General features: G+C 42.9%; 2 protein-coding genes across 9 annotated transcripts; one reads left to right on the top strand and one right to left on the bottom strand.

Moving 5' to 3' along the window:
- Window positions 1–26,538: 26,538 nt before the first annotated feature.
- On the bottom strand, window positions 26,539–71,922 carry CHAC2 (ChaC cation transport regulator homolog 2). 2 transcript variants are annotated; one of them, XM_029593423.1, is made up of 3 exons: window positions 71,653–71,904; window positions 37,436–37,471; window positions 26,539–27,225 (listed from the first exon to the last, which is right to left on the bottom strand). In XM_029593423.1, exons 1-3 carry the CDS (start codon window positions 71,785–71,787, stop codon window positions 26,842–26,844), a joined length of 555 nt encoding a protein of 184 aa, XP_029449283.1. In that variant the 5' UTR covers window positions 71,788–71,904; the 3' UTR covers window positions 26,539–26,841. The 2 variants fall into 2 exon arrangements, with proteins under 2 accessions (XP_029449283.1, XP_029449284.1); XM_029593424.1 differs by lacking the exon at window positions 37,436–37,471 and having other exon boundaries at window positions 71,653–71,922.
- A 161-nt stretch (window positions 71,923–72,083) lies between these two features.
- ASB3 (ankyrin repeat and SOCS box containing 3) lies at window positions 72,084–320,652 on the top strand. Of its 7 annotated transcripts, none has more exons than XM_029593417.1 (10): window positions 72,084–72,349; window positions 92,219–92,425; window positions 118,360–118,518; window positions 160,486–160,598; window positions 161,687–161,822; window positions 163,872–164,049; window positions 185,628–185,825; window positions 263,949–264,200; window positions 307,226–307,359; window positions 320,102–320,652. In XM_029593417.1, the coding sequence occupies exons 2-10, from the start codon at window positions 92,230–92,232 to the stop codon at window positions 320,329–320,331; spliced, it is 1,596 nt and encodes a 531-aa protein (XP_029449277.1). In that variant the 5' UTR covers window positions 72,084–72,349; window positions 92,219–92,229; the 3' UTR covers window positions 320,332–320,652. The 7 variants fall into 7 exon arrangements, with proteins under 7 accessions (XP_029449277.1, XP_029449281.1, XP_029449280.1 ...); XM_029593415.1 differs by lacking the exon at window positions 72,084–72,349 and adding an exon at window positions 72,379–72,653; XM_029593418.1 differs by lacking the exon at window positions 72,084–72,349 and adding an exon at window positions 72,704–72,853.
- Window positions 320,653–425,023: the final 104,371 nt, after the last annotated feature.

Below are 425,023 nucleotides of genomic sequence, written 5' to 3'. Positions count from 1 at the left end.
AGGGAAGTGGGGAAGGTTACAGACTACGCTGCATTGTCAAGTCACTCATTACTTGGCTTTCAAGCACCCCCTTAATATACTTTGTTTTATAAAATGTTATTTCAACTGTCCTCATAAGCACATCAACTGCAGCCTCTCTCATGCAGTTTTGCCCTCCACCAAAAGCCTCTCTCATACAGACCCACAGCCATACTTCCCTATAAACACACAGCCTCCTCTCTCATCTACATACACACACTCCCAAACGCACATCCTCCTATCTCATACTCACATGCGCACTCCCAAAGTCACAGCATCCTCTCAAAACAGGTGGTTCGCTCTTCCTTTCCTTAAAACCTTCCCAGCCTTTCATATGTGTCTCGCTTGTGGCACCTGTCTTGCACTATGCCCTCCCCTTCCTCTGTGCACTCTCATGTGCCGCCCTCCTTTCTCTAGTCCCCTTCCTCCCATGCTCCTCTCGCTCCTGTCTCCCTCTCCTCCCCAACACCTTCTTGTCTCGTTTGCTCCTGTCCCCCTCTCTCCTTTGGGTCTCTTCCTTCCCTTCGCCCATGTTCCTGGTGTGCTTCTCCCCTTCCCTATGACCTTCCTTCCATACCCCTCCGTGTCTCTCTCCTCCCCTTCCCCTTTTCTTTATGGCGCCTGTCTCTCTCCTTTCCCCACCTTCCCCTCCTCTGTGACAGTATCTCGGCTGTCTTGCTGCAGCCCCTCTCTCAGCTCTTGGCCTAGCACTCCACCTCATCCAATCACAATACAGGAAAGAAGGCAAGTGGGTGGGGACACAGCACCGCTCTGGCCTCTGTCTTTCCCTGTAACTGGGAAAGAGAAGCCTCTTGTAAAAACCGGATTTTCAGTATTCGGTCAGTGCTTCTGCCTGGACCCTGTACCGCATAGCTGAAAACGTGGCTATCCAGTCCAAAGCCGGGCAGTTGGTAACCCTAACCTAGAGCAGTAAGCCTTCATTTGAAAGGACGCATGGGTTTTCTCCCCATCTTTTTACAGTGTTACAGGTGTTCCTCTTGTCCTCCTGCAGCTGTGTGTAACAAAAGCATTCTGGCAGGAAAGGTACAGCAACTATAGTGGAGGTGTGCAGATTACACTGCCAACAATAACAACAGTCAATATGCACTGTACATGTTTGGTTCTTGGCACCCCCACTGGAACAAGAACAAACTTGATTTCACTGCACTGCATCTACAAGGTTCCAAAATATTGATCCGATCTAGGTAAGGGAAGCTGCTACACAGGGACATAGCATTAGCCTGAAACAGGGTGTTTCCTCCCACCTTGCAGTTTCTAGCCATCCTTTTACTGGCTGTATGCATATACTTATATACTGCCCTAAAGCAGCCCAGCGCCAACCTCACCTAGACTCCGCCTGTAACCGTCTGTTTTTCTGTCAGTAAGGAGGTCCAGACAACTGATCCGCAAAGATAGACTTTTATTGCCAGCAAGATGCAGCTAAGACAACGGCTTAGTACAACTGCATGCCACGCCCCCTTCGGAGCAAACCTTTATACACTTTACAGTTCTTATCTTTCACACATGCGTTCTGGTTTTGCTGAACAAACATTTTACAAACTGCTGAGCAAGCAATAGCTAGCGTGGTCTCTAGTAGGTGTAGCTTATGATCAGACTATTGTTTCGTCATTTAATTGACGGGTTAGACATTCGCGATAGCGTTCGTATTAATACAATACAAAATATAAATCCAAAATGGAGTTACGTTCACTAAACGTTAGTGCGTAAGTACGTCATTACGTATTAGGTTCCGTTTGCGTTGCAAATGTTAGTAAATCAAAATGGCTGTGCGTTTCACTGCAGCATGATGAGACGAGAGGCGTCACAGCTGTGCATTGTTCAGGGGTTCATGGAATCGAACTCCTTCACGCCCACCTATGAACGCACAGCAGCAGCCTGGGACAAGAGACTTTAAAGCTGCACCGGTGAGCCTCTGGCGCCGCACGACAAAGGGGCCTGCCCCTTTGTGCAATCCCTTCAGCGACCGCTCTTCCCCCTTATCACCCTTTACCTTCCTTACCCCTATCCCACCCCGCTACCAGCACCACCCCATCCTTTTCTAAGACCCCTAGTCCAGCCACATATGCCCGCCTCCTCCTATCCTCCACTCTTGCACCACCCTTCTTCCTCCTACACCACCTCTGCTCCTTCTACATATTAAGAGACCTGCACCTTGCTACTCCTGCAATCTCCTCGCTTCACTTTCCTTCAACGCCAGTTCTTACAAAACTCATAGTCCCTCTGCCAATCCCCTTACCTCTTTATCCAACAATCCCTACTCCCCCAATACACCTCATTCCCCTCCTCACAGTATTCAATATGCTGACTCACCCTATGCCCATCCTCAAACACCTCTCTCATAGCTTCAGAAAGCCCAATTCTAACATTCCTATACCACACCACAAAGCCCTGATACCCATCATACTCTCACCTTTTACACAGCTCCTTGGCCTCACTACCTTCACTCTACTACTCTTCAACACACAATCCATCTCCAAAAAAATGCCCATATTCAATGATATCCTGCTAGATGCTGACCTGGCTATATGTGCTGTAACAGAAACTTGGTTAAAGGACACTGACTCTGTCTTGCTGAATCAATTACCCCTGCACAGGTATGATATATTTTCTCTACCTCGACCAAAAAGAAGAGGTGGTGGTCTTCTTGCTGCCACAAAAGAGCTCAGATTCTCTGCTCTTCTTACGAAAACAATACCCAAACTCGAAATTGGCCTATTCAAATCAACCCTCCTTCAAATCTGCTTAATCTATGCACCCCCCCCGGACTTCTTGAAAACAACCCATCCCCACTCATTGAATTCCTTTCTGATAACTTAGACCTGGATAGCCCCGCCATTCTTGGGGATTTTAACCTCCACGTTGACTCCATCCCTCTCACTTCCACATGCGACACCTTCCTCACTTCTCTTAAAGCCATGGGCTTCAACCAAATTATCTCCAACCCCCCACACAAAGCTGGACACATACTTGACTTAATTTTCATAAACTCACATTCTCGCCACCAAAGCCCCATCCTGCACCCCCATCCCATGGTCCGTCCACGCACTTATAGCTTCCTCCCACTCGATAATCAACAAACACCCTCCCAACCATGCCAACAAAAAAAACTATTCAATTCAGAAAACCCTGTAATAGAGATGAACTTATCACCATACTCTCCAACGCCCTGGAACCCCTTGACACCACTGATACTGAAGCAGCAATCTCATCCTGGAATGAAATCACCACCACCATTGCCAACTCCTTATGCCCACAAACCACTAAAACATTAGACCTTTCCAGCAGCTCAAAAAAACCCTGCTATATAAACGAACTCAAAAAACTTAAACATGCTCTGAGAGCCCATGAAAAGAAATGGCGCCAAAATCCCTCCCTTTCTCTTCTGGCACTTTACAAATCTGCCCTACACACATACCGCACTACCATACTTAGAACTAAAAAGGACTTCTACGCCATTAGAATACATGATCTACACTACAATTCCAAGGCCCTCTTCACATTTGTTGCTGAGCTCACCAACTCGTCCACCCCCCTCCTGCACGACAATGACACCCAATCCAAATGTGATAACCTTGCACTACACTTCCGCGACAAAATTTCCAGACTCATACAACGCTTTCCAGCCACTTCGCAGCACACCACTCCCCTCACAACCACCCCTCTCACCTCCTTTGAACCTATCTCATACTCCGAAACTGAAGCTGCACTTAAGAAAATGAAACCGGCATGACACCCTACTGACACCATCCCTACTAAAGCTCTCCTATCCATCCCCAGCATAATAGCAAAACCCATCACAGAGATCATCAATTGCTCCCTTGCCCAGGGAAATGTACCGGATATTCTAAAGCAAGCCACTGTCAAACCTCTCCTCAAAAAACTCAATCTTGACCCCAAAGACCTCTCTAATTTCCGACCCATAACAAACCTACCTCTCCTAGCTAAAGTGCTTGAAAAAATCGTCAATACACAGCTATCTGACCACCTCGAAACACATAAGATACTATTCCCATCCCAATTCGACTTCCGTAGATTCTTCAACACTGAGACGCTCCTGATCTCCCTCACTGACACCATTTTAAAAGGCTTTGATAAAGGCCACACTTACTCGCCCTTCTTGACATATCAGCTGTCTTTGATACCGTAAACCACAATATACTCATAACTAGTCTCAATGAAATTGGAATAGCTGGTATCACCCTCAACTGGTTTAAGTCCTATCTTACCAACAGACTTTACAAGGTTAGAATAGACAACTTTGAATCTAACCCTATACACCTCTCCAGGGGTGTCCCTCGAGGCTCATCTCTCTCTTCTACCCTCTTCAACATCTACCTTTTGCCACTCTGTCAACTCCTCACCTTGATCACTATATTTATGCAGATGACGTTCAAATACTCTTCCCCATCACAGACTCCTTGGCCACCACCCTCAAAACCTGGGAAAGCTCCCTAGCTTCGATTAACTCCCTCCTCAACAGCTTAAACCTTGCCCTCAACACATCAAAAACGGAACTGATCATCCTCACCCCACCTCATAACCCAGTTATGAGGTGGGGTGAGGATAATTCCAGTTCTTCCCTCCCCTTTCTTTCCCTTTATTTTTTGTTTAATTGCAGTCCCCCTCCCCTTCCCTGTTCTATGTATTTTCTACCTTCAGTTCGATGTAAACCGATATGAAGTAACCACTAATATCAGAATAAAAAGTTCCTCAATAAATAAAATAACCCAATAAATTCTCTCCCTCAATCTATCACTTTCTCGCAACAAGTGCGAGACCTTGGTGTCATCATAGATAATCACCTCAACCTTAAAAGATTTATTGCCTCAACAATGAAAGAATGCTACTTCAAGCTCAACAACTTAAAAAAACTCAGACCACTCCTCCACACAAATTATTTCCGTACTGTATTACAGGCCACCATACTATCCAAAATAGATTACTGTAATTCCCTTTTCCTCGGTCTACCCAAAGCCACCATTAAACCCCTTCAGATGCTTCAAAACTCCGCTGCTAGAATTCTCACCAGCTCCAGAAAAATTGATCTTATCACCCCCATCCTCAGAGATCTTCATTGGCTCCCCATCTCCTACCTCATAACATACAAAGCACTCACGATAATACATAAAACCCTCCACAACCAGAACATGCGATGGCTGAATGACTCTATCCAATATCACACCGCTAACAAACCAACCAGATCATCATATAAGGGCATCATAGACACCCCTTCACCTAAGCAGTCCCACTTCAGCACCACAAAAGAACAAGCACTTTCCATAGCTGGCCCCTACACATGGAACACCATGCCCCCTGAACTCAGACAAGAACCATGCACTCAAAAAATAAAAAAAAGCCAAAAACAAACTCAAAACATGGCTATTTAAACAAGCTTATCTTTAACCACCCCGATTCATGTAATTTCTCATGTTCCTAAAACTTTACCTTATGGCCTAACCCACGTGTTCTAAATTTCAATGGACACCAATTACCCTGCAAACCCAGCCTCATATAATTTTCTACTACTGTTGCCTTGCTGAATTCATTATTTCAAATATCCCTCTATATACCTTGAAAGCCATGCTTCATGTAATGTTCTTTTACTATTGCCCATTGCTGAAGTCACTATTACAAACTGCTGCGCCTACTATATATTGTAAGCACTTTACCCCATTAATACGCCAAGCCCTCTGCCCTACCCCATGTAATTATAGTTTACTTCTAAATTCACAGTTTGGTTATACTGTTATTGTTCATGATGTTTCTTTCTTACACCTTGTAAAGCCTTTACTTCTGTAGTTCCCCTGAGGTCCCTGCCCTGTTCCATGTAATTTTCTCTTTTATTGTTAACATTGTTCGATGTAAGCCGGCATGATGAACCAACAAATGTCGGCATATAAAACTCTTAACTAAATAATTTAATATACTACACAAACAGGGAGACTGAGCGTAGGCTGGTTGCTTTGTATTCTACCTACAGGAGAGTATTATTGGCTGCTAGGTAATGAGTTACACATGACCTCACTGTCATACCTGGGAACTCTCCGGATTTGGCTCGGAGACTCCGGAATTCTAAAAGAATTACCGGTCAATAGCGGAAATCTCCGGGTGCTGCAGCAAAACCAATCTGCTTGGACCCGGAAAGAAGAAAGGAACGTCATTGGTCTTGTGCGGCTGAAAAAAAGAGGAACTCGACAGTGATTTCTACCATCTCTGGACCTTTTAAACTCTTTGCTTCCTTGTGACACCACCTGCTCCTGCACAATCTGTTTCCTGTATCCAGCAACTTGCCTGCCCCATCCTGTTTGCCTTGGCCAATCGACATTGCAATTTCCTGCCCGTGCATCAAACGAGGAGTAAGAAACAGGCAGCGTCCACTTCCGCAGCACAGGAGGAGAAGGAAGATGCTGCTGCTGCTCCAGGAGACCAAGTTAGACTCTGCTGTTGCTAGTGTGTTTTGAAAGGGGGGGGGGAGAGAATGAATGAGCATGTCTGTGAGAGTGTATTTGTGTAGGAAGATGAGATCTGAGAGTGTATGTAGGTGAGTAGGAGAGAGCTGAGTGCAAGTGAGCATGGGAATGAAAGTGAGTGGGCATGTGTGTATGGAAGAGGGAGAGACATGAGTGAGTGTGTGTTGGTGGGAGAATGGCAGAAGTAAAGGTGTAAATGAACATGTGAGAGAATGAGCAGTGAAAGTAAGGTGTGAACATGTAAGAGTGTTTATGAGAGCAAATTTGTGAGCATCCGGTCCCACTGTGCAGTTGCCCCCCCCCCCCCCCCCCGCTAATCCATGGTAATTTCAGGGTGACTGGAAGTCAAAAGTTACCAGGTGTGCCCACTATGTCACTTCTGCCCATTTTAAAATATTCTCTCCCAATTTATTTTAATCCAATCATTGCAGCAGTCCTCAATAAGGGTTCATGTACCAGGCTTCTTCTGGAACCTTCTAGTCATGGGTCCTAAATAGGGTCTACTAGTAGGTGTTGCCATAGTGCAATCACTATGACTCCCTCCTAAATACTGGCTGTGAAAGCTTCCCTTGTGGGTTACCCAAGCCAGGCTGATTCAGGAAAGAGAAAACCTGACCTGAGAAACCTTTGTCCTTCTGTATAGAGGTACACGGCCATGCTGCTGAGCTGGCCTCTTTGGCATAAGCACACATAGGAACTTTTTATTTATTTGTTTCTCACATTTTTTAAATCGTCTCTCCAAGGACAGACTGGGCAATAACATCACATACAACTTACTTATCAATAGCAAAAAAAAACCCCCACAATAGACAAAACAAAATTAAAAAACAAATTCAATAAAAATAAACGTAGCTACACATGAACCTAAAGCTTACAAGTATCTTCTGAAAAACTCCAGATTACTTCTGCATTTGGTTAAACAACCAGATTTTACAAAATTTACAAAAGGGTAAGTATTTATAGACTGCAATTCCCTAGGTAAAGAATTCCAGAGCTAGGGAGCTACATATCCAAAAGTCTTATGTCTGATTTCTGTCAGGCAGACATCTTTATGTTTAATCTATTTATTTATTTTTCAATAAACCAAAGACAACAAGAACCAGCAGAATGCATTGTTTCTTATGCACTCCACCAGCACATAATGGACAGGTATAACAATAAAATAAGTAGAAATAATCACGCCCCCAGACCCCCCCCCCCCTTCAGTCCCACATATGAAAGGATCCTTGATGTGAGCATGTACACAGATAGCTGGTACTATTCACCACTAAACTCCTTTCTCCAAGAGGCAAAGATTGTTTTTGCAACTTGGGAAACCTATCTTCATTCATCTTCGCTTGAATGACTATGTTGAAGCTTTGTTATCCATTTGTAGAAGGTCATACAAGGAATTATGCTACTGCCAGAACGATAGGCCCTAGTTATCTCTCCAGGTCATTAATATGGCTTTCTTTCCCAACAAGCATGCTTTCCTAAACAATGTGTCTCCTTTATTTTTAAAAGAAAATGGCAAGCAGTGTTCAAAAAGTATAGCTTCTGGGCTTGGAAAGACTTTGTATCCCTAATTTTGGAGAGATAACCAACTACTGTGGTCCAGAATTGGCTAATTTTGAAGCAGGTCTAGAGGCATGAGTCAAGGAGCCTACCTCCAAGTGAAATTGGCCACAGATTCCAATCTCAGTAATGCCAGCTCTATATTAAAATTTCCAGATCTACCTTTTGGCAACCTTGTCAGAGCTGCATGCAATACCTATTTCAGATCTAAGGGTGTAATTAGCGATTTGCCCCCTTCTAAGTTTATGCAGTCCAATATGCCATAAACCCAGTAACATAGAATGTGTAATAGACTAGCACATTCAGATCACAAAGTTCACTTGGATTAGTAGACAACAGCAATTCTAAATATCTAAAAAACCTGTTTGCCCATTTTAAAGGAAAATGATCCCCCCCCAGTGCTCTTTCAATGAGATTGGGAAGGCAAGAGCCTCTGACTTGTCGGTGATCAATTTAAAACCGAAGAACACCCCAAATTGTTAAAAAAAGCTTCAATAATCCTTCTAGAGAAGATATTGGTTGTGTGAGAAACACCAAAATATCATCAGCAAAAGCTGCATATTTGAAAATGTAATTTCCCATCTTTAATCCTCGTATGTCCCTTGTCTCCTGGAGAGTGCTCAATAAGGGCTCCAAGAACAGGAATAGGAGTGGGGACAAAGGGCAATCCAGACTTGTTCCTCTCCCAATATTAAAGATATCAGCACCTGTGGGATTAACTGAAACAAAGGCCTTCAGATTAGAATAAATGACCCATAATTTCCAGGACTTCAAACTGATAAGCCCAAACTACTCTGTCAAACACCTTTTCGGCATCGAAACTGACCACTAAGAAGGGCTCGCCTTGTTGCCTACATCGAGCCATTGCAGACAGTATCAAGTGGACGATTGTCAAGGCAGATCTGCCCCACACAAAACCCACTTGTCCGCAATTAATCAATTTGGGCATAACTACTGCCAGTCTGTCTACCCAAATTTTTGGCAATAGTTTTTGATCAAAGTTTAAAAGGGATATGGGCTGAGAAGATGATGGTGAAGACTCCTTCTTATCCTTTTTGTGAATGACAATTATCTGAGCCAAGTTTTCTCCTTCAGGGTAAACACCCCTATCTGTTAGGACCTGAAACATTAAGCAGCAAAATTTTATAGAATTCACCACTGAATCCATCTGGGCCTGGGGCTTTTAATGGTTTAGTTTGACTAACTTGCACCCTGATTTCTTCATCATTGACTGGACGATTCAACCAAGCTAATTAATCATGGATCTTTTGCAAAACTTTCCTCCCCTTATCTGTGTCACTACCCTCAGAACTATACAGTTGTTTATAGTATTCCTTCCTTGTATTAGCTATCTTTAACAATTTTTCCTTCCTTGTTCCTGAGGGAAGCTATAAACCTTGAGTCCCCACTGGCCATAAGTTTGCCATACTTATTGCTATATTGATATAGTTGTTATTTATAATAAACACTACTTTTCTTAGCTCTCTGGTGTACTTCCATGGTTAGTTGGGATCTTATTGCCAAGTAATTGTCCCTATTTTCTTCTTTATTAATACTTGCCGCTTTTTTGCTCCATGCAATTGCCTCTCCAGTCTCCTCTTTGCAACATAAGAGATTATCTCTCTCTTCAACACCGCCTTTGCTGCTTGCCAAAACAAAATCAGGTTATCTAAATGCACTTCATTACATCTCACACAATCATTCCATCTGGCCTTCAAAAAATCATGAAAATTGGAATCTAGCCAGAAAATATGGGAATCTCCTTCGATTACACCTTCCCTCTCCATCCCCTCCAGACAACTCTATCCAGATAGGAGTGAGATCAGATAAAGTAATGTCTTCTAATGGCTGCTGCTGTTAACCCCAGAAAAAAATGAAAGTAGAAACCAAGTAATCAATTCTGGAATATGTAGAATGAGCCCTAGAAGGATGTGTAAAATCCTTTTCCAGGGGATGGAGAAGCCACCAAGAATCAACCACCTGCAATCCATTCTTGTGGTGAGACTCATCACTCGAGAAGATTTATTCATCATGGAATGGCAAATCCAATTGAAATCCCCTCCTATCACTAAACCTTCAAGATGTGGGTATAGATGTTTATAAAAAAAAAATCACATACCCAGTAAACAGCAAACATATAGCAGTAGACCAACAAATAAAATCACAACAATCCTAGCAGTCCAACCGTTACTCTCCGAGGCGCGGAGGCCTTCGGATCCTGTTACGAGCACGTCCTCCGGCAGCTGTTACGACCTGAGGGCATGAAGGCCTTCGGCTATTGTTATGGGCACAGAGGTGCGGTCGTCTCTAAAGCAGGTGATGTGAGCCCTTGGGCCACGGCATGACTCAGAGAGGAACCCCCAAAGACACACCGCGGGAGGTGAGATGGTGCGAGCACAGGTAGCAAGAGTGGGACAAGGCTGAAGCAGGGACAAGGATACTAGGTCTGACCCTCTACTGGACCTGCACGCCCCAGGGTGACCAACAATGCAATGTTGATCGATGAACAGTCTTCCGACCATTCCAAGCACTTTCGGACCTGCCGCTGGGTATGGCAAGAGGTGGCAGGCTGGACAGAGGACGAGGGCAGACGGAGTCCTTAGAACATAGAAGACTTAGACGAGGACTGAAGTGAGGATCAAATGCTGGGTCGAGACTGCGACACAGTGCACCCTACACAGTCCACCCGCGGGACTGGTGGCGGACCATGCTGGGCTCGAAGCAGACTCCAGGAGGGATAGTGGAAGCTGATACCGGAACATGACGAAGATGCTGAAGAGGCCTGCATTGGGATGCGCCCTACACAGCCCCCCTGTTGTGTTTGTCGCTGTTCGACATCTCTGCTCCGCCCACCTTACCTCGTTGGCGACTCCCTCCGGGGTTGATGGAAGGCTAGCTGCTACAGCGTCTCCAGGCTGTCCTCCTCCGGTGTTCCCGGACCGGCTCGACGCTGCAAGCCGCCATGTTGACCAAATGCCTAAGGGCGTGCGCAGCCCGACTGATGTACCGGCATTGGCACGTACCTCAGGGGCATCCCCCTGAGATGATGTCATCAGATCTAGATATTTAAGGTCTCAGTTTTTGCTTACAGGACAAGTTAGCACGGGATAGGATACCTAGCTTCTTCCAGGTCGCTGTGGATGGGATTCGCTCTCCGCAACCCTAGCTACTCTGCCTCCTCGGACTTCACAAGAGGTACCCGCTCCTTGGGGGCCTCACTCTCTCTTTTTCTTTTCAGGTCACAGTCCGGAACCAGTACTCGCTCCTCAAGGGCCCACATCCCGGCCCAGCTCCTGAATACTTCTGCTAAGAAGTCATCGCTGCTTACATAATTAGTGAGTTTCCATCTCTCAGAGCTTTCCCTGGGACCAGGTACTCGCTCCTCGAGGGCCTACTGCATTCCAACTCCTGGGCTGCCTCAAGAGACTATGGCGTGAGTGTTATCATCAAGGACTTGTTCCAGAACTCTGCATATCCTATCTACTCATTTTTTTAGTTTCTCTACAGCTCAGCCACCATGGGATCGCTGTTCCAGTACCTGAGGGACTACAGCCCAGCCGGGCGCTTCCAGCTCACTTCAGCCACCTCTGGTGGTTTAACATATTGTCTAATAAAAGAACTAGTGTGTATCTGCCTCCTACACTAAGCCTGACCAGTGGTCCCTCTCGGGATTTTCTCCGAGGGCGTGGTCACCTGCCACTGGTCCAAGGATCCACCCATAACTATTCTAAATAATAACAGATTGCTATCTCCAGCAACTCCATTAATAACAGATTGCTATTTCTCAGCTTTAACAACAGAGCTCTAATAACAGATTGCTAACTCCACGGATCCGGCTTGTTTCCAGGGTTCCGGCTAACTCCATGGATCCGGCGTGACTCCAGGGTTCCGGCTTAACTCCATGGATCTGGCTTACTACATGGATCCAGCCTCAATGCTTTGCAGGCTATACCTGGCCTGGCCCAGCGCATTGCGGAACAACAGAACGCCTTGGGAAAACTTACTTCAGCTTTTCATCAACTACACACACAGATGGTTCAAAGCACTGCTTCTAACCATGAAAGTCAGGTACAGGAGGTAACTTTCAAAGCACTGCTTCTAACCATGAAAGTCAGGTACAGGAGGTAACTTTAAAAAGACTGCTGTACCACTGGCATCTCTGATCCGCTTTTCCAGAGAAATACAGAAGACTCAGGGGTTTTAAAACCAGTGCTGCATGCACTTTACCTTACAACCATCTTTATTTCCTACTGCTTTTTCCAAGACTACCTACATCCTTTCCTACTTGGATGGTAGGGCCTTGTCTTGGGCATCTATCTTGTGGGAACACAAGGACCCCATTTTGCAGGACATAGAAGGATTTATGGACTTATTTAAATCCGTTTTCGATGACCCTTCTCTAACTTCTGTAGCCAGTTTTGCTTTGGTGGAATTGAAGCAAGGCAACAGATCATTGGCTGAATTTGCCATAGAATTTAAAACTCTTGCGGCAGAACTCTGCTGGGACCCTAAATGTCTCAAGACTCTCTTTTGCAGAAGCCTGGATACCCGTTTAAAAGACGAGCTGGCTGCTCACGAAACACCTGACTCGCTGGACGAATTAGTAGCCTTGGCCACTCGGATTGATCACATGCTCCGGGACAAGGTGAAGGAACTCCGGCCTAAGATGTTATCTGGGTTGAATCAGGCTAGCTCTATACCTGCACCTCAAAAGGTAAGGCTGTTCAGTTTGGAGAAGAGACGATTGAGGGGGGATATGATAGAAGTCTACAAAATCATGAAAGGACTTGAACAAGTTAATGTAAATTGGTTATTTACTCTCTCAAATAATAGAAGGATCAGGGGGCACTCCATGAAGTTAGCAAGTAGCTCTTTTTCACTCAGCACATAGTTAAACTCTGGAATTCATTGCCAGAGGATGTGGTTATGGAAGTTAGTAATTAACAGCAGTTTATGGATTTGTGCTTCCCTCCTCTCCTGCCTAGTACAAAGATACTGAAGATAGTCAAGCATGGCCTCCAGGAAAGAGATTTAACACATTTTGAGACAGAGGACTTATTGATACTAGTTGTGTCTCCTAGCATCTTTCATTGCTGGGGATGTGGTTTCAGCAGTTAATGTTACTGGGTTTAAAAAAGGTTTGGATAAGTTCCTAGAGGTTAAATCCATAAATTGCTATTATGGTAATTAATAAGCAATAGTAGCTCGTGATTTATCTAATATTTGGGTACTTGCCAGGTACATGTGACTTGGATTGGCCACTGTTGGAAACAGGATACTGGGCTTGATGGCCCCTTGGTCTGACCCAGTATGGCATATTTTATGTTCTTATCTAACTCACTGAATGCAGTATTGTTCTTTGACCAGGAGACACACAGATCACTGCTAGCTCTGGAACCTGGTTTGTATGCACCCTAAGTCTGGCAAAAAGTGAGCAGAACAGTAAAAAATTGCTCTTAAGCTCAAGTATAGAAATTATGCATAGAAAATAAGAATTACCTCAACAATAGCGAGTCAGAATCTGAATGCACTGGAGCAACAGTGTTTTGAAGCAGGTTTCCTTACAGAGAAGAAGAACTTTCTGATCAAAGCTCATCCTCGTACACTGGTTTTATATATAGTACCCAAAATTCACAAGCGGTTGAAGACCCCTCTTGGGAGACCTATTGTCTCAGCTCATGACTGTTTTAGAACCAGTTTCAATTTTTTTGGAATAGTATTTTTAAACCATTTGTACTGGCAGTCAATTCATATATATATGTAACCCCTGGGTGGGACGGTTCCCTCAGACTGCACCCAGGGGCACATATGAAGACAGATGGACGCTATCGCCTCTCAGTTTCTCTCATTTTCTTCATGGATAGCATTTCCCATCTGAGTTCCAGGGCTCCCAGAGCGGGGAGGCTTAGCATTTTGCCGTCTCTGTTAAGAGCACTAATAATAGTTGCAGTCTTTTGCATCCAAAAATCACACTAAGAAGTAATGTGATTTTCAACTTCTTTACTGATAGTTGATTAGATGACTGAAGAATATTTACTGCACTCAAATCACAGTTTTAAAGTCAATGAACAAATAGGCAGAAGAAAGATTAATAAATCTGTAACCTCACTCTTTCAGTAAAGTCTTTGATTCTCTTTTGGAAGCAAATTCCTTAACACTTGATCTTTGTCTCTTGCCAGTTACTCAGATAGTTCAATCCCCCTTCCATTCCTAAATTTATCATGTCTTCTTTCCACTGTAAAATGGTTAGAATAAAATACCAATAATTTATTAGAATGTAAGATCCAACTCTCATTCCTTTCCTGAAGTCATCTTAAATATTTTCATTTTCCTTATGCCAGTACCAGTGGGCACTATCCTCTCAAGCTCAGCTTACATGAGTCAGCAATGAATACAGTTTCAAAAACCTTTGGCTCCTTCCGTGCAGGAAGGGACAGGGCTTCACTTCTCAAATGTCACCTTCACTCCTCAGGCTCTTCCTAGGTGAAAGATGCCATTGTGACAGCTAGTCTAATACAACGGTATCTAAAAGCCTAACAAACAAAAAAAAAACAAACAAACAATCTGGTTCCCTGGTACCAAGGCCATTCACCTCCAGCTGGAACAAAAATAGTCTTTTACAAAAAGGGGAAAAAACAAACCAGTGACAGGAAGGCCGGAAAAACGTCCTTGCTTCAAAAATGAGGCAATAGTACAAAAAAAGATCCTTTAAAGTTGAAACTCCTCTGTATTGGGTGACTAACAGGTCTATCCCCTGGAGGGGTGATAGAACTCTACCAGAAACTTCCCTATCCCTGATTTAACCACACAAGGATGTCCCAATCCTCTGTGAACAGTTCACACAAGGGTCTCCCAAGGGAAACCTCCAAAAAATGGATTAAAAGAGCAAAAAACACAATTAGAAGTAGGTCAGATTTGCAGGCTGACCCCAAAGGAAAAAACACACAACCCTCTGAAATAAGTTAGTAAAACAAAGGACAGGAGGCACAGAGCTCCTGCCTTCAGGAAATCTAACCAAATATACCACAACCTAAAATGGAGCCTAGTAGTGAAAAAGGATAAGGTAAAACCATCTGCCTTCTCCCACATGGGGGAGCAAAACGCAAACCTCTATTTAATACATCTCTCTGAACCTCTCCAGCAAGTTAGTACATTCTTTCTGTTAACAAAACCAAGGGTTCCTTGCACATAAAGACGGCCCTCGTGCTCACTTTTCCGGAGTCAATCCAAATCCATTTTGATTACATTAAACATTGAATCATTGTTCACAGTGATTCCCCAGGATCAAGCAGTTTTTGCAATTATGTATTATTTGAGCAGTAACAACCACAAAAGTTTGCCTACTGAACTTATTTTAAAAATGGCATGAATTCTGATTTTCAAGGATATTACTATAATCATTAAAATCATCCATTGTACCTGAAGACTGGAGGGTGGCCAATGGAACCCCAATATTTAAAAAAGGCTCCAGGGGCGATCCGGGTAACTATAGACCAGTGAGCCTGACTTCAGTGCCGGGAAAAATAGTGGAAACTATTCTCAAGCTCAAAATCGTAGAGCATATAGAAAGACATGGTTTAATGGGACACAGTCAACATGGATTTACCCAAGGCAAGTCTTGCCTAACAAATCTGCTTCATTTTTTTGAAGGGGTTAATAAACATGTGGATAAAGGTGAACCGGTAGATATAGTGTATTTGGATTTTCAGAAGGCGTTTGACAAAGTCCCTCATGAGAGGCTTCTAAAAAAACTAATAAGTCATGGGATAGGAGGCGATGTCCTTTCGTAGATTACAAACTGGTTAAAAGACAGGAAACAGAGAGTAGGATTAAATGGTCAATTTTCTCAGTGGAAAAGTGTAAACAGTGGAGTGCCTCAGGGATCTGTACTTGGACCGGTGCTTTTCAATATATATATATATATAAATGATCTGGAAAGGAATACGATGAGTGAGGTTATCAAATTTGCAGATGATACAAAATTATTCAGAGTAGTTAAATCACAAGCAGATTGTGATACATTACAGGAAGACCTTGCAAGACTGGAAGATTGGGCATCCAAATGGCAGATGAAATTTAATATGGACAAGTGCAAGGTGTTGCATATAGGGAAAAATAACCCTTGCTGTAGTTACACGATGATAGGATCCATATTAGGAGCTACCACCCAGGAAAAAGATCTAGGCATCAGTGGATAATACTTTAAAATCGTCAGCTCAGTGTGCTGCAGCAGTCAAAAAAGCAAACAGAATGTTAGGAATTATTAGGAAGGGAATGGTTAATAGAACGGAAAATGTCATAATGCCTCTGTATCGCTCCATGGTGAGACTGCACCTGGAATACTGTGTACAATTCTGGTCGCCGCATCTAAAAAAAGATATAATTGCAATGGAGAAGGTACAGAGAAGGGCAACCAAAATGATAAAGGGGATGGAACAGCTCCCCTATGAGGAAAGGCTGAAGAGGTTAGGGCTGTTCAGCTTGGAGAAGAGATGGCCGAGGGGGGATATGATGGAGGTCTTTAAGATCATGAGAGGTCTTGAACGAGTAGATGTGAATCGGTTATTTACACTTTCGAATAATAGAAGGACTAGGGGGCATTCCATGAAGTTAGCAAATAGCACATTTAAGACTAATCGGAGAAAATTCTTTTTCACTCAACGCACAGTTATGCTCTGGAATTTGTTGCCAGAGGATGTGGTTAGTGCAGTTAGTGAAGCTGGGTTCAAAAAAGGTTTGGATACATTCTTGGAGAAGTCCATTAACTGCTATTAATCAAGTTTACTTAGGGCATAGCCACTGCTATTAATTGCATCAGTAGCATGGGGTCTTCTTGGTGTTTGGGTAATTGCCAGGTTCTTGTGGCCTGTTTGGCCTCTTTTGGAAACAGGATGCTGGGCTTGGTCTGACACAGCATGGCAATTTCTTATGTTCTAAACAGCAAAGTTGATTTAAGTACTTATGTACGAGCCATGGCCCCAGAGAAGCCTTCAGCTAGCTGAGGGGGTCGATGTAAGGAGCATTAGATACCAATGCATTATGACAAAACACCATGTGTGGTATGGTTATCCTGCTTGTCCTTGGAGAATTTTCTTTCCCCCAAAAGGATCCTTAGTCCTCTCACCATGTAAAGTAGTGTGGGCAGAAGTCAGGTAGACTCTGACAAGCAGTCCTTCATTACCTTTGTTCAGAGCCTGTAGAGAGAGAGAGAGAGAGAGAGCATTAGTGTGCCACAAAGCATAGCCAGGATTTGGTTCTCACCCTCATCCTCTAATGGAGGGGTACTTACAACATCTTTTGGTATCCCCAGAGTCTTGGTGGTTGCTTTGACAGTCCTTCCCTAGCCAACCTGATGCACTCATTTGTCCTCCAGCTCTCTCACCCACTCTCCAGATTCTCCTCCTCCATTCACTCACTTTTTGTAAAGTCACAGTAGGAGGTTCTTACCTTTTAACAACAGAAGCCTCCATGGGCTTCAGAGATTATCTGGTCAGTCCTCCTTGCTACTTGGCCTGCACTTTCTGCTGGTGGTTGTTTCTGTCTGGATGCATAAAATTCCAGGCTCCCAGTCAGCAGGTTGGTTGGTTCTCATGCTCCGGCCTTCCTGCTGGAGTCATGCTTCCAGCATTCCTTTTACTGCATTGACTCTAGCATATTCTTTTCTTCTTCAGATGTCCTGATTTGTTTAATCTTGTCTGTTTCCAGTTTTTTCTTCTGCTTTCAACCATGTTCCTGCTTAGTCCTGGTTCCAGGCCTCTTACCTAAACCCTACTGGCCACCAGCACCTGAAGGGTCAATCTGAGGGAAGGTGGCCATTGTAGGCAGAAGAGACCATGCTGCTGTTCTGGTTGGAACCCATCAAACTCACTTTGCTAGCATACCAGCCCACCCTTGGCCTCCAGCTCAAACTTTTATCTGGCGTATGGTGTCAAATTCTGGAGACTTTCGACATTGCTACAACATATGCCAGGAATAGCCTTCCTGAGTTTGTGCATCAAGTCCCCTCTCTGACAATATTGAAATCCGAAATTTTTTTTTTGCTTCTAAAACCTTAAAACACTGGCTTCTCCCTGATCATTCCCTGTTTATTTTAATCATGTTTACTCTATATAAAAAAAAAAAAGTCTTTACTAGACTGTGATTACCTTTCTTTCATGTGCAGTGGTATGATGTAGCACTATAGCAATAATTAGAAGTAGCAGGAAGTGGAGATAAAGCCTGAGGAGTGGTGGGCTCTGCAGTATTTCAGAGATGGACAAACAAGATGGGTCAAATGGTCTATCTTTCATCATATTTTATGTTCCTATGACAGGGTATTCAAGTTGTTAATCACAGGATAGGCTTAGCTGCCACTCTATACAGCATGTGCAACTCAGAAAGTTTCTATTTTTTTAGAAAGTGATTTCACTGGATAAATGCTTTTAAACTGCAGTACTGTCAGCGTATAGAATTTCAGTGTGGTGCCGCCCTACAAACAGAAAAGTATTACATGGTAGAAACAATTTGTTTTGGCTGTGGCTCCTTGCATATCTCATGGTGTAAGTGAACTGCTCTAATATGCCCTGTACACAAGAGCAGTATAGAGAAAAATTTCTTAAGAAATAGTCACCTTCCCCTGTCCCTCCCACCCTAGTGCTCTCCTTTATGAACTATTTGCAGCCTCTGTTAGCACAGATCTCTTAGCTGGAGGCTAGAACCCTTTAAATAAAAAGTCTTCCTGATGTAACCTGATTCGTTTGTTGCATTAGCCAACCTCAAGCAAGCTCTAGCTGATGCACCTGATCAACACAAACTTGCTGCTGTAAGGTTGTGCATTAGACCCTTATGCTTCTGCTCAATTTTATTCACAGACACACATTGCTATATAATCTCTGTAAAAGAGCTGTGGTGCATTGTTGTTTTCAGTTACATGGATTCTGAGTGAGTCACAGATAAAACAGAGCTGACTTTAATGTTTCAGAATCAGAAGAAAGCTTATTACTATTTCTCTTTCATACAGCACCTCATTAAATAAAGCATGCATTTGAGTGTCCTACAATTAGATCCACAATATAGAATCTATCATGACAGCTATTATTGCAACTAGGATGAATAGTGGAAAGCTATTGCACCAAAAGTTGTTTTTTTTTTAACTAAGTCAAATGTTATTAGACTTAACAAGAGGCAAAACAACAATCCAATCCTCATAATTATCTCTTATTTATGCATGTGTATTGTATTATGTTTTTAACTTTATAGAGCAGTGACATTTTATTGCTATTTACCAGTATACGAGAATAAATGTTTAACCAATGAACGATGAAAAGGAGGTCAGAAAAATGTACCTTTGTGTCCGACTTACTTAGATTTTGCTATGAACATGGAAAAGTCGGGAACACCTATGGTGCGGATAACTAAACTTTCTGAGAAAACAGTACCGCTAATCAAACATACTGTACGGTTTGGTTGTAGATATCAACCATAAGAACAACAAAGTATCCATTTAGTTTTACACAAGAGTATACTATCCATCACTGTGCACACTAAAGATGAAAAGGTAATTTTATGGAGATAACTTTCTAAACTCCATTTTAACAACTTTTAGGAAATAAAACACCAATATTGAAAGTGTTTTTTTTTTATATACTACAGAGCTGTAATCAATGGACACAGTATGGTTTTATGTTCTTTTTTGTGAATTATTTTCACAGCTTTTTTTTTTTTTAGTCCCTTCAAAGGATGAAGGACCAATCTCCCTTCATCCTTTGCTATTTTAGATGTCAAGCACTATAGTAATACATAGCCTGTCTTGATAAAAAAAAAAAAAAAGTTACTAAGGAGACCTTATTGCTAAAACATGTTTGAGCCGCAGTCCTGCATTGTGTCATTTTAATGAGCAAATCACAAATTACACCATATATTCTACATCAGATTGGTCCGTAGTGGCTATAACACATGAAATTATACACAGTGTGACCCCATCAGAAAGCACTGTGTGATATAATTTGTTATACCTCTGCTACCATAGCTGCTCCCACAGCAGCAGGTTAGCAGCTTAAAGAATGATAACTTAAGATTGGTCCTCTCTTTAAATTGGGCCAAAGAATGGAAAATACAGAAAATGCTTTTATAGTTAACCACCCCATGCACATAGATAAAGTATGTTTATAATCCATTGGGCTGTAGCTAAGACATGGTACAAAATTGGGCCATGGCTTTATAGGGTGCTTTTCTGCAAAAGTCCTTCAATAAGCTCTCATAATAATGCTGGGCTGACACTGTATATCAGTTCTAGCCACAGGCTAAACTAAAACTTTAGTGTGTGTGTGTGTGTGTGTGTGTGTGTGTGTTGGGGGTAGAAAATTGAAAATAAGAGTATTTTAATGGTGAAATGTTCCTTTGAGAAACCCCTGCTCTCTTTTTTTTTTGTTTTTTTTTATTTTTTTTAAGGATTGAGGGAGAAAGGGTTTGGGGTAATTTCAGGAGTAAGGTGTAACATTTTAATGAATACAGTGTGCATAATATTATTCTACACAGAAGATATTTTCTTTGAATATCTGTTAAAAGAATATTATTACCTATTGGATGTGTGACAATTGTTAAAAACTGCACAAGAGATTAATTCATGCTTTCTACATAGAGGTGTGTTTATGCACTAGGTGCTTTTACACTGGAAGAGACTGAATGAATTAATTCAGCCTTTTCCAATAAGGGAATATCATTAATAGAAAAAAGATGGCATTCAGCCTATCTGGTAGCTGTAAAATCTGTACACACAACTAGCTGTAAACTGAAGCCACAAATTTATGCTTCTCAATAGAAGTGGGAAGATTTGAATACACACCACCCAGTCGTAGGCAAGATTGTCTTCAGGCTAATGGGGTAATTTAATGCAGGCTTTCCCCAGACACTGTACGGTCCTAGGATTCAGGCTCACAAATGGCTCCAGCAGCTGCTCCTATTTTGTGAAAAAGCTGACGTAGGGAACAGGTAGGGCCTGCACATGGCATCCAGCTCCTTTGTCCTGCAACCAGCTTATGGATAGTGCCAGCTTTAGGCCCGCATTGGATGAGCATTGTATGTCTCACCCCCTGCAGGGAATGGTGCAGATGCACTGTTTGCACCTACCAAAAGATAGTTCCCATTATAGGAAATTGTATAAGATAAAAGTAACTGATCTAGACATATGCTGGCTTTGCATTCAGATGCAAGAACACTTCCCACACTAACTTCACACAGCAATTTTTGTGGATGTTGCACTGCTGCATACTATTATATAAGATTTTGAAAAGATATAGTCACCTTTTTGGTTGGGGTTGTATCACTAAGTGATCATTGTGGTTGGTTTAGCAGATGGCAGTAGATAAGTAGCCCACAGAGTTGCTAATCTACTGTGTTTTTCTTTCTGAAAAATGGAGAAATTATGTACCTGATAATTTTGTTTTTTTTAGTGTAGACAGATGGACTCAGGACCAATGGGTTATATGCTCCCCTGCTAGCAGATGGAGACGGAGTCAGGTTTCAAAGCTGACGGCACCTTAGATACACCCCTGCAGTAACCTCAGCGCTTCAGTATTCTCTTCAAAAGCCATTGTAGACATACTCTTGAACAAACTTGATTAATAATGGATAACCGTAATTGTATTCAACCAGACAAACACTGAATCCCAGCAAAATGATAGATGACAGCTTACCCATAACCTCTTGGAAGCAAAATTAGTTTCATGGATGATTCCTTGGCCTCATTCTTGGGCAGCAGTAGGCAGGATGCCGAGTCCATCCTTCTACACTAAGGAAAACAAAATTATCAGGTAAGTAATTTCTCTATTTCCTAGCAGTAGCCAGGACCAATGGGATGTATAAAAGATACTCCTGATTGGGGCGGGAGGCTGCTCATAGTCTGGTTAACACTGCCCTTGCAAAGGCAACGTTCTCTCGGGCCTAAACATCCAGGCGATAGAACCTGGAGGATGTGGAAGGAGGACCAAGGCGCCACGCGGGCGATGTCAATAGGATACAGCAGTCTAGCTTCCACCCAGGATACTGCCTGAGCCCTAGTGGAATGAGTTTTAACCTGAAGGGTAATGGCTTGTCTGCTTCTATGTAGCATCCCGTGACCACCTCCTTGATCCAGCGAAATATCGTAGCCCGTGCAGCTGGTTCGCCCTGTCTCCTTCCACTATGAAGAACAAACAAGTGGTCCATCTTGCGTACCAGTTCTGAAATTTCCAGCTACCGCACCAAAAGCCTACAGCCATTTAAATGGCAGAGGAGGCCGTATTCTTCCATGTCCTTGAACCTATCTAGGGATGGCAATGAATTGGACTGATTCATGTGAAACTCCGAGACTACCCTGGGCAAGAAGGATGGCACAGTACGATGTTGTAATGCTCCTGGAGAGATCCAGAGGAACAGTTCCCGACACGATAATGCCTGTAGTTCAGAGATGCGACGAGCCGAGCATTTAGACACCAGGAACACCGTTTTCAGGGTTAATAAGTGCAAGGAAAGACTGAGCAGTGGCTGAAAGGAGGGCCCTGTCAAAAACTTCAAAACTTAAGATTGCATAAGGGAACAAGCCACCAACAGGCCCTTTCAGAAAATGGGTCATATCCTGATGAGCCAACAGCTGGGTTCCGTTCATCTCGCCCCTGAACCAGGAGAGAGCCGCTACCTGGACCTTCAAGGAGTTAAAGGCCAACCCTTTATTCAAGCCATCCTGTATAAATTCCAAAGCAGTGGGATTTTGATCATCCAAGGGGCAACACCGCTTTCCTCGCATCAGGCCTCAAGTACTCTCTAGGCCTGCACATACGCTAAGGACATAGAGAACTTCTGCGCATGGAGCAAGGTGGTCATTACTGCTGCTGAATATCCACGCCTCACCAGGCGAGCCCTCTCAAGGGCCAAACCATAAGACAGAATAGAGATGAAACCTCAAGAAGCACTGGTCCTTGCTGAAGCAGGTCCCTGTGTAGTGGTAGGCACAGGGGGTGTCCAGCCGGTGTCTCTGCATATCCACATACCATGGATGCCTGGGCCAATCTGGAGCTACTAGTAGGACTAATCGTCTATGGAACTCGATTCTGCGAATGACCTTGCCCAGCAGGGGCCACGGGGGAAGGCATATAGTAAAGTCCTCTTCTGGCCATGTCTGAATGAGAGCATCGATCCACAGGGACCAGTGATCTCTTCTGCAGCTGAAGAAGCGACTAAACTTTGCTTTGTGAGATGTGGCCCACAGGTCGATAGACGGGAGGCCTCAGCGATCTACCATTAACTGAAATGCTTTGGCCAATAATGCCCTGTCGCTTGGATCTAGACTCTCCTTACTTAGAAAGTCTGCTCTGATGTTGTCTTTCCCTGTGATGTGAAAGGCCGAGATCATTGTAGGTGTAAGTCTGCCCATTCCATAAGGAGATCTATCTCCTTTGACACTTGCTGGCCTTGGTTCCACCCTGGGGGCTAATGTAGGGCAGCGTTGCTGCCTTGCTTGACATCACATGGACTGCCTGGGCCTGGAGTATGAGGCTAAACTGTAGACACGCCAAGCTGACTGCGTGGGCTTCCAGACGGTTTATGCTCCAGAGCGCCTCTTCCTTGGTCCAACGCCCTTGGGCCGTCAGTTCCAGACAGTGAGCTCTCCAGCTTCAGAGGCTCGCATCTGTCGTGAGGACCAGCCAATTTGGCAGGAACAGGATTACACCCTTGCCTAGATGAGCTTCCTGCAGTCACCACTGGAGTTGAGAACATACTTCCACCGGTAAGTAGAGGCAAATCGAAAGTCTTGAGATGGGGTTCCAACGAGACGGCAGGGAGCATTGAAGTGGTCGAATGTGTGTCCTCGCTCACAGTACTACCTCCAGGGTTGACGCCATCAAACTGAGGACCTGCAGATAGCTCCACCTTGCTGGGCGAATTGAGTTCGGCAACTGAAGCACTTGAGGTCTGTTGATAGGGGTGGGAGAGGGAGGGCTTACTGGTTGAAGTTCCATCCAGATAGGGGCCAGTGAGGTAGAAGACTGCACACCTGTATGAAGGCTTGAAGGCCCTGGAAAACTAATTTCATCCAAGAGAAGGTGGCAGGGCACATGCCTAGCCCAAGAAGTACTGGGGTAGGTGCCACTGAATTACCCTCTGAATGGGAGGAGCTGGGCTTAGCAAAGTCTGAGGAAGGCAACTCTCCTTGGGCTTCCTCACAGTGCTGACACATGTTGAAATTCAGATCAGGCTGAGAAGCCTTAATACGACAAGCAGCGCAGAGAGCAAAGCGCTTAGGTATCTTGTTGCCGGTGCCATTGATGGCAGTAACTGTGCGTTCCAATCAGCTCACACTTAAAAAATATGTGCACAAATTTAGAGCACTTAGATGGGGCACAGCAAGGCACACTCTTCATCTGTGCACTCAGCTTTTCCTGTTTTCGCTTAAGACGTTGTGCACTTAAGTACACGTTGACGTAACGCACACAGTGCTTTGAGTTGTGTGCATAATCATGCCATCACATGCTCAGCGCAAGCGTTTTCAGAACTGTGCACGTAAAAACGTGCTGATGTTGCATGCAAAGCCGTCACACTGCACGTACCGACGTCCTACATAGGGCCATATAACACACAGCCACCGGCACAAGATGGCGCTGATGAGGCCCACCAAGGGCTGCTCAACCCGTTCGGGGGCCCGATTCCTCTTACCCTCCATGGGAGCGGGAACAACGTTGGTACAGCACGCCGAGCACGGAGACTGAAGGAAACCTACCGGAAATCCCTCCAATAGTTTCTGGATCAGTCTTTTTTTTTTTTTTTTTAATTTACTTACCTGAGCTTAGTGCTTACCAGCTGAGTACAGAGACTGTCTCCGGCTGCGGGGAGGTGGGGGGCGGTGAGGGCTTTGGACATCACCATTGCGCTCGGCTTCCTGCACCTGCTGCCTTTCAGTTGCTTCAGCAGCAAAGTCCATGCTGGGAATCGGCTACTGGACCAAGGCACACCGCTGAGGGATCTCAGAAATCACCTCAGGAATTCTCAACTAGGGTAGGGACCTTTAGGTATCACCGCAGGAGAGCGGGGTTTAATCTTTCTCCAATTTAAAAGTAGACATTTCTTCTTCCAAAGGGTACAGCGATCCCGATAGGGAGAGCACGTCCATATCTTATTTATTTATTTAGATTTATATTCCACTTTTTGTACTTTTTTCAGCGCTTCAAAGTGGATTACATTCAGGTACTGTAAGTATTTCCCTATCCCCAGAGGGCTTACAATCTAACGGGCCAATACAGTAAACCATACGGGAGAGCGGGCGAGCGTCCGCACACGCACAGGCCACTCTCCTGTGCACGCGATTCAGTAACAATTTATTTAAATTAGGGCCCGTGGTAAAAAAAAAGGCGCTAGGGACACTAGCTCGTCCCTAGCGCCTCTTTTTTGACGGAAGTGGCGGCCGTCAGCGAGTTTGACAGCCGACGCTCAATTTTGCCGGCGTCTGTTCTCAAACCTGCTGACAGTCACGGGTTTGGAAACCGGACGCCGGCAAAATTGAGCTTTCGGTTTTCAACCCGCGAGCCCATTTAAAATTTTTTTTTTTTTAAACTTTTGGGGCCTCCGACTTAATAGCGCCATGCTTTTCTGTGCACTTCCCCGGCACTGGCAGAAATTAACGCCTACCTTTGGGTAGGCGCTAATTTCTTAAAGTAAAATGTGCGGCTTGGCTGCACATTTTAATTACTGTATCGTGCCGGAATGACTAATAGCGCCCGCAACATGCATTTGCATGTTGCGGGCACTATTAGTCTGGGGGGGGGGGGGGGGGAGGGAGGGAGGTTTTGGACTCACGTTTTCGATGTGCTATTACCCCTTACTGTAAGTTTGTACCTGAGGCAATGGAGGGTAAAGTGACTTGCCCTAGCTCACAAAGAGCGACAGGACTCAAACTAAGAGATAGAGAGATACTGAAGGGCTGAGGTCACTGCAGGGGTGTCAGCTTTGAAACCTGACTCTGTCTCCATCTGCTAGGAGAGCATATAACCCATTGGTCCTGAGTCCATCTGGCTACACACTAGGAAAACTTAACTGAAACATGAATCTTAATTACATTAACTTGAGAATATGTTCCATATTACTCAGTGGAGCAGAAACAGGTAAAGTTTGGAATAAACTTACATTGCATCTCTACTTAAATTCATTTTGGCAGTCAACTCTGGTGTAGTAAATAATCATGGTACAAAAACCAATTTGACCCCCTCCCCCCCTTTTTTTTTTTTTTTAAAAGACGTCATTTTCAAACATTGTCAGAAAGTACTGTTTAGGTCTGGTAAACAAATGTACGATTGTTACATGTGTGCAAAAAAAAAACCAAAAAAAAAGGAGAGAGCAAGAAATAGATTGCATTCTGTAACCAAACAGGACTCTTGACTAATGGACCTGATGCAGAAACAGGTTTTCCTATGTTGTGTCTATAGGGGAAAAACCTTAGCACATAGTACAAAATCCAAAAACAAGTTGATCAGTGTTAAATAGGCATGTGCATTGATGGAGCTTGGCAAAACTGATTATTCATAAGAAAAAAATGGTACTCACACATACATCATGTCATATTTTATAGAAATTTTCTAGATGAATGATCTCTGCTTCACTGAAATAAATTCTTTCATGTATATCTGCATATAAAATTAAGTCCTAAAATTCTTAAAATAAATAGCACAAGGCAAGATAAAATGCCTTTTAATGTTAAACCTGTAGTGAAGCAAAATCACTTCTGAAGGTAAAAGAAGTTGCCTGGAAAATATGTAAAGCTAGGATGTGATTTTTATCTGCAATTCAAGTTCTGAGGTTTTTCTAAAAGGGCCTTTACTAGTTTTTCTAAAGAAAAAAGATGCTCATCAGAATCTTCCGGTATCAGATTCCTCATGGAATTTGCAAGTTCAAACAGGTATTCTGTGTTTCTTCCACTGGGACCAGCTGCATTAGAAATCTGTAAAGCAATATCTTCTAGCGGTGCTGGACCCAGGTAGTTAGGATTATCACATGTTCCAATGTATATTAAGGCACTAAATGGCTGTAAGGAGGGATCTTTTGGGTAGAAATCAGCAGTTGTAGTCCTGTAGCCCCCTTTCTCTCTAAAGTCAAGGCATGCTTTTATTTCTTCTTCTTTTCCTTCTGGCAGCCTGTAAGCAACACCCCACACACAGCCCTGTTGGGGAACACAAAGCATTAAAAAGGTACACAGTATTCAAAACAAGTTAAACATTCGCCCTTAAGAGTTAGGGCTTTGACACATAAAGAGCTAAGGCCATGTGAAAATTTTTAACTTTCAAATTGAAAAGCTGCTGTGCTTTCTATTCACAATATATACATTTAAAATTTAATTTTGACAGGAACAGGAGGCTGGGGGGGGGGGGGGGGGTGAGAATTTAGGTATACTCAGATTTTTTTTTACATATTGGTAAGATTAACAAAAATGTGTGAACATATCAGGTGGCCTACTTTAAAATGCTCTGTGACATCACAGTGCACCGACATCTCCCTAACCCCTAGATGCTCTAAGCTGTGATGTTTTCTCATTGCAGTGGGGGAGGGGATGTCACCACAATAGTGGGGCCCCTTCCCCGAAAAAGCTTTGTGGCTTTATGGCCCATGATTTGTATTGTGGTCAAAACCATAACACAAAAGAATGCAGCAAGCGGCCCCCAACTTCACAGGGCCACCACTGCCTTAAAGAGCTGCTGAGGGTCCCCCCCCCCCCCCCAAAAAAAATAAAACCTCACTGCCAAACAGGGAGGTTGAAATGGGGTCAATGATGACCCCCCCCCCCCATTTTAATCTGGGGCGGCTCAGTCGAGGCGGCCCTGACATCCCCATTATGTGTAAGTTTAAAATTAAAAAAAAGAACCGTGCGGCGATGGCTCCATTGCCCTTCCCCAAAGCATACATGTGGCCTTGGCCACAGATATCAAAACCCCCCACCTCCCCCACCCCAAAGGCAATACATACATCCACCACCCAAAAAAACCAAGTGCAGGACTCCCCAACCACCCTCTTCCCCCTCCAGAATCCCCCTCATAATTTAAATAGGACCCCGTGTTGTAGCCGGGTGCACCCTCGCACCAGGCCCGGTTGGCACCATTTTCCAAAATGGTGCCAATCTGACTTTGGCCTAGCCAAATGACTGGGTTAAGGTCCGGGGATCAGACCCAGGCCAAGTGGCTGGGATGTATGTATTGCCTTCAGGTGGAAAGGAGGGGGGGGGGTTGGTATTAGGGGCCAGGGTGATCGCCATGTATTTTCTTTTTTTTTTTCAAATGTTTCATATTTTGAGGGTGTCTGGCTCAGTTGAGATGGGGGATCAGCACTGACCCCTGCTCAAACTCCATTTGGCCATGATTTTTTTTTTTTTTAATTTTTTTAAATTTTCTGCCACTTTAAATGTGCAGCGGGAGCCTTGGGATCTGCGTTAGGGGCCTGGGCCTCCTGCCATACATCTAACGCTTTTCAAATAGGTGTAGATATATTATCGCAACTGACCACCTTTTTGGTCAGCCGTGATAAAATATTTACATAAAACTGACCAGTAATGATTTTCTTTGCATGCATTTTCATTATTCATGCATGCAAATCGCATGCAAAGGTCACTAAAATGGGGAGGGTATCTAGATGGGGAGATACAAAATATCGTGTATATTGCTTGATATAATGTGCATTAGAACCCTAAAGTGGGTTGATGAATCATCCAGTAAGATTAACTGTGGTGAATTGAAATGGCTCGTTTCCTTACACGGTGAAAAGAAACAGGGGTTCCAATTGTTTTGGGGCATCAAGTCACATGAAATGTTTGAAGTGGGAGAAGTCACTGGCTGCTTTAATTGCTGGCACAAATTTGAGTGATCTCATAAGCCAGTTTCCTTGCAGGAACTAGAGTAAAAATGGAGCTCTTAAGATCTGGTTTTGATTTCACAAGGACTCCTGATCGGAGACAGGGAACCGCAAAGTAAACATTAATTGCCCCAGGGGAGGGAATCTCAGCCACAATTATGGGCATAATCAGGGTGCAGGTGTACCAGGATTTGAAGAGAGCCACAGTCTAACTCCCACATTGGTCTGTTACTGTAATTGCTCTGTTAAGGGGGGAGGAGGGACAGAACATGGGAAGCTGTAAAATGAAAGCTCATAGTGCTGCAGCCGTAAGTTGGGCCCCAAAAGAGCGCCAGTTAATAAACATAACTGGGCTCCAAACAAAACAGGCACCAGTAAGACCTGCTTCAGCTGCTTCTAATTGGTGACTCTGCTACTGGCACAAGGTGCTAACAGGGCGCAGAATATCCTGCAGATGGTTGTCTGCCATTTTTTGGAGCCTGCTTACTTACTTTAACAAGAGCTTCATGATTTTAAATGGCTGGGGTAAGTTTTGGTTTTCCAGGCCCTCTGCTCACAGCAAATCTAAATAACTAATTCTGCTGATTCAAAGCGGCACTTCACATTTTGAACTTACCTGATTTTTATTAAAATCATAAGCAGCTTTTTTTTTTTTTTTTGGTAAATTTTAACCAGCCTTCTTTCAAAACATGAGCGAACAGAAGGCCGACCAGCATTCATGGTGCATGATGAGCCACAGCTTACAAAGATGGTACAGATGATAAAGCAAGGCAAAGTTGCTTACCTGTAACAGATGTCTCTGAAAATAGACTACCAATCATACATGGATCATATGCCTGCATGCAGACCGTGCTGAATGGGTGGATTCTTCCAGAACTTTCTGCAAAGGCCTTTCACTGCTCATGTGAGGTAGTTTGTGCACTTCTGTGACCTTACAGCCTCTTTCAGTTCTAGATAATAACTTTGCCTGGGGGGCAAACCGTTTTAAAGAGGAAATGGGGGAGTGGACTGTATGACTGAACTACTGTCTTCAGAGAAGATCTATAACAAGTAAGCAACTTTGCTTTATCTGAAGACACTCAGATCACCAAATCATACACACTGGACTCCCTAACTAAGGGATGTCATCAACAAATAGAAAGACAAAAATGGCCAGTGGATGGGAAATCTGTTTTGTCTTAAAATGAAACCTCCAAAACTCAAAAAGAATAAGGACAATCTGTAATTATAAAATGGGCCATAGGAGGGATGGAGTTGTGCTCTATCCCTCAAAGAAGCCATGGAGGTTGGACAGTTCAAACCTACTATCCTACTGGAGGGGGAGGAGTCAGGGTCCACACAATAATCTATTTAAACAATTTATTATTACCTGCCTTTCTAAAGATGTGACTATGTGGACAACTCCAAAATGTTCCAAATCTCCTAAACTGAGGAAGAGCTTAGGTATGTGACAGACACCATGGTAGCCCTGAAATTATGGGCCTTGACATGCTCCCCAAAGATTAGATCTGCCTAGGCAAAACTCATCAAATGCAACTGCTTTGTCAGGTTTGGAAACGCCTATACCTGCTTGCTCTTAGAATCATGTTTTGAAGTTTCTGCTTTGATGCCAACTCTCTCTGGCTCCTTGCTAGATTGCAGAGAGCCATTTTTCTTGACTTGAACTGGCAGAGAGATTTCTATTGACTCCTGGGCCTGTCCTCTGACTAAGGAGCCAAAGAAGTTGTGGGCCTCTTCAGTGTGGTCTAGTCACCAGTGGTTGGAACATCTTCCTAGTCCACACTTCAGCTTTCAGTGCCAGCTTTGATACTCTGCCACCTACTCTCCAGTCTCAAATTAAAGTTCTACATTTTTGCGGACGACATTCAGATACTTCTGCCGATTACGGATTCACTGCAAAAAACCTGGACACACTGGAACAATTGCTTACAGTCTATCAACATCCTGCTATCCAGCCTAAACCTGATACTTAACTCAAATAAAACAGAAATCCTCATCATCTCGCCTGATGAAAACCACACGCTCATCAACTCCCAAAGTGCATCACAATTCGCAAAATCATCCAACCACTCCCCCTCCGTCAGAGACTTAGGAGTACGACTTGATAATCAATTCAACTTAAAATCCTTCGTCCTCAATACTACTAAAGAATGTTTTTACAAACTCCAAGTTCTCAAAAATCTGAAACCCCTCCTGCATTTCAGCGACTTCCGTTTAGTAGTTCAGGCTCTCATTCTGACAAAATTAGACTACTGCAACTCTCTTCTCCTAGGCCTTCCTGCCATAACCACCAAACCCCACAGATGGTCCAGAATGCAGCTGCAAGGATTCTCACTAATTCAAATAAAAGAGCCCACATCACACCAATTCTACACCGGCTGCACTGGCTCCCTATAAAATCCAGGATCACCTTCAAAACGTTAATGATGATCCACAAGGACATTATCGGCAGCGCCCACCTCAATCTCAGCACACAACTCCGCCCCACTCATCACAAAGACCAATCAGATATGCTTACAAAGGATCTCTATATGCCCCTCCGGTCAAAACCTCACTAAGAAAACGAGCAATCTCCACAGCCGGGCCCACCCTCTGGAACTCAATGCCTCCGGAACTTCGACAAGAAACATGTCATCAAACTTTCAAGAAACACCTAAAAACATGGCTTTTCCGACAAGCCTTCCCGGAATCTCAAGAACACTCTGACACCGGTCAAAGGGCATAACAGCTAACAACAAGGCACGATCACTCGCACTTCCCTTAGGGACCAATTTCGACTGATTTGGACAATTCTTATGTCATCAAAGAACCCCGGGTAGATGCATCAAGTCACGACACGCCCATTATCATTGTTCGTTGTTACATGTAACATTCAGATTCAGATTTGTTCCTTTTAATTCTTCGGTTATGTCTAGCTATCCTGTTTATGTTTATTAACGTTGTTCGATTCATTCAGTTACAACTTCTTAACAGTTACGTTCTATTGTTCGGACACCTTGTTATAATGTAACGCCTTAGCCGCGCCTGTTCTGTTATAATGGAAACTGATCTGATTTGATATTTGTATCAAGAATGTCGGTATACAAAAATTCGAAATAAATAAATAAATACTGCTGAACAAAAGTCCAGATTAAGCAAGGCAAGAAGCTTAACCTTCTGGGACCAAACAACTCTGGGTTGATATCCTTGTGCAGACGCCACAGCCCAAGTCATTGTAGCCTTTGCCCAAGTATTCACAGCAAACTTCACAATGGACAGTGCTGGAAATTTTGTACTTGGGACAACATTTGAAGCCACTAGCCTGCTTTTCAGATATGGTGAGGAAAATCAAGAAGGCAAAAATCAAACAAAACTTTTCCTCCACACAAAGTTGATCAAAAAAGAGGTGATAAAATTTTGCTGGTTAAGCTAGTTCAGCATATTGATAAATAAAAAAAACCCTTCAAAAGTAAATACAATTAAAGTAATCTAGAGTAATAAAAGCCTGGAAAAAAAAAAAAAAAAAAAAAGGTCAACTTTGGAAACTCTGCAAGGCTGTTAAAAAAAAGCATGACTACAATAGTCTTGGTGTACAAAAGCAAATTGAGGAGAGCTGCATGGGCAGCAAAAGGCCTCTAGAACCCCTGGAAGAATCAGTCCGTTTGGCTACAAACCAAGCATGGTCATATTGCCCATGTGTGACTTGGTCAACTGCTTGTCTTCAGACATGTATCAATTCATTTTATATTTTCTTAATTTAAAATTAAAATGTATATAGTTTTAAATCTGTAGAACTACACAGCATCACACAATTTAAGGACAATAGTACATGTCGGCTAAGAAGTATTTTTGGATAATGCAGGAGCACCTGCTAGAGATTCTTGAGAACAACAACGTGCCCGTTTCTTGGCTCCTTTGTTTTTCTGGGTCTACCTCCTTGTGCTCACATTTGCCACAGTGTATTTTATTTCTTATGTTTCTGTTTCTACACAATTTTGGACCAAAAGGTTTGCACATTACATTTTGAATGTAATCTCTGAATTTGTTTTGTAACTTTTTAACTTCCATATCATGGAGTGCCCCCTAGTCTTTCTATTATGTGAAAGACTAAAGAACCGATTCACATCTACCCGTTCTAGACCTCTCATGATTTTAAACACCTCTATCATATCCCCCCTCAGCCGTCTCTTATCCAGGCTGAAACGTCCTAACCTCTTTAGTCTTTCCTCATAGGGGAGCTGTTCCATTCCCCTTATCATTTTGGTTGCCCTTCTCTGTACCTTCTCCATTGCAATTATATCTTTTTTGAGATGCGGCGACCAGAATTGTACACAGTATTCAAGGTGGGGTCTCACCATGGAGTGATACAGAGGCATTATGACATTTTCCGTTTTATTCACCATTCCCTTCCTAATAATTCAACATTCTGTTTGCTTTTTTGACTGCCGCAGCACACTGAACCGATGATTTCAATGTGTTATCCACTATGACGCCTAGATCTTTCTTGGGTGGTAGCACCTAATATGGAACCTAACATTGTGTAACTATAGCATGGGTTATTTTCCCTATATGCATCACCTTGCACTTATCCACATTAAATTTCATCTGCCATTTGGATGCCCAATTTTCCAGTCTCACAAGATCTTCCTGCAATTTATCATAATCTGCTTGTGATTTAACTACTCTGAACAATTTTGTATCATCTGCAAATTTGATTACCTCACTCGTCGTATTTCTTTCCAGATCATTTATAAATATGTTGAAAAGTAAGGGTCCCAATACAGATCCCTGAGGCACTCCACTGTCCACTCCCTTCCGCTGGGAAAATTGTCTATTTAATCTTACTCTGTTTCCTGTCCCATAATTTTTACTTTTCCTAGAAGTCTCTCATGAGGAACTTTATGAAACGCCTTCTGAAAATCCAAGTACACTACATCTACCAGTTCACCTTTATCCACATGTTTATTAACTCCTTCAAAAAAGTGAAGCAGATTTGTGAGGCAAATCTTGCCTTGGGTAAAGCCATGCTGACTTTGTTCCATTAAACCATGTCTTTCTATATGTTCTGTGATTTTGATGCTTAGAACACTTTCCAGTATTTTTCCTGGCACTGAAGTCAGGCTAACCAGCCTGTAGTTTCCCGGATCTCCCCTGGAGCTCTTTTTAAATATTGGGGTTACATTAGCTATCCTCCAGTCTTCAGGTACAATGGATGATTTTAATGATAGGTAACAAATTTTTACTAATAGGTATAATAGAAAGACTAGGGGGCACTCCATGAAGTTAGCATGTGGCACATTTAAAACTAATCAGATAAAGTTCTTTTTTACTCAACGCACAATTAAACTCTGGAATTTGTTGCCAGAGGATGTGGTTAGTGCAGTTAATATAGCTGTGTTTAAAAAGGATTGGATAAGTTCTTGGAGGTGAAGTCCATTACCTGCTATTAAGTTGACTTAGAAAATAGCCACTGCTATTACTAGCAACTGTAACATGGAATAGACTTAGTTTTTGGGTACTTGCCAGGTTCTTATGGCCTGGATTGGCCACTGTTGGAAACAGGATGCTGGGCTTGATGGACCCTTGGTCTGACCCAGTATGGCATGTTCTTATGTTCTTAGGTCTGAAATTTCATTTTTGAGTTCCTTTAGAACCTTGGGGTGTATACCATCCGGTCCAGGTGATTTACTACTCTTCAGTTTATCAATCTTCTAGGTTCATCGTGATTTGGTTCAGTCCATCTGAATCATTACCCATGAAAACCTTCTCTGGAACGGGTATCTCCCCAACATACTCTTTAGTAAACACCGAAGCAAGGAAATCATTTAATCTTTCCGCGATAACCTTATCTTCTCTAAGTGCCCCTTTAACCCCTCCTCGATCATTTAACGGTCCAACTGACTCCCTCACAGGCTTTCTGCTTTGGATATATTTAAAAAGGGTTTTATTGTGAGTTTTTGCCTCTACGGCCAACTTCTTTTCAAATCCTGTCTTATCAATGTCTTACATTTAACTTGCCAACGCTTATGCATTATCCTATTTTCTTCTGTTGGATCCTTCTTCCAATTTTTGAATGAAGATCTTTTGGCTAAAATAGTTTCTTTCACCTCCCCTTTTAACCATGCCGGAAATAGTTTTGCCTTCTTTCCACCATTTTTAATGTGTGGAATACATCTGGACTGTGCTTCTAGGATGGTATTTTTTTTTTTTTTTTTTTTTTTTAACAATGACCACGCCTCTTGCACATTTTTTACCTTTGTAGCTGCTCCTTTCAGTTTTTTTCTAACAATTTTTCTCATTTTATCAAAGTTTCCCTTTTGAAAGTTTAGCACGAGAGCCGAGGATTTGCTTACTGTCCCCCCTTCCAGTCATTAATTCAAATTTGATCATATTATGATCACTATTGCCAAGCGGCCCCACCACCATTACCTCTCTCACCAAATCCTGTCCTCCACTGAGAATTAGATCTAAAATTGCTTCCTCTCTTGTTGGTTCCTGGACCAATTGCTCAACCCATTCCTTATGCCCCCGAACATTTTTTGCTGAATATGCCACCAAATGTACCTACTATAAAGTGGTTACTGGCTCACCAAATTATCCTAGCGGCAAGATGTGAGCTTGCTCTATACTGGAAACAGACCGCCCTCCCTACAATGGCGGAAGTGGGTACCCCCCTAGAGCATAATTGTTTAAGGTATAAATTGACTGCATTAAAAAAATCACAGCCTACCCAGATTCTATAGGATTTGGAATCCCTGCATAACATGGCAGAAAGAGCAAGCAACTGATTAATAAAGATGCACCAGGGCCAACTGTTGATGGTACATGACCTATGTCTGTTTATTTGAAACTGTGTAAAATAATAAGTACGCAATCTTTAGTTACATGACTATAATGTTCTCAGTTGGGGGGGAGGGGGTAAGTTCTGTATATTGAGAAAAATTTTATCGTCATGTTTTCATCATTGTAATGTGTTTTCTTATGATGAAGGAAGCTTTCGCACTCTGCCCCCCATCTGCTGGTGGGAGGGAGAATCTCACAAGTTACTGCTCTGGCAGGACGAAGAAGAATATGTCCCAGAACAATTCCCCTGAAAGATCAAAGAGGTCGCTGAAATATGTATGATGGTCCGCTACTAGATCCTGGACTGAGATCCCCTCCCCCTCCGCCCAATGGGACAGCCTCCTCGATCTGGTCATACAGCCGCTCCCCTGAAAAGACGCCATTTGACTTACCTCCTACTGCAGCCAGAATATTCAAACATGGCTGAGAAACACGTTTATTCTCCCTGCCTCTAGCTACATATTTTTTTTTGCTAAATTTTAATGCAACAAGGCAGCCCAAAAAGGTACAGGGGAAGAGAGTGAGCGAGAAAGCTTTGGCGGAAGGAAACCCCCAAGGAAACACATTCCCAGAGAACCCCTTCTTGGGCTAGCCACCTACTCCTCTGGCTCAACTAGTATCCACAGGTATCCTGGGAGCTGGGTAACAGGGTTTGTTCAACCAGGAGAAAAATCTCAGAAGCCTGGCCCAAGCTTGCTCCATTAGGGAAATAGGTGAACAAGTTGTTGCCCTCCTAGGAGACATAACCTGCTCAGGCAGGGGGAACATCCTGAATAGTTGCCCTGGGAGTAGAAACACGCTCTACCACGGGCGGCTGTAGGCAGAGACCTGAGGAGCTGGGAAATTTGCTGCAATCCAATCCAGAACTGCCATCAACTGCTGGAGACAGAGAACACTGGGCTTTACCCATACTGCACCATCCTATACTAAGTGACGATGTCACCCATTTCCATCTGCTGTTAGGCGGTGATAACCCATATAACCGGTCTGGTATAGCAGGATAATAAGGAAACTGTCTTTGGCCATTGATGAAATGGAGCAATAAAGAGAAGAAAATGACCCATCCAGCTAGATTAGAAAGGGATCACTTACTAGCTCAGTTGCCGGTATTTTCTTTAACTGAATGGTAGATGTGGGGCAGAAAGGTATATTTTAGAATTTGATGTTTAAAAGAAAAAAAAAAAAAAGCTGGTACTGTATTACTAAGGACTATAAAGTTAAGTGGCAGTGAATGACCTCACAGGTCTGTTGTAACCTCTGCCATCTAGTCTTGTACTGCAGCTTTTTTAAGGTCTTTCATGCTTTTCCTTATTATTTCTATTTGTGCAGTTTTAAATTAATAATGAAAATGACTACTAACATTCAACCTGTTTTTCTAAAGGTAGGACCTTAGCCAGCAGATGGTATTCATGGTTTGTTTAAATGCATGAAAATAAAACATATAAAAAATGTCAACAGCAATACGGCAGTTAGTTCCATTTTGAGAGTTTGAGCATCCGTTTTAAACTGATCTGTTATTCCCTTTATCAGGACATAGCACGCAGTTTAATTATTAAAAGTACCTGCAATATGACTAATTTTGTGAAATCCATCTAAAAATATTTCATATGACAATCCTGTCAACAAATAACTAAAGAAAAAAAGTGTATCATCATTACTAGTCTAGAGTATGTGACTATGCATAACTGTACACACAAATTAATAATTACCTCAGGATCTTCTACCAGAGTCACAACTCTTCCAGGCTAAAAGATAAAAAAAATATATTTTGCTAGTTCCAACATGTTTTTAATTAACGGCAGTGTAAAACTGAAGAAAAATGGAAGACAAAATGTTAAACTGATAAACACGGATAATGTTATTCAATGGCCAAGAGAGCCATTGCATTCTCCACTGTGCCTGGTGCCTCTATGCTACTCCCCTCCAATATAAAAAATGTCGTATTTCTATACATCAAACGATAAAATGATAAAGTGTGATGACCGGATAAGTGATTGACAACAGACAGCAGATATAATTATAGCATCCTGATGGGACATTTCAACCACTGTATGAAAACTGCAAGATATATAGAGCAAAATGAAGATGAACTAACCCATAAAAAAAATATTTATATATGGCAAAGAAAGTCCTGCTGTTAACATGAGACAGTGAGAAAGCTAGGTAAAATTCTACCAGGAAGGCACTTTAAAGCTGGAACTAATATTGGAAATTTAATTGCAGGGAACTCTTAAATATTTAATAGCGTGTCTCTTGTAAATCAGAGAGTACAGCCAAGCTAGTTAAAAGTTCTGAAACTTAAAGGTGCTGATCCACTAAAGTGCTACCATTAATGTGGGTTACCATGTATGTTAAATTACTACATATGCCCCATTATTTCTGAAGGGGTTGTCGAGAAATGTTTGTCTTCTTGCTGATGATACCAAAATCTGTAACAGGGTGGACAGCCAGGAAGGAGTGGAAAACATGGAGGAGGGATCTAGCGAAGCTCGAAGAATGGTCTAACATCTGGCAGCTAAAATTTAATGCTAAAACATTTAGGATGCAAAATCCCAATGGAAAGGTAGAGTATTGGAGCTAAAATTCTTCTAAGCACAAAGGAAGAGCGGGATCTGGAGGTAATTGTATCTGATGATTATAAAGTGGCCAAACAGGTAGATAAAGCAACGACAAAAGCCAGAAAGCCACTTGGCTGCATAGAAAGAGGAATGGTCAGCAGAAAAAGGTGATTTTGTCCCTGTATAGGTCCTTGGTGAGATCTCATTTGGAAAAGGATATAAAAAGGATGGAGTCAGTCCAGAGAGTAGCTACTAAAATGGTCAGTGGTCTTCGTTCTAAAACATTTGCAGATAGACTTAAAGATCTAAACATGTATAGCCTAGGGGAAAGGCGAGAGAGACATTCAGCTGTCATATCTCCCCTATCTCAAAGGTTTCCATGTACAAGAGGTGGGCCTTTTTCAATGGAAAGGAGGCTCTAGAATGAGGGATCATGAGATGAGGTTGAAAGGGGGTGGATTCCAGAGTAATTTTAAGAAATAATTCTTTACAGTGGTGGATGTGTGGAACAGCTTCCCAGTGGAAATAGTGGATACAAAAACAGTATCTGAATTTGAAAAAAGCATAGAATAAATACAAGGGGATCTCTAAGGAAATTATAAGAATTATAATGCTAAATTAATTGGACGGACGGGCAGACTGGATGGGCCATACAGTCTTTTTCTGCCATCATGTTTCTATGTTTCTAAATGTGGCAAACCACATTAACAGTAACCCAGGTTAGCAAGCTCTAGTGAATCAGCCTCAAAATGTTGAAGAAATTCGATGGGCGTAAGTGACGTCATGCCCCTAGATGGCCACCTGAAGAGTGGGCTCCTGATAACTCCATCAATAATCTCCATCCACCCAAGTATGTGTGTCAGCTGGTAAAGTGAGACTTTGTGACATACGTGGTTGAGATTCAGATGTCAGCAAGAAGACAACCACCAATTGACTTGAAACATTTTTCCTTGCCACAGTGGCGGGGGCTCGAAGAGGAGGGCCTGATGGGGGAGATGGCAGCTGAAGATGGAACCAAGGAGATAGGCTAGAACAGCACTGCAGTAAAAACGGCTGATGCACAACTCTGCTGCCATGAAATATTAACATGGACAGACTTCCAAAGTTGATTTTTTGAGTTGAGAAATGATATGGGCACAATAAAAACAGAAATTCTGGCCACAGGCACTTAACCTAAAAAAAGATCTTGCCGATTTAGGTGCATGAGTGGAAGAGAAGGAGGGGTGTCTTGACGCGAGTGATGCAGTATTTCAACAGCAGAAATCAGAGCTCACAGAACTGAAAGCAGATGATATTGACCTGAGAGATCACAACGAAGATCTAGAAAATAGATCAAGGAAAGGGAACATATAAAATAGGTGATGTCCCAGAAGATAATGCATTTCAATATTGCATACAAGTGGCTTTGAATATATGCAAGCAGATCTTGGCTCAAAATGAAAAATTGGATGCTCTGCTAAAATAAAATAGGGCACAGAGAGTGTTGACAAAACCAGGAGGCAACTTACCGAGTGACAGTCATTTGTTTCCATAAATTCATAATAAAGTTGGAGATCTTTCAAGATTTATCACAAGAACAATAAAAAGAAGAGAGTTTAAGGAGCTCTTACATGTTTTACGCAGAAAGCAAAACAAATTTAGGTGGTTATTTCTATTTGGCGTGAGATTTACAATTAATGGGAAGACATCTTGAGTAACAGTGGAGAATTTTGCAAAATGCTGAAAAACTGCTTCAGTCACTTCCTAAGTGTGGTTCTGCCTCACCAACTCCAGAGAAAGAAGGTCCAGCTAAGTGGCAAAGGGTCCAGTATGGCAGAAAAAGATTAAGGTGGCACTCAGGTGTGTTCATCATCTTCTAGAGGTGCAGTGGCCAAGGACATGGCATGGTTTAAAAGAAATATTTCTTTAATGAACTTTGGTGTATGTTTGAATAGTATATTTCTCAGCATTTGTTGAGAAATGATGAGAGATGAAGAACTAATTGTTTTTTTCCATATATGATATTACAGATGGTGTTGGGGGTGGTGGTTAGGGTCACTTGGAGGTGATGACATCATTCCTTAAGTTACAGCCATGGGTTGAAAAAAGAGGGGAGGGCGGGGAGAGTGCTTTTGGTCAGTATTGCTTGAAATTGTGCTATGACTTAAAAGGTAAGTTACTAGTTCTTAGTGATTGCAACTGAGATTACTGCGGATTTTTTTTTGTAATTTTAGTGAGTAGTGTGGGAGTAGGAAATTTGGTGGGAGCTATTTTGGCTTCGATAGTGCTATGTATAAAGGTTGGATATGTCTAAACTTAAAATAGCATCCTTGAATGCAAAAAGATTAAATACTCCACTTAAGAGAAAATTGTTGTTTAAGAAAGCTCTCTTTAGGATTGCTATTTTCTTTTGTCAAGAAACTCATTTGAAAAAAAAATGAACGGTTATTGATGTCTAAGCATTTACCTCAGCAATTCTTTGTGGTGGCAACTGCTCAGCATAAGTACACTGGAGTGGGATTATTGATAGCAAACAGTCAGACATATTGAGGGCAGAAAATCAAAATTAAGTTAATGTTGAATAAATGCTTATATACCTTGAGCCCAACTCAGCTCAAGGAGAGGTTTTTTTTGGTTTTTTTTACTTACTCAATAAGCTCTGGAAAGTTGGGCTGAGGGGCACATAATTGTTGGAGAAGATTTTAAGTTAAAAAGAGATAACTCTTTTCTGGATAATACAGGTGGTAGGAATACACCCACGACAACACAGTGTTCGTTCACAATCCCTGATGACAGATTGGGGTTTAATGGATGTATTAAGACTGCCATCCCACTGAGCGCAACTATGTTTTATTCTAGAGTGCACAAGGTCTATTCCAGGATAGATTATTTTTTGATAGCTAAGGCATTAAAATTCTAATGTATGTATTTTAATTGTATCTTAATTCTTTTCTTTTTGTCATAAATTGTGTTTGTATTTTTGTAAACCGCCTAGACGGGCATACATATGCCTTATTGTGAGGTATATAAAAACTTTTAAATAAATAAATAAATAAAAATGCCTCAAGTATGGGTGGCTGAAATTGAACCAATCACTTGGTCTAATCACTACCATTTAAGTAACTTTGTCAATTTGAAAGGGGTATAACGGGAGGCATTTTTGGAAACTTAATGAAAGTCTACTGGGGGATCAAGGGTTTAGTGAAGAACTGCGGTAAGATTTACAGCAGTATCTATGAGAATAATAGTAAGGTGTCTCCAGTTACTGTGTGGGAATGTCTGAAGGAGGATCTTATGTTAAAAACAGAGATAATACATTAGGTTGGTTCTTATGCAGAAACTGGCTAAAGTGAAAGTCCTTTCAAGTCCCGTTTAGAAATGATATGCATCATATGCCCCGAAATGTCAAACAATGACACCCGACAACGGCCGGTGTTTCGCGATGAAAATCGCTTCCTCAGGAGTAATTTATGTAAACATTGTCACGGCAGATGCTTTCCGATGGACACGAATGTCTTTGAAGTGTATTCAGCAACTCGGGACAGTACACCTAGCTGATACAAAAACAGTTGATTTACCACCTTGCCGCAAATGACGAGTAGTCCGGACGGCAAGTGTATTCACTGCCATTGTCTGGCTTGCTGATGCGGTTACAAATTCAAAGTAAAATACAATACATTTTTTGAAATTTTGTTTGATGACAGCACATTGAAAATACGGTTCACATTACAGGATACTTGTTTTTTTTGGTTGTATACGATTTGATTGACAAAACAAGTGCTTTGGTTCTTTATTTTTTGGCTTAAAGTGAAAGTCCAACATAAGAGGGTGCTGACTGATCAGTTATTTAAACAGATGCCATGAGGAAAAAATTACGGAATTTAGATATTGAGAAGATTTCTCACCAAATGGATGTTAAACAAGAAGGCCAAATGATTACCGGCATGGTTAAAAGGCAAGATGATAGAGACTATTTTAGCCAAAAGATCTTCCTTCAAAAACTGGAAGAAGGATTCAGCTGAACAAAATAGTAAAAAGCATAAGCATTGTCAAGTTAAATGTAAAACATTGATAAGACAGGCTATGAGAGAATTTTAAATGAGGTTTACTGTATGGACAAAAACTCATAATAAAAACTTTAAAAAATATAACTGAAGCAGAAAATCTGTGAGGGAGTCGGTTAGACTATTAGATGATAGAGGGGTTAATGGGCTCATGGAGAAGATAAAGCCTTCGTGGAAAGATCACATGAATTCTTTGCTTCCGTGTTTACTAATTAGGATATTGGGGAGATAACAGTTCCGGAGACTGATTAAGAGTGATAATTTGGATGAACTGAACCAAATCACAGTGAACCTGGAAGATGCAGTTGGCCAGATTGACAAACTGAAGAGCAGAAAGTCACTTGGACCGAATGGTATACACCCCAGGGTTCTGAAAACTAAAAAATGAAATTTCAAATCTATTAAAAAATTTGTAAATGTATCATTAAAATCATCCATTATACCTGAAGACTAGAGGATGACCAATGTAACCCCGATATTTAAAAAGGGCTCCAGGGATGATCCGAGAAACTACAGACCGGTGAGCCTGACTTCAGTGCTGGGGAAAAATGTGGAAATTATTATAAAGAATAAAATCATAGAACATATAGATAGACATGATTTACTGGGACACAGCCAGCATGGATTTACCCAAGGAAAGTCTTGTCTCTTAAATCTGCTACATTTTTTGAAGAAGTAAACACATGGATAAAAGTGAACCAGTAGATGTCGTGTATTTGGATTTTCAGAAGCCGTCTGATAAAGTCCTTCATGAGAGGCTTCTAAGAAAACTAAAAAGTCATGGGATAGGAGGTGAAGTCCTTTCATGGATTGCAAACTGGGTAAAAGACAGGAAATAGAGAGTAGGATTAAATGGTCTGTTTCACAGTGGAAAAAGGTAAACAGTGGAGTGCCTCAGGGTTTTGTACTTGGACAAGTGTTTTTTTTTAATGTATTTATAAATATTCTGGAATGGGATACAATGAATGACGTGATCAAATTTACAGATGATAAAATGCAGGAGGACCTTGTGAAACTGGAAAATTGGGCGTCCATATGATAGATGAAATATAATGTGGACACATGCAAGTTGATGCATGTAGGGAAAAATAACCCATATTGTAGTTACACAATGTTAGGCTGCATATTAGGAGTTACCACCCAGGAAAAAGATCTGGGCATCATAGATATATTGAAATTGGCGGCTTAATGTGCTATGGTGGTCAAAAAAGCAAACAATGTTAGGAGTTATTAGGAAGGGAATGGCGAATAAAATGGAAGATGTCATAATGCCTCAATATTGCTCCATGGTGAAACTGTACCTTGAATATTGTGTGCAATTCTGGTTGCTGCATCTCAAAAAAGATATAGTTGCACTAGAGAAAGTACAGAGAAGGGCAACCAAAAGGATAAAGGGCATGGAACGGCTCCCTTATGAGGAAAGGCTAAAGAGGTTAGGGTTGTTCAATTTGGACTAGAACAGGTAAAAATAAATTGGTTATTTACTCTTTTGGATAATACAAGGACCAGGGGACACTCCATGAAGTTAGAAAGTAGCAATTTAAAACAAATTATAGAAAATTATTTTTCACTTAACTCACAATTAAGCTCTGGAATTCATTGCGAGAGGATGCGGTTAAGGCAGTTATTGTAGCCAGATTTTAAAAAAGTTTTGGATAAGTTCCTGGAGAAGTCCATAAACTGCTTTAATCAATAGGAAGTAGCCACTGCATTAGTAGCATGGGATCTACTTAATGTTTGGATACTTGCCAGGTACTTGTGACTTGGATTTGCAACTGTTGGAAACAGGATACTGGGCTTCATGGACCCTTGGTCTGACCCAGTATGACATTTTATGTTCTTATGTTACTGGCCAGAAAATTGAAAGAGAGAATGATGCAGAAACATTCTGAAGATTAAGGATATGGGGGAAAATTATTTTAGATTCTGAGGGTATTAGCAAGCAATTTTCTCAATTCTACAAGGAATTGTACATCACAAATGCAAAGATCAAGAAGGAAGAGAGATTTATACTACAGGGAATTGAATTACTAACATTAGAGAATGGTAGATGAGAGTCATTGAATAAGGAAATAATTTGTGAAGTAGACTGGCATTTAAAACCAGGCAAGGCACTGGGAATTGATGGCTTTTCCTCTAAATTTTTCAAACCAATGAGCCCTGTCTTTCTTCAACCCTGCTTGTGATATTTAATTCCTTACTGGTAGATGGAGTTATCAAAGGGGACTCTAATTTGGTGGGCACTATAGAGTTAGTGAAACCAGATAGAGATGCGACTATGTGGATCTTACTGTCCTGTATCTTTGATCAATGTGGACTTAAAGATATTAGCCATCTTTAATACATAGTGATCATGCTGGCTTTGTTCTGGGGAGATTAGCTTTGGAGAATATACGTAGGGTTCTGAATCTCATGTGATGGGCCCAGCAGAAGGATATCCCTTCAGTACTTCTCACTATAGATGCTGAAAAAGCATTTGATATGATTCACTTGGATTTCTTCTTTGCTGTAGTAGATAAAATGGGGTTAGGAAGGAATTTTATAACATGTCTTGGGAAACTGTACTCAGGGCCCAAAGCTGGTATTAAAATTAAATGGTGGTTATTCCCCCACCTTTGTTGCAGGCAGGGGTTGAGACAGGGGTTCTCTTTGTCCCCCCCTACTATTTGCTTTGTATCTAGAACCTTTGGCTGAAAGAATTAAATGTCTGCCAGAGATAAAGGATATTCAAATAGGAGAGGAGGAATATCAGCTTTCATTATTTGCAGATGATGTGCTCTGTTCGATAGCCTATCTGGAAACCTCTCTTCTACCTTTAGTTCTGTAAAATGAGAAGTTTGGAAGGGTATTTCGTTATAAAATTAATGAAGTCTGAAATAGTTAATATTTCAGGGCAGAATTCCCACAAGTTAGAGATCTTGCACAGATTCCCATGTATTTATTCATGCATTCTTATAGACCTCACACAGAGAAACCCTGATCGGTGCAGTTACAACATATCAAAAGTCTGATAGTAAAATAAAACTTAAAAAAACAAAACCATAATAACCCCCCCAAAAAACAAATTACATAATTTTCAAATGCAAACAAACCAATACAATTGTTAAAATAATAAAACCTATTACATTAAAATCTAAAATGGGAAAAAGTTAAGATTTCACCCTTTTCCGGAAGAGCAGGTAATTTAACCCCATTTGCAACTCTTTTGGTGCAGAGTTGAACAATTCTGGTCCCATAACTGAGAAAAGCCGCTTCCTGATTGCCCTTCTTGATACTTCCTTCACTGATGGTACTCTAAACAAAATCTGATGCCGGAAAGGAGGGGGTGATATATTTGGGAATATGAATTGGAGCTAATTTGCTACATTTTTTGAGGGCGTAAGTAAACATGTGAATAACAGGCGAGCCAGATGATATAATTTATCTAGATTTCCAGAAAGCATTTGACAAAAAGACCCTCATGAGAGACTTCTTAGGAAATTAAAAAGCCATAGGATAGTGGGCATTTAAAACTAATAAGAAAAAATATTTTTTTTATTCAATGCATAATTAAGTTCTGGAATTTGCTGCCAGAGGATGCGGTGAAAGCTATTAGTGTATCTGCATTTAAAAACGGTTTGGACAAGTTTCTGGAGGAAAAGTCCATTAACCATTATTATTTATTTATTTATTTAAGTCTTTTCTATACCGTCGTTTAGTAGTTTCCGTCACAACGGTTTACAAATAGGCACAAACAAATAATGATGCTGAAACGTTACTTTACACAAGTGCCATATCGGTCCGGTACATAGTTTTTTAACATAAGATAAATGTTGTGTGATAAGATACTGTACAGTTTTTGTTTTTTCGGAATTAAAAGCAATGCTAATTTTATCAGTGTCACTTTGCCTTATAGTGATGGATGATCAGACAAAGTAATATAAAAAATAAATAAAATACAGCTACACGCATCTCGCTTTTGTTCCTCTCTCGCACTTCACCGGCTTCACTATTCACCTACTCTCTTTGATAGGCCTTCTTAAATAACCAGGTTTTTAGGTTTTTTCGAAAGGATTTGTTGTCGCTTTGTAACCTTAATTCTAAAGGCATGGTGTTCCATAGTATGGGTCCTGCCAGCGATAGAGCTCTTTCTCTTACTTGTGTGAGTCTTGCTGTTTTTATTGATGGAATTGTAAGAAGTGCTTTGTTAGCTGATCTTAGATTTCTGTTTGGTACGTGAACACGGAGGGCTGTGTTGAGCCACTCTGCTTTTTCATTGTGTATTAATTTATGTATGGTGCAAAGTGTTTTGTATTGAACTCTTTGTTCAACTGGGAGCCAGTGTAACTCGGCTAGGGTTTCTGTGATGTGGTCTTTTTTACTTTTTCCTGTCAAAATTCTTGCCGCAGTGTTTTGTAGAATTTGCAATGGTCTAAGTGATGTGTATGGTAGACCTAGTAGTAAGGTATTGCAGTAGTCGGTGCTTGCAAAAATCAATGCTTGTAGCACTGAACGAAAGTTTATAGTTGTTAGCAGCGGTTTGAGTCTTCTGAGAACCATATTAAGTTAGAGTTGCAGAAATCCACTGCTTATTCTTGGGATAAGCAGCTTAGAATTTATCGACCCCCTTTGGGATCCTGCCATGTATTTGTGACCTGGCTTGGCCACTGCTGGAAACAGGATACTGGGCTTGATGGACCTTTAGTCTGACCCAGTATGGCAAGTCTTATTTTCTTATATGACATTCAGTCTGAATTTCATGAGGTTAGTGAAGAATATTGATCAAGACCCACACAGATGGGACAGGAGTGAATTCTCATGGTTGAGAAGAATTGCAATTATAAAAATGACATGCTACCAAGATTCAACTCTCTTTTTCAGATGCTTCTCACAGGTTTCCCATAGGCTTCTTTTTGGATTTGGCAAAGAAAACTGTTTAGATTCATTTGGAAGAGGAGACCACCTAGGAGTGGCAGCAGGACTGATGTACCAGGTGAAAAGTAGAGAATGCCTAGGTGTGATTTGTGTTCTTTGATATTATGTAGCTGCAGAATTGCGTGCGGTTGTAGACTGATACACAACTCAGGTAACCAAAAGATGGGTGAAAATACAAAAAGACAGGCTGAAAAGAACACCAGCAGAAGGACTGCCATGGTCATCTAGATCAGCCAGATACTTACCATTAAAGATGCTTCCCAATTCTGGATTTACATTAGATATTTGGCACAAATGGAGCTATGTTTTAGTTGAGGATAAGAAATTTTTTATGAGTGTGCCTATTCACAACAATCGTGATTTTGAGCCAGGACCCAATTCAGCTGCTTTTGCTAGATGGAAGGAGAGCGAGTGTACTAGGTTGGAACATTTGTGAAAGGATAAGGGTTTGATATCATACGAATTAGTTCAGCATTTGTTCTCCTGGCAGGTATTCTTATATACAAATTGTCCACTTCATGAGAAAGGAGGAGGTGGAGAAGGATTGTTAAAAGGGAAAATACTATTTGAAGGCTATTGGAAGTATATGAATAAAATGACAAGCGTAACATTTATTTAACACTTTTATATACAGATATTCATGTAGAAAAATTACATATCACTTCGGTTTACAGTATAACAATAACAAGCATGTAAGAATGCTTTACATTAAACAAGGGATAAAATAACTTGGATCAATGGAACTGGGATTAAAGAAACGAATAAATAGGCTCTTTCGTGGAGCCAGAAATTAACTGGCTAAAGATCTAAGTGCCTAATGAGTTAACTTAGGGTAAGGGTACAAGGTGCATAGTTTAGATTGATCTAGGATTTAATCCATTTTAAATATACAATTTAAAGAGAGATCACATTTCCAGGTGGCACGGGAGCAGGATTTAGGACAGAAATTGGAGGACAAGGAATTGGAAATTTGTTTCTTAAATATGGGAGAGAGTTCTATTTCTGCTCTTTTAATGGAGAATGGCTATTTGACACCAGATAGATTACATAGGTTGTAACCGGCAGTGGAAGATAGATTTTGGAGATTATATGGGGATAAGGTCACATTTTTTCGTATTTGGTGGAAATGTCTAGAGGTGGTATTTTTTGTGAGTCCATATTAGATTTGATATATGAGATTACTGGGATAAGAGCAACAAGATATTCTATGTTCAAGTTATTAAATATTTCCTCTTTGCCACAAGGATCAGCCCAGCTTGTTCTCCTCCAACAGATTATACTGGCTACCTGATATGAAATTGCTGATAACTGGAGGAAGAGGGGATAACTGGAGGTATCAATGCATATCCTGCTTCAACGGCAGGGGAGAAGAAAAACTGATACTTCACGCATATCCAGCATAGCTCTCTGCTTCAACGGCAGGGGAGAAGAAAAACTGATACTACACGCATATCCAGCATAGCTCCCTGCTTCAACGGCAGGGGAGAAGAAAAACAACCAATAAGGGCTGAATAACACAGTCTGGGTAAAACAAATAAGCATGGGTGTAGCTTGCTTATTGCGGCGGTTACTTCCCCTACTACCCATAACTAATCAAGCTTGATATTTCACTTGGTTGCAGCTCCATCACTGCTCTCTACATTAATGGTGGGGGTGGAAGGGAAATAGAACCAAAGAGCTAAGAGAAACAGATAAGTATGAGAAAAAAATGTGAAGCTTGCTGGGCAGACTGGATGGGCCATTTGGTCTTCTTCTGCCGTCATTTCTATGTTTCTATATAGAAGGGAATCCTGCTGAAAGGAAGTGGTGATGTCACTTCCGGTTTGTGAAGTTTCGTGACCATTTGAGGAATCGCTATAAGAATTGTTGAAGATGAAGTTAATTTAAATTCTTTAAGAAATTTGTGGTTTGGAAACAACAATTGTGATGTTCTGTTGATGAACTCACATGGGATATTAGAAGTTTTTCCCCTGAGGAAGCCTGCTTGACTGGTGAAACGAAGATCTTCGTCGGGGATTAGTACTGAGCAGTACTTATTGAATCACATTGTGGCAGTAATTAATGGAGGAAAGCCGTGGAGTTGAAAACTACTGGAATCTGCATTGAAAAGCACTTTAATGAACTACATGTGATGACTGAGATGAGATCTTATTGAGTACATGATGTTTATATAGGAGTCAATGTAAAACATTATGATATGGTGCTAGAAATGATGTGTTAAATAAATTGATGATTATATTTGTTCACTGCCTATATGCTATTCAGTATGTGATGTTTTAATGTGTGGCTGATTATATTGTATGTATTTAGGGGGTTGTATTAGGATGTATTATTCTTAATAAATGTGTTTTAAAATTATATATGAGATTAATAGTTAAGGTTCTCCTTTTGTGTTGGGTGATAGTGTATATTGGGGAACCGATTTGTGATTTATTTCCCTCAGTATTGTATTGCCTTGATAACTGGAGGAAGGCATCGGCACCCCTAAAGGAACATGTATGTGGGTGATTATTCAAATAGTATATTCTTTCCAAACTCAGAGTGTTAAAAAGAGATACGTGCAAGAAATCTGATGTGATTTGGCAATCATGTGAGCATTGGAGACTGAATAGGAGGATACCAGGAACAGATGAACATTATCCATTACATGAATCTCCTACTCTTCCTTTTATTTTTATTACAAACTTGATTTTATTTTTTGGATTATTTCCAGAGGCACGGATGAGACATTCGTTAATATAAAATAATAGGGAGGATGTTTATCTGGGAGAGGGAAACATAAAAACTGTGAACAGATCGAGACATGTGGTTGCACCAGATGGCATATAAATGGTATTAATTATTAATATGGATATTGGACATGTCAGTATGATGTATTGTTTTGTTACTGTTGGTTCAATAAAACTTATCAACTACAAAAGAAAAAACTTAAGAAATTGATAAATGTATTAATTTTAGGTGATCTGAAAATACATGTGGATGATGAAGCCTGTGGGACAGCTGTATTGTTACTGGATAGTTTACATGCTTGGGATCGGTCACAATTGGTTTCCCTTCAATACCCAGAGGGTGGGACATAGATTGGAGATTATTTTTGGGACTAGGAACATTTTAATGGAGGGACATTTGCAGATATTGGGTGGGGAGGAGGTCACTTGGACAGACCATAAAGTTATTTATTTTAAATTCTATATAGTCACAGAGGGGGATGGAAGAGTTGATGAGAGGTGGGATCTCTAGGGGAAGAATAGATCAGGAGAGGTTTTATTTGGAGTTGGGTGCTGTTGAGTGGGAGAAGGGCGAGGGTAATATGGAAGATTTGGAGAGTAATTGGAATTTGCAGATGCAAGAGGTGTTGAATTGGGTGGCTTCAGTAAAGAATAGAAGTAGTAGAGTAAGGGATAGTGAATCATGGTTCACTTCAGAACTAAAAGATTTACAGAGGGAGATGAGGAGGAAAGAAAGGAAATGGGTTAGAACTTGGGTTTGGCATGATAAATTGGACTGGAGAAGTTACTTGAATAAACACTCAGAAACTATCCAGTTGGCTAAAAAGAAATACTATGAAGATAGAATAACTTCTTTGGAGAAATAGCCCAAAGGAGATTTTTTGGGTTACTCAGGAGATGTTGGGAAGAGATTGCCTCCCTGCTACAATCATTCCAGAGAGTTTAAGCTGTCAAAGTTTTGCTTATCATCAGAGACAGAAGGTGGCTAGATTAGTTATTAAAGGGGGGTTGGTTGAGCCTGTTACTCTGGAGGAAGAGCAGGTCTTTAGAGGGAAGAGATTGGATTATTTAAGGAAGTGGGAAGACTGGAACGGAGTAAAATTTTAAGGGACTGTAATGTTATATGGACCCTTGTCCTTTTTTGGTTCGGAATATACCAGTTATTAACTAGACTGGTTTTAACTGTTATTGAATCCCTGAACAGGGGTATTTACCCAGAGTTTAAAGAGATTATAATTTGTCCCTTCTGAAAAGGAGGTGATGAGAAGATACTGCCTGGTAGCAAATGGCCCATTTTTTTTAGTTCAGAAGGAACAGTGTGTGCTGGATGAGTATCAGTCAGGTTTTCTAGGACTTACCAGTGCCTCTGACCTGGTAGATCACCAGATAACGAGTGCTCGTAAGGATCTAGGCTTTTCAAAGAGGGTCCTAGATTGGCTCTCTTTGAGGGAGAGATTGTTGGAGGTGCATGTATGGAATGAGAAGGCAGAGGCCTATAGTTTAAAGTGTGGAGTTCTTCAAGGTTCCCCGCTATCCGTTACTTTTTAACATCTTTTTGCAGCCATGGGGGCATTAATTTGTAGCCTGGGATTTCAGGGATATAGTTATGCAGAGATGTCTACAGACTGTTTGCCCTCCAGGAAAGGACCCTGAAATGAACTTGGGTAGAATCCAGAATGGTTTACAGCGGTTAGGGAGTTGGCTTCAGGAGAATAACTTGATATTGAATGAGGAGAAAACAGCATGGATGGCTTTCTCATATGAGGCACCTGACCATAGTCTTCGGTTAAGGGTGGGGAAGAAAGTCTGTGATAATATTCATGAAATTCGAAACCTGGGGTGGATTTATGATGATAAATTGTCCTTTGTACCGCATGTATCTCTGATAGTGAGGAGGATATTTTTAAAAGCTGCGGCAATTGCAAAAAATAAGGAATAAAGTGAATGAGGGAATGTTTTGGCACAAGTCATGCCACTTTTTGATTATTGCAATGGGGTATTAAGGAGAGTTACGGGGAAGAACTTGCAAAGGACTTCAGATGATGCAAAATTTGGCAACCAGATTGATTTTTGGCTGCCCTAGATGGTTTAGTGTTAGGCTGTTGTTGAGTGTTTTCCATTGGTTACCAGTGAGGGAGAGAATTATACTTAAGACTGTAACCCTAATGTATAAAGTCCATCATGGTAAGGAAGCCAGTTATTTGGCAAGCAGAGTACAGAAATATGTTTCCAGGCAGAGGTTGTGTTCCTCAGGAGAGTCACTTTTTATAGTTCTAGGGATCAAGCAGGTAAAAAACAGAAGGATCCAGGAAGATGTTCTCAGTAGTAGGGCCCGAATGCTGGAACTCTGTTCCAATAGCTATTAGACTGGAGGCCAATTATTTGGGTTTTAGGAAAAAGGTTAAATCGTGGCTGTTCCAATGTTTTAATTAGGGAAATCTTGTTTTGATTGTATTATATTTTTATATGTTATTGTTGTAAACCCCCTTAGTCAGTTTGCTGTTAGCATGGTATAAAAGTGAAATAAATAAATAAGAACAGTGGAAAATTCAGTATGAAGCAGAACAAGGATCCAATGACTCACTCCATAAATTAAACTAGAGTCCTAACAAAAAGATTTTTTTTTTAAAACTTCTTATTTATAAAGGGCAGTCAAAATCCCTTATACAAATGAAAAATGTTTTATCACTGACAAATTGGGCCATAGATCATCTCAATAAAAAACTGCAGACGTTACTGATTTAGCAATGCACTTTACAATTAATAACCTAATGAAAGCTAAACAATAATTAATTTTAAAAAAAAAGACATTTTTTGCTATTTCTTTTATTTCTTCCTTAATGACAAGAGCCACTCTGACTTTTGTAATGAATACACTTCATTATCCATTATGAAATTGTTTTAATTGGCAACGTAGAACAAGAGGACGTCATAGGAGGATTGATTCAGGTGCAATATAGGAGGCTGGATGCATGCTACAGCCTCCCGGTGAAGATAGTAGAGGCAAAACCAGGATTCAAAAAAAGGCATGTGATATGCACAGAGGATCCTTAGTTGCGAAGAAGTGAAGAAAAAGTCATCATCAAAAGCAAAAAGCAAGAGATCTGGCACTCGGTATACACACTGACATCAAACCTTTCCTGTCTCCCATTGTACAAGCAAGGCCTACATGCAAACTGGTATAACTGATTTTCTTCAGTATGCAACAGCAGCAGCAGTCAGAGTAGGAGCAAATGAACTACCCAAACACTGTTTCTCATAAAGATCAAATAAGCTCGGTGGTGCTACAAGGAGGAAGGAAATGGGGCAGACTAGCCAGGCCTTGTGGTCTTTTTCTATTGTCACTTTCTGTTTCCATGAAATAAGTGGTATGTCCTAAATTTAAAAAAATGTGTGTTTCAGGGCCTGATTCTCTAAGGCTTTTTTTTCTCTTTTAACACAAAATCTGCTCTTGAGATTCCATCAGTAAAGAACACTGCTTCATAAAGAGAATGTATACAGTATGACTGAGGTTAAATCAATTTGCATTTATTAAAAACTCCATGTAAAGGCAGCTCTGGAACTCAATTTTTGCATCGTAAGTGGTGGTGTTGAGCGCAGAACCTTCCAGACCACACTGTCTTTAGAACTGGGTAACTTCTTAGGTTTGGGTTGCTTCAAATATAATAATGTAGAGAAGAGACAACAAAATGCAATTACCCACACATGAGAATAATATTCACTATTAAGAAATGTATGCCTTGCTAAAAAGATTATAATGCATGTTTCTCAATGCCTGAAAGCCAACAAGACCCTCTCATCTACAAACAACCTTAGTTTAACTCCATTCATTTTTTTGTGTTGTCAAACATTTCCATTTGGTATAGCAGCTTTTCACTATCGTCTCCCATTGGAGGGTGACACATAGCATTCCTCTCGGTAAGCTCTCTGGGGTGGGGACCTTGACTTCTCTCCCCTTCTCAGAGATGAGGCATATATATAGAAATAGGTTTTATCTTTTTTTCCACTCAACAGTTCATTATTTATAAGTCATAGGTCTACTGACCAAGTCATCAAGGCATTCCAGACATGCATATGAAAAAAAACCATGATGGCAAAATAACACCATACAGCCTATCTACCCATCCACACCATTTTTTTTTTTATCAGATTTTTTTAGACCACATCTTCCTTATTATGTCCAGATCAGATTTCAATAAACACTCAATTATACAGAAATATACAAAATGTAAAATTCCTACTACTCTCTCAGAGATCCTCTGTGTTTTTTTTTGTTTTTTTTTAATTCGGATATTGCCTACTCCACCACCCTCAGGAATTAAATACAATATAGCATAACTCCATGCAGTGAGAAAACTGCCTCTGTTCCTATACAGCAATGAGCTGCCGAATCCCTTAGTAGATGGCTGCCTTGCACTTCTTAATTTATTGTATGTATAAAGAAACTGGAAATTCCCTATGAGCATATTGCTCTCAGGCTATCCTGGTCAGGATCCCAGCCCCTGTTTCTCTCGGACTGCATCTTTGCCAGTGGTTTGATTTTCTTTTTCTCTCAGTTTCCTCTCACCTGGCTTCCCAGGTTATATTTCCTTCCTACAATTCTAAGCAAGCTTTGCTTAAAAGTGCCATCTCCTCTGTTGCTTCCAATAACTGCTTCAGAGATCCCTTTAGCGGCAAGATGCTCAAATTTCAGGAAAGGTATATATGCATGAGGCATGCAATGCCCTGTCACTATCCTTTAACTTGATGCTGCTACAAGAGCTTCTATGATCCATGAGACTGCATTGTGTGGAGAGGGGGAGAGAGAGAGAGGGGGGGGGGGGGGGGAGAGAGAGATATATATATAGTTGGAATGGACCGTGAAGAAGAGACAGAGATTGGTGGGGAAGGGGTAAGGAAGGACAGGGCCACATCACTAAAAGGGAGATGGGAAGAGAGGTTTGGTGCACATATCACTCCCAACCCTCCCCCTCAGCATGGTATTATTATTTTAAAGAAAATTATCTGTGACAGGGAATCCACCCTGTTAGTTCGATCTTGGCCAGGGTCCAATGGCTCTCTCCACACCTGCCTGTTACCAAATTAGGATAACCCCCACTCCTAAAGAGGCACCGCTAAAAATATTCTGCATCGTAGTCACAAAGTGCTGGGCATGTATGTCAGTGGCATCTCCAAACAGAAGAAGTTTCTAAGTAACAAAGAAACCTCCGAGCAGTTTCAACCATCTAAGAAAACTACCACCAAAATTATTCAAGTGCATTAATCAATACAAATTCTTCTGTATAGGAGTCGGACAGAATCCCCATATAAAAGCTGCACTTCAAGTTCTACAATACCCTGCATTCATAGAAACTCCCCCAACCAAGGGCACAGAGTAGAACAGTGTGAGAGCACGTCACCTCATTAACAGCAATACAAACGTCCTCCACTACCAGGAACATTGTAGAATATCAAATCCTGCAAAAAATATATTTGGGATCTATAGGAAGTCTGTCATACCATAACACCCTAACTGTCAGACCTCAAAACAGTAACAATCCTACCTATGAAAAGGCAACACTGCAAATATTACAACAGGCCCTAAACACCAAAATACCTCTTGTAGGAAAACTGAACAAGTCCAACTGCTGTAGGTCCCCTATAAGCAAGTTTGTTTTCCGTAGATAGCAGGGTGAATTAGCCATGCTGTCTGGGACGTCCTCCAGGCGGCCCTGGGCGGAGCTTCTCTCAAAGATAAGAAAGCTTTTGTCTCTGTGCACCTGCATGGCTCTTCCTGCACAATAACAACTCTCCTCAGTCTGTAACATAGCTTTTCCAGTATCCTGATCTCAGAGAGGAAGTCCAGGGAGGTGGGCGGGTTAGCATGGCTAATTCACCCTGCTATCCATGGAAAACATGTTTATGGTAAGAAAACTTACTCCTCCCCGCTCCCGTCAATAAGCAGGATGAATTAGCCATGCTGTCTGGTAGTCCCCAGCTTAGGGCTGTATTTCGCACACTGATATATTCTGAGTAGGGGGGTGGGTGTACTACAAATCCCCTGTAGGTGTGACTGATCTGGTGTGCTCAATGGTCATGGACAGCTTAAATTCCTTGCTGAGTGGTTTAACACCGTTGCACCCAGCACTGCATCCAAAGATGCTTGCTGGTTAAAACAGTAGTGTAATGTGAAAGTATGCAGAGCTGACCATGTGGTACCAGTGCTGACAAATGTCCAGCACTGGTACCACATGTAGACGTGCAATTGAAACCGCTACAACTCTGACCTGATGTGCTTTGACTGTGTTGGAAAGCTCTGCCGAGCACTTTGAGTAATAAAAATGGATGCATTGGGATATCCAGTTTGACAAAGTACTTTTTGTTACCTGTAGACCTGGCGCAACTGGATTGAAGGATACAAACAGTTGAGAGGTCCTATTCTCTGCATGCATTCTTCGCTTGCAGTAAGCCAAAGCCCTTTTGAAATCTAAAGGTATGAAGGAGTCTTTTCCTGTTGTTGGCATGTGGCTTCAGGGAAAAAGGTTGGTAATGCAATGCTGAGACTATCTTAGACAAGAACAAATGAGTTCTCAAGTTAACCTTGTCGTGGTGAAACTGTAAATAGAGAGGGTAGTGAACCAGGGACTGCAGCTCACTAAACTCGTCTTGCTGTTACTGCAACCAGGAACAACACTTCACATTAGATATTTAATATGGCAACTGTCCATGAGTTCAAAAGGTGGAAGCATGAGCTGCTCCAGCACCAAATTTATGTTCCAAGGGACCGGAGGCTTTGCCACAGCTGGTCTCAATTTCAGAATCCCTTTCATGAATCTAGACACCAAAAGATGGTTCGAAATGGGTAGGCCATTGAATGGGTGATTATAGGCTACTACAGCCTTCACGTGGACCCTGATGGATACTGTAGCCCGCCCTACCTGGTAAAGTGTATACAAGTAGCCTAGTAGAATTTCCAGTGAGCAGGAGAAAGGGTTGACCCCCCCCTCTCACCACACCAGGTCATATAACGCTGCCATTTGCCCTGATAGTTTTTTTTCTAGTGGAAGACTTCCTAGCTGACACCAAGATGACCTGGATATATCTGCCGATAATTGGAGGTTGTTTAAGTCTGTCCTTTCAATCTCTAAGCTGTGAGACGAAGTGAGGAGTGCATGGGGTGTAGCAGTGAGCTCCCCTCCTGAGTTAGCAGATGCTCACTGCTTCTTAACGAGATAGGAGGATCGATGAATAGTTGAACCAGATAGGCATACCAAGGTTGAGTTAGCCACACTGGGGCAATGAGTATCAGGTCTGCTACATCTACAATGCATTTTTGGATCGTCTGGGATATGAGCAGTATGGGGGGGTAAGCGTAGTAAAGTCCTTCCGTCCACGGAATGACGAACGCATCCTGGGCGCATCGCTCCCAACTCGGCTATACTGAGCAAAAGGCACAAACCTTCCGGTGTATATTATTGCAAAGAAGTCCATGCATGGGAGGCCCCACATTATAAAGAAGCCATTTGCTACCTCTTGGTTGAGAGTCCATTCATGGGGGTGGAATATCCTGCTGAGTCTGTCTACCTCTGTTTACAATCCCTGGGAGATAGGTCGCTTGCAATGAAATGGAATGTGCCTCCACCCATTCCAGGATCTGGATCGCTTTCCTGCACCCTCCTTCCTTGTTTATGTAAAACATGGCCACCTGGTTGTCTGTGTGGATCATTACGCTCCTTCCCTGCAGATGGTCCGGAATGTGCAGAGGGCATTTATCGCTCGCAACTCTAGGAAATTTATTTTCTGGCTCTCTCTGACGGATTCCATAGACCTTGAGTCTTTCTTTGCCCTAACTGAGCTCCCCAAGCCTCTTGTTGAAGCGTCTGTGGTCAGGATTAACTCGTGTGCCAGGCTGCAGAACGGGGCTCCCATAGAAAGGATTGGTGGGGACAACCACCATGTGATGTCCCGCATCATTGCTCAAGTCAGTGTCACTTTTCTGGACAATGATTGGGTAAACATCACCCCCATTCTCAAGCTCCTCCACTGGCTGCCTATAAAGCAAAGGATCCTATATAAAGTACTCACCGTAATTCATAAATCCATTCACAATATCTCTCCTCTTCAATTATGTAACCAACTACGCCCTCACTCCTCCTCTAGACCCATCAGAGGAGCATATAAAGGCACACTCTATGTACCTTCAACAAAATCCTCGCATCATAAACGTGCCATATCTACAGCAGGCCCCATTCAATGGAATGCGCTCCCACCAGACATTCGGCTTGAGTTCTGCCACTCTTCATTCAAAAAAAAACTTAAAACCTGGCTCTTTAGCCAAGCTTTTCCAGGACCATGATCATCATTTTTTCCCCTCCAACCAGCAAGAACATATCTTCTTCACAAACCCCCATTTTCCATACCACTACCTACTTCGGTATCTAATCTCTTGCTGCAGGACACTTGAGACGTTCTCACTTACACGTTATTTTTATGCTCAATAAGACCTGTCAACTTAATTGTTTAAGTCTTTTTTTTTTTTTTTTTCTCCTTTATCTTTTGGTCATCAATGTTACAACGTTATCATTAAATTTTGAACTTATGTACACTGTTCCAAGTTTCATAACCTTGTTCTATGTAATGCCTTTTGGTAATTTTCATGTTCTGTTTCAATGTAAACCGATGTGATCTTTATTTCATATAGGAACACCGGTATATAAAAATCTAAAAATAAATAAATAAATAAACTGGGTCCATTGGGTTTTTAGACCCCATTGTAGGCAAACGAGTGTGCGGCGCTAGGTATATAGCTGCCACGATGTGGCCCAGAAGGGATAAGATCTGGTGGACTGAGGGGATAGGTGCAGTTCTTCAACTGTATTACTATAGTGCACAAGGTTTGAACTCTCTCTTTCGGAAGGCAGGCCTTCCCCACGATGGTGTTTATGGTGGCCCCTATGAACTGAAGAGTTTATGCCGGATGAAGACAGGATTTCTCATAGTTTATTATGAACAACCTATTGTAACTAACAAATGTCTGGAGTGTAGTCACTTCCGATGCAACCAGATTGTCCAGGTAGGGAAATAATTGGATTCCCTTCCTTCTCAAGTGGGCCACTGCTACCACTAGACATTTTGTGAAGATTCTGGGGGTGGACGAAAGTCCAAAGGGAAGAACTTTGAAATGGTAGTGCTGCATATTCACTTGGAAGTATGTTATTGTGATGAAGCATGGTGCACAGGTATGCAGGAGTAAGCATCCTTAAGATCCAGCCAGCACATCCAATCGGTAGATTGTAGGAAGGGAAGAATTGACTTGAAAGATGTCATCTTGAAACTTTCCCTCCGAATAAACTTGTTGAGGGCCCTCAAATCTAAAATTGAGCAAAGGTCTCAGTTTTCTTGGGAATAAAGAAGTATTGTGAGTAGAACCCCTTGTTGCATTTGCTTGGAGACACCGCCTGAATCGGCTGTTGTTGAAGTAGAGAGTCCACTTCCTTTTGCAACAGCTGAGCCTGCATATGGTCTCACACTCAGAGCGCCAGGTGCTGAAAAGAGGGATTTCATTTGAAGTTCAGCCGGCATCCCTCACGGATGATGTTTAATACTCAACGGTCTGATGAGATCGCCTGCCAAGAACTGTAGAATTTGGATAGCCTGCCCCGCACCCCAGGTAACGGTAACTGCAGGCGGGCCCTCCTCAAAAACCCAGGTGTAGATTTGGGTTGCTGCCCTGCTATTGCCTCTGTTGGCATTGGACCCTTGCCCTATTTCTAGGTTGCTGCCTGGGCTACTGGTATGCTGGTGGATGGTAGGGTGTGTATGTTTGGAAAGGGCATCTTTGATAAGTAGGACTTTTTGAAGGTTGGGTAATATCTACTGGTTGAAGATGGCTGTGCACCACGAGGTCTGAAAGCTCGACTTTGGCGAAGAACCGCCTCATGGTTCGGTAAGGTTCCGTTCCTGGAGGGATTTCTCCTTCCTCCAGGAGTCTTGATCCTCATCCGAGGTGTCCATGTCCCCAATGCTGGGGCTTTTGGGTGGGCGAGGCACTTCTCTGGGTTTAGAGGGTCCCAGGATGTTAGGGTCCTCTGGTGGAGGCTGTGGCATCGGGGGCGCCGGTTGCATGTGGACAAAGGTGTGTAGGTCTTTGAAGCATTCTACCCAGGAGAAAGATGCTGGGTCTAAATTGAGAGGCGCTGCGTCCCGGGGAGCCCCGTTTGAAGGAGGCTCCTGCAGTGGGTAGCAAGGTCTGGTGTACTGTCTATGGATCCGGATCCCAGTACTGGCTGGGGAGGACCTTGGGCTGGATCACCCAGGGCCTCCTCGCACTGTATACAAAAGGCCGTGGCCTCTTCGTGCTGGGCAGCTCTGAAGTGGAATGCTGGGTAGAGGCCCTGAGGTTTGAGCTTCTTGTCCGGTGGAGCCATGGCTTGTGCGCGTAGGATTACAGAAACCTCCGGTTTGTGCGTTCAAGACTACGCCGGGAAGCTTAGTTGTGCGCTCCGGTTGATCCTAATTTGTGCGTGTAGGTCAAACGCACACTCAAGAAGATGCGTGCTGGTGTGCGCCCGGATCAAATTGGCGATCAGGTGAAAATGAGGGTGGCGACCACGCGAACAATATGGGAAGCACCTCGGAGGGTCTCCATGTGGGAGGACCCTTGTATCGGACGGGGGTCTAGCCCGGAAAAGGCTGATCAACCCGGTGGCACTGACACCGGCTGGCGTTCTGTGTGGCTCTGCGAGCCTCAGAGACCAGAGACTTTTAGGAAGTTTTCTACCTTACCTTGTCTCGGTGTTTCCCGATCTCGTTCCGGGCGGTCTCCGGCTGTGGGGGGAGAGGGAAGTACCTTCACCGCCGTGCTCTAAGTTGCACCCGCTGCCTCTCAGCCTCGTCCGATGTCAGGGGCTAAGTCCACGCTGGGAACCGGCTGCCGGACCGAGGCTTACCTCTGAGGGATTGCGGAAATCACCTCAGGGATTCTCAACTGGGGGAGGAACCCGTAGGTATCACCACAGGAGAGTGGGGCTCATCTGTAGAGGTAAGATTTCTTGTTATGGATTTCTTTGGTTAGAATACTCTAATGCTGAGCAATCGTGTGTAGAGTCCCGAACTGCTATGGAGACGGAAAATACTGAGGAGCATGGCGTCCTGCAGGGGTATATGTACTAGGGATGATGTCAGATTGAAATCTGATCCGTCTCCAACTGCTATCAGGAGCACACTATACCCACTGGTCCTGAGTCCATCTGCTACACGCTAGGAAAGTAGGACTTTTTAAAGGTTGGTAATATCTACTGGTTGAAGATGGCTGTTCTGCTTGTGAAGCTAGGGACAGAAACGCTACATTCTGCTCTTTAAGCTGGGATACGATTTCCCTCGGCTTGTCCCAAAACAGGTTGTTCCCTTTTTAGGGGAGATCTGCCAATTTCTCATGTGCATCCTCATGTATGGCACTGGCAAGTAGCCAGGCCATTCTCTGGGCTGATGTCTCGAACACTTCGTATAAAGTTTGAAGGTGTTGCAAACCCTGTTCCAGATCCTTAAAGGACTGTGGTAGCATGTTGACCAACAGTCCCATAGTAACATGCGTCTTTAGGGATTGTAAACACTCTGAGTGATATAGAATTGGTGTTGCTGGATTTTAGCACTGAACATCCCTTCCTGGAAAGTTCTCTTTCTAAAGTCATTCAGGTATTAGTTGTCTTCAACCAGCAGGGTATTTGAGTAATTTTTAGATTTTTTTCATGGCTGATTCTATGGCTACCGAGGCGTGAGGCAGTTGTATTGTTCCGTGTTACAGGGATTTCCTCATCCTGAACTTCAAATCAGTTTTCCTGGACATTGCTGGTCCAGAAAAGGGAGATTCCCATGCCTTGTCCATTACCGCATCAAGTACTGCGTCAGAAGGTAAGGCTGTTTGTTCAGCTGGGACTTCAAAGATTTTCAGGATCCAGATCTGGGATCTGGTACTTTCCTAGTTTCAATTTTTAGAACCATCCCCACTTTTTCTATAAACCTGGAGTAGGACAGGTCTTCCAGGGGTGAAGGTGGTTCGGGTGGTTCCTCCGGTGGGTTTGACAATTCCCGAAGAGGAGCCTGGTGAAGTTGGCAGGGAGTCTCCAGGCTCAGAAATTGAATAGGAGGAAAACTGTGGTTGGGGATCCGCCGCTTCATCCTGTAGACTGTGATCCTCGTGTGCAGGGAATAGTGAGCCCTTCTCTTGGAAAGGATCATCAGATGAGGGTCCAGGTGGTAGGCGATGGTGTTTGTCACTCTCCAGGGATGCGAAGAAATTGCCTGCGAAGCTAGTCTCCCTTCCATAGGAATCTGACGTCCCACTCCCTGGACTGTGAGTGTGACCCCCTTCATACCTCTTGTTCTCCTTGGGCTTGACCCCCTAGATGGTTGAGGTACTGCTGCTAGGAGGACTGAGGAATCTGGCTCTCTATCACACACTGTTGGAATGTGGTCCCTGTGCGATAGCCTGTCTCTGTTAGTGGCTCTTGTAACTGAGGCAATTGCGCCTTCCTCTTGGAGACAGACATGTCTAAATAAACCCTTTGGGACGATCCTGAAGAATCTGATGATCAGTGGTCATCCGAGAATGGTTCCATGTTGGAGGGGTCGGTGGGAAGGCATATAGTAGGTCTCTTGTTCAAGGAATCAGGAAGGCATCTTGTGCTATCCGATGCGGGCTGTTCATCAGTGAACAGAACTTGGCCACCTTCCTTTTGTGTTCTATGGCTGGTGTCCCCCAGTATGCAAGAGTTCTGTCCGCTACTGGTTGGTGCAAGGACCATTCGTGTGGATGAAATATTCTGCTTAACCTGTCTGCACGGGTGTTGACTATTCCTGGCAAGTACGTCACCTGGAGATGAATGGAATGTTGCGCCCCACATTCCAGAATTATGATTGCTTCTCTGTAAAGGCTCCAGGAACCTGACCCTCCTTGCTTGTTTATATAAAACATGGCTACCTGATTGTGTATACCATGACTCGATTGCTTTGCAGGTGTGTGAGGAATGTTTGTAAGGCATTCCTTATTGCTCTGAGTGCCAGTAGGTTTATCTGGAAAGTGCTCTCTTTCCGAGACTACCGACCTTGTGTTTCGAGATGATCGAGATGAGCCTTTGTGGGAAGCATCTGTTGTCAGTGCCGCATTGTGCGGAAGTGTCCTGAAAAGAACCCCCTTGGTTAGTGCTCTTTTCTTCAGTGTTGCGCTCTCCTCCTCCAGAGGGGAGGAGTTAGCAATCTGCTGTCGCTCACCCCGCCAGGAGGGCAGAGTTAGCAAACTGTTCTGCTTTTCTCCTGAAAGGGGGAGGAGTAGCAATCTGTCATGATCTGCTCCTCCAGAGGGGAGGAGTTAGCTATCTGTAGTGCTGACCCCACCAGGAGGGCAGAGTTAGTAATCTGTAGCGAACTGCTGTAAGATGCTCCTGTAAGTGAAGGAGGTAGCAATCTGTTATGGATCAACTCCCCAGGAGAGAGGAGTTGGCAATCTGTTCTATGACACTCTTCAGAGGAGAGGAGCTACCAATAGGTATATTGTAATTTGCTACAAAGATAGCAATCTATCATGCCTCCGCTACGGAGTAGCAATCTGTTATATATAGGCTGCTAGCAAGTCCCATAGAAAGATAAGGTAGCTATCTATATAATACTTCCATGAGCAGTGTTAGTGGTCTGTAGTGGTTGGCTCCCACAGAGTGATAGTAGTGTAAGGAATGACCACTGGGAGGAAATGGTGAATCCCTGGGCCGATGGCAGATGACAGCACCCTTAGGAGGAGATCCTGAGAGGAACCACCGGCTAGGCTAGAATATGAAGTAAACACAATAGTTCTTTATTAAGCTGGACCACCAGAGGTGGCAGTAGTGAGTCGAGGTGTTCGGTAGGGCTGAAGTCCTTCTGATACTGGAATACAATCTCTGGGTCGCTGAGCTGTAGAGAGAGACTAGAAGGAGTGAGGAGACAGGGTATACTGGATACAAGATGGTACACTAACAATAGTAGATGTCTGCAATGGTCTCTATGCCACAGAGAGTCTTCAGTATATTCAGGAACAGGAGCCGTAGGCGAGCACTGGTTCCTCTAACAGTCTGTAATAAGAACTCACAATAGCTGTATATGAAATGGCTTCTAGAGTAGAAGAGAGTCTGTAAAGGATTCTAGGAACATGGGGCTTCGTGGAGCGAGTACCGGTTCCTATCTGCAATCTTGCCAGTCTAACTCTCGATCTCCATACCTGCGATAACGTCTTGGACGGAAGGGAGTCTTCAGAGCTATAGGTAGGTAGGCCCTCGTGGAGTGAGTACCGATTCCCATCTACAATAGAACTCACTGTGTTCACGTCCGCGATCGCTTCCAGGCAATGAGGAGTCTTCTGAGTATTCCGGCAATCTGAAATCAAGAACAGAGAGTGGAGCCCCCGTGGAGCGGGTACTCCTGGTAAGTTTGAAAAGGCTGAGCAGTGGGGAAGGATTCCCCTGGCTGACTCAGATCGTTGTTGCAAGCATCGTGGACTGCCGAAGCAAGTCCTGTTGGAGTTCCTTGCTAACTCAGAGGTTAGCAAACAAAGACCTTTTAAAGTGGAAATGGATAACGTCACTACGGGGGGATGCCCCCGAGGTTCGCGCTCTTGCTGGTACAAAGTCTGGAGCGTGCACACGCCCTTACGTCATCAGGAACATGGCGGATCCGCAGCGTCAAGCCAGCCCGGGGACACTGGGACCAAGAGGCAGGGAGAAGCCGCGGCTGCATCTGTCCATCAGAGCCGAAGGGAGTCGCTCCCAAGGTAGAGAGGGTGGAGCGAGGGGCGAGAAGAGGCACGAATGCAACATTCAGCTACCAATCTACATCTGTCATCATTTCTGGGGTTAAAGAAATGTGGTTTGATAAGGGTTGACGGTGCTGAGACCATTACCTATTTAAACCCTACTGTAGCCTTCAAATATGAAGTCAAGTACTCTGAACTGTGTATATGGCTGCTGACATGTGTCCCAGGAGAGTTAGCACTTGACGTGCTGTCGGTCTTTTTATACCTTTGATTTTTTGTAACAACTTCCTGAGGGTGAGTGCCAGTTGAACTGCAATGAATTGAAGGGACTGTGTCAGAGTGAGGTTGGATTTCTTGAAATTGACCACCAGACCTAAGTTCTGAAGACAATGTATTGTTTGATGTACCTGAGATCGTAGTATCTGTGGATCAGATGCCACTAGGAGCCAATCGTCCAGATATGGAAATATTTGGATACGTTGTTTCCTGAGGTGGGCCACCTCGACTTCCATGCATTTTATGAAAACTCTGGGTGCAGCCGCTAGGCCGAAAGGTAAAACCTCGTATTGGTAGTGTTGATCTTTGCATTGAAAACATAGGTACTTCCATGACGCTGGGTGCATCGGAATGTGGGTATATGCATCCTTCAGATCTAGGGAGCACATTCAATCGTTGGGTTGGAGGCGAGGAAGAATGGACTTTAAAGATACCATCTTGAATTTTTCTTTTATGAAGTATTTGAGTTCTCGTAAGTCCAAGATGAGATTTAGACCTTCCGTCTTCTTGGGAATGAGGAAATATGGGGAATAAAAACCTTTGTTCCTTGAGGACAACTGCTCGTTGTTTGAGCAGTTGAGTGATCTCCTGTGATAGTTGAAGGTGATCTTTTTTGGCATCCCTGACAGAAGATATGGAGGGAAGGGGTGGATTGGAAGAAAAATGAAGGTGGTATCCCTGATTTATTATATCGAGGACCCAGCGGTCGGATGTAATTTGTGACCACGCTTGGATGAAGGATTGTATCCTGTCTGCTATGGCTGTAGAAGGAGGTGGTGGCCCTGCAGAATTCAAAAAGATGACCGAGTCTTCGACATAGTTGCAGCTGTTTGTCCCTGGGAACGTTGGGCTCTAGGTCTGCCCTGTCTAGGCTGTTGTTGTGAGCCTCGTGGCCGCTGTGTCTGTTTGTATGCCGATGGACGGTATTGTGGATATGGGCGAAATTGTCTTCTTTGGAAAGGCTGTCTTCACATCGGAGCATAATACCACCTGGTGAAGGTGGAATAAGGCGGAGGGTTAACCAAAGATTTAACTGCCACCGACAGTTTCTTGTAGACGATTACCAAATAAATTGTCACCACGACATGGTAAATTTACACTTGCCAATTTGTCGTGGACGTCCTCCCGTATGGCATTTGCTCGGAGCCACGCAATTCTACGAGCCGCTATTGCAGAGGCAGAGATTCGGGAAGACGTCTCGAATGACTCATATATAAGTCCTCAATAAATGATGTAATCCCTCTTCCATATCTTGAATTGGTTGAGGGAATCCAGAGAGTTCTGTTGAGGTTGGCAGGAGGGTCTTCATGTGCTGCACACAGTCATATAGGTTTTGGATAATATAGACTTGATGTTGTCCAATACGCGCCCCAAGCATTGAGGACTGAAAGGACTTCTTTGCAAAATTGTCCAGGTATTTATGGTCTTTCCCTGGTGGGGCATTCGAGTGTAACCTTGTCTTCTTAGCCCTTTGCAAAGCAGATTCCACCACTATGGATTGGTGTGTAGTTGCGGGGATGCAAAGAAAGGAGACTTGTTTCATTATATATTTAAGGTCTATTTTCCGAGATACTGGGACAATGTTATAAGGAGTTTCCCAGGATTTCTCTAGGACTGCATCGAGAATCTTGTGCGATGGGAGGCTAGTCGGTTCATTGGGAAGGTCAAATATTTTAAGGAGACCTAACGTTTCAGAGCTAGGATCCGGTATTTTTGGAATTTCTATTTGGAGAGCTGTACCCACTTTATCGAAAAACTTGGGGTAGGCCAGGTCTTCTAGTGGTGAGTATGGCTCTTAATGTTCCTCCGCTGGATCTGATGGGTATCCCGTTGAAGATGTCGTGGAAGATGGAACTGAGATTGGTTGCTGAGTCAATCCGATAGGGCTTGGTTGTACTGTTTGCTCTGGCATTGGTGGTGTTGGTCCAGGCGAGAGCGGTAAAGGAGTTGTTGGCCGTTGAGGAGACGACTCCACTGAGTGTAAGGAAGATCCATGTGGACTATGACATGGAGGTTGAGGAACTTGAAAGGAGGCTTGTAGAGAAGTAATAAGCCCAGTTAACAGTGTTGAAATCTGTGTAATGGCCTGCTGGGCAATGTCTGGCACCTGCGGCGTTTGTCCCATGTCCGGAACAGTGTGAGGAATAGGCAGTGGCTGAATGCCTGGATCCCGCATATCTGGTGAAATCCTGCCTTGTAATTTCCTTCTTTTAGTACGTTCATGTGTACTGTATGATACATCTGAAAACATCTCCAGGGAGGAAGACGAAGAAACATGTAACACCTCTTCCCTGGAAGATTGTGTGATTGTGGTCTTCTATTGTTACCCGACGGTATTCTCCGAAGTGAGAAATCTCGAGAGTCTGGATGTGATATGTGATCACTTGGTGATTTTCCCTCCAGGTTATGTTCTAAGTGCTTTCTCTTTTGAGAATGCTTCGATCCCAGTACGTCTTCAGTTGAGTGGGCTCCCAGTAATTGAGGGTTAGGTAACGTCCCCTGTCTGGATTTTGATGGTTATTGAACTTTCCCTGGGTGCTTGAGGCTTGGGTGAGATGCCTCGATTTTGGGGTTTGAGATGTATATGGGTGCTTTGGTGGACCCTTCCGCATAGAGTCTTGAGGCGTCTTTTGTGGTTGTGTCGGTTGCGCCAGCATCAGTATGTGCGTCGGCTTCGAAAGTTGCGCCGGTTGGTGCGTCAGCGTCTTTGAATGTGCTTACGTCGAAACCAGAGTCGGAGGCGCATGGTGCGTCGGCGTCGATGCGGGCGCCGTGTCCGACGCTTGCCACAATGTTTTTGAGGTTTTTCTGGAGTTGGAAGGACCTTTCCTATGGAAGTGCTCTTTGTACCTCATAACCTCACTCGAGCCCGAGGAGGTAGGCCCCATCGATACAGCTCTCTGGGTTCTTTCCGCCTGATGCATCGCCGGTCCCGGTGACGAATGTGACTCTGAAGGAGGGGCATAGGAGCCCCCAGCCAACCTCAACCTCTCTATCTTGTTTGCCCTTTGGTGCCGGGCCCGGGGCGACATCTTTCCACAATGCCTGCAGGACTCCTGTATGTGGTCTGGGCCCAGACACAAATAACAGGCTACATGCCCATCTGCGAGCGACAATTTTGCTGCAGGTACACGGTTTGAATCCCGATGGCCTGGACTTCTTATGTCCTTCGCTTCTTTCCATTTTTTCTATTTTTTAAACTCTTTACTTAATTTTCTTTCGATCACTGAGGAGAGATCCAAAGCTCCGCGCGTGGAAAAAACAGATTAAGGAGAATCTGCTTTTCCAGCGCGGGAACTCACGTGCAGCCGCACAGAGCTAAGCTCTGTGTAAGAGCTTTCAGAAGCTCTGCCTCCCGGGCCTGAACAGACAGCATGGCTGATTCAGCCCTGCTATCGATGGGAAAACTCACATTCATAACATTACAGTAGTCTATGTTTGATATCACCAACGTATAGATTAGAGTAGCGAGGTCCTAATATTGTATTGATGTATCAATATATATTCTTCCCTGTTAATAAAAAGTTTAATAAAAAGAGTAGCAAGGTCCTATTGGCTTAGAAAAAGAGGACATAACAGCCTCATCAGTCTAAGCTGAAAAAAAGGCTCTTTTTTAAAACTCCTTCAATTTGTGCATCCATTTTTTTTTTTAATTTGACTCTAGCATAACACCTAAACTACATATTTTTTGACTCGTTGAAAGGTCAATGTTACCAAGAGAAATATATTTGGGTAAATCACAATAACACTGTTTTGGATCTTTCTTGTAGGACAGGTTGTAAAGCATAACTTTAAAAAAAACAAACCATATAATCCCCACCCCTTCAACCTGTATTTTTTTTTACCCTTTAACCAAAAATAATGAAAGTAGGGAAAGGATAGTTTCATAAACCAACTGCAACTTGCTAATCCATAGCCTTGTCTGCAATGTGCTTGAGTAATTGTAATCATGAACCAACCTTCCTCCTTCCTATTTATTGATTTTGATTAAGACATTTTTTTTTTTAATTTATATTTTAATCCTTCAACTCAGGTGATTCAAGACCATCGATAACTCATAGGTAACACTCCTTATGTTTTACTCGTGGTATATTTTATTTTTTTAGGACACACGTCTTTTTATATCGACCATATCTTGTTCTTCTATCATTATTATTGATACTCCATTTGCACTGGACAGATTTTAATTAAAAATGTCTCTGCCCCTTGATATTTGTCTCATATCTTTTGCAGTTATGGTTTAAATTCAAGACAAAGCACCGCTAAAAATGATCCCTCGATTCAACTGTGGTTACAACTTAGATTTTAGCAAAGCAGGACGTATCAATCTTTAAACGCTCAGTTATACACACATGGTTAAAGGGTAAAAAAAATACAGGTTGAAGGGGTGGGGATTATATGTTGTTTTGTAATTGTTACATTTGTCCCTACCATTAGCGGGTAGTGAGTGAGGATGTAAAGCATTCATTAGAGGCGATTTGCTCATCTCCTTGGTTTCTTAAGTGCCACAAGAGTCCATTTTATCCCCTATGCTTTTCAATATGTATTTAAAACCTTTAACAGACCTTATTAAGAGCTGTGGGATTTGGAATTACTATGATGCTGGCAACATCCAGCTTTATGTACATTTAGAGAAGGATATAAATGATGGACAATAAGATGAATCAGTGTTTTGTTAGCTTTAACTGAGAGATTATATAGTAATAGACTAAAGCTGAACCTTTCCAAGACTGAAGAATTATGATTAGAAAATCCATCATATCTACACCTAATTCCATTAGTCAGTCTATCATAACTACCATGCTCAACTGTATTAAAAGTGGAGGACAAGTTGAGCAGAACCAGTATGGAATTATGGTCTCTATATAGATCCTGCTTTAAATCATTTTAAGATTGCTGCCAGGACAGTTTCCATACCATGACAAGGTCTAAAATCAGACTGGCAAGGATCTAAAAAATTATCTAAAAACTATTGGAGGAGAGTTGTAGTCCCACAGCTCTTTCTATAACTTTACTCAAAAAATGAATATTCAAGACTGGTCTACGATTTAGCTTATTTGACTCCACTGTTGATTAACTACACATCACATAATTGCCTTTTTTAGATAAGCATGTATTATGCTTTCAGCTAAGGAAGCATTGATCAGTCTACTAAACCATATTTAGTGGCATTTATTAGCCAAAAACGGCATTTGTCAAATAAACATAGTAGCTCTCATAATATCCAATAGCATATCTGCTCCTTATCCAGTGTCTGAAATGTAACCATGTTACATTCATAACTAGAGGCAGATCACTATCTGCTCTTAACTCAAAACAAACTTGAGAGATCTCATCCCTAAATAATCCCACAAACTTATTGTAATATTGAACGGCATATTTCTGGCTTTTGAGAAGTGTGGGAGAACAAATGTTTGACTATTGAGAATAGATCTCTTTCTGTCCCGAGACAATGCTATAATCTTGGAAAATGACCACTCTCTGCAACTGTCACCATTGCATCATAGGTAAAGGCACAAGTTTTATATAACCCTCCTTGACTTTCTCCATTCTCTTTCAAGCCTCAGACCTTCACGTTTCATCCTTTGCAAGTCAATAGTAATCCAAAGGGGAGGATTGTCAATTATTCTGATTTCTGTATTCCACCAAGTCACCATTTCCTCAACATCTCACTTCCCTTTTCCTATGGGGCAAGTATCTAGGGTTTCTAAAAATACTAAGGGGTTGATCTATATCTCTACTGACCTACCAGAGGAGGCTAAACCAGAGGGAACATATTTAATCACGTGATGGTTGGACTAAGATAAAGGGGTGATTAGTACATCTGCAACTCTTACATCAGCGTGCTCTCCCAGATAAGATACAAGGTATGACATGTAGTGTGGGTTGACGGAAATTTCTTGAGACCTTCAATGCTATCATGATGGACATAAAAATCAGAGTTTGCACCAGATAAAATATTTTCTGCATAAATATTAAAATCCCCCATTACTAAAAGCCTGGGAAAATCCAACACCAGGTCTGAAATAAATTCTATTAATCCATTTAGGGAGTTACCAGCATTGTTTGGGCATGAAACATCATAACTAATCCCAACAGCTCCAACTTAATTAAAAGACATTGAGAGATAATTAACTATTTCTCCATTTGTGAGTGTCAGAATCCAGTCTATAATGGGAGAAAAGAGAAAAGTTTGCTCCTCTCCCATTAATTGGCCTTACATAATAAGGTCTTCAGTCTTTTTTACAGCCTGTAACACAGACCTTCCTATCTGCTGATGCACTAATAAATGGAATTGTGAAGTTAGAAGTTATAAAAGAGAAACTAACATTTATAAGAAAGATAAAATGGAAGTCTATAAAACAAGAGTGCATGTGATAAGGCTTCCCTCCTAAGGAATCTCACCCTCAACATGTACCCAGGTTAAGGTTTACACAAAATAATCCATATGCTAAAATTTGGAAAATATTCTCAAACCCTGAGAAATCCAAAGCAAAAATTACTACCAAATATGAAAGAAAAGAATATTTTTTGAACATCGGTCAGTCACCGTGATCCTCTCATTTTGCGGATGTTATTTTGAAAAAGAAGGCGGCTTCGGTCCCGTAGGCTGCCGACAGCCCCCAGCTGCTGCTCCTGGGACCTCACCTTGCCTGGCACTCCGCGGTGGTCGGTGCTACCCTGCCAAAACCTCCGGCAGTAGCACCTGACGTAGCCGACCATCTTCTCCTCGAAAGGAAAATCCACTTTCCAGATCAAAGACCCGTAACCAAACACCCACATTGCTTAACTCGTCACCGCTTAGCCCTCACTGACCGATTGTGCAAGGAAAGCCGGTATCCATACAGCTGGTATATTAGTGACGTCCTCGACCGCGAGCAAGACGCTTGGGTATCATGGGAAATATAGTCCTGACCATGCTAGCGAGTTTCCGATATGGCGAGACTAGGGGACCTATACCCTACCGTAGTCAAACAAAATAAAACAAATAAAAACCTCATACCGCTTTCTTGCCACCCGAGTGCTAGCAAGTCAGATTCTGCTGTGCTTCGGCCACTAGAAAGAGATCACAAGTGAAGACTGTACCGAAGATTATAGAAAGAAAAAAACTACAACTTCCGAAGCGAAGCGTTTTCATCGCCTTGCCCCCCTGATATGACATCAGAATGAGGAGCCAATAGCGGAAGAAGGAGGTAGAGAGGGCTACCCAACGCCGGGTTCTGGAAGTGTTTTGCGCGGGTAAAAGAGTTTGTAGTTTGGCAGAGGCTGGGGAAATCCTGGCTTGTGGAAAATTCGCTTCTTTGCTTTTTGCAAAATTTGGATGACGTTTGCAGACAAAAATTTGGTATGTAATAACTAATTCAAGCCACGATGTGTTTGTGTACTGGCGCCATGATCGCCTTATCCTATTTATCTACAGAGAGAGAATTTGAAATGTGCGAAAGCATGCGCATGCCCAGCCATCTAATTATTCCTCGTTCATTGCGTCTGCAGTCGCCGCTAGTATAAAATAGAATACCCAACTTCACAGCCTGACCGCAGGCTTTTTACGCATGCGCTGATGCAGCCAATAGGAAAAGAAAGAAGGCCGCACGAGGAAAGGACGTCAGAGAGAAACAGGAGAAATCTAGAGGACTGCCATGAAAACAGTGAGTGCGTTTTATTAAGTAACCGGATGCTTAGTTTACCCTGTAGTTCGCTGGAAGTAGGAGAGTTTGTGGTTCTGTAGGAAGGTGACAAAGACTTCGCTGTGGAAAAGTTCCTGGCAGCTAGGATGTGAACCCCATACTGGGTGGGGATGGCAGAACACCCCTGTGAAGAGGCTGGGTGCCGATTGACAGGATCGGAGGTATATGCCACTGCTCACGTCTTGACTCTGCTGTCAGTGGATTAAAGCTCTGCCTAGCACTCACTATCAGCTGGACCAAACCAGTGTCCACAGCAGAGCCATAGCCAGACAATATGGTGCCTATGGCTAAGTGAAATAGTGCACCCTCAGACCGATGCAGTACCGTGCACTGTGGCTAGCTCATGGCTTAACATGCGATTGGCACGCATTTGGGGGGGGGGGCATAACTCCTGATGCAGTACGGGGATTGGCGCATAGCTACTAATGCTCATCTCATGTAAATTCCATGTAGATGAGGCTTTTAGTGAAAACCTGCGGTACAAAAAATTTCCCGCGCGGCCAGTGCACGCATTGCAGTTTTGCAAATTTTAGGCCAGCCCCTGGCTGGCGTAAAGGTATACCACACTCAAGGGCATACCTATAAGTATTGTCATGATACTAAGTAGGAGGAACCACAGGAAGCAGATTCAGGTAAAAGAAAAAAATAATTCTGGGGGCCCAATATACATACAAAAATAACCGGTCCAGGCCCTGTATCTTGTGTGTGTATATTGTGCTGTAACGGGAGAAAATGGATGCTGGTATTGAGCATCTATTTTCCCAACCCACACTGACACACCTCTCCAGTACACCGGATGCTGAGGAGGTGCTAGGGAAACACAATTTTCCCTAGCGCCTCCTTTTTAATGTGACCCCTCATTTAAATATTGCATCGCATGCCCAGGAGAGGTGGCTGGACGCGTGTTACGAAAACGGGTGCTCAACACTGAGCGCCTGTTTTCTATATACCAATATTGCCTGCCTGCCTGCCTGTACACAACACGACACTATCAGCTGGAAGACTCTTAATTTTTTAAAATTTAAACCATAACATTGTTACTATTATAATCCTATAAGTAAACTCAAAATTAACTTCAAAATATGAATTATGCATGAGATATATTTACATACAACGGTGGCAGGACTAGTTTGAGAAACAGGCTAGAGCAATGTGCCATGAACATTGGTATGCTTTCAGACCTCATTAGGTGTGCCATGAAAAATTTATGACTGCCTGATGCAGATTTAGACTAGTATCTGGACTCTGTTCTCAGCACCTAACAGGAACAAGTCACCAGCAATGGCTCTTAACACATAGCAGCTCATGTCTGAGAACATCTGTAATAATGCATGCCTCATCTTCCTAGCTGAAGCATGAGCTATGAGGTGCAGTAATTAATGAGCAATTAAAAAATTGTGCATTTGTTATAGATTTTACATGAAAAAAGGACAGCGAGGTAAAAATATTACTTAAAACATGCATATTATATTTACAAAAGCTATTGTGATGATAACCAGACACTGCAAAAAAAAAAAAAAAAAAGACATATGCTTGGAACCCATATGGTATTAGGCCTACTGCAATGTGTTGACTGAGGGCTTGGCCCTCAGAAAGCCATGCGTAAACTGAATTACAATTACAATATAGTCAACCTCAGCTCCCATACCAAAAGTGCACTAACTGCCAGCACTTAAACAGTAACAACCCTACCTATGAAAAGGCAACACTGCAAATATTACATCAGGCTCTAAAACACCAATACACCTCCTGTTAGGAAAATAGACAATAATCAGAGGAATATGCGACTATTATATAATGTCCTTATTCTTTTATTATTAACAAAACATGTTTATTAGCAATGACATTTTTAACAAGTGGTTAAATTGCAGACAATATCAATGTTTAACACAACGTTTGTACAGACATGTTCATTATTATCCAATTAACATTCATTTACCCTATAAAAATAAACCCTTAAACCCTAACATCCATATATGCATTACCCTCCATTCATACTCTCTTACATACACACTCATTCATGCAAAACACCCAATCAAATCACACAAAATCTACTCAGCAAGGGGAAATTCCCCAGACCCAAGCTAAAATCTATCACACTATTATTTTGATAGCATTGATGTTATTTTAACTTTTCCTCAATACACTTCCTAATCCTCCATTGTCTTTCAAACTGCCGATTTCTCAAACTCCTGACGAGAGCCTCAAAGTTATGAAAAATGGAATGTGCCATATATGATTGTATGAGAACGGAATCAGTCTAATAAATTCCCCTGATGAAGCCCTTTACAGGGTGAAACAAGGCTCTCATCTGGAGTTTGAGAAATTGGGAGCTTGAGAAATCGTCAGTTTGAAAGACATGAGAGGATTAGGAAGTGTACTGAGGAAAAGTTAAAATATCATCAACGCTATCAAAATAATAGTGTGGTAGATTTTAGCTTGGGTCTGGGGAATTTCCCCTTGCTGAGTAGATTTTGTGTGATTGGGTGTTTTGTATGAATGTGTATGAATGGAGGGTAATGCATATATGGATGTTGGGGTTTAAGGGTTTATTTTTATAGAGTAAATGAATGTTAATTGGATAATAATGAACATGTCTGTACAAACATTGTGTTAAACATTGATATTGTCTGCAATTTAACCACTTGTTAACATGTTTATTAGCAATAATATTTTTTTGTTAATAATAAAAGAATAAGGATGTTATATAATAGTCTCATATTCCTCTGATTATGTTAATGTGCATATGAGATTTTCAGAGGAACTGCATGTTTTTTTCTACCTGATTTGGTTACCAGGAAAATAGACAAGACAGCTTGCTATAGATCCGTACACAAAAGCTACATGCTAGTGGAATACCTCAACTCAGTCATAGTTGCATAAGGCAGGTAGACCTTCACTCACCAAATAGAGATTAAAGAGATATAATGTATAAATAGAAACGTGCAGGCAAAATCTGAACTGGAAACTGCAAGAAGCCAGTCTCTATGTGCAATGCAATAATGGAAATACAGAATTAATCACCATTCATCAGAAAACATAACATAAAACACCAAAATCAAAAAATAAGAATGACTGATAGTAAAAAGCATTCTAATAAAAAGTACACATTTCAAAACAGCGGACCCACAGAATAATATCCAGTAATTAAAAACTCATTTACATATATTTTTTTTAAATTTCTCAAACATCAATAAAATATTTCAATACGGCGGACAGATCAAATACCTAATAAGTAAAACTAATAAGGATTTTTAACAATGTCTCGTTCTCCATATCTGGTAATTTGTGTTTTCCGTCACCCTGACCCTGAGATTGTTGTGGTTTAGTGGGGGGTGTGTGTGTGGTGAGGCATGCACAGACCTTTTCCTCCCTCTCACACACTTACACAAATATGCTTGCTCTCTTTCACATTTACACACATGCGCTTGCTCTCTCTCTCCCCCTCCTGACAGACACATACATGCTCTCTCTATCTCTCCCCCTCCCCATACACACATATGCTATCTTTCCCCCACATATGCTCTCACATCTTTCCAACCCACCAATGTCCCCCTCGTTATTCCTGCCTCCCCAATCAGTACCAGTGTCTTTCTCTGTCCCCCCATTCCCTTCTAAGCCAGCACCAGCAGTATCTCCCCACTCTTTCCCCCGTCCCTCTGTCTATTCCTGCCTCCACTCTTCCTCACACTGCCAGGAACATTTGCCTCTCTCCTCAGGAACTTAGGACACCACTAACATCCCTTCCCTACCTGTCTCCCAGACACCTGTGGACCCACTGCCCTCTTCTCCTCCTGACACCATATCCTGGGCTCAAGCTAGCTTCCCTCCTGAAGCCTTTACCTACCAGGTGGCCTGCTGCACTGTAGTGCACTCTGAGCGGGTCTCCAAAGCCACAGTTGCGGTAGAGCCTTGCTTTCCACGTGCTCATGGCTGGATCGGCTGGGTTCCAGGGTCCTTCTTCGTGATAGCCAGCTGCAGCCATTCCCTGCTTTGCTGCCTGCCACCGCTCTGCCTGCCTAGCCTTCGTACGGCACATGCTTAGCATTGCGCCTATATGGCTGCAAGTGTCTAATCACGCCGCCATGGGAAAGACTGTTAGTGTTGGGAGGAAGCAGGAAGTTGTGGCAGTTACGGCGTGGAACTAAGTCCCCAGTGTGGCCGGCGGTGGTGGTGCTGACACAGCGGTTCCCTTTAGGTCTGGTGCCTATGGCCACTGCCACACTGGCCGTAGGCTAGCTATGGCACTGGTCCCCAGGGCTGAGGGGATGGCTTTGGCACAGAGAAACCCAAGCACCTAATGCAGGGATGGCCAACCTTTCCTGCACTAAGCTCCAATGGTCCAGAATGCTCAGTGTTACTCTCTCTCTCTCAGTTCTCCTTATCCCCACAAGCCTTTCTCTGACTCCCACCCTGCTCCCACTGGTGTCTCATTTCCAACCTCTCCCCCTGCTGTGCCCGAGTGTCTATCTCTCAGTCCACCCCCATCTTGTCCCTGCTAGTCTTTCAGTTCTCCCACCAGTATGTCTGTCTCATTTGTTCCATCCTGGTCCCACCAGTCTCTCCCTCTTTCAGGCACCCTACGTTTATCACCGGTTTCTATTAGAAAGCAGAGCTAGGTCTAAAATTTTAAGGGAAAGGCCACATAGGAAATTTCAAATTGTCAAAAGGGCCCAGTCGGGATGGGGTGGGGATGACACATCTCTTGGAGTTTCTGGTGTAGGGCAGGGGCAGGCCAGACTGGACTTTGCTCATGAGGGGGGGGGGGGGGGGAGCTCTTTGGATGATTTGAAATATTTTGAAAGGGAGAAAACAGGGTTCCCAGAGGTGTGACAAATAATTTTTCGGAAGTTGCAACCCTGGCTTCCTCTTCCTCTGCCCCCCTCCCCCCCAAAGGGGGTGTGTGTGTATGTGTGGTTCACCCCCTATCCTCACTTCACTTTTGTTCTTGCCTCCTTCCCCTTGTATTTATTCCCTTCCTTCCCCTCTCTTCTCTCACTCCTCATCTCCCTCCCTCACTTTCCTCTCATCCTACTCCCCTTTCTCACCCCCTTTCTTCACTCAACCTACCCTCTCTCATCCTACTCCTCTCTGTCTCAACTTATTCTCTCCTTTCACCTCTGTTCCCCTCTTCCATTCCCTCCCTCTCCCATGCCCCTTCCATTCTCTTCCTTTCTCACCCCTTCCTTTACAGACCCTTCAACTCTCATCCTTCTCCCCTTCCCTCTCTCTCCTCTCATCCTTTTCCCCCTCTCTTCCCTCCTCCACTCCCTTTCTTTTCTCTTCCCTTTTTCACTCCCATCTTTCACTCACCCGACCCACTTTCAGCCTATTCCTTTCCCTCACTTGCCTTATCCTATTTACTTCCTTCCCCCATGCCCCCTTTCTCATCCCCTTCCTTCACTCACTAATCACTCTCCCCTCCCGCCTCCTTTCCCTCCCCTTTCTCTATCCCCTTGTTCTCTCCCTTATTTTTCCTCCTTTCCTTTGTACTGGTGGTGCCCTTCCTTCCTGTGGCTTACTTCACTGCTGCGAGTCCAGGAATCTTCTGCTGCTGGCGGGCCCTGGCCTCCCTGCCAACAGCATCAATCAGTGGCATGATCCTGGTGCCTCTTCTCCCCGCCAGCCACGGGTTAATTACAAAAAACCTTCCACAGGCTGAATAGCTTGGTGGGTGGGCCAGCCAAACGAGCTCGGCAGGCCATAATTTGGGGATCCCTGGAGTAAAGTTTTCCTAGAGAAGAGAAGCACGGAGTGAAATTCCCCAGGGCTTTGTATTGGAACCATTATTTCAAAGATTTATTAATGATCTAGAAAAATGAGCAGCGAGCGAAATGATAAAATTCACCGGTAACACACAGTTATTCAAAGTAATTTAAAACTTGAGCTGATTGTGAGGAAATGCAGAAAGACATTGTGAGACTGGGGGACTGGGCCTCTAAATGGCAAATGAAATTTAATGCAGACAAGTGCAAAGTGACGCACATAAATCTAATCTAACTAGGAAAAAATTAATCCTAACGAGGTATATGCAGGGCTAGTATCCATATTAGAACCCACCACAATATGTTGAAGTCTTCAGCTCATTGTGCGGTGGCGGCAGCCAGAAAATAAATAGAATGTTAGCAATTGTTCCAGAAGGAATAGAAAGCAAAACAGTGAATTTGAGACTGCTTCTGTACTGATCTATAGTGCCGCATCTTGAGTACTGTGTGCAATTCTGGTTGCTGTACCTCAAAAAGAAATAGAAGAGCTGGAAACAGTTCGGAGAAGGGCTCCTACAGAAATGATTGTGGATGGATTGGCTCACTTATGAAGAGAGGCTAAATAGGATAGTGCTTTTCGGTTTGGAGAAGAGACAATGTAGATATAGGATGTGACAGAAGTTTATAAAATCATCTGGTATGGAACAAGTTGAGGGAAATGATCATTTACACTATTAAATAGTTCTAAGGCTAGGGAACACTCCCTGAAACTAGCAGGTAACAAATTTAACACTCAGAGTATTTTTTCAGTCAGCACATAATTAAGCTCTGGAATTTGTTGCCAGAAAATATGGGTAAGGCTAGCAGTTATATCTTGAGTTTAAAAAAGGGTTTGGACATGTTTCTGGAGGACAAATCCATAAATAATTACTAGCTGGATATACTTTAGTTTCTCCACCTCTTAATTCTTATGGAGAGCAGCATAAAACAGACTTTATTGTTGGGATTTTCCAGGTGCTTCCAGGACAACCTGGACTGGATACTATCTGACCCAGTATGGCACTTCATATGTTCATACTTGATTCTCCACATCTTCCTAACTCTTGTTCATCCCATTTAGATTACAAGCTGTAAGGGTGGAGGGTGACTTTGTGTCCCTTTGCTGAAAAAGCTCTGTTTATCTGCTCTTTCAGCACTACTTGAAAACAAAATAATATTCACAACACCCTCTGCCTGGAGCATTACCGTGAAGTGTAAAATAGCTCTCGCAGCTGCTGATTTAGAGATGCGATTCTGCTATCTGCATCTGGTTGGTACATTACTTTCCAATTTAGATAGTGCAGGTTGTAAATGTTTTAAGTTCCAAAGTAATTGGTGTATAGAACACTTTTTGTTTCATTGACGAATAAAGCCCTCAGGATTGTGTGTGTAGGAATAGAAGACCAAGAGACCATTAAATAGCTTCACCTAGGATATTGCAGACCTTTTTTGGGCTAGTTTTTGTTCTTTCACTTTCCAGTTTACTAAATGTTCTAATTAATGTACTGTTTGGAAGGGTAAGATGCAAGAGAGGCCTTTCAGGCCTCAGGGGAAAGGAGTTATGATAATTGATCCCATGGTTTTATGGTTGCAATACCAATCTCAGAGATTCTATAGTATGAAACAGTCCTGTAAATTAAATCATTGTGTCTTATTTCTGACATGAATTCCCAGGTATGTGGGTGAAGCAACCGCGGCTAGGACTGCCAACTTTCAACTGTGAAATTCCAACTACTTAGACGCGCGTAGTAAAATTTTCACTTTGTCCTTCCACATGACTGTTTATTTAAAAAAAAAACCTTTTACTTGCCTTATTTATAGAAATCTGTGCACGAAGTGAAGTACAACCAAATGATTCCAAATATAACAATAACTGCCACCCCCATCATTAGGAAGAATCAAATACTTGTCATTTATCAGGTCACACAAACCGCCTCCTAACTAGAGATGTGAATCGGAACCAGAATCGGATCCGATTTCAGTTCCGATTCACATCTCTATAGATGTGAATTGGAACCAGAATCGGATCCGATTTCAGTTCCGATTCACATCTCTACTCCTAACTAACCTCCACCTCGCCCTAAACACTACAAAAACAGAGCTACTTCTCATCTCCCCTAACAACCACAACCCCTTCTCCACCATTCAACCCTTCCCGTTTCCCCAGCACATCAGGGATTTAGGGGTCACCCTCGACGGGTATCTAAACATGAAAAAATTTATCAACAACACCACTAAAGAGTGCTTCTACAAACTGCAGGTCCTTAAGAAACTGAGACCTCTCCTCCATCACAATGACTTCCATACTGTCCTACAAGCCACCTTGTTTAGCAAAATTGACTACTGCAACTCCCTTCTCCTAGGCCTCCCCGCAATTTCCATCAAACCACTCCAAATGCTGCAAAACGCAGCTGCAAGAATCCTCTCCAACTCCCAGAGATCTGACCACATTACTCCTTTCCTCAGAGATCTACATTGGCTCCCGATCCCATCCAGAATACTTCACAAGACCCTCACAATCATCCACAAAACTCTACACAATCAGAATATACACTGGCTTAACGACTCCCTCCACATCTCCACCAAGGAACGCGCCTTTTCCATTGCGGGACCAACCCTATGGAACTCTATGCCACCCGAACTATGCCAAGAACACTGTCCAAAAATCTTCCAAAAACCCCTGAAAACCTGGCTATTCAGCTTGGCCTATACTTAAATATCACGTCCTTACTTCTCACGCCCAATGGGTCCCCCCTTCCTCCTAAAGAAACTGGATAACTAAGCTATCTAAATTTTCCTCCTTTCAGGGTATCCCATCACTGGCAATACAGAACTGTGTATATAGTTCCGCTTACATCAGTCTCTTATTTAAGTGCACTACCTAAGTCCTCCTGGACCTACCTGTCTTTCCTCTCCCCCCATCTTGTTCCTTCATCTCCCTGTTATATGTAACTTGAATTTCTCCCTTTCCAAACCATGTTCTAATTCCCTCTGTTAATTGTAAACCAATGTGATATGAAAATGAATGTTGGTATAAAAAAAAAGTTTTTAAATAAATAATTCTTTAAATCTATTTTGCCCCATTACTGTTGCTTATCCCTTGAGCCAGTGATCAATTCATAGTAGGATACAGATGATGGCAGATAAAGCCCAAACTGCTGCATCCTCTCTGCCCACTTGAGATTCCTCTGCTTTGGGTAGCAGAGCTCACACATTCTCACACGCAACCCAATACCAACTTCCCCCCACTATCTTGTCTTTTTCACCTATCACAGCCCTATTGTAACTTGTGTTGAGTGTGGGCTTGGTGCCAGAAAGTCATGAGTAAACTGAACTACAATTACAATATGGTAAACCTCCCAAACCAAAACAATACTAACTGCCAGCACACAAACAGTAAAAACCCTACAAATATTACCCCAAGCCTTAAAATACCAATATACCGTATTTTTTGCACTTTTTTTTCCCCCAAAAGTGGGGGGAAAATGTCTGTGCGTCTTATGGAGCGAATATTAAAAAAAAACAACCTAAAAATCTAACAAAACTCCCCCACCCTCCTGACCCCCCCCCCCCCCCACCCCAGACCTGCCAAAAGTCCCTGGTGGTCCAGCGGGGGTCCGGGAGCGATCTCCTGGACTTGGGCCGTTGGCTGCCAGTAATCAAAATGGCGTCGACGGCCCTTTGCCCTTACTATGCCCCAGGGGCCTGTGACATAGTAAGGGCAAAGGGCCATCGGCGCCATTTTGAATACTGGCAGCCGACGGCCCAAGTCCAGGAGATTGCTGCTGGACCCCCACTGGACCACCAGGGACTTTTGGCAGGTCTTGGGGGGGGGGGGGGGTCAGGAGGGTGGGGGTTGTAGTTAATTTAAAGGGTTGGGATGGGGGTTTTTTTTTTTTGGGGGGGGGGGGTTCCCACAGAAAGAGAAAGATAAAAGTTTTCTGATCTGGGGAGTTGACCGAAATGGCCCTCCCCAGACCCGAAAAAAATGTTATGCACTCCCATAATTTGCTCCATAAGACGCACAGACACCCATGGACAGAGCCAGTTTAGCACAATTTTTTTTTTTTTTTAATTTTCCCCCTCTGAATCCTAGGTGCGTCTTATGAAGTGAAAAATATGGTACTTATTAGGAAAACAGAACAAGCAAGGCTGTTAGAGATCCCAATACAGAAGCTACATGCTTGCAGAATACCCTCACTTTGGTCACACATGTAAAATGCAGACAGACTCTCACCAAATACAGAAAAAAAGTGAACATAAAGTATAAATAGAAACATGCAGCTGGAAACTGCTACAAGCCAAATTCTGTATATAATGCAAGAATGGAAAAACAGAAACATCGCCATTCCTCCAAAACAAAAAATAAAACATCTTACTAGTAAAACCATATTTTAATGATTCATAAATATTTCAAAAGAGTTGATGAATAGGATAACATCCAATAATTAATAACACAAATTACAAATTTAAAAAATGTACCAAACAGTAATTCAAAACAAAAGAGATTTCAAATAAAGTCCAAATATTCAAACCGAGATAAAAAAAAAAAATCCCCCGCTCTCCATACCTGGGAACCTTTGATTTTCCAATCGCCCTTAGATTGTCCTGGATTAGTGGAGTGGAGGCAGGATGCACACTTTATCCTCCCTTTCTCTCTTATACACACCCTCCTTAACACATATGTTTATTCTCTCTCACACAAACACATTCATTCACAAAGATACAAGCTCTCATACACTCACAAGCCTTCTCTTATAGGCTCACTCTCCCACACATTCATTGGCTTTCTCACACACTTTCTGGCACTCTCTCCCTCACATACACAAGTTCTCTCTCCACCCCCCCCCCCCCCCCCCATAAGCTCTCATCACACACAAACAGGCTTTCTCTCCCTCATACATACTCACTGGTGCTCTCTTGCTCACACACATAGGTTTTCTAACCCATTCTGGCTCTCTCATACTCATAGGTTCCACCCCCCCTTCCGTTCTCTCATACTCACTGGCACTCTCTGCTCCCAATACATACAAGAGTTCTCTCACACTCGGAGGCTCTCTCCTTCTCCCATACATACAGGCTCTCACATTCGCAAGTTTTCCCCCCACACACAGGCTGTCAGACTCTCACACTCATTGGCATTCTCTCTCCCACACATACACAGGCTTTTTCACTCCCACACACTTACACAGGCTCTCTGATAGTTTGGCCGCCTTCTTCAGCATACCCACGGCCCGCCTGAGTCTCTTGTTTTGCCACAGCAGAAGGGAAGGTGCCGGTCACCTTAACTTGTTGCACTACAGGAGAATGGAGAAGCATTTGCGGCCCCATTTCTTTGTTGTGCTATGGTCGAGAGTTGAGGAATTAGCAGCTTCATAGGGCCTTTTCTTTTTTCGCCAAGGGAGGGAAGGTGTCGGTGACTCCACGGGGCCTTTTGTTATTGATACGCGGGTAGGAGGTGAGGTGCCGGCAGTCCCTCTAAGCTTTTTTTAAATTTTATTTTTTTTAACTTGTACCACAGGTGGGAAGGTAGGTGCAGGCAAGAGGTGACAGTCACCAAGCTTTTTCTTTTTTTCATCGCGGGCGGGAGATGAGGCACCGTCTAACCCACAGGGCTTTCTCTTGTTTCGCCGCAGGAGGGAGGGAAGGTGTCAGCCGCTCCACGAATCCTTTTGTTGATTGGTGGGTGTGAGATGAAGTGCCGACAGCCCTGCTGAGCCTTTTTTAAATTATTATTTAATTTGGGCCGAGGGTGGGAAGGTAGATGCTGGCGGCTGAGATTGCAGCAGAGAAAGGGGGAGTTGAGCATAGGCAGGCAACTTTCAGGAGGTACAGCGCCACCCTTGGCTGTGGAGTTAAACCACAGCTCCTTCAAATCAGGTGACCAGATGTGACGCAATGAATAGTTGCTGCGCTAGACTGCAGGATTAAAATCCGGACAATTTCTAGACATCTTAGCCCTCCGTCTGGCTTCCGGACAGTACTTTAAAATTCTGTACTGTCCGGAGGAAATCCATACAGTTGACAACCTTAAGCTGGGGCAGGGGCAGGCAGTGTGAGGCAGATGCCATAGCAGCATTCTGAGTGGGGGGCATTTTTTTGCCACCTCAGAATTCTGCCACCTGAAGCGGTCACCTAACCCTGCCTCATAGACCCGCTCCTGGTCACGTCTAACTATAAGGGAGGTGTGGTTTGACGTGGTTGCCAGTAATTTCCATCTCCAGAAGCTTGGTATTATGAGGACGAGTGTCTAGTTCACTCTGAGTCCTGATTAGGCCTAGACCTGGTTGAGCTTTCTGGCTTCTGGGGTAACTGTCCCTAGGGATTATTTCCCCCTTTGGCAGCCTTCTCCCAGAGAGGAAAAGTGTTTTTTGTTTTGTTTTGTTTTGTTTTTTCTTTTCACTTTATACACTCTCTCTAGGTGAGCTCCCATCAGGTTCCTTCCTGTACCCCTACAAGGGTTAGAGGGTTGTGGTAGGGGTCCCTATGCTCAGGGGCTGGGGGCTGAGGACAGTGGCAGGGTGGGGGCTGGATTTCCATACCTCTGTTTGTGATCCCTGCCCATTCCCTTCTCTTTTAGGTGCAGTAAAATTAAAAAAAATAAAGTGGAGACAGGAAGAAAGGAGCTTGGTCTTACTCAGAGGCTCAGGGCTGCAGAGGTGGTGAGCAATTCCTCCACAGGGCGTAAGGGCTCATCGGGAAAGTTTGCGGGAAGCCTGCAGGAGCCACTGCGTTGGGGGCTTTGTTCAATTGCGAAAGCTTTGTTTGAAGTCACAGTAGTTCTTTTCCAGCTATAGCAGTGTTCCTTGAGCTGCGGCCTTCTTTCCTCTGAACCGCAATGTACCTAGCCTGGGTATAAACAGTGGGGACCCACGGTGGAGATTGTGGCAGCATTCCTGGGCTCATGGGATTCTTAAAGGAACTGCGATGCTCAAGGCTCAGCCTTGTGGGCCTGCAGGCTCCGACATACTCTACATGTAGGCAGAAACTATTTTATGCAATTTTAACCTCAGCCCTAGAAGCTGAGGCAATACCAAGTAGATAGCAATTATAAAACAAAAAATGTTTCTTTGTTTTTTTGAGTGCATAATGGAAGAGATATAGTAATGATTAGGGGTTGCACGTGCAATGTTTATAGCTTGATGAAAAGGTAATTGGCAACTGCCTGAGACCACACCACCCTTATAATTAGACGTGACTTCCTCAGCAGGGAGAAAAAGTAGGTGTGTTCTCTGTCTCCATTAGCTGTGGAGGAGGGAAATCCCATAAGTAAGGACTGGTCTAGCAGGACTTAAGGAAAGAAATTATCAGGTAAAATCAAATTTCACCTTTTAATACAATCCTCTTTACTTTGGCTAGATTAACTACAGACCTGAAAAGTTGAGTGTTTGAAGCTGTGCAGAGTGTTTCTGAAGATAATTTTGATGCTTTGTGGTACTACTATACACACCTCTGTACAGGGTAATTCAAATGAGCGGTTCTACATGGTTGCATGATTTCAACAGGCATTTTTGTCTTAATATCTCCAGTTTCAGTTGCATAGGTCAATAGTATGACTGCAAAATTGATCCCAAAAGTGAAAAAAAATCTAGTATTTTCCTGCTTGAGAAAGGGCTGTTGGTGGTGGAGATTCTCCAAGGTGAAATTTCCATGGAAAAATGTAGTGCTTGTTCACCTGGTCAGGACTGGCTGTAGAGCAAATGGCGCCCTGAGTGAAAATAGTCAGCGGTGCCCTTCCCATGCCCCAGTCCTTGGCATGAATTAGCAGGGGCAGGAGTGCATGCAAGCTTTCTTTACAAGTAAGCAGACGGGATATGGACTCTCTTCCCCCAGCATCTGTACCACCTGCCTCTTATTCCTCTGGCTCTGACATCCTTCCTCCGCCTATCTCCTCCAGCAGTGTCTCTCCTGTCTCTTACCCTCTCTTCCTAGCATTTTCCCCTGCCTCTTTTACCCAGCATAGATACAAAGGCTCCCTAGGGGCTAGAGGAGGGAAATGAACAAAACCTGTTAACCTTTGCTAACTTCTGGTGCAACATTTCTGCATTGCGGTAACCTGCACAGAGTAGCAATTGCATCCCTAAACAGAAGGCATGAGGGTAACCTTCACAAACAGCAGTTACAACCGTACAGAACTTGCTGGACAGACTGGATGGAGCAATTGGCTCTTTCATTGTGATCATTTACTATGTTATTCCCAATATCTGCCTCCTTCCTCCCTCCCCCCCCACTGCTACCCCCCCCCCCACATCTGCATGTTCCTTCTGCCTTCTCCCTTCTCACCTGGCAAAATTACTTGTTTTGGCTGCAGAGTTGCTGCCACCATTCCTCCTAGTCTGTGCCAACCTGACACCACTTTCATGCTGATGTCACATTGTGCAAGATAAGCGCATAGGGAGTGCCAGTTCATGTATTTGGAACATGTTTGCAGGGCCAGTACTGAGAGAGAGAGAGGAGCAGTGACAGCAGCTGAATGGGCTCTTGCTGCTCCCTTCGCTCTCCTGCTGGCACCAGGTCTGGGTCTGCATGGCCTGAGATGCAGCATGATAACTGCTTAAGGAACCCTGCTCAGCAATGGGTGCACACATCATAGGGAACATCTCAAAAAAGATGCACACATCGTACGCCGCATCTCAAAAAAGATATAATTGCGATGGAGAAGGTACAGAGAAGGGCTACCAACAGAGGATGGAACAGCTCCCCTATGAGGAAAGACTAAAGAGGTTAGGACTTTTCAGCTTGGAGAAGAGACGGCTAAGGGGGGATTTGATAGAGGTGTTTAAAATCATGAGAGGTCTAGAACTGGTAGATGTGAATCTGTTATTTACTCTTTCGGATAATAGAAAGACTAGGGGGCACTCCATGAAGTTAGCATGTGGCACATTTAAAACTAATTGGAGAAAGTTCTTTTTTACTCAACGCACAATTAAACTCTGGAATTTGTTGCCAGAGGATGTGGTTAGTGCAGTTAGTATAGCTGTGTTTAAAAAAGGATTGGATAAGTTCTTGGAGGAGAAGTCCATTACCTGCTATTAAGTTGACTTAGAAAATAGCCACTGCTATTACTAGCAATGGTAACATGGAATAGACTTAGTTTGTGGGTACTTGCCAGTTTCTTATGGCCTGGATTGGCCTCTGTTGGAAACAGGATGCTGGGCTTGATGGACCCTTGGTCTGACCCAGTATGGCATGTTCTTAAATCAGATACATGCTTTTTCTCACATGCCATCTGTCACACACATGTTCTGTCTCCCCAAATAGAGCTCGCTATGTCTCTCTCCCTCTCTCCCTCCCCACATACAGACTCCCAGGTAGATACCTACCCACCCACACTGGCTCACAACAGAAACAACGGCTCACGGATATACTCTCAGGGCCTGGGCCTGGGTCTCTTCTTTAGCCGCCAGCAGGATGAGGTCTGCTGGCAACCCATGGCACTGGACAGCTGAGCAGACAATGACTGCTGCTGCCTCCTGAATCAGAAAGCTAGCTCCAAGCCTCACGTGCAGCAGCAGGAGTCGCATTTAACCAAACATCTCCCGCTACTGTGAGGGCCGGTCTCGCGCAGCATCCTCTGTGGGCGAAGTTTAGAGTGTGCTCAGCTGTCCAGTGCCAGGGCACACATGTCAAAGACTGTAGACCTTTGGCCCAGAACAAATGGAAATATGAATCCCCCTTGGCCTCTGCACCTGTCCCCATTCACCTGATTTCCCCTCATACTTTGAGCCCCCACTAGAAACATTCTCTCCCCCTTTCCCCTCTCTCTCTCTTTCTCCCTTCTTCCTCCCCCTTTCTCTCTTTCTGATTGCAGGGTCCTGGCCTTAGCACAGTGCAGCTTGCTAACCTCGCCCACGCTGTGCTGCCTCTGCTGTCCATGCAGGAACGTCGCCAGTCCTGCGATGCCTCCGCTTTCCGTGTGAGAGCCGCCTGTGCCGCGATGACTTCGCTCTCCCGCGATGGCTCCGCTGACCGCGCGCGGCAGACCTTGCCCGTGCAGCGATGCTTTTGCTTCCTCTTCCGGCAGAGCATTCGGAAGGGAGAAGCATGCGGCTGCAGTGGATTCTGTGAGGCAAGGGAGGAAATCTGTGGGAAGGGAGGATTCTGCGTAAACTTTGCATTCCGCAGTGGTGCAGAATTCCCCCAGGACTAATCTTGTATGCTAGCACTTTGATAGTGATAGAAGAGAGGACAAGGGGAAACTCTGTCTTGTCCTTTTCTAAATTGGGAAGGAACCAGACAGGTGTCCATTATAACTTTTGTCCTAGGGTTTGTATTCAGGGATTTCATTGCTTTTACCGTTTTCGTGGGAAGAGTGTTGTCAGCCATATTCTCATCCTCGGAGGCATTCTCCTCCATGCTGATCTGTTTCTTCATCACGGATTCATGGCAAGATCTCTTAGGATTGATTACCTGTGATGTGTTGGGGTGGGAATGGGTATGGATTTTTTAGCTAATTTCTTGCCATTTCCACTTTCTTTTTCCAAGGAAAGCAGTAAAAATGATGCATTGTAATGCTAGGGAGTGGGAGCAGCTAACTTCAGCGTATGCTCGGGGCAAGCGCATCACATGGGTCCCTTGTATTTTTATTTTGATGCATACTGCTTTGATTGTTTTTTGGAACCAGTAAGTGGTATATAAGAATTTAAATAAATACAGCAGACCGTGTGCGTTGTGGAAGAAAAGGTTTAGGTTCGCAGATCAAAACAGGCTTAGAAGACTGACAGAATGATTTCTTTTATTCTGACCTTACATCCCAGACACTTGAGGGGTTGATATTCAAAAGATTTAGTCTACTAAAATCTGATTTTAGTTGACTAAATCTAACTATTTGAAAATGTGTCCCCTTTTAACCAGCTGAGTTTCCGTGGTTAAAATGCCAAGCCACCCAAATTTAGCTGGGTGAAAGCAGATTTGGTTGGCGTAGTTCCTGAGGACGGGCATTCATAGCTAGCCAGTTAGTATGAGATTCTGCGTTCACCATATCCTAAATCTTGTGTCGATTTAGCCGGATATTCGGCTGCACAATTAACTGGGTGAGTGCGGTGTAATGATATGCCTGCTTCTGGTCCACCAGGGGGTGCTTTAGTTTGCTTGATTCTATGCAGGAGACTTATCCTGACTAGTGAGAAGGGCAGTCAGTCAGTCATACCCTGGGTACATCTTTAGTAATGGCTCCCTCTTTGGTCACCTACCACTCGCACAAAGCTTAAAGAACGAGGATTGTTCCTGTTTAGTTCCCAATACTTTATTAGCGCACCTTTTTCCCAGTCATCAAACCAGTAACTCTAGTATATCAGGACACAATTTTATTTCCTTTTCACTTTAGTTACAAATAGGCCTAAGGTTCCACCTACACATTTCAGTACCTATGAGGTTTAATTTCAGTTAGCTTCAATGTAGGACTTAACCTTTCTCAGGCTCTAACAAATGTTAATAGCAGGAAAACCATTTAAAGCTGTTACAGGAAGATTCTACTTGTTTAGTGACAAATATGAATCCTATTACTCAAATGTACTTCTTGAGCCAAACCTGCAGTTTCTAATAGCCAATTAAGTAATAATTCTCTGTTAACTGCAAACCCTCTAGAACAGTATTCTTGAACCCAACATGCAGTTTCCTCTCACTCTCAGGCCGATAAAGAAAGAAACGCGGGAGAGCGGGCGAGCGCCTGCTCTCCAGGTGCGCACAGGCCAGTGTCCTGGGCAAGCGATCCAGTAAATAAAAATAAGCTAATTAGGGCCAGCGGTAAAAGGAGGCCCTAGGGACACAAGTGCGTCCTAGCGCCTCCTTTTTGACAGGAGCGGCGGCTGTCAGCGGGTTTGACAGCCGACGCTCAATTTTGCTGACGTCTGTTCTCGAGCCCGCTGACAGCAATGGGTTCGGAAACCGGACGCCGGCAAAATTGAGCGTCCGGTTTTCAACCCGTGAGCTGTGGGCTGATTTTAAATTTTATTTTTTTTTTACTTTTGGGACCTCAGACTTAATTTCTGCTGGCACTGGGATATTGACGCCTACCTTTGGGTAGGCGCTAATTTCTGAAAGTAAAATGTGCGGCTTGGCTGCACATTTTACTTGCTGAATCGCGCGGGAATAACTAATAGGGCCATCAACATGCATTTGCATGTTGCGGGCGCTATTAGTTCCGGGGGGGTTGGATGCGCGTTTTTGACACGCTATTACCCCTTACTGAATAAGGGGTAAAGCTAGCGCATCAAAAACGCGCGTCCAAAGGCGGGTTAACAGTGTGCTCCGCCGGAGCGCACTGTACTGTATCGGCCTGTCTGTTAGCTGTAAGCCCACTACAACAATACATTTAAACTCAATATGCAGTTTCTCTTAGCAAATAAGCAAGAAAGCCCCATTAGCTGCAAGCTCTCTGAAGCAGTATTCTTGGACTGTGCTTACAGTTTCTTTCAGTAAACCATTCATAAACCTCAATGTGTTTCTCAGCTTGGCTTAATTTCCCTGCTCCATTGCTTTCAGTTTGTTCTGTCTAAAACTTGTGCATAGGTCACACTTGATTTTTTTTTTCCCAAAGTCAGTCTCAGCAACTAAAGTAAGACAGTCAAATTCTCTGTAATTATGGCTTTTAAATTAACAACTTTTAGAAGAGGTTTGTCAAGTCAGTCATAGGTCTTCCTCTTCCATAGCTGAGGTTAGTGACCACCAGGAGACTAGTTATTGCTTTGTCTCGCTGCCCCCAGCTTTCCTCCTCTGCTACTGCAGAAGCCTTTTTGATAAAACTGAACAAGCTACCAAATGAGGTGCTACTGGCCACCCCCATTGCTGATTCTTATCTGCTGACTTTCTGCTAAAGTCAATTAGCAAGGGTGCCTGGGAAATGTAATCTTAAACAGAAGCCATCTTGATTCCTCACCCTGGTTATTTTGAGAACAAGAAAAAAAATTACTGCTTTTAAAGTCCAAGTCCCCTTTTGTTTGTTTTTTTAGAATGTTTTTATGTTATGCATTTTTTTAAAAACTGTGTATGTAACTGTTATGAAGAATAATACTACACCATATGATTCTTTTATTTAGCGACACACACTAATAGATATATCCTACAACTATATAGTACAAACGTTTACCTCATCGTAACGGTATTTATAAATACAGTTACCTCATCATCTTGGTATTGGCTTCAGGTCGTGAAATCCCCAGTATGATCGAGCAGGAGCCTCAGTGTTAAGGGAAAACCCTGGGCAGCGCGTCCGCTCCACAGGTGCGACTTCTGTGGGTCCTTGGGAGTCCCCGATCTTTACAGTGTTGCGCAAACAAGTGTGTGCGCGAAGAGAAGGCAGGGGTGAATCTCAATCGCAGGGCCAGACCTCAAGTGGCAAGAGTCAACATCCCCACCTGAATAAACATGTGCTATTCAGCACCTACAACTCTGGGTGATTTTCTATTACTTTGAGACCTTGAAATATCAGAACACATTAACCCTTTATCTTACAGTAACTCTGTGGATCAGCAGGCTATAAATTTGGAAAATAAATAACCCCCTGAAGGTACACACACATTGAACAAAGTTTCAATATACTGACACTGTAACACTTCCTCCAGGAGTCCAGTTGTCATACCTGGGGGTGACAGAGCAATGTTTCACTTCAGTTCAAACATTGCACAGGTTTTGCACTAGCATTTTCTCCCATTTTAAATACTGAAATGTTTAAATTAATAAATGTTGAGACATGTTTTGTCTCAGAGCAAAATATTGATAATCCCTCCCTGATAGATTTTAAGGAAGCTTTTCTACTATTTATCCCTTCTGTGTCTTATACAGAAATTCCTGAGATGGACTTTACGGAAGCTTACTCTGACGCCTGCTCCGTTGTTGGGCTTGCAGCAAGAAAGGGAGACATAAAATGTTTGCAGAGACTTATCAAACAGGGATGGAGTGTAGATGTAGCTGATAACAGAGGCTGGATGCCCATTCATGAAGCAGCATTTCATGACTCAAGTGAATGTTTGCGACTAATCATTCATGCAGGTAAGGCCACTTTGCCAGGGGCTGATGGATAGCTTCTATTTATTTATTTATTTAACTCTCTCCTTGAATCGCAAAAACGTGAGCCACCTTTGGTTCTACAACCTGTACATTTTTTTAAATATCTAGAGTTGAAGAATTGTGTGTGTTGGAAAGATGGCTCTTTGTTTTTCATGGTTGTCATCTCCTTTTCTTCTTTGGTTTGTTACTTTCCCACAATTATTTTTATGCTCCCTAAGGGGAGTCATATTCTCTGGATATTTGATGATGGGCCCTTGAAATTTCATGAATGGTAAGCGTATCTGTTATAATTTTCATATTGATCCATTAAAAAATGTCATAACCTGCAAAGAATCCAATTTTTTCTCCAGGACCAACATGATTGCTAGATATCTATGTGAGCAACTGAAGCAGGGAATCTCACATTTTTCAAGAGAAGGCCCACATGGGACATTTCAAATCACTGAGGGAGCCAGGGCAACTCTTGGAGTTGTTTGCTGAGAAGGGTTTGCATGGAGTGACAAAGTCCCTCATGAGAGGCTTCTAAGAAAACTAGAGTCATGAGATAGGAGGTGATGTCCTTTTGTGGATTACAAACTGGATAAAAGACAGGAAACACAGGGTAGGATTAAATGGTCAATTTTCTCAGTGGAAAAGGGTAAACAGTGGAGTGCCTCAGGGATCTGTACTTGGGCCGGTGCTTTTCAATATATTTATAAATGATCTGGAAAGGAATACGACGAGTGAGGTTATCAGATTTGCAGATGATACAAAATTATTCACAGTAGTTAAATCATAAGCGGATTGTGATACATTGCAGGAGGATCTTATGAGACTGGAAGATTGGGCATCCAATGGCAGATGAAATTTAATGTGGACAAGTGCAAGGTGTTGCATATAGGGAAAAATAACCCTTGCTGTAGTTACACGATGTTAGGTTCCATATTAGGAGCTACCGCCCAGGAAAAAGATCTAGGCATCATAGTGGATAATACATTGAAATCGTTGGCTGAGTAAACTGCAGAAGTCAAAAAAGCAAATAGAATGTTATGACTTATTGGGAAAAGAATGGTTAATAAAATGGAAAATGTCATAATGCCTCTGAATCACTCCATGGTGAGACCGCATCTTGAGTACTGTGTACAGTTTTGGTGACCGCATCTCAAAAAAGATATAGTTGCACTGGAGAAGGTACAGAGAAGGGTGACCAAATGATAAAGGGGATGGAACAGCTCTCCTATGAGGAAAGGCTGAAGAGGTTAAGCCTGTTCAGCTTGGAGAAGAGATGGCTGAGGGGGGATATGATAGAGGTCTTTAAAATCATGAGAGGTCTTGAAGAGTAGATGTGAATCTGTTATTTACACTTTCGGATAACAGAAGGACTAGGGGGCACTCCATGAAGTTAGCAAGTAGCACATTTAAGACTAATCAGAAAATTCTGTTTCACTCAGTGCATTATTAAGCTCTGGAATTTGTTGCCAGATGATGTGGTTAGTGCAGTTAGTGTAGCTGGGTTTAAAAAAGGTTTGGATAAGTTCTTGGAGAAGAAGTCCATTAACTGCTATTACTCAAGTTGACGTAGGGAATGGCCTCTGCTAGTAGCATGGGATCTTCTTAGTGTTTGGGTACTTGCCAGGTTCTTGTAGATTTACTTTCTGTCTCCCTTCCTGTCATTAATTCAAATTTGATGATATTATGATTACTATTGCCAAGCGGCCCCACCACCGTTAACTCTCTCATCGAATCCTGTGCTCCACTAAGAACTAGATCTAAAATTGCTCCCTCTCTCGTCTGTTCCAGAACCAATTCCTCCATAAAACTGAAACTTATTCCATCCAGGAACTTTATCTCTCTAGCATGTCCTGATGTTACATTTACCCAGCCAATATTGGGGTAATTGAAATCTCCTATTACTGCACTACCAATTTGGTTAGCTTCCCTACTTTCTCTTAGCATTTTACTGTCTGTCTCACCATCTTGGCCAGGTGGATGGTAGTATATTCCGATCACTATACTTTTCCCCAACACACAAGGGATTTTCACCCATAAAGATTCGATTGTGAATGTAATCTCATGCAGGATCTTTAAAGTGTCAGGGTAATGAAGGAAAGGAACAAGCTATTGTGGTTCCTTAAAGTGGATGCACTGGTTTAAGCAGTGGCCTGCAGAACTACCATCTTGGTAGAGAAAGGTACGATGGGAACTTCAGGACAGGAAGATAGAAGCAGGCCTTCTCCATGTGTGCCATGGCAATCCAAGCATCCATTGGTGGAGGTTACATGGCACGGGCAGCTTTATGCTGGGTTCAGCAATTGCCTGAGAGTCCCGACACTGTGCACCTGGAATCAGTGGCCTCTTTGGCAGACATCTTGTATGATCTGGTTAGTTTAGCCTAGAGGTTGGTTGCTTTGGCTTCATAATTGGGTGGTGGACACATCCTCCAATTCATGCCTTTAGAGAGGGACTCCAAGTCTGAGAAGACTTGGAGAAATAGATAAAGGACTGGGTTGATATCAAGACCCAAAGAATCAGAGGATATAAAGCGCAAGAGCATTTATGACTTTAGTCAGCAGTTCACATACCAATTCAAGGGTAAAGTGTCTGTCTCACCATCTTGGCCAGGTGGATGGTAGTATATTCGATCACTATACTTTTCCCCAACATACAAGGGATTTTTACCCATAAAGATTCGATTGTGAATGTAGTCTCATGCAGGATCTTTAAAGTGTCAGCATGACACTTTAAAGATCCTGCATCATACATATCAAACAGTAAATCTCAGGCCTTTTGCGGGGCCGAGAGGTCGATGACAGATTTTCCTGCAGCCACAGGTAGCAGTTGCTCTCCATAATATCATCAGGTGGGCCCCTCTGTTGGTAATGCCACTACATGGTGCCTTGCATGGTATTTCACAGAGTGGGCCCAGATTACAATGGACCAGTGGGTCCTCAAGATATACACAAGTGCATACCCCCTTGAGACTATTTTCCCAGTGCAAATGTATTGCAGGTTGCAAGTCAAAAGGGATGCGGTAAAATTGACACTGTAAACACTAGGGGACTTGGAAGGTATAGTTCATCTTGTCCCAGGAAAAAGGGCAAGGGGCTTATTCATTTTATTTTGCTGTACTGAAGGATGGCACATTTTTGGCCCATTCTGGACCCCACTTTCGAATTGAGACCCTGATGGCGGCAGTAAGAAAAGGAGATTTTCTGGTCTCATTGAATTTTGCAGAGGCCTATCTTCACATTCCCATGAGACATTCATTTCAAGGGTTCCTTCATTTTTGTGTTACAGACAAAACACTTTCAATTTCAGGCCCTATTGTATAGTTTTAAGTACCTTCATCAAAGTAACAGTGGTTGTGGTGGCGGAGCTACGCATGCGGGGGATAACAGTTCATCCATACATGGACAATTGGCCCATCAGAGCGTTATCTGCCCAGGAGAGCTGGCAGGCTTTGGCCATGGTGATCCAGTTCCTAGAAAGACTTGAGTTGGGTAGTGAACTATGTAAAGAGTAGCCTGGAATCTTCTCGTTCTGTAGAATTCTTAGGCGTGCTCTTTAATCCAGGGGAAGGGTATGTTACCTACCATCCAAGAGAATCTTCTGATTACATACTTAGCCAAAGTAGTCCGTCTCGGGCTAAGAAATTTCATTGCAATCTATTCTTTAATTATGGGCACAAGGAGTACTTTTTTGCTTTTATTGGAGCCACTCTTTCAGGATGCTCTAACTCCCTTGAGTTTTTTAGTATCCTTCAAAGATACCTCCTACTAAATCATGCGCTGAGTGACTTTTGCCTTCCCCCTCTTGCTCAAGTTTAAAAGCTGCTCTGTCTCCTTTTTTAAAGGTTTGCACTAGCAGCCTGACTCCATCCTGGTTAAGGTGGAGCCCATCCTTTTGGAATAGTCTCCCTCTTTCCCAAAATGTTGCCCAGCTCCTAACGAAACTAAAGCTCTCGTCCCTGCACGCTCGTCTCATCCGTTTGAGACTCTCTGGAGCTCTGCCTGCCTCTCGGGTTGCTCTCTTCCCTGGACTATCATCTCATTCACAGATTGAGATTCCAGAGCTCTGCCTGACTTTGAGTTACTACATGTGAAACTGGGAGCATTTCAGAGAATGCTACCCTGAGGTTCTGGATTTCAACTTTCTACCTAAAATCCTAAGTTTGGCTTCCAGAACCTCCCTCCTACACCTTCCTATGTCATCTGTGCCCACAGTCCAGAACCTCCATCTTCTGGTGTTAAGTTGAATTTGCTGGGAAAGAACACTTAAATCTAACCTTTTAAGAATTTTTTTTTAAACTATTAACTGGCTGTGCTTATGTATTACTAGCCTTAAAAACTATTTGTTTTCAAGTGTTAAGAGTTGTGTGTGTTTAGAGAGAGGAATTTGTGTTAATTAGTATTTGTTTGCCACTCTTAAGAATTGTGAGAGTTTAGGGAGAGTAGGCTTTGAGCTAATTTTGTGAGCTTGTATAAGTTTTTCGACAGGGATCACTGGATATCTAAATGGCAGATGAAATTTAATAGGGTAACTTGCAAAATGATGCACATAGGAAAAACTAAACCTAACTACAATGCTGGGTTCCCTATTTGGAGTCACCGCCTAGAATAGGACCCTGAGGTCCTTGTGGGCAATACATTAAAATCCTCAGCTCAGTATGTGGCAGCACTCACAAGATCAAATACAGTGTTGTGGAGAATATCATATTGACTCTATATTGTGCCATGTTGTAACTGTAACTTGAATGTTTTGTGCCATTCTGTTTGCTTCATCTAAAAAAAAACAAAACATAACTGAACTAGAAAAGGTGCAGAGAAGGGCAGCAAAAATGATAAAAGCGGTGGAACTGCTGCCCTGTGATGGGAGGCTACACAGATTAGGGCTCTTCGGCTTGGAAAAGAGAGAGGGCCTAGAGGGGACATGATAGTTTTATAAAATCACAAGTGTGGCGGGACGGTTATTTAACCTTTCAGATAACACTTAAACAAAACAGGTTTAAGACATCACAGGGAGTAGTTTTTTCACGTAGTGCAGTTTAAAAGAAGTTCCCGGAGGAGAAGTTCATAAAACAATGACCAGGTGGGCAAGGAAAAATCGCTTCTCTTTCTTGGGGGTAAGGTAACAAGTAGATTTAAGTTTTGGGATCTGTTTGGATGTTTGTGATTTGACTGGCCTTTGTTGGAGATAAGATGCTGGGCTTGATGGACCTGGGTCTGACCCAGCATGGCATATCTTATGTTTGTAACATTTAATTCTTCCCGAGACATCAGTTTTTCATTCACCACATTATGCAGACTGGTGCAACTCTGATTAGCTGTACAGATGAACTTTTCATTAATGCTGGTATTGTTCTAGAATTTGTTGAGTTTCTATTAGGTTTGAATAAGGGAGGGATATTTCATTTCATTAAATTTGTCTTGCCTGTACAACAAAGTTTCAAGCAATTCATAACATAAATACAGACCATATAAAACTTGTAGTAAAGCACACATCGGAAACCAACTAATATAAAAATATAGCAATATACAATAATCCATATCTAGAGTGCTGGGTTGAGAATCCCCAGTTCTGATTAGCTGGTGCTCAGTGTGCTGCCTTCTTTAGAAGTCTCTTATTCCAATAGTCAAGACTTTGAAGCAAGTGATGTTCCTGATAGGTCGCAAGTGGTGGTGGGCTCTATTGTATTGCAGTTAGATGTTCTGTGCAGAAACAGGCTGATACAGTAAAGTTCGCGGGAGAGCGGGCGAGCGCAGGCCAGTATCCTGTGTGCGCAGTTCAGTAAACTAAAATATTAAATTAGGGCCGGTGGTAAAAAGAGGCGCTAGGGACACTAGCGCGTCCCTAGCGCCACTTTTTGGACAGGAGCAGCGGCTGTCAGCGGGTTTGACAGCCGATGCTCAATTTTGCCGGTGTCTGTTGTCGAGCCCGCTGACAGCCACGGGTTCGGAAACCGGATGCCGGCAAAATTAAGCGTCCGGTTTTCAAGCCGCGGGCCGGTTTTCAAAAATTTTTTTTTTTAAACTTTTTTTTAACTTTCGGGACCTCCGACTTAATATCGCCATGATATTAAGTCGGGTGCACAGAAAAGCAGTTTTTACTGCTTTTCTGTGCATTTTCGGCAGAAATTAGCGCCTACCTTTTGGGTAGGCGCTAATTTCTGAAAGTAAAATATGCGGCTTACTGAATAAGGGGTAAAGCTAGCGAGTCCACGTGCATCCAAATGCAGGTTAACGGAGCGCACTGTACTGTATCTGCCTGCTAGTGAGGGCAGCCATGAGACAGAAAACACAAACGCTGTGGAGGAACTTGCTACCAAAGGTGGTACTCCTTCTTTTAGAAAGAGTAATGTAAAAGAATGTAAATTATAAACACCCCTCCCCTCCCCTTTTCTTTTTTTTTTTTTTCTCAGGGCTTGAGAAATACCAGGCACCAGGTCACTGTGAGGATCAGAAATTTTGCTCTGGTGCCTATGATTTTCATGCCCTGATTCAGCTGGCACCGGAAATGCTGCTCGCGTCCTATTGACACTGTGGTACCTGAACTCCCACGTTGGTCTCATAGTCTTGTAAGACTTGAGACCTCAAGATTAGCGCCAAAGTTCAGGCGTCGTGCGGTGCTGACTGGAGAAGAGCAGTGTTTTTGGCAGGGGTAGCAGCAGCCAGGAAGGTGAGGGAGGCAAGGTAGATGGCTGAAGTCCGCTAATCGGGGTGGAGATGGGTGGCTGACCAGGAAGGGCTAGGAAAAGAAGGGAAAACTGGCTGAGAGGAGGGTGAAGATGACTGGTTAGCTGGAGATGGCTGGCTGGGGATGTGGATGGGGGTTGAGAGAGGAGGAGACAAGTGGGGATGGCAGGACAGAGGGGAGTTTAGAGAGTGGAGAGACCAGTGGGAGCAGAAGGGAGTTGAGAGAGAGAGAGGGAAGAGCTTGGTGGGGATTGGGAGGTGGTTGACAGAGAAGAGGATAGAGGGGGGTTGAGAGAGAGGGAGGAGCCTGATAGGATGAGTGAGATGGTTGGGGACATAATGGGAGGATTGAGAGAGAGGGAAACTGATGTGGACCCAAGCCACATTGATAGGAGCAGAGGCAATGGCCTTAAGTGCAGCTCTCGGGGTCAGGGGGATGCTGGCACACTGCTGACATGCTTGCGAGAGCAGGGGGAAAAATAAACTTACCAAGGGCCTTAGTAAATCAGGCCCTAAAGGAGCTGTAGCAGATCCTGAAGGGGGAACCCTTCAACATTGGAGATGACTGGAAAATTGAAAAAGCTCTCTGCTGTTGGCTCCTAGGTTTTTAGGCTGCCTTACATGATGATTTATGTTTGTGTGGCCAAATAATGCCTATTTAATTTTGTGTTGCATTGGTTGATGGAAATACAGAATTTATTTATAAATATATATTTTTGTAGCTTTATTGCCTTTCAGTGGGAGTTTAATAATGTAATGACATCCGACTTCAGATTTTTCCTGTCAGTTCCCTGGTGGTATAGAGTCCTCTTTGTATCAGCTTTTCCCACCAGGACATAGAAGTGCGGTTAGTTATTATTTTATTATTTGAATAGTATTTATTGCTATTTTTGTATCCTAGTACAATTTTAACAAATGTTATCTTTAAAATTGCTAGTATTGGGAAAACATTTTTATGTGGATTATAAAATTAAAATGGCATTAACAGCCAACAGCACTTTATGCAACTTAATTGATGCATACAGCTCACTTTTCAAGAAAGGTATTAAATCATGAACCAAGTTTTGTGATGTATTTTTCAGTTTCTATTTTTTGTTCTGGTGCATGTTAATGAAATAACTTTTTTTTTTTTTTGTTTATTGCCCATTTTGTTTTCATTAACTAGAAAAATGCTGATGACTAGAGGCTACAACACTGACTAGCCTTCCTCTAGTCCATTTTGTTCTCTCCCCATACCGATATTAGTCCTGGGGGAATTCTGCACTACTGTGGAGTGCAGAATTGTCATTTTCTGTGCAGAATTGCCAAATTCTGTGCAGAAAATAGCAGAGGAGACCCTAGCATGCCGCAAACGGAGCTCGTCCCACGTGTGCTGCGGAACGCGTTCCTTTTGTGGCGAAGATGAAGGCCCAGGCGTGCCGTTCGCAGTAAAAATGGAAAGCCTTGGTGAGAGAGGGGAGGGGGTGTGGGGGAGGTGAGAGTGAGAGAGCAGGAGGGTGTGAGAGAGCATGGGAGGTAAGGGGGTGGGGGGATGCTTGGGGGGGGGATGCTTGAGTTAGGGTTTCAGAGAGAGGGAGCCTGTATGAGGAGATTGTGAAGGAGTGTGTATGTGTGTGAGAGATTGGGAGATCATGTGTATGAAAAAGGGATTGTGTGTATGAGAGGATGCTAGTCTGTGTGAAGGGATTGTGTATGTGTGAGACAGAGCCTGTGTGAAGGAGTGCATGAGAGAGAGACATAGATAGCTTGTGTGAGGATGTAAGTATGAAAGAGAGAGCTTGTGTGGGTGTGTATGCAAGAGAGAGTGTCCTGTATGAGGGGATGTGTGTGTGTGTGTGTGTGTGTGTGTGTGCGAGAGAGTGAGGGAGCCTGTATGAGGGTGTGTGCATGTGTATTAGAGGGAGGGAGTATGTGTGTGAGAAAGGGAGGGGACCGATGGAGTCTGTTTGAGGGGCAGTACTGAGAATGGGGTCAAACTCTGGGATAGGCAATAGAGTGGGATTGGAGAGATACTGGCAGGTGGGGCCTGAGAGGGCAAAGTGGCCAGGGGAGTAGGGAGAGCGAGTGGAAGGGACACTCTTACGGTGAATTTCTAGGGATCTGGAAAGAAATACGACGAGTGAGGTAATCAGATTTGCAGATGATACAAAATTGTTCAGAGTAGTTAAATCACAAGCAGATTGTGATAAATTGCAGGAAGACCTTGTGAGACTGAAAAATTGGGCATCGACATGGCATATGAAATTTAATGTGGATAAGTGCAAGGTGATGCATATAGGGAAAAATAACCCATGCTATAGTTACACAATGTTAGGTTCCATATTAGGTGCTACAACCCAAGAAAGAGATCTAGGCGTCATAGTGGATAACACATTGAAATCATCGGTTCAGTGTGCTGCGGCAGTCAAAAAAGCAAACAGAATGTTGGGAATTATTAGAAAGGGAATGGTGAATAAAATGGAAAATGTCAGAATGCCTCTGTATCGCTCCATGGTGAGACTGCACCTTGAATACTGTGTACAATTCTGGTCGCCGCATCTCAAAAAAGATATAGTTGTGATGGAGAAGGTACAGAGAAGGGCGACCAAAATGATAAGGGGAATGGACCAGCTCCCCTATGAGGAAAGACTAAAGAGGTTAGGACTTTTCAGCTTGGAGAAGAGACGGCTGAGGGGGGATATGTTAGAGGTGTTTAAAATCATGAGAGGTCTAGAACAGGTAGATGTGAATAGGTTATTTACTCTTTCAGATAATAGACTGGGAGGCACTCCATGAAGTTAGCATGTGGCACATTTAAAACTAATTGGAGAAAGTTCTTTTTCACTCAGCGCACAATTAAACTCTGGAATTTGTTGCCAGAGGATGTGGTTAGTGCAGTTAGTGCAGTTAGTGTAGCTGTGTTTACAAAAGGATTGAATAAATTCTTGGAGGAGAAGTCCATTTCCTGCTATTAATTAAGTTGACTTAGAAAATAGTCACTGCTATTACTAGCAACAGTAACATGGAATAGACTTAGTTTTTGGGTACTTGCCAGGTTCTTATGGCCTGGATTGGTCACTGTTGGAAACAGGATGCTGGGCTTGATGGACCCTTGGTCTGACCCAGTATGGCATGTTCTTATGTTCTTAATTCTGCTCAAGGTATTTAAAATTCTGCATCTTTAAGTAATAATTTTTTCTGTATTAATTAAAAATGTAATTTCTTAAAGACTGTCATGTAAACTGTGTTATTTTGACCAATATAAAGTTTGCAGAATTTAAAGTTTTTGTACGCAGAATTTTAAATTTTTTTGCGTAGAATTCCCCCAGGATTGTACCTATTGACCAGGCAGCACAGATTCCTTACCTTGTAGTTTGACTCAGACCTCAGGAAGTAGCATAAATACTGTTATCTGTATTTTAGAGCAAAAGAATTTGCCAGCCTTAGTGGCACAAAATATGGAAGGTTTCATGTAGAATTTTAAGAGGAATATTGAGTGAAGATATGTAGCCGAGAGGGCCATTTATGTCTTTAACTAATGAAGTAATTTGGGATAGGACTTAATGTCTGGGCTATGATTTAAGCTTTGTAAGAATGTTCAAAATAATTTTCTAGAAAGTATCAGGCCATGAATGAATTTTAGCACATCAGTCATCATATGCAGGGCCTTGTGATTTCTGCCATGGCAACTACCATAGGATCCATCTCCTGGTGCAAAATGTGCTGCATCTTGCAGAATTGCAGGAAGCTAAGGACTATGCTTCTGGCATCTTTGAGAACCACCTGCTGGCTGCTGCACCTCCTCTTGCTCTTTCCCTCCCCCCTTTTCCTTTCCACACTTCCTTTCCCTTCCCCCACCTTCCACTGCTGTAGCCTGATGTTTTAATAAAACATTAATGATACTGGGCCGTATATAAGGAATTTCTCCCATTTAGTCTATGTGGGGCAAATATTTTAGTACTTTCAACCTATTGAGTCTTGTCTTGACTAGATTGTAAGCTCCATGGAACAGGGACTGTCCCTTATGTGTCTGAACAGCACTGCTTATACCTTGTAGCGTTATTTTATTTATTTTTATTTACTTATTTGTTGAGTTTTATATACCATCATTTGGTGAAGCCATCATAACGGTTTACAAGATTCAAATAGTAATTCTTTTAACAATTGTGAAAAAAGGAATAACAGGATGCATATTAAACAAGATTAATCAATTATCGTCCAGAAGAGAATCATTTATGAATGAGGAGGGTTTATTTGGAGCTGTTTGGAGTCAAGTTATTTTTGTCGATTTGGTTGGAAGTTCCTTTGGGTGTTAGGATGATGAAGTTTGACTGTCAATGTAGACTTTGTGGAACATCAACAATCATAACAGGGACACTCTTTCTTATTCACCCCCCGAATTCGAAGTAATGTCATTAGACCATCATAATAGGCATCACAGTAAGGTAAAATTTATACCGATGTTACTCAGCCTTATGTTTAATCATAGGTCCAACACGAAGCATGTATTTTTTTCTTTTTTTGTTATGCGTGCTCACAGCTACTTGTGCTTATCTTAAAATTACAACTGTTCAAACTTCAGCTTTTATATAGACTTATCTGTGTGTCGCTGTTGCGAAAATTCTTGTTGTCTTATGAACTTGAATCAAAATCAATTCGCCAGCTTAGACGCCCAAAATGTTGACAGCGATATGTTCATTCATCATACTGCTGGATAGTGCCACGTCGAATTCGTGGGGTGAATAAGAAAGAGTGTCCCTGTTATGATTGTTGATGTTTGCATTGGGACCGGGCTTTCAACTGATTAACAAGTTTCACTGAGTGGTATATTAGTGATTAGACTTTGTGGAACAGCCATGTTTTTAGGTTTTCTTTTGAAAGTTTTGAGGTTAGGTTGGTTTCTCAGATATTTTGGGAGGGAGTTCCAAATTTTAGGGCAGGCAATGGAAAAAGCTCTTTCTCTGGTTGTTGTCAAGTGAGCATCTCTTATGGGGGGCACATTTAAGCGTCCTGAGTTGTTTGATCGTAGGTTGCTTTGAGGATTCTGGGGGATAATGTTTAAGCCAGTTAGTCCCTGATGTTCATTGTTTAGTATTTTATGTATGATGGTTATAGATTTGTGTTCAATTCGTGCTTTAATTGGAAGCCAGTGTAGTGAAATCAATATGGGCGTTATGTGATATCTATATAACACATATATATATATTTATATATATGTATATTTATACATTATATATTTATATAATAAATAGCAGCAGTTTAAAACAATATATCTGCTAGAATGATTTTGGTTGATAAGCAGAGCTGAATTGGCCATGACATGCGGGCTGACGTCATCCAGTGGCACTGAACAGACTCTTCTCTTCTAGCTGGTAGAGCTTTTAGCTCTATTTAGCATGTGTGTGAATACCTGCATATGAGTTAGTGTGGGCTTCCTGTCTTTTTTTTTTTTTTTTTTTTTTTTTTTTTCATCTGAGTACAGCATGGATGTGTACTGTCTCTGTTTTTATTTGTTTTTCAGTTTTCTTCATTTTTTCTTTGTGTTTTTTCACTATGAAAGTTGCCTCAGAAGCACCCACAACAGCACTTTTCAGTGCTACCAAGAAAAGTAAAAGTACTTGCAGCCTCAAATTTTCGACAAAAAGAAAGCCACAGAAAGTGGAGTCAAGAACTGTATTTGTGACAGTCATATTCATTACAGATAAACATGAACTCTGTTACCGTTGCTGGGACTGGAACACGACTAGGCCAACTGCAATAATCCTGGACAACGGTATATAAAATCAATCAATAAATAAATAAATATGGTAGAGCTTATAAAATGGAAGAACTGTGTAAGTCTCTTAGAATTCATTCCTCTTCTCACAGTGGAGCATCATCTGCTTCACTGGGAAAAGAGCTGAGCAAGAGTTCCTCAAAAACTCCTTCTTTGGCAAGGCAGGCCAAAACCTTGGGGTCGAGTAGTGCTGACCAGCTTGCATTGAAATAGAAGCTGCATCACTCAGCAGAGCCACCAGAGCAACCAGCATCTAGGAAGCACTGAGGCTTGTCGATACACTGGCACTGTCGATGCATGAAACATCGGTGCCATCGATGCACATGTGCTCAGCGCAGTTGACTCATGTATCAGCACACTCCAAGCATGTTTAAGTCGGTACAGTCGAAGCATGTGACCATGGAATCATCAAAACATCTAGCACTATCAAAGCATAAGACATCGGCGATGATGAAACTTAAAACATCAATGCCGTTCCATATCAATGGCATCATTTTGAATTACTGACACAACTTTATGCAGGCCATCTAAGATCAGGAGCAGAAGAAGATATACCTCTTTCTCCCTCCAGTCATTAGAGGAGTTGGAAGAAGGTTTGTGCTTAGATGTTAGATCCCATATGTTCTCTAGTGCCTCTTACTTCTAATAGGCCTCCAATTTTAAGGGTAAGAGCCCATTATGGTATCAGAATATTTTCCAGCACTCACTCCAGGTCAGAGGACACATCAGCCATTTGACCAAATAATGGAACTAGTGAAAAATGTCTTTACCTCTTTGGCTAAAGAGAGAGAGTAAGCTTTCTTTCTATCCTCTCTTCTCTGGTATTGCTAGCATCGTCCCACAAGGAGGAGTCCTAGTGTTTGTATGAAAACACCATCATAACCACCATTCTGAAGTTGTTCTTCACTTAATTCACTTGCAGCAGAGTCCAGCTGTTCAGAGATCATACACCAGGACTGTTTTCCTCCAAGGTGACCAAGGGAATTCTCCCCCCCCCCCCCCCCCAAATTCATCGTCTTCATCTCTGAGGTCCCGGGTTAGTGTTTCCACACCCTTAGGTTCAGAAGAGGGATTGACAGGAATCCCCTCTGGCCCATTATCGGAGCCTCCAGAGTATTCCTCCCCTCCAGAAGACCTCTCTTACTCAAAATTCTTAGGTAAACTAGAAAAATCACTTTCAGTAAATGTACAAAAAGATAAAGATCCTCGCACATAGGTCTCTTGTTTCCTCCAAAGTTGGACATGCCAGCAGAACTGGTAGCTATCCCATTTCACAGTATTCTACAACAGCAACAGATGAAATGTGGGGAAAATCCCATCTCCCTTGCCCCAACTACAAGGAGTTAGACCTCAAATATGGCGTGCAGAAATCGTCAGGATTTGGATTAGTCCAGTTACTTCGTCAATCAATGGTCATTGAATCCGCCTGGAAAGAGCAAAGAAAACAAGAATTTATTCCAGTACACTACCAGGGAAAGACCCTAGGTTACTCAGTTTCGGGAAGAAAGGTTTTTCAGAGCTCCATGCTTTCTTCTCACCAATTTTATATGGTGCAGTACTTGCATGATTGCATACAAAAACTAAAAACCTTTCTTCAACCTATTGAGTGCAGGAATTGTTATTCACAACAACTTCTGGATGATGTTGTCATCTCTGATTGGTCTATGAATCATTTGATACTATATCAAATATATCAACAGCTTCTATCAGTGCACAAAGCATGGCATAGTTGAGAACCAGTAAGCATGACAAGTTGGTGGATGTTCCTTGTTTGGGGAAACACCTGTTTAGAAAGAAGCTCAGAGAAACTGTTGTTCAAATAAAAGAACAAAATGTACTGGTCCAGTCCATCTCCATAGAATCTGAACAACAGTCTTCTTGGTCTAGCTTTGAATATTTGTCTCAAATATTTATTTATTTAATAGAGATTAAAAAAGTGATTACTGGTTTAAAGGCAGCCTTGTCCCCATTAGACCCTTGTCCATTCCTGTCTATTAAAGGGATGAAAGATTTTTCATTTACAGTAATCCATTCTTTTGTGAACAAGTCCCTAGAAGAAGGTTTACTGTCCTGATTTATTACTGTCCTTCAAAAGTGGATGCATTGTTGCTCTGAAAAGTTAGAGGGCAACAGCGCATCCAGTTTTGAAGGACAGTAATAAAACAGGAACTGATGTTACAAATTATCCTCCAACTTAGTGTGCCCACATTATCTAAGATTCTTGAAAGGTGTGTGCTTGATCAGCTTGAGAGTCATCCAAAGCATTAAATGCTGATCAGTTTGATTTCCGCAAAGGGCACAATTCAGAGGTATTGTTGCTATCCCTGATGGATGTTCTAATGGGGAGTTTAGAAAAAGAGAAATCGGGTATTTTAGTGCAATTTGATGTATCTGCTGCAGTTGATATGGGGAGACTTGATATTCTTGTGTCTCGTCTTGAGAACATTGGAATTTCTGGAAAAGTACTGAATTGATTCAAGTCCTCCTTATGCGAAAGACAGTTTGGGGTGCAGTAAGCTTGAACCATTCCAGTTGGTGATCTGTAACTTATGGGGTTCCTCAGGGGGTTTTCATTATTTTCTGTTTTGTTTAACATTTATTTGGCCCCTTAGGGTTTTCTTTTACAAGAATATGGTCTGTATTTCCGTATGTAGGCAGATGATGTGCATGCAGGTGTACCTTCCAAGCAAAAATCCTGGGGAATTGTCCATTGAGACTTTTACAAAAGAGAAAATTGTTAAGATGAAAAATGGATTGGTTCTAACTGTTGGAAAAACTAAGGTTATGTGGGTAGGTTAAGGTACCCTTATCTGGGACAGATTCTTCCCTTCAGTTTGTTTCCACTTCATTGCAAATACTCGTAGAAGTAGGAAGTCTTGGGATCATATTGGATCCAACTCTTTCAATGAAACCTTATGTGAATTATCACATATGACTTTCTATGAGTTATTGTTTTGTGTAATGTTACAATCTTTAGTATTGGGGCACATTGATTATTGTGCTACACTATTGGTTGGTCTCCCAGATAACTTGGTTAGAGTTTTTCAGCTAGTGCAGAATGCTGCTGCCCAGGTTTTGATGGGTTTAAAAAGATATGGTCACATTTCTCTGGGGCTGCAGAATTTGCACTGGCTACTGGTTAAATGGTGTGCCAGATTTTGGATATAGTGTTGTTCTCTGATTCAAGTTGTGTTTTAAAAAATGTTATTTTTAAATACACCAAGTAGATCTCAGTGGGATAGGTTGTAATGTGAACCTTCATTAAGTAAGGGAAGACTTGCTTAGGCACATATAAGAGCTTTTTCCTTTATTGCGCCGGCTTTGTGGAACAGTTTGCCAGTTCAGGTTAGAGGCTTTTAGTTAGATATGGAGTATTTAATATGTCTGCATTTTATAAGTTTTTGTTTTAATTGATGTTTTAATGTATATTATGTGTGCTTCTTGTGATTTGCTCTGAATGGATTGTTAATTCGGAAGTAGTAGAATACAAACATTTTTTTTTTCTTTCAATTATTTCTTTATTAAGGATTTTCAATTATATACCAACAATAATTACAAAAGTAAATTTAAGAAATCTTGTAACACAACATCCAATAAACATTTGCAAACAATTATCCAATAATCTTCTATGTTGGACAAGAAATAATAACTGGGGGATCATACAATAAATCATAAAGATCTCTCAACTTTTAATAAGGAGAGAGAAAGTGCTACATTCTTTTCTTTTGGCCTTATTTAAAGTTATTATTAGGCTCTCTTTGTCTCAGTTTTATCAACTAGTAATGTCTCCAAATGTGTAGTGTCTGAGAATATAAATTTATTTTCCTGAAAATTAATATAACACTTTTAAGGAAACGTCAAAATGTCGTCCCAATCTCTAGGGCTTTACTTTTCAGGGCTAGGAATTGTCTTCGGGCCTGTGTAGGCCTAGAGACATCAGGAAATAAATATACTCTTTGCCCACAAAAGGAGCAATCTTTGTTTCTAAAGAACTTCTCAAATATCTCGTCCTTTTCTCTCTCAAGAGAAAAGGAAACAAATAATGTAGTTCTTTTATTTATAATATCCAAGGATTCCTCCAGGAAGGATGAAATCCCTGAACTTTTCTCCAGCTCTCCACCTTGTGCTGTTCTAGATTGTAAGGGGAAATAAAATTCCAATTATATCTAAGATCTTTTATCTACTTCATATGAAAGATTTTCAGTCAGAAACTTCCTAAACATTTAATATGATGACAGTAGTCTTGGAAAATTAACCAAGCATAAGTTTTTAATCTGCAACATATTTTCTACATTTTCTAACTCTGAGTGCAATGACAAACTGTCTACTATATGCATATTTTCAGCATTTTGAATATTCTGTATGTTACCAGTTACAGACTTTACAGTTGTTTCTAAATCTAATAATCTTTTCCCTTGTTCTTCAATAGAACTTTTATTAACATTTACTAAAGAAGTGAGGGATTCATTTACTCGTGAGACATTAGAGCAGAGCTTTCCAAACTGTGTGTCGGGACACGTTAGTGTGTCGCCTGCAGTGTGCAGGTGTGTCGCGCAAGCCCGGTCAACTCTGATGCGAGTTTGGGCTTTTTTTTTTCTAGAGATTCACTTTTTTTTTTCGGTTTATGGGTTGCTTATTATTGGGTGATTTTTGCTGTCAATCACGTTTTTTTGGGGGGCTTGGTGGGTGGAACGAGCCCAGCCATCCTTGCATTGGCTGCTGCTGCCGATGAGGCCTGGCCATGAGGAGTACTGACTGCAAGCAGCAGTGTCTGGTGATCATGGAAGGGAGTGAAGCACTCAACTGGCAACAATCAAAAAGACGAGGTACATGAGTGTGGGGGCCAGACATGTGCTGGGGGGAGAGAGATGAGTGAGTGGGGGGCAAACGTGCTGGGGGGACAGACATGAGTGTGTGGGGGCCAGACATGTGCTGGGGGGAGGAGAGAGATGAGTGTGTGGGGGACAGACAATTTGTTTTATTATTGTTTCTCATAAATTATAACAATAACATGAATCTTGGAATATATATTTTTAATATAAATTTAAGGTTTTCATGAGATAGGTTGTGTCGTGAAACATTTTATTTATGTATATATTTAAGGAAACATACATAAATTGTCGAAATATGTTTCGTTCGTTTAACCTTTAACCTCTGGTTTACTAGTAGACTGAATTACCGTGTCGTGAAATTATGTTTGTCTAAAAAGTGTGTCACCAACATGAAAAGTTTGGAAAGCTCTGCATTAGAGTCTAACCTGACTAGCATTTCCACAAGTCTCTCAATGTAATATCTAATGGCTCTTTAGGATTCATCAGACTCTTATTGGTGCCTCCAAGTGGAGTCCTATTTACAGTTCTTTGAGATGTTCCATTGACAACATTTTCAGAAAGATCTCCTTCTCTCCTACTCACGTTTACCGAACTGTCCTCGATGGTGGAAGAAACTATTGAAGCACCTGGAGGTTGTGGAGGCGCTGTAGGGCCATTGCCTGGACTCAAGGACACTTCTAAAGTGACACGATCGCAGTCCGTCTGTGGCAATATTTTGTTGACATGGGCATCCATGGGTCCGATATTACTTGAGGTTGGTTAGGAGGTGTAAACCTTTGCCTTTCGTTTTCTACCCATGTATCCAAACTATAACAACTCCAAAAAATTTGTAAGGCAAAGCCTTTCGAAGGAGGTCGAAGCCAGTTAAAGCCGCGCGCTGGTGTCTGCTGCACGCCGCTCAGCTGCGGGTTTTTAAACTTACTGCGGTCCTGCTTAGATGGCGTCAGCCGGCTCGGTCGCAGCTGTTTCCCCTCAAGAGTGATTCTCACTCTCTGGTGCTTTTCTCCAGAGCAGGCTCAGCAGGTAGGCTTGTCGGGCACTTCTCACTCCACCACGATCCCCCAGAATACAAAAATTTTTTAATAAAACTAAATCCTTTGAGAAGCTCCTTCTGTGCTTTTACAAAACTGTACTTCCAGAGACACTCCTTTCAGCATTTTCAAAGACACTAGCTTCTGCCTCTTCTCATTCAACACAAACAACTTCTGGCTCATACTCAACAGCTTAAGTGCTGTCAGCCTAAAGTAACACAAGTCTGACCCAACCTGGACTAAGTTGTGTTTTAAAAAAAAAATGTGTTAAACTTTTCACAAGTCCACTAACAGCTTGCTCCATTCGGATCGGGGGAAAGGAGAATCCAAGTCTTTCTGGAAGAGTGATGCAAAATAACAATGAGTTCTCAAGATTGTGATATGGTTTGCATTTCTCCTGGTAGCCATCTCTTCCTCATTGCTCAGCTTTCAATCTGGATCCATCTTACTTCATGCAGCTCCATCTGGAAATGGAATTGCTTCTTCTGCAGCGAGCAATTGAGATGGTCATTGCATTCAGCATGGGTAGGGATTCTACTCCCGATATTTCCTCATTCCTAAGAAATCTGCAGGACTGAGATCCATTCTGGATCTGAGAAGCCTAAACAAGCATCTATTCCAAGAAAAATGAAAAATGAATTCCCTTAACATGATCCCTGTATCCAAAAGGAAGAATTGGATGTGTGCTCTTGACCTGAAAGATGTGTATGCACACATACCCATCCATCCCACCTATTTGCATTATATTCGCTTCAGCGTGGACTCTTCCCATTATCAATGCAAAGTCCTCCCCGTTGGGCTGTCAGCAGCTCCAAGTGCCTTCATCAAATGCCTGGCTTTACCAGCAACACAATTACGACATCAGGGAATCCAAGTGTTCTCATGCCTAGATGATTGTCTAGTCACAGCCAACTTCCGGGAGGGCATGGTAATCTTCCTGCAAAAATCTATTCAGTTTTTTTCAGAAGTTGGGATTTCTGGTGAATTTCAAGAAGTCAAATCTAGTGCTGTCCCAGAAAATACAATTTATTGGAACATGGATAGATTCACTGCAGGAGAAAGGTGTTTTGTTTTGGTTTTTTTTTTCTTTTGTCTGAATGGGCAAACATTCCGATATTGCTTATTCACAAATTGTTGAACTCAGTTTGACAGCCAGATAAGCCTTGGCTATTTTAGGTCATATGGCGCATCCATTCTTGTAGTTCCATTAACCTGTCTTTACATCTGCCACCTGTAGTGGGGTCTTTGTTGTTAGTGGGACCAGCTAATTTAACCTTTCACTACCAAAGTGCAAGCCTCAAAGAACATGAAACAAGAATTGCAATGGTGGCTAAACCATTACGTTCTAGAAGGATCTCCCTAATCGAGTAACCTTAGCAACGGATGCCTCAACAAAAGGTTGGGAGGCCTGCTCTGGACTTTTTTGAACCCAAGGGACTTGGTCTCTTATAGAAGAACTTTTTCAGATCAACCTACTAGAACTGAGAATGATCAGATATGCGCTGTCGACTTTCACGCACCTTCTCCAAGGGAGAAGCATTCTAATTCAAACCGACAACCAATTGACCATGTTCTGCGTGAACAAGCAGGGAGACACAAGGACATAGACTCTATGCCAAGAGGCATTTATAGATATGGGAATAGGCATGCAAACATCAAGCTGTCTTGCAAGCCACTTATCTTCGAGGGAACTCCAACATGGTAGCAGATCGTCTCAGCAGAGTTTTTCATCCTCACAAGTGATCTCTGCAACAATCAACAGTTGACAAACTATTCAGCTTATGGGGGTCTTCGAGTGATTGACCTATTCATGTCAGAACAGAAAACTGGAGAAGCTTTGTTCCATTCTACCCAGCAAAATCAGGTCAGCTCAGGATGCTTTTTTACTCAGATGAAATGCAGCTCTCATGTGTACTTTTCCACTGATAGCCAGAACAGTGCAGAAAGTTCTAAAGGATCTAGCTTGACTGATTTTTATAGCTCTAGCATGGCCCAGACAGATTTGGTTTGCATATCTCCTAATCTTTCCAACAGTCTTCCGATCATGTGGGAACAGAAACTCAAGAAGAAGAAAGTCTGCTCCTTCCAAATCTCCTATTCTTCAACCTGATGGCTTGGATGTTTAATGTTTGGTAATCATAGATTTCTCTCTGCCCAGAGAGATTGAAGACATATAATAGTATTTGGCAGGGAGCCATCAACTAGAAGAGCCTTTGGCTTTAAGTGGAAAAGATCCTCCATTTGGTATCAACATAATATTTTAGACCCGTTCTCGTGTGGCCCTAAACATTTATTAACCTACTTGCTCACGCTCTCTCTGAGTCAGGCCTGGCCACATTGTCAGTAAGAGTACATTTTAGCACCATAGTGGCTTTCCATATTCAAGTTGACTGTAAGCCTATATCAACTTATTCACTGGTATCAAGATTTATGAAAGGCTTATGGCAAATTAAACCTCTGCCGCAGAAACCACCTGTGCCATGTTTTCTTTTTTTTGTTTTCCTTTTTTTTAACTCTTTATTAATCATTTAACATAACTGTGCAAGCATATCATGCTCCAAGAAAAAAGCATTCGATAAGGAAAAAAAGAAAATACGTATTTATTTATTTATTTTATTTATTTATTTATAACTTTTATGTACCGACATTCAAATGAATATCACATCGGTTTACATTCAACTGGGGTAACAACTTAAGCGAAGGACTGGAAAATAAAAGTTACATCTAACAGGGGTTTCAAAGGAACTGGGATGAGGAGAAAAAGATAGGAAGAGCTAGAGAGAGAAGATAGGAGGGTAGATTACCAGAAACTATATTACAACACAGTAAGAAAAGAAATGGCGTAAGAATCCTACCTCAGTTCTACAAGTATCCTACAAACACACCCTACACACCTACAGAACAGCCATTCTGAAAACAAAAAGAGATTACTATGCCCAGAAAATCCACAATTACCAATTAGACGCCAAAGCCCTCTTTGCCTATGTATCCTCCCTCACAAACACAACCCATCCCCCCATCTCAGACACTGATGCTAAAATTAAATGTGATGAACTGGCCAACTTCTTCCACGCTAAAATCACCAAAATTATCTCTAATTTTCCCCCTCACTCCCCTCTCCTTTTAGGAATCCAGATGAATCCCATCACCCCTCTCAACTCCTTCGAACCTACTTCAGCTTCAGAGATATCTAGACTCATAAAGAAAATGAAACCCTCCACACACCCAGAAAATCTTTTCTTGCTATCCCCGATATCATAGCCAAACCCATCTCAGAAATCATTAACTGTTCCCTCTCCCTTGGCAAGGTCGCGCCTGAACTGAAACAAGCCACACTCAAACCTATCTTGAAGAAACCTAACTTAGACCCCTCAGAGCCTGCTAACTTCAGACCGATCTCCAACCTATCTTTTAAAGCGAAACTCCTGGAAAGGGTAGTCAATGCTCAGCTCATAGATCACCTTGAAAATCATAACCTATTATTCCCCTCACAGTATGGTTTTCGAAGATTCTTTAACACCGAAACCCTGCTAATCTCTCTTACAGACACAATTCTCAAAAGTCTGGACAAGGGCCAAACATGCATACTGGCCATGCTAGACATCTCTGCGGCTTTCGATACTGTGAGCCACAATATCTTAGTCAACCAACTTTCCAACATTGGTATCTCAGGCTCTGCCCTGAATTGGTTTACCTCCTTTCTGGACCATCGCTACTACAAGGTCAAAATAGGCAACTACGAATCTAACCCAGTTAGGCTATCCTATGGGGTCCCTCAAGGCTCCTCCCTCTCCCCTACCCTTTTCAATATTTACCTCCTACCATTATGCCAACTCCTTGCAGACCTAGGTCTTGCGCACTACATTTACGCAGATGACGTGCAGGTTCTTATCCCTGTCACGGACTCCATAGCAAATGCTCTCAATACCTGGGATAATTCCCTCCAGGCAATCAACAGTCTCCTCACCAACCTTAACCTGGCATTAAATGCCTCCAAAACGGAACTACTTTTCATCCCCCCCCAACACCTCCTCTCATCAGGTCAGAGACCTAGGGGTTTACTTTGATAACCACCTCAACTTCAAAAAACAAATCACTAACACAGTCAAGGACGGTTTCTTTAAATTACATATACTTAAGAAACTAAGACCCCTTTTACACCTCAGCGATTTCCGAACTGTCCTCCAAGCCACCTTACTTACAAAGTTAGATTATTGCAATGCACTACTCCTGGGCCTGCCCTCATCTACAATCAAACCACTGCAAATGCTGCAAAACGCAGCAGCCAGAATCCTCACCAACACACGCAGAACAGACCACATAACCCCAATTCTCAGAGACCTCCACTGGCTTACAATCACAGCCAGAATCCAGCATAAATGTTTAACTAACAATCATCCACAAAACCCTACACAATAAAGAGATACACTGGCTCAATGACTCTCTCCAGTATCTCACCCCTAACAGACCAACCAGATCCGCCTATTTAGGATCCTTATCAACCCCCTCACCTAAATTCACTCATCTAGCCTCCACCCAAGAAAGAGCCCTCTCAATTGCAGGACCATCTCTTTGGAACTCGATGCCACCTGACCTACGCCTAGAACACTGTACTACCACCTTCAAGAAAAAACTGAAAACCTGGTTGTATAAACAAGCTTTCACTTAATCCTACCATACCTTCACCATCTAGAATTATAGTAGAGTCAGCACTGTAATATAATTGTAATATACCAACAGTTAACAAAATTCAGCTCACGGCAATTGTTCTTCGTCTATTTAATGCAATAACTCAAGATGTAGACTCATTAGCTTAATGTGATAGAATATATAGCGATGTAATACTGTGTTGTGTTCAATTAGAAAAAATAACATCGAATTGCTGACTTAGACCTCCATCATCTACGGAGACCCAGAAAATCAGGGAGTGAAGAACAGGGAAAAAAGGAAAATCTATTCCCAGAGATGCATCTCAACAATATTTAGTAATCCAGGAATGACTCCACATAACAACACTCTCTCTATAACCTCAGATGCCATGGGTTTTTAATCTTGTTCTATCTCAGTTAATGAAGCCACCCTTTGAATTGTTAGACATGGAAAGTAGCATTTCTTGTAATGGTAACATCAGACAGAAGTTAGCAAACCTCAGGCACTGGTTTATTATTCATCGTATATGCAAGGATGGTGCTTTGCATCCATCTGAAGTTTCTGCAGAGAGTTGTATCAGCTTTCTATGTTAATCAAACCTTTATCTACCTTCTTTCCAAGGCATCACGCTCATGAAGGTGAGAAAACTCTTCCTACTTTAGACTGCAAAAGGTCCTTTGCCTGCTGCAAGAGAAGAACTCAGTCACATCATCAGGCCTTGCAACTTTTCATATCTTACGATCCTAACAGACTTGGTATAGCAGTCACCAAACATACATTGGCTAACTGGATGATAGACTGCATTCAACACTGTGAAACATCAACAGGCTTACAAGTTACAGACTGCATGAAAGCTCATCAGGTTAGATCTATGACCTCATCCATTGCTCACTTTCAAGCAGTACATCTCAAAGATATCTGCAAAGCTGCAACTTGGTTGTCAGAACACACCTTTACAGCCCATTATTATCTGACCAATGGTTCTCAACCAGTGTGTCGGGACCCACTGGTTTGTCACCAAGGGGTGGAAGGTGTGTCGCCAACAATTTGACATAGCAAGCCTATGCTTTCTATACCAGCCTCATGTGCTTGCTGCTTGAGGAGAGTGCAGAGTAAGGAGCCTGGTACTTAAAATTCCCCATCACTGTTCCCTGTTCCTGCTTTTCCCTCACCACTGGTAGTCACTGCTACCACCAATCCAAGCCAGAAATGTGGCAGGCATGCTATATCCTGCTGTACCTTCCCCTTCCCTCCTCCTTTCTTGGCGTTTCAGTTTTTCTTTGTATGCTTGTTTATAATTTATGGTCTTTTATTCTGTATTAGGTAAGGGTCAATCTGCATGTTTGACAGAGGTGAGCGATTCTGCTAACTAGGATGTAGATTCTATGTAGGAATCTAGAGCAGCCTGTCATTCTTTGTTTTTCCAATAGTAAGTGTACTGTGTTCTATATTTGCAGTCTTGCTTTTTCATAGGTAAGGTTGTTGCCTTTAAAGTCCTGGGTGTTAGTATCCTTATGGTATGGCTGGTATGCTATATAATTTCTAAATGCCTTTTTAGCAGGTTTACATGTTATTTCACAAAGTGGCTGGCAGGGAAGGGATTTTGAAGTACTATTACTGAGGGGGTATCAGAATTTGAATATATTTTTTGTATGGTGAGTTGAAAGGGGAAATTTCCTAACTCTGCTTTTATATAAATTCCAGAAGAGGTCAGATCTTTCTGAGGTTGATAGTGAAATGCATATGAGTTTGTCTGTATTGATGCTGCATATGCATATCAGTCCCAGATTTCTCACTGATGCAGTAAGTAAAGATTAAAATTTTTGTGAAAAAATATTTAATAATGATATTTAATATGCAGTTATTGAAATTAAAGAATGTTATCTTTCTCCTGCATAATTTTCAATAATAAAATAGTATAGCTTTTAAATGTAGTGTGCAATGTGTCGCGCACGTGAGCATCATCTGTCAGGTGTGTCATGACGGGGAAAAAAAAGTTGAGAACCACTGGTCTGGACAACCTCTCAGGGAGTGACAGTAAATTTGGATGAGCAGTTTTGCTTAGTCTGTCCACTTAGTAATCTACTCTGCATGGTGGTGTAACTGGGTTGCTTATTCAATAAAAGACTCTGCTGCAACTCTTAGCTTGGTATTGTCCACTTGCCATGTAAATGGTGTTTTTCGTAGATAGCAGGATGAATTGGCCATGCTAAATATCCACCCACGTCTTTGGAGAGTCAGCCGTTAGATTTAGCTTTAAAATCAACTTGAGGAAGCTCACGTGCTCAGTAGAATTAAGAGCTTTACTAGCTTGGAGAGACTGGTCCATTCAGTGCCACTGGATGACATCACCCCATATATCTTGGCTAATTCATCCTGCTATTTTATGGTAAGTAAATTTGCTAATCCCTCTAACAATGACAGATTAGAATGGAATCTGAATTAAATGGCAGCTTGCATTTATTTATTTAGTTATTTATTTAGGGCTTTTTTATACCGACACTCATGATACCAATCATATCGTATCAGTTTACAATAAACAGCGGTGCAGTAACATTAACATCAATGTGAACAATAGGCGAAGAGTGAAAAATTGAATAAAAGTTACAATAAAACAGGGGCACTTGAACTGGGAGGAGGAAAAGCCAGAGTCATGGCTAACATAGAAATAAATAATATCTAGTCTCAGAAATAAATAATATCACAGTTAGTTAGTTTTTGCTTTTGAAAGCTTGCTAGTAGGAGGACCTGCTTTTGGCTGATGAGTGGAGCTAATGTCTTTGACCAGCATCTTACTGGTTCTAGTTCCAGTTGGGACATGTTTCCTCACATTTGGACTAAATACAAAGTGAGCTTTCTGAACAAATCCTTTTCTAATGGAAGGCTTCCCATACAGAACTCTTTTTTGAATATCTCAAATGTGTTTTAATGAATTAAAAATGTCATTTAAGAAAATTTTAATTTTTAAATCTCCCAGCCTCATCTAATGCATATGTAAAATCGAAGACTTTTGAGGGAGAAACTGCACTGCATCTTTCTGCTAAACGTGGATGTGTCAAAAGTGCCAAAATCCTTTTAAAAGCTGGAGCTGACCCTAACCAGATCACTTATGAGGAAACAACGCCGTTGTTTTTAGGTGAGTTATATCTTGAGAATTCTAACAATACCTTGAAATTATGTGTGGCTGAGGGCAGAGATGTGTGAGGAAATGGACATTGTGTAACAATCACATACATAAATTAAATATATATTTCTTCCAAGTTAGTCCACTGGAATATGTTCTAAAACAGTCCATCGAATGCCATGAAACTTATGACCATTCTCAATGAAATGCTCCACCATAGCTTTCTCAGGACTACCAGGCTAATAGTAGTTCATAGACTTTTCCTCTAGGAACTTGTCCAAACCTCTTTTAAATCTAACTGTGCTAGATGCCTTAACCACTAGAGATGTGAATCGTGTGCCCGATCGTTTTAACGATCAGGTTCGGATGGTGGGAGAAAAAAATCGGATCGTTAGAGATGTGAATTGGAATCGGTTCAGATTCCAATTCACATTGTTAATTTTTTAGTGAGGCCTGAGCAGATAAAAAAAACCCTCACCCTGACCCTTTACAAATGACCCCTTTGCTCTCCCACCCTCCCGAACCCCCCCCCCCAAAATGTTAAATTACCTGGTGGTCCAGTGGGGGGGGGGGGGGGTCCCGGCGCGATCTCCCGCTCTCGGGCCATCGGCGCCATTTTGGCTACCACTGATAAAAATGGCGCCGATGGCCCAATTAAAAAAAAACCAAAAACCCCGACCCTTTACAAATTACCCCTTTGCTTCTCCCACCCTCCCGACCCCCCCCCCCCCCCCCCAAAAAAAAAACCCTTTTACATGTACCTGGTGGTCTAGCGTGGGGTCCGGGAGCCATCCCTTCAATCATACCCTCGGTGCCGGTGCTGGAGGTTTCAAAATGGCGCCGATCGCCTTTGCCCTCACTATGTCACAGGGAGCGACCGTAACTTAACATTTTGGGGGGGTTTGGGAGGGTGGGGGAGGGTAAGGAATTGGTTTTAAAGGGTTGGGGTGGGTTTAGGGGTTGCTTTGGTGTGCCGGTTTTCCCGCCCTCCCCCAAATAATTCCCGTGCCCTATTTAACGATACAATACAAATGCCGCTGACGATAAATCGGGGGCATTTGTATTGTATCGTGCACTCTAACGATTTAGAACGATTCTAAAATTATCTGACGATAATTTTAATCATTCAAAAACGATTCACATCCCTATTAACCACATCCTCCAGTAATAAATTCCACAGCATGATTGGGCCTTTTCTGCTGTTATTACTATATTTCTTTCTTCATTTTTTTTAAAATTTCTATCTGTTAGTTTCATGACATGTTCCCTATTCTTAGTTCTATTGAAAAGGATAAATATGTGTCTGTCTCAACTCACTCATCATTTTATAAACCTCTATCATATCACCTCTGTCTTTTCTCCAAGCTGAAAAGCCCTTATCTGCTCAATCTTGTTTCATAAAGAAGCAGTTCCACCCCTTTATCTTTTTTGTCACCTTTGTATCTTTTCTAGTTCACCATATATTTTTTGAGATAGGGTAGCCGGAACTGCACAAGGTACTCAAGGTGCAGTTTGGGTCACCCTTCTCCATTCCTAGCATTTTATTTGCTTTTTTTGATCACCACCACATACTGAACTGAGGATTTAAAAGTATTATCCTTCATGACTCCAGGATATTTTTCCTAAGTGGTTACTGCTAATATGGAACCCAGCATTGTGTACCTATAGTTAAGTTTATTTTTCCCCTTGTCCATCACTTTGCATTTGTCCACATAAAATTTAATCTGCCATTTAAATGCTCTGTTCCCAAGTCTGAAGTTCTTCTGCAGTTCCTCACATCCTGCTTGTGTTTTAACAGCTTTGAATAATTGTGTCTTCTCTGAGGACAAGCAGAATGGCTAGCCTCACAAGTGGGTAACATTATCGGATAGAGCCTGGCATGGAAAATGTATGCTAAAATTTCTAGAAACTGACTGGCCAGCTGAGCATGCCCAGCATGCCACTATCCTTGCATCCACGTGGAGTCCCTCTTTGGTCTCTTCTTTTCCGCGGAGCTGTCGTCTCACATTTGTGGCAGGAAGGCCGATGCATGCTACGGGGTTTGAAAAATGTCAACTCCCACACCAGTCAGTTGTGGTGGAGTCTGCCCTTAAGAAGGCCCTTGCACCTATACCTCCACTCCACCAGAGTGGGAACACAGGGCGCTGGATGTGCTGGGTAGGAAGATGTTTCATGGGGCCATGCTGATTGCCCGTATTGCCTCCTTACCAGCTTTATATGACGCAGTATTTTTGGAACCTCTGGAAGCCGATCCAGGACCTGACTGAGCGCCTTCCCCAGCAGCAGCAGGACGCTTTTTCAGCGGTCATCCAGCAGGGTCTTGAATGTGGCTCGCATGAGGTGTGGTCTACCTATGATTCTTTTGAGATGGCTGCGAGGGTAGCGGCCGCAGGAATTGGTGCCCACCGGATGGCCTGGTTACAGGCTTTGGATCTCTGACTGGAGGTGCAGGAGAGGCCCACGGACCTGCTGGGTACTGGCAAAAACCTCTTTGGTGACAAAATGAGGGATGCTGTGGCTCAGTTAAAGGATCATCATGAAACCCTGCAACATCTCTCGGCCAGTATATTGGACCCGCCGTCCTCGGCTAGGAAGTCCACGCATCAGGGCCCAAGGAGGCCCTTCTACCACCAGAGGAAATACTACCCTCCTGCCTCTAGCACCCGGTCCCAGTGGGTGAGCTCTAGGGCCTGCCCTAGACAGCAGCAGGCCCCCAAGCCTCAGCGAGTGCCCCAGGCAAGCACTCCCTGGTGAGAGGGAGAATAAGCCAAGTACCTATACTCTTGCTGCACGGCCCTCCAATTGGAGGTCGACTATGGCTCTTCCTGGACTGTTGACCCAGTATTGCCTCAGGCTGGTGGGTTCTATCCATCGTTCACCAAGGGTACAGGCTGAACTTCCTAGGTGTCCTTCTAGACACTCCCCTATGCCCCTCTTGGGGTCAGTCATCGCTTCAGGAAATGCTGGTGGCGGAGCTCACTGCCCTCCGTCGAGCCCGTTCCGTTGAAACAGCGGGGGCAGGGAGGTTCTACTACGGATATTTCCTGTTTCTAAAGAGAACAGAGGGACTCTGTCCTATTCTAGACTTGAGAGCCTTTAACAAGGTTCTAAAAAAGAAAATTTCAAGGTGGTCTCTCTGGGCACCTTGATTCACCTTCTACAGAAAGGAGATTGGCTTTGCTCCCTCGATCTAAAAGACGCCTACACCCACATCAAGGTCTTCCACGGTCAGAAGAAGTATCTCCGGTTTGTGATGGGCGGGTAGCACTTTTAGTACAGGGTGTTGCCGCTCGGCCTAGCCTGGGTCCCATGCCTGGCCATAGTGGGTGTGTACCTCCATAGGTTGGGAGTGCAGGTGTTCCCCCTACCTGGATGATTGGCTGGTCAAAAGCCCCACCCGGGAGTGAGTAGTATGGTATCTGCAATTGACCATTCGGGTGTAAGAGTCCCTGGGGTTTATCATCAATTACCCGAAGTCCCAGCTTGACCTGTCACCTTGGTTGAACTTCATTGGCGCCCTGTTGGACACAGCTCAGGCCCGAGTAAATCTTTCCCGCGATTGAGCGCTCACGTTGGTGTCCATTGTGGGAGTGGTCCAACAAAGCCAACAGATTTTGGCTCACCAAATGTTGCGACTCTTGGGGCACATGACCACGACCATCCATGTTACTCCCTTGGCTCGCTTGCATATGCGCAGAGCTCAATGGACTTTGCGGTTCCAGTGGCGGCAAACCACTTAGGATCTCCATGCCCGCATCTGTGTTAATTCGCCTCTCCGGGACTCCCTGTCTTGGTGGAAGAGTCTTGCCAATTTAGAGCAGGGGGGTGCCCTTTCAGAATCTCCCTACGCAGATTGTGCTCACTACGAATGCATCGAAATTGGAGTGGGGTGCCCATGTGGAGGAGTTCCGTACCCAGGACTTATGGTCCACCCAGGAAGCACAGTGTCAGATTAACTTCCTGGAGCTCCGTGCGATCCGGTATGCATTCTGGGCATTCAGGGATCAACTGATCAACAAAGTCGTTATGATCCAGACCGGTAACCAGGTGGCGATGTGGCATATCAACAAACAGGGAGTGCGAGGTCGTTCCTCATGTGCCAAGAAGCAGTTCAGATATGGTCTTGGGCTCTGTTGCGGGGCAAGGTGCTATGAGCCATGTACCTGGCTGGAACAGAGAACATGATGGCGGACAGGCTGAATCGAGCCTTCCAACCTTAACGTGTGGTCCCTGAAACAGGAAATAACGGATCAGATCTTCTGCCTCTGGGGGATCCCAGAGGTGGATTTGTTCGCATCCCCCTGCAACAGGAAGGTGGATCAGTTCTGCTCCCTGTACAGGGTGGATGGCAAATGAGCCTCTGATGCCTTTACCCACCACTGGGGCAAGGGCCTTCTGTATGTGTATCCTTCGCTTCCCCTGGTGATGAAGACTCTCCTGAAGCTTTGACAGGACAGGGGGAGCTATGATTCTCATAGCCCCTCATTGGCCAAGGCAGATCTGGTTCTTGTTCTTGCGAGACCTCTCTCCCTTTGGAAACTGATCAGTCTGGGGACCTCCCCAGACCTCATCACGCAGGATCGGGGAAGGCTGCACTATCCCAACCTCCAGACCTTGTCCCTGATGGCCTGGATGTTGAGAGGGCAATTCTGTAGCCCCCTCGATCTCTCTGTGTCTCTAGACCTGGTGGCTTCCAGGAAGCCTTCCTTTAGGAAGTCTTATGGCTTGAAGTGGAAGAGGTTTTCCATTTGGTGTGAAGCCACGGCCTGGATCCATTCTCCTGCTTCACACCGAAGCTACTTGATTACCTCTTGCACCTTTCGGGTGCTGGCTTAAAGACTAACTCTCTGGTAGGGTTCACCTGAATGCTATTGGTGCCTACCACTAGGGTGTGGATGGTTTTTTCCCATCTCTGTGCAATCCATTATGGGGGGATTTATGCAGGGCTTGCTTCAGTTGAAGCCTCCCACTGTCTCCTGGGACCTCAATGAGGTGCTGGCTCAGCTGATGAAAGCTCCTTTTGAGCTGCTGCGTTCTTGTGACCTCGGGTACCTGACCTGGAAGGTCATGTTTTTGGTCGCGGTCATGTCAGCGTACAGATACAGTGAGCTTCAGGCCTTAGTGACGTATCCATCCTTCACGAAGTTCTTCTATGATAGAGTGGTTCTGCGCACGCATCCTAAGTTCCTGCCTAAGGTGGTGACAGATTTCCATCTAAACCAGTCAATCGTCCATCCCATCTTCTTTCCCAAGCCTCCTTTGCTCCAGGGTGAACAGGCTCTGCAAAGTTTGGATTGCAAGAGAGCCTTAGCCTTCTACTTGGAGCAGACAGCAGGCCATAGGCAGTCCATGCAACTGTTCATCTATTTTGACAGAAATAGATTGTGAGTTGCTGTTCCAAGCAGACTCTGTCCAACTAGTTGGTGGATTGTATCTCCTTCTGCTATGTTCAGGTGGGACTGCAGCTTGGGGCCCATTTCAAGGCTCATTCTGTCAGAGCTATGGTGACTTAGATGGTCCCCGTGGACGAAATCTGCAAGGCTGTGATGTGGAGTTCTCTCTAGTTTCGGCCAGTCTGTCTTTCGGAATCTCTTTCCACTCTAGACCCCAACTCTTCCTGCCTAGGGCTCATTGTTCGGGTTCAGGCTATCTCTCTCTGTTACCAACAGCACCAGTGTTGTCGTTTGGACCCTGGTTAGGTGTTTCTTTGTCTTGTCATTCGAAAGTAGCCTGTAGCTAGGTATTCACCCATGTGTGAGGACTACCATCCTGCTTGCCCTAGGAGAAGCCAGAGTTGCTCACCTGTAACAGGTGTTCTCCTAGTACAGCAGGATGTTAGTTCTCACGAAACCCGCCTGCCACCCTGCGGATTTGGGTTTCTCCCATGTTTATTTTATTTTTTTTGTAATTCTATGTTACAAGAGTGAAGAGGGACCCTGCATGGACGTGTGGATAGTGGCATGCCGGGCCAGCTCTGTGGGCCTGTCAAAGTTTTTAGAAACTTTGACATAAATGTTCCATGTCGGGCTCCATCCGATGTCACCCATGTGTGAGGACTAACATCTTGCTGTCCTAGGAGAACACCTGGTACAGGTAAGCAACTTTGTTTTCTCACTGACAGGTAGATAATCATACAAGTGGTCCTTGGTGCAAAAGACTGGAGAGCCCCCATCTTGCTGCTGGGTTTCTGTCTGCATCTTAATTTGTTAGTTGTTAATGTCTTAAAAGCTGATTAAGGTGTGGTTATGTCTCAATTTAAAGGCTGTTAAATTTAACATGGGTTTTTAAATTTATTAAGTGACTTTTAAATCTGTGAGGTTTTTTTAAATTTGATTACTAGATGACTAATGTTAGTGAATGACCAGCAATAGGACTAAAATTAGTCAATCACTAAAATCAGGATGAATTTAATATTATTTTAAACACTAATTTGGCTTTTATTTTAAAGGTGCTCCTCCTACTGGATGCAATAATCTATATATAAAAAATGGGACTGGGGTGGGTGCATTTTCTCAAACAAATTGTCATATATATGTGACATTTTGAAAAATGGCAGTGGCTGATTTTAATGGTAGACAACAGGTCTGCAATTTCATGTTTGAGTTCTTTTAGAACTCGGGGGTCAATACCATCTGGTCCCGGTGATTTGTTTTGTCAGTTGCTCTATTACATACTTCAGTTTTGCAGTGATTTGCTTCAGTTCCTCCACCTTCAAAAATTGTTTGCAATGTGGTTATTTCCCCAACATCCCCTCCTCAATAAGGACAGAAACAAAGAACTAATTTAGTTTTTCTTCTGTGGCCCTGCCCTCACTGAGTTCCTATCCCACCCTCCCGCTCATCTTGTGGTTCATGTGACTCCCTCACATGCTTCTTGGTTTTGATTTATTTGGAAAAGATTGTTAGCTTTTGCATCTGACAAGTTTCTTCTCAAATTCGTTCTTGGATTGCCTTATTAAATTTTTTTCTTTGACAATCATGAAGAAGATCTTTCTTATTAATCTCATGGACATACCCTGTTACAACAGCTGTTGTTTGGGGGAACCCAAATATCTGGAGATCCTGTCTTCCAAAAACACGGGGGGGGTGAATTGAGCCTATGGTGCCTTGCTTGAAAAAAGCTGTAAGTGATTTGCCATGATTTTGGGTACAGCTTTGGTTGTAGATTAACATGAAGCACCAAACCTGTTTTCTTTTTTAATTTTTTTAAATTTTTACTTATTGGAGAGTGATAGTGTTGTATTATGTGTAATAGATTAATAAAGTAAAACGAGGAGAGAGATTTTCTAAAGGTGTATGGAGTATTCAGAAACAGTTTCGAGCACATCACAAAGTGCCTGGAGCGATGGGAGAGATTATATCTGTAATTGAGTTATTCTGAGTGAATTCTGTTATCTTTCTTGCTTTGACTGTTAAGTCCTTGAATTAGAGATCACATTTCTAATGCCTCCAGTTTCATCAGTTTCTGCTCATAAATAATCAGCAGAAGCTGCCATTTCTCAAATTGTCATAAATCTGTTTTGAACCATAAATACATTTGAGTTATACAAATGTTCCACATTTGACACATCCAATGATTTTTTTTCTCTCCTCGGTGGCATACTGAATTGTATTAAGCTGTGTATTGGACCTGGTTTACTAGGGTCTTAGTATTTTTAGCACAGAAAAATCTGTTTTCTGTTTTTTTCCGTGTCATATCCACTAAAGAGTGTTTTTTTTATTCCCCCCCTCCCCCCCAATCATCTTCTGCCTTTCATCTTACAGACTTCCTCTATTAACTTGTAAGAGGTTACTACAAAGCTGTTTCATTCTTACAGTAGCCTTATCCCATCCTGCCCAGCACTATTTGCAGGAGTGGGTGTAAACCACAGAATGGCAGTGGTACTTTGGAGCAGTGGTTCTCAACCGGTGTGTCGCCACACTTCCCGGTCCCCCGCTGACCCAGCTGCTTCCCGGTCCTCCTCCGCCCGGGCTTAAAATGCTGTCAGCCCGGACGGAACGCAACAGAACAGCTGGAGTGAGTGGCACCGGCATGGTCTCTTCTTCCCCCCCCGCGGCCCGGAAGAGGAAGTGGTGAGCAGCGGGTGCGTGCACGGGAAGAAGAGACCATGCTGGTGTGGTCAGCGTCGGCCCGAAGAACAGAAGAGAGACTCAGCCGGAGGAATTAACTATTACTGTGTATTCAGGTTACCAATTTTTCCATAGACCATGACTGGACACTTGAAGCCTGGGAGGAGGAATTGCCCCATCCCTTTCTTACATTAGCATAAATTTGCATATATTTGTCCCCTGCTCCTGTCTCCTTTCTTTTCTCTCTGTTCCTTGTGCTTTGACTGACTCTCTTTCCCTTCCCACTGCCCCTCATCTCTTTCCCTCCTGTGATTCTTTTCCTGCCTCCACAAGGCCCTATGCCCCCTCTCTCTTCCTCCAACCTCTCCTGTGCCCTATTGACTCTCTCTCCCTTCTCCATCCCCTGTTCCAGCTGCTGTGTCTCTGACCCTCCAGCCCTGTGCCCCATCTCTCCCCTTCCTCCTTCCATGTGGCTCCTCTGGCTCCTTCATCCAGCCTGTGCCCCTCCATCTCCCTTCTCCATTCCCTGTATCCTCTTTTTCTCTCCCATCCCATCTTTTTTGCTTCTGTGCCTCTTTCTCTCCTCTGAGGCATTCCTGAGATGTGCATGAAGCTCAGCCAGAGCAGCCAGGAGGGAGAGATTGAGCTGTGTTCCCATCCCCTCTTCCCACAGCTTTCAGTCAGAGCAGCTGCTAAGGAGAGTGTGCTCGGGTGAGGTTCCGCCCCCACTCCCTACAGCTGCCAATCACAGCACGAGGAGAGGAGATGGGGTAGACCTGCAGCTGCATGCTCATGCTGCCCATTCTGCCTTAGTCCCCTCCCTGTCTGTAAACAGGAAGTGGTGCAGAGATGTAGGGGAAAGGAGCTGCCTGCCGCAGGAGATAGATTTTTAGTGTCTGCTCTGTACTTCTTACCGGACTCTATATAGGTGAACAGAAAACTGGACTGTCTGGTACAAAACTGGGCAGTAAGCAACCCTACTGTGTATGATTTTTGTGGCTGGGAAAGTAGTTTGCAAGTTTTAAATTTATATCTGTGTTACTCTGAGAAGGTGTGAAATCTGGTTCTTGAACAAGTAATCAGTAGCATTTGATACCCACGCCAGCCATATTTTAAAATCTGTAGACTGTTATCCCAATTAGGAAATATTTTTTTTCATATTAAAATCCAATTAGGAGTTTATATCAATGTGTAATTAATGTTTGGTCCTATTGCTTGTTATTGAAAAGCTAACATAAAACACATCTACATTTGTTTAAGCATATCCATTCTTTAAACGAGTGGTTCTCAACCTTTTTTCTTTTGGGACACACCTGGCAGATAATGTTTACAGTTATGACACACTGAACACTTGACCATCACGGGGCTAAATGTAAACATGTACTCTGCATCCACAGTAACCTGCTCCCGTCCCCAAACAATGGATGCAGAGCTGAGCTATACAACTCGCTGTATAAAAAAGATATTCTGATTCTGGTGCTATCTCATGCGCATTGTAAAATACAAAACCTGAAAAAAAACCCCTCAGCACATGTATAGCAAACCTTCCATACCATTGCAACACTAATTCCAAGAACTCAAACAGTAATAGCCTTTCCTATGAAAAGGCAACAATGCAGCACCAATGCATGTCCTATTGAGAATGAGAAAATGAAACAAAGAAGATTGATACAAATCCCTACTTATTAGTAAAATACCTCACTTCAGTCAAACATACGGATCTGACCTTCACCAAATACAGATTAAGAGACCACAAATTACAAATGTGGAGTCAAAAACTGGAATGGAAACCTCAAAAAGCCAATCTGTATGCAGTGCAAAACTGGAGAGCTAGAAACAGAAATACATTTCTTCCTACACTAAGCAAAGTACAAAGATAGAAGAAATGCACATTCCCAAAATTGATATTATGGCTTTTGCACCCTGTCACTCCCATGCCTCCATCATGCTTCACTTTTCCCCAATTACTCCCTTTCAAGCATCCCCATCATATCCCTGCAAAGCATACCCCCCCCCCCCCCAGCCTCTTCCCTGTGCTCCCTCTCTTCCCTGCTTGACTCTCCCGACCCCCTTCATCCCATTTCTCTGCCTGCCCAGCTATCCCGACTCTGTTTCCCACCCCTTCCTGCACAGCAGCCCCCACATTCCCCTCACCATTCCACCTTCATCTTCCCAGCATCCCCAACTTCCTTTCCCCCACCCTTCACAGGGTGACGAGATCATCAGCATCACTCCCAGTCTCAGCAGGGGAAGATGAAGTTTGTGTCCTTTGCCAGCTCCTGCTGTTCTGAGCTGGAATGTCTCACTCTGATCTGGGTGAAGGAGGAAACAGCCTCCCACTGGGCCAGAAAGAAGAAAAGGCCCACCTGGCCCTGCGACGCGCCTCGCAACACACCAGTGTTTCCTGACACACCTGTTGAGAATCACTGCTTTAAACAGTTTTAAATAACTTTAACACAACACCATTAAGATGCAGACAGAGGTCCAGCAGCAAGTCTTTTGTACCAGGTACCATATATATAATTATCTATCTGTTGGTGAGAAGGTGTTTGTGTGTACTCAGTGCAAAGAGTTTCTGGCTGTCAGAGAATCAGTCATATCTCCGGAGAACAGACCTTAGCTCTGGAGATGCTGAGGTAGACAGAGAGGTATATAAAGGAGACCTTCAGGGACATACCGGTATTAGACTGGTCCCAGCTCCAGTCTGGCAGCTCCTGTGCTGCTTTGCAGGAGCAAGATCACCTTGAAAGAGACCATGATGTTGCAGAAAGTGGTCTTATAACTAGGATCTGACCTCCATTTGATGCTTATCCTCTCAAACTGAAAATGTATCTCCATGGATGCGTGCCCATGAGAGAAGGGTTAGGATTGCAGTTGGTCAGTTTGATCTGGGCGGTTGGTAGGTATAAGGATGACTCTGTAACATGGCTACCTAGTGCAAAGGTAGTAGACCTCATGCATTACCTTGATAAGATTTTAGAGCGTGTTGGGGGAAGAGCTGGCTATTATGGTACATGTGAATACCAGTGACATGGGAAGGTGCAGGATATAGGTTCTGGAGGCTAAATTTAGGCTTTTAGATAGGATTTGTTAGGACTTGGGGAATATTCTTGGGAAGGGAGAGTATTTTGCAAAAGGACAGGATCCACTTTAAACAAGGTGGAACTTCATGTCAGTAGTTAACTTTTAAAAAGACTGATAGTGTCAGAAAGCTCTGTTGTTAAAGCTGGTATTTAACAATCTGTAATTATTTAGAGTAGTTGTGGGTGGATCCATGGACCAGTGGCAGGTGACCACACCCTCGGGTGAAATCCCGAGAGGGACCACTGGTCAGGCTTAGTATAGGAGACAGACACACACTAGTTCTTTATTAGACAATATGGTAAACCACTAGAGGTGGCAATAGTGAGCTGGAAGCGCCTGGCTGGGCTGTAGTCCTTCAGGTATTGGAACAGCGATCCCAGGTTGGCTGAGCTGTAGAGAAACTAAGACGGTGAGTAGGCAGTATATGCAGAGTTCTGGAACAAGTCCTTGATGGTAACACTCACACAATAGTCTCTTAAGGCAGCCCAGGAGATGGTATACATTAGGCCCTCGAGGAGCGAGTACCTGTGGGAAAGCTCTGAGAGGTAGATGGAAACTCACAATGTTGTAGCAGCGATGACTTCTTAGCAGAAGTGGTATTCAGGAGCAAGTCCGGGACATGGGCCCTCGAGGAGCGAGTACCGGTTCCGGACTGCGACCTGCAAAGAAAAAGAGAGCGAGGCCCCTGAGGAGCAGGTACCTCTAGTGAAGTCCGATGAGGCAGAGTAGCTAGGGTTGCGGAGGGTGAATCCCATTCGCAGCGACCAGGAGGAAGCGAACCCCTTGCTAACTCGTCTTGTTAGCGAAAACTGAGACCTTAAATATCTGGAGCTGGTGACGTCATCTCAGGGGGACACCCCTGAGGTTCGCGCCAACGCTGGTACATCAGTCGGGCCGTGCGCCCCTAGGCATTTAGTCAACATGGTGGCTTGCAGAATCGAGCCAGTCCGGGGACGCCGGAGGAGGACGGCCTGGAGACGTCGCAGCAGCCAGCCTTCCATCAACCCTGAAGGGAGTCGCCAACGAGGTAAGGTGGGCGGAGCAGAGACGTCGGACAGGGACAGACACAACAGATAGTTGCACAGAAGCACATTATCATGCTGGAGAATTGGTTTCTCTAGGTCTTAGCTTTTTCATGGACTGAGGGTCCTCTGCCTCGGAGGCAGGGAGATGGCTTTAGCTGCACATGCTCAATATTGTATGCTCAAAACTTCTAGAATCCTTGAAATCAAAGTTCTGTTTTGAGCTCTGTTAGATGTCACCCTTTTGTGAGGACCGATATCCTGAGGTCCATCGGAGAAACAATGTACAGGTAAGTAACTTCACCTAATGCTAAGGAGGTAAACATCCTAGATGCTATGACTGTTTAATGGAATAGCTGTTCCTGGAACCAATAGGAGGGGAATCTACATTAGATCTAGTTCTCAGTGGCACACAGGACTTCGTACAAGGTAAAGATGCTAGATCTGCTTGGCAATAGTGCTCAAAATACAGTTAAATTTGACATAACCATTGGAAACATATACAAAGTAAAACTACTGTGATAAAATTAGGAAACTACTTAGAAAAAAAAACATAAAAGGAGCAATTGCCAAGGTTAAGTTTGCATGAGACATCAACATTGTTTAACAATACAATCATGGGAGCCCAAGACAAAATATATTCCATGCATTAATAAAGACTAAAGGAAGACCATACCGTGAGCATAGTTTAATGATGAGGAGAAAAAGGCAATTAAAGCCAAAAGGGCATCTTTCAAAAATGAAAAGCAAATGAAAAGGGCATCTTTCAAAAATGAAAAGCAAATGAAGAAAATAGGTATGATTATAAGACCTGGCAAGTTAGATGTAAAACATTAATAATTAGGCCGATACAGTACAGTGCGCTCCGGTGGAGCGCACTGTTAACCGGCATTTAGACGTGCGTTTTCGACGCCCTAGCTTTATCCCTTATTCAGTAAGGGGTAAAAGCACGTCGAAAATGTGTGTCCAACCCCCCCTGAGATTAATAGCGCCCGCAACATGCAAATGCATGTTGATGGCCCTATTAGTTATTCCCGCGCGAATCAGTAAGTAAAATGTGCAGCCAAGCCGCACATTTTACTTTAAGAAATTAGCGCCTACCCAAAGGTAGGCGTTAATTTCTGCCGGCACTGGGGAAATGCACAGAAAAGCAGTAAAACTGCTTTTCTGTGCACCCTCCGACTTAATATCATGGCGATATTAAGTCGGAGGTCCCAAAAGTTTAAAAAAAAAATTTAAAAGCAGCTCGCAGGTTGAAAACCGGATGCTCAATTTTGCCGGCGTCCGGTTTCCGAACCCGTGGCTGTCAGCGAGCTCGAGAACAGACGCTGGCAAAATTGAGCATCGGCTGTCAAACCCGCTGACAGCCACAGCTCCTGTCGAAAAAGAGGCGCTAGGGACGCGCTAATGCCTCTTTTTTTTTTTTTTTTTTTTTTTTCATGAGAGCAACAGTACAAAATAAGCAACCAAATGTCCGATCTTCTAAAAATTTATTATGTGGAAACAAATGTATGCAAATGAGCCCGACTCAGCCGAGTTTCGCCCTCTTTCAATAGGGCTGCATCAGGGGCTAAAAACATACAATAAATAACAATAAATAATATAAAATGAATAAACCGTAATAACAATAATGGACAAACATATAAAATGGTAACATGGATATATGTGGTGTGAACAAAATCAATAAATATATAAATTAAAATTATAAAACCTGCACAGTAAAATACATTGACCAGCTACAAAAAAGTAAAGAGTACATAAAAGTGCATATTGCCTTTAATACTATGTTTTGTTCATTAGAGTGCTATTGAATAAATAAATGAATGGATAAAAATGTCATCATTTATTGTAAAAAAATAAATAAGATAAAAAAGCTCACCACGTCTGTGAGTTGTGTTTAAAACAGAAAAAACAAGAAAGAGAATAGGGTGTGCACATTGAGATAAGTGAAGAGCTTGTGAATGCTTACTCTTTGCATGTATGATTGCTATATCTTCGTCACGAAGTTGTATATATGGGCTATGGGCAATGCCTATGGGATTGATATAAAAGATAAAAAGTAATATGAAAAGATCAATTTTAATATTATATTAAAACAATTTATTTAGTATTTTTCTATACCGACCTTCATGGTTAAATACCATATCAGATCGGTTTACATCGAACAGGGGGACTGTAACAGAAAATAAACTTTTTTTAAACAAGCAAATAAACAGAAGAATCAAAGTTACATTCAACATGGATGGAAACTCGGAGGCTTAAGCAGCTCGAAAGAAAGGCCTAAGAGGGCAGAAAGGTTAAGAAACATAAAACCAACATTGTAACATGGCTAGTGCTTGTTAAGTGGTTAGCAGAAACTAGCGCTTGTAAAGAGGTTGGAGGAGGACAAAGTCCATAGTGCTCGGGAAGTGTTAATCATCTAATGTGTATCCGAGGGATTCGGGAAGGCTTGTCGGAACAGCCAAGTCTTGAGTTTTTTCTTGAATGTAAGTAGGCAGGGTTCCAGCCTGAAACAAATCAATGATCCAACATGCCATAACAGAAAAAACAATGGCCACTCAAACGCCGCCATTTTTTTTGAAAAGAGGAGTGTGGAGGAGCAGCGCTAAGGCGAGCTCTCTATGAATTTGAAAGAACAGATGAAAGAGCAGATGTCATTGAACTGCAGTGGGCAGCGTTTGAGTGGCTTCCCCTGAAGAAGAGTATTCGAAACTGGGCCTTGTTGGGGCAAGTGCCGCCAAAGATGAATTTTGAGGATTTCAAGTGTTAAGATAAGTGCTTATGCTCCAGTTGAATGTATTGGCGACCTGTTATCCTCTGTTTGAGATAGTGTTTTCACACTTAGTTTTTAATAATATAAAAACAAGAAATGTTTCAAAAAAAATACAACAAAACTATACAAAAAATTATACATAAAGTTTTTGAAAATTAAATTAAAACAGTAGAGGGTGGATGGTGGTGCTCATGATTAAACACGGAAATTCAAGCAAGGCACTAATGCTAGGTGCTCTTGCAGTTTTATGAAGCATCACTTTACACCCATAAAAATGTTTTAGAAAAATAACATTAGGAATTAATTCATTCTAAGTGTGAGTTATACACAATAAATTTAATCTTGAAAAAAAGAAAAAAATATATGTTAGTAGGGTTCTATGTGCGGGTTTGGACTGGTATAGAATTGGATATACCCCCACGGTTGTGGATTAACATTAGTGGATTATTCTCATATGTGGCAGAACTCACTAAATCTAGCCTCCTCCCCCCTGCCACAGATTTATTTATTTATAACTTTTATACCGAAGTTCAATTAACAGAGTTAATTATCAATCCGGTTTACATTGCAACCAAAAAATTGACAGTAACAAAAGTTGTCTTACATAGAACAAGGGAGGAGATAACTTGGGAGCAACTTAAACAAATTGGTAAATCAGGGAGAGGGAGGAATGGCCTGAAAGAGGGGGGTGTGGAAGGAAAAAGGGTTATTACAATTTTAAAGGGGATCAGGAGCAAAAAATAGCAAGCTAGGGCGATGAAGATGAATTTAGGAACCTAAGCTTGGGATGATAGGTTCCATGGGAAAGTGGTGAACAGCGAGATATGGGAAAGCTTGTCTGAACAGTAGAGTCTTAAGTCTCTTCTTGAAAATGAGTGGGCATTGTTCCAGCCTGAGGTCGGGAGGGAGCAAGTTCCACTGTTTGGGACCTGCGGAGGAGGTCGCTCTTTTACTTAGGGAGGTTTTGATTGCAGGTACTTGAAGAGTGCCTCTCTGCGCTAATCTAATAGGGCGGGCTGAGGTATGAAGTTGCAGGGGGGTAGAGAGGTCTAGCGGTGAGATGTTAAGAATAGCTTTGTGAGTGATTGATAAAAGCTTGTACAGGATTCTATGTTTGATTGGGAGCCAATGGAGCTTCTTAAGGATTGGTGTTATATGGTCCCTTTTGTTTGTTTTAGTGAGAATCCTTGCAGTTGCATTTTGAAGCAACTGGAGAGGCTTAATGGAGTTGTCTGGCAGGCCGTGAAGAAGAGCATTGCAATAATCGATTTTTGAAAAGATAATTGCTTGCAAGACTGACCTGAAGTCCTGGAAATGAAGGAGGGGTCTTAATCTTTTTAAAACTTGAAGTTTGAAGTAGCACTCCTTCACTGTGTTATTGATGAAGCCTGAGTAGTTCAGTTGATTGTCCATGACTACCCCGAGGTTTCTGACTTTAGGAAAGATGGTTGGGAGCACTGTAAGGGGCGAGCCGCTTAGAGGAAAATTCCCATCTTGAGTGATTAGTAGGAACTCTGTCTTGTCTGTGTTGAGTATCAGGTTGAGATTTGAAAGGAGGTTATTGATGGAGCGTAGGCAGATATGCCAATGGCGTATAGTGTTGTCCAGGGAGTCATTTACCGGTATGAGGATTTGGACGTCGTCTGCATATACTTAGTGTGTTAACTTAAGGTCAGAGAGGAGTTTACAAAGTGGGAGTAGATAGATGTTAAATAATGTAGGTGATAACAAAGAGCCTTGAGGAACTCCGAGGGTGGAACTGAAAGGAGAAGATTTTTACTGTTTATCTTAACTCTGTAGTACCTGTTTTGGAGGAAGGATTTGAACCAGTTTAAGGCTGTGTTTTTGATGCCAATCTCAGAGAGTTTGTCGATGAGACATTCGTGGTTAACTGTATCGAATGCGGCAGTTAAGTCCAGAAGGATGAGCAGGCAGGACTGTTTTTTTCCAAGGTTCATGAGGATGTTGTCTGACAGTGAAAGAAGAAGAGATTCTGTGTTTCGGGATTTGCGGAAGCCAAGTTGCGCCGGGAAGAGGATGTTGTTGTTGACTAAGAATTCAGAGAGCTGTTTGTTAACTATTCTTTCGAGGATCTTAGCGATGATTGGAAGATTTGCAATAGGGCGAAAATTTGCTGGGTTATCTGTGGAGAGGTTGGTTTTTTTTTAGAAGCAGTTTCAAGATAGCGAGTTTGAGAGGGTCAGGGACGAGACCTTGGGACAGGGAGGCGTTGATGATCTGATGAACAAGACAATAGCAAATGCGAAGAACTCTCCCTCTATTTCAAAAATAAAATATCAAACCTCCTCCTACGCTTCTCTTCCAACCCCTCTCCAGCCAATCCGCTCCCCAAAAATCCCAACCTCAACTTCAAGTTTCTCGATTTAACCTCTGCCAAGGAAATCGAATCCATTAAAAAAAAAAAAAATCAAACCCGCTACACACACCTCTGACACTATCCCCACTAAAGCACTCCTTTCCATTCCTTCCATCATCGTGAAATCCCTTTCCGACATAATCAACTGCTCCCTCTCCCATGGCAAAGTCCCAAACCCCTCAAACTTGCTGTTGTCAAGCCTCTTCTCAAAAAACCTACCCTTGACCCCACCAACCCTTCAAACTAGCGTCCTATCTCTAACCTTCCCTTCACAGCTCTCTGACTATCTGGAAGACCATAATATTCTCCACCTCTCTCAATTCGGCTTCTGTAAGTCTCGTAACACGGAAAGCCGCTTACTTTCACTGACTGACACTCTCCTCAAGGGCTTGGACCACGGACAATCCTTTATCCTGGCCCTTCTTGACATATCTGCTTTCGACACTATCAGTCACAAAATCCTCCTTACCTGCCTAACTGAGATTGGCATCTCAGGCACAGCCATCCACTGGTTCTCCTCCTACCTCAATAACAGAGGCTACGCTGTAAGGATTGCAAATTCCGAATCCTCACACATCCCACTTACCCAAGGTGTCCCACAGGCTCTTCACTATCCTCCACGCTCTTTAATATATACCTGTTACCGCTCTGCCACCTGCTCTCCGACCTTGGTCTTAAGTTTTTCTTATATGCAGACAATGTCCAAATCCTCATCCCTATTCAAGAATCCCTCACCAAATCTCTTAAGTTTTGGGAAACATGCCTCGCCTCCATTAACACCCTACTCTCTAACCTCCACCTTGCTTCCTCATTTCAAATCACCCTGACCAGACGCCACCCTCTGCTTGTGACCTCACCCTCCCCTCAAATGCTGTTCCCTTCTTCGTGCGAGATCTGTGTCTCCCTAGACCACCAACTAAACTTCAAAAACTACATTAACACAATCATAAATGGAGGATTTTTCAAGCTCCACATCCTCAAAAAAACTTAAACCCCTGCTCCACTCGCAAGACTTACACACAGTCCTGCAAGTGACAGTGCTAACAAAAATGGATTACTGAAATTCCTTACTTCTAGGCCTCCCCTACTCTACTATTAGACCCCTGCAAATGTTACAGAATGCTATGGCAAGAATCCTTACAAATACACGTAAAGCCGACCACATCACCCCTATTCTTAAGGAACTCCATTGGCTTCCCATCTCCTCCCGTATCAGATACAAAACCCTTATCATTATTCACAACTCCCTGCACAACTACAATCACTCCTGGCTTGAGGATGCTCTTCGATTCCGCTCCTCCAATTGTCCTACTAGAACCGCCCTCTCAGGAACCCCTCCACACCTCTTCTCTCAAATGTGCTCACCACACTTCCACCAGAGATGAGCCCTATCCATTGCAGGCTCCTCCTTCTGGAACACTATGCCACTTGAGCTCCGACTAGAACCATGCATTCGGAAATTCAAAACAAGGGTTAAAACATGGCTCTTTAAAATGGCCTACCCTGACTCTGATCCTACGTAGTCCCCCTGCTCCCTCTGCTCCTTCAGAGAAAGAGCCCTGTCATTACCGTACTTATTGCCTTCCCCTTTATTCCTTTAATTGTACTCTGATTTGACTCTCATATCTCTGCACCTCCTTATATACCCCTTTTCCCATTAGCAACCCCTGCTAGACTATATATAGTTGCCTTTCTGAACGTATAATTTGTAATGTCATATATAGTGTCTACTGTATGTACCAGTTAAAGGTAATGTATATTGTTGTATATAGTGCTTTTTGGAGTGTATAATTTATATATAGTGTATAAGGTTATACACAGTCCCTTTTTGAGTGTATAATTTGCAATGTTACATATTATGTTCTTTGGTTGTATTTCCATCAGGTACTGTTCCTATTCTCCTCTTCCTCTTTTTTCCCCCTCTTCTCTCGCCCCTTCTCTCTTCCTAGCTGCTGCCCTCCCCCCACCCTGGTTTTTTGTAGTTTCCTCCTTCAGTTATATTGTAAACTGGCATGATGTCCCCACGAATGTCGGTATATGAAAGCTAATAAATAAATGGCAGCTGAAATTTAATGTGGCTCAAGTGCAAAGTGATACACATAGGGAAAAATAATCCCAATTACTGATACACAATGCAGGGTTACTTAAGAATCCTTTTCCTTTTGATAGGAGAGTGCAAACTGTTTACATTAATAGAACAGACTGTAATAGTGGTCATAAATAATCCCTCTGACTTTTTCCATTGCCCCTGCATTCACAAATTGTAGGGACGAGACCCCCCCCCCCCCCCCCCCCCCCCCCCCCCCAGCACAGATCTCCCCTCCGTTCCTATACTTCCTCTATGGCTTACATCCCTGTACCTAGAAGCTCCTCACCAGGATGGATGACCACTCACATGCACACATACACTCACACTCATCCATACCCCAACCCCCCACCCTACCATTAACAAAGAAAACATTTCACAACCCCTGTCAAGAAAAACCGCCCCCTGTATCTCTGGCGAATAGTTGTGGTTCTGTAATCCTTGCCAGCGGCACACAAAAAAACACAGAAAGGTAACCAAAGTCCAGGAACTCAAAACTGCTTGAAAAAAAAAATAAGTCAAGTGTGCAGGTACTTTGGCATCCATCCGCAAGGACAACAGCTCAGAGAACGTGGAGCGCCAACAGTAATATAAACTTAGGCTGAGCAAAGACTGACACAGGCACCTTGAAAACTGTCCATCAGCCTCGCATGTGCAGATGAGCTTTCTTTATTCGGGGACAGCCCTGACAAAATGGCATTTAAATGAAATGTTAATTTCCCTATGGTTTAGAGCAGTGGTTCCCAAACCTGTCCTGGAAGACCCCCCATCCAGCCCGGTTTTCAGGATATCCAAAATTAATATTCATGTATGCAAATTTATCTCATGAATATTCATTGTGGATATCCTGAAAATGAGACTGGGTGGGGGTCCTCCAGTACAGGTTTGGGAACCTCTGGTTTTAGAGCATTGTGCGCCTCAAATGAAAGTTTGTCCAACCTTTGCAACAACAATTCAAGACTCAGTACAGTTAATCAGGAATCAACATGTACCCCATATGGCAACTATCTGAATGAACCCATGAAGTTGTAAATAAAATAATTTAGGAAATTTGTTTTTTTTTAATTTGCACTTTAAACCACTATGGCATTTCAGCTTAAGTTGATGAAGTTGAAATGCCTCTTTAAGAAGTCCATGACTGGCTAATATAGGCAGTCTTCAATTTTAAGATGTTAAAGTTATGATCTGAAGTTACAGTGTTTATAAATAGATGCCTATTATCCCACTTTACATTTTTTTGACTTTATAACATACTTATGACTCTGAGGCCTAGCAAGGTGACATCAATAGAAAAAGCACCAGGGACTTTCTCTCCTTGACACAATGTCAGTTCAGAGCCCTGTAGGCATGCTTTGGCACTTTCTTTAGGTAAAAAAAAATTAATGCTTTAAAATGTTTGTTTTTTGCTTTATTATATACTATTAAATTCTGGATTAATTTGGTGGAAATAGGTTATCATGACTTAATGCTGGAATTTTATAACATTGTCCTATAAGAACAATCTGTTTCAAGTTATATTTCAGTTTAGGCATAGTTATCAGGAGCCATATATATCTGAAGGCCATGGATTACCTGTACATCAGTGTGCTCAGTGGAGTTAATACACAGGTCTATCCAGTAAAGTGTGACCACGTTTACCCCGCTCCTAACCCGCATTCTACTCACTTTCCGGCCGCGTTAGCCCTTCCTGCGATCCCGAATCCCCTTTAACCTACTCCTACCACGTCCTAAAATCCCTGGGCAACCCCTTCCGCACGCGGCATGTATATTGCATGCAAACGAGCAAATTAGCTATTCCCTAGCATCCCGTAACCCGCGCCCCGACTATCGCTATCTTTCCCTGCCGTTTTGTCGCGCGTTTAACCTGCTAACTTACCGCCTACCCTTACCCCTGTGGTAGAGGCAGGGGTAAGGGTAGGCGGCAGCTTTCCCCCAGCCCCCGCTCATCTGCCCCGGCCGCGATCATGGGTGCCGGTCTCCGGGGCAGCCCCAGTCCTCTCCCCTCCTCCCGAAGCAAAAAAAAAAAAAAAGTGAAAAAAACGTTGCAGCCCCCTCCGATGTCCGGAGGGGGCTGCAAAAAGTAAGTCGCTTCAACGCTTCGTACTGCCAGCCCCTTCTTCCCTCCTCCCGGAGCAAGGCTGCTTTTCGCGCCCTGCTTCAGGAGGAGGGAAGAAGAGACACTGACAGTGTGAAGCGGCGAAGCGACTTACTTTTTGCAGCCCCCATCGGACCTTTCCTGCTTCCCGCTGCGCGACTTACTTTTTTTTGCAGCCCTCCGGCCATCAGCAGGAACGGATCGTGGCTCCCCTGCCTCCCGACGAAGATGGACGCCTGCACGGAGGAAAGCGGCCCCTGTGCGTGCAATTGGCTGCTCAAGACGTGACGTCACATACCGTGACGCCAAACGTCGTGACGTCACGACATTTGAAATGACAGATACCAGCGTGGCGTGATGCGTTAGGCCCGCGCACCCAGGATACTGTATAGGCGCTCTATCCAGTAAAATGGGTTGCGCGGGCCTAACGCTTCACGGACCCTTCTTAGACGCGGTTTACATTTGCATGAAATTATAGTTCAGGATCGAGCGGTAGGTGAGCTGCACTGTGCGTGCGGCAACCGCGGGTGCGCCGGGCACTAACTCAGCTCTTCCTACCGCTCGGTACTGGATAGACCTGACAGATTGGACTGTGATTTGATTTCACATGTTCAGAAAACAAAAATGCTCTGATCTTTTTTTTATCAGAACAATGTTTGTTTTATTATGTAATCTTTTAAATCTCTGCAAAGAGGCTTTCATGTGTTGGATGGTTTAGTAAAATGTATCACACAAACTATTTTGCTGTCTTTAAATAATAAACCAGTGCAATTATATCTCATTGTTTTCTTCTTATCTTTCTAAGAACTTTTTATCTAGGTTTTATTTTCACTTTCGCCAAGTTGCATATCTTATTTCTTAGTCAAAAGCAAGTATTTTCCTCCTTGCACGTTCTTTAAGGTCAACCTCACGTCTGAGGACAAGCTGTCTTGTAGCAGCTTCATATATCATTTCTGACAGTCTGATAACCTGAAAACAAGTTCTGGTTCTGAAATGATTCCTGCTAGCGATTCTTAGTAATGTATGAAGCAGATAGGAAACAGCCTGATTTCATGAGCTGGGTTAACTTTGCAGATTGATGATAGGAAGAAAAACTAGTTTGACTTGTAAACTAGAGCTGCAGAAGCTGAATGTTAATAGAGAAAGATATGGCATAGTAAACTTCAGGGAAGACTTTCAGTTGCTTTTTTTTTTTTTATAGGCATACGAGGATAAGTCCTTTTGTATAAGGCCTAAATATAAATGCCATTTCACCCTAACTGTCTGAGAAGTTTGATTAAACTGAAATTATTTTAATAGTTAGTTCATGATAACATCTTTGGTGTGAGATTTGGGCAACGTAAAAGCATTAAGTAATCATATCAAACAGATATGATTGTTGTCCAGATTTTGCTGTGGGAATTCAGACACTGAACATGAGCTAGGTACATTGGATTCCCTCTTCTAGAAAGGTTTACTTTTTTCTCTGAGGGCAAACAAGATGGCAGTCCTCACATTTGGGTGACATCATCTGATTTGAGCCTGGCCTGAAATTTTTATGTCAGAGTTTCTAGAACTATCACTGTGCCTCACTGGACATGCCATTATACCATACGTTCACATCTGTTCTTTTCTGCAGAGCCCATCAGCCATGGTTCATTAATCTCCTGCTTCTCATGATATTTTATTTTTGCCAGCAAAATTTGCAGGTTTGTTCATCTTGGGGCCCTGCAGTCTCATTTATCTCCCTGCTAGATCACTAGGTAGATCTTTCAGTCATTTTTGTAAGTTTCCATTCCATTCCCACACTTAGCTGATGCACCATTGGTGCACTGATGGGCATCGACCATCTCACGGTCATTGAGTTTGATTTCACATCTTTTCTGGCTATCCACGGATAAGCAAACCAGCAGCTTCCAATGAAGGCCCTGGTACTCCAGACTTCACTGGCTTTGTTTGAACAATGGGGGCCAGTCACTTTATTTTACTGACACAAGATGAGACCAGAAACAAGATGCTGAACATCCTCCAGTTTCTGGCGCCCTCTAAGAATTGTGGCAGTCCCAGTTCACAACATCATTCAAATGATAAAGATGAGGATGTAGGAGAAACGCCTTCCCTGTATGTAAATGGATCAGTCCAGGACAGCTGAGTTTTGCCTCCCTTCCAGCAGATGGAGACAGAGAAAAACTTCGAGAGTACCCCCTCTTAAGGGCAAGTGCAGCCTGTGTCTCTTCAGTGTTTCTCTGTCTCCAGCAGATGAAGGTAGTACAAATCCTGCGGCCTGACCCATTTGGGAGTCTCAATTTTTTTTTATTTTTTTTAAAGAGGAGAACAGTCTTAAACTAAATTTAGGTTGGACAGAAGAGGCCAGATTCCTTCCACGGGGGTCAGTAGGTTCCAGTGGGATCATTCACCCAGGTAGTAGGTGCTGCGGGAGCTGGGCTGGGAAGTCCACTGCGCTCCTTTATTTATTTTGGTGAGGCGCCTGGGGTGACACCAGTGGTCCCGGTCCCTCCCCTCCAGCCACCCCCATACTTTTTCGAGCAGCCAGCCACAGCCAGTAATGTTTGTTTAAATAAAAAAAAAAAAAAAGAGGTTTTAGTTAAGCGGCTGCTGTCAGGTGCCGACTCAGTACAGGTGGTGTTCAGGTCGGTGAGTTGTTTCTTTTATTTCGGCCTCCGGTGTTGCCTTTGTGTTCAGCTCTGAGGGGGTAGGACGTCTGTTAGACCGGCTGTTGCTCGCAGTAGCGATGCCACACGACACTCTGCTCAGCATGTGGAGAGATTGCCTCTCTCGTTCGGGGGTGTGCTCGCATTGCCTCCTCGGTGGGGAGGGCTCCTTTAACGCGGCGCTGGCTTTTTTTGGCAGGACACGTGGTGCGGTCAAATGTCCTGCTGCACGTCCATAAGAGGCCGATCCGTTCCCGATTAGTGCAGGAAAGGTGGCCATTTTAAAAACCTTCGCCGACGCTGAGGCCAGGGCGCTTGGGGGAGGGGATCTCCCACCGCCGCTTTCCCCTGCGGAGACCCTTAGTCCGGGGGACCCTGGGGACGATTTGTCAGAGTTCACAGACTGTCTCTCTCCCCCCCCCCCCCCCCCCCGAGGGGGGGGGAGGGACCGGCTATGCCTGTTTTTACTCCCGACTTTGTGCTTCTTATGCACAAAGTGTTTGTGGCTAGTATGTCCCAGCAGGGGACCCCTCTTCCTCAGGGTCCTCCTGCTGGGCCCCCTCCAAAGGTCCCCAGATCTCAGGATCCTCTGGGTGCAAATAGGGTCTGCAGAATCAAGGGACTGGTAACCCGCAGAGATGAGTTATCTCCTTCGCGGCAGGGCACCCTTGCAGATGCTGCGTCTCCGAATGGTGCGCCAGCTCCCCCCTCTGGGGCGGATGTGGATGAGGACCCGGAGAAGCCTGCGGTTCTAGATGGTGATGACCTGAAAGTGGTCCGTCTCGTTCATAGGGAAGAGCTGGAGCCCTTAATTCCCTATGTGCTGGAGGAGCTTGGTCTTGTTCTCCCCCAGGCGGTTCAGGCTCCGGACGTGGTGGATCCCGTGCTAGCTGGATTGCGTTGACCGACCAAAACTTTTCCAATCCATCAGTTGCTTCAGCAACTTATGGCCCGGGATTGGGATGCTCTGGAGGCGGGTCTCAGAGTGAGTAGAGCCATGGAAAAGTTATCCCCTCTCCCTGAAGATATTGTGGACCTCCTGAAGGTTCCCAAAGTGGATGCTGCAGTGTCCGCAGTCACAAAGTGGACCACTATACCGGTGGCTGGTGCGCCGGCACTGAAAGACCTTCAGGACCGGAAATTGGAGGTGCTCCTGAAAATGATTTTGAGGTCTCGGCTCTCTGTATCCGGGCGGCCTTCTGCAGTAGCTATATGCTCCGAGCGGATCTCTGTGGGTGCAGCAGTTTCTGAGCACACAAGATCACCCACCACAGGAGGCAGCGCAAGCCAGGCGGCTGTGGCTTATGGGGCGGATGCCCTGTATGATCTGCTTCGGACTTCCTCCAGAACCATGGCCTCGGCAGTGCCTGCTCAGCGCCTCCTGTGGTTGTGAAATTGGGCAGCGGATGTTTCATCTAAGGCTCAGCTCGGATCCCTCCCTTTCAAGGGTAAGTTCCTGTTTGGCGAAGATTTGGAACAACTGATAAAATCTTTGGGCGACAACAAGGTCCATAAGCTGCCTGAGGACAGGCCCAAGAGTACTCATGGTTCTTTTCCATCCCGTACTCTATTCAGAGGGCAACAACGTTTTCGCCAGAACAGGGCGCCTGACTTGTCCAACTGTTGGACTTCAGGGCGGTCGCAGGTTTTGTCTCAGTCCTTTCGAGACTGTTGATGTTTTTGAAATGGCATCGAGAGTCTCTACCATGGGGATTGATGCCTGCAGACCTCCGACCTGACCAGGAAAGAGTCGTGTGCACTGGAGAGAGTCTCTTCGGAGAAAAGGTGAAGGAAGCAGTAGCACAGATCTGTGAACACTGCACAATATTTAAATAGCTTTCCACAGCCACTCCACACTTACCCTCCTTTTCTAGGAAATATCCAAGAATGGGTCAGAGGAGGCACTTATGATCTGGTCCCCTAAGTCCCACACACAACAGGCCTTTTGTGTTCATTCTGTGCCACAGCAGGCCCCTAAGCCTCAGCCAGTATCCAAGTCACTATCTGGGAAAGGGAGTTTAACTGGATCACAGAGAGCATGACCTGTATTCCCGTATATTTGCCGGAGCACCTTTCTGTTGGAGGCAAGCTGAGATTTTATGTAAACTGTTGACCCACTGTAACTTTGGACAAGTGGGTCCTCAGCATCATCACAAGAGGGTACAGATTACCTCTGTTGGGTCTTCCTCCAAATTGTTCCCTTGAAACCCAGATGGTTCAAAAGGAGCTCTCCTCCCTCTTGGAGATCAATGTAGTCAAACTCATTCCACCAGAGTAAAGAGGGTGGGGATTCTACTCCTTGTACTTCCTGATTCCAAAGAAAACTGGCCTCTGACCTCCATGACATTCTTGTAAATAGTCATATTTTTTAAGCTACATAAGAACATAAGAAAATGCCATACTGGGTCAGACCAAGGGTCCATCAAGCCCAGCATCCTGTTTCCAACAGTGGCCAATCCAGGCCATAAGAACCTGGCAAGTACCCAAAAACTAAGTCTATTCCATGTAACCATTGCTAATGGCAGTGGCTATTCTCTAAGTGAACTTAATAGCAGGTAATGGACTTCTCCTCCAAGAACTTATCCAATCCTTTTTTAAACACAGCTATACTAACTGCACGAACCAAATTCTCTGGCAACAAATTCCAGAGTTTAATTGTGCGTTGAGTATTATGATCCTTTTGATTTAGAAAGATTCTTGCAGGAACGCAGATCCCAGGATGGAGTACCAGATCCTCAAATTGATGAGAATGTTTGATTTATTCAAGTGTTGCAATACTTCTGTTTATAATGTATAACTAGTAAGACCATGAGTGGTAATTATGTGTAAAGGGATTTGCTCAACAGGTTTCCCAACATTTTTGGTCTGTAAGGAAACTAAGAAACTAGGAATGTGAAAAAAGTTTGAATTGTTTTTCTTTATGTAAGTTTTTAAGCCTAGTGTTTCCATAAAAAACTCAATGCTGTAAATGTAATTGAATACAAGTTGTTTTTCGTTTTCTGTAAAAAATGGAAACTGATAAATAAAGAATTAAAAAAAAAATAATAAAAAAAAAAAATTGTGCGTTGAGTAAAAAAGAACTTTCTCCGATTAGTTTTAAATGTGCCCCATGCTAACTTCATGGAGTGTCCCCTAGTCTTTCTACTATCCGAAAGAGTAAATAACCGATTCACATCTACCCGTTCTAGACCTCTCATGATTTTAAACACCTCTATCATATCCCCCCTCAGTCGTCTCTTCTCCAAGCTGAAAAGTCCTAACCTCTTTAGTCTTTCCTCATAGGGGAGTTGTTCCATTCCCCTTATCATTTTGGTAGCCCTTCTCTGTACCTTCTCCATCGCAATTATATCTTTTTTGAGATGCGGCGACCAGAATTGTACACAGTATTCAAGGTGCGGTCTCACCATGGAGCGATACAGAGGCATTATGACATTTTCCGTTTTATTCATCATTCCTTTTCTAATAATTCCCAACATTCTGTTTGCTTTTTTGACTGCCGCAGCACACTGAACCGACGATTTCAATGTGTTATCCACTATGACACCTAGATCTCTTTCTTGGGTTGTAGCACCTAATATGGAACCCAACATCATGTAATTATAGCATGGGTTATTTTTCCCTATATGCATCACCTTGCACTTATCCACATTAAATTTCATCTGCCATTTGGATGCCCAATTTTCCAGTCTCACAAGGTCTTCCTGCAATTTATCACAATCTGCTTGTGATTTAACTACTCTGAACAATTTTGTGTCATCTGCAAATTTGATTATCTCACTCGTCGTATTTCTTTCCAGATCATTTATAAATATATTGAACAGTAAGGGTCCCAATACAGATCCCTGAGGTACTCCACTGTCCACTCCCTTCCACTGAGAAAATTGCCCATTTAATCCTACTCTCTGTTTCCTGTCTTTTAGCCAGTTTGCAATCCACGAAAGGACATCGCCATCTATCCCATGACTTTTTACTTTTCCTAGAAGCCTCTCATGAGGAACTTTGTCAAACGCCTTCTGAAAATCTAAGTATACTATATCTACCGGTTCACCTTTATCCACATGTTTATTAACTCCTTCAAAAAAGTGAAGCAGATTTGTGAGGCAAGACTTGCCCTGGGTAAAGCCATGCTGACTTTGTTCCATTAAACCATGTATTTCTATATGTTCTGTCATTTTGATGTTTAGAACACTTTCCACTATTTTTCCTGGCACTGAAGTCAGGCTAACCGGTCTGTAGTTTCCTGGATCACCCCTGGAGCCCTTTTTAAATATTGGGGTTACATTTGCTATCCTCCAGTCTTCAGGTACAATGGATGATTTTAATGATAAGTTACAAATTTTTACGAATAGGTCTGAAATTTCATTTTTTAGTTCCTTCAGAACTCTGGGGTGTATACCATCCGGTCCAGGTGATTTACTACTCTTCAGTTTGTCAATCAGGCCTACCACATCTTCTAGGTTCACCGTGATTTGATTCAGTCCATCTGAATCATTACCCATGAAAACCTTCTCCATTACGGGTACCTCCCCAACATCCTCTTCAGTAAACACCGAAGCAAAGAAATCATTTAATCTTTCCGCGATGGCCTTATCTTCTCTAAGTGCCCCTTTAAACCCCTCGATCATCTAACGGTCCAACTGACTCCCTCACAGGCTTTCTGCTTCGGATATATTTAAAAAAGTTTTTACTGTGAGTTTTTGCCTCTACAGCCAACTTCTTTTCAAATTCTCTCTTAGCCTGTCTTATCAATGTCTTACATTTAACTTGCCAATGTTTATGCTTTATCCTATTTTCTTCTGTTGGATCCTTCTTCCAATTTTTGAATGAAGATCTTTTGACTAAAATAGCTTCTTTCACCTCCCCTTTTAACCATGCCGGTAATCGTTTTGCCTTCTTTCCACCTTTCTTAATGTGTGGAATACATCTGGACTGTGCTTCTAGAATGGTATTTTTTAACAATGACCACGCCTCTTGGACATTTTTTACTTTTGTAGCTGCTCCTTTCAGTTTTTTTCTAACAATTTTTCTCATTTTCTCAAAGTTTCCCTTTTGAAAGTTTAGCACGAGAGCCTTGGATTTGCACACTGTTCCTTTTCCAGTCATTAAATCAAATTTGATCATATTATGATCACTATTGCCAAGCGGCCCCACCACCGTTACCTCTCTCACCAAGTCCTGTGCTCCACTGAGAATTAGATCTAAAATTGCTCCCTCTCTCGTCGGTTCCTGAACCAATTGCTCCATAAAGCTATCATTTATTCCATCCAGGAACGTTATCTCTCTAGCGTGACCCGATGATACATTTACCCAGTCTATATTGGGGTAATTGAAGTCTCCCATTATTACTGCACTACCAATTTGGTTAGCTTCACTAATTTCTCTTAGCATTTCACTGTCCATCTCACCATCTTGACCAGGTGGACGGTAGTATATCCCTATCACTGTAGTCTTCCCTGATACACAAGGGATTTCTACCCATAAAGATTCAATTTTGTATTTAGTCTCATGCAGGATGTTTATCCTGTTGGACTCTATGCCATCCCGGACATAATTTTATCTTTATGCCTTATAATTTGTAAATCATTCAATTCTTCTCTATCTATATATTCGCATGTTCACTATTTCACTGTAAAGCATTTAATGTGAACCGATGAGATCTTCCCAACGTTCATCGGTATATAAAAACTTCTAAATAAATAAATAAAATAATGTGTACCATTCTAGATCCAAGGGACTTGAACGAATTTCTGAAAAGATAAGATGATTTCTCTGGGCACCTTAATTCCTTTTTTCCAAAATGGGACTGGCTATGCTCTCTCGATCTCAAGGTTGCTTATACCCATATAGAGAGATTCCTAGAAAATATCTCAGATTTGTCATGGTAGACAGTCACCTCCTAATATCGCATGCTGCCTTTTGGTCTAGCATCAGCCCCATGTGTCTTCACCAAATGTCTCGCCATGATGATGGCATATCTACGCAAAGTCTGGAGGAGTCTTTAGAATCTGGAGTAGTCCCAGAGGACTGGAAAAGGATATATATTGTTTTACTTATAGAGAAGTGTTCTGTCTCTGCAGTGTGTTTGAAAATATGTATACATGTGTTTTGGTTATGCTGTCACTCTGTTATCCTATTGATATTGCACAGCTTGGCGCTCTGCATTTTGTAGAGCTCTCTCTCTCTTGAATGGTTATCTTTTGAATGATTCTGAGCTCCTTATTGGATGAGACCTGTTATGCTTTGTTTCTCTGTCTGCTTTCTCTTGCCTGCTCTTTGGTCCCTTGCCACTAGGGATAGTTTAATTTCTGTCACTTCTTTCAGTTGGAACTGGGCTCTCTGCAAGCTAGCATCCTCTATTTCTCCTGTTCCAAGCTATGCAGAAGCACTGTTTTTCACCATTCACACTCCATAGTTTCTATCTGAGCTCCAGTTGTCTCCTTCAGACTATCAAGCTTACAGACAGAACTTATCACAGTTGTGACAGGCTCTCATTTCAGTACAGCTACTCTTGATGCCTCCTCATTCTTTGAGTGTTTGAACTCTTCATCATTCAAATAAATGTTTGGTATTCAAGACTAGGTTTTCTCTGGCATTTGAAGCTGGGAGTAATGTTTAACTGACTGTTTAGGCACTCGAGCTACAGATTGAGAGCTGAGAACTGTACACGAAGCAAGGAGGAGGCTGGGAACTACAGACTGGTTAGTCCGACCTCTGTGATGAGCAAAGTAATGGAATCACTGCTAAAACAGGATAGTGCAAATTTTGGAATCCAATGGATTGCAAGATCTGAGGCAGCATGGTTTTACTAGAAGTAAATCTTATCAGATGAATCTGATCATTTCTTTGATTGGGTGACCAGAGAGTTGGATCAAGGGAGAGCACTAGACATAGTGTACTTGGATTTTAGCGAGGCCTTTGATATGGTTCCACACAGAAGACTTATAAATAAATTGAGCGCCCTTGGTATGGAACCTAGTGTGACTGGCTAGCATAGAAATTGGCTAAGTGGGATGAGACAAAGTGTAGTGGTAAATGGAGTTTTTTCTGAGGAGGGGGCTGTTACCAGTGGTGTGCCTCAGGGATTGGTCCTTGGATCGGTTCTTTTCAACATTTTTGTGAGTGACATGTCTTTTTGTTGATGATACCAAAATTTGTAACAGGGTGGACAGCCAGGAAGGTGTGGAAAACATGAGGCGGGATCTAACAAAGCTCAAGGAATGGTCTAAAGTCTGGCAGCTAAGATTTAATGTTAAAAAAAAGTGCAGAGTAAAGCCTTTAGGATGCAAAAAAACGAGGGAGATGTACAGTATTGGAGGTGAAATTCTTCTAAGCACAAAGGAAAAGCGGGGATCTGGGGATGATTGTATCTGATGAACTTAAGGTGGCCAGATAGGTAGATAAAGCAACAGTAAAAGCCAGAAAGATATTTGGCTGCATAGGGAGAGAAATGGTCAGCAGAGAAAGGGAGGTGATATTGCCCCTGTGTAGGTCCCTGGTGAGACCTCATTTGGAATACTGTGTATAATTCTGGAGACCGCATCTTCAAAAGGATATAGGCAAGATGAAGTTGGTCCACAGGGTGGTCCTTGTTCTAAAGCATTTGGGGATAGACTTAAAGATCTAAGCATGTACACCCTGGAGGAAAGGCGAGATAGGGGAGATTTGATAGACATTCAAATTTCTCAAAGGTTTCCATGCACAGGAGGTGAGCCACTTTCACTGGAAAGGAGTCTCTAGAACAGAGCTTTCCAAAGTGTGTGTCGCGACACTTTGGTGTGTCGCCTGAGGTGTGCCAGTGTGTCGCGCAAGCCCGGTGCACGTGACACACCGGCAAGTGGGAGCCAATGCGGCCGCCGGTGGACCTCATCCCACTGGTGGCTGAGCAGTAAAGAATCGCTGTGCTGTGTGCCGCGGACACACAGCAGGAAGATCGGCATGGCCGTGGTGGAGCTCACCTCACCACGGCCTGAAGAACAAGGTCACGTCGAAACGTGCAGATGCTCCGCCTCCTTCCTGCCCACGCGGCCCCGGAAGGAAAATGTTGCCGGAGCCGCACGGGCAGAAAGGGGGAGGAGCATCAGCCGCGTGCAGAAGAGGAGCAGCGTTGTTACAGCATGTGAGAAGAGGAGGAGGCCCCCACCGCGGATCGGTCCGAAAAGATCAGGGCCGCCGCCCCCGCGATCGGCCCGAGAAGATCAGGGCCGCTGCAGAGCCCATCCTGCAGCGACCCGTGAAGAGGAGGCCCAGAGGTAAGAGAGAGGCTGAGGGCCCGTAGAGTGCATCTGTGAGCTGAGTTGAGCGATTGTGTGCGTCTGTGAGCTGAGTTGAGCGATTGTGTGCGTGAATGAGGTGAGTGATTGTGTGTGGGAGTGAGGTCCTGAATGTTTGCAGAGACAGCATGTGAGAGAGCCTGTGTGTGTGAGAGAGACAGCATGTGACAGTGAGAGCCTGTGTGTATGAATGATTGTATGAGAGAGAGCATGTGACAGTGAGAGTCTGTGCTTGAGCAAGACAACATGTGGGTGTGAGAGAGAGCCTGGGTGTGTGAGAGTCAGACAGCATGTGCAAGAGAGAGACTGTATGAATGATTGTATGAGAGAGAGCCTGTGAGTGTGTGAGAGAGAGAAAGCATGTGACAATGAGAACCTGACTGAATGTTTGAGGGAAGAAGATAGATGGAGAGAAAAGAAATAGAAAAAAAGACAATATGAATGGAATTGGCAAAAAAATAAGAAAGGGGAGGTGGAACAAAAAAGCCTGTGACCAACCGATTAGAAAACTAAGATCAGACAGCAAAGGTAAAAAAAAAAAAAGAAATAAATTACTTTTTACTGATTGGCACATGTAATCTTTGGTAATGTGCAAGAGTAGCACTTTCTCTATGCTGATTTCACAATGTACGAGATCAACATGGAGGAAGTGGAAACCCACGGGGCCTGCACAGAGGAGGCAGCAGAATGGGCTTCAGTGCCAATAGCAGCAATCAGCGCCTCCCCAATAGCCATGCGGCAGCAGTGACAGTGGCAGCAGAGGAATGAGAGAGGCTCCGAGGTTGCTGGCAAAAGAAAGAGAGGGGGTTTGCCTTTAGTGTGTGCCTGCCTGAGGGTGTGTCTGTGTATGAGAATGTATGGGTGTCTTCCTGGGGTTTGTATGTGTGAGTATAGGTGCCGGCCTGTGTGTGGTGTATGTGTGTGTAAGAATGAATTGGTGCCTGCCTGGGGGTCTGTGTGTGTGAGAATGAATGTGTGCATGCCTGAGGGAGTGGTGTGAAATTGAATGGAAGCCTGCCTGGGGGTCAGTTTCAGTGTGTGAGAATGACTGGGAGCTTGCCTGGGTGTGTGTGTTTGTGTATATGTGAGGGAGCCAGACAGAATATGTATGAGAAAATCCAGGGGAGTAAGAGTTTGTGTGGGTGTGTGTGTGTGGAGGGAGAGAGAGTGTCTTAGAGCTTGAGAGTGTGTCAGTGTCTGTGAGAGCGAGAGGTTATGGTGGGTATAAGAGCATGAATGTTATGTATGTGACAGTATATGTGTGAGAGAGAATGGAAATGTGAGTATGTGTGAGAGAGAGAGGATAACCTCCTAATCCTTGACAATATCAGGGTGACTGGAAATCAAGAGCTCCCACGTATGGACAGCAGGGGCTTTTTAAAATCCTTATTAGTTTTAATTATTGGGTGTTATTTGATATATGTGCTGTTTTGAAATATTTTATTGGTGTTTAGGAAATTGTAAAAAATGTATATGATTTTAATGAATAGAAATTCTATTTATCAGTAGTTTTAAAATATTCTTTTATTAGTATGGTTTTACTATTATAACTGATGCTTTATGTTTCTTGATTTTATTTTATGAGGAATGGTGGTTCTGTTTTTCCATTATTAATACACAGAGTCTGGCTTCTTGGGGTTTCCATTTCAGTTTTTGTCTAATTTGTGCTCCTTTATTTTGTATTCTGTATTTGGTGAAGGTCTGTCTCTGCTCTGTGTGTGTGACCATGATGAGAAATTCGCTAGCTTAGGGATCTATAGCAATCGGGTTTGTTTTGTTTCCTCAGTAGGTGGTGTATTCTAGGACCCAGTATAATATTTACCCTTGCTTTTTCACAGGTAGGGTTATTGTTGTTAGAGTCCTTGGTGTTATTACTGTTATGTTATGATGGGATTGCAGTATAGATTTTGAGTGTCTTTTTTTTTTTTTGCGAGGTTTTATTTTCGTTCACAATGTGCCTGGCAGTGGAAGGTGTTTGTGCTGCTGTTACTGTGAGGTGACACCAGAATTTGAAAACATCTTTTAGTATGATGAGCTGTAAGGGAAACATTCAAGCTCCATTGTTTGGGGGAATTTCAGTGGATGCACAGAGTTACAGAATTGGAGGTGCAGGATTTATATTGACATTCTGTCCCTTCCTATAAATTCCAGTCTTCACTCTCATAGCCTCATTCAACTAATTCTATATGGCTATCAAATAATTTTATAGTGTGAAACTGGCCAGCTTTTTAAAATTACGCAGAAGACCCTTTGGACTTTCTTATTAACACCAAATATTCAAAAGCTGTGCTCATCCCATCAAGCTCATATATCTCATTAAAGAGGTAAATTGAATAACACAATAACTTTGTTTTATTATTGTTACTCATAAATTATAACAACATTAATCTTGGAATATTATATATTTTTAATATAAATGAAAGATTTTCACAAGATAGGTTGTGTCGTGAAACATTTTATTATGTATATATTTAAGGAAACATACATAAATTGTCGAAATACATTTTGTTCGTTTAACCTTTAACCTCTGGTTTGCTAGTAGACTGAATTACTGTGTCCCGAAATTATGTTTGTCTAAAAAGTGTGTCACCAACATGAAAAGTTTGGAAAGCTCTGCTCTAGAACGAGGGGGTCATGCAATGAGGTTGAAAGGGGATAGACTTAGGAGTAATCTTAGGAAATATTTATTATAGAAAGGGTGATGGATACATGGAACAGGCTCTCGGTGGAGTGGTAGAGGCAAAAACAATATCTGAATTCAAGAAAACATGGAATAAATACAGGGGGATCTCTAAGGAAGTGATGGGAATTATAATGCTAAATTAATTGCGCAGATGGGCTGTACAGTCTTTTTCTGCCATCATATTTTTGTGTCTAAGTGAGAGTGCATGTCTGTTCCTATCAATGATTGGCTGGACAAGAACACATCACAGGCAGGAGTCACATCATCAGAGAATTAGGGTTACTAGGGCTCATCATTAACTACCCTAGGTCCCACTTGAACCCATCATCTCCTTATCCTGTCCTCTCCTTATCTGACTGCTAGCATAACCATTCCCCCTAAAAGACCACAGAAACCAGAATCCACTTCCTCCTCCCCATTTCGGACTTATTCCCCTTCACCTACACCTTTCAACTTTCCCCAAGAAAGTTTTTCATATCCCCACCCTATATATCCTCCCCCCCCCCCCCCCCCACTCCTTACATCCCCCTCCAACACCAGTGACATAGCATTCTCTTCTCTCCAGCATCTAACCTACTCCCCCCCCCCCCCCCCCCCCCCCCCCCCTCCTCACCCCTCCCTTTACCACTCCACCCGCCAACACTTCAACAGGCCGGCCTAGCAATGGAACCTCCATTACCTCCATGCAACCAAACTAACATGTCCCATACCCTATCCCCATCCTACAGTACCGCACACACTGCCACAAATCTCACAATCCCTCCATCCCCACCACTCACCCCAAATCACTGATACCCATCATGATCACCCCACTCGCGCAACTCCTTGGCCTCACCACTTGCTCCATCATTCTATTCAACTCTCAATCATTAGGGAAAAAAACACCCATCCTGAATGACCTTCTCATAGATTGCAAACCAGACATCTGTGTTGTCACAGAAACCTGGCTTAAACACACTGATATAGTTTTCCTGAACCAGCTCCCTAAGCAAACATATGACCTCTTCTCAATTCTAAGGCCCAAGAAAAGAGGCGGAGGTCTCCTCCTAGCTGCCAAGAAAGACCTGAACCTAAGACCCATAAACACCAACACCCCAACCAGACTGGAAATAGGCCTTTTCAAGTCTCAACATCTGCAACTCTGCCTTATCTACGCACCTCCAACTTCTCACCTATCATTGAATTTATATCTGAAAACCTTAACATAGACATCCCAGCCATCATTCTAGGAGACTTTAACCTCCACGTGGACTCCACTCCCCTCTCATCATCCTGCAAATCCTTCCTAAATGCCTTAGGCTTTCAACAACTCATTAATTCCCCCACCCACAAAGCTGGACACATTTTATTTATTTTTATTTATTTATTGTTTTTGTTATACCGAGTTTCATGATAGGCATCACATCAACCCGGTTTACAAATAACAAGGAGTGTAAAGCATAACGTAACGTAAAAAACAATATTTTCAATAAGAACCTTGATCTAATAATATTTAACCTTGATCTAACAATATTTTCAATAAGAACCTTGATCTAATAAGAACATTCTTGATCTAATATTTGTAAATGACTGTATACATTCCGTCAACACTCCTTCCTGCACCCCAGTGCCATGGTCTGACCACTCGGTCATAAAAGCACACCTAACTGTGAAACAAACCCCCCCCCCCCCCCCTCAAACACAATAACACCATACACTTCAGGAAACCCTGCAACAAGGAAGACTTAATTGCCGCTCTCACTGACTCTCTCCATAACCTCTATCTAACAAATCCCGACTCAGCACTCACCTCCTGGAATAACCTCACGAACATCATTGCCAACAACCTATGCCCCTTTACATCCAAAAAAATTAAATCACTCACTCCATGCAAAAAAAACCCTGGTATACCACTGAACTGAAGAAACTGAAACATGACCTCAGACAAAAAGAAAGAAAATGGCGCAAAGAACCTTCCCACATTGCTCAAGCTACTTACAAAACCTCCTAACATTCCTATAGAACCACCATACTTAGGACCAAACAAGACTTAGGCCACCAATACAACCCCAAAGCCCTCTTTGCATATGTAGCCGAACTCACCAAACCATCACCGCCCCATACATCAGAAGAGGACACAAAAGCCAAATGCGAACAGATCGCCAGCTTCTTCAAAGAATCCCTTGACATCACCCCGGCTTCAGAAAAAGAAACCATACTAAAGAGACTACACCCCTCTTCACACCCAGCTGACACTATCCCCAGCAAAGCTCTACTACCCATTGCAAGCACAATTGCCAAACTCTTGGCCGAGATAATCAATTGCTCACTCTCCCATGGCATAGTCCCCGATTTCTTAAAACACGCAATAGTGAAACCCATTCTAAAAATACTCAACCTCGACCCTGCAGACCCAGCCAACTACAGACCAATCTCTAATCTCCCCTTCCTGGTAAAAGTCATGGAAAAAATTGTCAACACGCAACTCACTGACCACTTGGAGAACCACAACATCCTATCCCCATCCCAGTTTAGTTTCCGTAAGCTTTTCAGTACTGAAACCCTCCTCATCTCTCTCTCAGATACCCTCCTTAAAGGTCTTGACCAAGGACACTCCTACATACTTGCCCTACTAGATATCTCCGCCACCTTTGACACCATTAACCACAACATTCTAATTAAACACCTCACAGAAATCGGGATCTCAGGAACTGCCTTACACTGGTTAAAATCCTACCTGGAAAACAGGCAATACACAGTCCAAATCTCTAACATATACCTCCTGCCCCTCTGCCAACTCCTCTCAGACCTTGGCCTCACCCATTATATCTACGCAGACGATGTATAAATCCTCATCCCTATTCAAGAATCCCTACACAAATCTCTTAAAACCTGGGAAAACTGCCTTCTCACCAACCTTCACCTTGCTCTTAACACTGAAAACGGAACTCATCATCATCTCCACCCCCACCCACTCTCGACCTCCTTCCAGCAAAATGTACGAAACCTTGGTGTCGTCATTGACAACAAATCAACCTAAAAACATTCATCAACACAACCATAAAAGAATGCTACTACAAGCTCCATGTACTCAAAAAGCTCAAACCTCTCCTCCACCTTAATGACTACCGTACAATCCTCCAATCCACTATATTTTCAAAAATTGATTACTTGTTACTAGGCCTCCCCGCCTCAACCCTTTAAACCCCTCCAAATGCTACAGAATGCAACCGCAAGAATCCTAACAAGCACCCGTAAAACAGATCATATTACTCCCGTCCTCAAGGAACTTCATTGGCTCCCAATTTCCTTTCAAATCACCTACAAAAATTATTCACAAAACCATCCACAACAATAACATTCACTGGCTTGACAATTCCCTCTGCCTACACACATCCAGCGCCCCACTAGATCCGCCTATAAGGGAACCCTTCATACCCCCACCCTGAAGCCCACGCACTTCTGCACTACAAAAGACTGCGCCTTCTCACTTGCTGGACCCACCCTCTGGAACTCCATGCCGATGGCTAGAGCCAAGTACACAAACATTCAAAAAAAAACCTCAAGACGTGGCTATTCAAACAAGACTTCCCTGAATAGTACCACCCCCCCCCATTATCCCATGCCCCTCCTACCTCTATATTGGACCCTTGTAGAAGACTTGAAACCTATTCCACTTTATTGTATTTGTTTTACTATTTCTGTAAATCTCTCCTCCTTATCTCCCCTAATACTAATACTGTACCTGTAGTAGCACTTCTGTAAATCGCCACCTTTCTCCTCAGTACTCTACCCAGGTATTCCCATACTTTATCTCCCCCTTACTTGTCATATTTCTGTTCCATAAATTCTCCCCCTTTATTTGTAATACCTCTGGACCTATGTAGATACCTTCGTAAATTTTGTCCACCTCAGTTATATTCATACTGTACCCTTGTAGCTATTCTCTTCACCATATCTCTTTAATACTTTACAAGTTAACCTTTCCTCTTTAATACTGTATGAGTTAAACCCCCCAAGTTATTAACTCCCTGCTCTTCATATATTAATATTACTGTACCCATGTATTTACTGTACAAGTTAAACCCCCAAGTTATTAACTCCCTGTTCCTTGTACATTAATATTACTGTACCCATGTATGTATTCTCCCCACCTTATTTCACTAATACTGTACAAGTTATACCCCCCAAGTTCTTAACTCCCTGTTCAATGTACTTTCGCTGTTCAGTTCTATGTAAACCGATATCATGTTTCGACGAATACCGGTCTATAAAATCGTTTAAATAAATAAATCTCAATTGGAGTTTATTGGAGAGCTTCTAGACTCAAATTGGGCAAAAGCCTTCCTTCACAAAGGGTAATCAACTTGATATCTGAGGTGGAAAGAATCCAGATGAGTCAGTAGACATCATGGGACATGTTGAGAATATTGGGTTTTACAACTTCAGCTATCTGTGCAACTCCCTTGGGACATCTCCACTTGACGAAAGCCCAAATGGCCTCTCTGATCACAATGGCTACAGGCCACCCAGGATCTTCATGACAGTATCCATGTCACATAGCCGCTCAGGGACTCCCTGTCTTTGTGGCGAGACAGTTCCAATCTGATCAGGAGTATACCCTTCCAGATTTTTTCTGTTGAAATTCTTGCTGCGGATGCATCCAACTTATGTTGGGGAGTCTGTGTAGAGAGACTTTGATCCCAAGGTCTCTGATCTGTTCAAGAGAAGCTTCACCAGATAAACTTTTTAGAGCTAAGGGCTCTAAAAGCTCTTAAAGCTTTCAGAGTTTGGTTGGCCAACAAAATCATCCTGACCATGGAGACTCAGTATGGTCACTAGGGTTGCAATGTTTAGGACTTACTATTCTGTAACGATGCAGGGTAAGCAGCAGGACTAATCAATGCCACATAATTTTATGGTGGTGTTCGTAAAGCTGAGGCTGTAAAAATACTCAGTTAAAGGTCTGGTTTTCTTCCTAAAGAAAGGAAGAGGACCAGAAGGGCCATTTAACCTGGGTCTCAGGTTTAAACAATTGTTAACGTTTTGGCATTTGACAAGTTTCGCAACTTGTTTTTATGCATATTCCTATGTCATTTTAATTATGGGTAGGCTCATCAAGAGATGAACAGGGCACAGGCCTCTCTGGACCTCTGATAGGGCCTGGAAAGGAGGGCCCTCCTTTTTGAGCATGCTACATTGTAATGTCACAATTTTTGGCATCCATAATGTATTGATCTTTTGCATGATTCATCAGAAAGCATCTGGTTAGATTCAGTGACAGAAATTTAATGGTACAACGAAAACAGGGTTTACTTAAGTCAAATGCAGATATTAATACATTCACTTAAAGAGCACTCGAAAATATTTTATATATTTATTTGCTGCACTATGCCAGGCATCGTAAGTAAATATTAAATAAGTATCTTCATTCCACCCATGTACAGGTTTCTTAATATTTTTTCACCTTCTAGCACTCATGGATCACATTTAATCATCGGTTCCAAATGCCTAATTTTTAGGTACTTCTTATAATTTTAGTTGCAAGTAAAAAGATAGAAAAAAGAAAAGTACTTCCCTGTATCAATCAGGAAGACAGAATACCTGATGTAATATTACGTTTCGTATGTGCTGCATCAGGGGCTCAAATGGAAATTCCACTAAACTATCTTTCCTTTCTTACATATTGCTGAAATGCCAAAGTTGTTATTCACAATACAATGTTCTGCAAATCACACAACAGGAAAAGTTAGATGCGGGAACCAAAGCAGGAATCCATTTTCACAAGCTTGTAACAGTAAATGAATAAAGATATTAGTACAAAGCCATGATCTATAACATGCATGAAATTTAACAGATATATAAGGCAATTTAGTCTAATTTAATTTAATGAACCATTTTTGAGCACTTTTGAAGTGAAAGCGTACCCTTCAGTATTCGTCTTCATAGCAGCCAAGTTAGACTCAGCCCGTGACAAGCAGCTGTTTTTCAGTAATGCAGTTCACCGTGATTGTCTAGAATCCATGACTGCTTTTTTTTTTTGTTTTTGACGGCTGACTTTGGAACAGCCTTTGGCAATCCATTCTTTTTTTTTCCACTGACACGGTTTTCTGCGATTGGCTAAAATCTGTGCATCTGTTTTTTTGCAGCTATATTAAAGTGGCTCCTAAACAATCTACTGTTTTTCAATCAAAAATAGGTCAAAATCATACTGTAAACAAAACTAGTATAAAATTAATATAAAAAGTGCCATTGAATTTCTGCATTAAGGCTGTTGGGCCACACTGAATCTATTTGAAAAATCCATTTTTATTTATTTATTTATTTTTTTAGAATTTTATGGTGACATTGGGTTAAAAATAAGTCAATCTAATCTTGGCATTCTACATGAATAGTCTTTACAAGTAGCCAGTGACAGAAGTTTTTTTGGGTTGTTTTTTTTTTTTAATCTTTATTTCTGACATTAAAATCTTGAGCACATTATTTGGACATAAAAAAAGGTATGAAACTTGATCCAGGCAGCTACTAGGTGCTGATGAAAAAGCCACTGGAGAGAAAAACAGGAAAGAAATTGTGTGAACGTACAAGCTATTCACAAATCAGGAAACTGTATCACCAGCAGGGACTATAATTATTATTCATAGTTGAGTTTATTCTGTATGATGTCACTAAAAACATTAAGTTGGGGTGCAGCCCCCTTCACCTTCACAATAATTTCCTTTCTTTTATTCTGTTTTACAACCACCTAATAAAATGTGTTTTGATCTGGATTGCAGCAGAATTGCGATTACACAGGTGAAAATAGACAGTAAAAACTGAGAGATTCAGTTTTGCTTTGTTTTTTTGAACAGCCATATTTTTTGTTTCTTTTTTACTGTTCATTTCCTTAGCTGTTGAAAATGGACACACAGATGTTGTAAAGCTCTTACTCAGACATGGAGCAAATGTTAATGGATACCATTCTTGGTCTGGATGGAATGCTTTGCACCAGGCTTCTTTTAAGGTAACCTATAAATTCATTATTTCATTTCCATGTAAATTTGGCATGTTACCCTTTAAAATGGCAGTCTGTACAGTTTTTGTCTCCCACTCTTCTGTGATTTATGATTGTTAGAGTATCACAGAAAAGGCAGTCTAAATGCTAATGATCACTCTGGATATGAAGTATGCCACAGAAGATACAGAGGATTGTGGAATGCAGTGATTATTTAAGGATTAAAGGCATTTAAAAAAAAAAAAGAACAGATGTGGCACATTTATAATATAAATGCATATTTTAGTGTAAACGACAGTTAAATTGATGTGCAAAGTTTAATAGTTCTTGGGCCAGGAAGATAAATAATTTAATGGATATTTTTAAGGGAGTTTGGAAAGTTATACGGTGGACTTGTGATTTTAAGTTACTTTGATCTGACTGATTAGGCAGTTAACTTTAAATTTTAATTTTAAATCTCTCCTGTACTGCTTTAAACATATTGGGCCGGATTTTAATACCTACGCGCGGGCGTACATTTGTGCCCGCAACCCAGTGCGCACAAATGTACGCTCGATTTTATAACATGCGCGGGCAGCCGCACGCATGTTATAACATCTGGGGTCGGCTGGTGGAAGGGGGTGCACACTAGTGCACCTTGCGCACGCCGAGCCCTTGGGGAGCCCTGCTGGCTTTCCCCGTTCCCTCCGAGGCCTCTCCGAAATCGGAGCTGCCTCAGCGGGAACTTTCCTTCTGCCCCTCCCTTCCTCTACCTAATCCGCCCCCAGCCCTACCTAAAACCCCGCCATACCTTTATTTTATAAGTTGTGCTTGCCTCCAGGCAGGCGTAGATTGTGCGCATCGGCCAATTGCCGGCACGCGATTCCCCGGCACAGCAGCAAAAGCCGCTGTGCTGGAGGCCTCAACTACATCCGCGACCCGCCCTCACCCCGCCCATTCAGTAAAGTCCCGGGATTTTACGTGCGCCGCCAGGCTTTTTAAAAAAAATCTTCCCCATATTCTAGGTTTCTTTATTGGCGAGGATGGAAAAGAGATGAATTGAGGTTAGTCCACTTGTTATGCAAGCTGTTGACACACAGGAAAAATTTGTATTCCAGGAATACTCTGAGATAATAAAACTACTTCTGAAGAATGAAGCGGACAAGGAATGCCAGGATGACTTTGGAATCACACCTTTATTTATTGCTGCTCAGTATGGACGGGTGGAAAGTTTAAGAATACTTGCATCACATGGTAAATTTTTCATTCCCCTGACCTTTTGTTACAGAGCTTGCATTCAGATTTCATTTCTGTAGCAGCTACTGTATTTTGTTCAGAGATGTGTTGTCTGTACAAGAGACATTTGTGATTTGAGTTATAATTAATAGATTTTGTATAGTTGTAAATAAGGATAGTGAGTACCTGATTTATGATTTTATTAAGTATTGTTGCCATTTAATGTATAGCTACTAATTTATCAGCACATAATCTTAACAATCTGTCACTGAGGCAAAATTACTGGCATATTGATTGAGGAAAATGGCCTCATTTGGATGAAACAAAGGTTCAAATTTCCACTCCTATAAGGTATTTTAAACTTCACCAGTTTATTAAATTATAACTAGTTTATTGTACTTCACAGGACAGGAGTGTGTTTCACTAAAGCATTATTTTATATTTGTGTCTTCATGAAGATCTAATTATATTTTTATATCCTTGTCAGCCCTAAATAAATCAATTTTTGGCATCTTCATTTATTAGTAATCTGCACAAAAAAGATCACTGTTTTAGCAATCCATACTTTATTACTATAAATCCCATTTCTGTATATTTTGTGATTCAAAGTGATAACTTCACAGTGGTCTTCTACACTTCATCCTGCTGAATCACTGAATCTCAAACTTGTTTCTTTCCTTAGAATTTCTTCTCCAACTTAGGAGGAAAACTAAGGCAACTGATTGTAGGTAGAGTCCTTCCTTTTCGTAGAACTGCTTCCAAAGGTGTTAAAAAGTGCTCAACTGCACTTATGGTCTGCATATGCCAGAGTACACTTGGCCATGACTGATTCTTTCATACAGGCCGATACAGTACAGTGCGCTCTGGCGGAGTGCACTGTTAACCTGCGTTTGGACGCGCGTTTTCGACGCGCTATTACCCCTTACTGAATAAGGGGTAAAGCTAGTGCGTCAAACACGCGTCCAAACGCAGGTTAACAGTGCACTCCGCCAGAGCGCACTGTACTGTATCGGCCTGTATGAAAGAGTCAGTCATGGCCAGGTGTACTCTGGCATATGCAGACCATAAGTGCAGTTGAGCACTTTTTAACACCTTTGGAAGCAGTTCTACGAAAAGGAAGGACTCTACCTACAATCAGTTGCCTTAGAATTTCTTCTCCAACTTAGGGCCTATTAGTTATTGCCGCGCGATTCACTAAATAAATGTGCAGCCAAGCCGCACATTTTACTTTCAGAAATTAGCACCTACCCAAAGGTAGACGTTAATTTCTGCCGGCACCGGGAAAGTGTACAGAAAAGCAGTAAAAATTGCTCTTCTGTACACCCTCCGACTTAATATCATGGCGATATTAAGTCGGAGGTCCCAAAGTAAAAAGTAATTTAAAAAAAAAAAAAATTAAAATCTGCTCGCGGGTTGAAAACCGGACGCTCAATTTTGCCGGCATCCAGTTTCTGAACCCGTGGCTGTCAGCGGGTTTGAGAACCGACGCCGGCAAAATTGAGCGTCTGCTGTCAAACTCGCTGACAGCCACCGCTCCTGTCAAAAAAGAGGCGCTAGGGACGCGCTAGTATCCCTAGTGCCTCTTTTTACTGTGGGCCCTCATTTAAATACTGAATCGCGCGCACAGGAGAGTGGCCGGTGCGCGCACCAGGAGAGCAGGCAAGCCCGCGACCTTTACTGAATCGGCCTGTTTGTAAGATTTAGTTCATTTCAGTCTAGGAGTCTTGTTTCACATCTGTTGAACTGGCCTTGTTAATGCCTGTAACTAAGCTACAATTACGAGAATCCAAAATATATTTAAACAAGTTAAGTATGGGTGTATTGGTTCTGATGAATTGAAGCACTGTAAAATAGGATAAGTAAGGTTTCACACAGCAAGGGCCTTTTCTGACTGGAATTCTTTGCTTATCACAGAAGAGAGAAGATTAAAGGAGTTAGCATTGAATGCTATCAGGTACTAAATAGTCTGTAACATCAATCATGGTTTAACTCTGCAACATGTTGATCATCTCAGTTTTGTTGTTGAGCAAAAGAGTATACACTGTGTTGCATTTTTGTGTATGGCAGGTGCTATTGTTAATTGTCAAGCCAAGGACAAAGCTACCCCATTATTTATTGCTTCTCAAGAGGGCCATGACCAATGTGTGGAACTGCTGTTGTCTAAAGGGGCAAACCCAAATCTATACTGCAATGAGGAAGCCTGGCAGTTACCTATTCATGCAGCGGCACAGATGGGCAAAACCACGTAAGTCATCTGCTGCCCTATGCTATATTTTGCAAACTAATAGAAGAGTCATAAATTGATTTTCTTTTCAATAGAAAAAAAGATTGAGACTGTATAAAATGCTAAATCATAAAATGTTAATAGGAAAAATTGTAATAGAAATAAAAATGATTTTCCATCGACAGGTATGAGTTAGCCATAACACATAGGTGATATCCACCCGATGGTGCCGACACAGACCCATCTTTAATCTCAGTAAAGACTTTACTGAGCTTACACAGGAGTTTCTGCAGGCACACTGCCTTATGAGACCCTCAGTTCATCTTCATCTGAGCTAGTGCATGGACATGTACCGGTCTCTCTTTCAAAATTTTTTCAACTTTTGGCCTTGTGCCTTATTGCTTCTTTGATTTTGTTTGCCACTGCGTTAGCAGTCCCGCAAACAGAATTTTAAAGTTCTAACAAAAGAAAACTGAAGCCAAGAAGCTCATGATCAGCAGCTTCAAGAAATGTATCTGTCCGTCATGGATGCACACACTATCGAAGTCTGTCTGGACCTGAACCATGATTCTTCTAACTGCTGTGGTCAGATGAAATCTAGGACACAACAGCAACACACCGAAGGAGGCATCAGCAGGTAAGAGCCCAAAGCCTCAGCATAAGGCTGGGTAGCTGGGCTGTTCTACAACTAGCAGAATCTCCTTGGGCTCTTGACGCAGGAAATTGAGATGAGACATTTCAATCCCACAAGCACAGGAAAACTCCCCTCTCATTCCCACCAGTGGCTCCAGTTCCCAGATCCATCTCAAATCATGGGTTAAGTTTGGGACAGAAATGTGCAACGCCAAGAAGAGCACCCAAAGTTTTCAGGGCCATTCCCTCTCAGGTCCAAAGAAAAGATAGGTACTATTGGCACAGGGGCTGTACTGGAGCATGCCTCTCCTCACCAGTGAGACAGGAGATAGCCTCATTGGTGCAGCTCTCATCATCCTTCATAGTTCAGAAGATTAATTTTTGACCTGGACCTGGGGCTGACTAGGGCATTGTCCATATCCTCTGTGTAGCACTTGCACTCTAAAGCGCAGTTGACACATTTGACATGGCATGCCAAGATGCCATGGGTCATGTCGTAGCAGAGTGCTTCAGTGCGTAAGTCCAGGACTCCCGCAGCTGAGATTAGGGCATAGCAGGAGGTGCTATTCATGGGCCAAGGCGCTGTTCGGAAAGTGTCGACACAACCAGCATGGAGAGCCTGAGAGTTGGTGGCTGCCATGGCAGAGGCAGCTGCCACAGTGCAGAATTCCTTCATGGCTTTATAGACATCGTGCCTGCTGTTGTCCTGGAAACTGGATTTAAAATACAGGGTCCAAGCTTCCCCAGGTTTTGGGGCTGTCCAACTACTACACCACTCAGTAGTGATAGAATCCACATTGAAATGTGTTAAGCATACTCCTCACTCCATTACACCTCCTGAGAAAGGACCCAGACGTGGACTTGTTTGGGGATAAAGGTCTTCTAGGGATCTATGCTGAGTTCCTAGATTGAGGCTCACCAGCTCTGTGTTGCAGTATCTGCACAAATACATGCAAAAGCTAAAGTCTCTTGATGAATATGACAGACCCCCAGAGCAAGTGGACTTGTGCCACATATTGGGAGGAATGAGATGCACCTCATCTGTTCTGTTTATGAAGCTTTTGATACTGCAGCCAGGATTTTAGCTGTTTCTGTAGGAGCTCAACAACAAGTGAATAGCCTCTGAGAAGACTTGCGTGATTGTCTTGCAGATGTGCCCTATAGAGAAGACAATTCATTTGGTGACAAAAACATCAATCTACCTTGCAATCATTATCCGCTGCGGTGGGGAGCTCAACAAAGCCAGTATTTTCCCAAGTGTTCAGTCTTCCAAAGACTCCCTTTTCTGCTCTTTTCAGCATTGTTGAGCTCTTTCCACTCTTCAGTAGCAGCAGCTTGACCACCTGAGATTGACCCAAGGAAAAGCATTGGCCAAAGGCTCAGCAGCAGATGCAGCCTAAGCCCAGGAAATGTTTTTGATGGCTTTGAGACCTATCTCCTCTCCTCCAGTGGGAGGAAATGTTCATTCCTTTCTACCAGAATGGCCTAACCAGTGGGTTCTGAGAACTGTGTAATATGACTGCCACTTACACTTTTCTTGTCCTCCTCTGAATCAATGGAATTTTCAGTTTGTCCTTTCTCAATTCACTCAAATACAACTAGAAGTAGAGTTGCTCCTTTAGCAGAAGGCAGTCAAACCTATCCCTTCTCAGGTGTGTGGCCAAGAAGTCTATTCCTGTTTCCTAATCTCCAAGAAGTCGGGGGTGGGGAGTGGTGGGGATTGAGATCTATAGTGGACTTAGAGACTGAACAAGTTGTTGGTGCAGGAGAGGTTCAAGATGAAATCCCTCCAGACAATTCTCCCTTTCATTCACCTGAGGGACTGGATGCGTGCTTTGGATCTGAAAGATGCTTATGCTCACATTCCTAGTCTCCCCACCCATCAGAAGTTATTCAGGTTTGTGGTGAAGGTTGCATACTACCAATATAAAGTGCTCTCCTTTTGCTTCTGTGCAGCCCGGAGGGTGTTTATAAAATGCTTAAACTCTGGAATTTGTTCCAGAGGATGTGGTTAGTGCAGTTAGTATAGCGGTGTTTAAAAAAGGATTGGATAAGTTCTTGGAGGAGAAGTCAAATACCTGCTATTAAGTTCACTTAGAGAATAGCCACTGCCATTAGCAATGGTAACATGGAATAGACTTAGTTTTTGGGTATTTGCCAGGTTCTTATGGCCTGGATTGGCCACTGTTGGAAACAGGATGCTGGGCTTGATGGACCCTTGGTCTGACCCAGTATGGCATTTTCTTATGTTCTTATGCTTTGTAGTAGTGGTGGCATGTCTTTGTCGGCAGGGAATCTGTGTGTACCGATAGCTAGCTAATTGTCTGGGAATGGGTTCATCCTTGTCAGGAGTTTTGGAGTCCCTTGAAGATTATACGACTCTTTCAGACTCTGGGGTTCCTGGTCAACTTTGCCAGGTCAGTCCTGGTTCTGGCTCAAAGTTTTAAGTTCATAGACATCTGGATACACTTCTTCAAGAGAAAGCATTACTCCCTGTTGAAAAAACCACATTGATGATGTTCCTGGCAAGTTCTTTAATTCTGTAAAGAAGTAGCTCCAAAATTCTTTAATTCTGGTATTCCAATGAATAACTACATTCTTCTAATCATAGTCCCATGCCATTTCAATGTTCTCCCAATTGTGACTGAGTGTATCATGCAACACCATTGAAAAACCTTATACTATGCATCTTCCTTGATTCAATTTAAAGTCCAGGCTACATTTACAATCATTATTGTACATGTATTGTTAAACATCTTCTCACTAACACTTAAATCTTAAGGGAAAGGGTTTTACATTCCTTGTTCAGAAAGAATGTTAGACTGCACTCAACACAGTCTTATGTTTCAAGGTATCTGCTTCAGGAGTACTTGTCCACAAAGGTTGAAATCCAATCTCACAGCAACTGGAGGTATTTTCTTTTCTCTTCACCTGTGCTAAAACTGCAAAAAAGTCTTATTTAAAATATCATGAGAGCGGCTGACCAATTTCCACACAATCGCAAATCTTATGGTTATTACTCCAAGTTCAAATAAGAGTATTCCATTCCAGTTCTTTATTTAATCAAAAATCATTTTTACCTTAATCAGATTTTTTTCTTTAAATATTTATTTTCCCCTCACCAATGTTCTTGTACTGCTTCAATGACCACCCAACAGAGTTGATCAAAAGTATGGGTATGATTCTCACAATTTTGCACTAATGGTGCTTCTAATCCTTTTTTAAATTGACACAGCTTCAATGTTCTATGAGTGTAACTCTTTTTTTTGCCCACCCCACATATTACAAGGGACAGGGTACATGATAATGTACACAACATTTTATATTCACATGCAGTTTACTGATATAACTGAAAATGTCCAGTTATAGGATTATTCCACTAACTGAGCACAAAAGGTATAATAACCCTGCTGTTATTCACTGTCTCTACCTAGTGATTTTCCAGGTAACACCAATTTAACCAAATCATCCCTAATATTTTGTGCCCCAGTAAAAGCTATACATGGGGGATCTCTGAATACAGAGTGCGGAGTTAGTATATGCCAATGTTTATAAAGTATCCATGGAATGTCATGAGTTCTATTGGAAAATTATAAAATACTTGTTGCATGCCCCGTCTGTGTCTGGCCCATGCACGGGCCTGCTCACCTCGCTAAGTCCTCTGCAGGTCACGGGTCAGCCTCCCCAGCGGCAGCTGCGAGCTCCTCTAGGCCTCGGTGTCCCAAGGCGGTGGTCGCCGGGCCTTCCACTGCACACCAGGCCTCACGCCGGAGTTCGATGTCTCCAGTGGCGCTGACCACGCCCCTACACGTGTGCGGACCGCCCGGCCTCTTTGTAGGGCCAGGGGCAGGTCCTAGCTCCGCGGCGCACCCTGATTGATGGAACGATATAAGGAAGTCCCTGTCTGCACTTCCTTGTCTTGGCAATTGGGTCGGCACTGTAAGTGTACTAGTTTTGCCTCCACGTTCACAGTCTTGTTCCAGGGTCCTCCTGTTCCTTCGTCTGTCTGACCGTCTCCCCAGGTAGCGTAGGCCATCTGTTCTCTAGTACTGACCTCGGCCTGTTCCTTGACCTTCCTGTCTGCTGCCTGCATCCTGACCTTTGCCTGCCTTGTGACCTCATCTGACCTCCGGAACCTGACCTCTGCCTTGTTGACTACTCCTAGGACTGGCCCTTGGATTCTGACCTCTGCTGCCATTGACCACGTCTCCTGATTCTGGCTCTGTCCCTTGCCTTGTCATCGCCTACGCTGTTTGGGCCTTCCTTGCCTCTCCAGGCCAACAGTGTGAAGTCCGACCATGTTCCCTTGCTGATCGTGGGCACACCTCTCTACTACCTCTCCGGGAGATCCTGCGAGGCCCACCTAAGTCCAAGCGGCCCGGGTCCCTATGGGCTCCACCCGGGGGGACCTTGGACTTCCAGTGGTGAAGCTCATCCTAGCCTCTGTCTCCTCCTGTGTTCTGCCCCCTGGGGGCAGGTGCTTCCTGGTCCCTACCAGGGAGCCGTTCTCCACTGCTCCAGGACAAGGATCCACCTCCAAGCGCAACAATACTGGTTAAGGTACATCCTGTTTCTTAAGTTGTGCCTGCAGCAAAAGATCTATATTAGAATATTTAGTTCTTAAATAAGCTTGTTTAACAACCCTTCCTGGATATCCCTGTTCGACTAACTTGTTCATTAAAATGCTTCCTTGCTGTTTAAAGTCAGATAAATGAGAGCAAATATGCCCTATCCTGAGATATCGTCCAATGGGCAACTCCCTACAAAGTGACCTGGAAAGGTAACTCTGATATTGTAAAAGATTGTTTTTGTCAGTAGGTTTGGTTTACACTGATGTTCTTATAATTCCCTCACGTTTGATAATTAAAATATCCAAAATAGGAAATTGTTTACTATTCCAATTGTCACCTTGTCTGTTCAACCATTGGAAAAAACTCCTGCAGTTGTTGTACAGCAGAAGGTCATCATCTACAAACCTCTACAAAATCACATACTGCCACCACACCCTTTCAAACCTGCTTACATAAATGTTTAAAACGCTGTCACCATGGCCACCCCTTTAATCTGTAAATAGAAATTATTCTCAAACTAAAAATAATTATTATCCAATGTGATCTCAGCTAATCCAATTAAAAATTAATAGGTGCCCTTAGAAGTTGTGGAAGTTGTAACAATGTTTCATGAATTACCTACAAAGCCTTTCTCTTGGGCCGATACAGTAAGGAGCGGTAGGAAGAGCTGCGTTAGTGCCGGGCACACCCGCGTTTGCCGCATGCACAGTCCTGCTCACCCACCACTCGATACTGTATTTAAATAGCTTGCAAATGCAAGCCGCGTCCAAGAAGCATCTGTGACGCGTTAGGCCCGCGCAACCCATTTTACTGTATAGGCGCTTAATACAGCACCTATACAGTATCCTGGGTGCGCTGGTACCTGTCATTTCAAATAACATTTGAAATGACAGGCACCAGGAAGTGGATCCCAACTTTTATTTATTTATTTATTTAGCATTTGTTTATATACCGAGGTACAGCTGACATAGCCTTCACTCCGGTTTACATTATAACAAACCAGTTACATTTAAATTCATAACAGTGTGACAGAGAATGAATCAGAACATTAACTTAAAGTCAATAAATACATTGAACCATTCATTGAACAATAGTTATGAGTGTAAGCAACACTTGAAGTAGACGGTTGAAACCGTTAGAGAGAAGAAAGGTTTCTGCAAGACAGGACGAAAGACAGAAGGAGGGGATTGCTGGCATAAAAAAGGAACGTGAAGGTGGATATGAAAAAGAATATGTTCAGTTGTCATTGGGTGAGCAGCCATTGTACGATTGTGAGAGTAGCCAATCTTTAAGATCTTTTTTAAAAGATTTGAAGTTTTCTTGCGAATTGAGGTGTTGAGGTAGTGCGTTCCATAATTTTGGGCCGATGATAGAGATGGCTCTATTTCTAGTGGAGGATAATTTGGCTTGCGGTAAAGAAGGGACATCCAGCTGAACTTTATATGTAGATCTTGTTGTACGTGAAGATTTGTGTAGATGTATAATATTGTCCAGGGCAGAGTAGTCAGCTTTGTGAATTGATTTGTGTAGGATTGTGAGTACTTTGTACTCTATTCTTTTTTTAACTGGTAGCCATTGTAAGTTGTAAAGTACTGGGGATATATGGTCGGATTTTCTTTTACCAGACAGGACTCTGGCAGCTGCGTTTTGGAGTAACTGCAGAGGTCTTAATGTTGAATTAGGGAGGCCTATCAGAAGGGAGTTGCAGTAGTCCAAACTGGAGAAGATGAGGGCTTGAAGAACGGTTCTGAAATCATGGGGATGGAGCAGCGGTTTTAGGTGTTTGAGTATTTGAATTTTGTAAAAGCCTTCTCTTGTTTTTGTTGTGATGTGCTTTTTAAAATTTAGCTCATTATCTAGCCAGAAACCCAGGTCTTTAACATTGTCTTTGAGTTGAATTTGAATGTTGTCAAATTGGAAGGGTGGAGTGGAAGTTATACCAAAATTTTTTCTTGTAATTAATATACATTCTGTTTTGCTCATATTTAAGCATAATTTTAGATTGTTCAGCAGATTTTGTATTGCTTTCAGGGGTGAGGCTGCTTTTGACATTGTTTCTTCTAAAGACGAAGTAATGGGAATGAGAAGTTGTATGTCATCAGCATACATGTAAAAAATGATGTTAAGGCTTGTTAAAAGATGGCATAAAGGAAGAAGGTAGATATTAAAGAGAATCGGTGATAAAGCCGACCCTTGAGGAACACCAGTATCTAGAGGGATGGCCTCAGATGAAAAGTTGTTGTAGAAAACTTTGAAAAATCTGTTTTTAAGGAAAGAGGAAAACCAGTTGAGGGTTTTTCCAGCGAGCCCGATGGATTCCAGGCTAAAAATAAGCCTTTTGTGGTCCACAGTGTCAAAGGCTGCTGACAAATCGAGGAGGATCAGAAGGTGATCTAGTTTGTTATCGAAGCCTCTTAATAAGGTGTCAGAAAGATTGAGTAGTAGGGTTTCTGTACTGAGGTTTTTTCTAAAACCGTGTTGTGTGGGAAATAGAATTCTGTGGTCGTCCAGGTGTTCGTTTAGTTGTTTCAGAACCGCCTTTTCTGTCAATTTAGCAAAAAGGGGAAGGTTTGATATTGGGCGGTAGTTGTTTAAATCTTTTGGGTTGAGGTTTTTTTTCTTCAGTAGTGGTGTGATTGTAGCGATTTTTAATTTGGTAGGAAGCTCGCCCTCAGTGAGAGATTTGTTGATGATTGCTGCTATTGTTGGGGCTAAGGGATGAGCGATTTCCTTTAAAGCTCGGGTTGGGATGGTGTCCATGTCATGGCGTGCAGGGTTTATTTTTTTCAACATTTTTTCTGTTTCCAAGTTGGAGATAGGATTGAATTCAAGCCAGGGACTTATGTTTGATGAAGATTGTTTTTCTATGATTGATGGGGAGTTGAAGGCATCCGTGATTTTTGAAATTTTGTTCTTAAAGAAGATGGCTAAGTCTTGGCTCAAATTTATTGTTTCAGTGGTAGTGGGATTGTTGTTTTCGACGATGAGGTTGTTTACTATGTTGAACAGTGATTTAGCTTTGTTGGTAGCGTTATTTATTTTTTTACTGTAGTAATCACGTTTTGTGTTCTGGATGGTTTTTTTGTAGGCAGCTAGATGAGTGCGGTATTTCTGCTGTAATAATGGCTGTTTGTTTTTTTGCCATTCTTTTTCGATTTTCCTGAGAGCCATTTTCATATTTTTAAGAGTGGTGTTATACCAGGGGTTTTGGTGTTCTTTTTTGTTCCTTAGACGTTTGATTTTCTCTGGGTTAATGTTGTTAGCAGTTTCTTCAGTAATATGAAACCAGGATTGGATGGCATTATTTATGTTAGAAAGGTCGAGATTAGAAAGCTGGTGACCCAGTTCTTGTAGGAGAAGATCAGATTGAAATGGTGGTCGATATTTGAAGAAATTTTGTGTATCCTTAGTGTAGGTTGGATTGTTGAAATTTATTTGAGTCTTGCATAGTAGAAGATGGTGGTCAGACCATGGAACTGGACTATGGAGAATTGTGGTATTGGAGAAGTAGTTATTAGTGAAGATTAGGTCTAAAGTATGACCTGCTTTGTGAGTGGGGTCATGTACTTGAAGGAAGCAGTTTAAGCTTGAAAGCATGTCAATGAGGGTTTGGCAATTTAGAGATCTTGGGATGACATCTATATGAAGGTTGAAGTCACCAAGAATGATTGTAGGTTTTTTCAAATTAATGTAGGTAATAAGGAACTCGAGCAGCGGAGAGATGTTACTTTCGAGAAGCTTGGGTGGGCAATAGACAAGGCAGATTTGTAGATTTGGTGAGTCGAAGAGTGCAACTTCGAATTGTTTTGGGAGGTTATGTGGGATCATTTTCATTGAGAAATGTTTTTTGATAAGTAGGAGAAGGCCGCCTCCTCTTCGGTAATTGCGAGGGATTGAGAAAGTGTCATAGGCATTGTTGTCAAGTTGGTTCAAAATGACTTGATCGGTGTTTTTGAACCAGGATTCAGTTATGGCGATGAAGTCAGGGTTTTTTTCTTGTAGTATGTCAGATATTAGCATGAATTTTTTGGTTAATGATTGTGCATTAATGAGAAGAAAGGTGAGGCAGAGTAAGTTCTTGTTATTTTTCATAAGTGGGATGTTAATTAGGTGCTTGTGACAGTTGTGGTGTTGAAGGTTAGGTGGTTTCTCCATCTTACGAGTGCTTGTGTTAGATGTTGCGCGAGATCGGTGTTGAATGCTGGATGATGATTGAGGATGACTGATGTCAGGTAGAGGAGTGCTGGATGTTGATTTGAGGATGACTGATGTCAGGTAGAGGAGTGCTGGATGTTGATTGCGGATGACTGATGTCAGGTAGAGGAGTGCTGGATGTTGATTGCGGATGACTGATGTCAGGTAGAGGAGTGCTGGATGTTGGTTGAGGATGACTGAAGTCAAGTAGAGGAGTGCTGGATGTTGATTGAGGATGACTGATGTCAGGTAGAGGAGTGCTGGATGTTGATTGAGGATGACTGATGTCAGGTAGAGGAGTGCTGGATGATGATTGAGGATGACTGATGTCAGGAAGAGGAGTGCTGGATGATGATTGAGGATGACTGATGTCAGGTCGAGAGGTGCTGGATGATGATTGAGGATGACTGATGTCAGGTCGAGAGGTGCTGGATGATGATTGAGGATGACTGATGTCAGGTCGAGAGGTGCTGGATGATGATTGAGGATGACTGATGTCAGGTCGAGAAGTGCTGGATGATGATTGAGGATGACTGATGTCAGGTCGAGAAGTGCTGGATGTTAATTAAGGATGACTGATGTCAGGTAGAGGAGTGCTGGATGTTGAATGAGGTCTGGATGAGGTCTAGAAGAGGAGAGCTAGATAAAGTAGATGCTAAGTTGCTGTATTGAATCGGAAGACGAGTGCTGGATGCAGCGTGATGAGTTTTTCTGTTTCTCTCCTCAGTGAATTCTTTATTAATTTGGCCTTCGGTTCCCTCCCGCAACAAATTCTTAGGACTTCCTTTCAATGATATTCAACTTTGGGTATGCTCTGCGGTACATTTGAGAAGGAGATGGGAGGTGGGAGCGCCCCAACTGGTGTGGTCGCCGAACGTGCAGGCCTCTCCTCCTCGCGTTCTTAGCAGTGGCGGCAGCGGAGCGCCGACCGCGCAAACCCCAGTAGAGGAGGGATGAGATGCAGCTGGGGCCGGGAAGGCAGAGCGTAGCACAACCCGTTGCAAAATCCGTCGGGTTTTGGATACTTTACTGTCGGTCACGGTTAATATGCTGTGGTAAATCTGTGGTCACTCCGTGAGTTTGGGACGGGGCTCCTTCGGGGCTGCTCCGAAGGGGCGAGACAAAGGGGCAGGCCCCTTTGTTGTGCTCCTTCGGCGCGCAACGCTGGCACGCAGCGCCTGAGGGAAGGTAAATTTAAATCCCTTCTCTGCTCCCTAATTGGCTGGTGAGGCTAGTGGGCGGGTCTTCTGGCCACGAGTCGGGGTGGTGTGGTGGTACTCTGCCTGCCCGATGGCGGTTCAGGCTCGCCGGGGGAAGGGATTAAAAGGCCTTACCCCGACGGGTCCAGGCGCCGATCGCGTGGTGTGTGGTACTCTGCCTGCCCGATCGCGGTTCAGGCTCGCCGGGGGAAGGGATTAAAAGGCCTTACCCCGACGGGTCCGGGCGCCGATCGCGCAGGCCTCCCTTTAACCCATGAAAACTTTAACCCATGAAAACCTACTTTTTGTTGCTTTCATCCCCTTCCCTTCTCTGCCGTCCTCCGGAGGGGGCAGCCGGCGGCGAAAGCAGCTTGCAGCGGTCCCCCCCGCGCAGGTCCCGGTTCTCCTGGCTCAGCCCTCATCTGAAGATTGTGAAGTCAGGTAAGAGCCCACTGTTCTGTGCCCTCTCCAGTCACGGTGCGAGCGAAGCGAAGCGTACTTTCATTGGCTTGAGCGCCCGTCAATTTGGGCGCTCAAGCCAATGAAAGCACATGGATGGGCGTGCATGACGCACGCCGTGACATCATGCCCGCCCATCCATGTGCTTACATTGGCTTGAGCGCCCGTCAATTTGGGTGCTCAAGCCAATGAAGCACATGGACGGGCGGATGACGTCACGCCCGCCCGTCCATGTGCTTTCATTGGCTTGAGCGCCCAAATTGACGGGCGCTCAAGCCAATGAAAGTACGCTTCGCTTCGCTTCGCTCCGCTCGCGCCATGACTGGAGAGGGCACAGAACAGTGGGCTCTTACCTGACTTCACAATCTTCAGATGAGGGCTGAGCCAGGAGAACCGGGACCTGCGCGGTCGGGGACCGTTGCAAGCTGCTTTCGCAGCCGGCTGCCCCCTCCGGAGGACGGCAGAGAAGGGAAGGGGCTGAAAGCAACAAAAAGTAAGTTGGTAACATGTCAAGTCGCTTCGGGAGGAGGGGATTTTAGGTTTTTAGGTTTCCTTTTGGGGGAAAGTTTGCCATCTACCCTTACCCCTGCCTCTAATGCAGGGGTAGGGGTAGGCGGTAAATTAGCAGGTTAAACGCGCGGCAAAACGGCAGGGTAAAAAAGCGATAGTCGGGGGTGCGCGTTACTGTATGGGAGGGAATAGCTAATTCGATCGTTTACATGTAATATACATGCCGCGGGCGGAAGGGGTTACCCGGTGACTTAGAGCGGTAAGAGTAGGTTAAAGGGGATAGTGTATCGCGGGTTGGACTAACACGGCTGAAAAGTGAGTAGAAAGCGGGTTAGGAGCAGGGTAACTACGGCCGCACTTTACTGTATTGACCTGTCTGCAAGACTACGTCTAGTGTTGCAAATAATATATTAGATGTATCCCCCTACTTATTTTTTAATTACCATTAAAATTTGTGAAAGGACAGTCAGTAAACCACCAATGTCTTGGGACCTCAGTGTAGTCCTAGCTCAACTCATGAAATCTCCTTTAGAATTTGTGGACTTGAAAGTTTCTTTCCTGGAAAATGTTGTTTCTCATGGCTGTCACTTGGGTGAACAAACTACAGATTTTGTTTTCCTATTCACTATACCTTCTGTTTTTTCATAATAGGGTAGTTCTGTGAACTTTCCGCAAGTTTCTGTGAACTTTCCGCAAGTATTTTATTCTTTTGACGCTATGTTTTAATGTAACGCCTTAGACACGATTGTTCTGTTGTATTGTAAACCGATATGATTTGTAAATCCTACAAGAATGTCGGTATATAAGAATTCAAAATAAATAAATACGTTGCTTCTGAAAGTGATATATGCGTTTCTGTTGTGTCCGTCGCTGCTCGATGCCCTCACTCCGCCCTCTTTACCTCTGTGGCGACTCCCTCCGGGTCTGATGGACGGTTAGTTGCCGTGGCGTCTTCTTGCCGTCTCCCTCCGGCGTCCCCGGACTGGCACGACGCTGCGGATCCGCCATGTTGCCTGATGATGTAGGGCATGCGCTCCGATTGATGTACCAGCAAGGGCGCGAACCTCAGGGGCGTCCCCCTGAGATGGCGTCATCCGTTTCCAATATAAAAGGTCTCAGTATTCACTAACAAATGGAGTTAGCAAGGGGATTACTTTGGCTTTGCTCCCAAGCAACTCTGCCTCCTCGGACTTACCAGGAGGCCTCGCTTTCTTTTCTTTATTTCAGATTGCAGATAGGAACCGGTACTCGCTCCTCGAGGGCCCATGTTCCTGATCACTCTGAAGATTCTCTACTGCCTGGAAGCTATTGCAGCTACAGACATTTGTGAATTACCATCACTCTCTCAGAGCTTTCCCTGGAACCAGGTACTCGTTCCTCAAGGGCCTAACCCTTTCCAGCTACTGAGCTTCCTTAAGACCTTATGTGAGTTTTGTCATCTAGTTCTGGCTATGAACACAGCATACCCTGTCTACTCACTATCTATAGTTTCTCTACAGCTCATCAACCCTGGGATCGCTGTTCCAGTACCTGAGGGACCAGCCCTGCCGGGCATATCAGCTCACAACTGCCACCTCTGGTGGTTCTACTAACTGTCTAATAAAAAAATTATCTGTGTCTGTCTCCATACCCAAGCCTAGCCGGTGGTCCCTCTCAGGATATCCTCCTGGGGGCGCAGTCATCTGCCATCGGCCCAAGGATCCACCTATCTACTTTCCTTTACAGCCGAGTGCTCTCTCCAAGCACTCCGCTGGTAACAGATTGCTACTCCTTCCCAATCAGGAGACTTCAGCAACAGATTCATAACAGATTGCTACTCCGTAGTCTAAAACCTAACAGACTGTTTACTACGCCCTGTACAGGAGCTGAGCATAACAGATTGTTAACACCTCCTTCCACAGGAGCCGATTCATAAGAGTGCTAACTCCTCCCTTCCGCAGGAGTAAAACCTAACAGGTTGCTAACTCCTCCCTTGAGAAGTAGAGCACAACAGTTTCACATTAATCAAGCTAATGTGCCTCCTGCATTCTTTCCAAGACCTCATGCACACAAAGGAGAACGGACTCTTCATGCCTTGTAATGTAAGAAAGCCCTGATGTATTAATTAAAGAGGACTCAACTTCACCATTAAGCTTTGAAACTGTTTGTGTCCTTTGATCCCAACAGACTGTGATGGGGAACTGTCAAAAGAACTCTTTACAATTGGCTAGTGGACTATATAGCACACTGTTACATGCTGGCTGACGTACAGACTACGGACTCTGTCAAGGCTTATCAAATGAGAACCATGGCTACCTCAGTGGCTCACTTGAAGGCCACACCTATTACTTCCAATCATTTATAGATTGCCTCCCCAAATTATTAGAAGGTTGTCAACAGTGAACCATTAAAACACAGCACACATAATAAATCCAAACATATTAAACATAAAATATTTAATATACATAAAAATACAGATTTAAAAACCATAAACCTAAACAAACAAATTGTGACCTGAATTAGATGTTAAATCAGCGAGACTCTCAAACTCTTCCCATCTAGTCACAAGATCCTGAACTGCTGGGAAAAAGAAATGTGTTTAACTGTTTTTTCTTGTCTTGGGGCCTCTGGTAAATGATTCTAGAACTTGGGGACTATTATAGAGAACATATGAGCTCTGCCAACCCCTTTTAAAAGAGAGAATATGTGGTAATGCCAGTCAACTAGATCGCAGATCTGGGGAATACCATTCCAACTTAAGTCTCAATTAGCGTAGGCCATCTGTTCTCAAATTAAGAAACATAAAGCTTAAATTGGGCTCTCAGCTCAATGGGAAGCTAGTGCAATGCTTTTAGCAGAAGCAGTGTGGCTTTTCTGTTCCATCTGGCTTTAGTATATGTAAAACCCCTGCTTTATCTCATCCCCCCTTTTAGCTGTCTTTTCTCTAGACTGAACAGCCCTAACTTCTTATCCTTTCCTCATAGGGGAACCGTTCCATCCCCTTTATTATTTTGGTCTCCCTTCTGTGTACCTTTTCCAGTGCAGCAACCAGAACTGTACACAGCACTCCAGATGAAGGATGTGGCTATCCAGTACCTTTTGGGAGCACCGACCAGCCTTCCTCCTCTAGGCATTCGTACTTTTCTTATATGTGGCCCTTCTGACAATTTCAACAGTATCATGCTCCATCTGCGCTGCTGCTGTGATAGCTTCCAGTTAGAGGATGCATTCACAAGAGGCATCAACCAGAGGCACCACAACAGTCATAACCTAAGCTGGAGCCTAGTTTTTTATGAAACTCTGATCTAAGACCTCAGTCCCTCTGGTTCGGGTGGGAGATTCCATCTGTTCCTCGATGGATAGAGAAAGATCACTGTGGGGTCCTCCAGTTTATGGAGTCTGGTTTCTATTTACGCTTCTCTCAACCTCCAGTACTTCACCAGAGTTTGGCTTCAATCCAGGTCTATCTCACTTGGTCCAACTTCTTCTTGATGTGGAGTTGCTCCTCAGTCAGTAATAGAACTTATCCCTCTCAAGCAACGTGGCAAGGGGTTCTATTCCCAGTATTATCTTATCACCAATAAGTGAGGTTTAGACCTATCCTGGATTTATGAAGACTGAACAAGGGATTGTTTCGGGAGACGTTAAAGATGAAAACCCTCCACACTACTGTCCCTTTCATCCAATCAGGAAACTGGTTGTGTGCTTTGGATCTAAAGGAATCATATACTCGCATTCCTATCCATCCTGCTTACTGGAATACCTCAGGTTTGTGGTAGAGGGAATGCACTACCAATACAAGGTTCGACTTCTTGTTAGCCTCGAGGATCTTTACGAAACGTTCACCTACGTCACTGGGGAATATGTAACTTCCTATACCTAGATGACTGGCTGGTATTGGGACCATCTCAAGTGGGGATGCTAGACTCCTTGGAGAAGACCATTCAGTGACTCTAGACCCTGGCCTTTGTAGTCAGTTTCAGCAAATGGAAACTCATTCCCACTCAGAGAATCAAGTTTATTGGGGCTTGGATAGGTTTGATGGAGGAGAGAGAGCATTCCTCCCATCGGAAAGAGCAAACTGCCTTCGATCTTTGGTCTAGAACGTACTACATCAAGACCAAGTCAGAGCCCAGGCAATCCTGGATTTCTCAGCCATATGGCAGCAGTGCATGTGGTCCTCATAACTTACCTGAAAATAAGAGCTTTTCAGTGGGATCAGCTGTACAACACATGTTGTATCCCTTAATGTTAACTCCAGAGATTAAAACATCCCTTCATTGTTGGCTAGATCAGATAGTACTAGATGTGAGTTCCCCACTTCGTGTTTTACCTAATCAGTGACACTGGTGATGAATGGAGCATGCATACAGGTTTATCCTGAATCTGGGATCATGGTTAGCAATGGAGTTTATTTCAGATCAACTTCTTAGAGCTATGAACTATCCAGCACGCATTGAGTGTTCACTCATTTTCTTCAGGGAAAGAGAATTCTGATCCAAACTGACAATCAAGCAGCAATGTTCTACATAAACAAGCAAGGGAGCATAGGGTGCCAGGAATTTCGAAGAATTTGGGAGTGGGCTCTTGGTCATTGGGCTGCCCTCAGCAGGTGTTTTTGACCACACAAGTGGTCTCTGTATCAAGGAGAGGCAAATTGATGGTCAACCCCAAAAGGTCAAACAATCTATCGACTTGTTCAGATTGGAAGAAAGGAAAGTTGAAAGATTCTGCTCTGAAGCAAATTCAGGTTTACTGAGGTAGAATGCAGATCTGCTGTATGCATTTCCACCACTTCTGCTAGTGGTGAAGTAGTACAGAAGGTGCTCAAGGATAGGGCATGCCTTATCCTCATTGCCCCAGCATGGCACAGACAGGTGTGGTTCTACTATTTTCTCAGATTCAGTCCACCCTCTGATTCTTCCAGAAATCTGATCCAGCATTGCTGATGCTGGAGAAGGGTTGTCTGTCACCCAAATCTCTCTTCCCTCAACTTGAAAGCATGGATGTTGAGAACTTGGTAGTTTCCTTGTTGCTATCCATGGAAGTTAAGGATTTGGCCAGGAAGCCATCCACCAGGAAAGCGTGTAAGTTTAAATAGAAGCATTTCTCATTTTGGTGCTAGGCCAGATATTCTCCCAATGATTTGCTTCAGTACTTGTTCTCCCTCTCTACATCAGGTCTCAGTACCTAATTGGTGAGAATACACTTTAGTGCCATAGTAAGCCAATCTCCCTTCATCCTTTAGTGTCAAACTTCATGAAAGGTTTGTGGCATATGAATCCTCCAGTTTAGAAACTTCTTAGCACAACTGATGAAGTCTCCCTTTAAGTCGCTAGAGTCGACCTCTTTGAAGTTTCTTACATGGAAGGTGGTGGTCTTAGTCGCTATCACTTTGCCTAAAAAAGTTAGCGAGCTTCAGGCACTACATTTGTTTACTCCTTACCTCCAATTCTTCCACAACAGAGTGGTGCTCAGTATCCAAATAGTTTCTCTCCAAATGGTTTCTGTTTTTCACTTGAATCTAGTCACTGGGTGACTACTACTTTGGGTAGAACTGCTTGCCCAAAGCTACTGTCACTTCTTGAGAGATGGTTCAGACAGTAGTGGGATGTTGATTATTCAGTAAGTGCTCTGCTATGTAATCCTCAGCTTGGGATTCTCCAGGTGTCATGGCTAATTCAGCCCTGCTTGTCGATGCAGAAAGAGAGTTTGTTTATTGTAAAGAGGGTTCTTCTTAGAAACATAGAAATGACAGCAGAAAAGGACCAAATGGTCCATCCAGTCTGCCCAGCAAGCTTATGGATGAATCTGCTGCTTCGAGTCGGTTACCCCCATGCTTATCAGTTTCCTAGACCGCAAAAGTCAGGTCCCTTGTTAGTTGCTGTTTGAATCCAATTAGCCATGCTTCATACCCATCCTCCTGTAAGGATTTTTAAGCATAGGCTGCACTCTGCCCTCTTCCTAAGGGAACTAGCAGTGCACAAAAATGAACACTTATTTTACCTTATATATGTAATCCGATCAGCCATGGAACTAACACTCACTTGTCTCAGAATAGATTTTTTGTAAGGCATTAGGTTAGCAGAACAAACATTAACAGCTTAGCAATTTTACAGGTCATTTATCATTTCGTGATGGGGTCCTATCGCACGCGATAAATAACGCAGTGCAAATGTGTATGCAAATTCCACATTGACTATTTCAGTGGGAGGAGTTTGGGCGGAGTTAATGGAAATGAGGGTCGTTAACGTCAGATGTGATACAGCAATGCATGATTTAGTGCCGGAAATAATTACACCTATTTTTTTGGGTGCGTTGTGCTTTTGATAGTTTTGCGTTATAGCAAAAATATTTTTAGCGCACGGAGGGGAGAGAGACCACAAGCGAGCCTCTGTATAGAGTCAGTTTGACACTCTATATATATGTACCACTGTAGAGGGCACTTTGAATCGGGGTAGGATTCGGAAGGTGGGGAGGGGGGTTTAGGGGGATGGTGTTACAGAAACATTGAAGTATTCATAGTAAAACTGACATCACTAAATATTTGTAGTCATTATAATGGGTGAAAAGTATAATTAAATGAATAGATTACCTGGTCCCCACATCTCTATGTGATGTGGGAGCTGGGTAATTAGCCTAATCGTGCCCCCCCCCCCCCTTTTTTTTTTTTTTTTATCACGAGTACTATTTCTGCTATATTTATAGCATGTTGATAAATCTCGGGGTTTGAAACATATGAGTTAACAAAGAATGCACTTAAGGTGAATAGCTCAATAGGCATGAATAAATTAGCAGAAGCATAACACATCGTCTTAGCTGGAACTTGCTTATAATTTATAAACGGTTCTGACTGACTAGACCACAGACATGAACCAGAAACTAAACCACATTCTCACCACTTTGAAGATTCTTGTCACTTGGTCTGTGCGAGAATCTGGAAGACCGCGCTAATTTCTGAAAGTAAAATGTGCGGCTTGGCTGCACATTTTACTTTCTGTATCCTGCGCGCATACCTAATAGGGCCATCAACATGCATTTGCATGTTGAGGGCGCTATTAGGTGCCGCGGGTTGGACGCGCGTTTTCCTCCCCTTACTGAATAAGGGGTAAGGGAAAACACGCGTCCAATAGCAGGCTAACAGTGCGCTCCGTTGGAGCGCACTGTACTATATCGGCTTGAATATTGGTAATCCTGAACTTTTGGTGAATGCATAGAGTCCATCTGCAATTGCAATGAAATGTTATGTTTTACATACATAATATAGTCTTGTATAAAAGTTGTTGTTCAGATCTTATAAAAAGCATTTTCTCCTTTGGCTACTTGTACCATTTCATGAAAAGGCAAAAAGGATTAGGGGCAATGGGTGACATACATTATCAGAACACAGTTTACAATTATATCTTGCAAGCTAATAACATCTTATTGATAGTTAATGTATGTGAAAGTGTTTGCTTCTCTGTTTTGTTGTTCACAGCCCAGGGCCTTGATATGGGATGTTAATAAATACAAATATAAAACAGTGTCCAAAAGAAATAGTAGAGTTTAGAGAAACTGTGTGTGAAATTAAAACAGAAATGTCCAGTGCTCCCATAAATAATAAACTGGAAAATATCACCATAATAATAAGCAAATTTAAATATATTTGTTCACTTTCCAAGATTTTTATGCCATATAAAATATTTAAGCTAATTAAAAATGGTATGCCACTTCTAAGAATGTGGAAGCCCCTTTTACTGACTTTGTATATTTCTGCCAAGCTGAATTTAAAAGTAAAAAAGAGGTATTTGTAATTGTATTCAACAAAAGCAGTCAGGGACTTTTTCTTTTATTAAGCTTATCTGATTTGCATGCAAACTGATAGCACAGTTCTCTGTCCAGGAATAGAGCCAAAAATATCTCTCGTGTCAAAGATGAAATTCACACATTGTAAATGATCAACAAGTATTCATAATAAGCTTGTGACCTATCAGCAGCCTGCATTAGCTTCTGTATTTCCATAGGCATTAAATTCCTGCAATTTAGACTTAATTCCTATAACTAATACCTATATATAAGTTTATGTTCTGCACAAGCTGTCAACAACTTATTTTATTTCTACATAAGGAAAACTTCAGCTTCTAATAATTAAATATATGTTTCACCTAGCATGCAGTAGCTATACATCATCTTTGGTTCTCTGGCCTTTAGCTGTTTCTGCAATCTTAAACTACAGTGCAGTCTCAGATCTTTAAGACAGATGTCAGCATAACTAACAGGGTAATCTAAGCCTGGATTCTAGAAACTTACGACGGAAATTGTTTCCTTATCCATATATTATTGCTACATTGAAATTAGCGATATTGAAATGTTTTTTAATCCAGTCTTGATAATAAGTAATAATACTTTTTTATTTTACCACTAAAATGTATTTTAAAGAGTATATAAGCACAAACACTTCTGATTCCACATAGGGTGCAAAATTATTTTTCTGTGATTCTAATTTAACACCACAGTATCCAACAGGAACCAAAGAGACAGCCCTTATAAGATACCTAGTTATGCATAAAAATACAATGTGGAATACATTTGCATATTAATGAATGTTTATGTAATATCCATAAATCTTTTGCTTAAATGCTAGTATTTAAAATATATAGTTTGAACCCTATTACTAAACGATAGATTTATACTTTTTCAGCATTGTGCAACCTATATTTTAATTAGTGCAATTTATGAATAGACAGAATGATTGTTCACAGCCATATTCCGTAAATAGAAGAATCCAGATGTGAGCATTTTCTTTTTAGAGCCTTCACTTAAGAAATTGTATGCTATAAGACAATAAAAGCAACATTAAATAAAACAAAAGAATTTCGTTTCACTGGGGAAAATAAACATTGCAAATAACTTTCAGTGTACAAAGAATTCAGAGACCAGTATTCAGTAGGCTATTCGTGGACAAGTTATCTGGATAAATATCCCACTGAATATACTATCCTAAAGTTATCCAGCTACATGTAGCCAGATAACTAAAAAAAAAAAAAGCCCTAACTAGCCATGTTTTAATATAGCTGGTTAGATTTTTTACTTATCCACTCTTTTATATAGCAGATAACTTCCTACTTAACTGGATATCTTCCAAGTTCCTCCTCCCCCCTCCAAATTTACATTGATGCCCTATTGGGCCATGGAAACCCCTGCACTCCACATGCACTCCACATGCTTTCTTAATTAAAGAAAATGTTCTAGTGTCCATATGATACGTTTCTGCCTCTGGACCCTCCACCACCTCGTGTTGCAGATTGCAGTGTGGCACCGCCCCGCAGCTCTCCTCTCAATCTCCCCGAAAGCAAAATAAATCCCTGCTGGTAGTAGGTTCCCAACTTCCCCCCTTCTGATGATTCAGCACACTTTTTTGTCAATGAGCTGCACTGGAAGCATAAACTAGATCCAGAAGCCGGAAGTGTAAACTAGACCCTAGGCCCTCCCATACATACATTTACTGCCAAAAAACATAATGGCGCTGGCTGCACCTGAGACTGGCGCCAAAGTAAAATCACTTTGTTGCTAGAATCAGGTCCACTGGTACCATTTTTAAAAAGCCAGGCTTGGGATAGGAGCATTGAGCTTGCTTCTGCAAGATGGTACGTGTGGGGCCAGGAAGGAAGACTCCGGGCCCCTGTTTTGTGGGGTGAGTGGGAAGGACCTGCATTGAGGTGGTTCATATGGAGTTTATGCTGGTGTTTGGCAACCTTACTCCCTCCAGTGGCTTCTCTCTGACCACAGAAGCCACTATTCTGTGCTCATTTAGTGCTTATGCTGATTGGTTATTGAAACTTTGACATCCTATTGCTTGATACAGCCTTGTGAAGGTTAGGGAGGTGGTGTATAAATGAATAAATAAAATGAAATATCCTGCAGCCATGAATCCAGATAAGCAGCCACAGAAAACAGTCTATTGTTTTATGTACATATATAGGTAGATGCATCCACCATCTCTTCTAAGAGGCTGTTCAGTCTTTCCACCGCTGTTTCTGTCAAAAATGTGATGACAGCCATCTCTTTTTTTCAGGATATTGGACTTACTTATTCCAGTTACTGATCGAATTTGTGAGCGAGAAGAAGAAAAAGTGAGTCCTGTCTACTCAGCAGTGTATGGAGGCCATGAGGATTGCTTGGAAATGTTGCTTAGAGAAGGCTACAGTCCAGATGCCCAGCCATGCCTGTTCTTTGAATGCAACTCTCCTATGTGCATGACTTTTCTAAAGCAGTACGTATCCATTTTTAGTTTTCCCTTTTTAAACATTTTCCTTTGACTTCTAGGGTTCCAATTCAGTCATATTCTGCTCCCTCGACTCTTGCTGCCATTTACAAATATAAGTGGTATTCTCCACTATTAGGATCTCTCAATAGCCTTGCCATTGATGTAACATTCATCTGGCTGAGGAGCAGGGACCCAGTAAAAGCACTTCATTGAACTGGTAACAGGTATAACTGAAATGCACTCTTTGGTTCCCCTAGCCCCTGCTGTCTCAAGGTCATTTTGCAGTTTATTGTTTTGACTGGCAATTTTTTCTGTTCCTAAACATTCCCAGCTGAATTAAAACTGTTCATTTCCAAGGTTTTGGCATCATGAACCTTTATTTGCATGTACCCCGGGGGGTTTGCCCATTTTTAACCTTTTTCCTTCCATGTACCCCAGCCATCATAGTGGCAGCCCTTGGCTAGGAATCATATACTGCAGCTTTCTCTAAAACCTGGTAAGTGTGTTTTCTGCATGCAACTAGGTGTTGCTTTTATGCAATAGCTGAGATTCTCTGCTGTGAGGCAGCAAGCATTGCCTTTGAAACATTCCCAGCCTTGAATCTCCCTCATACCAGTATTCAGCACTGTCACAGCCATTGGGCTGGCCATTATAGACTTTTTAACTGCATGCTGTTGTTGGTTTGGTGAACAAATACATCCAGTTTGGATTTATGATCTTGAATTATTTTTCTTTGATTTGTATATTTGCACAATTTCTGCTTTTGATTTAAAAAATGGAAATAAAATATTTATGTACATACGGCATTCTGTAAAGAGTAGCAGCAGTCATTAGATGTTCAGTATAATTGTAAGGAAAAAAAGAGTGAGATTTTTTTTTAATGGAATTTATTGAAGTCTTGATGACGATGGCAGGAATATTAAATCAGTAACGGGCTAAAGGCATCATGATAGTTGAAGCAAAGAAAGTCTATTTAGTTTGATCTCTAATCCAGTACTTGAGAGCCCAAGCAAGTCTAGTTTTTCAAGGAGATTCACAATGAATATTCATGATTATAGCCAATGTATGTTAGCGTAATCAGAATAAGAATGTCATTATATAGAATACAATTAACATTTTTCTCCATTGAGAAGCAGGGCTGAGTTAGCCATGACACATGGGTAACGACATTGAACTGTGTCAAATGGACCTATCTCTCTTAGCTCATAGAGCTTTTGCTCTATTGAGCATGTGTAGGAGTTCCTGCATGTGGGGTGCCTCATGAGCCCCTTAGTCTTTTTTGTATGAGCTTCTGCACGGATGTGAACCCTCTTTCTCTAATTTCTTTGATACTTGACAGCTTTTTTTCTTCTTTAACTCGCTTCGAATTGCCTTGCTGCCTCAGCAGCTCCTCAACAGCACTTTTCAGTGCTATTGGAAAAATGCAAAAGCTACTATAGGATGAACATCCAGTTCCAAAAAGTCCTGCACCAAAGATTGCATGTGTGGCCGAAAGATGTCCATTATGAATGGCCACGATATATGCTAGAAATGTCTGGGGCCAGACCATGACAAAGCTAATTGCTATGATTGAAGCTAAATGTCACTGAGGTACCACAGGAACAGGGCTCGGAAGATGGAAGAACTTTGCAGGTTGGAGAAAAGTTGGAACCATACCTTTTTTTCAGAGTGGGTCCTCTTCAGACTCCTCCATACCAAGTTGAACAGAGGATTCCGTTCCCACGAGGGTCTCTGGATCAAGCAGTGGCAGACAGATTGTTCAATCTCTGGATTCAACCATCTAGCAATTCATTTGCTAGATGGTTGAATCCAGAGAGCAACAGGAAAGTGGAAAAATTCTGATCTATTCTTCAAAGCAAATTCAGATCCACTCTGGTTGTTTTTCTGCTCAAGTGGGATGTAGATCTCCTGTATGCTTTTTCACTCCTTTCGTTGATGGCAAGAACATTACAAAAGGCACTCAAAGCTAGATGCGCCTGATCTTCATTTGCTCCAACATGGTCCAAGAAAGTGTGGTTCTCTTATCTCATCAAGTTGTTAGTTAGCCATCCAGGCTCTCTGGGATCCATTCTGACTTTAACTCAAGAAGAGGATTGTCTACATCATCTGAACCTCTCCTCTCTCAGCTTGATGGCATGGATGTTGCTGTCATTGTCCAAGGAAGTTGAGGATATTGTGATTTCTGCTAGGAAGGCTTCAACTAGAAGAGCTTATAGTTTTAAAATGTAGAAGAATTTCATCTTGGGGTCAAGCTAGCTCCCTGGACCCATTTGCCTGTGAGCCAAAGGAGTTGCTCTACTACTTATTCTCCCTCTCCTTCTTGGGTCTCAGTACATTGTTGGTCAAAGTACATCGCAGTGCTATTGCGACTTACCATGTTCAAGTGGATGGCAAACAGATATTCGTACATCCTTTAGTGGCAAATTTCATGAAAGACTTATAGCATATGAGACCTCTGGTTGCCAAACTGTCTGTACATTGTGATCTCAAAATTATATTGGCATAACCAATCAAACCACCTTACGAACTGTTCAAGTTAGCTTTCTTAAAAGTTCCTTACCTGGAAAATATTGTTCCTAGTTGCCATTTTATTGGCTAGGAGAGTCAATGAGCTTCAGGCATTTCATTCACAGTACATACAGTTTTTTCACAATGGAGTGATGCTCTGCACTTACTCCAATTTTCTGCCAAAAATCTTTTCTGCCTTTCATCTTAAATCGAGCCTTTGTGCTGCCTATGTTCTTTTCAAGACGTTATGCACATGAAGGGGAGAAGGCCCTTCATTTATTGGACTGCAAAAGCTTATCTGAAGAGAACTGAACCATATTGTTAAGCTTCTCAACTTTTTGCCATACACTTGTCTGACTGGTGGAATGTATTACACATTGCTATGCTCTGACCGGACTACGAATCACAGGTTCATTAAGAGAGAGCCATGGCTACCTCAGTGGTTCCTCTGTGTCTGTGAAAGACATTTACAAAGCTGCAACTTGGTCATTATTTTACACTTTCACGTCCCATTACTATATGGATAGTCTATCAAGAAGTGACACTAATTTTGGGTAAGCAGTTTTGTGCAGCCTATTCACCCAGTAGTCTACTCTTAATGGAGGGGTCCAGGTAACTTTTTTAGTAAGTGCTTTGCCACATAACCCCCCCCCCCCCCGTGTCTTGGTTAATTCAGCCTTACTTGTCAATGGAGAAAGCAAATGTGCTTAATGTAAACAGGGTTCTCCACAGACAGCAGGATGAATTAGCCATTCTTAGTACTTGCCTGCAACCCTGGAGAGTACACTACTTAGCTAAAGATAAGCTGTGTAATCAACTAAGCATGTGGGAACTCCTACACATGCTCTGTACATAAAAAGCTCTATGAACTAGCTGAGAGAAGAGTCCATTCAGTACAATCGGATGATGTTACCTACATGTCATGGCTAATTCATCCTGCTATCTATCTATGGAGAATCCCGTTTACGATGAGCAAACTTGCTTTATTTCATGTCCTGCTTTTTACTGCAACCACAAAGTGGGTTACAAAAGAAATTACAATAAATCATGTTTTGGGTAGCCCAAAAACCAGAACTATGTGTGATTCAGAAATACTGGAATTGATTTCCTCTGTTTTGATTTCTTTTGCTGTCATGTATTTACTTCTGATGTCATAGGGACAACTATGTATAGGCCTTGATTTGTCAGTAGGCTCATTAGGCCTGTGCCTAGAGAAGCAAAAGTCTGGGCACTACAGGCTGGCTGAAAATGTTCTGCCTTCCAGATGTGCCAAATTTCACTAAGCAGAGAACAGCCTTCTGTTTCTTGATCCGTCTCCTCCTAGTCAACAGGGAATAACAGAGGAGGGTAGTGAGCCTGGAACAGAAACAGAGCAAAGAAGAGCTGTTCTGCTCCCTAATCCAGTCCCTTTCTTCCTGTCATTTAGGAAGTGGGGAATCATTGGGGAAAGGTGAGGGGGGGGGGGGGGGGGGAAACAGTGTATGTGTAAGAGATGTGATTTGTGCCAGGTGTGTGCATTTGTATATGTCAAATTGGGTGGGAGGTTAGAGAGAGGATGGAAGGAGTATCAGGATCAGAGCACATTAGGGACACCTACCTTCCAGCTCCCCCTGCAGTTCAGATCCTCTCTCCCTTGATCTCAAGATTCTTTCCTCCAGATTCTGGAATCTACTCCCCAACCTCTCTTACTCCCTCTTCCCTTTTCTTAATTCCAGAACCTCCCAGGCCCTTCTCCCTCTCTTCCCCTGAGTCCTCACACTTCTCTTCCCCCATTCCTGGTCCTCTCACCCTTTATTCTTCCTCCTCCTCCTCCTTTTTATCTCCTTCTTCTAATACTTGAGATCTCTTTTCCTCTCCCGATTAAAAAGAAAATAAATCATACAGAAACAAGAGAGGTTAGAAAACTACTTTATTTTTACAATGAAAAGTACATGATGGAAATGTTTCAGTGTGCTTCAGAATTTTCTAATTTTTGCCACAGAATCTACCCCTGACCTGCCAGTGGAAACCATGGAACTAGGCCGTAGACCAGTACCCCTAGGCTCCTGTGATTGTCTAGTTGGTCGGAGGGAGAAACCCCATTATTTATTTAGGGTATTTATAACTTGCACTTACTCCAGCGCTCAAAGCAGCATGCAATATAAGGTTTATAAAATCTCAATGTAAAAAAAACAGATAATAAAAACGGGGATTATTCAACCCTCAGTAAAACATAATCTCCCAACTTTTTTTTTTTTCACTCCAAATCAAGAAACTTGAGAAAATGTGTGTTTTTCAAGCTCTTAGGAAAAGTCCAAGTACATGTAATAAGACACAGCTGTTTAGGAAGAGATTTCCATAATATAGGAACTGCAACTGAGACTGTTCTCTAGTATATGTGAGATGTTCTGCCCTCACGAATTGAATGTCTAGCAAATACTGTGAGCTGATCAAAGTATGGGAGTGGGATTATAAATTCGGAGCATAGAATTCATCCAAGGGAATGACTTATTGCTTAGTAATTTGTGTGTCAAACCAAATATCTTGTACTGAATCTTCCATATAACAGGCAACCAATGAAGATTGTATAAAATGGGCATGATGTGATCTGTCAGCTTTATACCAGTCAGAACTCATACTCAAAATTCGGAACCAGTTGAAGCGCTCTCAAAGCATTTGCAGGCATGCCAGTAACGATAGAATTACAATAATCAAGGCTTGAAAACACCAATGACTACAGTACACTGTGAAAATCTGAGTGACTCAACAAAGCGTTTAGTCTCCACAACACTCGTAGTTTATAAAAAGCAGCTTTAGTCGCAGCTTGTACGTGTGCATGCATGGAAAGCCTTTAGTCCAGAATAACGCAAGGCGTCTTGCTTGAGAAGCAACTAGAATATATTGGCTCTTGAAACCCAAGGAGGTTATGTTCTCTAGGAACGGAAGACGCTGCAAGATAATTTCTGTCTTCTGCTCATTTAGTAACAGCCTGTTATGGAATAGTCATTGTTTATCAGTAGACAGTCAAATAATAATTAACTTGGTTTGTTGCTGTCCAAGTAGACATCAGCATAAAGTCTATTTTTCACCCCAAGGCCAGCTAAAAACTTACAAATTGGGACCATGTAGATGTTAAATAGCTTGGCCGATAAGGCTGATGCCTGGGACATGTCTGTATTAATTGTATGTAGATTCCTTCGTTTTCAGTTTAAACCGATTTTCACCCCTAAATTCCCAGATTTTTCCAAAGGTGACAATCGGTTTAAACTGATATTCAACCTAATTTTAGGATGATTAAAAAGCTGCTCCAGAGCTGCAGATGCAGCATTTTAAGGCCTCCAACACTGCTGTAAGCCAGTGTGGGCTGTGTTTCAACTCCTATCCCCCCTGAATAAAAGCACTCACTCTCCAGTGCCACCCATGCTGTGTTTCAAGTTCTACCTCCTCACCCCCAAGCAATTTCAATTTATTAAAATGTATAGCCTGCATACATCACAAAGCTTCAAAGGGAATAACAAGACATACTTAATCATAGCCATTAACAAATATACTAAAATAGTAAACAAACTAATTGTAAATATAATCAGTTCTGTCTCCCATCCTAAGTGCCTGCTGTCTGATGCCCCGAATGCGTTTGAAGCAGGCCCTATCCACCAGAAGCATTTCCGGCAGGCTACCTAGCCCTGCATAAAAGCAGAAATGCAGTGCTGCAGAGTGTAGGAGCCTCAGTAAGCACGCTGCTGTGAGAGGAGAAACCTGAAGCCACCACAGGTAAGGACGAATGCTGTTGCAGTGGGAGTAGAGATGGGAATGCTACTTGGCGGGTAGGCGAGAGAATCTGCATAATCTTGTTTTATTGTCCTGGCTTTGTCCACCAAAATAAATTCTGATATTAACTTGGAAAAATATTCATTTTTTTTCCAACTGATTTTTTTTTTTCCTGTTTTTGTTCTTGTCATAATAAACCCTGATAAATTCCTGGGAAATATAAATAAACCACATAAATCGACAATGAAGATCCCTAGCTATGTGTTACAATTGCATCCATTAGCGTCTTCTCTTGCCAGAGGAGGTAGCTGTGGAGGTAGAAGAAATGGATACTGGGGAGAAAGCACAGGATAAAAAGGGGGCTGCTGCAGCTACAGTCTTAAGTCAGCTAAGGGCTCCCTGGAGCATGTGTGGTATGGAAGTGTTGTTGTGTCATAGCAGATGAGGTTTTTAGATATTAAGAGTAGATATATTTGCCTGCTCTGACAGTATTATGCTGCCCTGTCCCACTCTATGTACCTCATGGCCACCTACTTGCTGCGAGTGGACAAATTGTTGGCAGACAAGCTGAGTCTCACCTTTCAGTCGCACGAGTGGTCTCTCAACCCCACAGTAGCAGACTCAATATTCCATTGTTGGGGTTACCCTCACATAGACCTCTTTGTGTCACCTCAAAACCACAAAGTAGAGATCTTTTGCTCTCTCGCTCGCAGCCAACACTCACAGCCAAGAGATGCATTCTCCCTCTCATGGGCCACCGGTCTCCTCTATGCATTCCCACCACTTCCACTTCTCTCAAAGACTCTCGTGAAGCTACGTCAGGACAAGGGAACCATGATCCTGATAGCCCCTCACTGGCCACGCCAAGTGTGGTTTCCAATTCTTCAGGAATCCATTCGCAGACACATTCCCCTGGGGAAGGATCCGCTTCTGATCACCCAGAAAGACTGGTGCCTACGCCACCCCAATCTTCGGGCCTTGTCCCTGACTGCCTGGATGTTGAAAGGTTAATTCTTCAGCCACTCAACCGTTCGGAGCCAGTTTCCCATGTCCTGATTGCTTCACAGAAGCCTTCCACAAGAAAATCTTATTTTTACAAATGGAACAGGTTTAAGTTATGGTGTTCCTCACCGTCACTTGATCCTTTTACCTGTTCCACCACGAAGTTTCTAGACTATCTCTGGCACTTATCAGAGTCAGGTCTAAAAACTTCTTCCATCATGATGCATGTCAGTGCGGTAGCAGCCTTCCATAAAGGTGTTGGGGATGTGCCCATTTCAGTACAACCCCTTGTGACATGCTTTTTGAAGGGCTTGCTCCACCTTAAACCTCCACTATGCCCTCCGGCCCCTTCTTGGGACCTTAACCTGATTTTGGGTCAGCTCATGAAACCTCCATTCGAGCCTCTCCAATCCTGCGATCTTCGCTATCTTACATAGAAAGTGATTTTTCTTCTAGCAATCACTTTCGCTCACAGAGTTAGTGAGTTACAGGCCCGAGTTACTTATCCGCCTTACACTAAACTTCTGCACGACCGGGTAGTACTCCGCACTCACCATAAGTTTTTACCTAAGGTAGTATCAGAGTTTCACATTAATCAATCCATTATACTACCTACCTTCTTTCCCAGGCCCCATTCTAATCCAGGAGAACAGGCTCTGCATACCCTTGACTGTAAACAGGTTCTCGCATTCTATCTAGACCGTACAGCTGCCCACAGGAAAAGCACTCAATTTGTCTCTTTCCATTCCACCAAATTGGGGCAGCCTGTGGGTAAGCAGACTCTCTCCTCCTGGTTAGTGGACTGCATATCCTTTTGTTATCAACAAGCAGGCATTCCACTTCAAGACCGTGTTAAGGCACACTCTGTGAGGGCCATGGCGACTTCAGTAGCACACCTACGCTCGGTGCCGCTTCCTGATATTTGTAGGGCTGCTACCTGGAGTTCTCTCCATACCTTTACAGCCCATTATTGTTTAGATAAGGCTGTAAGACAAGATTCTATCTTCGGCCAGTCTGTCTTGCTCAGCCTTTTTGCAACTTAATGTACCAACACCCTTCCGCCTGCCCGTTAGGGTTCAGGATGCCCTCTACCAAATTCCACCCCAATTGTGCCTCTACACGTCTTTGGGTACATTTGGTGCATTTCTCGAACATCCTCCGCTCGGTACTTACCCATATGTGAGGACTACCAACCTGCTTGTCCTGTGAGAAAGCAAATGTTGCTTACCTGTAACAGGTTTTCTCACATGACAGTAGGATGTTAGTCCTCATGAAACCCGCTCGCCACCCCGCGGTGTTGGGTTCATTACATTTTCTTATTTTATTTTTGGCACTGCCTATAGCTTTAAACAAGACTGAAGGGGGACCCCTGCTGGCTGCAGGTTTAGTGCCATGCTGGGCATGCCCAGTAGGTGCCAGTCAAAGTTCTAGAAACTTTGACAACAGTGTTCCGTGATTGGGTCCATCCTGTGATGACACCCATATGTGAGGACTAACATCCTGCTGTCCTGTGAGAACACCTGTTACAGGTAAGCAACATTTGCTTTATTAACAACCTTCTTTTCAGTTGATATGGATAATTTGGAATTCTTTAGCTTTGGTGACTTTTTTTACTTCTAGGCATATGGGTGATTGTTGCATTTATTGGGACCTCTGTGTTGGGATACCCTAACTCTCCTGTTTCATTAGTATCCTTCAAAGACACATTCCTCTGAACCATGCACTGCTGAGTGACCTTCTTTTTTGGTTTTTATTGTTATTTATCCCAGGAATTTATCAGGATTTATTGTGATAAGTATAAAATCATGACAAAAAAATCCGTTGGAAAAAATGACTCATGTTTCCTGATAAATATCGGAATTTATTTTGGTGGACTGAATAATATTTTGGTGGACAGGATAATAAAACATAACATTTTCCCACCCTCCCACTCAGGAGCATCCCCATCTCTACCCCATCCCCTGCCTAACATGCCCCTATCTCTCTCTCCCCTCCCAAACCACAGAGAATCTCTCTCCCATTCCCCCTCCCCACACACACTGCAACCGCATTCATCTTTACTGGTGAGTGGTTCCAGGCTTCTTCTTTTCTCTCTCTTTCCGCAGCATGCTTGATGAGGCTCCTACATTCTGCAGGACTGCATTTCTGCTTTTATCAGGGCCAGGGAGCCTGCCAGAAAGCTCTTCTGATGGACAGGGCCTGCTTGAAATGCATTTGTGGCACCAGACAGCAGGCACTTTGGCTGCTTAGGGGGTGAGAAGTTGGGATTTTAAATATTGCATGGGTGGTACTAGAGGGTGAGCGCTTTCACTGGTGGGATGCAGGACTTGAAACACAACACGAACTTTGGCCCACACTGGCTTCCAGCAGTGGCTGGAGGCCTTGAAACACCTGCATCTGCAGCTGTGGAGCAGTTTTTAAATCAGCCTAAAATTAGGGTGAATATCAGTTTAAACCGAATGTCACCTTTGGGAAAAAAATCTGCAAATTTATAGGTGAAAATTGGTTTAAACTGAAAATGATGGACCCTAAATATAGCACAATTGAGGTCATTCTCAGCACTGATCTTCCTTTGAACAAACATTTTGCAAATCACTAATGTCCAACTTTAAAACAACCGAGATATTCTAAGACTGTATCAGTGAAGAAACCTCTTTAGAACATAGGGAGATCCAGTCATGCTATCCAAGGACTTCACTCCAGTATTCTGAGCCTACTTATCAACAAATAACCATTTCATAGCATTTCCCTGATCTTATGAAATCATTGTAACGTGGCCCAGTGTGCTGTAGCGATCCAAAAAGCAAACAGAATGTTAGGAATTATTAAAAAGGGAATGGACAATAAAATGGAGGTTGTCATAGTGCCTCTGTATCGCTCCATGGTGAGACTGCACCTTGAATACTGTGTGCAGTTCTGGTCACCGCATCTCAAAAAGGATATAGCTGCAATGGAGAGAGTGCAGAGAAGGGCAACCAAGAAGCATGGAATGGCTGCCGAATGAGGAAAAGCTAAAGAAGTTGGGGCTGTTCAGTTTGGAGAAGAAACGACTCAGGGGCATATGATAGAAGTCTTCAAAATGACTTGAACAAGTTAATGTAAATCAGTTATTTACTCTCTCAGATATTAGGACCAGGGGGCACTCCATGAAGTTAGCAAGTAGTTCATTTAAAACAAATTGAAGAAAATTCTTTTTCACTCAGCGCATAGTTTAAGTTCTGGAATTCGTTACCAGAGGATGTGGTTACAGCAGTCAGTGTTACTGGGATTTTAAAAGGTTTGGATAAGTTCCTAAAGGATAAATCCATAAACTGCTTTGATGGTAATTAATAAGCAATAGTAGCTTGTGATCTATCTAATGTCTGGGTTCTTGCCAGGTACTTGTGACTTGGATTGGCCACTGTTGGAAAGAGGATACTAGGCTTGATAGACTCTTGGTCTGACCCAGTATGCCATATTTTATGCTCTTATGTTATGTTCTTATGATTCCTGTTCCCTAGTCTTCTCTGATGACCTATTTTCCTATTCACCTTAGTTATATGTTGCCATGTGACAAAGTCCTTCCTTAAGGTAGCAGTAGAGACTTCCTTCAGAATTCCAGCAGCCCTATCTGTAACCAAAACCCCATCCATCCATCCTCTGCTGCACTCCCATAGCTTCCTTCACTATTTTCACACAGGAAGTGGTTACACTGATCATAAAGGCAGGTCCAGGCCATCTATATCTAATGTTTCCTTTTTTTTTCAAACTGGGAGTCACTTCGTTTATGTCCTGTTTCTTCTTTAATGTCATCTGGAAAAGATCATTATGCTCTTCCCAGATAATAGTGCCTAGGGAATGATCCCTTTTGAAAATTTTCTTAATTTGAAAGTCTTGTAGGCAAACCATGGTATCTCTTGGAAGGTTATTTTGCTGCAGGTTAAGAGCCCTATGCACGGTTTATTTTCACAGAAAGCTCTGTGTCTGTCACCTCATCAAACTCCAAAAGCCATTTTGCACAGCCGTATCATTACCACCATACAATCTTCTAGTCACAAAATTCGAGGACCCCTCGTGTTCTCAGATTGTTTCTTCAGGACCTTTCTCCAGATTCTCAAGTTTAATCACCAGTTTACTGTTTGCCTCAACTAAAGTCTCCATTTGCTTTTACATTGTGCTCGCATTATCTTCCTGATCCTTTATCTTGTGCTGTACCTCACTGACTCAAGATCCAGTTTCACTAATATCGCTACCTAAGTCAGTCACAATTTCCAGCACTTCAGTTTAACCATTGCTATGTCTTTTTTCAAATCTTTAAACCATAAATAGAGCGCAGATCTGGAAATTACCTTCCCCTTTTTATTAATAGAGGGTTCCTTGTTCTTTTCTTTGAATCCAGAGGAGGCAGACTACTATGCTGCCATTTTTGCCATTGTCGACTGTGTTTCTCCAGCCCCAAGAGATCTTTTTAATTCATTTTTGCTGAGTTGTCAAACTGCTACTGCAGCAGGGCCTCAGAAAGTAAATTTGGGAATTAAGACCACTTATAATCACTTTCAAACCCACTATTAAAATATCACCAAAAGTAATTTCTATTTTTAGGCAGCCATTCCCATCCATGACATCACTTCCTCCACCCTAACCTGTGCTAATATTTAAATTATTTGGTGCACAGGAGCCATACTGTGGGTCCTTGAGAGCTGCAGGTTGAGTGTTATCGGGTTGAGCTCTCATAACTTCTGGGGCAGTGGATTTGCTGGCAAGGGATCCCAGAGGCTCTTTTGATGCCTTTTATGAAATTATTTTAACTAAAACGCAAATTTGCCTTCTCTGAAGCAAAAAGTAAATAACTTGGATCATCTGTCTAGTCTATTATGTATTTATTTGAAGAAACCTGACGGTCATACTAATAATTCTTAGCCTTTAACCTAAATTTATCAAATTAGAATGTTGAACCACAAGGAAAATTCTGTATTATAATAAAAGTTAATAGTCTGAAAAATCTCTAGTAATTACGCTACAAGCTATAAAATAGCTTCAAAATTGAGGCTGCTACCATGAATAGCTTTAAGCAGTACAGCTGCAAATATGCATAATGAGCACAGTTCAATACTCTGAAAAGAAAATGTTTAAAGTTAGTGGGGGTGAGTGCACAGTAAGAGCCAGGGTCTTAATTTGCATCCTTGAATTTGTTTAAAGCAAAATAAGATTCTACCGGCAAAAGTGCTCAGCAGCTAAGAAAAATGTGCTAGATCCTTCAGTTCCATTTGGGAGTACACCCTGCTTAAAATCCACAGGGAGACTTCTAGGAGCTATCTGTTGGCTTGTCACTAAATCTGCTTATTTAAATGGACTGAAATATAGGAGATGTGGCAAGCCAACTACAAAGGAAAGTTGAGCAAAACTAGAAAAGGAAGAGTGCATTAGCTGATAGTTCTGTAGGAGTTTTCCAGCAGGGTGTGATCCGAAATAAAATAAATTACATAGGCAGTGAGAGATTTAGGATTTGGCCACCCCTAGGCTTTGTTGGTGCCCATCAACCTCCCATCTCCTCACCTCCCCTCTTCCCCCTCCCATCAGGTCTGACAACAACAAACAGAAGGTCTAAGAGCTCCTAGTTTCCTGCAGCTGGTTTTTCAAGATTCTGTGGCAAGAGTTAGCCAATTCTGTGACAGGTTTTTAAAAATTCTGCAGCAGTTATGTGGCAACTTTGCATAATTTTGCATAAAGAATCACACCTGATTATCCAACAAAAGTCATTTTTTATTGAAAACCATTTTATTTTTAAACAGTGTTTATACTACATAAAAACACAAAATGTATCAAGCATAAAAATCAACTGTTTATCATGTAAAGACATGTTACGAACTTAACTATTAAAAATCAGTTTGGTTTTGAATTGAAATACAACACAACCGTGCTTTTTATATTTTCTTGAGAAAGTCCTTGTCTTTTTGAGTATATGAGCTTATGTATTCTGAAAATACTCACAGTATTAGCAGTCTGTCTTTCTGTGAAGTACAAATAAAAATATATTTATATGCATATGGTAACTGACACAAAAGGGGTTGAATTAACACAAGTTTGAAACTTGTCAGCAGTAGCGCAAGTCATCAAGGCCTCTATGAATTGAAATTGCCATCTCAGCCAGCTATGGGAAGCCAGCACTTGCAGAGTTTCAAAATATACATCCAAGTCTTTGTAGCAGGTTTATGGCTGACCACATATGCACTTGCAAAGATGACATGTTTCTAAAGGGACATTACTCCATCCAGGAATTATATCAAAATCATATTTGATTTGATAAGGATTAAGAGATGTTTTAGGATCAAACATTCTCACTACTTTCTTTGTCCACTGTAACTATAGTTCCCCCCTCTCTTAATTCACTTCAGGACAGGAGGAAGGGGGTGAGGGGGAGTGGGGGACAGAGAGAGAGAGCGAGAAGACTGCAGGCACCCTGTAGCTTTCTTGAAAAGATTGAATTAGGAGATGGGAAAACTTTCAGGAATGTTGATGCTGCCTTTGATACCATTAACCCTCAAATTTTGATTTATAGATTAACTATGGGATATCAGGAACAGTGCTTAATTGGTTCAGTTTTTATTTAACTGATTGATCACAGCAAATTAACAGGCTCATTCATCAAAGTGCGTTATGGCGTTCACGCCCGCGATAATGCCATAATGACATGATAGCTATCGCAGCGCGCAGCACAAATGCAAATTTGTCAAATTTATTCAAAGGGGCAGGGTTGGGGAGGGATTTGGGCGGGATTATTGAAAATGAGGGGAAGTATTGCACTGTGCGATAGCGTGCATTACGCTATCGCATGTTTTTAACGCCGGAAATAACTGCACTTTTTTTTATGGCATTAAGCTGTGCGATATGCCTGAAACGGTCGTAATGGCAATTTGCGAAATATTGCAAATTCCGTTTCGAGCATTTTTGGGCATGGGGAGAGAACAGAGGGAGAGTAGAGTGGAGTGGGAGTGTAGGTATAGAGAGAGAAAGAGCCTCTGGGGTGGCACGCTGTCGTGGTTCTCCGTGAGGAGTTGGCAATCTGATGTGGTCTCCGTGAAGAGTTAGCAATCTGATGTCAATCTGTTAACAAAGCTCTGTAGAGAAAGCTGGGAGTTAGCAATCTGTCAGAAAGCTCTGTTGTTAAAGCTGGTATTTAGCAATCTGTAGTTATTTAGAATAGTTGTGGGTGGATCCTTGGACCAGTGGCAGGTGACCACGCCCTCGGAGGAAATCCCGAGAGGGACCACTGGTCAGGCTTAGTGTAGAAGACAGACACACACTACTTCTTTTATTTGACAATATAGTAAACCACCAGAGGTGGCAGTAGTGAGCTGGAAGCACCCGGCGGGGCTGTAGTCCCTGAGGTACTGGAACAGCGATCCTAAGGTGGCTGAGCTGTAGAGAAACTAAGAAAGTGAGTAGGCAAAGCATGCGGCGTTCAGGAACAAGTCCTTGATGGTAACACTCACACAATAGTCTCTTAAGGCAGCCCAGGAGATGGTATACATTAGGCCCTCGAGGAGCTTTTCATACTGCATGGTAATTAGGTGCTCAGCAAGCTTGCACTATATATGCAACTGTGGACCCAGGGGCCAATATTGTAAACTAACATGGGTGTAGCGCAGGGGTCGGGAACCCATGGCTCGCGAGCCAGATATGGCTCTTTTGAGGGCTGCATCTGGCTCGCAGACAGTCGCCACACTTTCCCGCTGACCCAGCTGCTCCCCGGTCCTCCTCCGCCCGGGCTTAAAATGCTGTCAGCCCGGGCGGAACGCGGCAGGACAGCTGGAGTAGGCGGCACCGGCGTGCTCTCTTCTTCCCGCCCCCCCCGGGGGGCGGGAAGAAGAGACTCTCTCCCCCCCCCGGGGGGGGAGAGAGAGTGAATGAGCGATTGCTCGCTCATTCACTCTCTCTCCCCCCCACCTCCACCCCGGGAACTCGCGGCAGCAGCAGCCTCCTCCCAACGCTAACCTCTTCATTTTCAGCCCTCGCGGAGGCGGAGTCCCATCGGCCGCGGCTGAACTTCTTCATTTTCCTGCGAGCCGCGCTGCAGTCTTCTTTTCTTCGGGCCGATGCCGAGCGCACTAGCGTGGCCTCTTCTTGCCGCGCAGGCACCCAATACTCTCCACTTCCTCTTCCGGGCCGGGGGCCTATGTGAGTGGGTGTGTGAGAGTGAGAGATTGCATGTCTGTGAATGATTGAGAGCCTGTACATGTGAAAGAGAGTATGTCTGTGATTGAGAGCCTGCCTGTGAGAGAGAGAGAGAGAGCATGAATGTAAGTTTACCATTGGGAACCTGTATGTGTAAGTTTGTGATTGAAAACCTGTTTGTGTGAAAGTGTGTGTGTATGATTGAGATCCTTTGTGTGTGAGAGAAATCATGTGTATGTATGATTAAGAGCCTGTGTGTATAAGTAAGGGAGAGAGCATGTGTGTCTGTGTGTGATTGAGAGCTGATTTAGGTGAGGGAGCATGTGAGTATGTGATTGAGAGCCTGTGTGTAAATGAGAGAAAGAGAGGACATGTTTGTAAGCATGTGAATGAGAGTCTGTGTGTGAGAGAAAAAGACAGCATGTATTTATGTGATTGAAAGCCTGTGTGTGTGTGTAAGCGTGAAAAGATAGACAGCATGTGTGTAAATGTGTAATTAAGAGCCTATATAAGTGAGAGAGAAAAAACATGTGTATATGTGAGTACTGAGAGCATGTGTGTATAGGTGTGTCATTGAGAGCCAGTGTGAGAGAGAGCGCTGGTATGTGACTGAGAGAGGAGAAAGTTCCAAGCAAACCACCCCACCTCCTGCTAATTCAGAACAATCTCAGGACACCTGGATATCAAACGTTCCCAGGGATGCAGAGCAAAAAAAATTTTGTATCCTTATTTTTCATTACTGGGTCTTTGTGTCTGCTATTTTGAAATATTTTGTTGGTATCTGGAAATGTTTTATATGTGTTTTTAATTATTGGATATTCCACTCATTGGCTGTTTCGAAATATGTTCTTTTTGTTAGTACAGTTTTACTGCTGATGATTTTATATTTCTTGATTTGTTTTATAAGGATGGGTGATGTTTCTTTTTTCCTTTGTTACACTGCATACAGAGACTCTGGCTTGTTGCAGTTTCCAATTCATTTTTTTCTGCATGCTTCTTGTTATGCGTTTTGGTCTCTTTATTCTATGTTAGGTGAGGGACAGCACGTGATTCAGGTGAGGTTTTCTGCTGGCGTGTAGTTTCTGTGTAGGACTCTATAGCAGCCTGACTTGGTCCGTTTTCCTAATAGGAGATGTATTGGTGTCTTAAGGCCTGGTGTAATATTTTCAGAGACTTATTGTACTTTAAAAGTGTGATCTTACATAAAATGCACACATTTACTTGTAGTTAGTTTTAAACATATTGTATGGCTCTCATGGAATTACATTTTAAAATATGTGGCGTTTATGGCTCTCTCAGCCAAAAAGGTTCCTGACCCCTGGTGTAGCGGGACATGATGCATCTTCCCCCTCCCCCTTCCCACAAGAAATACACATACAGCATTCTGGATTTACTAAAGGCCGCAGTTTATTAACAATTACAGACATAACCCGAGCCCCACAAACAAGATGCCTTCTTCTTCTTCCTCCACTCTGCCTCATTCAGCATGCCACTGCAAACCCAATGGCAAAATTATACAACCTTCCCTTATGGAAGTAGCCCCATCCCCAGCAGCTCCTCGCTGCCTACTGGTCTACCCCCGCCACATCCCAGCAAGGGAGTACCTGGAGCCTGAGCTGCAGTTACACAAGCCCTCCCCCTTGTCAACCCACAGTTAGCTTAAATCAATACACAATTCTAAAACTTGGGTTTTCTACCACAAACAAGGACAATCTAGATTGCCCTTTTTCCCTAACTGCGGCCCACTAACTCCTTAAGAAAACCTTTCTAAAGCCTCTTGAAACGTATTGTTAAACAAACTGATCCCAACATCGGAGAAGTGCACTCTGTCAGACCGATGCAGCCCAGAACATATATCCCATGCCCAATCCTGTCTTGCCCAAAAAAAACCCTTGTGCTTCTACCCACCCACCAATCTGCCTATTCACTTTCTTAACACCATGCTTCCAAAGAGGCTGATCTCTAAACTTGAACCTAATGCTGATGTCTGACCAACCACCTTAGTACCTGGCATATTCATTCATTAAGCTACCAAAATCCTTTCTAACCATAGCCACTATCTCCTTACAAGTGTAGGCTTCAACATCGTTGCCTCACAAATGCACTAAAATGATTTCTGGCACAGGCCATGTCTTCCCCAGTTCCTTGACAACTAGCAGTAACTGGTCCCAATTCTTGCCCCAGATAGTGAACCATTGTATCCGAAACCACCTTTCTCATAAACCAAAATGTTCACCATACGACTGCTGCTGAGCCCTGCAATAGGCTCAGTGCACAAAGGAGTGGCTCAAAATCCAGGCACACCCCCAGTCAATGAATGCCCCCCAAAACTCTGAAAGAAATAACACATACAAATATTAACAAAAGTCAAAGACCACCCCTTATCCCCAACTAAGCACCCTCACATTCACATTCACACATACAGTGTGAATTCCTCCGACCGCCAATGCCCAATAAAACGAATCAAATCATCCAGCAACCCCATCTCAGCAGCACTCATGGCCACTCCAATGTGAAAAGAATAGGTTCAATACATGTCTGCATTCCAACCCAAACTCGAGATCACCAAAGGAAGAACCCGCACAAACTGAAATCTCGTCAGGGGGAATCAGTCAGAATATACCAAAAACAAACCACCACCTGATGGCCTTACTCTCATGAAATCCTGTGCACAACACACTGGGGCAAGTCAAAACATTCACCGAACGCACCAGTGAAACAACCTGACCTCTCCCTCACTGATCCACTTTGCAACGGTGAATACGAAAGCTAACTTGATCCTCAAAAACCCACACTTGCAACCCAGCCCTCCTCACATTATCCTTAGAGTCTGCAATCAACTCTCCTACGTGCATAGCTCCAAAAAATACAAACACAAACGCTACACGAAAAAGCGTTTCCTCATAATCAGACCAGCACACCTCCCTCAGCTGTCTTGAGATTATTTATTTATTTAAAAACATTTCTATACCGTCTTTTTACAAACAATAGTTGACCAAAACGGTTTACAAAATTTTCAAAGTAAAAATAAGAGATAATATCATCTAAGTAAATAAAATATAAAAATAAAACAAAAAATCCGAAAACAAATATAAAAACAAAAGATAGTAAACTTAAGAAAAAAAATACAATAGATACTTTAGGCCCTACTTCTAATTAAATCTCTTTAGATTTTAGTTTAACTATACTAGATTTAATACAAAAGCAGAATAAAGTCAGAAATCACTCAAGGAAGATATCAAACCAAACTTCGCAGAAAGTTTCATCTAGTTTCCAGTAGTATGCATAATTGGAAATCTAAAAACAGTAAATGAAATCTCAGGACATTATGTATTCATCCCTTCCTGTTCTGCAAACGCTTCTTTGAATAAATATGTTTTTATTGATTTTTTTGAATTCTTTGTGGTTAGTGATTTGTCTCAGGGCATTTGGGAGTGAGTTCCAGAGTAGGGGGCCCGCTACGGAGAAGGCTTTTTCTCTGGTTATATTTAATCTTGCTAGCCTAATTGTGGGAACAACCAATAAGTTTTTACTAGCAGATCTGAGGCTTCTAGTTGGTTTATAAAGCCGCAGTGTGGTGCATAACCAAGTTGAATCAGGATCATATATTAGCAAATGAATTAATGATAGTACTTTGTATTTAACTCAGAATTTAATTGGAAGCCAATGTAGTTTGGATAAAATGGGCGTAATGTGATGTCTTATTGGCGATCCTGTCAGTAAACAGTCTGCAGAATAACTCGAAGTACCGAATTGGCTGTCTTCTATCCCCAACCCTACCTTACCCCCTAACCCAGCCTCCCAAAACTTGCTTTACCACAAAGCTCACTGCAGGGTTACCCCAACCCAGAATCTTTTGAAAAAATGAAAATCCCACGATATGGGACTTAACTGTCACCACAGAATAACCTTTACATCTAGACCACAAAATATGCTGACTATTATCTGCATTCCGCACTGGACCTCTAATCACCCTTCGGTCTGCAAGAAACAAGAAACAGCACCTCTGCCAAGAATGTAGGACGCCCAAGTTGCTGTTGCCACTGACATCTTAATCATTTCCCACACTTCACTAGGCCGAAACGCCACAAATGCTCCTGAACTGCCGCTCCCTTTTTGTCCGCCTAGGGGGATAAATGCCGGAAGATGCCCACTTGAAATGAGAGAGAACATAGCAATTAAATTCTCGACACTGGGAACATGCCTAGTTGATGCTGACACATTCCATCTAAGGCACAACCCCATTAATTTACACAATAAAGTGAACATGCACTCGAACTTTGCTGACTGACAGTTAATAATCTCCACAACCCCTAAATTATCACACCATAACACAATTTTCTTATCTCATAACCTGAAGCCCCACAACGTCAATGCCAACATGATGGGAAACAGCTCTTTGTGATCCCTTACTCCACCCATGCAATTGGCCACTACTATGTGCACCATTCATCCCTCCAATATATCCCAAAACCAAATTACCCCACCGCATCCAAGTAAAACTCCAGATCCCAGTTAGACACCAATTCTTCCTGCATCATGCACACGTCATTAGATTCCCAAAAAGTCACATACATTCCTAATGCATCATGAATTCTCCTGGTGACACTAATAAAGTGATGCCCTGCCCTGACCCTCGCAATCACTGCTGATAGTCGTCTTATAAATGCTCTCTCCATTGGAATTACCCGACACGCAAAATTCAACGATCCTATCAATGAGTGCATCTGACACAATATCTTTTTGGCAGATCTCACTAATAATACTAACTCCTGGAGCTTTGACTACTGGCAAATGAGACACCATGCTGATAGAATCTAACTCGATTCCCAAAAAGATGAGCCTATTCATTGGCCCCTCTGTCTTGCTGTGAACAATGGGAATGCCAAAAAGACTGCTACCTGCATGAAATATGCAAGCAAGTCACCATATGACCCCGAATACCCAGGCCCTATGAACAAAAAATCTAGATAATACAACATGCTGCCAATGCTAGTACTCTGAACTATGACCCACTCCATGATGGTACTGAATGTTTCAAAGAAGGCCCACGACATGGCACAACCCGTAAGAAAACAACAGTCTATGAAATACTGTCCTTGAAATGAGAAACCCAAATGATGAAAACTGGAGGGATGAATTGGCAACAATCGAAAAGCCGATTCAATGTCTGCCTTAGCCATTTGCGTGCCCTTGCCAGCCCTATGCACCAAAGACACAGCCACATCAAATGACGTGTACCTCACTGAACACTTATCCTTAGGCACAAAATCATTTACTGATACTCTGGCTGGAAATGACAAATTTAAAACATCTTATGTTTACCCACCTCTTTTTAGGCACAACGTCAATACCAACATGATAGGAAACAGCTCTTTGTGATCCCTAACTCCACCCATGCAATTGGCCACTACTCTGTGCACCATTCACCCCTCCAATATATCCCAAAACCAAATTACCCCACCGCATCCAAGTAAAACTCCAGATCCCGGTTAGACACCAATTCTTCCTGCATCATGTACACGCCATTAGATTCCCAAAAAGTCACATACATTCCTAACGCATCATGAATTCTCCTGGTGACGCTAATAAAGTGATGCCCTGCCCTGACCCTCGCAGTCACTGCTGATAGTCATCTTATAAATGCTCTCTTCATCGGAATTACCTGACACGCAAAATTCAACGATCCTGTCAATGAGTGATAAATGCATCAATTCATAAGGGGGCACTGAAAATGGTCCTACAATATGACCCAACTCCAATTCAACCATCAATTTATCCCAGACAGCTTCCTCATAACGATTAACTGACCTAGCATTTTTTGCCACCCTCCCAAAACAAGAACCTTCATCCTACAATAATGCCGTCATCCTATCAGGATATTTCAGTAATCACCCCTCCATAGCTTCCAAGCTATTGGGTGAGGCAGCCATATACCTCCAGTACCTCACGACTTGCTGCCTCTCCCAGCCACAGATGCCTGCCTCTGGCTGCACTTGGTAGCTGGATGACTCCCACCACATGAGGAACAGGCATGATGGAACTTACAGTGGGGGAATAGACATGCCGTCTTGTTGAATCTCCAACAACATCTGAAACGATGGACTGGGGTTTTGTCAGGTTACCAGTTTTTCCAATGCCACCTGACTCCCGAAATGAACTCGCCTGAACCCCAGGCTTCCTGCTAGCCCCTTGTTAGTCATTTGAGTAAGCCATAAATGAAAATCTTGAGTATCCCAAGACATGAAATGATTCCCCTCCATTTTGTCCTGGAACTGTTCGTCATAATTCAGCCATGCCCATCCCTTGTAATCACAGAACACCCAAATAACGATGGCAGCATATGCTAACAAGGCGCCATACTGAGATGGATCAAAATGACCTATCACACTTGTCAAGTGCAAGAAAAACCTCACCCATTTAACAAAATTCCTCAAAACCTTCCTCGCAGGCTTCCTCTCCTTACTCCTGTTATTTACTTTCTTGACTCCCCCTTCTTCTCACTAATAATTTAAAAATATCAATAAATCTCTGCTTCTTTATCTTCCTTCTCAACTTCCTCGGCACCTCTTCCCACAACTCCATCAACGAAGTAAAAGCTGGATGATTCATATTCTGCACTGGCCCAACCCCTACTCGCTCTTGTGTCCCAAGCCTAGGCTCGCTTGAGAACGACTATTCACCTTAGTTATATGTTGCCATGTGACAAAGTCCTTCCTTAAGGTAGCAGTAGAGACTTCCTTCAGAATTCCAGCAGCCCTATCTGTAACCAAAACCCCATCCATCCATCCTCTGCTGCACTCCCATAGCTTCCTTCACTATTTTCACACAGGAAGTGGTTACACTGATCATAAAGGCAGGTCCAGGCCATCTATATCTAATGTTTCCTTTTTTTTTCAAACTGGGAGTCACTTCGTTTATGTCCTGTTTCTTCTTTAATGTCATCTGGAAAAGATCATTATGCTCTTCCCAGATAATAGTGCCTAGGGAATGATCCCTTTTGAAAATTTTCTTAATTTGAAAGTCTTGTAGGCAAACCATGGTATCTCTTGGAAGGTTATTTTGCTGCAGGTTAAGAGCCCTATGCACGGTTTATTTTCACAGAAAGCTCTGTGTCTGTCACCTCATCAAACTCCAAAAGCCATTTTGCACAGCCGTATCATTACCACCATACAATCTTCTAGTCACAAAATTCGAGGACCCCTCGTGTTCTCAGATTGTTTCTTCAGGACCTTTCTCCAGATTCTCAAGTTTAATCACCAGTTTACTGTTTGCCTCAACTAAAGTCTCCATTTGCTTTTACATTGTGCTCGCATTATCTTCCTGATCCTTTATCTTGTGCTGTACCTCACTGACTCAAGATCCAGTTTCACTAATATCGCTACCTAAGTCAGTCACAATTTCCAGCACTTCAGTTTAACCATTGCTATGTCTTTTTTCAAATCTTTAAACCATAAATAGAGCGCAGATCTGGAAATTACCTTCCCCTTTTTATTAATAGAGGGTTCCTTGTTCTTTTCTTTGAATCCAGAGGAGGCAGACTACTATGCTGCCATTTTTGCCATTGTCGACTGTGTTTCTCCAGCCCCAAGAGATCTTTTTAATTCATTTTTGCTGAGTTGTCAAACTGCTACTGCAGCAGGGCCTCAGAAAGTAAATTTGGGAATTAAGACCACTTATAATCACTTTCAAACCCACTATTAAAATATCACCAAAAGTAATTTCTATTTTTAGGCAGCCATTCCCATCCATGACATCACTTCCTCCACCCTAACCTGTGCTAATATTTAAATTATTTGGTGCACAGGAGCCATACTGTGGGTCCTTGAGAGCTGCAGGTTGAGTGTTATCGGGTTGAGCTCTCATAACTTCTGGGGCAGTGGATTTGCTGGCAAGGGATCCCAGAGGCTCTTTTGATGCCTTTTATGAAATTATTTTAACTAAAACGCAAATTTGCCTTCTCTGAAGCAAAAAGTAAATAACTTGGATCATCTGTCTAGTCTATTATGTATTTATTTGAAGAAACCTGACGGTCATACTAATAATTCTTAGCCTTTAACCTAAATTTATCAAATTAGAATGTTGAACCACAAGGAAAATTCTGTATTATAATAAAAGTTAATAGTCTGAAAAATCTCTAGTAATTACGCTACAAGCTATAAAATAGCTTCAAAATTGAGGCTGCTACCATGAATAGCTTTAAGCAGTACAGCTGCAAATATGCATAATGAGCACAGTTCAATACTCTGAAAAGAAAATGTTTAAAGTTAGTGGGGGTGAGTGCACAGTAAGAGCCAGGGTCTTAATTTGCATCCTTGAATTTGTTTAAAGCAAAATAAGATTCTACCGGCAAAAGTGCTCAGCAGCTAAGAAAAATGTGCTAGATCCTTCAGTTCCATTTGGGAGTACACCCTGCTTAAAATCCACAGGGAGACTTCTAGGAGCTATCTGTTGGCTTGTCACTAAATCTGCTTATTTAAATGGACTGAAATATAGGAGATGTGGCAAGCCAACTACAAAGGAAAGTTGAGCAAAACTAGAAAAGGAAGAGTGCATTAGCTGATAGTTCTGTAGGAGTTTTCCAGCAGGGTGTGATCCGAAATAAAATAAATTACATAGGCAGTGAGAGATTTAGGATTTGGCCACCCCTAGGCTTTGTTGGTGCCCATCAACCTCCCATCTCCTCACCTCCCCTCTTCCCCCTCCCATCAGGTCTGACAACAACAAACAGAAGGTCTAAGAGCTCCTAGTTTCCTGCAGCTGGTTTTTTCAAGATTCTGTGGCAAGAGTTAGCCAATTCTGTGACAGGTTTTTAAAAATTCTGCAGCAGTTATGTGGCAACTTTGCATAATTTTGCATAAAGAATCACACCTGATTATCCAACAAAAGTCATTTTTTATTGAAAACCATTTTATTTTTAAACAGTGTTTATACTACATAAAAACACAAAATGTATCAAGCATAAAAATCAACTGTTTATCATGTAAAGACATGTTACGAACTTAACTATTAAAAATCAGTTTGGTTTTGAATTGAAATACAACACAACCGTGCTTTTTATATTTTCTTGAGAAAGTCCTTGTCTTTTTGAGTATATGAGCTTATGTATTCTGAAAATACTCACAGTATTAGCAGTCTGTCTTTCTGTGAAGTACAAATAAAAATATATTTATATGCATATGGTAACTGACACAAAAGGGGTTGAATTAACACAAGTTTGAAACTTGTCAGCAGTAGCGCAAGTCATCAAGGCCTCTATGAATTGAAATTGCCATCTCAGCCAGCTATGGGAAGCCAGCACTTGCAGAGTTTCAAAATATACATCCAAGTCTTTGTAGCAGGTTTATGGCTGACCACATATGCACTTGCAAAGATGACATGTTTCTAAAGGGACATTACTCCATCCAGGAATTATATCAAAATCATATTTGATTTGATAAGGATTAAGAGATGTTTTAGGATCAAACATTCTCACTACTTTCTTTGTCCACTGTAACTATAGTTCCCCCCTCTCTTAATTCACTTCAGGACAGGAGGAAGGGGGTGAGGGGGAGTGGGGGACAGAGAGAGAGAGCGAGAAGACTGCAGGCACCCTGTAGCTTTCTTGAAAAGATTGAATTAGGAGATGGGAAAACTTTCAGGAATGTTGATGCTGCCTTTGATACCATTAACCCTCAAATTTTGATTTATAGATTAACTATGGGATATCAGGAACAGTGCTTAATTGGTTCAGTTTTTATTTAACTGATTGATCACAGCAAATTAACAGGCTCATTCATCAAAGTGCGTTATGGCGTTCACGCCCGCGATAATGCCATAATGACATGATAGCTATCGCAGCGCGCAGCACAAATGCAAATTTGTCAAATTTATTCAAAGGGGCAGGGTTGGGGAGGGATTTGGGCGGGATTATTGAAAATGAGGGGAAGTATTGCACTGTGCGATAGCGTGCATTACGCTATCGCATGTTTTTAACGCCGGAAATAACTGCACTTTTTTTTATGGCATTAAGCTGTGCGATATGCCTGAAACGGTCGTAATGGCAATTTGCGAAATATTGCAAATTCCGTTTCGAGCATTTTTGGGCATGGGGAGAGAACAGAGGGAGAGTAGAGTGGAGTGGGAGTGTAGGTATAGAGAGAGAAAGAGCCTCTGGGGTGGCACGCTGTCGTGGTTCTCCGTGAGGAGTTGGCAATCTGATGTGGTCTCCGTGAAGAGTTAGCAATCTGATGTCAATCTGTTAACAAAGCTCTGTAGAGAAAGCTGGGAGTTAGCAATCTGTCAGAAAGCTCTGTTGTTAAAGCTGGTATTTAGCAATCTGTAGTTATTTAGAATAGTTGTGGGTGGATCCTTGGACCAGTGGCAGGTGACCACGCCCTCGGAGGAAATCCCGAGAGGGACCACTGGTCAGGCTTAGTGTAGAAGACAGACACACACTACTTCTTTTATTTGACAATATAGTAAACCACCAGAGGTGGCAGTAGTGAGCTGGAAGCACCCGGCGGGGCTGTAGTCCCTGAGGTACTGGAACAGCGATCCTAAGGTGGCTGAGCTGTAGAGAAACTAAGAAAGTGAGTAGGCAAAGCATGCGGCGTTCAGGAACAAGTCCTTGATGGTAACACTCACACAATAGTCTCTTAAGGCAGCCCAGGAGATGGTATACATTAGGCCCTCGAGGAGCTTTTCATACTGCATGGTAATTAGGTGCTCAGCAAGCTTGCACTATATATGCAACTGTGGACCCAGGGGCCAATATTGTAAACTAACATGGGTGTAGCGCAGGGGTCGGGAACCCATGGCTCGCGAGCCAGATATGGCTCTTTTGAGGGCTGCATCTGGCTCGCAGACAGTCGCCACACTTTCCCGCTGACCCAGCTGCTCCCCGGTCCTCCTCCGCCCGGGCTTAAAATGCTGTCAGCCCGGGCGGAACGCGGCAGGACAGCTGGAGTAGGCGGCACCGGCGTGCTCTCTTCTTCCCGCCCCCCCCGGGGGGCGGGAAGAAGAGACTCTCTCCCCCCCCCGGGGGGGGAGAGAGAGTGAATGAGCGATTGCTCGCTCATTCACTCTCTCTCCCCCCCACCTCCACCCCGGGAACTCGCGGCAGCAGCAGCCTCCTCCCAACGCTAACCTCTTCATTTTCAGCCCTCGCGGAGGCGGAGTCCCATCGGCCGCGGCTGAACTTCTTCATTTTCCTGCGAGCCGCGCTGCAGTCTTCTTTTCTTCGGGCCGATGCCGAGCGCACTAGCGTGGCCTCTTCTTGCCGCGCAGGCACCCAATACTCTCCACTTCCTCTTCCGGGCCGGGGCCTATGTGAGTGGGTGTGTGAGAGTGAGAGATTGCATGTCTGTGAATGATTGAGAGCCTGTACATGTGAAAGAGAGTATGTCTGTGATTGAGAGCCTGCCTGTGAGAGAGAGAGAGAGAGCATGAATGTAAGTTTACCATTGGGAACCTGTATGTGTAAGTTTGTGATTGAAAACCTGTTTGTGTGAAAGTGTGTGTGTATGATTGAGATCCTTTGTGTGTGAGAGAAATCATGTGTATGTATGATTAAGAGCCTGTGTGTATAAGTAAGGGAGAGAGCATGTGTGTCTGTGTGTGATTGAGAGCTGATTTAGGTGAGGGAGCATGTGAGTATGTGATTGAGAGCCTGTGTGTAAATGAGAGAAAGAGAGGACATGTTTGTAAGCATGTGAATGAGAGTCTGTGTGTGAGAGAAAAAGACAGCATGTATTTATGTGATTGAAAGCCTGTGTGTGTGTGTAAGCGTGAAAAGATAGACAGCATGTGTGTAAATGTGTAATTAAGAGCCTATATAAGTGAGAGAGAAAAAACATGTGTATATGTGAGTACTGAGAGCATGTGTGTATAGGTGTGTCATTGAGAGCCAGTGTGAGAGAGAGCGCTGGTATGTGACTGAGAGAGGAGAAAGTTCCAAGCAAACCACCCCACCTCCTGCTAATTCAGAACAATCTCAGGACACCTGGATATCAAACGTTCCCAGGGATGCAGAGCAAAAAAAATTTTGTATCCTTATTTTTCATTACTGGGTCTTTGTGTCTGCTATTTTGAAATATTTTGTTGGTATCTGGAAATGTTTTATATGTGTTTTTAATTATTGGATATTCCACTCATTGGCTGTTTCGAAATATGTTCTTTTTGTTAGTACAGTTTTACTGCTGATGATTTTATATTTCTTGATTTGTTTTATAAGGATGGGTGATGTTTCTTTTTTCCTTTGTTACACTGCATACAGAGACTCTGGCTTGTTGCAGTTTCCAATTCATTTTTTCTGCATGCTTCTTGTTATGCGTTTTGGTCTCTTTATTCTATGTTAGGTGAGGGACAGCACGTGATTCAGGTGAGGTTTTCTGCTGGCGTGTAGTTTCTGTGTAGGACTCTATAGCAGCCTGACTTGGTCCGTTTTCCTAATAGGAGATGTATTGGTGTCTTAAGGCCTGGTGTAATATTTTCAGAGACTTATTGTACTTTAAAAGTGTGATCTTACATAAAATGCACACATTTACTTGTAGTTAGTTTTAAACATATTGTATGGCTCTCATGGAATTACATTTTAAAATATGTGGCGTTTATGGCTCTCTCAGCCAAAAAGGTTCCTGACCCCTGGTGTAGCGGGACATGATGCATCTTCCCCCTCCCCCTTCCCACAAGAAATACACATACAGCATTCTGGATTTACTAAAGGCCGCAGTTTATTAACAATTACAGACATAACCCGAGCCCCACAAACAAGATGCCTTCTTCTTCCTCCACTCTGCCTCATTCAGCATGCCACTGCAAACCCAATGGCAAAATTATACAACCTTCCCTTATGGAAGTAGCCCCATCCCCAGCAGCTCCTCGCTGCCTACTGGTCTACCCCCGCCACATCCCAGCAAGGGAGTACCTGGAGCCTGAGCTGCAGTTACACAAGCCCTCCCCCTTGTCAACCCACAGTTAGCTTAAATCAATACACAATTCTAAAACTTGGGTTTTCTACCACAAACAAGGACAATCTAGATTGCCCTTTTTCCCTAACTGCGGCCCACTAACTCCTTAAGAAAACCTTTCTAAAGCCTCTTGAAACGTATTGTTAAACAAACTGATCCCAACATCGGAGAAGTGCACTCTGTCAGACCGATGCAGCCCAGAACATATATCCCATGCCCAATCCTGTCTTGCCCAAAAAAAACCCTTGTGCTTCTACCCACCCACCAATCTGCCTATTCACTTTCTTAACACCATGCTTCCAAAGAGGCTGATCTCTAAACTTGAACCTAATGCTGATGTCTGACCAACCACCTTAGTACCTGGCATATTCATTCATTAAGCTACCAAAATCCTTTCTAACCATAGCCACTATCTCCTTACAAGTGTAGGCTTCAACATCGTTGCCTCACAAATGCACTAAAATGATTTCTGGCACAGGCCATGTCTTCCCCAGTTCCTTGACAACTAGCAGTAACTGGTCCCAATTCTTGCCCCAGATAGTGAACCATTGTATCCGAAACCACCTTTCTCATAAACCAAAATGTTCACCATACGACTGCTGCTGAGCCCTGCAATAGGCTCAGTGCACAAAGGAGTGGCTCAAAATCCAGGCACACCCCCAGTCAATGAATGCCCCCCAAAACTCTGAAAGAAATAACACATACAAATATTAACAAAAGTCAAAGACCACCCCTTATCCCCAACTAAGCACCCTCACATTCACATTCACACATACAGTGTGAATTCCTCCGACCGCCAATGCCCAATAAAACGAATCAAATCATCCAGCAACCCCATCTCAGCAGCACTCATGGCCACTCCAATGTGAAAAGAATAGGTTCAATACATGTCTGCATTCCAACCCAAACTCGAGATCACCAAAGGAAGAACCCGCACAAACTGAAATCTCGTCAGGGGGAATCAGTCAGAATATACCAAAAACAAACCACCACCTGATGGCCTTACTCTCATGAAATCCTGTGCACAACACACTGGGGCAAGTCAAAACATTCACCGAACGCACCAGTGAAACAACCTGACCTCTCCCTCACTGATCCACTTTGCAACGGTGAATACGAAAGCTAACTTGATCCTCAAAAACCCACACTTGCAACCCAGCCCTCCTCACATTATCCTTAGAGTCTGCAATCAACTCTCCTACGTGCATAGCTCCAAAAAATACAAACACAAACGCTACACGAAAAAGCGTTTCCTCATAATCAGACCAGCACACCTCCCTCAGCTGTCTTGAGATTATTTATTTATTTAAAAACATTTCTATACCGTCTTTTTACAAACAATAGTTGACCAAAACGGTTTACAAAATTTTCAAAGTAAAAATAAGAGATAATATCATCTAAGTAAATAAAATATAAAAATAAAACAAAAAATCCGAAAACAAATATAAAAACAAAAGATAGTAAACTTAAGAAAAAAAATACAATAGATACTTTAGGCCCTACTTCTAATTAAATCTCTTTAGATTTTAGTTTAACTATACTAGATTTAATACAAAAGCAGAATAAAGTCAGAAATCACTCAAGGAAGATATCAAACCAAACTTCGCAGAAAGTTTCATCTAGTTTCCAGTAGTATGCATAATTGGAAATCTAAAAACAGTAAATGAAATCTCAGGACATTATGTATTCATCCCTTCCTGTTCTGCAAACGCTTCTTTGAATAAATATGTTTTTATTGATTTTTTTGAATTCTTTGTGGTTAGTGATTTGTCTCAGGGCATTTGGGAGTGAGTTCCAGAGTAGGGGGCCCGCTACGGAGAAGGCTTTTTCTCTGGTTATATTTAATCTTGCTAGCCTAATTGTGGGAACAACCAATAAGTTTTTACTAGCAGATCTGAGGCTTCTAGTTGGTTTATAAAGCCGCAGTGTGGTGCATAACCAAGTTGAATCAGGATCATATATTAGCAAATGAATTAATGATAGTACTTTGTATTTAACTCAGAATTTAATTGGAAGCCAATGTAGTTTGGATAAAATGGGCGTAATGTGATGTCTTATTGGCGATCCTGTCAGTAAACAGTCTGCAGAATAACTCGAAGTACCGAATTGGCTGTCTTCTATCCCCAACCCTACCTTACCCCCTAACCCAGCCTCCCAAAACTTGCTTTACCACAAAGCTCACTGCAGGGTTACCCCAACCCAGAATCTTTTGAAAAAATGAAAATCCCACGATATGGGACTTAACTGTCACCACAGAATAACCTTTACATCTAGACCACAAAATATGCTGACTATTATCTGCATTCCGCACTGGACCTCTAATCACCCTTCGGTCTGCAAGAAACAAGAAACAGCACCTCTGCCAAGAATGTAGGACGCCCAAGTTGCTGTTGCCACTGACATCTTAATCATTTCCCACACTTCACTAGGCCGAAACGCCACAAATGCTCCTGAACTGCCGCTCCCTTTTTGTCCGCCTAGGGGGATAAATGCCGGAAGATGCCCACTTGAAATGAGAGAGAACATAGCAATTAAATTCTCGACACTGGGAACATGCCTAGTTGATGCTGACACATTCCATCTAAGGCACAACCCCATTAATTTACACAATAAAGTGAACATGCACTCGAACTTTGCTGACTGACAGTTAATAATCTCCACAACCCCTAAATTATCACACCATAACACAATTTTCTTATCTCATAACCTGAAGCCCCACAACGTCAATGCCAACATGATGGGAAACAGCTCTTTGTGATCCCTTACTCCACCCATGCAATTGGCCACTACTATGTGCACCATTCATCCCTCCAATATATCCCAAAACCAAATTACCCCACCCGCATCCAAGTAAAACTCCAGATCCCAGTTAGACACCAATTCTTCCTGCATCATGCACACGTCATTAGATTCCCAAAAAGTCACATACATTCCTAATGCATCATGAATTCTCCTGGTGACACTAATAAAGTGATGCCCTGCCCTGACCCTCGCAATCACTGCTGATAGTCGTCTTATAAATGCTCTCTCCATTGGAATTACCCGACACGCAAAATTCAACGATCCTATCAATGAGTGCATCTGACACAATATCTTTTTGGCAGATCTCACTAATAATACTAACTCCTGGAGCTTTGACTACTGGCAAATGAGACACCATGCTGATAGAATCTAACTCGATTCCCAAAAAGATGAGCCTATTCATTGGCCCCTCTGTCTTGCTGTGAACAATGGGAATGCCAAAAAGACTGCTACCTGCATGAAATATGCAAGCAAGTCACCATATGACCCCGAATACCCAGGCCCTATGAACAAAAAATCTAGATAATACAACATGCTGCCAATGCTAGTACTCTGAACTATGACCCACTCCATGATGGTACTGAATGTTTCAAAGAAGGCCCACGACATGGCACAACCCGTAAGAAAACAACAGTCTATGAAATACTGTCCTTGAAATGAGAAACCCAAATGATGAAAACTGGAGGGATGAATTGGCAACAATCGAAAAGCCGATTCAATGTCTGCCTTAGCCATTTGCGTGCCCTTGCCAGCCCTATGCACCAAAGACACAGCCACATCAAATGACGTGTACCTCACTGAACACTTATCCTTAGGCACAAAATCATTTACTGATACTCTGGCTGGAAATGACAAATTTAAAACATCTTATGTTTACCCACCTCTTTTTAGGCACAACGTCAATACCAACATGATAGGAAACAGCTCTTTGTGATCCCTAACTCCACCCATGCAATTGGCCACTACTCTGTGCACCATTCACCCCTCCAATATATCCCAAAACCAAATTACCCCACCGCATCCAAGTAAAACTCCAGATCCCGGTTAGACACCAATTCTTCCTGCATCATGTACACGCCATTAGATTCCCAAAAAGTCACATACATTCCTAACGCATCATGAATTCTCCTGGTGACGCTAATAAAGTGATGCCCTGCCCTGACCCTCGCAGTCACTGCTGATAGTCATCTTATAAATGCTCTCTTCATCGGAATTACCTGACACGCAAAATTCAACGATCCTGTCAATGAGTGATAAATGCATCAATTCATAAGGGGGCACTGAAAATGGTCCTACAATATGACCCAACTCCAATTCAACCATCAATTTATCCCAGACAGCTTCCTCATAACGATTAACTGACCTAGCATTTTTTGCCACCCTCCCAAAACAAGAACCTTCATCCTACAATAATGCCGTCATCCTATCAGGATATTTCAGTAATCACCCCTCCATAGCTTCCAAGCTATTGGGTGAGGCAGCCATATACCTCCAGTACCTCACGACTTGCTGCCTCTCCCAGCCACAGATGCCTGCCTCTGGCTGCACTTGGTAGCTGGATGACTCCCACCACATGAGGAACAGGCATGATGGAACTTACAGTGGGGGAATAGACATGCCGTCTTGTTGAATCTCCAACAACATCTGAAACGATGGACTGGGGTTTTGTCAGGTTACCAGTTTTTCCAATGCCACCTGACTCCCGAAATGAACTCGCCTGAACCCCAGGCTTCCTGCTAGCCCCTTGTTAGTCATTTGAGTAAGCCATAAATGAAAATCTTGAGTATCCCAAGACATGAAATGATTCCCCTCCATTTTGTCCTGGAACTGTTCGTCATAATTCAGCCATGCCCATCCCTTGTAATCACAGAACACCCAAATAACGATGGCAGCATATGCTAACAAGGCGCCATACTGAGATGGATCAAAATGACCTATCACACTTGTCAAGTGCAAGAAAAACCTCACCCATTTAACAAAATTCCTCAAAACCTTCCTCGCAGGCTTCCTCTCCTTACTCCTGTTATTTACTTTCTTGACTCCCCCTTCTTCTCACTAATAATTTAAAAATATCAATAAATCTCTGCTTCTTTATCTTCCTTCTCAACTTCCTCGGCACCTCTTCCCACAACTCCATCAACGAAGTAAAAGCTGGATGATTCATATTCTGCACTGGCCCAACCCCTACTCGCTCTTGTGTCCCAAGCCTAGGCTCGCTTGAGAACGACTATGAGGACGATGATAAAGAGGTCAACGACAACAAACTGTGGCCCTTGGATCGCTTTCTTTTCCTCCGACTCCCATGACTTCCCCCGACTCCATGATTTCCCCCTCAAGAATCTGTAGCATGCTCACCTGCAACCAGCTGAATACCACTGTCCCCAAGCCGACCTTCCAAAGAACCTGATTGCAGCTGAGGATGCATTTCCTACTCTACACTCCCTGAATACCTGTAATGGAACCGCCATGCCTCCTACTGCAATGTTCCAGGCTGCTCACTATCATCCACAAAACCTGAAATGGCAGAATTAGAGATCGCAATACTTCCCCAGATTGAACTGCCCAGCTCCCCCACCCTGCCTCGCCCCCGAAAGGTGTTTCCTTCACACAAACATAATCCCCCCCCCACTGCTCTACATTACCCATTCCACACCAATAATCACTATCTGCTCCCACCAGCCATCCATCAAACCTCCCCACCCAAAAAATCCCCTACCAGGTCCTTCCCAAGCCAACCCCTCCTCCTCCCTAAACTTGAGGTAAAGCTGCCCCCGTGATACCCAGGCCACTCGTATGGAAACTACCAGCCCCTCCTCTGATCAGACAAGTGTGCCTGTGCACCTCCCTCTGAGGCATAAGTATCCCCTTCCCTGAGAACCATAGGCCCATAAGCAACTTGACTGCCTGAATTTCAGGTAGCTGAGTTCTTGGCTCCAGAAACCCACCCATCTCCACCCCTCCTGATCATTCCCTTAACCCCAGCACCATGAGCTCCCCTCCCCCTCCCCCACCCTCTCCCCAGAGTTACCATCTCGGCCCCACATCCCTTACCCCGAATCACCATCTTACCCTTATCTTTATTGTCCACTTTAACCTCTTTTCCTATCGTTGAGTTGATACCACCTTTCTCTCCCCATCTGCGGCAAAAGCACACCAGAGCCTAAACCAGCAGCTTCCACCTGACCGTCTTCTTCACCCCCTGATGAGCACCTGGCTTCCTCCCTGCTCATGCGTCCCAGACAATAAATAAAGAATAGCCAATTCAGGGCAAATGGTTCCCACCGAATCACCCCATCGCCCAATGGAGACACACTGACAGCCATTTGCCAACCAGTGTGTTAAGCAAGCAAGCTTCCTCCTCTCCCTCACTCTCACTGCTAAGGCTGGAAGCATGGCCCGCCATTCTTCTCTCCTCAACACAACAGCACCTCTAATCTCAGCCCACTCGAACCTGAGTCCTCACTAAAATCTCCCTCATCCTTCTCCTCCCAGGCCCCCAGGAACCTCCAGCTCAACTTCACCGCCCAAAGTACCAGATGCTACTCCCCCCTCCTCCATCCTTCTACCACTCTCCTTAACTTGTCAAATTTCACTGCTGCCGCCAACTGCCTTTGCAGGAGGACGCACCACATCACTCTGCTGTATGCCGGGACCTGCAACAGTTGCAAGGTGTGTTGAAAAGTTCTCACGTCCAGCATCCGAAGCTTCCTTCTCTTCTTCGACTTATGCTGTCGACAAAGGCCTCGAACACCTCAGGATACAGTCCGATCACGAGCAAAACAACGTCCTGCTTTACCTGCCTGCAACAGACTGGAGAGAAACCAGATGCATCCACAAGAGAAAAAGGCCCGTCATGCACAGATAACCAATCAGCTGGTGCCATTTCAAAAAAATTGTTGACAATTAACGGACGACGAACGCAGCTCCCCTCCCTTTATCTGTAGAAAGAGAGGCCCGATGCCCCTACCACCACCAAGTTAATGGCAGCAGGGGTACCGAGCCCTCCCACCTTTTAACTTGTTACCCAAGAACAAACCGTCACTACCTCAATAAGGGGTCATATTCAAAATCTTTCTTATTTACTAATAAGGACTATATAAAAAAATGATTACTCCACCTCCCCATTTGTGTAACTTATCCTATTGAACATAAGAAAATCCCAATGGACAAATCTGATTTAAGAGTACACTGTCATAGTCATGGTGCCAGGACTCTAATATGCAATGCATGTAAATTATTTAGCGGAATAAAATCATTATGATAACTGATCCTTATTTTTTATCAAACAAGCATTTAAATAGCTTATCTAAAGAACCTTATGAGGCAGTTCTGGATTTTGCATCGCCTAAACATCATGTTTCCTTACAGGAATCTATAACCTATTTTCTTCATGTGAAGCTCCTCAGGTTTTCAACCCTGCTTATCTGCCTCTTCCTAGAACAGAAAAGGGTTCTAGCATCCTTTTGCTCAATAAAACATGTACCAGTTTAAACAATAATACCACAATGATCATGGCTACAAGAGAACTCAGACTCATCGCTTCTCAGCCTTTTCTACTTCCTGTCTAAGCTGATAATAGTTTATCCCAGCCATGATCCCAGTTGCCTATTTAGGGCTGCCGCCTTCTACAGGCCTCATTGTTGTTTGACGTCACACTGTGGGTGTTGTCCATAGGTACAGAAATCTTTCAGCGGGGCACAAAAGGAGGCAAAAGGCTCAGACTTTGGTGGCCTACAGACTTCCTCCTAATATGGGTCTCACTGTCTGACATCATGCTGTGGGCATGAGGTGGAAAACCTTGTTTACAAACTCTTCTGTCTTTTTCAGCTGTTCCAGTTCAGCAACCCTGGTCTAAAGGACTGCCCTCATTCTTTACAGTATTCCAATACTTTATCCTTAGAAAAGCTGAAGTTGCCGGTCTATGCTACATTCAGCTCACAGTTGTCCAACTTGGTGCAATCACCACACACAGAAAGAAGCTGATATAGCAAGCCAGTGCAGAGACCAGGAATAAACTGCACGAGTTTGAGGAGCTGCTTGCATCTCATGCAAGCTGCTCATCTCATGCAAGCATCATCTCATCATCTCATGCTCATCTCATGCAAGCTGCTTGCATCTCATGCAAGCAGACCATAGAACAAATAATCATATGTGTTATACTTTGTGTAGTAAAGTGAGTAGCCCCAACTGCTGGTGGACTTTTACTTGGTATAATACAGGCCGATTAAGTAAAAGTCGCGGGAGAGCCAGCGAGTACCCGCTCTCCCGATGTGCGCACAGGCCACTCTCCTGTGCACGCGATTCAGGAGGGAACAACATGCAAATGAGGGCCCGCGGTAAAAGGAGGCGCTAGGGACACTAGCGCGTCCCTAGCGCCTCCTTTTTGACAGAAGCGGCGGCTGTCAGCGGGTTTGACAGCTGACGCTCAATTTTACCGGCGTCAGTTCTCAAACCCGCTGACAGCTACGGGTTCGGAAAATGGATGCCAGCAAAATTGAGCGTCCATCTTCCGACCCGCGGGCCGCAGGTAGATTTTTAAGATTTTTTTTTTTTTTTTTAACTTTTGGGGCCTCCGACTATGATATTAAGTCAGAGGGTGTACAGAAAAGCAGTTCCTGGTGCTGGCCAAAATTAACACCAGCCTTTGGGCAAGCGTTAATTTCTGAAAGTAAAATGTGCGGCTTGGCTGCACATTTTGCTTTCTGTATTGTGCAGGAATAACTAATAGGGCCATCAACATGCATTTGCGGGCGCTATTACCTATTACCCTTTAAGGTATAAGGGGTAATATTTTGGGTTTTTTTGTTTTTACTGGTTTGTTTTTTTTTCTAGTTAAAAATGCAGAGTAAACTTTTCCTTCTCCAGTTTGTTTATTTATTTTGTATAGATGTTAGCTTAAAACAGAAACTTAACCCGTGTCTTTTAATAACAAATTGAAGTGTAAATTTCTAGCAAAACACAAGCAAAGTTTTTACTGGCCTTTTTGTATTTTAATTCTTGAGAACTTGTTGCATGGGTGAAAATGAAAGATTGAAGAATACTAGCAAGAAGAATTGACTTTGCCTGATTATTATTCCCATGCTATTTAATATTTTCCCATGAAAATTCATTACTTGCAGGAAATATATCTGCCAGAAGACCAGGTGTGGCCAACTCCAGTCCTCAGGGCTCATAAACAGGACTGATTTTCTGGATATCCATAATGAATATGCATGAGATAGATTTGCATGCACTGCCTCCATTGTATGTAAATCTGTTTCATCTATATTGTGTCTATCCTGAAAACCAGACCCATTTGTGACTCTGAGGGCCAGAGTTGTCCACCCTTTGGTTAGACCTACTCGGATAGGTTGAGGAGGCCCATGTGTCTGTAGACAAGTTGGACTTGTTTTCTGGATTGTAGGCAGGAAACAGAGGTTCTAGAGGCTACATTGTTGACTGGACTGACACCAGAGTCTGGTAAAGAATTGCTTTTGAAGGTGTACTTTAGGAATAAAGATGAAGTATTTTGTATTTTCAAAGTTTATGATTTCCATGATATGAGCCAGATAACCCATCGTAAGAAATTTCTTGTGGTGAGGGAAAGGCTCAGCTCACTTGGAGGAACTTTTTTTTTTTTTAAGTTCCCCTGTAAGTGCATGGTTACATATCAGAGGGACTGTTACGTTTTTGCAGATCCCTGCCAGTCCTTTCTGGGTTATATCTAGATCTCAGCCCACAATTTAGGCTCCGCAGTAATGCTTCAGTTTGAACATAAAGGTTATTGATTCTTTTCTTGTGGAAGATCACTTTCAGTAATTTTTGGGATATGGAACTATAAGAGCAAGTTTGTTTTGGTTGATTTTTTTCTTTCTCTATTGTGTTGGATATCTTCAATATTGTGGACTAGTGAGATGCATCAGTGTGTTAGATTGAGATAATGGTTGTATTTAATTTTTTATGGCTTCTTGTCACAAATGTTCATATGAGAATGATTGTTATATCTGTATAAATGCTATATAAATATTTATTTTAAGAATACACTACAGAATCTAGGTATTAACAAGGGAAGGGAGATCAAGAGAGCTTGGAGGAGTGGGGAGAAAAAGTAAGTTTCCAGCAGTAAAGAAGCAGGCCTGGAGAGACGAGTTAAAATGCAAAACTATAGGAAGAATTGTATATTGGCATTGATTCTGCCTCTGCCCCCATCCCATTCTTACATAAATAACTATAAGAATATAAAAATATTAGAAATGTCATGTTGGGTCAGACCAAAGATTCAACAAGCCCAGGATCCTGTCTCAGACAGTGGCCAATCAATGTTACCAGTACCTGGCAGGATCTCAAAGAATAGATCAAATCATCTTTGGCTAATTCTGTTTATGGTTTTAGATTGTCCAATTCAGTTATAACAGTTCAGAAAATATGCCACAGCTAAGTGTTGGTCCTCAGCAAAAAGGATAGGGCTTAATTTATAGACAAAAAGGAAGTGGACCTGTGGGGGCTGGGCTGAGGAAGAGGTGGAAGGATGGAGAAAGGCCACACACAGACACACACACTACACTCTTCATCTTCCTTATCCTAGTGATTCTTACACACACACACACACACACACACACACACACACACACACACACACACACTGGTGTGGAAAGGACTCTGTGGTTTGAGCATTGGCAGGAGATGGAGGATCACTGAAGTAAGGAGGAGGAAGAGCATAGAGTGAATGGGGCCCTTTCTTACTACCCTCCTCCTTTTCTGCCCTAGTGATCCTGGTCCTCCATTCCCAGCCCACCCACTCGCCCATGATTTCTCCCAGTCATCTTTGATCTCCCCTGTCTCGCCCCCTCCCCTATGGTTACTAATTCCCTCTTCCTGGAAAATTATCCTCTCAAGCAAATTTCCTCCTCTCCCTCCTTGGTCAGTAAAAGTAAGGTCTCCGCTTTGACCCAGAATCAGCTGGCTCTCCTCTTCCTTGGGGAAAGGGGGCAGACTGGTATGCACCTCAGTCTGCTCAAATGGGGAGGAGATGAGCCTGGAATGCAGAAGCACAACCTGCGCTTTGCATCGTCCAGGAAGAAGGGAACAACACCGCATGCTCTTCTCATTCACTCTCTACTCACTCCTTCCTGTCATTCACTTTTCTCCGCCCCCCCTCTGATTGCCTGACTCAAGACTGCCCCCATTTTGATCATCTCATTTACACCTAATAGTCCCTCCGATTCTCTTGCTCACACACCCCGCAACTCCTTCAATCCCGTCATTCACTCTCTCTCCTCACACAACCCACGGCCCCCCTCTCTCACTTCCCTTCCCCTCCTCGCGTTCCTCTCATTCTTGCGCCCCACCCTCTCTCTCCTTCTCCTTCCTCTGATCCCTTCACTCACACTTCCCTCCTATCCACTCACTATTTACCCTTCCCCCTCCTCATTTTGTGTTCACCAGTGTTAGAGGCATGGGGCCCAGGAAGCCAGAGCAATAGATAGCTGTGGGTCAGGACAGTAGTGGTAGAAGCAATGGGGCTGATAGGCATTCACCCTCTGTCTCTTTGACCTTGGCCATTCTCCCTCATGGGCACCTCATTATACTGGGAAATCAAGTATCAGGCAAGGCCATGTGGGTACTCCCATCTCAGGGAGTTTCTTCCGGGGTCTGGGGCCCAGAAATTATCCATGCAGCATTTGTTTGGGGATTTAGCAGACTCTGCTTTGCTTCTTTGGATCTCAGAAAAGGAGGGCAGGTAAAATACTGTTCTGGGTTATTCTGCTAGACATGTAGTCCTGCTTACAGACACAAAAAAGGGGTTGAATTAGCACAAGTTGGAAATTGTGATCAATAGTGCCAATTAAGGCCAGGGTTGAAGTCTTAGGGGCCAATGTAATAAACCATGCTGACCTTTAGTACAGGTTGTAATCTGTATTTTAGCATAGATTTTTCCATGCTAACATACTGTAACCCTACTATGTAAAAGAGTTTATAGCGCAGATTAAAAAAAAAAAAAAAAAGCATTAAAATCTAGGTTAAAATTTGCGCTAGGGTTAATGTGGGAACATGCAAACCCAGCATTAATGACCCTATTAACAATTAAATTGCAATACAGGGAGGCAAGCTAAACTTCACACTGCTTTCTGCATTTTGTTTTATTTTTATTAGACTGCTAGATAAGAGCAGGAGTTAAACTATCCTGGGAAAGATTGGAAGCATCTCTAACAAACTCTCCAGATGGACATGAGAACAGGGAAGAATTTAAAAATAGAAGCCACAACATGGATGATATTTTTCTTTGTAATGTGCTTTAAAGAAAGGTTTGAACTATTTCAGAAGGCATTGCTAATGATGATTGCATTAGCCATAGGCTGCTGTTATCTTGTCTATAAGGCCATCTCTTGTGTGAAATTCAATTATGCAGGAAATTATGCATATAAATAAACCTCTGCTGGTTACAGCCAAATACCCCTCCTCCCCTGAGCTTGTCCAGACACGTCTTTTTGCAGTGTGAGATAAAATTGTAGTAGGCCAAAAATCTCTAACTACTGTTACTGGCACAGCTGAGAAAATTTTGCAGTATAGAGTCTATAAGATGTTTAAAGTCAGCTTAATAGGAACTCTTGATTGAAGCCAATCTAGTTTGCCAAACAGCAGTAAAAACTAATGGAGCACATCATGCCTGATCCATCCCACACTGACCCATCCTTCTCATTAGGGTAATCATGCACAGACCCAGGGTAAGAAAACCTGTTCTCTCCCAGTGCCTCTTCACTTTCAAAAGCATCCTCATTCAAGATGTTAGACTTCCTTTATCGGAATATCTTGCATGACTGTGGATTTGAATGAGCTTAAGCACTTGTCAAGCAGGATAAATTGGGAGTGATAAATGCAGAAAAACAGATACATCACAAAGTCCCTCACCCCTGCATGGTTAAGATGAAAGAGTATTTAGAAGGCAAAATAGGAAATAAAATCATCTTTAAAAAAAAATCCTAAAGTCAGATCCCCCTGCAGTGTCATTGCTCTAAGAAGCTGATAGAGGAAAAGCATAAGGGGGTCTTACCTTGCTTCTTCCTTTCCCACTTCTCTTGTTTTCTAGTTTCTCTCATGTTCTTTGAATGGCTCTAATCCTAGGATAATCTTATTTATGTTTCATGGTAAACTTAGCAGACCAGAGGCAGCAGCCGCTGGAAGAAATGAGAGAACATTTCATTTCAGACCACACCTATTCAGAAGTATAATATCAGGGAAACCAAATGAGCAAAAGAGAACCTTTTTTTTTTTTTTTAAACTGCGGATTGGCATGCAAATGGCCTGTGAGTGTAAAAAAAAAAAATCATAATTTTATTTCACTCATGGGGCATTTGATGCCATTAGTTTACTACCTCGTATGGAAAAATCAAACCCACGCTGAAATGTAACTCCAGTTTTAGCAAGGCTTTTATCACATCAGCCCCTTAATGATTAGTACGACTACTCACCTGCTGCAGATTTGTGCTAATTCAGCTCCTTATTGCATGTGTTCTTTGTTGTGTAGTGTCAGCTTCAGGATTCCCCTCCACACTTCCTCTTCCTTGCAGAAAATGAGGGGAGAGGCTGGATTATGGAAACATAGAAATGACGGCAGAAAAGGACCAAATGGTCCATCCAGTCAGCCCAGCAATCTTATGGTAATAACTACTGGCCATACAAGCCACCTTTATAATATCAGTTTCCCAGACTGTCAAAGTCAGGGTCCCTTGTTGGTTGATGTTTGAGACCAATTCCCCATTACCTCTTACTATTGAAGCAGAGAACAATATTTGAATTGCATCAACAGCATAAAGGCTTATTGGTTAAGGGTAGTAACCGTCATATCCGCAAGTTACTCCCATGCTTATTTGTTTTCCCAGACTGTGCAATTCATTGTCCTTGTTGGTTGCTGTCTGAATCTAAATTCCCCTTTTCCCCCTTTCCCCCTGCCATTGAAGCAGAGAGCAATGATGGTATTGTATCAACAGCATAAAGGCTTATTGGTTAAGGGTAGTAATCGCCAAACCAGCAAGTTATCCCATTCACTCTTTTCTTGGTTCACATCCTTTAGCCTTAAGGGATCCACAATGTTTATCCCATGCCCCTTTGAAATCTTTTACCATTTTTGTCTTCACCACCTCCTCCGGAAGGGCATTCCAGGCATCCACCACCCTTTCCTTGGAGAAATATTTCCTGACATTAGCTCTGAGTCATCCTCCCTGGAGTTTCATTTCTTGACACCTAGTTCTACTGATTTCTTTCCAATGGAAGAGGTTTGTCGTTGATTGTGCATTATTTAAACCTTTCAGGTATCTGAAGGTTTGTATCATATCTCCCCTGCACCTCCTCTCCTCTAGGTATACATATTTAGGACCTTTAACCTCTCCTCATAAGTAATTTGATGGAGACCCACAACCATTTCTGTTGCCCTTCTCTGGACCGCCTCCATCCTGTCTCTGTCCCTTTTGAGATACGGTCTCCAGAACTGAACACAGTACCCCAGGTGAGGCCTCACCAAACACCTGTACAAGGGGATTATCACCTCCTTTTTCTTACTAGTTATTCCTCTCTCAATGCAACCCAGCATTCTTCTGGCGTTTGCTATCGTCTTGTCACATTGCTTTACCATCTTCAGATCGCTAGACACTATCACCCCAAGGTGATAGTGCACAACAGCCATTCACCCCCCATCTCATACAACTGTTTTGGATTACCACACCCCTATATGCATGACTCTGCACTTCTTGGCATTGAATCCCAACTGCCGTATCATCACCCACTGTTCAAGCTTCCTTAAATCACATCTCATTCTCACTACTCCTTCCGGCGAGACGACTCTGTTGCAGATTATTATTATTATTTAATTTTTATATACCGAAGTTTCATGAGAACATATCACATCAGTTTACAATAGTTAACAAATATTCATTTTAAAATATTTGCATTTCCAAAATTAAATGAAGAGAAGTAAATACAAAGTTTCATAATTAATAAAACAAAATAGTAAAATAATTAAACAAAATTTAAACAGTTAAAGAAGAACAGTAAGAGCAGAGATAATATAATTAACTAAATGTTTATATTAAAGGGGAATATAATCCTTAGGTTGAAGCTCTTGGAAGGCTTGATTGAATAGCCATGTTTTAATACCCTTTTTAAATATTTTAATGCCAGATTCCATCCTTAGTTCCTGGGGTAGAGAGTTCCACAGCTGGGGCCCTGCAATGGAAATAGCCCTTTCTCTGACATTATTTAAATTAGCAATTTTAGGAGAAGGTATGGGTAGCATCCCTGTACCTGCTGATCTTGTAATTCTTGATGGGATATGAAAATGTAATATTGACGTTAACCATTCTATCTTTTCGTTGTAGAGGGTTTTATGAATTAGCGTTAGAACTTTATGCTGCGCCCTGTATTTAACAGGTAACCAATGAAGATCTTTCAATATTGGCGTAATGTGATCAGATCTTTTAGTTCCTGTTAAAAGTCTAGCTGCTGAGTTCTGCAATAGTTGTAGTGGTCTTGTCACAATCGCTGGTAGGCCTAAAAACATCAAATTACAATAATCTAATTTTGACAAAACAATAGCTTGTAAAACTGTTCTAAAATCTTTTGGAAATAAGAGAGGCTTCAATCTTTTAAGTACATTCAATTTAAAATACCCATCGTTAATGATTTTTTTAATGCATGCTTTCAGTGTGAATTCACAATCAAGGAAGATCCCAAGATCTTGTACCTCCAGGGAAATGGGATAATTTTTGGCAGCTTCCTGAATTTCAAGTTCTTTTGACTGGGTTAATTTAGGGGAGATATATAAAATTTCAGTCTTTTTTGCATTCAGAGAAAGATTCATTTTGGTTAGTACGTTATGGATGGCAGATTGGTATATATCCCAAAGCTTAAGTGTTATATCAATTGATTTTTCAATTGGAATTAAAATTTGAACATCGTCAGCATAAATCAAATGCATAAGACTGAAACCAGATAAAATTCTGCATAAAGGAAGCATGTAAACATTAAAAAGGGTCGCCGACAGAGAGGATCCCTGTGGTACACCATGTTGAAGATCAGTTGGTTGAGATTCTTTATTATGAAATTTTACTTTAAAAGATCTATTCTGTAAGTAAGAGTCAAACCATTTCAGCGCAGAGTCTTTAATACCTATTTCATTTAATCTAAGATAATTTTATGATTAACTGTATTGAATGCTGAAGATATATCCAGCATAATCATCTGCAAATAGACAAACTTTACCTTCTATCCCTTCCGCAATGTCTCTTACAAAGATATTGAACAGAACCGATCCCTGTGGCACTCCACTTAACACCATTTTCTCTTCAGAGCAGGTTCCGTTTACCATCACACGCTGTCTTCTGTCCGTCAACCAGTTTGTAATCCATGCCACCACCTTGGTGCTCACTCCCAAGCTTCTCGTTTATTCATGAGTCTTCTATATGGGACAGTATCAAAAGCTTTGCTAAAATCCAAGTAAATCACATTGAGCGTTCTTCCCTGATCCAATTCTCTAGTCACCCAATCAAAAAAATCAAACAGATTCGTCTGACAGGACCTTCCCCTGGTGAATCCATGCTGTCTCGGATCAAGCAACCCACCGGATTGTAGATAGTTCACTATCCTTTCTTTTAGCAGGGTCTCCATTAATTTTCCCATCTCCAAGTTGAGGCCAGCCTGCCTGTAGTTTCCAGCCTCCTCTCTGCTCCCATTCTTGTGAAGCAGGACCACCACTGCTATTCTCCAATCACTTGGCACACACTCCTTTTTCCAAGGATCTGTTGAACAGGTCACATAGCGGACCAGCCATCACATCTCTGAGCTCCCTCAGAATCCTGGGATGAACCTCATCAGGCCCCATGGTTTTGTCCGCTTTGTTTTCCTAGCTCTTCCCATACATTCTCTTCTGTAAACGGAGTTTCGTCTGCTCCACCGCCTTCCGCAGTCTTGTTAACTAGCGACGGTCTTTCTCCAGGATCTTCTTTAGTGAATACCAAACTGAAGTATTTGTTTAATATTTCTGCCATTTCTTTGTCTCTTTCCATGGATTAATCCTGGTCACCTTTCAATTTCACTATACCTCTTTGGACCTTTCTCCTTTCTGTAATGTATCTGAAGAATGTTTTGTCACCTCACTTTACTTCTTTCACAATCCTTTCTTCTGCCAGACTTTTTGCTTTCTTGATTACTTTCTTCGTCTCCCAAAGTTTTACCAGATATTCTTCTCTGTGTTCCTCTTTTTGGGATCCTTTATAAATCTTGAATGCTGCTTTATTTGCTTTTATTATATCAGCCACTTCCTTTGAGAACCAGATCGGTTTCTTATTTCTCTTACTTTTGTTTACTTTTCTAACATATAGATTTGTTGCTTTTGTGATTGCTCCCTTTAGTTTGGTCCACTGTTGTTCCACTTCTCCCATTTTCTCCCAGTCTTCTAGTTCTACCTCCAGATATGTCCCCAGTTCGACAAAGTCTGTATTTTTGAAAGTCAAAATGCAGGTCTTTGTGTGACTTCTCCGTATCCTGTTTGTGATGTCAAACCATACTGTTTGATGATCACTGGTGCTGAGGTGGGCACCTACTTGGAATTTTGAGACGTTACTGAGCACTAGGTTGAGTATAACTCCCTCCTTTGTGGGTTCCATTACCATTTGTTTGAAGAGAGCCCCTTGCAGGGCATCCACTATCTCTCTACTTCTGATCGATTCCGCTTAAGGGATTTTCCAGTCTACAACTGGCAGATTAAAGTCTCCAACAATCAACACTTCTCCCTTCTTTCCCACCTTTTTGATGTCTTTGACCAGATCTCTTTCTAGTTCTTTCATCTGAGTCGGAGGCCTGTAAACTACACCAGTAAAAATGGATGCACCATCATCTTTTTTTAGGATGGCCCATAATGCTTCCTCTCTACCCTACATTCCTTGCAGTTCAATAGCTTGGATATTGTTTTTGAAATAAAGAGCCACTCCTCCCCCTTTTCTGTCCTCTCTGACCTTCCTTAATAAGTTATAGCCTGGTATGACGGTATCCCAATCATGAGAATCTGTGAACCATGTCTCCGTAACAGCAACAATGTCCAACTCCATCTCCACCATTGGGGCCTGCAAGTCCGAGATTTTATTGCCCAAACTACGAGCGTTTATAGTCAAAGCCTTCCAATTTTTCTCCCTTGATTTGTAGCAATTCCTAGGTAACTTTTCTGCCTTTTTGGGGTGATTGATTTTGTTATTTTCTCCTCCCACGTCCTGTATTGCTTGGGGGTGATATGCCATTTTCATTGGGCATTTCCTGCCACTCCCATTCTTTAGTTTAAATGCCTTATAATATATGATCTGAATTTTTCACTTAGCATCCTCCTTCCTGCTATGGAGCAGAGTGGCTATTCTTGGTTCTGTCTGCTCTAGGTCCTCCCATTCTCCTTGTCTTTTCTGCAGACTGCCTGGAGGAGAGGGAATGGAGTAGAACACCCCTGGTCCCTTGCATCTTAAATTGGAAAGAAGTGGCGGAACTACGTTCTAAGCCATTCTCCCATTTCTTCCTTCCCTTTTAAGAAGTGCCCAAGCACGCACGTATCTCCCAGTGCACGTACAAATGGGAAAGGCAAAAAAAAGGGGGGGACATGGGCAGGACATGGGCGATCCAGGGAAATGTGCACGTAAGTGTGTGCACAAGCACGCGCCAGGATCTCGTACTGGGTAACTTTACTTTTGCTAGGAATGGCATGTAAGTAATGAAACAAAAAAACAAGGCTAGTAAGCAAAGTTTTAAGGGTTGGGGCTAAAAGGGTAAAAGAGAGACATAAATAGGGGGGTTAGGAAGTCCTGGGCAAACTGGGACAGACTGGGGAAACTGGTAATTGCATCAGCATGCGTATCTAATAAAATCCCCCAACTTGTGCAGTAGAGTCGGCATAAGTGCGCATCCATATAAATTTGCACATATAGCTGATTTTATATCATACGCGCATGTACACGCGCATGTTACTCAATGGCTCCGTCTCTGTGCGTGAGCCGGCATACGTGTATACATGTACGCCTGGGCGTGTGTTTGAAAGTTACCGTGTAAGTAGCCTTTGCTAGTGGAGTTCTGCTATTGCAAATGCTTCAAGACGCAACATAAGAGATCATACAGCTCTTTATATGATCACATTATATTCTTAGTCGATATATAACTAATGAATTCAAGAAGATTATTGTAAGCCCCTGAGGCAGCCGTTTTGAAACGGCGAAACTCGGCCAGAGTCGGGCTACCCTTGTGTCTCCACTGCAATAAAGGATTGTTTTAAGACTACAGGCATCTATTTCTTTTCTTTCATCCTGACGGCTATTATAGATCGCCTTCCTTCGTGCTTTTTGGGTCCATACCCGGATCAGTCCAGACCATGGGTTGAGCCTCCTGTCCAGCAGATGGAGACAGACCAAAACTGAAAGGGCATCCTATATCAGGACAGAGCCTACCCTGCAGCCCTTCAGTATTTGTCTGTCTCCAGCAGATGCCAGAGAGCTCACCCTGCGGTTCCCTGCTAGCTTGCTCTTCCCTACGGGGTTTCTTCCTTGCTTCTTTTCTCGGGGGGCAAGCTCAAGCAAATATTGACTGAATTTGATTTAGTAAAAAACAAAAAAAGGATCTTTATTTGAATTCCTGTATTTGACTGTGTCAGGGAGACAGCCCTGTCTCCCTCGCTCTTGGGGTTCTTAGGGGGGGCTTTGCCCCTTGACTTGTTCAGCCTAGGCTCCCTTCCTGGTGACCTTCTTACCTGGGGCGATACTGGTGGTGCCAGTCACTCCCCCTCAGCCTTCTGCCTTGCCCCGGGACATCCAGACCTCGGGTGAATCTTCAGGGACACTTCACTGTTAAAAAAAAAAAAAAAAAAAGAGATAAATATTAATAAACTTAAAAAAAAAAAAAAAAAAAAAAGGGAGACAATTTGCAGAGAGGCAGAAAGGGTTTGGCTTTGTTGGCTATTAGGGAGAGAGCAGAGTTCGATCTCCTGCACTTCTCCTCTGGGGCTCCCCGCTCAGCTGTTTTGTTATGTCTTGCGGCTGGGCTGCACTTTTCATGCCGCATTCAAATCTTTGTCTCGTGTGTGGAGAACCGGCCTCCCAGCTCTCCAGAGATGGGGTGTGCTCCGGATGCTTGCTGGGTGGGGAGGGCCCCTCCTTGGCAACGCACAAAACTCAAGTCCGGGGACGTGCTCCCTGACGCATGGCCAAGGCCGTTCCTGACCCGACAAACCGCGGGAACGGTGGCCATTTTGGGTATTTCTCCCGATGCCGATTCTGCTTCACAGGGCAAAGAGGAGCAGGATTTTCCCGTTTTACCCTCCCCCCCCCCCCCGATTTGAGCCTGGTGCGCTCTCAAGGGGATGTCCTGGACCCCTCCTCGCCCCCTCGCCGCCCGGGGGAAAATCATCTCGGGCCAGATTTTCTTTGATTTTGTGCTCCTGTTTCACAAATCATATTTAGCTAGCCTGCAAGAGCAGGAGGGTCCACCCCCCCCCTAATTCCCCCCATCCGAAGATCCCTCTGATGCCCACGCCGCTACCCCCCGCGGTTCCAGATCCACAAGGCCGGGTGTGGGTGGTCCCGGGAGCCCCCCTCCCTGTGGACTTTCCGCAGCCTCCCGCGGACCCTCTTAACAATCTTGATGAGGAGTCTTCGGCGCAGGCCCCCCCCCTCGCTTGAGTGCGGCGATCCCCGCGTCCTCTGCCTATTTCAGCGGGAGGAGCTGGAGCCCCTCGTTCCTTTCATCCTGCAGGAATTGGGGGTTTATGCTCCTCCGGATGATTCGATGCCGCCTAATGCGGACCCAGTCCTGGCGAGACTTAGGGCGCTCCCGCGTATGTTCCCCTTCCACCCTATGCATAAATTGCTTCTACTACGGGAATGGGAAGCTCTGGAGACGGGCCTCTGAGTCGAGAGGGCTATGGATAAGCTCTACCCACTCCCCGAGGATTGCCTGGACATGCTGAAGATTCCCAAAGTGGACTCTTTTGTCTCTGCGGTCACCAAGCATTCCACTATCCCAGTGGTGGGCGCTACAGATTTGAGGGATGTCCAAGACCGCAAGCTCGAGTTTTTTCTGAAGCGGATCTTTGAGGTCTTAGCTCTAGGGGTCCGGGCGACAATCTGCAGCAGTCTCATGCAGCGGGCAAGCCTTAGGTGGGTTCAACAATTACTCAGCACCCAGGATCTCCCATCTACAGAGGCGGAGCAGGCGGAACATTTGGAGGGCGCCATTGCATATGGCGCAGATGCCCTGTATGACTTGCTTCGCGTACAGGCCAAGGCAATGGTCTCCGCAGTTTCGGCCAGACAAAGTCTGAAAAGGGAACCTATTTCCTTTGATCTGAAGAGAGTACTTTTGTTACATATGCAGAATATGTTATATAGAAAAGTACGTTTGCCTATAAGGCTATCAGGGTTCTGGAACAAATGTAAAATCAGTTTTGTAAAATTTCTTATATAAATAACACCAGGCAAAAAATGCAGCTTTGCTGGTTAAAGATTGATATTAATTCAGTTGTTCTATATATATACTTAAGTACACAAGATGGATTTGTGCTCTATGAGCTTCTTTATCAGTGTCTGGCAGTATATGGTGGACATGATGAGGCTAAGAAACTTTCCCTGTTTTCTAAACTAAACATTTGGAAAATGTTAAAGTGACTGTGTTTGATCTTGAGTATCTCTCACTTTTGCAGGAAAGATGAGCAAATCAGGTAGAATCAGGTAGAATACTTAGAGAATGCGTGTTACACCTGATACTGCAGTAGCTTTTGAACTGTTTGAGGCAATTAATCCAGATCCTAAATTTGTGTATCTGAACACATACATCTGGATAACGGCCAGAGTATGCTCAGTTAACTAATCTATAAATTATGCATAAATCTTGCAGTGAAGTAATCTTTCACTGTATGCCTGTTAAAATGTGTCTTTAAAAATCCATCTATCTTTGTAATTTTCTCTGTAAATAGATATATACATAGTTTTAGCTAACTCAGCTTCTTATAATTAAAACGGTTGATACTGATGAGTTGGCTAATAGTGCATAATCTCAGAAACAAATCTTATGTGAACACAGCAAGCAGGGGTCATGGTTTAATACAGGGTTGATCCGAAGAACACATGCTGGGACCATGGTGACTAGAAAATAAAGCATGGAAACTATGGCCCATGAGGCCAAAGAGGATCAGCAAAAGTGTCAAGGTTTTATTTGTAATATATGTATAAAAAGGTAATCAAAATGTAAAATATTTTTCTTAAAATGGTTTTAAAATTTTTTTATTAAAATAATTTTAACTTGCCGGCTATATTTTCTTTGGACACTAGAGGGTGCGCTTTACCACTAAATTTATTATCAATAAATTGAACAATTGAGTTCCACAGATATTTAAAGCCTAACAAGTTAAGTAATGCAAATTTAAAATTCATCAGGTTGAAAACCCACTGCCACTCCTTGTGACTTTCATTAAGTGAGGGGAACAGAGAAACACTTACAGTACCTGAATGTAATCCACTTTGAATAGCCAAAAAATGGAATTATAAATCAAATAAATAAAGCGAAGAGCCTGTGTGTGTGTATAGGTGCCTGAGAGACAGGGCTTTATTTATTTTTAAAATGTATTTGCTGTCTTATTATAGAATCAAAGCGGCTTACAGTTAAAACGTACATACTGGAGTAAGTACAATAGAATCAACAGCACAAAAGACAAAATTAATAAAATTAGTAAAATTAAACAATTAACTTTTGTACATAAAACAGGAAAACAGTTTTCTTGTAAGCGGAAGAGAATATTGTCTTTGCACAGTGTACCTTCCACTTTTCAGGGCGCTATGTGGTGGCCATAGCCAGACACGATTGTGTGATTGACTGACACAAACCTTTTATATATAGAGAGATCTATGGAAATTAACAGATGGCTGTCTGTATTTCTGTTGATCAGTTCATTGCCTGTTATGTAGATTCTATTAATCTTCAACTAGTTTTTAGGCTTCTTTCCAGTATCACATGTATTATTAAAAAATAAGAATTCAAAGAATGATCTGCCCATTATCCTACAACAGGATTGAGCATTGTCAGCGGTCCATCAGGGGGCACTGTAGAGGAGAAGGAGGAGAAGGGAGCGTCAGTAATACATGGGCCAAGGAGAAAAGAAGCTGTCTCAGGCAGGCCAATGGGATAAAGGGGTGATTTCATTAATGGCCTATATTGCAAAAGAGGAGGTGTATTCAGTGACCCATGCAGATGGACTGTAGCAATGTTAAGCAGAGAAGAGCTGCTGCCTATTGTAGCTGGAGCAAGGGGATGGAATGGGGTTGAGCAAGAGGGAGAATGCTTGTGGGGGATGTTGAGAGAGACTGCTAGAGAGGGTTGCAGCAGAGCTAGGATGGGAGTCCCCTGAACTTCAGTAGGGAAGAGGAGTTTGAGAGGGCTCTCAGCTGTTGGCTCCTATGTTTTTGGAGTAGCTCGTAGATATGACACAAAATTTGTCAAGGTCTGTCTTAACATATACATCTATACCAATTATATATTTTTTCTTATTGTGCCTTTATGTAAACCATTGTGATGGTGAATTAACTTAACGACGGTATAGAATAGTTTTTAAATAAATAAATAAAAATAAAATATACTTGGAAAGATTATTCTGAGCTTAAAATTTGTTACAAGAACAACAAGTAGCTGAAGAACTGGATAGTACTTACATATTTTTTTCTTCTGAGTCAGAGAAGAAGCTTTTGTCACGGATGTCAGCCCTTGGGCTTTGGCGTGGTTGATGCAGCCTAGCAGATGAACCTACTAGGCCCAGGCCAACACAGATGGACTGGCTTTTTTAGGACTGGTTCTAGGGTTTCACCTATACCAGCCCCGTTCCCTGCAGGTTGAGCCCTTTGGTTCCAGGGGCTAGCAGAGCTTAGGCGAGAGCCTTGTATGGAGTGGTCAGATGAAGTTGAGTAGCGGGCAGATGTCAGGGCAGACGGTGAGCAAATAGTGTTGAGGTCTAGGCCAGGGCAGACAGCGAGCAAGCGGTGTTGAGGTCTAGGCCAAGGTCGGGGCAAGGTAGGGGCAGACAGGGAGCAAGTGGTGTTGAGGTCTAAGCAGGGGTCTGGGCAGGCGACAGTGCATTAGAGTAGTCAGAATCCATAGCTAGGGTTAGAACCAGAAGTCAGGCACAGACAGACAGACAAGACAAGACAAAGTATTGGGAACCAAGACACAAGAAGGGCAAGGCAAGTTAACAGCAAAAGAGAAAGACAACATGCAAGGCAAAGAAGCAATGAAGTAGCACGCATTGCAAGAGCAGGAAGACTTGTTGCTGAGGTGAGGACTTGATGTTGTGTTTCTGTTTAATAGCCTGGAAGGGATGATGTCAAAAGGGAGCGCTGTACTGGAGTTCCCACTGTGGAGCCTTCATAAGTGGTGTGAGGGCAGGCGCATGCATTTATAGGGCAACATCAGGGAGTAGCGCAGATGGCATCTTGGGGGCCTGATGTCAGTGTTTGCGGTATCTGGGTGAGTGAGGCCGGTCATGAGTCCATGCCGCAGCTGGCTGAATGTTAACAGTACCCAGCCCTCTTCTAAACCCTCCCCAAGCCTTGGGTTTAGGCTTCTGTAAGAAGAAGCGATGGAACTCTCAGATGAGGCAAGGAGCTTGGACATTGGAAGCTGGTAACCACGAATTCTCTTTGGGACCGAATCCCTTCCACAAGATGAGGTAGTGGAGTTTGTTTTGTTTAGAGTTGAGGATCTGGATTTCATACTCTGTGCCCTCTTCTGATTTGGATTTGATATACCACTGGTCCAACCTGCTGAGTGATTGGAAATGGCCCAATGAAATGAGGGGTGAACTTGGTAGATGGATTTTTCAGCTGTAGATTGCAGGTATTAAGGCATTCCAAAATCCCTTGTTTGAGATGAGGCACCAGCTGGCATCTTTTGTACGCTTGTTTCTTGTATTTTTCAGCAGCTGAGGGGAGGAACTGGTGGGTCTTAACTCATCACAACAAGCAAATGTGCGGCATACAATATACTGGACAATAAAATGTAACCAACAAACAATTATTTATTTTACATTTGCACACAAAACTTGTGCAAGGTATTTTATTATATAATTAGAGTGCTGTACAAGCGACAGAGCCCCATGACAATAACTGACATTAACTGATCTTGACTTATGACTTTAACTGCGGGGCATGGGTCTATCACTGGTATAGGGAGTGGTACCATGGATGTCTGCCGTACAGTATCTGGAATGGAGATGACCCTATTGAGTCTCAAACGTGATTGTTTTCGCTGTATTCTGACCAGGGAAGGAGATAAGAGGAACGCCTGCTTGAGGCAATGGACTGCTTGGATAGCATCTTTGGATCAGTTCCAGTTACCAGCGCCTTTTTTGTAAGAGCTGTGAGAGGAGCGGCCAGTGAGGAATCTCCATGCACGAACTGCCAATAATAATTGGTGAAGCCAAGAAATCTTTCCAAGGCCTTGAGCCCACCGACTGGCCTTTACTTTCACCGGATCCATACGTAGGCAGCAATGGGAGATAATATAGCCTAGGAAAGGTAGCTCATCCTACTTGAAGGTACACTTTTCGAGTTTGGCATATAAGTGATTCTCTGAGTCTCTGCAGCACCTATTTTACATACTAGGGATGTGAATCGTTTTAGGACGATTAAAATTATCGTCCGATAATTTTAATATCGTCTTAAACCGTTATGGAACACAATACAATAGAGATTCTAACGATTTATCGTTATAAATCGTTAGAATCGTGAGCCGGCACACTAAAACCCCCTAAAACCCACCCCCGACCCTTTAAATTAAATCCCCCACCCTCCCGAACCCCCCCCCAAATGACTTAAATAACCTGCGGGTCCAGCGGCGGTCCGGAACGGCAGCAGTCCGGAACGGGCTCCTGCTACTGAATCTTGTTGTCTTCAGCCGGCGCCATTTTCCAAAATGGCGCCGAAAAATGGCGGCGGCCATAGACGAACACGATTGGACGGCAGGAGGTCCTTCCGGACCCCCGCTGGACTTTTGGCAAGTCTTGTGGGGGTCAGGAGGCCCCTCCCAAGCTGGCCAAAAGTTCCTGGAGGTCCAGCGGGGGTCAGGGAGCGATTTCCCGCCGCGAATCGTTTTCGTACGGAAAATGGCGCCGGCAGGAGATCGACTGCAGGAGGTCGTTCAGCGAGGCGCCGGAACCCTCGCTGAACGACCTCCTGCAGTCGATCTCCTGCCGGCGCCATTTTCCGTACGAAAACGATTCGCGGCGGGAAATCGCTCCCTGACCCCTGCTGGACCTCCAGGAACTTTTGGCCAGCTTGGGGGGGGCCTCCTGACCCCCACAAGACTTGCCAAAAGTCCAGCGGGGGTCCGGAAGGACCTCCTGCCGTCCAATCGTGTTCGTCTATGGCCGCCGCCATTTTTCGGCGCCATTTTCCAAAATGGCGCCGGCTGAAGACAACAAGATTCAGTAGCAGGAGCCCGTTCCGGACTGCTGCCGTTCCGGACCGCCGCTGGACCCGCAGGTTATTTAAGTCATTTGGGGGGGGTTCGGGAGGGTGGGGGATTTAATTTAAAGGGTCGGGGGTGGGTTTTAGGGGGTTTTAATGTGCCGGTTTTGCGATTTTACGTTTTTTCGATTTTTCACGATATTTTACCCCCCCCAAATGGCAACAATACGATTCCCTCCCCCTCCCAGCCGAAATCGATCGTTAAGACGATCGAGGACACGATTCACATCTCTATTACATACTCACGATGCTGTGCCAGGGTGAGTGAAAAAATGAGGATATCATCCAGATACTTCCTCTATTCTCATGTCTTAGTGTATCTGAAGATCTCGTTGACCATGTGTTGGAAGACAGCAGGGGCGTTGCAAAGGCCAAATGGCATTACCCAAGTATTCATAATGCCTGTTATGTGTGTTGAATACCATCTTCCATTTATCATTCTCTCATATCTGAATGAGGTTGTAGGCCCCTCTGAGATCCAGTTTTGTAAATATTTGTGCACCACACAGACAGTCAAAGAGTTCCATAATTAGGAACAGTGGGCATTTGTTTTTACGGATTATGGCGTTGAGGCCCTTATAATCAATGTATGGCCTGAGGGAACCATCCTGCCCCTGCTGGAAATGACAAAGTGCAGATAAAAACCCGTTCCAAGTTTTCATGGATATAACTTGACATGGCCATTATTTTGGATGCTGATAGTGGGGAAACCCTGCTCCTAGGAGCTTCTTACCAGGGAGCAGGTCAAACCGGGCAGTTGTAAGACCTATGGGGTGGCAGTATCTCAGCATGTTTTTTACTTAAACACTGTTTACTGAGGAGGAAGGCCTGGGAGACCCAAAATCTGAGTTTGGTCTAGAGGCATGGATGGAACCACCGGGTGAGACATCAATGCTGGCAGGAGGGCCCCTGCAGGTAATCTGCAGAGCATGCCAATTTATAAAAGGGTTATGTAGCATCAGCCAAGAGTAAGCCAAGGACGATAGGATTGACTGCCTTGGATAGTGCATAGAATGAGATTCTTTCCTTGTGCAGGAACCCTGTTTGAAGCATGAGGGTAGAGTGACCAAGGACAGCTGGCCAGGGAGGTGTTCGCCATAAACAGAGGATATGGTAACAGGCATATCCAGAGTCATCGTAGGAAGGTCGTATTGGCAAACCAAGGCTTTGTTGATAAAGTGCCTCCAGCACCCGAGTCCAGGAACGCTTTGGTATGCACCTCAGAATTGTGGGAGATGTTAGAAACCAGCATGAGCAACTGAAGAGAGGATGAGGGCCAGCCTAAGGTTGCCTCTCCAACCAACCCTAGGCTTGGAAGTTTCCCGCCTTCTCCGGACAATGGCCAGTGAAGTGCCCGAGTGGCAAAATAAAGGCAGAGGTTGAGCCGCCGACGCCTCTGCTTTTCTTCCTCGGTGAGCCGAGTTGCATGGGTTCTTCAGAGGAGAGCGCAGGCAAGGGCGTCCATGGTAGGGACTAGAGGATGTTTGAACTTAGGCGCCAGCCTAATGTGCCAACGAGAATCCTCCCTCTCTTGGGCCTGCTCGGGCGATATTATCCTCTAATGCGGGCAGCATTAGAGTATGATATCTTTGCCTTGCAGAGAGCCTTTGATGCACTCTGCTGGCCCTGGCAAAACATGGTGGTGAGATTGTAATTGCCCCAAAGGAGTTCTGAGACCAGCATCCGGAATTGGATGGCATTGTCGCCCACCGTGCGGGTGCCCTGTCTGATATGGTAGTAGGAGCGGATGAGGCTTGACCAGCTCATCGAGTATGTGATGGAACTGTCTCAGGAAGTTGTCCATATTCTCTAGCGGGTTCTTTCCATTCCCAGAGAGGTGATGCCAGGCTAGGGCAGGACCCCCCGGGAGAGACAGCATGAATGTCACCTTAGCTCGGTCCGAGGGAAAAATAGAGGCTTGTACATCCTGCACTGATTGATAAAACCTCAGCAGGTCTTAGGATTCCCATCATACTTAGTTGGCGAAGGTAGTTGTGACACGTGTCCTAGAAGCCAAGTGGGTACAGCTGGAGGAGACACCAGTGCAGGTGCATGAATCTACATGGATTCGTCAGGCCTTGGAGTATGTTGGTCATATTGAGCTGGTCTTGCTGCTGCTGGACCTGGAGAGCAACCCTAAGATAGCCTGAGTCGTGAGGAGTACACCAAGCCTTTGGGCTGTGGTACGTTTGACGCAGCCTAGCAGGTGAACCTACTAGGCCCATACCGACAGCAGGCAGACTAGCTGTTACTAGGACTGGTTCTAGAGCTTTACCTATACCAGACCTGTTCCCTACAGATTGAGCCCATGGGTTCCAGGGGCCAGAAGGGCTTAGGAGAGAATTCTTTATAGAGTGGTCAGACAAAGTCAAGCAGCAGGCAGAGATCAAGGCAGGCAATGAGCAAACGGTGTTGAGGTCTATGCAAAGGTTGAGGCGGGCAGCAAGCAAGTGTTATCGAGGTCCAAACAGTGAATCAGGGCAAGGCAGTCCAGTAGAGTAATCAGAATCTAGCCAGGGTTAGAACTAGAAGTCAGTAGAGACAGACAGACAAGACAAGGCACTGGGACCAAGACACAAGCAGGGCAAGACACATGGCAACAGCAAGGCAGAGTGGGCAAGGTAATAGAAAGTCAGGAAAACAAAGGGCAAGACAAAGAAACAATGAAGCAACACACACTGCAACAGCAAAAAGACCTGTTGCTGAGGCAAGGACTTGATGATATGTTCCCATTTATGTGGCTCAGCAGGGCTGACGTCAGGGGGGTGCTATGTTGGAGTTCCCGCAGCAGGGCCTTCATCAGTGGTGCGGGAGCTGTCGCACTTATGGGGCAACGACAGGGAGTGGCATGGATGGTGTCTTCGAGGCCTGATATCGGTGTCGGGGTGAGTGAGGCCAGTCACAGGTCCATCCTGTGGCCAGCTGAATGTTACAGCTTTTTGGCTATAGGCTGTGTCACCTTATAAATGTGTGTATATGCATGGAGCCCCTGAAGTCTTAACTATGATTCCAGTGCAGAGTAAAATATCTTCTATTCATTCTATTATTGCTGACAGAATTCTAGAAGCTAACTCTTTTCTGTATACCAAAAAAAAAATATTTTCTTGAGTTCCTGCATAACAAATACTCTAAAGATGTAATTGAGGGATTTCAAAGAACAACTACCGAGAGGTTGATATTCAAAAGATGTACCCAGCTAAAATTGAGTTTTAGTTGGGTAGATTTACCTGGTTAAAATTATGGCCGTTTTACCCGGCTAAATTTATATGGTTGAAATCACAACCTGCACAAATTTAGGAGGCATTCATTGAGCAGACTTCCAAATTTAGTGCAGTGCTCAGGGTTAGCTGGCTAAATTTAGTCCAGTACTTCCAGCTGAACAAATAGCTCAAAGTTTGAATGGATTTAGCTGGATATTCAGCCTCACAATTAGCTTGGCAAGTATTGCTGGATTTCCTTTCAAAGATATCTGGGTAGATTTACCTGGCTATTCCATTCCATTTGCAGATTTTTGAAAATTGACCCTAAAACTTATTAGGTAAATGGAGGATTTAAGTTACCTAGGAAAGGGAAGGACTTTGAATGTCTAGTATGATAAAAAGATTTAAGGCAATATAGTGAAAGAGTGGTATTTCAGAGAAACCTGCATAGTCTTATTTACAGAAGTATTAAGATAGATGGATCTGGGAAAACTGAAATGCCTTCCAGCGGTTACATAAGTCTAAAATATATTACTATACATTCCTGATATGTCCAGGTATTCTACCAGCAGTAGTATACAGCACTCTTCAAGCTAAGATAACTTGCAGTCTGCTTAGATATTTAAATCTGGTGAACAATCAGCCTTGAATTTTGAGCAGAGTTTCCCTTCAGTTTATTATAGATGTCCTATAGCCTTTATGTTCTGTACAATGGTCACTTGATATAGGAAATTCTTTTTTTTAAAATATGAAATAAAAAAAATCCCCACCCTTCTCCAATCCCAACCTGTGAAGTGCAGTGGTCCTGCTGCAAATTACTTTGCCTCAGATGAGATTGCCTAAGACCCTGTTATCTTTCCCTGCATTAGGGATGTGCATTTGTTTAAAACGAAAGTACGAAACGCAACAAGGCTAATTCATTTCATTCAGGGGAGCCCGGATTGAATTGGGGCCCCCCCCAAATGAAACGAAGCTTACTTGTTTCGTTTAAATTAATGCATTGGGCCTAGACCCAAAGCTAAGCCTGAAGCTGGGGCTTCACTTAGGACATAGGCCAATGCCCTAAGCAGGAGCCACAGCCTATGCCTGAGCACAATGTCGGCACCTTGGCCTAGGGCTAAAGCCAGGGCCTTGCCTAAGGCATAGGCCAAGGCCTGAGCGCTATGCCGGGGTCTCGGCAGAGGCACGGACCTACACCGGGACCTTGGCCGAGACCATCGAAAATAAAAAAAATTTAAAAAAAACTTAACTGATTTGTCTGGTAACAGACGAAGGCAAGGTCCTGACACAGGGTCTTCAGACAAATCCAAGCCCAATGTTGCAACCCTATCTGGAAGCCAGGTCCCTCTGCCTAGGCCGGAGCCGGAACCTGAGCCCAGGCCTGACACCACAACTGAACACAGAAGCTGGGTCCTGGGGCCTTGTCCCGGACCCAGGCCCGATGCCGCAACCTGACCCAGAGGCCGGGTCCCAACGCTTGGCCTAGGCTGGAGCCCGAGTACAGGCCCAACACCACAACCTGACCTGGAGGCCATGGCCTAAGCCTGGACCCATTCCTGATGCCACGATCCGACTTGGAGGCCAGATCCGAACGCCTAGGCCTGGAACCAGGCCTGATGTAGGGACCCGATGCCTGGGGGTATCCTGGCCCTGGCATTTTTCTGGGAGGGTGGGAGGGAGGTTTTGCTTTTGTTTTGGTTTTTTTAATTGCTTGATTTGTTTTTTTTCATGCGAATGAATCGAATCTAGTAATCCACAAACCGAAATTTGTGGGGGAAAAATCCACTGGAAAACAAACCAAATAATGAAAACAAATTTTTTTCCCCTGTACATCTCTACCCTGCATACAGTCTTTGTGATTTGATTGTATTATTTATTTATACTTCTTACTTATACTATACTTATATGAAGTCAATTTACTCCATGTAACTGTATCAACTTGCTCCATGTAACTGTTATGCCTCACACTATAATTGCTATGTTAGTTGTAAACTAATATGACGCATGTATCTGTTATGCTCCATTCTAATTGCACTGTTTTCGTTGTAAACCGATACGATGTGCAAACGGCAATCGGTATATAAAAGCCTTCAAATAAATAATTAATTAAAAGGAATTTCTTGACCAATCTAACTACAATTATATGCAGTTTACAGACAAAACATTCATAACAAAATTAAATAACACATTATTATATATACAGAAATAATACTTATACTTTCATAATGGTTTCCATAAATAATCCACATGTATCGACCATATTCTTGCCCTAAATTAGCTTATCTGATCCTAATAGTCACCAACCTTAATCAGTTGCAGATGCTTCTTTAAATTATGAAGGATTTAGCTTCATCTTGAAGGCTAATATATCTGTGGTAGTTCTAATATCATCAGGGAGAGAATTCCATAATTGTGGGACTGCACTAGTAAAGGCCTTTTTTCGACTATCCTCTAGGTGAACATGATGTATTGAGGGAATGTCTATAACAAGTTTTTGCCAGCAGATCTTAAGGCCCCTAATGGTTTGTACATTTTTAATAATGAGCTAACATAACCTGAAGTCTTGCCGCCTAAGGCTTTATGAATTAGTAACAACACCTTGAATTTACATCTTGAGGCTATTGGAAACCATTGCAAGGAGCACAGTACTTGGGTAATGTGATCTCTAAGCCATGTTCCTGTTAGGACCCTAGCAGCAGCATTTTGTACTATTTGGAATTCCCTTAAGGTGGAACTTGGTAAATCAAGATATAAAACATTACAGTAATCAAGATCAAGGCAAACAATGTTTCAGCCTCTTAATGCAAAATGTATAAAATAAATTTTGTACCACAGATTTTACCTGAAGATTTAGAGATAGTTTGGGTTCAGGTAAAAGACTGAGTACATACATGAACAAAAAAAGGAATAATCCTGTCATTAAATCTTAAAGGAACAGGCAACATGATCTGGGAGGAGCAGTACAGTAGCATCAGCTTTGTCTTATTAATATTAAGGATCAATTTTTTATTTAAGAGCCATTGATCTAAACTTCACATAGAGTTGGTGGTACAGTATGCATTGTCTAATGTTGTCTTAACCGGAATGAAAAACTGAATAATATCTGCATACAGTTTGCATTTGCAAGAAGACTACAGATTGGACACAGATAGATATTAAAAAGAGTTGCAATGACCCTTGCAGAACCCCGGTTTCAATGGCATGCACATTTGAGGAAGCTCGATCAAGTTTCACCTGATACTTTTGACCAGTACGGAATGATGTAAACCATTTAAGGACCACTGCTGATATGCTGATGTCTTGCAGTGATGATTAATTTTATGAAATGTGGCTGACAGATGTAATAGGACAATAATACAATTTGTGCCTGTTTCATAACAACAACTGAATATATTCAACTTGAGAGGAGAAGTGTTTCAGTGCTATGTACCAGCCTAAAGCCAAACTGAAATTGATCAAGAATATTTGCTTTCCAATATATTCCTGCAGCTATTCATGACCCATATCCTCTATGATTTTAGCTAAAAATGGCAAATTAGAAAAGGGTTGGTAGTTTAATGAATTGGTAGTATCTGATACATGAATTTTAGAACAGGTTTGTCTTAATGCTGTTTTCAATTGGACTGGCAGATTGCCCTCAGAAAGGGAAGAATTAACAATCTCATGAATTGCTGCCCCTAGGTCATGCCGAAGGAGCTTTCTTATAATAGTGGAACAAGGATCTAATATACATGTGGAAGAATTCATTGAAGAAATATACTGCACCGCTTCATTAGTAGTTATAGATTGAAAAAGTTCCCTTTGAACTTCAGCAGATACATCAGTCATATTTACCACTGACAGATTATCAGAGAACTTGTAACAAATCTTAGACGTTTTTTTTCTTTGAATGCTATTACAAAGGATTCACAAGTCTCATCTGTGGATGGTAAAACATAGTTATTTATACTTGATGGTGGCCAAATTAAATATTTAACATTCAAAATAATTCTTGCACGTTATTTCCTGCTTTGTGGATTCTTCTTGCATATGTTCAGTTTCAGTATTATGTTTCTGCACATGGTCTCGATAACATGCTGCATTATGACTAGAAGGATCTCTACGCCAAGTTCATTCTGCATGTCAGCATGATCTTTTTATTTGTCTTGAGTATTTAACCACAGGGCATCAGACCTACAGGAACAAGGTTCCTTTATTGGGGAAACTGTATACAGTGAGCGAACTAATGAATCATACCAGCCAGTAACAAGTCTTTTGGTATTCATTTTATCTAATTTCTTAAGATTGGGAAGTCACTGTTCTTAAAGTTTAGCAGGGTCTATATGGTTGTCAACTAACTTGAATATTCCCTGTTGATACAATATCAGGGAGTTTTAATTTCACACTAATGATTAATGATCAAACCATAAAATTTGTTTAAATAGCAAATCAGTGTATCCATTAAGAACAAAACTGAAGCCTATAAAAATCAAATCGAACATATGGCCCAGCATGGGTTGGCTGGTTAGGAATTTGTGAAAATCCCAGAGCTCTCATGATCTCTTAAAAAAAAAAAAATCACTACAGCATATGGGTAAAGGGATTTCATCCTTATGTAAGTTAAAATCACCTAAAATGATAAAATTATTCAGATTGACATTACACTTCTGATCAAGTACGGGACTTAGAAATCCAGATAGACGAAAATGTTACAATGAAAAGGCACATAAATTAATCACTACAGGATATGCAAAATTGTGCATACTACATAGACTTCCATACAGTTCTGTAGTCTCTAATTTTCTCAAACATAGATTACTATTAACTCCCTACTACTCGGACTCCCAACCTGTCTATTAAAAAAAACTATAACTACTGCAAAATGCTGCTGCAAGACTTTTAATTGGAACCAGGAAATTTGATCACATTACACTCTCTCTAATAGCACTGCATTGGCTACCGATATAATACTGAATCTTTTTCAAAGTATTAATCTTAATTTTTAAATTCATCCACACTGATAACCCCGGGCTTATAGGCATGACAGTACAACCATACGCACCACAACGAGAACCCTAAGGTCCTAAAATAAAGGACTATTAAATGTACCAACAATCTAGAGCACACACCTGACGCAAATAAGAGATTGCATGTTCTCTGTAGCAGGCCCTAAACTGTGGAATTCACTACCAGAGATAATACGACTTATCCCAGAAAGAAAGATATTCAAATGTGAACTAAAAACTTGGCTATTTAAAAATACCTATAATGTAGCTTAAATTCTATCAGAATGCAGAGTCAACAATAACAAGAACAAACACAATATCAAGTAACGAGTGAACAAAGTATCTCATGACAACTCCCCTATGTATAAGAGTATCACCCTAGATTCATTTGACCGCTTTGTGTTATACCAAAGTATATGTCATACCAAAACATTTGAATAGAGCAAACCAGGAGGCATATGTATTAAACAAATACCCAAGCAGGAAGTTTTCATTACTAAAATTTCATAATGAGGATCAATCATAACTTCAACAGGAGAAAGTGAGAGCAATTTCCTAAATAAAATTATCAGGCCTCTACCTTTCTTCTTCCCTCTACTTGGAATGTACATTATACTTAGGCAGACAGAGTTGGTTCAGCAAAACATGCAGAAGCTGATATTTAAAGCTACTTAACCGGATAAATAAGGACTTATCCGGCTAAGTGGCAGCTGCTGAATATCCGGCTATTTTCAGCGGCAAGCATACAGCCAGATAAGTATTTATCTGGCTAAGTAGATAGCTGGCTAGCTTGGAGACTGGTAGTGGGCAGATCAAAGCAGGGCAACGTATCCGGTTATCTCGACCTCGTCGGCGCCGCCCCGCCGACCAGCGCAGCCCCAGCCTCTGCCTCTCAACGCCCCGATCCGCCAGCCCTGCGATCTGACCACGTGGGACCTGCACTACCAATCAGAGGCCTGAAACAGGCCAAAGGAACTGATGTCCCGATCCGCCAGCCCCGATCCGCCAGCCCTGCGATCTGCCTCTCCGCCGGTCATCCCGACCTCGTCGGCGCCGCCCCGCCTGGGACCCAAGCCCCGCCGACCAGCGCAGCACCAGCCTCTCAGCCAATCAGAAGGCATCTATTTTTTCCTTAAATTTAAAGCCACTCCTGGCGGCGTCGCGCGCCCCGAAGGAGCGCGACCTAAGGGGCCTGCCCCTTAGCGCGCCCCTTGGAGAGCCCCAGGCCCAGGTCCAACTCTATATGCAGAAGCCATTCAACTTTCCAGGTGCCATCTTCAACTCTTCCACGTAAGGTGAAACGCCCACACTAACTTTATTTCACATTAGGGGGCATAGCTAGTACCCTCGTTACTAACCCACTGCTTAAGTCTTAGTCACCTCCAGCATAGGAGCTCTACCAGCACTTGATCAAACAACCACCCACGCCTATGGAGGACAGAGCACTCATCCAATCAATCCAACAAGCTTACAGACATCCTTTCAGCAATCATCCAAACCGCCCTTCATTCAGACAGACTCCTTCCTTCATCCGTCCACAGACATCTCTCTTATTCATACAGTCTCTCATCAGTTGTATCCAGTCCCAACCAAAATATTCCTCAGACTAAACCTCTTCCGGAACCTCATTCATCATGTTCACATACAACATCCCAATCATCTACAACCAGAGGAGAATCTCCTTACCTAACTCCACAAACGTCTTACAAAAAAGAATTATTCCAATCATGACGTCACCTTTGAACCAACTTCTAGGCCTCACGCTACTCTCAGTAACCCTCCTCAATGCACAATCTTTAACTAAAAAGACACACATCCTCAATGACTACCTCCTGGACTCCAACCCAGACATCTGTGCCATCACAGAAACCTGGCTAAAAAACTCGGACATTGCCTTAACCAACCAACTACCTATCCAGTTATGACATCTTCACCTTCCATAGACACAAAAAAAGAGGAGGCGGACTTCTTCTAGCCTCCAAGAAAGAACTCAGACTGACCGCCCACACCATCAAGACTGAATCCAAATTGGAACTAGGATTAGTCAAGTCAAAACTTCTACAAATTTTGTTAGTCTACGCTCCTCCAGGAGTTTTAGAAACCGACCCTTCACCCCTCATAGAATCCATAGCAAAACATATTAACTTAGACCTACCAACAATGATTATGGGTGATTTCAACCTCCATACAGACGCTATACCGCGATCTACGAACTGCGAAGCCTTCCTCACCACCCTCACTGCAATGGGATTCTCTCAGACTATCAACAGCCCCACACACAAAGCTGGTCACATCCTGGATTTAATATTCATTAACTCTAAATTCACGTGCACTGTAGATCCCACATGCACCCCAATCCCTTGGTCTGATCATTTCTTGATAGAATCTTCTTTCTCCACATACAAACAGACTCACACCCCTCCGCACCTATCCACCATTCAATTCAGGAAATCATGTCCATCTGATATACTCAGCGAGCAGCTCTCCAAGGAACTCTCCAACCTGGACCTATCTAATCCCGACTCAGCCCTATCTTCCTGGCAAAAAATTACTGAAGCAGTCGCAAACAAATGGTGCCCAATAACCTCCAAAACAATCAATCCAAAAAAAAAGGGGAATCAACCCTGGTTCAGCACTGAACTAAAACAGATGAAACAGGACTTACGCCATAAAGAAAATAGATGGCGAAAAACCCCCAACTCAACTACCCTTTCAGCATACAAGGGTTTCTTATATCGCTATAGGACCTACATACTACAAAAAAAAAAGGAATACTACGCCAACAAAATACACCACTACCAGTACGACGCCCAAGCCCTATTTGCTTACGTAACACAAATAACTAATTCAACCCCGCCACCTATTCCAGACGAACTAGCTCTATCCAAGGCTAATGAACTTGCCTCATTTTTTCAACTGAAGATTCTAAATACTCTAGCCCTCCTTCCTCCTAATACAACACCTCTCAAATCAGAGGAGAATTTCAATTCCTTTTTTAAACCTAAGTTGGACAGCTTCGAACTAATCTCCACCAAAGAGATTGAATCCTTTCTAAAAAGACAGAAACCATCTAGTCATCCGGCTGATAATATCCCATCAAGACTCCTGCTTCTTATCCCAAACACGATCTCAGGACCGCTAACAAATATTATTAACAGCCTTCTAATTCAAGGAAGCTACCCAGACAGCCTAAAAACCGCTTCACTTAAGCCCCTCCTCAAGAAACACAATCTAGACCCTAATGTACTAGCCAATTTTAGACCCATCTCCAATCTACCATTCGTTGCCAAACTTATAGAGAAACTGGTAAACACCCAGCTTTCTGAATATCTAGAGGACCATAAGATCCTATACCCTTCGCAATATGGCTTCTGGAAATCACGCAACACGGAGACCCTCCTCATTTCGCTTACAGACCATATTATAATGGGGTTAGACAAAGGACATTCCTTCTTATTAGTTTTGTTAGACATTTCGGCGGCATTTGACACCGTCAACCACACCATCCTTCTGGATCGCCTAGAGGATATCGGCATCTCCGGATCAGCCCACAACTGGTTCAGGTCCTTCCTCAGCAATAGGACTTTCAAAGTCAAAATCAATAACAAGGAGTCACCTCTAACAAAATCTTCCCTTGGCGTACCACAAGGATCCTCATTATCTCCAACCCTCTTTAATATATACCTCCTCCCCCTCTGTCAACTACTGACAGACCTCAATCTAATTCACTATCTGTACGCAGACGATGTACAGATTCTAATCCCAATAACAGAATCCATCTCAAAAGCTCTCACCTACTGGAATAACTGCCTTCTATCCATTACTAATCTACTCAACAGCTTAAACTTGGTCCTCAATGCCTCAAAGACGGAGCTTCTCCTCATCTCTTCAAATTTATTTATTTATTTATTTATTTATTTATTTATTTATTTGGTTTTATATACCGACAACCGTTTGCACATCGTGCCGGTTTACAGATAACTTATAACACATAATATATAGGCGAGGCCTTTACAAGGAACAGTTTGTAACATAAATGCAGTAACATGGCAATTAACTAGAAAAATAAGTAGGTGAGGGAAGGGTAGGGATATACGAGACAAGTGGAGGGGGGAGGGGGAGGGGTGAAAATGGAGAACATGGGGAAAAGATATGTACAGGGGTTCGAGGAACAATTAATATGTACATAGGTTATATACAAAGTTTTTGGTTTTTTTTTTGTTTTGTTTTTTTGTTTAGATTTGAAGCTTCTTGGAGGGGGTGGGTGTCGGGTGTAGGTCTTGAGGGGGAGTGTTGGTGAGAGGTGGTGGTCGGGTTAGGGTGTTAGTAAGAGATGAGGATGATTGGGGGAATGCTTGGAGGAAGAGCCAGGTTTTGAGTTTCTTTTTGAAAGTGGGTGTGGAGGTTTCAGTACGTAGGTCAGGAGGCAGGGAGTTCCAGAGGGAAGGGCCTGCGAGAGAGAGGGCCCTATTGGTGGTGGAGATGAGTCTTGTAGATTTTATTGAAGGGGGGATAAGGGTTCCACGGAGAGAGGAGCGGGTGGGTCTTGTGGAGATCCGAGGGAGGAAAGGTGGGTTTAGCCAATTGTAATGTTCGTTGGCAATACTTTTGTGGATGAGGGTAAGGGTCTTGTAAATAATTCGTGAGTGAATGGGAAGCCAATGGAGATTAATGAGGGTGGGAGTAATATGGTCTTTCTTATTGGCATTGGTTAGGATACGTGCAGTAGCGTTTTGAAGGAGTTGTAGAGGTTTGATGTGGGTAGCAGGGAGACCAAGTAGGAGTGCATTACAGTAATCAATTTTTGAGAAGATTATAGATTGAAGTACTGTGCGGAAATCAGAGAAGTGGAGAAGGGGTTTAAGTTTTTTGAGGGTTTGTAGTTTGAAGTAACAGCTGCTAAGGATAGATTTGATGTATGGTTTGAAGGTTAGTTGGTTATCAAGAATAACCCCCAGGTTTCTTGTGTCAGAGAGAAAATTGGGGGGGTGGATGGTGGCGGGAAAGGGTATGGAAGCATGTTTTGAGGAGATGAGGAGGAGTTCCGTTTTTTGCGGATTAAGGGCTAGGTGCATGTCAGTGAGAAGTTGGTTTATGGAGGTGAGGATGGTGTTCCATTTTTGGAGAGCAGTGAGTACAGAATTTGTGAAGGGAATGAGGATTTGCACATCATCGGCATAGATGAAGTGTGTAATACCAAGGTTGGAGAGGAGGTTTGTGAGGGGGAGCATGTAGATGTTAAATAGGGTGGAAGAAAGGGAGGATCCTTGGGGGACGCCACAGTCGAGATTAACAGGGGGGGATGTAAAGTTGTCGGTGAGGACTGTGTAAGTTCGGTTTTGGAGGAAGGACTTTATCCATGAAAGAGCGGTACCTGTGATTCCTATGCTGATGAGAGTGTTGATGAGGATGTTATGATTTACGGTATCGAAAGCGGCGGAAATATCTAGCATGGCGATAAGGTAGGAGTTACCGGCGTCCATACCTTTGATGATAGTGTCTGTGAGGGAGAGGAGAAGGGATTCTGTACTGAGGTGTTTTCGGAAGCCATATTGTGTGGGAAGGAGTATGTTGGCTTGTTCTAGGTGGTCAGAGAGACGGGAGTTAACTAGTTTCTCCATGATTTTGGAGAGGAAGGGGAGGTTGGAAATGGGACGGAGGTTAGATAGGTTGGAGGGATCGAGGGAGGGTTTTTTTAGAATGGGTTTGACCACGGCTTGTTTCAGGGGGATAGGGACAAGGCCGTGTTCCAGGGAAGAGTTCACGATTTTGGAGAGTGAAGAGGCTATAGTTTTAGGAATGAAAACAATCTTCCTCCACCTTCACCACACAATGCTCACATCACCTGTACGCACGTTAGAGACCTTGGGGCAATAATAGACAATCGTCTAAACCTTAAAAAAATGGTCAACACAACTACCAAAGACAGCTTCTACAGACTACAGGTCTTGAAACGACTTAGACCACTCTTATTTTTCCAAGACTTCAGGACAGTCCTCCAGGCTCTTCTGTTCGCCAAAATAGATTACTGCAGTGCCCTCTTTCTAGGCCTCCCCAAATCTACCACCAAACCACTGCAGATGTTACAAAATGCGGCAGCGAGACTGCTGACCAACACCAGCCGCGGTGAACACATCTCCCCCATCCTCAGAAACCTACATTGGTTACCAGTAAATTTCAGAATCCTGTACAAATCTATTACCCTAATACACAAAACCATCCATCAGCAACTCCAACTCGACCTGGAAATCCCTTTCAAACTCCACTCCTCTAACAGACCAACGAGAGATATCCACAAAGGCACTCTGAAATTTCCCCCTACTAAAGCCACACACCTCTCCACGACCAAAGACAGAGCTTTTTCAATAGCAGGCCCATCTATCTGGAATAACATCCCAGCAAATCTCAGATTGGAACCCTGCCTCTTAACCTTCAGAAAAAGACTAAAGACGTGGCTCTTTCACCAAGCCTTCCCAGATCCACCGGATAATCACTAACTTGAGCCTCACTTCTTACAAGATCTCTGACACACTTCCTCCTGAACAATGAACACTGGCATTTCCAGGTTAAAGCATATGCTCTAACCCGTTAAATTATTCGTATCACGTTATATTTTTTCTACCTGCCTTTATCTTCCTTCCAGCTTGTCTTTAAGCCTCCAAGTTTCTTCCATTCCTTGTTGATTGTAACTTTGACTTATTCCTTTTTCCTTTGTTATCTATTGTTTACCGGTATTGTTACCTCAGTTTTACCCTTGTTAAAATGTAAACCGATCTGATATGGTTATCTACTATGAAGGTCGGTATAAAAAACTGTTAAATAAATAAATATATTCAGCATTATCCAGTTAACTTTAGACCTGATATTGAGCAGGTCTGACTTATCTGAATATAACTTATCCAGCTAACTAGAACTTATCTGGTTATATTCAGCAGCATAGCCGTGCTGTTGAATATCCCTTACAAGTTATCTGGATAAGTTATATATGAATAATTTAGATAACTGGATATCATTGAATATTGGACCTGATCAGTCTTATAATCCACGATTCAGTAATGCATAACACATCAGCTTTAGATTCAGTTAACATATCTAAAATAATTGGAATTTTGCCATGCATAGATCTTATATTCATTAACATCACTGATAAATTTGATGGAGATTTCTTATTAGGAACAGGAGTGATGGGAACAAAAAGTAATTCACATTTATGGTAATGAATGAGAGTATGATTCACAGCACAAGTTGCTAGGTCTCCATACCAACCACGGCCCATAATTAGTGGGATTGGCAGATTAAGGGTATCCGTCTCAGACACAGATAACATTACATTGGTATTTGCAGACTATTAGGTAGCAGAACAGAAACAAAGCCAAATATTTATGGACAAACAAGTAAGAACAAGCCTTGAGATCCCTGAGCACTCCTCACACAAGAAGGAGCTCACAAAGGAGCAGGTTCCTATGTAATGCTCCTATGTGTACATGATGGCGCGTGACGTCAGCAACATCATTGGCTTTGTTCACTCTCCTCATGATGATGTCACAAGGATGCATGGCTCCTGATGAGGCAGATTGAGTAGCAGTCAGGTAAGCTCAGGACAGTAGCAGGGAGTTGGAAAAAAAAACCTGCTGCCTCACTGATGGCAAAAAAGGTTAAGCATTGTTGGCTATGTTAAGTCTCCCTTGTGATGAGCTCACAAGGGGGTGTCATCACAAGGGAGACTGAACAAAGCCATTATAGTCATTCAGCAGTGCATGATTCAGAAGAATGTATCTTTGAAGGATACTAATGAATCAGGAGAATTAGGGCATCCCAACAGAGAGGAGTCAATAAAAGCAAAAGTAGTCATGTACCTATAAATAAAAAAATCACCTGAGCTAAAGAATTCCAGATCATCCCTATCAACTGAAAGGCAGGTTGTTAATACAAACAAAAAACACACTTCGTAAACTTCTAGCATTTCCATACAGACATTTCAAAGTAAGATGGGAGAGTTAGAGTATATAGCAATGAATGATAAGATAGACATAATTGGCATCTCACAGACCTGGTGGAAAGAGGATAACCAATGGGACAGTACTATATGAGGGTACAAATTATATCGCAGTGTGATAGGGAGGATCAACTTGGTGGGGTTGTAGCAATTTATGTCCAGGAGGGTATAGAGTCCAACAAGATAAAGATCATACAAGAGACTAAATGCTCAGTAGAATCTATATGGGTAGCAATCCCATGTGTGTTGCGTAAGAGTATAGTGGTAGGAGTATACTACCATCCACCTGGCCAGAATGATCAGACAGATGATGAAATGGTAAGAGAAATCAGGGAAGCTAACCAATTTGGCAGTGCAGTAATAATGGGAGATTTCAATTACTAAAGAAAGAAATATCTCTTTTTGAGTTGAACAACGATTAAATAATCCTGTAGCAAAAACATTGTGTCACATACTTTTGTTTTTTGATTAAATGCTATAAATCTTTTACCTTCTTTAAACTTGAGCATAAATACATTAGTCAAGGATTAGGGACCATCCTAACACCCCCGGTGCTGCAAGTTAACACTTGTATCTTACACCTTTATGGGTCCTCTTTAATCATAGGTCCAATAGTTCAATGTTTGCTCAACAAGACAAAAGTATGCGCACGTAATGCCCCGGGACGTGCGTAAGTCCCGGGGCTTTTGTAAGGGGGCGTGTCGGGGACGGGGCCTACTGATGCGGTGTTTCGGGGGCGGGCCCGGGGGCGTGGCGCCGGCCCGGGGGCATGGTCCAGGCCTCCGGACCAGCCCCCGGGACCGGAGGACGGAGCGGGGCTGCCGGCCGACGCGCGCAAAGTTACGCCTGCTTCCAGCGGCTCGGCACGCGCAGGCTGCCGATTTTGCGCAGCCTTGCGCGCGCCAACCCCAGATTTTATAAGATACGCGCGGCTACGCACGTATCTTATAAAATCAGGCGTACTTTTTAAAATCTGCCCCTTAGTGTTAGAGTAGTAGATTTACATATCCTCCCCCTTCCAGTCATTAGTTCAAATTTGAACATGTTATGATCACTATTGCCAAATGGCCTCACCTCCATTACCTCTCTCACCAAATGCTGCATTCTACTAAGAATTAAATCTAAAATAGCTCCCTCTCTCATTGGTTCCTGAACCAATTGCTCCATGAAGCAGTCGTTTATTGCATCCAGGAACATTGCCTCTAGCATGTCCTGATATTACATTTATCCAGTCAATATTGGGGTAATTGAAATCTCCCATTATTACTGCACTGCCAAATTGGTTAGCTTCCCTGATTTCTCTTACCATTTCATCATCTGTCTGATCATTTTGGCCAGGTGGACAGAGATATACTCCTATCACTATACTCTTACTCAACACACATGGGATTTCTACCCATCTAGATTTAACTGGCCTAATTTTAAAAGGCTGGCATGCATTAAAACAGGGAGATATGCGCTTAGCCGGGCTGCGTGCATTTTCAAAGGGCGGCGGCCACATGCGAATCTCCTGGTACACACTGAAGACAAGGGGCAGCTAGCCAGCCCACACAGCCTATTACTGCTCCAGAGAGCAGGTAAGTATTACAACAAAAAATACAAAGTTAGATGGGTTTTAGAGGTTGGGCGGCTAGGGAAAAAGGGAGGCAGGTTAGTTAGGGGGTTTAGAAAGTTCTCTCCCAATACGCTCTTTTATTGGAGTGGACTGGGAGGGAACTTGGGAAATGCCCTATTGTGTTGTTGCTCACTTCTTAGAAAATTACCCCCCTTACGCACACAATCAGCACATGCATGCACCGATATAAAATCAGGCTTTCATATGCACGCAGGTAGTGGATTTTATAACATGCGCACGTTATAAAATCGGCACGTCCATGTAAGTGCGTCCATGTGTGCACCTATGCACTTTTAAAGAATTTACCTTTTAATCTTTTGTATGGTCTTTATCCTGTTGGACTCTATACCCTCCCGGACATAAAGTGCCACACCCCCACCAAATTGATATAATTTGTACCCTGATATAGCACTTTCCCATTGGTTATCCTCCTTCCACCAAGTCTCTGTGATGCCAATCTCATCATTTACTGCTATACACTCTAACTCTCCCTTCTTACTTCTTAGACTTCTGGCATTGGCATACAGACATTTCAAAGTGTATTAAATGTGAAATTTTCATTTTATATTCATACAAAGATGTTTCATAGTACAATTTTTTGTTTTACACTTGGCTTTCTAAAATATATATCAGTGGCGTAGTCAATTGATTTTTTGGGTGGTCTGTAGGCATGCAGGTCTGAGACCAACTAGTTGTTTTCTTATTGATAAATAATGCCATATCCTGCACTCTATAATGGCTTTCTAAATAATTTGCATGAGCCATTATGCATCAGCGTGAAACTTTAAAACATTTTACCTCAATTATTTCAAGCACTTGCCAGCATTAAAAACTTCCTGCAGGGGTACTTTGGGGGGGAAGAGCGTTGCTGCTATGCATAGGGCTGGTGTGTATATATTATTTGACTTTAGTAAGACGCTTCTCTGCTATAGGTGCAAGGGTATTAGGCACCCTAGGCAAACCTTACAGCCTGGTGCCCTCCCCCCATCTCCCCATACACAATTTTAAATTATGCATTTATAATATACTAGCCGTTAAGCCCGTAACAACGGGCTACATTTAAAAAAATTTTTCTGTCCATTTCCTTCCCACTTCCTCCCCCTCTAGTCTCCCTCTCCCCTCCCTCTCCCCTCTCCTCCCTCCCTCCCACTCTCTCCTCTCCCCCCCACTCTCTCCTCTCATCCCCCCCACTCTCACCACCCCCTCTCCTCCCCCTCCGTCACTCTCTCCTCCCTCCTCTCAGCTCACTCTCTCCTTCCTCCCCTCACTACCCCCTCTCTCACTCCCCTCCCCTTTCAGCTCATCCACACCCGGCAGACAGGGGGTTGTCCCTCCCTCGCGCGCCGCTACTGCTCCTCCCTCCCTCGGGCGCGTCGCCGCCGCTGCTCCTCCCGCTCCTGCTTGTCGTCGTCGCCGCCGCGGCTACTGCTCCTCCCGCTCCTGCTCGTCGCCGCCGCTCCTGCTCCTAAGGAGCAGGCGCCATTTTTTTTTTCGGGCATGCTCCGCTCTGGCCGACGTGCTGCCCGCACATGCGCGGTAGAGTTGCTCTCTACTGTGCATTTGCGGCACGTTGGTCAGGGCTCCCTTATCTAGTAGATTTTACATGAAAAGTGACATTCTGAGGTAAAATTAATATACACGTTGTGATAATTTCATGCACTGTTGTGATGCCAACAAGAAAACTTTGCATCTTGGAATTCATATGGCATCATACCTATTGTGATATATTTCGGCATGGTCCTCCCATATCAACACAGTACTATCTGCCAACACTCAAAGAATAACAACCCTACCTATGAAAAAGAATACCACAAATATTACACCAGAATCTAAAATATCAATACACCTCCTATCTGGAAAACAGAACAGGCCAAGCTACTATAGATCCCTACAGAGAAACCACATGTTAAAAGAATGCTTCATCTCCGTCTTTGGATGCAGAACACAAATCCTCACCAAATACAGAATAAAGCCACATAAAGTATAAATAGAAATGTGCAGACAAAAACTGAACTGTAAAATGTATCACACCAGACTCTATACAGTGCAACATTGGAAAAACAAAAATTTCACTATTCCTCATGAAACAATCAATAAAATCAAGATATATAAATCATTAATCATAATTATAAAATCATACTAATAAAATCATTTCAAAACAGCTGATGAATAGAATATCCAATAATTAAAGACTCATGCAAATTTTGAAAGCTTTACCAAACACCAATAAAATATTTCAAACAGCAGACACATCATATACTACCTAATAATTAAAATAGAAGTCAATCAAGAAAAATGAACTTAAAAAGCCACCTTTACTTATCCTCTCCAGCAGTTCTACTCCTTTCCCTTGCAGGCCACACCAGAAGCAGCTGAAGCTGTCCTCATGGTCCTCTTCCTTAGGGACCACAACCAGTCTTCTCTCTCTCTCTCTCTCTCTCTCTCTCTCTCTCACACTCACACACACCAGTCACACCCTCATACCAGTTTCTGTCTCTCACACACCAGTCATCTCCCCAACCAGTCAATCTCTCTCTTTCACACAAAGCACACATATACCAGTCATCTCCCTGATCAGTCTATCTCAATCACACAATGCTCTCGCTCTCTCTTACTTACACACAGGCTTTCAATCACACACATGCTCTCTCTATTTCACTTACACACAAGCTCTCAATCACACACATGTTCTATCTCACTTACAAACAGGCTCAATCACACACATGCCCTCTCTCTCGCAGCCACAAGCCAGCCAAAAACATGCTCCATCTCTCTCTCGCACACACATTGACACACACAAGTACCCTCCCTGACTCACATATACACCACACACATACAGAAGCACCCTCCCTGTCTCACATACACATTACACTCGCAGAAAAGCACCTTACCTATCTCACACACAGAAGCACCATTCCTTTCTCACATACATACACAGAAGCACCATTCCTTGCTCATACACACCACATACACACACACACACACAGAAGCACCATTCCTTTCTCACATACACACCACATGCACACAAACACAGAAGCACCATTCCTTTCTCACATACACACCACACACACACACACACACACACACAAAGAAGCACCATTCCTTTCTCACATACACAGAAGCACCATTCCTTTCTCACATACACATGCACACACACACACACACACACACAGAAGCACCATTCCTTTCTCACAAACACAGAAGCACTACTCCTTTGTCATACACACACACACACACACACACACACAGAAGCACTACTCCTTTCTCTCATACACACCACATATACACACAAAGGCCCCCAGCTGAACAGCTCGTCTCCGGTGGCAGCTGGCAGCGATGGTCTTCATTTCTTCGGCCCCCACCAGCCTGGTCTCCGGCGGCAGCTGTCAACACCGGTCTTCATTTCTTCGGCGCCACCGGCTGCAAGTAGCATGCAACACACTGGTTGAGAATCGCTGGCCTAAGTCCTCCAGCTGACACCAGTATCTGGAATCGGGACAAAATTTTTTAACAATTCTGAGCAGGTCTGATGGAAGCAGTAGGTGGCTGCTGAGTCACCCCTAAACCTGTGGCACCCTAGGCGATCGCCTAGTGCTTCCACCGGCTGTATCCTGCTCGTGCTGCAGGGCTCATCACTGCGAAACAGCCATGTGGCGCCCTCAATGTGAGCAGGAGCAGAGGAGGCCACGTGATCAGCTAGACCGGCCCACCAGGGGAAGCCCGATCCCCCAATAGGCCAATCCGCCCCTGGATCCCGCGACGGCCTTGCAAGTCCGGTGCTCCACTTCTGGTTCCAGTTGGGTGGGCCTGGGTCCAAATTGGATGGGCAGCAGCCCACCCAGGTCCACCTGTGGCTACGCCACTGTTATATATGAAGGATTGATGTACTATTTCTTGTGGTCATTTCTGGGCTCCATGGACTATTCTACCTATATAATGTGGTCTTTAGCAAGAGTTGGCAGTCAGTGGAGTAATTTTCTAAGATAGAGTATCTAGAGAGGTGGAATAGCAGAGAGATCTTTGATTTTAAACTGTTTTAGCTTTTTATATTTTCAGCTGTTCTAGTGCCCCAATATTTTGCATGTATGTCCCAATCTGCATTGCTTTCTCCATCTTGCCTGCCCATTCAACAAGACAACAGTAAAATAAACATTGTTAAATTTTGGGGGATGTTTGTTTTATTTATTTATTTATTTAACGTTTTTATATACCGGGATTCATGTAAGCATTACATATCATCTCGGTTTACATTATAACGGGAAAAAAAAAACACATGTAAGAATGCGATTACATAGAACAGTTTTCTATATAATTTATCTAAACTTTTAAGCAGAAAATACAAATTGCTGCAATGTTTGGAATAACTGGTTATCATTGAAAATATCTAAATGGCATAAAAAAAAGGCAAATGGTGATTCTAAAAACATAAGATGAAAGTGGAAGCATAACATAAGGGGCAGTTCTATCATTAGGCAGAGTGAGGTGGCCACCTTAGATAGCAAACTTTTGGAGTGGCAGCAAATATCCCCAAAATGTCCCCTGCAGTGGCTGCCTCATTTAACATCCAGACCAAGGCAGCTAATATGGGCGGGCCATTCTTGATCAGACGCATAACACGGTACAATACTCCTGAGTTCCAGCCCATGGGCTGAAAGTGAAAGCAGCAGGATGACTTTCCCTGCCCTAGAAATAAGTGCATTGAAGTGCTACTGCCCTGCTGCTTCTTGTCTGAAGACAGTGTAGACCCACTATTGCCTCGCACTGAAACACTTTCGGCAGTGTAGGGTAAGTGGTGCTGTGCCAGGCCAGTGTGATAGCAGCCAGACAGCAGCAATCTCAGTAGTGGTGAGATTGATTAATGGCAGCAGTCAAAGCAAGCAGGAACTCAGCAGCTCTAGTAGTAAGAGCTATTTTATATTGTGTAACTCCTGACTAGGGGGAGAGGGGATTGAGAGAGGGAGTTTGGTTGAGGGGGGGGGGGTGTGGAGGTGAGAGAGATAAATACAAAAATAATAGCAGTAATCTGTCTATTTTATTTCCTAGGATGCATGGGATCACCTGCATGGAGCAGTATTATAGTGATTGTTTAATGGGGTTTTTGTTTAATTTTGTATCTCATCTTGATATCTTAGGGCAAAAAGCGAGCAATCAGATGTATATACATAGATCCCTTCATGAGTGTATCACTTCTGGAGGTTGGAGGCATGCCGTCTTATCCCTCACCTCAGATTAGCTTGAGTTGCCTCTGCTCAACTTTTAGATTTAGATGGGTATGGAACTCAATAACCAAAGTATGCATATAGCATAAAAAGCATACTGGAAGCCAGGACAATCCCATAGTCAGGGATTTTACACCTGTGTGTTATAACAAAATAATTTTTCCACTGATTTTTTTTGTTATAACATTGAAATTCCCAGAAAAAAATAAATTAAAAATTGAAAACAAAGGTCCCTACCCATAATAAAGAATAAATGACTTTCTTTCATAATGTAGTGCAAGTTTTTTTGGAAACCCGATTATTGCTTAAAGGATAAAACAGGAGAGAGAAGTGATTTTGTTCATTGCAGAAAAGTCATACAAATTCATCTGCCTTCAAAAGGAGCAAGCACAAAACACCCATTTATACCTGTTTATGCTAAATTGCTTTCCTTTTCTCTCCTTCTAGGAACTTTGGAATGGTACCGATATTACTGAAATACGGAGCCACTTTAACAGATACACATTTAGGATATTGCTTGAAATATGAGAAGTTCTCTCTGTTTCAGTACTTCCTGAAGCAGGGTTGTCCATTGCCTTCCGAAGCACATTTCTTAGAGTTTCTACAGTATGCAGTTGAAGCACAGCAGAAATACAAGGAATGGCTACCTTTTCTCCTACTGGCTGGCTTTAATCCTCAGAATATGTTGTGCAGATCATGGTAAGAAAGATGTTTTCCCATGAGACAGAGACTTTCATTATAGACTCCAGTCAAGCAAGTTCCAAACTTAGTTTATCAAATAGCCACTGTCTCAGAACAGTGATAGCGTAATAGATCTTGATTGAATTACTAATGAATTTTAGCATAGCTTGAAAGACTTTTAGAGATCATCACTCAGTTTTATTGCCATCTAAATTTCTTGAAAATTGATGGGAATTTTGTTTTTCTAAAAGGAGAAAATTGTTGAAGGAAAGAAATGCCTCAAGCTAGTTGATACCCCAAAAGGTTTTTTAAATTTTGTTTTAGTAGTATCAAACAAAAATCTGAATGTATGGTTTGTTTTTTTTATTGTTTCTAAGCATATTGTGCAATTTTTTTGTTGCTATTCATATTAATTTTTCAGCATTGTTTAAGACTTGCAAGGATTTAAAGAGGTTAATATCCTGTGCCATTTAGCCAGATACCTTTGACTTATCAAGCTAAATGGCGACTTTTGAATATCTCCTGTTGTTGGTTGTAAATAAATGCTTAACACCGGCAGCAAAAAGAGAAAAATCTTTATTGAAATGTCGCAGAAGTGTGCATTTACCAGCAGAGGCCATTCAGGAGCAGTCTTAGAGAACATTAGTGATACAATAGGTTAAATAGGTCACCACCTCTAATCTGCACACCAAAGAGTTTGTTTGCATAACATTTTCCTAATCGGTTGGAATTATAATTTTATCTCATATATGCTAATGAGATAGGATTCTTGTAAGTCATGTGATTTCTTGTAAATTGAGCCCAGAAGGCAGAAACCAAACTCAGTGCTGACTCTTAAAATACTTTTTAACCTTTATTATACATTCTATCTTTTCTTCAGTCTTGGATAGTCTAAGTGCAGTCTCATTGCTATAATTAACTTTTATTTTTTCAGTGCCAAACTAGACTGGCTTCATAGGAAAACTTTTTCAAAGCACCCTTACAATCCCCCCCATTTACCATATTTAGTATGACAATATAATGACTTTGATTTAAATGATAAATATAAGAAGTTCCATTGGGACTAAGACAGCAAAGCTATTTCAAGTCTTGGGTCAACAGAATACAAAGTAATAGTCTTATTGCAGGTGGGTCTGGCCCTTTGCACAAATGTGTCAGCATTTGAAATAGGAAGCTGCAATAGGAAATATTGACATTAAGAATCATTTGCAGTTTTATTTATTTTTAACTTTTATATACCGATGTTCCTGTATAGGATACATATCGCACCGGTTTACATGAAACTGAACTGTCGCCAGATGACGGATACAATGAAACATGGGTATAATGAACATGCGGAAACAATAACACATGTGAAACATTAGAAATACACTATCATATAATGTTGTAATGATAATAATGATAAAATAATAAGATAACATAATATTAAAAAATAATAACTTTAATAATAAGAAGGAAGCGAAGGCCTATGCCTGGTGAGATATCGAGACGGGGAAGGGGGGAGTAATTAATTGATGGGTAACAAAAAAGAACTAACTTAGCCAGCGGGAGAGTTAAGAGGAGAGAAATCCACAATGTGCATTGGGACGTTTAACTTGGAAGGGTTCATAGAGGGAGTAAGTGCACGGGCGAGGAGATTATCTGTCTGAAAAAGCCTGGCTGAAGAGCCAGGTTTTCAGTTTCTTTTTGAAGACCAAAGGGCAGGGTTCTTGGCGGAGATCTGGCGGGAGTGAGTTCCAAAGTGGAGGCCTGGCTGTGGAAAGGGCACGCTTCCTTAAAGAGGTTTTAGCAGGTGGGGTATATAGCATGTCTTTGTATGCTCTTCTAATGGGTCTGTTTGATATATAATGGCCTTAGTTCGAAGGTTAGATTGAGGGGGGAGATATTGTAAAAAGCCTTGTGGATCATCATGAGGGCTTTAAAGAGAATCCTGAATCTGATTGGTAACCAGTGCAGGTTCTGAAGGATGGGAGAGATGTGTTCTCTTTTGTTGGCGTTTGTGAGGATCCTGGCTGTAGCGTTCTGGACCATCTGTAGTGGTTTGATTGAGTTGGTGGGTAGACCCAGAAGGAGGGAGGGAGTTGCAGTAATCCACTTTGGATAAGATGATAGATTGTAGCACCAGACGGAAGTCTCGGAGGAGTAGTAGTGGTTTTAGTTTTCTTAGTACCTGCAATTTGAAGAAGCATTCTTTAGTGGTGGTGTTTATGAATTTTTTTAGGTTAAGTTGATTGTCGATCAGAACCCCCAGGTCTCTCACATGTGCTGAATGATTAATTGTTGTTTTGGCTAGTTGTGAGAAACTTGAGGAGTTGAGAAGAGTGTTGTTGTTGTCCTGAGCTATTAGAAGGATCTCAGTCTTGTTAGTATTGAGGACGAGATTGAAGCTAGTGAGAAGTCGGTTGATTGCTTGAAGGCAGCTATTCCAATGGGACCAGGTTTTGTGAAGAGACTCAGTGATAGGGATGAGGATCTGGATGTCGTCTGCATAAAGGAAGTGAGTTAATTTTAGGTTAGTGAGTAAATGGCAAAGCGGGAGGAGGTAAATGTTGAATAGAGTGGGTGAGAGAGATGATCCTTGGAACTCCCATGTTAGCTCTGACTGGGTGTGATTCTTTGTTGTTGATCCTCACCTTGTAAAACCTGTTTTCAAGGAAGGATTTGAACCAGTTGAATGCAGATCCTTTGATGCCGATGTCTGCAAGTTGCTGTAGTAAGATCGTATGGTTCACGGTGTCAAAAGCCGCGGAAAGATCCAAAAGAGCGAGTAGGTATGGTTGTCCTTTTTCCAAGTTTAGGAGGATGGTGTCTGAGAGCGTAGGTAGTAAAGATTCAGTGTTTAGTGCCTTGCGGAAGCCAAATTGTGTTGGGGCGAGAATATCATTTTTCCTCCAGTTATTCCGATAGTTGTTTGTTAACTACTTTTTCCATGAGTTTGGTAATCATAGGCAGGTTCGCTATGGGGCGGAAGTTGGCTGGGTCAGATGGAGAAAGGTTGGGTTTTTTTTAATAGCGGTTTGAGCATTGCAAGCTTGAGTTGGCTTCTTGTTGTTCCCTGGTGTCTCGCTCTTGTTTACTTCTCTCTCAAGAGGTTAATGACTCTGGGGTGAATTCCAGGCCAATGACAGTTGCTTACATCAGCCAGCAGGGAGGAACCAAGATTCAGCAAGTATCGCAGGAAATAGCCCAAGTTATGGAATGGGCGGAACTGCATCTCCAGGAGATCTCAGCCTCGCACACTGCAGGAAAAGACAATGTGAGAGCCAACTTTCTCAGCAGACAGAGAATGGGAATTGTCAAATGAGGCATTTCAGCTAATAGTGGATCGTTGGGGCCTTCTGTTTATGGACATACTGGCGACTTCTCGCAATGCGAAATTCCCTTGCTTCTTCAGTTGCAGGAGAGATACAAAGTCTTTGGGCATCGATGCCCTCATGCTGGAGTGGCTGGAGGACAAGCCTTTCTCCCATAGTCCATGTTGGCTAAGGATGATTCGGAAGATTGAGAGTCACAGGGGGCTGGTGCTTCTGGTGGCACCAGGTTGGCCCAGAAGACCATGGTATGCAGATTTGCAAAAGCTCCTGGTGGACACTCCCCTCCGGCTTCCAGCACACAGAGATCTGCTATGGCAGGAACCTGTTCTTCATGAAGATCCAAATAGATTTTGTCTTACGGTATGGTCCGTGAGAGGGCTCGGTTGCTGAAGCGTGGATGTTCTACTGTGGTCATTGCCACCTCGCTATGAGCGAGAAAGTTCTCCATTTCCTTAGCCTGTGTGTGGGTTTGGCGAGTGTTTGAGGCTTGGTGTGAGGATCGAGGGGTTTCTCCTTGTTCGGTTAAGATCCTGTTCATTCTGGAATTTTTGCAGGATGGGTTGAGTAAAGGGTTTGCCCTTAAATGTACAGGTGGCAGCTCTTGCCTGTTTACGAGGTCAAGTGAATAGTGGGCCCTTGTCAGTTCATCCAGATGTGGCCTGTTTCTCGAAAGGAGTGAAGCATCTTCGTCCTCCCTTGCGGTTACTGGTGCCCTTGTGGATTTTTTAGTGGGCCCTGCTTTTTGATTGAAGCGTAACCTTTCCTTGAGTTTACTGACCTTAAAAATGGTGTTCCTTCTGGCAATTTTTTCTGAGTGTTGAGTATCCGAACTACAGGCCTTATCTTTCTACAAGTGACTCCATGGGTGATACAGCTGCGTACTGTTCCTTCCTTTTTACCAAAATTGGTCTCGGATTTTCACTTGAATCAGTCTATTTCCCTGCCATCTCTGGACAGGGCAAGAGATGCAGTGGAATATAGTCTGTTATTGCCCTTCATTGTCAAGGGGCATATCTTGAGGTATTTAGAGGATTCTGAACCTCTCAGGAAGATGTACTGGCTGTTTATATTCCATGGTGGGAGTAAACGTTAGCCAGCTGGATTAAGGGGCCGCATATGTGGATGCTGAGCAGCTGTTGCTTAGTCAGATTAGGGCTTATTCCACTAGGACTCCAGCAGAGTCAAGGCCGGAGGTTGGATTGTTATCTCCTGTCGACATATGCCGAGCTGCGACATGGTCCCCTTTATACACCTTTTCCAGGCATTATTGCTTGGATGTGCAGGCCCAGGAGGACATAGCCTTTGCACATTGGTTTTGACGGGACCAGGGGCAACCACACGCCCTGTTCAGGAGTAGTAGTTTGGTACATCCCACCGGTTTTGGATTCACTTATCCGTATGCTAAGAAAGGAGAAATGACTATTTACCTGATAATTTTCTTTTCTTTAATAAGGACAAGTGAATTCTTCTTCTGGCCCTTGGCTGCCAGATGGTTGTGCTGTGGTCCTTCTAAATGGCAGCGTGTTCCAGGGAGTACTGGTAAATGTCAGCCAGTCCCTAAACTAGTGTTATTTCATTCCTTGTCTGAGCTCAGTGTTTTCCTGTTGGCTGACTGCTGGAATGGTTATCTGTTAATAATCAAGTTTTGTTAATTTGTCCACAGTTGGCTTTTGCAGAGAATACTGGCGAGTTGATGTCACTGCAGGGTATATATATATTGTGATGGCAGCTTTGCTTCATCTCCATCTTTTGGTAGAGGTGCATAAGACACTGGTTTTGGATTCATCTGTGCTTATTAAAGAAAAGGAAATTATTAGGTAAGTAGTAATTTCTCCTTTACTGGTATTAAGGCCCTGGTATACCTTTAAATTATCAGTGAGATCAAAATAACCATCTAGGATATATCACTCACTAATCACTGAGCATGCATTAAGAAATGCATTTGTCCCCTGGCCCTCTTCAGGTACTTACTGTGATGCTTAAAGTTCCTATAGCCACATGATATGCATGTTAATGCCATAACGCATTTTGATGAATGTTGGGGATGGTGATGCACAATGTGGGCTCAACTGGGATGAGCAAAGAGATTCCCCTGGGATATAGTGATCGGACCAGGATTAAAGGGTCAAAGTTGAAACAACACAGAATTTATGTACAATTGTAATCCATGGATTTACATGTGATATAGACAAATAACGATCTTTAAGGTATCGTGAATTTACAGCTTAGAAATAAGTACAGAGCTTAGTACCCAAAGTCTTTTTCCCTGTATGTTTGAAAAAAAGGTACTCGCTTTTCCAGGGACTACTGAGTTAACGTTCTCATTCTCATTCCACAAGCCTTTATCCCACACAGACGTTGTCTGCAGCAAGCAGCTCTCCTATCACAGAAATGCAGCTCCCAGAAAACACAGGAGACACACTGCAGTCCTTGTGAAGCTTGTCTCAAGCTGTCTATCTTTTACCGCCCAGTCCAAATAGGATACTCGGTGTGAAAATCCCTGCCCCCCCCCCCCCCCCACCCTTTTCTCAGCATCTCCATCTACCACTGCAGGAGCATCCCAGCTCTCTTCCCTACCCCCACTTCACTGCAGCAGCATCCATATCCAGCTTCCCCTCTCTATCTCCACACTACCACAGCATCCCTCCTCCCCTACAGCCCCAATCCACATTCCTCTCACCCTCTGCTCCAGAAGCATCCAGCTTCTTCTCTCTTCTTCCCCCAGCCCCAGCAGCATCTGTCCATCCCCTCCCTGCCCCTGCACTCTACCCCTTTTGACTCCGCACATGCTGTAGCTCTCCCTTTCACCAGTGACCTAGTTCCAACACAGCAAGAAACTGTATGGCAGCATCATAAAGGCAGGGCTCCCTCCACTGCACAACTCCCAATCTCCAATAGAGAGGTACATAGGCAGCATACAGCATGCAACAGCGTAGGACTCCTACACACCTCTTCTGCGTGCCCTCACCTCTGTGCATGCCCAAGGATTGCTTCCTCAGCACAGGAGCATCATCTCTTGGCTACAGGGCACTCGCTGGCACAGCGTGACACCTAGAAAGGGGAGAAGAAAAATGCTCTCTTGTAACGGTGCCTAGCATTCTTTGTCATGCAGGTCGGGCCCACAGGCAGCATGCTATACTAGCAGATGCAATGCCAGTCCTGCCACAGTGCCGCTGCCTGCAAAATTGTGGTACTCTGACTGCCTAGTTTTACTTAGTGCTTCTTTTGGCCCTTAGAAATGCAAAGGTTTGCCTAGTTGTGATTAATTATTCTTATACAACTTACTGTATATAATTTTTTTTAACATTATCCCTGCATTTCGATTTTATATGCCAAAGCAACAAATTAGCATAATTTGCTAAATTTATGTTTTACAATATCTAGCAGCCACAGATCACGGCTCCCTCTGGAAACTGATACACATGCATCCTGAGTCTGGCTGGTAAGTGTCTCTACTGAGAGATGACTTACACTCCCTTCCCTTTCCCAGGGGTTGTGAGAGCTGCCTCCACAGCACCCCTGCCTTGGCCGACCCACAGAACAGAGGCCAGGCCCAGGAATCAAAGCCAGCTCCCAGTCCGCTCCTTAATTGGAGGGAGACCTGATATTGTGGCCGCACATACCTTTATAAAATTAGGCCCCCCTGCATACACCACCCACACATGTGCACGCGGATTATAAAATCCGGCACGCATGTGCACGCAGACCCCAGATTTTATAACATGTGCGTGCTGGCACTCGGGTGTGCCGATTTTATAACATGCGAGCGCCAGGAAGTGCATGCGCATGGACACGCGCACCTTTTAAAATCTACCCCTATGAACATAAGAACATGCCATACTGGGTCAGACCAAGGCTCCATCAAGCCCAGCATCCTGTTTCCAACAGTGGCCAATCCAGGCCACAAGAACCTGGCAAGTACCCAAAAAAAGTCTATTCCATGTTACCATTGCTAATGGCAGTGGCTATTCTCTAAGTGAACTTAATAGCAGGTAATGGACTTCTCCTCCAAGAACTTATCCAATCCTTTTTTAAACACAGCTATACTAACTGCACTAACCACCTCCTCTGGCAACAAATTCCAGAGTTTAATTGTGCGTTGAGTAAAAAAGAACTTTCTCCGATTAGTTTTAAATGTGCCCCATGCTAACTTCATGGAGTGCCCCCTAGTCTTTCTACTATCTGAAAGAGTAAATAACCAATTCACATCTACCCGTTCTAGACCTCTCATGATTTTAAACACCTCTATCATATCCCCCCTCAGTCGTCTCTTCCCCAAGCTGAAAAGTCCTAACCTCTTTAGTCTTTCCTCATAGGGGAGTTGTTCCATTCCCCTTATCATTTTGGTAGCCCTTCTCTGTACCTTCTCCATCGCAATTATATCTTTTTTGAGATGCGGCGACCAGAATTGTACACAGTATTCAAGGTGCGGTCTCACCATGGAGCGATACAGAGGCATTATGACATTTTCCGTTTTATTCACCATTCCCTTTCTAATAATTCCCAACATTCTGTTTGCTTTTTTGACTGCCACAGCACACTGAACCGACGATTTCAATGTGTTATCCACTATGACACCTAGATCTCTTTCTTGGGTGGTAGCACCTAATATGGAACCCAGCATTGTGTAATTATAGCATGGGTTATTTTTCCCTATATGCATCACCTTGCACTTATCCACATTAAATTTCATCTGCCATTTGGATGCCCAATTTTCCAGTCTCATAAGGTCTTCCTGCAATTTATCACAATCTGTTTGTGATTTAACTACTCTGAACAATTTTGTGTCATCTGCAAATTTGATTATCTCACTCGTCGTATTTCTTTCCAGATCATTTATAAATATATTGAAAAGTAAGGGTCTATGTGTACTGTTTTTCCTGTTTTGGGATAGTGTAAATTTCTGTATGGTAGAACATGATCTCCTCTCATGAGTTTCTTAGTAAATATTGTTAAGCAACAATGAGGAAATGGCCATGAAGCTTAGGCTGCGGTGCTACAACACAGGAGGTAAGATGTCAGGAGTTAGGAGCTGTACCATGGAGAACTTAATTATGAAAACATTGACTAAATTTAGAACTTTTAGATAAAGGGGGTAGTTTTGTTGAGCGACATGGCTGGGGACGAATTGGATAAGGATAGGGGTGGGGGCGTGTGTGCGTGTGTTTAATTACATTTTTTTTGTTGTTCAAATTCAATATAAGCTCTAGACAGCATATACCTTAAATATAATATAGTTCAATATAATAATAAACAATAGTAAATAATACAAAAGAATATAAAAGAAAATAATAATACACAAACATTTTAAAGAAAAGCCAGCAAGCATCTCCCAGCAATATTTCTAGTAGCAATCCCTTTATTAAAAAAGCCTCAGTTCTTCAAAAATAATAAGTAATTCCTGATCTGCCTTAAAGATCGTAGAGCTGAATTCCAGAGCTCCAGACCATAACGCAACAATGCTTACATGTATCTGCATGTTTCATCTGATGACACCACTAGAGTTGCAAGCAATGTATCTTGTGAAGAGCATAAAGCTCTCGTAAAAGCAGAGCTATCAATATCGTTCATTTATAAATCAATCCTAACACTGACTGGTAACCAATGCAGTCTTTCTAGTGCTGGTTTATGTGATCCTGCAGCCCTAATTTCAACAAAATAAGAACTAAATTAATTGTAAATGGCTAATCTTTCTTATGCATGCCCTTATATAGGGCTCTACAATAATACAGTTAACTACCAAGATTTGATTCTCAGTAGCCAAGTTATCTTTTGACAGATAAGGTCTAAGACTTCAAATAAAAGCAGATTTTACAGTCTTGCTTATCTGAACTTGCATGGTCCTTTCCAAATCCAATAACGCACCCAATACTTTTACCTCTGACTTAATAGATAAGATCTCTACCACAAAAAGTACTTCTGAGATGGGTAAGCATAGCACCTCTCTGCCCCGGAGCGCAGAGAAGGAGGAAATACAGTTGACAACTTCCATTGGCATAAAGCAGTGTTAAGGGGTAGTCTTGAAGGAAAATTCCTTCCGGTCTTTAAGATCTGAGAGGGTTCTTCTCTTAACTAGGCATGTTGCCTATGGTGTGGCTGGAGGATAACAAAGAGGAAAACAGGGATAAGGAAGGGAAGGAAAGATTAGAAATCCACCATAGTGTGTAGCAAATCTGAAATGTTAAAGTACCCTGTTGCTGTTTGAGCTATCTCATTAGTTTGTTCAGTGCTATAACAATCAAAACATTTCCAAGCCTTGATTTATATTGGTATGTCATAATGAGACAAAAACTAACTAAAAATCATAATTGCAAACATGGTAATGAATGCCACTATCATGGCATTCTCTGATTGCCAATCTCCTGGGCAATGGTTTATAGCAGTGTCTTTCTAACCCTGACATGCCATAAATAATGCTTACAATTGTAATGTCTTCATTTGCTCTGATGGCAAGATACGGTATATTCAGAAAGTATTCAGACCCCGTCACTTTTTGCCACAATTTTTTATGTTACGGCCTTATTCTAAAATGGATAATATACATTTTTCCCTCCTCAATCTACAAACAATACCCCATAATGACAAAGCAAAATCAGGTTTGTAGAAATTTGTGCAAATTAATAATAATAATAATAATAAAAATTGAAATATCACATTTACATAAGTATTCAGAGCCTTTTCTGTGACACTCAAAATTGAGCTCAAGTGCATCTTGGTTCCCATTGATCATCCTTGATGTTTCTCATCTTGATTGGAGTCCATCTGTGGTAAAGTCAATTGATTGGACATGATTTGGAAAGGCACTGTATGTTGTTTTGGCAGCCATAAGGCTAAAGTGAACCTTTTTATCCTATTTGAGTCATAAGTAATGTCTTTTTTTTTTCCTTGTTTCTTAAACACTGTGCGGTCTTAAACCTATTAAAAACATTCTGGTAGAATAATAATTGTCTGTCAAAATGTAATCTACGCATTTGGTATGCTTTTTCAAATCCAAATGTACACACATCTTTTTTCATCCTGGAAATTAATGGGAGAATAATAAAAAGTAAATGCCATCTGTGCATTTGGCTGATTAACTGTCACTGACTTATGATTATACAACTTCTTTGTACAGCAACAATACATTTTTAGTGGCAGTATCAGCTGCGGTAAAGCAAAATTGCCATTCCTTTAAATAAAGCTATGCAATCAGATTTACCGCTCACGTGTATTGTTCAGATAACTGCCTGAAAATGGGTTTATGCTTGTCACACTGCTACTTGCATTGCATAAATGTAGAAAAAGGCACTCCTAAAAATCAGTGTAAAATAACCATTGAGCAAATCATAAAAGTACATTTTATTTTTGGCATTTAGTTGGTGCTTCTGTGCTGTGACATAATCTTGGTGCAATACCACCTTCTGGGCGTTTGGGTACCTTGCTTCTGCTTTGAGAATCATCTAATGGTTCAAAGGGACCTTTGTATATTTGTGCTTCAAGAGTGCTGCGGTTCCTGGAGAGAATAGTCTCAGCAGTAAACAAATAGCACTTTTGGACCTTCAAGAGCTTTTTGGCATCTCAAGAGAGCTTTACAACCTCTAGATAACGTCATTACATCACACTGAAAGTGCTTCACTACTTGGAGAATACTTTGGTACATTGAGAGTGGTCTGATAGCTTGGAAGTGCTTAGTGCATTCACACCTCAAAAGTGCTTGAATGCATTTTTATATTGGCACCTTTTGAATGCTTTTAGCATTTTGTCAATGTTTTACTTCCTTGAGATGATTTTAGCAAATGTGTTTCAGCTTTTCAGGGCTTCTACAATATCTTGAAGCGCTTCTGTACATAGGTGTCTTGATAATTCCTCAGGGATTTAAAAAATAAAAAAATACATTTTTAGTATCTTGTGAGGATTTCTGTTCCTTGAGTTAGTCTTGTTTCAGTTCAGCAACAGTTTAATAACGATCCACTTTTATATTTCAAAAGTCTTAAATGTCTTAGCATCTGTATATTTTTCAGCACCTCTAGGATATATCTGTATTTCCAGAATGGCATCTTGAGTGTTTTGTTGACACAGGATTGCCTATATGTCCTATATCATCTTAATAGTACCTTGATGCTTTAGAGCTATATCTTTGGGAATGTAAATTTTTTTTTCACATTGGTTTTCCTTATTTTTTTGAACACCTTCCTCCCTCATATCTCAGACAGCAAGTTAGTGGCCCAGGTATGTTTGCTGGCCCTAAGGACTAGATGTAGGGCTCTTCCAAGATTATCTCAGCATTGTTTTATATCTGTCAGGGTCTGTCACCATAGCAGCAGTTGTCATAAAAAGATATATATGCCATACTGGGTCAGACCAAGGATCCATCAAGCCCAGTGTCCTTTCTCCAACGGTAGCCAATCCAACTCAGAAGTACCTGGCAAGTACCCAAAATGTAAATAAATTCCATGCTACCAATGCTGGCAACATGAAGTGGCTATTCCCTATTGATTAATAGCAGTTAATGGAATTCTCCTCCAGAAACTTATACAACCCTTTTTTAAACCCAGCTCACTAGCTGCAGTAACCAAATCTTCTGGCACTGAATTCCAGAGCTTAATAGTACGTTAAGTGAAAAATAATTTTCTCCCAATTGTTTTAAATGTGCTACATGCTAACTTCATGTAGTGCCTCCTAGTCCTTGTATTATCCAAAAAGGTAAATAACTGTTTCACATTTACCTATTCAAGTCCTTTCATGATTTTATACACCTCTCTCATATCTCCCTCAGTGATCAGCTTGGAGAAGAGAACAGCCCTAACCTCTTTAGCCTTTCTTCATAGGGAAGCCGTTTCATGCCCTTTATCATTTTGGTCAACCTTCTCTGTACTTAAAAACATAAGAACATGCCATACTGGTCAGACCAAGGGTCCATCAAGCCCTGCATCCTGTTTCCAACAGTGGCCAATCTAGGCCATATGAACCTGGCAAGTACCCAAAAACTAAATCTATCCCATGCTACTGTTGCTAATAATAGCAGTGGCTATTCTCTAAGGGTCAGATTTAAAAGGGTTACGCGCGTAACCCTTCTAAAACGGCCCTGCGCGTGCCGAGCCTATTTTCCATAGGCTCTGCGGCGCGCGCAAGCCCCGGGACGCGCGTAAGTCCCGAGCTTGCAAAAAGGGGCGGCTGGGGGCGTGGCCAGGGGGCATGGTTTCAGATCGGGGCGTGTGGGTGGTCCGGGGGCGTGGCCGAGTGCCCCGACACAGCGGCCTCTGTCGGGGCCTGCCGCACCGGCGCGCATAAGTTACTACTGCCCATGTAACTTTTCTGATAAAGGTAGGGGGGGTCTAGATAGGGCCGGGAGGGTGGGTTAGGTAGGGGAAGGGAGGGAAGGTGCGGAGGGTGGAGGGAACGGGCAGCGCGCGCAGGGCTCGGCATTCACAAGTTGCACAAATGTGCACCCCCTTGCGCGCGCCGACCCCGGATTTTATAAGATACGCGCGGCTACGTGCGTATCTTATAAAATCCAGCGTATTTTGTTCGCACCTGATGTGCGCGCGCGCTGTCTTTTTTAAAATGTAACCCATTGTCAACTTAATTAATAGTAGGTAATGGACTTCTCCTCCAAGAACTTATCCAATCCTTTTTTAAACACAGCTACACTAACTGCACTAACCACATCCTCTGGCAACAAATTCCAGAGTTTAATTGTGCGTTGAATGAAAAAGAACTTTCTCCGATTAGTTTTAAATGTGCCACATGCTAACTTCATGGAGTGCCCCCTAGTCTTTCTATTATCTGAAAGACTAAATAACTGATTCACATTAACTCATTCTAGACCTCTCATGATTTTAAACACCTCTATCATATCCCCCCTCAGCCATCTCTTCTCCAAGCTGAAAAGTCCTAACCTCTTTAGTCTTTCCTCATAGGGGAGCTGTTCCATTCCCTTTATCATTTTGGTCGCCCTTCTCTGTACCTTCTCCATCGCAGCTATATCTTTTTTGAGATGCGGCGACCAGAATTGTACACAGTATTCAAGGTGCGGTCTCGCCATGGAGCGATACAGAGGCATTATGACATTTTCCATTTTATTCGCCATTCCTTTTCTAATAATTCCCAACATTCTGTTTGCTTTTTTGACTGCCTCGGCACACTGAACCGATGATTTCAATGTGTTATCCACTATGACAGCTAGATCTCTTTCTTGGGTGGTAGCTCCTAATATGTAACTTTCTCCAGTGTAGCTATATCTTTTTTGAGATGTGGTGACCAGAAATGAACACAGTATTCAAGGTGAGGTGTAAGCATTGAGAGATCAGAGGCATTATGACATTTTCTGTTCTATTCACCATTCCCTTCCTATTAATTCCTAACATTCTGTTTGCTTTTTTGACCGCCAAAGCACTCCAAGCTGACATTTTCAATTTAATATCAATTGTGATGCCTTGATCATTTTCCTGGTTGGTAACTCCTAAAATGGAACCTAACATCATGTAACTACAGAATGGATTATTTTTCCCTATACACATCACCTTGCACTTGTCCACATTAAATTTCATCTGCCATATGGATGCCCAATCTTCCAGCCTCGCAAGATCCTTCTGCAATTTATCACAATCCACATGTGATTTAACGACTCTGAATAATTTTGTCATCTGCAAATTTGATCACTTCACGCATCACACCTCTTTCCAGATCATTTATAAATATATTAAAAAGCACTATTCCAAGTACAGATCCCTATCTTTTTCCACTTTGAAAACAGATAATTTAATCCTCTCTGTTTCCTATCTTTTTACTAGTTTGCAATCCACAAAAGGACATTGCCTCCTTTCCCAAGACTTTTTAGTTTTCTTAGAGCATCTCATCAGGGACTTTGTTAAATGCGTTCTGAAAACCAAATACACCTCATCTACTTGTTCACCTTTATCCACATGCTTATTCATCTCTTCAAAAAAAATGTAGCAGATTTATGAGCATAAGGCTTAATGATTGAGGGTAGTAACCACTGCATCAAGCAAGTTACCCCGATGCTTGTTTACTCAGACTGCACATATCCATGCCTTATTGGATGTTTTCTGAATGTAAATCCTGTTTTCCACATTTCCCCATGCCGTTGATGCAGAGAACAACGCTGTATATGCATTCAGAGTGAGGTATCGGGCTTAATTGGTTTAGGGTAGTAACCGCCGTAATAAGCACGCTACCCCCACACTTATTTGTTGACCCAGATTGTGAAGTTCAGTCCTTGTTGGTTGTTGTCTGAATGCAAATCCTCTTTTCCACATTTCCCCTTGCCGTTGAAGCAGAGAGCAATGTTGGAGTTCCATTAACCGTGCGAAGGCTTATTGAGTAAGGGTAGTAATTAGCAAGTAGTAGCCTCCTCTCCAGTAATCCACCACCATGGCTGTTCTCTTCATTCCCATCCTCTAGCCTTTATGGATCCAGTGTTTATCCCATGCCCCTTTGAAATCCTTCACAGTTTTAGTCTTCACCACTTCCTCCGGAAGGGCATTCCAGGCATCCACCACCCTCTCCGTGAAGAAACACTTCCTGACATTGGTTCTGAGTCTTCCTCCCTGGAGCTTCAAATCGTGACCCCTAGTTCTACTGATTCTTTTCCAGCGTAAAAGGTTTGTTGTTGACCATAAATGATTTTAATGACAGGTTAACAAATTTTAACTAATAGATCTGAAATTTCATTGTTGAGTTCCTTCAGAAACCTGGGGTGCATATCATCCAGTCCAGGTGATTTGCTACTCTTTAGTTTGTCAATCTGGCCTACTACATCTTCCAGGTTCACAGTGATTTGATTCAGTTCATCTGACTCATCACCCTTGAAATCCATCTCCAGAACCAGTATCTCCCTATTTCCTTATTAGTAAACACAGAAGCAGAGTTCATTTAGTCTTTCTGCAATGGCCTTATCCTTCCCTAAGAGCCCCTTTCACCCCTCGATCATATAATGGTCCAATCAACTCCCTCGCAGGTTTCTTGCTTCGGATATATTTTAAAAAGTTATGAGTTTTTGCCTCTACGGCCAACTTCATTTCAAATTCCATCTTAGCCTGTCTTACTAATGTTTTACATTTAACTTGACAATGCTTATGCTTTTTCCTGTTTTCTTCAGATGGAACCTTCTAATTTTTGAAGGATTTTTTTTAGGATAAAATAGCCCCTTTCATCTCACCTTTTTAACCAGCATTCATTTTGCCTTCCTCCCACCTTTTTTAATGTGTGGAATACATCTGAACTACGCTTATAAGATTGTATTTTTAAACAATGACCATGCCTGTTGTACACTTTTAACCTTTGCAGCTGCACCTTCAGTATTTTTTCTCTATTTTCCACATTTTATCAAAGTTTCCCTTTTGAAAATTCAGGGCCGGATTTTAAAAGGGTTACGTGCATAAGGTACACGCGTAACCCTTTTAAACTTCCCCCCCCCCTGCGCGCGCCGAGCCTATTTTGCATAGGCTCGGCGGCACACGTAAGTCCCGGGGCTTCGCAAGGGGGGCGTGTCGGGTAGGCGGTGCGAATTTCGGGGCGTTCTGGGGGCATGTCGGGAGCGTGGCGCCAGCCCGGGGGCGTGGTCGAGGCCTCCGGACCAGCCCCCGGGTTGGGTGATGGCGCGCTAGCGGCGCGCTAGCAGCTCGCTGGCATGCGCAGAGTTACACCTCCAGCAGGCATAACTTTAACTACAAAGGTAGGGGGAAGGTTTAGATAGGGGTGGGTTAGGTAGGGGAAGGGAGGGGAAGGTGTGGGGGGGGGGGTAGAAGGAAAGTTCCTCTGAGGCCGCTCCGATTTTGGAGCGGCCTCGGAGGGAACGGGCAGCACGCGCAGGGCTCCAAAGCAGCACTGGGGCTGCCAGACTGAATTTAGGACTTGGCTACTATGTCCCTGAAGGTCTCATCAATGTACCTCTCTGTCTGCCTCAGTTTCTCTAGGTCTGACACTCTAGCCTCCAAAGATTGGACTCATTCTCTGTGAGCCAGGAGCTCTTTGCACTGGGTGCACATGTACAACCTCTCCCCAGCAGGTAAAAAATCATACATGTGATACTAAGACTTGAAAGTCCCCCTCTTGCTGCTGAACTACTTCCTTCACCTTAATTTTGTTGAGTTTGTAGTTAAGCTTAGGTTGTAATGGGAGTTGGAATTAGAGTCCTTTACATTTATAGGTGTATTCACTAATTAATCTGATAGTGACTACAAGGGGATGATTAAACTTCCAGTAAGGGCTGGTGCAATAGTATGACTTAGATAAGAGCATAATTTATTTTTAATGAGAAAGTTTCTCTTGTCAGAAATCAAGGGATGAGCTAGGAGTGGGTAGGAGGGAAAGATAGACATTAGAATTAACTCCTGGCTTGCTTATTATCTCAGACACACACAAACTCTAAAGAATATATCCCACTATTTCATCTCTCTCCAAAGTTTTTTTTAATTTCTAAGATGTCCCAAAGCTATACTTGCCAATCCTCTTTAACCACAATTAAGTTGAACTTCTGTCAGTGGATTGAGAAGTTTGAGATTTGCACGCCATTAGGGTTCTTTTCTACTGCAAAGGGTCCGGGGCCTCTGGAAGCTGGGGCTGTGGAGTTCAAAGCCTGTATCGCTCGCTGTGACCTCTGGAATCCTCTCCCAGGGGATGCTGGAAACAGTATGCAGATGAGCCTTCCGGTCCTCTTCTACTGCAAAGGGTGCGGGGCTTCTGAAAGATGGGGCTTTGGTGTTTGAAGCCTGTATCGCTCGCTGTGACTTCTGGAGTCTTCTCCTGGGTGGATGCTGGGAACAGTATGCAGATGAGCCTTCCGGTTCTCTTTTACATCTTTCATTTTCTCCATGATTTGGGTCAGTTCATCTGAATTGTCACCCTTGAATGGGTTTAAATTTGGAAATTGATTGGCATTCGCTTCTTTAAGGATTAATGCATCTCCTTTTCTTTAAATGAACTGGGAAACATTATACTTGATGATGTCAGACGCTGTGGTGACAAATTGAGCGCTAAGGATGTGAGGTGAATGTCACTGAGTGTCTTCATAGACCGTGTTCGCAAGGAATACGTACAATATTTTCTTGATTGATGAAAATTTAAGGATATTTTTGTAAGAAGAAAGAGGCTGTTCCCTGAGGTAGGAAGTGTGGTGCTTCCGAATGTGTACTTCGTTGGCCCTGTCCCTTTTCAAATCATCAAGACTGTGGAGACCTACTTAAACACTCATCTATATTTCAAGATGTGTTTTTTCATAAGTTGTTTTTTTCACTTCAAGTTCACTTTATTATTGAAAAATTAAATTTGAATTTAATGGTGGTTGGAGGCATAAACTCGATGATTAAATTAATATTCAGTCATACGGAAGTTGCAGAAAACAGTGCAGCATTTAGCCTGTTGCTATGAGGGTTATTATGCCTTCTCCCCTTAAATATTTTTAAAGAAATATTCCTAGTTGATATATATATATATATACACATATACATACATATTTATTTATCTATTTTATTTATTAGCTTTTATATATCAACATTTGTGGGTACATCATGTCGGTTTACAATATAACTGAAAGGAGGAAATTACAAAAAACCAGGGTGGGGGGAAGAGGGAGCAGATCGGAAGAGAGAAGGGGTGAGAGAAGAGAGGGAAAAACAAGAAGAGGAAAAAAGGAACAGTACCTGATGAAAAACAACCGAGGAAACATAATAAATAGCATTGCAAATTATATACTCAATAAGGGACAGTGTGTAGAACTTATCCACTGTGGGTAACCTGATATAACTTATACACTCCAAAAAGTATTATATTCAATAATAAAAATAGTATTATACAATAATATACATTATCTTTAACTAGTACATACAAGAGAGACTATATATGACATTACAAATTATGCATTCAGAAAGGCAACTATATATAGACTAGCAGGGTTGCTATAGGGAAAAGAAAGGGTTAAAGGAAAATGGGGGGGGGGTAAATAAGAAGGTGTAGTGAAATGGGAGACAAAACAGAGGATAATTAAAAGGAATGAAGGAGAAGGCTATGAGTGCATTGATGACAAGGGCTCTTACTTTGGAGGAGAAGGGGGACTACGTGGGATCCGGATCAGGGTAGGCCATTTTAAAGAGCCATGTTCCCTGTACGTACCAGGATCAGTCCAGACTGCTGGGTTATGCCTCCCCTCCAGCAGATGGAGTCAGAGAGAAAACTGAAAGCACCCCCTAGATATACTGGTGTGCCACCTGCCAGCACCCAGTATTTCCTCTGACTCCAGCAGATCGAGAGGCATAACCTGCGGTCCTGTCCTGACTAAATTTAATATCAGGTGTATTCTTCTCTTTGTCTGACTAAATTGTCTGCACTGTCTAGATCAATGCAAGGGGACGCTTGGTTCTCTTTAGTTTAAAAAAAAAAAAAAAAAAAAGTCATTATGTGACTGGATTTTCTGTGGGAGTTTTATTTGGCTATCGCAAGTTTTAAAGGCAGGCGTGGAGAGCTTGACTCTCCCTCTTTTTGCCCGGATTAGGTTCCCTTGGTCCTGCGGGGGAGTTTACCGGTGGGCCGGTCACCCCCCCCCCCCCCCCCCTGTTTATACCAGTGGTCTACTAACTGAAGAGGGCTCTTTTTAAAAAAAAAAAATAATAAAATAAATAAATAAATAAATTTCCTTCGCAGCCACGTAAGTCCTGCTGGGGGCAGGCAGTGCTCTATTTAAAAGCCCTAGCCTGCCGCGCACACCAGGGACTCCGGAGGGGGTGGCTTTCTGTTCACCCGGCGATTTGGCGATTCTCTGCTTGGCGCGCTTTTAGTGCTGTACAGGAGCTCTTACCTTTGGCGCCGTTTTTTCTCCTACTTCTGAATGCCGCGGTCTTCGGCCTGCACGGCCTGTGGCAGGGCGGGGGCGCGACTCTCCAGGGAGGGCCTCTGCTCCCGTTGTATTCCCGGGGGCGAGGGACCCTCCCGGGGGCCAAGCGCTGCCCGCAGCGGCACTTTGGCTTCTTCTTCTGCTCGGCAGGGGAGACTGGCTGCCGCGCAGTCGTCGGCCCCGCCTCCCTGTGGGAGGGAGCCGGCGGCCATTTTAGACACGCGGCAGCCTGCCGAGGTGGAATCGGAGGAGGAGGGTTCCTCTCCCCTATCGCCGCCTGCCTTAAGCCCGCGCAGTGAAACTGCACTGGATGGTCCTCCAGCCCCTCCCCCCACGGGCTCCACTAAAAGGAGAGTTCCTTTCTCATCAAAGTTTGTACTGTTAATGCATCAGGCATTTTTAGAGGCAGAGGCAGGCTGGGAGCCGGATGACCCTCCCCCCGCGAAGGTTCCTAGGGTTTCTCCCAGCACAGGCTTAGCGGGGGCGACTGGAAAAGCGGGAGCTTCAGGGGGAACCGGCAATATATCTTTTGGGGGCACAGGTGATCCTGGAAGACTTGATGTCTACCAGGGATCTCCGGATGCTGCGGAGGCAGGGGTCTCGGAACCACAGGAGGCTCTCGAGGGGGATGACCCCGAAATTTTACGCCTGTTTGGCAAGGATGAGCTTAATTTTCTCATCCAGCATGTGTTAAAGGAATTAGAGATTCCCGCCCCGCAGCAAGACACAGATACGTCTACGGGGGATGTTGCAATGGCGGGTTTGAGGGCCCCTCCGCAAACTTTTCCCTTGCATCCCAAAGTGGTGCAGCTGGTTTCTAAAGAATGGGAAGTTCCAGAGGCATCCCTGCGTGTTAGCAGGGCGATGAATAAGTTGTACCCTCTGCCCGCACAGTCTTTGGAAATTTTTAAGGTTCCTGCCGTGGATTCGGCGGTCACCGCTGTGGTGAAGCATACTACCATTCCGGTCACGGGAGGAGTAGCGTTGAAGGATCTTCAAGACAGAAAGTTAGAGGTTCTCCTGAAGCGCATGTTTGAAATAGCGGCCTTAGGAGTCCGGGCAGCGGCTTGTAGCAGTATGGTGCAGAGAGCCACTCTCCGCTGGGTTCAGCAATTGCTTACCACTCAGGAGCTGCCGCCTGCCGAGGCGGAGCAGGCTAACTGTGTGGAGGCGGCGGTTGCTTACACAGCGGACGCCTTGTATGATTTGTTACGAACCTCTGCCCGTACTATGTCCTCAGCGGTCGCTGCTCGACGATTACTTTGGCTTCGCCGTTGGTCGGCGGACGCCTCGTCCAAGTCACGTTTAGCCGCTTTCCCCTTCAAGGGGAAGTTATTGTTTGGTGAGGAATTGGACCAACTCATCAAGGACCTGGGGGATAATAAGGTATATAAATTGCCGGAGGACAAGCCCCGTCAGTTTCGTCCTTTCGGGAATGCGCGATCCCGGTTCAGGGGGCAGCGCAGATTTCGCCCCGGTAGGGGCGGTTCTTTTTCACAGAAGCAGCAAGGTCCGAGGTCGCAATCGTGGTCTCCTTGGTCTTCTTCCTTTTGTGGCAGGCGGCCGCAGCGATTGGGATCCTCACAGCAACCATCCGCCGGGAAACCTTCCCAATGAAGGCGCGCTGGCCCACTCCTCCTTCCCCCGCATCGGAGGTCGTTTATCCCTGTTTTGGGAGGAGTGGGCCAAAATCACGTCAGATCAGTGGGTTCTCGAAGTGGTACGCTACGGTTACGAATTGGACTTTGCTCGACCCCTCCGGGACTTTTTTATGATATCTCCTTGCGGGCCTCGGGAAAAGCAACTGGTTATAGCCCAGACGGTAAACCACTTATGGGCCCTCGGAGCAGTGCTACCCGTTCCCTCGGACGAGACGAGAAAGGGCCGCTATTCCATTTATTTCCTAGTCCCGAAGAAGGAAGGTACGTTCCGTCCTATCCTGGATTTGAAGCGGGTAAACAAGGCGTTACGTGTTCCCCGGTTTCGCATGGAAACCCTACGATCTGTTATTGCGGCCGTCCACAAGGGAGAATTTTTGGCTTCTTTGGATCTCGCCGAGGCATACCTTCACATTGGAATCCGGGAACGTCATCAGAGATATCTGAGATTCATGGTGTTGGGAGAACACTACCAGTTTTGCGCCCTTCCTTTTGGCCTAGCTACGGCTCCGAGAGTGTTTACCAAAATTCTTGTGGTGGTGGTGGCCTTCCTGCGACGTCAAGGAATATTGGTACATCCCTACTTGGACGATTGGCTCATCCGGGCGAAATCGGAGAGCGAGTGCAACCAGGCTGTCCAGTTGGTGATACAGCAACTTCAGTCGCTAGGCTGGGTAGTCAACTTTGCAAAGAGCCAGCTGCTTCCAAGTCAACGGTTGGAATTTTTGGGAGCACGTTTCGATACCCTGGTAGGCAAGGTATTCCTGACTCGGCAGAGGATGGAGCATCTGATGTTTCAGGTACGGAGGCTTCTGGATCTCCAATTGCCCACGGCCTGGGATTATTTGCAAGTCATTGGACATATGGTGTCTACTCTGGAGATGGTGCCATGGGCTTTTGCTCATATGCGGCCGTTGCAAAGGGCTCTCCTTTCTCGCTGGGACCAGAAATCCGAGGATTACGGAGTGCAGTTACCACTGTTGGAGCCGGCGCGGTCCAGCTTAGCGTGGTGGTTGGTTCCGGACAATCTTTTGCAAGGAGTGGACCTCGAGCCCCCCCCTTGGGTCATAGTGACGACGGATGCCAGTCTGACCGGCTGGGGAGCAGTCTGTCAATCACGGGCGGTACAAGGGGCGTGGACCCCTCGCCAAGCGTCTTGGTCCATCAACCGTCTGGAAACCAGGGCAGTACGCCTAGCCTTGCGTTAGCTTCTGCCTATGGTACGGGGTCGGGCGGTTCGAGTCCTGACAGACAACGCAACCACGGTAGCATACATAAATCGCCAGGGCGGCACGAGAAGTCAGCAGGTGGCGGTCGAAGCGTCCTTGTTGATGACCTGGGCGGAGCGCCACCTGGCCCGCATCGCGGCCACTCACATCGCAGGCGTCGACAACGTTCAAGCGGATTTTCTCAGCCGTCGGTTTTTGGATCCCGGGGAATGGGAGCTCTCGGACCAGGCAATGAGTCTCATCACCAGGCGATGGGGAGTGCCGCGACTAGACTTGATGGCAACTCGGCTCAATGCCAAGGCAGCGCGTTTTTTCAGCCGGAGGCGAGAACACGGATCGGAGGGGGTGGATGCGCTAGCGATTCCATGGCCTTGTCACATCCTACTCTATGTGTTCCCCCCCCTGGCCCTTAGTCGGCAAGGTGTTAAGGCGTCTAGAATCCCATCAGGGTCCAGTGATTCTGGTGGCTCCCGAGTGGCCAAGAAGACCATGGTTTGCGGATCTAGTCAATCTCGCCAGGGACGGGCCCTTACGGTTGGGCCATCTTCCGAACCTTCTTCGTCAAGGACCAGTATTTTTCGATCTAGCGGATCGCTTTTGTCTGGCGGCTTGGCTTATGAACGGAGGCGGTTGAGAAAGAAAGGTTATTCGGAACCGGTTATTTCTACCTTGCTTCGCGCGCGGAGACCTTCTACCACACTTGCTTATGCCAGAGTGTGGAAAGTGTTTGACTCCTGGTGCGCGACCGCCCAAGTTCAGCCACGTCGTGCGGAGATAGCGGATATCCTTACTTTTCTACAGGATGGTCTGAAGAAGGGTTTAGCTTACAGTTCTCTGAGAGTCCAGGTGGCGGCTCTGGGTTGTTTGAGAGGGAAGATTGAAGGATCTTCTCTCGCATGTCATCCGGACGTGGCCAGATTCTTGCGCGGTGTTCGCAATTTACGTCCTCCGCTCAGAGCCCCTTGTCCTTCCTGGAGCTTGAATTTGGTACTCAAGGGCCTCACGGTCACGCCCTTTGAGCCGCTTAGGCGAGCCTCCATAAAGGATCTCACCCTTAAGACTGTGTTCTTAGTGGCCATAGCTTCCGCACGTCGGGTATCGGAGCTACAGGCGCTCTCGTGCAGGGAGCCGTTCTTACGTATCTCGGACTCTGGGGTGTCGTTACGTACGGTTCCTTCGTTCTTGCCTAAGGTTGTCTCGGCTTTTCACGTTAATCAGTCCGTGGACTTGCCGTCTTTCACGGAGAAGGAGCTGCAGTCTTCTCACGGTGCCGACTTGAAGCGTCTGGATGTTCGGCGAGTGATTTTGCAATATTTGGAGGTCACCAATGATTTTCGGCGGTCGGATCACCTGTTTGTGCTGTGGCAAGGGCCCAAAAAGGGTTTACAGGCCTCCAAAGCTACTATTGCCCGCTGGCTGAAGAGCTCGATAGCGTCCACGTACATTGGATGTGGTAAGTCCGTCCCGGACGGGCTTAAAGCCCACTCTCTCCGTTCACAGGCGTCTTCCTGGGCGGAGAATACTCTGGTCTCTAGCCAGGAGATTTGCAGGGCTGCCACTTGGAAGTCGTTGCATACCTTTGCTCGACATTATCGAGTTGATGTTCGTGGGCCGTCGGCTGATTCGTTTGGCAGCAGTGTGATTCGAGCGGGACTCTGGGGGTCCCATCCCATTTAAGGCGGCTTGGGTACATCCCAGCAGTCTGGACTGATCCTGGTACGTACAGGGAAAGGAAAATTATGTTTCTTACCTGATAATTTTCGTTCCTGTAGTACCAAGGATCAGTCCAGACGCCCGCCCTATTTTGTGCGCAAGAGAGTCCGCTCGAGACACTTCTTTGCTCACTGAGCTGTACCACTTGAGCACGGTAAGTGGACTATCCGTCTTTACATTTTAGAAGGTACTGTTTTCCTATTTGTGAGTTGCTTAGTTTGCGCATTGCGTTTTCAGTTCTTTGCGCTTTGCTTTTCTGCAGGCGTTTACTGGTTTTCAGGTTACTGCTTGATCTAGACAGTTGCCATGGTTATTTGGCTAAGTGGGCGGTGGAGTTTTTCTCTGCTTTGTTATCCATTATACTGAGGGCTGGCAGGTGGCACACCAGTATATCTAGGGGGTGCTTTCAGTTTTCTCTCTGACTCCATCTGCTGGAGGGGAGGCATAACCCAGCAGTCTGGACTGATCCTTGGTACTACAGGAACGAAAATTATCAGGTAAGAAACATAATTTTCCTTTTTAACCCTTGTTTTGAATTTCTGAATGAAAGGTTCTAGTCGGAGCTCAAGTGGCATAGTGTTCCAGAGGGAGGGGCCTGCAATGGATAGGGCTCTTTCTCTGGTGAAAGTGTAGTGAGCACATTTGAAGGAAGAGGTGTGGAGGGGTTCCTGAGAGGGCGGTTCTAGTAGGACAATTGGAGGAGCCGAATCAAAGAGCATCCTCAAGCCAGGAGTGATTGTAGTTGTGCAGGGAGTTGTGAATAATGGTAAGAGTTTTGTATCTGATGCGGGAGGAGATAGGAAGCCAGTGGAGTTCCTTAAGAATAGGGGTAATGTGGTCTGCTTTACGTGTATTTGTAAGGATTCTTGCCAAAGCATTCTGTAACATTTGCAGGGGTCTAATAGTAGAATAGGGAAGGCCTAGAAGTAAGGAATTGCAGTAATCCATTTTTGATAGCATTGTCGCTTGCAGGACTGTGCGGAAGTCTTGCAAGTGGAGTAGGGGTTTAAGTTTTTTGAGGATATGGAGCTTGAAGAATCCTCCCTTTGATTGTATTAATGTGGTTTTTGGAGTTTAGTTGGTCTAGGGAGACACCAAGATCTCGCACGAAGTAGGGAAAAGCATTACAGGGGAGGGTGAGGTCACAAGCAGATGGTGGCGCACGGTCAGGGTGATTTGAAATGATGAGGAGTTCAGTTTTGGAGGAGTTTAAAGCAAGGTGGAGGTTAGAGAGTAAGGAGTTAATGGAGATGAGGCAAGTTTCCCAAAACTTAAGAGATTTGGTGAGGGATTCTTGGATAGGGATGAGGATTTGGACATCGTCTGCATATAAGAAAAACTTAAGACCAAGGTCGGAGAGGAGGTGGCAGAGCGGTAACAGGTATATATTAAAGAGCATGGAGGATAGTGAAGAGCCCAGTGGGACGCCTTGGGTAAGGGGGATGTGTGATGATTCGGAGTTAGCAATTTTACAGCGTAGCCTCTGTTGTTGAGGTAGGAAGAGAACCAGTGGATGGCTGTGCCTGAGATGCCAATTTCAGTTAGGCAGGTGGGAGGATTTTGTGACTGATGGTATCGAAGGCAGATGAAATGTCAGGAAGGGCAACGATAAAGGATTGTCCGTGGTCCATGCCCTTGAGGAGAGTGTCAGTCAGTGAAAGTAATAGGCTTTCCGTGTTATGAGACTTACGGAAGCCGAATTGAGAGGGGTGAAGAATATTATAGTCTTCTAGATAGTCAGAGAGCTGTGAATTGACTATCTTTTCCATAATTTTAGATATGAAGGGAAGGTTAGAGATGGGACGGTAGTTTGAAGGGTTGGTGGGGTCAAGGGTAGGTTTTTTGAGAAGAGGCTTGACAGCAGCAATTTTGAGGGGGTCTGGGACTTTGCCATGGGAGAGGGAGCAGTTGATAATGTCGGACAGGGGTTTCGCGATGATGGAAGGAATGGAGAGGAATGCTTTAGTGGGGATAGTGTCAGAGGTGTGTGTAGCAGGTTTGATTTTTTTTTAAATGGCTTTGATTTCCTTGGCGGAGGTTAAATCGAGAAACTAGAATTTGAGGTTTTGGGGAGTGGATTGGCTGGAGAGGGGTTGGAAGGGGAAGCGTAGAAGGAGGTTTGATATTTTATTTTTGAAATAGAGGGCGAGTTCTTTGCATAAGTAGGGAAGGTTTGTTGTTTCTTGATTTATTGAATTTCCTACCTTGGACTTTAATTCTTTTGCATATGGAACCCCGCCAGCCTCATTGGGCTGTAGACTCAAACCCAAGCCTGCTGCACTACAGCGCTGTGGCCTGATCCATTAGTCTAATCCATCCATGCTTCAGAATATTATGAATACTTTTATGCCTTGATATTACACCAATATGTAGTTAGTTCATTGGTGATTAAAAAGTGCTTTGGTCCCTGAAGAGTTTTGTTGGAACTTAACTCCAGCGCAGTATTTCCCATGTGCCATTAGACCTGATTGTGTGCTACGGAAATGTCACCACTGCCTGATATCAAATGTGCCCTCAGTACCTTGCAGCAAAAAGACACACTAGTAGCAGCTGTTACACATGCAGGCACTCCTTTCTGTGAACATATGTAGTCAAGCATGTCTCTTCTCCCCAACTACAGCATGAGCCCCAAAGTATGGGAATTAATGGGCAGCATGCATGGCTGATTTCAGAAATGTTATCCAAGCATTTTTGCTGATGATGATCGATTATAGTACCATATGTACTTGTGTATAAGTTTGTTTGTTTATTTATTTATTTATTTAATAGCTTTTAATATACCGGTGTTCGTGCAAGCACATCACGCCGGTTTACAATACAACTCGAGAAAGGAGGAAATTACATAAAACAGGGAGCGGGTAATGGAGCAGGTGCGAAAAAGGAGAGGGAGAGAGGGAGCAGGGTTCCAGGAGGAAAGAGTAGCAGCTGAGAAAGTAAAGTAGTGTAACCGTAAACGCAGAGGGATAAATAACGTGACTTAATTAACATAGGTTAAGTCTAGTTGCTAGTTTGCAGCATATGAAGAAAGGTCATATAAGATAACTTATTTACAGTAGTTAATACAGGTTATAAGGTTAACTTATTTACAGCATTTATAGCACGTAGTGCATTTTTTTATCTTGGACTTACAGAGGAGTAGGGTGTCAGGGTGAGTTACGTGGTAGGGTAGGGAGGGGGGAGGATAGAGGGTTGCGGGGGGGGGGTGTGGGGGACTAGGTGGGTTTCAGGTGGTGGGCTACGAGGGGTTGGTTTCTGGGTAGGCCTGTCTGAAGAGCCAGGTCTTAACACCTTTTTTGAAGTTGGTCAGGGAGGGTTCAAGACGGAGGTGTGTGGGGAGAGAGTTCCAGAGGGCAGGGCCTGCGATAGTGAATGTTCTTTCTCTGGTGGTGGAGAGGCGGGCTGTTTTGAGGGGGGGAATGTGTAGGGTGCCTGCAGAAGTGGATCTTGTGGGGCGGTGTGAAGTGTGAAAGTGGGGCATTTCCTTAAGCCAGGGGGAGTTGTTTTTGTAGAGGATGTTGTGAAGAATGGTTAAGGCTTTATATTGGGAGCGGAACTGAATGGGGAGCCAATGTAGGTCTGCAAGGATTGGGGTAATATGCTCTCTTTTGCGTGTGTTGGTTAGGATTCTTGCCATAGCGTTCTGTAAGGTTTGTAGTGGTTTGGTGGAGGAGTATGGGAGGCCTAGTAATAGAGCGTTACAGTAGTTCACTTTGGAGAAGATTGTGGACTGTAGGACTAACCTGAAGTCTTGGGTATGGAGTAGGGGCCTAAGCTTCTTTAGGGTCTGGAGTTTGTAGAAGCCTGTTTTGAGTAGTGACTTGATGTGTGGCTTGAAATTCAGGTGTTGGTCAAGTGTGACTCCCAGGTCTCTTACGGAATAGGGTAGTGTGGGGGAGAGGGTGGGGGGTGGTGATGTAGGGGGGGAGTCGTGTTCAGGTTGCTTGGATATAAAGAGTAATTCGGTTTTATTTGTATTCAGGGCAAGGTGCAGGTTGGTTAGTAGGGAGTTGATGGTGTCTAGGCAAGATTCCCAGAATAGGATGGTTTCATTGAGGATTTTCTGAATGGGGATGAGAATTTGTACGAAATAAGGCACAATAAAGCTGGTTCGGCTTGTACACATATATTACGGTATTTCTGGATAGCCCCCCAAACTCCCGACCCTCTCCCCCCCTGCAAAATTCACTGATAGTCTGTAGTACGTCGATTGCCAGTAAATCCCTCCCTCCCTCCCCCTTCAGGACTCACCAAATGTCCCTGGTGGTCCAGTGGGGGGCCCATGAAACAGCGAAGTAAATGGTCTCCTGCAAGACGTGATTAGAAGTATTTTTTGGAGACAAATTTTAACAATTCGCTGTTATGCACACTGCGGCTGGCTAGCACTCAGTCCATTTACTTCGCTGTTTCATTACTTGAATTTTCCATGAAATTTTATTGGCAAAAGATCATCTCTATATATACATAAGACATTTTCACACAGCCCCTGAGGCAGCCCCCAAGAGAAGGGGGCGAAACTCGGCCTGAGTCGGGCATTTTTACATTGGATATACGTGTCTCCTAATAAAGCATCGTAACGGACATTACCTGGCATCTATTGTTTGTTGCCTCCACGGCTTTTTTAGATCGCCTACCTCCTTGTTTTATCAACTAATCATTGTGGGTATCCTGAAAATCCAACTGGTTGTGGGGGTCACCAGGATAGGGTTGGGAAGTCCTGCTCTAGTACCTCTGCAAATTCGGCATCGCAGTGCCTCCAGTATCTTTTCACTGAAGTTTCTCACGCGGGTGTGAAATCTGTGCATCAGAGCCGCAAAGATAGCTGGTCCTTCGGTGCCCCTGTGGTTCCTTAGGAATGCTTTGCAGTTCTGTGCCTCAGCATCTCATGAGTACTTTGGTGCCTGTGGTCGTTTTCAAGCACCTCCAGCATTTGGAGCTTTGACACCTCAAAAGGTGCGTGTGCACATAAGTGTCTTGATTGCTGTTTGGATGTTTATGTATTCCTTTGCTCTTCCATGCTTTCATTTTTGTGTCGCACATCTTTAATGCTACGCACCTCAATGTACTTCTGATGCTAGGCACACTTGCACTTTTGCCAGGCTCATTACTCTTCTGGTAAATAGTGTTTTGTGGAATCTGGATATTCTTTGAGTTCAGATACAATATACTGTTACTGCTTGGCATTTTAAAAGGTTGAGTGCTGGTGCTTTGGTGCTTGTTTTTAGTTTAGCATCATGTGCGTGCACTTGCGTCTGTTTTTTCACAGTGCCTTATGAATAGGTATCAATGTGCTTTAGCATCTGGCATTATGACACATTTCCACGTGCAGTAATGTCGCTGATTTTTGGGCCTTCACATTCTTATGGAATGACAAATCTTCACTCCTCAGGTGTCCAGCACTTAATTGGATTTCAGCAACTGGTCATCTCATTATATGTCTGGCACTGCGCCATTCACACTGTGAGTATGAACATTGAAGCTGCATCTCAGTGCAACCAGTACACTTATTATGCAAATATTATTCTTGCATATCTCTAGTACCAGCAAGTTTGACCTTTTAACTCATCTTGATATTTGAGTTTCATACATCATCTTGGCAATTTCTGGTAGCTCAGAATAATAAGGTGTTTGTTCTAAGTGCAGTACCTTTGGGTGTTTTGAATCCTTCAACTTAAATGCTATGAGAACTCTAGAGAGCAAAAAGATGTCATTATATATTTTAACTTTAGATTCTCTGGTGAAGTTTTTTTTATTTCTCTGAGATATAGTGATCTGTATTTGAAGCATCCCAGTAATACACTGACGGTATAAAGATGCTCAAGTGCTTTTAACTGATGGTTTTCAGGGGGGTTTGTAGCTCTGAAGAGTATTTACACAAGATTAATACTGAACTCTTTTTTTTATTCCAGGCTATTCACAGCAGCTTTATAGCTGAGAGACTCACTATGTAGACCGCCCTAAATATTTCAATATGATCATTGGAGTAAAATCTGATTTTCTAGTTCTCAGATATCCTCAAAGGGTTTTGGGTTTCTGAGCCCTGGATAGGTTTCAGATTTCATGAAGCTATCATAGCTTTAGCCTCCTTAGGGGTTTCTCATCATTACAGGCCGTTTTATAATCCTGAGCTATACTTCAGCTGCTGGTCTTGCTACTTGGGCACTTAAGATTTTTGCTATGTTCTCTGCTGAGAAATTTCTTAACCCTTTGGGTACTATTATTTTTGTTTTTACCATGCCTTAGCTTTGATCCTTTTACCTTTCTAGTGCACAGCCTGAACTAGATTTAAGTTTCCAAGCCTTAGCTCTGTTTGCATGTCATAGCTTGATCATTACAGGGCTTTACTGTTAATACTCTGCTTATCAGTACAGTCCTTCTCTGTTGGATATATTTTTCTCACAGAAAACCACTTGCTCCCACAAATATCTTGTTGCTTTTTTAAATGTTAAATTCACAATTTTTTCACATAGTCATTTGGAATTATTTTATTTAAAAATATATATATCACCCAAATCAGCCAAAGGCTATCAAAGAGATTTACAATAGGTAGCATACATAATTAAAAACAACATACAAAACAAAACATAAAAAGAATTTTTCCATGAGCTCTAGCCACAGCCTCCTCTAGAGGTCATGGTCCACATCCTGAGTACCATACGCCGTATCCAGCAGAATCATTGCCAAAACCCCAGAGACCATACTCTATACCCAACAAAATCTCCTGCAACAATACCTTATTAAAATCTTCCATTATCTAGAAATAAGCCTTCATTTGCTTACAAAATTGTTGATAGTTTAGAGCAGAATTAATCTGAACAGGGAGCTTATTCCAGAGTGGGGTGACACACTTGAAACACCCGTTTTACATAGTGTCTCCTCAAAATACAAACTAACATCAATCTTATGTTCTTATGTTCTTAATTGATGTCCCTGAGATTAATGTAGCGCCTGTCAGTGTACATACCATTTCAATTTATCATACAAATATTTTGGCCCATTACTTCACATGCACCGAAAGGTCATTATCAACAGCTTAAATTGTATTTGTTCAGCAACTGGCAGCCTGTTTAATGATAATAGGCTAAACTTTATCCTCCTGAAGAATTTTTTCATGAGCTCTAGCCACAGCCTCCTCTAGAGGTCATGGTTTCAAATTGGGAGCACCCTAATGTGTCATAGTCATCCCCTAGGCAATGCATGGGGAATCATTTATTGAAGCTGCTGGCCGCATTTTCTTTTTGAGGCATTAAGTAAAAGAATTAATGAGGCAAAATCAAATAACTCAGTTATGGGAACACCCCAACCGATGCCACTCAATGCAGTGATGCTGGTGCATCACACAGCCAACAAAAACAAAGTACACTTGAAATATAGATAAAAAATACACCTAGTGAGCCTAGAAAAAGTGAAAAATGACCATGGGGTCCAACCAAAAAACAGCTCTTGCACTTTTTGGGAAAATCCCACCAGGCAAAAAGAGTGAGAGTACGGCAACCTATGGCCTCCATGGAAAAGACAAGACTTGGAAGGGCCCCAAGTGAGCACGGCAATATGATTTGGGCTGCGCATGCACTAATGGGCATGCTCAAAGCTCCTAGAAGGTTTGGTGTCAAACTTCCGAACTGTACTCCATCCGATGTCAAGCATCTGTGAGGACTTCCATATAGCTTGTCTTTGGATAATTTAATATACAATATTTTTATGCTAATGATTTATAACTGTATACTACATTAGCCCCTGAACTTGAAAAAGCAATAAATAAACTTAAATGTTTGTTTCTTTTTATAACATCTTTATTCAACAAAATAAAGACAAGAATCAGTACAGTTTTCACCCTACACTCCAAATTAACAAATCAAACATAGGATCGTCTTGTGGAAATACATCTTTCTCAATTCACCTGTCAATTGTCAAGTGAAACTGATTCATGTGGAACTTTAAATGCATGTTTAGAGAGTATAGTGATTTAGCTAAAGGTAAACAAACTTAAAACAAATCTTTAGGTTTTATGGCCTGATTCTAGAGGTTGGCAATTTTGAAGAGAAGCTGGATAGAAAGATCCAGGAGGCTTTGGATTGTAACATGCAGAGCACCTGCATAAACAGCATTAGTATTTTTGCAGACCAATATTCATTCTGGAGATTCTTTAGGCATCTGGCAGAGGGGCATTGGCATCTGATACCGCTGTACCAGTGTTGATTTCTGGTGCAGTTATTTATTTATTTATTTATTTATTTAAAGCTTTTATATACTGACATTCGACAGACATCACATCAGTTTACATGGAACAAAATGGAAAAAAATACAATGAACTCAGTAATTTAACTGTAGAAATTAAGATTAAAAGGAGGAGATACGAGAATGAATCTACAGGGTGAAATGAGATAAAGAACAGCGAAGGACAGGGGATGAAAAATTCACCTGGATAACTAGATGAGGATAATATCTTATTAAAATATCCTAATATGTGCAAATCTCTTATTAATATAGGATAATCTCTTATTAATATATACAAGTAGGTGCAAATAAAGGGGGGAGAGATGATGCATCGGAGAAGGAAACTTCTCAGAGGTACAGGAGTTCATCAAGGTCTATACCACAACAGACAAATACTGCCAGAGAACTTGTCTGCTAGTCAGATGTGGTCTCAGTGCACTCCTCTGATATAACCAATCAGGCTCAGAATATTCCTGGGGGTATTGTTTAGATCTAAGGACCACTATGATCAAGAGGGTTCAATAGGTCTCCTCAAGGACCCTTTTCTTCTACAGGAAAGGAGGTGTTCTTCCCTGGAGGAACTCTCTTTTGTTGATTTTTTTTTTTTTTTTTTTGGCGATACCATTCCCTTTGATTTGCAGGAGCAGAAAGTCCAGGACAAAGATGCTTGACCTCTTCTAACTTGTGGATCTCTTTCTCCCCTTTCTTTCTCCCCTTTCTCTCTCTCTCCCCCCACCCAATAATATCATGGCAGTGCTTGTACACGAGATCCTCCAGGAGACACAGAAGAGAATGTGGGAGAGCCTGCTCTCTATTTCACCAGTTAACAAAAAGGCTCCCTGATTTGAAAAGTAGCAACTACCTCATCAGTTGGCTCTGATCAAATCTGCTTTCAAGAAGGCCAAGAGGTCTATGCCCCTGGGAAGAGATTATTGCATTCGTGACTTCATTGGGTGAAAGGTTTATCAGGGAGCTTTACTCAATACCTACATAGCTTCCTACCAGCTTTTGAAGAGTCAGTACATACAAAACATCCTGAAGAACATGAAGGGCATGGCAGAGTGGCTCCCTCAAGAGTAGCTTGACGCTGTGGAGTCTCTGTTGAACAAGGAAATCAACTGTGGAAAACACATGGTCAATCTTTGTTTTTGAAATGTCATCAAGAGTCTTCTGTGAGTACTGGTGCCCACAGACCTGCATTGCTGCAGGCCTCAGACCTACGACAGGATGCTCAGAATAGACTTGCTGACATATCCTGTAATGGAGAGTATTTCTTTGGAGTTAAGGTCAAGAAAGTGATAGTTCAGATAAAAGACCACTGTGAAATACTTCAGACCCTCTCCACTACCACTCCAGACCCACCTTCCTCATCTATGAGAGATGCGAGTGGGGCACCAAGGAGACCTTTCTTTCCACCGAGGAAACATTATCCTCTGCCCCCATGTCCCTGTCAGCAACAGTAGGGACCTTACTTCCAGACAGCAAAGGGCCAAGAAGCTGCAGCCAGCATCCCATGAAGTTTTGACTAGATCAGGGAAAGCACAGTATCCGTGCCAGAGGACTTTCCTGTTGGGGGGAGTCTGAGAGTTTATGTAAAAAGCTGGCCCAGAACAACCTCAGACTCTTGGGACCCCAGCATAATTAGAAAAGATTACAGATTACGCCTATTTTCCGCAGATAAGCAGGATGAATTAGCCATGACTTTGGGCGAACATCCTCCGGTCCTCTAAGTGGTGGAGCTTTCTCAAAGCACAAAGAACTGTGCTCTATGTGCCCATGTGAGAGTATGTCCCATGTGACTCCCATCCTGCCTCAGTCTTGTTCTTTCTGTGCTGCTGGATGCATGCGGAGATCTTTCTCTCTTACTTTATTTTTGTTATTAATTTAATTACCTTTGTTCACTGTTTGGAGGAAGATTCACAACGGATGGAGGAAGCTGGGTCTGTGCTGCTTGTGTCAGACCAGGTGTCGTCGAGTCTGCTACGGGGCTTCCCCGAGAGCAAGGACAGAGAAAGCCCTATAGCGAGCCAGGGACTCTGTTAAGCACCCTATGCCGGTTCAGAGTGGAGCATCATGGAATGTCCATCCACTCGATGCATCCAAGTGCTTCCATCCACTCAAAGCACTTCCAGCCACTCAATGCATCCAAGCGCTTCCAGCCACTTGATGCATCCAAGCACTTCCATCCACTCGATACATCCAAGTGCTTCCTTCCACTCGAAGCGCTTCCGTCCACTCGAAGTGCTTCCGTCCACTCAATACATCCAAGCGCTTCCATCCACTCGATGCATCAAAGCGCTTTTTCGCTGAACCTGACACATTGGTACATCTCATCGAAGGCAAGGCTTCCACATGCTTCATCGATGCAGCCAAGCATTTGCGTCAAAGCATCGGAATGACTGGTTGAAGTCGGGGCATCAGCTCATTCGGCAGCGGGTATCTTCCCATTTGGGGATCCCAAGCTGCGTACCTCCCTTCGCCGGCACAGAGGTGTTGCGACCTGATTGATGTGCAGGGGGGACTTGGCCGATGCATCAACGTGCAGAGTCGATGCTGGAAGTACGCTGACCTGTGGAGGCGTTGCTCCAACATAAATATAGGCAAGGCCTAGGAGGCTGGCCAGCAGGTGTACGTGGACTTACCTTGTTAGGCCTCATCGGAGGAGAGCATCGCCAGTCGGTGAGATGACTCTAGCACTTCTGAGATAGGCTTGCACGGGAAGAGTTTCTCGAAGGGACCTATGTTCAAAACTCTCCAACAGAACACCTCTCTAATCAGGATGACAGAGTGGTGAGGCTGTCAGTCCATCTTGCTTACACGAATGGGGTTGAACCATCCTCTTGCCTAAGAAGGAAGAATATGTTTCTCCTATCCAGCGCATTGGTCATGTCGATTGAGGTTGCCTGACCCCAGGGTGGGAGGTTCATGGCATACTACGACTGCTTCGGATATCGATGAAGCAGTGTTGCGACTGGGACACCATTGATCCTACCACAGCACTGAGGAAGTTGGCCTTGCTATCAGTCACATGGGGGCCCAAACCCTTCAACTCAATAGAGAAAGGAATGATTTAGGGCTGTAACAATGTGCTACAGACGGGGAAAACGAAGCAACAAATTCGGCAAATTTCTTTTGTGGCCCTGGGCAACAGTTGGCATAAAGGAAAACAAAATGTGACTACCCAAATCCAAGGACCGTGGTCTACGGCTGGATTAATGGCAGGGCACAGTGCCCAGCCAGCAAGTGTCAACTAGTCGGAAAATGATAGCAGCATCAGCCATGCGATTATACGTAACCCGCTAATAATCGAGGTGGGCAACACAGGGATGCAATGCCTGCCCCCCTCATCAGGCCAGATCAACATATGACGAGTGTAAGAGGTGGCAACTCTGGTGCTAGTCACCCTCCACGGCAGCCCATAGGAGGGCAGTCCGCCACCGGATGTACTATGCCTCCAACGAAGACAGGGGCGCACATACACATCAGATTCAAACCCAAGTGATTCCGGTGTGGGCGGTAATCATGGCCCATATGGGTGGCCAGAGGATGATCCCCTATACAGACGAAGGAGGAGGATTGAATCCCCAGAAGGCCGCCGAGAAGCGGGACTCGTCTGGCAGTAGACAGAATCCCAGAACTCACACTCTGAATAGTTACAGCCTGTGCAGGGATTCCACAGTAGACTGATGTGGTGACACCTTACTCCTGAGAATGGGAATCTAGCCACACAGTGGCAGATTACCTCGTCAGGTGGGGGACCGCCCTAGTACACCTTGATCACCAAAAGCAATAGGGAATCCAGGCTCCCCCGTCTGCCCACATGGGCTTCGCCTAGTACAAGATGCTTCCCTCTTCTCAGAGACAAAGAGACTACTGTATAATTTCCTCGCATCCCGCATACGAGGACCACTCAGAGATGAAGCTTATCCACTACTTCATCTTACCTCGAATCTCGCTGTGACAGGGCAGCTCTATGAACGAGTCCTCACCATTCCTGGGGTTATCTCGGCTCTCTATCTTACACAGGCAGTAACTGTGCCAACCATCTCCCAGAGCCGCTTAAGGCAGATGCAGAAGGCGACTTCACACATTGGATCCCAAATCTGCCCCAACCTACTGTGACAGCTGCGTACACTCAGAATCTAGCACTGCAAACTGGGGCGTCCTTCAAGAAGAAGTGGCTGGGCTCCGGGTCCTAGTGCATCCTGTCTTGCTTCAGCAAACAAAAAGCATTCTGATGCTGCGCCAAGGCCACCAAGACAGAGCAATTGCTGTATCCAGGCACTACGAGGGATGCGCTCGTCATGGACATTTGCAAGCCGCCATGCGACCATTGTGGCATGCCTTACACATTACACCATTGCTGATCAGCAGGTGACCACAGAGGGTAGAGAGGATTGACCCATTCTCTGTCAAGGACAAGTGAGAGACCATCCGTGACCACGGGTCAGGTTGATCTCGTCATTGGAAACTAGAAGAGGCAGTACACTGCCGCCAGGGGGCACCGATGCTCCAACCTTCCAGCTTGGGACTCCCCAAAGTCATGGCTAATTCAGCCTGCTTATCTGTGGAAAAGAGCAAGTTTGCTTACCATAGATGGTGTTTTCCGTGGATTGCAGGATGAATTAGCCATGTAATTCCTGCCCGCCTCCCCAGACAGTCTCCTATCAGACTCCATCCAGAGCTTGGATAACAGACTGAGGCAGGATGGGAGTCACATGGGAGATACTCCCACACGGGCACATAGAGCACAGCTCTGTGTGCTTTGAGAAAGTTCCACCACCTAGAGGTTCCCCTAAAGTCATGGCTAACTTATCCTGCTATCCATGGAAAACACAGTTTATGGTAAGCAAACTTGCTCTTGGGAATCCCACCAAATTACCCACCGAGAAGTTCCTAACCTTTGCTGCCCCCATTGCAGCAGCAACCAGACATTTGATAGAAACAAGCCATGTACTATTTTAATCAGCATTCAAAACTGAATTAAACAACATATAAATAATAGTTGGTATTCCCACGGTTAGCTTGTAAAACAGCTTTAAAACGAGCTGGGTAACAGCTTTTTTTTTTTTCTTGTTGCAGTCTAACATCACCAATTCTGTAAAACATTTGTCGGCAGTCTTGCCCCATGTCCTCTGATCCCATCTTTCGCTTCGACCTAAATTTTCGGCAATCCACTTTTTCATAATAAAGGTTGCTCCAGCATCATGCACCTCATGAAATGCCATACATGATATGCAATCAGTCTGAGGCTGTTTTTCACTATTGTACATTCTGGCCATAAATGATACATTTAAGCAATGTGTAAGGTACTGTTAAATTCCAAATTGAATGGCCTACAGAATGGTACTAAAATTATAATAGTGGGATAATCCAGTGGATACTAGAGGGAGAAGCAAAGGTTATGCAACACCCAGTATTTCTCAGTATCAGGAAATGCTACAAAAAGAGCTCTCCTCCCTCTTGGCTGCCAACAAGGTTATACCTGTTCCACAAGGGTGAAAAGGGTGAGGATTTTAATCCAAGTATTCCCTGATCACAAAGATGAAAGGGGGATTCTGTCTCATTCTAGACCTGAGGGTTTTGAACAAATTCTTAGTAAAGGAAAAGTTAAGATGGTTTCCCTTGGCATCTTAACTTTATTTCTAGAAGAAGGGTGTTGGCTTTGTATTCCCTGGATCTAAAGGATGCTTGCACCATATAGAGAGATTCTCAGATCACAGGAAATATCTCAGATTTGTAATAGGGAAACTACATCTCCAATATCATATATTGGTGTTTAATCTAGCATCAACATCATTGGTGTTCACAAAATCTCTTGTGATGGTGGCTGCAAATCTATGTGAATTGGGATACACGTCTTAATAGATACAGCCTGGAGCCAAAATAACAGACCCTGCCTTTGAAGTGGAGAGCAATGCTGTAGTTGCATCAAAAGTATCAAGGCTCCTTGGTTAAGGGTAGTAACTGCCGCACCAGCAAGTTACCGCCATGCACCCTTTTTTTTCATTTCCATCCCCTAGACTTTAGGGATCCATAGTGTTCATCCCATGCCAATTTGAATTCTTTGACTGTTTTTGTCTTCACCACCTCCTCTGGAAGGGCAATCCTGGCATCCACCACCCTCTCCATGAGGAAATATTTTCTGATGTTGGCTCTGAGTCGTCCACCCTGGAATTTCATTTCGTGACCCCTAGTTCTACTGATTTCTTTCCAGCAGAAAAGGATTGAAGTTCGTGCATCATTAAAAACTTTTAGATATCTGAAGGTTTGTTTCTTATCTCCCTTGCACCTCTCTTCCAGGGTATACACATTTAGATCCTTCAGCCTCTCCTCACAAGTCTTCCGATGCTGACCCTGCACCATTTTGGTTGCCCTTCAGTGGACCACCTCCATCCTGTCACTGTCCTTTTTAAGATACAGGCTCCAGAACTGAACATGGTACTCCAGGTGTAGACTCACCAAGGACCTGTACAAGGGCATTATCACCTCTGCTTTCTTACTGGTTCTTCCTCTCTTTATGTAGCCCAACATTGTTTTTGGTTTGAGTTATTGCCTTGTCACATTGCTTTACCACTTTCACATCGCCAGACACTATCACCCTAAGATCCCTCTCTTGATACGTGCACATCAGTCTTTCAACCCCATCACATACAGCTTTTTTGGATTACCGCAAGTCAGATGCATGATTCTGCACTTCTTGGCATTGAATCCCAGCTGCCAAATCTTCGACCACTCTTCAAGCTTTCTTAAATCACTTTTCATTTTCTCTACTCCTTCAGGCGTGTCTGCTCTGTTGTAAATTTCGTATCATCCGCAAATAGACAAACTTTACCTTCTATCCCTTCCACAATATGGCTCACAAAAGTATTAAACAGAGCAGGTCCCAATACTGATCCTTGTGGCACGCCATTTAACACTGTTTTCTCTTCAGAGCAGGTTCCATTTACTATTACCCGCTGTCTCCTGTCAGTCAACCAGTTTATAATCCACTCCAGAACCTTGTTTTCTCATTTTATTCACAAGCCTCCTATGCGGGACCATATCAAAAGCTCTGCTGAAGTCCAAAAAAATTACATCGAGCGCTTTTCCTTGATCCAATTCTCTAATCACCCAATCAAATAAAATTAATCTGATTTATCTGACAGGACTTTCTTCTGGTGAATCCATGCTGCCTTGGATCCAGCAACGTACAGGGTTGTAGATAGTTCACTATTCTTTCTTTCAGCAGAGTCTCCAATATTTTTTCCACCACTGAGGTGAGGCTAACCGGCCTGTAGTTTCCAGCCTCTTCTCTGCTACTACTCTTGTGAAGCAGGACCACAACTACTCTTCTCTAATCTTGCGGCACCACTCTCGTTTCCAGGGATCTGTTGAACAGAACTTTCAACGGACTCGCCAGGATATCTCTGAGCTCCCATAGTATCCTGGGATGTATCTCATCTGGCCCCATGGCCTTGTCAACTTTGTTTTCCTAGCTTTACCATACTGGTACGGATGGAAGTGCCATCTCCCCTTTTTAAGATGTTCCACAGTGGTGCCTCCTTTCTCTCAGTGCTCCTGCATATTTCAATTGCTTTGATATAATTTTATTATATAAAGGATCCTCCTCTCCCTTTTTCTACCATCTCTAGCCTTCCTAAATAGATTATGACCTGTTATCAGACTCATTGATAGCAATATATCTAGGTCTGCCTCTGCCATTAGGGTTTGCAGATCTGGAATTTTGTCTGGACTATATACTTTTGTGCTTATAGCCTTTCAGTTATATCTCCTTGACTTTTCTACACTCGTATAGCCTCCATATAGTCAGCCATTTTAGTGATAATATTTGGTAGGGGACCACAGATCCTCCAGACCTCAGTACTTGTAGTCCCTGTTGACTGGGACATAAAAACATATGAACCACCTTAATGGATCAGACCAAAGGGGCTATGATTGCTGCCAGATCCTAGTAGCCTAATGACTTCTTCTTGGAAGTGCTGTATATCAGCATGAAACATCATCATCGGGCTGACTTAATTCTAGAATTCCAAAGCTTGGACTATTTTACAGTAACACATAGCAGGCCACATAACCTATTAGTGTGATTCATTGGAATTATTACCTTTGGAAATGAGTATGTATTTATTCTATGCTGAGTTCTGTGAATACTTCAACACCCGCTGTCTCCCAAGACTTAACTGTTCACATTTATTCATCACATATGTTTGATTGTTAAAACATGTCATGGTCACCTCCTAAACATTTTTAAAATCTGTAATCTCTCTTTTTCTGCTGTCAAAGTTTTTATTCATATAGTTATTTCTCATCTGGACTCTCTTCTATCTGATATTGCTGCTGCTGCACTTAAGTATGATCCAGAATCCAGTTGCCTTTGAAGGTAATTTTCAAAGGAGTTACATGCCTAAATGTAACATAGTATTGTAGCAATTTAAAAAAGCCATTTACTCGAGTAAAGTATACTTAGGTGAGGAAATCCTATGGACAATTCAATGGCATTATATTGTAGCAATTTTTAAAAGCCCACTTACTTGAGAAAAGCGCACTTACTTGAGTAAAAGCTTTTCTAAAATCAGGCCTATACTTTTTAGAGATCCTACTTGTGACCATATAGCATCTCTCTTCATCTTATGTATGTGGATTATGTGTATGGTAATTTTATTTTTTATTTTGTTTGGATTATGTACATTTTTTTTTTTTTTGTAAGTTGACTAGAGTAATGAAAATCTTTCTTCAATCAAATATCAATTCTGAAAAAAAAAGTTTAAGATTTTAAAATTTAGCTACTCTAGATTTGTCTCAAGTCATTAGTATCGAGCCTGCCCAAAAACTATTGATAAAACCCTCCTCAAGAACAGGTAGTGCTGTATTCACGCACAAACACTAGTATCTTTTGCTTCAGATGTCTCAGAACAGGATGAAGTTAGTTTGCTCTAATGCAAGTTAAAAGAATTAACTACAAATAGTAGGTGAGAACTATAGTAAAATTAGATTTAACAATTACTATATTTCAAGGTCAGTCTAGTCAGTGCTTTATCTCTAGCCACACTCTTTATTTTCTTAACTCTAATTTGACTCTTCTGTTTTATTCATTGTTTCCCTTTGATATTATGTCTTTCCTTTTGTTGTATTGCTAACATGGCATCGCTTTTGTTATAAGCCCCTTCCCTAAGCGTACTTAAAACTCATTAGCCTGGATTCCCTAAGGAACAGGAGCTTATCAGGTGGTTGAGTGTGTGTGTGTGTGTGTGTGTGTGTGTGCGCATCCCTCTTTCAGTTTTAAATGACTTGACTGAGCTAAACCAAACTTTGTAGGCAGGTAGACCCTAGGGGTGCATCTGACTTTTGTATCTGTCAAAGCTGACAAGTGATTTGTCAGGTCAAAGTATGGGGGCAAAGTTGAGAATCTGCCCATAGGAAATGCATGGGAGACAACTCCAATACATCTTATCAAGACTTACTGGTCTGATTTTCACAAAATTTTAGATCTGAGCATTGGATACAATGGTCATTAATTGGGGTAATTGAATGTCAGTAGATTCTTGGTTATCAGTTGCTTACATGACAATATGGCAGTGTCATTATCATTTCATTGCGTAGCATTTCTTATGAAATCCTTCTCCGCATCTTTCCTTGTGCTTCAATGTGTAATTATCAATAGCCTGAACATCACAGCATTGACTGTGTGCTGTGGATGTTCAGCATAATTTCAGTTCTGCAGGGATTTACTGTTTTTCTGAGTGATGGGACTGTGTTTTGTTTTCCAAGATATATTTCCAAATTGGTTGCATTTAGAAAGCTACAAATACGTCTTGAAAGCTATATAGATTTTTACATCTGTTGGTAGTATTGCATACATAGACATTGTAGATAGCCTCAGTTCCCTATCAATCCAGGCATTTTCAGGGGCCTTCTGATAACTGATGTTCCTTCTCTCTATTAATCAGCTTTACTGCTTTTTATTTATCTTCTGTCTTTCCATTGCTTGCATATATTGTACTGCAATCAGTTGATCTGTAGATTTAGCACAGCCCATTTTTATAGATGCTATGTAAATGGCCGCAGACTTATGATGACATCTATAAAATCACACTGAGGTGTAAGCATCTTACTGTAAAAGGAGACAAAATGTTTATTTTCATATTGTATTTATTTCTGTAGAAATGCTTCATATGAGATAGCCCTTTCTTATTTTTTTTAATTTTTAATTTATGTATTTACAATATAATATCAAGCATTCATTTGAAAGGCAATACATGTAGTATAACAACAAAAACAGAAAATTGGAAAAATGTAAGAAATAGAAAAAACAAATACCACATACCTAACAAGCCCACAATAAATGATCTAAGATTTATACTATCCACGGGGAAATCCTACAACAATAAGAAGAAATAGTGAAAATGGATCAGCTTATCATATATGTTACTGCTTTAAGGAGCTCTTTAACCAGAGGCTGGAGAAGAGCTAAACTGAACTCCAGCTTTATTAGACAAAAAAGTTATTAATTGAGAAGGTTGGAAAAACAAATAAGAAGCCCCTTGATGCTTAACCAAACATTTCCAAGGAAATTTCAATACAAATAATGATCCTAATTGAAGCACTTTGGGCTTTAATAACAAGAACTGGCGTCTTCTCCTCTGAGTTTGTCTAGAGAGATCAGGGAATATTTGAACTTTATGATTCAAAAATAACTCTGTTCGATGTGTAAAATATTTTTTAAATATCCATTCCTTATCAGTCTCAAGTAGAAAGGTAATAATGAGAGTAGAAGATATTGCCAAATTTTCATCTGACTGTTCCAAGACTGCTGAGATATCCATCCTAGGTGTTTCAGTAGGTAATAAAGAGACAGACCCTTTCTGCAGTCTAACTTGACCTAAATTAATCTTATTTGCAGTGAAAGAAGGTGTAATTTCATTATGCAACTGTTATACTGTTAGGGTTATTTGTGAGAAGCTTATAATGTAATATCACAAAAAACAAAGCAATAAACTTTTAGCATATTTTTCCTGCTTTCTCTTGATGGCTTTTTTTATATGGTAATGAATGATAAATAGAGTGTTAACATTGTGTTTTTTAGGGTTTGCTCTGTTAGTGATGACATTCTTAACTTCACTCTGGAGTTCACTAATTGGAAGAAACTTTCTCCAGCTGTGGAACAGACTCTATCTGCCCACACAGAAAGCTCCACCTGGATTCCCCCAAAGTATTTTGGTAAGCAGATTAGCCAGCCAGATGATTTCTGCATGCTCTAGTTTGCAGCCATTAAAGTAGGAAATGGCTCTTTGGGGTATTAAGTGAAAGCTTGAGAACACAAAATAAATTACATCAAAACTGCATGTTCTTTGTATCTGTGACAAATGAAATTGCTCTAAATTGTGTTTGACTTTATACATTAGAAAAATAAACCACTACCTACAGTGGAGGAAACCGTGCAGGTGTTTTGATATGAAATATTTTTCTTGTGAGAATTCCAATCTTTGGGTGATGGCCTAGATTGCAAATGGCACAGAAATGAAGTTTAGAAACTCTTAAATGGTTTTTAAAATGTGAAAGAGAACAAGATTCTTGTGACACGTTTTAATTAATAAAAAGAAATGAGCATTGAAAGAGGTTTTTGGTGTGATTTCTGAGCACCAGATAGCTAGTAACACTGCTGTTCTTTAGATCTAGATTTATTTTCGGAAGACTATGGTGAAACACTTATGCTTTTTTCATGTGTCTTTTTATGAAGTCACCTGTTAGAACAGTGGCACTAAAAATATGCTAGGAATGGGTTGTTAGGACTACTGTCTCTTAAATATCATTTTGCCTCAGTAGCTGAGGAGAGAATGGACAGTTAGTAGTGCAGAAACTATTTAATAGCGATAAACTTGATAGCCCATTGCTTGCTGCTATGGTATTACTTCCTGCAGTAACCCAAATGAGTGTGTTAGCTCTGGAGATTGCTAGGTTCTGCCCCCAACCCTTGCATACTTTAGTTTGTCTTGCTTTTTCAGCAGGACTTACAATAATTTGTATTGTCGAATATCATGCAAGGCAGCTTCCAGCATTCTTAGTAGCTGAGGGGTCAATAAGTCCATGCTCCAAAGAGCTTACAGTCAAAGTAGGCACATGAAGTATTGAGAGAGAGAGAACGTTATTCGACCAAGGTCACAAGGAGCGTGAGTGGGAGCAGTGGGATTTGAACCCTGGTTTCCCTGGTTCCCAGCCTGCTGCTCTAACCATTCGGTCACTCCTTCCGTTGTTTGAAGCAGATTATAAGAGAAGAGAAAAGGCTAAAAATGGTACTGGACAAAGTTCTTATGACAGCTTGCTAGGAAAGAGTAAGATAAGTAAATACTTTTTTTTTTTCCTGTAAAGTGAACATGATCAATGATTCTCTTCATGAATATTTGGGTATCACCCTGGAATAAGTTCTTCTGCACAGATAGCTTTTGTGCCATTTTAGTTTTCATGAGCCTTATTGTGGAAGAGGTTGCTATGGGTAGTTCTGTATGTTGCCAGTAGTTGCCTGCCTTTTAAATTTAAATTTTTACATTTTAGACAATTTAAAATGACATCGGGTAGTATGAAGGCGGGATAGTGCCCAGTATCTGGTAGTCACAAAATCCCTTGAGTACATTTTGAGTTCCAGGGCTGACAGCTAAGAGTTGAGCAATACAGTGTGTTATCATCTTCAGGCAAAGCTTATTGGTTCGAATTTGCCCTTCAGTATTTTCTTATTCCCACCAAGTCCTTGTAGGGAAACATGGTGGTAAAGTTGTGGTTGTTCTTATAAATGCCATCCCTGCCATTAAATACTCTTTAAGATTAAGAGTGTAGAATCTTTGCTTGCAAAAATCAAAATCAGAGGCTACTTATTTGGCTCTAAAGACTATAAAGCAGCTATTCTGAAGCTAAGCACTTTTTTTTTTAGTCAAAGGTATACAATGCTAATAATGGATTTAGCCAGTTTTTCTCTGTAGTAAAGGGTCTAATTACCTTCAAATGTCATTGTTTTCTCTTTTAGAAAGTGAGGATTCTGCTCTCTTTATCAATAATAAAACTCAGAAACTTTACCAGATTCATCCTGTACTGAGCCTGAATTTTCAACTACTTCAGTGTGTTGGTCAGAGTTTAAATCTATCTAGTAGTGATGATGAAGTCTTAGTCTTGGCAAAGCCCGTGCTTCCACACTGCTATTAATTGCATCAGTAGCATGGGATGATCTTAGTGTTTGGGTAATTGCCAGGTTCTTGTGGCCTGGTTTGACCTCTGTTGGAAACAGGATGCTGGGCTTGATGGACCCTTGGTCTGACCCAGCATGGCAATTTCTTATGTTCTTATGTCTGCTGGACCCATGCCTGTGTGTCCTAAATGAGTCACTTCTCTTATAATTATTTATTTATTATTATTTATTTATCGAGTTTTATATACAGTCATTCGGATTCGTCGTCATAAATTAACATGTCTTTCAGTGAGGCCTCCTCCCCTAATCCTCTGAAACATAATATAATCAAGGCTTTGTTAAAGAAGCCTCTAAATGTAGGCCTGTCTCAAATTTCTCCGCTTTCAAAACTGACAGATTGGTACTAAAACAATTTGATGTTTTTTTCTGTCTGTGAATAACTGCCTAAATAACTGTATGCAGTTCTGATTTCCCCATCTCAAATAAAGATAGAGTGGAACTAGAAAAGGTACAGAGAAGGGCGACCAAAATGATAAATGGAATGGAACAACTCCCCTATGAGGAACAAGTTAAGGCTTTTCAAGCTGAAGAAGTGACAGCTGAGAGGAAATATGATAGAGGTCTAATAAAACCTTGAGTGGGGTGGAACAAGTACACAGGGAATAGTTATTTATCCTTTCAAATAGTACTAGGACTAGAAGACACTCCATGAAGCTAATAGGTAGCACATTTAAAATAAATCAGAATATTTTTTTCACTCACCACACAATTAAACTGTGGAATTTGTTGCCAGAGAATGTGGTGAAAGTTGACATAGCAGGGTTTCAAAAGGGTTTAGACAAATTCCTGGAGGAATTCCTGGAGCTCTTAATGATAAATATTTTTTCTAGTAGTATATATTTCAGTGTTCGTTGATGAAAAATGCAATATGATTAGCTAACTGAATTAAGAAATATGAAAAATATTTATTTCAACTTAGTTTGTCATCTATCCTGCAAGCTCATAGTGATGTATAGCAGCAGAATAAAGAATAGATCAGTGGCATTCACTCCTAGCCCTCAAGAGCCACAAACAGATCGGGTTTTCAGGATATCCCTAATGAATATGCATGAGAGATTTGAATGCACACTGCCTCTACTGTATGCAAATGTATTTCATGTATATTCATTAAAGATATCCTGAAAACCTGGCCTGATTGCGTCCATTGAGGGCTGCACCTGTCAAAGCTCAAACCATGCTTTTGGAGTGACTAGAGATCCAAAACCACACCCAAACTTTTGACATGGGGTTTTACAACAAGAGTTTCCTTTTCCAGCTGAATCTGAGGAACATATTTGCCTCTGGTCTGTTAAAACAAAGGATCTTAGTTTTTGAGACATTTAAAGTTAACATGTTGTTTCTATCTCGAGATGGATGAAAATTAAGACAGTCATTAATTTTCTTTACCGGATCCATGCATCACACCCAAAAAATCAAGCAGATCATCTGCATAATGGTAGAAATAAGATCAAGCAATGTAATGACATCCAGCTGACATCATAAACAAACATTAAATAATGTTGGTGACAAGATGGCCCTCTACAATCCAGGTTTCTAAATGGAAAACTTTTCCCTTTTAAATTACAGAATGTGTCTTGCCCGTAAAAAAGGATTTAAACTAGCAGAGCATGCCATCTCTGATACCAAGTCTGAAACCTCTGTAATATGAGCTCATGGTCCATAGTGTCTAAGACAGCTTGAGGTAAAAAATTCTCAGTGACTTCCTCCCTGAATCAACATCCCTTTACAAGTCATGTAGAACAGTGTCCATACTAAAAGACTGGAGGAAGCCCAAATGGCACAGGTCCAGGCCTAAGAAACATAAGAAATTCCTTTCTGGGTCAAACCAAAGGTCCATCAAGCCCAGCATCCTGTCTCCATCAGTAGCCAATCCAGTCTCAAGTACCCAGCAGGATCCTAAAGAATAGATTCAAACCCTCTTGCTCATAACCAGGGATAAGCAGTGGCTTTCCCAAGACTACATGGCTAATAATGATTTATGGACTTATCCAACATATACTCAATCACCACTTACTATTATAGAAAATAATTTTTTAGACCATCATAACAGGACATGTATTCATTCTGCCCTTGATCTAATCATATGGTCTTTGATTAACTTACTGTGCACATGGTGTGTATATATGATTCCACAAAACTTACTTTATCAAAATGATGCTTCAGTTCTTCAATTCCAATAATCATCACGCTTAAAGTTTCTCCGATGGTCACTATTCTTAAAATTCTGACAGTGGCACTAAATTTCAAGTGAAGCTCTGCGTCAGGGAATGGCATGTAGTCTGAGTTCTTAGAATCTCTACACTGACCCTCATAAAATGGCACTCTTGAGCTGGTCGCCATTTTATGAGGGTCAGTACGGTACACTAAAAATGGTTAACCCCTGAGGGAAGACAGCTATGTCCATTGAAACATGAGCTTATGTTGGGTGATAATGTGAAAAAATTTGACTGATAGTGAGACCCTGGGACATTTTTGACTTCAGATATGTTTTTAATTTAGATTTTAATTTTTTAATTTTTTGAAAGCAATAATTTTTTTTGTAAATAATATTGAGATAGGTTCACTGAACTGACAAATGGATGAACAATAGAGTACTTACTGCTGATAATGCTTGAGTCCCACTGCATGGAGAGAGGCGGTGAATGGAAACTTGAAAAGCACTGCAGAGCGAATCTGATGCCAAGATCATAGATGACAGTAGCAATTAACACAAATGTATCCTTGATAGTTTAAATTTACTAAATTCATATGCCTCTTTTTGCTGAGTAGATTGACAAAGTTAAAAATGACATCTTTCTGCAGTTAATGCAAAATTGCTAGTTTTAACAGATTGAAAATAATAAATCAGTGACTATGACATGTGGAAAAGTTTGGACACTTTTCCAGTTCATTTATTGCTACTTTTTTTTTAACGTTATTAACTTTATCTATTTATCTGAACATACACACACACAAATACCCAGGAGGATTTAGGTCATTCTGTTATGGCTCTACTATGTTGTTGGCTTGGCAGATCAATACCAGTCTTTTTAGGAATAGTTCCCAATGTGCCTGTTCCCTCCCATATTCTCTTTTGCTGGTCTTTCTCTATCTAATATTCATGTTGGGCTGCTGGCACATGGAAGCAGAATATGCTTGTGAGGGGATCAGTGGTTCATATAGTGCATCTGAGGCCAGTTTGTAAAGGTGTAGTAAAGATGTGGCAAGTCTTTGACAGAGGGATAGCATCAAAACTTGAAAGGAGGTTTCAAATTGGAGTCTCATTCCTGAAGTTTGACAGTCACTTTCATGCCTAGCTTTCCTGCAATTTTAAGATCACGTGGAAATGCTAGATGGCTGACTTTTTTGTTCTGTCCTTCAGTGTTAGGTCCATGGATTATTTCTTGGGTCTGCCAGCAAGGGTGCGGATGAATGCCAGCTGTGATTCTGGTTTTAGTGATCTAGTTATTTGTCCACAGAGACAGCAGTTTTTTCCAGATAGGGCATACAACAGTTTTCAGATGATAAAACCTTTTGGTCACCACCAACCTGAGCCCAGTTACAACCAGAAACATAGTTGTGATAAGCTGCATACCCCAGTAAGTCATTTAATCTTCCTGTCAGCATGCTTTAGGCATCACGTTGATATTTTTAGCTTATTCAAACTCATTTGTATATTTTCTTTATATTAGGTTATATCCCTTAACTTTTTTTTTTCTTATGATTAGATAAGGTGAAGCCTTTATAATAATCTTTGAGACCATGAAGAGTAATAATAAAAGAATTGCCTCTGACTGTTCCTTCTTAATGTTAAACCTGATCTCTTCTACTACTGTGTAATTAATTTGTGTTCCAGTTCTAAGCAAAAGGAGAAAGTTATTTTTACAATAATGTGTGTACCAAAAAGATAGGCTCAAAAATTTTTCAGGGTGTTAAGTTTTAGAAAAGGTGATTGCCCTAATCTTGCTCCACTGTGTTTGAACTGTGCAATTACTCATAGGCTGCTTAGGGAGAATTCGATTTCCTGAAATAGTGTGAGGATTATATGACTCTAATCATTGAAAAAGCATGAGTGATAGTACTAGAGATCAAATGTTAAGAGCTGCGCTTGTGCCTGACTGGAGTGCTTGATTTCCGGTGTAAAGTGTTTTTGCAGAAAGTGAAATTTATTTTGGTTTCTAAGACTGATCAGTCATCTCATGAAAATGTCAGGGTGTCCCATGTGCAATACATTTTGGATGCTAGCTTTTTCTTTAATCAGGCTCTGACAAAGTGGGAAGGCACTCTCCAAAATCGATAGTACATGTGGAATCCTATTTTCTGTGGGATAATTGACTGATCTGAACAACTGAAATTTAAAGAGTGAATTTCACTTTCGGCAGGACACTAGTATAGGTTTTAACCTTGGTCTTTTTTTACAGGATATATTTTATTATTTATTTTTAAAAAAATTTCTATGTCGCATTATCCAAGCTCCTAAGAGCTTTGCATAAAACCATTCATAATTAGTCAAAGAAACAGATAATGATAAGGCCTACAACAACCCTGTCATCTCAAGGAGCAAGAAGCTTCCATTGTGGTCTGTCTCAAGCAGCAAATTGAGATGATTTGCAAAAGTGATAAATTGCCATGGAAATGCTATCCTCTTGTTGAATCCTTTCAACTTGCAACTTGGGAAAGTAGGAGCTAGCCAAATTCAAACTTTTCTGCATGAGATTGACAAATCTAGTAATATAGGGGTAGATTTTATAAAATGCGAGCGGCATACATGTGCGCGCGCATATGTATATCCAGTTTTATAACTTGCGCGCGCAAGTTATAAAATCCGGGATCAGCACTCGCAAGGGGGTGCACAATTGTGCACCTTGCGCGTGCTTCCTCCATTCCCTTCTCCCTAACCTAACCTTCCCTCCCCTTCCCCTAACCTTTCCCCCCCAGCCCTACTCTAACTCCCCCAAAATCTTTATTTCACCTTTTGCGCCTGCCTGGAGGCAGGCACAGGTTGCGCATGCCAGCAGCCTGCCGGCATGAGATCCTTTGACACAGCAGCAAATGGCCGCTGTGTCAGAGGCCTCTTGCCCCGCCCCCAGACCGCCCACTCCCCACCCCTTTTTGCAAGCCCCGGGACTTACATGCATCCCGGGGCTTTATGCGCGTCATCGGGCCTTTTGAAAATAGGACTGGCGCCCGCAGGTCCAGTTATGCGCGTAAATCTTTTAAAATCCGGCCCATGCCTTTTTTTCCAATGTATATTCTTTTCAGAAGAGTTGAGCTAGCCTTGAGAACTAGAACCAGCCCTATAATGAGCTGGCTGATGCATAGGCAGCCAGAGTACATTTTTGTGACGTTTCTCAGTTCATGTAATAGAAGTATACGTTGAGATAGTTGGTTTGATGAGGAACAGATTTAATTTTTTTGATTTGTCAAATCTGAGTAGCAATTGCTTTGGGGTAGAAACAGTTAAACCAGAGTTTTCAACCTTTTATCTGTTGGGACGATAGCATATTTGGACCTGCTGCGGTCTCAGGAATAGCTCAGGAACACAATAAGACTGGACCAACTTAATTATGGTGTAAATATTTATTTACATTGCTTCAAAGGTACAGAAACCAAAATAGTAGCTTACCATACATCAGGCACAATTATCAGATTTACATATTCCATCCAGGTGTATCATGAGGGTCCTACCAGCTCCCTGGGGCCTCCACAAGCTTTCTAGGCCCGGGTTCTGCCTTAAGGATGACTGGGTTACATCCCTGAGCTGGGCTTCCTAAGGTAGAATGAGGGAGTTGTCAGTACATTCCATCACAGGGGTACACCTGACAGATGGTTCTCACATGCATGACACGCTGAACACATGTCTGTCATGTGGCTAAATGTAAACGTACACTCTGCATCTATAGGAACCCCCCTGATCCCCAACAATAGGCCCTTTTTATAAAAATCAGCAGCAGTTCATCACCAATGCATATCCTATTGAGAAAACACAACCAATAAGACTGATACAAATGCCTACATGCTAGAAAAATACTTCACCTTGGTCATACACACAAAACCGACCTACATCAAATACAGAAAGTCCACAAATTACAAATACGGAGACAGAAACTGGAATGGGAACTAAAAAAAAAAGCTACTCTGCATGCAGTGCAAACTTGGAGAAATGGAAACAGAAATAGCAATTAACACACTTCCTGGATTTGCAATAATGCACACAAACTAATCCGTACAAAGTTACACCTGTATTATGGAACACACTCAAACAGTAGCAGCCTAACCTATGAAATGGCAACACTGCAAATATTAAACCAGACCCTAAATATCAATGCACCTCTTATTAGGAAAACAGAACAAGCTAAGTTGCTATAGATCCCTACACAGAAACTACAAGCTTGCAGAATACCAGGGTCACACTTACAGAACACAGACAGACCCTCACCAAATATAGAATAAAGAGACCAGAAAGATAATGTTTTTGTGTTTCTGTTGTTGCACTGCATACAGAGTTTGGCTTCTTGCTGTTTCCAGTTCAGTTTTTACCTGCACATTTCTATTTATACATTCCTCAAGAAATATAAAATAATAATTGTAAAACTATACTAATAAAGATTATACAGGTTCCAAAACAACTGATGAATAATATCCAAAATTACAAACTCATAAAAATTATTAAAAATTCTCCAAATACCAATAAAATATTTCAAAACAGCAGACACATCATATCCAATAAGTAAAATGGAAGTCAAGATAAATGAACTTAAAAAGCCACCTTGACTTACCCTCTACAGCAACTCTCTTACTCCTTTCCCTTGCAGGCCAGTAGCACACACCAGAAGCAGCAGGGGCTGCTGAAGCTCTGTCCTCATTCTTCCCGACCAGTCTCTCACTTTCAAACATACACACCCAAGTCACCTCCTTGACAAGTCTCTCTCTGTCTTTCATACATCAGTCATCGCCCAGACCAGTCTCTGTCTCTTCACACGTCCCTCCGTGACCAGTCTCTCATACACACACATCACCTCTGACCAGTCTCTCTGTCTCTCTTACACACCCACTAGTCTCCCCTCTCTCTAGTCTCTCACTCACACAAACACTAGTCAGCCCCCTGACTAGTGACCAGTCTCTCTCTTACATACCAGTTACCACCTCGACCAGTTTCTGTCTCTCACACAGTCACTTCACTGACCAGTCTCTCTCTCACAGTCACCTCCCTGACCATTCTCATTCTCACTAGTCACATCCCTCAGATTCTCACACTCATACCAGTCACCTTCCTGACTAGTCTCTCATATACCAGTCACCTCTGACCAGTGTCTCTCTCTTTCTTATACACACACACACACACACACCAGTCACCCCTCTCTCCAGTCTCTCACACACACCAGTCAGCTCCCTGACCGACCTCTCTTACACACACACACCAGTCACCTTCTTGACCAGTCTGTCTCTCACACACACCAGTCATCTCCTTCAGCAATCTCACACACATACTAGTCACCTCCCTGACCAGTCTCTCTCTTTCGCACATGCACACAAGTTACCTCCGTGACCAGTCTCTGCCTCTCACACAGTCACCTCCCTGACCAGTCTCTCACTGTCACATACACACAACAGTCACCTCCCTGATAGTCTCCCACTCTCACCACCAGTCATCCCCTTCAGGAACTCTGTCACGCACACACACCCCACCACCATGACAGTCTCTCTCACATGCACCCAAGTTACCTCCCTGACCAGTCTCTCTCACACATAATCACTTCCCTGGCCAGTCTCTCACTCACCAGTCACCTCCCTCAGGAATGTCTTACACCAGCCACCTCTCTGACCACTCTCTCACATGCAAGTTACTTCCCTGTCCAGCCTCTCTGTTTCTCAGTCATGTCCCTGACCAGCTTCTCTGTTTCTCAATCACCTCCTTGACCAGTCTCTGTATTACTCATGCACAACAGTTACATCCCTGACCAGTCTCTCACTTACACAGTCAGCAGTTTACCTCCCTTACACGCTCTTTCTCTCATGCATGCATACTAGTCACCTCCCTGACCACTCTTTCACTCTCACACACATTCCAGTCAGCTCCCTGACTAGTCTCTCTCTCTCTCTCTCTCTTTCTCTCTCTCTCTCTCTGACACACCAGTCACTCCCTCACCAAACTCTCTCTCTCTCACACACACACACACAACATACACAGGTTACCTCCCTGACTAGTCTCTCACATGCACACCAGTCACCTACCTGACCAGTGTCTCTCACACAGTCACCTTCTCTTTCTCTTATAGGCACACCAGTCACCTCCCTGACTAGTCTCTGTCTCTCATACACAGTTACCTCCCTCACCAATCTCTCTCAAATACACACTAATCACCTTCCTAACCAGTATCTCACTCACACACATACACCAATCACCTCCCTGCCCAGTCTCTCTCACATGCACACCAGTCACCTCCCAGACCAGTCTCTGTCTCTCTCATTCTCATATGTACACCAGTCACCTCCCCAACCAGTCTTTCTACTACATGACACCAGTCACCTACCTGACCAGTATTACTCACACACAGTCACATCCTCACTAATTTCTCATACACACAAGTCACCTCCCTTTCTAGTCTCTCTCTTTTTCACATGAACACGAGTCACCTCCCTGACCAGTCTCTCTGTCACTTACACAAACATGATCTTTCTCACTTAAACGTGAATTCTCAGTCACATACAATCTTTCTCTCTCACTTGTACACACTCTGACTCGCTCTCAATTTCACTCACTCCCCCCTCCGCCCCTTGAGCTGCAGCAGCCTCCTCTTTCAGCCCCCTCAGCCCAAGAAATAATGCCATCGGCCGCGGGGATTAATGTTGCTATCTCCCATTGCAGATCATCAGCTGCTTTTCTCCAGGAATGTGCTGCTCCTCAGGCCGCTGCTGCCGCTGCTCTTGAATGCAGCATTGTCCTTTCTTCTTCCCGTACATCCCGCTGTACAACATTTCTTCGTCCAGACTGCAGGGGTGGGAGGAAGAAAAGGCAATGCTGCAGTTGCTCGCTCATTCACTCATTCACATTGCAAGCATGTGTTTGCTCGCTCATTCACTCTCTCTCCCCCACCCCCACCCCGGGAACTCGCGGCAGCAGCAGCAGCCTCCTCCCAACGCTAACCTCCTTCATTTTCAGCCCTCGCGAAGGCGGAGTCCCATCGGCGGCGGTTGAAGCTCTTCATTTTCCTCTGAGCCGCGCTGCAGTCTTCTTTTCTTCGGGCCGATGCCGAGCCCACTAGCGTGGCCTCTTCTTGCCGCACACGCACCCGATACTCTCCACTTCCTCTTCCGGGCCGCGGGGGGGGGGGGGGCGTGTATGTGTGTGTGTGTGTGTGTGTGAGAGATTGCATGTATGTGAATGATTGAGAGCCTGTATATGTGAAAGAGAGTATGTCTGTGATTGAGAGCCTGCCTGTGAGAGAGAGAGCATGAATGTAAGTTTACCATTGGGAACCTGTATGTGTAAGTTTGTGATTGAAAACCTGTTTGTGTGAAAGAGTATGTGTGTATGATTGAGATCCTTTGTGTGTGAGAGAAATCATGTGTATGTATGATTAAGAGCCTGTGGGTATAAGTAAGAAAGAGATCATGTGTGTCTGTGTGTGATTGAGAGCTGGTTTAGGTGATGGAGCATGTGAGTGTGTGATTGAGAGCCTGTGTGTAAATGAGAGAAAGAGAGGACATGTTTGTAAGCATGTGAATGAGAGTCTGTGTGTGAGAGAAAAAGACAGCATGTATTAATGTGATTGAAAGCCTGTGTGTGTAAGCGTGAAAAGATAGACAGCATGTGTGTAAATGTGTAATTAAGAGCCTATATAAGTGAGAGAGAAAAAACATGTGTATAAGTGAGTACTGAGAGCATGTGTGTATAGGTGTGTCATTGAGAGCCAGTGTGAGAGAGAGCGCTGGTATGTGACTGAGAGAGGAGAAAGTTCCAAGCAAACCACCCCGCCTCCTGCTAATTCAGAACAATCTCAGGACACCTGGATATCAAACGTTCCCAGGTATGCAGAGCAAAAAAATTTTTGTATCCTTATTATTTTTCATTACTGGGTCTTTGTGTCTGCTATTTTGAAATATTTTGTTGGTATCTGGAAATGTTTGAGTTTTTAATTATTGGATATTCCACTCATCAGCTGTTTCGAAATATGTTCTTTTTGTTAGTACAGTTTTACTGCTGATGATTTTATATTCTTGATTTGTTTTATAAGGATGGGTGATGTTTCTTTTTTTCCTTTGTTATACTGCATACAGAGACTTTGGCTTGTTGCAGTTTCCAATTCAGTTTTTTCTGCATGCTTCTTGTTGTGCGTTTTGGTCTCTTTATTCTATGTTAGGTGAGGGACAGCACGTGATTCAGGTGAGGTTTTCTGCTGGCGTGTAGTTTCTGTGTAGGACTCTATAGCAGCCTAATAGGAGATGTATTGGTGTCTTAAGGCCTGGGTGTAATATTTTCAGAGACTTATTGTACTTTAAAAGTGTGATCTTACATAAAATGCACACATTTACTTGTATTTAGTTTTAAAACATATTGTATGGCTCCTCATGGAATTACATTTTAAAATATTTGGCGTTTATGGCTCTCTCAGCCAAAAAGGTTCCTGACCCCTGAGTTATAGTGTGGTGTTTTGTATTCTTTTTGAATGTTTTCATAATTGAGCTAGTTTAATGAAAAAATCTAAAATAATGTCTTATCGTTTCTGTTTTGTTTTTAAATAGCATGTTTACCTTCACTGACCCATCTTTGTCGTCTTAAGATCCGGTCACTTTTAAAAAGTGAATGTCTACGATCTGGCCATTTTATCTACCAGTTGCCACTTCCTGCTTGTCTCCAACATTTCCTACTCTACAGTGAGACACTGAGGAGATATGGTATACCAGAACTGTCAGATAATCACGAGTATCTGCGAACCGTTGATTCCAATTCTGAAGACACTGAGAGAATATGAATCTTTTTTTGCTGGACAATTACAAAGGATTCCTTGAGCAGACTAAAAATGTTTGTTTTCAAGCAACATTAGACAGAAAACATTTGTTACAGCTGCCTTTATGTAATAGAATATTTGCAACTCTATTTTTCTGCTGCACTGTTGCATACAGAGCTACATTACAACCAGGTACATGATCTACTGATTAATTGAAAGCTCTGTTAATGAAAACTTGCATAAAATCCTGTCTGTAGTTTATTCAGTTTTTTTTATCAGTAGAAAACTGCTATAGATTCAGATGTAAAAATAAATAAGAAAAATAATAAAAGGTTATACACATTTTTTACTTTTGTTTAGAAGATATTTCTGTGAGATTGTAATATGTATCCTTTTAGATGGATTATGAATTGCTGAGATGTCGCTGATTTATGTCTCTGTCTTATGTAAACAATTCAAGTTGCACGTTTTCAAATGAACATGTGCCAGAAAACTATGCATTTCCTCTCTGTTTGCATTTCACAAACTCAGACATTTTTTCGAAAGCTAGCAACAGATGATGCCTTAACTCATCTAGTGGTGTGTTAGAGGAGCCATGTACATTTGTCAATTTAAGCACCAGTACAGACTCTGAGGGCCTGTGCATTGATCTAAATGAGTATGATGGACACAAAATGAGTGGCTGACAGCATGATTTGTGTTCAATGCATCTTATTTGGTTTTGCAATCTGACACATTTCTGAAGACCTGACTATTCAATACCTTTCTGCTTTTGACTGTTGGCTTCTACCTCATGCATAAAACTAATGCATGAAAGGAAACAGGTGGTAATTGCAATTGGAGCAGTGAGACTTGTAAGTAGCATCTGTTTATATCTCTCTTACCAGATAATTGTTGTCATAATGTTTTACTTACTAGTTTAGTAGGTATGTAATAAGGCCCATCTTGAGTCATTATAAGGTGCTAATTTTCACTTAACTTCTGACACTACTGAGTAGGGGAAGAGTGAGGCCATCTGGTGACTATATAGATAAGGAAGGCAGTAAAAAAATCAATTTTGAGACTGTGTGCTTGTGGTTCAAACAATGTGAATTAAAATTCACTGAAAAGAAAAGATGTTACTCTATCAGTTATTTCCTAACTCCTCCCCTTGGACCAGCCTTCTTATGTTCATATCTGTTTAGTGGATTATAGTCTATCTTCAAACTTTTACACATTGACCTTAGTAGTATCCTAATTTGCAGTTGAGTTTCTCTTGTATAAATACTCTTAGGGCCTTAAAAATAAGCACATCTCCAAAATAGGTTTTATTAACATTTATATGTATTTAATAATGTCACTCAGTTTGAGTCTGTTGCTATTATAATATGAACTCCCTCAGATTCCAATCCAGAGTGTGCATTTGTTTATATGATCAAGAAATTAACAAGAGATTAGTCCATTTTTGCATCATAAGGATGGTATCCAAGGAGATGAGAGAGAATCAGGTATTTAGATGTGAATCGGTTATTTACACTTTCAAATAATAGAAGGACTAGGGGGCATTCCATGAAGTTAGCAAGTAGCACATTTAAGACTAAACTGAGAAAATTCCTTTTCACTCAACGCACAATAATGTTGTCAGAGGACGTGGTTAGTGCAGTTAGTGTAGCTGGGTTCAAAAAAGGTATGGATAAGTTCTTGAAGGAGAAGTCCATTAACGGCTATTAATCAAGTTTACTTAGGGAATAGCCATTGCTATTAATTGCATCAGTAGCATGGGATCTTCTTAGTGTTTGGATAATTGCCTGGTTCTTGTGGCCTGGTTTGGCCTCTGTTGGAAAAAGGATGCTGGGCTTGATGGACCCTTGGTCTGACCCAGCATGGCAATTTCTTATGTTCTTACTGATTTCCCTTTCTCTTTCATCTTGTGATGAACTATTTTTTAATAAAATAAAAAATGATAAATTAATCCTGCAATATCATAATTTATTATCATTTCATACTAAAAACAATGATCTTTTGGTCTTTAAAATTAAGGTTAACTATCCTTTGAATTTGTTATATTAGAATAACAGATAATTTTGTTATTGAACAGCTGTTATCCAGTATATGGATGCCACAGGCATGCATTTCAGAAGATCTTATGTAAAATGTATTGGGGTGCATGTTTACATACATTAAATGAGGTGTGACTACAAAACAAAGATGTCATCCTTTCACTTTTCTGAGGCTGTCATCAAGGCACATTTGGATTTTGAAGTTCAGTTTTTTTAAGAATGTAATTGAACTATATTAGGTGAATTTTAAAAGCTCTGTGCGTGCCAAAACAGGAAGATACATGCACAAGTTGGGCCAGCGTATCTCCTGCTCTTTGCACAAATAAAATGTTTCCAAAAAGGGGCGTGGCATGGTTGTGGTCCAGGCGTGGGCATGTCGGGGCCTGACCAAGAAATATGCACCTAAATCTTTGTGTCCTTGCGTGCACCGGTGTGCCCTGCTGTATAAATTTACTACTTGTATGGATAGCATATAACTTTTAAAACAAAAATATTTAGGCAGGTCAGTGGGGTTTTAAGGGTCAGAGCTAACAGGGGGAAGGGAGGCTTTTAAATTAAGGGGGTTTGCAAGTCCTAACCCTAAACTGGGCGAACTGGACATGAACTGGGAAAGTGGCAAATAGCGTCATCCTTGTAAAATTCCCCCACTTACGTGACAGATGCGGGATTTGTGTGCACATCCATTTAAAATTGTGCATTTGTTACAAAATAGACACATCTCTGATACATACATGCACATGTGTGCCCGTGTACCTATTTAAAAGTTACCATCTATGTATTTATATTGGAATGAACTCTTTTTGGAAGTATGATATCAAAAGTGGGCTATTTGCTTTTTCAATCGCTTTTCTTTATCATAAAAGGAAGTGAACATATGCCAGTATGGTATGAAATCTTAACATCTTTTGGATACAAAATAATTTCTTTATTTCAGCATGTTCTATTTTTTGATTATTCATTTATTTACTTACTATTAATGGTCATAGATTACTAGTATTACAAATTATTTTTTTTTGTACTTTGAGCTACTCTTTTTGATTTATATAATTTTTGTGAATCTTTTTCACTTCTATTCTTCAAACAAATATTTTTACCACAGGAACAACAAAATAGAATTCTTGGAATTTTTTAAATTGTTCCTTTGGCCTAGCAGTTTCCTCATGATCCTTTGGGCTTCCAGCTCAATTAGAACCAGTCTGTTATAGTGACATTCCTTGGCTGGAAGCCACAAGCTGTGTGTTATTTTGGAACATAGTATGCATGCACACTAGTTCCACCTGGTAGATTTCACCATTTGAGTAATGACTGGCGGCCCCAGAACCAGAGCCCCAGGCCCCAGTAGCCCTGTACCCGGTACTTATTTATAAACATTTGCTATTTCCCTTCTTCCTTAGGCACATGGCAGATTACATTCAAGATAATCACAAGGCAGATTACGTTCAGAGAACAAACATATGTAGATAATGTGAAAAATATGGATTAGTCACAAGGATTACAGTAAATAAAGAACTTGGGCACATAGATGATGCAACTATACATACTTAATCATCTGCCTCCTCTAAAGCAATAACAGGAAAAAGGAACCATATTTGCAAATGAAAACCATATTTATTGTACAAAAAATAATACATTAAGCTTGTGACCAACAAAATTACATATACTATATAAATAGTTCCATTTGCAAGTGATGTGTGTGAAACTTTTTAAAGGCAGCAACCACATGATGAAAAGATCATAGCAGAGAACATCCATTATTTGTAATCCTTTAGTAGCAGCAGCTGTAAAGGTGAAGATCACAGCAGAAAAAAGTCCAGCAATTCTAATCCATTTCAAGATGCATTTATAAAGGCTAGGATTAGAACAGATAAATTTCTAGTGACTGTAATCAAATAGCAGTAGCTATAGAGATAGCGATGACATCTATGACCATGTATCATACTCCAGCACAGAAGGCAACAAACAAGTTGCTAAACTTGGAGGAGAGAAGCAGAAGAGACAGTGTATGAACTATGATCCATCATAAAAATGAGGAGAAATTTCAATAGCAACAGCAATAACACTAAAAAAAAATTGGTTGTCTTAAAAACTGTAGAGTTGCAGTATTATTGCATCAGGAACCTGCAGAGATAAGAGCTGCCATACTGGGTCAGACCAAGGGTCCATGAAGCCCAATGTCCTATTTCTAACATTGGATAATCCAGGTTACAAGTACTTGGCAAGATCCCAAATAATAGATAGATTCCATGTTGCTTATGCCTAGGGATAAGCAGTGACTTTCCCCAAGTCTACCTAGTTAAAAACAGTTTATGGACTTTTCCTCTATGAACTTGTCCAGACCTTTTATAAACTGACCTACACTAACTGCCTTTATCACATCCTCCAGCAATGAATTCCAGAGCTTAATTGTTCATATCTGGCAATTGGTTGATTTGGGCAAAGTCAGAGGAGGATTGTTATTCCATTGTCAGCAGGGTGATCAGACTTACAGAATCTAGGTTGGGTGATCAATTTTCTTAAAAGCAATTGGATCCCTTTCAAAGCTTGGAGTATCTGGGGACTGGGGACTCATTTTGAGATGAGAGTAGGCAATATGTTCCTTACCATTGACAAGTAACACATCATATACCTGTTTAAAGATTTCAATATTTATTACAAAATATTAAAATATAATAACCATAATAAACATCCCACTATCATCACTAACTTAATACATCAACACCACACAACCTACCACTCATTCTCATCTACTCACAAATGTATTACAACAATATTCTACAATTGCACATTACAATAATAGCTCTTTCCAAAAATGCAATCTTATACAATCAATCATCATATATATATTTCTAGAACAGTGTTGCAAATCTAGCCACAATATATATTCTTAAAGCAATATTACAACTCAATTAGCATACACAAGGGGGTTTAATCAAAACTCCATTTCCAACGTTGATGATCTATTACTATCTTCGTCTTCGTTCTTGGGTAACACGAGCAAAGTCCAAACATAAGAACATAAGAAAATGCCATACTGGGTCAGACCAAGGGTCCATCAAGCCCAGCATCCTGTTTCCAACAGTGGCCAATCCAGGCCATAAGAACCAGGCAAGTACTCAAAAACTAAGTCTATTCCATGTTACCATTGCTAAGGGCAGTGGCTATTCTCTAAGGGGCGGATTTTCAGAGCCCTGCTCGCGTAAATCCGCCCAAAACCGGGCGGATTTACGTGAGCAGGGCCCTGCGCGCCGGTAAGCCTATTTTACATAGGCCTACCGGCGCGCGCAGAGCCCCGGGACTCGCGTAAGTCCCGGGGTTTTCGGAGGGGGCGTGTCGGGGGGGCGGGTCCGAACCGCGCGGCGTTTTCGGGGCGTGTCGGGAGCGTTCCGGGGGCGGGCCCGGGGGCGTGGCTACGGCCCGGGGCGTGGCCGCGCTCTCCGGACCCGCCCCCAGATCGCGTCCCGGCGCGCTAGCGGCCCGCTGGCGCGCGGGGATTTACGTCTCCCTCCGGGAGGCATAAATCTCCCAACAAAGGTAAGGGGGGGGGTTTAGACAGGGCCGGGCGGGTGGGTTAGGGAGGGGAAGGTGAGGGGAGGGCAAAAGAAAGTTCCCTCCGAGGCCGCTCCGATTTCGGAGCGGCCTTGGAGGGAACGGGGGTAGGCAGCGTGGCTCAGTGCGCGCCGGCTATACAAAATCGATAGCCTTGCGCGCGCCGATCCAGGATTTTAGTGGATACGCGCGGCTCCGCGCGTATCTACTAAAATCCAGCGTACTTTTGTTTGCGCCTAGAGCGCAAACAAAAGTAGGCTATTCGCGTTCCTTTTAAAATCCGCCCCTCTGTGAACTTAATAGCAGGTAATGGACTTCTCCTCCAAGAACTTATCCAATCCTTTTAAACACAGCTATATTAACTGCACTAACCACATCCTCTGGCAACAAATTCCAGAGTTTAATTGTGCATTGAGTAAAAAAGAATTTTCTCCGATTAGTTTTAAATGTGCCCCATGCTAACTTCATGGAGTGCCCCCTAGTCTTTCTATTATCCGAAAGAGTAAACAGCCGATTCACATCTACCCATTCTAGACCTCTCATAATTTTAAACATCTCTATCATATCCCCCCTCAGCCTTCTCTTCTCCAAGCTGAAAAGTCCTAACCTCTTTAGTCTTTCCTCATAGGGGAGCTGTTCCATTTCCCTTATCATTTTGGTAGCCCTTCTCTGTACCTTCTCCATCGCAATTATATCTTTTTTGAGATGCGGCGACCAGAATTGTACACAGTATTCAAGGTGCGGTCTCACCATGGAGCGATACAGAGGCATTATGACATTTTCCGTTTTATTCACCATTCCCTTTCTAATAATTCCCAACATTCTGTTTGCTTTTTTGACTGCCGCAGCACACTGAACCGACAATTTCAATGTGTTATCCACTATGACTCCTAGATCTCTTTCTTGGGTTGTAGCACCTAATATGGAACCCAACATTGTGTAATTATAGCATGGGTTATTTTTCCCTATATGCATCACCTTGCACTTATCCACATTAAATTTCATCTGCCATTTGGATGCCCAATTTTCCAGTCTCACAAGGTCTTCCTGCAATTTATCACAATCTGCTTGTGATTTAACTACTCTGAACAATTTTGTGTCATCTGCAAATTTGATTATCTCACCCGTCGTATTTCTTTCCAGATCATTTATATATATATATATTGAAAAGTAAGGATCTCAATACAGATCCCGTAAGGGTCCCAATACAGATCCCAGGGTCCCAATACAAAAAGATACAAATTATCTGTCCATAAAAAGGTACAGAGATATTCTTAAAAGTATCTCTTCATTAATTTGCTCAAATCATATTAAAAAATAAAGGAAACAAGAAGAGTTTAATGTTCATAAACGTCTGTGGTGGAGTCCTCCAAAAACTGAGTTAAGTCAACAATGGCATCAGAAGTATGATCTTGAGAAGTTCTCCCTTTATTCGTAGCTGGGGGAAAAAAAAGAGATTTGTTTATAGAAGACATTTTCTCCTCCTCAAATTGCAATATTTCCAAAAAATATTTCTTAAGGGTTTGATAGGAATTTTCACCTATAACATTTGGAAAATTCAGTATTCGAAGATTTAAATGCCAAGTATAATTTTCTAAATACTCCAGCTTTCTAGAGAAATTGCCAAAGTCTTTAATCAATTTTAATCAATGGCCTTCATCTGTAATTCCTTAAATTTCTCGTCCCACTTCACCCCAGAAGTGCCCACCTTCATAGTAAGGTCCTTGATCTTCAACTGGCAATCCTGTAAGGAACAGCCAAACCCAGCTACTAGATCCCAAAGGGCTTCTAGAGTGACTACTGCTGGCTTAGGTGGAAGATGAAAAGTCTCACCCAAAGTTCCAGAGAGAACTGTCTCTTACCGGCTCTGAAAAAGCCCCTCTAAGCTCTCCTTCAGTCTCGGCCGGAGTGGAGGTGGCTGAGAACAACACCTCCTGAGCAATATACAACATTTCCGGGGACTGCAGAGATGCCGGCAGCTGGTCTCCACTCTCTCTCTCTCCCCCCCCCCCCCCCCCCCCCCCCCCGCGGTCACACAGAACGTGTCACTGCCCCACGCCACAGTCAGAGTTGAAGCAGCAGCAAACCCAGGCAGCACCAGGAGCCGAAGATCCGGAGGGCTCAAAGAAACTTCCCCTGGCGAAACCAGTGCTCCCTCACCGGATTCGCAGTGGGGCTAGGCACCCCTCAAGTGAAGCCGATCCAAAGCGGTAATCGCTGGCCATGGGGAAGAGGAGAATCCAGGGGAAAGACTCGGACCTTCCCCTTGTGTTTAGAGGGCATCTTAAAGGTAATTTTACAGAGGAAACAAGGAGCGAATTAGCGCGTCTGGTTCACGTTGCCATCTTGCTCCCCCTGCCCTGCCTGTGGGGTTTTGTACGTGGAGGAGAGCATGTCTGAGGATGTTATCCTGGAGGTTCTGTATGTCAGCTCTCTACCTAAAAGCCTAAATTTGGTTTCTAGAAACTTATTCTTACAACTTCCTTTGTCATTGGTACCCACAGGTACCTTGATAGCCAGCTCCTCCCAAGCAGTTTAAATGCAATTTACCACATGTTCCTCATTCCCATCAGCCACTTGAATCACTAACTACAACTGCCCTCCTAACACTTCCCTCCTGGACATATGCCCCAGGAGAGACTTTCTTGGTGCATGAGAATACTGCATCATCTGGAGTGTAGGTTCTAGCTACAGAATCATTTCCTTACACAGCAGGGTGATTCTCTTCTAAGCAACTTTGCTTCTCCAAGATAGCACAGGGGCTGCCAGACTCATTTTCTGAGAGCAAGGAGCTCTTTGCACCATGTGTGCACACAACTCATCAACTGGTAGGTAATCATACATGTAGCACACAGTGAAAAACACTGGATAGTCCACATCTTGCTGCGGGACTGCTGTCTGATACTCAATATTATTGAGTTGTTAGTTATTTAAGGCCACTAAGGAAGCAGTGATGCTTAATCTAATGCAAAGTCCCTTTAATTTATTGGTGTATTTTATGTTAGTTGTCAGTGATTAAGAAGAAGACAGCAGTTAATCTATTTATGTAGGCAGGGTTATTCCCTATGGGCTGGATTTTAAAAGCTCTGTGCGCCGGTCCTAAAGCCCCGTGAGGCGTGTAAGTCCCGGGGCTTGCAAAAAGGGGGCGGTCCAGGGGCGGGGCCAGAGGATCGCATGCCGGCAGGCTGGCACAAAAGGTAAGACAAAGGTTGGGGGGGGGGGGTTAGAGTAGGGCTAAGGGGGAAAGGTTAGGGGAAGAGGTGGGAAGGTCAGGCTAGGGGGGAGGGAACGGGGGAAGGTGGCTCGGTGCACGCAAGATGCACAATTGTGCACCCCCTTGCGCATGCCGAACCCCGATTTTATAACGTGCGCATGTTAAAATCAGGTGTACATGTGTGCGCGCCGGGTAGCGAGCGCACATGTACGCCCGCGTGCACCTTTTAAAATCTACTCCTATATTGGGAATTGACTCTTGTTTTGAAGATATCTCTCCTGTCCTTTTAATTGTTTAAAAATCAGAAAATGTGCTTGGGGTGAGTGGGATTTGGGGATGGAGTGTTAGCAAAAATCAGTGATTCTTTTTTTGCTTTTTTGAAATTTTAAAGGTAAAAGGACATAGAAATCACCAATTTACCCCACAATCTCTCTTCTCTTCAAAGTTTAAAGTGAGCCACTCTCAGTTGCCACCCATAGATACCCTACAAGCGGTCAAACTTCTATGACTGACCGCTAGCATATATCCTTCAGATGTAAACAGGAATAACCGGGCAGAATCTATGGGCCACTTGGTCTTTTTTTCTGATGATACCTATTGTGTTACTCTAAAGGAGGAACAGATTGTGCTTTATTTTTATTCTGAGGTCTTGACAGTGTTTTTCTTATTATTGTGGAACCCCTTGGCAGCTGGTTGGGGTTGATTTTTTTTTTTTAACCTTTCTTTGCATCTGCTGCCCAAAGATTTCCCTCAGAACAGCTTCACTTGAAATTATTATTGATCTTCACAACCATCCTGTGCTTTTATTCTCACAGCCTATTTCTCTTTCTGCTAAGGCTCCAAAGATGATTTGCATCACAAACTATTAGAAATTTCAGAATTACAGAGGAATCCTCTTACAATGAGATTTACTCTGAGGGAAATTGCTGAGAGGAATTTTACTATAACAAGAGCAGCTATAAATATTTTATGTGGTTCAGATGGGAGAAAAATATTGCGGCAGAATGAATTTTTCTCTTTCAGAACTTTGTGCATGGAGCTTTCCTCTTGATTGATAAGAAATGAATTAAAATATATTGATTTATCACAGCCTTAGTTGCTAAAGATGTTTGCCATAGGCACAAAACTGGAGAAGGCTCTTATTAAAGTTCATACTTAGTTTTATATCAATATCAAAAGATATAAATGTCTTCATAATTTTTACAATAAAAGCATGCATATATTATCCCATGTTTTAATGGTGTAGTTGCCAGTTGATAACTCTTATTTGACCAATATAAGAATTATTAAAAAATGGTGCTCATGAATTATCAAATGCACATAGGTCTCCCTTTTTCCAATATTTTAATTTATTTAATTGTTTTTCTAATCTGTCCTTCCAAATTAGACTTAGAATTGGGTACAATAATAATTATGAGATTTTGAGACCTATATAGGCTTGAAAGCTCATCAGTTTTGGATAATTTTAATATTGGTTTAATAAAAGTTGATATAATCTGCAAATAATACAATCTTATCTATGACCAGTTTCATTTCTAGATCTCTCCTATATTTATTATTTTCTGGCCCTTTAATTTCTTCTTTCTCCTTTTAATTCCAGCTCAGTTGGAATCAGTGTGAAGATTCTGGCACGATAAGCCTTCATTCTCAAATACCAGAGGATTGTAATAGACCTATCCTCCTACTGTTCCTAATCTGGTCATTGCAGCAACAGTTCTGAGGCTGGGAGCCATGCACTAAGGCTCCTTCCAGAACCCTGTATCATGAGCTCTAAATCCAACAATTTGGTATCAATCTTAATGATGGCCACGACTCCCTCTCCTTGGGAATTGTGAACATTGCCTCTGTCACTCTCCAGGTTGGCTAGGGATTCGGAAAACCCCACTCAGAAATCAAACAGGTAGTGCCCAGCATTACCACTGATTAGGCCGGCCGTTCTCCAGTCTCCATTCTTTAATGTTTCTCAAAAATATCTAGGGACTGAGAAGTTTTGCATGTTAATTGTGCTATCAACATACATTTTAATTTTATCTTATATTTCATATTTGTTCATATTTATTTATGAATGGCTGTATACAGACACATTTTCTGTTATCAAGCAGGGCTGAATTAGCATGACATGTGGGTAATATCATCTATTAGTACCAATTGAACCTAGCTCATAGAGCTTTTACTCTAGTGAGCATGTGCCAAAGTTCTTATACATGTGCTGCATCATGAGCCCCTCAGAAACAAACCGGAAACCAATCCAATATTGCAAGTCGCGACCAAAAGTAGAGGAACGATAAAACACCAAGGATTTTTTATTATCACAAATCTTTACAAAGTGCCCGACTCAGGCCAAGTTTCGCTCATGCGTGAGCTGCTTCAGGGGCTATGATGGTATTGTAATTAAATAGGTTGATTCCTTATGGTGATCTTTTAAGGATCCTAAAAAGCATGCTTAGTGGTGGCCAGCCTCTGACACAGCGTTTTTACTCTTGTATCTCAAATTGGATGTGAATGGAGTCAAAACTTTGGCAGTTCTAAAGAGCTCTCCCTTTAGGTTACCACTGAAGTCATATGGTTATTTGTGCCTGCATACAATGAGCATGCTTTTTAGGATCCTCTGTGGCAACATTTCTCAAGGATGAAGAGCATCCTGTTATAGCTTGGTATGTGATGAAGTGATTTCAAAAGATCACCATAAGGAATCAACCTATTTAACTACAATACCATCATAGCCCCTGAAGCAGCTCACACATGAGCGAATCATGTGTGAGCCTGAATCAGGCACTTTGTAAAGATTTGTGATAATAAATAATCCTTGGTGTTTTACCGTTCCTCATGAGCCCCTCAGTCTTATCTTTTTACCGAGATTCTGCATGGACGTGTATCCTCTCTCTTCAATTTTTGGTACTTTGTAGTTTTTCTTTTTCCTGTGAAACCCATTTCAAGGTGCCTCACAGCCTCAGCAGCCCCTCAACAGAACTTTTGAGCTCTACTGGAAAAAAAAATATTATGGCTCCAAGAAAACCACCTCCAGTGACTTCAAGGACTGTGTGTGTGGCCGCAAGATGTCTATTAATGATGGCCATGACATTTGTTGTTGTTGCCTCTGGTGTGACCATGACACAACTGCTATGACTGTGACCAAATGTCACTAAGATGCCAGAGGAACAGAGCCTAGAAAATGGAAGAACTTCACAGATAATGCAATGTCAAAGTTGTTCCTCCTCTTGAAGCAGGGCTTCTTCAGGCTCCCTCTGTGCTGAGTTGAGCAGGATCTCCTTGAGTAAAACTCCCCCATTTACCACACCAGTTCCCAGATTCACCATGAAAGCATCATGAGCAGGAGTCTGTAAGCCCTTTGATACATGTCCTGCAAGTCTTGTTGGCACAAAAGAAGAAAAAACACCATGTATCAGAGTTGGCGATGTAGTCAGTGTTGCCGAGGCTTAAATCAGGATAATTCCCTTTGATGCTTTCGGCACCATCTCTGCACCAACCTCTGGCTCTGTGGGGCTTGGCACAAAAGAAGAAAAACTGCCATGCATTGGAGTGGGTAATGTAGTTGGCACTCCCAAAGTTTAAACTGGAATAAACCCTGTCAATGCTCCAAGCACCATTGATACATTAGGCCTTGGCTCCTACTCCGCCACTGCACAAGAAGAAAAAGCACCATCTATCAGAGCCAAAAATGCAGTTGGTGATGCCAAAACTTAAATTGGGATCAGTTCTGTTGAGGCTCCCAGCACCATTGCTGCACCAACCCTCTGTGCCATCAATGCACAAGCTTTGCCAAAGCTTAAATCAGGATCAGCCCTGTTGATGCTTCTGGTGCAATTGATTCACTAGCCCTTGGTGCTGTCGGCACACTGAGCCTCAGCTCCTGCACCTCCACTAGTGCAATGGGCTTAGTTAGCCAACACAGCTTTGTCAATGCACCTAGCAGAATCTCAGAGCCTCTGTTCCCAGCCCTATTGGTGCACTTAAGGCAGGAACAGTTTTTGAGAGGCTCTGCAGATGATTCTCTGCACTTACCTCCCTCCATGTTGACATCCTTATCTCTATCCCACCTCCTCAACCGAGGCCTTTGGAAACTCTGGATCTGATATGCTTCTTTATGTCTCTGATATCTGTGACTGCCAATGCAGTTAACCCAGGAGGGTGAGCCCTTTTTGAAGTTTCAGTGGTATCGTCCACCAACTGTGCTAATACAACAGCAGTTTCCAGCACATGGACTACAGCATGACAGATGTCAGCCAAAGACCACAACAGGTCCATCCTACATCTGGGTATAGTTTTTGATGGACTCGACCCTCAGATCATGACCTCTCCGGTAGTGGGGAGGATTCACCTATTCCTAGAAGAGTGGGAAAGATCACCAAGGGCGACTGGGTCCTCAAAATTGTAGAACTTTGTTACCGTTTGCGCTTCTCCCAACCTCCAGAGCCATACCAATGTTTGGCCTTCAATCCAACTCAGCTCCATCTCAAGGTGGAGCTGCATCTCAGTCAGCAAGCGATAGAACCTGTCTCTCCCAAAGAACTTGTCAAGGGTTTCTTTGTCCGCTACTTCCTTATCCCCAAGAAGTCAGGGGATTGAGACCCATTCTGGATTTATGAAAACTGAACACGAGCCTGTTATGGGTGAATTTCAAAATGAACACCCTCCACACCATCCTACCCATCACCCTCATTAGAAATACCTCCAATTTATGAAGCTATCAATACAAGGCTCTTCTCTTTGAATGCCTGACGGCCTCAAGGGCCTTCACAAAATGCCTGTCAGTTACAGTGGTGCACTTTCATCACCAGGGAATTTGTGACTTTCCTTATCTGAATGACTGGTTAATGACAGGGCCTTCTCAAGCAGGGGTGTTGGACTCCCTGCAGGAAACAATCCAATCCCTTCATTTGCTAGAGTTCATTATCAACTTTGCCAAGTGGAACCTTGTTTCTACCCAAACAATGAAATTCTTCAGGGCATGGATAGATTATCTGGAAGAAAGAGTATTGCTCCCATCAGAACAAGCATTCTTTCTTTAGAATTTAATCCAGAGCTTACTTCAAAAAGATCAGTCACGATCTGAAAAATCCTGATTTTCTTGGGGTATATGGTGGCAGCGGTAAAATGGGTAAAATGCGTAAAATGGGTAAAACCCATTTTACGGGTTAATATACTATGTTAAAGTTACTATCTTTTCTTCTTCTTGCTCCTAGTTGTACAACTCCTTGTTTTATTGTAACTGCATCTATACTATGTTTAGTACATATTATCTCGTTCTCTGTTACGGTTATCACCCCATTGTTTATTGTAAACCGGCTTGATGTGACATTTTCACGAATGCCGGTATAGAAAAAATCTAAATAAATAAATAAATAAATAAATAAATAAATGTAGTCCCTATGACCCACCTTAACTATAAATACGTAATACTGAGTTCTCCATTAAGAGTTGCAATCCAGGTAAAGTATCTTGGAAACATGGTGGACGCTACATTGAAATCCTCAGCTTACTGTACTGTGTTAGTCAAAAAAGCAAATAGAATGTTAGGGATTATTCGGAAAGGAATGGAGAATATCATAATGCTTTTGTATTGATCCATGGTACAAATGCACCTTGAGAATTTTATGTGCAGTTCTGGTCACCTCCTCTCAAGAAAGATATAGTGGAACAAAAGGTTCAGAGAAGGGCAATAAAAATGATAAAAGGGATGGAACAGTTGCGTTTGAAGAGAGACTAAATAGGTTAGAGCTTTTCAGCTTGGAGAAGAGAAAACTGAGGGGACACATAACAGGTAAATTGGGATTGGTTATTTACCCTTTCAAACAGTACTGCAACTAAAGGTAGCAGATTTTAAACAAATGTGAGAAAGTAGTTTTTCATTTAAAACACAATCAAGCTATAGACTGTTGCTGGAGGTTATGATCAAGGCATCTAGCATAGCTGGGTTTTAAAGGGTTTGGATGATGTTAGAGAAAATGTCCGTGAACACTTACTAGCCTGGTAGACTTGGGAATGCCACCATTTGTCTCTGGAAATATATAACTGGATCTACTCTTTGGGATCTGCCAGATACTTCTTAATAACCTAGACTGGCCACTGTCAGAGACAGGATGTTAGACTCAATTGACCTTAGATCTGATCCAACAGGGAGCATCTTATTTTCAGAGAAGGTATGATGAATGCTTGGAACAGCTCTCCAATGGAGCTGATGGAAGCAAAAAGTGAAATAATTCAAGAAAGCATGGGATAAGCACAAAGGAGCTATAATTTTCAAAAAATGAAGGGACACCAAAACTCAGCTTAGGTCTGTGGCATTACAGAATTAAGCTAGTTGAGTACTCTTCGTTGCTCTTGCTGTCCTGATCTGCCATCAAATTCTGTGTTTGTGAAAACAACTATAGCAGAGTATAATATGAAAAGTATGAAAATGCAGGGAAAGGGAAGAAAGATTAGGTAGGATAAAAATACAATAGTTGAGGGAGAGAATAAGAGCAGATGGTTAGATTTTGCAGTTTCCAATGTGTCTTAAGTGTCACAGCAACAAATGATGCAACAATCATAAAGTACAATAATGAATCCTTCTAAATAACCCTTTAATAAGATGTATTGACCATCATAATAGTCACTCTCAGCACAAAGCCTTCACTTTGCCTAACATATAATCATATGATTGAGTTCATTGAAATGCTCCCAGCAATTAAAATTTAAGCTTTTTCAATGTTTGTAAATAAAACAGTCATTTATCTCGTGTCCATTAATACTCTGTTATTTCTCATACAAAATTTTGACCTTTAAAAATTTTCTTTTTATTAAGCAAGCAGTGTTTTAGGTTAAAATATTTTATATAATTTACATATATTTTAAATTAATTTTAGTTCAATTTTCTTTTTTCTTTATTGTACATTTTATTTTCAATTTTGTATTTTATTGATTGTACACTGTCTAGATTGTTTACAGATTGACAGCATATAAAATACATAATCACTTAGTTGGCTTCCATTGTCTCTTATTTTTCTAGAGGCCATTGTATCTTCTTAATATTTGTTACAGTATATACAGTACCATGAAGTGACGTGCATTAATTCAAATAATCCACTCCACCACCTTACCACCCATTCCCAAACTTCTCATTTTATTCATGAGCCTCCTATGCTGGACCATATTGAAAGCTTTGCTGAAATTCAAGTAAATCAAATCCTTGATCCAGTTCTCTAGTCACCTAATAAAAAAAATCAGATTTGTCTGACAGGAGCTTCCCCTGGTAAATCCATGCTGCCTCAGGTCTAGCAAACCCACCAGATTGTAGATAGTTCACTATCCTTTGCTTTAGCAGAGTCTCCATTAATTTTCTCACCACCAAGGTGAGGCTAACAGATCTGTAGTTTCTAGCCTCCTCTCTGCTACCATGCTTGTGAAATGGGACCATAATCCTTGCCAAAATCTTCATCAACCTCTTCATAGTCAAGACAAGAGGCCTTTACTCAAACCGCATTCTCCTTGACATGTCCACCACTTTGAAAACCATTGATCACCATCTACTTCTTGATGTATTGTACTTACTTAGATTTTGGGACTGTGCTGTTTTGGCTCTTCTACTACCTTTTACATCATACTTTCAGTGTATACTTTGGTGGATTTTCCTTCACCACTATCTCATTATTAGTCAGTGTGCTTCAAAGCTACTATGTCCTGAGTCAACTTCTCATGCTATACTCAGTCCTTTGGTGCTTTGATATCCTTCCACAGCTTCCTGTTGTGCATCCCGGCCGCATCCGCTCCGGGCTCTCCTCCGCAGCCACAGCCAGTTCGCGGCATCCCCGGCTCCCCCGCTCTCAGTCTCTGATGCAGGCCTCACAGCGGAGTTCCTGTTGGGGTCCGCGTCCTTGGCCCCACCCCTAGGCGTGCATGCGGCCAACCTGCAGCCCTTTAAAAGGGCCAAGCGCGGGAAATCCCCGAGAGGCGCATGATGATAACATCACTGAGACTCTATATATAAGACAGGGCTCAAACCCATGTCCCTGCCTTGGCAATCGGGTCATACACTCTGGTGTTATCTAGTTTGCCTGTTCCAGCGTCTCCTACTCCTTCGTCTCTCCTTTCCTGGTAGTACCCTTCGGACTGATTTCACTGTACTGACCTTTTGCTTTGCTCCTGACCTCGTCTGACTGCTGCCCGGATCTTGACCTCTGCCTGTTCACTGACCATGTCTGACCACTGCCTGGAACTTGACCACTGCCTGATCTCTCTACTCCCAGATTGACTAAAGGTATTGACCCCTGCTTCGGCTGACCATTCTGGACTGATACTCTGGCCTTGATCTTCGCTATTCACTCGGACACTCCTTTCTGGATCCTGTGAGCTCTGAACTCTCTTGCTTGAACATCAACCATGCACCCTTGTTTGTGGTGGGCACGCCCCTGCACTTCCTCTCTAGGAGACCCTGCGAGGCCCACCTAAGACCAGGCGGCCCGGGTAACCAAGGGCTCAACCTGCGGGAACCCCGGGTTGCTATTGGCGAAGCTCCAGCTAGCCTGTGCTCTGCCTCCTGGTGGCAGGTGCTCTCTGGGTCCGACGGGAGGGCCATACCAATCCTGCACCAGGCCAAGGGTCCACCTCCAGCGCAACACTTCCATTAATATCTTTATGCTGCTGACACTGAAATCTACCTCTTGGCATCAGAAAATTCATGTATAATTATGTCCCAAATTTCAGCCTGCTTGTCTTGACTTCACCACTTGTCCCACTGCCACCTTAAGTTTATTATGGCCAGGACAGGACTTATGTTTCCTCCCAAACTCACTTCCTCTCTTATTCTTTTTCTATTTCTGTGAATAACAAGTTCTACCAGTTCTCTCAGCCTGCAATTTGAGGTCATCTTCAACTCCTCTCTTTTATCTATACATTTAAAACACTGCTAAAATATATTGGGGTAGATTTTATGGTTAAATGTTTTTTTTAATGATTTCATACATTAAAGAACAAACAAACATACTGGGGGGTGTGGTACACTTCATCACCCCCAGTTCAACTTATCAAGTACAATTTCACCACATCCCTCCCCACCCCCAACCCCTGGTTCCCATAGTGGAGTTCGCAATCATCAGGGGAAAGTTGTCTTCTGTGGTCTCAGTGAAAAGCAAAAGAAAACTGTCAGTTACCACTTAAAGTCTCCTCCTGGAACATGTGACATCAATCATTGAGTAGTCGACTCCGGGCCTGATGCGGAAGAGTCTGAATATAAGGTTCCCAGATTACCAAAAAAAAAAACGCCTCTGCTGACGTGCCGAGCTTCGGGACAACATATTCCTCCAGGTCCAAAAGGACGGCAGTTCCACCTCCCACCAGGCGAGAAGGATAAACCGTTTTCCAACCAAGCTGGCCTTTTGCAGCAGTAGTCTAGTTCCTGGATCTCGAATCCGAAGAGTCGGTATACAGCCGAACAAAATCCTCAGCGGAGCTACTGGGATAGAAAGGGTTAATACAGTGGCCAAATATTTCGCAATCCTCGTCCAAAAGAGCGGAATAGTTGGACAGGCCCAAAAAGCATGTGACAATGTGCCAACAGCCTGCAGACAGCGACCACAGGCGGCTGTATTAGCAATACGCTGTCGAAATGCCATCTGGGGTGATACAAAAACCCTCCCCAAGAATTTATATTGGAGCTCTCTGTAGTAAGAATTTTGCGAAATCCTGGCCACCCGAGTAAAGCAAATCTTCATCACAGAAGGAGTGAGCACAAATTCCCCCTCCCCCGTCCACCTATCAGCAAGTGTGGTGTATACATCTATCATCTCAAGCTGCCTTAGCCTTTGGTAATAATGAGAGATAGATGGTGCAGTAGATTTATCCAGCTGAAAAATCTGCTCCAATTTGCGAAACCCCGTCTGGTGTCGAAAGGCTAGTGGGATGTAATGTAAGTAATGGGTAATTTGCAAATAAGAGAAAATAGATGATCATCCCAGTTGATAATACTCCTGAAATTCTGAGTAAGGGAGTGGCCGACCCTCCCCAGTAAGCATGTGTGCCAGGCGAGTAATACCAGTGTCTCTCCAACGCCGAAATACGACAGTCTGGGAACCAGGTGCAAAGTCTGCATTACCAAGGATTGGCAGTAAATATGCACAGATTCTCGGAGACTGTAAATGTTTAGTTAACTGGACTCAAGGCTGTCGCATTGGACATATGGAGACCGTAGAGCCCACAAAAGAGGGTAATCTAGCGGTTTCCACCTGTATCACATATGGTAATTCTAGCAGCGCTATCAGCGCACTATCCGTCACAAGAGGGGTGTGGGATGAAAGGCCCAGAAGCCAGTCTCGAATCACCCGCATGTTACTTGCAAGATTGTACAGAGTAAGGTTTGGCACTCCCAAGCCCCCCGCTCCCCATCGCCCCTGCAGCCAGGAAAGAGGTAGCCTGGCCTTCTTCTCCTTCCAAAGAAATCGCCTAAGAGAGCGCTCAATCTCCAGCGCATCCCTCCAACTAAGATAGAGAGGCAAATTTTGAAAAAGATATAACCACTTGGGGAGAATAACCATCTTGTAAAGATGGGCACGGCCACATAAAGATAAAGGCAGCGGTTGCCATTGTTGAAGTAATTCCTTCGTGAGACCAGTGAGAAGGAGAAACATTCAATTGGTAAACCTGGTCAGGATCAGCCGACAAAGTAACCCCCAGATATCAGATAGTTCCGTCAGCCCACTTCAATGGAAGGTTGTCCTTCCATCTCTCCCGCAATGAATCAGGAAAGGCCAATGCTGAAGTTTTCCTCCTATTCAACCGCAGACCGGAAAAAACTCCAAAGGCATGTATCAGCTCTAGAAAAACCGGTAAAGAGGACATCGGGTTCATGAGAAAAACCAAAAGATCATCAGCGAAGGCAGCACACTTAAATATTTCATCATTGAACCATACCCCCCTTATTTGTGGGGTATTTTGTATGGCCAGTAATAAGGGTTCCATTTGAATCAAAAAGAGCAATGGTGACGGGGGCATCCCTGTCGAGTTCCACTCAATACTTGAAAAGGTTCAGATTGCTCCCCATGCACAAGTAAAATCACCTGGGGTCTGTATACAGTAACTTGATGGCATTATAGAAAAGTCCCTCAAACCCCATATGTTGGAGCACCGAAAATAAATAAGGATATGCCACCCTGTCAAAGGCCTTTTCAGCGTCGCAACTTATGGCCAAGAATGGTTGAGCTGTAGCTCGGCACATTTCCATTGCCACCAACAACCGCCGAATATTAGAGAGAGCATAGCGTTTTCGCACAAAGCCCACCTGGTGTTTACCCACAAGAGATGGAAAAAGTGGGGCCAAGTGATTCACTAATATTTTAGCTAATAATTTATGATCGAAGTTAAGTAAAGAAATCGGGCGATATGAATCCGGCAAGAATGGATCCTTACCCGGTTTGGGAATGAGTGATATTAGCCAAATTCATTTGATGAGGAAAATGCCCAGTGGCAATCAGTTCTGTAAAGAGAGACTGTAAGGGTATCCAGTAAACATTTATAAAATTCAGCCGGGTACCCATCTGGACCTGGAGCTTTCAATCTCCAAGATCCATGAATAGCTAGTTTTATCTCGCCCAACGTTATAGGAGAATTAAGCAGATTCCTTTGTTCCTCCATGAGATGTGGTAAAGACAATGACTTACAAAACTCCTGACCAGTATTTCGTGGATCCCCGTCTGCTCGATAGAGCTTACTATTATAATCGCGAAATAGGCGTAGGATGGATGTAGTGTCCGTCTCGATTTGTCCCGTTTCATTACGGAGTCCCGCAACAAATCGGGAAGCCCGCACTGACCGTATCAAGTGGGACATTAACTTGCCGGCTTTATTACTATATTGATAAAGCCTTTGTTGGTAATACAAGAGACTCTTTTGGGCTCTTTGATGTAACACCGTATTCAGGGCACTTTGAAGTGAAAGATAGGCATCGCGCTTCGGGCCCGTATTTTCTCATATGAGTTGCCTTTTAGCTGACTGTAATTGTTTGGTGAGCTGAAGGAGCCTCTTTTTAAGCATATTACGCCAATGTGCCATATAAGAGATGATATCCCCCCTTAAAACTGCCTTGGCCGTATACCAAAACAGGATAGGATGGGCCATATGTTCTTTATTTAATTGCTCGTAATCTTTCCACCGCTTAGCCAAATACAATGGAAACTTCGTATCCTCCATCAAATTAAAGGGAAAGCGCCAGAGTCGAGTTTGCTGAGAAGGGTGTTGAAGCACCAAATCCATCCATACCAGAGCATGGTCAGAGATGACAATATTCTCTATACCTGCCTCCCCCACTTGAGAGAACGCATGGGCACTGAGAAGAAGATAATCAATATGTGAATAAGTGGCGTGTGCTCGCGATAGATGCGTAAATTCTTTTACTCCGGGATGCAAAGTGCGCCATGTTTCAACCAATTGGAGAGAGTTTTCCAGAAAACAGGGTCCTTTGCCCATCCCAGTTTCCCACTGTCTATTCCCAGATGCATCAAGTTGTGGATCCCAGATTGTATTAAAATCACCTCCTACTATAATGGTATCTGCCATGTAGGGAAGTAAATGCTGATAAAGCACTTGATAAAAGGCCGGGGAGTAAGTATTAGGGGCATATAAATTACAGAACACCAGCATTTTTTGATAGAGCTCTGTGACCAAGATAAGAAAACAACCATCTGGATCTTTAATTTCCTTACGCACTTGTATAGGCAGATTCTTATGAAGGAGAATCTGGGGTAGATTTTAAAAGAAGCATGTGTGTCCAATTTTATAATATGCACGTGCAGGGGTCGGCACGTGCAAGGGGGTTCACAATTATGTACCTTGTGTGCGCCGCGCTGCCTTCCCCCATTCCCTCCCCCCTAATCTAACCTTCCCACCCCTTCCCCTAACCTTTCCTCCCCCAACCCTACTCTAACCCCCCCCCAAAAAAAATTCTTACCTTTTGCGTCTGCCTCTGGGCAGGCGCAAGTTGCGCTTTCCGGCACGTGATCCTTTAACACAGCAGCAATGGCCGCTCTATCTGAGGCCTCTTGCCCTGCTCCCAGACTGCCCTGCCCCCGGACCGCCCCTTTAACAAAGCCCCGGGACTTACATGCATCGCCGGGCCTTTTTAAAATAGGCCCGGCACGCGTAACCCTTTTAAAATCCGGCCCATTCTTTCTTTCTCAGTAACATCAAACTTCATTCCTTCCTTTTTGAACACACTATCAAAATCCTTATCCACTCTTGCATCACTTCCCACTTTGACTATGCAACATGCATCTTGCTTCTCACAGCTATCCATTACAGTTTATTCAAAATTCACCTGCTCACCTTATCTTCCTCCAGTGTTGTTATAAACATATAATACCTCTTCTTGAGTCACTACATTAGTTCTCCAACCATTTCTGCACACAGTTTGTTTCTCTTACTCACCTACGAGTGCATTCACTCTGAAGCTTCTCATAACCTCTACTTTGTTTTCTCCCAATATACCACGCCTCATGACCTATCAGATAAGCTGCTCTTATCTGTGCTTTTCTCTTCTGTTGCCAGCTCTTACTGCCTTATCCCATCAAATAAAAATAGAAGAGTTTGGTATCAAATATTTGCTGAAATGTGGTATATCTAAATTATGCTTCTGCACTAGATATAATCATGTCCTAATTATAGAGGGGGGGGGGTCCTATTTTCAAAGCTACATGTAAACAGCACTTTAATGTGCTGTGAAGAGTAAATTCCCCTAGAATTTACTAATGTGGGGTACATGAGTACTGTAGTTAAGTGTAGCGCTGTGATGCTACTGTGGCATGGAAAAGAATGTGCATTTCTAAGCATAGGAACAGATATTCCCAGCCCTGGCCATTCAAGATTCAAAGTGGTACCAGCTCTGAATGATGTATTCTTCTCCTCTTCCCATATCTGATCGAAAAAAAAAACCCTTCACCAGCAGTCTATGGATAGTACACTTATCAAACTTTGTTTTGACAGGTAGTTTAGCCAATTAGTGTTCACTTCCAGTCCAAGCTCCACCTCTTTGCCATCTGTCTTAGCCCTGCCCACACCATATCCCTTTTTTATATCATCACATCCAGTCGTCCCTTTTTTGCCCCTTGTGGATGACGTAGACCTCAACCAGAAATATGTTTTTCAAGATGGCGGGAAATCCAGCTTTTGTAGAATGACATTTAGTACTGGGTGAAGCTTCTTTTTTGCATCTGTGATGGGGGAGTGAGGAATTCCACTTGGGGTTAGTGTCTCTTAAGATTCATGGGTTGGGGAGCCTTAGAGCATCAGTATATGCATGAACCTGCCAGTGATCTCAGGAAAAGTTAACACCAAATTCAGTGTTTAATGCATGTTGCTGCCTTATTGCAGCACAGTAAATATACCTCATAATGTGCAAATCTCCAAAGTGCTCTTGTGAAAAAATTTCACTAGTCTTGTTAATTTTAATCATTTTACATAGTATTAGTATTTGTCTCATCTGTTTGTCAACTAGATTGTAAGCACCATGAAGATGAGTCTGCTTCTCATGCATATCTGTGGCAGTGCTGTGTATGTTTTATTAGTGTTAAAGAAATCAATAGTAGAATTTACATAGTGCATTACTAGTCGCAGTATGTGCATTGTGCTACTCCATTTTTTAATTCTGTTAACAAAAAAAGTATACTAAGCACATTTTATATTTTGTAAAAACAAAAAGCCTTAGGCTGTGGATTGCTGAGTCAAAACTAACAAACCTACTTTATTACTGTTTCACTAATGAAAATGATATGCCTGGTTGGACATTCAAGACGTTAACTTGCAAACAACATCTGATTCTACTTAAGCAATTACAGTTTCCAGAGAGAATGGTTATCATTTGATAATCACATTTTTGTCTTTTCATTGTAGTTCTGTCAGAAATTCCTCCTTTTGATCTTCTTTAAAATGTTATATTTATTGCAATTTCAAATAATACATAAGTGTGTACTGCTAAGGAGAAAATAATAGCTATTATATTAGGAAAATTAACATAAAAATAAGAAAACAAACCTCAAAAACATCAGTTATTTCCTGTATTAATTCACAGCATAAAATAAAAAAAAATTAAAAGCAATAAAAATATAAAGTTGTCAGCCCACCAGCAAAAGGGGAATCAATATAATTAAAAAAATAAAAATAACTATCCCAACCTACACATAAAAGCAAGCGGCATGATACCTAATAATCCAATGCAACTTAAAAATATATATATACAACCCCACCTCTAAGACCTTGCTGGAGACTAGACTAACAGAGGAATTTCTACAAATGTATTCCTTTGGAAAGTTTTAAAGTGAGAGGGGTTGTAAAAGTTGCATTTATACTATGGAACTTTGAGACATTTACATGGAAATCTAAGCAGATGTATGCCAAGGGCCAAAGCATCTTGACATAATATAAGAAATTGCATCTCTCCTGAGTGGCCCTGGAAGTATCTGTAAAAGTCAAAATTCTATATCCCATAAAGTGTTCCTCTTTATCACGGATATACATCTTCAAAGAAAGTCTTGATCAGGTTGTGGTTTGAGAGAGACCAACGAAGTGGCTGTAACAATGTCAGCCTGAATATGAGCCAGCTGTTAGAAAAAGGCAATCAGCAGGAGATTCCCAATTGAGACCACCTTTACTGCCTGCTTACGTTTTCTCTGTGGTAAATAAAAGATTCTAGAAATTCATGGAAATAATCATTTTGGTATTTTCAGAATATATGATAAATACCTTCTGAACATATCCCCAGGAGAAGTCACCGAGGACTTAAGGAATTTCAAAGGCTAAAGATGAAGTGCCTAGTACAAGCTCTCCAAATGTTCAGTCTTCACCATTAAGACCAGAATATGCTATCTTTAACTTAGGTTCTTGAGTTTCAAGTGATAACACTCTTGCATAAAGATCCGATAAAGGGGTATCACAAGAGGAAGATTTAAATTTCAGAAATTTAATAGAACCTGAGATATCTAAATATTTGGTAACTAACTTCTCCATTGAACAGATTGAAGTCCATAAAGAATCTAAAGTTACCATCTGCAGCCTCAACAGGAGGCTGCTCTAAGTCCCTTGTGCTATGGTTACATAAAAAGAACCTTGACCAGCTGTTTTCTGGATCCTGATGCTCATGACCTTTCCACTTGCCATTCTAGCTATCTGCTCACACTACTCATTTAGAGCATATAAATGGAGTGTGAAGTAGAAGCCTTTCTTCAATGCTGTGGTTCAAAAAACTTCTCTCAGCACTGCAACCAAGCATTGAACTATCTCCAGGAGCTAAAATTGAAGTCAATATGGCCTCCCCTCGAACCACCACAAATGATCACACCTTGTTGGGAAAGGCCATTGTATCAGGGAAATCAGTCATTTTTCTGTGTTCTGGGGGAAGGGGAGTGCAAGGGAAGTCAATTCCTGGGACAGAGCATTATTTCTAGCTCCAGTGAATACCAAGAACATAAGAAATTGCCATACGGGGTCAGACCAAGGGTCCATCAAGCCCAGCATCTTGTTTCCAACAGTGGCCAATCCAGGCAACAAGTACCTGGCAAGTACCCAAAACCTGAGTATATCTCATGGTACTGATCCTAGTAATAGCAGTGGCTATTTTCTAAGTCAACTTGATTAATAGCAGGTAATGGACTTCTCCTTCAAGAACTTATCCAAACCTTTTCTAAACCCAGCTACACTAACTGCACTAACTCACATCCCCTGGCAACAAATTCCAGAGTTTAATTGTGCGTTAAGTGAAAAAGAATTTTCTCCGATTAGTTTTAAATTTGCTACATGCTAACTTCATGGCGTGCCCCCTAGTCCTTCTATTATATGAAAGAGTAAATAACTGATTCACATTTACCCATTCTAGATCTTTCAAGATTTTAAAGACCTCTATCTTATCCCTCCTCAGCCATCTCTTCTCCAAGCTGAACAGCCCTAACCTCTTTAGTCTTTCCTCATTGGGGAGCTGTTCCATCCCCTTTATCATTTTGATCGCCCTTCTCTGTACCTTCTCCATCGCAACTATATCTTTTTTGAGATGTGGTGACCAGAATTGTACACACTATTCAAGGTGCGGTCTCACCATGGAACGATACAGAGGCATTATTAAAATTTTACGTTTTCTTCACCATTCCCTTCTTAATAATTCCTAACATTCTATTTGCTTTTTTGACTGCAGCAGCACACTGAGCCGACGAGTTCAATGTATTATCCACTATGACGCCTAGATCTCTTTCCTGGGTTGTAGCTCTTAATATGCAACCTAAGATCGTGTAACTACAGCATGGGTTATTTTTCCCTTTACTGAGAGACCCTTGCGAAGGAATCATCCTGGGTTTTCACTGTATGTGAAACAATTGGTCTGTTGGCGTGATCTTGGCTAGCGAGAACTCAGAAAGGTAGGTCCTGAGCTTCCTCTTTCTCTTCACCATATTTCAGGCAGGAAATTGCGCAATGAAACTGGAAACAAACACTAAGTCACAGCTCAAGCAGACCAGAACCCTAATTCTCCTGCCATTTTGAATTTATTGATCTTGCTTCTTTTGTTCTTTGTGTATTTGGGGAGTTTTTGTTTGACTTTCAGGTTCATTTTGACTCACAACTTTGCCCTACTCTTTAACATTGAAGGAGTCATATCTCTAAATGAGCTAAATTAACCCCAAAATAATTTGGACTCTTAATGACAAACAGTGAAATATTATTCAGGTTCTGGTGAATAGCAACTGTTCTAAAAGCAAATATATCATATATTTCACTGAAAAGGAAAATATTTGGCATGGCTCAAAAAAACAAATAGATCATGTAGGAGAAGTCCAACACTGATATTTCATTAATGCCCCACCCAATTTGGTCACAAAGATGCCCACAAATACCCAATTCTGTGTGTACTTTTTATTTGGTTTCAGGAGCTATCAGACCTGAACATTTCAATCTTAGACTAAAAATACACCTATTCAAAGACAGGCCATATTATCTATACATACGTATCCAACCTTTATTATAAACTCAGATCAAATCTGAAAATAAGTAGAAAAGAACTTATGGTAGGCTGGAGAAAGAAAGATAGCTGTCGTCTTTGGACCATGAGCTGTACAGGGCCTGCAGCTGCCATTGCTAGACTCAATACAATTAGAAAAATGATACCCCATGCATAGCTACAAGGAAGCATTGCACAGACACTCTACTGCTTCCACCACTATAGCTATCGTACTGCCACTTTGACACAGTGATAGCAAGGAGGACAAAAGGGAAAGGAGCACTTAGAACAGTTTTGCATTGTATGGGGATCATTCCAGCGAGATCCTCCATGAACAAGAAGGACAAAGTCAGTCACACAAGTAAGTGACATTATCCGACTACACTGAGAGAGAAAAAGCTTTCTCAGAAAGACCAAGAAGGTCTTTCTCAGTATGTGTGGACCTTCCCAGGCAGCTGTCCACTTCACGAGCTTTCTCAATTTTTATTTTTCTTCTGCACATGTGAATGAAAGTATTTTGGCTGTCTTCACTGCTGATCGTAAAACATTTTTCTAATTCCTTCCAGACTTTATTTTCCTAATTTACTTAATTTTTTTTAGTGCATTCTCTCTCTCTTTCTCTCTCTTTCTCTCTCTCTCTCTATATATATCTATGGATTAGCTGAGAAAACTTTAGTCAAAAGATGACCATGCTGCACTCAAAAGATGTCTTTATCAGACTATCATGACCGATGTGTCAGGTGCCTGGTCCAGGTTCATGATATGCCAAATTACACTGCCTGTGCCTGCATGTCTGTTCTGATCTCACAACACACATGCACTTTTAATCAGGCAGCTAAACCAGATACTCAATCTCCATTGAAGACACCTTGTCTAAATTTCAACAATGTTTATTCCAACAGGTATGTGGTAGCTCGAGCGGTGGGTGGCTTGGTAACAGCCAGAGGAAACCACAAGTAGTCTCTGGCTGTGACTTATATGCACTTTTATTTACAGTGGAGATAATGTTCAAGACAAATGGCAGCAGACCTTCACTTCAGATATTTCAAGCAAGCAGTGCAAAGGGAAAACAAAACACTTCAGGCAGTGACCTTAACATCAGGCAAAGCACAGTCTTTTAAGGAGCAAAGTCTTTAAACGTACCGTTCTTTAGGTAGAAAGTCTTAACCCACCTTAGATGTAGCAAGTCTTTGAATATGTCGGGACTCCGTCAGCTCCCAGGAACGTGTCTAACTCTTTTAAGGCCTCCAGTTCTATGCAGTGGGGAAGGCTTCTCCCTTTACCCAGGATTCCCTACAGGTCGCTATCTTAAGGAGGACTGGGTGGGATATCTGTGTCTGATCCTTTAAGGTAGACTGAGGGAATTTCCTATACACTCCCTCACAAGGTACTCAAAACATAACTTACTGGCTGCAGTTTTGAGGGAGAGGGAGAGGTTGATCTTAGGTTCAGAGAACTGACTCTAGTGTTGAAATAGCTGTTGTAGGAATTATACTGGAGATTTAAGTACATCTATTATATATGTCTGTCTGTGTCTGGTAAAAAAGAAATGTGTTCCTAAGGAGTAGGAGAGATGACAGACTGCTTGTTTATTTCTTCTTTTCCTCAAAAGCTCATGCGCAAACTGAAACATTCCCAGCAAGCAAGAACTAGTATCTAAGCCAATAGAAAGTACCCAGAATCAGTGTGAGCTGGAAACATGTGACCATAACAGGCCAACAGCAACAAGACTACAGGATTATAAGGGCTTGTAGTCCTTCTGTGACATCACATAGCTTACAAGCAGGAACACAACAACTTTAAATTTATATCAAGCAACACATCTACTTACAGTTAATGGGGGCAGAACAATCCCTCCCTGGTATTGGTAGATACCACTGTTTAACTTCATATGCAATTAAACATCAAGCATGCAATATCCATTTGTAAAGTTGGGGTTTTGCTGTGCAAAGGATTACTTGATCAACTCAGTCTCTCTAATGTCCAAGCGATTTGCTCACTGCTGTCTCACAGGAGCTGAAACGAGAGACAGATAACATAGAACTGAACAACATGAAAGAGAAAGAGAGTCTCTGTGTCCATTGACGTAGACAGCCATCTATTCTGTTCATGACTTCTCATGAGGCATGAGAAGTACCACTTCGGTGATGGGTCAGTAGAAAGTCTTCATTGTCCCTTGATTCGCAGTCTTGACCTCTGACTATTAGATTTTCTTATCTTTGCTGGGAATAGTTTTGGTAACCAGTGCCAGAGGCCAATGGTTGTGTTGTGCTTGATTGTCCTTAAGTAAGACAAGGTCACTCTCTTGAATGTTTGCTTGACTGAACTGCCACTTGTTGCGAGTCTGCATGGTTGAGAACTACGCCTGTCTCCAGCAGCTCCAAAATATGTTGGCAAGGCTTTGAACTTGCCTCCACTGTTGTCTGAAGAGATCTTGCTTATCAAAATCTCCAAGTGGATTTGTAGCCATACCAGTGTTTTGGGTCAAGAGTGTAGCTGGCATTAAGAGCAAAGGTGACTCTGAGTCTGAAGACACTGGAATCAGATGTCTTGCAATAATGATAGCAGACCCTTCTGCCAGGAGTGTAATCAGAACTTCGTGAGCGAATCGGGTTATTCTAGTTTTTGACAGCATGGAATTTAGGATGCCACGAGCAATGCCTATTATGCACACCCAAGCTCCTTCCTTATGTGAAGCATGAGGAGGATTGAAGGCCCATGTACAACACTTTTAATTTAGGTACTCCTCAACAGTATGATTGTTGATCTTTTCTGAGTTGATATTTAACTCTTGCAGGCACTCACAAAGTTGGATCCACAACTTGCCTGGCTGGGCCACGGATTGAGAAGAATCTCCTAAGGGCATTTATGAAGTTTGACATATTCATAGACTCAGTTACTTCGATATGGACTGTGCAGATGCTCATGCTTGTGAACATTACTGCCCATTGTTTGCTGTTGCACATCCTCCTCTGGTTCATCTTGAGATGACTAGCCATGGTCCAAAGATGGCTAAACCCACATAAGTGAATGGTGGCTCAGTGCTAAGACTGTCCACTGGCAAATCTTCCATCTTCTGCCCTAGATGCTTGCCACATAGTTTGCAGCACTTAACACATTTGAAGATTGCAGAAGCAATGCATCATTTTGTTCCAACTATCCATAATCCCACAGCTCTAATAGCTCTCTCTGTGAAATGTCAGCCTTGATGTTTGACTTGCTCATGGTAATGACACAAGCAGAGTAGATATATGGTGTTGACCTTGTACAATGAGAGGGTTTTATTTATTTATTTATTTAATTTTTTAATATTCTGTTTTTCACACTTTTTCAGCACTTCAAAGCAGATTACATTCAGGTATTTCCCTGTCCCCAGAGGGCTTACAATCTAAGGGGCAGATTTTCAAGGATTTATGCGCATAGGGGGGTTACGTGCGCCGGGCCTATTTTCAAAAGGCCCAGTGCTGCTCATAAAGCCCCAGGAGACAAATCCCGGGGCTTGAAAAAGGGCGGGGCGATCTGGGGCGGGGTCAGCGGCTCCAGGCACAGCAGCCATTTGCCGCTGTGTCAGAGATCGTGTGCCAGCAATCTGCCGGCGCATGCAACTTGCGCCTGCCTGGAGACAGGCGCAAAAAGTAAAATAAAGATCAGGGGGGTTAGTGTAGGGCTAGGGGGGAAGGGGTGGGAAGGTCAGGCTAGGGGGAAGGGAGGTTTCCTCTCAGGCCGCTTCGATTTCGGAGCGGCCTGGGAGGGAACGGAGGAAGCCAGCGTGGCTTGGTGCACACAAGGTGCACAATTGTGCACCCCCTTGTGCGCGCTGACCCCTGATTTTATAACATGCGGAAATATATGTGCGCGCATCAGGTAGCGCGTGCACATATTTATTTATTTTATTTATTTAAAATCTTTTCTATACCGTCGTTAAGCGGGTGCCATCACAACGGTTCACAATAAGGCACAAAAACTATGTTGTATAAAATGTTTAGAATTCTAACTCTTAAACAGGTGCCATCAAAAATACTGTAACATAATATCATAATAAATACTATTTGGTGAGTGTTATAAGTCATGTCTAGTTTTTTCTAACTCCGCTATAAGATTGGTGTTACTTAACTCTAGTTCTTTGTTGTTTAAAATAAAAAGAAGAATTTAGAATATAGGAGAGAAGACACACTTTAAGAAGAAAGGTGTGTGTGTGTGTGGGAGTTTTCCGCACGTGCTCCTTTTAAAATCTACCCCTAAGTTTGAACCTGAGGCAATGGAAGGTAAAGTGACTTGCCCAAGGAGCAACAGTGGGACTTGAACCTGGTTCCTAGATCGCTGCTCTAACCACTAAGCTACTCTCCCTTGTCTAATTCAGCATGGATGAGATGGCCACCAATTCTTAATAGGCATTCCTTATCAATGAAAGGGTTCAGCTTCCTTAAGAGACTATCCTTAGGAAGATTCCCTGCTTTGATTATGCATTTCAATTCCTCTGCCTATACTTCTTGTTGTGTACAGCATAGGATGGTACTCTCTGCTCAGGTAAGCTCATTCACTGAGAGAAGCTTCTTGCAACAATACCTGTGATGGCAGGAGTCTGGTTTCCTATTAACTGGTTGATGAAATGAAAACGTGATGTGGATGAGGTATGCTATGGCTTTTAACGCTATCCATATTGAGAAGCGTGACAAGTGATGAGCTCCCAAATTGCTCTCATAAGCAATGATGGTAGCAAGATCAGTCATTCCTGGATGAACTTCTGCATCAGAATCAGGGTCCACAAGCTTGAAGAAGCTCCCTGAAGTTGTATGATCAGGCTTTGAAAGGAAATCTGGCCCTGTCAACCATGTCATCTTTTTAAACATGATGCTGGCATACTTCTTGTGACATGATCTGCTGTGTTCTGGTCGGTAGGCACATGATGCCATTGTTCTGGACATGTTAACTTTCATATACACTCAGTTCTGTTACTGACATATACATAAAATCTCCTGGTCTTGTTGTGGATGTAGCCCAGTGCTACTTTACTGTCAGTGTAGATGTTGACTATATCCACTGGAATGTCCATTTCGCTTGTTATCAGCTCTGCCACTTCTGCTGCTAATACTGCTCCACCCATCTCTAGATGTGGAATGGTGTGATTTGGTTGTGGTGCCAACTTGACCTTGCCGAATATGAATCCCTCTTGAGATGTTCCTTCTGCATCTGTTGCTTTCAAGTAGGCCAGTGTGGCTATTGCTTTTGAGAAGGTGCAAAGCTCTTTGCAGCAGGCAGCACTGAGTGGTATAGAAATGTATGTATGTGGAATGTGGAGCTGCTCAAGAGTTTTTAGGGAATCCTTCCAACTTTCCCATTCTTGTTCTGTAGGCAATGGAACGTTCCACTCATCTGTACCTAATGAAAGTTTTCTTAGCAGAAATCTGCCTTGGGTAGTGACCGAAGTCACAAACCCCAATGGATCATAGAGACTGTTAACTGTAGACAAAATACCTCAATGAGTACATGGCTTCTCTTGTGTTGAGACTTGGAAAGTAAAGACATCTCTCTTTAGATCCCAACTTAAGCCGAGGCTACGCTGAATTGGAGGTGTGTTTATTCTCAGGTCTAAATTCTTTAGGTCTTTTGCATAGCCCTCTGAAGGAAATGCTGTCATCACTTCAGCACTGTTGGAGGCTATTTTGTGGAGATTCAAATTGGCCTTCACTAGCATTGCTTGTGTTCTTCTTAAAAAGTCAATGGCTTCCTTTTCGGTGGATAAGGATTTCGGTCCATCGTCCACACAAAAGTCTCTTTCTACAAAATGTCTGGCATCTGTCCCATATTCCTTTTCTTCTTTGTGGGCTGACCTGTCCACTGTAGGCAATGGACTATTACCAAAGATATGGACTCATATTCTATACTCCACAATACCTTTATTAATGATCTTGTCGCGATACCACAGAAATCTTAGGTAGTTTCTGTAGTCTGGGTGTACGACGAAACTATAGACCATCTGCTAAATGTCAGCTATTATGGCAATGGGCACTTTCCTGAAGCAAACAGACAGGCTGTTGATCATAGCAAGCCTGGAGAAGAGTACATTAAGTGAGACCTAGGGGTGGATTGCAGGAAAATATCAGCCCAGAGGATATCTGACTCACTTATATGCTATGCAGCACATGCTTCAGCAGCTGTCAAAAACATACCAAGCTAATCATTGAGAGTTACCATCACATCACCTGGAGCCTGGCAGAAATGATACAAAGCAATCTTCCAACATAAATTTCATATTTTTCCTAACCAACTGAGGGCACATTGTAGACCAAGGATGAACAAACTGAGCTACAGTCCCACTTCTATCCATGCAATGGATCAGTCTCTGCCTCTCTCGCCCCCCCCCCCCCCCCCCCCCCCCCCCCCCCAAGTTTGGTTACATCTCTCATATATCCTGGATTTCTGGTCTGGTGTTAGTGTTTTGCTAACTAATCAGTGCTTGAACCAGTTGCCAAGTAATGAGACAACCATACTGCCAGCCCGTGGCTCAGACACACGCAGTCAGACAAAGACATTTGCTTTTGTGCTGCTGCTCGTATGCTCATTCAATGAGTACTCCTTGCCCCAGCTCTGCCGCATAATTAATTAAAAGTTGATTCCTATTGCCAGCCCTTCCTCAGCCTGAAGCAGCCCCTCTGCCTTTCCCATTCTTAACCCTTCTTGGCACTCTAACGCTCCAGGAGACTCACCGGTCCCTCAGCCAGCTGCCCCTCTCAGCTCAGACCAGCCATTTCAGACAGAAACCTCACTAGCTCTGCACAGATATCTCCTTGTGGCTCATCTCCTCCCTTTCTATTACAGTAGCTTGCCTCCACCACTCCAAACAATTCTCATGGACTGTTTGCTACATAGAGTCCACTGCTTTTATGGTTCCCCAGGCAAGTGTTTTCCAACTTTTTCACACCTAAAGCCAAACCTACATTAACAAAATTGTTATGTGACACACCAATCTCCATGGAGCAGACAGTGAAGACAAGGAGAGGACTTATATGGCAAAAAAGGACTAGGGCCCTAAAAGTCCCACCAATCTTTCGTCCAAAACAGAATAGAGGGGGCAAAGACAACCTGTCACAATATATCAGCTCCCAAGTGAGAGGGAGAAATTGGTGTTGCATGAGCACTTGGCTGTTAGTTACCTTGGCTGCTGCATGTGACTGACAGAGCTCCTTTGCTGCTGCTCCTAGCACTCAAAATGAATCGCACCCAGTACTCCGTGCACACTCTACCCATCTTACTCAGCCTGAGGATAAGACAGAGGCTTCAAGGATTCAATTGGAGAAGATGAGGAGGGGCTGTGTGCGCTGCACAAAGTGGGTGCCAACTATCTCTGCCCTGCATGCTGCCCACTAATTACCATGCCCCAAGGCTCAATCTGTAGCTAGAAGGAGCATGCATGATTATACATGTTCTTAGAAAGTTCCCATCAGTTTAAGAGTCACTGCTGGTGTCTCTTGTTGCTAGAAGATGCTGAGAGCAGAGCCGAAGCATCTAGTCATAGTGACTTTTCTGTGGGACACCTGATCAGGTCTGGAGGCATATTGGGAGGAAAACACTGCCATAGGCTCTGCTTTCCTTCTTCCTACCTCCCTCTCTCTCTCTCTCTCTCTCACACACAGAAGCACCACCCTCCATCTATCACATAGATAGAAGCACCTTCCTCTCTCTCTCACAAGAAAGACAGAAGCACCTCTCACACACTGCACCTTTCTCTCTCTTGCAGACAGAAGCACGCTCCCCCTCTCATAGACACAGAAGCATGCTCCTCTCACGCACAGACAGAAGCACGCTCTGTCTCTCACAAATACAAGCACACACCCTCTCTCACACACAAGCAGCATGCTCCCTTTCTCACACACACTGAAGCATGCCCTATCTCTCTCTCTCACACACACAGTCATGCTCGCTGTCTCTCACACACAGAAGCATGCTCCCTCTCTCACACACACCTCAGGGTGAAGCATGCCCTATCTCTATCTCTCTCATACACACACACACACACACACACACACACACACACACACACACACAAACAAACAGAAGCAGGCTCCCTCTCTCACATAGAAAGACAGAAGCAAAAGCATGCTCCCTCTCACATACCCACACACAAATACCTCCCTCTCAAAATTGTGCCTCAGCTTTTTCTTCACCACATAGTCTGCCGCCTCCTTTTTTTTTTTAGCCCCATGGGCCTACTCCTGTCTTCACCCCGCTGGTCTCCCTCAGCTGAGCAGCTCTTTTTTTTTTTTGGCTTCCTCTGGTGACCTGCTACTGTTTTTATAGCCCCGCCAGCTTGGGCTCTAGTGGCGGCCTGCAACTTCAAACTTCTTCCTTGCTATCAGCCTGCAGCTCTGGTCTTCATCCCCATGGGCAGTCTGCAGCTTCAGTCTTCATCCTTGCCGGCGGCCTGCAGCCTGCAGCTCTGGTCTAAGGACTCACCGACCTGGGCTCTGGCAATGGCCCTTAGGTGAGCAGCAACTTTTTTCATCCCTGCCAGCAGCTTGCAGTTGTTTTCTTTGTCCCCGCCCCGCTGGCAGGGAACAGGGAGAGGCAGGATGCTAGGGAAAGTGGCAGGACTGTTTCCTGCATCGTGGTGCTGCATTGGGGAGGGGGTTGTATGTGAAGAGAGTGGGAGCAAGTCCCAGGATCATGCTGCTGCCATGCACCCATGCTCATTGAGGAGAGAGGGAGAGCAGGCCCCACCACCCACACAGCCACCAAACCGAAAATTGAAAGGCAGCTTTAAATGGAGAGAATAGCTGCTGCGGGTTGATGTTGTGCACAGTGGCTCCATGGGCATGGAGTTGCTGTGACCAACACCAACTACATGGTTGGGCTGACCAGTCTACCCTGATAGGACAAGCCACCTCTGGTGAGACCCCCTTGGAATTGAGTGCTGGAGTCAAATACTATTCAAATCTGACCTTGTTTCTGAGGGTGATACACCCCAAAAGTAGGTAGATAGGTAGGTACCAACACTTTTCATTCTTTTTCAAAGGTGGAGCTGCATCTGCATGACTATTGGTCAACATGTCTTGCATGAAGGTTACAAAGTGTTATTTTGTCTCTGTTTTCTTTTTAAGGTCTTCTGTAATGAAGCAAGTCATGAAAGAGCATGATTTCTATTATTAGGGAGCTAAGTTCTGGGTGACCGAAATGGTAACTGAGCCACTCAGCTGTTTGATTCATCTATAAAGAATTATTTGTCCATGATTCTTAAGAACTCTTTATCTTCTATTGAAAGAATAGGTTTGTTACCATCTTTTTAACCTAGAACACTGAGTTCCTCAGATGTTCTTCCAAGTCTGCTAGAGAGGTAGTCTGAAGGTGGTTAAGTCAGGACTCACTTTCTCCTAACTAGGAACCTCTGTAGTGCATAGGTGGTTAGGACATGGCTCAAATAAGGACGTGTGCCCATTCTCCAAGACACTCGTGGCATTCACTCTGACAGTGTCTTTGTTCTGTTGAGGCAGATGTTGCCTACTATCACCCATCCTAAGGCAAGTCGACAGGCGTAAGCGTCATGTGGACCAGCAAGTAGCTCCTGTACTCTACTCAGTGCTGGCACTTCTCTACCCAGTAGCAGCAGGATTTTGGCACCTGGTTCCAAAAGTTGAACTTAATTGACTACAGGCTTTAAATGAATATACTGTTGAGCAATTTCTCGTGTGGGAATTTCATTCCTGTTGTCAGTTATCTGATGACATTGGATGAACATAGGTAAATTTGACTTGTTGCTGCCAACTATTTCGTCTGACATCCACTCGCTCTTCTGCCCATCAGTCGTACAACCCCTGCACAGGTTTTGGGACTGTAGGGAGAATAATTATCATGGATGTTAAATAAGTGAAAGAATTCAGATCTCGCCAAAGATTTATTGCTTTGTTCATCTATGAATGTTGACCTAGAATGGGAATGTTGACCCAGAAACCAAATGATGACTTTGTAAACCATTGGGATCTTATTTTGGAACAACGGTATATAAACACCTAAATAAATAAAATAAATAAATGATAACATACATCTTGATGACTTTCTCGGGTTGCTCTCTAGGTTACACTTTGGCTAAGCATATCTTGGTGTAGGATCTTCCACTGCGACCTCCACACACTTGTGCGCATCTTGGAGTAATATCAGCTTTTCATACCTGTTCTGACTCCTCCTCCTCACCATAGTTTAACTCAGAGGCCGCAGTTTCTTCAGGCTTGGATTTTACCTTGTCCAGGCATAGAGTACCAATATATTGGTCACTGTCACACTCTGTGCACTTGATGATTGCTTTACAGTCCTTTGCCATGTGGTTAGATGAAAAGCAACATCTATAGAAAATTCTGTACCTTTTCAGTAGTTCTTTACGCTCTTTCAAAGGTTTCTCCCTGAAATCTCGACATTTTTGGAGATGGTGAGGTTTCTTGTGCATTCGGCATTGTCATTTTGGGTCCTCTGTTTTATCTGTAGCAGGAAGAAGCTCAGAGGGTATGGAAGCTGTCGGCGACACCTCTGTCTTATCCACAGGTATAGGTTTCCTGGTAGTGCCATACTTCCTGGTTGGCCTCTCATTCAAGAAATAGCTTGTCTTGTTGGCTTCAGGAATATTGACACAGAAGCTAGGATCATTTCTCCTTTTCGCTAGGTCTCAAATGAACTTGTTGAAGACTTCAAAAGGTGGATATTTTCTTTGATTGTCTTCTTTATATTTTGTTCTGTATAATGACCATTTCTCCCTTAGTAATATACAATCCAAGAAGGAGTGCAAGAAGCAATATAGGTCCAATACTTTCTTCATCCAAAATGTATTTATTTTAGTTTTTAAATGTTCAAGGAAGCCACTCCAATTTTCAAAACATGTACAAATAAATGACTGCTTCAGGGTCCCCCGACACGGACCCCGTGTTTCGCCCGAAGGCTGCGTCGGGAGGGACAGTCTGTAATGTTAACAAAAGCTAAAAGAAACAACAATACATCGGTATTAAGAAAGGACCAATTTAAGGGTACAGGGTATATCTGTAGGCGCCGAAACACATACCTTAAAGACAGCTTCTTGCACTCCTTCTTGGATTGTATATTACTTGTGGAGTGCAGTTTGCTCCCTTCTTATATTTGCATTTCTCCCTTAGGTCATATGGCAGTTTCTCTATAATGAACCTTGTGCCTTGTAGTGTGTCTAAAAGAAGGAGGCCTGTAAAGTTCTGCTCAGCTTTGGCTGCCTCCAGCTCTTGGAGGAGGTCTCCTAGTTCTTGTAGCTTATGGTTTTCTTTACTGGGCATTCTCGTGAAGCTGTCTAATCTTTCAACCAGTGAATTCTCAATAGCAACCAGGTTGCCATAATACTGTTTGTGTCTCTCATATCTCACTCAGTCCTTTAAAAGGATCATACAGATGTGAATTTTTCAATCTTTTTACATGCTCCACTGATTCATTTCACAGCCATTTCAGCATCAGATTCATCTCTACCTTTGGGCTGAGGTTCATATCTGATATGGCGTCCTTGAAGTCTGTTTCCATATCCTGTAGCTTTCAGTACAGTCATTGAACTGTGTAAGACCTGCAATTATGAGGTCTCAGTGAATCATGTACCTTGCTAGATCTGCCCTGTCTGAAATTTTGAGCTGGGTAGAAAGGGACATTTTTATATATTTATTTATTTATTTATCTATTTATTTAACACTTTTCTATACCGACCTTCATGAAAAGATTCATATCTGATCGGTTTACATGGAACAGGGGGTCTAAAATTAATAAACCATTTAACAAGAGGCAAAGTTACATATAACAGGGAGATAGAACTTGGAGGCTAGGGTAGCCGGAGACAAAGGACAGTAGAACTCAAGAGAAACATAACGTCGAAACTAGGCGGGGCGTCTGGTTAGGTCAGCGGAGTCTGATTAGGTAGCATATTGACGGATTAGAAAGTTAAGGGAAGGCTTGAAGGAAAAGCCACGTCTTAAGTTTTTTTCGAAAAGTTAGAGGGCAGGGTTCCAGTCTGAGGTCTGTAGGCATGTTATTCCAAATGGTAGGACCCGCTGTGGAGAATGCTCGTTCTTTGGTAGTTGATTTATGGTTGACAGTAGTTCATCATGGTTTATTTACTATGAAGGTCGGTATAAAAAAGTGTTAAATAAATAAATAAATTTATGGTTGACAGCTCGCTTTAATTTTTTTGCATAGTGGTGTGGGGTGTAACTGCTCCTTTTTTGTCACAGGGGGTTTACTTGATCCTCTCCCTGACAGCAGCTGCCCAATCCTTCCTTGAGCCCAATCTTTGCCGAGCATCAGAATCTGTAACTGACATGAAGCATCTATTTTGGTGCATGTACCTGGTACCTGAGCCAGTATTGGGTCATCTGTATGTGATCAGGTATGTAGATCCCTGTGATGGCGACTGGCATCTATGGTGTGCTGCACCTTGGACTTGCTTCTATCAGATGAAACAGACTCTGGTGAAGAAGGACATGCTTCCCCAACTTCCAAGGACTCTTCTGGGTCTAGTTGCGCTGATGCACTCGAATGTGCTGTGACATGAACCATCACATAATCTTTAGTACACTGAGCAGAGTCTTCGAAGGTGATATGGCTAAGTTGGCTCTCCCCAGCATTTTGCCTTGTAGCTGTTTCAAGAGCTTTGACCTGGGCCTCAAGGGCAGTAGCTGCTTCATTTTCTTGCTGCAGCATTTCTATAGAAACCTCCAGCTCAGCTTTTTTTACGTGCATCGGCAGCATCAGCCTTAGCAGCTGCCACCTTCTCTTCTTCTTCTATTTTGATCTTTTCTAGTTTTAGGGCAGCTTCTTATTCCCCATAAAGAGCACTCATTGTAGTGCCTGTACCTCCATTTGTACTCTAAGAGCAATTGACTGACTTGAATGGCCTGTCTTGTCTGACCTTGAGGTTCTGGAAGACCTTGATTTATGTCTAAGAGCACTACAGTGTTATGTCATATTGTATTTTATAAGCTTCTTCTCAATTTCTGCCTTCTTAATGGTCTCTGCTATCATTCTCTGCCGAGCCACATATGTGGACTGTTGCATACCTCTTTGACCTAGACTTTCTTCTGTGTTTGTCTTTGATAAGAAATTAAGATACCTTTCTGCGATAAATTCATAGTCTTTAAAACTGGATTGCAATAGCTCTATCTGATGCTCAAGGGGTGCAGGGTTTTCAGAGACCTTGGATATAAGCTGCTCAACTTTGTGCCATCTCTCACTTAACTCAGAGAGACACTCCTTCCAGTCTGCATTATATTTTTCCCAGGCCTCCTCAGTTGATTTATACACTCTCTTGGTCCCCTGTCCACCCTCATATCATGTGTTGTATTTAAATTGTCACATTGCTCATGATCTGCTTGCACAGTTATTTCACTGTTCTTGTATTAGACTGAGCCATAACTTAAAAGCTGCTTCTCTGAGCCCTACAGCTGGTATGTGAAACTTGGATCTGTGCCAAAATGGTTTCCACCTTTGGGTGAGGTGGGAGCTGCTGACTATTGTTTGGTAGGAGCTCTTTTACAAACAAGATGCACACCTCTGATAATCCCTTATGCACGAGCTGATTTGCAACAGAGCTGGCAAGAGCTAATTATGCTTGCATCCCTCCTGAATCTTCTTAGACTTTTATGATTTCTTTTGGCTTTCCTTTTTACTGCTTTGATCTCACAGCACCCATGCACTGTTAATCAGGCAGCTAAACCAGATACTGAATCTCCAGTGAAGACACCTTGTCTAAATTCCAACAGTGTTTATTCTAACAAGTAATCAGAACATGTAACTTCACTAGTTGCAGTCTTGGGGGGGGGGGGGGAGGAGAGAGGAGAGAGGTTGATCTCAGGTTCAGAGCACTGACACTAGACTTGAAATAGCTGTTATAGGAATTATACTGGAGATTTAAGTTTGTCTATTATATATGTCTGTGTCTATCTGTCTGGTAAAAAGGAAGTGTGTTCCTCAGGTGTATGAGAGATGAGAGACTGCTTGTTTCTTTTCCTCAGAATCCCACATACAAACTGAAAAAGTCCTAGCAGGAAAGAAAAAGTATCTGAGTCCATAGGAAGAGGCCAGAATCGAATGAGCTGGAAACTTGTGACCATAAAAGGCCAATAGCAACAATTCTACAGGAATGTAGGGGCTTGTGTACCTTCTGGGACATCAAGAAGGAACAGAACAACTTCATATAATAACTTGGTTATTCCATCAAGCTTTCCCAGAGAGCTAAGAGCAATAAGATCAACAACCATCATTTTTTTACAGCAATAATTTTATGTTTATATTACTTCAGTTTTATGTTCCATGTCGTTTTCTTTCTAAGTTGTTCTTAGTTGTTTTCACAATAGCTTGTAGTTTATTATAGATTACCCGTTCATTATTCACAATATGTTCCATGTAAACCGCCTCCCTGGCGATAGTTATCCATGTTAAATGTGAACCGGAGTGATATGTATTGTATACAGGAACTTCCGGTATATAAAACCAAAAATAAATAAATAAATAAATAAATAAATATATTTATTTATTTATTCTGTTAAACTATTATAGTTACTCTGTAAAAGCTGTTATATTGGTTACACTGTAAAGCTCTGTTGCTGACTCCATGTTACCTGTAAACCGATATGATGTTCAACAACGAATGTAGGTAAGGAAAAACCTTAAATAAATACATAAATAAATATATGAAGTTGTTCTGTTCCTTCTTGATGTCCCAGAAGGTACACATAATATAATTGGGTGTGTGGACTGGACCGTTTTCAGTAGGATAAACTCCGGTAAGATGAAGTATAGTGTTCTCCGTGAGGAGAGCTAGTGTGTGGTGAGCTGTTAAGGTAAGTGGTGGTGGTGGGGGGGGGGGGGCGCAGGTTATTGAGAGGGCAGGGAGTAGGGGTGGTATAGGATGCAGTGTATTAGGATGTAGTGTAGTAGTATATATAAAACAAACTACAAATCTGCTCACAGTTAATGGGGGAAGAACAATGTCCCCTACAGCCAGAAAGCCTAGGAGCCTTGTTTCCTGTTGATTTCATATATCAAAGCCTCAAGCTTTGATATATGAGATCAATAGGAAACAATCAACAACTGAGGGACCTTCACCTAAATTAAGAGTCAGAGTCCTCTGATGCTCAGTACAATGATTCAGCATAGTCTCACCATAGGTGCCATTTCCTCCAAGTAAAGAGGGAGATAAGTTGCGCTCTTCTACTCGAAAGGATACTGCAGCAGTGCAATGAGTTAGTGCAGATGCAGATAAGAAGTCCACTACAGCACCTGATAAGAGACTGTTGCAGAGAACAATGCCATCAACTTAATCTCTTGTCGGCACAATCCATGAATGCCGGCTGGCATCTGAAACTTATTATAGCACTAGCCTTTTTGGCGCTGAAACATGACGGTGCCAAAAAAAAATTTAAACATATAGGGTTAGATATTCAAAAGTCATTTAGATGGATAACTGAAAAGTTATCCATCTATATGGCTTAACCGCGATGCTAAATGGCTTATCTCCCTAAATTCTAGCTGGATAACTCACTATCTGGCTAGAATTTAGCCAGATAAGTTGGAGGCATTCCTGGGGTGGGAGGGAGGCATTGCAGGGAGGAACGGATATTCAGAGTTAGGCGATTAACCGATCTGGGTAACTCTGGCCACACTATAGGGCTACCTAGCCGCTCAGTGGCTGAATATGCACCCCATAGAAATCACACCTACAAATCAAAAAATTCCTTTGCCTATGCTGATTCTGCTCCCAGAAACAGACAGCTATGGAAAAAATGTGGTTGCACTTTGTGAAGAAGTACTTTAAATATATACAAGACTTCCCTTCTCCTCCACTATTGGAGCAAATGTCTACAATTCTGAACACTCGGGTTTCCAAGCTGGGCATTCAATCCACTAAATCTCCTTGTTAAAATAGAGATGAAAAGATTCAGACCCTGATCCATAATCAGTCTTACGATTCACCTTCTTCAAGGGATAAGAGAAGGGATAGGCTTTAGGCTTATTAAGAACTAGGCATCATTCTGGGGAAGGGGAGGCCTTTTCTGAAAGGATGAGCTCCACCTTAACCAGAGTGGAACCAGGCTGCTGGAACTAACCTTTAAAAAGGAGATAGAGCAGCTTTTAAACTAGATGTTGGGGGGAAGCCAGCAGTTGCTACATGCACATGGTTCAGAATGATGTATCTCTGGAGGATACTAAGAGAACAGGAAAATTAGGGCATCCCAGTAGAAAGGTTGCAAAAGAACAAATGCATAATTCATCTCTGGAATTTGTTGCAAGAGGATGTAGTGAAAGCTGTTAGTATAGCTGTAGTTGTATTTAAAAAAGGTTTGGACAAGTTCCTGGAGGAAAGGTCCATAAACCATTATTATGGTGGAGTTGCAGATATCCACTGCTTATCTCTGGGATAAGCTGCATGGAATCTATCTACCCCTTGGGATCCTTCCAGGTACTTTTGACCTGGATTGGCCATGGTTGGAAATAGGATACTGAGCTCGATGGACCTTTGGTCTGATCCAGTAAGGCAAGTCTTATGTTCTTAACCCTGGCAGATGCTCATATTTTATTATCTGATTTGCAGAAAGGCTCAGAATCCTCTTATGCCTCTATATCATTGAATTCAGCTGATGAGGAATCCACAGGTCTTCCACTGGGCCCATCCTCCCAGTATTCTATGAGTATATCTTCTCTGGAAGGCATGATTTCACCTGCCTTTGACTGTATGCTGTTCTAATACCTCTATTCATTTAAATTTATTGTAATCCATCTTGAGACCAACTTTGGGAAAAGGCGGAATATCAAATGTTCATAAATATTGGCTAAGGAAATTTCATTCAATTTACAGGAAGAAGCAGAGCTGAGAGAAGGATTGCTTAAAAACATTGTCACCTTGGCAAGTACTGGCAGTTCCAATATATAGTCATCTTCAAGAACTTCAAGGATTTGGCAAACATCTTTATCTACCCTACCGTTGGTAAGGAAGTTAGATGTCAAATATAGAGTTCAACCATGACTAGGACATCACAAAGTCCAGCTCCCATATCAGTCAGTAATAGAAAAAAAGGAAAATGCTTTAAAACACATTCTAAAATCCTCCTGGAAAAGATGCCAGGGATGCAGGATAATATGGGAAGGAAAGGTGTAAGCAACTATGTTCAATTCTAGATTAGCAGTTCATCAATTCCATAAGGTACAATACATGCATTCGTGCCTGCAAAGGCTTCAAACTATGGCAGAAGCACTTTTTGTTGATAAAATGGAACAATTTTTCCCAGTAATCCAAGAAGCTGAAAATGTGATAAATACCATCTCTAGAATTTCTGCAGCAGCAATCAGGCCAGAAGTCTGATCTGGCTGTATGCAGCTGGACTAGTAAGATGTGCATGAGAAGCTTGCAGATTCTGCACGTACTGGTGATTGGAGAAAAAGTAAAGGAGACAGTAGATCTTATTAAAGATCACTGTGCTAAGCTCCTTTCCCTTTCAACGACTACGAACGAAAAACCCTCTAGATTTAGAAAGAGACAAATTCAACCTTATAGGAGGCAATTCTGTTCAAGGAGAAGATATTTATTTATTTATTTATTTATTTAAATTCTTTTACTATACCGATACTGAAGACGCAGTCTTATTGTACCGGTTTACAATAGAACAGGGGGAAACCAATTAACAACTATATAGAAGGTAAAACTATATAGAAGGTAAAAAGATATCAACACTATATTTATCAGCACCCTTGTTTTCAGCAGCAACATCTGAGCAGGTCATGCACGCTACTGCTTTGATAGATAACACTGGTATACACATTTTTAGAAGTCTGCTTCAGCGATAAAATGTGCCATTTATTATTGATGTTGATGTGCTGAATTTAAATATGAAACCAGCTAATTGGCTACTGTTTCCATGATATTTAAGTTTTCACGTTTTGCGCCTGTCTCTTTTATTTATTTAAACAATTTATATTCCGCTGAGCCACAAATCTCCGCATATCACAAGCAACATGTACAAAAATATTTTACAACAGCAATAATACATGAAGTTAGCAAGTAAGACATTTAAAACTAATCAGAGAAAATTCTTTTTCACTCAACGCACAATTAAGCTCTGGAATTTGTTGCCAAAGAATGTGGTTAGTGCAGTTAGTGTAGCTGGGTTTAAAAAGGGTTTGGATAAGTTCTTGGAGGAGAAGTCCATTACCTGCTATTAATCAAGTTGACTTAGGGAATAGCCTTTGCTATTATTGGCATCAGTAGCATGGGATCTACTTAGAGTTTGGGTACTTGCCAGGTACTTGAAGCCTAGATTGGCCATTGTTGGGAACAGGATGCTGGGCTTGATGGACCCTTGGTCTGACCCAGTAAGGCAATTTCTTATGTTCTTATTATGAAACAGCAATTGAGTACAAAACAAATAGTGAAAAACAATAAAACTGAGTCATGAGATGCCATGTTAAGCACTTGCTGCCCAGAGAAGCACCATTCCCGTTGGTGAATTGTCCAATGCAGTATCTACTGGTGAAGTGCATTGCCTGCTGGTGAATGCCCACTGCCTGCTGAAGTGTCTACTGGTGAAATGCCCATTGCCTGGTGAACTGCCTGCTGTTGAAGAGCACACTTCCCAGTAAAGTGCACCTGCTTGCTGGTGAAGTGCATACTAGTGAAGTGCATAGATAGTAGAGTTTTAATCATAAATTGTAAACTTAGGTCTTTTTGTGTATTTATGCTTGCATAATATTTCACCTGTCCTGTTTATGTAACACTTTAAAAATAATCAGCAAAAGGATTATAGAAATAAAATTTACTATCAAACAAAAGGCCAAAAACTATTATGTATATCTAAGTACATAGTTTAGCCCTTATTCAGTGGCTACTCAGCTCTTCTTGGCTTGTCTCTTATATTCATTAAATGGAACATATCTTGTCACTGTCTAGCAAGCATTAATGGGCTCCATTTGCCCTGATACTGTTTTTCTATTGCTGCAATGTCCTGGTGAAACTGCTCGCCATGCTCATTACTCATTGCTCTGCATTGTAGTGAAAAAAATCTAGATGAGAATGCAAAAAATGTATCTTTAGTGGCATATTGCAGCCAAGGCTTTTGTATGCCTTAAGGAGGTTTTCCACCAGTTCCTTGTAATTGTTTCCGAGAAAATTTGTTACTCTAACTGAAAGGCCTTCCATGCTGTCTTTTCCTTGCCACGCTGTTGCGCCCGTCGGTCGCAGATGGCTGCGACCTCTCATGCTCACCTCTTTTTTTCCCTGCACCGTCAATCATTGGAAGAATGGTGGTCTCCACCAACCAACGCCGACCTCCCCGGCGTCCCCGGGACGACGTGGGCACAGCCAACCGCTATCTTACTTCCAGAATCACCTAGGTGCGCATGCGCAGGGCCTCCTTTTGTATATGTCATGGCAGAAACCTTTGGGGCGTCCCCTCCAATGTCGTCAACCCGCTGGTGTACTTAAGCCGACCGGCCCACTGCTAAGTTGAGTTAGCAATGAGTTCTCTCATTGTTAAATCTGCTCCACTCTTGGATCTCCTGTTCCAGTATCTTCTCGTGGCATTTGGATGCTCTGGGTACCCGCTCCACAGGGGCCCTTCCGCGTCTTGGCTATCTGCTCCTCGGAGGGCCTTTCTGCCTTGGACTTCACTTGACCCGCTCCTTGGGTCTTTCTCCTGGAACTTCCTTGTGTGAGTACCTTCTTCAGTTTCCTATGATACCAACATTGCTGAAGTCTCCACAGTGTACTCCCTGCCTTGGGCCACTACTGTTCTTCAGCATTATCGCTTCTACATATCCTGAGCTACAGGGTATTTCTGCAGCTACTCAAGATCCTCTGCTTGGTTCCTGTATCTCAAAACCTCATCTACCTCATCACCTACAGTACAGTCATCCTTGGCATAACCCACGCTGCGGGCCATTACCGGATCTGCACTTCTGAGGTACCTCCACCAGCCTGTAGGAACCACCTGGTGTACCCCGCGCTGCGGGCCACTACCGGACTTTCTCATCTCAGTACCACCCTGGGTATATCTTTAGTGCTCAAGAACTGTGTTTATTGCATTTCCTGCTCCTCGGGTTATGCCTTATCTTTTCTCTCTAATAAAATCTCTCTCACAGCTGTGTCCTACGTCGCTGAGACCAAGTCCACTGACTGTGAGGCTCACGGAGCTCCTCCCTATGGGTGGAGACATCTCTTATCTCGGCCCGGGGTTCACAATTTCCTACAAAACCATAACACATGCAATGCATGGTTAAATGCATTATCTCAAAGAAATTCATGAATTTGAGGACCAACACACACCTTCTTTTATCTTAGCTTCACTTAACCTTGGAAATTTATTACCAAGGTACTTGAAGGCTGCTTTAGTTTTGTCCAAGGCCTTGACAAAGTTCTTCATCAGATCCAGTTTGATCTGTAAGGATGGTAACAAAATCTTCCATGATTCAACAGTCAATACTTAATTTGAGATCCTTTTCCTTTTTAACTCACTTATCCTCTGCAATTTCCAAGTCAAAGGTTGTATGTACTGACCCAGTAGCAGATCTTGAAAATTAAAGCCAATCAACAATTTTAAGCATCATTTTGGTTCTCAATAATCCACATGTAGTACAGATTTACTACATTGCATTCTTCAACTCAGGTGTTGCTTGAAGTAGCAGTGTTTGTTGGTCTAATAAGAGAAGAGCAAATGCTTTCCTATTCAGAGTCCTAAATTATGGATTATTCTGCCTTTAGATATCCATATGGAACAGGAATATTTAAGCTTTCATAAGAAGGTGAAAGCTTTTTTATTTGCACAGGCTTTTGCAGAATGATTGACTGTTTTAATTTTGTTTATTGCTTTTATTGTGTACTACTATATGTTGTATGTTTGATTTTATTATGTATATTTGTTTGTAATCCAAAATGAATTTTGTTAGAATTGCAGAATATAAGATAAACTAAATAAATATTCATTTTGGAAGCATTTTGGCTGTAGACCAGTGTAATGAAAGAGTTGTGGTATATCAAATTAATAAATAAACCAGGGAAAGATCATATCCTCGGCAACCGATGAAGACAAAGGCTAGTCCACAATTTTGACTACATTTTCCACAAAGTTTCCTTGTTAACCTTGTACAAATTTACAGGGGTGAGGGGGAACTTAAATATTTCAAAGAGGCATGGTCTTTGTTAGCAGATCATTGGGTATTAAAGATCATACAGCAAGGATACAGATTCAATTTCAAATCTACTTCCCCCTACAATAAGGTGCTCCCTAGATACCGAACAAATCAAATTCCTTCAGCAAGAACTGTAATCACTTCTAATAGCCAATACAGTAGAACTGGTCCAATACAAGAAAGGAACTTGGGATTCTATTCTAAATATTTCCTGATTCCAAAAAAGGCAGCTGATCTCAAATCCATCTTGGATACCAGGAGCCTTAGCAAATACACTTAAGGAAAAATTCCTTGGGCACAATCCTTTCCCTTCTAGAAAGCAACACCTGCTTGTTTTCCTAGACCTAAGAGATGCTTACAAACACATCTTGGTTCACAAAGCTCACAGGAAATTTTTGTTTTGCCGTAGCAAGTGACCACTATCAGTATTGTGCTCTCCTATTTGACCGGCCTTGATTCCCTAATAGGCACACTAGGCCTGTACCTAATACAGCACAAATTTTGGGGCAGCAAATTTCTTACCCCTTCCACCCTGTGGACCTCTATTTTCATGCCCTTCTTCTCCCCACCTCACTTGAATCTGACCTGAGTTCCTCTTGTGCCCATCCGCAGAGCTCAGGTTTCCCCTCTACCTCCACTGTGAGGCCGGTGGAGATCTCCAGGCCCCAGCAGTGAAGAAAGGAGGAGTCAGGATAGTGTGGATTCCTAGGCCCTGTTGGTGGAATATGAGGGGAGGAGCTTGGATCAGCGCTGGCTGCTTAGGTAGGATTTGTGTATGGTGGTGGGGGGGACAGACACTGAAGGAAGGAGGGGAGAAATTGAGGCCAAAAGTGGGTGGGACAGTTGCTGGGAGAATAAATTGAGGCCAGACAGGGTCACAGATAATAGGGGAGAGATTGAAGCAAAAGTGGTGACAGTTGCTTTTGGGGGGAAGATTTATACACTTAGACACACCTAGAAGAATCTCACTTTTTGACTTTCAGTATTATGCATTGTGGTGGTAAATCTAACTCTTTTTGACGGCCACCTATTGTATCTCTGGCATCACTGAATGCCAGTTGGGACCAAGTTAGAGTAAGCAATGTGCTCTCAGGCCCTGCCATCTTTAGGCTTCAGTGTCAGGGGCAGGGTCTCTAAGTGCATGCTTTGTCGTGACTCGGTCCCAGCTTTGCGCTCATTCATTTTGGTAATGGTGGAAGTAAAGGGGAGGCCTGAGCTCAGAAGAAGGGGCAGTGGGAGGGAAAGTATCACTTCTTTCCCTTCTGGTCCACAGCTGCTATTGGTGCAGTGTGTGTTGAAGGCCAGGAGATGCAGATGACTACTGGAGCGTGATGAAGAGCTGGAGGCAAAGGCTGTGGAGAGACAACCAAGTGAAGCCAGCAGCCAGTGAATTCAGACAGGAGAAGAAAAAAGGAAAGGTTTGGTGGTGGGTGAGATGAAGAGAAATGGTCTGGGGGAAGAAGAGATTTATGGTAAGAGGAGAAAGAGAGAAGGACCAAGTGTATGATGCGAGGGGGAAGAGAGGAGATCTGTGGCAATGTTACTCTGAGTTGTGCATATACCACAGTCAGAATTCATCTACTCTATTCTGACTGTGGTATATGTTGCACCACTTCCACAGTTTAAATTACATTCTGGTTCTGAAAAGCTCCTATGGAGCCCGTCCACGTGCCCTATGTGGTTAGGGCTGCAGCATGCCCCAAGGTCAAAACATAGAAACTGGACTCCTGCACAGCTTGGAGAGAACATTGGAGTGTGGCAGACATATACATTGCATTTTAAAAAATGAATGAAAATGTAGAAGGAAAGGGGAAAAGAGGAGAAAGCACAGGAGGACAGGAAGAGAGAAAGTCTGTGCACGCAGAGGGGAGCCCACCCAACCAATCTCAAAATGAGCAAAATGGAAAAGTTCTCAGGTATGAGGATCGCAGATTCGGGCTGGAGTGGGAATTGATTCAGAGGATTGTAGGGAGGAGTGGCCAGGGAATTGGGGATTTACAAGGTGGGGAATCAGATGTCAGTGGGGGGAAGTCAGATATTAGTGGGGGAGGGGCAATAGAAGCACAAATATATCCCTGGTTGGCAGTTCAAATCTTCTAAATGGACAGTTTGTCACCAACTCCAGTTTCAAGAAATGCTAACAATGAATGCTTCCACCCAAAGTTGGGGAGCTCATCAAAGAAACCTCTGTTATCAAGTATTCTGGTCAAGAGAAGAGCCATTTGTTACCTATAAACCATCTAGAATCGAAATTAATTTTTAATGCCCTAAAAGTGTTCATTCCATTGTTGAAGTACAAGGTAGTGTTGATCTAAATAAACCAATAGCAATGTTTATATTAACAAACAAGGGGAACAGATTCTTTCAATCTTTGGCCAGAGGCCTCCTGAATTTGGAAATAGGCAATTTCCCATGGAATTTTTCTTCAAGTTGTTTCTTTTGGAAAACCAAAATTAGGGGATCATTTATCAAAATGCTATAAGGCATTTTCACATGCGAAAACGCCTTTAACGCATGCAATAGCACCATAACGTATGGTGCGATGCAAATCCAAAAAAGAGGAGGAGTTAGGAGTGGGCTGGGTTTACCATTTTGCAAAGTCCTATCGCACGGCTTTAACGCCAATTTTAGCTACACCTTTTTCAGTAGCTTTAAGCCGTGTGATAGCTTGCGTTACAGCTTTATCACATTTTGCGATGTGTTCTCCACTGCCTGTTTGAGTTGTTTTGAGGCTCCTGGTGCAGAGAGAGAGAGAGAGAGAGATGGGAGGTTCACCTAGTAACCTAGTAGGTATTAGTGTAGGGGTTTGGGGCCACTTTGACATTCAAAGTGAGACGTACGAACAGAACAGTGCTCTCTTATGAAGATTTGATGACCCTGGGAGTGAGGAGCTCACTCAAAGATGAGATTTGTGTAATATTCTCTCAACCAAGCTTGATGGACTCTCTACCTGGGTAACATCAAGCTAGGTTGAGAGAACATTGCACAAATCTCATCTTTGAGTGAGTTTCCTCACTCCGAGGGTCATCAAATCTTCACAAGAGAGAACTGTTCTGTTGTTTGTATGTCTCATTTTGAATGTCAAAGTGGCCCCTAACCCCTACACTAATACCTAAACCTCACTGAGAGTTACTAAGTGGGCCTCCCATAGAGATATAAATATCTAGGGTGAGGGCATTATGGCTAGTCTCTCTCGCTCTCTCTCTCTCGCTCTCTCTCTGTCCCCCTCCCTCCCTCCCGTGGTTGTATGTAGGAAATACCACATTCTGGCACGTATCGCAAAGTGTGAAAAAGTCATCACAATTTGCGGTAACTTAGCTATTCACATAGGTATTAGCGCAAATTGCGATAAACTGCCTATTACCATAAAACACACCCCTTTTTCTATCGCAGGCGATATGTAGTGCATTTTGATAAATCCAGGCCTTAGATAGCAGACAGCGAAGCCAACTATAACCACATAAATGATCGCTACATATCAGACAGTAGAGGATCTTTTCTAATTTTGGGGCACTCTGCACATTGCAACGTCCCTGAACAATAAGCTTAGTACATAGTGCATTCTCAATTCCATGGAATCAAAGACATCTTTATGTATATTCCCCAATTCTTATATCTAAAACAATTAAAAAATTGAAAAGAGAAGGGGCAAATTATTTTTATTGCCCCCCCCCCCCTTTTGGCCTTGTCAAATCTAGTTTCCTTAGCTTCAACACATATAGGTTCAACTACCAATGGCATTGGGGAGATTCACATCCCTCATCACATGGTACAATGGGAATCTTCTACATCTCAGCTTTCAGTCTATGGCTCTGATAAGAGCATAAGAAATTGCCATGCTGGGTCAGACTAAGGGTCCATCAAGCCCAGTATCCTGTTTCCAACAGAGGCCAAACCAGGCCACAAGAACCTGGCAATTACCCAAATACTAAGAAGATCCCATGCTACTGATGCAATTCATAGCAGTGGCTATTCCCTAAGTAAACATGATTAATAGCCGTTAATGGATTTCTCCTCCAAGAACTTATCCAAACCTTTTTTGAACCCAGCTACACTAACCTGCACTAACCACATCCTCTGGCAACAAATTCCAGAGCTTTATTGTGCGTTGCATGAAAAAGATGACATGGATGTTGAAAGCCAATTAGTATGCATCTAAGCAGTTGCCCTCCAAAATAAAGAATATCCCTCTAACTTAACCAATCATGGTTTGTCAAGTTATAACTATGAATGTCACTTTGTAAACCGATGTGATCTATACATGGAACAACGGTATATAAAATGTCTAAATAAATAAACTTTAATGAAAAACTGTACCAGAAAGTTTTAGAACTTGAAATCGTAAAGATTTTCCAATTTTTGCTCACTTTTTGGATAGGGCCCCTTTAACTTTCCTGTCCCTTTTTTACTTCAGTGTCTATTAAATACAGTTGTGCTCATAAGTTTACATACCCCTGGCAGAATTTGTAAATGTGTAGCATTTTAAGAAAATATGAGTGATCAGACAAAAAATGTCTGTTATTTTAATATGTTTCAAATTAAACTATTATGCATTACAGAATAGCACAATCAGTAAACAAACCATAGCAATAAAGGAAATAATAAAATGGTCCCATTCAAAAGTTTGCACACCCTTAGTTCTTAATATCATGTATTGCCCCTTTTTGTATCAATATAGTTCATTAGCCTGGAGATTAATTTGGGGCAACAGGAATCCAAAATTTTGACATTAGGTCTTCTGATCTGCTTTCCCTGCATGTATTCATCTTAAGTTTAGAATGGTAAGTTTTTAAATGCTGTCTAGAAAAGAAGCGAAAATGAATGGGCAAAAACTGGAGAGACTAATAATAAAAAAGCCTCTTCCAACAAACAGTTGAGGAAGGAGATATTTTTTACACCTATAAATTAAGAGGAAGAATGCAAAATGTATTAAACTCAAAGAATAATGTTTTTAATGTGTGGCTTTTTTTCTATGCAGAAGAGGAAGTGCAGCTTCTGCTATTTTCAGTGACATTACTGGCTTTAAGTGCTTGCACTGGAATAATTACACAGAAAAATGGTTAAAAATGTAACTTTACATTCTATTTATTTTCAGGAAAACTCTGCTAATAAAAATTGTGTGCATTCTTATGTATCTGTGCCTGATAGTGTATTTTTTGTTGTATATGGGAATCACAGGATTTCTTTCTTAGTAGTACAATGTTACCTGGAAGAACCATTTAGCTGACCCTGCTGCAAAGAGGAAAGATGCTGCTAGCTAGAAGAAGACCTTGCAGTCTGCTCCTAATCTTTTGGCCCCTGGCTCCTAAGCTTGGCCCCTGGCATGCTGATGCAGCAGATCTCTGGTGGTTCCCCCAACCAGCGTGACTCCACCATCCTCTTTCCTTGAATGCCTTTAGTCTACCCTGCTGCAGGGGCGCAGTGTTCTAGAAGGGCGAACCTACGAGGCTGCTTTGAGAATGACTGGGGGTTAGCAGTCAATAGAACTGCTCTTAACCAACCTAAAGGGCCATTTACTATAATAAGAAATATATAACAAATTCCTTTGAAGAGATTATTGGATAAGGGAGGAGGACTAGCCTAGTGGTTAGAGCAGTGGACTAGGAGATCAGGGTTCAAGTCCTGCTGTCGCACCTTGTGACCTTGGGCAAGTCACTTTACCCTCCATTGCCTCAGGTACAAAAACTTAGATTGTAAGCCCTCTGGGGATAGGGAAATACAGTACCTGAATGTAAACTGGTGTGATATCTCGATTGAGATCAAATGTCGGTATATAAAAAAATTAATAAATAAAATAAATAAAAATGTACCATATTGCGAGAGCCTAGCTAATTTTTTCTTTAAAAAGAAATGTTACAAGCCACTTTACTAGCTGTAGATTTGAATGAAATAGTGATTGCAAAAGACTATATTGATATATGTGGTCATGGTATACCTCTATTACAATAGCAATGTTGGAAATTGCAGAATATAAACTTTTATAAATAAAACAAAAATAGCATTATTTAGAAATGTTGAGTGGGTTGAGGGTATTGGGATATGATTGGGTGGGCTATACTAGTATTAAATGGATATTTTGCTAGCTGGTTATAGCTCAGCCTTCCTAGTGAAAGTAGGTTTGATTTGAGTTGTTTCCAGTTTGATATATTGTTGGTTTTTTTTATATATTAACTATTAACTTATTGATGTATTAGTTTCTCTATATATTAAATTAATGATGTATGCTGCTTATTGCTGTACTATTTGTAAACCACTTTGGGCTGTACTTTGGTACAAGGAAGATGGTTCAGAAATGCAGACTAGCATAACATGACCACAAATGTCCTTTATTTATTTCACATAGCTGATACAGAGAAAACACTGATTTAAATAAAGCACTGCTACCAAGAAAGGCAGGATGCATGTGTAGAATCCCTACTCAGACCAAAAGCTTTGATGTGTAATCCTGGTCATAAAGGAATGAGGGCAAAGCTCAGTATGTGGTGGGAATGATACAGTATTTCTATGTGTTTGTTTACATTTATGTTAATTTCTCCATAGTGGTGTGCACAGAATCTGTAAATTCAACCTTCACATAGATGTTTTTTCTCAACTAACTATTACATATTTTCATTTTTCAATTTATCCTTGTTTCACCATTGCTTCCTATGGAATGTGGCCAGGTAATGGCTTTTTGGCATACTTAGATGAGGAAGTGTTGGCAAGCAGTTTTTTTTTTACTTCTGTGAGCATGCTCTATGAATGTTTTTTACATCCTATTTCAAGAGATTTGTGATGTCAGGAGATTTGACTCTGTGTATCCAAAAAAGTATAATGAGGGTTAGGCATAGTGTTACAAAGCTGATAAATTATTACTTGTGAGAACAGGGGCAAGTCTAAAATGTGAAGTAAAGGGGGTCTGTATATATTAAACATAGGATGTGAATATTTTTCTGATGGTATTTCTTCTGCATGACAGACTCGAGTGAATTTAGCCCTAGGAAAATAGCAAAGCCATTTTCGCTTTTCCACTGACTTCTAAGAGGAAAGCACATGTTACAGTCAAAGTTAAGTAGTTTTCATAGTAATATAATAAAAGTCAGCAGATAAGTCTTCTCATTTGCCCCTGCCTATTGTAGCTAAGGATATCTCCCAGCTGTTAGCTGTACATGTTTGATTGCCTAGAATGCTCTAGCCCTGGTCATCGCCTTTTCCTTGCTTTTATCATTGATCATTCTGTCAAGGATATTTCCATCTGTGAGCCTTAAATGCTTTATTACTTGGAAGAGATCACTCCTTATTCTTTGTCGGCTGGGCAGTATAGCTATGTTATCCTGCTTTCTCTTCTAGGCAGCTTGCCACCTGCTGTTCAGTGCAAGTCAGCTCTCATATTTTCCCTTTTGGGTTCTCCACCATTCCGGATATATCAGTATATACATTTCCTAACCTAGATTAATACTCTTGTCTTCTCTCACAGCCACCTTCTTTCCCTCCTTCCCCCTGCACATTTCTTTTATCCTATATCCTCCACCCCTTCTTATACCTTTTTCCTCCACATCTGGCCCAAGCATGTTGAATTTCCAGGTATATGCTCCCTGAAGCTCAGCTGTGGCATTATGCATTTCTTGAATAACTCATTTGATTTCACTGCTTGATTCTATAGTAGATGACAGCAGATAAAGACCAAAATGATCCATTCAGTCTGCCTAGCAAGATGGTTTAGGGTTGTAGCTACCACTCCATGTAGATTATTTTAGGTCAGCTTCTAGCATTTCCATTTCCTAAAACACTGCTCTAAAAATAGAGCAGTGCTTCTCAACCCAGTCCCTGGGACACACCTAATCAGTCAGATTTTCAGGTTATCCACAATAAATATGCATGGGATAGATTTGCATGCACTGCTTCTATTGTATGCAAGGAATCCAAAGAAGAGGAATTTGTATTCAGAGACAACCAACACGAGCCAAGACTTTTTTACAATCTGGGGTACTGATGTGCAGACATTAAGGAAAAAACACAGGACTGCTTCTGCGGCCAAGTCTATAAGCAAAGCACGTCAAACAGCACTGACTGATACATGTAGGTAACTTGCACGGCGCAGCAGATACTACCATGGGAAGCTTGCCTTGCAGACTGGAACTATTGGTCCTTTTCTGCTGTCATTTCTATGTTTAAAATGAGTGGTCATTGAGAAACTGCAGAAGGATCTTGCCATACTGGGAGAGTGGGCATTTACATGGCAGATAAAATTGAATGTGGACAAGTGCAAAGTGATGCACATAGGGAAAACTAATCCTGACTATAGGTACATAAAATTGGGTTCTTTATTAGGAATCATCACCCAGGAAAAGGATCTTGGAATCATGATAGGGAATTCATTGAAATCCTCCGCTCAGTGTGTGGCAGCAGTTTAAAAATCAAATAGAATGATTTGGAAAGCAATAGAGAAATAAAAAACAAAGAATATCATAATGCATCTGTATAGATCCATGATGTGACTGCACCTTGAGTATTGTGCGCTATGCTGGTCACCCCATCTCAAAAAAGATAAAGCTGAGCTAGAAAAGATACAGAAGAGAGCAGCAAAAATGATAAAGAGGAAGGTACAGCTCCCCTATCATGGAGGCTAAACAGGTTAGCAGGGATAGTTCTATCATTAGATAGGGTAAAGTGGTTGCTTCAGGTGGCAAAATTTGGAGGAGCACAAAGTGCCCCCCCCCCCCTGAAAACAGCCCTGCAGCAACTACCTCATTTTCCAGCTAAACAACAACTAAAAGTCCCACGTGGCAACATAGGTAGATGAGGTGCTGATGGGGTTCCCATACCCATCGGCAAGAAGAGGGAGCATAGTTTTATAATGTGCGAGTGGACTCCCAACACCACTGACAGAAAGAGGGTGCCACAGTTTGCTGACATGCCATGGGGTTCCTACCCCCACCAGCAGGAAGAGAGCATGGTTCAGTTTTATGACATGCCTTTGAGGGTTCCAACTCTACCAGGAGGCAGAGTTTTGTGTGAGTGAGGCAGTGTGACTTGATGATGTACCATGGGGTACCACACCCCACTGGCAAGAAGAAGACTGGTGTGCTGATAGGGTTTCCACAGCCCCCCGTAGGTTTCCAATACAAGGAAGAGTGAATAGGGGAGGGCTGAGTGAAAGGGAAGGGAAGAGATTGTGGGTGAGGTGAGAGGGAAGGGGAGGGAAGAAAAGAGGGGAGTAAGTGAGAAGGGAGGGAAGGGAAAGGGATGTGGGTGAGTGAGAGGGAAGAAAAGGGGAAGGAGGTGTGGTATAATGAAGGAAGGTGGGGTAAGGCCCTGTGCTATTGGGTATACAAAGGGGAGGCCAGGTGCCACCAGTGAAAGAAGAACGTTGGAGCACTTGCAGAGGGACAACTACTGGTGCGGAGGCAAGGACACACCATGGAAAGAAGATCTCGCTGGATCAAGCAAGTGAGGAAGGGAAGAGAGGAGAGAGGCATGACAGAAAGGAACAAAGAAGGATGAGTGAAGGAAAGAGAAAGGAGTGAATGAAAAGAGGTGAGAAGAGGGAGTGAGATGAGTGAATGTAGGAGAAAAAATGGTGAGGAATGGGGTGAAAGAAGGAAGGGAAAGGAGGGGAGAAGGGTAAGTGAGAAGGAAGGGATGGGGTAGCACACCTCAGGGGTGGAGGCAGTGGCAATAGAGAGGGAAAAACACAGAGGGACCACCGCAGCCAAAGAATGGAAGGAAAGAGTGAAGGCCTGTGGCTGACAAAACAAAGATGAGAGAGAAGCCCTCATGGGGCTGCCAGCAGACCCCCATCCAGCTGGGGGTAGAAGAAAGGAAAGCTGGAGTTAGGCAATGGTGAAAGGGAGTGTGTGTATGAGGGAGAGCATGTATGCAAGTAAGAGAGAGAGGAAGGGAGTTTGTGAGAACATGTATGTGAGTAAGAGAGAGAGGGATAGTACGTATGAGAGATAGCATGAGAAAATGTGTGAATATGAGAGAGAGGAGACAATTTGTGTGTCCATCCCTTCCCTGGTAAGTCCATGACAATCTCAGGGTGAATGGAAACTAAAGGTTCCCAGGTATGGAAAGTGGAGAATATTTTTTTTTTATTAGTTTTAATTATTGGGCATGATTGGATGTGTATGCTGTTTTGAAATATTGATGTTTAGGAAATTTTAAAAAAATGTATATACGTTTTTAATTACTTGATGTTCTATTTGTCACCTGTTTTTAAAAGATTTAGGGCCTCATTTTCCAATATCGCATTGGTAACGCATTAAGGGGTGTTTCCCATGCAAATTAGGCATTTTTCGTGCAGCAGGGAAACTTCGCGTGCCGCGATGTTTTCGCGATTTGCGCAAATGTATTCGCGAATCGCGAAAACATCTTCGCGGTGCACGATAAAACAACCAAAGAATCATCGCACTGCACGAAACAGGCTGTTTCATGAAAGGTTTATCGCGGTTCACAACATTTCCGGACAGCCAGTTTCAGTATGAGAGAGAGAGAAAAAGAGAGAGAGAGAGAGAAAGAGCCTTGCTATGATGTCTACTCCCTAGACTGGTATTTGTATCCCTATGGGAGGCCCACCTAGTAACTCGAGGTGGGGATTAGGTATGAGTGTAGGGGTTTGGGGCCACTTTCACATTCAACATGAGACGTACGAACAGAACAGTGGTCTCTTGTGAAGATTTGATGGCCTTCGGAGTAAGGAAACTCACTCCAAGATGAGATTTGGGCAATGTTCTCTCCACCTAGCTTATTGTTGCCCAGGTAGAGTGTCCATCAAGCTAGGTGGAGAGAACATTGCCCAAATCTCATCTTGGAGTGAGTTTCCTTACTCCGAAGGCCATCAAATCTTCACAAGAGACCACTGTTCTGTTCGTACGTCTCATGTTGAATGTGAAAGTGGCCCCAACCCCCTACACTCATACCTAATCCCCACCTCGAGTTACTAGGTGGGCCTCCCATAGGGATACAAATACCTGTCTAGGGAGTAGACATCATAGCAAGGTTCTCTCTCTCTCTCTCTCTCTCTCTCTCTCTCTCTCTCTCTCTCTCTCTCTCTCTCTCAAACAGGCTGTCCAGAAATGTCATGAACCACAATAAACCTTTACCGGCCTCTAGCGCTGTTTCGCTGCACACGATAACTTTACATATACTCCACCCCCTGAATACAAAATTAAAACTTTGCATTCGCAAATCGCGTTAACGGCTGTTAGCGCGATTTGCGAACTTATCTCCTGCGGTAACTCCTTGGAAAATGACCCCCTTATTTTTTTATTATGGTTTTGCTGTTGTGGTTGGTGATTTATATTTCTTGATTTTATTTGATGTTTTATGAAGAATGGTAATGTTTCAATCTTTCCATTGTCACTTATTATGGTTTCCAGTACAGATTTGTTTGCACATTTCTATTTATACCTTATGGTCTTTTTATTCTGTATTTGGTGATGGTCTGTCTGTTTTCTGCATGGTTGTCCGAGGTGAGGTATTTGGCTTGCATGTAGTTTCTGTATAGGGATCTCTAGCTTGATGGACTCTCTACCTGGGTAACATCAAGCTAGGTTGATAGAACATTGCACAAATCTAATCTTTGGGTGAGTTTCCTCACTCCGAGAGTCATCTCTCTCTCTCTCTCTCGTCTCTGATAGCTAGGTGGATGCTCTAGGAGCTTCAAACTACCAAAACCGGCATCCATGAACCACATCGTGACAGGTGATCAGCCGTAACACAAGCTATCCCATGGCTTAACGCTCCTGAAAAAGTTGTAGCTAAAATTGGAGTTAAAGCCGTGCGATAGGGCCTCACAAAACGGTAAATCCCGCCCCTAACTCCTCCTGTTTTTGGATTTGCATCGCACCATATCATATGGTGCTATCGCATGTGTTAAAAGGCATTTTCGCATGCGTTAAGAGCTTATCGCATGCGTTAACGGGGCTTTTCGCATGCGATAAGCCCTTAATGCATGTGAAAACGCCTTAACGCGTTTTGATAAAAGAGGTGTAGTGGTGTTTTAGGGCCTGGTATACAATTTGCAGTGTTGCCCTTTTAGAGGTACAGCTGTTTGAGTACTGGCAGTTAGTGACCTATTTGCAGTCACTTTGGGTCTGATACACAGATCTATTAAAGGTTTATTTATTTTAGGCACTCTAGGATGTTCCACATATAAATAACATCTTTTTTTCTGTATCAAAACATTGGCTTGCTGAAATAAAGCCTCAATTTTCAACAACAAATCCCATGTTGCATCTTCTTCTTAAGCATGTGAAATATTTATTATTCTATAAATGTGAGAACATCAACATTTTATATTTGTCCACACCCAAAATGACCACTCCCCCATCCTTATTTGCAGACATGATCACAACCTGAAGTATCTGAGGCAAAGAATTTAAAGTCTGCCATTCTTCCGATTGAAGAATAATAAATAACTTGGAATGACTGGCTTCAATGGCAGCTAAATCTTGCAAATATAATTTCTGAAGGTGGCTTTATAAGGATCTAACGTTGCTGGAGGATTCCAACAAGTAAGTTTTTTCACTGATAGATTTTGTTGCGTGTGTCGGACTCAGACGGCTTCGTCCCACTTGCCTCACCTCAATATTTGCTTTATCCACCAGCCTCGGGAAAATGGCGACCGCTGCATCTGCTTGCCGCACTCTCCGGCGTCCCCGGAATGGCTATGGCAAGGCTTTCCGCTATGATTCACCTGAGGGCTTCCTAGGGTGCGCGCGCGCACGCCACCCACGTCTTTATTCCAATATTGGCGCGAACCTCGGGGACTTCCATCTCGAGTGACATCACAAAATCTGGGTATTTGGGTTGCCCATTTGCTGACTGACTTTGAGTTAGCAAGAATTGGACTCGTCCAGTCTAAGCTGCTCTGCCGCTTCTCGCTGCTGCTGGAAGCTCTCTCTACCCTCCGGGGTTCTACTAACTTGGGTACCTACTCCTCAGGGGCCCTATGCTTCTTTCCAGGTGCTTATCCGATATCCAGGTACTCACTCCTCGAGGGCCTGAGCTGTCTACCTTGGTACCTGCTACTATTACTTCTATCTGCTGGGAACTTCACCATTACAGCTACAAGAGTGTGACTAAGCTAACATCTATCAGTCTGTCTCACCGACAGCTCCTCATTGAAGATCTGCATCGGAGCTCCCTATACCACCATTGTGGGACGGGTCTCCTCAGCCGAGGACCCCAGACTGCTGCTGCAGGAATCTACTCACTACTGCCACCTCTGGTGAACTCTACAAGCTGTACAATAAAACTTATCTCTGTGTTTGTGCATCTGAGTCTAGCCTGATTCTGCAGTTCCCCGAGGGGCTCCTCCCCATGGGAGTGGCCATCACTGCACCACCTAAGAATCCAACAAACACCTCAAAACCATAACAGATTGCTAACTCCATGGATTCAGCTCAGCTCACTGCATTGCAGGCCATTCCAGGCCTAGCCCAGTGAATCTCCGAACAACAGAACTCACTGAATAGCTTGACTGTGGCCTTTAATCTACTGCACTCACAGATGAACGCCTCTACTACCACAGGTAAAGAAGAAACACTGCCAGAAGTGACGGTTAAGACTGTTGTACCCCTCTCCACTCCTACATGCTTCTCAGGGGAAACTTGGAGATGTAGAGGATTTATCAACCAATGCTGTATGCATTTTGCCCTGCAACCTAATCATTTTCCTACAGCGTATGCCAAGACCACATATATCTTGTCTTATCTGGAAGGAAGAGCACTGGATTGGGCTTCTCCGCTGTGGAAGTGCGATGATCCCATCCTGAAGGATATTACTGGGTTTTTGGAACTGTTCAAATCTGTATTTGATGACCCTGCCCGGTACACTACAACAGGATCTACATTGGTTCATTTGAAGAAAGGTAATAAACCTTTACCAGACTTCGCCATAGAATTCAAGACTTTGGCTTCAGAGTTAAATTGGGACTTGAGATGCCTGAAGACACTCTTCTTTGAAGGCCTGAACTCCCGGCTAAAAGACGAACTGGCGGCTCGAGAAATGCCCAAGACCTTGGAGGACCTGATGAAGTTGGTCACAAGGATTGATCACAGACTTCGGGATAAGGTTCAAGAGGTCAAGAGCTCCAGGAGACCTAGCCAGGGAGAAATACGAGTCAAGACCATATCTAAGCCTATTCAGTTTAATCCTGTTGATGGCGAAGAAGAACCAATGCAACTAGACCGCAGTCACCTGACTTCTAAAGAGAGAAGAACACGAAAAAGATTGGGCCTCTGCATGTATTGTGTTGCGTCCGTTGCTGCTCGACGCCCTCACTCAGCCCTCTCTACCTCTGTGGCGACTCCCTCTGGGCCTGATGGATGGCTAGCTGCCGTGGCGTCTTCTTGCCACTTCTCTCCGGCGTCCCCGGACCAGCATGACACTGTGGATCCGCCATGTTCCTGATGATGCAGGGCGTACGCATGCTCCCATTGATGTACCAGCAAGGGCGCGAACCTCGGGGGCGTCCCCCAAGATGACTTCATCCGCTTCCAATACAAAAGGTCTCATAATTTGCTAACAGATCGAGTTAGCAAGGATTTGTCTTCGGATTCGTCCAAGCTACTCTGCCTCCTCGGACTTACCAGGGGTACCCGCCCCTCGGGGGCCTCGCTCTCTTTTCTTTATTTCAGATTGCAGACAGGAACCGGTACTCGTTCCTCGAGGGCCTATGTTCCTGAATACTCTGAAGAATCTCTATTGCCTGGAAGCTATCGCAGATACAGACAATTGTGAGTTACCATCGCGCTCTCAGAGCTTTCCCTGGAACCAGGTACTCGCTCCTCGAGGGCCTAACCCTTTCCAGCTACTGAACTTCATTAAGACCTTATGTGAGTTGTCATCTAGTTCTGGCTATGAACACTGCATACCTTGTCTACTCACTATCTATAGTTTCTCTACAGCTCAGCAACCCTGGGTCACTGTTCCAGTCTCTGAGGGACTTCAGCCCTGCCGGGCATATTAGCTCACTATTGCCACCTCTGGTGGTTCTACTAACCTGTCTAATAAAAGAACTATCTGTGTCTGTCTCCATATCCAAGCCTAGTTGGTGGTCCCTCTCAGGATATCCTCCTGGGGGTGCTGTCATCTGCCATCGGCCCAAGGACCCACCTATCTACATTCCTCTACAGTTGAGTGTCATCTCCAAGCACTCCGCTGATAACAGATTGCTACTCCTATCCCATCAGAAGTCTTCAGCTACAGATTCATATTAGATTGCTACCTCCACAGTCTATACCTTTACAGATTGTTATCTACTCCCTCTACAGAGCTGAGTATATCAGATGGCTAACTCCTTCTCCCACAGGAGCCAGCTCACACAAATTGCTAACTCCTCCTTCTACAGGAGCAAAGCATAACAGATTGCTAACTCCTCCACTCTGCAGGAGTATTACCTATCATTCTTAACTCCTATCTGATTGCTCCGCCCATCCGGCATCAGATTTATAACAGATTGCTAACTCCAGTGGATCTGACTTTAAATTGGAGAAGCAGTACTCCTGGGAATCCAGCTTAAGGTATGGGATATCAGTAACCCATGGACCCGGCACACCTCTCCGCTTTGCAGGCTATACCGGGCCTGGCTCAACACATCTCAGAACAGCAAGAAATCTTGGAGAAACTTACTGCAGCATTCCATCAGCTTCACACACAGAAGATACAAGGCACAGCTTCTACCCAAGAAGGTCAGTTACAGGAGGTAACCATAAAGACTGCTGTTCCACTGGCTGCTCCTATTCGCTTCTCTGGAGAACTCCAGAAGACGCGGGGCTTTTAGAACCAGTGCAGCATGCATTTCACCTTACAGCCTTCATTGATTTCTCACGGACCTCTCTAAGACCACCTACATCCTGTTATACTTGGATGGGAAAGCCTTGTTGTGGGCATCTACCTTTTGGGAATGCAAGGACCCTATTTTACAGGACATAGAAGGATTTATGGACTTGTTTAAATCCGTTTTTGATGACCCTGCTCGTATGTCTGTTGCCAGGTTTGCTTTAGTGGACTTGAAGCAAGGCAACAGATCATTGGCTGAATTCGCCATAGAATTCAAGACTCTTGCAGCGGAACTTCGCTGGGACCCCAGATGTCTCAAGACTCTCTTTTGCAGAGGCCTAGATACCCACTTGAAAGACGAGCTGGCCGCTCACCAGACACCTGACTTGCTGGAAGAATTGATAGCCTTAGCTACTCGGATTGATTGTCGGCTCTGAGAAAAGGTGAAGGAACTCCGGCCTAAGGTGTTAACTGGGTTAAAACAGGCCAGTACCCCTGCACCTTGGACAGGTCCAGTGATTCCTGCTGTTAATAAAGAAGAACCGAAGCAACTTGGTCATGGTCACCTGACCTCAAAGGAGAGAAGACTTCGGAGAAGACGCGGCCTGTGCATGTACTGTGGTCAGCCTGGCCATGTCTCTACATGCTCCATTCGTCCGGGATACGGGCGGGCCTAAGCCCCGCGGGAGGACTGTTCTTGGGTCATACTGCATTATCTCCTCCACTCTCTCATTCAGTCTCTGTGACTTCTGAACCAGCTACGGTTCGGACCCCTGCCCTGTTGGACTCAGGGGCAGGAAGCAACCTTATTCTCAGACGTCTTGTGGAAGACCTGAGGAGTCCCTTTGTCAAACTAGAAGATCCATTATTGCATCACAACTTGAAGTGGGCTTTGGACGTTCCTTTACATCGCCACTTCTCTTGAAGATCTTAATGACATCCACAAGCAGTTTTACTATTGGCTGCTGATATACATAGCGGTTGCTATGTTCGCCATGGCTAGATGGCGCTCTACATCTTTACCGTCTTCACGGACTATAACTTAGAGATATCTGCTATACTTATTTTACTCGGAAGTCGTGTCTGAAGCTCTACAGCACAAGAAGTTCTGAAGAAGATATCTCTAGCCACCAGCCACATTTGATTGCTGGTGTTGCCACCATCTCTCTTCCAGTTCATCTACGGAAGAGTTATCCAGAAGTGGGTTTTGGATGTACCCCAACATTGCCACTTCTGTTGAAGGTTATATGACGTCCTTAGCAGCTAAGCCATTGCTGCTGAATTCAACACTTCATCCAGTTACATTACTGAAGAAGTACTCTTAGAAATGGGGTTGGACGTTCACCATCATCGACACTTACACTGAAGGTTCTGGGACATCCATAGCAGTTAGATTGCTGCTGAATTCTGCATCTCCTCCAGTTTCATTACTGAAGAAGTTACCCTTTGAAGTAGGGTTGGACGTACCCCAACACCGCCACTTCCACTGAAGGTCAGTGATGTCACAGCAGCTGAGCTATTGCTGCTGAATTCAACACCTCATTCCGTTACTTACTGAAGAGTTATCTTTAGAAGTGGGTTGGATGTACCCCAACATCGCCACTTCCGTTGAAGTCTCAGTGGTGTCTATAGCAGTTAGCTATTACTGCTAAATACTACCATCTCTCATCCAGCATCTTCTACTAAGAGTCATCCGTAAAAGCGGATTTTGGACATTCTTCAACACCACCACTTCCACTGTATTCCTCAGTGACCTACTGGAGAGTCATCTTTAGAAGTGGATTTTGGACATTCTTCAACATCACCACTTCCACTGAATTCCTCAGTGACATCCACAGCAGCTCTACACATTGCTGCTGATACCATCAATAACATTCTGAAAGATTCTTCCAAATCTCAAGAATCATCTGTCACCTTTGCAGAAGATGAAATAGAAATCAAGATCAAAGAGAATTTGGATGTTCGTAACAGAGGCAAGACTTTTGAATACCTTCTGATTTGGGAAGGCATCGGCCCCGATTTGATCACTTGGGAGCCTCAGACCCATATCTTGGATAAAGAGATGCTTCATCAGTTTCACCTCGCGCATCCTTTGAAACCAAAGGCTGGTTCCCGAAGAGGAGATCGCCCTTTGAAGGGGGGTACTGTTGCGTCCATCACTGCTCGACGCCCTCACTCTGCCCTCTCTACCTCTGTGGCGACTCCCTCCGGGCCTGATGGATAGCTAGATGCCGCGGCGTCTTCTTGCCGCTTCTCTCCGGCGTCCCCAGACCGGCACGACGCTGTGGATCTGCCATGTTCCTGATGACGTAGGGCGCGCGCTCCCATTGATGTACCAGCAAGGGCGCGAACCTCGGGGGCGTCCCCTGAGATGACGTCATCTGCTTCCAATACAAAAGGTCTCAGAATTTGCTAACAGATCGAGTTAGCAAGGATTTGTCTTCGGATTTGTCCAAGCTACTCTGCCTCCTCAGACTTACCAGGGGTACCTGCTCCTCAGGGGCCTTGCTCTCTTTTCTTTATTTCAGATTGCAAACAGGAACCGGTACTCGCTCCTCGAGGGCCTATGTTCCTGAATACTCTGACGAATCTCTACTGCCTGGAAGCTATCACAAATATAGACAATTTTGAGTTACCATCGCGCTCTCAGAGATTTCCCTGGAACCAGGTACTCGCTCCTCGAGGGCCTAATCTTTTCCAGCTACTGAGCTTCATTAAGACCTTATGTGAGTTGTCAAGTTCAGGCTATGAACACTGCATACCTTGTCTACTCACTATCTATAGTTTCTCTACAGCTCAGCAACCCTGGGATCGCTGTTCCAGTCTCTGAGGGACTTCGGCACTGTCGGGCATATTAGCTCACTACTGCCACCTCTGGTGGTTCTACTAACCTGTCTAATAAAAGAACTATCTGTGTCTGTCTCCATATCCAAGCCTAGCCGGTGGTCTCTCTCATGATATCCTCCTGGCCCAAGGACCCACCTATCTACATTCCTCTACAGTTGAGTGTCATCTCCAAGCACTCCGCTGATAACAGATTGCTACTCCTTTCCCATCAGAAGTCTTCAGCTACATATTCATATTAGATTGCTACCTCCACAGTTTATACCTTTACAGATTGTTATCTACTCCCTCTACAGAGCTGAGTATATCAGATGGCTAACTCCTTCTCCCACAGGAGCCAGCTCATTCAGATGGCTAACTCCTCCTTCTACAGGAGCAAAGCGTACTAGAGATGTGAATCGTGTCCTCGATCGTCTTAACGATCGATTTCGGCTGGGAGGGGGAGGGAATCGTATTGTTGCCGTTTGGGTGTTTGAAATATCGTGAAAATCGTGAAAATCGTGAGCCGGCACACTAAAACCCCCTAAAACCCACCCCCGACCCTTTAAATTAAATCCCCCACCCTCCCGAACCCCCCCCCCAAATGCCTTAAATTACCTGTGGGGGTCAGGAGGCCTCCCCAAGCTGGCCAAAAGTCCCTGGGGGTCCAGCGGGGGTCCGGAAAACGATCTCCTGCCGCGAATCGTTTTCCGTACGGAAAATGGCGCCGGCAGGAGATCGACTGCAGGAGGTCGTTCAGCGGGGGTTCCGGACCGCCGCTGAACGACCTCCTGCAGTCGATCTCCTGCCGGCGCCATTTTCCGTACGGAAAACGATTCGCGGCAGGAGATCGTTTTCCGGACCCCCGCTGGACCCCCAGGGACTTTTGGCTAGCTTGGGGAGGCCTCCTGACCCCCACAAGACTTGCCAAAAGTCCAGCGGGGGTCCGGAACGACCTCCTGCAGTCGAATCGTGTTGGTCTATGGCCGCCGCCATTTTGCGCCGCCATTTTGAAAAATGGCGCCGGCTGAAGACAACACAATTCAATTGCAGGAGGCCGTTCCGGACCGCTGCCGTTCCGGACCGCCGCTGGACCCCCAGGTAATTTAAGGCATTTGGGGGGGGTTCGGGAGGGTGGGGGATTTAATTTAAAGGGTCGGGGGTGGGTTTTAGGGGGTTTTAGTGTGCCGGTTTTCCTGCCCTCCCCCTTCCCCCGATTTACGATTTTTTGACGATAAATTGGGGGAATTGGTATTGTATCGTGGCCCTAAAGATTTTTGACGATTTAAAATATATCGGATGATATTTTAAATCGTCAAAAAATGATTCACATCCCTAAAGCGTACTAGATTGCTAACTCCTCCCCTCTGCAGGAGTATTACCTATCATTCTTAACTCTTATCTGATTGCTCCGCCCATCTGGCATCAGATTTATAACATATTGTGAACAAGCTGGCCATGCTGTACAAACATGCCCAATCTGTCCGGGAAACTATCAGACCTAAGTCCTGTGAGAGGACTCTTCTTAGGTCTAATTGTACCCTCTCCTCCACTCTCTCTTTTCCAGTCTCCTTGATATGCGGACCGCTTGAATTTCAGACTCTTGCCCTAGTGGACTCCAGGGTAGGAGGAAACTTTATACTAAAACGTCTAGTGGAACATCTGCGTATCCCCACCACTACCATGACGTCTCCGCTACTACTATCCTCTATCCATAAAGAGCCTTTACCGGGTGAAGTAGCCCTACTTACTGAACCAGTAAGTTTAAGGACAGGAGTTCTTCATACAGAGACCATTTCCTTCTTTGTGCTAGAGAAGGCTATGCACTCTCTAGTACTGGGGTTACCGTGGCTGCAAAAGCATATGCCTCAATTCAACTGGGCTACTCTGGAGCTTTCATGTTGGGGTCCAGATTGTCATGGCAAGTGCCTGAAGTAAGTCTCTCCTATACCCTGCATGCCAACGACCCCATTGTTGCTTGGGCTGCCGCCTCAATACGCATCTTTTCAGGATGTATTTTCTAAAGAAGCTGCTGATGTACTACCTCCACACAGATCCTACGACTGCGCTATCAACTTGAAACCGAATACTGAACCACCCAAGGGAAGGGTCTACCCCCTTTCTGTGGTAGAAAATAAAGCGATGTCTGAATACATCCAAGAAAATCTTCAAAAGGGTTTCATAAGGCCATCCAAGTCACCTGCTGGGGCAGGCTTCTTCTTTGTGGGGAAGAAGGACGGAACCTTACGTCCATTCATTGATTATTGTGGTCTAAACGAGATCATGGTCAAAGACCGCTATCCCTTACCACTCATCTCAGAATTATTTGACTGACTACAGGGAACCAAGATATTCTCCAAGCTTGATCTTAAAGGAGCATACAACCTTGTTCGTATTCGTTCAGGCGACGAATGGAAGACAGTGTTTAATACCAGGGATGGACACTTTGAGAACTTAGTGATGCCCTTCGGCTTGTGCAATGCCCCAGCTGTCTTCCAAACCATGATGAACGACATCCTGAGTGACCTACTTTATCAACGTGTCATTGTATACCTAGACGACATCTTGATATTCTCTCAGGATCTCAATACCCACAAGGAGGATGTCAAGAAGGTTTTATAGAGACTGCGGGAGAATCGTCTATATGCAAAGCTATCCAAATGCGAACTTCACAAGGAATCCATACCGTTCTTAGGGTACATAGTATCTAACAAAGGGTTCCAGATGGATCCTCAAAAGCTTGAGAGCATTCAGAAATGAACTCAACCCACTGGTCTAAAAGCTCTTAGACGATTTCTGGGATTCATTAATTATTACAGAACCTTCATTAAGAATTACTCCTCACTAACTGTGCCAGTAAGAGCTCTGACAAAGAAAGGTGCCAATGTTGCTAATTGGTCTAAAGAGGCTGTCACCGCATTTCAAAAGCTGAAGGACGCTTTCTCTACTAAGCCATGTCTCCTCCATCCAGATCCTGCATGTCCCTTCATCGTGGAGGTTGATGCCTCAGATGTTGGCGTAGGGGCTGTGCTAAGTCAGACCAGTGACTCCAAGATCCTACGTCCATGTTCCTTTTTCTCCAGACGTTTCACACTGGCAGAAAGAAATTACGGCATTGGCGATAAAGAGCTACTGGCGATAAAGATGGCGTTCGAGGAGTGGCGTCCCTGGCTTGAAGGCACTCAACATCAAATCATGGTTTTTACAGATCATAAAAACCTAGAATACCTTCGCCATGCCCAGCGCCTCAACCATAGACAGGCGAGATGGTCCCTGTTTTTTAACAGGTTTGATTTCGTTTTGACATGGAGATAAAAACATCAGAGTGGATGCCCTATCTCGCTCCTTCATATCTGAAGATGTACCTGATGCTCCACAACACATCATTGACCCAGAGAGAGTCATTCTTTCTGCTACTCACCCAGTGCCCTCAGGCACGACTATTGTGCCTAACAACCTCCGGAAGAAACTACTAGCATGGGCTCACGACTCTAAATTGGCTGGACATCCCAGTCAATGGAGAATGCTGGCAAAGCTTCAACAATACTACTGGTGGCTGTCTATGAAGGAAGACACCTTTGCCTACGTAGCGGCCTGTAACAACTGTGCCAGACAGAAATCTCCGCCCGAATGTCCTTGGGGCCAGCTTCAACCTCTGCCAGTGCCAGATGAGCCGTGGACTCACAATACCACGGACTTTATGGTGGACTTGCCACTCTCTGGAGGCAACAATACCATCTGGGTAACAGTGGATCATTTCTCAAAGTTGGCTCACTTTGTGGCGCTTCCTGGCTTACCAACTGCTAGTGAACTTGCAAAGCTTTTCATCAGCTACATTTTTTGCCTGCATGGCATGCCAAAACACATCGTTTCAGATAGAGGTGTACAATTCACAGCCAAATTCTGGAAGGCTCTGTGCAAGAAGTTTGATATCACTCTCGACTTCACTTCATCTTACCATCCTCAATCAAATAGCCAAACTGAGAGAATGAACCATACCCTCAAGCAGTTCCTCCGTTCCTACGTTAGTTCACGTCAGAATGACTGGGCTGAACTGTTACCATGGGCCGAGTTTTCCATCAATTCCCATCCAGCAACATCTACTGGATCAACACCATTCGAAATGGTATATGGATGACTACCTTCACCACCTTTGCCACTTCCGCTGTCAGTGTCGTCCCCGGCAGCTCAGGCTACTGCTGATGAGATTCAACAACTTTGGAAGAAGACCAAGGAGATGCTCATCAAAGCTGGAATCCGAGCTAAAATGGGTTATGATGCTCATCACTGCAAGGCTCCTGACTTCAAGCCTGGTGATAAAGACTTAAGCTACCATCAGTTCTCTTCGCTCCACGCTATGTCGGACCATTTCCCATTCTCTGACATCTGGGCAACCTCTCCTACAGTCTGACTTCCTCCAGCAATGAAGATCCATAACGCATTTCACGTCTCTCTATTGAAACCGCTCATTCTCAGCAAATTCAGCACCAAGACACCAGATCCCCCTCCTGTTGACGCAGAAGAGGACATCGAGTACAAAGTGGATGCAATACTTGACGTTAGGAAGAGAGGCAGAGTTTGGGAATACCTGCTGTCATGGGAGGGCTATGGACCAGAAAATAACTCGTGGGAACCTATGGCTAATATCATGGACAAAGAGATGCTGAATCAGTATCATCGATCGCAGCCTTGGAAACCAAGACCAGGTAGGGGGTCTGGAGGAGGTCCTTTGAAAGGGGGTACTGTTGCATCCATTGGTCTCAGATGGCTTCGTCCCACTTGCCTCACCTTAATATTTGCTTTCTCCACCAGCAGCCCTGGCTCTTAGACCCAGCTTTCTTCAGTATAACCTAAGTCCTGCTGGTCACCAGAATCCAAGGGCTCAACTTCCAGGACAGGTGGTTGGTCCAGGCAGATCTTGGCCAGGTTATGCAGCATACAGCAGGCTAAAAAGATCTTTCAGACTTTAGGTGGGTTATAGAGAAGGCACCCCCTAGATCTTTCCAGAAAGCAGAAATGTGTTTTGAGTAGGCCAATTAGATTCTCTCAATGACTTCCCTGGTCTGCTTGTGCGTCCTGTTGTAGTGAGTCTTCGCAGTGGTCTGTGAGTTAGCCATCAGAATTCTGAGCCAAGTTTGGAGTGGATATCCTCTGTCATCTATAATGAGAAGGCAGAGAAGAACAGAATTAGATATGCCATAGTGTTGGGCAGCTGGCAGTTCACTTAAATATGAGGGAGACAATAAGAAGAAGTTAGTTGGTGTATGGTGGTAGTCATAAGGGTAGTCCTACCTAGAAGCCAGCCCTCAATGATGCCACCTTCCTAGTCATGAATTCCTGACTGCAAGAGGATGTAGGCATCATAAATGGATCCTGGAAATCTGGGCACGACATCCAGGATGATGCCCTTGGCATTGCAGACCACCTGCATATTGAGGGAGTAAAAGCCCTTGCAGTAGCGATAGGTTTGCCTTGTTTCTCCTTTGTGCCCTTTAGGGACATAAGTGCAATCGATAGTCCCCAAGACAAGGGAAAAATGTGCAATTTGATAGATATAATTCTGTCATTATTTGATGTTGTTGCTGTCTATTTTGAGGAAAGGATATATACTGTTGCATTTTCCTGAGCAATGCAGCCAGAATCTGATCTAACACATAGAAGTGGCAGACTTGCTGATTCCAGATGTGATCCCTAGAGGTATCTGAAAGGTGCCGGTGGCAAAAAATGCAAGGGCAGTAGTGGTCTTAATGTGTACTGGCAAGGATGCTGGGCTTGATGGACCCTTGGTCTGACCCAGTATGGCATGTTCTTATGTTCTTATTGCAGATCCTGCTCTAACTGCTAGCATAGGTACAGTATGGTTTCCTTGTTGAACCTGAACCTGTGCATGATTTACTCCTCGCATAGATCCAAAACCTCTGTCCTAGTCCTATATTTTCCATTATACCAAAAGACTGGAAGGTGGCCAATGTAACCCCAATATTTTAAAAGGGTTCCAGAGGTGATCCTCTGATTTCAGTGCCAGGAAAAATTGTGGACAAGTGCAAGGTGATGCATATAGGGAAAAATAACCCATGTTGTAGTTATACAATGTTATGGTCTATATTAGGAGTTACCACCCAGGAAAATGTCTGGCTGACATAGTTAATATTACTTTTAAATCGTCGGCTCATTATGTTGTGGCAGCCAAAAAAGAAAACAGAATGTTATGCATTATTAGGTGGGGAATGGAAAATAAAACAGATGATGTCATAATGCCTCTGTATCACTCCATGGTGAGATCACACCTTCTGCAATTCTGGTCGTCACATCTCAAAAAAAGATAAAGTTGTAATGGAGAAAAGAGAGATAAAGGTGACCAAAATGATACAGGGCATGGAGCAGCTGCCCTATGAGGAAAGTCTAAAGAGGTTAGGGCTGTTCAGCTTGGACATGAGACAGCTGGGGGGGGGGGGGGGGGGGGGGGGGGGGGGGATATGATAGAGGTCTACAAAATCATGAAATGGCTTGAACAGGTAAATAGAAGGACTAGGGAGGTACTCCATGAAGTTAGCAAGTAGCACAATTAAAATTAATAAGAGAAAATTCTCCATGCACAATTAAACTCTGGAATTCATTGCTAGAAGATGTGGTTAAGGCTGTTAGTATAGCTGGGTTTAAAAAAGGTTTGAAGAAGTTTCTGGAGAAGTCCATAAACTGCTATTAATCATTTGGGAATAGCCACTGCTTGTTGCCAGTATTAGTAGTATGGGATCTATTTAATGTGTGGGTACTTGCCAGGTACTTGTGACTTGGATTGGTCACTGTTATAAACAAGATACTGGGCTTGATAGATCCTTGATCTGACCCAGTATGCCATATCTTATTTTCTTATGTACCACCTGCTCCTCCTCTGTTCTCTTTCCCTCCTCAGCGGTTGTTACCCTAGAATCCATAGGGCTAAGAGTCATACTAAAAAGAGACTCTATACCACTGACTTACACCCCAAAAATGTCCCAATAACACACATTCCTATCCCCCCTTTAATGCCCTGTAAGTTTCAGTTCCCCTTCCCATCCACAATCTGTACCAGAAACCCACACCATACCACCCAGTAGGTCCCAATCTGTCCCAGGTACACTCCCTGTCACCCTCTAGCCTGCTCCTGTGTCCACTCACTCGGAGAAGCCAACCTGCTAAACACCAAGTCCAAAATCAAAATGAAAGTTTACAATTGTGTGCATAAATGAGTAGTAAATAAACATGTGTAAGCTGGACGTTTGCACATATGTTTGTTATAAAATACTTCATTACACACATGTGCTAACCCTGCCATGACACATGCCCAGCACGCTCCTTTTTTGCACATTTACTTTTACTCACAGATTTGCAATTGCACAGGTAAGTGATCCCTTTTTAAAATACATATTGTGCATGCTCAGACCACATACATTCATATACAGCCTTTATGTGAATTAGCTTTTGACAATTCACCATTTAGTTCTTAGAAACATAGAATATGATGATAGATAGAGACCATACAGCCCATCCAGTCTGCCTATCCATATCACCCTTTCAGCTTTATAATCCCTTCTGCTGTCTGAAATCCTCTATGCTTGTTCCATGTTTTTTTTTTAATTCCCGGTCATGGCCTCACTGTTAACTCAAAGAAAACTTCTTATTTGTTTTTATCTGTGTGTCATGTCTTGTCTTGTCTATCTTGAGTAGCTTGCAAGCTCCATGGAGCAGGGTCTATTTCTTATGTGTGTCTGTAAATTGCTGCATATGCCTGATAGCACTATACAAATGATAGCAATAATAAAAAAACACTCAAATATTGAATCAAAGCAGTAAAATGAAAAGCATTGCTTACTGTTACAACAGCACTGTCATTATTGCTTGTCAACAAGTCCCTTAAACTTTAGCAGTTCCTTTATACTGCTAGTGAACACCATAAGAAAATATTAGCACCTGGATTTTATCAGGGGGTGCACAAGAGTTTTATCCTGCTGGAAACTGCTACCGAGATTCATACTTGAGGGGTTTTGTGCACTTACTGGAAAGTAATAGCTTAGATAACTGGTTTAGAAGAACTAGTATTTAAAAGAAATGCTTTTGAAGTGCAAGAAGTCATGAGCAATAACTTTGTAAATATTCAGTGAATTAAGCTAATGGGAAAGAGGCTTCCAGGAGAATAACCTTACTACATCTACTTTATTTTTTTTTTTAACAGTTCTTCAATATTCTTTCAAATCATGCTTTATTATTCTCTGAGTAATCTGTCAAATTTGTCATATTTTAATCTAGCAAATAATAAAATTGCACTGTCAAACTCCAGCTCCTCTGCCAAAGGTACAAACTGTCCAAAAGTGATGTAAAATACAGAAATGCAGAATAACTCTGATATTAAAAGCTATGCGCATGAACCAAACTAAGCCTGAAATGCTGTCCTAAGCCAGTGTCCCTTTGGGCTGGGTGTTTTGTGGGTGAATGATTCAGAGGTCTGGGCTACCACAATGAAGAGGTCGAACACTTTTCCCTGGCTTGCTGACACCCACACCACCACTATTTATTTAAATAACCTCTAGTGTCACATTTATCACCAATTCAATTTATTGATTGTCCTTTTCAATGGTTAGTTCTATTAAAAGCTATGCAACAGATTGTTATATTTTATGTTTAAAAAAGGAATAAAATCAGAACTATTTGCTTCTTGTTCTTAGCATTTTTTTTTTGGCTAAGATCCAAGTATGGAGCTGTGGATTGAGAAACCTGCACAATATAAGGTAAATATACCCTTTTAACCCAACCCCCCCATTAGGGACATGATTACATTACGACCATTGCTAAAGCAGGAGGATTAAATGCAGGGCCAGCCTTCGGCCCACTGGTGCGCCATACAAGCAGTGGGGAATGGTGCCCTGTGGAGCTAGGGGGGTGGTCCTTCCTCCCCAGAGATTGGAGGATCAGAGTCACCAACAGCAGTGGTGACTCTGATCCTCCAGAGTCACCAGCAGTGGTGACTCTGGCAGCACCCTGTTCAGCTGCACTAATCACACAGCTCTAAAGCTGATCCTGATTTTAGCACCTATTAAAAAGAAAAATCAGTTTACCAAAGCAGTGGGCATTCGATATCTGAAAGGAATTATCATAGCAAAGCTGAGTCTTTCCCTTCCCCGTTATCACCAGTTCAAATCCAGCTCAGATGAGGAGGGACTTAAAAAGATTGTCTATGCAAAGTGAGCTGATGGTCTCAATTCAATTCCAAGGGCCACAGCAGAAGCATTTATATTACAGCATCTGTTGGTTTCATACAAAATCTGTTCAGCAAAACATTTCTCTAAGGTGCGAAAGGAAAAATCTTTCTGTAATGGGTCTCTAGATTCAGTAAAGCTTATATTACTATGGAAAATACAGCCATCCTACTGGGTTGCTTGAAATGTAATAAGCAACACTTGTCCATGCCTTTATTTTTTCCCCCCCAAGAAATATTATAGAATCCACATAGCAAAAGTAATGTCAATGGAATATTCAGGAAGACTGAACATATGTAAGCAAAAATACATCATGAATAAGGTCTGCTGGGCATACAGCTGATTGTGATTGATATGAGTCCTGCATTCTGTAGGGCAATGTTTATTAATTGTGATCTTTCAGAGTTGTGCAGATGTTTTAATGGCATAATTAGAAATAGTTCTGTAATAGTTCCGTTTTTCTTCCAAAGGTTTTTGGCTTCTCTAAATTTGCCTCTGATTGTTTTAAAGATTTTGAGTTTTTAATTTGTTGACGTGGTGTGGCAGAACTGATAGAACTGAATGCTTGGTAGAAAAACAGTTTCCACAGATTGATTATATTGCAGTAGAACTATAGTATACAGCAGCCTTTTTGTAAACTTTCAGTGCTGTGATCTGAATGCCAAAGATGAGGTGGTGTGATTAGCAACAAAATTTTTTTTCATGAATTGCACTAGATTCAACTTGACGTACAAAATTAATGGTCTTCGTATTACCCAAATTGAATCAACAATCTGATATTCTAGTTTTACAAGAGTCATAGGAAGAAGTAACAAAGAACAGGTGTGATCTACTGGTTGTAAAAGTCAGAAGCAATCTTTGACTCAAGCTCAGAACCCCTCTACATGTCGATTCTAGGGCAGGGGCAGTTCTATCATTAGGCAGGGTAAGATGGCCAACTTAGGTGGCAAAATTTTGAGGCAGCAAAAAGCGCTCTCACCAAAACATATGTGCTGTGGCCACCTCACCCTGTATCCAGATAGAAAAGCCTGGAGGCAAAAAGAACACACCAGCGATAGTGGCGCACATTTATTATCTACCCATGGAGATCCCTAGCCCCTAGGGTAGGAATAAGATGGTGAGGAGAATTTCTGATGAGCTTGCAGGGCTTCCAGCCCTTGTGAGCAAGAACAAAACAGCAGCAGCGGCGGTGTGGGTTTATGACATGCCCACGGGGGTCCCAAGCCCCACGAGCAAGAAGAACAGCAGCATGTCCACAGGGATCCCAGGTCCTGCAGGCAGAAAAACAAATTTCAGACTGGATTTTGGGAACTCTGTGGGCATAAAGAAAGAAGAGATCTTGTGGATGGAGGGGAAGGGAAGGGAAGAGAAGAGAAGATGGGGTGTGAGTGAGAGAGAATGGCATGACATGAGAGGGGAGGGTATAAGTGAAAGAGGAGACAGAAGATGAAGGGGTGAATGAGAAGGGAGGGGAGAGTAAGGAGATGAGTGTGTGAGAGGGGAGGGAAGGAAAGCAAAGGGGACTGAGTGAGAGGGGATGAAAGGGGGTGAGTGAGAAAGAAAAGGGGAGAAAGAGGGAACGTGTGAGTTAGTGTGAATGTGAGAGCATGTGAGTATATGTGTGAGCATGTGAGTGTGTGAGTGAGCTTGTATGTGAGTGTGAGCATGTGAGAGAGTAAGAATTTGTGTGTGAGAGAATGTGAGAGTAAGCTTATGTGTGTGTGAGCATGTGAGAGAGCATGTGTGTGCGAGTGCATGTGAGAGAGTGTGTTTGTGAGAAATAGCATTTGTGTATTAAACTGTGTGTATATGAGAGAGAGTAGTCAAAATTTGTGGGTAGTCCCCACTTCCCTCCCACTAATCCAGGAAAATTTCAGGGTGACTGGAAATCAAACGTTCCTAAGTATGGAAAGCTGGAATTTTTTTTATCCTCATTAGTTTTAATTATTATTGTATATTATTTGATGTGTCTGCTATTTTGACATATTTTATTGGTTTTTGGGATCTTTTACAATTTTTATAAGAATTTAATTTTAGAATCTTATTCTATTCATTAGCTGTCTTAAAAAAAAAAATATATATATATGTTGTGTTCCGCGGCCGTGGCGCCCCACGACCGCGACCCCCTACCTTGTCCGCAGTGCCCCTCGCTGCAGGAGCCCCGGGGGAGGGCTCTGAACCAGGCCATCGTTCCTGCGCGGCCTCCGGTGCTGATTGCTGCAGGGGGAGCCATCCTGCTCCCCCCTTGCGGCATCCAGCGGCGCTCTCCGGCGTCTCTCCTCCACGCTGGAAAATCCAAGATGGCCACCGCCATCCTTAGGCGCGAGGCCGCGCCTCCTCCACTGATTTAAAGGGACCTGATCCCTTTAACTAGCCTCATCTGTTCCTCAGCAGCCTAAGCAGGGGAAGTATATAAGGAGACTTCCTCTGCTCGTCTAGTGACTTGGCAACGTCCTCCAGCGCTGTCTAGTCTGCTTGCTTCGGTGAGTCTCTTGAGCTTTGGATCCTGTTCCGTCTTGGTGTTCCCGGTTCCTGACTTCGGATTGGCTTATGGTGATTCTCTGGTGTACGACTTTGGATTGGCTTACGGTGATTCTCTGGCGTACGACTTCGGATTGGCAAGCGGTGATTCTCTGGTGCACGACTTCGGACTGGTGAGCGACGACCCTCTGGCACTCGACCTAGGACTCCTTCAAGACTACCGTCTCCAAGGGCCCACCTAAGTCCCAGCGGCCCGGGTCCCTACGGGCTCCTCCCAGGGGGACTGCGGGCTTCCAGGGCGAAGCTCCAGTCAGCCCTTGCACCAACACCTGACCTCTCAAAGGTCCACCTAAGTCCCAGCGGTCTGGGTCCCTACGGGCTCCTCCTGGGGGGACCACAGACTTCCAGGGGTGAAGACACAGCTCCTCTTCTCGTCTCTTCATCCGTCTCCGCAGCCGCCCCAGTTCCCAGTGCCAAGGGTCAGCTGGTCCCGTCTTCTGCTCTACCTCACCTCCTGACGAGAGAACCTACGGATCGTCCGAAAGGTATACCATCCTCCCGTCGGCCAAGGGTTCACAAGCCTGAGCATTACAATATATGTATAATTAGTATGATTTAATATGACTTTTTTTTATTTCCTGATTTTATTGTTTTATGAGGAATGATGATGTTTCTTTATTTCCATTGTTGCAGTGCATACAGAGCTAGCTTTCTGAAATTTCCGGTTCAGTTTTTGTCTGCTCATTTCTATTTATACTTTATGGTCACTTTATGCTGTATTTGGCAAGGGTTTGTCTGTGTTCTGGTATGTGATGGAAGTGAGGTATTCTGCTATTGTGTAATTTCTGTGTAGAAATCTGTAACAGTTTTGTCTCTTTCTGTTTTCTTAATATGGGGTTTAGCTAATTGGTGTTTAATTTAGTTAATTGGTGTTTTAGAGCCTGGTGTAATATTTGCATTGTTGCATTTTCATAGGTAAAAGTTTTCCTGTTTGAGTGCTGGCAGTTAGTGCAGTTTTGGTATGGGAAGTTTATTATACAGCAGTTGTAGTTCAGTTTATTCATGGCTTTTTGAGGGCTAAGCCCAAACTAAAACCCACTTTATAATAGGCCTAATACCATATGGGCTCCAAGTGTCTTTTTTGAGGGGTTTCCTCATTGGCATCACAGCGGTGCATATAAATACAATATCCATGTTGTTAATGATATTTTTACATCCGAAGAATGTACTTTGAATGTCCTTTTTCATCTAAAATATGTTATTCATGGATAATTTTGTGTGTGGTGAGAGCTGGGGTGGGGGAGGGCAAGGGAGTGTAGGGTATAAGGTTTGCTAAGTGCCTAATACACTGGCCCTGATGAAAGTGTGCCATGCACAGACCCTCACCATTCACCCATCTCCTATTCACCAGGGTGCAAATGCTGTGCAAGGGTGGGAAGCACGTGGTTAAGGTTCCAAGAAGAATAGCAGGAGTTCCAGCTTCCTAAACATATCACTGGCGCTCTTATCTGCCACACCTCTGGGAACTCTGACCCCTGCCTGGCCACTTCACCAGCATTTCAAATCATCAAAAGAACAAGACTCCAAGGGGGACATCATCAACTTGCCATTTCAGTGATTTGACCTGCGCTGTGCCGGGGGGGGGGGGGGGGGGGCATCATTTCCCTTGCCTTAGGCAGCAAATTGCCTTGAACTGCCCATGTTCTAGTGCTTTTCATAAGAAACATTTGAATGCTATGGGGAGATTGCATTGGGAAGGAGAAAATCTCAAGTATCAAATATATCATTTAAATTCTATGGCTAACCGTTCATTATCAGTGCCTGTGCATTAGGGATGTACCTCTAATTTTTTTTTTTTTTAACAAATGTAAAAATGATAGCAATAGGGGAATGTGTATGAACTGGATAGTGATACAAGGGGCCATAATCTCAGACTTCTATTTAGATGTACACTGTTACTAGAACACAGGATGTAACTCCAGGGTTTCCTGCATGGGGGGAAAGTTTTCTTTCAGGGCCTTCACGTTGCTCTTAGTTTTCCCACGTTTAAGTCTTTGCAGACAGCACTGATAATCACAGCATATAGAATAATGAAGGCACTACTCAATGAAACACATCAGAGTTGTTTGGTGGTTACCAACCATTCTCTTTTACTGATAAGGTGCATATGATAATTTAAAATCTTTATAGCTGTATACTTCATTTTCCAGTTATTACAAACACTCTTAGTTAGTTTGTGACTTCTTACATTCTTTCTTATATTCCGATGTTATATCTCATTAAATCAGTAGGTTCTGGGTAAAGCTTTTGTGCTTCCCTCCTATGATAGTTTGAAGTATCAAAGATGTACTTTAAAGTGTTTAGTATTTTATCTCCTACCTCCTCTTGTAGTATCAAGGGTAATACCTTTCTCTCCTCATCGCCAAATCTTCCTGTAGATATTTATTATTTAATTTAATTATTTGCATCTTTCAGCTGGCTATAAATACTTACTAGCATTTTTGCTACTGGGAAGTTGTGTCACCGAGTAGTGACATCATCAAAAAGGGACACTGGATCCCATATAAGAGGTAGACTGCTTAGGCCACCGAGATCAGTGCTTTGTTCCAACTGTCCCCTAGAACAACTGCACGCTGCACTTTAATTATTTGTACCTTGACACTGGCTATAAATACTTATTACTACAATTCATTTGTAACCTATCATTAAAATCATCTGTTATACCTGAAGACTGGATGGTCCGCCTCTATAAGGGATGTCGGATCACTTATAAGAGGCGGGCTGCTTAGGCAGGCCTTGCCTCAGGCTCTGCCAAAGGGCCTGCCCCTTTGTGAGACCTTTGGAACTGGACCTTGATTTAGATTTTTAGAAATATGACAGTTACTTTCTATAGTAAATATAATGAAATTGTGAACAGAAATGTCTAATTGGAGGTAAAAGTAAATTAGATTAATTATATTTACAATGTGGTCTTCTGTACACTCAAGTATTTTAATTTTTATAATGTGTGAGATTTTAACTATTGAAGGAAGGGGGTAGGTATTCTGATCTGCCTTCACGGAATAGAAGATATAATGGGGGGGGGGGGGGGGGGGGAAGTTTTGTCATATATAGCACCAGTGCCTTTAAGAATAAACCATGCTATATTGTCAGAGTTTAGGCCTAGATTCATCATTTTGCTCTACATTTTGCAAGAATAATGCTCTGCGATATTTTCACATTGCACGCTGAGAAGTGCCCTTTATTGCATTTTGGCCTGCTAGTGCCTAGAGAGCAAGCGAGAAAGAGAGAGACTCTTTATAAGGCCTCATATAAGTAAACTATTTATACCACTGTAAGAGGGGCCACTAGCAACTCAGGGTGAGGTTTGGGGGGGGGGGGTGGGATGGGTTCTGGGGGGGGGGCAGTTTTACATGCACAGTCACATGTACAAACAGCACAGTTACCATCAGTGAAGATTTTATGTGATTTGAAGTGATGAAAGGTACACAAAGCTAGCTTGTTAGCAGCTGGATAGAGAGTGCATCACGCGATAACACCCTAACACGATTTGATGAATGACCCCCTTAGTTTGCTACAGTGAGATGCATAAATGCACGCTAAGTACATAATAAAGAGGAACTTGTGCAGGAGATTATTACCCAAGCCAATTTAAATATTTTATATCTTGGTTATATATGATTACATTTTATTAAATCATATCATATTTGTCCAAATGGCTATACATATATAAATAAGCCGCAACGGGAAAATGAGGTGGAGGTTTGTTATTTTTACAAAGACACTACAGGTAGAGTATATTCTGGTTGATACCCCTGAATATATAGAAGCATGTTTGCTAAGCATACGGGGTTGGGTTTTTTGTTTGCTTTATGTTCCGCCAAATGTGCAAACTGAAGTATTCCCTGATCTATTGGATTTTATTATGTCCTTAGCTATTCAATTTCAGAAATGATTAATAATGGGAAATTTTAATATACATATAGATGACCCTACTTGTTGTCGAACCAAAGATTTTTTGGATGCTCTTGTTACCATGAGTTATGAACAAATAATAGCTACTCCAACACATAATGCTGATCATGTACTTGATTTAATAATTTGTCTGCAATCTTGTGTTAACCAAATTTTGGATCTTAATGTTAAGGGAATGTTATGGATGGACCACTGTTTGATAACATTTAGAATCGCATGCTTAGAAAAACACGAAAGATGTGGTAAAAGAAAGCAAAGTCTTCCTTCTGTTGATACGAAACCGTTTTTGGACTGTTGGCAGACAACAGTAGAAACTCAAAATTGGGAGGAGCAATCAATAGATGTATTAATAAACATTTGGAACACTAGTATATCACAGGTATATAATATTCTGGCCCCAGCAACTGAAAAATGGGTTTGTATTAAGGCAAGACCAGCTGCATAGTTTTCTGAGGCCATAAGAGAAATGTGAAGAGATATACATACAACAGAAAGGAAATGGAGAAAGTATTGTACAGATAGTAATACTTGATATTATTGCCTCAACCTATCAGAGTACAGAAGGCCTTGTCAAGAGACAGAGTACTCATTATACTCAGTCTTTAACTGATTCTCTTAATTGGCATTTGGAGTTGTTTTCTATTGTAAGAAGTTTAACTCAAAAATATTTATGGCTTGATTGTGATCAACTGGCTGATTATTTTCAAAGAAAAGTAATCAGCCATGCACGTAAAAATCGCCACTTATGTGCGTGGCCAGGCCCTTTCGAAAATGTGTGCGGCGCACGCAGGGCCTGGCCACGCATGTAAGTGGCAGGCCCTGAGAAAGGGGTGGGCCGGGGTCGTGTTCTGGATGGGGAGGTGTGGGATGGGACGGAGGCCGGCTGGGACAGCAGCCATTAGCTGCGTACCGGGGAAGTGCGTGCCAGCAGCCGGCCGGTGCACGTAAATTACTTTTGCTCCCGAGGAGCAGCAAGTAATAAAATAAAAAAATTCTGGCAAGGTAAGTTAGGTTTAGGGGGTGGGGAGGAGAGGGGAAGGGGAAGGGGAAGAAAGGTTAGGCAGGGGGTTAGGGAAGTCCACACCTTAATTGGAGTGGACTGGAAGGGAACTGGTGAAGGCCTGATTGCGTCGTCGCGCGGACTTCGCAAAAATTCACCCCCCCCCCCCCTTGTGTGTGCCACCTGCACATGTGTGCGCAGATTATAAAATCGGCACATCCATGTGCACGCTCTAGGAAATGCGCGCACATGGATGCACGTGCGTATGTTTGAAAATCTACCCCAATGTGTATACAAAGCCAATTGCTTCAGGTTACACAAATTACTGATGAGCAAGTAGCTGATGAAAAAGATATTAAATGGTCATCATTTTTGCACCTATCTTTGAAGGAATTAGGCAAAGTTGCAAGTGCAGTGAAGAGTACTTCATCACCATTGGATCCATACCCATTTTATTTAATAGAAAATTTACAAGATCAAGCTCAAGGTTCCTCTTTAAATCTAACGGATTTTTTTGAATCATCACAGGAAGTTCTTGTTTCAAAAAAGGGAACTTTATTAGTTTCTTTCACTTTTTTGAATGATAGAAATTTAGTCTTGAGATAATTCTTCTGTAATAGGTCATTGGCTTTTTATGGTCAAAAGATTTGGATATCACAAGAGTAACCCAAGATCTCAGGAAGAAATTTCTTGCTATGCGATCTGAGGTTTTGTCGTTGGGTACACAGTTTATATTGAGATATCTAGGCAAATGTTCTGTAAAGCAACTCAACGTTAATAATTATGTCTATTTTGAACCTTCTCAACTGAGATTATTCCTGGATTTGCACACCTAAATTAACTCTTTAGGGTATAGGCATTTGGAAATGATGGTGATTGGTTTGTTTCCTTTTTCTTTTTGATTTATTACAATGTAATCACTTTTTTCTTTCTTTCTTGGTCTCTCCTTTTTTTTTCCACTATCATTGTGAAAAATGTGTGAAGATATTCCTATTTTTCTTTTTACATTGATATGATACTATATTATTGTATGATATAACACATTTTTCATATATTTCTGCTTCAAGGAATTCTTGTGTTCATATTGTAAAATTTAATTAAAAATTAAAAAACAAAATGTACAAGATAAAATGCTGAAAATTATACAAAGAGGGGTAGATTTTAAAAGGTTGCACGCAGGGGTACATGTGCGCGCGCTACCTAGCGCGCACATGTACATCCGATTTTATAACTTGCGCGCGCAAGTTGTAAAATCTGGGGTCGGCGCGCGCAAAGGGGTGTACAATTGTGCACCTTGTGTGCGCCAAGCTGTGCTGCCTTCCCCTGTTCCCTCCCCCTAATCTGACCTTCCCATCCCCTTCCTCTAACCTTTCCTCCCTCTAGCCCTACTCTAACACCCCCCAAAATTTTTATTTAACCTTTTGTGCCTGCCGGCAGCCTGCCGGCAGCCTGCTGACACTCGATCCTCCAACATAGTGGCAATGGTCGCTCTGTTGGAGGCCTCTGGCCCTGCCCCCGGTCCGCCCTGCCCCATCCCTGGACCACCCTGGGACTTACACGCATCCTGGAGCTTTATGTGCGTTGCCGGGCCTTTTTAAAATAGGCCCGGTGCGTGTAACCTTTTTAAAATCTGGCCCAGAGTGATTAATTGTTCCCTAAAGGAGGGCATTATCCCTAATATGTTAAAACAAGGCTACCATAAGGCCAAAACAGAAAGATTATACATTGCCTGCAGATAATGTTACCAATTATCAGCCTATATCAAATTTGCCAACCCTCTCAAAGTTTGAAAAAAAGTGTGTTGATAGAGTTGGAAGATTTTTTTGATGAAGCATGTATGCCTCGATAAGAACCAATTTGGATTCTGGCAGAATCATAACACTGATGATATCTTTATTTCATACATTGTTATCCAATTTGGAGCATGGAATGACTGGAATTATGGTGCTGTTGGCCTTCTCCAGTGCATTTGATACTGTCAGTCTTAATATACTTTGTCCTGGTTATGACCTATTAGGATTGCAGGAACAGGATATAACTGGTTTGCATCCTTTTTTGCTAATAGAAAGCAGTTGTTATGCCCGTCGGTCGCAGACAGCTGCGATCGCTGTTGCTCACCTCTTTCTTCACATCCCTGACTCCATTGGGAAGACTTGCAGCCTCAGCCAGCCATCGTCGGCCTGCCTACCACTTCCAGGCCTTTCAGGGTGGCACGGACGCCGCCGACAACTATCTTGCTGTCGGAATCACTTAGGCGCGCGCGCAATGGCCAGTCTTAAGCACGTCATGGTGGGAACCTCGGGGGCGTCCCCCCTGGATGACGTCAATCCTTCTGCACATTTAAGCTGGCTGGCCCTGCCTACCTATGACTTGGCAACAAGTTCCCTCTTGCTAATTCCGCTTCACTCACTGTAGGACCCTTCGTTCCAGCTTCTACTTCCGTGGTGTGAGACGTCTAGGGTATCCGCTCATTGGGGGCCTCTCCTTCGTCTCTAGCTATCTGCTCCTTGGAGGGCCTAATGACTTGTACTTCTGCCTTGCCCGTTCCCTGGGGCTTCCCTGGAACCATCGCTACTCCAGCCGTGAGTACTCCACTCTGCGGACCATTACCTTCTCTACTGAGGACCTCTCCGGTGTACCCTGCTCTGCGGACCATTACCATATCTACTGAGGACTTCTCCGGTATACCCCGCTCTGCAGACCATCACCATCTCTAAAGAGGACTTCATCGGTGTACCCTGCTTGGTGGACCATTACCACCACTACAGAGGACTTCATCGGTGTACCCTGCTCTGCGGACCATAACCATCTGTCCTGAGGTAACCTCCTTGGGTATTCCCCATTCCACTGACCAGTGGTACCTCAATGCTGTGAGACTTTCTCTGGCACCCCCCCGCTCCATGGGTAGTGCTGTTCTTTCTCTTTAATAAAGACTCTAGACTTGAACTGTGTCTGGCGTCAGCTGAGAACTTGCCTCCTGACGGTGAGGCTCATGGGGCTCCTCCCCATGGGCGGTACCATCTCTCACCTCGGCCCAGGGCCCACACATCCACTAATCCTAACTGCAGTCCGTACAAGTAAAAAATCAAAGTTAATCTTGGCAAAAGTTATCTACTGGAGTTCCTCAGAGTTCAGCCCTTTCTTCAGTTATTTTTCATTTGTACATTGCTCCTTTGTGTTCTATTTTGCAGAGTAATATATTATTTATATGCAGATGACCTTCAGATATATATTCCAAGTGAATTGCGATTCTTAGCGGTGGTAACCGCAAGATGAAAAGCAAAAATATGTTGGAGTAAGACCACAAATATGCTATTGCCTTGAAGCAGCTCAACAGCGAAACGCTAGCTAACGTTGGCACTTTGATCCACAGCAATAGTGGTTATGTGGTGTAACTTTCCACATGAAGAGTTCTATGCAAGCTTCGGAGTGAAATCGGGTCCAAGTGAAGAGTTCTTTGAGACCTTAAGATAAGTCTTGTTTTTCACAATGGGGCGGATTTTCATACTCCGCGAATAGGCCTACTTTTGTTTGCGCTCCAGGCGCAAACAAAAGTACGCTGGATTTTAGTAGATACGCGCGGAGCCGCGCGTATCTGCTAAAAACCTGGATTGGCGCGCGCAAGGCTATCGATTTTGTATAGCCGGCGTGCGCCGAGCCGCGCAGCCTACCCCCGTTCCCTCCGAGGCCGCTCCGAAATCAGAGCGGCCTCGGAGGGAATCCTCTAACGCCCTCCCCTCACCTTCCCCTCCCTTCCTCTACCTAACCCACCCGCCCGGCCCTGTCTAAACCCCCCCCTTACCTTTGTTGGGGGATTTACGCCTCCCGGAGGGAGACGTAAATCCCCGCGCGCCAGCGGGCCTCTTGCGCGCCGGGCCGCGACCTGGGGGCGGGTACGGAGGGCGTGGCCACGCCCCCGGACTGCCCCGGGCCGTAGCCACGCCCCCGTACCCGCCCCCAAAATGCTGCCGACACGCCCCGAAAACGCCGCGCGGTTCGGGCCCGCCCCCCGACACGCCCCCGACACACCCCCCTCCGAAAACCCCGGGACTTACGCGAGTCCCGGGGCTCTGCGCGCGCCGGTAGGCCTATGTAAAATAGGCTTACCGGCGCGCAGGGCCCTGCTCACCTAAATCTGCCAGGATTTGGGCGGATTTAGGCGAGCAGGGCTCTGAAAATCCGCCCCAATATGTGCTTTGAATTATTTTTGAGCATAAGAAATGTGAATTTATAACCCCTTCAGAGAGCTTTGCACGAATCATATGTGGAAGGTTTTTGACAAAGAGATTTTAATGAATATCACAGGAAGAATTAAACAGTGATTTTTAATACAAAAATACAAAAAAGAGAGAAAAAAATATTGAAAATAAAAGCAATAAACGTACTTGTGGAGGTTTTCTCAAACACCGATGATTGACCTACCCGTAAATGTGTATAAGTTTTGGATAAAACTTACACTTGGGTTCTGAGGTCTTTTTTCCTCCTTAAAAGGATATTTCAAAAATTTTTGGTGCAATAGACGTGTGTGTAAGGGTTCTTCTAATTTTGATATTTCTATATCTTACACGTCCTGGCTGTTTTTGGATCTCTCAATATAAACCAACAGCACAGTTCCATTGTTGACATTCCAAATGGGGGAGCTGCAAACATAACTATGATACCAACTATCTCTTCCCACACCAAATGGTATAAACCTGACTAAAGCTAGTAGTGGACTAACAGGATCCCTACATGTATATGTATGGTAATAGGAGAATATGTGAGGGAGATGTGAATGGGGATGAAAGTAAATTGTATTGTGGGAATTTGGTGAGAAGTGTTAGCTGAAGCTTTGCACATAAATGGCCTAAACATGATGGCTGAAGGAGAGCTGACAGAGCAACAACAAACTTGGTAGCTGTTTAGGTGTGCAAGTACATAAAAAATTAAGAGCATAAGATATGCTATACTGGGTCTGACCAAAGGTCCATCAAGCTCAGTATCCTGTCTCCAGCAGTGGCCAATCCCAGTCACAAGTAGCTGCCGAGTATCCAAACATTAAATAAATCCCATGCTACTAATGCCGGCAACAACCAGTAGCTATTCCCTACTGATTAATAGCAGTTTATGGAATTCTCTTCCAGAACCTTATCCAACCCTTTTTTAAACCCAGCAACACTAGATGCCTTAAGCACATCCTCTGGCAACATATTCCAAAGCTTAATTATGTGTTAAGTGAAAAAGAATTTTCTCCAATTTGTTTTATATATGCTACTTGCTAACTTCATGGAGTGCCCCCTAATCCTTGTATTATTCGAAAGAGTAAACAACTGTTTCACATTTACCCATTCAAATTCTTTCATGAATTTGTAGACCTTTATCCTATCCCCCCTTATCTGTCTCTTCTCCAAGCTGAACAGCATTAACCTCTTCAGTCTTTTCTCATAGGGGAGCCATTCCATGCTCCTTGCCATTTGAGTCACCCTTCTCTGCACTTTCCCCAGTATATCTATATCTTGTTTGAAATGTGGTGACCAGAATTGCACACCGTATTCAAGGTGAGGTCTCACCATGGAGCGATACAGAGGCATTATGACATCCACCATTCCTTCCTAATAATTCCTAACATTCTGTTTGCTTTTTTGAGCGCCATAGCACACTGAGCCGACAATTTCAATGTGATATCAACTATGATGCCCAGATCTTTTTCCTGGGTGGTAACTCCTAAAATGGAACCTACCTTTGTGTAGCTACAGCATGGTTATTTTTCCCTATATGTATCACCTTCCTCTTGTCCACATTAAATTTCATCTGCCCTTTGGAAGCTCAATCTTCCAGCCTTGCAAGGTCCTCTTGCAATTTATCACACTCCACTTGTGATTTAACTACCCTGCATAATTGTGTGTCACCCGCAAACAGCTTCTGCAGATAGCAGCCCTTTGTTCTATAACCACTTATTTCAATACACTAGCTTGGAGTCTAAAAACACTAGCTAGATTAAATTGATAGAGATATCAAAACATGCAACAACAGGAAATAAAGAAGAAAAGAAAGCAATGTCAGGAAGAAATCAGTGTATATTATGGTTAGCAAATTCAAAATAAAAAATGTAACTTCTCTGGTCCCAAGCACAGATACATGTCTCTCTGGAGAGGCACCTGAACAATTCTCTCTCTTCTATTTAAATTATTTCTTAATCAACCCCTGCAGATCCTTGTGAGTCACCAATCCTACAGGCTAATACATTTTTTTTTAACTTTAAACAACAATTATTTTAATACACTAGCGAGGAGTTTAAAAGCACTAGCTAGATTAAATAGGTAGAGATATCAAAACATGCAACAACAGGAAATATAGGAAAAAAAGAGAACAGTGTCACCTATTGTAAATACATACAGGCCAATACAGTAAAGAGCGGCCGCGGTCGCAGTGTGACGATCCAAGATGGCGGAGAGGTAAGACGTATGTGAGCGTCTCTCTCCAACTTTCCTTACCGTTGATTGATGCCGCATTCGGGCCGCAAGAAGAGAGCGAGGGAGAGGCCAGCTCTAGAGCCCCCCTCGACTCATGCGGTCCTGGGTCCTATGGACGCTCACATCCGTCGGGGAGTTGAAACTCCTGGCAGGAGCTCGCTGGCTGAATCTCGGAGGGAAGAGGTGTCCGAGAGCAGCCCTGAGCAGTTTTTGATATTCTCGCCGGAGGATAGACGCCCACCCGAGAACCCTGCTGTGAGATATGCCGAGCAGCGTCGAGAGGAACCAGAGGTACAGAGTGCTGTTACCCCAGGGGAATCCTCTTTAGAGCCCACGCTGCCGGAGGTTAGTCTCCCCACACGATTACATCCGGGTTCTGGGACGGGAGCAACGCCTGAAGTGGAGCTGCAACAAGCAGAGAGAGAAGAGACGCCGGAGCGACTTTTACAAGAAGAAAGAGCAGCAGGAATATCTGCAAACAGTGGGGAAGCTACCGAAAATGTGGCCCAAGTATGTCAGCTGGTAAGACCACAAGACTTTACTTTGCAAACGATTTGGGAAGCGATAAAAGAAACTAATAACAATATTCAACGACAGATTCTCTCAACTGTAAAAGCAGTGGAAAAGTTAGAAACAAGAATGTTGACTGTTGAAAAAGACCTGGGGGAAAATAAGAAAAAGACACATGCAATGGAAGTAAAAACGGACAGTTTAAATAATCTTCAATGTAATCTAATAAAAGAAAATCAGATACTACAACAGAAAGTGGAAAATCTGGACAATCAGATGCGTGCCAGACATCTGAGATGCATTAATTTTCCCAAAATATCATATATGCCTGCTAAAGATCTCTGGAGGAAGTATATGATAGAGAATCTAAAAATTACTGAAGAGACTCTTCCAATAATATCTAAGGTCTTTTATATACCACCAAAGAGAATTATTGAAAGTAATCTGGATAATTTTCAGATATTAGCCCCTAGGGAAACAACACCAACTATGAATATTTCTGAGCTGCTAGAACAGTCGGAAGAAAATGTAGCAGTTCCATCTACATTGATTGTGGTTTTCCTGCTTCAATCAGATAGAGAATGGGTTTTCAAAAAGTATTTTTCCCACCATAATGAAAATTTCTTGGGCATTAAAGTTCAGATATTTCCTGACCTAGCGAGGACGACGCAGAAGCGCCGTCAGCAATTTCTTTTGTTAAAATCACAAGTGTTAGAATTGGGAGGGATGTTTTTGTTAAAGTTTCCATGCAAGTGCTTGGTTAAATTTCAAGGAAATTCCTTTATGTTCTTTCAACCCTCTCAACTAACATCTTTTATTTCTAGTAAACAGAGCCCTGTAGCGTCCTCCTCTCCTGTGACTTGACGCAAACTTCTAGAGGCGAATTAAAAGGTCTATGAATAAAAATTGTAACTTCCCCTATGCTAGAATTAGTGTTTTATTATAATTTCTTTAGGTTGTGAGATTCTTGGATCCAATTTGTGGGCTAAAATACACTTCACTTCATTGATTTGAAGGAAGAAAATATGAGTTATTAAATGCTAGATAAATATTTCTGTAATTAAGAAGTTGATTTAATTGTTGGATTATCAAACTATATGAAGTGTAAATGTTTCATTTCAAGTATTCTTGAATTAAACTTGTACAATTGATAAATAAATAAAAAAAAAAAAAAAAAAAAAAGAGCGGCCGCAGTTACCCTGCTTCTAACCCGCTTTCTACTCACAATTTGGCCTCGTTAGTCCAACCCGCGATTCACTATCCCCTTTAACCCATCCTTACCGCCTCTTTAATCAACGGGTAACCCTTTCCGCCCGCAGCATGTATATGAGATGTAAACGATCGGATTAGCTATTCCCTCCCATACAGTAACACGCGGCCTGATTATCGCTTTTTAAACCTGCAGTTTTGCCGCGCGTTTAACCTGCTAATTTACTGCCTACCCCTACCCCTGCGTTAGTGTGGAGCGTCAGGCAAGCCCAAATGAAATTTCACGGGCCACGGAGCAGCTCCAGCCAGCCCCGCTTCACTGCCTGACCCCCTCACTCCCCGGGACAAGACCGAGCAAACTTTCCGCCAGCCATCGCTCACCTGCCCTGGCCGCGTCCATGGATTCCGATCTCCCGCGCTGACAGCTCCTGAGCAGCCCCAGGGGCTGACTGACCCCCTAACTGACCCCCTAACTCCTCCCCCTCCAGGACTCCTTCCTCTCAACAGGCCAGGCCATCCTCTCCCTGAGCCCCAGCCACCCCTGACTCCCCCCCCTAACTCCCCCCAAACGTTCTGCCAACCCCCGCTCACCTGCCCTGGCCGCGTCCATCTCCCGTGCTGACAGCTCCGGAGCAGCCCCAGTCCTCTCTCCCCTCCTCCCGGGGGCAGCCGGCGGCGACGAGAGCGGCTTCGGCAGCCCGGGGCGGATTGGGCGCTCCCCATGACTCCCTATTCTCTAAAAGGTAATGCGTGCACGCCGTGACCTTGGACGTCCAGCCAGGTGCTTAGGTCACGGCGTGGACGCATTACCACGCCGTGACCTAAGCACCTAAGCGCTGGTACCTGTCATTTCAAATGACATTTGAAATGACAGGTACCAGCGCACCCAGGATACTGTATAAGCGCCTATACAGTAAAATGGATTGCGCTTCATGGACGCGTGTTGGACGCTGCTAGTATTTGCATGCAATTTTAATACAGTATCGAGCGGTAGGTGATCCAGACTGTGCGTGCGGCAAACGCGGGTGCGCCTGGCACTAACGCACCTCCTCCTACCGCTCCTTACTGTATCGGCCTGATAGATAGGTACTTAATCCCCTCCTCTCTGTTTGGAACTCTTACCCTCCTTCCCCTTTCCCCTAGTAGAAAATCTCAAACCACCAGAATTAAACTACAAACAATTCAGAGATACAAGTTGCGTTACCAACTTTTCCAGCTCTAGGCTATATATTTAAGCTAATATGTTTACTTATGTCATTCGCATCAGGCATCTTTTGGAACTTCCTGGAATACCTCCAACCCAAATCCTGCAGACTTACTAATTCTTAACAAATTTACAATAACATTTTCAACAGAGTTTAGAGAATATCGCTGACAGATTGAATATAGTATTTTTCATCTTAGGAGAGAGAACATCCAAATACTCGTGCTATATCTGTAACATGGTTTCTACGTGTGTTTCTGATATCAATTTTGCAGTTAAGTATTCGAAAGTAAGGAGTTTAACCATCCTTGCTTTCCACTGAGCAAGATTAGGTCCCGTTATCCCTACCCATGTAGACAAAATAGGTTGGTTTTTTTTTAAACAATTGTAGCCTTATCTAGAAATTACTTTCGGTCAGGCTCCCTAGGTAGTAGTGACATCATCATAAACACCAAAGAGCATTTCTTGGGGTCTGCAGGCAATCTTGTACTAAAAATAGCTTCTACAAAAGCATGTACTGAGACCAGATCTCCTGAATCTTTGGACATTGCCAGAAATAATGAAAGTAATCCCCTATCACCTGGGTACATTTCTGGCAGTAAGGTGAAATCCCTACTGTAGCTTGGAATGTGTTGCGCGTCCCGTCCGCGTTCGGCCCGCGCCCGGGCCTGCTCACCTCTCCAGCTCCTCCAAGGGTACCGGGTCATCCTCTCCTGCAGCGGTGGCAAGCACACCTAGGCCTCGGCATCCCGTGGTGGCAGTTGCCTGGCCTTCGTCCTCCAGCCAGGCCTCATAGCAGGGTTCGGCATCCTCCGTGGCGTCGGCCCCACCCCTAGGCGAGTGCACGGACTGCCTGGCACCTAAAAGGCCAGGGGCAGATCCCAGCTCCATGGCACATCCTGATTGATCACACTATAACAGGAAGCTCCTACCCTCAATTCCTTGCCTTGGCAATCGAGTCGATCACCTAGTGATTTCTAGTTTGCCTATGTGTTCCAGTCTGTGTTCCAGTCTAGTTCCAGCCTTGTTCCAGTCTCGTTCCAGCCTCATTCCAGTTTTGTTCCAGTCCTGTTCCAGCATCCTCCTGTTCCAGCGTCCTTCTGTTCCAGCGTCCTTCTGTCTCCTCGTCTCCCTAGGTAGTACCTCTTGGACTGTCTTCTCGGTACTGACCTCGGCTTCTTCCTGACTACAATTGATCGCTGCCTGCCCCTGACCTTCTGCCTGCTTCTACGACAACATCTGCACGCTGCCTGGAACCAACTCTGCCTGAACTCGACCATGTCTGACTGTCTCCTGGAATCTGACCTCTGCTTTGGATGACTACCGGTATTTGACCCTTGCTTTGCCTGACTATCCACGGACTGATTACTGTCTCTGACCCTCGCATTTGCTGACCACGTTTCCTTGAATCTGGCCTTGATCCTTGCTATACATTCAGAGACTCTCTTCTGGACTTCTCAGGCATCCTGGATATCTGGCCTGAATATCAACTGCGCACCCTTGATCGTGGTGGGCACACCTCTGAACTTTCTATCTAGGAGATCCTATGAGGCCCACCTAAGACCAGGTGGCCCGGTTACCCAAGGGCTCAACCTGTTGGGACCCCGGGTTGCTAGTGGCGAAGCTCCAGCTAGCCTCTGTCTCCTCTTGTGCTCTGCCTCCTGGTGACAGGCACTCTCTGGGTCCGACCAGGGAGCCTACCAATCCTGCACTAGGCCAAGGGTCCACCTCCTGGTGCAACATAATGCTCTCTCCTGAGGTAAATACATTTGACAAAGAAATGTAAATGGTTTCCCTAAGAATTACATTTTCTATTATTCTATTTATTGTTTAAAACTTTGACAAAACTCTTGCATCATAAGGTTAAAACTTGTCCAGTAGCTCCATTTGCCATAGATCTGTCCCAGAGGGTCACCTAGTTGAGCATCCAACAATGCCCTGTTAAACCTAGAACAAGACTTTTTTTTTCCAATTGCTTCCAATGAGAATCTCTTCCAGTAACCCATACTTACTAAACTCTGGATTATTTTGGACTAACCTGGATACATAATGTCTCATCTGTAAATATGCATAAAAGTCCTAGTGTGGCAACTGAAACCTAGACTGCATTTCTTGAAAACTCTGTATTACATTATAATCCCCCCCAAAATAAATTGGTGGACTTGTTTAAGTCCTTTTTGATTCCATACTTTGAATACTTGATTTTCCAAACCAGGGAGGAATTGTGGGTTAGCCTGCATGGAAATATATAGGGAGACTTTCCCTGCTCAGGACAGAAACTTACATAAGTAAGACCATGAAGCTCGAAAGAAGACAAGGATCAAATGGTCCCTAACATCTCCTGGAACATCTTTCTCAGTAATTTAGATCAGTGAATTCAAGGAAAAGGGGCCTAGCTAAGATCGTCCTAGTTCATATGATGAATATCTGGAGGTTTCAAAAAGCCAATCATGTGAATGTCGAAGCATACAAGCTAAAGTATATATCTGAAAATTTGGGCATTTCAGACCTCCTCTTGCTGGAGTCCTCATCAATAAATCCAATTCTCACCCTCTTTCCGTTCCAAAGAAAATCTCTAATTTTCTTATTGATTTCTCCAAAATCTTTCTTACATAACCAAAACTCACATATAACCATTTGGGCACTTCCATCATTTTTACTAGGTGAATCTTACCTATTAAAGAGAGAGAGAGAGAGAGAGATCACGCCATCTTTGAAGATTATTCCCCATGTTCCTCAACAGTGCCTTGACCTTAACTTCATATATTTTGCTTACATCAAAAGGTATCGTAATCCCCATGTACCGCATTTCCCCTTCTACCCAGCATAATGGCAAATAGATAATTTTTCAGGTTCTTCACTTCTAGAAACAAGTGTGATTGTTGTACAAAACAAACCTTTTAATAATGTCAATAATTTCAATTAGAAATGATTTTGCTTCTGATGCACAAAACAATTCTGTATATGTGACTCTCTAATTCTTTATCACAGTGTTTTGAATAGAAAACAGTTCCTGTACAAGGATTACTTCTCACCAAGATGCTGTCAGATAAGTATTTTGCTTATTCAGTATTTCCCCACAAGACAAAATGCTGAATTTCAACTTTCATTCAAGAAAATCTGATTCTTTGTGTTAACTTATTACAGGCTCTTCAGGATATTCTAGAATCCTCCAGGTAAGTATTAACATCTTTTGTCTTTAACCTGGTTTAACTCAAGGATTAAATATGACTTCTTGTCTGTCCATGTGTGTTTTTGAACTAGTGCAATTTATCAAAATTGTGTCAAAGTTTGTTAATGCACACTTATCTTTGATTGATGTCTGAGTAATAAATTTTGAGAGCGCTGCTTGTGAATCTTGAGTAGAGCATTCTGACCCAGGAATGATGTGAAGCTTTGGTGGCTTGTGATTGAAGAATAGCTTGTGCTGCTTGATGGCACAGACTGGACTTGGACTACCATTCTTGACCACAAAGTCTCAGGATACAGTAGTTCCCCTACTATGCTAACTCAAACAAAATCAATAATAAAGACGGACTTCCTTACACTGCCATTCTTCTGCAGTCTATTATGTTGCTAGCTTGTATGTCTAAATGAGACTGGAGTTCTTGCTAATAAAAATCAAAAGATAATCATTTCAACCCTGTCTAAGGATGCTGGATTTGTGAGAACTTACAAAGTAGGAGAAATATTTAATTACTCTCTCACATTCCATACTTATTTGCCAATAAAGACAGGAACAGTTTACAGGATTTTTATATTCCAAATATTTCGAAGATGTTTTTCCTCTAAGGAAACAACACAGAGATACCTTTATCTACAGGTTCTGTGATCAACACTATAGAACATTTATCTACAGCTGGAGGGTATACAATTTGATGTCTGTGAGACTTTATGAAATATTTTTCTCCTGATAGTAAGAATGTCAGTTAAATCCACTCAGAATCAGACCATCAGTCATCTACTTTTCCCACATCCACTTATATATCAAAGCTGGCAAAACACCATGGACCAGCTGTAGAAAGTTAACCTCAATTTTAACTAATCCCTTACCTCAGAAAGGATTAGAATTACAATAAACACCACTTTCACACACTGTCACATACAAAACTAGTGTTTCCTAGGGTGTTTTTCCACTCAGTCTAGGCCTCTGAGATAGGAACCTGCAACCTTGTCTCTTTATTCCAGCCTCCAGCTCAGCCACTCTCTGCAGTCTCCAGCAAAGCTCTGCTGCAATTTTCTCAACATGCTTTCTGAAAATCCTCACTAGAGATCCTTTCTCCTCTGAGGTCTTTTCAGGAATAGTACTTATCTACTTTAGTAAACATTCTTATCCACCTAGAAACCACTAAAAAACTCCTTGACTAAGGAAACCAGCTTGCAAAATAATTTGTAGTACATTCAAAACATTTTTTTTAAAGTAAATTACTTCTCAAATCTTTCTATGCTTTACTTCAATTTGGTGGTGTTATGCAAGCCTGATCACCCAGCTACTTTGCTTAGACACTGAGATGATCTAGTGTTACTATGGCGTTCACTCAAAAATAGTTCAGTGCAAATGCATACAATACAATAGCAAAACACAAAAAACGTATGCAAATAAATCTTCAGTATCTTAACCAAATTTATAAGGAAGGACCATCATACCACCCTGCGGTATTTGAACTTAACTTTTGTTCAGTAGTTATACCAGCATGGGTCACTTATGATCATTGGTCTTGGGATGGTAATGAAAATTGACACATCTGAAATGTCCTGGCATCTATGACTTCTTCACCCAATATCCAGAGAAAAGTGTGACTGCCATTCCAGCTTTTGATAAAGAACTTACATTGGGAGCCCCTGAAGCAGTTTACTACAAAACATGATATAGTGTCGTGCATTTTCATATTGGACTATTTGAAGGGAAGTACACACTTGGGCTCTTTTGCATTTGGCTTTTTTGAATGTTATGTTTTTTAAATATGTAATAAGCATTTCTAAAAGATTATAAAAAAAAATGTTCAAACGAATACTTACCATCCCAGGACCAGTGATTACAAGTGATTCGTGTTGGTATAAGTACTGAACAAAAGTTAAGTTCAAATACCGCAGGGTGGTATGATGGACCTTCCTTATAAATTTGATTAAGATATTGAAGATTTATTTGCACACTTTTTTGTGTGTTACTCTGGTGTTGCCTCGGCATTATCTATGGGATGACAAAGAGTTTTCTTTGTTTTTTTTTTCTTCTCTGAAAGCTGGACTGAACTTGTTTTTGACCAGTTTTAACACTGCCTCTTAAAATGAATGGGAAAAGAAACCAATTAAAAACTTCTCTTACACAAAGGCCGATTCAGTAAAATGTGCAGGACAGCCGGCTCTCCCAAAGCGCGCCCAGGCCACTCTCCTGGGAGTGCAATTCACTATGCAAATGAGGGCCCGCGCTAATAAGGAGGTGCTAGGGACTCTAGCGCATCCCTAGTGCCTCCTTATTGACAGAAGCGGTGGCTGTCAGCGGGTTTGACAACTGACGCTTAATTTTACCGGTGTCAGATGTTGAATCCGCTGACAGCCACGGGTTCAGAAAATGGACGCCAGCAAAATTGAGCATCTGTTTTCTAACCCGCGGGCAGATTTTTGAGCATTTTTTTAAAAAGATTTTTTATTTTGTTTATTTTTGGGGCCTCCGACTTAATATCGCTATGATATTAAATCGGAGGGTGTACAGAAAAGCAGTTGTTTTTGCTTTTCTGTACATTTGCCCGGTGCCGGCAGGAGTTAATTTCTGAGAGTAAAATGTACGGCTTGGCTGCACCTATTACTTTCTGTATCGAGCGGGACTAACTAATAGGCTTATCAACATGCATTTGCATGTTGAGGGCGCTATTAGTTTCGGGGGGGTTGGACGCGCGTTTTCCACGCGCTATTACCCCTTACTGTATAAGGGGTAATAATAGCACATCAAAAACGCGCATCCAAACGGGGGCTAACAGTGTGCTCGGCCTGAGCACATCGTACTGAATCGGCCTGACAGTGGTTGCTGGGGCCAGGGAAGCCCAGCAGTAGTGGACCATGGCTGGAGGAGTCAGTGGGAAAGTTCCCTCAATGTTTTTCAAAATGTAAATGGGCCCCGGGAGGAAAGGCAGCCTCCTGCCAGTGGCACGAGCCACAAGTAAAAATAAAAGGGGAAGGGAGCCACGATAGAGCGGGGATTCTTTCCCCCAAAGCAGCACGGAGCCGCGATGTCAGGAGGGGCTGGCTGCTTGGGGGATTCCCCTCCCCAGTGCGGCAAAGTGCCACAATAGTAAAAATAAAGCAGTGTTGAGCCGCAAAGGCCGGTATCGTTCCTGGAAATCCTTCCCCCAAAGCAGCAGAGAGCCACGGCTAAAGTTAAAGAGGCAGTCAGCTGAAGGAGGGCAATAATGGGGCTGCAGGAGCCTGGGCTGATCCCAGTGTGAGACATCTGGGACCACGAGAGCCTGGGGAGTACCCAGCAGCCAGAAAGCGCCCAGAAGTGCCACAATTTTTATTTTTTTTTTAAATAAATCAATGCCGCTCATTGTGGCTGGGGTCAGGAGGCAGCCATGGGGAACTGCTACTGGAGAAATTGAAGGGCAAGACAGTTCAGGGCTATAATCCAATCCCCAGCGAGGGGTCCTCAGTGATGTCAGGAATGACATCAGTGAGAGGCTGCCGCACAAGTGCCTGTAGGCAAATTTGAAAGTATTTAAAAGTTAATAAAAATAAAACTAATGATATTAAAAGGTTTACAAAGGTGGTGTTTTTGGAGGGGAGCATTAAAAGAGGCTCTTATCTAAGTGTCAGCCCCTAGGAAGCACCCTGGCAAACATGGCACCAATAAATTTAGTAAACTCTTTCAAATAAATAAAAATTAATATTTGACAGTGTTGTATGATTTAGGGGTGCTTGTGACCTGACCACATCCAGGATTTTGAGTCAGACGTTAATTTTAATAGAGTTTTCCCAGGGGGTTGTGGTTGCCAGGTGAGATCATATAAACATGTTTAACCCTTGTTTTGAGGAAGAAATGTTTAATATGAAAGTTAAAAATATAATTAGCTGTAAAAGTGTTAAAATAATTAATATGGTCATGAAGAGATACAGGACACTTGATACATTTATTTAGAAGCTAACCTGAAAGTTTGTACATATTTATTATATTTTCTTTTACCATCATTTACAGAACTCACAGACTGACTTTAGGCAAATCTAACAAGATCAGATGTTATGCAAATGGAGAACTGGTGCTTATGTTTTTCATCATGCAGCCCTTGCCATTAACAATATCTATTTCTAACATCCAGAAAAACACTCTTTTTCACATGAAAGCACACAAGGTTTAAGAATTACCATTTCTTGAATTATGTCATTCAAAGCAAAATGATCTGAAAGATATTCATAATACTCAAACGATGCATTTGCTGAGTGCTCCATAGATCATTTCTTGTTAAAACTATATGCAACTTTCATGTCTCTGTATCCAGGCGTAAGATGGCTCCTGCCACTCCTGAAATCTTGATATCAGGGAACTAAAATCTATGAATATCCAAGATCAGTTAGGAAGTGCTATTACCCAAGCCTTGGGGTCTATCAATATATTGGACAAAAAAAAAACAATTAATGAGTAATGGAATACTCTTAAATAATTGTTAATGCTTCATGTAACATAGTTGGTGACCCTAACTACATGAATGCAGATTGGTTTGATAAAAATAATGATTGCACACAAAATCTTCTTCAGCAAAGCAGAAATTCTGGGTTGAATATCTTTCAAACAAAAGAGTTCAATCTGAAAAAAAGTACAAAATGAGCAAGTCATGTCTACAGAAAGAAATATGATGAAAGATAGTTTGTAGGAGAATAAAGAATAAAAATTGCTTTGGCTGTTTCAAATGACCTAAATGGCCTCTACAATGCTTTAAGGAAGTCTAAGGCCCCCAAACTAATACAATGGTACCCAACTTCTCACAATTTTTGGAAAGAGCAATTTTCAAACTTGCTGAACCAAACTGGAAATATTAATTCCAATGCATTAAAACAGCTAAAATAACTGCCCATATAAAGAAAATTAGTTTACCAATAAATGAGGAAGAAATTGATAAAGCAATTGAAACAACTAGATCAGGGGTGGCCAGCCCTGGTCAGAGAGCCATAAACAGGCCAGGTTTTCAGGATACCCACAATGAATATGCATGAGATAGATTTGCACTGTTGTGGAAGTGGAGCCTTTGGCTGAGGGGGAGTTGGCACAACCTGCGAGGAGCCCTTCAGGTCCTCATCGTCAGTAGGTGGAGCTGCCTGAAGCAGAGGCCCAACTGGAGCTTCACCAATACCAGCCCTCATTCCCCTTAAATTGAGCCCTCAGGTGCTGAAGCCGGCTGGACTTAGGCATGAGCCTCTGTGGAGGTGAAGATCTGTCATGTGGAAGGTATTTCGGGCCAGTAAGTAAGGGAAAGTGGAGTCAGGTCAAGCAGCAGTCAGGGCAGCTGGTAGGCAATCAGAGTCAGGTTCAGACTGTGATCAAGGCAGGCAGAGTTCGGAGAGTGTCGTGGTCCAGGCAGTAGTCGAGGAAGGCAGAGTACAATCAGAGATAGTGAGAAGGCAGTGGTTAATGGCAGGTGGTGGTCAAGCAGCACTGAGGTCCAGCCCAAGGGTCAAGCCAGAAATCCAATTCAAGTCAGAGTCAAAGTCGGTCCAAGGTCAAAGCCAGAAGTCCCATCCAAGGGGGATAGAGAATGAAGAGGAGGATGGAGGGCCACAGGAGCAGGAGATGCTGAAGACAGACAAGGAAAGACTGACCATAAAGACAAGAGCTCAAGATGAATCAGACTGCCAAACAGGATCAGGAACGAGACACAGGAACTCAGGAACACACAGTAGGAACAGTTACTGGGAACAAAAATCAAGAACAGGAGCGTGGTGGCAAAGCATTTCTCAGAGCAAGATGACCTATTGCTGAGGCACTGGAGCAACCTCAGAAGTGGCCTTTTATGGGCCCAGGACAATGACCTCATCATGGGGGGCTGCATGGCTTTCCCACCTTTAAATTTAAACTAAGTCCACGCACGCCTAAAGAGGACACGTTGTCTTGAGTCCTGTCGGCAACGTCTCGACTGCGAGTCCTGGCGGCCTGAGTCCAAGTCAGGGAATAGCACTCTTGCCCTGGGTGGTGACACAATACACAAGGGGGCCCTCTTCATGCCGGGATGTGGTGTATTTACTTGGGTTAGGCTGGAGGTGAGAGCGGCAGTCCATGGGAATAGCCCGAGGACCACCTAGTGGAACATGCACACAATGAAGGCAGTGTATGCAAATCTATTTCATGCATATTGTGGATATCCTGAAAACCAGGCCTGTTTGTGGCTCTCAAAGACCAGAGTGACCACACCTAAACTGGATGCAGAAAAGCTCTGAATCTAGATGGAATCCCTCTTGAAATTTCAGATATATGGACATGAGCTGAACGTGGGAAAAACTACCAGAGCATTAAGAACTAGATTAGCTGAACACAAGAGTTGTTTGAAGAATAACAAATTTGATGCACCTTTGATTGTTCATTGTACGGAGTTTAAACACAATTATTTTTCAGAATTGCGATGCTGTGTTCTCCAGCGGGTGAATATGGATGCAAGAGGTGGTGACAGAGGTAAAATGCTGCTACAACAAGAACAATGTTGGATCAATCTTTGGCCTGGTGGGAGCTTAAGTCAGGGGAATCGCAGGATTCTTCCTTATCTCCATTTGTATAAATTTGTTCATATGCAGGAAAAATATCAAATATTTTCTAAATCGGTAACTTTCAAACTGACGCACGTGCGCAAATGTGTGCGCGTTTGCTGGCGCGCGCACATGGACGTGCCGATTTTACATCATGCGCGCGTTTGTGTGCGCATATTATAAAATCGGCTACCTGCACACACGTGATTTTATATCAACACGCGCATGTGCAGCCAATCCCGTCCTGAGCACATAAGGGGGGAGGGGAATTTTAGTAGGTACGCGTGGCGACGCAATAAGCAATAAGTTCCCTCCCAGTTTGCCCCAGAAAAGGAGCGGACTTCCTAAACCCCCTACCTAACTTGCCTCCCTTTTACCCTACTAGCCCCAACCCCTGAAATCCTGCTGACTACCACTTTTTTTTTAATTTAAGTATTTACACGCTGTCCACAGCAAAAGCAAGTTACACAATTGTACGTAACTAACTTCACGGGTGCAGTCCCAACCCGCCCATCCGTGAAACTGTGTAAAAATCAAAAGTTGGGTTTGTTCACGATAAACACCAAAGATACAGAGTAAATATAATTCAGCCATCATTTATAAAGCTGCGGGATGCCTTCCATAAAGATTTGGCACTGGATATTCAAGACCTTAATCCAATAACCTGGCTCGACCGACACATTCACAGAACATTCGCTTAGAGTCCATTATTGGTATCGTCATGTGGAATTCTTACTCTTAGCCACTCTGGAAGATTTTGGTTTGTGACTTATGCGAGTGCCTAAGGAGGTGGAGGGGATGAGTTAAATGGGGATTATTGGTTGTTTATTTATACATGATAATAAAGAAAGTTTGAAAAAAAAAAGAAAAAAAATGCATGAAAGTCGTAACAATTTTAAAAAAATATTTCTGTATGAGGCACTGCTATTTAAGATTTTATTTTGTGGGAAGGAAAATAGTATTAGAATCAGTGGTGTATATTTTAGTCTGAACATCTAAAAGCTTTACTTAGCTTTCAGCTTTAATAGTAGGTATTTGCCAACAGGAAAATCATTTTTGCAGTCAATAAATACATGGCAGCATTCAGGCTGCCCAAGGCCACCCTTGGTACCCTGTGGACAAAACAAATCTAAACCAATGCAGTTCTTTGATGCAAAATGCTTCCCCCTATTAATTATGAATGAAAGCATCAACATAAGGATTTAAACAGCAGATGGAGCCAGCTAACCTTATAATGACGCAGAAAGAAATGCTTATTTACACTGTACCATTTTATAAACCAAATTTTGAATTTTCTCTTGCAAAATGTTTTCAGGTTTTTTTTTTTCACAGAGGTTGGATCCCTGCTTAAAATTCTGCTTTAGGCAAGATGGTAAGATACAAAGTGTACACACATCTTGTACTCTGGTTTTTGGATTTTGTTCAAGCTGTGATACCCTTTATTTGACCTAGACAAGAATTATCTGAAAAGGATGCTATACATGGGCTTTGGAATCCATATAGATCTCATTTCTAGGAGGTCATAGGTTGGCTCAGAAACTCATGTACAGGTATCATCTTAGGCTAATTCTTATGTTGGTTTTGTAAAAGGTATCACAACTGTGAACATTCCAGTTTTCTCAAAGCCTAATGAAGACACTGGAACTATTTGCACCTTGTTCTTAAATATGTTTTTAAGACTCCATTAAAGCCAGGTGTTGCTAATTTATGATTGGTGGAGGTGCTGGCAAGAAATCTCAAAAGTCTTTCCTGCCAGCAAAGATGTTTGTACCCTCAGAGATGTGAGAGATAATAGCAGACAAGGGGCTGCTTGTCTGGAGGTAATTTATTTTGGGCTGGGAGTGGGAGTGCATTGGGGTCAAAGGGAAGGGAGGCAGGGGGGCTCAGGGCTGAATCCTCATTGTTATAGCTTGTGGGCAGCAGGAGGGGTAATTGTGGCTAGGGGCACTTATCTGGTAGTTCCAAACAAAGGAAAGGATGTTTGGCTGGTCCCCAGCAGGGTTTCTTTTGTGTCAGGAGATGGGGGGAGAGATTCTCTGTACTAATTGGCCCTTTCATTCTTGGTTGGTTAGCATAGGTTATTTCAATATGCACAGTGGGGTAGATTTTAAAAGCCCTGCGTGTGTAAATCCTGCCGGATTTACACACGCAGGGCACTCGCGTGCCGGCCCGCCTATTTTGCATAGGCCACCGGCGTGCGCAAAGCCCCGGGGCTTCGTAAAAGGGGTGGGATGGGGTGTGTCCGGGGCATGTCCAGGGTCAGGGGGCAGTCTGGGGCGGGTCCGGGGCATGGTGATGGTTCGGGGGCGGGCTGGGAGGGCGGTCCCGAGTTCCCCGGCACTGCGGCCTGTGCTGGGGGATGCCGAGGCGGCGCGCGCAAGTTACGCCTGCTTCAAGCAGGCGTAACTTGCACAACAA

The sequence above is a fragment of the Rhinatrema bivittatum genome, chromosome 3 (assembly GCF_901001135.1).
Source record: "Rhinatrema bivittatum chromosome 3, aRhiBiv1.1, whole genome shotgun sequence".
Taxonomy (NCBI): Eukaryota; Metazoa; Chordata; class Amphibia; order Gymnophiona; family Rhinatrematidae; genus Rhinatrema; species Rhinatrema bivittatum.
This window is presented reverse-complemented; position numbering and strand designations above follow the sequence as displayed.

Coding starts and splice junctions, on each gene's coding strand:
- ASB3 (XM_029593415.1), top strand. CDS start 72,566: ATGCAGCCAATAGGAAAAGAAAGAAGGCCGCACGAGGAAAGGACGTCA. Junction 72,654..92,218: donor AGAGGACTGCCATGAAAACA/GTGAGTGCGTTT, acceptor TGTCTTATACAG/AAATTCCTGAGATGGACTTT. Junction 164,050..185,627: donor GCACAGATGGGCAAAACCAC/GTAAGTCATCTG, acceptor TCTTTTTTTCAG/GATATTGGACTTACTTATTC.
- CHAC2 (XM_029593423.1), bottom strand. CDS start 71,787: ATGTGGGTGTTTGGTTACGGGTCTTTGATCTGGAAAGTGGATTTTCCT. Junction 37,472..71,652: donor ACCGCGGAGTGCCAGGCAAG/GTGAGGTCCCAG, acceptor TTTATCTTTTAG/CCTGGAAGAGTTGTGACTCT. Junction 27,226..37,435: donor CTCTGGTAGAAGATCCTGAG/GTAATTATTAAT, acceptor GTTCCCCAACAG/GGCTGTGTGTGGGGTGTTGC.